General features: G+C 48.0%; 2 protein-coding genes across 7 annotated transcripts; one reads left to right on the top strand and one right to left on the bottom strand.

The window, feature by feature from the left end:
- Positions 1-124,061: 124,061 nt before the first annotated feature.
- Positions 124,062-362,275, top strand: PFKP (phosphofructokinase, platelet). 3 transcript variants are annotated; one of them, XM_049705462.1, is made up of 22 exons: positions 124,129-124,330; positions 138,298-138,371; positions 155,307-155,384; positions 158,237-158,426; positions 159,680-159,845; positions 160,866-160,910; positions 161,097-161,205; positions 164,875-164,970; positions 166,245-166,337; positions 166,950-167,075; positions 168,585-168,649; positions 169,159-169,228; positions 169,516-169,662; positions 171,889-171,959; positions 173,505-173,592; positions 174,208-174,360; positions 355,096-355,260; positions 356,410-356,471; positions 356,791-356,902; positions 357,902-358,001; positions 361,743-361,845; positions 361,939-362,275. In XM_049705462.1, exons 1-22 carry the CDS (start codon positions 124,216-124,218, stop codon positions 362,084-362,086), a joined length of 2,376 nt encoding a protein of 791 aa, XP_049561419.1. In that variant the 5' UTR covers positions 124,129-124,215; the 3' UTR covers positions 362,087-362,275. The 3 variants fall into 3 exon arrangements, with proteins under 3 accessions (XP_049561418.1, XP_049561419.1, XP_049561420.1); XM_049705463.1 differs by lacking the exons at positions 124,129-124,330; positions 138,298-138,371 and adding exons at positions 139,193-139,925; positions 143,400-143,506; XM_049705461.1 differs by lacking the exon at positions 158,237-158,426 and having other exon boundaries at positions 124,062-124,330.
- Positions 362,276-362,884: 609 nt separating this feature from the next.
- Positions 362,885-394,722, bottom strand: PITRM1 (pitrilysin metallopeptidase 1). 4 transcript variants are annotated; one of them, XM_033418032.2, is made up of 27 exons: positions 394,619-394,722; positions 392,311-392,416; positions 390,204-390,310; positions 389,900-390,051; positions 389,236-389,350; positions 389,061-389,157; positions 388,241-388,401; positions 385,857-385,983; positions 385,516-385,604; positions 384,698-384,826; positions 383,998-384,111; positions 383,753-383,849; positions 383,104-383,238; positions 381,764-381,902; positions 371,458-371,574; positions 369,998-370,130; positions 369,157-369,277; positions 368,972-369,048; positions 368,568-368,733; positions 368,174-368,274; positions 366,751-366,871; positions 366,408-366,464; positions 365,821-365,933; positions 364,656-364,781; positions 363,701-363,846; positions 363,367-363,469; positions 362,885-363,284 (listed from the first exon to the last, which is right to left on the bottom strand). In XM_033418032.2, the coding sequence occupies exons 1-27, from the start codon at positions 394,669-394,671 to the stop codon at positions 363,191-363,193; spliced, it is 3,096 nt and encodes a 1,031-aa protein (XP_033273923.1). In that variant the 5' UTR covers positions 394,672-394,722; the 3' UTR covers positions 362,885-363,190. The 4 variants fall into 4 exon arrangements, 3 of the variants coding, with proteins under 3 accessions (XP_033273923.1, XP_033273925.1, XP_033273924.1); XR_004480395.2 differs by lacking the exons at positions 362,885-363,284; positions 363,367-363,469; positions 365,821-365,933 and having other exon boundaries at positions 363,707-363,846; XM_033418033.2 differs by lacking the exons at positions 362,885-363,284; positions 363,367-363,469; positions 363,701-363,846 and having other exon boundaries at positions 365,785-365,933.
- Positions 394,723-576,716: the final 181,994 nt, after the last annotated feature.

Genomic DNA, 576,716 nt, shown 5'->3' with positions numbered 1-576,716 from the left:
TCCTTTAAGCTACAGAGTTCACTTTTTTTAAGTTGTTTTTCTTTGGCAAGCATGTATTTGTGCTTTTGTCTGATTCGATTAAATTCGACTTGCTTTAAAACTGGTACACGTGCATATATACGCATGTATGTACATACTTATATCTTTGTGCAGGACAAATGGGGAGGAAACCAGGGCCCATCCGCAGGAGATTCACGTGTAAAGTGAAGCACTGAAGGAGTTCTCAACAGTAGTTGGTGTAACTTGCTTCCCATGCATTTACAAAACTGCAGGTTTGGCGAAGTTCACTCATTACGTTCCTTGTGAAACTGCCGAAGGAGTGGGGGGAGGCTGCTGGAGCCTTGACAGCCATTGTAACAGAGACATCTAAACAAAATAAATCCCTGTATCCCATTGCAACGTGGTTTTTTTAAATACCCAATTTTAATGTATTCATAACCTTTAGCTTAATAGCGTTAAGTCTATTAACTGCCCCTTAAAAGCTCTCTGTGACCCCATTCCCCTGTCTTTAAAATGAAGATAATAATTGCAACTTTATATGGTTGCCATAAGATTAGAAATGAGTTAATAAGTATTGGTAAATTAGAACAGTGTCTACACATCCTGAGCACTTTAGGACTATTTACTGTTTTTACTTCCCTCACTAGACAGGAAATTTTATGAAAGCCGTGATATTTATCTGTTTGAAAAACTGCTTTTTCCCTCTTTGTTAATTCCTTTATGTACTAAATAAAGGAATAAATGAGTAGTTTAATAAAAGAGTGAATACAATATGTCGGGTAAAGGATAACATTTTCAAACGGCAGACTGAGCTGTCATATCTTCAAATGGTTTTTTGATACAAGTAAGTTCTGTATTGGAGGGATTAACCTGTAATTGATCAAATCTACCCATTCCCTAATGTCATTTCAAGATAGTGTTAGTACTCATGGCCTTTAAAATACCACATTTCTCAGCAAACTCTGAGTGGAGTCAGGGATTTAGATAAATCATTTAGAAAAAATGTTTCTTTGAGGAAATAATTACATGTACTTTGAAGTATAGTATTTGTAGCTATTTTTTTTAATTTTAAGGCTCTGATAGGGGAACTAAAATGCAATAAAAACACCACAGTTACTCACAGATAATTGAGTGATTCTTTTCAAACTAATATATGCATTTTATTCACAGATTAATTCCATCAAAAATAGTTTGGGGGCTTCCCTGCTGGCGCAGTGGGTGAGAGTCCGCCTGCCGATGCAGGGGACACGGGTTCGTGCCCCGGTCTGGGAGGATCCCATATGCCGCGGAGGGGCTGGGCCCGTGAGCCATGGCCGCTGAGCCTGTGCATCCGGAGCCTGTGCTCTGCAACAGGAGAGGCCATGACAGTGAGAGGCCCGCATGCCACAAAAAAAAAAAAAAAAAAAAAAAAAAAAATAGTTTGGGACATAGAAAAAGATAAAGAAGTTACTGGAAAGTTTGAGTCATATCTTCAAGTTGTCTTCCAATCCAGGTTAGTTCTGTGTTGGAAGAAATAACCTATAAATGATAAAATCCACACATTCCCTAATGGCACTTTAGTTTGAATATGAAATATTAAATTTAATTAACCTGTTGAAGAATAACCATAAGGCCATAAAAATTCAATTTTACACATTAGAATTATATGTCCAAATGATTAATTAAAAATTTATAATTAGTGCTACAACAGACCCTGGCCATTCTATAACTCTGGATCCAATCGACCAACATACATAATGAAGCAGAAACTGTGCTGAATAGCTAGCTGTTGCTCAATAAAAACTTTACTGCTGGATGCTTAAATTTCTAACATGAAACATGGCTGCCACTCATGCCCCTGGGAACAGGTTGGGTTTGTTTTAACTCAGGTGGAAAGGAAATAGCCTCGTTCAAATTTAAAAGTTTGAAAAAAGAAGACCAAAAAAATTTTTTTAATAATAAAAAAGAAAGAGATAAACCCAAAGCAAGCAGAAAGAAGGAGATAATAAACATAAGAACAGAAATCACTGAAATTGAAACAAGAAAATGGTAAAGTCAATAAAGCCAAAAGCTGGTTCTTTGAAAAAACAAATAAAATTGATAAAACTCTAGCAAGACAGAAAAAAACACGAAAGATTATTAAGAGCAAGAGTAAAACATGGGACACCACAGCAGACCTGTAGCCATTAAAACAATAATAAGAGAATATTACAAAAAACTTTACACTAATAAATTTGACAACTTAGAAAAAATCAATTCCTTGAAAATAACAGATTACAAAACTTAACAAAAGTGAAATAGACAACTTGAATAAGAATAGTTAAAACATTAATTTCTAATTATAAAAAATTATAAAAAATTTTAAAATTAAAACCATTAAAAAAATTAATTTCTGATTATAATACTCCCATCAAACCTCAGGCCCAGATGGCTTTCCTGGAGACCTTTACCAAAAATTTAAATGAGACTTTACACCAATCTTATACAATATCTCCCGGAAAATAAAGAGGAGGAAACTCTTAACAGCTCACTTTATAAGACCAATATTACCTTGATACCAAAACCAGACAGAGACAGGACAAAAGAAGAAAACTACTGATTGGTATCTCTCATGAATTTAGACACAGTAATCCTCCACAAACTATCAGGAAGTCAAATCTACTAGAGTAAAAGAATAATTATATATCAATATCACCAAGTGGGATATATTCCAGGTACGCAAGGCTCATTCAGTATTTAGAAACCATCAATGTAATGCACCATATCAATGGATTAAAAAATGAAAATAATATGGTCATATCAGTTGACACACACAAAAATATTTGACAGTCTAACATCCATTCATGGTAACAAAAAAAAGAAACAAAAACAGAAACCTCTCAGCAAGTTAGGAACAGCAGGAAACTACTACAATTTGGTAAAAAACAACTAAAAACTACCTACAGCAAGTGTTAAACTTAATGAGGACTGCATATCAGTTCCTAACATCAGGAATGAGGCACGATACTCCCTGTCACTATTCTTGAGTCAATGTATTGATAGTACTGCATGTTTTGGCCACTGCAATATAACAAGAAAAAGAAATAAAATGTATGCATATAGGAAAGGAAGGAATAAAAGAGTTTCTATTGTATTTATGGTTGATATGATTGATCGTTGATGAATCCAGATACAGACACACACAGACATACCCTATTTGTTGGTATATTTTGCACAAAAGTGCAAATGCAATACAGTGGAGGAAAGATAGCTATTCAACAAATGATGCTCAGGCAACTGGACAGTCTCGGGCAAAAAGAAAAAGAAAATGAATGACATAATGTCATCTTAAGTCTCACAATTTATACAATTAACCCAAAGTGGATCACAGATTTAAATGTAAAGTGACAAAAATTCTTAGGGAAAAAGCAGAAAAAATTGGGGGACTGAGAACTAGACAATGAGTACTTAGACTTAACACCAGAGGCACATTGATTTTTTTTAAATGATAAATTAGATTTCATCAAGATTAGAAGTGTTTGCTCTATAGGAGACCCTGTTAAGAGGATGAAAGACAAGCTACAAATGAGAGAAAATATTTTCAAACCACATCTAAAGAGGACAAGTGTCTACAATATATAAAGAACTCTCAAAACTCAACAGTAAGAAAGAAAAAATCCAATTGGGAAATATGCAAAAGACATTAACAGTCATTTTACTGAAGAGAATATACAGATGGCAAATGAGTACAGGAAAACATGTTCAACTTTATTAGCCATTAGCAAACGCATACTAAAACCACAGTGAGATATCACTACTCTAAACCACTATCTGAATGGCTTAAAAATATATAGTGACAGCATCAATACTGGCAGGAATGGAGAGAAGAAATGGATCCCTCACATATTGTAGTAGGAAAGCAGAATGGTATGGCCACTCCAGAAACAAGTTTCTCATAAAACTACACATGGAACTAACTATGACCCAGCAGTTACATTCTTGGGCATTTATCCCAGGAAAATTAAAACATGTTCACAAAAATGTCCATACAGAAATGTTTATATCAACTTTATTCATAATAGCCAAACATTGTAAACAATCCAAATGTCCTTCAATGGGTAAATGGTTAAACAAAATGCAGTGCATGTGTATCACAGGATATTCTTCAGCAATAAAAAGGAATGAAATATTGATACACACAACTTGAATAAATCTTCAGAGAACTATGCTGGGTGGGGGAAAAAGCCAATTCCAAAGGTTATGCCCTTTCTAATTCCATTTATATAACATTCTTGAAATGAAAAACAGATTAGTAGTTTCCAAGAGTTAAAGACAGGGGTGAAGGGGTAGCAGGGGGCTGGGAGGAGAGAAGTAGATGCTTTTATAAAATAACAGCACAAGGGACACTTGCGGTGATGGAAATGTTCTGTATCTTGACTGTGTGGTAGATACACAAACCCAGGCACATGATAACATTTCATGGAAATAAATATACACATATATAAATAAGTACAAGTAGAAATGGGGAAAATCTGAACAAGATCAGTTGAGTATATTAATGCCAGTATACAGGTTGTGATATTACATTATGGCTTTCCTCGATGTTCTCATTGAAGGAATCTCTGTAAAGGGTATATGGGATTTCTATAATATTTATTACATATGCATGTGAATCTATGATTATCTCAAAATAAAAAGGTGAATTGAAAACAGTTTTTAAGGTATTTTTGGATAGATTCAAAGATCTCATATAGAAGCAAATGACAATTATGAAAGGATGCATTCAATTTCTGGCAGCTGTTGAAATCCTGCTACTGCAATATGTAGTACTGCTATGATGCATCTCTACCCCATGTAATTTCCACTTGGCGTCATGACAACTTGGGTTGAGGATATGTTCATGGTTTGTGCAAACGACTGTATTATGTCTCATTAAGGATCATAAATACCAATCAACCTAATCACAAAAGCGCTGTTTCTGTGTTCATATGGCTATTTAATCTGGACGATGGTGACAAAGATGAATAATTTTATTATGTTAATCATTGCATTTACTGCCATGGAGAAGAGGAGTGCATCCCTTATGCTGTTTTGAATGAGTCACATCTGAAATTTTGCTTGTGAGATTTCTTTAAAAAGAGGAGAGGGATGGAGAAAGAGAGGGAGGAAAAGAGGGAGACGGAAGGAAAGAAGGAAGAAAGGGGGGCTGGAAGGAAGGAGGGAAGGAGGGCTGGAAGAAAGGAAGGAGGAAGGAAGGAAGGGAGGAAGGGGTGGGAGAAGGAAGACAAGCAAAGTTGTCCTTCAGAAATAGAGGCAAGATAAAGACTTTCCCTAACAAAGAAAAGCTGAGGAAGTTCATCACTGCTAGACCCACCTTACAAGAAATGCTGAAAGGAGTTTTTCATGCTGAAATGAAAGAATACTAATTAATAACATGAAAACACAAAAATATACAACACACTGGCAAAAGTGAGTATACAGTCGAATTCAGAATACTCTACTACTGTAATATGGTGATGTGTTAACCACTTAACTCTAATAAAAAGGCTAAAGAACAGGAGTATGAAAAATAACTATAGCTGCAATAATTTGTTAATGAGTACACAACATAAAAAGGGGTAAATTATGACATCAAAAGAAATGATAATTACATGGCATTTTAGAGGTATTTTAGCATTTTAGCTAAAGCCTCATGGTACCCACAAAGATTCAAAACAAATGTAAAGAGAAGCAAATCAAAGCATACCGTTATGGAAAATCACCAACTCCCAAAGGAAGACAGCCAGAGAGACAGAAAACAAAGGAACTACAAAACAGCAAGAAAACAATTAAGATGGCAATAGTAGGTCTGTATCAATCAATAACTACTTTAAATATAAATGGATTAAATGTTCCAATCAAGAGACATAGAGTGGTTGAATGGATTAAAAAACAAAAAAACCAACTATATGCTTCCTACAGTAGACTTACTTCAGCCTCTAAAACACACATAGACTCAAAATGAAGGGATAGAAAAAGATAGTCTAGATGTTGTACATAAACGGTGTCCTAGGAGAGCTGGAGCAGCTATATGCATATAAGACAAAACGGACTTTAAGTCAAAAACTGTAACCAGAGAGAAAGAAGGTCATTATATAAGGATGAAAAGGTCAGTTCATCAAGAGATTATAACAGTAATAAATATAAATGCACCCAACATCAGAGTACCTAAATATATTTGGCAAATAATAACTGATATAACAGGCATTCTTCTAAGTAAGATAAGTCAGACAGAAAAGTCAAATATTGTATGATCTCATCTGTACGTAGAATTGAAAAACACTGAACTCACAGAAACAGAGGGTTGCTTGGTGGTTGCTGGGGCCTGAGGGAAATGGGTAGATGTTGGTCACAGGGAACAGATTTTCAGTTAAAAGTTGAATAAATCCCAGGGCTCAAAAGCGCAGTTAATGATAATGTATTATATACTTGAAAGTTGCTTTGAGAGTACAGCTTGAATATTCTCACCATAACGAGAGCAACAACAGAATGCCAGTTCTGTCCGGTGAAGAATATGTTAACTAACCCTATTGTGGTGAATCTTTTGCAACATACACATGTATCCAATCATCACACTGTACACCTCAGACACACTGTTACTCGTCAGTTACAGCTCATTAAACCTGGACATGAAAAAAACGAATAGGCTTGCTTCAAGTTTGCTCTTCTGCTATTGGCTAAGACAAGTCACATGGCCAAGTACAGGGTCAGTATGGGGAGGAGGGGCCACACAGGGGGGCACAACTCATCAGGGGTGGTCTTTATAATAGTCTTCCACAAAGGTTTGAAAATAACAATACAATAATATTACCTACTATTTATTGAATGGTGTGTTAGAACCCTGCTAAGCTCTTTACATTTAGCCTCACCTACATATCAGGGAGTTCATTTGACAGCTGAGGAGGCACATTTGGAGATGTCCAGTGATTCAGGATACAGAATCAATTATGACAAATCGGATTCAAACTAGGGTCTGTGTGATCTTAGATTACGTCTCTGTATTATGTCTGTATTTAACCACTATGTCATACTGCCCCCCTAGGTATTGGGTTTCTAAATGAGAGTCTCAAAAATATTCTTGGGTTCTGACTTATTTTCTTTAAAGAAGATTTCTTTTCCATCATTTCGATACGAGAAAAAGATGTTTCTGCGTTACATTTCTGTAAGAAATATCAACAAAAGCCCTAGTTGTTTTTATGACCGGCTTTAACAAATCAATCGACAGTCATCAGAACCACAGTTTTTTGTTGTAAAATGAATACTAAACTCATATAGTTAGAAGGGCTGGGTTTGTCACTATGTAGATGTGTGAATTCTGATGTGACTCATTTTTCCTTCCTGCACCTCCATTTTCTTATTTGTGAAATAGAGACAATACCCTTCTCAAGGGGTTATCATGAGGATTAAAGGTGGCACTGGAGAAAAAAAACACATTTTGCTAATTATGAAATGCTATAAAAATACAATGCGTTAGATTAATAAAAAGGAATCTGGGCTGTACTTATGCATGACCATGCCTCTTTTGTTAAAATCTCTTGGAAGCTACCGCCATGACCCAATAGAATGATAGATTAATTTGGCTGGAATGAGTTTTCTAGCTCCTGGCTAGAATAATCATCATAAATATTTAATGTGGAATCTTTATAAACTCTTTTCTTTTAAATTCACCTTTATTCCCCTTGGATCTTTACACAATTTTCTCCTTGTAGCTGCTGGATAACTTACCATTTTTTTCCTCAGTCAGAGCTGGGATATGAGGAAACTGTGCTTTCTTTTCCTCCTTCTCCAACTATCATTCTTGACTCGATGCATCGTATCTTCATCTATGTTCACATTTATGATAGACTTCAGCTGTCTCTCCTGCGGGTTCCCCGTTCTTTTCCAACACATCACTTTCTATTTACCAGCACAACCCTGTAAGTCACATCAGATCCTGCCTTGGATACAGCAGCTTTCACACATCACTGTCAAAGTGCTTTTGATGATAGCGCATTTCTCTCCACCACTGCCAGCTACTTGAAGAGCTCTTGAAGAATTGCGTGCGTCTTTTTGACAGCGTCTGCCCTCCAACAAGGAACCCACACTGTATTCTGGAGCCTGGTCTCTGTAAACACTCAGGGACCATTCATTTGGCTCAATAAACCTTTACGGGGCGCTTAGCATCTACAAGTCTCGGCACTAAAGGAATAAATCAGAATTCTTGCCTTCAAGAAACTTAGAGTTTAACGGGAAAGGTAAGAATCAACACAGAAAAGTCTAACAAAAAGGACGAACCGTTCTTGGGAGATGCAAACACAGTGTGATAACGAACACCTGCCCAATTGGCCCACCTGAACTTTGCTACAAATTTCTTTTCTGGATCTTTTACAAGCACTAAGTAAGATATTTTTAGAGTACGAATTACAAACAAGTATTAACCCATTTGGATCATCTGGATTTTTAATAAATACTTCTAAGGTTTATTTGTTTTATTTTCCTTTGAAACCATTTCTCCTTACCAAGACACTTAAATTACACCTCCAGAATTATGGCAAAATGTAAATCTGTAGGATACTATTAATATATTCAGTTCTTTACTCTGTTTTGTTTTTACTGGTAGAAAACCAGACTAAATACTTATAGTATTTTATAATCCTTATAGCCCTCATTTTATCAGATTCTGGGTTTCTTAATTTTCATCATATTTTTAATATGTGGTTAGCTTCTGCTTATGTGAAAATTATTTTAGTTAGTTTATTTTAACTGATTTACTTCAAGCCAACGCATCATCTGATACCATTACTGCTTTATTCTTCTTAAACGCCTTTTCTTGGTGTACGCTGGCGCTAAAAAGACTTTTCACATTTTTTCTGAACTTACTGCCTCCATTTTTCTGGTCCTTTTCTTGTTCCCAAACACACCTTTTCACATTGCAGTGACAAAGGAGAGTAAATTAGCACACATACTGCTATGCCACAGAACTGTTGTTAAAACCTAAGCTTTCCGTTATATCTATTGGTGCTGGTGATTTTATGATACAGTGTTTACTAGTGTGCATGTCTATTGCATCACTAGACTGTCATGATTGGTCACTTTTTAGCAGCATCCTGTGATTGGTGGTTTCTCCTTACTCCCTCCAGAGGCAGCCTCCACATTTCCCCACCCTGATCTGTGTCCCAGGGGCTGACCTGTATCACTTCTTACTGGCCTCCAGCTGGACGGAGAAGGAGGCACCAGAAGATGGAAGAAGGAAGGGGAGCAAGTTTGGAGCGATGTCTCAGTCAGCTCCTGCAGCTGTAACAAAAATACCATAGTCTGGGTGGCTTACATAAACAGACATCTATTTCTCACAGTTCTGAAGGCTGGATGTCCAAGATCAAGGTTTCAGCAATCCAGTGTCTGGTGAGGACTCTCTTCATGGTTCATAGACCATTTATTCAGCTGTGTCCTCACCTGGAGAAAGGGGGAGGGAGCTCTCTGGGGTCTCTTTAATAAGGACATTAATCCCATCGTGGGGGCTCCACCCTCATGACCTAATCACCTCCCAAAGGCCCCACCTCCTGACACCATCAGCTTGGAGGTTAGGTTTCTACATAAGAACTGGAGGACACAGAGAAGCAAGATTTCATTCTCTCTGCCCCTCTGTGTGGGAACTTCCTGGACAGTCACAGTGATCAAGTGGCCCTCTCCACACAGCTGGACTGACTCCAGCTTACCTTAGCCCCGACCACCAGACCTCTAGATCTAGGTGCTCACTGGCCCTGTTCTTACAAGTCTCTGACTGTCTTTTTGTTTGATTTTTTTCCTTACAATCTGCCCACACTTTTAAAAACAGTTCCTTTATTACACTCTATCAAATACCCCATTTGAGTGTGTCTACTGACTCTTTGGGAGATGATTTCTTTCTCTGACTGATAGAACAAGCAACCAGCCCAGTGCCTGGCATGTGGAATTGTTTTATTTGTTGAATGAAATAAATAAATAGGCTTGTAATGTGACAATATTTCCTCGGGAAAAGGATGTTAAGGAAAAGAGAATTACCTTTAGAGTTACCCTTCCACAGTATGCGAATGAGGAGGTGATAGGGACAACCTGCGTGTTGCCATGTAAATAACTTACTTTGGAAATTTAGGTCGCCATATTCTCAGAGGCAGAATCCTAAAGTAAAGAATTGCACAATGACTCATATGTCTGACCTCGATTTTGTCTTTTTAAAATAAAGCTGACCTGGAAAACATATATTTTAAAAAGTGACCTATTTTATGACCCGGTTGGATTTCCTCAATGAACACATCAAAGACTCAGGTCAAGATGGAGAATCTATTATTGAGAGAGAGGAAGAGTGATGTGGCCCTCAGTACATGAGACATCATAGCTTATTTAAAGGGCTTGACAATACAGCGCCTGTCATGTTACTAATTTTAATCAATAAATAGGTCATTAGCACATAAAAACGGTCTAATTTCACCTTCCTGAGGCAAAGCTTCCCTTGAGACATAATGACTTCCATGAAGCCCGGCTGCAGTGCTCCTCTCCTGGGAATCAAGGCCTCCACACGATCAGAGCCAAGTTTCTAGGGTGGGAATAATCACCCTCAAGTGGGTTGCCCAGGGTCAAGGCGAGAGGGCCAGTCCCATGTCTGTCCCTTGTTGCACAAAACAGTGCTTTTCTCCACTGAAGTCTCTGATATGCACAGAATTTTTCTTTTAATTTTGTAATTTTTATGGTAGACTTTTGAAGCCAATACCATCTGAAGCCAATAGTCTTGATTTTAAAAAGCACAAGGTTTCATAAATGTTCTCTTCCTTGTCAGAAACCATATTCATTTTCTCTCCATGAAACAGGGCTGCATGGAAAACCCTGAACCACAGTAGAACCCCCGGAGCTAACTCTGGTTCATCCAAGCAGGGTGTCGCCCCTAAGCCGGGGCCTTGGCACCTCTTTAAGTGTCCAAACTGGTGTCTGTGAGCCCGTATTTCTGAATGTCGCTTGACGTGGTCATCCCGGCAGACCCTGTGCCTCCCACTGTTACTTCTTCACCATGAGGCAGGGACAGAAGGTGGAGTAATGTCCCCCAACAAGTCTTGGGAAAGTCAGTCACCCACTTTGAACCCCCATTTCTTCATTTATAAAACATCCCAGAATCTGTGACTATGTTACTATGTGGGCAAGGGGAGATTCTGGTTGCAGATGAAATTAAGGTACTTAAGAAACTGACCTTAAATAGGGTGATTAACCTGGATTATCCAGGTGGGCAAGGATGTAATCACAAGGGTCTTTATAAGCAAAAGAGAGGGGTGTAGAGTCAGAGTCACCCTAGTCCCCAGGACCAGTGAGTTTGTTACCTTACACAGCAAAAGGGACTTACAGGTACGGTTGGAAGAATAGACCCTGAGATGGGAGATGACCCTGGGCTACCCGGATGGCCCATCTAATTACATGGGTTCTTACAAACAGAGAAGTTTACCGTCTGAGTCTGAGAGATGAAACAGAGAAGAAGGAGGAGAGATTGGAAGATGAGAAGGACCTGACCCACTGTTGCTGACTTAGCAGATGGGGGAAAGGGGCTGAACCAGGAGTGCCACAGTTTCTAGAAGTTGGGAGCAGACCTCAGATGACAGCACTGTGTGAAGTGCTAATGACAGTCCTACAAGGTTGTCTCTGTCAGTTCAGCTGCCCTAACAAAATACCATCTACCGAGTGGCTTATATACACCAGACATTCATTTCCCACAGTTCTGGAGGCTGGAGGTCCAAGATCAAGGTGCCGGCAGATTGGGTGTCTGGTGAGGACTCCTCCTGGTTCGTAAACAGTCTTCTCACTGTGTCCTCACCTGGAGGAAGGGGTGAGGGGGCTCTCTGCGGTCTCTTTTATAAGGGCATTAATTCCGTCATGGGGGTCCCACTCTCATGACCTCGTCACCTCCCAAAGGCCCCACCTCCTAATACTATCACATCGGGGGTTAGGTTTCAACTTGTGAATTTGGGGGGACATGGACACTCCAACCATAGCAAAAACTAAATACATTTATTAGTGGAAAGAGTGACATGTTAGAGTTTGGTGATGACTTCGAGTCTCTATTGTAGATTACTGTATTTTTGTGATTTAGAAGAGCTGGCAATGTGTAAACCTTGTAGATGCCCATTGGTAGCTGTGACTTCCCAAAGCTTATACAGCTGGAGAGGCAACAAACAAACACATGGAAAACTTTTAGGGGGAAGAAAAGCTATTTAATACAGTAACACTGGAGCTGTCCCAAGGGAAGTTCACTGTCAAGGGAATGAGACCAGCCATGAGAGCTCTGTGGGTACAGGGGACAGCAAGGTTGGCCGCGTCCACTGTAAGATTTGCTGAACACTCTGAGCCGTCGGCTTGATGTTGCCCCTCATAGGAGGTGTATCATCCTTAGATACAGGCCCATCTAACATGCCTCTGTGCTGGAGAAAACTTCAGTCATTAATCAGGCATCTGTAACTCCATTTTAGGCTTGTTAACCCTAATAATAGACTCAAAGAAGTGAAGAAATTACTTATATTACTAGGTTCCGTATGAATCAGGGATCTACATGTAAGACTTTTTCTTCAACCTGTCAACTGGAATAAAGTAAAAAAAGAAGAAAAGCTGGGTCACTTTCTATTTTAATCAGTTTTTAAGAGAATTTTTAAAGACAAATTTCAGAGTCCCTGCTCGGCCGGCGGTGAGAGGAATGGCAAGAGAGGCTGTCACCATGGACACGAGGTCATCAGCTGGCTGGGACACACTCGATGCCTTTGATCACACGGCTGCCATTAGCTTCGGCAGCTGCCTCTTTGCCGCCTTGAATATGAACTTGTTTATCTCACTGCCAATTACATTTCAGAAGATCCACCACACTGAGCCTTCTCCATCTCGCCCATAAATTACCCTGAGGGTTGCCTGTCTCTTTCCCTCTGCCACCCCTGCCATCGTGTGCACGTGCACCTGCGCGCACACACACACACACACACACACACACACTGATACCCTTCTCTGTGTTCCAGTCCACGGTGACTGTAAACATTGTATAAGTCTCATGTGTACAACATTATATTTCACTTCTGTGTACCCTACAGTGAGCTCACTAAAAATTAATTTCCATCCATCATCCTACAGTCGATCCACTTTACCCATTTCTCCCTCCCCCCCATCCCTCCCCTTCTGGTAACCACTGCTCTGTTTTCTATAGCTACATGTTTGCTTTTTTTTGGTTTGGTTTCCTCATTTAGGATTTCTTTGGCTTGTTCATTTATTAGTGTTCTATATTCTACATACGAGTAATATCATACAATCTTTCTCCACCTGACTTAGTTCACTTAACATAATACCCTCAAGGTCCCTCCATGTTGCTGCAAATGGCAAGATTTCATTCTCTTCTTTTAAGGCTGAATAATATTCCATTGTAAATATGTAACCACATCTTTATCCATTCTTCTGTTGATGGACACTTAGGTTGCTTCCATATCTTGTCTATTGTGAATAGTGAAGCTATGAAGATGAAGGTACAGGTAACTTTTCAAGTTAGTATTTCTGTTTTCTTTGGATAAATATCCAGAAGGGGAATTGCTGGATCATATGGTAGTTCTATTTTTAGTTTTTTGAGGAACCTCCATACTGTTTTCCACAATGGCTTCACCATTTTACATTCCCACCAACAGTGCACAAGGGTTTCCTCTTCTCCACATCCTCACTAGCTATTTCTTGTCTTTCTGATAATAGCCATTCTGACAGGCATCATGATCAATTTTAAAACATTTTCCTTAGTATGTTTTCCAGTTTTCATCATCGTCACATGTTTATTGGTTGCTGGGTATCTGGGCTACAAAGATAAGCTTCCCTAAGCTATTCAGACGAAGCCTCTTTATGTAAGTGATAATGAAGCCTGCAAGGGGAGGTGGACCGAGTGCTAAGGGATCAGCACAAACCAAGGATTTCTACTGACTTTTGAGGAAAGAGATGGTGCTGTGGGTTCCTTCTGTTGTAGATTTTACAGCAACTGGCCCCAAAGTGAGAGCATGCTGTGGGCAGCTCAGAGTCAGGGGTAATAATGAAGTACCGTGTGATGTTCCCACAGATCTTGACTCAAACTTCAACCTGAATACTTTCTCTGGAGGTGATGGGCTGCATCCAAATTATGTTGGGGATTATTTATTTTATTTTATTTTTTATTTTTTTGCGGTACGCGGGCCTCTCACTGCTGCGGCCTCTCCCGTTGTGGAGCACAGGCTCTGGACGCGCAGGCTCAGCGGCCATGGCTCACGGGCCCAGCCACTCCCCGGCATGTGGGATCTTCCTGGACTGGGGCACGAACCCGTGTCCCCTGCATCAGCAGGTGGACTCTCAACCACTGAGCCACCAGGGAAGCCCTGTTGGGGATTATTTTAAATAGAGCTTCCTAGAACCCACATTCCCAGAGACCCTCAGAGGTTCTGGTGCAGCTGGGGTAGGACGCCCAGTATAGGGGCCAACACATACAAAGGAAGCATTGAATTAGAGCTCTTCCTGAAGACGGCTTTCTGTGGGTCGTATTGTCTTTATGCTCATTGCAAAAATAAATAAGTAAATAAATAAATACAGGAAAAGATGAAGGCTGCCCATGTTTCCACCAACCAGAGAAAACCACTCTGAATATTCATATCTTGGGGACATTTTCTACAGGAATCATGATAGATACGAGACACATTTTATTTCTACACAGACTAAACATGCCACGTGCCTGTTCACTTAGCTGTGACCTCAGTGGGCCACAGAAGGTCTCCTTTCAAAAACCCAGTCTTCTTCATTTATTCTTGACACAAATAGATATTGAATGCCTCTTGTGTACAGGGCGTGCATCTAGGTGCTCGGGATACAGCAGCAAATCCAATGGACAGAGATCCTGGCCCACGTGGAGCTCACATTCTAGCAGGAGGGAAGGAAAATAGAATAGAATAGAAGCATCTTAAGCCAGTAAGTCATACAGTATGTTTAAGGACGAAAACCAGGTGAAAGAGCCAGGGGTGAAGGACGGAGGCAGGTGCAAGTTAAATAGGGCGGTAGGAGTCCCCACTGAGGATGCCAGCCTCACCAGATCTGAAGAAGGGGGAATGTGACCTGTGGGGTGAGTGTGGGGTGGGCTTCCCAGGCGACGGGGGCAGCGTCGGATGCAACTGACCTGATGGCCAGTGTGGTTCCAGATGAAAGAATGAGGGGAGGGTAGTGGGGGATGAGAACAAAGGGCAAGGGGATGTGGGGGAGGCTGACCACACAATGATTTTAACCCGAGCTTTTGCTCCAAGTGAAGCAGGAAGCCGTTGCAGGGTTTACGGCAGAGCAGAGATCTTAGGGTGTAAAAGACTGACTCCAGCTATACCGCTCTCTGCCCAAGTTCCAAGACAGAATCAGCCCTAATGCTCTAAAACACCTATTGAACTAACGTCTCTTTTTTGCATCAGAAACGGTACCAGTTAAGTACCATGTTCGAAATTGCTGAAAATTTTTTTCATCAAATAATTTTCTGTGTTCTGTAGTTTGGATGAAGAAGGCCAGGCTAGGCACCTACCCTGCCCTACCCCCACCCCATCCGGGGATAAGTAGAAGCAAGAAGTGTATGAAGAGAGAAAGTGACAAGGAAATGATGCTAACGACTGAACGTGGAATCAAGCTTCAGAGGAGAGAGGAAACCTGGAGGCGGCGAAGGGCATCAGAGGCGACGGAAAGAAGAGATGCCTGAGACTCAGTGGTCGGGGGGTGGGTGCTGCAAAGGGGAAGGGTTGCTGGTGTGAGGGTCCCTGATGGGATGAGCACAAGGTCAGCAGCTGCTGGTGGGAGAGACTGGTGTCTGGATGTGACGGGGGCGGCGAGGGAGAGATGGCTGACAAAGAGGACAAGAGGGGTGGAGGGGCCAACAGCTCTGAAGCTCCCCTTCGTGTATGTCGAAACCACAGAACCAAAGCAGTGGTGGTCTTGGAAAGAGCTGCACCAAAATTATTGAGAAGTGAGGGATGACCAAAGTGCAGGGACCACACAATCAAACGATACAGTATTGGAAGCTGGACATTCTAGGAAGGAGGAGGGAGAGAGGTCTTCAAGTCTCAACTGAGGAGCAAGAAGACAATGGCACTTCCTCCAGGCCCAGGAGAGACAAAGGACCCTCACTGTGGAAGGTTCTGGAAAGAGAGCATTCTCAGTAAAGAGCCAGGTGTCCCCCAGAACAAGATGAAAGCACACCAGGAGCAGAAATGACTGGTCGCTGAAGGGTTTGGTCCCTGCCCCAGTGCTGAGCACTGGACATTGTGTCCACTCAATGTGAATTGATTTTCTCCATAATAGATTGTACCGGAGCAAAACCTATGATCCAACAGTCACTGTCACACAAAGAGTTGACACTAGTTCAAATTGCCTGTGACAAAACGAACACCACGTGAATCAGGCGGAAGTAAAGCCCCAAGACAGTCAGTCCTTCCTGCAAACTCCCTTTCATCCTCCTGCTGAGTAGCTCAGGGTTCGAACCTCCTGAGAGCTCTGGGAAGCGCCTCAGAGGGGGCTCTGCTTGTGGATGGCACGCGTGTGCAACCACTGAGGCTGCAGCTCCACCCAGTTCCTCTGATTGGGTCAGATTTCCAGCTTCTGTAGACCTGAAAGTGTCATTTGTAGTGGTGCCAGGACACTTGCTCACTAAAGAATCAGATGATCTGTAAGTCATTCTACCTGATGGCCAGCCTCGCCCATTCCACGCTTTCAAGTGCACGGATGCAAAGAGAAACAGCTCGTTTGAACGCTTGCATGATTTTTCACCAATCTTCTATCCTGTGCATGGAAATGATTTTCACATCCTCTCTGCGTGGAAGGCAGTGTTTAGAGACCTCTAAAGCAATGTTTCAAAATTATTGTCCTGCTACCTTAATCTTGAACATGAATTTTACTTTATGTCTATGTGTGTGTACCTTTTTGACTGTCTTCCAAAAATCAGCTCTTGGAATCCTCTCCTAATTCTGATGTTTTCTAACTTCTGTTTAATTTCTGATATTATATATGCTTATTCATTTCTACTAGCATTATCTTTTTTGCTTTTACAGGAAAAAACTGAATTTATTCATATATATTCTTGTGATTCATATATATTCTTTTTAGTTTAAAAATAAGATCTCTAAACATGAGCTTTCTTTGGAGTACAATTTCTACTGAATAATATGTTTAAAACACAGTATTATTATACTTAGTTCCTACCTTGTATATAACTGCAATTGCTATTTTCTCTTTGAATCAAGAGATGGATATTTTTTTCAAAATTATCCAAACCAATTCTTTTTTATTTTATTGTTGTTAATTTTTAGTTTTATTATGGCTAAGGAATGTTTTCTACATTCAATTCCCACTTTGGCGTATTTATTCATGTTTTCTTCAAGCCCAATTTTTGTTTATGTTCCAGAAGTACTGTACTTTGAAAGAAAGTGTATTCCCTTCACACTGTACAAAGTTCTGAACTGAGCCTAATAATTACAGTACCTAGTCTTCTGCTGTTAATTTACATGGTTTATTTTTTAGATCTGTCAGAAAAAGAGAAATCCATTATGCTTATAGTTTAACATTTTTAATATTTCTTGTTGATACCATGATATTTATAAAACAAATAGTCATATATATTCTATCTTCATTGGAGATGATCAGATTTTTGCCTTGTATTCTACGTTTTCCAATTTATTTTAGCAATACATTATTTTACTTGCATATGCTTAGTATATATTTGCTAGTCCTTTCATTTTTATCTTTTCTATGTCCTGTTTTTTTTAGATCTCTTTGTAAATAAATATCATGTTTCTTATTCCATATGAGACATTTTGTCTTTCAATATCATGCAAATGAATATAGCTGGTATATATCATGACTGTCATCATAGTTTTGCTGTGAAATTTCAGTTTTGCTGTTTCAGGCTTTCTTGCTATTAATTCTCACACTTTTCCTACAGTCTGATGTGCTTCTCAAGTCTTCCTGATATTCTTTTTGTTTTTTCCAAGTTATTTGGAATTGAATGAAACTTCTTTTTATCCTACAAATATGTAAAGCGTGTTTAAAACTCCATTTTCTACCACATCAAGAGTAATTGACTACACTCAGTTTTACCCTCTGTATAGAAAACTTGGTTGTTTTATTACCCATTTCCCTAACACACTTAGAAATTCCATTGGAATAATCAGAGTTATTGACCAAGATAGTGATCATCAATATGTCTCATGATATATATTTTTTCTTTTAATAATATTTATATTTGCATTAAAACTTAAATTTCATATTTACATAGATACAATGTGAATTTTACATTGATTTTATCTTTTGTATATACATTTTCTATTATATTTTTATATATGTCATAAGTATAATGTAAATAAATATAAATATGTTACATTTATATTAAAATTCATAAAATTTCAACAATCTTTTTTTGAGAATAACTTTTGTTTTTAAGTGGTCAAATGCTCAGAGCCATTTCCCCTTCTGTGTCTCATTCACCTCCCAAATGAGCATTTTGATACGTTCGTCTCTAGGACAGCTCATAATCTCCATCTCCTTATCTGTCACGTTTGGGAGTGAGGATAATTTCCACAGCTGTTTCTGTCTGCAATAAACAATCAGCTGTTTTAATTCAGAAATCAGATTTTTCTACTGAAAGTAATATTTACTAAACTTAGGTTGTTCTGTTTTGATGCAGTGTAATCTCAAATCTTGAAGAGAATACAGATCTTAGTGTTGAGCTTTTTTTGCCCTATTTTTTTCAGGATGTAAACCCATTTCAAAAGAAACTAGTAATTCTGAAACTTTACAAGATTTCTTTCTTATGAAGAAATGTGTCTTTCTGCGTATTTGCTGGTTTTTCTGTGCTCTTTGGTAGAGTGATACCCGCATTTATCCCGTTTGGAAATCGCACTGAATTTCTCAAAGATCATATTAAACTCTATTAGGTCCTGACAAAGGAAAAGGGGAAATTGACATTGTCTCCATCTTCTCTTACTTAACTGAAGGGTCTGTCAGAGAGATGCAGGCTTCCGCCACTCCTCAGTGATGCCTCCAAATCTATGCCATGTGCAGCCACTATGGGTTCCTTCCCAAAGCCAGCTGCCCTCACCTTCAGTTCTAATCAGAGTCTAAAAGGCCACTGGTCAGAGCCACAGCTGCCCGGTGGTGTTGCATGAAGACCCAGTGCTTAAGGAAGGGCACCTTGTTTTATTCAGGTATCCAACGTTCAGTGGATACTCACCGGACATCCACTGCTGTCAGGGTCTCCGAGCCCCTGCCGTGCACTGTGTGTTTCCTTGCCTCTTCCCCATCATCCTCAGCAGCAGGCACTTTTCTGCGGCTTCCAAATCTGATGCTACTTCTCTAATTCTCCATTCGACCAACATCCAGTCCCAAGAAGCCCTGATCCGTCGTCCAGCTGAGATTTCCTGGCCCCCTGTGCCTAATTATACAGGGCTGGCTTTACTGTTTCTTCAGTTTAGGTGTGCTTGAAAGCCTGGGCAGTTCCCATTACCACAGGCCTAACTTACAGAAGTGAATGAGTTACAGGTGAAAGTCCATCATTACAGGCTCAGTGGGTCCTTAGACACCTCGTTTTATTTTGACTCAAGAAATACCTGAAAACTTAGTTCATAGCAGTAAGTGTAAATTTTAGCATACGAAACCTAATTTCTTTCCCTACCCCATAATTGCACTTGCTAAAATGCGATCAAGGGCTTCTTATACTTCATCATCGTGTAAGAAAATGATTGACTATGCCCGTCCTTGGGGTATGGGACATGAAGCAGCTTTTGGTTTGTACACTTATAATTCACAATTAACATCTTACCTCTTAACATCCTACCTCTTCTTTATCAAAGGGTGCTGTTCTTCCTGGAAACCCCAGCTGCAGCATCCGTATTTTGCTCAGAGAATGCCAGGGCACCTTCCAATAACTCCACCTGCCAGGGTCTGGGACCTTCAGTGTGCTCTTGACTCCATCATCCAGGGCCCCGAATCTTGTCCACCTTTGAAGGACAGAGCCATCCTTGTCAGCTGGAAAATCACAGAGGTTGCAGGAAGACTCAGCAAGAGACTATAATCATCTGTAGTAGAATCTTCCAGACTTTTCCCAGCCCCAGAGTTCCTTTTTCTCCGAGTTTGTTTCTCTGAAATTCTCATAAGCCCCCTTGCATCACGAGGCCAGCTTTCCCAGCTGTGTCTGGCCACTGATCGTGAATGGAGACCCGGTCAGGAGCCGGGTAGCCTGTGCATGTCTGGAGTCCTACACCTCCCAGCTCTGAGCCTGGGGAGTGGAAGGTTCTAGGGTTCCTCTGGGGGAAATCTGTCTACTAACTGCCTCCATGGACCCTTTCACTGGCTTCTCCCATGATCTGATCTCATTTGTGTCATATACTCCAGACACGTTTAAAGTGTCTGTTTTTTTGAGAACACCCTTCTCTATTTTCCAGTGATTTTAGGTATTTTTCATACTTTCATATTTTGAGGTCATTTTATGAGAAAGAGAAAAAAGCAGAAAACTGGGGAGAAAACAGGGACGCAAGAGGACAGGCAGCGTGATGGACACAGCACTGGGCCATGACCCCTTCTGTAAAGGCAGAGTTCTGCTCCTTCTTGGGGCTGACTTCTTACATTTCCTGCCTGCTCCCCACGGATGCCCCTCCTTGCCAAGGTGGACTGTCACCCTCTCTGTCACTTGTTCAAAAAGTGGCCTTGGGCTTCCCTGGTGGCGCAGTGGTTGAGAGTCCGCCTGCCGATGCAGGGGACACGGGTTCGTGCCCTGGTCTGGGAGGATCCCACATGCCGCAGAGCGGCTGGGCCCGTGAGCCATAGCTGCTGAACCTGCGCGTCTGGAGCCTGTGCTCCACAGCAGGAGGGGTCACAACAGTGAGAGGCCTGCGTACAGAAAAAAAAAAAAAAATGTGGCCTGCACTCCCAGGACTGACTCACACCCCATGCAAGCAAGATGGCAGGAAGGCACTTGTGCGCTGACTAAATCTTTGATGTCCTATTAAATTCACGTTTGCATTTTTTAGCAACAATGTATTGATCAAAAAAGTGGTTTCTGTCCTTGGAGAGAAATGGAGCTACACATCTGGCTTTTGTTTGTTTCTGTTTCTTAATGTTTCGTACTTTTGCATTATTCATACACCCAGAGGCTCCACATGACGGCCACGTTTTTATAAATCCCCCAAATAAATAACTAATAGCCTGCTTAGAAAAGCTCCTTTGGTTTACCCAGGACCGTGGCCGCAGGTGTCTGATGTGTCACATGTAGCCACGCCAGCCAGAGGACAGGCGACAGCAGTGTCACCAGGCGTGCTCCAAACACTGGAAGTAAAAATTACAGTGTCCCTCCAATGTGCAAGTTGGATGGGGGTACTGCAGGGCACTTTGCTGTCAAGCTTTCCTCCTTTGCTTTATGCAGAAATCCAGCTCACTCATAAATTCTGGACAACACGTAGATAATCGAATGACAAATGACCTTATGAATGCTCTTTCATTAAGAAAAAAATAAAGATATTTTTGTTAAAAAACACTTTTCTTTTAAACTTTTGTTTGCCCTATGACCCATGAGGCTAATAGTTACTCCAAGGTGATTTAGCAAGGGTTGATTCACTTTGGCAGACCAAAATGGAAAAGGAAGATAATTTTCCTTATCATGCTTCTGTTTTTGAAGAAAAGAACAGAAGGCATGAGTTTTCCATTGGTGCAAATCTGGCATTAATCTAATTCTCTGGGAAATTCCTCAAGTCTCCACTAGCCCAGACCCACTTCCATCAAACTGTCGCCCTCCCCCGCGGTGTCTCCCCCTGAGAGACACGGACCGAGGCTCTGATGCTGTTACACCATGTGACTTGCAATGAATAAAACTCATTTAAAGGATCCACACTGCATTGAGATAGTTCCTTCTCTGCAATTTATCTTATGTCCTCTAATTGCAAGGGCAAATCTCCATGACAACTTGCTGGGTTGTCATGGATCCAAGGCTGTGCCATGGCTGCTGAGGTTCTTCCTTTACTGGATCGTATCAGGAGGACTTCAGGCTCCTGGATCTTCCCGTTCCACCCCTCCTGGATGTTTCACTTTATAAAGCACATTTCATGCACACGTCCCTCACTCTCTCTTTGTGGTGAAATGCATTAAACTCTCTCTTAGTTTCACTTTGGCTTAAGATCAATATTTCGACTAAATTCATATCTTTGATATATAGCATTTCACTAGGAGAGTATAAGAAGCCATATATTATTTTGCTCTTAAGAAAAATGGGAATCTGATCTGGAGATTACCTGCTAAGCGGTTGTGAGGATTTATTTGAATTCCCCTAAGAACCTGTTAGTGTATAATTTGCTGCACAGGATTTATGACCCTCCCAGGAGATTTCATTCACCGCATAAGAACATTTCCCTGACATGTCAAAGATGTGCCCCAGAGCCCGGGACTTTTGTGTATTCAGGACGGGGTTGCCACGGTGCTTCTCGTGAAGATTTGGCTACCCGGAGCACACTTGGCTCGGAGCTGTTTCTACATGAGGACCACATGGCACATTCCCTGCCATGGAGCCCATTCTCATCATCAAATTCATTGTATTTTAAAATTCAACCCAAGTGGGCCCTAATGTTCTTTGTCTTCTCAAATCTCTACAATGGGTATTCGTTACAACCAAAGGGTCTCTGGCAGTGTATACATGTCAATCCCAACGTCCCTGTCTCTCCCCTCCACCCTTCCCACTGGTAACCATAAGTTCGTACTCTAAGTCTGTGAGTCTGTTTCTGTTTCATAAATAAGTTCATTTCTATCAATTTTTTTAGATGCCACATATAAGCTATATCATACGATATTTGTCTTTCTCTATCTGACTTACTTCACTCAGTATGGCAGTCTCTAGGTCCATCCGTGTTGCTGCAAATGGCTTTATTTCATTCTTTTTAACGGCTGAGTAATATGTACCCATGTACACACTGCTCTATTGAAAATGAATAACCAACAAGGACTTCCTGTATAGCACAGGGAACTCTGCTCTATATTATGTAACAACCTAAATGGGAAAAGAGTTTGAAAAAGAATAGATACATGTGTATGTATAACAGAATCACTTTGCTGTACCCTCGAAACTAACACAACATTGTTAATCAACTATACTCCAACATAAAAGTTAAAAAAAAAAAAGGGTCTCTGGGTTTCATTGACCTTATAAAGCCTATGGATTATAAGAATATACGAACATGACTGTAGCCAGAGAGAATGCCTTACTCCCTCTTAGGTCTCTTCTTAAAACGGAGGGACAACACATAGGACCTCAAACACAGGCAGGTGGCACAATTTCCTGTGCCTTTACTCTGTTTCTCAGCCAGATCTTCAGGATTGTACAATAAACAAAATGGGCAGCTAAATTCTGCAGGGGCAGCAGAGCTAGGTCCTCTGTGTAATTTCTCATCCACACCTGGTACCCGGGAGTAAAAGGGGATGATATTGGCCATCTTGTTGACAAGAGCATCAGTTAAGACCGTCCCAAACAAACTGGGACACGGGTACCCCATGAACATCTGGCTTCAGATGGTTAGTTCCCGTATGACGTCAGCAACGCGGATTGGCCGCCCAAATCCCCACTGTTTTAAGCGACACGGAATTGCGTTCAGGGCCAGGGAGGGACGTGGGCCGGGGTCGCGGGGCGGGCGGGGACCGAAGTCTTGGAATCATGGAGATCATTGTGAGCCCTGAAGCCCCTGCCCTCGTGTGGTCTCCAGCCAGCTCCGACTCTGAGCGTGAGTTTGGATTTCAGAGACCCCTGTCTGTCGCTTTACCTCTCAAAAGGGTGGAGAGTTGTATTACCCAGCGGAAAGAAAGTGATGGGTCTCGTCAACTTCAGGTGAAATAAAGAAAAAGTTCAATGAAGATATAGCATCCAAAAGTTAAGGCACTGATCAGACAGGCCTGTGCCTGGACTGTCTTTTTCTACGTCTCCTGTTTGCTCGGGAAATCAAGGGGCAGCGGGACTGGTTTATAAACATCCTTGGCTTTGCCCTCGGAAGAGGAGGGAAGTCGGACCGTGGAGAACAGAGAGGGCGAGCTGGCCAAGCCTTCGGTCTATGCAGTCCTGAAGAGCGACCAGCGGAAGGATGAGGGTGCCGGAGGGGACTAGGGAAATAAAGCGATTTTAATGTGTCTGATGATCAATAAGACGTCACCTTTGAGCCCTGGAGCAATAACGTCCCACACGCTACTCTCAGAAGGAGAGATCACGTGTGTGCGTGTAGAGGGGGTGGTCCTCCTGGCCCACGTAGGCAAACGGCCGTTTTCCCAGTTGAACTGGGTTCAGAGTCCCTGGGCCACTGGCCTGGAACGAGAAACACACTCATGAGGCTGAAACGGAAACGTGCGTCTGACCCACTTCCTTCCTCAGGCACCACGCAGCACCTTTGGGACCATAATGTGGGTCTGGATTGGGTCAAGTTCTGGCTTCTTGGGACGTCACTCAGAGCTGATCCAGCACTGGGGTGTGAGTTGCTTTCCTAAATTAAGTGGATGTGGAGTCAGCCCTGCGATGATCCTGTTTCCTATCCACCCACTGAGCACGCCATCTCTGGGTCCTAAAGAGACCGACGCTAGTGTCAGCGCACCTGGATGAACAGCCACTGACTCCACCCAGGTTTTGGAGGGAGATCCACCTGGCAGGGTCTAAACAATAAGAATAAGAAAGTATTCTCTGGGTATGGGTTCACAAAGTTAAGAAAATTTTTTTTTCCTTTGACTTTAGGTTTAAAAGACGAACTTTGACTTTTTTTTTTCCTCCAAAGATTTCTGAGTAAAGAAGCTTCTCTGGTGTATTAGGATTTTTTGACTGCAAAGAACAGAAATAAGCCGAGTCAGCCTAAATAAAAAGTGAAGCTGTTCCTGAGAGACACATGCATCTCACGTGTCAAGCTGAGGTCATACCTGGGCTTTTGGAAAGAAGCCAAGCTTCCTGGCTTCCCGTTTCCTCTCTCTGCAGGCTTGCTCTGTCTGCTTCCTACATCCCAAGATGGAAAGCAGCCTCCACCATCCCCAGGGAGACAGCAGTTAATCAAGCCCGCAGTCTCCTGGATTGATCCCAGGTCCAAGAGTAGCAAAGATGGAGCCTGTTCAGGTAGGCGTCCCTCCAACCCCCCTTCACGTGGCATGTCCACTGGCTCTTGGTTCTGGAACCCCCCGACATGCCCAGCCCTTCATATTTTGTTACTTCTTCACACTAAAGGATGAAAAGGCTTTAATATACTTTACTGCAAGCTTTCCAAGCTTGCCACTACTCTTGACATTTGGGGCCAGATGGTTCTCTGTGGGGGGCCATCCTGGGCACTGAGCAAGGTTGAGCAGCAATCCCTGACCCCAACCCGATGACAGGAGCACCCCCCCTTGCTTAGCTGTGGCACCAAAAAGCCCCCAACCATTGCCAAACATTCCCAAGGGGCAGAACCTGGTGAACTACTGCTTTAGAGGGAAAGATACCTGCATTGACACCCTAACTCCTGAGTTCCATGTGATTTTAGGTAAATTAATCTCTTTGTGCCTCAGTTTCTTCATCTGTAAAGCAAATTTTAACACAAATAAAAATATTAATAATGGGAAAACATTATGATTTACATGGAAGAATGTAGGTGAAACAACACAGGAGCATGTCATACATACTCAAAAATTATCATTACTATTTACAAAAATAAATCCAAATAACAAGCTAAATTCTTTTATCTTATAAGAACTACTTTATAAATCATATAAGTGTCTATGGGTAGTAAATTATTCTTTAAATAATGAATTCCCTTTAGCCAAATTCTTTGTTAAAGTGTATTGACTAGATGAGTCTTGCCATACTTTGTTTATGAATATCTTAAACTATTATTTACTTATTTATTTCTTCTCCACCCTCTCAAATTTTTCTTTCCAAAGAGGTTTAAAATTTATATTAGCATTCTTGAATTCATCCTCCCCCAAATATTACCTTTTTTAAAATTTTCAAAATGGAAGAGATGAAAGGATAAGAAATGAAGGATGCGAGAGAGAGAGATAAACAACTTTGAATTAAAACATAATAATGAAAGTCTGAGATGAAAAAACTACTAATACATTTCTGGAAGTGAAGAGATATGGTGCATAATGATATTTAAAATATAAGTCTTGCACTTCAGCAATGAAGGATGAAGGGACCTCTCAGCAGAGCGTAGCAGCCCTGAAGCTGGGGTCTCCTATTCTGAAGAGTCTCATTCTCTTAACAATGGAGATGAGAAGAGATTTGACTCAGATCTCTAGAAAGCTCTAGAGAAATTCTCAAGATACAACACAGAGCTTAGCCTGAATTCACAAACATTTCCTCAGCTTGAGGCCAGGAGTACAGCCACCGCCCACCAGGCTCAGGACGGCCAAGGATACTGTTAGTCTTGTGGGAATTGCTCCCTGGGGTGCTGAGTCGAGGCCCAAAGGAAGGTGACTCAACTCCACACACACACATCATCAAACAACATCACCTGCTTTCCTACAGATCCTGCATGGTCAGTCCGTTCAGGGACTCACAAGTTCCCATACAGACACCCCCAAGCCCAGCTGACACCTTAGAGCATCAGAGCATCCATGGAGGGGAGATAGGAGCTCTGGACAGTGGGGCCAGCAGGCGTCAGGGGCAAAATCACCAGCCGGACTCTGCTGGTCGCTGAAGAGAGAGGAAGTGTTCTCAGCCTCAGGGCCATTGCACATCCAAAACCAGTGGCCTGGGCAGGGAGAGGTGAATAGGTGAATAGGAGCACAGAGGATTTTTAGGGCAGTGAAACTACTCTGTATGACACTATAATGATGAATTCATGTCATTATACATTTGTCCAACTCCATAGAATGTACGACACGAGAGTGAGCCCTAAGGTGACGTATGGACTTCGGGTGATGAGGGCGTGTCCATGTAGGTTCATCAATTGTAACAGATGCACCATCCGGTGGGGATGTAAATAGTAGAGAGGCTGTGTGGAGAGGGTAGAAATCCAGGAAATCTCTGCACCTTCCTCTCAATGTCGCTGTGAACCTGAAATGTCTCTAAAAAATAAAGTCTACTTTTTTAAATGGGGCGAAAGCAATGGCCTGGTTTTTTTCTTTTAATCACAGATATTTCAGTAACCAATGATGAGAGAGAAAGTTCTGTGTGATATTTCCTAAATTTACCACATCACTTTCCATGTGTGAAGTCACAATAAACATCTAATTTATTTGCTTAATAAAAGCTAATATTTATAGAGGGCATGGTATGTTCCAAGCTGTTGGCTTAAATGCTGTGCATGGGTTACTTCCTTTTATCCACAAAAGAGGGGTTTCCCTGGTGGCACAGTGGTTAAGAATCCACCTGCCAATGCAGGGGACACAGGTTCGAGCCCTGGTCCAGGAAGATCCCACATGCCGTGGAGCAACTAAGCCCGTGCGCCAGAACTACTGAACCTGCGCTCTAGAGCCAACGAGCCACAACTACTGAGCCCACGTGCCACATCTACTGAAGCCTGCACACCTAGAGCCCGTGCTCCGCAACAAGAGAAGCCACCGCAGTGAGAAGCCCGTGCACCGCAACGAAGAGTAGCCCCCGCTCGCTGCAACTAGAGAAAGCCCATGCAAAGCAACGAAGACCCAATGTAGCCAAAAATAAAGTTAAATTAAATTTTAAAAAAAGAAATGGTGTGAAATATTACTTTATCCCTATTTTCAGAGGAGGAAGCTGAGGCCATAGGAGACTCAGGAGCGTGCCCAGTGTCAGGCAGGGGCTGGGAAAGTGAGAGACGTGAGACCCCAACACAGAGACCACTCCAGGCTGGACTCAGGAAAATGGTTGATGGGACAGTCCCACTCCTGTGAACTTATAGTCTAACCAGGGAGGGAACAACGTAAGATTATAAAGGAACAAGTGTGAAATCACACTAGTGTATAAACTAAAGAATCAGACATCAGACCAAGACACAGAAGAACTGGTGACAGCATAAGTGAATTAAGCGTATGGGACCCCAAAGCAATATGAAGACTGGAAGATTACTGTGGTTCTGATAGTTAGAGGAAATGCTTCCTGTGATATTCGGTCAGATTCTGTCACACTGTCACTCCCACCCACATTGGTCTGGCCCTAATAATTGAATCCTGTATAGGACAGAAAGACCCTTATTTCAAATCGGTAGAAAGGAGGCCAATACCGACCCTCCTCTTTTCTCTCCACGTTTGGCGTTGTATCTCCTACCCTGTGTGTTTTCACCCGGGATGGAGCGGTAGGTCTGTGTGAGTTTGTCAAAGACTCAAAAGTCAGTTCCTGCCGGTCCTTTACCCACGGGCATATGGAAGGCACCCAGGGTCACGGCTGCCACCACCTGCTCACCCTGTGACCAGATGCTCCCGGCGACACTGCACCAGCCTGGTCCCCGGCCAGTCACAGTGGGATCTGAGTCTTGGCGGGTGACACCACCAAACCCTGGTGTTGATAGAGGCCAAGATGGTGCAGGGACGATGGAGCAGTTGGGAGCCAAGTGTACATCCTTTGTCTAAAACAGCCGTTGAACGCCCTACTGCTTCCAGCTCCGATAATATAGAGCAGATTTCTCCTAGCGGAGTTTGAGAGGAAAAGGTAGCCTCCTACGAACCTCTGAGTAGAAACACCAATCTCTTTCAGTTGTGCTGAATGACCCCCAAACATAGCGTGGTCACTAGAAGCCTAGTCCCTGAAAACCTCTGAAGAAACAAAACGTGAGAAGAAGTTCTGAAAAGAGCCAAACCGGCCATGGCATTTGACAAAGTGACCCGGCCTTCACCTGAGTCTTCCCTCCAAGGCGGCCAAGCGCCTAATGTATCATGGAAATGGACCCAAAGCAGATAACGACTCTCCTGCAGCCCCTCAGATTCAGCTGCTTCTTCCCCCGCATCCCCTGTCTCAGTCTATCTGGGCTGTTGTCACAGACGGGGCTGAAATAGAAGACAGTTATTTCTCCCAGTTCTGGAGGCTGGACATCCAAGATCAAGGTGCCAGCTGATTCTGTTTCTGGTGAGGACCCTCTTGCTGGTTTATAGACTGCATCTTCTCATCTTCTCGCTGTGTCCTCACCTGGAGGAAGGGGGTGAGGAGCTCTCTGGGGTCTCTTCTATAAGGACACTGATCCCACCATGGGGGCTCCACCCTCATGGCCTCATCACCTCCCAAAGGCCCTGCCTCCTGACACCATCACCTTTGAATCAATCACCATTGGCCAATGATTTAGTCAACCATGACTACATAATGAAAGCCTCCGTAAAAAACCCAAAGGACAGAGCTTTTACTTCTTTTCAAGGAGCTTCCCATGTAGGGGACCCCCTGCCACTGTGCTGGGTCCCACACTCCATGGGGACAGAAGCTTCTTTGTTCGGGACCTCGTCCTGTTCATCTCTTCATCTGGCTGTTGATTCATATCTTTTAATATCCTTTTATAATAAATCTGTAATCCAGTGAGTAAGCAGGTTTTCTTGAGCTCTTTGAGCTGTTCTAACAAGTTAATCGAACACAAGGAGGGGGTTGTGGGACCCTCGGGTTTATAGCCAGTTGGCCAGAAGTACAAGCAACAACCTGGGCTTGTGATTGGCATCTGGAATTGGAGGGGGTCATGGGAAGCTCCAGTTTGCAACTGGTGGGTCAGAAGCACAGGTAACAACCGGTGTCTGAAGTGAACGGCAGTCTTGTGGGACTTGAGTCCTTCACCCATGGAGTCTGCTCCTGTCTCTGGGTAAAAAGTGACAGAACTGAGTGGAATTCCTGGACACCCAGCTAGCATCTGAGAATTACTCGCTGGGGTGGGAAAGCCTCCACACACACAGTTGGAATTGGCTCGGGGAGCCCTTGTCACACGCACTCAAGAATCAATGCAGGGACGTATGAATGAACGAGTGTGAACTTACCGTGTCGTTGGTGCTGCATTTTTCTTTCCTACCCATATATGTCTCTTTTATCTAAGCCTGAGCTCCTTGAAGCTGGGGCTTACGTAGCTCATATGTGAGTCTCCGACACCGACACACTACTCAGTAAATATTTAATAAATGTCGCATTGACCAAAACAGGGCAGAGGTCCTTCCTGCTTCCTGGGACAAAGAAGCTCCTGCTTTGCTCACTTATGTGACCCACCATGGCTCAGACGTGGTATGTCCAGAAAGTAAGGTAAGACATGGTGGTTGAAGAGTATGGGCTGAATTGATGATCTGCTTTCCAATCCCTTCCGTCAAAGACAGTCTGCGGGACCTTGGGCAAGGTGATTGACCTCTGTACACTCGAGGTCCTCATGTATAAAATAGGTACAGTGGGGCTTCCCTGGTGGTGCAGTGGTTGAGAGTCCACCTGCCGATGCATGGGACACGGGTTCGTGCCCCGGTCCGGGAAGATCCCACATGCCGCGGAGTGGCTGGGCCCGTGAGCCATGGCTGCTGAGCCTGCGCATCCAGAGCCTGTGCTCTGCAATGGGAGAGGCCACAACAGTGAGAGGCCCGCGTACAGCAAAAAAAAAAAAGGTACGGTGGTAGCCACCTCACAGGGATGGTGCAAATAGGGTCACATGAATAAACTGCTTCCCCCAAACTGTGTATTAGTCAGCCAGGGTGGTCATAACAAAGCACCCAGATGGGGGGTTTAAACAGCAGACATTTATTTCTCCCAGTTCCGGAGGCTGGAAGCCTGTGATCATGGTGTGGGCACAGCTTGTCCTCCTGAGGCCTCTGCCCTCGTCCCTCTGTGGTGTCTGTGTCCTCATCTCCTCTTATAATGACCACAGTCTTATGAGATCAGGGCCCACACACATGGCCTCCTTTTACCTTCATCTCATCTTTAGAGACCCATCTCCATACACAGTCACTTTCCCGAGGTCCTGGGGGTTGGGGCTTTAACGTGTGATTTGGGGGGAGGGGCGGGGAATTCAGCCCATGACACCAATTCAGACACTAACGCTCACAGACACTGAGTGTGCAGTGCTGACTGGATTTATTCCTTGAGAGAAAGATTACGGTTTTAGTAGAAAAGGGAATGTACAAGTCGGTGCTTCGGGTAAAGCCAGAAGAGGAGCTGCCCGGAGGAACACGTGTTCGCCAGGGTGGGAAGTTGAGCACTGAGTTTAAAAAGTGGAGCCAGGAGGCACCTGGGGCCAGGCCCCCACCTGCAGGAGAGGGGAGGAGGGGGCTGTGACTCAGACCAAGCAGACAAACCCCAGGGGAGGCTGCAGTGATGCTTCGAAGGAAGAGGCGACATCGCCTGCTGGGCACACTCCAGAGGCCTGGGTCTCCCTCACAGAATGAAGGCAGTGGTGCCGGCACAGCCAGCAATGCACACCCACAGCCCGTCACCCCAAAGCTGCAGACCTCTTCCCACGACTGCTCTGGCGACGCAGGAATGGTGGCTCCCTGGGACGTTTATCCAGACCTCTTCCCATCAGCAGAGCCGCTGAGGGCAGAGGTGAGGGAAGTGACACAGGGGAGGGGCAGTCCCTGTAACAATAACAAAGCAACAGCATCCTAACTACCAGCTCTGCATCCAAAATCACACTCTCTTCCAGAAGTTTCTGCAACCTGATGGCCCAGCCAGTAGACATGAGAAAAGAAGGCAACAAAATAGCAAAGTATGCTCTGTTCTAAGGAATTCCCATGAAGAATTCACAGCCTTCAAACCTGGGAGTACCCCAAAAAGTGGATTTGATAAAGGACATTAAATCATTTCTGGATAATGGATTTCCAAGCCAATTTTAAAGTTAATAATGGTAATAATGCTCTTTTGCTAGGCACAGGAAAGAGCCGATCTTGGCTAAATACCATCAAAGTAAATACTGACCATAGGCAAGCATTTAAAAATTGTTGTCTACTTTAAAAATGTTACCAACATCTTGTGCCTTCCAAAGCTTTCCAACAATATTATAGTATTAAAATGTCTGTTTCTCAGATTGGGGCCATCAATGGCAACATAATGATGCTTCATATTCTAATATACACTCTTTTTAAGAACATTGTTTTCCTCAAAACATTTTAATTAGTGGTGGTCTGCCGGATAAGAGTGGAAGATTGGTCCTCTGGAGACAGATGCACTGTGGTGGTTCTGTAGTATAACTGGAAGAGAATAGACACAGACAAAGAAAAGTAAGAAGGAAGAGAGAAAGAGAAAGAGAGGGGGAGGAAAGAAGGAAGGAAGGAAGGGAGGGAGGGAGGAAAAAAGAAAGAGAAAAGAGGTTTTACGTCAGGGAGGGATGTTTTCTCTCTGTTGTAATTAAATGTGTGCTGAAATCATGTGGGTTGGGCTCAACTTACTTGAATAAATTGTCTTTATTTCTTTCATTTTCAAAATATTTCTCGTCTAAATATGTACCCCTTGAATTTGTTTCTAAGCCCCTAGTTTGCTCCTTTCTTGCCTCCAGATGGTCTGCCTCTGGAGAGCGAAGTTGTCAACAGGTAGAATCACTCGGATGGTGATGGGACACCCCACGGGCCTCCCCTGGGGTCCCTGGAAAGATAAGTTCAAATAGGGTAATAAAACGGCATCAAAGTGGCAAAGGACAGGCCTTCAAACGAGGCAGGACTTCATGTCTCCATCCTTAACCTGAGGGTCGTGGACTAGATTTCTCCAAAATCTCCAACAGCTCTCAGGTGTAGAGGAGACTTTACCTTCTGTGAATCTCTTTGGGGGGGTTGGTGCAAAACCCAAAAGTCAAGTGGTTCTTCCTTGGAAACGGAAGCAGCGATCCTGCCAAACACAGGAACTGTTGTTTTCCCTCAGCCTCTTCCTTCTCATCCCCATGGGATCAGGGTGCAACCCTCCTTGGAAACAACCCCTCATATTTAGACCAGAAGAAAAAACTAGGAAATGTCAGGAGCAATAGGTCACTGAATACAGTGATTTGATAGAAGTCAGGACAGGCCTGTCCAGTTGCGAAAGTGCCCCAAGCTCTGGGAAGACCAGCTCTTGGGCTGGTCCTCCCCCCACGGCCCACTGGCCGCCCGCAGAGCTCTTACTGGATTGTGCTCTTGACAAAGCAAACAAGAGGGGAGCCGTGGAGCCGGAAGAACATCGAGCATTCAGAGCATCTGACTCACAGAAATGAGGAAGGGCCAGTGAGACAGCAGCGACATCCATTACGGAGGTGGGGTCCCCGAGCTGCACGCGGGGCCACAGCCCTGCAGCATGACCCCGGCTCTGGACCCCCATTCACGGCATGTGCTTCCTCTATGTGAGCCCAGCTGGCCAGGCTGCCATCCTGAGAAATCCGGGCGATTCCTCGTGAGAGAAAGCACGGGGCCACACCTCATGGCCCTTGCTGCCATGACTGCACGCAGCACCGTTCACCAGCCCGCAAGGTCTGTCCCCAACGGTCTGTCAGAGAGACAGATGGTAGCTCTCTTCTGCACCTCATTTCCAAGTGACTTCTTTTTTTCTGTAATTCATAAATCCTTTCTTTCATGTGAGGCTTCTTTATGATACTTTATCAAATGCCTTTTGAAAGCCTCTGCAGAAAATAGAACCTATGTCCTGGACTTCCTCCTCTCAGCTATTTCTTCAGTAATGGAATCAATTTTTTTTAAAAGGGCGATGCGCAGTGGGGCAGGACAGCTCTCAGATACACTGTGGCTCCCCCGTGTGGACCCCAAAGCGCTTCATGCAGACTCTGTGTAATTTACCCTCATCATGCAGCCTCTGCGACAGGAAAAGATAAATTCTAGATTCTTCCTGCTGCGAAAACCTCCACTTCCCTCAAACCCTTTAATAGGCGCTCTCAGAAATAATCCTACATCCCAAATTGGTAGGAAGCATATGTTGTCTTCACATAATGACAAACAGTGGGGCTTCGAGAAAATATCTCTGAGATGGGGGCCCCTCCACAATGCTGTCTTCTGAGCTCTTCTGCTGCCCCAGCACATGAAATAAGGGGCTTTCTCCTTTTTTTAAAAAAAAATTATTTTTTAAATCAGTTTTAGGTTCACAGAAAAATTAAAGGGAGAGTATCTGCAAAGCAGCTCAAATACATTGTTATGCAGAGGGTAGAGAGGTTTCTATGTACCCCCTGCTCCCCCACGTGCACAACCTCCCCACCATCAACACCCCCACCAGATGGAATGTTTGTTACAACTGACGACCCTACATGGACATGTCATCATCACCTAGAGTCCACAGTAGACGTCAGGGTTCACTCCTGGTGTTGTACCTTCTACGGGTTTGGACAAATGTATAATGATGTGTACACACCATTATAGTGTCATACAGAGTAGTTTCACTGCTCACCACCTGGTCATCCCTCCCTCCCACTTAACCCCTGGTAACCACTGATCTTTACTGTCTCCATAGTTTTGCCTTCTCCAGTATGTCATAGAGTTGGAATCTTACAGGCTGTAGCCTTTTCAGAATGGCTTCCTTCACTTAGTAATATGCATTTAAGTTTCCTCTCTCTTTTCATGGCTTGATAACTCATTCCTTTTTAATGCTGAATAATATTCCATTACCTGATAGACCACAGTTTATTTATCCATCACCTACTGAAGGACATCTTGGTTGCCTCCAAATTTTGGCAATTATGAATAAAGCTGCTATCCACATGCAGGTTTTAGTGTGGACATAAGTTTTAAGCTCCTTTGGGTAAACACCAAGGAACATGATTGCTGGGTCATATGGTAAGAGTATGTTTCGTTTTGGAAGAAACTTCAAAACTGTCTTGCAAAGTGGCTGCACCATGTTGCACTCCCACCAGCCATGATTGAGCGTTCCTGTTGCTCCACATCCTCACCAGCATTTGGTGTTGTCAGTGTTCTGGATTTTGGTCATTCTAATAGGTGTGTAGCGTTATCTCATTGTTGTTTTAGTTTGCATTTCCCTGATGACATAGGATGTGAAGCATCTTTCCATGCGCTTCTTTGCCATCTGTGTATCTTCTCGTGTTGGGGGTCTTCTCTTCACAGACCATAACCTAGAGACCACAGCCTGTACATTGCCTGCTCTCCCTCCTGAACTCTGCCTGCCTCCATCACATCTCTGTTTGCAATTTAAGATGCAGACCTACCCAGGGGCGTGAACTGCTGCCTCCAGGTAGTTTTTACACTGCTATATTTAAAATGCATAACCAACAAGGACCTACTGTATAGCACAGGGAACTATGCTCAATACTCTGTAACAACCTAATTGGGAAAAGAATTTGAAAAAGAATAGATACAGGTATATGCATAACAGAATCACTTTGTTGTACACCTGAAACTAACACAACATTGTTAATCAACTATCTCCAATAGAAAATAAAAAGTTAAAAAAAAAAACAGATTAGCCACTGAATCCTCTTGATTCGCAGAATCCTGGCATCACAGGGCTGTAAGGAACTGTTTTCTAACCATTTTCTCATGTGCCTGTGTTATCCATTAAAAGAATGAACTTGTGGAGCATGACACTGGGCATTGAGGGGAAAGTCCACCCGCAGAGACAGTCTGCTGCCCACAAGGGGCTCACTGTGCTGCTTCTTCAGGTGGCCCCTCAAGTATCTGGTCTCCTTTTTCTCACCCTTTCAAAGCTGAATCCAAGCCCTCCCATGACCCTACATGATATGGAGGAGGACCCGGTGGGGCTCCTGAGCACAAAAGACTTTCTGTGTTTCCTGTTTCTTGTTTACAGGAAATAGGCTTCATTCAGCCCCCATGACCTTCCCTGAGTTCCAAGGGGCAGGTTCAGTTGCTAATCAGGGAAGCGAGGGGACCAGGAGACGGGGGAGGAGCAGTCAAGAAACAATAGTGCAGCCTTGGGGCAGGGTCCTGGTTCCCCCTCAAGGGTATGCATAACAATGTCTTTCAGCTGCTTTGCAGATACTGAAGCCCCCACCAGGTGGGAGAAGTTAACTGTGTGCTGCCCACAGGCAGGTAGACCCCAGACCAGTTGGAACCAGAAGGTCGATGATGCTGACTCCCGATGACCTCACCACCAACCAATCAGAAGAATGTCTACAAGCTGATCACGCCCTCTTTGAACCATTATTATAAAACTCCTCACTACCTCCTCCAGGTCGGGACGCACAGTCTTGAGGGCATCAGCCCGCTGTGGCCCCCTTTGCTTGGCAAAGCAATAAAGCTATTTTTTTCTACTTCACCCCAAACTCTGTCTCCGAGGTTTAATTCGGGGTCGGGGTACAGAGGCCGGATTCAGCTTCATACATTCACACACAAGGAAACATACATGCCAGACCCCTACGAGACCTTTCTCCTTAACTGTTCCTGCATAGAGTCCGTCCATAGGAAGCGCGAACTTTGCCTCTACATCCCAAAAAGAAAAGCCAAGTTCAAATTGAGTTCATTTAAGTTATCTCACACTTTACAAAGAAGTATCTAAATTCACCTCTTGATAAAGAAACTTGAGTTTTTAAAAATAGCATTCTTTAAAAACAGCTTCTACTGTAGCCGTTATATGATAAGAACCTAGGACAGTAATAGCACAGCGATTTGGGGCCAATTTTCCTTAAATACCTCTCCCATAAGGTATTGAGCCCTTTTGATATTTGGAAGCTTCGGGACTCTGTCCTCTGAAAAGGCTGCATAAATTGAGGACTTCTCACAATGAGCTTTGATCTAATATCTCCCCAGTCATGACTTCTCAATGGCTCGCAGTCTGGCTGATGGGGCCGCTCAGGCGGATCCCCCATCACAATGGCGACTCCGCTCGGGCTGGCCGCCTCTCCTTTATCAAACCGCTTTGTCTGAGCTTTATAATTTAGCTGTAAAAATCAGTGTGAGCCAAAGCTCAAGCTACCAGCTGAGGAGACCTTTGAAAAAAAGTCACTTAAACTGCATTTTCAGGCACTGTGAGATTTGGAAGGTAGGAAGCTGGTGATGAGAGAAAATGATACTTCATCCCTTTTCTCAATTGTCTGCTTAATCCTAGTGTCCAGGAGGAAATGTTGATATTTTTCCAAAGCATTTCCGACTCCAGGAAAAATACTTTCCTTCTAAAACTTCAACTATCTCTTTGGATGAAAACTCATTATTTAGAACATGCAATGTGTGTATCTGGAAATACATTGACTCACCCGGAATATTGGTCACGTGTTCAGCTTAGTGAAGTAGGCGTGAGCCTGTGGGAGCCGAACCAAACTGGTGATACCCAAGTGCATCCCGGGGGTCCCCTCTAAACCCCTACCCCGAGCTCCACCCTGACCTTCAGAATGACAGTCTGTGGAACAGAATCGGATCTTTACCGGCTGCCCTGAAGATTCGCCAGCTCTCACCCATGTTCCACCCCAAGGTCAGGCTTAGGCCTTTCACCGTGTCCATAAAGCTGAAGAAAGGCTGAGATTTAACTAAATGCTCTGTGTCTGAATCAAGGACACAGAATCTGGAAACATCAGTAGGGCAAATGTATTTATTTGTCTAGGAGTCTTTGCCTCTGCCTGACTCCCGCAGGAGACAGACTCCACGTCAGCAACGACTAACGGATTTACCGAAATCACACCCCATTTTAGCTAGCGAGAGAAAGGCCATCTAAAGCACGTGGAGATGGTATGTAAATGTTTGTTTTTCAGATGCAAAGATTTAAGGAGAATTGATTGACAAGTAACTAAATGTGGCAGAGATGACGAGGTTGGAGGGATGAAGAGGCTGTGACTCTGGTGCTGAACGTCCCTCTACGAGGGGCCGGAGGGGGGACGGGCTGGGGGGAGGCCCCCGAGGAGGCCTAGATGATGGTATCGCCTAAATGTGGGGAGTGGCTGGAGGGGGGTCGCTCCTGGTCAGAGGGACCAGAGAAGGAAGCACAGACCAGACTCCAGACGCTCCAAAGAGCGTGGGCTTCAGCTTAGAACAGGAAACGCTTTCCAAGCACCTGGGTCAAGAAGGAGCAGATGGCAGGAAACAAAGTGCAGCTTATTAAGAACCCAATTTATGTGCAGAAATGGATTCTGGGACAACCCCTGCAATAGTGACGGCAGAGGCTGCTGTGTGAGCAGCGGATGAGCTCGTAAAAAGAAAACAGTCAAGCGAGTAACAAAATGAGACTGACATCGAGGGTGGGACACAAATCCAACTTCATAGTTTATTGTTCCTACGTTTTATCTACACCCCAATGTCCATCAGCATCTCCGATCCATTCTGTTAGATATGAAGTCATAATTTGCAGCCCCCCACAAGCAATTAGAACCCCTGCTTACAAACCCTCCTTCTTGTAAGGCACCTACTTTCTCAATCACTCAGATATAAAACCATCAAACCTGCTACCAAAGATTTTTACATTAGCCATACGCCCTGGACTCAATTTCTCCCTGCCCTCGGGGGCCGCTGCCACCAGCCTGGCTCATTTTGCACCCCACCTGACTGCTCATTGTCACCCCCATTCCATCCTGGAAAGATCTGCAGCATTAACCTCCCTGATCAAGTTGGCCCCATCTAGTCACCAGCTACCACCAGGCCACACAGCTGCCATCAGTACAAAGGACACAGCTCAGATTCCAAGGCATCCCCAAAATGTCCCCACTGGCCACGCACATCCCACAGGGCAGCTCGCCTCCCGGGCACCACGCGTGTGCGCTGCCTTTTGGCCCGACCCCACCTCTCCTCCGTGCCGGGCAGCCCCCCATGCCCTGGATTCCATTCCCTTACTTCTCTCTGAGTTCACTCTTCAATCACAGAAGTCCCCTCCGAGGCTCTTTTAATCCCTCCCTTCTGTTTTCTAATTTCACATTTGTGAGCATGTCTATTCTGGCTCCTCTCTAAATCTCTAACTCAGCTTCAATTACTCCAGTTTTTCCCTAAACCCTGGAGCCTGCTATCCCCATGCTCTTTTCCTATAGCCTCTTTTTCAGGACTTTCCCACCTCAGCCTCATCTATTATTGGCAATTTATTAAATGATGGGACAATCCTAATGATTTCAGATTCCAAGTATTGGTAATACTTGTCATGAATCTCCCCATGGCGTGAGCTGCACATGGATAAAGACACGTCGGGAACATCGAGCACTTAGCCGCTTCCACCAGGACTGTCAGGAAAAGGCAAAGGAGTGGACGGACCTTCACTGGGGCTGCTGGAGGAGCCAGGGCTGGCCTCCAAGGGACCGGGATTCTGCCCCTGAGGCCGTGGAGCCGGACGATGTCTGCCTTCCAATCCCCCACGTCATCAAGATGCCAGGACTCATTTGTTTTCTGCTCTTTGCTTCATCTGAACCCCCTGCCCTGATTTCACAGGTATTGAACTAGGTCATTCAAACAAGCAAGATGGCAATGATAAAGAAGGGGCCTGGGCTTCCCTGGTGGCACAGTGGTTGAGAGTCCGCCTGCCGATGCAGGGGACACGGGTTCGTGCCCCGGTCCGGGAAGATCCCACATGCCGCGGAGTGGCTGGGCCCGTGAGCCATGGCCGCTGAGCCTGCGCGTCCAGAGCCTGTGCTCCGCAGCGGGAGAGGCCACAACGGTGAGAGGCCTGCGTACCGCAAAAAAAAAAAAAAAAAAAAGAAGGGGCCCATGTCACCCTTCTGAATCCAATCCGCCACCTCACCCTGGTGTCCGTGACTCTGTGGCCTCCTGCTCTGTCGAGAAATGTCTACCCAAGTTGCTCCTGGCATTTTTCTTTCCATTTTACCATATTGTGACTCAGCATTTTCTAGACAGTCCAGGAGCACTGACTGGTGTGAAATGGCCTCATTCTCTCCCCCGTGTTGCCACCAGCAGAAACTAAGGACGTGCAGGAGACGTTCCTCGCCTGTGAGAAGCCGGCCACCTCCTCTCAGTGTCCCCCGGGGCACCTGGGTTCCAGCCCCAACTCCTACTCCTCCTCAGCCACCTGTGCACAGCCAGCTGCACCGACTACAAGCTCCCAAATTAGTTGTTTATTGAATAAATTATCATAAAAGCAACAAAATGCCAGGGGCCCGATATCCTCTTTACATTGTTATAAATTGGCTATCTTTGCTTTTCTGTTTCTGTTCCCATTCTTAGTTTTATTTATTCTTTTTTAGAATTGGAAGAGACCCCAGAGGACAATTTGGTTTTACTAAAATCCACTCTCTACTTCGCATAACACATTTGAGCTAAATGGAGAAAATAATGAGAAAATATGACTTACAGGCACCGTGTCTACTCCAAGGGTTAGAAGACAAAGCTCACATGTGTTCATTTCAGGGATAAAAATGTCTTTGTGATACCTAGCCGAGGTAACATCACCCTTGTGATATTTTCTGGATTAACTATTCTATGATGACCCTGCTTCCAGTTTTTATCCCATCAAGTAAGAAAATGGGGTTGAACCTGCAGTCCAGAGGCCTGCGGGTGGGGGGCGTGGGGATTGGGGAGCAACTGTGTAGTGAGGACAGATTTAGCGGGTCATCACGACAGGTCTGAGGGATGGTCAGTATTCAGAATATCCTTTAGAAGTAGAATTTCCTAATTACAGACACCATACAAATGACTCTCAGTAGGACCATTATTTAAGGGTTATGCCCTCCCCTTTCATTCATGCCCTCCAGGATGTTTGGTCTGCTGCCGACCCCTGGCAGTAGAGACATTCTTCTGAGTTGAATTTCTGTAGTTTGCATTAGGAAAACAACAACTAGTTGTGCTTTTTCCAAACTAAACACCATTCCTGAGTGGATTTGCACATCCCACATCCCTTCCCAACTGAGATGGACCAACTAAACCGAAGACACGGCCCTGGAAACCCCCCATTATTCTGAAAGCCTCCCATTGACCCCGGTCCCTCAGAGCCCTCCTTTTCAGGAACCTCCACTAAGCACACAGTTAACTTCTCCCGCCTGGTGAGGGCTTCAGTACCTGCAAAACAGCTCGAAGGTATTGTTATGTGTATCCCTTGAGGGGGAACCAGGACTCTGCCCCAAGGCTGCACTATTGTTTCTTGACTGCTCCTCCCTTGTCTCTGCATCCCCTCCCTTCCCTAATTAGCAACTCTTTGAACCTGCTCATTGGAACTCAGGGAAGGTCATGGAGGCTGAAAGAAGCCTGCTTCCTGAAATCAAGAAATGGAGGACACAGAAAGGCTTTTGTGCCCAGGAGCCCCACAGGGTCCTGCTCAGTTTCAATCCCTGCATGTAAATAACACTCCATCAGACAGTGCATGAGGGTGACAGGAGAGCCAGGACACACCCCAAGCTTTGAGGAACTAACAGCAGAGGAGACTGAACATACATAAGATGGACCCTCTTAGGAAGCTAACCTTTTGCAGAGAACCAGTGTGATCAGTAAGAATACCTGTAGCAGGTCCTCAACACGCGGTGTGACATGAGAAGCCTCCTCCTCCCATCCCACTGAGTTTAGACTTCCCAGATAACTGGACGAGTCTCCAGAGCATCATCTTGTCCCCTTCTCTGCGTCCTCTCCATGGAGTTGCTTCCAGCACAATGTTCTGAGGTCAGATCTGATCATGCTGCCCCACCGTTTCTACCACCTCTCTTTCTCTCCATGGCTGTCACAGATACAAAGCCTAATCCCTACACAGGCTGGGCAGATGGGAGGAAGATAACACTGGAGCTCAGTTATAACTGGTGATGGACACTTGGTCTCACTGCAGGGTGACACTGTGGAGGGGTGAGGACTGTGGCAAACTGGAGTCTTTGTCCAGCCTAAAGGAGGAGGAGCCACTCAGCTCCCACTGAATGTGGCCCAGGAGGCACCTGGGCCTGGGATCACCACAGATTTTGATTTCTCAGGAAAGGCTAGAAATCTGAAATTTTAATTAAACTCTCTAGAGCTTTAAATGTTGAAATCCGATACAAATAAATGATATGCGTTAATTGCATGCACATCAAACTAATCACAACTGTGGGCCAGGAGCCCAGTTAGTTACCTCTAGCCTGTGAGATTCAGTCAAAACCATTAGCACAGTGTCCAAGTTTCCCTAAGACCTTCACGGTCCTTCCTGATCTGCTGCCACGTGGCAGAATCACCTGATAGAACACACGCATGCACACACACGCACACACACAGAGCTTATTCTCCAGGCCCATGAAATGACTTGGAGTCTCATGCTCATCCAGGGGGTTGGAGAAAAACCGTGTGTGCACTTGAGCAGGAAAAAAAGTGGGATTCTGGTTATTAGAAGGCACTGACCTCATGAACCCCTTTTTTCCCTAGGGAAAGTAGGTATGAACGATGCCATGATGGTGGACACTGGGAGACAATGAGCAGTCTTTTTTTATTATTATTATTTTTTATTTTTGGCTGGGTTGGGCCTTCGTTTCTGTGCGCAGGCTTTCTCTAGTTGCAGCGAGTGGGGGCTACTCTTTGCTGCAGTGGCTTCTCTTCGTTGCGGTGGCTTCTATTGTTGAGGAGCAGGGGCTCTAGGCCTGCAGGCTTCAGTAGTTGTGGCGCATGGGCTCAGTAGTTGTGGCTCGCGGGCTCTAAAGCATAGGCTCAGTAGTTGTGGTGCATGGGCTTCGGCGGCATGTGGGATCTTCCCGGACCAGGGCTCGAACCCGTGTCCCCTGAACTGGCAGGTAGATTCTTAACCGCTGTGCCACCAGGGAAGTCCCAAGCAGTCTTGATTGTCTCCTGAACCTCCCATTTTAGAACTGGAAAATCACACCTTCTATTCAGAGTGTGCTCAGAAACTCTATGGGTAAAATCTTAGAAAGTAACTTTCTGCGAATTACAAATTCACCGCATCTACTCTTTTCCTTAACCCAAAAGAGTTTTCTCTTCTACAGTCTTAGGTGTCTTCTTGCTGTGTCCTCACATGGGGGAAGGGGTGAGTGAGCTCTCTGGGGTCTCTTTATAAGGACACTGATCCCATCGTGGGGGCTCCACCCTCATGACCTCATCACGTCCCAGAGGCCCCACCTCCTGACACCATCACCTTGGGGGTTAGGATTTAACACAGGAATTTGAAGGGGACACAGACATTCAGTCCATAGCAGGGAATAAAAAAGGAAAATGGGGATCTGAGAATATAGTGGGGGAAAAATGGACACAGTATAAGTGATACAATGTTAGAAATAATTTATACTGAAACGTGAACATGTAATTTTATGGGAAATGAAACCAGTGAATAGGTCAGTAGTAGGAAAAAAAACCCTTTCATTTGTAGTATTTTCTTTACTTGCTTTTTCCCAAAAAAATATCTACCCAACTACATCCTGTCAAAATCTGAAAGACAGTATCTATGAACACGAGCTGCGCCCTCTGGCAGAGGAGCTGCATAAATCCGGTGGTTGTTATGGTGCCAGGGAAGGGTTGCCAGGTCAACGAGGAAAAGACAGAACCCCGGAAAACCATGAATTTGTCAGGATCCTAGCTCCATTGTTCCAGCACCAGCGATGGTTCTGAGAACAGAGCGGGCAGGAGTGGGCAGTCATCGGCGGAACGCAGGCTACCTGGAGGCTGAACTAAGTGTTTCTCCATGGACTTGAAATCTTACTGAATTTCTTACTCTGAAAGCTTTCCTTCTTCCCACTTTTTAAATCCATGTCTCTGATTCATCCCTGGCTTCAGCCCAAGTCATCCCATCCACTCCTAAGTGCCAGCAAAGGCCACCAAGTGCCACTGGGCCCGTAACTTCCACCCTCCCGCGCCAACAGATGGGCGTGAGGTGGGAGCCAAGTGTATTCTGATGTGGATTCTGTGTGTTCAGCACGTCTGCCTCACAAGAAACACTGTCGGTTTCTCCCTGGTATAGAGCCTAAGAGATGATAGCAATCTACCCAGAAACGGTTTATCTGTCCTGCCCAGGCGGACAAGGCTTTGTCAATCTCCGCCGGAAGGTTTAATCAGATGTCTTTGAATATGTGAGAGGGAATACAGCCTGGTTAATAAACATGTCTTGCTTAAAAACTCTTTGTAATAGCTCAAGATTTGTTTCCTTTTCTTCCCTTCACTTTTTTTTAATGCCTTTGAAAGCTGCCATTTGAAGCTCCTGGTGTCTGAACTTTCCCCACTCTGCGTGCACACACAGATGAGAAGAAAAGCCGGCTATTGTGAACCTACTCTTCTTTTCGGCATGAGAGATAAGGCGCCAGAGAAAGCTGCCACGCCGTCCTGAAATTTAAGAAGACATGCAACCCAGAAGTGCCCGACATGCAACCCAGAAGCACCCGGTGCTAGGCTTTTAGGAATGCTCTTATATTATTTACATGTAGAGACAAAGATACAAAAAAAAAAAAAATCCCCTTAGATGGGAGAAAATAGGGCACATCAACACCATGAACAAACTCATCAACCACCACGAGAGCATGAAAACAGAGCAGACGTGAGCTTTTTCTAAGGGGTGAAACTTTCTGGGCCCTGGCTGTGTTGAGACGCAGAAATGAACCATTTCTGTGGCTTGCTTTTGTCCTTTTTCAAAAGCTAGAACTCCATGTCCTTTACAAAGGTTACTGTCCTAAGAATCATGCTGTTTATAGCCTCCCCCACCCACAAAAATAATGCACATTATGCTTCAAACCTTCTAGCTGCCTGGTTATTCAGACTAACATCCAAAGATACACATCAGCCACCTGGGAGAGTCTGGGACGTGTGGTCCTCACACACCAGCCCTGTGTTTGTGGACATCACTGCACAAATATTTCTTGCCGTCGTGTCCAAAACGTGGGTTACTGGTCGAGCCAACTTGGAGGAATCTGAGCTATTTCGTTTCACACCTGCGACCTCAGCCCGTTGACTTAATTCCTCTGCACCCAGGCCCCGTATGCAAACTGCAGACCTCCTCCCAGACCTGGGTGGATGTAAATGAGATACTGGATGTAAACTCTAGGCAAGGGCCTGGCACTCACATTACATCATTCCGAATAGGGACTGCGTGCGTTGGCAGTATTTTTGCTCTTTACATCCTTCCATGGGCTAAAAGGATTCCCATTTGTCTAATATCTGGCCTGAAATGATTTGTAAATAAACTGGCTCAAACGGTCTGAATAACTTCCTGTGCCACTGTCAGTTCGTCTTTGATATACAACGCATTCTGACATATTTTTTGCATCAATTCACAAATCACCCTCTAAAACAACATTCCCTGGGAAACAGTGAATTTATGAGACACAAGCCTAGGCCAAAACGACTCAGGCCAACAACCTGAAATTAATCGGCCCCCATCCATCTTTATAATTCCGTCCTTTGCTCTCTTGTGAATCTCTGCTTTGTAAAACAGAAACTGGTGATCATCCAAATACATAGGAAGGAGCTATAATGAGTGCTCTCAGCGTGTACTCACTCATCTAAAAATGGGAGTGCTTTTGCGTAAAACAGCACGGGATCCCAGGGCAGTGACGATGCTATAGACATGCCGACACCCAGCCTCTCTCCCTTCCCTGCCCGCCTCTCCCTCACGGTATGACGGGTCAGGATGCTTTTCAAGGAGATGTAGGTGAGGTTTACATGGGGATCTGCGGTGGTTAATCTTACATGTGGTCTTGACTAGGCTGAGGGACACCCAGGTAGCTGGTAAATCTACTTCTGGGTGTGTCTGTGAAGGGGTCTCGGGAAGAGGTTAATGTTTGAATCAGTAGATGGAGTAAAGATTATCCTTCCCAGCGTGGGAGAGCGGCAGCTGAGGGCTGATGAGGGCCCACACTGAGGGCACGAGTAGATCAAAAAGGCACAGAATGGGGGGATTCATGCTCTGCTAGAGCTGGGACGGCCGCCTTCTCCTGCCCTTGGACATGGGCACTCCTGGTTCTCGGCCATCAGACTCGACTGTATCACAGCACTGGCTCTCCTGGGTCTCCAAGGCAGATGGCAGATCACGGGACTTCTCAGCCTCCATAATTACATGACCCAATTCCTATAATAATCTCTTCTGATACTTAAATCTATCTATCTATCTACCGATCTATCTATCTATCTATCTATCTTCCTCTCTATCTCCTATTGGTCTGTTTCTCTGAAGAGCCTTGACTAATACAGGATTCTAGGAAATTTTCCTTTTCTGATAAAAGTCAGTTTGGGGCGCTATCCCTCCCAACTTCTGCCTTGAGCACGAACGGGCAGCCTGGAGTGGGCTGGCGTCTGGCAGCCCTGATGCACCAAGAACGCACCCCAAGTCTGGAGAGGTCTCCCCAATGGACACCAAGATCCAGGACACATTTTAGTACTAAAACAGGAAATGGGGTGCAAAAGGTATTTGTGGAAATGTTGAAGCCTAGTACGTAGGGATTCTGTTTTCCCAAGGTACACAGTCTGCTCTGAAATGGGTGACTTACGTTAGTCTCTTTCTATTAATTAATAAAAGTACTCTTTTAACAAAAATAAGGATATCTATGTTTGGATTTCAGGCAATCTTATTTTATGTCATGAGTTTCTCGATGCCCTTGAGGGAGACTTTTGGGGACAGCCAGATCATTTGCTCTTCCTTCTTGTTATTTTATTAACATGCCATTTTTAAATTAGCAAATACAAATACATCATCCCTTGAATTCTTAGATTTATGTTATTTTCTTCTATATATAAATGTAGTAAGTTTAGCTGTTATTATTGGGGGCGGGTTTCAAAACTCACTTCATTAAATGCTCTTAAATATTTCAATCTGTATTTATGAAGTTAATTTATTATTGTTTCCTTATATTCATTTCAATGGTCTCACTCATAAACAAAAACCTCCCATATATTTAACAATGCAAGTAAATGTAATACACTGAATATAAATGTAGTGATTCTCAAGTTCTCTTAGACATTCCATTCCTGTATACAAATGTTACTAAATTATCTTACGGCTTTCAATTTAAAATAACAAGCCTAAATTTAACTAAGCAATTACACATTTTAATTTGGAATCATGAGCCTAATCTCTTACTCTATGTGTCAAATTCTCTTAAATATTACAATTAGTTGAAATACCAAATATAAACAGATTGTTCCGAACTGCCAGAAAGTGTCTACACTTGGTTTGACTTATTTTATGCTCGTAATCTTCATTCTAGATCTCTGCAAGGTTAAAGACACGTGCCCTTTAATAAAGAAATGACACCGGCCCAAGGAAATCAAGCAGCCCGTCAGACAGTTGAGAAGGGAGAGTGAGCCCCAGGAAGCTGACACCCTAGGGATTTTTACTGTAACCCAACTGTCTGGTTAAGCCTTTTTAAAAATAGTTGCTACCCTCAACTTGGATGATTATTCCCTTGGGTGATTTTCCTGCCCTTTTCCTCCCGAATCGGTTACTTCTGACCCGATTCTTCTGAAACCTCTTTCAACATTCTCACCTGATCTGGGTGTTTGAAATCCTCTGACCCTCCCCAGGTCAATGCACCAATGCCCCGGATTCAATAACCTATTTTCCTCTGATTTTGCAGAATCTGACCGTAGGTCTCCTTAATGAGAGAAACGTGATATTTTAATGAGTTTCTTTTTTTAATTCTTTCCAAGTTGTGCAGTGAGCTTCACCCTCAGCTGTCTCTGCCTGGTGATTGATTCCCAGAATGTAAAGGAAAGCTGAACCCAGTGTGTCTCCCTTACATTCCCAGATGATTTCTTCGCTTGGAGTTAATTAATTTCAAAAAAGAAAACATTCTTTATTCATCTACAAAAGAATCCACGACAGCCAAGTGCTGAATAACCTCTTCAATAATCTCTCTGGCTCCCTGAGCACCCAGTGACTTTCAAAAGTCCCCTGGAGTGACCTCATCTCAAAAGCTGTGCAAAACATAGTCTCAGAAAGCCGGCATTTGGTTCTAAACTGTATCACATCGGTATTTTGAAAACAGAACTGGCTGTGCCCCCTGGATTCTCCTCCTTGAGGTGAAGGAGTCACTCTTGTCCTGAGTAGTGAAGATATATAAACATTTAAAAATATTGACTATGGATTTACAAGTACCAAATTGAAAGTTTTTCCTGCTACTCCCTAAGCTGAGTGACACAATCTCTCTGGACTTCAGTTTCCTCGTCTGTAAAAAGACTGATTTGGACTAAGGGACCTCTACGTCTTCTTTTTTTATTAATTTTTATCTGAAGTTTTTTTTATATATATTGGAGTATAGTTGATTTACAATGTTGTGTTAGTTTCAGGTGTACAGCAAAGTGATTCTGCTATACAAACACATATATCTATTTTTTTCCAGATTCTTTTACTGTGTAGATTATTACAGAATATTGAGTACAGTTTCCTGTGCTAAGGTTTCTTCCTTCTAAAAGATCACAAGTTAATGGCTTTGGCCAGAGAGAGCAAAAAGAACCCAGTAGCAATTATTTTTTATCACAACCATTGTAAGTGGAAAGCCAAAGTGGTTAGAATTTTCCTTTCCAAATCACTTACCCTACGGTAACAATATTTTCATAAACGGACCTGAACTTCCTGAGATAAGAAAAAACATGAACTTTCAGATGACCGAAATGGAATATTGCAAGGGAAAAATACTGTGAAAATTATGCTGAGATTGCTATCCTGATGGAAATTTGGTAAGTTTCTCCTTATCCTAGGGAAGCCACTTATGATCAGACAATCACAGAAAGATGAGGGTTTTTTTTTCTTTTTTTTTTAAGGATGCACTACTACATTTCCTAGACTTGCTTATACATCCAAAGGTTTGAGCGTAAATCCTTGTGCTAGCCAGGTGCCACAATGCACATTCCAACAAGACCTATTTCTCAAGGAGTCATAGGAGAAAGGAAACGGGTTTGTCAGCAACAATCAGAAACACAGGCAGTGTCATTACATTGCAAGCGCTCTTCTAAGCACATTAAGAACATCATTTCATAATCCCTATGTCATTATTCCTGTTTCAAAGGCAGGAAAAATTGAGTCCAGAGGTAAAATCACTTCCCAGACACCAAGCTGGTAACTGATGGATTCCAGATTGAACCCCCTGAGTTCAGAGTTAGGGATGGCTTGTGTACCTCTACTGGAACATTCTTCAAATGACCCTTTGAAATCAGATTTTCCCCATTTTCACACAATGTAAGTGAATGCTTGAAGGTGGGTGCTATTTATAATTTCATGAGAACTGTTTGATTCTAGACAGCAGCCTACATTTCTATTACAAAGAGTCTGTTTCACCCTGAGCTTCTTTGGAGAAAATGGGGTTATTTGGAGAAAACGGCTTCAAATGTTTGACTGGGTACCTAGGGCAAAGGAGGAGAGGCCATGTGTGAAAGGAGAGTTCACAGAATGAACAAAGAGGGAGCCTCTAATATACCAGCCAGCAGTAAATAAACTAGGAGAAAAAAATGTAAGGAAAATGAAACGCTTAAACGTCATTAATGTAAAGAATTTTTTCATGTGACCGCACTAGCAGAGGAAGCTTTGAGAAGACCTATACCCAAATTTCTAAGACTCGATACTTGGCCAAAAGGACACACCTCTCCCTTAACGTTGAGGGTGGGAAGGCTCTATTTGGAGGAAAAACAGTTTGGTTCACACGTGAAGTAAGGAAAAAAAGATGACATCACAGGTACCCTCTGAGACCTTTTTGGAAAAACCAGTTGGCATTTGGTGGGTGGACCTATAGCCTTAAGCTCAACGTTTGAGGCTCTGGGAAGGGCAAAATTTTAACAGCTGTCCCTGAATCAAGCTGTTTCTATTTTGATTTATAATACAAGACTCTGACCTCATGTTATTTAAAATAAATAAATAAAAGGGCTTCCCTGGTGGCGCAGTGGTTGAGAGTCCGCCTGCCAATGCAGGGGACACGGGTTCGTGCCCCGGTTCGGGAGGATCCCACATGCTGTGGAGCGGCTGGGCCCGTGAGCCATGGCCGCTGAGCCTGCGCGTCCGGAGCCTGTGCTCCGGAACGGGAGAGGCCACAACAGTGAGAGGCCCGTGTACCACAAAAAAATAATAATAAAAAAAAAATAAATAAGAGCAAAACAGCTTTACAAATCATTTTAAAAAACTGATTTCAAGTGATTGAACCTCACAGTACTTTTCCTCCAGAAATTCTGATTATTTTCTACTTTTCAAGGAAGGCACCATTCATTTTTTAAGATGGGAAGAAGAGATTTTGCATAATGTAAATGGCCTCCTTTCCACAAACCTGGTTCCCTCAAAACTTACATAATCACCTGATACAACACAAGGACCTGGGGAGCTATGGAGTGGTGGGCTGACCCATCCCTAATTGTCCTAATTTGCAGTCATCTTGGGTGCTGTTGCCTTTGCTTGTGCTGTTCTATACCATGCACATCTCCCCTTCACGCACTGCCACTCCCCACCTCTCTGAACACACACACGTGAGGACTGGGGGCACGCACAGTAGCACTTGCTCAGCAGAGAATGTGCCAATAAGACAGGGCACTGTGCAGACACACTTGACAATTAGCCGCTTGGAGGCCAGGCTCATGGTGACCCTGGCGCACTGGGTACCATGATAAACACAGTAAGCATTTCAATGACATTTTTTTTCCCATGACATTTTAACTCTTACTCTTATTTCCCAGATGGAACTCAATGAGGCGTTCCTTGACAACTATGTAGGACATTTTTACTAGCTCTACCTAAGCTGTCAGTATCCAAAACATTACTGTGTGCTGCAGAAAAAAAACACAACCCAGCTAACAGTGTGCCAGAAGAGTTGAAGAAGGGAGAAAACGCTTGTTTTGAGGGGAAATTCTATCTTGCTTGACAACAAAATCATCCAGCAGAGAGACAGGACCTGACTTTGGAAGAAGAGCTATAGATTCATCAAGGTGAATGTCTTTCAGAGAGAGACAGTACACAGGTGAGCTTCTCGAAGGACCATGGGAACTTGAATAGAACCAAGAAAGAGGGGGCTTCACGTCTAGGATTGTAGGATTGGGCGTGGCCAGGGGAGTAAGGAATAGAAGCTGTACCCTTGACTCCAGGGCAGTGGGTCTCACCCTAAAGATGAGAGAGAGCATGAGATTTCCCAAAATATCCTAAGGACATTTGAACTGGATCCTGATCCCTTCAAGCTTCTGTACAGTTTCTGTGCTGTCACCCCACTGGGATACCTAGGGAATAATGAACTTGACAATAGGCGTGATGGTGAGGGTCTAAATCTTACCTTGCTCCTTCCTGCAGCAACAGAAAATAGCAGTTCTCCTATCAAGCATGAATGCGTGTATGTGCGTGTGTCGGAATCCCAAACATGCCCATTAAAACAGAACTCCAGGGCAGGCCCCCCATCCATATTTGTAAAGCTCCCAGACACATGGCCGAGGTCAAGATCCCACACTCCAAACAACCTTGGAGATGCAGGCGCGTACCTGGGAGGGTTTGAAGACATCCAGCGGTCTCCATGGGCAGGAGCACTGTCATACTGGGAAGGATTGGGACTCCACCTGAAGGATGGGGACCCTATGGCCTAAACTGGGAAACCGAGGGCAGGTGGCAGGTGCTCCTGATGGCCCACGAGCACTGCCTGTGCGTCTCCACTGCGCGCACATCCGGAGAAGAAACCCTGCCCTTCATCAGCGTGTTGTCGATTTTGAGTCTCGTGTTGCATGAAGGACCGTTGCACGAAAACCAGCCACAACCTCCCAAGCAGCTGTTCATCAGCTTACTTTTGTCACAATGTAGAAGGCTAGGGTCTTTCTTTTGAAGAGGGGGAGCTTAAAGGGCAAATTTTAAGTAAGAAGGAGTTTTACCTGGTAATTAGGAAAGAAAAACAGTTGAGAAGCCTGAAGCTAAATTCGATTTCTGCCAAGGTTTCAGGTCTCCTGGCTCCCGGCTTTCTGAGCTGCAGTGTTGGCTGTTGAGTATGTTCTGAGCATCCTCTTGTGGATGGAGCAGGTATTGCCTTAGGAAGTTTTCAAAACGCCTTGTTTGGCCTGCACAGCTTGTCCTAAGCCTGTGCATTTGGAATGGGAAATGAGCCTAGGGCTTGCTAACGGGTTAGTCAACGAACGCCCAGAGCAAAGGACCATCTGCTTAGTTGTTCTCAATTAGGCAATTTTGCAAGATTGAACAAATTATCAATTTGACACTGCATTTACCAAAAATAACTGAATTCTGTCTTCTCTTCTTCCCACAGCAAATCATCAAAACCCAGCAGATGCTGGGCTACTTGCCCTTAAAGTACATGGGGCTCAAGATTAACTGAAAAACCAAGAATGTGTGACCATACACGTGCTTGGAGTGTGTGGAGTGATAAAACACCATTTCCAAGGCTAGAAGTGCGACTGCCATATAAAAATAAACGAACGTCTGGCTTCCCTGGTGGCGCAGTGGTTGAGAGTCCGCCTGCCGATGCAGGGGACACGGGTTCGTGCCCCGGTCCGGGAAGATCCCACGTGCCGCGGAGCGACTGGGCCCGTGGGCCATGGTCGCTGGGCCTGCGCGTCCGGAGCCTGTGCTCCGCAACGGGAGAGGCCACGACAGTGAGAGGCCCGCGTACCGCAAAAAATAATAATAATAATAATAAAATAAAATAAAATAAAATAAATAAACACATGTCTAAGAATGTACTTAATTGATTAATAAATGAGGAACCAAGAAGATATTCAGACTAGTTCAACAGAAATTGTGAACAGCGGAGACGTCAGAATGCTGAATGCATTTGCCAATAGATACAAAAAGGCTGAATGTCCTATAGACATATAAAAAGTAATACCTGGGTTATACTTTCTATAAAAAGGAAAGCAATTGTATCTCTCTACCAGGTGAAATTCATTCCCATTGCTACAGACATTATCTGCATTAATGTCACTTTTTCTGCACTAACTTCTATTCCTACAGATCTGTAAATAGCCTGGTCAATAGAAAGTGAATGAAAACAGCTTCCTCCCCCCACAGAATGGGATCTCCAAGGGCCCGCCAGGCCATACCCAGCTTTCCCTGTGAAGGACCCCAGGCAATTCCTTCGCCTGCACCCAGGTCTTGGAGGCTATCTCCGGCAGGAGCAGTTGTGCCGTGGTTACAGACACAGATGTGAAGGACTAAATCCCAGAGTCCAGCTGTCAAGTGAGTGTATTGCCTGGAATTCACAACTGCAATCACCACCCCCACCTCGACTTTGCAAACTGGAGTTATTGATAATTCCCGTGAGACAAATCCTTGCAGGAAAGCATCCAGACTATGGAAAAAAATAGAATTAAGGATTGACTTGGGCAATGCAGTATCCAAACATCACATCTGGTCAGAGCTGAGGGCACAGAACGTGTCCAAAAGCCCTCGTACAAGCAAAGTTCTCTGCAGAAGCAGAACAAATTGTATTCAATCACCAGGGATGCATTTATCTCAGATTTGAATTGGCCACCCCAGCATTCACATCTAGAAAAACATTAAATTAAGGGAAGACAATTCCTCTCTAGACCATCTTAAATTCCTATGCCCCAAATTGGACTCAGCCGCAGATTTCTGGGAATACTGCTGTGAGAGACAGACCATCTGTAGGCAGTCATCAAACATTTCAACATGAAAAGATATTCAAAGACACCACCTAGCAGCTGGCTGTGTGAAAAAGACTTTTTCAGACAACTATCTGGGCACCTCTTTTGTTCAGTCATTATTTGGTTCTAATTAGAAAAATAAAGCATACTCATTGCAAAAAGGAAGAGAGAAGGGGGCAGGGAGGGGGAGAGGGAGGGGGGAGGATTTTCTTCTGTCTCCCGTGATTCCACAAGTCCAGCCAGAGGAACCATTAATAGTTAGGTGTAGGCACCTCTTTAATTCGGTTTTGCTGAAAGACATGATGATACAAATTAGCAATGTTCATCACACCTGAATTAACACTAAGATTTCCATCAAATTAGAATCATTTTTGCAAGACTGGAATTGTTTCTGCAATGCCTGAGGCCCAGAAATGGAGGCATGACAGTGAATAAAAATCAGAACATCAAATGGACCGCTGCCAGAATATTGCCGCTCTTCCAGCTGGGGGCTGGGGGGAGGCGGGGAGGAAATGATCTCATGCAAACTTGACTCAAAGATTGTCTTCAGGAGGGGTGAATTGCACAGGGAGCCGAGGCCTTTGGAAGACCCCCGCTTTCTCAGAGCAGTGGTCAGCACTTCAGGGTCTGGATGGGTATCGACCAGCATGAATCTCCCGCTGGCCTGGCGTTTGTGGACACCAATTCTTTCTCAGACCTTGAGAGCTCTGACTGAAAAGTATCCTCATGCATTTGGCATCCTTGAAATACAAACTGTTTTCTATAGCATCCAATTTTAAGGGAATCCATGGAACAAAATGAGAAGTGAAGGTGTTGGTGGATTTCACATGTATTTCATATACAAATAAGTCTTTTATCTGTATCTGTGTGTGTGTGTGTGTATACACATACATATGCAAAATCTCTTCGTAGAAATGCACAATTTTTAAGTAGGTTAAACGGATGCTAGATACAGGATAGATTTCTCACAGTTGATATGCTGTTGAAAAGAGTCTTGAATAGACAGGATAAAACGCCTTCCCATTGAGCGTAAGTGGAAGCATCTCAGATTAGGCAGGAAAACCATCCCGTCCTGCCTGACTCCTCACTGGGGGCTCTGGCCCCCCTGACTGTGAGCTGCCTGATGGTACTGATGGTACAGAAATGAGGGCTTTCAGCCCAGGAAAAAGGAGCTAACTGCTTACACCTTTGTGAAACAATGGGAAATTCTATTATCTTCCCAAAAAAATCTAGAAAGAAAAAGAGCTCAAATTAAAAACAAAACCAAAAATAAAAAACAGAAAAAGTTAACTTTAAAAATAACAGTAGCTATCTGAAATAGTGGGGATAAAAATATTGGATGATCAATTGGGGGAAGCTTATTTAGTTGTCTGACTGTAATTACATTCTCGCCCTTTCTCAAGTCATGTTTTTCCGCTTGCGTTCACTAACTTGAAATGAACTTGTACTGACATTGACACATAAAGGAGAAGAAAACTCCGGAATTGTGTATTGGTTCATCATTTGCAAAACGGTTTACTGCAGGTGTTATGTACCAATGTTTGTTTCTGAATGCACATATGAATACACAGAATGCTTTTGTAAACTTTTTTTTTCAAAAAGAAAGAAGAAAGGAAAGAAGGAAGGAAGGAAAGGAGGGAGGGAAGGAGGAAGGGAATTTCTAGATACAGAAGAATAGTGTCTGTATTTGAAGAGTATATAATATATATCTTCATCAAACAGCTATACTACTTTATTTATTTTAATCGACCCATAGGAAGCCCGAAACTGCCTACCTAAAGCACCTAATAAGGAAGAGCAGAATGCACCCTTATTGCCTCTACCTGCATTTCCTTCAGCTCTCAGAGTCTTTGCAAACATCCCAGATCAATGACTGGCATCCTCTCAAGGATGTTCATACACTTGTCCGCCTTGTTCGTATTAGTGTCTATATTCCCTGGTGTGTGCTCCTGTGTTTTCATGTTGATTCTGAAAACCAAGTCGGAGCATCGGTACCTCCACCACGGATGCTTGGTCAACACTACCTGAAAGGCAGCTGCCCACCTCCACACTGGCCCCGTCTCCCCGAACCCCTCAACTGGAGGTGCCCTGAGGGCACTGTCTTCCCACACCCCCACCCCTGCCCCCAGCTTTGTTCCATCCTGGGCTTCACTTGAAAACTCCATGAGTGGGGTCAGCAGCTCCAAGACAGCCCCCGTGATCCTCCCGCCTCCTGGAACTTGCCCGAGAAGCCCCTGTACCCCTGTTGGTCTGTGAGAGACAGTGTCCTTCCCATTGTTAGGTGGGACAAGAAGGCATTCCTTTTGGACATCCTCACTTGTTCTTTCTCTCTCTCTCTACCTCTGTGTCTGTCTCTCTCTGTTCATCTGTCTCTCTGCCTCTCTCATCCGTCTCTATGTCTCTCTCTGCCTCTGTCTGTCTCTCTGTCTCACTCTCCGTCTTTGTCTATTTCTCTCTCTCTTTCTCTTTCTATCTCTGTCTCCATCTCTCTCTCTTTCTGCCTTTCTCTCCCTGTGTCTTCATCTCTCTCTTCCTCTCTCTCTCTCTCTGATCACTGGCTATGGGGGAAATCACGTTTAGGACAGCACCATGGAGAGGCCCCCTCAATGAGAAACCAAGGTCTCCTGCCCACAGCCTGTGGGTGAGCTTGGAAGTGGATCCTTCATCTGCACACAAAAGTTCAGGTGCCATGGCCCCAGCAACCTCGCAAGATGCCCTGAGCCAGAACCACCAACTAACTCACTGGCGTCTTCCCGACCCTCTGAAACAGTGTTTGCTGTGTTAGCAGAATGGGCAGCTCACACAGTGTGACCTTCCCGTGTTCAGGCCCTAAAAGGTACTCCTGGAATGTCCTCCATGTTCTCCTTTTCCTCAAGGCTGCCACCACTCTTGTTCATTCACGGCACCAGCTTTCCAAGGACTGTCAGCCCTCATATCCATGGGTCCCACATCAACAGATTCAAACAACGTGGATCAAAAACATTGAGGGGAAATTCCCAAAAGTTCCAAAAATCCACACTTGAATTTGCTGCAGGCCAGCAACTATTTATATAGCATTTCCATTGTATCAATATTAGGCATTATAAGTCACCTTGAGATGATCTAAAGTATATGGGAGGATATGCATAGGTTACATGCAAATCCCACACCATTTTATATAAGGGAATTGAGTGTCCTCAGATGTTGGTACCCGTGAGGTGTCCAGGAACCAATCCCTGGAGATACCTGGGGAGGACTGTAGCCTGCTGGGGTGAATCTCGTTCTCTTTCAACTCAACCTGTGCACTTGGCCCATATTAATAACCTTTACCCAGATGCAGATTTTTTATTCTTTCTCCAAAAACCTTACTTTTTCCTCACCAAATTAAATCTAAATCCATCTTCCCAGATTTTTTTATCCATGACTTTTCAACTCTCCCTACAAAACAAAGGTATGACTTTTCATGAATAACAGTTAATAATAAAGACCTTTTAAGTCATAACAACCATTAACATTTGTCATTTACAAACTGATTTCACATATATTCATTCTTTTTGCCCTTTAATTCAACCAGCATCAAAGATGCTATTTAAAAATGTGGAAGATCATCAAGTGGGTCTGATGTATCAAACAGAACTATGTCATTTGTCGGTGACACAAATACAATGCAAGCTGGCTTGCAAGCAAGGGCAGGGGTGTATTTGTGCATCTGTATTTCTGTTTCTCTCGCCATCTCTTTCCCCCTTTCTCTGTATGTCTTGATCTGACAGCCATGTTCCAGAAGATGGGATAGATGGTCGCAGGAAGCCCCCAGCCTGCTCTTCAAGGCTTTGGCCAAAAGGAAGTGAGCATCACCCCCAACACCCCAGCATCCATATAGCAAACCTCCATGAGAATTCGGGTCACCATGACTCAGGGGGAGTCACTGTGCACAAGACAGACCACAGGAACTTGGACAGTGCAGTTGGGACGTGAGTTCATCGCTGTGCTAGGGATGGAGGGGGACCAGGAGGGAAAGACCGACCAGGACCATGGGAAGCGGGGTCCCCAAGAAGAGAGAACGCCTCTCCAAGGAGCTGGGCAAGCAAGACCAACAGCTGCTACCTCCACAGGGGCATCCCCAAGTACTGGACTCTTCTCTCCACCACACTCTGTCTTACACCTCGCCCAGCCCATTCTTGTTCGTATGGACTGTTCAGTCTCTTCTGGTTCTTCCTCACGTGTGGATCTCCCTCAGGTGGTCTCTTAATGTGTTCAAATTCCATTCATCTGTTCAGTTTGTCCCCTTCCATCATTCATTCTTCTCTCACCACCTCAACACATTGACCTTGTTTTCTGATCATATTCTATAGTGTCAGTAAGGGTTTTTTTTACTAAGGCAGACATGGACCCTAGAAAGAAAAAATGGAGAAAAGGTGAAAAGCAGAGCTATAGTAAAAAAAATCTCAATGTATCTTTGCACAGGACAAAGAACCCAGACAAACCTCATCTGGGCGTTAGAATAGCATTTCTGCATCTGATGAGGAAGAGGCTGAGATCGGGGATTTGGGAAGAGCAGTTTGGTGGAGCCGGGTCAGAGGTGCTGTTTTCATGGCAGAGCTAAAGCTGTGCATCCTTGTTTACCAAAGAAAACTCTGGAGAAATCTTCCTGGAGGCATATGGATTTTACCCACTTGTTATCCTGAGCACGGCAGTGCGGTAGCGGCTACCCAAAGCTTTTCCTATTATGAACATCTCCTCTGCTTCTTTGGGACCAGGATGAGTGTCACTCAAAAGTTTCATGAGCATCTACTGTGAGCAGGCACTGGTCCACGTGCTGGGAATGCTTCTAGCTGGATCATAAAAAAAGACGACAATGAACACTATAGGAATTTTACCCCCCAAAAGTTTTTAAATAATATTTCACACTTAGAAGAAAATACTACCCACCTCGATTTATTCTCCCAAGAGTTGTTTTTGAGGAGGCATCAAAGCAGAACATCAATGCACTGCCGAAGCCAAGCCCAAGTTCCCCAAACCGTTTCCTGCTTTGGTGTCACCCACCTGGAAGGACACCATGGCAGATGGATTTTTAGGTGCTCCTGTCTTTTCTTGACCTTTTCAGTTGTAAATATTCCTGGAAGAAACAATAGATTAACGTGCACTTTCTGATGTACGTCTTGTCTGTGAAGTCCAGGCACATGCCTGTGAGGAGCCCTGGTGACCTGAATGGGAGGGAGGGAGCCCTGAAGGGGAGCACAGCTTAAAGCAGAAGAACTTTTGTCCTTCAAGGCCACCTTGGGCCTCACACCTGCACAAACCGACCTAGTTAGGGGTGCTGGACAGCCTGCAGAAGAGGTCAGTGTAGCTTCAAGAGGTGACCGTGCACAGCATTGACCCTCACACCCACCCCCCACAAAAACCAAGGTCCTGAGGGCCTGCCCCACACCACCCTCACACTCTGTCACCAGGGTTGTGGTCTATTTCCACACCTAAAGGCCCCTGGGGACACTGGTCAGCAAAGCTGTGTCCCTCCCCCCATCATAAACCTCACTACACTGTTTTCTAGGGGAGCAAAGGTGCACCTGCTACAAAGATGAGGCCACATCTATTAATCTCCAATACTGGCATTCCAGAATCACATTCCTTAGAATCAGAAGTTTGAACCCGGGCCAGCCACTGCTGTCCTAGTTGAGTAAATCTTAGGGATTTATTGTTAATGGAAAATAACTTTACAAAAATAGAAACAGTCTGAAAGATTTCGAGAGAGGTGGACTCAGCTGCCATCTTTCCTCCCAGGGCCATTGGTCAACAACGTGTGCAGTCGTGGGGAAAGAAAGACGCCATAAAGAAAATGTCAAACAAATATTCAAGATATTTGTACATTTCTCCCAGAAATCCTAAATGCTTTGCATGAGTCAGTTAATAATTCATTAACATGAATTATGTTGAGCACTTCATAACCTATTTTACCACCCTCCTGTCTGCCTAAATCCATCCCTTTGTCACGAATATTTTACACTCGGGTCACTTTTTTCGGTTGTGTTTGGTGTCTTACACCCTCTGTAAAAATAAAATTGCATATTCACATGGATTGATGGGCAGAGCTGACACGGAATCTGTTTACTTTCAGTAATGGAATTTAAGTCTTTTACTTCTTTTTCACTTCAACAAAATATTCAGCATTACTTTGAGCTGCTGCTATGGGGAAAACAAAAGCGGATAAAATGCGGTTTCTGGGCTTCCCTGGTGGCGCAGTGGTTGAGAGTCTGCCTGCCGATGCAGGGGACACGGGTTCGAGCCCTGGTCTGGGAAGATCCCACATGCCGCGGAGCAACTGTGCCCGTGAGCCACAACTGCTGAGCCTGCGTGTCTGGAGCCTGTGCTCCGCAACAGGAGAGGCCACGATAGTGAGAGGCCCGCGCACCACGATGAAGTGTGGCCCCCACTCGCCGCAACTGGAGAAAGCCCTCGCACAGAAACGAAGACCCAACACAGCCAAAAATAAATAAATAATAATTAAAAATGAAAAAAAATGCAGTTCCTGCCTTCAGACAGATGACAATCTGTAGATATTAGGACAACCTGTAAAGGGTCAGCCCAACATGCAGCTTCTAAGACAATTGGAATCCTTGCTCTGTCGCTTACTGCCTCGGAGACCTAGGGCAAATTAATTCCAGAAACATCAGGTTCTCCGTCGAGGAAATGGAAGTAAAAATATTAACCTTGGCAGATGGTGATGAGTAGACACAATAGGTGCAAATGACCTTTTAATTAGCAGACCCCCAAGGAACACATTATAATTTATCCCACTGAGAGCTGGGGTCACCCCGTCCTGTGCAATTCAAATAACGTTAGCTGGAATCCCCCATCCTTCGTGAGGAATGAACACAATATATTGCCGCATTTATTTAATTCTTGTTTAATTTCTCTCAGCAATGTTTCATAGCTTTCAGTGTACAGCTCTTGCACATCTTTGGTCAGATTTATCCTCAAGTATTTCATTTTTTGATACTGTTGTAAATGCTTTTCATTTTTCAATTTTGATTTCCAGTTACCGGTTACAAATATATAGAAATATAATTAACTTTTGTCTATTGATCTTATATCCTGCAACCTTGCTAAACTCCCTTATTAGTGAGTTATTATTATTATTAGTTGTAGTAGCTTTTAGTAGATTCCAGATAACTTTCTATATAGATCATGTCATCTGCAAACGTGCTTAGAAAATATTTGTTGAATGAATGAACAGTTCTGTAGTTCCAACCAAAGCTAGAAACCTGAATTTGAAAAGTGAAAATAGGTAACATTTCGAAATGAAAAAAGAAGGGAAAGAGAATGGCGAGGGAGCCAAAGGCTGAATGTTATTACAGTAGAAACATGAGAGGGTTCCAGAAACACAGGACTTTCCAAAGTTTTCATTTACTTCCCAGGATTTATTTCTTTCCCTGAGTAAGTGACACTCCCATGAGCCCTCTGTGCAGCTGCACTTCTATATACACAGAAAACCAGGCAGTGCACTTTCACACGCTATTAACCAGCAGTATTTGTATGGACTTGCAAGGAAGCGCAGAAGAAGCTAGAAATGAGTATCTCAGTAGAAAAAATTCCCAAAAATGAAAATGTACGTGGGGAAAAAAATGATGTTTGAAGACCATTTTCCAACATGTTTATGATTCTATGTGTACAAAAAATACAGCTATGATCTAAAAATTTATCAAGACTCTCCATATGTCCTTGTTATATCACTGTGTGTGTGCGTGCACGTATGTGTGTGTGTGTGTGTGTGTGTGTGTGTGTGTCAGTTCATCAGGCGCCCACAAAATGATGGAACTCTTGTCAGAACCATGCTCTTCTCATGGCAGGTAGTTTTAAAGGCATCAGAAGCAGCAACAGTGTTTTGCAGGGAAACATTGAGCAGTAGAATCAAGGGCGTGATGCAGCCCTGTGGAGCCTCTGGGCCACAAGACAGAACGAACTGCCTGTGAGTCAACGCACACGGCCAAGCAGCCGACACTCTGGGAGGCTCCCTTCAGTAGATCTGCCTAGAAACTCAAGCTCTTTTCACCGATTCGTGTGTGTTTCTCTTGTGAAGGAAAATGACCCTTTAGCTGAAACGCAGACTTCGCAGTGCAGGCAAGACAACATCTGGAGCCTTAGCCGCAAGCGAAGCCGGCCAGGCGATCGGGCGTGCTCCAGTGGGAACCAACCGTGGTATCCGTGAGTTGCCCCGCGTGCCACACCGACAGCATATGCTTCCATGCTAATGAACGCTGGGCTTATTTAGAATAAATTTGCATCCATCAAAGTCAAACAGCGAGCAAATGTTCTGTGATGTGTAAATAGCCCTTGGACGCCAAGGGAGTTTGAATCACATTCCCATCCAACTTCCGGGACATCGTAGAGGGGAGATGTGGACCACAGGAAAAGCTGGGAGCCTCGGGTTCATGGGCTCTCGGAGTGACCTTGTGATTGACGCAGAGACGCACCCCTGGGAGTGGTTTTGAAGGGAGGGGGAGACAAGGGCCGGGGAGGAGCTTGAGAAATGAGGGTGGAACCCTCCTCCCAAGGAGGACCAAGGTGCCTTTGCAAACACCGGGGTCAGGTCTTGTTCTGCCACAGCTTCCATGGAGCGTGTAGCAGGTCACTTCCCACCTCCAGCTTGTCTCATCGTCCGTAAATGGAAGATTCGATTAGATGAGCTTTCAAGCCACCTGCGGGTACAAAGCCCTCTGGTTCGTGGACACAGTGTCATGAGGGTTAACCATCTCTTTTTAATAAGTTACAGGTAACCAGGCCGACGCACTGTGTCAGCCGGGGTCCCCCCAGAGTGTGTTGTCACATTCAAAGGGATCCTTTAGAGACGAGTGGGCAGGAAGCGCAGATGGCCATCGGGTATCCCATCCCCAGCGCAGGCAGGAGAAGGTGTGATTTTATCTTTTCCCAAGACTCAGCACATTCTCTGGGCTCTGTCCCGTGTTGTCCGCGTGGGCCTGCTCTCAGGGGTTGCTGTAGCGTATGGACCTCCCTGCCCAGCCCCAGGCCTTCAGACCGTGCAGCCTTTGGAGGCCTCTGTGTCCTCTCCCTGGCAGCTGGCGATTTTCTGCTGCCAAAGCATCATCACCTCCTCTTGCCTTCCCTCCTCTCACCTTAAAATAACAGAGCAGCATCTCAAGCAGGGAAAGGACAGACCATGAGGGCTGTGTGTGCACTCACAGACTGTCCGCAGGCTTTAAGGAAGGGCTGGGGTGACCCCAGAAGAAACGGCATGAGCTGACATGGCCTGGACTTTGTGATGCCGTCTGCTATGGGCTGAATCATGTCCCCAGATATCACATGTTGAGGCCCCAACGCCCAGTACCTCGGAATGTGACTGTATTTGGAGATGGGGCCTTTAAAGAGATGATTAAGGTGAAATAAGGTCATGTGAGTGAGACCCTAGTGCAACAGGACTGGTGTCCTTATGAGAAGAGGAGATGAGGACACAGACACACACACAGGGACAACCTTGTGAGGACACAGGGAGAAGATGCCGTCTACATGCCCAGGGGAGAGGCCTCAGGAGGACCAGCCCTGCCCACACCGTGACAGGGCTTCCAAGTCTTGAACTTCCAACCTCCAGGACTGAGAGACAACAAATGTCTGTTGTTTATAAGCTCCCCCATCTGCGGTGCTCTGTTACAGCAGCCTGAATGGACTGAGATAACAATCCGTACATTTTAACATTTGTGTTGTTTAATTTGTTTGTTTAGTACATGTCTCTGCACTGGAATCTGACCCCATGGAAGCAGAAGCAGAACACCCAGCACCTCAATCCGTGCCCACCATGCAGTAGACATGCAATAATTATTTATCACATGAACACATGGATAAATGAAAGCCACATTAAAAGACGAGTGGCCTGATATTCCAAATTTCTAAGTTGCACCCATCTCTTGCTACTGCTTCTCCCCCGTAGAGAAAGAAGCCCTAAGGTTTACACATCTCCTGAGCCCACCTGCCTGCAGCAAGTCCGTCCTCCTGGCGCAGCACCCCCATCCTGAAGACGGGCTTGCTTCTGGCCTCGGTTTCTGAGCACGTCTGCTTTCTCCTTCTTGCACCCAACGGCTCAGAGCTCAGGCTTAATTTCACACCCACAATTAGTAAGATTCATATTCCAGAAGAAAGCTAAATTGTTCATTTGTGTTAACTCTGCACTTGGGACCCATAAGCTCACTGAGAGGAAGCAAAGCCACATTTTGTCTTTTCAAAACGGGCCCTCGGCTCTGCTACAGGAGGATCTTCCACCCTCAGAACCAAGCCCTCCCCATCTTGCTTAGAAACAGCGTTTTTGCAAAAGTCATCTTTCCCGACTAGACATACAGAAATATGATGCCATTTTAACACTGAAACCTTGGGAGAAAAAAGAGAGGAAAAGTGTACGTATATTTATATAACTGAATTTTCATTTGATTTAAAGACTCAAACCTATTTTAACTGAAAATATCTCACTGAATCGAACTTCAGGACACACAAGACAGGGCCTTTCTGTTTCCACGCAACTGCCTTCATGTATCCAATCATTTGGGTCCGCATAGACCCCTGTGTATTGTTTACTTTTGACAACATCCATCTTGAAGCCTTTGAAGTGCTACATACAACAAAGGTCAATAAAGAAAAATTCACATCACTATCTGTCTTCTCTTCCCAAATTGCATACAATTCCTTTTACTAAAAGTCTTCATTTTCCACCCATGGTGCTTTCTCTTGATGCATTTTCCACTTTTACTGTTTCTTTCCATCTGTAAAACTTAACACAACCCCTTCTGGGTTACCTTTTGTCTATCCAGTAGGTGGGGATATTTTCTCTGATGAAAATAATTTTCTTTTCCAGACTGTTAAGCAAAACTGTTCTTTCTGAAGCAGTCAAAACTGAACTCTTCTCGGAGATGAAGTCTCTCAAAGTATAATTCAAATGAATAAAAGAAAGAAAAGAAGAAAGGGACGGAGGAAGGAAGGAAAGAGAAAGAGAAAGAGAGATGGAAATAGAGTAAGAAAACATCCCCAAAGTTCTGAAGCGCAGCTGCTGGGTTTATAGCAAAAGCAGTGACACATTCCAGTAGCTGAAATGAGAGTCTAGCTCTGCTCTTGGGAATCTATGCATGACCATTTGTCCTGTGTACTTTTAACAGCAAGTTATAAAGCCATTTGTGCAGCTACCAGACCAGGACTTTCTGCCTCCTCAGCAGAGACTCAGCCCAGTGGGAGGGGACATGCAGGCCGAGGGTCTGAGGATGCAGAGGAAGACAGGGAGGGGGACAGAGCAGAGGAGTGAGTGCCTGTGATCCTTCTGGGATGAGCTGCTTCTTAAGACCACGGACCAATCTCACATGTCCCAGAGCCATGGATTAAAACTGGCTAAAACTCTCAAATCAAATCAAGGGAGCAGGCAGATGGGTAATTCTACACAGGCATCAGTGCAGGACGGAATTTAAACTCCCTCACAAACTCACATGTGCACACGCACACATCTTGTCAGATCGCCCATAATGACACCATGGAAGGGCCTTTGCCTAAAAGTGATTGCAACCAAACCACCGATGCAGCAGGACTCGGCAATCGCGGCCACGAGACATGGCTTGTTATTTTCTATCAATCGGCATATGATGAGTCTTTTACATAATGTGAATCACTGTCTAATTGTGAGTCTGATTGCACCTATCACCAGCCATCGGAGAAGCAAGGGAGTGAAAAGGAAATTACAAAGGACCGACCTTTGGTACGTCACGAAAGGAAAAGAAAACCACCTGCAGGAAACCACACCGGCTCCGAGGATTGAAGGAGCGGAAAGTCCCCACAGCTCAGGACATGGAGTAAGTCGCAACACGACAGAGCAGAGGAGCATCTCATCCACCCAGGGATACAGACTTTAGAAACTGCCAACTGCTGTGTGGCAGGGCGTGATGGAAACCCCAGATGTCCACACCCAGCAGACCTGGGTTCCAACCCCACTCTGTCACCTCCTATCTTGTACACCTGGGCGGGTTTCACTTATCTCAGCTTGATGTAAAGAGAGTCAGGATTAAATGAGGTCCTGCTAAGGATCTAAAACAAAGCATGGATGGTTGATTCTCGGCAAATGTTAATTACAATCGTTTTCCTTGGTGAAAATTTAGTCCACTTATGAACATACTAATCAGAAGGTCAAAAATAAGTTCTCAACCCATCTGTAATTGAGCAAACTCCAGTCTCTCCACCTCCTCTGCTGTTTAGGACACTGAAATCAAGTCTTCCTTTTGGTCTGTTGCAGAGGCAGTAACTCTGGGGCACCACGGCGTTTGTGCCCATCAGTCATTACCTTCAAGAACCACCATCAGGCAAACAGGATGCCAGAAGGAGGAGCAATGTCATGAGCTACCCACCAGCACCTCTCATCACAAGCGTACGGCCAATGGGAGGTGAGTCCTGGGCTGGGAGGAAGGTCAGTGGCCATCCCTGTCAGTCCCGATTGTGTCCTGAACCCAAGGACCCACCCAGGTGGGGAGTTGTAGTGGGTGGAGGAGACACCAGGTGCTAGGCAATGGCACCATGTTTCCCACGTGGTTGCCATAGAGACTTGTCCCCCCAGATCACCTTCAGGGAGGGCTCCACACCCCGCTGGGAAGAGTGGGATGGGCAGGCAGCCTTAATGATAACCTTTCCCTTAGGTCACGGTGTCCTGGAGGAGGACAGGTGGCGGAGCACCCCAGCCACACCTAGGAAGCCCCTGGGTAAGTGACATGCACTTGCTGGCTAGGCACTGTTCAAGCACCGGCCGCCCACAAAGAGGTGTGCATCACCTACTACTAATGATAACAATCACACAGGTGAGGTGTAAGGACATCTCTTAACCAAGTCCACATATTCAGCACGTGGTGAGAGCATCACTCAACTGGAACCCAAAGTAAGTCAAGACCATTGTACCTCACAATATCTCCTTGAGTCATTGAAAGAGAAGCTAGATTACATACAAATATCTACCTGATTACCTGGATGACTCGGGTAGGATTTTGTAGATCTTGTGAGATCAAATATATATCATCCTATGCTTATGTTTTTACAGAAACAGATTAAAAATCAGGATGGTGTAGAGTGGTGTGTATGGGATTAGGAGTTAGCATATTAGCTGCATTAGTAGGTGTCTTAGTCAGCTGGGGCTGCTGTAACAAGATGCCATAGCCTGGGGGTTCAAACAAGAGAAATTTGTTTTCCCTCAGTCTGAGGGCTGTCAGTAGGGCTGGCTTCTGGTGAGACCCCTCTTCCTAGATGTGCCTGGCCTCCTTCTTGCTTAGTCTCCACAAGGTGGAGAGAGAAAACGAGCTCTCTGGTGTCTCCTCTTATAAGGATGCTGATCCTATTGGACCAGGGCCCCACACTGACAACTTCATTTAACCTTAATTACTTCTTAGAGGTCCCAACTCCAAATACAGCCACACTGGGGATTACGGCTGCAATGTATGAACTGGAGGGACATGAACCTTCAGTCAATACAGTCTGTGACCTGTGGGATCTCCTGCAGGTGATTTAACACCTCTGGGCATTCCTTGAAGCTGCCACGACGTCATTTGTCTGCCTCGCAAGGTTTCTGTGAGGATCAAATAAATATACATGAAGATGCATTGCAAACTATTAGAAACCACAAACAGCCACTAAATAAGAATGAAAGGAAACAGTCAGCTAGATACACAATGTAAGGCGAGTAAGTCATGCTGGACCAGATCATTTATTAGTCTGGATCTTTCTGCCCTTCTAAGAAAAAAAGCAAATGGCTATAGAAGAGAAATCATCTTTTTGAAAAATCCAGGGTAACAGCATGGATCCTCCCCCAGCAATTTCCCACATTTCCTTCCAGACAATAAGAAATGAGGCCAGACTCGTATTAAAATTCTAACAATGAAAACAAAGTTCACTAGGGTAAGAACAGCTGGAGTCATGTCAGAAGGAGCTTCACAACCTACGCTGAGAAAAGCAGAGCTTCTGTCTAATGAGGACACACAGCTAATCCCGTGGGTCCAACCTCGGATGCGCTGCTGAGATTTGGTTATATTTAACACATTTGTGATGTGCAAGGTGGCCCCCTAAGTGAAAGGCAGGATCAGCAGATGGTGCTTCTGAAACTGGCTCTGTGAGCATAACCTTTTGTGGACAGTGGCTGTTTCTCAAATGCATCCCTATCCATCCCAAGGATTCCTCCCATTGTCCCCTTATTTATGCATTTAGATGAGGTCAGTCCTGCTTCTTACCCACGGGGCTCCATGTTCCCTTCTGCAGAAAATGACTGATAGATCCCAGGAGCAAAAGGAAACCATTGTCCTAATCCAGATTCCAGGAACTTCGGGTCAGAGTATCTTTCAATAAGCCCAGTAAAGCAGAAAGCAGGGCAGAAAGTCGGGCAGGAATGCCATGCTCTGTGTACATCTGTCCCTTAAATCTGAGCTTCCCCTGCCTGTGCCGTGTTTGTCCCCCTCAAGAAAAACTCCGAGAAACTGTGTCCTTGGTGTTTTTTCACTAACACTGAACGCCAGTTTACTTTAAGAGAATGTTATTGAACTAAGATCCTGAAACTGGCTGGGTTTCCCACTCAAATTTATATTTTTCAAACTTAGTACTTTTCTTGAGAAAGAATTTGTAAGTTATTTTTACTTTTTCTTCCTATTCATGGTAATTTAATTGTATTAAGAAGAAACCAGCTGGGTCCCCTATGGAAGCTCAACACCCCACACAGTATAGACTGCATCTGGGTTTTTAAAGCAGAGAGTAAATTCATATCATCCTGAATGCTCGGAAAGGGCATCGCCTTGGGATTCAATTTTATTCCAGGTTTCAGCTCAGGGCAAGCGAGGAAAAGCAGGGGAGCCCCCAACAGGAGCAGGTGTTTCCTACCTGGATGGGCCAAAACCACATCGTGATAGGATCTCCTCCCCCAGGTCTTGGGGGAGAAGATGGCATTCGAGGAACTAGGAAATGCCTTCTGTACTGGTTTCATTCCTACCTCTCAGCCACCTGCCCAGCTTGGCACAGTTTATGATAAATCTGTTAACCTTAAAAACCAAGAAAGGGGGGACCTTCAAGATGGCGGAGGAGTAAGATGGGGAGATCACCTTCCTCCCCACAAATACATCAAAAAATACATCTACACGTGGAACAACTCCTATAGAACACCTACTGAACGTTGGCAGAAGACCTCAGACTTCCCAAAAGGCAAGAAACTCCCCACGTCTCTGGGCAAGGCAAAAGAAAAAACAGAGACAAAAGAATAGGGACAGGACCTGCACCTCTGGGAGGGAGCTGTGAAGGAGGAAAGGTTTCCATACACTAGGAAGCCCCTTCACTGGCAGAGACGAGGGGTGGGCAGTTGGGGGGAAGCTTCAGAGCCACGGAGGACAGCACAGCAACAGGGGTGCAGAGGGCAAAGTGGAGAGAGTCCCACACAGAAGATCAGTGCTAACCAGCACTCACCAGCCTGAGAGGCTTGTCTGCTCACTGGCCAGGGCTAGTGGGGGCTGGGAGCTGAAGCTCAGGCTTTGGAGGTCAGATCCCAGGGAGAGGACTGGGGTTGGCTGAGTGAACACAGCCTGAAGGGGCCCAGTGTGCCACAGCTATCCAGGAGGGAGTCCAGGAAAATGTCTGAACCTGCCCAAGAGGCAAGAGGCCATTGTATCGGGGTGCACGAGGAGAGGGGACTCCTTCCCTGTCTGCCCACAGAAGGCAGAGCACTGGCTAAACGAGCTCCGGAGACTGGCACAAGCCACAGCTATCAGTTCGGACACCAGAGATGGGCATGAAACTCTAATGCTGCTGCTGCAGCCACCAAGAATCCTGCATGCAAGCACAGATCACTATCCACATGCTGCCCCCCTCGGGGGATCCTGTGCAGCCCGCCACTGATAGGGTCCTATGATTGAGGGACAATTTCCTGGGGAGAACACATGGCACACCTCAGGCTGTTGCAATGTCACCCTGGCCTCTGCCGCTGCAGGCTCGCCCCGCATTCCAGTTATAACTACTGTACCCCTCCCTCCCCCTGGCCTGAATGAGCCAGAGCCACTTAATCAGCCACTGCTTTAACCCCATCCTGTCTGGGTGGGAACAGATGTCTGAGGGTGACCTACACATGGAAGAGGGGCCAAAACCAAAGCTGAACCCCAGGAGCTGTGCGAACAAAGAAGAGAAATGGAAATTTCTCTGTTCAGCCTCAGGAGCAGCGGATTAAATCCCCACACTCAACTTGAGGCACCCTGAATCTGTGGAATACCTGAATAGACAACGAGTCAACCCAAAATTGAGGAGGTGAACTTTGGCAGCAAATGTATTCTTGGGGTTTGCTGTCTATGACGGACTTTTTCTGATTTTTATGTTTCTCTTAGTATAGTTTTTACTGCTTGTTATCATTAGTGGATTTGTTTATTGGTTTGGTTGTTCTCTTTTTTCCTTATTACTTTTTTCCTTTTTCTTTTAATGATTTTTTATTATAATTATTTTATTTTTATTTTATTTTATTAATTATTTTTTTTCTTGCATTTTTTCTCCCTTTTCTTCTGAGCTGTATGGCTGACAAGGTGTTGGTGATCCGGTCTGGTGTCAGGCCTGAGCCTCTGAGGTGGGAGAGACAAGTTCAGGACATTGCACCACCAGAGACCTCCCAGCCCCATGTAATATTAATCAGCAAGAGCTCTCCTAGAGATCTCCATCTCAATGCTAAGACGCAGCTCCACCCAATGCCCAGCAACCTCCAGTGCTGGATGCCCCATGCCAAACAACTAGCAAGACAGGAACACAACCCCACCCATTAGCAGAGAGGCTACCTAAAAACATACTAAGTTCACAAACACCCCAAAACACACCAATGGATGGAGCCCTGCCCACAAGAAAGACAAGATTCAGCCCCACCCACCACAACACAGGCACCAGTCCCCTCCTCCAGGAAGCCTACACAAGCCACTGAACCAACCTTACCCACTGGGGGCAGACACCAAAAACAATGGGAACTACGAACGTGCAGCCTGCGAAAAGGAGACCCCAAACACAGTAAGTTAAGCAAAATGAGAAGACAGAGAAATATGCAGCTTATGAAGTAACAAGGTAAAAACCCAGCAGACTAAACAAATGAAGGGGAAATAGGCAGTCTACATGAAAAAGAATTCAGAGTAATGATAGTATAGATGATCTGAAATCTTGGAAATAGAATGGAGAAAAAACAAGAAACATTTAACAAGGAACTAGAAGAACTAATGAGCAAACAAACAATGATAAACAACACAATAAATGAAATTAAAAATTCTCCAGAAGGAATCACTAGCAGAATAACTGAGGCAGAAGAAAGGATAAATGACCTGGAAGATAAAATAGTGGAAATAACTACCACAGAGAAGAATAAAGAAAAAAGAGTGAAAAGAATTGAGGACAGTCTCAGAGACCTCTGGGACAACATTAAAAACACCAACATTCGAATTATAGGGATCCCAGAAAAAGAAAGGGGCTGAGAAAATATTTGAAGGGATTACAGTTGAAAACTTCCCTAATATGAAAAAGGAAATAGTCAGTCAAGTCCAGGAAGCACAGAGAGTCCCATACAGGATAAATCCAAGGAGAAACATTCCAAGACACATATTAATCAAACTATCAAAATTTAAATACAAAGAAAAAATATTAAAAGCAGCAAGGGAAAAGCAACAAATAACATACAAGGGAATCCCCATCAGGTTAGCAGCTGATCTTTCAGCAGAAACTCTGCAAGCCAGAAGGGAGTGGGAGGACATATTTAAAGTGATGAAAGGGAAAAACCAACAACCACGATTACTCTACCCAGCAAGGATCTCATTCAGATTTGATGGAGAAATTAAAAGCTTTACAGATGAGCAAAAGTTAAGAGAATTCAACACCACCACACCAGCTTTACAACAAATGCTAAAGGAACTTCTCTAGGAGGGAAACATGACAGAAGGAAAAGACCTACAATAACAAACCCAAAACAATTAAGAAAATGGTAATAGGAACATACATATCGATAACTACCTTAAATGTAAATGGATTAAATGTTCCAACCAAAAAAATATAGACTGGCTGAATGGATACAAAAATAAGACCCATATATATGCTGTCTACAAGAGACGCACTTCAGACCTAGGGACACATACAGACTAAAAGTGAGGGGATGGAAAAAGATATTCCATGCAAATGGAAATCAAAAGAAAGCTGGATGACAATTCTCCTATCAGACAAAATAGACTTTAAAATAAAGACTATTACAAGTGACAAAGAAGGACACCACATAATGATCAAGGGATCAATGCAAGAAGAAGATGTAACAATTGTAAATATTTATGCACCCAACATAGGAGAACCTCAATACATAAGGCAAATGCTAAAAACCATAAAAGGGGAAATCGACCATAAAAGGGGAAATCATAGTAGGGGATTTTCACCAATGGAGAGATCATCCAAAATGAAAATAAATAAGGAAATACAAGCTTTAAATGACATATTAAACAACATGGACTTAATTGATATTGTTAGGACATTCCATCCAAAAACAACAGAATACACTTTCTTCTCAAGTGGTCATGAAACTTTCCCTAAGATAAATCATGTCTTGGGTCACAAATCAAGCCTTGGTAAATTTAAGAAAATTGAAATCCTATCAAGTATCTTTTCCAACCACAATGCTATGAGACTAGATATCAAATACAGGAAAAAAACTGTAAAAAATACAAACACATAGAGGCTAAACAATACGCTATTAAATAACCAAGAGATCACTGAATAAATCAAAGAGGAAATGAAAAAATACCTAGAAACAAATGACAATGAAAACAGGACAACCCAAAATCTATGGGATGTAGCAAAAGCAGTTCTAAGAGGGAAGTTTACAGCAATACAATCCTACCTCAAGAAAAAAAAAATCTCAAATAAACAATCTAACCTTACAACTAAAGCAATTAGAGAAAGAAGAAGAACAACAACAACAACAACAAAAACCCAAAGTTAGCAGAAGGAAAGAAATCATAAAAATCAGATCAGAAATAAATGAAGAAGAAATGAAGGAAACAATAGCAAAGGTCAATAAAACTAAAAGCTGGTTCTTTGAGAAGATAAACAAAATTGATAAACCACTAGCCAGACTCAACAAGAAAATAAGGGAGAAGACTCAGACCAACAGAATTAGAAATGAAAAAGGAGAAGTAACAACTGACACTGCAGAAATACAAAGAATCATGAGAGATTGCTACAAGCAACTATATGCCAATAAAATGGACAACCTGGAAGAAATGGACAAACTCTTAGAAAAGCACAGCCTTCCGAGACTGAACCAGGAAGAAATAGAAAATATAAACAAATCCTTCTCAAACTCTTCCAAAATATAGCAGAGGGAGGAACACTCCAAAACTCATTCTACGAAGCCACCATCACCCTCATACCAAAACCAAACAAAGATGTCACAAAAAAAGAAAACTACAGAACAATATCACTGATGAACATAGATGCAAAAATCCTCAACAAAATACTAGCAAACAGAATCCAACAGCACATTAAAAGGATTATTCACCACGATCAAGTGTGGTTTATCCCAGTAATGCAAGGATTCTTCAATATACACAAATCAGTGTGATACACCATACTAACAAACTGAAGGATAAAAACCACATGATAATCTCAATAGATGCAGAAAAAGCTTTCTACAAAATTCAACACCCATTTATGATAAAAACCCTCCAGAAAGTGGGCATAGAGGGAACTTACCTCAACATAATAAAGGTCATATATGACAGACCCACAGCCAACATCGTTCTCAATTGTGAAAAACTGAAAGCATTTCCTCTAAGATCAGGGACAAGACAGGGATGTCCACTCTCACCACTATTATTCAACATAGTTTTGGAAGTTTTAGCCAAGCAATCAGAGAAGAAAAAGAAATATAAGGAATCCAAATTGGAAAAGAAGAAGTAAAGCTGTCACTGTTTGCAGGTGACATGATAATATACATAGAGAATCCTAAAGATGCTACCAAAAGACTACTAGAGCTAATGAATGAATTTGGTAAAGTAGCAGGATACAAAATTAATGCACAGAAATATCTTGCATTCCTATACACTAATGATGAAAAATCTGAAAGAGAAATTAAGGAAACACTCACAATTACCACTGTAACTAAAAGAATAAAATACCTAGGAATAAACATACCTAAGGAGACAAAAGACCTGTATGCAAAAAACTATAAGACACTGATGAAAGAAATTAAAGATGACACAAACAGATGGAGAGCTATACCATGTTCTTGGTTTAGAATAATCAACATTGTGAAAATGACTCTACTCCCCAAAGCAATCTACAGATTCAATGCAATCTCTATCAAACTACCAATGGCATTTTTCACAGAACTAGGACAAAAAATTTCACAATTGGTATGGAAACAAAAAAGACCGCGAATAGCCAAAGCAATGTTGAGAAAGAAAAACGGAGCTGGAGGAATCAGGCTCCCAGACTTCAGACTATACTACAAAGCTACAGTAATCAAGACAGTATGGTACTGGCACAAAAACAGAAATATAGATCACTGGAACAGGATAGAAAGCACAGAGGTAAACCCATGCGCATATGGTCACCTTATCTTTGATAAAGGAGGCAAGAATATACAATGGAGAAAAGACAGCCTCTTCAATAAGTGGTGCTGGAAAAACTGGACAGCTACATGTAAAAGAATGAAATTAGAACAGTCTCTAACACCATACACAAAAATAAACTCAAAATGGATTAAAGACCTAAATGTAAGGCCAGACACCATAAAACTCTTAGAGGAAAACATAGGAAGAACACTCTTTGACATAAATCACAGCAAGATCGTTTTTGACCCACCTCCTAGAGAAATGGAAATAAAAACAGAAATAAACAAATGGGACCTAATAAAACTTAAAAACTTTTACACAGCAAAGGAAACCATAAATAAGACAAAAAGACAACCCTCAGAATGGGAGAAAATATTTGCCAGAGAAGCAACTGACAAAGGATTCATCTCCAAAATATACAAGCAGCTCACGAAGCTCAATATCAAAAAGACAAACAACCCATCCAAAAATGGGCAGAAAACCTTAATAGACATTTCTCCAAGGAAGATATACAGATTGCCAACAAACACATGAAAGGATGCTCAACATCACTAATCGTTAGAGAAATGCAAATCAAAACTACCATGAGGTATTGCCTCACACTGGTCAGAATGGGCATCATAAAAAAAAATCTACAAACAATAAATGCTGGAGAGGGTGTGGAGAAAAGGGAACCCTCTTGCACTCTTGGTGGGAATGTAAATTGATACAGCCACTATGGAGAATAGTATGGAGGTTCCTTAAAAATCTAAAAATAGAACTACCATATGACCCAGCAATCCCACTACTGGGCATATACCCTGAGAAAACCATAATTCAAAAAGAGTCATGTACCACAGTGTTCACTGCAACACTACTTACAATAGCCAGGACATGGAAGCAACCTAAGTGTCCATCGACAGATGAATGGATAAAGAAGATGTGGCATATATATACAATAGAATATTCCTCAGCCATAAAAAGAAACGAAATTGAGTTATTTGTATTGAGGTGAATGGACCTAGAGTCTGTCATACAGAGTGAAGTCCGAAAAAGAAAAATAAATACTATATGCTAAAGCATATATATGGAATCTAATATATATATATATATATATATATATATGGTTTTGATGAATCTATGGGCAGGACAAGAATAAAGATGCAGACATAGAGAATGGACTTGAGGACACAGGGACGGGGAAGGGTAAGCTGGAATGAAGTGAGAGAGTAGCATTGACATATATACACTACCAAATGTAAAATAGATAGCTAGTGGGGAGAAGCTGCATCACATGGGGAGATCACCTCGGTGCTTTGTGACCACATAGTGGGGTGGGATAGGGAGGGTGGGAGGGAGGTGCAAGAGGGAGGGGATACGGGAATATATGTATATGTATAGCTGATTCACTTTGTTATAAAGCAGAAACTAACACACCAATTATACTCCAATAAAAATGTTAAAAAAAAAAAAAAAAGAAAAGAAAGAAAAGCCCATGACCTCGTCCTGCTCTCTCCCAGGAAGGCTGCGTGTCCTTGGAACAAGGTGGGCCTGCACTCCCTTCGCCACTTGGCCTTCCCGCTGCTGGGGGCATCAGCTGCCCACGAGCCTGTCTTCCTGTCACCACCTAACACACAGGCATTGAAGGTAGCACCCCTGAAAGTCTTGGGAGAGGGAAGGATTCATGAAGGGGAGTCATTGGGCTCCCAACAACGTGACTCCCGACGTCCAGCGCATCATCACATGTGGCCAAAGGTATTAAAAAAGGGGGCTGGAAAGGGAGGAGGGAGAGGTTTAACCCATTCACATCATTCCTGATGGACAGCATCCTAATTCCTCAAATCCTAATCTCCAAATGTTCAGTGTTCAAAATGGGTTTATCAGTTGATGAAGACAGAAATGTCCCCGTCTCAAGTGTGTTTCCATCTCAGATAAACTAGACGTCTGACAATCTTGCCACACAAGGGCGCCTCCCAGCGAACATGCTGGAGACACAGCTGCTGCCCCCAGTGCTGGTTCTGCAGGGACCCTGATGGCAGAGGATGGCAAAGTGACCTCTCCACGGCCTCCCCTGCAGCCCCAGTCCAATGGGGTGAGGCTCTCACCTGGGGCCCTAAAACCTCTGTCATCAAGGTAAGTCACATTTTCATGCAATATTTTTAAAAATCAAAATTTATGCAAAAATGTCCATGATGAACAAAAAGTCAAAACTGTACTTCAAGACAGGATCTGACAGTGTTGTTTTGAGCCAAACCGAAGCCAGAGGCAAAAAGAAAGACGTGTGTGTATACGTGTGTGCATGTGTGTGTGTGTCTGTGTGTGTGTGTGTGTGTGTGTGTGTGTTGTCAGGAGTTTTTTCAACGGCTAATTTTTTTCCAGAACCTTAAGGTAGTTGAAAACTGTTGAAAAATTGAAGAGTGGGTATGTTAAATCTCACAGCATTATGTTAAGTTTACATGTTTTATTTACATTGGAAAAATAATTTATTAGGATTTTACTTTCCTGGCATGAATGGAAGCAAACGCTTCAATCATATTTTCAAAATCTGCTTCTTTGCTTATCTCGTTTTCAATGGGGAGAATTGCCATGTTGCCAATTTCTCTGGACCAAGTAACAGTCTTAACACTTCCTTAAATTTACCACTTCTTGAGTTGCCACCGTGACTCATTTTGTTAAAAAAAAATTCTTAACACTGCTTCCAAATTTAGATCAGATTTCACTGGGCAGAATTCCCAAATGACTTTTAGAAGATCCAGACATGATGCTCGTTTTAGATTACAAATTATTGACAAAGCAGGCTGCCAAAAACCAATGATTTCTGATGAAATTGGTCCAGGATTTAACTTGTCAGGATTTTCAGAGGCGAAACAGTGGCTGCTTTTTGAAAATCAGATGTATTCATGCAGAACAACTTATTTTTAGCTGAAAATTCAAAATCTGAAGATAGTGTGTTTAATTTTGCATTTCTCCATTTCAAATATTAAATGAGGACATTTATAATCTACCAAATTTCGATTTGATAACCAAGTTTCCTATAATAATTGATACCCTCATCTGATGAATCATACATTTTTAATTTTTTCCTTTTCATTTATTTTCAAATGCAGGAAGAATATTCATGTCTTTTAGTAAAGTTTTTCAATTCATCAAACATACTTTCAAAGTCACTCTCTTTCATTTGGTTTTATTCACAAGGCTTATTGAAAATGAGGTCCTCAAAGAAGTCAATTTTGGAATTATTATTGATGACTTTGCTTCCATTAAAGCCAACAAGAGAAAGCTACTATAAATTCTGGTTTGTGTATAAATAAAATATTTATATTAAAATAATGTAAGTTTTAATACTCTTAATTTTCAATGTTTTTTTTGCATACTTTATTATTTTGGGGAAAAAATCAATGATTAAAAAATGCATACCTCTCACATAATGTAAGGTTCTCTCATCGATGAACACAGCCTATTCTAGTCTACCTCTCCCTGCAATGTTTCAGACTTAATGTATTATCCTTCCTCGATATTCATTCCTAAGGAATGTCTCTCTAATGGTGTAATTTCATGCCCCATGCCCCCCTAGTGGAGGAGAGTGTTTCCTGGGAAGTTCCTCGAATCCCATTCTTTATTCTAAATAATGAAGGGAAAAGGTGCTCAGGGATCTGGAGAGGCCTTGCTGTGGTGAGCACTGGAGAGAGCATTACTTTACACCACTGTATTAGTTTCCTAGGCGTGCTGTAACAAACTACTCCAGACTTGTAGTGTATAACACCAGACCCTGACCCTTTCACAGTTCTGGACACCAGAAGCCCTAAATCCAGATGTCCACAATGTTGGCTCTTTCTGGAGGCTCTTAGGAATGATCCTTCCTGCCACTTCCCGCTTCTGGTGGCTCCAGGCATCCCTAGGCTTGTAGACACATCACTCCATTTCTGCCTCCGTCTTCACATGGCTTTTCCTCGGTGTGTGTGTCTCCTTTTCTGTCTCTTTTAAGAGCACCTGCCACTAGATTTAGGGCCCACACTAACCCAGCATGATATCTCAAGATCCTTACATTAGCTACATCTGCAAAGGACCTTATTCCAAATAAGCCTGTACCGTCTGCTGCCAGACAGACACGTCTTTGGGGGAATGTCCTTCATCCCACTGCAGCTGACAACCACGTTTGGGAGCCTGTGGGAGGGGCACTGACCCTGCCCCGACCGTTGAGTCAACCTCACTCCCCCATCCCTGCCAGCGGGCTGTGGGGAGACTCCACAAACAGGAAACAAGAGGCTCAGCTGTGGATGGGACGCCCCTGCTGGCCAGCGGTCTAGGAGACCTGACCCAGCAGGGGAAACCCTCTGATACTAAACCACCAGCCGATAGACCATGCCGCTCCCTTCTCTCAAATTTCTCCTGGGAACTGCCAGTTTCCAGGTCTCTGGGCAGATGGGCCATCACTCCTGGGGTTTCCCTCAGTGGCATCATGGGGACAGGGTGTGTGGTCAGGCCTACCCCCATTCCAGACATAGCACAGGGTCAGTATGCGAGATTTTGTAAGGCGATGACCCAGAATTATGCTCAGTTCATTTTCAGGGCCGAAGTCGTTTATTTTCTTGCTGTTACTTTCCAAGTGGTCCCAGGGCAGCTGCTCTCCCCACCTGGTCCACCCTGCTGCCCACTTCTCAGGGGACCCTGGGGAGACCCAGAGAAGGCAGTTAGCGATGTACCCATTCATGGGTGGGGGCGGGGGGGTTTCTCCTGCTAAGCACAGACAGTCTGCTGCAGCAAACCAGACAACTGAGCACATCCCAAAGGCTATGGCTTTCTCGTCCTAAATCAGCCAGCAGCAAGGCGCCCTGAGGTCCCAGTGTCCAGGGAGCAGCTAAGGACGGCCCCCCACCACACAACCCCGTGGCTCCTTCAGCTCCTTTGCATCTGCAAGATGCTTCAATGCAAACATGTTCTCTCTCAATAGAAACACCTGGTTCTGAATCTCATGATCACTTACCCCACTGAGGGACCGTGCCTGTGGTCCAAGGAGAAGAATCGCTAAACCGCTCATTACTCATTAATCAGTCGCTAACCAGTCCCTCACAAGACAGCGAACCCTTAGGAAAGATGGGGCTGGAAAGAGTTTTAAGTTATAGTTAAATGCCTGACTATGCAATGTTAGCATCTATGGTCTCCTGTCTGAAATGGGAAGTAAGTAAAAATGTCCACTCTGGGCAAAATCAGTGTGTTACTTTGGAAAATGATGAGAAGGAGAGAGAGAAAATAAGAAGCATTAAAGGCCAATTCACGCACCGCCTATGAAATACTCTTGCTGAAATGTTGGGTGTGAATGTGCCCAAGCTACTACAAAGCACTGTCCAATCGAGCTTTCTGCAATGATGGAAACTGTCCACATCTGTTCCCTCCAGTGGAGCAGCCTCTAGATCATGTGGCTACAAAGCTCTTGAAATGTGGCTGGTGTGACTGAAGAATGGAATTCTTAACCGTATCTACCTTTAGGTCGTTTAAATTCAGATAGCTACACGTGGCAAGTACCTACTGCATTGGACCATGCAGCCCTCGAGCTCCTACTGATGGGAAATGTGGGGGACAGAGGAGTCATTAAAGGGCATGGCAAGGAAGCAAAAAGACACATCCAGATTGTGGATTCATGAAGGATCTCCAGAAAAACAGAACCAAAAGGATGTGTGTTAATAGGAGAAAGGTGTGTGTTAAAGAGGTTGGCCCATGCAATTATGGACGCTGGGAATTCCAAAATCTGCAGGGTGAGCCAGCAGGCTGGAGACCCAGGGAAGAGCCCATGCTGCAGCTCGAATCTGAAGGCCGCCTGCTGGCAGAGTTCCCTTTCCCTGGGGAAGGCCTGTCTTTTTGTTCTCTCCAGGCCTTCAACTGATTAGATGAGGCCCACCCAGTTTAGGGATGGCAACTGTTTTACTTAAGTCCATGGATTTAAATGTCAGTCTGATCCAAAAAACACCCTCACAGACACACCCAGAATAATGTTTGACCAACTATCTGGGTACTCCATGGCCAGCCAAGTGTACACATGGAATTAATCACCACTCAGGCCTTTTTCAAGCTGGTGGCAGGGAGGAAAAGGCAGAGATTCAGAGAACCCCCATAGATATGTGGACCAGGTCAGATCCTGATCAATGATGTCCACTGCAAAAGGATACTGCTGGGACAACTGAGGAAACGGATTGGGCATTAAATAACACCAAGAAGCATCCTTAATTGTGTTAAGTGTGTAATGGCATCGTCAGAGAATATTCATATGGTTTGGAGATGCAGAGTAAAGGAGGTAGTATTGTAATGATCTTTCACGAGAATTGCATTAAAATAATTCCATAAGGAAAAAAACAAATAAATGAAGCAAATGTAGCAAAACCTGGAAATGTGTTGAGATTCGGTAATGGTCTGTAAGGCTGCATGATACTCTTCTCTCTGCTTTGGATATACTTGCAAATTTACATAACACGGTTTCAGAAGGTGATTTGAAGTGTTATTTGGACCCTGTGGTTAGAGGACCCACACTGAGCATAAATATATTTGCTAAGCTAGCATTTTTTTATCAATATCTTCATGGATCCTCTCACTGTTCTTTTTTTCCATCTGAAATTCATGACTGAAAATAGCAAGCCTGTTTTCTATCTCTCGCCACATAAAAGCAATCAGATTTGGAATTATGTTAATACCGTTTGCCCAAGTTGGAGGGAGAGCATCTGCAAATTCCCACTGTGAGAAGATCTCTAAATATTAGTAGAACATTAGGTGGCCACAGTATGCACATGGAGGATAAGAGTGTTAATAGCGGGCTTATGCACAACTGGCTAGTTTGGCTTAAAGATATTCCAGGGATATTTTTATCTTAATTTGTGTTCTATTCAGAACTCCAAGAAAAACAGCAATACCATGTAAATCACGGAACAACTTCATCCTTTCCCTGAATGCACCATTGTTTTGGCAATCTTAAAGGGTAGCAGGAGTCCTAAAATGTCACGTGGAGCCGTGAGCATGAAATCTACTTCAATGTTTCTAAATAGCATGTGCACAAATGAGGTTTGCAGTTGGGGACCCTCGTATTTTCCCCAAACCCCTCATTTTTGTATATGGGTTTTTAAATATTTTCTAATGCTCTAAAAGAAAAAAAAAAGAGACAGATTTTCTTTCTTTAAAACTAAAGGCTCTTCTCAGGAATAAATTTTCACTTAGAACTCAGTAGGGTTTCTTGTGAAAAGAAATGAAACAGTTTTGTTTTTCTGTCTTACTGAAAGGAAGATTTCCCAAGCTGTCTGCAAGTCATAATTAAAGCAGTAAAAACTCCCATGGTGAAAAAAAATATATATATATATATCCCTGTGCTCCACTGAAAGCCAAATTTCACAAGTTAGGTGGTTACCTAGATGTTATTTCTATGGCCTCGCTGCATTTGAAAGAAAAATGAAAACCCTAACTAGAGCCTGTCCAAGCAAAGGCAACAGCAATGTTGTTATACTGAGGAGGTAACACCAAGAGACCCTGGGAGACAGAGCCTTTGTCCCCCTCATTTGGCTGAGGGCTATTCTTTTATCTGTTTCCACATCTGGACCTGAACCTGCCATGCCTTTCTTTGTTTGCATGCGGAGTAGTAAATACAAATATAAACACATTGCTTGTAATATTGCTGCAACTGGTAAAGATCTGAGAGCTGAGTTTTCTCATTCCCATGCAAATCCAGGCAAACATTTCATTCAAAATGGGCTCCCCCACCCCACCCCCCACCATCTGGCTACCCCGAGCTGCAGGACACAGCCTGTCCTGAGGATGGGACTCTCTCTATGCTTTGGGGGTTTTCTTTGTTAATGGGAATGAATGCCAACCCATTGAAAGGAGGGCCCTGCAGTATAACTTCTAGCAAATTCCTAACTGTTTAAAACAATCAGAAATCCCCTCTTTCAGCAGGTTATGCAGATGCCTCAACCAAGTAGATGCTAGTTCCACGGAGTCACTGAAGAAAGTTTAATCACCAGAGTTAGAAAATGAAATTGGGAAGAATCAGGTCTTTCTCTCTAGAACGTATTCCTCCTGCATGATGGATTTTCAAAAATTCGATCATTTTTCATCAGGTCAATTTCCACAACAGGCAAAATATATTCAATGCCCAATGCGAATGCTGTTGAATTATCATAGAATATTTGTACACAGTTTGTAACTTCACCTGCTTTCCTGGTGCCTGACGACGGACAGAGTGAAGCAGGCAGGCCATGCCTTGATCGTCGTCCTTAAGACATACATGGTGGAAACCAGAACTCTCTTCCCCGAGTAAGAATCGGTTATCTGATGAGAGGAAGCCCGTCCACCCAGCAGACGCAGAGGTGCCAGCACCATTAAACTAACAGCGAGATGGAAAGTAATGTGGTTTTTGAAGCAAACCCGTGATGGTACTGAACCCTTTCCAAAAACAAGACTGTCAGGCCATGAGCTGTCCTTTTGAAAACACCGCCATGCCCGACACAGGTCATTCAAACCTGCCTGGGACATGAAATGAAGCATAAATCACCCGGCGTGCTCAGCAGACTGCCTCTCATCACCATACAACTAGCAGGGCGGCATTCCTGTAAGTGACCGGGTGGGTCACACAGAGCTAGTTATTAAAGGTAATGACAGGACACGTTAGAAAGAAGAGCATCAGAACACATGCAGGTTTGTGGTCATCAGAGACGTGAGGAAGAATCTCCCACTCCCCCCGCTTCCCCTGCTGGCTCTGGTTCTTCCCAAGCGAGGGCTGGTCCACCTGGGATGCAAGTGGCCCAGAGCCCAGGGCAGGATGGGAGGCAGAAACGGGATGCGGGCTGCAAATCACAGGTGTGCCTCAGCTCCCAGCCATACATTTCCAGTAAATAAAAATAAAATGTAAAGTCCTCCTCCCACTTTTATGTACCCTTAAAGGCTTTCTTTTTATGGTTTTGCTTCCATCAGTGCGTGTGTGTGTGTATGTGTACGCGTGTGAGACTGGAGAGTGTGAAAGACAGAGATTAATGGCTCTCCCGAAGATCAAGGCCTCGCTATTAGCTCGCCAGCGCCCGAGTTCACCACATCACTCATCTAAAATACCTTATAATAGTCTGATTGAATGGGAAGGTGATTTTTATGATGTGAGTGAAATGGAAATGAGGGTGATTTTTGAAACTCTAACATATGGCCCTTACTGATTACTTTTCCCAACAAATTCTTCATGTAGTCATAATCTAAATTTAAGTAAGAGTCTACAGGGGGAAAAGCAGGGGTATGAACACCCTGTGCCCTCAGGCCTCCTAGGAGGACAATAAAAACCAAATTTCCTGAAGTCAAAGGGAAATGTGAGGCAAGTGGAAAATTAATGGTCAGGAAAAACACCTCCAGAAAAAAACTCCCTGCAAATACCTTTCCTAACAATAGTTTTCAGCCGGAAATGACAAGGGAGAGTGGAGATTTTCTGATACGCCTGCAGCCAGATCTCCTGCAGATTTCCTGAAAGGAGCTTTGCAAGGCAATCAGCCCAAATACCAACATAAAATGGCTTCAACCGAGGCCACGGTCCCTTCTAGATCATCCCTCCCGATATAACGTATGCGGTGAAAACTTCCCTAAACGGTCTGTGGTCTTTCTCAGTCTAAAACCACCTCTTTTTAAATAATAAAAGAAGCACATGTCCACTCTGGAAATTTTTGAAAATGGACAAAAGTATAAAAGAAAAGATAATAATCATTCAACATCCCAAGACCCAGAGGTACAAGTTATCAGCTATTACCATTTCGGTACTCTCTAGTTCTTTTGCATTAGGAATGCAAAAAAATGCATTCCTAATCTAATATATTTGAGATTGTGCTGCTCATAAATGTAGGGTGCTCCTCTTTACTTAATTTCATAGGCTCTACATTTTCCACTGCCTTTAAGACTCTTCATAAAATCCTTTGTAAAACAGTAAAAACGTGTGACTATCCACCGTGTATGCCATCTGCATAGGTACCACGCTTTAATGACCATTTTTAATTTCCCTTCTCCTCCACAAAATCCCTAGGCCTAATGTTACACATTTGATAAATTAACAAAATATGGGAACACATATCGATGAAAGAATTTGTATTCTTTTTTTTTTTTGCGGTACGCGGGCCTCTCACTGCTGCGGCCTTTTCCGTTGCGGAGCACAGGCTCCGGACGCGCAGGCTCCGCGGCACGTGGGATCCTCGCGGACCAGGGAACGAACCCATATTCCCTGCAACGGCAGGCGGACTCCCATCCACTGCGCCACCAGGGAAGCCCAGAATTTGTATTCTTTTTCTTAAGATCAGGGACAGTTTAGGAGCTGTTGCTTAGATGCCAGAATACTGGAACGTATGGAAATTTTCAGTGGCTTTGGAGGTATTTGGGGCCGAACACCAGAATTTAAGTCTTAGTTTCAGGTGTACAGCAAAGTGATTCAGTTATACATATATACATATATTCTTCAGATTCTTTTCCATTATAGGTTATCACAAGATATTGAATATAGTTCCCTGTGCTATACAGTAGGTCCTTGTTGGTAAATCAGCTGTACTTCAATTTTAAAGAAAAAAAAAAAGAAATTAGGTCTTTTCAAACTATTTGGGAAGGTTTGATCACTTTAACACAGGCCATTCCCGGGGATTTTAATGTCACTTATGACACGTGGCGTCGTATCTGCAAAAAGAAAGATGCCTTCTGTGACAAAGGCAGGAAAAATCTCCATGTGTGTTAGGATCGTGGAGGTTGCTCTGGAATGGGGGAGGGGGGTGGGTAGGGGATGGGGGGAGGGTCCAGGCAAGGTGGCCCAGAGACAGAGGGTGCAGGGCTGGTCCCCCACATCCTCATCTGTGACTGGGGGTTTCAAAGGGCTGCTGGGAGCCATGCAAAAGCTCAGTTATCTTGCCCACCACATAAGGTGTTCAGGACGCTACTGCTGCTGTGGTTAGAGCTGCCAATAACAAGCCCTAGTACCTAACACACCACTGTAGTTATTATAATAACATTGTTATTGATGATACGGATGCTGCTAAAAATATAGTTATTATAATAGTATAGTAATTAGTGATACAATGTTAATAATAATATTGTTAATATAATATAGTTACTAATAATATGTGGTATACTATATTATTAGCAATATTTCTTGCGGGTGGTGTTGTGCAGGAAACAAAATGGCATTAACCTTCTAAAGATTTGATTATACATGTTCATTTTCAGATACGTGTAATATATATTTGTGTATGTATATGTGTTAGATATGCGTGTGCATATGAAATAGATTCCTTAAGAAAAAAACTAGTTTTTAAAGAACACTGGAGAATTCTTTAGCTCAAGAGAAGTAGATGATTTGGGAAAAGTAATAATGCATTTTGTCTAAATGTTGATGCCAAAATTGGCTATAAGTCCATGTTGGGACAGCAAATGCAGGAAACATCTCAGAGTAGATGGAACGGTTTTGATCCTCAGTGGTCTGGGAATAAAAGATGGTAAAGATGGCTTGGGAGGAGGTATAAACTAGCCTGGAAGGGAATCCGAGGAAATGTATTTTGTTGGCAGGAAACAAAGAAGCGGGGTTACTCTGGAAGGAACAGGGTCTTGGCCACAGGCCACCTGGCCTGGAGTCCAGGCCTCTCCCTGAAGCTCTTCTCTCACCCCTTCAGCCTCTCTCCCTCCAGGAGGGAGAGAATTCTACCGTGTCCAAGTGTTCTCATGAATCCTTACTCAATGAGGCTCAAACCACTGCAACGCCAGACCCAGCGCTGGGATTCAACATGTTAACTGTTATTTGAATTCAGCTTTATACCTGGAGGAAATTACAGGAGGAATAAATGAAGTCCAAGAGAGAAGTTTCAAAAAGTGATTTGACTAAGAAAAAGAAAGCTGACGTAGGAAGGCGGGTAAGTCACATTGACACATTACAGGGGTGGGAACGTCACACGTTGGACACAAAACCGGTCTGTGGGAAAGAGCCAGTCTCATCTCATTACCTGCAAGTGAGTGTTTAAGATGCCTGAGAAAGAAAAATAAAACACCGTTTTCACTGGGGTTTCTAATAAATCTAAATGCTTTACTAATTGCCTGTCACCGCTACAAATAGCTTTTTCTTTAAGGCCCTAGAAATAAATCAGAACTTTTAACTCATTTGAAGATAGATGGAAAAAAAGAGGGGGGGGGCGCCTCTAGGATAACAGGGTGATCCAGAGCTTTACCTGAAAGGTGTTACTGTGTGATGTGAAAACGAGAATATAATCGAAAGTCACCTAGAAACCGTTTCCCAGACAGTGTCATACATTTGTCCAAACCTGGAGAACGTACGACACCAAAAATGAGACCTAATGCCAACTATAGGCTCTGGGTGATAATGACATGTCTGGTGATAATGACATGTCCAGCTGTAACAGATGCACCATCTGGTGGGGATTTTGATAGTGGAGGAGGCTATGGGGAGGGTGGGCAGCGTATACAGGAAATCTCTCTTCCTTCTGCTTAATTTTGCTGTGAACCTAAAATGGCTCTTAAAAATGAAGTCTGTTTAAAAATCTATAACAAGTTATTGACCAAGGCTATTAAACTTCATTCAGAATCAAACCGGGACATTCTTTTTTTCCAATGTGACTCTGAGTTGCCTTAAATTGGAAGATCTTGTGTGTTTTTACCTGAGAAGGAAAAAGAATGTGCAAATCCTTGCCATCGGGAGAGAGTTTGAGGGGGGCGGGCTGAGGAAGCCTGAGCATATTCCCCAGGCGGCACATCTAACCCTTGCCAGAGCGATAGGCAAACTTTCCGCCTCCTTGCATCCCCAGGGCCACAGGGATCCCCGTCCCAGTCCTCCCCTGACCTCTCCCACCCTCTCCTCCGTCAGGTCACCCATGACCAAATCTTGACGGTTGGAGGACTTCTGGGGTCGTGGCACGCGGCCACGGGGCCATCTGGACACCCACCAGCGCAGGTATCAGATGGGGACTTCTTTGCTGGTCCTGGGGTTTTCAGATTGTATTTTTGAAATTTGTCAAAGCAATACCTTCCTGGGAGCAGGGGAGGGAAATATTCAGGTCTATTTACCGGTCCAGGCACTTGGGCCCATCCCCTCTCATTCATTCCTGGACTAACAATCATGTTCCTCAGCAAGGCAGTCGCCTAACCAGGCTTTGGGACCTTAATTATTTGTTCGTGAAAATGATTAAAGACGTGACGTTGCATCCTGCTGTTTCATTTACAACGTGGTTTTTCCAGGATCACTGCATAAACCTTCACAGCCATCCTGCCCCATAAGCGGTGTCATTACCCCCTTTATATACGAGGAGACGGAGGCTCAGAAAAGCTGAGTAACACCTCAGGTCACGGGACGGGGTGGCAGGGGCCTTGGGTTCAACCCCCAGGTCTTCTTTTGGTACTCCTGGGCCACTCTCTTCAACTCTAGGAGCTCCAACTCTTTGAAAACAAGAATCATCTTGTTTTTAGACCCAACCACATCCCACAACTGAAGAACCCACGAGGTAGCACAATCATTCCGGTTTTTTGGTCCTCATTGGAGCAAATGTGGGTGCAGTTAATAATATAAGAGCCAGCACTTAACAGGCCCCCAGGGCTAACTGACCACACTAGAGCGAGTGTAACACAGGTCCAGTCTGAAAATGTATTTGTAGGTTTTGCCTACACCAACGGCCAAAAAAAAAAAATCAATTCTATCTTATTGTTTATTACGGAAACATGGCAGCCATGTAAAAAAACAATAGGAAGACAGGCAGAGGCAGTGAATTTGTTTAAATAGAATTGAAGATCCACTGCCTGCTTGGAAACAAAAGACTTCCGAGCAAAATGATCTATAAATAAAAGAGGAATAACTACCATGTGTTATAAATGATGCCTTTCCTGCCCTGTGTATCATAAAATGCTTCCTGGAATCTTAGAAAATCCAGCCTGGCAGGAATGTAATGAAGAGCAGAATGGCCAGAATCAGAGGGACGTGTGGAGGCCTGTGTGGCCACTGGAAAGCAGCCAGGCTCCTGGCCTTGTGATGGTTTGTGATCCTTAATAAACAGCGTGGCAATAAACCCAGTTAGAATGTAATCTGTGTGGCAGGACCAAAATTAGTAGCATACCATCTATCACCGCTGATTTCATCTCACTGAGAATGAGGGGGGAAAAGACTTTCTGACATGAGAATGAATTTTTATGAACCACGCACATTTCCTGACATTTTAAGGGGAGAAAAAGATGTGCCATGCAATGCAACATATTTATTTAAGGAGTAAATGCCTGAATTTTTCAGCAAGATGGATCTGAATGAGCGAAGGCTGGCACACGTGGGCCATAAATATGACGAGCAGCTGGGTGTCCATAATCAGAACCCCCATCACCCAGTAATCAGAGCACGCACCACCGCCAGTGGTGAGATCAGAAAGAGGAACCTTGCACATAGAACCCGGGACTCGCCTTTGTCCACGTTTGATGGATTTCCTGATAATTCACATGAAGACTCAGCCTGTCCAAGAAAGCAGAGAAGAAAAGGAAAAAGGCTTTACTTGTCACATTTCAATAAAGACAAATGATTCAGAGGTCACAAAACTGGCAGAAATGGGAAATGAGAAAGGTGCTCCATGAATTACTGGGGGGACCTCTTTTGAGTAACTCTTAACTGACTGTATTCTCAATATATTCCCCCATTCATTTGGTTTACTTTTTAAAATGATATAACAAATGCAGAATTACTCAGGAGAGTGCTGTCTACTTGAAATACAAGCAAGTACATTGGGAATTTTTAATTTTCTAAAGCACTTTGAAAAATAAAAGAAACCAATGAAAGTAATTTTAATAATACATTCTATGTGACCTGATGTATCTGAAGTCGTATTTCAATAAGTCATTGACACAAAAAAATATTGATGAGGTCATTATACTCTTTTCATCATACCAAGCCATCAAATCTGGTGTGTTTTCCACCACACGCTCACCTCAAGTCGGATGGGCCACATTCTGAGTGTTCCGTGGTCACACGTGGCCGGGGGCTGCCATCCTGTACAGCAGAGAATTCAAATCTCTGTCTAACCGGGTTCCAGAAATCAGATGTTCTGAATAGAATTTTATTATAAAATGTATTCTATGCTACAAAATTATTTTCTTGGCGATTAAGATGAAAGAGCAATTTTGTGGGATGGGGGCATTATTTTAAGTCAAACACAAGTATATTTGACATGTATATTTAAAAAGACATTTCTTAATGCTAAATGTTTTGATTGGATGATCTCCTATAGATCAAATAAGAGTCGTAGTTCTCAACATTTAGGAGTTTGGGAAGAGTTAGAGGATTATTAGTGGAATAATTCCAATCTGCTTTTAACAAAACATAGAGTTTTTTAAAAAGCTGAAATTCATAATATTAATAATAACAACAACAATCTAGTGAATATAACAAAACAGAAGCATACTCACAGATACAGAGAACAGACTAGTGGGTACCAGCGGAGAGGGGTAAGATAGGGGTAGGGGATTAAGAGGTACAAACTACTATGTATAAAGTAAATAAGCTACAAAGATCTATTGTACAGTACAGGGAAATATTTCATAATAACTTGAAATGGAGTATACTCTTTAAAAATTGTGAATCACTCTGTTGTACACCTGACACATATAATACTGTACATCAGCTATACTTCAATAAAAAAAAATAAAGTCTAAAAAATAGAAATAACCACAGCACCACCAAGCGGACCCTAGACGCCAGATCCCACGGTCATATAGTCCTCAGAACTCTATGAAATAAGTACTATTATTAACTTCATTTTAAAATTAAAAAAAAAAATCCTTGGGGGCTTCCCTGGTGGCGCAGTGGTTGAGAGTCCGCCTGCCGATGCAGGGGACACGGGTTCGTGCCCCGGTCTGGGAAGATCCCACATGCCGCGGAGCGGCTGGGCCCGTGAGCCATGGCTGCTGAGCCTGCGCGTCTGGAGCCTGTGCTCTGCAACGGGAGAGGCCACAACAGTGAGAGGCCCGCGTACCGCAAAAAACAAACAAAACAAAACAAAAAAAAAAACCTTGGGGCTTAGAGAAATAAGTACCTTGCTTAAGGTCGCAGAGCAGGAAGAGTGCTGAGCTCGCCCACCGCCCCTCCCACTCCCACAGGGGCCCTGGACATGGGGGACCAGGTCCACCTCTCAGGAGGTGCCCGACCCCTCTGGTGGCCACGTGGAAGTCTCCTCCCTCCGACATCCTAGAGGCTGTGCACTTGGGAGGGTGTGATTCCAGGTCACCCGTGTGTCCCAAGAACCTCAGAGGGAAGCATTTTCCTGGCAGAACAAAGAAACAAGAAAAGTGGAAAGGAAACGAAACCCCTGAGAATCACTTTTGACCAGCTTACTAAATGTTTAGAATGGTGTTCAGGAACCAAAACCAAATGCTGCGATTTGAACCTGTTATTTGGGACCATCGTGGTGAGAGTGGGTTTGTTCCCTGAATCTCTTTGTTCCCTGGATGCACAAAGCAGGAATCGGGAATGTTTAAGAAGGTTGCTAAGAAGAGGGAAGACGATGTAGGGGAGAGAGGACAGGGAGGAAGGGAGAGGGGAAAAAGGAGAGAAAAATGGAAGGAAACACAAAAAAAGGGCAGAATCACAGAGAAGCTTTGGGGTTTGTGTCTGCTTTTTTCCTTCTCGCTGGAGATTTAAGGAAGCTTAGCTTAGTCAGGTGCTTCCCTCTCGTGTCTGAAATGCAGAATGCAGATGTCATGCTCTGAAAAAAACAGTCATAAATTCAGAGACTTTAGCCTGATCTGCACAGAAGTGGGTTCTTTCTCCATCCTGTGCTCTGAGCTCAGCCCCTGGAGAGCCAGGCCAGGTTCTGCTCCTTCCCTGAACCAAGGAATCCCCACTGCTTCTAAAACTGATCAAAACAAATTAGCTTTAAAGATACTTGAAGGCAGAATCGCTCTAGACTTTTCAAAATTTCTCAGTTGTTTGTAGTCATTTCCACACCTGTGATTCAACCATGTGTGTTAGTTACTCGTTTTTAAAATATATTCAAGTAAACCTTCCTGGAAATATATACAAGTAAACCTTCCTGGAAACACATCTCACACATTCTTTCTGATCTCATGGTTCATGGGTTTACCTACTATTTAGTGAGATGAGGACATTTTCTACTATTCAGTGAAATTAGGACTTATCTAATATTTAGTAAAATTGTGAAATTATGAATTACCTAATCTTTAGCTAAATTTTGAAATGATATCAATACAGAAGGCACCAACTTGGCAACAAGTAATAATATTCATTGGCCAAGGCACCACCCGTGGGTGCTGGGTGAGCCACAGGCATCGGCCAGCAGAGGGTGGGCTCTGACTGGTGCAGCCCATGGGACAGGCAGAGTCTGGGAAGAGAAGGTCCCCTGGGATGTGTCTGCACTGCTTACTCCCCTCCCCAGTCATAAGGTCTAAAGGGAAACTGGCTATTACCAACGTGTTAACCTACCATTTCCCATGACCTTACTCGATGTGAATGTTCAGGAAATAGTCATTTGAATAATAATGTTAATAACCCTGAACCCTCTTACTGAGTAATGGGCTACACATCAGCTGGAGACTCTCTTTTCCAAGATAGAAATAGAGGCTGGAGACAAGATTGTTAATCACTGTGTCTCGTGTCCACTGAACTCGTCAGAGTGTCAAGAGGATCCGCAAAATATTGCAGCTGAACCTCCTCTTTAAAAAAAAAAAAAAAAGTGATAGATTTTCTGAATTCCAGTGAGCGGGAGCTAACAAAATAACTGGCTTTTGCCAGTTCTCCGAACCAATCATTCACAGGCTCATGATTCTACGAGCTCTTAGTTGCCGCGAGGTCATAGCTGAGGAACTGTTTTCACAAGGCCCTTAGCTTGTGTACACCCTATGTCTACATGTTTGTATGATGAAGATGGTTTTCAAATATTTGAGAATCCAGTTGAAGAAAGACTCCGAGAGACATTTAATGAACTTTAAGTTTTGCCCCGTCATACATAAATAATAACTCCTATTATTATTATTATTATTATTGCAGTACGCAGGGCTCTCACTGCTGTGGCCTCTCCCATTGCGGAGCACAGGCTCCGGACGCGCAGGCTCAGTGGCCATGGCTCACGAGCCCAGCTGCTACGCGGCACGTGGGATCTTCCCGGACCGGGGCACGAACCAGTGTCCCCTGCATCGGCAGGCGGACTCTCAACCACTGCGCCACCAGGGAAGCCCTCCCATTATTTTTTAAAGCAACTTGGGAATAAGGATGGGAAATTTTAATCCTAGGACTTTACTATTTATTCCTGTGTCATTTCACCGCATCTCCTGATGTTGGCCAGCCCGAAGCGATGCTTGTATTGTGGGACATCGGCGTGGCATGAAGGAATTTCTTTTCACTTTTTCATCAGGAGGGAGGACCTGGGCATCTGTACAGTCCTTGCCCCCAGGGAGCAGGTCACAGGCTCTCTTTCATTGGGGGTGGCCTGGGAGGCCCCTGCAGGGCAAGGAGATTGGTCTCCTGGTGACCCCTCCTCGTGCTCTGGCTGCAGGCCTTGTAGCCACACCACCCACTGCCCTTCCTGGACCCCCAGCAGGCCAGATCCGATCTGGTCAGATCAGGGGGCCTTCTCAGCCTCCAAAACTCCTGTGGACTCCTCACAATAACTCTATATCCACCTCCTACTGGTCTGTTTCTCCTGCTCCCACCCTACCCCCTCCCTCGCCCTCCTCCCGGACCCCTGCCTGCCCTGCCCCAGCCCCTTCTTGGAGTAAGAGGCTCACAGGAAGCCCTAATGTTGGAAAACTGAGCCACTCTCTGAATGCCCACATTCCCTTTTCTCTCCTCCGACTGGTTTCACATCTAATATTTAATTTGCCCGGTGTTCACCCCCCTGTAAAAACGAGTCATGTCACAATAATAAAAAATAAAACCAGTAGTAACAGTTAAAAATGAAATGACCATAATAATGAAATCTCTACATTATCAGTCATTATTGCTAGGCCTTAATGGTACCTGAAGTCGGAAAACAGAAAACACATTATTACAGGTTTTTACATCTTTGCCAAGATGAAACTTTTTAAAAATATTGTCGAAGTACTGGTTTCCTGTGTTTAAATACTTCGAATGTTCCTTGAAAGGGAACTGAAATAGGAAAAGGGTAGCAGAAGAGGAGGAAGCTCATGTGACCTTGTAAGGTAATAAATCATCCCCCAGACACCCTCATATTTGTTTTCAGCCTTCAGTCTTGAAATGGATTTTTCCTCTCTGGCTTACTTTTGGGGAATGTAAGCCACTCCTGGAAACCTCACGTTCCTGTGACTTCCTGGTCGCAATATTGCTTTTCCTCCTATTTTCTCCACAGGTTCTCACTCTCCTATGATTTTATTTTCTCCTTAGTTGTCTGGTGTCCTCTACCCCCTCCTGTGAAGTTCATCTGGACTTTCGAGGGTAAATCCCTTTGTATCAGAAAGACACACAGTTAGTTAAATGGAGTTCAGGTTTTCTACTTGCAGGGAGGCCCTGAGCGCGACTAACTTCAGTTTCTTCCATGACTAACTGGGATGCAAAACAGGGAAAGGCTATCCCAGCCCCATCATTTTGTGATGTGCACATGCCAAGGACAATTGTTTCCCTTCTGGATCGCAACCTTTGCTCTCCCCTATCTTTGCCACCAAGTGAAGGCCACCTACGTAAGGATGAAGCAGAACTGTGAGACTGAGGGGGCCCAGAGCTCTGACACGTGTCAGCCCCAGATCAGCCGAGCTGCATCAGGACCGCCCTGGACTTCCTGGTCATGAGAGCCAAAAAAAATAAACAAACAGCCACTACTACACTTTTATCGACCCAGTTCATGTTGTGTTTCTGCGATGCTCAATAAAGAGCCTTTACTAATACAGTGGCAAAGCCTCCTCAACCTTTCTAGTTTCCTTCCCAGCGTGTTTTGGATGGGGACAGGATACCTGTGTTTTACACACCCAAGAAATCAATCAATTGCACTCATAGCTAAGTTAGTACACAGCAACACTCCTCATCGTGATGCTTTAAAATGAACTACTTATGAAGATTTCAACCTACATTACAGAGGACAGCAAATACTGTCTTAAGATATTTTAAATATCTTTACATATAGAATTAGCTTGCTTACTCTAAATGCTACGTACACTACCTAAGGAATAGACTATGTGTAATGTTTTATTTAAAAAACTATAATAGGTTGAATAGACTATGTGTAATGTTTTATTTAAAAAACTATAATATGTTATTTCAAGTCATTAAGAAAATGCCTAAATTGATCATTAACATCTGGGGTTTTTTAGATAGAGTATCATTTCTTTTAGAATTCCATTGCCAAATTGGCTAACCTTAATATGCCTTGATATATATCTGGGGGGGGAGGGAGAGATTGCAAGGGAGACAGACAGAGAGAGAATGTCACAGAGAAATGCATCTTTATAAAGAGGATACGTGTTTTAATAGTATTTATAACAATGAACATAGGTAGGACATATTTACCATAAGGAAAACGTAATGTATACTGAACAATAATATCAAACATAAAAATGAGGCTCTCAATATTCTTTTAATTAGCCCATCTGTACACAGGTCACCATAACAAATCTCTGTTTGGAAGAATATCCCTCCATCACTTTCCTATGGGCTAAAAGAACGTTGTCAGATACGCCTTTCCACTGGCCTTCTGATTTCCCAGAAGAAATCAGACACATTCTAGGGAGTGTAATCTCATTCTAGAAATTACATTTAAGAAAACACTAAGGTTTGCTTGAGACCACCAGTCTTCCAGCTGGCAGGGCGAGCCACTTCCACATAATACGTACTCACCGTGCCTTCTGAAACATACGGGCCTCTGAGTCAAAAGTGTTGCCTTGCAGGATCACAGAGGATTATTTCATACGTCCTGCAGGTGCATTTCAGAGAGTAGAGGGGACCATTCATGAATTTCCCACCTGCGTGTGAGGCTCTCCAGGGCTCCACTGCTGCCTGACTTGCAGATATAGAAGGCACGTTGCAGTTTTGTGATTCCAGCACAGAACAGAGCTGTTTCTGCCCTGAAACAGGTTTCCATTCCTGAAGTACATCAAAAATCACAAGAAGCTCTTTGGAGTCTGTTCTGATAGACTTGTCGTTTTATCCTTTGCCCAAGAGAAGCTCCTTTGTATGTTGTGAATTTTATTTGTTAAATCTCTTAAGTGGTTTTGCCCTATCTTCTCTGTTAAAATAAACATAGTGGTATGGGACATTCTTCTGAAAGCTTACACTTTTATATACTTATAAGTTAAATGTTGCCTTATTTCCTGGTTCAGCTCAGAGCTAAGTAAACAGTTAGAACAATGTATATACTGTACTTGTTGCTGACTTATCCAGTAAATTCAATGACAAAAAGAGCTGAATTATAACTATTATAGAAAAAATTAAAAGGTGAACATTTAAGGAAATGCCAGAAAGACACAGTATTGAACCAGAACATATTACTACACATACCTCAGTCCCACTGAGTTTTTCTTTATACACATTTATAACACACTGGTTTTCCCTGTACAAAAGCTCTTTTATTTCTCAATAGCTGATTTTCTGAAAGTCTCTCCAATGGTCAGTGTGTCCATCCACCTAAAGGGATTGCTCTGCTCTTCTGTCATTCACGAGGAATGTGCAATGGTGAGTCTAAATGATGGCCGAGACTAAATGTTTCATTTTTGTCAATTTATCTTATCAGGCCTTTTGTCCCCCTAAAAAAGACTAGTGTCACCTGTTTTGAATCTGATGAATCCACCAACATCTTCCCCCCTCCCCCTTCACCCCACCCCCATTCTAAGGTGCCTTCTGAACCATGAGCAGCTAAGGAAGAGGTATGAATGGTATTTCCGTCCACTTCAGTACTCTGATTAAAATAGTTCTACAGTGTTCCTAAATTTTTTAATCAGTTGCTAACATTTGAGAACCTAGAGATTTCACATTTTTTAAATCCTAATTTCTCATGAGAACTAGAAGTGGTCAAACTGGTACCCTGGTCATCTAGACTTGGATCTGCCCCCATTTCTCTCCCCGTATTCACAGCAAGACCCTGATAGCTCCATTTTCCCAAGCTGTAGAATTAAGGAATCAGTGGTCTCTGCAGATCCTCCAGCTCTAACTATGATTCCGTAAACCCATGTTGCTATATCTGAAAGCAGCTTTTACCATGTGTGGTTGGAAAAATAAGTATTTCATTGACTTAATTTAAAATAAACCTTTTTTTAAAATAAAGAAGTGAAAGCATGAAAGTGATAAAAATTTCTTGGCTCCTGTCCCCAAATCAAGAATGTGTGTGTCAGACCACACATGACCTTTTGGGTCTGGCTTCTTTCCCTCGCTTTCATGTTTTCAAGGTTCATCCACACTGTAGCCTCTGTCAGTGCTTCATTGCTTTTTATGGTTGAATCATTCTCTGCTGTATGGATGGACCCATTGTGTTTATCCAGTTGTCTGCTGATGGACATTTGGGTGATTTCCACTTTGGGGCTGTCGTGAATAAAGCTGCTATGAGCTCTCGTGTACAAGTTGCTGCGTGGACCTGTATCTTCACTTCTCCTGGGTATATACCTAGGGATGGAATTGCTAGGTCATGCGGTGACTTTGTTTACCATTTAAAGAGTCGCCAGAAACCTTCCCAGAATGACTGCACCACGTTAAGTGTCCAACAGTAACATATGAGGTTCAAGTTCATTTACCACATCCTCCCAACTCTTGATGTTATCTGTTTTTTGACTCTAGCCATTCGAGAAAGTATAAAGTTGTGTGTCACTATGGTTTTCATTTGCCTTTCCCTGAGGACTAATAATGTTAAGAATTTTTTTCTTGTGCTTATTGGCCACTTGTGTATTTTTATGGCAAAATATCTGTTCAGATCCTGTTATTTGTCTTTTTATTATTGAGTTCTAAGTGTTCTTTATAATATACTCTAGATACAAGTCCCTTATCAGATATATATTTGAAAATATTTTCTCCCGTTCTGTGGGTTCTCTTTTCACTTTCTTGGTGTTCTCTGAAGCACAAGAGTTTTTCAATTTGATCAAGTGTGATTTATTTATTTATTTTTCTTTTGTTGCTTATGCTTTTGGTGTCATATCTAAGAATTCTTGACCAAATCTAAGATCACGAAGATTTACCTCATGAGAGTCATACAGTTTTGCTCTTAGATTTAGGTCCTTGATCAATTTTGAGTTAATTTTTGTGTATAGTGTGAGGCAAGGGTGCACCTTCATTCTTTAACGTGTGACAATCCAGTTGCACCAGCACCATTTGATGAAAAGACTATTCTTTCCGCATTGAGTGGTCTCACTGTGTAAGTGAAAATCTACTTATAGACCCTCAATTCTATTCCACTGATGAATCCTTATGTCAATACTACAGTATTTTGATTACCATTGCTTTTAAGTATGTTTTAAAATTTGGAAATGTGAATACCTTAAATTTGTTTTTTTTCAGGATTGCTTTGGCTATTCTGGGTCCTTTGCAATTCCATATGAATTTTAGAATCATCTTGTCAGTTTCTACAGGTTAGACGGCTGGGAGTCTGATAGGGATTGCATTTAATCTGTAGATCATTTGGGGGAGTATTGCCATCTTAACAATTTTAAATATTTCAATCCATGAACATGGGATCTTTTTTCCATTTACAGGCAGACCTCAGGGATATTTCGGGTTTGGTTCCAGGCCACTGTAATAAAGCGAATATTGCAATAAAGCAAGTCATGCAAAATCTGGTTTCCTAGTGCATATAAAAGTCTAGTTTACACTAGATTATAGTCTATTAACAGTGCAATAGCATTATACCCAAAAAATGTATATACCTTAATTAAATAATATTTTATTGCTAAAAAATGCTAACCATCATCTGAGCCTTCAGCAAGTCATAGTAGTAACACTAAAGACCACTGATCACAGGTACCATAACAAATATAATTATAATGAAAACGTTTGAAACATTGTGAGAATGAGCAAAATGTGACACAGAGACATGAAGTGAGCAAAAACTGCTAGACTTGCTGTACGCAGAGTTGACACAAACCTTCAATGTGTAAAAAACACAATAAAACAAAGCTTAATAAAATGAAATATGCCTGTATTTAGACTTTCTTTCAACAATGTTTTGTGGTTTCAAAGCATACATTTTGCACTTCTTTTGTTAAATTTATTCCTAATATTTTATTCTTTTTGTTACTATTGTGAGTGGAATTGTTTCCTTAATTTCATTTTCAGATTGTTCATTGCAAGTGCATAGAAACACAATTGATTTTAAATATTGACCTTCTATCCTGCAACCTAGTTGAACTCATTTATTACTTCTAACAATTTTTTAGTGAATTCTTTGGGATTTTCAATATACAGATCATTGATTTTCATTATTTTCTGTATTGAACAAACCTTTCTATTGTGTATACTGCTTGCCAGGCACTGGTTTAAGCCCTCTGCAAATATGAATTCACTTAATCCTCGGAGTCAGCCTCTGACTGTTTCCATCCCCGTGGCAGATGGGGACGCGATCTCCTATCAACCTGAGATCAGGGCACAGGACCGTGAAGGTAATTTCAGCGCACCCTGTCCTTTGTCCTGTGCTCACCGGGCAGCACACCACGCTTCGTCTGCTGCAGTCACTCTGTCTGGGCTTGTCCCCCTTTGCTCCCACTCCTGTCTTCTCAGGGTTGAAATGTCTGCTCTCTGGCACTGCAGTGTTCATCCTTCTCCAGGGAAACAGACCCCTCACAGCCAGAGCCGTTTTCTGGGAGTTACCTCTACGCTACATCATTTGCCTCGGGGGTCAGAAATGGGCAGTTCCCCCCTGCCAGTGCTACCAAGCACCTGGGTTTGAGTCCCCAACGTGCCATGAAGTCCCTGTGTGACTTCAGAAGAGGGTCATAGGCTTTCCAAGGGCTGGAGGGTTGGGGGTTGGGAACCTCGGGGTCTAATTACAGCATGGTGACTATAGTTAACAATAGTGTATTGTATACTTGAAACTTGCTAAGAAAGTAGATCTTAAGTGTTCTCACCACAAAAAGAAAAAAAAACGTAATTATGGAAGGTGACGAACATTAATGTGTGTTAATTAGCTTGATTGTGGTGATCATTTCACAGCACACGTGTATATCAAACCATCACATCGTACACCTTAAATAGGCACAGTTTTTATCTGTCAAAAATAAATAAGTAAATTTAAAAGACAAACAGTCAAACTCAGACACAGAGAGCAGGACAGTGGTTGCAGGTGAGGGGCCGTTGGATTGATGCTGTTCAACGTAAAGTTTCTATTATAAAGACAGGTCAGGTCCAGAGCCATGTGGCTCAGTATCCTGCCTGTGGAAAGGGGGTTTCTTTTCAACAAATAACTAAACTGAGTCTCAGGCTAAGTACAGTCAGTCCCCTACATATGAACTTGTTCCGTTTCAAGAGTGTGTTCGTAAGTTTGATTTGTTCACAAGCCCACCAAAGTTAGCCTAGGTACCCAATTAACACAATCGGCTATACAGTACTGCACTGTAACAGGTTTATAATACTTTCACACAAATAATACATAAACAACAAACACAAAAAACAAAGAAAACACTTTTAATCTTACAGTACCGTACCTTGAAAAGTACAATAGTACAGTACAACAGCTGGCATACAGGGGCTGGCATCGAGTGAACAGGCAAGAAGAGTTACTGACTGGAGGTGGGGGATGGTACAGCTGAAGGATAGTCAGCAACAGGAGATGGAGGGCAAGCTGCAATTTCACTCACTCCTGACGCTGATGGCACAGGTTCTGGTTCCTTGCTGGATTCAATTCTACCTACCCTCTTGAAAAAACGATCCACTGATGTCTGGGTAGTAGCTCTTTCTTCCTCATCATAGATGACACGGTAGCACTGGATTGCATTCTGCAGGGCTGCTGCAGCCTTTGTGTACCGTGCTATGCTCGGGTCCTGTGCCTCAAACTAACAGTGCCTCCTCAAATAAAGAAAATCCCCTTGCCATTTCCTGCGTCGTGAATCTCTTCGGTTCTTCGATTACTTCTTCTTCCTCTTGTCTCTCTTCATCCTTTCTCAGGGCACGTTCTCATCTTTTTTTTTTTTTTTTCGGTACGCGGGCCTCTCACTGCCGTGGCCTCTCCCGTTGCAGAGCACAGGCTCCGGACGCGCAGGCTCAGCGGCCATGGCTCACGGGCCCAGCCGCTCCACAGCATGTGGGATCCTCCCGGACTGGGGCACAAACCCGTGTCCCCTGAATCAGCAGGCGGACTCTCAACCACTGTGCCACCAGGGAAGCCCAATGTTCTCATCTTTGAAAGTTCACAACTTGAAGGTTCGTATGTAGGGGACTTACTGTAAGAAACTAGCAAAGATGACCCAGCCGGGACTTTGGTCCCCATGGTCGCTCTCAGCCAAGCTCAGTGCCCTGCTCCTTGTGAGGCCCAGACAGTCCACTCAGTGTCCTGGTCTGTCTGGACCTTCCCATGCGGCTTTGTGAGGTCAGATGGGTGAATGTGTGCAGTGGGTGGGAGGAGATCGCCTTGCCCGGCCAGTGCTCACCATGATTCACTCCACACAGCACATGTGTCATGTGTGAACATGGCCAGTGAGAGGGGACCCTCAGAGTCCTGAAAGACCCAGTCAGCTGAGACCCAGCCAGCCCCAGCTACCTGGGCTCAGGATGCAGGGATGCTGCCAGTCACAGAAGAGCCATCATCACCTTGGACCAGGTTGAGGGGGTGGTGACAGGACAGAGGATGGCCTGGTGACCCAGGGGAACTGTGCAATTTCCGGCAGTGGGCACCAGTGTCTGCTGTTCTCCACCCCAGGCAGTGCCAACCACTGCTCACAGATGGGACAGGTTTGCATTTCCATGACAATTTGTGGTGTTGGTCACGTTTGCTTCCTTGGAAAAAAGAACAATCTGTTGCTGGCGCAGGATGCTGGTGCCCCTGGTTTGTGCCGACCCGAGGGATACTGTCAGCCCAGGAATCTGCCTGCTTTTGTCCCTCGTTCATTTGCATTGTCCTAACTAGCCCTTCGTGCTGGGCACAGCTGCTGGGGTCAGAGGCTGAGACGTGGGGGTCCTCCAGCTGAGGACTGAGACTAATCAGACCAGGGGCTGTGCACGCGTCGCCCAGCACCATGCTGCCTCTGGTGGTCTCTGTGCAAGTCTGCATATCCAAGAGATGGTCAGGGCGACACAAGGAAAACCACCCCAAGGTGTATTATTTATCCAACAACACCAAACACCAGAAGGAATCCACCACAGCATGTGATTCCTTGTGCTCCCGGAGTGACTTGGAATAAAAGGATTGAGGGGTTCGGAGTTTTCCTCCAAAGTTGCCTGCCCTCGAGGGTTAAAGGGCAAGGCTTGCATTAGTGCAAGACTTTCAAAAGTTGGCGTGGATTGTATGAACCGGTTGTAACCACCGATGCTACATGCGAGTTTCATCCACATCGAGTCCGTGTGCTCACGGTGCACAGAGCCGGGGACCCAGAGGTAGCTCAGGCGTGTCCAGTGCTGCACGTGGTAGGCGCTGCTGGAAATCACTTCATTTAATGTGCGGGAGGCTCCCGATGACTTGGGCACTTGTGTTCTTCCCCCTTACCCACAGGTTGAGGGACGCCAGGGCTGTGGAGCCGGCAGGGGGCAGTGCCTGGATGCCGTTCAGGCTGCTATAGCAGAACACACAGACTGGGAGGCTTATAAAACAACAGACACGAATTTCTCACAGCTCTGGAGGCTGGATATCCAAGATCAAAGTGCTGGCAGATTCAGTGTCTGGTGAGGACCCACTTCCTGGTTCCTAGATGGCATCTTCTTGCCGTGCCCTCACCTGGAGGAAGGGATGAGGGGCTCTCTGGGGTCTCTTTATAAGGGCACTGATCCCATCATGGGGGCTCTACCCTCATGACCTCATCACCTCCCAAAGGCCTCACCTCCTGACACCATCACCTTGGGGGGTAGGTTTCAGTACATGGATTTTGGGGGAACTCATTTAGTCCATTGCACCTGGGTTCTCAACATCCTTGTGTGTGCTTGCATATAAACCTGCTTTTAATCTAGAAACATTGTCGATGTGCTCACGGTGCCTCTCCTCAGATGTGATGAACTAAAATGGATCAGCACCCCTCCACTCAGCTGTGGCCTCTGGGCTGCCCCATCCTACCCAGCTCCCTGTGTGTCCTTGTCACATTGTGGGCCCATATATTCAGGTGGCTGGGACAGAGGAAGAAAACTTTACCTTGTCATTAACTGCTGTACACTGAATGCTTGTGTCTCCCCAAAATTCATATGTTGAAACCTAACCCTGAAGGTGATGGTGTCAGGAAGTGGGGGCTTTGGGAGATGATGAGGTCATGAGGGTGGAGCCCCCATGAATGATGTTAGTGTCCTTATAAAAGGGACACCAGACAGCTCCCTTGCCCCTTCCAGCTTGTCTACCTTGGCTGGGGGCCCAAGATTTGAGTGTAGGATTGTAGACAAAGTAACCATATATTTTAAAAACTAAACAATGTGCAAGGCAAAATGAAACAAAAATACTATACTAGGGCAGTGGTTCTCAAAGTGGACCCAAGGACCATGGAACAGGTTAGAGATGCAGGTTCTGGGTTGACCCAAACCCAGGGAACAGGAGTGTTGGGTGTGAGCCAGCAGTCATGTTGGAACAAGCCCCCAGCTGATGCCAGGGCTGTGAGAGCTGAGGACCCCCACCCTGGAGACAGGAGCGTGAGAAAGCTGTCAGTCCAGATCAAACCAGCTGTGATCCCAGGGGCAAGAGGGAAAGGCACTGGCGAGAACTGAGCAGGAATTCCAGGAGCGAGTACAGAGAAAATGTCCATGGGGACATTTTCGCAGTAGAGGTGGGGTCACCTGCTGAGCCCCTGCTGAAGCAACCACGTGGCCAGCCAGTCTCCCTGAAGCTCCATGCACTGACGTGTCCACTCCCACCTTTCTCACCAGTCATGATGGCCTCCTCTCGCTTGGTACTGGAGCATCACGCTCAGTTTACCCTTAATATCATGATTCTCTCCGGTTCTCATCACCTCCGTGAGGAAGATAATGGCCTCTGCCTCCAGCCTCACTCACTGAAGGCTCATCCAACCTTCCTCCCCTGCTGACACTTCCACTTTCACTCAATAAATATTTTAAGATTTGTGGCAGTGATGCTAGTTATTCTTAAGCATCCGTTTTTCCTATCTTCCCTATAAAAAGAAGCCACAATTTGTAGCTGGGCACCTGGCTGTCCAGAGCTGTACCTTCTCAGCCTTCCTTGCAGGCTATGTGGTTCAGACTAGGTTCAGGTCAGTGGGATCTAAGCAGAGGTGGCAGCTCCCCAGAACCTTCCTTAAGAGGTAGCTTGTGCAAACCCTTTACCCTATTTTCTTCAGCCATTTCTCCTTCTTGTTGAGTAGAATGCAGGTGTGATAGCTAGATCTGCAGCAATCATTTTGAGGTTGTGAGGTAACCATGGGAATGGAGGCTGAATATAGTGGAGTAGGCAGAGAGAGGGAAGCTGGCTCACTCCAGCCCTGAACTAACTACTTCAACTCTCTCTCTTTTTTTTTTTGTAACATCTTTATTGGAGTATAATTGTTTTACAATGGTGTGTTAGTTTCTGCTGTATAAAAAAGTGAATCAGCTATACATATACATATATCTCCATATCTCCTCCCTCTTGTGTCTCCCTCCCATCATCCTTATCCCACCCCTCTAGGTGGACACAAAGCACTGAGCTGATCTCCCTGTGCTATGTGGCTGCTTCCCACTAGCTATCTATTTTACATTTGGTAGTGTATATATGTCCATGCCACTCTTTTACTTTGTCCCAGCTTACCCTTCCCCCTCTCCCATTCTCAAGTCCATTCTCTACAGCTGAGTCTTTATTCCTGTCCTGCCCCTAGGTTCTTCAGAACCATTTATTTTTTTAGATTCCATATATATGTGTTAGCATACAGTATTTATTTTTCTTTTTCTGACTGACTTCACTCTGTATGACAGATTCTAGGTCCATCCACCTCATTACAAATAACTCAATTTCGTTTCTTTTTATGGCTGAGTAAAATTCCGTTGTGTATGTATATAATATATATATTACATCTTCTTTATCCATTCATCTGTCGATGGACACTTAGGTTGCCTCCATATTTTGCCAATTATAAATAATGCTGCTATGAACACTAGGGTGCATGTACCTTTTTGAATTAGTGTTTTTGGGTTTTTTTGGATATATACGCAAGATTGGAATTGCTGGGTCATATGTTAGTTCTATTTTTAGGTTTTTGAGGAACCTCCATACTCTTTCCACAATGGCTGCACCAGTTTACATTCCCACCAACAGTGCACGAGTAAACTGTTACTTTAATGTGTGATCTAGAAGAAAAGGAAGAAACATGATCCGAGAATGCGTGACAAGGAAATCTGGGGAGAGGAGGGTGGGTGGACTTCGCTGAAGGAGCAAAAATGTAAAGATGTTTGTGTCCCACATGAACACCTACCAAAAGGTGACCGCAGCAGAGGAGGATTTAAATTCTCAAGTGGGTACGATTCCTTGGTCTGTGGGTACCAGCCAGCCTCTTTCCCAGCCACCTTCATCTTTGCCCAGTGGGCTCCTGAGCACAGTGGCCAATGTGGCAGGGATGGACTTCCCTCCTCAAGGCTGGCCTGGCTACGGCCACTGCTGAGCACCCAATCAGCCAGCAGTGGAGACCAACACTGAGTCCCCGATATGGCACCACTGCCCAGGGGAGGCTGGTTACATTGGACCACTTCCCTCCTGGGAGAGACAGCCCTGTGTTCTTGCTGGAACAGACACTCAGCGGGGATGTGGACCTAGCAAACCTTCCCTGCATGCAAAGCTTCTGCCGAAACTACCATCTTCAGTCTCCCAGGATGTGTGGTCCATATCATGATGCTCCAGAACACTGCGTCTGATCAAGGAACTCACAGAACAAGGGCAGTGTGGTGACAGGCCCTGCCCCATGGACCTCACAGGTCTGACTGTGGGTCTCCCTGCCCTGGGCGTTCCAGGCAGCATCACACTATCCACCTCACTGATGACAGCACGGCCAGCAGGACCTGTAAGCAGCTGATGGCAGGGTCTGTGAACACCCTGATAAGTCACAGGCCTGGCAGAGGATGGATGATAAGCCTCACAGACATCCCTGGACTTGCAACGTGATGAGGTTTCTGGAGCTGTAGAGCCCAGGGCTCACCCAATTACAGCCTCCAGGACAAGGGACTGTAAAGGTGCATCATGCAATTCCCACCAGCGGGACAGAGACAGGCCCTCGGAGGCCTCTTCCTGTTGTGAAGAGGCACACACAGCGTTTGCCAATCGGGGGCGGGGATGCCGTCCAGCCCTGGGTGGCTCCACAGCAAGTGCCTCGGGCCTTTCCCCAAGGACCCAGGGGCAGGCGCTGCCAGAGCAAGCACACGGACCCCTAGGTCCTCATAAAGGTCACGTGATGTCACATGGGACTGCATGGTGTTTGAGAGCAGCCCCTGGCCGTGAGGGGGCCCTGGAGCCTGGAGGGCAGAGCTGCCAGAGGACCTGTCGCCAGGTCCCAATGTGCAGAACTTAGCTTCACACGGATTCAGTATGAATCTGAAAGAATGACTTTAATGTGTCTTCCAGACTCACCCACCCAGAATTGACTTCTAAACGACATTCAACAATTTATTCACCAAGAACTGATTTTACACTACTGAGGGCCATATCTGGGGCACACAGGAGTGAATAACAGAGCCTCTGCCCTCAGGTCTAGGATCACATGAGCAATGTAGCACCTGAGGCTCATGGTTTGAATCCCTAAGGCCACATAGGGCTAAATGCTCAATGGCTCCTCCTTGAAACTTTGACCAAGGCAATTATTTTTCAGTGACCATAAAAATGCAACTTCAATCTAGGATTTTTAGACTTCCTGGAAAGTGTACCCAATGATAGTTATATTATTAGCAGAGATGATTATCTAACAAATTGGGAAATCATCTTGTGTAGTGAATTTATGAAGAAATTGCTTTCAGGAACTGAAAGTATGATGTTGGCATAGTCTAAAAAAAATAGAACATCAGGACAAGAAGGCTAACATTGAAAGAAATAATGTTATTCTCCATTTATTATTGTGGTAAAATATACATAACATAAAAGTTACCACTTTAATCATTTTTAAGTGTACATTCAGTGGCATTAAGTACATTCACATTGTTGTACAAACATCACCACCATCCATCTCCAGAACTTTCTCATCTTCCCAAATTGAAAATCTGTCTGCATTAATTATCAACTCCCCATTCCTCCCTCCCCTAGACCCTGTCCCCCACCATCCTACTTTCTGTCTCTATTACTTGACTCCTCTAAATACCTCATGTAAGAGGAATCACACAGTATTTGTCTTTTTGTGACTGGCTTATTTCTCTTAACATAATGTCTTTAAGGTTCATCTATGTTGTAACACGTGTCAGAATTTCCTTCTTTTTTAAGACTGAATAATATTCCATTGTGTGTTTTTACCCAATTTTGCTGGTCTATTCATCTATCAATGGACACTTGGGTTGCTTCCATGTTTTAGCTATTGTGAGTAATGTGGCTATGAACATGAGTGTGCAAATACCTGTTTGCATCTCTGCACTCCATTGTTTTGGATAAATATCCAGAAGTGGGATTCCTGGATCATATGGTAATTCTATATTTAATTTTTTGAGAAGCTGTCATTCTGTTTTTCACAGGGGCTGTACCATTTTACATTCCCACCAGCAGAGCATGATGGTTCCAATTTCCACATCCTCACAACACTTGTTATCTTCTGTTTTTGGTTTTTGGTTTTTGTAGTAGCCATTCTAATGTGTGTAAATGGTATCTTATTGTGGTTTTGATTTGCACTCATATCAGATAAAATAGACTTTAAAATAAAGAATGTTACAAGAGACAAAGAAGGACACTACATAATGATCAAGGGGTCAATCCAAGAAGAAGATACAACAATTATAAATATATATGCACCCAACATAGGGGCACCTCAATACATAAGGCAACTGCTAACAGCTATAAAAGAGGAAACTGACAGTAACACAGTAATAGTGGGGGACTTTAACACCTCACTTACACCAATGGACAGATCATCCAAAATGAAAATAAATAAGGAAACAGAAGCTTTAAATAACACAATAGACCAGATAGACTTAACAGATATTTATAGGACATTCTATCCAAAAGCAGCACATAACACTTTCTTCTCAAGTGCACATGGAACATTCTCCAGGATAGATCACATCTTAAGTCACAAATCAAGCCTCAGTAAATTTAAGAAAATTGAAATCATATCAAGCATCTTTTCTGACCACAACGCTATGAGATTAGAAATCAATTACAGGGGAAAAAACGTACAGAACACAAACACATGGAGGCTAAACCATACGTTACTAAATAACCAAGAGATCACTGAGGAAATCAAAGAGGAAATCAAAAACTACCTAGAGGCAAATTACAATGAAAACACAATGATCCAAAACTTATCGGATTCAGTAAATGCAGTTCTAAGAGGGAAGTTTATAGCAGTACAAACCTACCTCAAGAAACAAGAAAAATCTCAGATAAATCATCTAAACTTACACTTAAAGGAACTAGAGAAAGAAGAACAAACAAAACCCAAAGTTAGCAGAAGGAAAGAAATCTTAAAGATCAGAGCAGAAAAAAATGAAATAGAAACAAACAATAGCAAAGATCAATAAAACTAAAAGCTGGTTCTTTGAGAAAATAAACAAAATTGATAAACCATTAGACAGACTAATCAAGAAAAAGAGGGAGAGGACTCAAATCAATAAAATTAGAAATGAAAAAAGAGAAGTCACAACAGACACCGCAGAAATACAAAGCATCCTAAGAGACTACTACAAGCAACTCTATGCCAATAAAATGGACAGCCTGGAAGAAATGGACAAATTCTTAGAAAGGTATAACCTTCCAAGACTGAACCAGGAAGAAATAGAAAATATTAACAGACCAATCACAAGTAATGAAATTGAAACTATGATTAAAAATCTTCCAACAAACGGAAGTCCAGGACCAGATGGCTTCACAGGTGAATTCTATCAAACATTTAGAGAAGAGCTAACACCCATCCTTCTCAAAGTCTTCCAAAAAATTTCAGAGGAAGGAACACTCCCAAACTCATTGTCTGAGGCCACCATCACCCTGATACCAAAACCAGACAAAGATAGTACAAAAAAAGAAAATTACAGACCAATATCACTGATGAATATAGATGCAAAAATCCTCAACAAATTACTAGCAGACAGAATCCAACAACACATTAAAGGGATCATACACCATGATCAAGTGGGATTTATCCCAGGGATGCAAGGATTCTTCAATATACACAAATCAATCAATGTGATACACCATATTAACAAATTGAAGAAGAAAATCCATATGATCATCTCAATAGATGCAGAAAAAGCTTTTGACAAAATTCAACACCCATTTATGATAAAAACTCTCCAGAAAGTGGGCATAGAGGGAAACTACCTCAACAAAAGAAAGGCCATATATGACAAACCCACAGCAAACATCATTCTCAATGGTGAAAAACTGAAAGCATTTCCTCTAAGATCAGGAACAAGACAAGGATGTCCACTCTCGCCACTCTTATTCAACATAGTTTTGGAAGTCCTAGCCATGGCAATCAGAGAAGAAAAAGAAATAAAAGGAGTACAAATTGGAAAAGAAGAAATAAAACTGTCACTGTTTGCAGATGACATAATACTCTACATAGAGAATCCTAAAGATGCCACCAGAAAACAACTAGAACTAATCAATGAATTTGGTAAAGTAGCAGGATACAAAATTAATGCACAGAAATCTCTTGCATTCCTATACACTAATGATGAAAAATCTGAAAGAGAAATTAAGGAAATGCTCCCATTTACCATTGCAACAAAAAGAATAAAATACCTAGGAATAAACCTACCTAAGGAGATGAAAGACCTGTATGCAGAAAACTATAAGACACTGATGAAAGAGATTAAAGATGATACAAACAGATGGAGAGATATGCCATGCTCTTGGATTGGAAGAATCAATATTGTGAAAATGACTCTACGACCCAAAGCAATCTACAGAGTCAATGCAATACCTATCAAATTATCAATGGCATTTTTTACAGAACTAGAACAAAAATCTTAAAATTTGTATGGAGACACAAAAGACTCCATACAGTCAAAGCAGTCTTCAGGGAAAAACACGGAGCTGGAGGAATCAGATTCCCTGACTTCAGATTACACTACAAAGCTACAGTAATCAAGACAATATGGTACTGGCACAAAAACAGAAATAAAGATCAATGAAACAGGATAGAAAACCCAGAGATAAGCCCATGCACCTATGGTCAACTAACCTTTGACAAAGGAGGCAAGGATATACAATGGAGAAAAGACAGTCTCTTCAATAAGTGGTGCAGAGAAAACTGAAAAGCTATGTAAAAGAATGAAATTAGAACAGTCCCTAACAGCGCACACAAAAGTAAACTCAAAATGGATTAGAGACCTAAATGTAAGAGTGGAAAGTATAAAACTCTTAGAGGAAGACAGAGGAAGAAAACTCTTTGACATAAATCACAGCGAGATCTTTTGATCCACCTCCTAGAGTAATGGAAATAAAAACAAAAATAAACAAATGGGACCTAATGAAACTTAAAAGCTTTTGCAAAACAAGGGCAACTACAAACAAAATGAAAAGACAACCCTCAGATTGGGAGAAAATATTTGCAAACAAATCAATGGACAAAGGATTAATCTCCAAAATATATAAACAGCTCTGCAGCTCAATGTTAAAAAAACACAACCCAATCAAAAAACGTGCAGAAGACCTAAATAGACATTTCTCCAAAGAAGACATACAGATGGCTAAGAAGCACATGAAAAGCTGTTCAACATCACTAATTATTAGAGAAATGCAAATCAAAACTACAATGAGGCATCACCTCACACCAGTTAGAATGGGCATCATCAGAAAATCTGCAAACAATAAATGCTGGAGAGGGTGTGGAGAAAAGGGAACCCTCTTGCACTGTTGGTGGGAATGTAAACTGATACAGCCACTATGGAGAACAGTATGAAGTTTCCTTAAAAAACTAAAAATAGAATTACCATATGACCCAGCAATCCCAATACTGGGTATATACCCAGAGAAAACCATAATTCAAAATGACATATGCACCCCAATGTTCATTGCAGCACTATCTACAATAGCCAGGTCATGGAAGCAACCTAAATGTTAGGTGGGGAGGCAGAGGGAGGGGGGATATGTGCATGAGAGCCAGGAGTGGGAGGGCAAGTAAGCTTAGGATTGGCTACTTTGAATAATTTCGATGGGTTCTGAACAGAAGGGGCCAATTGTTGGATACCTGGCCCTGGGTGACTAGGGCAGCGGGGGAGAGGCTGGACATCTAAGAGCTCAGGAAAGGGGAGGTTTGGGGTTTGGGCTCTGAGTTTGTTGGTTTGCAGACAAAAGGCACACTCCCAAGCAAATCCTTTCATACATCTAGGAATCAGCTATGCTGGGGGGTAGCTGGGGGTGCCTGGGGTGGGCATTTCTTCCAGGTACCTAAAGCCCCATATGTCCAAGTATCAGGAAGAAAAGCATGCTTAACACAATAAGGAAGAATGAGTATATGAACCAATGCCGGTAAGGATTGCATCATTTTACAGCCTTGAGGAATAAGACTTCCAGAAAAAAGGAGGAAATGGAATTTTAGTGAATGGTGAATGGCAATGATACACAAGCCCACAGCCATGGAGGTATTGAAGGGGAAACAGAACAAATTAGCAATTCAGGATAGTGAAAGTATTTGTATAATGCAGTTTAGAATCTCAGACTCTAGAACATTCATGTAGATTCATAATGAAGGTCAGTACATCAGAAGCCACAAATATCAAATAGTGAGGAATAAAAAATTTCATTTTCTATCACTGTCTAATAAAAATAAAAGAAGTAAAGGTAGGTCATGAATACAAGATGGTAACCAAATACCATCTGTTCAAATATAGATAACTCTGAAATTATGGTTTATTTTTAAGGTTTTGTTTATCAGAAATTAAATGCTGGGGAAGGACTTTTCTAGAATTGCCAGCTAGATTCATCTGACCCAGTGTCCAGGGTCCAGGATGAAGGGCCTGGCTGGGATGGAGGGTGGCCAGGGTGCCTGGTAGGTGAGGGCCCGGCTCTGCTGTCAGGCTGTGTGGGTTCTAGTCTTGGCTCCTTCATTACTGCTGTGTGGCCACCTGAAAGTTTGTAGCCTCTCTGAGACTCAGCTTCCAAAGTGATAAAATGTGGGTCCTGACATCCCTGCTTTATAAGAGGGTGATGAGGGTTAAATAAATTGTTCAAATTGTTCAAACCAGTGTCTTGCACACAGCATGTGCTAAATAAACTTCAGCTCTACTTATATGGCAATAACACAATTCTAAAACCCCTGGGAGATTGCCTGTGTGTTTTTAACTGTCCATCAGGTGATTCTATTCTGTGATGAGCAGATTAACTAATGAAGAAAGGGCCACGGTGAAGGTTCCAAGGTCAGAGTGAAGGATGCTGCAAGATCTGAAACCAGAAAGAGGAGAGAAACCAGCAAATTTGTGCCCATGTGCCCAGCATTGCACACGTGATCTCATCCAATGGTTTGGTTACTGCTGATAAAATCTAAAAATCTCCAAGGACCAAAAAAGAAACCAGTGAAAGGTGGTCCCAGGGGTCTTCTATGGATGTTTTTGCCTAGATGTAAAGGCGCATTTTCTAGTTTTTGTTTCAATTATATTTTGACTGCATTGGATCTTCATTGCTGCATGCGGGCTTTCTCCAGTTGCAGCGAGCGAGGGCTACTCTTCATTGCGGTGCGTGGGCTTCTCATTGCAGAGGCTTCTCTTGTCGTGGAAGCTTCTCTTGTCGCGGAGACTTCTCTTGTCACGGAGCATGGGCTCTAGGCGTGCGGGCTTCAGTAGTTGTAGCACGTAGGCTCTAGAGTGCATGGGCTTCAGTAGTTGCAGGGTGTGGGCTCAGTAGTTGTGACTCATGGGCTTAGTTGCTCCGCGGCATGTGGGATCTTCCCGGACCAGGGATCGAACCTGTTTGCCCTGCATTGGCAGGTGGAATCTTAACCACTGTGCCACCAGGGATGTCTCCATTTTCTAGTTTTTATGGAGAAGCAGAAGTGGTCACTTTCCAGGGAAGGAAATTCTGCTCATTCGTGAAGTCGAGACAACTTTCCGCTTTCCTGGGGACTGTGCAACCATGACGAATTGTCCCTCTTTGTTATCAATTTCTAACAATTACCTTTTCCCCTTTGTACCGTGAAACACATTTTTTAACATTTCAATATCTCCAACTCAGGATGCATAGTACAACCAGAGGGCTTTTTATTTGTTTGTTTGCGGTCAGTACACAAAATAGTGCTTCATTGTAGAGCAGATGGAAGTTAAGATTCAGTGAAATGCAATTTGACTGTTGTGACCCCTAAATGAACAAAGTCAGTTTACAAAAATAAGAAACTGAAACTTCAGCCAAATTTCCTCAGAAAACTTGTATCGTGATGGGTTCAAAACATGCTATCATCCAGGGAAAAAGAGCAAAATAAGACTCAACGCTGCTTCCTTTCAAGTATTTCTATCAATCCTAAGACACCCCAGGAATGTGGCACTGGAGAAAGGACAGACACATGGATCAATGGTAGAGCACAGAAATAGAGTCACATTTATATGGCCAATGGATTTTCAACAGAGGTGAAAAGGTGATTCAATGTAAATGGTGAGTCTTTTCAACAAACGTCTCTGAAACAGTGCAGCATATTCACTGCACAGGAAATGAAAAAAGGATAAAACTCAACGCTTACCTCACACCACATACAAAAATTAATTGTGAAATGGGGTTAGATAAAAAAATATCTTAGAGATGGCACCAAAAGCACAATCATAAAGCTTCTTAAAAATTTATGAACTGAACCTCATCAAAAGTCAACAGCTTTGATCTTCAAGGTAAAGGCTGGAAGAAATTATGTGTGAAAGATATACCTGACAGAGGACTTGTATCTACAGTTTATAAAGAGTTCTCACAATTCAATAATAAGAAAACAACCCAATTGAAAAGTGGGCAAAAGATTTGAATAAACCCTTTGCTAAAGGGTGGCAGATAAGATGGCAGATGGCAGATAAGCATATGAAAAGATGCTGAACACCATTGGTGGTTAGGGAGATGCAGTTTAAAACCAGTAGGAGGTACTTCTACACACCCCCAGGAGGGCTAAAATGTCAAAGGCTGACTCTGCCAAGTGTTGGAGAGGATGTGGAGCAACTGGAACTTCACACGCTACTGGCGGGGCTGTAAAATGGTAACATGGTGCGACCATTTCGACAAACAATTTGGCAGTGTGTTTAAAAATTAAACATACACGTCCATATAACCCAATCATTCCCCTCCCAGGTAATGACCCAAAAGAAATGATAGCAGATTCCCACACAAAGCCTTGTACACCAGTGCTTACGGCAGCTTTATTTGTAACAACCAAAGCCTGGAAATAACGCCAACGGCCATCAACAAGTGATGTCCATACAATGGAAAACTGTTCAGTAAATAAAAAGGAAAGGGCTATGGATCCATGCTACAGCATGGTCAAATCTCAAAATCACAATGCTCCAAAAGAACAGCCAACAAAAATAAAGGACGTAACACATTATTTCATTTGTATACAATTCTAAAAAACGTAAATAAGTCTACAGTGACAGAAGGCGGCTCTTTCTGTGAGGTTGGTGGGGGTGAAGGAGAGAGGGCTCAGGGAAACTCTTGGGGTGATGGCCACCCCATCATGTTCTTGATGCACACAGGTCTGAACTCATGAATTCATGTTATCAATAAGTGCAGTTTACTGTGCTTCAGTGATGCCTCAACGAAGCAGCAAGAAAGGAGAAAAGGACAAATGCCATCAGAACAGCAAAGAATCAAACACACTTTGTCCTTTGGAAGCCCCAAAAATATATGATAAGGCTTTACCTTCGAATTTGAAGGTATACAGATTCACTTAAAATACTGAGCTCAGAGGTACTTCTGTAAATCTTAGTGTCCTAAAAAAAAAAAAAGAATAAATTCTGAGTTGGTTACTATTTATTTCAAACCCACACTACGTCTGAGGAAGTGCTTTGTACTGAAGGGAGAAACACCACGTTATCTAACGGGGACCCATTAATCCCTGACGACGTGGGAAATAAATTCCTTGGAAATAAATGGATTTCAAATCTATTCGTTAGGGAAATTATTCATTCTCTTCTCATTTTTTATTGAGGTATAATTGATGCACAGCTATAAGAGGAATACATTCTGGGGATCTAATGTATAGAATGGTGACTGTAGTTAAAACTGTATTGTGCACTTGAAATTTGTTATGAGGTACGCGGGCCTCTCACTGTCGTGGCCTCTCCTGTTGCGGAGCACAGGCTCTGGACGCGCAGGCTCAGCGGCCATGGCTCATGGGCCCAGCCGCTCCGCGGCATGTGGGATCCTCCCGAACCAGGGCACAAACCCGTGCTCCCTGCATCGGCAGGCGGACTCTCAACCACTGCGCCACCAGGGAAGCCCTCCTCTAATTTTTTAATCAGGGGATCTATATGACTGTCAAAAGGGCTGACTAAGTCTCCACATCCACGGTTCTGGGGCCATCATGTGGAGAGAAAGAAGAGCACAAACGTCAGAGGTTTGCATGTATCTCTGTTAGAGGAGGAACAGAGTAAAGATGGAAGAGGCTGTAGGGGATGGCAGGTGTCTAAAGCTCAGGGGTCTTCTATAAAAGCTTAGTGAGGAAATTGCTTCTCACAGTTTAATACTCATAAAATCACCTGGAGAATGAAGTCTTAGAATCCGCATCTCTAACAGGCCCCAGGGATGTTGGTTCCCAGGGCACAGACGACGCTTTGAGAAGCAAGGCAGTGAGGAGAGATGGAAACAAGTTCCAAAGGTTTTTAAAATATCTTGAGATAAATCCAAAGAAGAATGTAGTATTACATCACACACACACACACACACACACACACACACACACACACACACACACGCACAGTTTCTCTGATTGCAGTGAAAAGCTTTGGCTAAGCTTAGATCTCAGTGTTCCCAGCCAGACCGAGCTGGGTCAGGAGACAGAATCTTGCCAACTGTCCAGAAACCAATGAAATCCCGTCTGCTTGGTCAGGATTTTACTTTCTCAATATTCAGTCATGGTACCACTTATATAAAGCTTATTTATTTGAAACTGATTTTTAGGTATGTATATATTCTCTAAATTCCAACTTGAACTAGGGAACAGAGTAACGATGACGTGTCTAGATTCCTGTTATTCCCAACAATAGAGATGGAAATGTACACGCAGCTCAGCTCCCATTCCAGAATGAAGGTTCAGGTCCAGCAGCACCTGGGGTACTGGGTCCCTGTGGGACGCTGAGCAAGTACAGCCCCGTCCTCAAAGAGCCTGGCCCTGTGCTGGACAAAGGCCCTTAGGATGAAGGGGCATTTTCCCCTGTGGACACGGATGCCATGTCGTCCTGCTCTTTATCCTACTAAGTGGCCCTTTGGGGCCTGGTCCCAGACTTCAAGGAGTAACAAGAAGACACCCAGCGGGAAAGAAGTCCGAGATGGGGGGAGGAGAGAGAAGGAGAACAGATGCACCATCTCCCACATCCGTGCGGGATTTCCAAGTGATATTTTTAACAGATTTACTGAAATATCATGCACTGAAACCATGTTTTACAAACCATGAATCCCACAAAGAAAGGAGTCTTATTTGACTGTCACACCTCTGGAGTGTTTCACAAAACAGCAGTTACTCTCGCTAAATGTGATGCCTTCATATATTTTCTATCTTCCTTCTTTGCATTAAAGGAAACACCCTGGTCGCCACCCCCCAAGCTGATTCCATCGCCCAGTTGCAGGGGTCCTACCACCTGCAGCAGACTTGCCAGCCCTTCCCTGCTGCCTGAAAAGAGGCCCCGAGTGTCCTGGCCTTGTGTCCTGGCCACAGGGACTGCAGCTCCAGCCTGTCTAAATGTTCTTCTTCTGCCCGTCCCAGCCTCTGGAATCTGCCCAACACTGCCCCAGACAGACTCCTCCAAAGGGTCCAGGCCAGGCTCACAGCTCCAGGGTTTGGCCGTACAAGGAAGTCCTGGACAGGGAGGGCGGGGAGGACGGGGCAGACAAGGCCTCTTTGGCAGTACACACCATCTTGCTCCGGTATGTCTTTTGGTGGAAAGTCACAGGCCCTCACTGAGTGACACCTCCATCCCGCTTCTCCCCCACCCCCAAAAAGAGTAAAGGGAACCACAGGTCTGGAGAAAGGAGAGGGTGGTGTATTAATTTCAGCACCTCACAGCCCAGTACTGCAGAGGTGACAGCCTGGGTCTGTCCTGGCCCCCAGGGTGAACAGCAGGGGTGTGGGGACAGCTCTGACTCCACACCCCCAGCGCGAGGACCCCAGGGGCAGACCCCTGCAGTCTAGACACTCAGGGCCCCTCCCGAGTCAGCACCTGCCCAGCTCTCCTCACCTGCTCTCCCCCCGCACCTGAGTTCTGCCCCCACCTGCCAGCTGCTTCTCCTCCAGCTCTCCCGATACCCTTCCTGGCCACCGCGCAGCACAGTACCCACATCCTTCTTTCCTGTGGCCTCGGTCTAGAACATTCCCAGCCCTTACCTGTCCCTCTAGTCACAGGTCATATCACCACTCATGGAAGCCGGTTTGAAGGCCCTAGAGACTCTGCTGAACGCTCAAACACGCTGCCACACGTTATGGCCATCCTCCCTGAGCTGCGGACCCGGTGCTGGCTCCGCGACGGTGGCAGAGATGGGGCATCAAAGACACAGCGGGTGAATAGGAGGCGGAGGACGCCAAGTCCCAGGAAAGGGGTGCAGGCCTGAGGCCGAGTCCTGGGGGAATGCCCCTGATCCCGCAAAAGAGGCGAGCGCATGGCTGGGAACAGAAGTAGGGTGGCAGCTGCCCCTGCTTCGCCTCCTGAAAGCTGGGGACGCAAAGGAAGCTTGTTTAATCACCTGGGGTGTGTGTGTGTGTGTGTGAACGTGTACCTTTGTCCACACATGCATTATAGCAATGCAGAGAACAAACAGGCGTCAGGGAACAACTGACTTGAAGGAGAGCTCAGGAGTCCATAAACACAGTCTAGAGTCAGCCGCCTCCAGGGAAGGCTTCCAGGAGCACGTTTCATGGAAAGAAATCTGAGGACCCATTTGCTAATAAAATTGGAGTCATTTCTGGACCATCACCAGGACATAGCTAACGAGATGTGAAAACAAGCTCCAAACACAGGGCCTCATTTTCAAAATGGAGAGTGAAGGGCAGAACAAGAACAGCCAGAGGATGGCATGTTCTAGAAAGAGAGCTGCAGCCCCAGCTGTACCAGCCTCTCTCCAGAATGCTTGTGGTGCAGGGGAGGTGGTCTGGATAATCGGCCCAGGGTCTTTGGGCAAGAGTGATGAATTGTTCTTCTCTCTCTCTCTCTCCCTCCCCACATTCTCCATTTCACATTTTGGTAGAAAATTCCCATCAGATAATCCATCATCCTTTGTATTCATTCCATTTATACAAACTGCCCTCTGGTCTGTACACCAGCTCTTAATTCTTCTGCCCACCTGGGAAGGCCCACACTGCTCGTAAGAGATCCTGTCGTATTATTTCTATGACTGCAAAACACTAGAATTTAAGAAAAAGACTGTAAAACCCATTAAGGACCTGACAGAGAATCTCAGCATTTCCTTATTTTTTATCTATTTTATTTGGTTCCAGGTGCCAGGAAGCTCACAGCCCAACAAGCCCCCAGTATGGTAGCCACACTGAGTGTTAATACACATGCATATTCCATTTCATCACCTAAACTTTCCACTTGCATCTGACTCACCTTACTTTGGTTGTGTCCTTTATTTTTTTGGGTTGCTTGACTTAAATAAAAGAAAAAAAAGGTCTGAGAATAAGTTGAAAAAGACAGTTCATGAACCCTCCACTGAGGTCAAAATCTTGGAGACAGAGTGGAAGACCAGTAGTCAAGCAGCCTGAGACCAGCACCTCCTGCGCCAGAAGCGTGCAGCCAGTGGGGGACAAAGGTTTCTGTGTGCGGCTCCGGTGGAGAGTCTTGGGAAGTATTAATAAATGTGTTCTAGCCAAAGAGGCCGAGGTTCAGTGAAGCAATGACAGAATGGGCTCATTCCTTGCCCACCTGGGGGCTGGGTGTGAGGTCCACAGGGTGGGGGAGTGAGAGTGGGGATCCATTCGATTCCCTTCGTAGGAGAATCTGAGCCTCTGACCCAGTGAGCAGGGCAGACCTTCATCCCCACATCCGCCCTGTGAGTGCTGGCATATTGAAGATGCTATTTTGAATATTGGTACTTAACCGAATCGTCAGTAACCCCCATAGCTATCTTCGTGTGTCTAGTGACCAGTTACATTGTTTCCAGAAGAATTTTGTCTTCCTTGCTAATAGCAGTCCTCCTTCAGGCTGTTTCCTGCCCTACTTACTTTTTGTAAACTCCAAGCCCACAGGTATTCTGAGTGAATCAGAACATGGCAGGGCAAGGTGCATCCCAGAAGGGGCTTCAAGTCCCGTGAATCAGTAATTCTGAGTTAGAATATGTTAAACACCATGGAACAGATTGCATGGGACTAACCAGGGTTTCCCAAATGTTCTTTCTTCCAGAATCTCTGGGACACAGGACACAGGAGGCACCAACCCAACGTAATGAAAATTAAAACAAAAAAATTTGGATGCAGGAGAAACCTTGAGATTCATGCTTATTATCTGGTATTTTATTCTCCACAGAGCAAGTCTACATGCTAAGGTTCTCATTGTAACTGTGAGGGAAGGAGACCCAATGCTTTCTAAAGAGCACGAGCCCACGAACAGAAATCATTCCTGAAATGCTTGATCTTCTCTTCACTTACATTGACCATCATTATTTATGTTCTATTTTAAGGTTAATTCATGTAAAATCACAACCAAAAACAAACAAAAAAAATCCAACCTACAGAGGGTTTTAGGAGGAGGTATTAGGAAATAGCACCATAGAGTTTAGAAAAATATCAACAAGAAGCAACCGAGTAATTGGTTTCAAAAGCTGTTTTATTGGCTGGTTGTTTGGACAGATAGTTGGTGACATTCAGAAGTTTCAGAGAAGCTGCAGTAGAGGAAAGAGGACTTCAGGGAGTCTGAGGGAGTGGGAAAGATGTGGAAGGGGGGAGTGGCAATTTTAAACATTTTTGGTGGTTATCGTGGCACAGAAGCAGGACAGCGGCTTGAGTGAGGGGCAAACTTAAGGAATGTTGTGATTTTGCTTTCTCTCTCTGCCTCTGTCTGTCTCTCTGTGTATCTCTGTCTCTGTCTGTCTGCCTCTGTCTCTCTCCCCCCATCTCTCATGTCTCTGTCTTTGCTGTGCAAACTCTTTCCACCTGATGATCCAATGACCCCAGAAAGGGTCCTTCCCATGGGCTCTGGCACTAAAGGCTGGGGTGGCAGTGCCTGGAGGGCCTTCATCCTATGCCTCTCGGTGACCTGGACAGAGGAAAGGAGAGAGCCCCCTAAGTGACCTGGAGAGCAGCTCCAGTGACCGGCTGCCCCCAGGGCCCTGGGGGATGAGGGTGGAGCAGGGCCATGGACTCCAGGGCAGAAGGGACTCAGATCACCTCACATGACAACAAGATCAGCCCCGACTGCTGCAGAAATGCCTCATGATTGTGGAAATACGGCTCTAAGTGAATGGCCTATGCTGGTGAAAGGTCTTATAGACAAAAGAATGGTCTGCTCCTAAACAGGATCAAAGGACCACGTAATCAGTGGAGACAGCGGGATGCTTTAAGAGCATCATATGGGAGGGGAGGGGTGTTCCCCCCAGACTCAGGACTAAGACCCCAGCGCTTCCCCGGGAATGGGCCCCCGGTCCCCATCTGGCCTGGGGTCAGCTTGGGCTCTAAGATAAGACAAGGTCCCAATGGTGAACGGTGAGCAGCCAGAGGGAGGCTGCACGGGAGGACTCAGCTTTCCGCCGCTTGGACCTGTGACCAGGCTCCATCCTCTGTCCTCGGCTGTGGCCTGGTCAGTCACCAGACTCATGAGTTCCCTAAACTGTATGCTACATTCAGGGGGTTGTGTGTGTGTATATGTGCACATTCGGGTAGAGGAAGACATCTGTGTCTTATATGGGAATCTTAGAAGTTTTACACCCAAAAACGTTCAAAACTCGGGCTACATGCTGGCATTGCCAATCACACGCGCATGGTCCATGTGTGCCCGTCTGCGAATTGCAAAAGCACTGTTGTTTGTAGCTTTGGTTTCGGATATTTCAGCATGTTTGCCCTTGAATGCTGGCCATGAAGCACTTTGATTCTGATACAGAAGTAATGGAGCTTTGAGAACTTGTCATCAAATTCAAATTCAAACATGTAAATACCATCAGGGACACAGGACTCTGTATAGACCATATGCAAATTGGTATTCAGATTTAGCATCTCACAACTAAAACATAGAATGAACATATTTAACCTGAATGTATGTACTAGTCAGGCTCTTGCAAAGAAGCAGAATCAGTGATATATAGATAGATAGATAGATAGATAGATATAGATCTATCTATCTATCTATCTATCTATATATATATATACACATGGGGAGAGAGAAAGAGGACAAATTCACCCTTCCTCAGGCCCTCAGCAGGCCGGCTGAGCCTCACACCTCCATGTCAGGGAGGGGATCTGCTTCACTCAATTCACTGATTCAAATGTTAATCTCATTGGAAACATCCTCACCATCCCATCCAGAGACAATGTTTTGCCAGCTATCTGGGCACCCGTGATCCAGCCTAGTTGACACATAAAATTAACCATCACATGGCACACTGCTAAAATCATCATAATTTCCTTTCCTAACTGGGAAATTCCTGTATAACTCATTTTTCAACAGACAGTCCTCTCTCCTATCCTCTGTCTTCTGAAATAACCACAATTACGGAAGTTCCTCTGAAAGAGCAGGTCAGTTTCTTCTGCCTTATCAGCACCTGTGCTCTCCTGTTACGAGAGAAGTGTTGGAATTTTGAGGAAGTCTCCGTTAATCAACTTTCACCAACACAGGAGAAGGAAATAGTTGTGCTGTGAGAGGGTCCAGTGCACATCACCGATGACATTTCCTGGAGGGGTTAAAACTTTTAATGGCCACCTACTTTGCAGAAATAATGAGACGGGCTTTCTTTCCATTCTTTTTGGAAAGTGTTTAAATATTGACTTTAATTGGTTCAGGACAACATGATTCTGCGTCAAGGTCTTGGAGGGCATCCAACTTTTTAATATATAATTTAAAGTGTAGCTGCTAGATATAAAGCAGAATTATTTCTCAGTTTGGACAAAGACACTGAAAGACAACTGGCGGATGGGGGGAGTTGAAGGCGGCGTTTCCTTGTTTAGCAAGTGGTTGCATTTGTTCTTGGGCTTTGTAAAGTCTAGGGAAGAAGGACAGCGAAGATGAGGCACCAGGAAAAGGGAAGATGGTTATGGAGCTGTGGTTGTAGATTAGCTCAAAGTCAGCTCAGGGCTTGGGACGGAAGGAAACTGCCAAGATGAGGGATCAGATGAGACTTTGGACCCTGGCGGATACCTTGTTGCAGCTTCTGAGACAAGGAGCAGAGCGTCCAGCAAAGCCCTGGGACGATATTCCTGTGATGTAAATGGGTGCTCATATAAGCCACAAAAGCTCGGGGTAATTTTTTAGGCAGCAATGGAGAACTAAGGCACGTGGCATGTCCTGCTGGAGGTAAGCTGTACCCTCCACATGCCTTGCAATTCTCCCTCTTGTATCAGAGAAGCCTCTTCTAAGGCCAAAGTTAAAACAAACAAACAAACAACCCCACCACCAGTTGAAGAACTACTAAAATACATGTACTGCAAAAGAAAAAGAAGGGAGAGATGGCCACGTCTTTCCATAGCTGCTGCAGCCATCTGTATTTTACACCCTGATAGACTGAGCGATGGGTCAGAGCTCATGGGCCTAACTGGAAAGAATAAGGAATTACCTGTCTGAACCACAATGCCACCTCAGCTTTTGCAAAACAGACATAACCGTGGCGGTCTGACAACTCTAAATTTTATTGTTTTTAATGAAGTATAATATTTTATTCCAAAAACAATACTTGTTCATTGGAGAAAAAGACAATACCTATAATAATAAGAAGAAAGGAAATTAAAATATCTAAATTTATTTACATCTTAATTTATGCGCACATGCGCGCGCACACACACACACACAGGTTCAAGGTATTTCTGACCCTGCTTCTTCATTTATTAATATATCCTGAATATACTTCCATGCAAATGGATATTTATCTTCATAACCATACCAGCAATAGAAAACTACTCATATATTTGTATCAAAATTTACTTAACCCATTATTTGGACTCTTAGTTTGTATCTATTGTTTTCCATATGACAGACAACTCGATGACAAATGGCCAATCCTCTAAATTACAAAAATATCAATTTTATAAGAAGATAAAGGCCTTTTGGCTAAAATAAAATTCAATGTGCACCAACTTTGGAAAGTGTAGAATGCCCTAGAAAGGGATGGATGATTCTACAGCACAAATCCTGGGCCGGGGACACCTCTAGGCGGAGCTGCACAGCCTGGCGCCACTCTCCTGCACCGGGAGAGTGAAGGGCACCCTGGGGACACCTTCAAGATGCCCAGTATCTTCTCAGCATCACTCGCTCAGGCTCAACCCGTTAGAACAGGTGCTCTCAGGTTCTGCAGTCATCAGAATGCGTTGGAACTTGTTAAAAATACACCTTTTCTGGCAGCACTCCCAGAAACTGGACTTCCGTGGTTCTGGTGGAGAGGGAAAAACCAGGCCAGGCGATTCAGATGACCACGGGTGTTTAGAAGTTGCTCCATTACCTCCGGCCCAGGGCAGAGATCAGATCTCTGGCCTTGTCCACAACAGGTATTTGTTCATCTATTGCAATACATTTTTGATGCTCAGAGGGATGAACAGGAGGATAAGGCAAGAAAGAGCCCGGCTTAAGTGCGCGCACCCCTCCCCCTCCTCTGTCCAGGGTGGCCCGCAGTAAACAGCTGTCAGCCGACCACAGGCTGCTCCGGGTGGACGGGACAGCCTTGACTTAACCTATTTCCCCTCTGTATCCACCTGACGCACATCCGTCGCGCAGGTCGTAGGGGATACTGTGCCGTCCCCACCAGGAACTGCTGATGCGGCTGCTTATGAAACTCCTTCCTGGGGATGACCCTACCCCAAGCTCAGCGCTGTGTGCGCCGCAAGACTGCGCCCGAGGAAGCATCCGTCCGCACATCCGCGGCTGGAAACCAGCCTAGATTAAGCTCCCGGAAGAGTTGGCTTCTTGTTCATCCATCACCCAACGGACTGGACGTGAGCGCCTCAGTCCCGGAGCTCCCAGCGGAGCTGCGAGCATCTGGCTGGCGACACAGGACATCGCGGTTTCCTTCGCAAGCACTCGGGTCTTATCGCTCCGCCAGGACTTTCCTGCCCTTCTCCCGCCCCTTCCATTCTCAGCACCCGGCCTGGCGCCAGGGGTCGCCAGGGTCCCCGCGCGTCCTCTACGACCACGTTCCTTCTCCTCCTCATGCGGCCAGAGCCTCTCTGGGGACGGAACCGGCGCTTCGTCGTCGCCAGCCAGCGACGCCCACGTTCGCCCACCGACTGGAGGATCCGCTGGTGTGTCCTTCCTCCCTCACCTCAGGCCTGAGGAAAAGCTGGGGTGCCCGCGGCTCCGAATGCCGCCCCCAGAAGGAATCTTGCGGGAACGTGCGTGCGCCTGCGACGGTTCGGTCCCCCCAACTGCCGCGGGCCCGGCGCTCCCACCTGCGGCGCTCCGCACAACCTCCCCCCGCCCCGTTTACTGCGCTCCCCGCGCTTGATGCTGCCACGCTCCCACAACTACGGTGATCCAGCCCACCTGTAGCGCCCCGCCTTCCTCCTACTCCCCCCACCTGCTGCGCTCCCCAAAGATGCTACCACCTAGCTGCTGTGCTTTCCCCCGCCTGCCGCGCTTCCCCCTCTCGATGCTCCTCCCACCTTCGCTGCACACCCTCCTAGGGTGCTTTCCCCTCCCCCACCAGGGATGCTCCGCCCACCTGCGGTGATTTCCCCACCCACCTGCGGTGCTTCTCCTTCCCTCTGAGGTGCTTCCGGCTCGTAACGCTCCTCCCACCTGCGATGCAAGTGGTGCTCCCTCCAGGCCAAGCTCCCTGGCCCGCGCGGCTCCCTGAAAGCTGGCGCCCCCAGTCCCGCCTGCCCCGCCTACCCGCGCCCCTGAGCCCGCCCTTGGCCGCCCATTGGCGCGCGCCGCGCGGGCGGGGCCGGCGGTTCCAGTGGCGGCGGCGCGGGAGGGGCGCAGTGCCTGCTGAGCACCCTCCCGAGCGCGATCTCCGGCCTGCTCGCCATGGGCGACCACGACGTCTCCCCGAACCCCAAGGGCTCCTTCCGAAAGTTCCTGGAGCAACTCTCCGGGGCCGGCAAAGCCATAGGCGTGCTGACCAGCGGCGGGGATGCCCAAGGTGCGCCACCGCCTCCCCGGATCCCGGGCCGGAGGCGAAGGGAGGGGACTAGGGAGAAGGGATGTGGGGGTAACCGGGAGAAAGGATGGGGGTACCTGGGAGAAAGGATGGGGGTACCTGGGAGAAAGGATGGGGAGCAGGGACCAGAGAGAAAGGATGAGGCTCCAGGGAGAAGAGATGGGGGAAGCAAAGAAGAGAGGAGGAGAGCGGGTACCGGGGATAAGAGAAGGGTGGGGGAGAAGCCCCGCGCCCAGGAACCTCGGGGGTACCTTCCTGTGGCGGGAGCGGGTGCGGGCCGTGCAGCCTCAGAAGGAGTCACTGCGGAGTCGGTGGGGGGGCGGAGGGAGGGCTATGGCAGTAGGATCCCTTACCAGGAAGGTCAGTTTTCCACCTTCATGTTTATTTTTTAAATTGCGACTGGCTACGGGGCCGCCTGGACCGCGCTCGGTGGTCATTTCTCTTCCGAGTCGTAGGATGAAGCCGGACGCCCCTCCAAAGCTTGGCTACAGCGCGGCCACTTCCGATGCCGCGGCTCCCTCCCCAGCTCCGTCACCCACTCCCTACCCCCAATGTCTTGGAAAAATCCGCTGGGTCCCTGCGACGCGTCGGCAGCCTCGCGATCCCCGCGCCGCGCGGGCGGCGTCCCCGCTGCTGTCCGGCGGGACGCGGCGGGGGACGCACGGGGGTCCCTGCCCGGGGTTGCCCGGCGGCCCGGTACCACCTCGCGTTTCCGCTGGGAAATTTTAAAAACGGTTCTCCTCCGCTCTAATCTCTTGTCCCCTTCCGGCTCGTCACCAAACTGAAAGCTGAAACGGGTCACTGGGCCCTCCCCGCCAGCCTCCCCTGGATGGGAAGGAACAGGAAGCGGGGACTCCGGGGCGTCACCAGCCCCGCAAGTGCGGACTCCAGCAACCGCCCCCCACCCCCAAGCGTGGAAGCTGATTTCGGGGAGAAGGGGACCCAGGCTCGGTGCCCACGGACACACGGAGAGAATATTTCAATGTAAAGCGAGGGTGACACAGAACGTGCCCCGGGTCCCTAGCGCTGGGCGCACATGGGGACGCAGGGGTTCCCAGACGCTGGGGTTTCCTGATCCCGGTGAATACCTGGGTGGGGCGACTCAACCGCTAGAAAGTAGCAGGGCTGTGCTCAGGCGGCTGCGTCCTCGGAGCCCGAGGATCGCAGGCCGGAGACGCCTCTCGAGCTAGGTTTTGGTTTTTATTTTACCTTCTTCCTCCCGTCCCGGATGAGTTGAAAGGCCCTGATGCCTCATTTTCACCACACACGGTGCAGGGATGCTTAAGTGTTGGGCCCGGCGCCCTCGCCTGCCGCCCACCCTGCCCGTGACCTTCCCTTCGCCCTTGAGCCGGGCGGGGCCTGGGGGGGGTGCGGCAGGTGGGGCGCTAAGGCTGCAGACCCGCCCGCCGCGGGCGCGTAAGTGATGCCTGGCCAGTCACCGCCCGTGCGCCCCGCGCCCTCGACCCTGGGCACCCAGCCTGCGGTGGGCAGGAGACGTGGGGGTCCCCGGCACGTGGGTCCCTTGGAAGCCCCTCCCTGTCCTACTGAAGGTGGCGCTCGCGACATCAGTCACTGTCGAAACCCTACAAGCCTGCCTTTGCGTCAGCGCGAGGCAGGGCTGGTCTAATTTGGTATTCTAGTAAAGTGTGGCCCCTGGTATAAACATTGAAGAGAGAAAATGTTGTGATATAAACAAGGCTGGGGTTGAGGAAGTGGCAGAGTGAAATAGATGACATCGCCCAAGTTACTTAAATGATGTGCCGATGGGGTCTGGCGGGGTCGGGGTGGGGCTGAGAGAGGCTTCCCTGTCAAAGGGCTTCAAAAGCACGTGCCTCTGGAGAAGTGGGCTAGCCCAAATTAGGAAGCATCTTGAGTGACTCTTACCCCGGTCTTGGAAAGAGAATAAATTGTTGGCACAGGAAGAGGAACTGGTCTCTTAACCCTCCAGGCTTCAAGGTCAGAGTTTCAAGGTCATTTTAGAATTAAGGTGCTCTGTCTGTTGAAAAAAATATAGGTCACTCTTTTGAGTTCCTGTCCAAAAGTCTTCTCAACTACCTGGTAGCTGGTGCAAAGGCAACTGAGGTAATGATGCAATAGACAGAACCAGCATTTTTTCTGCTACTGATACTTACCTGCTACTTATCTCTGCAGCTTGCGAGCAGTTATGAATAATAGAGGTCAGTAAGTCCACATCTCTTCTTGTCAGTGGAAAAGATACTTTGAGAATCAAAATTATATGAGAATGTGGCTTGGTCAGTGTATTGTCAGGTTGATGGGAGATCGCCTAATGCTCTGAACTGACACATCTGGGCCGTCCCTGGAGAGCCGACCATGGCCGGGCATCTGGGCATTTTCCCTCAGGCAGAGCTGAGGCTGTAGTCTCCAGTTCTTCTTGGACTTCATGCCAAGAGCCACCTCCTCTTTTGATCCTACCTGAGACCTGACTGAACAGTTGAATGCATTTCTTTCCAAGAAAGTTCACCTTAAGATGTGCACCCAGGGGCCAGTCTCGGCAGGCAGCAGCAGACTTACAGCCCCTTGGAGGAGGTTATTCCTAGAGATGCTGTCATTTATACCCATATCCTTTTACCGTCTTATCTTGACTCTAAATGGTATCAGTGCTTGATTTTCCCTGGGATAAGAGAGTTTTGCTCACAGCTAATAAAGACCAAGGAGAATAATCACAAGTCTTAATTTCAGCATAGTTTTCTAATCAGATGTGAAATTACGGTAAAATTTCATGTTGAGATGACTATAGCTTCTAGTTATTGAGCTCACTTGATGTTCTAGGAGCTTTATTGTTCTTATCTCCAGGCCTGATTACCTGGCTCCAAGACACACACATCTTCATTTCAGAGGTGACGAGAGAGGCTCAAGGGGAGAGAAGTAATCTCATTAAGGTGGCAGGCTCATAGGTGGCCCATGGTAGGATTTAAATGAAATTCTGTGAGGTCTCAACCCCAAACACTTTCCAGTAAGCCCTGCTTTTACAGTTGTAACAACTAATTAATACTCAGAGGAGCAAAGCCTGGTTTGCTCAAAATTATGCAGATGATGTTTTTTCGCAACACCAGAACTTTATTTGGTAAGGCGGGTGGCATTTTCTTTCCATTTTTCAGATTAAAAAAATCAAGAAGTATTTAAATAATTTGCCCCAAATCAAATATTTTTTTTATCAAATTAGAGACAAAAACCTTAAAATTTTTTAAAAACTCAAGTGGAATTTAAGATTGTGCTTTACAAATTACATTGGAAAACAGGACCACTGTGTGAAATTCCTCATACTAAAAATACATAAACTATTTAATTGGTATAAAATGCCTTAATGATTTCTTCACTAAGTTAATGAAGAGGTAAATTATAATCATCTAAAATAAGGAACCTAAAATTTCAGATAGATATTTAAACATGAGACAATAGCTACCCTACTTACTAGTCAAAAGAAATGGAAAATATTACATAGATTATACAGATGATTTTTACACAGTTTTGATAACAGAAAACGCGTTTGTACAGTAAGAGCATTGGGGTGGCTAAATTGATGTAACACCTGATACCAAAGTGATGAAATGCTTGTTTTCCAGTGGAATTTGTATAATATGATTATTGAACAAAATGAAAATCCCCCAGCTATATTCCTGAATCCCCCAGCCCTGGCCATTAGGGAAGACTATTTCTAAGACTAATTATTGTTTTTTTCATTCTTTGGGTTGCTTCCATTGTCACAAGGAATGTCTGCAAGTTTAAATTGATTTTCACTTTAACTAAAAATAAGTTCCAGGTCACTGGACAGACTTACCATGACTAGGTATCCACCCCCAAGCAACACTATGTCATACGCCAAAAATGACTCATTGCCTTAGACACAAATTGAGGGCTTCTGGAGGGCCTGGTGCAGCTGAGAATGCACAGAAATGGACCCAGAGGGTAGACTGAACAGGAAAGCTGAGTCCTGTTTGGCCTGTGGCAAAGTAAGCATGAAGACATTGTTTGCAGAAAGCTCATATAGATGGAGTCTGTATAAGCCTTTCCGCTAATAGGAAGAATTAGCCATAGAAAAGAATGAAATAATGCCATTTGCAGCAACATGGATGGACCTAGAGAGTATCATACTAAGTACAGTCAGACAGAAAAAGATAAATATCATATGATATCACTCATATGTGGAATTAATTTTTTTTTAAAAATGACATAAATAAACTTATTTGCAACACAGAAATAGACTCAGATTTAGAAAACAAACTTATGGTGACCAAAGGGGAAACGTGGAGGCGGGGGGAGGGATAAATTAGGAGTTTGGGATTAACACACTACTATATATAAAATAGAGAACCAACAGGAACCTGCTGTATAGCACAGGGAACTCTACTCAATACTCTGTAATAACCTAGATGGGAAAAAGAATCTGAAAAAGAATGGATATATGTATATGTATAACTGATACACTTTTCTGTACACCTGAAACTAACACAACATTGTAAATCAACTATACTCCAATAAAATTAAAAAAAAAAGAGTGACTAACATCGAGTGAACATTTGCTTAGCAGTAGGCACTAATGCTTCCACACAGTGGCTCATCTGCTTCACGCACGAGCAAGTGAGCTTTGAGATGAACTGGCCAGGCTACGGGCTGCAGTGAGAAGGGGTGGCCCAGGACATATGTCCATTCACCAGGGTGTGCCTCAGAACAGTACGGGGCACTCGGCAGGTACCCAGATGTTTGCTGAATGTCTCCCTCCTGGGATCTCACCGAGTGTGGACCACTTCCTTCTGCGAAATGGTGGGCGACTAGATGTTCTGGCTGTCTTTTCTCATGAAGTCTTTTTTTTTAATATGCTTTATAAAAATTAATTAACTTATTATTTACTTTTGGTTGAATTGGGTCTTTGTTGCTGTGCGTGGGCTTTCTCTAGTTGCAGCGAGCGGGGGCTACTCTTCGTTACGGTGCGCGGGCTTCTCATTGCAGTGGCTTCTCTTGTTGTGGAGCACAGGCTCTAAGCGCATGGGCTTCAATGGTTGTGGCGCTCGGGCTTTGTTGTTCCGCGGCATGTGGGATCTTCCCGGACCAGGGCTCGAACCCGTGTCCCCTGCATTGGCAGGTGGGTTTTTAACCACTGTGCCACCAGGGAAGCTCTCTCATGAAGTCATTTTAATGAATTAAACCTTCACTAATCAAAAGCACTCTTTTTTTTTTTTTTTTGGCTCTGCCGAGTGGCTTGCAGGATCTCAGTTCCCCGAGCAGGGATTGAACCCGGGCCAGGGCAGTGAAAGCCTGGAATCCTAACCACTAGGCCACCAGGGAACTCCCACACAAAAGCACTCTTTTATCTGCAGAGCTGTATCTGGGAACAACTAATGTCTCAAGATAAGAACTTAAAAACCATCCTCAGAAATGTGAAGTACTAGTCAACCAGAGCTGGGTGCTGGTTGGTTCTCCCCTGAACACGTGTTTCTTGAACACAGCATCTGGGCCCTGCTTGGGTGGGTTCCTTCCATGCCCACCCAAAACTTTGAGGGCCTGAGAGCCCAGTAAGATGAGAACAGTGGGCATCTCACCTCACACAGCTCTGGGGCCCTTCCTGCCCTGGCTCTGAGCGCTTACATTCTGTAATGGGAACTTTCCCACTGACAATGTAATCATTAATTTAGCAAAAATTATTGGGTCCAGGAGGCCGTGCACTAGAATGTTAGTGTTCACCCCATGGGTACCGTGGAAAATCCATGCAATTGCACCCTTTTCTAGGAGTGCAAATAGCGTTGTGTGACACACTTAGATGACCTTTAGAAACTAGATATTTTGTCATCTTTCCAAAAAAGCATGTTTTCCCCCTCGGTTCCAGAAAACTGAAAGCTTTGATACAGGACTCAAACCTTTTATCCGGGAGAATTGGGGCTGTGTGAACACGGATCTGATGGGGTGCCAGGAGCAGTTACAGTAGAAATATGGGGATAGGGTAGTGACATGTTACAGGCAGACATAAGGGCACAGATGTATACCCGCCGTGACTGCAATCATGTTGGAAGGTGTCTTTGCGTAAAGAACAGATGGCTTTATGTTAAGAAAAGAGCGGAGTCACCTTTTCGAGTTATTCTTTGCAGCGAGCTCTGTATGGTGGTGTATTTTATTTGTGAGAAAGCATCTTCCGGGGCCCCAGTTTCCTCCCACCCTCTCTTCCACACGTCTTCACCACCACACGCTTAGGGTGTTGGGAATCACAGACGTTGTGCTGTCAGGACAAGAGGCAGCATAGTGTGTGGCCGAGCGGCATCCTGAGCATGAAGGGACTTCCTTACAGGGTCTGGCTCTGCTCTCCAGTCCTGGTGGGACAGGGCCAGCGATTGTTGGTTTGCAACACGAAGTGGAATCACACAATCCCTGTCTTCTCCCCCCTCTTTTTTTCTCCCCTTCCCCTTCCCCCCCTTCCCCTGCCCCTAAGACAACCTTGAGTCTCAAGCAGGACCTGCTGGAGAGAAAAGGCAGCACTGCTCAGGCCCAGGGAGGCCCCGCTGCCCCCGAGGGCCCTCAGCTTCCTTCTTTATCCTGGATGCAGACAGCTGCCTGAGGATCTGGCTGAGATGTAGGTTCTAATTCTGTGGGTCCAGGGAAGGCCTGACAGTCACACCCGCAGCGACGGGTCCCTGTGGTCGGCCGAGGACCTCGCTGGAGTCCTGGGTCCAGGTGGCGGTTCAGACCATCTGATGTTTCCTGTGATGGTTTTATGGTGAGGATTCTGACGGGGAGATCAGTGAATGGAGGCCTCTTGTGTAAGGGTGTGAGCAAGTGGTCGGGCCAGGGTTCTTTTGATTACAAGTGTTGAAGGCTGGCCAGGGGGACCTCGAGCTGCCATCCCTCCTTATTTTTTCAGCTCTGGTTGAATATTCTCAGGCTTTGTTTTCTCTCTCGTTAAATCGTCCCCCAGATGAGTGACGGCCTCCTCGGCCTGCCTTAGGCTGACGGTGGAGCCCCTTCTCCCACGGACGGCCCCCCCACCTGCCATGGGAGGGGGAAGGAATGACCAGCAGGAAATAGCCAGGAGCAGGCAGGGCTGGGAGAGAGCGGCTGGGCCAGTGTGGGGGGCGGGGCCAGGGGGGGCCACGGGGAGGACTTTGGATTTACCTCGTGTGACCTGGAAGCCACCTGGGTGCCAGCTGCTTCTGATGAGGGCGGCTTTGTGGAGAGAGGAGGGGAGCGCTGTGGAGGGGGCCCCAGTGTCCTGAGGAGCCGGACTGGGCCGTGGAGGGTGAGCTGGGGGTGGGCTGTGTCAGTGGAGCCTCAGGCTGGAGCTGGTCCACGCAGCAGGAAGAAAGGCCGAGCGAGGAGCCCAGGTGGGGACAGGCAGGCTGGCAGAAGGACATTCTTGACACAATGTTCATACCAGTGAATAGTGGGAAAACCAGTGGAGAATCATCACAGGGAATGAGCTGCATTAGGATCCCGGATGGAATATGCATCGCTTCGCGCTGGTAGGTGTGGCAAGGTAGACATGCGTTGTTGGGGGTTAAAAGCAGGTTCAAGATGGAGAGAAATGGCAGAGATGAGGCTTACGTGTGATTGTGTAATTTTAAACTAGTCACCACGTTTGGAAATGTAACAGAAACAGGTGAAATTAATTTAAGCCTCTGTTTTATTCAGTCCAATGTTTCAACCCCTTGTCAATACAAAGGTGATTAATAAGCTGTTTCACATTCTTTTTTCCATCTTGAGCCTTTGAAATCCAGCGTGCGTCTGCCCCAGTGCGTGTTGGTGTGGTCGGTGGGGATCCCAGTGGATGGGGGTCTAGAGGGAGGGGTGTGTGAGGCGCTCAGGTTCAGACGGTCCCTCCTGCGTGTTCATGTCACAGTCAGGGGCCATGCAGGGGACCTCTGGCAGTGGTCTGGTGCCTGCAGTGGCCCTGGGCCTGCTGTGGTCCTCCTTCCCAGACGTCCAGATGGCCACTTGGCCAGCCTCCATCACCGTCTTCCATTCTCTCCCAAATGGCACGTCTCAAGGCGGCTGCTGCCCCTCTGCACACCCCCATGGCAACCCCCAGCCCTGCTCTGCTTTCCTTCTTTCTCCTCCACCTCTGGGTGAAATGTGTGTGTGTGTTGTGTGTTGTTTACCGGATGCAACAAGCCCCACCAGGGCCACGACCTTCCCCTCTTTTGTCACTGCATCGCCCGGCAGTGCCAGCAGAGAAGAGACACCCCATCCGTGTGTCCTGGATGGACGGATGGATGAATAAATGAATGATTGAACCCGCTCAGAGATTTATGTCACTGATATCTAAGACAAGACTCGGTGATTTGGACACTGCAGGATGATGAGAAACCCCCGGTTGGTAACTGACTCACAGGGGATCCAGCATCCCGACACTTTCTCCTGAGGACGTTTTTTCCCCTCCCACACCTGAATTATTAAACAAGGAAGCTTTATGGAGAACGTCAGTAGCAAGAGCAAGATAAGGTGAGCTTTAAGTTTGTTTTCTGACCTATGCTAACATCCTCGCTTTGGTACAAAGGTGAAAACTCCATATAGCCAGGGAGAAACCAGTAAGAGGATTAAGCACCAGATCTTATTTTTCAAAAGGGAATTTAAATATTGAAATTAGGCAGGGAGTGGTTATGGGCACTGAGAAATATGCAGGGGAAACAGCTCCACACGGTCATAAAGGGCTAAGTAAGGAGGTTTAATTAGACTCTTCAGACCACATAGGAAGTAAAACAAAGCCCTAGTTATTTTATTGGAATCAACACAGTCCTTGTTTTTAACAAATTACTTGAAGTTTAAATTTTATCAGAGGGACTTCCCTGGTGGCGCAGTGATTAAGAATCCGCCTGCGAGGACAGGAATAAAGACACAGACATAGAGCATGGACTTGAGGACACAGGGAGGGGTAAGGGTAAGCTGAGACGAAGTGAGAGAGTAGCATGGACATATATATACTACCAAATGTAGAATAGATAGCTAGTGGGAAGCAGCTGCATAGCACAGGGAGATCAGCTCAGTGCTTTGCGACCACCTAGAGGGGTGGGATAAGGAGGGTGGGAGGGAGACGCAAGAGTGAGGGGATATGGGGATATACATATGCATATAGCTGATTCACTTTGTTATACAGCAGAAACTAACACAAGAGTGTAAAGCAATTATACTCCAATAAAGATGTTAAAAAAAAAAGAATCCGCCTGCCAGTGCAGGGGACACAGGTTTGAGCCCTGGTCCAGGAAGATCCCACATGCCGTGGAACAACTAAGCCCGTGTGCCACAACTACTAAGCCTGCACTCTACAGCCTGTGAGCCACAACTACTGAGCCCGCCTGCCACAACTACTGAAGCCCATGCTCCACAACAAGAGAAGCCACTGCAATGAGAAGCCCGCGCACCGCAATGAAGAGTAGGCCCCGCTCACTGCAACTAGGGAAAGCCCGCCTGCAGCAATGAAGACCCAACACAGCCAAAAATAAATAAATAAATAAATTTAAATAAATAAACGTTACCAGAACAGAATCTCAGGAAACCTTTGGGTCCACGGCCTCCCTGACCTCAAGGAAGAAGTTATCTTAATGATTATCTTACGTGCATGATGCTTTAGTAAGAACCTATTTGAGAATATGTCACATCAAGAAAACAGTAAGTCTCTTCTTTCTAGCGCAACTAAAGTAATTTTCTCACATTTTCCACTTAGCTGCTCCTTGGTTCTTTCAAGATTTGTTTATTTTTGGTTCCCACAGCAAGTCTGCACATTCCCTGAGGACGAGGATTTTAATTTTTGCAAGTGATGAAGAGGATACTTTCCAAATACTAAGATTCTTTCTTGGTGGCAGGATGATGGTTTCCCATGGAAACAATTATGGAAGTTGTTTGAACTCCAGAGCCTGGCTGCCAAAACAAAACCAAAAACAAAAGGAAGGAACTCAACTATGTCTGAACGTTTATTGAAAACAGCAGCTGGAGTGCCCTGTGCTCTCTGTGGACAGTCCAGGACAGGACAGCATCCAACAGAACCAGAAAATCGGCACTGCTCACCCACAAGGCCCTCAGACCCCAAATCATATGTCTGAATCCCAGTTGCGTGTGTCAAAGAGGCTGTCGGTGAAAATTGGCCTTTCCTGTGTCCTTGGCTTCTGTCCCCTGGGCCCTTCCCTGAAGGCACCCACCTGTGGGCCCAGCACCAGATAGCAGCTCTGTCCTGTCCTTCCCAAATTCAAGTGGAGAGCCGGCCCCTCCCCAAACAATTACACAAGAACTGGGGCCCCATGGGCATTGTTTTCTCCAAGTTTCCTTCCTACTAGAGGGAATTATAACGGCTTTTAAGTTAAAATAAAAGGAAGAGTAGGGTTTACACTCCAGCTTTGCATTTTACAAGTTTTGTTCCCTCGGCTGTTAATTTATCCACTTAGAGCCCGACTTCCTCATCTCTCAGGAGGACCCAGGCCCCGCAGGCTTTCTGGGAGCATCAGCTCAGGTGCTCAGAGCACTCAGCACTGGTTACCCTGGTTACCACTGAGCTGTTACCACAGCTCCTCTCAGGCCCCAATCAGAAGGCGGCCAGCTCCGGGCTGCACGGGAAAGGCAGCAGGTGTAGCCAAGTTACCTTAACGACCCTGGTATAAAAGCCTTGGGGGGTTGGCGGTGAGGCTTAGACGCGCGGAGCCTCCTCTCCGGGGAACTTGGGAGAAGTACGGTGCTCAGGACCCTCTCTGACCTGGGACCCCACCCCACCCCCACCCCAGGCCTGCTGCGGGCTGAGGGGGGACCAGCCCCGAGGGGACGACCCGCTTTCCCAGGTGAGTCCAGCTCAACCCCATGGGGCAGGGGAGGAGTTCAGGCCCCAGGCCTGCTGTGAAGGTGGTCAGAACTTTCAGGCAGGGGTCACCCTGGGCATGTTTTTCTTCCACACGGGGACCCCTGGGGTCACCTCTGGATAGTGTCCCACTTGTCGTTCCTTCTGCCATTTTTTCTCCACTTGCACTTTCTAAAATCCCCCAACTCCTCTTTATTCATGCCTTTATGAAAGCGTCCCCATCCCCCACCCGCCAGAAATGAGGTCTTCAGAAGCACGTGGGGGAGGGCGGGGGCCAGGGAGCCGGCGTTAACCCGTGCGCTTGCGTCCTGGTGATGGAGGGTTGGTAGGGCTCCAGCGTTTGGTGGTCAGTCTCTCGATTCCGGGGCCACAGAATAAAGTCCTAGAATCGCGGGGTCTGTGGGAAGGGGCCGAGAGGAGCTCGTTTATCCGTTCGGTTCAGGCCTGAGAGCTGAGGCTGCCTGCATGAGGTGCAGGTGTGTCGCCCAGGTGGGTGTAGTGAAGACCGGTGAGGAAAGGCCGGTGGGGAAGCCTTCCTGGAGGTGCAGGAGCCCCGTCCCTCCTGGAGGTTGAGCGAGGGCCCCTCCGGGACGTGGTGGCAGTTCTGGGGGAGCTGCAGTCCTGACGTGTAGATGGGGCATCCAGGTGGGACTGAGCAGGTAGGAAGAGCCCGGGGGGCTGGAGATCTCACCTGAAGAGCTTGGTTTTATGAGCACAGGCCCTGGGGAATCCAGGGAGGAACCTGGGCGTTTTTGAGTTTGAGAAAGAGAATGCTGATGCTACCATAGAAAACATCTCAAAAAAGTGTGTGAGATTACAGCTAGCACAAGGGGAGTGTGTCTACAGGGTGTATGCACTGCGCTCCAAAGGGGCGGGCATGGGAAAGCAAGACACGGCCTCATCTGTGTTTGTTTTTTTAACCGTGTTTTTCAGAGTTTTAGATTTTAGAGCAAAACTGAGGCGAAGTTCCAGAGATTCCCCTCTATCTTCTGCCCCCACCCAGGCAGACCCACCCCCACCCCATCAACATCCCCACCAGATGGTGCATTTGTTATAACTGATGACCCTACATGGACACATCATCCTCACCCAGAGTCCATAGTTGATATTTTAGGGTTCACTCTTGGTGTTGCCCGTTCTATGGGTTTGGACAAATGTATAACGAGGTGTATCCATTATTATAACGTAATACAGAGCAGTTTCACTGCACTAAAAATCCTCTGTGCCCCACCTGTTCATCCCCCCCAACCCCCAACGACCACTGACTTTTTTTTTTTACTGTCTCCACAGCTTTGCCTTTTCCGACATATGTAATTTTTTTAATAAGAAGAATATATTTATAAATTACTTGTATCATAACAAAAGAGGAAAAGCTGCTTTACTCATTCTGGCCATAACGTGAATAATGTTAGAGGGAGATGGTGGATTCAGGGGAAGTTTGGGGAGGGAAATATCAGTTTTTTTTTTGTTTGTTTTTTTTTGTGGTATGCGGGCCCCTCACTGCTGTGGTCTCTCCCGTTGCGGAGCACAGGCTCCAGACACGAACGCTCAGCGGCCATGGCTCAGGGGCCCAGCCGCTCCGCGGCATGTGGGATCCTCCCGGACCGGGGCACGAACCCGCGTCCCCTACATCAGCAAGCAGACTCTCAACCACTGCACCACCAGGGAAGCCCGAAATATCAGTTTTATGGGCAAGGAGCTGTGGAGGGTATCAGGAGTATCCAGCTTGCACGAGAGTGAAAAGTTTTGCTAATCTGAGTGAGAGAATACAGGAAACGGAGGAGAAGATGACGCAGGTGAAATGATTTATTGCATCTTGAAATGCTGAGTTTGAGGTTATGAGAGACAGCCAGCAATGAATCAGTAGGTCATTAAAATCCTTCGTGTAATAAACTAGGTTTGAACGTGAAGTGGTGAGACTACCAAATACATAATGTCTACCTGTGCGTAGATGTTAGATATACATTTAACATGGATTTATTTCCAGCTTTTCCGGCTCTGTGAACACTGTAGCCTTGCAAAATTGTCACCTTTCAGAGGCAACGATCTCATTCCAGATTTCCAAACTGGCTCAATGTAATTTGTAAATTTGTAGCCATCCTCTGAGCAGGTTTACCATCCAAATACATACAAATTTAATCTCCTTGTCTGTGGAGTATATTCCCTGGGACCCAAGGTGCCTTCATTTGTTTATTTACTTACCAGAAGTACCACTTACTGTATGGTCCATGTTCTCCAACACCTTTAGTCCTGAAGTTTGTTCCCAAAATTTAAATTTACGAAGGAGGCAGATTGGAACTATTGGCCCAGGAGCAGTTAGGCTGGATGCCCAGGTGCTGCATATTCTGAGGCTCAGGGCTGCATCCCTAATGAGAGGAATGATCCTCCCTTCTCACTGCTCTCCTGATGATATGATGATATCATATCAGCTGATATGATGATACAGGGTTTTACAGATGTGAAATCCTGACCTGTTCATGTAGGTCTAGACTTATGGTCCATCGCACAGTTGGCTGCCCCAAAATGGGGCTTCAGTGGAAAGCAAAATGGGGTGTGGCTGTTTTATACAAGGATACATTGCACTTTTAACTTCCTTCAAGGCCCTCTGGGGAAGTGTGGAAAATGGCCTAGATTTATCTTGATTAGGTATTATTTATAGTATACTGGTTTAATTGGATCTTTCTTTTAATAAAATTGCATGATTTATATTTAAGGCTACTGACTAAATTACTTTCTTTTACACTAGTAGCTGGTAATAATTTTTCATCTCCTCCCCAGACCAATGGCCTTTTCAGGCCTATTTTCTTTGAAATTGGCTACCTATAAACAAACATCTCTCCTGTGTGTTGTTTTGCAATTGGATGGAATCAACCTACGAATTCACACCAAATTGAGGTCGCTCATATTCTGAGTGTGTTTACAGCGATGTTCTAAACCAACAGTGCTCCAGGCTCTGTTCATCTGTGGACTAGGCCACAACATGCTGGCCCCTGCCTTGTACTTTTTTCTCTTCTCCCTGCACTAATCCTGGAGGTTTGTGTTGTGACCACTTTTCATAGGGGCCGTCCGAGAGGTTACATGGTTTTCCCACCATCACAGCTAGTTAAATGGCATCACTAGATTCTCCCCAGCCTCCTCAGTAACTACTGTCCCTATTCCTTTGCAGGTATGAATGCTGCTGTCCGAGCTGTCGTGCGCATGGGAATATACGTGGGGGCCAAAGTGTACTTTATCTACGAGGTCAGTGTCACGTCCCCTTCCCGCTTTCTCTGACTCTCAGGAATCGCTGCCTCGTACTCACTTGGGGGCCTCACGCTTGCCTGGGGCTGCTGACTGCAGGCAAGAGGCAGCAGGTGACGGGCAAACTTGGGTACCAATAGGGGAGCCCAGGTACCAGGAGAGGTTACACCCCCGGTCTAGATGCACGTCTGTGAGATTTGTATTAGGGAACAAGGGGAGAAAGGTGATGAAACGGGGCTCAAAATGCCATTTTGATATCCACCTAGTGTTCTTGTAGGATTAATGATATCAAACTGTTGTATTTATTTGCAGTTCTCATTCCTTACAGAAGTGATATGGTCACTAAAAATGGGACCTGAATTTGAATAAACATTAAGCTGAATGGGGGGGAGAGTGGCTACTTTGGGCTTTTCATCATTAATGTAAAACCCAGACCACCTCCCTAGTATCTCTTTATGCCTTAACTTCAAAATGAAGCATCTGAAAGCAAACAGATGGCCCATTATCTCCTGCTTTTAAGGTCCTGGCAGCTTAGAAGTAAGTTGTGTTTGGAGGGAAGGCACCCATACAGCTTGGACCACATGATTTATTTCAAAAACTATTAGAAAAAATAACATATTTAGTTTTTAAATTTATAAAACAGAATAAAGCTTAAAAATGGAAATAAGAGAATGGCTTTTTTAATTGCTTAATTCTTCCAAAATCACTGTTAGTGTTTTATTCTGATTCTTCCCAGTGTAATACATGTGAAATACCGGAAGGAAATATATACATTATTAGCACCATAGCAAATGTATTTTGTATACTATGTTTTTTACCTGCCAGTATGTTACAACAATTTTGTATGTGTTAACGTACATTCCACAACTATCGCGTAAATGTCTGTGTAAAATTCCATCAACCTGATGTCTCATCATTTACCTGACCCCTCAGCTACTTGATCCTTGCATTCCTATGCCACCGGCAACATTTAGGTCACTGCCCATTTTTCAACTATCCTAACACAGCAAGCTCTAGGTTAATATTTGAAGCTCTTCTATGCTTTGTATCGTTGCTGTGATCCCAGGATACGGCATCTGCCGAGCTAAAAGCGGTGGTCGTCCTAACGGGTCTCAGTGTGTCTTGCCAAAGTGATTTCTTCGTTCCATCCCAGGCCCATGCCAGGCACACAGGTGGCACCAACCCTGCCAGTTCTGTGTGTGTGGCCCACCTTGCTGAGAGCTGGCCGGGGCTCCAGAGTCTGTTTACTGAGTCATTTTCTCTACTTGAGAAGTAACTGCTCACAGGTTTTGCTCGTTGGTCCAAATGACCATGTGTTTATCGTTTGCGGGAAAGATGTTTTTTCCTGGGCTTAGGTTTGCTTTTTATCTTTTTATTTATTTATTTTTATTCAAACAGAAAGTCACAAAAATTATAATCATCCTCTTCAGTTCACTCAGTCCCATGTAATTAATAATTATTTTTTCATGTTGATCTTTTAGCACTTTTATGAAATCATCTAATGGAAAACCATTAGAGTTCTGAAAAAACATATAAGATTTTTAGAAATTTCAGGTAATGTCTGAAACATTTATATTAACATATATTAACATATTTCCATAGAAATAACCCAAAGAAAGTTTAGTATTAGTTGTTCTTTTGTTTGTTTTTTTATACTGCAGTTTCTTATTAGTCATCAATTTTATACACATCAGTGTATACATGTCAATCCCAATCGCCAATTCAGCACACCACCATCCCCACCCCACTGCGGTTTTCCCCCCTTGGTGTCCATACATTCACTACATCTGTGTCTCAACTTCTGCCCAGCAAACCAGTTCATCTATACCATTTTTCTAGCTTCCACATACATGAGTTAATATACGATATTTGTTTTTCTCTTTCTGACTTCACTGTGTATGACAGTCTCTAGATCCACCACGTCTCAACAAATGACTCAATTTCGTTCCTTTTTATGGCTGAGTAATATTCCATTGTATATATGTACCACATCTTCTTTATTCATTTGTCTGTTGATGGGCATTTAGGTTGCTTCCATGACCTGGCTATTGTAAATAGTTCTGCAATGGAACGTTAGGGTGCATGTGTCTTTTTGAATTCTGGTTTTCTGTGGGTATATGCTCAGTAGTGGGATTGCTGGATCATATGGTAATTCTATTTTTAGTTTTTTAAGGAAACTCCGTACTGTTCTCCATAGTGACTGTATCAGTGCAAGAGGGTTCCCTTTTCTCCACACCCTCTCCAGCATTTGTTGTTTGTAGGTTTTCTGATGATGCCCATTCTAACTGGTGTGAGGAGAGACCTCATTGTACTTTTGATTTGCATTTCTCTAACAATTAGTGATGTTGAGCAGCTTTTCATGTGCTTCTTGGCCACCTGTATGTCTTTTTTGGAGAAATATCTATTAGGTCTCCTGCCCATTTTTGGATTGGGTTGTTTGTTTCTTTAATATTGAGCTGCATGAGCTGTTTATATATTTTGGAGATTAATCCTTTGTCCATTGACTCGTTTGCAAATATTTTCTCCCATTCTGAGGGTTGTCTTTTCGTCTTGTTTGTGGTTTCCTTTGCTGTGCAAAAGCTTTGAAGTGTCATTAGGTCCCATTAGTTTATTTTTGTTTTTATTTCCATTACTCCAGGAGGTGGATCAAAAAAGATCTTGCTGTGATTTATGTCAGAGTGTTCTGCCTGTGTTTTCCTCTAAGAGTTTTATAGTGTCCATTCTTACATTTAGGTCTCTAATCCATTTTGAGTTTATTTTTGTGTATGGTGTTAGGGAGTGTTGTAATTTCATTCTTTTACATGTAGCTGTCCAGTTTTCCCAGCACCACTTTTGAAGAGACTCTCTTTTCTCCATTTTATATCTTTGCCTCCTTTGTCATAGATTAGTTGACCATAGGTGCGTGGGTTTATTTCTGTGCATTAATTTTGTATCCTGCAACTTTACCAAATTCATTGATTAGCTCTAGTAGTTTTCTGGTGGCATTTTTAGGATTCTCTATGTATAGTATCATGTCATCTGCAAAGAGTGACGGCTTTACTTCTTCTTTTCTGATTTGGATTCCTTTTAGATCTTTTTCTAGAACTTCCAAAACTATGTTGAATAATAGTGGTGAGAGTGGACATCCTTGTCTCGTTTCTGATCTTAGAGGAAATGCTTTCAGGTTTTCACCACTGAGAATGATGTTTCCTGTGGGTTTGTCATATATGGCCTTAATTATGTTGAGGTAGGTTCCCTCTATGCCCACTTTCTGGAGAGTTTTTATCATAAATCGGTGTTGGATTTTGTCAAAAGCTTTTTCTGCATCTATTCAGATGATCATATGGTTTTTCTGCTTCAATTTGTTAATATGGTGTATCACATTGATTGATTTCCATATATTGACGAATCCTTGCATCCCTGGGATAAATCCCACTTGATCATGGTGTATGATCCTTTTAATGTGCTGTTGGTTTCTGTTTGCTAGTATTTTGTTGAGGATTTTTGCATCTATACTCATCAGTGATATTGGTCTGTAATTTTCTTTTTTTGTAGTATCTTTGTTTGGTTTTGGTATCAGGGTGATGGTGGCCTCATAGAATGAGTTTGGGAGTGTTCCTTCCTCTGCAATTTTTTGGAAGAGTTTGAGAAGGATAGGTGTTAGCTCCTCTCTAGATGTTTGATAGAAGTCACCTGTGAAGCCATCTGATCCTGGACTTTTGTTTGTTGGAAGATTTTTAAGCACAGTTCTAATTTCATTACTTATGATTGGTCTGTTCATATTTTCTGTTTCTTCCTGGTTCAGTCTTGGAAGGTTATACCTTTCTAAGAATTTGTCCATTTCGTCCAGGTTGTCCATTTTATTGGCATAGAGTTGCTTGTAGTAGTCTCTTAGGATGCTTTGTATTTCTGCGGTGTCTGTTGTAACTTCTCATTTTTCATCTCTTAATTTTATTGATTTGAGTCCTCTCCCTCTTTTTCCTGATGAGTCTGGCTAATGGTTTATCAATTTTGTTTATCTTCTCAAAGAACCAGCTTTTAGTTTTATTGATCTTTGCTGTTGTTTTCTTTGTTTCTATTTCATTTATTTCTGTTCTGATCTTTATGATTTCTTTCCTTCTACTAACTTTTGGTTTTGTTTGCTCTTCTTTCTCTAGTTCCTTTAGGTGTAAGGTTAGATTGTTTATTTGAGATTTTTCTTGTTTCTTGAGGTAGGCTTGTATAGCTATAAACTTCCCTCTTAGAGCTGCTTTTGCTGCATCCCATAGGTTTTGGATTGTCATGTTCTCATTGTCATTTGTCTCTAGGTAATTTTTGATTTCCTCTTTGATTTCTTCAGTGATCTCTTGGTTATTTAGTAACGTATTGTTTAGCCTCCATGTGTTTGTGTTTTTTACGTTCTTTTCCCTGTAATTGATTTCTAATCTCATAGTGTTGTGGTCAGAAAAGATGCTTGATATGATTTCAATTTTCTTAAATTTACTGAGTTTGATTTGTGACTTAAGATGTGATCTATCCTGGAGAATGTTCCATGCACACTTAAGAAGAAAGTGTAATCTGCTGTTTTTGGATGGAAATATAAATATTTATATTATAAATATAAATATTTATATTATAAATATAAATATTTATAAATATTTAAATATTTATAAATATCAGTTAAGTCTATCTGGTCTATTGTGTCATTTAAAGCTTCTATTTCCTTTTTTATTTTCATATTGGATGATCTGTCCATTGGTGTAAGTGAGGTGTTAAAGTCCCCCACTATTACTGTGTTACTGTCAGTTTCCTCTTTTATAGCTGTTAGCAGTTGCCTTATGTATTGGTGTGCTCCTATGTTGGGTGCATATATATTTATAATTGTTGTATCTTCTTCTTGGATTGATCCCTTGATCATTATGTAGTGTCCTTCCTTGTCTCTTGTAATATTCTTTATTTTAAAGTCTATTTTATCTGATATGAGTATTGCTACTCCAGCTTTCTTTTGATTTCCATTTGCATGGAATATCTTTTTCTATCCCCTCACTTTCAGTCTCTATGTGTCCCTAGGTCTGAAGTGCATCTCCTGTAGACAGCATATATATGGATCTTGTTTTTGTATCCATTCAGCAAGGCTGTGTCTTTTGGTTGGAGCAATTAATCCATTCACGTTTAAGGTAATTATTGATATGTATGTCCCTATGACTATTTTCTTAATTGTTTTGGGTTTGTTTTGTAGATCCTTTTCTTCTCTTGTGTTTCCCACTTAGAGAAGATCCTTTAGCATTTGTTGTAGAGCTGGTTTGGTGGTGCTGAATTCTCTTCTGGCTTGTAGAGTTTCTGCTGCAAAATCAGCTGTTAACCTTATGGGAGTTCCCTTGTATGTTATGTCATTTTTCCCTTGCTGCTTACAATAATATTTCTTTGTCTTTAATTTTTGTCAATTTGATTACTAGGTGTCTCGGCATGTTTCTCCTTGGGTTTATCCTGTATGGGACTTGCCCTGCTTCTTGGACTTGGGTGGCTGTTTCCTTTCCCATGTTAGGGACGTTTTCGACTATAATCTCTTCAAATATTTTCTCATGTCCTTTCTCTCTCTCTTCTCCTTCTGGGACCCATATAATGCAAATGTTGTTACATTTAATGTTGTCCCAGAGGTCTCTTAGGTTTTCTTCATTTCTATTCATTCTTTTTCTTTATTCTTTTCCTTGGCAGTGAATTCTACCATTCTGTCTTCCAGGTCACTTATCCGTTCTTCTGCCTCAGTTATTCTGCTATTGATTCCTTCTAGTGTAGTTTTCAGTTATTGTATTGTTCACCTCTGTTTGTTTGTTCTTTAATTCTTCTAGGTCTTTGGTAAACATTTCTTGTATCTTCTCGATCTTTGCTTCCATTGTTCCCCCCCACCCCCCAAGGTCCTGGATCATCTTCACTATCATTATTCTGAATTCTTTTTCTGGAAGGTTGCCTATCTCCACTTCATTTAGTTGTTTTTCTGGGGTTTTATCTTGTTCCTTCTTCTGGTACATAGCCCTCTGTCTTTTCATCTTGTCTGTATTTCTGTGAATGTGGTTTTTGTTCCACAGGCTGCAGGATTGTAGTTCTTCTTGCTTCTGCTCTCTGTCCTCTGGTGGATGAGGCTATCTAAGAGGTTTGATGGGAGGGACTGGTGGTGGGTAGAGCTGACTGTTGCTCTGGTGGGCAGAGCTCAGTAAAACTTTAATCCACTTGACTGTTGATGGGTGGGGCTGGGTTCCGTCCCTGTTGGTTGTTTGGCCTGAGACAGTCCAACATTGGAGCCTACCTGGGCTCTTTGGTGGGGCTAATGCTGGGCTCTTTGGTGGGGCTAATGTCGGACTCTGGGAGGGCTCACACCAAGGATTACTTCCCAGAACTTCTGCTGCCAGTGTCCTTGTCCCCATGGTGAGCCACAAACTCCCCCTACCCCTGCCGCTCAAAGTCTGATTCTCTAGGAATTCCTCCTCCCGTTGCCGGACCCCCAGGTTGGGAAGCCTGACGCGGGGCTCAGAACCTTCCCTCCAGTGGGTGGACTTCTGTGGTATAAGTGTTCTCCAGTCTGTGAGTCACCCACCCAGCAGTTATGGGATTTGATTTTACTGTGATTGCGCCACTCCTACTGTCTAATTGTGGCTTCTCCTTTGTCTTTGGATCTGGGGTATCTTTTTTGGTGAGTTCCAGTGTCTTTCTGTCGATGATTGTCCAGCAGCTAGTTGTGATTCTGGTGTTCTCGCAAGAGGGAGTCAGAGCACGTCCTTCTCCGCCATCTTGGTTCCTCCTCCCGGTTTGCTTTTTAAAACTGTGTTTCTGTGGGCTTGGGGTTTGTATTCACCTGATTTGGACAATGTTGAAACAGTGGGTCTTATCAAAGCCTTTATAGAGCTATAGTTTTGTTGTTTTCTATTGGGATATGTTTAGGGTCAAACTGCCCTCATGCCCGTCTGTCCTGGGCCTTGCCTGGCAGCCATGGCCCCACCATTAACATGGAGGGAGCACGTTAGCCACCGTGATGAACTCGCGTACCTTGCTTCTTCCCCTTCCTCTGACCTTGAAGCTGATTCTTTTCCTGCTGCTACTGGAGAGTGTGCCTGGCATACAGTTTCCTCTGCCTTTTTGTTTTATTTTACTTTGGGGAGGGGTTGCTCTGCCCTAGAAATTGAAAGAAGGCACCCCAGGCTGGCCTGGTGAGTGAACGTGCTTTAAACATCTGAGGGTGGAGCACCCTTAGATCAGGCTTTTCTGTTCCGAGTAACAAAATGCTTTCAGACTTGCAGTAGACGAATGTCCTTAGGCTTCCGGTTTGCAGCCTGTTCCCCAGGAAACCTTTGATCACCTAGCCCACTGCCCTTCTTGTTGCCTCCCTGGAGGGGATGCAGTTCCATCCCTACAGTGACTCATTTGATCTTCAAGACCAACTTGCAGGTCCAGGAGGGAAGGGAAGGAAGTCGGTTTAGTTACGTCATTGAGGAAGCGGACTGGTTGTGGGTGGTTCAGTTTCTCTGTGTCAGTCCTCGGTGCTGGCAGGGCTGAGATGGGAGCTCACACCCCCATCAAACCAGTGATGGGGGCATGTCTCACCCCCAGACATTGGTGCCTTGGAGACAGTCTTTGATCGTCCTGTTATTAGGGGGCTGGTGGTGCCACTGGCATCTCGTGGGCCAGGGATGCTGCTCAACATGCCACATCGCGTGGGATGCATCAGTGATGCCCTGCCTTAAACCAAGGGCCACATCTGTGTTTGGCATGAAAGTTGGTGGGAGGAGTCGGGGGGTGGGGCACCTGTGGGTACTGCAACCAATGTAGTGCCTGGTCAACTTTACATCATCTTTCTCAGATCAAAGGGTTTTGTTGTTTTTGTTTTGTTTTGGTTTTAGTTTTTTATTGGCACTGTGTCCTGCGGCTGTGTCTGTATTCTGGGGACATTGTGGTATATTTTGACTTATACCTACCAGACTTTGTACATTTCAAAATGAAGGAATTGAAGGGGGATGTATCAGGTGGGACTGAGCCTACCAACACTTGGACTCCCTTTTAAGAACATTTGGGCTCACTTTGGAGAAATCTCGACACAGAGAAGCCAGACTTATTCCCACGTTGCCAACCAGAAAGGGCTCCTGGGCCCACTTTACTCCTGGGTAACGGGGATCTTATTCCTGATGTCCTGGGGCTGCACTCTTCACGTCCTCTCAGGATGAGGGTGAGTGGGGGTGAGGGGACGGTCGGCCGGTGGGAGCCCCGCTTCCTGCCCACCCTCAGGTGGGCCGTAAGGCATCCTGAGTCTGAACAGATACACCCCCTTTAAGGGAGCAGGGAATTCTGTGGTTCCTCCGTCAGGAAGATGCCAAAGAGAACCCTTGTGTGGAGCAGCATCGGAGTGAGTCTGATTCTCATGATAACCGCTTTACGGGCATCTCACAGCATCCAACTGAGCACAGCCTTTGTGGGTCGGCCCTAGGAATGGTCAGAACTTTGAGGTTCATATGTTCTGGAGGGAAATAGAAACAGCCTAGAGGTGGACACAGTTGAACCGAAATCGCCTGTTAGGAGGTGATGCCGTGCTTCTCATGACACCCCCTCCCCACCCCAAAAAGAGTGATTCTAGTGGACAGGGCCTGTTGTTTACGTCCCCATGGAAGGGGGTCCTCAGTGTCAGCCTTGCCTCAGGGATCACTCAACCCAGGGCCTGGGCATTGACAGTATCAACATTATCTCCCTAAATCCAATAATCCCTTCACTACAGGTGTAACGACTCTGCATCTGTAATTCTGGAATCCAAAAATCTCTAAAACCTGCCAGTTTTTCCCGAACTCATTTGGGCAGCAATCCTTGGTGGAGCTGCATGTAACCCGGACTCGCCCTCTAGTGTGACTGTCCCCGGGGCGGTGGAGGGGGCAGGAGGGGAATGGGGAGGCTTGTTCACGCTGCTGACAGTGCTAGGTGACACGTAATGTCCATACTGCTTCTTAAAATCCCAGCCTTCAAAATTCTGGCACACTTCCCGCCCCTAGGGTTTGGGGAAGCGATTGTGGACCCACATATGTAGCCAATGGCTGGGAATCAACACGTTAACCTGGCCCTGCTTCCTCGTCTGTCTGGTGAAAATCATATTTACCCTTCCTGCACTTGGAAAAAATCTGTGCACAAACCGGGCAAGGGGGCCATGATGCTACAGGTGCCTTCGACTCCTCTGGTTGTTGCCAGGCACAGAACTAGGGGCTCAGGTGAATCACTTCCCTGTGGACCGTCTCAGGACTGTGGACGTCCACATGTCTGCAGTCTGGGTCACATCCCGTCAGGCATGGCTTCCTTCCTGGCCGCAGCAGTGTTGGCACCTGCAGCTGGAGGATCTGGGGGGTTGCAGGTGCTGGGCTGTGCATCCTGGTTAGAGCCTCTGCCCACCGGAAGCCAGGACCACCCCCAAGCCCACAGCAGTGACAGCCGGAAATGTCTCCAGATGTCAGCAGATGTCCTCTAGCTGGGGACCACCATCCTATACCCACTGGGGTTCAAATTTAGAAGACGTTTGGTTTTGTGTGTTTTTTTAAAGAATCATTTGGTAATTTATCCAACACATTTGTCCATGCCTAGTCTAGTTTCTAAGTTCAGCTAGAGCTTTCCAGGTTACCAACATCAAACCAGTTAAACAGGTCAGCATCAATTATTTAAGTGGAGGTTTTTTGGCTTTTTCTTGAGTAGAAAGCATGTGGGAAGCATATTGATCGGGAAACACTGGTATTTCTGCTAAAGGTCTGGCACGGGATTTGTTCTGTCTGGCTGCCACTGGGCCTGCTGTAAATCTGGAACAAGTCTACGTGTGATACATGCCAGCCCTTGGGCGCCATTCCGGGGAGGGTTGGGGTGGGGTGTGGATTAACCCGTTCTTTCCACCTACCAAGCCACTTGTAGATTTATTTGTTTTTTCCTTTTAAGATAGGGGTTTTCCTTAGATACAGGTGCCTTAAGCTTCTTGGAGACAGTGAGGGCGAGTACATTACATACCTTTTGCAGAAGACTGTGCTCAGGGTGGACTGTCCCAGGTTTAGGTGGATGAGAATCAGGGTGGGGAGAGTCCTTAAGTTACCTGCTCTGATCTCGGCTACAGAAATAGTCTAGATGTGTTTCATTTAATATGCAGGGTCAACATCCTATTACGTGCAGATTTTCCTGCAGATTAAAAGAAGTCATTATTCTTATTATAGCTCTTTATCTATGACTAACTTAAAAGTCTTTCCTCTTTAAAAGAACTCGTAACGGCTTGGCCCTCCTCAAGCCCAGCATTTGTGAATATCAGGCCCACCCATCGTCACCCATTGAAGAAAGGTTAGGAGTAGAGCATCACTTTCAGCAGCTAATCTTCTTATTACAAACAACACATTCTAAATGGGTGAGGTGAGTCAGGACTTCCTACTGTAAAAGAACAGGGACATCAGAACAAGATTAGGAGCTAACGTTCTGGTCTCCTCGGCCATCACAGGAGGTCCAGTGAGCGGCTTTCTCACTGGAGCCCTGGGTCCCTCTCGGACCAGCCTGGAATCTGAGCTGCACTTGGTCAGGGCCCTGAGCATCCCGGCCTGGCATCCTATGATGATGAGCAAGCTTTAGTTGTCAGTTAATAGACTGGTACCCTGTCTCCCTTCCTTGCCTCTGTTTGCCACAAAGGCACATTATTTTTCTTCTTGTATATGGTGAACTGCCCGCTTTCACAATTTTTCAAGTGAGAAATGTCACATTGTGACCAAAGGACAACAAAAACTCACTTTCCCAGCGAGGGCAGCATGGGCAGTCCTGCCCAGAAGCTGAGGTTCCGCTCTTTTTTTTTTTAATTTTATTTAATTTTATTTATTTTTTATACAGCAGGTTCTTATTAGTTATCTATTTTATACATATTAGTGTATATATCTCAATCCCAATCTCCCAGTTCATCCCACCACCATCTCTGCTCTTCTGTCGGAACCCTGGGCTCGTCCCTGCAGGGGATTCGAGCAGGAGGGAGGGAGGGAGGGAGATGCAGGTGGCTTTGCTGGGTGTCCTGTGATCCTGGGATGTGTGGGCAGGACAGATGGTAAAGCCACCCACCCGCACAGAGAGCAGGTTAGAAGGTCAACTTTGGGGACGTGTCTGGCTTTGTCACCCCTTAGCTCTCGCCTGCGGTCACCACCCTCACCTGTGCCCCAGTACTTCCGTGAAGGCCAAGAGAAGTGACCAGAATCCAGTTGTCTCATTTCCTTGAGGTTTTACACGTACCATTTCTGCATTTTAACTTGTTTAAAGACAGAACTCCTTAACCACTAACCGCCTGTCTAAAAATTGTAACAGCGATGCCGGAAGGTATAGGTAGAAGCTTCCTGTGCAGCTGGGAGAGAGGCGGGGCCGCCGGGCCCTTTGGCTGACGTGCCCCTTGCTGGATTGGTTGAGTTCTTTAAATTAATTCACAAAAGGTGGATGACCTGGGGAATGCAGGGTGAGACCTACCTTCTTGGTGGCAGGCTGGCTTATGCACGCCTGGAAGAGTGAACTCTTACGGCCCTGAGCACCTTTTTTTTTTTATAGATACTCTCTACTTGATACCTTCCTTTCTTCTTTTTCTTTTTTTTCTTTTTTTAAAAAATTAATTAATTTATTTATTTTTGGCTGTGTTGGGTCTTCCTTTCTGTGCAAGGGCTTTCTCTAGTTGTGGCAAGCGGGGGCCACTCTTCATCGCGGTGCGCGGGCCTCTCACTGTCGTGGCCTCTCCTGCTGCGGAGCACAGGCTCCAGACGAGCAGGCTCAGTAGTTGTGGCTCACGGGCCCAGTTGCTCCGCGGCATGTGGGATCCTCCAGACCAGGGCCCGAACTCGTGTCCCCTGCATTAGCAGGCAGACTCTCAACCACTGCGCCACCAGGGAAGCCCCCTGAGCACCCTTTTTAACTGCATGCCTGCCCCCTGCCAGGTCCAGCTGAATCCTTCCCATGTGATCTGGCTTGATCCTCACACCGTCAACATCTGCCTTGGGCTTAGACCACCTAGTTCTAGGAACCATTTTAGTGCCCAAGTTGCAGAAAAGATCACCTCCCTCCCTGTCTCTGCCCTGCCAGCTGATACCACTAATTAAGTACATAATTCACTGTGAGAGAAGAGGGCTGGCTTATGCGACTGGCTTTGTCCTGCTGTGACTTTTGGTTTATAACATACCAGGAACTGTGTATTATGAGCTTTGGCTTGAAGAAATCTAATAGCACCAGAGGGCTCAATAAATCATTGGGTTTCCAAAAGCACAAAGTTCAGGGCTGTACCATGACTCGTAGTGTTGTAACCCATTCAGAAGTTTGGAGTTGACCACATCTCACCAAGGACAAACCCAAAGGCATTTTCCCCAAAGCTGTGAAATCAGCACGCAGGAGTGACCTGGTTCCCTGGACCAGGGCGTCTGTGCATTTAGAACCTAGTGGGGGCCGAGCAGGCTCTGGGTGAGGGAGGAAGTGTGTGATCTGAGGTTCTGTGCATGAGTCTCCTATGCGCTGAATAAACTCATGATTCCCAAACCTTGAAAACCATCAGCATGGAGAGCCGTCACCGCCTGTCTCTCCTGCACCCACACCTGGCTCGGCACAGTGCACTTACTAACCCTTGAGCAGGTCAGAGCCAACCCCTCTATGTGCTGGCTCTTAAATCCTATAAGCGAAAAGTTTATTAAGGAATTAACTTGGAAAACCTTCATTCTGTAGGAAACAAACACAGGTATTTAGTTGGAACCCCTGGAGAAGTCTCTGAATGTCAGTGATAACACACTTCCAAAGTGTTTTCTAGATACTGTTATCTTTTTAGCGATTGTTTCCTCTGGTCCTTGGAATGCTTGACATTCAGACAGAGTTGCTGACTGAAGAATCCAGGATTTGGGAAAAGCATCACTAAGTTGAGAAGACATGGGGACCCATCCGACAGTTTTCTGAAACAAAAAGCCAAGACTGAACGGAGCAGAAGCATCTTACCTGGCTTCAGTGCAAGAACTGGCCTTAAAGCTTCTGTATTTAATTCAACTAATTCAGTGGGCTATAAGTAGAAAGCACTAGAGGTGGGCTATTAGACTTCGTCTCTTTGAAAGTAATCAGAAAAATGAAGGCAAAGTTGCCATCAGGCAGAGTTAAAATACCAGTAATTTTCTTTCACCTTCACCTTTGTCTTCAATTGGTATATACTGCAAATATCTTTTTTAAGTTTTATTAAAGTATAATCAATATACAAGGGACTGTACATAGTAAATATGTACGGTTTGAGTCTGGACAAATGCAAACACTAGTGATACCGTAATTATATATAGATATATACCTCCCAGAAAAAATGAAAATAAGATAAATTAAAATTTTTTTAAAGCCAACTTTGTTATAGCATAAAACTGTAATTTTTCTCTCAGAATGAGATAAATTAAAAATAAATTTTTTTAAAAAGCCAACTTTGCCATAGCGCAAGATCGTAATTTCCCTCTGGGTCTTTAATTTTAAACAGTTCACCTGCGATTTCTTATAAGCCAAAGCCACCCTCAGGTGGTCTAACTCTTACCCTATTTAGAACAGATTTAACAAATGCCTATAAATACCCCTACATGTGGCAGCGTCTCCTACATAATCCTTTGAGAGACTGTGCCTGTTTTGCTCAAAACAATCCCAGACAAGAAGTCAAGATGTTTTCAGAGCCTCTGGCATGTTCTTAGACAGATCAGCGCTGGATTTGATACAACCAGCCGAGGGTCTCCTGGGGTCACCTTATGAACCAGGACCAACGAGACAATGTTACTTTTGGTCCAAAGCTAAGCGTGGCTGCCAGTGTCTTACGGTTTGCCTTTCTTGTGTGAATCGTAGAACTGGCTCGGAAGGCGGATCCTAAAACAGAATTTGGGAAAGTATTTTGGGCTCTGGCTGTGTCACAGTGAGTGTTCAACCTTCTAAGGAGACTTGCAAAACCTCCTCTGAATTTGTAAATCATGGTACATTTGTGTAAAACTAGTCTCCCTCACTTAGTAACATCTTCTGTGTTAGCAAAAGACAACTTAAAACTGTAGTGGGTAGTTGTTATTCAGATGTTCCATGGGCCTAACAACTTCACAAACTACAGTGAGTGTGTCATTTCCTATGACCCAGCCCATGGGCACAATAGAGAGCTGCTTTGAGTGCAACACTCGCAAAATCATCCACTTTCTTAGTCACTTTCTTTATTGTATGTATTTAGGCTACACAAAATAAGCAGATTCTTTCTGGAGAACGTTTTACTTCTCAGAATAAGCGTTCTGGTCTGGAGAACGGTTTGCCATGTTCTCACTGTAGGAGCAAAGGGATTTGCAGATGTTTTTTATTAGATCCGTATTTAAATTCTCAGAAATAATCAAGGGAAAGGAAATGTTTCCATTCCCCATAGGGCAGATATTAAGCAGCTAACCGTCCAGGTGCTCGGCTAAGGAGCAGGTGCTGCAGGAATCATCTAAAAGTTGCTGCTGTCACCTGCACAGCTGACACGGCCCCACGGCAGTCCCTGACCCTGTAGCTATGTCCACGTCATCCTTGTAAGCATCCTTGTAGGAGACTAGGGGACTGGTTCCCTAATCTCTTTATTTACCTAGGGCTGAGTGTGCAGAAATCTCCCCGGTGGCTATCAGTGTGAAGGCATTAGAAGATTTTCACTATCTGTTTTGTCAAGGCCTTCGGGTCAGCCCAGTTCCCCATCCTGCTCTGCCAGAGTCGGTCTGGTTTTGTGCCAGCTGTTCGGACTGAATTACCGTCAAGTTTCGTCTCATTCTCAGAAGCACTTGGGTTTGGATGATTAAACATCACCCCTCCCTGCAGGGTGCATGTCAGCACAGCAGCCGAAGGTCTGAAACTTGGCCCCAGGCCCCGGGGCTGCTCGCCTTCTCCTTCCCTGCCTCCCAGGCATCTTGGAAACGAACGTCCACTGACTGTGGTTTGTTCAGTTGCCCTGTGCACACAGGGTGAGCGTCATTCCCACCAGAGGCCTGGGAGTCTGGAGGAGGGAGAGGTCGTTGAAAGGGCAGCCCTAAGGCCACATTCTCCCTCTCTCTCCCGGCTATCCTCTGCCAGTATCTCTGATCCGAGTCACCTGTCACCTACTGTCGGTTATCTGTCCGCCACTGTCTAGCTGCCTATCATCTGTCTGTCTACCTATTTTTAATATTCTGTGGAAAGAAGCTCCCTGGGGGCCACTTAGAAGAGGAGAGGACCTTGTTTTGCTTCCACTCCTGGAGCGGCAGGGTGGTCTGCGGGCCAGCCTATCCCAGGTGGCTTACATGTCGGGATGCAACTTAAACAGCACCTCTGATAAGTGCTCTCTCTCTGGGGGATGGGGGTGCTGGATCACATCACACTCACGCTTGTCACCCTTGCCCTCCATGGTAACAGCCATACCAGGCTCAGTACTTTAAATGGAACAGGCTAAAAATGTACACCGTCTATGGTTTCCAGAAAGAAGGGAGATGGGGACAGAAAGATAAAAGCGATCTTAGAGTTGGACCGAGGTGTGTCTGGAGGAAGTTCCACTGCTTCTCCGTGAAGGCCAGGCTGTGGGAGTCCCTGTCCCAGCCCATCCTGAGGCCGAGGGAGCATCTGTCACGTGTGTAGCACTAGACTGTACACACACACATGGGTATAGATGTATTTCTATACAATATTGACATTATATGTACTGTATTATAATTAATATAATGTGTGTAATATAATTATACTGTATATAATGAATGATATTTATTATATATAATGTATCAATATATAAATACACATGTGCATGTGTGTATAGTCTTGTGTTAATATGTGACAGCTAGGAAAGGGAACGAGCATGGAATCAAATAGAAAAGGGAGAAGCTGAGAGCAGGTTCATTTACAAAAGTTTATGATATATAATATGTGTATATTATATATGAAATATATAAATAATGTCTATAATCTAGTGTTAGGTTTTATAACATAGTGTTATACATAAGAATTATAATGTCATATATCATATATAATATGTATTATATTTTGTTGGAAATTTTACACCTATAAATATGCAAATTGATCACCCATAAAGGTGGCTGCACTGTTGATTAATTTTTGCTCCATACTCCATGGGCTGTTTCATTTTTAAAAATCTATGTTCCTTTTTTCCTTCCCTCTTGACTTTCGCTAGGCAGGAGATAGGAATCCACAACAATAATCTATTATGATAAACTTTTCTAAATGGCTAATGCCTATTCCTTTTCAGGGGTAAATGCCCTGGAAGGTGAGTCACATAGATAGAGATGCAAATGAACATTTCTGTCATTCCTTTTTTTTTTTTTAAAAAAAAAAAAAAGTATTTATTTGGCCGTGCCAAGTCTTAGCTGTGGTGCAGGATCCTTCTTGATCTTGGACAATCTGTGAGGAGAATGAGATGCATTTAGAGTTGAAATGTAATTGTCTTTGGTCAAATGTGCATCGTTGTCCAGATTTACTCAGGGTCTCCCCTCAGTGTAGTAAACTGGCACTAGTTGGAAGGTAAGGCAGATGAGGATGGGGTGACATCCAGCTGTGCTTTTAGACCCTATTTCACGTGTGTGGAGAGTCGCGGATTACCCGGCAGATGCTTTCCTGTACGTGGTGCGATTGACACCACTGCTCTCCGTGAGTCTGTGTTGAGTCACCAACAGTGTTAGGGTAAATACGTCCCTTTTCAATCTCTCAGGAGCCAGTAGACACCAGGCAAACTCTCTGACTCCCTGTGCTACTCTGGAGGAGTCTGGGTGGAAATTCCCAGTGTTGGAGTTGAAACTGAAGAGGCTTTCCCACAATGTAGGGCTTGGCAGGAGCACTAGTGTTACGCTGTGTTCTCTCACCATAGGGCTCTTAGGAATTTGGATTCATTGTCATCGGAGTTTCCATTTGACGTAACTCATGGATCAGTTAATGTCTCAACACAGTTGAACCCAGTCTTAAAAAGATGTTCCTTCCCTCCCCCAGGGTTACCAGGGCATGGTGGATGGTGGCAGCAACATTGTGGAAGCCGACTGGGAAAGTGTCTCCAGCATCCTGCAAGTGGTACGTGCTGAGCTTCCATCCTGCTTCTCTCTCTGAGTAACTCTTCGGTTTGAAACCTCTTGTGCTTATGCTCCAGTAATACCTACAACAGATTAAAGTGCTGCCTGGCATCATTCTTATCTACTCGCATGGAAAGATAACATTCTTAATTTGCCATTTAATTAAATTTTTTAAGAAGCTCTACGTCATGCACACTAAGGAATTATCCTTGCAAGAAAAAGTTACATGGGATGGCTAGTGGCACTTGAAGGGGGAGATCTGGTATCTTTTTAGAGCAGATTAACGTTGAGGCAGTTTTGGTTTGTTGGTGCTGTGTGTTTAGTGGCAAATCTCCTTGCCTGTTGGGTTTTGGGAGTCATTTGGCATCAGTGTAACAAAGCATGGGAGAGATCCCGACTGGCAGCCTCCAGGGGCTGTGGATTTAGTGGGAACACAGCATCCCTGTTCTGCCCTGACCCAGACAGGGCTGATTTCCTTGGTGTGCACAAGGATGAAGTAATCACTTCAGGCGAAACAGTTGCTCACGTGGAACTTAAAGGAACCTCTTGCCTGAATATTTCATGCGTAATAAATTCCTGGAACAATGTAGCTTAGTGAAGACTCCAAGTCAGTTGAGAAATAAAGAGATTACATGGAAGGAATGGATTTCATGAAAAGCTCTTGCGATTTGATCTTTTGAAATGTATGTATTCATGTGTGACTCATGTTGAGTATTTTTTTAATTGAAAGAAAAGAGATCGGTCCCATTCCCTCTGAAGGTGCTAGTGCAACAGAAGAAGGGATGAAAAAATATGGTATATAGATGTAAACGGAATATTATTTGGCCGTAAAAGAGGAAGTCCAGCAATGTAGGACAACATTGAGGACATTATGTTACATGAAACAAGCCAGACACAGAGAGACAAACCCTGCATGATCTCACTGATACATGGATCTAAAAAAGGCAAACTCAAGAGAAACAGAGTAGAATGGTGGTTGCCAGGGACTGAGGGGGTTGCAGAAGTGCTGGTCAAAGGACACAAGCTTCCAGTTATAAGATGAATAAGTTCTGGATCTAATGTACAGCGTGGTGACTGTAGTTAACACTACCGTATTATATACTTTCAAGTTGCTAAGAGACTAATGTTCTCACCACACACACACACACACACAGGTAACCAGATGAGGTGATGGAGGTGTTAATTAGTTTGATCATGGTGATCATTTCACAATGTGCACCAATATTGAGTTATCATGTTCTATACCTTTAAAAATATAACCATGCTGTATTATATATTCGAAGGTTCTCGCCACAGAAAGGTAGCTATGTGGATTGATAGAGGTATTAACTAATCTTATGGTGGTCATCATTTCACAATATATACATGTATCAAATCATCACAGTGTGCACCTTAAACTTACAAATGTTGTATGTCAATTGCATCTCAGTAAAGCTGGGGGGGCGGGGGCGGATGCTAGTGGGGTGTGAGTTGAAATGCCGTCACAGACTCTTAAGTCTGCACTTGAGGCTTTTTGCTCTACTACTCCTGGGAAGAGGCTGAAGGAAAGTTGGACAACCATGGATACTTAGGTAGAGTAATATTTGCAAAAAGTCAGGACATTGTCATCTGAATTCCAGACAGGAAACCCACGTGTGAGGAGAGCATTTCCACTCTACTATGGTGATTGTGAAGAAAGATACGAAATACAAGTATGGTTGGGGTGTGTGTGTGTGTGTGAGAGTGTGTGAGAGAGTGAGAGAGAGAGAGAGAGAGGGAAGGAGGGAGGGAGAGAGAGAGAGAGGGAAGGAGGGAGGGAGAGAGAGAGAGAGAAAGAGAGACTGGTGTCCACTTCTTTGCAACCCACTCGGTCCTGGGTTTCATTCCTGGGGCCCTGTCCATGATATCTCCTCAATGTTTATGGGTTGCTGACTTCCCGTTGATAGAAATTATGTGACCCTCTAATCGCTCTTGGTCAAATCAAAGTCCGGAGGACTGGCTTATCTTTGCTCTGCACCCTGCACCTTCTACCCAGGCTTCCCGGTGCTGTGCCAGGTCTTGACGTCACCCCTGTCACACCCGTCATCATTAACCCAGGATCACTTCTGCTGATGGGCACCTTGCTTTATGAAGCAGGCGTGCACTTGGAAGGGCATGCACAAACTGAAGTTTTATCAGTGTGTGCAGGGTTTGTGTAAAGGCATCCTGAATTTTTCTATATACAACTAGGGATCCTTTGCTTTTGAAAAACAAAGTATGAAAAATCATGATTTCTCTCTCCCAGAAGTTTGGATAATCCAGCTAAGATTTAAGCTTGAAAAAGGGGTGTGGGCAGGGAGGGGTGGGGCAGATCTCATGCAAAAATAAATCCCTTTGGCTCACAGATTTCTACTTTGCTGGCACTTGTGGGGAGCCCTGACTAACAGAAGGGGAGTCTTATTACCTGGGGCCGCTGGACACAGTGCTTCTCTGGCTGTGGCTGTTGACCGGCCTTGGGCCCGTCTTAGGCTCAGAGAGTGTGCGGGGTCCAGCCCTCCCTGTGCTGGTGCAGCTTCCCCACGGGACAGCTGTTGTTACCTTGCAGACTCTTCAGCTCCACGCATTTAGCTGATGACTGCCGTTCATCCTTGTTTCCGTCCCCTACTCTGTTTCCCTTGGGAATGATGCAGTGTCTTTAGCCATTGAATTCTGGGGTAGAGCTAAAAATGGGAAAACTCTAAACTTTCACAGTTGATCGATTCAAAAAATGAAAAGGAAGGAAACCTATGCTTTGAAAGCCCTGTGGTTTTACATCAGCACTCGCATGCACCAATCTGTCCATCTTTCTGTCCAAATGGGAGGAAATAGATAAACACGGTTTTCTTTCTTTTCCAGGGAGGGACCATTATTGGCAGCGCCCGTTGCAAGGACTTCCGTTCTCGGGAAGGCCGCTTGAAGGCTGCTCATAACTTGCTTCAGCTGGGCATCACCAACCTGTGTGTGATCGGCGGGGACGGGAGTCTCACCGGGGCCAATATCTTCCGGAAGGAGTGGAGTGGGCTGCTGGAGGAGCTGGCCCGGGAGGGTGTGTCTCTGTCTCCACGCACATTACTCTCGTAGGGCTCTGTCTCCCCATCCCCTCAGAGAGCTTTGAGTTCATACATTCTGCCTGCTTAACTGTCCCAGAGGTATTTGCTGCTGGTGGCGATGCAGATCTTACAGTCGCCACCTCAGCACTTATATTCGTGCCTCAAATGATGACAGTAACGGTAATAAGAATAACATTCATTCCGCCATCCTACGTGCCAGGCATGGCTCCACTTTTGACATAGGCGGTTTTGTGCACTGCTCGTGACGACCATCTGAGAGGGTTTGTATCGATCCCCACTTTACAGAGGAGGGTCAGAGGCTCGAGGCGAAGCCAAACAGCCATGTGTGTGGCTCTGGCTCACACCTGTCCTCAGACGCCCATGGCTGCCCCCCCCAGCTCCCCTGGGGTCTTTCTATCAGTTGTTACAAGACTTAAATTTAGATGGTAACGACCTGCTGCTGAATGGTCCTTTATCATAGGAAGGGATTTTCAAGAAACCTATATATTCTGTGGTTTTTGTCTTTTAAACATGTTGTTACAAAATTCCACTTTAATATAAAATATGGCCAGTGGAAGCAAATTGAACTAATAGCAACCTTATAAAAAGTGTAAACTTGCGCTAAAGCGATGACCCCAAGTTCTGTGACATCTATTTGGGGAATGGAGAGGGGCTGTCAGACGCCAGCAGCAAAGGACCTAACGATGTCTCTGCACCGTGCTCTGGTGTAAGACAGGCGCCTGGGGTGGTAACTCAGGAGAGGGATAGCTGCCTCCCCCTTGACCTTGACCTTTCTGGTCCCATTTAAGCAGCTCTACCATCCCCGGTGGTCTTTCCTGAGAGCGCTAAGTAGATCTCTACCAACTAATTAGCCCCCATGGGCCTGTAAGGAGTCAATATACCAGTTGTACAATGTTCTTTCAGACTTAGATCTGGGGTGGTGACGTGTCTTATTCGGAGCCAGGCCGTTTTCCAAGGCCGTTGCCAGACAGAAGTCAAATTGTATCCACCGATTGCAGCGTGCGATCCTTCCTTCCTTTAATTTTTATGCCTGGGTCGGTGTTCTTGTCTGGGTGTCAAATGACTGCTCCTATCTTGTCCCCAGCTCCACCTTTGTGTGGCTTTTCTCTCCGTCAGTATGCAGGATCAGGTCGTGTACAGATCTGATGCAGTGGGTAGGAAACCCATGTCGAAGCGTGCATTCCCCCCTCCCCGTGTCATCCTGGGCATGCGGCTTGTCCCTCCACAGGCAAGATCAACACGGAGGAGGTGCAGAAGCACGGGTACCTCAACGTGGTGGGGATGGTGGGCTCCATCGACAACGACTTCTGCGGCACCGACATGACTATCGGCACGGACTCTGCCCTGCACCGCATCATCGAGGTGGTGGACGCCATCATGACGACTGCCCAGAGGTGGTGGCCATGGGGACCCGGTGGGTGGGCGGGCAGGCAGGCGGCCCTGGGCTTGAGACATGGGCTGCGGAGACCTCAGTGCCCACTCTGGAAGGTTCCACAAGCCTTGTCACTTGATATTAGAAACAATTTTGTATTGGTTTACTTTTTATTTTCAATTTTCAAAAGTCACTGCTTCCCAATTGTAAAAGAAAAAAGTGTTCATTGGAGAGAATTTAGAAAAAAGAAAAAGACAAAGCAGTACATAAAGTCCCACCCAAAGCTCTCCTGCAGGAATCACAGAAAGTAAAGCCCCGAGTTTGCACAGCTGTCATCAGAGCTGGGCGAGCATCCCACCTGTTCCGCTTCTCACCTGTGGGTTTCCCAGCATGTAGATGAGGCAGAGACCTTCTGTCCCCGTGCTGTGGACTCATGGCAGAACCTTTACCATAATGCCTTCTGTGGAGCCCTTGGGTTTCCGAAGCACTTTCACGAAAGCCACATGAGAGAGGAAATGGAACACGTGCCTCCATTTCGTGGATGAGGCACTTGCCACTGTCTCAGGGCCACGCCCAGTGGAACTGCGACCGGTGGAAAACCATGTCCCCTTCGGGTTCCCAGGGTCACTGGTGGTGGTTAGTTTCCCATTTGTGGAAAGGCTGTGGTCCCCGGGTGTGGACCTGACTCTGTGACTGTCGTGTCCTGCCTTGCTGCGGGCGGTCTCCAGCCCACGGTTGTGGCCCGAGAAGCAGCTGACGCTGCCCAGCAGAGCCGTTGTCTTGGGAAGAGCACACACGTGTCCTGGTAGCATGAGCGTGTCTGGCACAAGCACACCTGCTATAAAACACAACCGGGAGGTGCTTCTCGCTGCTGCAGCCCCTTTGCTGGAAAGAGCTTGAAACACACTCACAATAGCATTTGCTTGTGTAGAAAGTGGGTCATTTGCGGGGCAGCTCAGGTACCTGCTGGAAACACAAAGCAGGCGTTTCTGTTTGCTTTCCCGGTGGTGCTAAGTGGATGTTTCCTTTATCTCTTTTCCAGCCACCAGAGGACCTTCGTCCTGGAAGTCATGGGGAGGCACTGCGGGTACGTACGTGCGGATGTGACGGGGATGGAGAGGACCGATAGCACAGTCCCTGCGGGGCCCCGCACCCTAGCACGAAGGTGCCAGGAAGGGTTCCCGAGGAGCCAGCGGCGTCCTGTCTGCCGGGGCCGGCCCTGAGCTCAGGGTGCCCTGAGCAGCCCCACGAGGTCATTGCTGTCTCCGTGCAGGTACCTGGCCCTGGTGAGTGCGTTGGCCTGTGGGGCCGACTGGGTGTTCCTTCCAGAATCTCCACCAGAAGAAGGTTGGCAGGAAAACATGTGCATCAAACTCTCAGAGGTAAACCCACGTTTCGCCTCTCTTAACTGCCAGCGATTCTGGTTGTGCTGCCCCGGCCGTGATTTGCGGTGGCTGTTAGCATGTTCGGTTTGGATGGAGTTTTAGACAGGTGACAGCTTTCTGCTCAAAGTGGCTTCAGGCTGGTCGCTTCAACCCCTCACGCGTCCATCCACCTCCCACTGTTGCAAAGAGTGATTCGAGGGAAAACAGCTGAAGCTTTTGTGTTTCTCGTGCAAAGCAGCAGCTACAACTGTAAACAGAGGAGGTGATGTGAGAGTCCAGGGTCTGGGGAACGTGCTGCCTCCCTGACCCCACGTGACAGGGACGGGAGACCTGTGTGTTGACTCCATCCGAATCCCCCATCTTGCCGTGTGGCACACGTGGTGACAGCTCCTTCCGCTGTGGGGTCCCCACCATGCTGGCCTTGCTGTGGGTTGGCCTGCTGTCTCCTCTGAGCCAGGCTTTTCCTTCCTTCTGTCTGCGGGTTGGGCTTGTGTTTCACCCCGTGGATTATCAGTGCCGGGCAGATTTCCTCTAGTTAAGGCTTCTAACTAAGGCATGCGAGGCCTCGTAGAAAACAACGGTTCGCATTCGGGACGGAAATCCCAATGCGTATTGAATTTCCCTTCTCTTATTTTCATAACCATCTTATCACTGTTCCATAGGCAATAAAGTAAACATATGTCAGAGGTTAATTATTGTTGCATTCAGCAAACACGTAAACTTTGCATATAGCCAGGACCCACGTTTCTTAAGATATGGCCATTGCCTTCAAAGTGATGGGTTCCAAGAAAGGAATTCCAGCAACAAATCAAATAAGCTTTGCTGACCCAGAACCTCCGTAAGAAACTGTTGGTAAAGCTGTCCTTTTACTAGGAAGAATCATGCACCCTTTTGAGGCTGGAGCTCTAGGCTGCAGCAGGCCAGGGGCACGTCCCAGGGATAACTATGACCATTGAAGTAACAAACGAGTTCATTATCTCTTGGTTCTGACCTGGGGACCTGGGCGGCATGCTGTGCCGGCCAGCTGGTGTGGGAAGGTATGTGGCTGGTTGCAGGAGTCAAGCACTGGCCCTCCTGTTAGGCAGGTCCTTCATCGTGGCGCTGAGGACATCCACTTAATTGCCATTCCACGGGGCATTACTTGAGGGACGTGCCTGTCCCTGCATCTGTCCCTTCTCCTCCCGAGTCCCTGCCCTCGTTGACAGTGACACTACACAGGCCAAGGTCTAATGCCCTTAGAGAGCCGGAAGCACCCTGGCTGTGAGGAAGCGCCTGGCTGGGCAGAAGATCAGCAGTGAGGCCGTGGGGCTGTTTTTTAGGTTTCTCCATTATTTCTGTAACTGTGTGGTCTGATCTGCAAACCTCCTTGAGTTTCGGACATTGTAAAGTGCCCTGTCAGCTAGGACGTGTTGGGATTCCCCCTTAAGCGTTGGCAGAGTTAGGACTAGTGGCTTAAGCTCACTTGGGTGGAAACACTCGATATTGTAGTGCCTGTCATAAATTTTTATTGGTTATCAGTGTAGCACTGTGAGAGTTTCTCTAAACACCTTACCAGATAATTGGCCCAGGAAGCAAGCCCCAGAGCATCCCCCAATCATGGGCATTTCGGTATAAAGTTGGAAAGGACTCGGGGGTATCAGAAGTCCCAGGGCTGGATCCTGGCTCTGCCAACCACGGAGCAAATGATGTTTGGTCAGACGACCTCCCCTTCATGTCCTAAGTTCCTCAGCTGTAACTCAGGGTCATGCTGCTGCTCCTTAGAGATTTTGTGAGGATTCAGTGAATGAGTGACTCCATCCGGGTGGGGGACCAGGAGGCAGTCAATGAACTACACAGACAAGCTGGCTGTCTTCCCACCTGAGTGGATAGGTGACCCCATTATTTTTTTATTTTTTTATAAGTTTATTTATTTATCTTTGGCTGCATTGGGTCTTCGTTGCTGTGCCAGGACTTTCTCTAGTCACAGCAAGCAGGGGCTACTCTTCGTTGCGGTGTGCGGGCTTCTCACTGTGGTGGCTTCTCTTGTTGCGGAGCATGGGCTCTAGGCGTGCGGGCTTCAGTAGTTGTAGCTCATGGGCTTCAGTAGTTGTGGCTCGCGGGCTCTAGAGTGCAGGCTCAGTAGTTGTGGCGCACAGGCTTAGTTGCTCCGCGGCATGTGGGAACTTCCTGGACCAGGGCTTGAACCCACGTCCCCTGCATTGGCAGGCGGATTCTTAACCACTGCGCCACCAGGGATGACCCCAACCCCATTATTTTTTTTTTAGCCACTTTGGAATATTGTATTGTATGGATGAAGTATGGCTATTTGGCCAATTCCATATCTGTGGACCAGTCATTACTTCCATTTTTGCTCTTTCAAGTGATGCTAAAATAATCATTCTTGTTGTCGTATCTTTATACCTTTTAGAAAGTACTCTGATTAATAAGTTCTTCAAAGTGTAGCACATTTTGGGACTTCCCTGGTGGGCTAGTGGTTTCACTAGACCTTTCACTGCAGGGGGCACTGGTTCGATCCCTGGTTGGGGAACTAAGATCCTGCATGCCACGCGGTGTGGCCAATAAAAAAAAAAAGTGTAGCAAATTTAACATATAAACCAACAAGACAGCATGTGTGTTTGTGATGCAGGACGGGCCGAGCCCTTTTGGCTGACACTCTCAGGTGCTGCCCACTCTGGGCTCACTGCCCCACACAGCTCACACCCCCCAGAGGAGGGTCCTTGACTGGGGACTTGAGGGAGAACAGACTCACTGAGAGTGATTTGGGGCATCACAGGATGCTGGCCGTGAGCCTGGGAGCACTGCGGACCCCAGTGTTGGATGCTGCCAGCCTGGCTGTTCCTGCAGGGCGGCTCCAACCCCGCCTGAGCCCACATTCCCCTCTGTGCCCCTCCTGCCCAGGCCTGGGGCTGGCGCTGCCCATCACAAAGGTGAAAATCAGTTTTTAAGCACTGATTTTTTTTTTAAATAAATGTATTTATTTATTTTTGGCTGTGTTGGGTCTTTGTTTCTGTGGGAGGGCTTTCTCCAGTTGTGGCGAGTGGAGGCCACTCTTCATCACGGTGCGCAGGCCTCTCACTGTCACGGCCTCTCCCGTTATGGAGCACAGGCTCCAGACGCGCAGGCTCAGTAGTTGTGGCTCACAGGCTTAGTTGCTCCGCGGCATGTGGGATCTTCCCAGACCAGGGCTCGAACCCATGTCCCCTGCATTGGCAGGCAGATTCTTAACCACTGCGCCACCAGGGAAGCCCTAAGCACTGATTTTTATTCCCCGTTATTTCTGTAACTGTATGGTCTTATGTGCAAACCTCCTTGAGGTGAGGTGGCAGGAAGCTCTGCCTTCCGGGGGAGTTGTCGGGCCTGGTTTGCAGTGGAGAGCCCCCTCCCCGGAGAGCCTAGCCTTGGAGCTCATCACCGTCCGGGGGTCGGGGTCAAAGGCAGCGGGGGCCAGCCTCTGCCTCTGGTGATGTCACAGCAGCTTCTGCGTCTGCAGTCCTATCCCACCTGCTTACCTAGGGTACCTTGACCTGCCTGTGTCCTTAAGAACCACCTATGAAATCAGGTGACTGTTTCTCCCTGGAGAGAGGCCAGTTCAGATGGGGCAGAGGCCCCTGTTGTGTCGTTAAGAATGGTTTAGGCATTTGAGGATTTCATCTTTTGTTTCCTTAGAACCGTGCCCGGAAAAAAAGACTGAACATAATCATTGTGGCCGAAGGAGCCATTGACACCCAAAACAGAGCCATCACCTCTGAGCAAATCAAGGAGGTGAGTGTCTCAGGCTTCTCACCCCCCGAGCCTGTCTAGAAACGGGAGATTTAGACACCACGGGCAGGGCGGGAGTCTGGAACCATGTGCTATTATTTAAAGTTATTTTGTTCTTCTTGTTCATTAAAAATATTTTCGTAATGACTCATAACTTTATTGGCATCAGAATCATACAGCTCCTGGTGAGCTCCTGCCTCTGGAATACTGTTGGGAATATTCCCAGAGGCCCCGGGCTCCCCCGACAGAGACAGAGGAAATGCAATCGGGTGGGGTTAGAAGGTTCCAGCTCTGGGTGGCGGCTGCCCAGGAGCTAGGAGGTCAGCAGAGTTCCGTCTCCCACCGGAGCATCAGCTGAGCATGGCCTTATTCACAGAGAAAGCCGCTCGGCTGGCCTTAGTCACTGCTCCTCCACCCTGCATGGAGGCCGACCCCGCAATCCTGTTGCCCGAGTCCTGTTGGGCTTGGTCGGCGGGTGCTGGCTTGTCTGGCCCAGGAGGGATCTGCTATGCTCCCCGGTTGCCCAGGTAACTGGGCAGGTTCTGGACACAGTGCTGGGGAGACAGACTCAGGCTCTGGTGGAAGCCGCCCATCAGGGCAAAGGACATCATCACCTTGGCTTTGCAAGTTGGTTTCTCTGATGCCTTTTACGTATTCCCTGACCAGCTTTTCACCTGATTATCAAAATATCTGTGAAAGTCATCTGCCAGTATTTATAGAAGTAATCAATACAGTCAGGGCAAAGATATTCCTTCCCACTTAACTGAAGTTGAGATTGGATTGTGGAATATTAGAGCCAAAAGGGACCATGGAATTCCTGTTACCCAGCCCCATCATTTTTATAAAGTAAATGAGGGCCAGTCAAGGCAGGTAGCCTGTCCCGGCCACTGGCTGGGTTCACCTGGGCCCTGGACTGAGGGGACGTCATGCTTTTCAAATACAACCTTACAAATTCAAGGTGATTTCAGGGAAATGTTTAGATTTTTACAAAGTATATGCTTGAAATACAAGCTATAGAAACAGTGTTTTTTTAAAATTGTGTTACTTGTGTTCACTTGCGAGGTAGGAGCACAAAGGTTTTATTTGATGATAAAAGTATTCTTTAAAAAATATTAATTTCAGCAAGCCGTTAAACATTCTTTCAGGAAGTGAAATTTAGAAACTAGAACATTCTTCAACATAGATGTGTAGGAAGGGGAGAGAGACCTTCCCCTGCTCCCAGCCCCCAGCCCTAGAACAAGCTGATGTGCCCAGCCATGTTCTGTGTTTCCCCTCAGCTCGTGGTCACACAGCTGGGTTATGACACTCGGGTGACCATCCTTGGACACGTGCAGAGAGGTGGGACGCCTTCAGCCTTTGATAGGATTTTGGTAAGTGAGGCTGGAAATGGTCAGGCATCGTCACAAGGAAAGGAACACCTCTGGGATTGCAAAGGGACCAGTCTGCTACGAAGACTGGGTGATCTTGAGTAGAGCCATCGGTAAAGGGCATCTCTGCCCACAGCACCGGCTGGCTTGTCCCTAGGGTGCTACGGCCTGTAGTCTCATAGGGAGACCTGCTAACCGAGGGGGGTTCCTAGGCCCCTGGTGACCCAGACACTGAGAGACCCTGCCAAATGTGGGGGACAAACCCAGAAGGTGGAAAGGGGGTGTCCACGGGCAGGTTTCTAGAAATGGACCCAGGGACCACAGAGACCCAGAGTCCAATTCTCGGTTTCCTGCTCCGCACGCCTCTGACCACCCTGCCCCTCAGCGCGCCAGTTCCTAGCGGAGTTGATCTCGTTGTTGGAGGTGGTTAGAAGTGATCGGGAAGGGCTCTGAGTAACTAACGGGGACTCGGTGCAGGAGAAGCGAGGGGGCCTTGAGGACGGAGGAGCTGAGAACAGGGCTGGTCCTGTCTGAACGAGGGGAGCCTCTGTGGGCGCCGGGCTGGTCTCCGGGTTGGCCCGGGGCCAGCTCCAACCATCGTGATGTCATTACCAGGCCAGCCGCATGGGGGTGGAGGCCGTGGTCGCCCTCCTCCAGGCCACCCCCGAGACCCCGGCCTGCGTGGTGTCGCTGAGCGGGAACCAGGCGGTGCGGCTGCCACTGATGGAATGCGTGCAGATGGTGAGTGCGGGGCTGGGCCCTGCCCAGCACAGGGCGGACCGGGGGCAGGTACCTCCCCCAGCACAGGCGGACAGCCTTCCCCGGGACCCAGGGCCCCCTCCCCGGGCCCATGACACCGAGCACGCGGGCCCCCTCCGCGAGTCTAGTCTGTCGGGAGGGGGTGTCCTCGGGGTACCCGGGCGCTTCCTGTGGGCAGGTCAGAGAGGCCGGAGACGGCTCTGCAGGGACCGCGGGGAGATTCTCGGGGTGGGGAGGGCACCATCCAGCCTCTCCAGGGTCAGCTGCTCCTGCCCTCCCATCCCCGAGGCCCTCACACCTGTGATGTGACAGGGATGGCCGACTCGGGGGACCCCAACGTGCGCCGCCTCCTCTGGGTGTGGAGCGCAGGCCAGTGGCTGCACGGAAGCAGGGGATGGTTTTCCAGTTGACCGTCCAGTAGCTGCAGCGGCCGTGGAGTTGCGTTAGGAATTGTTACTGTTTTTTATTTTGCAAAGTCTATTCACGACTCTCATTTTATTTGGTCTTCCCAGTGGCTCTGAGGTGTATGTATTTTATGACATGTACAGAGAGGTAATTAAGTCACAGGACTTGTTGAAAGTAACCCCTCAGAAACATACTTTCCAAAAGCCGATGGCAGTAGAGGAAGTCTGTGCGTGTGTGTGCATGTGTGTGCATGTGTGTATGAGGGTGTGTGCACGTGTGTGGACTCTGAGGCTGTGGCTCAAAAGAACAGAATGTGGAATGATGAGCAGCAGCTTATTGTGAGCACATTTCTTCTGTCCAGTGTCTCTGTCCGTTTTGAGACAGGCAGCCAGTAGGTACCACTAGCTTGTCCTTGAACGACCATACGTCTCAGCCAGCCTGTTCACAAGGCCACAGCCAACCCCTCACTGACCACTGCTTGCCAGGTGTCTTCCTAAGGGCCTGGCAGCGTTGACCACCACAATGACAGTGGAAGTAGGGGCATTTTTCTCACCACACAGAGGAGGAAACTGAAGCTCAGAGTGATGGATGACTTGCCTGGGATCCTGAGGTTGAAGGGGGTGGGCGGGGGCGGTGCTGGTCCCAAAGCGCTCTGTTCCCCGGGACAGTCGGCCCCCCGCCCCTGCCACAGCGTCACCTGCGTCCTCCGCTCCCCGGGGACGGGGTGGTTCTGTTCGTTCTTCCCTCACCAGCGTCAAACGGGGATTTTTCAGAGCCTGGCCTGGGAGATCCGCTTCCTTCTGGCCTCGCTCTCATGGGCCGGAATCCCTAAGATTTCAGGCCTCGCTTACTCTGGCAAGGCCGGTGGTCCCACCTCGTCCTTTTCTACGAAGCAGCTTGGGTGGGCAGCCTAGGCTTCCCTCCCGTAGCCAGGCAGTGCAGGCTCGCTGACCCCAGGCTGCTGGCTACAAGGTTGGACATGAAGGGACCCGGATGCAAGGACCAAGCTGGTTCCAGGTCCCTAGCCTGGATCTGAGGATGCACCGTCTTGACATGTTCTTTCTTCCTTTCGTTAATTGCTTAAAGACCCAGGAAGTACAAAAGGCGATGGATGAGAGGAGATTTAAGGACGCTGTGCAACTCCGAGGAAGGTGGGTCTTCCGGGAAAAAACCTGTTTTACTGGGAGCCTTTGTTCATCAGGCCTGGTGTTAGAATGTACCTCCAGGCGGTGCTTGTTCTGTATCAACATAAGAAGTCAGAAATTAAGACAGTATGAAGTCAAGGCACTGTTCCTAAAGGTCAATGGCCCGGGTGACTAATTACAGAGAAATTTATTTTTGTGGGGGTGGGGGGGTGGGGGTGGGGTTGTTTAGAAGCTGATGAAATTAGGATAGAGAGTGGCGTGTGGCTGCTAGCATTTGGGGAAAGAAACTTGCTGCATCCTAAACGCCCCATGCCCCTCAGCCCCTTATAGGACATCCATTCCAAGTCACTGGGAACACCTGAGGCTGCCTTCCCTGCGAGCCCGAACACAAAGCTGGCACCTGCGGGCCATCTGCCTCCGGCACAAGCGTCCTCTGAGGCCCCTTCTCCCCAGATGAGCCCATACTGCTCCGTCTACATTCTAACCTTTGGTCTGACACCGTCCTTTTCTTCTAGGAGCTTTGAGAACAACCTGAACACCTACAAGCGGCTCGCCATCAAGCTGCCAGACTCCCAGATCCGTAAGGTAGGAAACGCTGCGCTGCGCCACGTCCCTGCCTCCGGCAATGCCTGGGTCCTACTCTGGCCTGGGTGTCCTTCTGCCCTGGCCAGTTCGGGTCTTGGCTCCCAGGAGACCATACCGCGCCCCGTCGACCCTTTCCTCCTGCCCCCTCCCACCTGGGTGATTAGGCTTTTCAGTTCCGGCGCCTGGGCCCCGCGCTCAGCCCATACGCTCCGGCCCCAGGGTGCAGCGGTGCGAGCCGTATCTGCTGCGACCCGCACACACCCACACGCCCCCCCTCCGACTTACAGAGCAACTGCAATGTGGGCATCGTGAACGTGGGTGCGCCCGCCGCCGGCATGAACGCGGCCGTGCGCGCGGCCGTGCGCGTGGGCATCTCCGACGGACACAAGGTGTTCGCTGTGTACGACGGCTTTGAGGGCTTCGCCAAAGGCCAGGTGAGTCCCGGGGGCGCCTGGCGAGGGAGGTCCTTGCTGAGAAGGCAGATTCCGGATTTCTCAAAGGTGGTAGGGAGGGCCTCTCTGGGGTCCAAGGACCCGGGCATTAGGTGGAAAGGGGAGCACGTGCGCACGAGGCAGCAGTGAGGTGTGCATGGGATGCCGTGGGTGATGCAGAAGGCCAGCGCGCTGAGCACCCACTCCGATAAAAACCTAGGGAAGAGATTAGCTGCTTGAGTGCTTACTGAATACACTTACTGCTCCTCCGCGATTTACTTACTGTGTTAACCCATTTAAATCTCTCAAAAATCTAAGATATTACCCCATTTTCCTAATGAGAAAGCTGGGGCACCGAGACTTAATTCACAAGACCAAGGTCATAGGATGCAGGGTGCTAAACACGTGGGGAGGCTACAGACGCTACGCTCTTAGCTGGGTGTTTCCTGGTTCCCTCTCATCCGAGGTTTCAGTTCTGCGGTTTGTTACCTGTGGTCCAGGAATATTAAATGGAAAATTCCAGAATAGACAGTCTGTAAGTTTTAAATTACGTGTCGTTGTGAGTAGCGTGATGAAATCTCCAACTGTCAGCTCTGTCCTCCCGGGACATGAATCGTCCTCTCGTCCAGGGTATCTGCCCGTGAGTCACTTGGTGATCAGATCAGCCCTCATGGTATGGCAGTGCTTAAGTTCAGGTGATCCTTACTTTACTTAATAATGTCCCCAAAGTGCAAGACGGGTGATGCTGGCAATTTGGATATTCTCTTACTGCGCCTGTTTATAAATTAAATTTTATCCTAGGCGTGTATGTATAGGGAAAGGTGGATATGTAGGGTTCCAGCGTCACTGGGGGTCTTGGAACATACTCCCTGCAGATAAGGGGGCGGCTGTGTTTATTCACCCAGTGACTCAGCAGCTACTTACTGAGTTCTTAGGCTGTGGAACCAAATTGGTGAAGAATGCAGACAAGACTCCCTGCATCTCAGGGAGGGAGATGACAGAGGTAAAAATCAGTGGAGTGAACTCTCCAGCATATCAGAACGTGACTGGGGCTAAAAAAACGCAGGGGAGGAGGTTGGAGTGCCATGGGCATCTTCACTGAGGCCCTCCAGCCAGTGATGCTGGGAGGTGACCCCAGACCAACGTGTGAAGGGCTGAGCAAGTGCCCTCGGGGACACCGGATCTTGGTCCCAGGCAGGGCGGGCGGTGCAAAGGCCCTGAGCTGTTGGGGGGTGGGGCGGGAGGGGCTCACGTGACTGCGAGGGGGAAGGAGGAAGGGGGTGAGGGAAAAGGAGGAGAGGGCCGGATGGTTTGTAGGTGATCCTAAGGGGTCTGGCCTTTGCTTTGAAAAGACAGGAGGGTTTGGAGCAGGGGTGTGGTGCATTCTGACAGGTTTCCGTAAGAGGCAGGAGTAGGGAAGCAGGAGAGTACTTGGGGGACTATCTGCAATAGCCCAGGCAGGATGCGGGCGGCTTGGTCCAATCTGGTGATGGCAGAGTCCGTGGGAAGTCTTCCATGGTCTGGGTGCATTTTGAAGGCCTGGCCAATAAGATTTGCTCTAGTACTAAGTATGCACAGGTGTGAAGAAAGGAGGCAGGAATGAGTTGCAACTGATGGACATGGGAGATCTGAGAGGCGCTGGGACTTGGATGGAGTGGGAGGTGCCCAGTGAGCAGGTGGCACCCTGTGCAGGGTCTTCAGGAGACCTGGGCGAAGATGCGTGTTTGGAGGCCGGTGATATTCCAAACTGTGGCCGCCCCGAGTGTGTGTGTGTGGGGGAAAGGAAAGCGTTTTGCTGTTATGGCTGTGGGGTGTTGTGCAAACACCTAGTGGGCATTTATTGGTGCTCGTAGGTAGTTCTCAATTTTTAAGAAGCATTTTTTTAATCTTAGTTTGATTAAGAAAACTGTAATATTAATTTTTCTTTTACTTCGCAATGGTGGGATTTGGCTAACTAAAGCATGCCTCTGATAGGCATGGCGGGGAATAAGATGCAGGGTCCTTCCTACATGCGGGGGGCTTTGCCTGTCCGTGTTCCTAATTGTTGAGCCTTAGAATCTGGTTCAGGCTGCAGCTCATTCAGCCTTGAAATGAAAGCCGTTTCCTAACATTTCTCAAATCCTTACAGACACAAAGCCTGTCAGAGGTGCAGACATCTGAGCTGTTTTTAAAGCTCTCTAATTCCTTTTTCTTTTTCGCTACAGCTGTTTCTTTCTGTTTGCACATTAGGTAAAGGAATTTGGCTGGGCAGATGTCGGCGGCTGGACCGGCCAAGGCGGCTCCATTCTTGGGACAAAACGGTAATTCTCCTGTCTTGATTCTGACCTGAATGTTCTTGCGGGGAGCAGCTGGTGCAGATGCTGCTGCTTTAAGTTCCCGTAAAGGAACCCAGGAGGAATTGGTTCACGTCCTGGCTCCGGTCCGGGAGGGACCTGGGTTGTGTTATGGGGAGTTGATGAGATGTGGCCTGAAAAAGAGACAAAGCAGGGGACCTGGGAATGGCTTCCTCTGATAATTCCTTGTTTCCATTGATTGGAAGAACCCAATGGTGGCAGAAACCCCTCATCTCGCTTGAGGTGATGCAGACAGGGATGTCTGAGCTGCGGCGACCTTGCTGTGTAGACAGGATTGATGTTGGCTCAGTGGCGTGGGGACTGCAGGCCTGAGCTGCCAGGTCCTCACAGCCGGAGGGAGGACCTGGGGGGCTCCACACAGAACCACACGTTTCTGAAGTGCAGCCGCTTCTGTTCTCGGGCACAGCCGGGGATGGGGTGTGTTCCCGAGGCGCTGATTTAATACGAAGCTGTTTCTTCTCTGACCTCAGGTGCAGCCATCATTAAGTGGCACATTTTAATGAGGAAAGGAAGTAGTTGGTACTTAAGCCTAACGAGTGTTGCACTCTATATGAACCTGTTTGTTGTCCAGGGGAATTGTCCCAGCCTCTGTCCTGCTGTGAAGCTGGGTGCCCGCGTCACCCAGGAATCTGTGGAGCTGGCCTAGTTCTCCAAAGCGCTTTTGGTCCTGTCACCCCCCAGCGCCCTCGGGGGATGGTGTTCTGACAGCAGAGCTCCAGTTAGGAGCCAGGGCCCTATCGGCTGCCTCCTAGGCCCCTTCTGACCAACTGTAATGCCTCAGCACAGTCGGCTTCACGAGCCCCACCCCGGGGCTGCTCTGGGGTGGCTGGAGGGGCCAGCTGGCAGCGTATTCTCACGATGCTCAGACGCTGGGAGGGACCCTGTAGTCGACATCGTGACCACTCATGTGCCCTGGCCACCCAGGCCCTATGACTTCTCTACACCCACCCCAAGTATAAACCCCTGATACTCCAGACAGCACAAGGGAGAGATCAGGGTGGGTGCTGGTCTCAGGATGGGGCACGGCTGACTATCGTTTGTCTCTTCCACTTGCCGGCCGTGTTTGAACAGGTGGTAAAACGGGACGACATGAGCAGGTGTGCGTGGAGGTGACTTTAAATGAGCTTAGATGGGGTAGGGTACATGTACTCTGTACGTGACTCAAAAACTGGAAGTTTCCATCCAATTATCGTTGTGAACACTTGAAAGCTTTTGTGGTTCATTTTTTTCCCTAACCAGGCAGCAGGGTTCTTTGAGATCCAGGTGTTGGACAGCTGCAAAGTTTCTTCCCCTTTTCTTTTGAAAAGACCCTCTTTTGAGACCTGACTGCTGGCCGCTCTGCCGCGTGTGGTTCCCCAGCCCCTCTGTCCACCAGCAGCGTGGACGAGGGAGCAGACATCCCCCTGCCGCTCAGTGCCGTGCAGCTCAGCCTCGGAGGGTGGGGCACCAAGGGGGTCCGGCCTGACCGCTCCTCCCTTGAACCGTCCCCAGCACCCTCCCCGGGAAGTACCTGGAGGACATCGCTGCTCAGATGCACACCCATGGCATCAACGCGCTCTTGATCATCGGTGGATTCGAGGTACATTCTGCTCCCCTGCTGGCTGGCTAGCGCTGTTGGTTTGAATGGGGACCCCATGCCGGCTCCTGTAAACATTGTGCCGTCTGTCCCTCGGTGTGACCGGGGGTGATGCAGCCTCGGGCCCAGCGGCCACTCAGTAATGGTGATGCAGAGAATGAGGGGTGGCAGCACTCGGGGACAGACACTGGCCCAGCTATGTAAAGGGACTCGATCGAGAAGCGAAAGCTTGACTCCATGTCTGGGGTCTGTCCGCCCAGGGAGTTCTCACCTCTGTCGAGTCTGTAGAGATGACCTTCTCTCTTGAACTGGAAGCCCATTGGCTATTCAGAGAGGAGGGCAGTGATGGGGCCAGATCATTATCTTTTAACTACATGTTGGACTGTCCACCTTCATTTTTGATATTCAGCCAAGATCAGTCCCATGATGACCTTTCTGTTTCCTTTAAAGAAAATGTGAGAGCCTCAAACAGTCAGACTCTCACCCGTGAGCGGCTTAGTCTCACCCCGACGGGACGATGCCCGCAGCCTCACCTTGGGTACAGCGCTGCCCGTGATGGCAATGCATTTCCCTCCCCACCCCTGTCCCATCCCCACAACTGCACACACCCACCTGCAGGCCTACCTGGGACTGTTGGAGCTGTCGGCCGCCCGGGAGAAGCACAAGGAGTTCTGCGTCCCCATGGTCATGGTTCCCGCCACCGTCTCCAACAACGTGCCCGGCTCCGATTTCAGCATCGGGGCAGACACCGCCCTCAACACCATCACCGACGTGAGTGCTGACAGCAGAGCAGGTGCCGCGGACACTAACCCAGGGCGCCTGGCCCGCTTTTATCTACCTGTGCACTCGAGGCAGAACCAGGGCACTAGGGTGGTTTGCTGAAAAGTTAAAAAAAAAAAGAAAAAAAAAAAGGTCCAGTGGTTAAGACTCTGCGCTTCCAATGCAGGGAATGCGGGTTCGATCCCTGGTGGGGAGCTGAGATCCCACATGCTGATGCAGCCAAAAAAAAAAAAAAAAAAAAGTCTGACAATCACCGATTCGGCTTCCAAAGATCTTTTGCCACCGTTTTCCTGTGCCGCGGCCAGGGTGACATCATCTGTAGTGCAGGTAGTTCTGGGTCACAGTGACGTGGATATTCATTTAAATGCCTGTTTTTTTTTTTGGCTGAGCTAAATTTACCAAAAGCCTAAAACACATTATTGTGATAAATCCTGGGTCCACTGGCCTGTGCTTTGATATTCGAGGGTAGAAGCTGGACTAAAGATTTTATAATTTTATTCATTGACCTGAATCCTCTTTTAAACAATCGTATTATTTTTGGTTTCGGCTGATAGCCTCATCCTCATCTTCCCCTTTGTGGACTGGGACGATAAAGCACATCTAAAATAATATTGATGTTATTTGAATGTGGTTTTTTTTTTTTTAGCCAAATGGCCATAACAAAACATAGAAATACCTCTTAATCATTGTATTTGTAAATCACGCTTGGGAAATCACATTGGAGTTTGAAGGTCAGTATCTAACACAGAATGCATCACTCCCTTTTTTCAAAAAATTCGGCATCTAAAATTTTTCAGTAAATTCTAACATTTTATTTTCCTTGCAAGACGTAGATCTTGTGACTGTTTTTCTAAGCATTTTTCCTTAAACCCATGGCATCAAATCTGTCTCTATAGTGCTGGTAGATAAAAGAAAAGCTTTGTGGATAGAATTCTCTATTGGATAGAATTTACCTTGTAAGCAATGCTTGTTTCTTGCTTTCCTGAGCCTCTTAAACTTTCCGCAGTTTCTTTACTGAAAAGCCCTCCAGTGTCGCCTGTGTCCCCACGCTGGACCTCCTGACCTGCGTCCCTGCCCGCTTGCCTGCCGCTGCTTGTGCCTCCCCAGTGACACCATCTGTGCTTTCGCTGCTGTGGGACTAATTCAGCTCCTGATCGATGCTCAAGCTCTGAGTTGAAAGGTCATGTCTGTCGCAAAATGAATGTCATCACTGTGTCACTGCTTCTCCTGCATAGCTGGATCTGAATCTGCTCACTCCACGCTTACAGTAGAGCAACGGAAGTTCATTTCCTAGTTGTCACCTAACTAGACCCCCTTGGGGTGGCAGGGACCCTGGGAGTGGTCGTTGGTGGGTCCTGACCGAGGTCGGTGCTACCACCCTGTGATGTTTCACGCGCCCTCAGGCAGGACGGGATTCTCCCACTTTATAATTCCAGGCTACTTTGCTACAAAGCATGATTTTTCCAGGTGATAAAGATTTCTTACGTGTGTTGTTGAAAATTTGAAAACCAGAATAAGTCCAGGGAAAATTCCAAATGATCCATCCTGCTTCCCTTCAAGGGGTTTTGAGATTATTATGCGACCCTTTACGTTCAGGATTTTATTCATTCAAGTTTCTCGGAGCCAGGCTCACAGTTGTAAAGTGGGCAATGCCTGTCCGTGACTGGGCCAGGGCTGTCCTTACAAGGTAGGTGGGACTGATGCTCCGAGGGCCTAAGTAGGGTGTCTTGTTCTGGTTCATGAAGGATGGTCAGGGGGCCTGCCCCTCCCCAGGCCTGCTCAGTGGATCCTGGAGCTGGGGTGACAGAAGGCCGGGCTGGCGTGTTGAAGTCGCTGGGTTTCTCCCAGGGTTGTGTGTGTTAAGCCACAGTGAGGCTGAGTCTCTTAGGAGGCCTGGGTTCGGGCCTCGGCTGGGCCGGACACTTGCAAGGAGTGGGGCAGCAGGCAGGACCGTGCTGGGGGAGGGGCCTGAGGTGGCCAGAATGTCCCCAGGGCCTAGGGTGAGGACCCCGAGGTGGCCTCATGTGGTCAGCTGTCACATCCTCTGGACCCTTAACCACTGTCCTCATGTCACCTCCTTGTCAGCCTGTGTGCTGAGCTTACAGACATGTCACCCGAAACATCCCCAGGGGATTTAATGTCTCGTAAGGTCACGGCGTCTCTGGGGCAGAGTTAATGCCTCAGGGCAGGTTTTTAGGGACTCCACAGGGTGAGGCTGTGCATTGCATCTACTCCTCAGAACCAGCTCACTCGTCCCCTTCAGAACCGCAGCTGAAGCGACTTCGGGGCTGCCTGGGCCCCGGGAGGTGGCCGTGGCTACAGCTCTGCTGGTGGCCCTGAATTACGTCGGTGTGGGTGGCTCAGCGTCGGCCCCAGGACCTCGGGCTCGCGTCCTGGACAGGGTTTTCCCCGGGCCCCCAGCGTCCCTCCCGTTTTCTTGGAGATCAGAGGAAAAGCAGGGGAGTGATGGTGACCAGAGGGTGGAGAGTACCTGCAGGTGTAGAACCGCCGTCAGATTTCAAGGTGCCGGCGCCCCTGTCCACCCCCTACGTCGTGCGCCCCCTGACCCAGAGTATCCCGGGGCGGGGGTTCACACAGCCCAGGAGTCCGTCTAACTGTGGGGCTCACGTCCGGATCCGGCGGCCCTGCAGTGGTCCTGAGCTGCGCCGGGCGGAGGAGGGTCCGTGTGGGGTGTGGGAGCCAGGCCAGGTGGAGGGAGCAAGAGGCAGGTGAGCAACCCCCTGGAGCCCCTCACCTTCCTCCCGGCCACTCCCTGGACTAACCCACCGCGGGTGCCCCATCCTCGTGTCCTTGGGCTGCAGCCCCCTGAAACCCGGCCTGTTTGGGACTCTAGGGAGTGGATGGGGGGAGGAGTAGGGGGTGGGCAGAGAGCACAGCCCTCCGGGAGGCCTGGATCCATCCTGCCTGTGAATTTTCCTGCAGAAGGCACCCCAAGGTGGTTTTAGGCGGGAGGAATGAAGACAGACGGGGCAGACGCCCATCGGGCGCACGTTCTGCTGCGCATCGGGCTGTGTTTGGAGCTGTGGCTTCAGGGACCCGGGTCACTAATGAGCCACTTTGACTAACACTGAGGCAGGGGATCTGGACCCCAGACCTGTGCTTGAGAAGGCCCACTTCTCTGACACCTGAGCCCAACAGTTTCACTGGGATCCCAACCAACTCGGGGCTCAGGGCACCCAGCGCTGCTCGGTGTGAGATTCACAGGGCCCCGAGGGGAGGGGGCTTCCCAAGCTCTGCCTTCAGAGCTGTGGCAGCTGGCACTGCGTCTCTGATGTGGGACCCAGCGCACTGGCCCAGCCCCTAAGCTCTCCCCAGGCGCCCACCCCCAGTGGTGGCCCTCACCTCCTCCCAGATGCCAAGAAGGGACAGGTTGTTTCTCCAGCCCTGTCCCAGCGCCGCCAGGCCCCGCTCTGCTGCCCGCCTGCCTGGCACAGTGGTGTGCCTGGTCCTGAGGCCTTGCCTGAGCCTGCACCCCGAGGCCCCCAATTCTGAGTCTCCCCCATGCACCCCATGTCCCCCCACTGCTGGATCCCCGAACTGCTGAGTCCCCCCTCCTGCACCCCATGTCGCCAAACTTCTAGGTCCCCCCTCCTGCACCCCATCGCCCCCCACTGCTGAGTCCCCCCGCCTGCACCCCAGGCCCCCACTTCTGAGTCACCCCTCCTGCACTCCATGTCCCCCCACTGCTGGGTCACCCCTCCTGCAAAGCAGGTCCCCCGCTTCTCAGTCTCCCCTCCCGCACCCATGTTCTCTCACTACTGGGACCCCCTCCTGCACTCCATAGCCCACCACCGCTGTGTTCCACCTCCTGTACCTCAGGCCCCCCACATCTAAGTCTCCCCTCCTGCACCTCATGTCCCCTCACTTCTAAGTCTCCCTTCCTGCACTCCATGTCCCCCCACTGCTGGGTCCCACCTCCAGCACCCCAGGAGCCACACTCTGAGTCTCCCGTACTGCACCCCATGTGCCCCAACTTCTGAGTCTCCCCTCCTGCACCCCATGTCCCCCCACTAAGTCTCCCCTCCTGCACCCCAAGAACCCCCACTTCTAGGTCCGCCCTCATGCACACGAGGTGCCCCAATTCTGAGTCTCCCATCCTGCACTCCATACCCCCCACTGCTGGGTCCCCCTACCTCAAACCAGGTCCCCCACTTCTGAGTCTCCCCGCCCGCACCCCATGTTCTCCCAATGCTGGGTCCCTCCTGAAACCCAGGCCCCCCACCTCTGAGTCTCCCCTCCTGTACCCCATGTCCCCCCACTACTGAGTCTCCCCTCCTGCACACCATTTCCGCCTAATGCTGGGTCCAACTCCTGCACCCCATTTCCCCCCACTTCTGAGTCTCCCCTCGTGTACCCCTGGCCCCACACTTCTGAGTCTCTCCACCTGCACCCCATGTCCTCCCACTTCTGAGTCTCTCCTGCACCCCATGTCCCCCCACTTCTGAGGCTCCCCTCCTGTACTCCATGTTCCCCCACTGCTGTGTCCACCCTCCACCGCAGGCACCCCACTTCCGAATCTCCCCTTCTAGCCCGTCCTCCTACTTCTGAGGCTCACCTCCTGCCCCCGTTGTCCCCCCACTTCTGTCTCCCCTCCTGCACCCCATATCCCCCCAGTTATGAGTCACCCCACCTTCACCCCTTGTCCACCCAGTACTGAGTACTCCTCCTGCACCCCATGTCTTCCAGCTTCTGAGTCACCCCTCCTGTACCCCATGTCTCACCACTACTGAGTCTCCCCTGCTGCACCCCATGTCCTCCCACTACTGAGACTCCCCTCCTGCACCCGTTGTCCCCCATTTCTGTCTCCCCTCCTGTACGCCATATACCCCTTCTGAGTCTCCCCACCTGCACCACATGTCCCCCCACTTCTGAGTCTCCCCTCCTGCACTCTAGGCCCCAAACTTCTGTATCTCCCCTCCTGTACCCCATGTGCCCCTACTGCTGTGTCCCCCCTCCTGCACCCCAGGCACCCCAATTCTTACTCTGTCTTCACCTAGCTGATTCAGTCCCCTGCCTCAATTAATCTACTGATGATTCCTCTTAGTGTATTTTTCATTTCGGTTGTCCTTCACCTGTGTTTGGTTTCTCCTTTATATTTTCGAACTCCTTGTTAAAAACGTGAAATTCCTTGCTCTGTTCATCAGTTCTTACCCGAGTTCTTTGATCATCTTTATGATCATTACCTTAAACACTCTATCGGATAGATTGCCGATCTCTACTTCACTTAGTTTTTCTCCTGGGGTTTTCATCTTATTCCTTCCACATGGTCCTCTATCACCTAATTTTGCCTAATTTTCAGTTTTCATTTCTGTGCATTTGGTAGGTTGGTTACATTTCCTGATCTTGGAGAAGTTGCCTTTTGCAGGAGATGTCCTATACATCCCAGCTGCACACTTGCCTCTGGTCACCAGAGCTGTATGCTTTAGGGGTGTCCCCTGTGTGAGCTATGTGGCTCCTTCTGTTTTGGTGAGCTGACTGCTGAGGGCAGTCTTGTAGGTATGGTCGGCCCCTGGTCTGGTTGGTGGTGAGCCCCTGCTTTATGCCCAGGCTGCCGGCTACGGTTGGAGGGGTCAGGTCACAAGGCAGCTGGCTGTGGAACCCTGGGTGGTCTCGGGGCTAGTGCTGGCTCACTGGTGGGCAGAGCCAGGTTCTGGGGTGTGTGTTTGCAGGGTTCCCAGATCCAGTGTCAGCCTGCTGGTGGATTGGGCCAGTTCCTGACACAGCTGGCTGCAGCTTCTGGGGTGTCCCAAAGCTAGTCCTGGTCTGAAGGTGGGCGGGGCTGACTGAGGAGTCCAGAACTCTCAGAGCTGGTGTCAGCCTGCTGGTGGTGGGTTGAGGACCCAGGGGTCCTGGAGTTTGTGCCAGCCTGCCTGTATGTTGGCTGGGTCCCGACAAGTCAGGGTGTGGTGCTGAAGTGGTTCTGCAGTGGGTGTCCACCTGCTGGTGGGTGAAGCCAGGTCCTGGTGCTAGTCCTGTACCCTGTTGTGTGGACCAGGTCCCGAGTCTCTGGCTGCAGGGCTCGGTGTCCCATAGTCTGTGTCAGAACACTAGTTGGTGGGGTCAAAGCTCAGGGGGACCTAGGGCTGGTGCTGCCCCACTTCTGAGTCTCCCCTCCTGCACCCCATGTCACCCCGCTTCTGAGTCTCCCCTCCTGCACTCCATGTCCCCCCACTGCTGGGTCCCCCCTGCAACCCGGTACCCCACCTTCTGAGTCTCCCCTCCTGCACCCCATGTCCCCCCAGGGCTGAGTCACCCCACCTTCACCCCTTGTCCCCCCAGTTCTGAGTGTGCACCCTATGTGCCCCACTTCTGAATCTCCCCTCCTGCACCCCAGGTCCCCCCACTTCTGAGTCTCCCCTCCTGCACCCTCTGTCCCCCCACTACTGAGTCTCCCCTCCTGGACCCCATGTCCCCCCACTTCTGAGTCTGCACCCCATGTGCCCCACTTCTGAGTCTCCCCTCCTGCACCCCATGTCCCCCTACTTCTGGGTCTCCCCTCCCGCACCCCATGTCCCCCCACTTCTGAGTCACCCCAACTTCACCCCTTGTCCCCCCAGTTCTGAGTCTCCCCTCCTGCACCCCATGTCCCCCTACTGCTGCTGTGTCCCCCCTCCTGCACCCCAGGCACCCCAGTGCTTACTCTGTCTTCACCTAGCTGATTCATTCCCCTGCCTCAGTTAATGTACTGTTGATTGCTCGTAGTGTATTTTTCATTTCAGTTGTATACATTCTTCACCTGTGTTTTGTTTCTCCTTTATATTTTCTAACTCCGTGTTAAAACCTTGAAATTTCTTGCTCCGTTCATCAGTTCTTACCCGAGTTCTTTGATCATCTTTATGATCATTACCTTAAACTCTCCATCGGATAGATTGCCGATCTCTACTTCACTTAGTTTTTCTCCTGGGGTTTTCATCTTATTCCTTCCACATGGTCCTCTATCACCTAATTTTGCCTAATTTTCAGTTTTCATTTCTGTGCATTTGGTAGGTTGGTTACATTTCCTGATCTTGGAGAAGTTGCCTTTTGCAGGAGATGTCCTATACATCCCAGCTGCACACTTGCCTCTGGTCACCAGAGCTGTATGCTTTAGGGGTGTCCCCTGTGTGAGCTATGTGGCTCCTTCTGTTTTGGTGAGCTGACTGCTGAGGGCAGTCTTGTAGGTATGGTCGGCCCCTGGTCTGGTTGGTTGTGAGCCCCTGCTTTATGCCCAGGCTGCCGGCTACGGTTGGAGGGGTCAGGTCACAAGGCAGCTGGCTGTGGAACCCTGGGTGGTCTCGGGGCTAGTGCTGGCTCACTGGTGGGCAGAGCCAGGTTCTGGGGTGTGTGTTTGCAGGGTTCCCAGATCCAGTGTCAGCCTGCTGGTGGATTGGGCCAGTTCCTGACACAGCTGGCTGCAGCTTCTGGGGTGTCCCAAAGCTAGTCCTGGTCTGAAGGTGGGCGGGGCTGACTGAGGAGTCCAGAACTCTCAGAGCTGGTGTCAGCCTGCTGGTGGTGGGTTGAGGACCCAGGGGTCCTGGCGTTTGTGCCAGCCTGCCTGTATGTTGGCTGGGTCCCGACAAGTCAGGGTGTGGTGCTGAAGTGGTTCTGCAGTGGGTGTCCACCTGCTGGTGGGTGAAGCCAGGTCCTGGTGCTAGTCCTGTACCCTGTTGTGTGGACCAGGTCCCGAGTCTCTGGCTGCAGGGCTCGGTGTCCCAGAGTCTGTGTCAGAACACTAGTTGGTGGGGTCAAAGCTCAGGGGGACCTAGGGCTGGTGCTGCCCCACTTCTGAGTCTCCCCTCCTGCACCCCATGTCACCCCGCTTCTGAGTCTCCCCTCCTGCACTCCATGTCCCCCCACTGCTGGGTCCCCCCTGCAACCCGGTACCCCACCTTCTGAGTCTCCCCTCCTGCACCCCATGTCCCCCCAGGGCTGAGTCACCCCACCTTCACCCCTTGTCCCCCCAGTTCTGAGTGTGCACCCTATGTGCCCCACTTCTGAATCTCCCCTCCTGCACCCCAGGTCCCCCCACTTCTGAGTCTCCCCTCCTGCACCCTCTGTCCCCCCACTACTGAGTCTCCCCTCCTGTACCCCATGTCCCCCCACTTCTGAGTCTGCACCCCATGTGCCCCACTTCTGAGTCTCCCCTCCTGCACCCCATGTCCCCCTACTTCTGGGTCTCCCCTCCTGCACCCCATGTCCCCCCACTTCTGAGTCACCCCAACTTCACCCCTTGTCCCCCCAGTTCTGAGTCTCCCCTCCTGCACCCCATGTCCCCCTACTGCTGCTGTGTCCCCCCTCCTGCACCCCAGGCACCCCAGTGCTTACTCTGTCTTCACCTAGCTGATTCATTCCCCTGCCTCAGTTAATGTACTGTTGATTGCTCGTAGTGTATTTTTCATTTCAGTTGTATACATTCTTCACCTGTGTTTGGTTTCTCCTTTATCTTTTCTAACTCCGTGTTAAAACCTTGAAATTTCTTGCTCCGTTCATCAGTTCTTACCCGAGTTCTTTGATCATCTTTATGATCATTACCTTAAACTCTCCATCGGATAGATTGCCGATCTCTACTTCACTTAGTTTTTCTCCTGGGGTTTTCATCTTATTCCTTCCACATGGTCCTCTATCACCTAATTTTGCCTAATTTTCAGTTTTCATTTCTGTGCATTTGGTAGGTTGGTTACATTTCCTGATGTTGGAGAAGTTGCCTTTTGCAGGAGATGTCCTATACATCCCAGCTGCACACTTGCCTCTGGTCACCAGAGCTGTATGCTTTAGGGGTGTCCCCTATGTGAGCTATGTGGCTCCTTCTGTTTTGGTGAGCTGACTGCTGAGGGCAGTCTTGTAGGTATGGTCGGCCCCTGGTCTGGTTGGTTGTGAGCCCCTGCTTTATGCCCAGGCTGCCAGCTACGGTTGGAGGGGTCAGGTCACAAGGCAGCTGGCTGTGGAACCCTGGGTGGTCTCGGGGCTAGTGCTGGCTCACTGGTGGGCAGAGCCAGGTTCTGGGGTGTGTGTTTGCAGGGTTCCCAGATCCAGTGTCAGCCTGCTGGTGGATTGGGCCAGTTCCTGACACAGCTGGCTGCAGCTTCTGGGGTGTCCCAAAGCTAGTCCTGGTCTGAAGGTGGGCGGGGCTGACTGAGGAGTCCAGAACTCTCAGAGCTGGTGTCAGCCTGCTGGTGGTGGGTTGAGGACCCAGGGGTCCTGGAGTTTGTGCCAGCCTGCCTGTGTGTTGGCTGGGTCCCGACAAGTCAGGGTGTGGTGCTGAAGTGGTTCTGCAGTGGGTGTCCACCTGCTGGTGGGTGAAGCCAGGTCCTGGTGCTAGTTCTGTACCCTGTTGTGTGGACCAGGTCCCGAGTCTCTGGCTGCAGGGCTCGGTGTCCCAGAGTCTGTGTCAGAACACTAGTTGGTGGGGTCAAAGCTCAGGGGGACCTAGGGCTGGTGCTGCCCCACTTCTGAATCTCCCCTCCTGCACCCCATGTCACCCCGCTTCTGAGTCTCCCCTCCTGCACTCCATGTCCCCCCACTGCTGGGTCCCCCCTGCAACCCGGTACCCCACCTTCTGAGTCTCCCCTCCTGCACCCCATGTCCCCCCAGGGCTGAGTCACCCCACCTTCACCCCTTGTCCCCCCAGTTCTGTGTGCACCCTATGTGCCCCACTTCTGAATCTCCCCTCCTGCACCCCAGGTCCCCCCACTTCTGAGTCTCCCCTCCTGCACCCTCTGTCCCCCCACTACTGAGTCTCCCCTCCTGGACCCCATGTCCCCCCACTTCTGAGTCTGCACCCCATGTGCCCCACTTCTGAGTCTCCCCTCCTGCACCCCATGTCCCCCTACTTCTGGGTCTCCCCTCCTGCACCCCATGTCGCCCCACTTCTGAGTCACCCCAACCTCACCCCTTGTCCTTCCAGTTCTGAGTCTCCCCTCCTGCACCCCATGTCCCCCTACTGCTGCTGTGTCACCCCTCCTGCACCCCAGGCACCCCAGTGCTTACTCTGTCTTCACCTAGCTGATTCATTCCCCTGCCTCAGTTAATGTACTGTTGATTGCTCGTAGTGTATTTTTCATTTCAGTTGTATACATTCTTCACCTGTGTTTGGTTTCTCCTTTATATTTTCTAACTCCGTGTTAAAACCTTGAAACTTCTTGCTCCGTTCATCAGTTCTTACCCGAGTTCTTTGATCATCTTTATGATCATTACCTTAAACTCTCCATCGGATAGATTGCCGATCTCTACTTCACTTAGTTTTTCTCCTGGGGTTTTCATCTTATTCCTTCCACATGGTCCTCTATCACCTAATTTTGCCTAATTTTCAGTTTTCATTTCTGTGCATTTGGTAGGTTGGTTACATTTCCTGATCTTGGAGAAGTTGCCTTTTGCAGGAGATGTCCTATACATCCCAGCTGCACACTTGCCTCTGGTCACCAGAGCTGTATGCTTTAGGGGTGTCCCCTGTGTGAGCTATGTGGCTCCTTCTGTTTTGGTGAGCTGACTGCTGAGGGCAGTCTTGTAGGTATGGTCGGCCCCTGGTCTGGTTGGTTGTGAGCCCCTGCTTTATGCCCAGGCTGCCGGCTACGGTTGGAGGGGTCAGGTCACAAGGCAGCTGGCTGTGGAACCCTGGGTGGTCTCGGGGCTAGTGCTGGCTCACTGGTGGGCAGAGCCAGGTTCTGGGGTGTGTGTTTGCAGGGTTCCCAGAGCCAGTGTCAGCCTGCTGGTGGATTGGGCCAGTTCCTGACACAGCTGGCTGCAGCTTCTGGGGTGTCCCAAAGCTAGTCCTGGTCTGAAGGTGGGCGGGGCTGACTGAGGAGTCCAGAACTCTCAGAGCTGGTGTCAGCCTGCTGGTGGTGGGTTGAGGACCCAGGGGTCCTGGCGTTTGTGCCAGCCTGCCTGTATGTTGGCTGGGTCCCGACAAGTCAGGGTGTGGTGCTGAAGTGGTTCTGCAGTGGGTGTCCACCTGCTGGTGGGTGAAGCCAGGTCCTGGTGCTAGTTCTGTACCCTGTTGTGTGGACCAGGTCCCGAGTCTCTGGCTGCAGGGCTCGGTGTCCCATAGTCTGTGTCAGAACAGTAGTTGGCGGGGTCAAAGCTCAGGGGGACCTAGGGCTGGTGCTGCCCCACTTCTGAGTCTCCCCTCCTGCACCCCATGTCACCCCGCTTCTGAGTCTCCCCTCCTGCACTCCATGTCCCCCCACTGCTGGGTCCCCCCTGCAACCCGGTACCCCACCTTCTGAGTCTCCCCTCCTGCACCCCATGTCCCCCCAGGGCTGAGTCACCCCACCTTCACCCCTTGTCCCCCCAGTTCTGAGTGTGCACCCTATGTGCCCCACTTCTGAATCTCCCCTCCTGCACCCCAGGTCCCCCCACTTCTGAGTCTCCCCTCCTGCACCCTCTGTCCCCCCACTACTGAGTCTCCCCTCCTGCACCCCATGTCCCCCCACTTCTGAGTCTGCACCCCATGTGCCCCACTTCTGAGTCTCCCCTCCTGCACCCCATGTCCCCCTACTTCTGGGTCTCCCCTCCTGCACCCCATGTCCCCCCACTTCTGAGTCACCCCAACTTCACCCCTTGTCCCCCCAGTTCTGAGTCTCCCCTCCTGCACCCCATGTCCCCCTACTGCTGCTGTGTCCCCCCTCCTGCACCCCAGGCACCCCAGTGCTTACTCTGTCTTCACCTAGCTGATTCATTCCCCTGCCTCAGTTAATGTACTGTTGATTGCTCGTAGTGTATTTTTCATTTCAGTTGTATACATTCTTCACCTGTGTTTGGTTTCTCCTTTATCTTTTCTAACTCCGTGTTAAAACCTTGAAATTTCTTGCTCCGTTCATCAGTTCTTACCCGAGTTCTTTGATCATCTTTATGATCATTACCTTAAACTCTCCATCGGATAGATTGCCGATCTCTACCTCACTTAGTTTTTCTCCTGGGGTTTTCATCTTATTCCTTCCACATGGTCCTCTATCACCTAATTTTGCCTAATTTTCAGTTTTCATTTCTGTGCATTTGGTAGGTTGGTTACATTTCCTGATGTTGGAGAAGTTGCCTTTTGCAGGAGATGTCCTATACATCCCAGCTGCACACTTGCCTCTGGTCACCAGAGCTGTATGCTTTAGGGGTATCCCCTGTGTGAGCTATGTGGCTCCTTCTGTTTTGGTGAGCTGACTGTTGAGGGCAGTCTTGTAGGTATGGTCGGCCCCTGGTCTGGTTGGTTGAGAGCCCCTGCTTTATGCCCAGGCTGCCGGCTACGGTTGGAGGGGTCAGGTCACAAGGCAGCTGGCTGTGGAACCCTGGGTGGTCTCGGGGCTAGTGCTGGCTCACTGGTGGGCAGAGCCAGGTTCTGGGGTGTGTGTTTGCAGGGTTCCCAGATCCAGTGTCAGCCTGCTGGTGGATTGGGCCAGTTCCTGACACAGCTGGCTGCAGCTTCTGGGGTGTCCCAAAGCTAGTCCTGGTCTGAAGGTGGGCGGGGCTGACTGAGGAGTCCAGAACTCTCAGAGCTGGTGTCAGCCTGCTGGTGGTGGGTTGAGGACCCAGGGGTCCTGGAGTTTGTGCCAGCCTGCCTGTATGTTGGCTGGGTCCCGACAAGTCAGGGTGTGGTGCTAAAGTGGTTCTGCAGTGGGTGTCCACCTGCTGGTGGGTGAAGCCAGGTCCTGGTGCTAGTTCTGTACCCTGTTGTGTGGACCAGGTCCCGAGTCTCTGGCTGCAGGGCTCGGTGTCCCAGAGTCTGTGTCAGAACACTAGTTGGTGGGTTCAAAGCTCGGGGGGACCTAGGGCTGGTGCTGCCCCACTTCTGAGTCTCCCCTCCTGCACCCCATGTCACCCCGCTTCTGAGTCTCCCCTCCTGCACTCCATGTCCCCCCACTGCTGGGTCCCCCCTGCAACCCGGTACCCCACCTTCTGAGTCTCCCCTCCTGCACCCCATGTCCCCCCAGGGCTGAGTCACCCCACCTTCACCCCTTGTCCCCCCAGTTCTGAGTGTGCACCCTATGTGCCCCACTTCTGAATCTCCCCTCCTGCACCCCAGGTCCCCCCACTTCTGAGTCTCCCCTCCTGCACCCTCTGTCCCCCCACTACTGAGTCTCCCCTCCTGCACCCCATGTCCCCCCACTTCTGAGTCTGCACCCCATGTGCCCCACTTCTGAGTCTCCCCTCCTGCACCCCATGTCCCCCTACTTCTGCGTCTCCCCTCCTGCACCCCATGTCCCCCCACTTCTGAGTCACCCCAACTTCACCCCTTGTCCCCCCAGTTCTGAGTCTCCCCTCCTGCACCCCATGTCCCCCTACTGCTGCTGTGTCCCCCCTCCTGCACCCCAGGCACCCCAGTGCTTACTCTGTCTTCACCTAGCTGATTCATTCCCCTGCCTCAGTTAATGTACTGTTGATTGCTCGTAGTGTATTTTTCATTTCAGTTGTATACATTCTTCACCTGTGTTTGGTTTCTCCTTTATCTTTTCTAACTCCGTGTTAAAACCTTGAAATTTCTTGCTCCGTTCATCAGTTCTTACCCGAGTTCTTTGATCATCTTTATGATCATTACCTTAAACTCTCCATCGGATAGATTGCCGATCTCTACCTCACTTAGTTTTTCTCCTGGGGTTTTCATCTTATTCCTTCCACATGGTCCTCTATCACCTAATTTTGCCTAATTTTCAGTTTTCATTTCTGTGCATTTGGTAGGTTGGTTACATTTCCTGATCTTGGAGAAGTTGCCTTTTGCAGGAGATGTCCTATACATCCCAGCTGCACACTTGCCTCTGGTCACCAGAGCTGTATGCTTTAGGGGTGTCCCCTGTGTGAGCTATGTGGCTCCTTCTGTTTTGGTGAGCTGACTGCTGAGGGCAGTCTTGTAGGTATGGTCGGCCCCTGGTCTGGTTGGTTGAGAGCCCCTGCTTTATGCCCAGGCTGCCGCCTACGGTTGGAGGGGTCAGGTCACAAGGCAGCTGGCTGTGGAACCCTGGGTGGTCTCGGGGCTAGTGCTGGCTCACTGGTGGGCAGAGCCAGGTTCTGGGGTGTGTGTTTGCAGGGTTCCCAGATCCAGTGTCAGCCTGCTGGTGGATTGGGCCAGTTCCTGACACAGCTGGCTGCAGCTTCTGGGGTGTCCCAAAGCTAGTCCTGGTCTGAAGGTGGGCGGGGCTGACTGAGGAGTCCAGAACTCTCAGAGCTGGTGTCAGCCTGCTGGTGGTGGGTTGAGGACCCAGGGGTCCTGGAGTTTGTGCCAGCCTGCCTGTATGTTGGCTGGGTCCCGACAAGTCAGGGTGTGGTGCTGAAGTGGTTCTGCAGTGGGTGTCCACCTGCTGGTGGGTGAAGCCAGGTCCTGGTGCTAGTTCTGTACCCTGCTGTGTGGACCAGGTCCCGAGTCTCTGGCTGCAGGGCTCGGTGTCCCAGAGTCTGTGTCAGAACACTAGTTGGCGGGGTCAAAGCTCAGGGGGACCTAGGGCTGGTGCTGCCCCACTTCTGAGTCTCCCCTCCTGCACCCCATGTCACCCCGCTTCTGAGTCTCCCCTCCTGCACTCCATGTCCCCCCACTGCTGGGTCCCCCCTGCAACCCGGAACCCCACCTTCTGAGTCTCCCCTCCTGCACCCCATGTCCCCCCAGGGCTGAGTCACCCCACCTTCACCCCTTGTCCCCCCAGTTCTGAGTGTGCACCCTATGTGCCCCACTTCTGAATCTCCCCTCCTGCACCCCAGGTCCCCCCACTTCTGAGTCTCCCCTCCTGCACCCTCTGTCCCCCCACTACTGAGTCTCCCCTCCTGCACCCCATGTCCCCCCACTTCTGAGTCTGCACCCCATGTGCCCCACTTCTGAGTCTCCCCTCCTGCACCCCATGTCCCCCTACTTCTGCGTCTCCCCTCCTGCACCCCATGTCCCCCCACTTCTGAGTCACCCCAACTTCACCCCTTGTCCCCCCAGTTCTGAGTCTCCCCTCCTGCACCCCATGTCCCCCTACTGCTGCTGTGTCCCCCCTCCTGCACCCCAGGCACCCCAGTGCTTACTCTGTCTTCACCTAGCTGATTCATTCCCCTGCCTCAGTTAATGTACTGTTGATTGCTCGTAGTGTATTTTTCATTTCAGTTGTATACATTCTTCACCTGTGTTTGGTTTCTCCTTTATCTTTTCTAACTCCGTGTTAAAACCTTGAAATTTCTTGCTCCGTTCATCAGTTCTTACCCGAGTTCTTTGATCATCTTTATGATCATTACCTTAAACTCTCCATCGGATAGATTGCCGATCTCTACCTCACTTAGTTTTTCTCCTGGGGTTTTCATCTTATTCCTTCCACATGGTCCTCTATCACCTAATTTTGCCTAATTTTCAGTTTTCATTTCTGTGCATTTGGTAGGTTGGTTACATTTCCTGATGTTGGAGAAGTTGCCTTTTGCAGGAGATGTCCTATACATCCCAGCTGCACACTTGCCTCTGGTCACCAGAGCTGTATGCTTTAGGGGTGTCCCCTGTGTGAGCTATGTGGCTCCTTCTGTTTTGGTGAGCTGACTGCTGAGGGCAGTCTTGTAGGTATGGTCGGCCCCTGGTCTGGTTGGTTGAGAGCCCCTGCTTTATGCCCAGGCTGCCGCCTACGGTTGGAGGGGTCAGGTCACAAGGCAGCTGGCTGTGGAACCCTGGGTGGTCTCGGGGCTAGTGCTGGCTCACTGGTGGGCAGAGCCAGGTTCTGGGGTGTGTGTTTGCAGGGTTCCCAGATCCAGTGTCAGCCTGCTGGTGGATTGGGCCAGTTCCTGACACAGCTGGCTGCAGCTTCTGGGGTGTCCCAAAGCTAGTCCTGGTCTGAAGGTGGGCGGGGCTGACTGAGGAGTCCAGAACTCTCAGAGCTGGTGTCAGCCTGCTGGTGGTGGGTTGAGGACCCAGGGGTCCTGGAGTTTGTGCCAGCCTGCCTGTGTGTTGGCTGGGTCCCGACAAGTCAGGGTGTGGTGCTGAAGTGGTTCTGCAGTGGGTGTCCACCTGCTGGTGGGTGAAGCCAGGTCCTGGTGCTAGTTCTGTACCCTGTTGTGTGGACCAGGTCCCGAGTCTCTGGCTGCAGGGCTCGGTGTCCCAGAGTCTGTGTCAGAACACTAGTTGGCGGGGTCAAAGCTCAGGGGGACCTAGGGCTGGTGCTGCCCCACTTCTGAGTCTCCCCTCCTGCACCCCATGTCACCCCGCTTCTGAGTCTCCCCTCCTGCACTCCATGTCCCCCCACTGCTGGGTCCCCCCTGCAACCCGGTACCCCACCTTCTGAGTCTCCCCTCCTGCACCCCATGTCCCCCCAGGGCTGAGTCACCCCACCTTCACCCCTTGTCCCCCCAGTTCTGAGTGTGCACCCTATGTGCCCCACTTCTGAATCTCCCCTCCTGCACCCCAGGTCCCCCCACTTCTGAGTCTCCCCTCCTGCACCCTCTGTCCCCCCACTACTGAGTCTCCCCTCCTGCACCCCATGTCCCCCCACTTCTGAGTCTGCACCCCATGTGCCCCACTTCTGAGTCTCCCCTCCTGCACCCCATGTCCCCCTACTTCTGCGTCTCCCCTCCTGCACCCCATGTCCCCCCACTTCTGAGTCACCCCAACTTCACCCCTTGTCCCCCCAGTTCTGAGTCTCCCCTCCTGCACCCCATGTCCCCCTACTGCTGCTGTGTCCCCCCTCCTGCACCCCAGGCACCCCAGTGCTTACTCTGTCTTCACCTAGCTGATTCATTCCCCTGCCTCAGTTAATGTACTGTTGATTGCTCGTAGTGTATTTTTCATTTCAGTTGTATACATTCTTCACCTGTGTTTGGTTTCTCCTTTATCTTTTCTAACTCCGTGTTAAAACCTTGAAATTTCTTGCTCCGTTCATCAGTTCTTACCCGAGTTCTTTGATCATCTTTATGATCATTACCTTAAACTCTCCATCGGATAGATTGCCGATCTCTACCTCACTTAGTTTTTCTCCTGGGGTTTTCATCTTATTCCTTCCACATGGTCCTCTATCACCTAATTTTGCCTAATTTTCAGTTTTCATTTCTGTGCATTTGGTAGGTTGGTTACATTTCCTGATGTTGGAGAAGTTGCCTTTTGCAGGAGATGTCCTATACATCCCAGCTGCACACTTGCCTCTGGTCACCAGAGCTGTATGCTTTAGGGGTGTCCCCTGTGTGAGCTATGTGGCTCCTTCTGTTTTGGTGAGCTGACTGCTGAGGGCAGTCTTGTAGGTATGGTCGGCCCCTGGTCTGGTTGGTTGAGAGCCCCTGCTTTATGCCCAGGCTGCCGCCTACGGTTGGAGGGGTCAGGTCACAAGGCAGCTGGCTGTGGAACCCTGGGTGGTCTCGGGGCTAGTGCTGGCTCACTGGTGGGCAGAGCCAGGTTCTGGGGTGTGTGTTTGCAGGGTTCCCAGATCCAGTGTCAGCCTGCTGGTGGATTGGGCCAGTTCCTGACACAGCTGGCTGCAGCTTCTGGGGTGTCCCAAAGCTAGTCCTGGTCTGAAGGTGGGCGGGGCTGACTGAGGAGTCCAGAACTCTCAGAGCTGGTGTCAGCCTGCTGGTGGTGGGTTGAGGACCCAGGGGTCCTGGAGTTTGTGCCAGCCTGCCTGTGTGTTGGCTGGGTCCCGACAAGTCAGGGTGTGGTGCTGAAGTGGTTCTGCAGTGGGTGTCCACCTGCTGGTGGGTGAAGCCAGGTCCTGGTGCTAGTTCTGTACCCTGTTGTGTGGACCAGGTCCCGAGTCTCTGGCTGCAGGGCTCGGTGTCCCAGAGTCTGTGTCAGAACACTAGTTGGCGGGGTCAAAGCTCAGGGGGACCTAGGGCTGGTGCTGCCCCACTTCTGAGTCTCCCCTCCTGCACCCCATGTCACCCCACTTCTGAGTCTCCCCTCCTGCACTCCATGTCCCCCCACTGCTGGGTCCCCCCTGCAACCCGGTACCCCACCTTCTGAGTCTCCCCTCCTGCACCCCATGTCCCCCCAGGGCTGAGTCACCCCACCTTCACCCCTTGTCCCCCCAGTTCTGAGTGTGCACCCTATGTGCCCCACTTCTGAATCTCCCCTCCTGCACCCCAGGTCCCCCCACTTCTGAGTCTCCCCTCCTGCACCCTCTGTCCCCCCACTACTGAGTCTCCCCTCCTGCACCCCATGTCCCCCCACTTCTGAGTCTGCACCCCATGTGCCCCACTTCTGAGTCTCCCCTCCTGCACCCCATGTCCCCCTACTTCTGCGTCTCCCCTCCTGCACCCCATGTCCCCCCACTTCTGAGTCACCCCAACTTCACCCCTTGTCCCCCCAGTTCTGAGTCTCCCCTCCTGCACCCCATGTCCCCCTACTGCTGCTGTGTCCCCCCTCCTGCACCCCAGGCACCCCAGTGCTTACTCTGTCTTCACCTAGCTGATTCATTCCCCTGCCTCAGTTAATGTACTGTTGATTGCTCGTAGTGTATTTTTCATTTCAGTTGTATACATTCTTCACCTGTGTTTGGTCTCTCCTTTATATTTTCTAACTCCGTGTTAAAACCTTGAAATTTCTTGCTCCATTCATCAGTTCTTACCCGAGTTCTTTGATCATCTTTATGATCATTACCTTAAACTCTCTATCGGATAGATTGCCGATCTCTACCTCACTTAGTTTTTCTCCTGGGGTTTTCATCTTATTCCTTCCACATGGTCCTCTATCACCTAATTTTGCCTAATTTTCAGTTTTCATTTCTGTGCATTTGGTAGGTTGGTTACATTTCCTGATGTTGGAGAAGTTGCCTTTTGCAGGAGATGTCCTATACATCCCAGCTGCACACTTGCCTCTGGTCACCAGAGCTGTATGCTTTAGGGGTGTCCCCTGTGTGAGCTATGTGGCTCCTTCTGTTTTGGTGAGCTGACTGCTGAGGGCAGTCTTGTAGGTATGGTCGGCCCCTGGTCTGGTTGGTTGTGAGCCCCTGCTTTATGCCCAGGCTGCCGGCTACGGTTGGAGGGGTCAGGTCACAAGGCAGCTGGCTGTGGAACCCTGGGTGGTCTCGGGGCTAGTGCTGGCTCACTGGTGGGCAGAGCCAGGTTCTGGGGTGTGTGTTTGCAGGGTTCCCAGATCCAGTGTCAGCCTGCTGGTGGATTGGGCCAGTTCCTGACACAGCTGGCTGCAGCTTCTGGGGTGTCCCAAAGCTAGTCCTGGTCTGAAGGTGGGCGGGGCTGACTGAGGAGTCCAGAACTCTCAGAGCTGGTGTCAGCCTGCTGGTGGTGGGTTGAGGACCCAGGGGTCCTGGAGTTTGTGCCAGCCTGCCTGTGTGTTGGCTGGGTCCCGACAAGTCAGGGTGTGGTGCTGAAGTGGTTCTGCAGTGGGTGTCCACCTGCTGGTGGGTGAAGCCAGGTCCTGGTGCTAGTTCTGTACCCTGTTGTGTGGACCAGGTCCCGAGTCTCTGGCTGCAGGGCTCGGTGTCCCAGAGTCTGTGTCAGAACACTAGTTGGTGGGGTCAAAGCTCAGGGGGACCTAGGGCTGGTGCTGCCCCACTTCTGAGTCTCCCCTCCTGCACCCCATGTCACCCCGCTTCTGAGTCTCCCCTCCTGCACTCCATGTCCCCCCACTGCTGGGTCCCCCCTGCAACCCGGTACCCCACCTTCTGAGTCTCCCCTCCTGCACCCCATGTCCCCCCAGGGCTGAGTCACCCCACCTTCACCCCTTGTCCCCCCAGTTCTGAGTGTGCACCCTATGTGCCCCACTTCTGAATCTCCCCTCCTGCACCCCAGGTCCCCCCACTTCTGAGTCTCCCCTCCTGCACCCTCTGTCCCCCCACTACTGAGTCTCCCCTCCTGCACCCCATGTCCCCCCACTTCTGAGTCTGCACCCCATGTGCCCCACTTCTGAGTCTCCCCTCCTGCACCCCATGTCCCCCTACTTCTGGGTCTCCCCTCCTGCACCCCATGTCCCCCCACTTCTGAGTCACCCCAACTTCACCCCTTGTCCCCCCAGTTCTGAGTCTCCCCTCCTGCACCCCATGTCCCCCTACTGCTGCTGTGTCCCCCCTCCTGCACCCCAGGCACCCCAGTGCTTACTCTGTCTTCACCTAGCTGATTCATTCCCCTGCCTCAGTTAATGTACTGTTGATTGCTCGTAGTGTATTTTTCATTTCAGTTGTATACATTCTTCACCTGTGTTTGGTTTCTCCTTTATCTTTTCTAACTCCGTGTTAAAACCTTGAAATTTCTTGCTCCGTTCATCAGTTCTTACCCGAGTTCTTTGATCATCTTTATGATCATTACCTTAAACTCTCCATCGGATAGATTGCCGATCTCTACCTCACTTAGTTTTTCTCCTGGGGTTTTCATCTTATTCCTTCCACATGGTCCTCTATCACCTAATTTTGCCTAATTTTCAGTTTTCATTTCTGTGCATTTGGTAGGTTGGTTACATTTCCTGATCTTGGAGAAGTTGCCTTTTGCAGGAGATGTCCTATACATCCCAGCTGCACACTTGCCTCTGGTCACCAGAGCTGTATGCTTTAGGGGTGTCCCCTGTGTGAGCTATGTGGCTCCTTCTGTTTTGGTGAGCTGACTGCTGAGGGCAGTCTTGTAGGTATGGTCGGCCCCCGGTCTGGTTGGTTGTGAGCCCCTGCTTTATGCCCAGGCTGCCGGCTACGGTTGGAGGGGTCAGGTCACAAGGCAGCTGGCTGTGGAACCCTGGGTGGTCTCGGGGCTAGTGCTGGCTCACTGGTGGGCAGAGCCAGGTTCTGGGGTGTGTGTTTGCAGGGTTCCCAGATCCAGGGTCAGCCTGCTGGTGGATTGGGCCAGTTCCTGACACAGCTGGCTGCAGCTTCTGGGGTGTCCCAAAGCTAGTCCTGGTCTGAAGGTGGGCGGGGCTGACTGAGGAGTCCAGAACTCTCAGAGCTGGTGTCAGCCTGCTGGTGGTGGGTTGAGGACCCAGGGGTCCTGGCGTTTGTGCCAGCCTGCCTGTATGTTGGCTGGGTCCCGACAAGTCAGGGTGTGGTGCTGAAGTGGTTCTGCAGTGGGTGTCCACCTGCTGGTGGGTGAAGCCAGGTCCTGGTGCTAGTTCTGTACCCTGTTGTGTGGACCAGGTCCCGAGTCTCTGGCTGCAGGGCTCGGTGTCCCAGAGTCTGTGTCAGAACACTAGTTGGTGGGGTCAAAGCTCAGGGGGACCTAGGGCTGGTGCTGCCCCACTTCTGAGTCTCCCCTCCTGCACTCCATGTCCCCCCACTGCTGGGTCCCCCCTGCAACCCGGTACCCCACCTTCTGAGTCTCCCCTCCTGCACCCCATGTCCCCCCAGGGCTGAGTCACCCCACCTTCACCCCTTGTCCCCCCAGTTCTGAGTGTGCACCCTATGTGCCCCACTTCTGAATCTCCCCTCCTGCACCCCAGGTCCCCCCACTTCTGAGTCTCCCCTCCTGCACCCTCTGACCCCCACTACTGAGTCTCCCCTCCTGCACCCCATGTCCCCCCACTTCTGAGTCTGCACCCCATGTGCCCCACTTCTGAGTCTCCCCTCCTGCACCTCATGTCCCCCTACTTCTGGGTCTCCCCTCCTGCACCCCATGTCCCCCCACTTCTGAGTCACCCCAACTTCACCCCTTGTCCCCCCAGTTCTGAGTCTCCCCTCCTGCACCCCATGTCCCCCTACTGCTGCTGTGTCCCCCCTCCTGCTCCCCAGGCACCCCAGTGCTTACTCTGTCTTCACCTAGCTGATTCATTCCCCTGCCTCAGTTAATGTACTGTTGATTGCTCGTAGTGTATTTTTCATTTCAGTTGTATACATTCTTCACCTGTGTTTGGTTTCTCCTTTATCTTTTCTAACTCCGTGTTAAAACCTTGAAATTTCTTGCTCCGTTCATCAGTTCTTACCCGAGTTCTTTGATCATCTTTATGATCATTACCTTAAACTCTCCATCGGATAGATTGCCGATCTCTACTTCACTTAGTTTTTCTCCTGGGGTTTTCATCTTATTCCTTCCACATGGTCCTCTATCACCTAATTTTGCCTAATTTTCAGTTTTCATTTCTGTGCATTTGGTAGGTTGGTTACATTTCCTGATCTTGGAGAAGTTGCCTTTTGCAGGAGATGTCCTATACATCCCAGCTGCACACTTGCCTCTGGTCACCAGAGCTGTATGCTTTAGGGGAGTCCCCTGTGTGAGCTATGTGGCTCCTTCTGTTTTGGTGAGCTGACTGCTGAGGGCAGTCTTGTAGGTATGGTCGGCCCCTGGTCTGGTTGGTTGTGAGCCCCTGCTTTATGCCCAGGCTGCCGGCTACGGTTGGAGGGGTCAGGTCACAAGGCAGCTGGCTGTGGAACCCTGGGTGGTCTCGGGGCTAGTGCTGGCTCACTGGTGGGCAGAGCCAGGTTCTGGGGTGTGTGTTTGCAGGGTTCCCAGATCCAGTGTCAGCCTGCTGGTGGATTGGGCCAGTTCCTGACACAGCTGGCTGCAGCTTCTGGGGTGTCCCAAAGCTAGTCCTGGTCTGAAGGTGGGCGGGGCTGACTGAGGAGTCCAGAACTCTCAGAGCTGGTGTCAGCCTGCTGGTGGTGGGTTGAGGACCCAGGGGTCCTGGAGTTTGTGCCAGCCTGCCTGTATGTTGGCTGGGTCCCGACAAGTCAGGGTGTGGTGCTGAAGTGGTTCTGCAGTGGGTGTCCACCTGCTGGTGGGTGAAGCCAGGTCCTGGTGCTAGTTCTGTACCCTGTTGTGTGGACCAGGTCCCGAGTCTCTGGCTGCAGGGCTCGGTGTCCCAGAGTCTGTGTCAGAACACTAGTTGGCGGGGTCAAAGCTCAGGGGGACCTAGGGCTGGTGCTGCCCCACTTCTGAGTCTCCCCTCCTGCACCCCATGTCACCCCGCTTCTGAGTCTCCCCTCCTGCACTCCATGTCCCCCCACTGCTGGGTCCCCCCTGCAACCCGGAACCCCACCTTCTGAGTCTCCCCTCCTGCACCCCATGTCCCCCCAGGGCTGAGTCACCCCACCTTCACCCCTTGTCCCCCCAGTTCTGAGTGTGCACCCTATGTGCCCCACTTCTGAATCTCCCCTCCTGCACCCCAGGTCCCCCCACTTCTGAGTCTCCCCTCCTGCACCCTCTGTCCCCCCACTACTGAGTCTCCCCTCCTGCACCCCATGTCCCCCCACTTCTGAGTCTGCACCCCATGTGCCCCACTTCTGAGTCTCCCCTCCTGCACCCCATGTCCCCCTACTTCTGCGTCTCCCCTCCTGCACCCCATGTCCCCCCACTTCTGAGTCACCCCAACTTCACCCCTTGTCCCCCCAGTTCTGAGTCTCCCCTCCTGCACCCCATGTCCCCCTACTGCTGCTGTGTCCCCCCTCCTGCACCCCAGGCACCCCAGTGCTTACTCTGTCTTCACCTAGCTGATTCATTCCCCTGCCTCAGTTAATGTACTGTTGATTGCTCGTAGTGTATTTTTCATTTCAGTTGTATACATTCTTCACCTGTGTTTGGTTTCTCCTTTATATTTTCTAACTCCGTGTTAAAACCTTGAAATTTCTTGCTCCGTTCATCAGTTCTTACCCGAGTTCTTTGATCATCTTTATGATCATTACCTTAAACTCTCTATCGGATAGATTGCCGATCTCTACTTCACTTAGTTTTTCTCCTGGGGTTTTCATCTTATTCCTTCCACATGGTCCTCTATCACCTAATTTTGCCTAATTTTCAGTTTTCATTTCTGTGCATTTGGTAGGTTGGTTACATTTCCTGATCTTGGAGAAGTTGCCTTTTGCAGGAGATGTCCTATACATCCCAGCTGCACACTTGCCTCTGGTCACCAGAGCTGTATGCTTTAGGGGTGTCCCCTGTGTGAGCTATGTGGCTGCTTCTGTTTTGGTGAGCTGACTGCTGAGGGCAGTCTTGTAGGTATGGTCGGCCCCTGGTCTGGTTGGTTGTGAGCCCCTGCTTTATGCCCAGGCTGCCGGCTACGGTTGGAGGGGTCAGGTCACAAGGCAGCTGGCTGTGGAACCCTGGGTGGTCTCGGGGCTAGTGCTGGCTCACTGGTGGGCAGAGCCAGGTTCTGGGGTGTGTGTTTGCAGGGTTCCCAGATCCAGTGTCAGCCTGCTGGTGGATTGGGCCAGTTCCTGACACAGCTGGCTGCAGCTTCTGGGGTGTCCCAAAGCTAGTCCTGGTCTGAAGGTGGGCGGGGCTGACTGAGGAGTCCAGAACTCTCAGAGCTGGTGTCAGCCTGCTGGTGGTGGGTTGAGGACCCAGGGGTCCTGGCGTTTGTGCCAGCCTGCCTGTATGTTGGCTGGGTCCCGACAAGTCAGGGTGTGGTGCTGAAGTGGTTCTGCAGTGGGTGTCCACCTGCTGGTGGGTGAAGCCAGGTCCTGGTGCTAGTTCTGTACCCTGTTGTGTGGACCAGGTCCCGAGTCTCTGGCTGCAGGGCTCGGTGTCCCAGAGTCTGTGTCAGAACACTAGTTGGTGGGGTCAAAGCTCAGGGGGACCTAGGGCTGGTGCTGCCCCACTTCTGAGTCTCCCCTCCTGCACCCCATGTCACCCCGCTTCTGAGTCTCCCCTCCTGCACTCCATGTCCCCCCACTGCTGGGTCCCCCCTGCAACCCGGTACCCCACCTTCTGAGTCTCCCCTCCTGCACCCCATGTCCCCCCAGGGCTGAGTCACCCCACCTTCACCCCTTGTCCCCCCAGTTCTGAGTGTGCACCCTATGTGCCCCACTTCTGAATCTCCCCTCCTGCACCCCAGGTCCCCCCACTTCTGAGTCTCCCCTCCTGCACCCTCTGTCCCCCCACTACTGAGTCTCCCCTCCTGTACCCCATGTCCCCCCACTTCTGAGTCTGCACCCCATGTGCCCCACTTCTGAGTCTCCCCTCCTGCACCCCATGTCCCCCTACTTCTGGGTCTCCCCTCCTGCACCCCATGTCCCCCCACTTCTGAGTCACCCCAACCTCACCCCTTGTCCCCCCAGTTCTGAGTCTCCCCTCCTGCACCCCATGTCCCCCTACTGCTGCTGTGTCCCCCCTCCTGCACCCCAGGCACCCCAGTGCTTACTCTGTCTTCACCTAGCTGATTCATTCCCCTGCCTCAGTTAATGTACTGTTGATTGCTCGTAGTGTATTTTTCATTTCAGTTGTATACATTCTTCACCTGTGTTTGGTTTCTCCTTTATATTTTCTAACTCCGTGTTAAAACCTTGAAACTTCTTGCTCCGTTCATCAGTTCTTACCCGAGTTCTTTGATCATCTTTATGATCATTACCTTAAACTCTCCATCGGATAGATTGCCGATCTCTACTTCACTTAGTTTTTCTCCTGGGGTTTTCATCTTATTCCTTCCACATGGTCCTCTATCACCTAATTTTGCCTAATTTTCAGTTTTCATTTCTGTGCATTTGGTAGGTTGGTTACATTTCCTGATCTTGGAGAAGTTGCCTTTTGCAGGAGATGTCCTATACATCCCAGCTGCACACTTGCCTCTGGTCACCAGAGCTGTATGCTTTAGGGGTGTCCCCTGTGTGAGCTATGTGGCTCCTTCTGTTTTGGTGAGCTGACTGCTGAGGGCAGTCTTGTAGGTATGGTCGGCCCCTGGTCTGGTTGGTTGTGAGCCCCTGCTTTATGCCCAGGCTGCCGGCTACGGTTGGAGGGGTCAGGTCACAAGGCAGCTGGCTGTGGAACCCTGGGTGGTCTCGGGGCTAGTGCTGGCTCACTGGTGGGCAGAGCCAGGTTCTGGGGTGTGTGTTTGCAGGGTTCCCAGATCCAGGGTCAGCCTGCTGGTGGATTGGGCCAGTTCCTGACACAGCTGGCTGCAGCTTCTGGGGTGTCCCAAAGCTAGTCCTGGTCTGAAGGTGGGTGGGGCTGACTGAGGAGTCCAGAACTCTCAGAGCTGGTGTCAGCCTGCTGGTGGTGGGTTGAGGACCCAGGGGTCCTGGCGTTTGTGCCAGCCTGCCTGTATGTTGGCTGGGTCCCGACAAGTCAGGGTGTGGTGCTGAAGTGGTTCTGCAGTGGGTGTCCACCTGCTGGTGGGTGAAGCCAGGTCCTGGTGCTAGTTCTGTACCCTGTTGTGTGGACCAGGTCCCGAGTCTCTGGCTGCAGGGCTCGGTGTCCCAGAGTCTGTGTCAGAACACTAGTTGGGGGGTCAAAGCTCAGGGGGACCAAGGGCTGGTGCTGCCCCACTTCTGAGTCTCCCCTCCTGCACCCCATGTCCCCCCACTTCTGAGTCACCCCAACTTCACCCCTTGTCCCCCCAGTTCTGAGTCTCCCCTCCTGCACCCCATGTCCCCCTACTGCTGCTGTGTCCCCCCTCCTGCACCCCAGGCACCCCAGTGCTTACTCTGTCTTCACCTAGCTGATTCATTCCCCTGCCTCAGTTAATGTACTGTTGATTGCTCGTAGTGTATTTTTCATTTCAGTTGTATACATTCTTCACCTGTGTTTGGTTTCTCCTTTATATTTTCTAACTCCGTGTTAAAACCTTGAAATTTCTTGCTCCGTTCATCAGTTCTTACCCGAGTTCTTTGATCATCTTTATGATCATTACCTTAAACTCTCTATCGGATAGATTGCCGATCTCTACTTCACTTAGTTTTTCTCCTGGGGTTTTCATCTTATTCCTTCCACATGGTCCTCTATCACCTAATTTTGCCTAATTTTCAGTTTTCATTTCTGTGCATTTGGTAGGTTGGTTACATTTCCTGATCTTGGAGAAGTTGCCTTTTGCAGGAGATGTCCTATACATCCCAGCTGCACACTTGCCTCTGGTCACCAGAGCTGTATGCTTTAGGGGTGTCCCCTGTGTGAGCTATGTGGCTCCTTCTGTTTTGGTGAGCTGACTGCTGAGGGCAGTCTTGTAGGTATGGTCGGCCCCTGGTCTGGTTGGTGGTGAGCCCCTGCTTTATGCCCAGGCTGCCGGCTACGGTTGGAGGGGTCAGGTCAAAAGGCAGCTGGCTGTGGAACCCTGGGTGGTCTCGGGGCTAGTGCTGGCTCACTGGTGGGCAGAGCCAGGTTCTGGGGTGTGTGTTTGCAGGGTTCCCAGATCCAGTGTCAGCCTGCTGGTGGATTGGGCCAGTTCCTGACACAGCTGGCTGCAGCTTCTGGGGTGTCCCAAAGCTAGTCCTGGTCTGAAGGTGGGCGGGGCTGACTGAGGAGTCCAGAACTCTCAGAGCTGGTGTCAGCCTGCTGGTGGTGGGTTGAGGACCCAGGGGTCCTGGCGTTTGTGCCAGCCTGCCTGTATGTTGGCTGGGTCCCGACAAGTCAGGGTGTGGTGCTGAAGTGGTTCTGCAGTGGGTGTCCACCTGCTGGTGGGTGAAGCCAGGTCCTGGTGCTAGTTCTGTACCCTGTTGTGTGGACCAGGTCCCGAGTCTCTGGCTGCAGGGCTCGGTGTCCCAGAGTCTGTGTCAGAACACTAGTTGGTGGGGTCAAAGCTCAGGGGGACCTAGGGCTGGTGCTGCCCCACTTCTGAGTCTCCCCTCCTGCACCCCATGTCACCCCGCTTCTGAGTCTCCCCTCCTGCACTCCATGTCCCCCCACTGCTGGGTCCGCCCTGCAACCCGGTACCCCACCTTCTGAGTCTCCCCTCCTGCACCCCATGTCCCCCCAGGGCTGAGTCACCCCACCTTCACCCCTTGTCCCCCCAGTTCTGAGTGTGCACCCTATGTGCCCCACTTCTGAATCTCCCCTCCTGCACCCCAGGTCCCCCCACTTCTGAGTCTCCCCTCCTGCACCCTCTGTCCCCCCACTACTGAGTCTCCCCTCCTGGACCCCATGTCCCCCCACTTCTGAGTCTGCACCCCATGTGCCCCACTTCTGAGTCTCCTCTCCTGCACCCCATGTCCCCCTACTTCTGGGTCTCCCCTCCCGCACCCCATGTCCCCCCACTTCTGAGTCACCCCAACTTCACCCCTTGTCCCCCCAGTTCTGAGTCTCCCCTCCTGCACCCCATGTCCCCCTACTGCTGCTGTGTCCCCCCTCCTGCACCCCAGGCACCCCAGTGCTTACTCTGTCTTCACCTAGCTGATTCATTCCCCTGCCTCAGTTAATGTACTGTTGATTGCTCGTAGTGTATTTTTCATTTCAGTTGTATACATTCTTCACCTGTGTTTGGTTTCTCCTTTATCTTTTCTAACTCCGTGTTAAAACCTTGAAATTTCTTGCTCCGTTCATCAGTTCTTACCCGAGTTCTTTGATCATCTTTATGATCATTACCTTAAACTCTCTATCGGATAGATTGCCGATCTCTACTTCACTTAGTTTTTCTCCTGGGGTTTTCATCTTATTCCTTCCACATGGTCCTCTATCACCTAATTTTGCCTAATTTTCAGTTTTCATTTCTGTGCATTTGGTAGGTTGGTTACATTTCCTGATCTTGGAGAAGTTGCCTTTTGCAGGAGATGTCCTATACATCCCAGCTGCACACTTGCCTCTGGTCACCAGAGCTGTATGCTTTAGGGGTGTCCCCTATGTGAGCTATGTGGCTCCTTCTGTTTTGGTGAGCTGACTGCTGAGGGCAGTCTTGTAGGTATGGTCGGCCCCTGGTCTGGTTGGTTGTGAGCCCCTGCTTTATGCCCAGGCTGCCGGCTACGGTTGGAGGGGTCAGTTCACAAGGCAGCTGGCTGTGGAACCCTGGGTGGTCTCGGGGCTAGTGCTGGCTCACTGGTGGGCAGAGCCAGGTTCTGGGGTGTGTGTTTGCAGGGTTCCCAGATCCAGTGTCAGCCTGCTGGTGGATTGGGCCAGTTCCTGACACAGCTGGCTGCAGCTTCTGGGGTGTCCCAAAGCTAGTCCTGGTCTGAAGGTGGGCGGGGCTGACTGAGGAGTCCAGAACTCTCAGAGCTGGTGTCAGCCTGCTGGTGGTGGGTTGAGGACCCAGGGGTCCTGGAGTTTGTGCCAGCCTGCCTGTGTGTTGGCTGGGTCCCGACAAGTCAGGGTGTGGTGCTGAAGTGGTTCTGCAGTGGGTGTCCACCTGCTGGTGGGTGAAGCCAGGTCCTGGTGCTAGTTCTGTACCCTGTTGTGTGGACCAGGTCCCGAGTCTCTGGCTGCAGGGCTCGGTGTCCCAGAGTCTGTGTCAGAACACTAGTTGGTGGGGTCAAAGCTCAGGGGGACCTAGGGCTGGTGCTGCCCCACTTCTGAGTCTCCCCTCCTGCACCCCATGTCACCCCGCTTCTGAGTCTCCCCTCCTGCACTCCATGTCCCCCCACTGCTGGGTCCCCCCTGCAACCCGGTACCCCACCTTCTGAGTCTCCCCTCCTGCACCCCATGTCCCCCCAGGGCTGAGTCACCCCACCTTCACCCCTTGTCCCCCCAGTTCTGAGTGTGCACCCTATGTGCCCCACTTCTGAATCTCCCCTCCTGCACCCCAGGTCCCCCCACTTCTGAGTCTCCCCTCCTGCACCCTCTGTCCCCCCACTACTGAGTCTCCCCTCCTGTACCCCATGTCCCCCCACTTCTGAGTCTGCACCCCATGTGCCCCACTTCTGAGTCTCCCCTCCTGCACCCCATGTCCCCCTACTTCTGGGTCTCCCCTCCTGCACCCCATGTCCCCCCACTTCTGAGTCACCCCAACTTCAACCCTTGTCCCCCCAGTTCTGAGTCTCCCCTCCTGCACCCCATGTCCCCCTACTGCTTCTGTGTCCCCCCTCCTGCACCCCAGGCACCCCAGTGCTTACTCTGTCTTCACCTAGCTGATTCATTCCCCTGCCTCAGTTAATGTACTGTTGATTGCTCGTAGTGTATTTTTCATTTCAGTTGTATACATTCTTCACCTGTGTTTGGTTTCTCCTTTATCTTTTCTAACTCCGTGTTAAAACCTTGAAATTTCTTGCTCCGTTCATCAGTTCTTACCCGAGTTCTTTGATCATCTTTATGATCATTACCTTAAACTCTCCATCGGATAGATTGCCGATCTCTACTTCACTTAGTTTTTCTCCTGGGGTTTTCATCTTATTCCTTCCACATGGTCCTCTATCACCTAATTTTGCCTAATTTTCAGTTTTCATTTCTGTGCATTTGGTAGGTTGGTTACATTTCCTGATCTTGGAGAAGTTGCCTTTTGCAGGAGATGTCCTATACATCCCAGCTGCACACTTGCCTCTGGTCACCAGAGCTGTATGCTTTAGGGGTGTCCCCTATGTGAGCTATGTGGCTCCTTCTGTTTTGGTGAGCTGACTGCTGAGGGCAGTCTTGTAGGTATGGTCGGCCCCTGGTCTGGTTGGTTGTGAGCCCCTGCTTTATGCCCAGGCTGCCAGCTACGGTTGGAGGGGTCAGGTCACAAGGCAGCTGGCTGTGGAACCCTGGGTGGTCTCGGGGCTAGTGCTGGCTCACTGGTGGGCAGAGCCAGGTTCTGGGGTGTGTGTTTGCAGGGTTCCCAGATCCAGTGTCAGCCTGCTGGTGGATTGGGCCAGTTCCTGACACAGCTGGCTGCAGCTTCTGGGGTGTCCAAAAGCTAGTCCTGGTCTGAAGGTGGGCGGGGCTGACTGAGGAGTCCAGAACTCTCAGAGCTGGTGTCAGCCTGCTGGTGGTGGGTTGAGGACCCAGGGGTCCTGGAGTTTGTGCCAGCCTGCCTGTATGTTGGCTGGGTCCCGACAAGTCAGGGTGTGGTGCTGAAGTGGTTCTGCAGTGGGTGTCCACCTGCTGGTGGGTGAAGCCAGGTCCTGGTGCTAGTTCTGTACCCTGTTGTGTGGACCAGGTCCCGAGTCTCTGGCTGCAGGGCTCGGTGTCCCAGAGTCTGTGTCAGAACACTAGTTGGCGGGGTCAAAGCTCAGGGGGACCTAGGGCTGGTGCTGCCCCACTTCTGAGTCTCCCCTCCTGCACCCCATGTCACCCCGCTTCTGAGTCTCCCCTCCTGCACTCCATGTCCCCCCACTGCTGGGTCCCCCCTGCAACCCGGAACCCCACCTTCTGAGTCTCCCCTCCTGCACCCCATGTCCCCCCAGGGCTGAGTCACCCCACCTTCACCCCTTGTCCCCCCAGTTCTGAGTGTGCACCCTATGTGCCCCACTTCTGAATCTCCCCTCCTGCACCCCAGGTCCCCCCACTTCTGAGTCTCCCCTCCTGCACCCTCTGTCCCCCCACTACTGAGTCTCCCCTCCTGCACCCCATGTCCCCCCACTTCTGAGTCTGCACCCCATGTGCCCCACTTCTGAGTCTCCCCTCCTGCACCCCATGTCCCCCTACTTCTGCGTCTCCCCTCCTGCACCCCATGTCCCCCCACTTCTGAGTCACCCCAACTTCACCCCTTGTCCCCCCAGTTCTGAGTCTCCCCTCCTGCACCCCATGTCCCCCTACTGCTGCTGTGTCCCCCCTCCTGCACCCCAGGCACCCCAGTGCTTACTCTGTCTTCACCTAGCTGATTCATTCCCCTGCCTCAGTTAATGTACTGTTGATTGCTCGTAGTGTATTTTTCATTTCAGTTGTATACATTCTTCACCTGTGTTTGGTTTCTCCTTTATATTTTCTAACTCCGTGTTAAAACCTTGAAATTTCTTGCTCCGTTCATCAGTTCTTACCCGAGTTCTTTGATCATCTTTATGATCATTACCTTAAACTCTCTATCGGATAGATTGCCGATCTCTACTTCACTTAGTTTTTCTCCTGGGGTTTTCATCTTATTCCTTCCACATGGTCCTCTATCACCTAATTTTGCCTAATTTTCAGTTTTCATTTCTGTGCATTTGGTAGGTTGGTTACATTTCCTGATGTTGGAGAAGTTGCCTTTTGCAGGAGATGTCCTATACATCCCAGCTGCACACTTGCCTCTGGTCACCAGAGCTGTATGCTTTAGGGGTGTCCCCTGTGTGAGCTATGTGGCTCCTTCTGTTTTGGTGAGCTGACTGCTGAGGGCAGTCTTGTAGGTATGGTCGGCCCCTGGTCTGGTTGGTTGTGAGACCCTGCTTTATGCCCAGGCTGCCGGCTACGGTTGGAGGGGTCAGGTCACAAGGCAGCTGGCTGTGGAAACCTGGGTGGTCTCGGGGCTAGTGCTGGCTCACTGGTGGGCAGAGCCAGGTTCTGGGGTGTGTGTTTGCAGGGTTCCCAGATCCAGTGTCAGCCTGCTGGTGGATTGGGCCAGTTCCTGACACAGCTGGCTGCAGCTTCTGGGGTGTCCCAAAGCTAGTCCTGGTCTGAAGGTGGGCGGGGCTGACTGAGGAGTCCAGAACTCTCAGAGCTGGTGTCAGCCTGCTGGTGGTGGGTTGAGGACCCAGGGGTCCTGGAGTTTGTGCCAGCCTGCCTGTATGTTGGCTGGGTCCCGACAAGTCAGGGTGTGGTGCTGAAGTGGTTCTGCAGTGGGTGTCCACCTGCTGGTGGGTGAAGCCAGGTCCTGGTGCTAGTTCTGTACCCTGTTGTGTGGACCAGGTCCCGAGTCTCTGGCTGCAGGGCTCGGTGTCCCAGAGTCTGTGTCAGAACACTAGTTGGTGGGGTCAAAGCTCAGGGGGACCTAGGGCTGGTGCTGCCCCACTTCTGAGTCTCCCCTCCTGCACCCCATGTCACCCCGCTTCTGAGTCTCCCCTCCTGCACTCCATGTCCCCCCACTGCTGGGTCCCCCCTGCAACCCGGTACCCCACCTTCTGAGTCTCCCCTCCTGCACCCCATGTCCCCCCAGGGCTGAGTCACCCCACCTTCACCCCTTGTCCCCCCAGTTCTGAGTGTGCACCCTATGTGCCCCACTTCTGAATCTCCCCTCCTGCACCCCAGGTCCCCCCACTTCTGAGTCTCCCCTCCTGCACCCTCTGTCCCCCCACTACTGAGTCTCCCCTCCTGCACCCCATGTCCCCCCACTTCTGAGTCTGCACCCCATGTGCCCCACTTCTGAGTCTCCCCTCCTGCACCCCATGTCCCCCTACTTCTGGGTCTCCCCTCCTGCACCCCATGTCCCCCCACTTCTGAGTCACCCCAACTTCACCCCTTGTCCCCCCAGTTCTGAGTCTCCCCTCCTGCACCCCATGTCCCCCTACTGCTGCTGTGTCCCCCCTCCTGCACCCCAGGCACCCCAGTGCTTACTCTGTCTTCACCTAGCTGATTCATTCCCCTGCCTCAGTTAATGTACTGTTGATTGCTCGTAGTGTATTTTTCATTTCAGTTGTATACATTCTTCACCTGTGTTTGGTTTCTCCTTTATCTTTTCTAACTCCGTGTTAAAACCTTGAAATTTCTTGCTCCGTTCATCAGTTCTTACCCGAGTTCTTTGATCATCTTTATGATCATTACCTTAAACTCTCCATCGGATAGATTGCCGATCTCTACCTCACTTAGTTTTTCTCCTGGGGTTTTCATCTTATTCCTTCCACATGGTCCTCTATCACCTAATTTTGCCTAATTTTCAGTTTTCATTTCTGTGCATTTGGTAGGTTGGTTACATTTCCTGATCTTGGAGAAGTTGCCTTTTGCAGGAGATGTCCTATACATCCCAGCTGCACACTTGCCTCTGGTCACCAGAGCTGTATGCTTTAGGGGTGTCCCCTGTGTGAGCTATGTGGCTCCTTCTGTTTTGGTGAGCTGACTGCTGAGGGCAGTCTTGTAGGTATGGTCGGCCCCTGGTCTGGTTGGTTGTGAGCCCCTGCTTTATGCCCAGGCTGCCGGCTACGGTTGGAGGGGTCAGGTCACAAGGCAGCTGGCTGTGGAACCCTGGGTGGTCTCGGGGCTAGTGCTGGCTCACTGGTGGGCAGAGCCAGGTTCTGGGGTGTGTGTTTGCAGGGTTCCCAGATCCAGGGTCAGCCTGCTGGTGGATTGGGCCAGTTCCTGACACAGCTGGCTGCAGCTTCTGGGGTGTCCCAAAGCTAGTCCTGGTCTGAAGGTGGGCGGGGCTGACTGAGGAGTCCAGAACTCTCAGAGCTGGTGTCAGCCTGCTGGTGGTGGGTTGAGGACCCAGGGGTCCTGGCGTTTGTGCCAGCCTGCCTGTATGTTGGCTGGGTCCCGACAAGTCAGGGTGTGGTGCTGAAGTGGTTCTGCAGTGGGTGTCCACCTGCTGGTGGGTGAAGCCAGGTCCTGGTGCTAGTTCTGTACCCTGTTGTGTGGACCAGGTCCCGAGTCTCTGGCTGCAGGGCTCGGTGTCCCAGAGTCTGTGTCAGAACACTAGTTGGTGGGGTCAAAGCTCAGGGGGACCTAGGGCTGGTGCTGCCCCACTTCTGAGTCTCCCCTCCTGCACCCCATGTCACCCCGCTTCTGAGTCTCCCCTCCTGCACTCCATGTCCCCCCACTGCTGGGTCCCCCCTGCAACCCGGTACCCCACCTTCTGAGTCTCCCCTCCTGCACCCCATGTCCCCCCAGGGCTGAGTCACCCCACCTTCACCCCTTGTCCCCCCAGTTCTGAGTGTGCACCCTATGTGCCCCACTTCTGAATCTCCCCTCCTGCACCCCAGGTCCCCCCACTTCTGAGTCTCCCCTCCTGCACCCTCTGTCCCCCCACTACTGAGTCTCCCCTCCTGTACCCCATGTCCCCCCCACTTCTGAGTCTGCACCCCATGTGCCCCACTTCTGAGTCTCCCCTCCTGCACCCCATGTCCCCCTACTTCTGGGTCTCCCCTCCTGCACCCCATGTCCCCCCACTTCTGAGTCACCCCAACTTCACCCCTTGTCCCCCCAGTTCTGAGTCTCCCCTCCTGCACCCCATGTCCCCCTACTGCTGCTGTGTCCCCCCTCCTGCACCCCAGGCACCCCAGTGCTTACTCTGTCTTCACCTAGCTGATTCATTCCCCTGCCTCAGTTAATGTACTGTTGATTGCTCGTAGTGTATTTTTCATTTCAGTTGTATACATTCTTCACCTGTGTTTGGTTTCTCCTTTATCTTTTCTAACTCCGTGTTAAAACCTTGAAATTTCTTGCTCCGTTCATCAGTTCTTACCCGAGTTCTTTGATCATCTTTATGATCATTACCTTCAACTCTCCATCGGATAGATTGCCGATCTCTACTTCACTTAGTTTTTCTCCTGGGGTTTTCATCTTATTCCTTCCACATGGTCCTCTATCACCTAATTTTGCCTAATTTTCAGTTTTCATTTCTGTGCATTTGGTAGGTTGGTTACATTTCCTGATCTTGGAGAAGTTGCCTTTTGCAGGAGATGTCCTATACATCCCAGCTGCACACTTGCCTCTGGTCACCAGAGCTGTATGCTTTAGGGGTGTCCCCTGTGTGAGCTATGTGGCTCCTTCTGTTTTGGTGAGCTGACTGCTGAGGGCAGTCTTGTAGGTATGGTCGGCCCCTGGTCTGGTTGGCTGTGAGCCCCTGCTTTATGCCCAGGCTGCCGGCTACGGTTGGAGGGGTCAGGTCACAAGGCAGCTGGCTGTGGAACCCTGGGTGGTCTCGGGGCTAGTGCTGGCTCACTGGTGGGCAGAGCCAGGTTCTGGGGTGTGTGTTTGCAGGGTTCCCAGATCCAGTGTCAGCCTGCTGGTGGATTGGGCCAGTTCCTGACACAGCTGGCTGCAGCTTCTGGGGTGTCCCAAAGCTAGTCCTGGTCTGAAGGTGGGCGGGGCTGACTGAGGAGTCCAGAACTCTCAGAGCTGGTGTCAGCCTGCTGGTGGTGGGTTGAGGACCCAGGGGTCCTGGAGTTTGTGCCAGCCTGCCTGTATGTTGGCTGGGTCCCGACAAGTCAGGGTGTGGTGCTGAAGTGGTTCTGCAGTGGGTGTCCACCTGCTGGTGGGTGAAGCCAGGTCCTGGTGCTAGTTCTGTACCCTGTTGTGTGGACCAGGTCCCGAGTCTCTGGCTGCAGGGCTCGGTGTCCCAGAGTCTGTGTCAGAACAGTAGTTGGTGGGGTCAAAGCTCAGGGGGACCTAGGGCTGGTGCTGCCCCACTTCTGAGTCTCCCCTCCTGCACCCCATGTCACCCCGCTTCTGAGTCTCCCCTCCTGCACTCCATGTCCCCCCACTGCTGGGTCCCCCCTGCAACCCGGTACCCCACCTTCTGAGTCTCCCCTCCTGCACCCCATGTCCCCCCAGGGCTGAGTCACCCCACCTTCACCCCTTGTCCCCCCAGTTCTGAGTGTGCACCCTATGTGCCCCACTTCTGAATCTCCCCTCCTGCACCCCAGGTCCCCCCACTTCTGAGTCTCCCCTCTTGCACCCTCTGTCCCCCCACTACTGAGTCTCCCCTCCTGCACCCCATGTCCCCCCACTTCTGAGTCTGCACCCCATGTGCCCCACTTCTGAGTCTCCCCTCCTGCACCCCATGTCCCCCTACTTCTGCGTCTCCCCTCCTGCACCCCATGTCCCCCCACTTCTGAGTCACCCCAACTTCACCCCTTGTCCCCCCAGTTCTGAGTCTCCCCTCCTGCACCCCATGTCCCCCTACTGCTGCTGTGTCCCCCCTCCTGCACCCCAGGCACCCCAGTGCTTACTCTGTCTTCACCTAGCTGATTCATTCCCCTGCCTCAGTTAATGTACTGTTGATTGCTCGTAGTGTATTTTTCATTTCAGTTGTATACATTCTTCACCTGTGTTTGGTTTCTCCTTTATCTTTTCTAACTCCGTGTTAAAACCTTGAAATTTCTTGCTCCGTTCATCAGTTCTTACCCGAGTTCTTTGATCATCTTTATGATCATTACCTTAAACTCTCCATCGGATAGATTGCCGATCTCTACCTCACTTAGTTTTTCTCCTGGGGTTTTCATCTTATTCCTTCCACATGGTCCTCTATCACCTAATTTTGCCTAATTTTCAGTTTTCATTTCTGTGCATTTGGTAGGTTGGTTACATTTCCTGATCTTGGAGAAGTTGCCTTTTGCAGGAGATGTCCTATACATCCCAGCTGCACACTTGCCTCTGGTCACCAGAGCTGTATGCTTTAGGGGTGTCCCCTGTGTGAGCTATGTGGCTCCTTCTGTTTTGGTGAGCTGACTGCTGAGGGCAGTCTTGTAGGTATGGTCGGCCCCTGGTCTGGTTGGTTGAGAGCCCCTGCTTTATGCCCAGGCTGCTGCCTACGGTTGGAGGGGTCAGGTCACAAGGCAGCTGGCTGTGGAACCCTGGGTGGTCTCGGGGCTAGTGCTGGCTCACTGGTGGGCAGAGCCAGGTTCTGGGGTGTGTGTTTGCAGGGTTCCCAGATCCAGTGTCAGCCTGCTGGTGGATTGGGCCAGTTCCTGACACAGCTGGCTGCAGCTTCTGGGGTGTCCCAAAGCTAGTCCTGGTCTGAAGGTGGGCGGGGCTGACTGAGGAGTCCAGAACTCTCAGAGCTGGTGTCAGCCTGCTGGTGGTGGGTTGAGGACCCAGGGGTCCTGGAGTTTGTGCCAGCCTGCCTGTATGTTGGCTGGGTCCCGACAAGTCAGGGTGTGGTGCTGAAGTGGTTCTGCAGTGGGTGTCCACCTGCTGGTGGGTGAAGCCAGGTCCTGGTGCTAGTTCTGTACCCTGTTGTGTGGACCAGGTCCCGAGTCTCTGGCTGCAGGGCTCGGTGTCCCAGAGTCTGTGTCAGAACAGTAGTTGGTGGGGTCAAAGCTCAGGGGGACCTAGGGCTGGTGCTGCCCCACTTCTGAGTCTCCCCTCCTGCACCCCATGTCACCCCGCTTCTGAGTCTCCCCTCCTGCACTCCATGTCCCCCCACTGCTGGGTCCCCCCTGCAACCCGGTACCCCACCTTCTGAGTCTCCCCTCCTGCACCCCATGTCCCCCCAGGGCTGAGTCACCCCACCTTCACCCCTTGTCCCCCCAGTTCTGAGTGTGCACCCTATGTGCCCCACTTCTGAATCTCCCCTCCTGCACCCCAGGTCCCCCCACTTCTGAGTCTCCCCTCCTGCACCCTCTGTCCCCCCACTACTGAGTCTCCCCTCCTGCACCCCATGTCCCCCCACTTCTGAGTCTGCACCCCATGTGCCCCACTTCTGAGTCTCCCCTCCTGCACCGCATGTCCCCCTACTTCTGGGTCTCCCCTCCTGCACCCCATGTCCCCCCACTTTTGAGTCACCCCAACTTCACCCCTTGTCCCCCCAGTTCTGAGTCTCCCCTCCTGCACCCCATGTCCCCCTACTGCTGCTGTGTCCCCCCTCCTGCACCCCAGGCACCCCAGTGCTTACTCTGTCTTCACCTAGCTGATTCATTCCCCTGCCTCAGTTAATGTACTGTTGATTGCTCGTAGTGTATTTTTCATTTCAGTTGTATACATTCTTCACCTGTGTTTGGTTTCTCCTTTATCTTTTCTAACTCCGTGTTAAAACCTTGAAATTTCTTGCTCCGTTCATCAGTTCTTACCCGAGTTCTTTGATCATCTTTATGATCATTACCTTAAACTCTCCATCGGATAGATTGCCGATCTCTACCTCACTTAGTTTTTCTCCTGGGGTTTTCATCTTATTCCTTCCACATGGTCCTCTATCACCTAATTTTGCCTAATTTTCAGTTTTCATTTCTGTGCATTTGGTAGGTTGGTTACATTTCCTGATCTTGGAGAAGTTGCCTTTTGCAGGAGATGTCCTATACATCCCAGCTGCACACTTGCCTCTGGTCACCAGAGCTGTATGCTTTAGGGGTGTCCCCTGTGTGAGCTATGTGGCTCCTTCTGTTTTAGTGAGCTGACTGCTGAGGGCAGTCTTGTAGGTATGGTCGGCCCCTGGTCTGGTTGGTTGAGAGCCCCTGCTTTATGCCCAGGCTGCCGCCTACGGTTGGAGGGGTCAGGTCACAAGGCAGCTGGCTGTGGAACCCTGGGTGGTCTCGGGGCTAGTGCTGGCTCACTGGTGGGCAGAGCCAGGTTCTGGGGTGTGTGTTTGCAGGGTTCCCAGATCCAGTGTCAGCCTGCTGGTGGATTGGGCCAGTTCCTGACACAGCTGGCTGCAGCTTCTGGGGTGTCCCAAAGCTAGTCCTGGTCTGAAGGTGGGCGGGGCTGACTGAGGAGTCCAGAACTCTCAGAGCTGGTGTCAGCCTGCTGGTGGTGGGTTGAGGACCCAGGGGTCCTGGAGTTTGTGCCAGCCTGCCTGTATGTTGGCTGGGTCCCGACAAGTCAGGGTGTGGTGCTGAAGTGGTTCTGCAGTGGGTGTCCACCTGCTGGTGGGTGAAGCCAGGTCCTGGTGCTAGTTCTGTACCCTGTTGTGTGGACCAGGTCCCGAGTCTCTGGCTGCAGGGCTCGGTGTCCCAGAGTCTGTGTCAGAACACTAGTTGGCGGGGTCAAAGCTCAGGGGGACCTAGGGCTGGTGCTGCCCCACTTCTGAGTCTCCCCTCCTGCACCCCATGTCACCCCGCTTCTGAGTCTCCCCTCCTGCACTCCATGTCCCCCCACTGCTGGGTCCCCCCTGCAACCCGGTACCCCACCTTCTGAGTCTCCCCTCCTGCACCCCATGTCCCCCCAGGGCTGAGTCACCCCACCTTCACCCCTTGTCCCCCCAGTTCTGAGTGTGCACCCTATGTGCCCCACTTCTGAATCTCCCCTCCTGCACCCCAGGTCCCCCCACTTCTGAGTCTCCCCTCCTGCACCCTCTGTCCCCCCACTACTGAGTCTCCCCTCCTGCACCCCATGTCCCCCCACTTCTGAGTCTGCACCCCATGTGCCCCACTTCTGAGTCTCCCCTCCTGCACCCCATGTCCCCCTACTTCTGCGTCTCCCCTCCTGCACCCCATGTCCCCCCACTTCTGAGTCACCCCAACTTCACCCCTTGTCCCCCCTGTTCTGAGTCTCCCCTCCTGCACCCCATGTCCCCCTACTGCTGCTGTGTCCCCCCTCCTGCACCCCAGGCACCCCAGTGCTTACTCTGTCTTCACCTAGCTGATTCATTCCCCTGCCTCAGTTAATGTACTGTTGATTGCTCGTAGTGTATTTTTCATTTCAGTTGTATACATTCTTCACCTGTGTTTGGTTTCTCCTTTATATTTTCTAACTCCGTGTTAAAACCTTGAAATTTCTTGCTCCGTTCATCAGTTCTTACCCGAGTTCTTTGATCATCTTTATGATCATTACCTTAAACTCTCTATCGGATAGATTGCCGATCTCTACTTCACTTAGTTTTTCTCCTGGGGTTTTCATCTTATTCCTTCCACATGGTCCTCTATCACCTAATTTTGCCTAATTTTCAGTTTTCATTTCTGTGCATTTGGTAGGTTGGTTACATTTCCTGATCTTGGAGAAGTTGCCTTTTGCAGGAGATGTCCTATACATCCCAGCTGCACACTTGCCTCTGGTCACCAGAGCTGTATGCTTTAGGGGTGTCCCCTGTGTGAGCTATGTGGCTCCTTCTGTTTTGGTGAGCTGACTGCTGAGGGCAGTCTTGTAGGTATGGTCGGCCCCTGGTCTGGTTGGTTGTGAGCCCCTGCTTTATGCCCAGGCTGCCGGCTACGGTTGGAGGGGTCAGGTCACAAGGCAGCTGGCTGTGGAACCCTGGGTGGTCTCGGGGCTAGTGCTGGCTCACTGGTGGGCAGAGCCAGGTTCTGGGGTGTGTGTTTGCAGGGTTCCCAGATCCAGGGTCAGCCTGCTGGTGGATTGGGCCAGTTCCTGACACAGCTGGCTGCAGCTTCTGGGGTGTCCCAAAGCTAGTCCTGGTCTGAAGGTGGGCGGGGCTGACTGAGGAGTCCAGAACTCTCAGAGCTGGTGTCAGCCTGCTGGTGGTGGGTTGAGGACCCAGGGGTCCTGGAGTTTGTGCCAGCCTGCCTGTATGTTGGCTGGGTCCCGACAAGTCAGGGTGTGGTGCTGAAGTGGTTCTGCAGTGGGTGTCCACCTGCTGGTGGGTGAAGCCAGGTCCTGGTGCTAGTTCTGTACCCTGTTGTGTGGACCAGGTCCCGAGTCTCTGGCTGCAGGGCTCGGTGTCCCAGAGTCTGTGTCAGAACAGTAGTTGGTGGGGTCAAAGCTCAGGGGGACCTAGGGCTGGTGCTGCCCCACTTCTGAGTCTCCCCTCCTGCACCCCATGTCACCCCGCTTCTGAGTCTCCCCTCCTGCACTCCATGTCCCCCCACTGCTGGGTCCCCCCTGCAACCCGGTACCCCACCTTCTGAGTCTCCCCTCCTGCACCCCATGTCCCCCCAGGGCTGAGTCACCCCACCTTCACCCCTTGTCCCCCCAGTTCTGAGTGTGCACCCTATGTGCCCCACTTCTGAATCTCCCCTCCTGCACCCCAGGTCCCCCCACTTCTGAGTCTCCCCTCCTGCACCCTCTGTCCCCCCACTACTGAGTCTCCCCTCCTGCACCCCATGTCCCCCCACTTCTGAGTCTGCACCCCATGTGCCCCACTTCTGAGTCTCCCCTCCTGCACCCCATGTCCCCCTACTTCTGGGTCTCCCCTCCTGCACCCCATGTCCCCCCACTTCTGAGTCACCCCAACTTCACCCCTTGTCCCCCCAGTTCTGAGTCTCCCCTCCTGCACCCCATGTCCCCCTACTGCTGCTGTGTCCCCCCTCCTGCACCCCAGGCACCCCAGTGCTTACTCTGTCTTCACCTAGCTGATTCATTCCCCTGCCTCAGTTAATGTACTGTTGATTGCTCGTAGTGTATTTTTCTTTTCAGTTGTATACATTCTTCACCTGTGTTTGGTTTCTCCTTTATCTTTTCTAACTCCGTGTTAAAACCTTGAAATTTCTTGCTCCGTTCATCAGTTCTTACCCGAGTTCTTTGATCATCTTTATGATCATTACCTTAAACTCTCCATCGGATACATTGCCGATCTCTACCTCACTTAGTTTTTCTCCTGGGGTTTTCATCTTATTCCTTCCACATGGTCCTCTATCACCTAATTTTGCCTAATTTTCAGTTTTCATTTCTGTGCATTTGGTAGGTTGGTTACATTTCCTGATCTTGGAGAAGTTGCCTTTTGCAGGAGATGTCCTATACATCCCAGCTGCACACTTGCCTCTGGTCACCAGAGCTGTATGCTTTAGGGGTGTCCCCTGTGTGAGCTATGTGGCTCCTTCTGTTTTGGTGAGCTGACTGCTGAGGGCAGTCTTGTAGGTATGGTCGGCCCCTGGTCTGGTTGGTTGAGAGCCCCTGCTTTATGCCCAGGCTGCCGCCTACGGTTGGAGGGGTCAGGTCACAAGGCAGCTGGCTGTGGAACCCTGGGTGGTCTCGGGGCTAGTGCTGGCTCACTGGTGGGCAGAGCCAGGTTCTGGGGTGTGTGTTTGCAGGGTTCCCAGATCCAGTGTCAGCCTGCTGGTGGATTGGGCCAGTTCCTGACACAGCTGGCTGCAGCTTCTGGGGTGTCCCAAAGCTAGTCCTGGTCTGAAGGTGGGCGGGGCTGACTGAGGAGTCCAGAACTCTCAGAGCTGGTGTCAGCCTGCTGGTGGTGGGTTGAGGACCCAGGGGTCCTGGAGTTTGTGCCAGCCTGCCTGTATGTTGGCTGGGTCCCGACAAGTCAGGGTGTGGTGCTGAAGTGGTTCTGCAGTGGGTGTCCACCTGCTGGTGGGTGAAGCCAGGTCCTGGTGCTAGTTCTGTACCCTGTTGTGTGGACCAGGTCCCGAGTCTCTGGCTGCAGGGCTCGGTGTCCCAGAGTCTGTGTCAGAACAGTAGTTGGTGGGGTCAAAGCTCAGGGGGACCTAGGGCTGGTGCTGCCCCACTTCTGAGTCTCCCCTCCTGCACCCCATGTCACCCCGCTTCTGAGTCTCCCCTCCTGCACTCCATGTCCCCCCACTGCTGGGTCCCCCCTGCAACCCGGTACCCCACCTTCTGAGTCTCCCCTCCTGCACCCCATGTCCCCCCAGGGCTGAGTCACCCCACCTTCACCCCTTGTCCCCCCAGTTCTGAGTGTGCACCCTATGTGCCCCACTTCTGAATCTCCCCTCCTGCACCCCAGGTCCCCCCACTTCTGAGTCTCCCCTCCTGCACCCTCTGTCCCCCCACTACTGAGTCTCCCCTCCTGCACCCCATGTCCCCCCACTTCTGAGTCTGCACCCCATGTGCCCCACTTCTGAGTCTCCCCTCCTGCACCCCATGTCCCCCTACTTCTGGGTCTCCCCTCCTGCACCCCATGTCCCCCCACTTCTGAGTCACCCCAACTTCACCCCTTGTCCCCCCAGTTCTGAGTCTCCCCTCCTGCACCCCATGTCCCCCTACTGCTGCTGTGTCCCCCCTCCTGCACCCCAGGCACCCCAGTGCTTACTCTGTCTTCACCTAGCTGATTCATTCCCCTGCCTCAGTTAATGTACTGTTGATTGCTCGTAGTGTATTTTTCTTTTCAGTTGTATACATTCTTCACCTGTGTTTGGTTTCTCCTTTATCTTTTCTAACTCCGTGTTAAAACCTTGAAATTTCTTGCTCCGTTCATCAGTTCTTACCCGAGTTCTTTGATCATCTTTATGATCATTACCTTAAACTCTCCATCGGATACATTGCCGATCTCTACCTCACTTAGTTTTTCTCCTGGGGTTTTCATCTTATTCCTTCCACATGGTCCTCTATCACCTAATTTTGCCTAATTTTCAGTTTTCATTTCTGTGCATTTGGTAGGTTGGTTACATTTCCTGATCTTGGAGAAGTTGCCTTTTGCAGGAGATGTCCTATACATCCCAGCTGCACACTTGCCTCTGGTCACCAGAGCTGTATGCTTTAGGGGTGTCCCCTGTGTGAGCTATGTGGCTCCTTCTGTTTTGGTGAGCTGACTGCTGAGGGCAGTCTTGTAGGTATGGTCGGCCCCTGGTCTGGTTGGTTGAGAGCCCCTGCTTTATGCCCAGGCTGCCGCCTACGGTTGGAGGGGTCAGGTCACAAGGCAGCTGGCTGTGGAACCCTGGGTGGTCTCGGGGCTAGTGCTGGCTCACTGGTGGGCAGAGCCAGGTTCTGGGGTGTGTGTTTGCAGGGTTCCCAGATCCAGTGTCAGCCTGCTGGTGGATTGGGCCAGTTCCTGACACAGCTGGCTGCAGCTTCTGGGGTGTCCCAAAGCTAGTCCTGGTCTGAAGGTGGGCGGGGCTGACTGAGGAGTCCAGAACTCTCAGAGCTGGTGTCAGCCTGCTGGTGGTGGGTTGAGGACCCAGGGGTCCTGGAGTTTGTGCCAGCCTGCCTGTATGTTGGCTGGGTCCCGACAAGTCAGGGTGTGGTGCTGAAGTGGTTCTGCAGTGGGTGTCCACCTGCTGGTGGGTGAAGCCAGGTCCTGGTGCTAGTTCTGTACCCTGTTGTGTGGACCAGGTCCCGAGTCTCTGGCTGCAGGGCTCGGTGTCCCAGAGTCTGTGTCAGAACAGTAGTTGGTGGGGTCAAAGCTCAGGGGGACCTAGGGCTGGTGCTGCCCCACTTCTGAGTCTCCCCTCCTGCACCCCATGTCACCCCGCTTCTGAGTCTCCCCTCCTGCACTCCATGTCCCCCCACTGCTGGGTCCCCCCTGCAACCCGGTACCCCACCTTCTGAGTCTCCCCTCCTGCACCCCATGTCCCCCCAGGGCTGAGTCACCCCACCTTCACCCCTTGTCCCCCCAGTTCTGAGTGTGCACCCTATGTGCCCCACTTCTGAATCTCCCCTCCTGCACCCCAGGTCCCCCCACTTCTGAGTCTCCCCTCCTGCACCCTCTGTCCCCCCACTACTGAGTCTCCCCTCCTGCACCCCATGTCCCCCCACTTCTGAGTCTGCACCCCATGTGCCCCACTTCTGAGTCTCCCCTCCTGCACCCCATGTCCCCCTACTTCTGGGTCTCCCCTCCTGCACCCCATGTCCCCCCACTTCTGAGTCACCCCAACTTCACCCCTTGTCCCCCCAGTTCTGAGTCTCCCCTCCTGCACCCCATGTCCCCCTACTGCTGCTGTGTCCCCCCTCCTGCACCCCAGGCACCCCAGTGCTTACTCTGTCTTCACCTAGCTGATTCATTCCCCTGCCTCAGTTAATGTACTGTTGATTGCTCGTAGTGTATTTTTCATTTCAGTTGTATACATTCTTCACCTGTGTTTGGTTTCTCCTTTATCTTTTCTAACTCCGTGTTAAAACCTTGAAATTTCTTGCTCCGTTCATCAGTTCTTACCCGAGTTCTTTGATCATCTTTATGATCATTACCTTAAACTCTCCATCGGATAGATTGCCGATCTCTACCTCACTTAGTTTTTCTCCTGGGGTTTTCATCTTATTCCTTCCACATGGTCCTCTATCACCTAATTTTGCCTAATTTTCAGTTTTCATTTCTGTGCATTTGGTAGGTTGGTTACATTTCCTGATCTTGGAGAAGTTGCCTTTTGCAGGAGATGTCCTATACATCCCAGCTGCACACTTGCCTCTGGTCACCAGAGCTGTATGCTTTAGGGGTGTCCCCTGTGTGAGCTATGTGGCTCCTTCTGTTTTAGTGAGCTGACTGCTGAGGGCAGTCTTGTAGGTATGGTCGGCCCCTGGTCTGGTTGGTTGAGAGCCCCTGCTTTATGCCCAGGCTGCCGCCTACGGTTGGAGGGGTCAGGTCACAAGGCAGCTGGCTGTGGAACCCTGGGTGGTCTCGGGGCTAGTGCTGGCTCACTGGTGGGCAGAGCCAGGTTCTGGGGTGTGTGTTTGCAGGGTTCCCAGATCCAGTGTCAGCCTGCTGGTGGATTGGGCCAGTTCCTGACACAGCTGGCTGCAGCTTCTGGGGTGTCCCAAAGCTAGTCCTGGTCTGAAGGTGGGCGGGGCTGACTGAGGAGTCCAGAACTCTCAGAGCTGGTGTCAGCCTGCTGGTGGTGGGTTGAGGACCCAGGGGTCCGGGAGTTTGTGCCAGCCTGCCTGTATGTTGGCTGGGTCCCGACAAGTCAGGGTGTGGTGCTGAAGTGGTTCTGCAGTGGGTGTCCACCTGCTGGTGGGTGAAGCCAGGTCCTGGTGCTAGTTCTGTACCCTGTTGTGTGGACCAGGTCCCGAGTCTCTTGCTGCAGGGCTCGGTGTCCCAGAGTCTGTGTCAGAACACTAGTTGGCGGGGTCAAAGCTCAGGGGGACCTAGGGCTGGTGCTGCCCCACTTCTGAGTCTCCCCTCCTGCACCCCATGTCACCCCGCTTCTGAGTCTCCCCTCCTGCACTCCATGTCCCCCCACTGCTGGGTCCCCCCTGCAACCCGGTACCCCACCTTCTGAGTCTCCCCTCCTGCACCCCATGTCCCCCCAGGGCTGAGTCACCCCACCTTCACCCCTTGTCCCCCCAGTTCTGAGTGTGCACCCTATGTGCCCCACTTCTGAATCTCCCCTCCTGCACCCCAGGTCCCCCCACTTCTGAGTCTCCCCTCCTGCACCCTCTGTCCCCCCACTACTGAGTCTCCCCTCCTGCACCCCATGTCCCCCCACTTCTGAGTCTGCACCCCATGTGCCCCACTTCTGAGTCTCCCCTCCTGCACCCCATGTCCCCCTACTTCTGCGTCTCCCCTCCTGCACCCCATGTCCCCCCACTTCTGAGTCACCCCAACTTCACCCCTTGTCCCCCCTGTTCTGAGTCTCCCCTCCTGCACCCCATGTCCCCCTACTGCTGCTGTGTCCCCCCTCCTGCACCCCAGGCACCCCAGTGCTTACTCTGTCTTCACCTAGCTGATTCATTCCCCTGCCTCAGTTAATGTACTGTTGATTGCTCGTAGTGTATTTTTCATTTCAGTTGTATACATTCTTCACCTGTGTTTGGTTTCTCCTTTATATTTTCTAACTCCGTGTTAAAACCTTGAAATTTCTTGCTCCGTTCATCAGTTCTTACCCGAGTTCTTTGATCATCTTTATGATCATTACCTTAAACTCTCTATCGGATAGATTGCCGATCTCTACTTCACTTAGTTTTTCTCCTGGGGTTTTCATCTTATTCCTTCCACATGGTCCTCTATCACCTAATTTTGCCTAATTTTCAGTTTTCATTTCTGTGCATTTGGTAGGTTGGTTACATTTCCTGATCTTGGAGAAGTTGCCTTTTGCAGGAGATGTCCTATACATCCCAGCTGCACACTTGCCTCTGGTCACCAGAGCTGTATGCTTTAGGGGTGTCCCCTGTGTGAGCTATGTGGCTCCTTCTGTTTTGGTGAGCTGACTGCTGAGGGCAGTCTTGTAGGTATGGTCGGCCCCTGGTCTGGTTGGTTGTGAGCCCCTGCTTTATGCCCAGGCTGCCGGCTACGGTTGGAGGGGTCAGGTCACAAGGCAGCTGGCTGTGGAACCCTGGGTGGTCTCGGGGCTAGTGCTGGCTCACTGGTGGGCAGAGCCAGGTTCTGGGGTGTGTGTTTGCAGGGTTCCCAGATCCAGTGTCAGCCTGCTGGTGGATTGGGCCAGTTCCTGACACAGCTGGCTGCAGCTTCTGGGGTGTCCCAAAGCTAGTCCTGGTCTGAAGGTGGGCGGGGCTGACTGAGGAGTCCAGAACTCTCAGAGCTGGTGTCAGCCTGCTGGTGGTGGGTTGAGGACCCAGGGGTCCTGGCGTTTGTGCCAGCCTGCCTGTATGTTGGCTGGGTCCCGACAAGTCAGGGTGTGGTGCTGAAGTGGTTCTGCAGTGGGTGTCCACCTGCTGGTGGGTGAAGCCAGGTCCTGGTGCTAGTTCTGTACCCTGTTGTGTGGACCAGGTCCCGAGTCTCTGGCTGCAGGGCTCGGTGTCCCAGAGTCTGTGTCAGAACACTAGTTGGTGGGGTCAAAGCTCGGGGGGACCTAGGGCTGGTGCTGCCCCACTTCTGAGTCTCCCCTCCTGCACCCCATGTCACCCCGCTTCTGAGTCTCCCCTCCTGCACTCCATGTCCCCCCACTGCTGGGTCCCCCCTGCAACCCGGTACCCCACCTTCTGAGTCTCCCCTCCTGCACCCCATGTCCCCCCAGGGCTGAGTCACCCCACCTTCACCCCTTGTCCCCCCAGTTCTGAGTGTGCACCCTATGTGCCCCACTTCTGAATCTCCCCTCCTGCACCCCAGGTCCCCCCACTTCTGAGTCTCCCCTCCTGCACCCTCTGTCCCCCCACTACTGAGTCTCCCCTCCTGCACCCCATGTCCCCCCACTTCTGAGTCTGCACCCCATGTGCCCCACTTCTGAGTCTCCCCTCCTGCACCCCATGTCCCCCTACTTCTGGGTCTCCCCTCCTGCACCCCATGTCCCCCCACTTCTGAGTCACCCCAACTTCACCCCTTGTCCCCCCAGTTCTGAGTCTCCCCTCCTGCACCCCATGTCCCCCTACTGCTGCTGTGTCCCCCCTCCTGCACCCCAGGCACCCCAGTGCTTACTCTGTCTTCACCTAGCTGATTCATTCCCCTGCCTCAGTTAATGTACTGTTGATTGCTCGTAGTGTATTTTTCATTTCAGTTGTATACATTCTTCACCTGTGTTTGGTTTCTCCTTTATATTTTCTAACTCCGTGTTAAAACCTTGAAATTTCTTGCTCCGTTCATCAGTTCTTACCCGAGTTCTTTGATCATCTTTATGATCATTACCTTAAACTCTCTATCGGATAGATTGCCGATCTCTACTTCACTTAGTTTTTCTCCTGGGGTTTTCATCTTATTCCTTCCACATGGTCCTCTATCACCTAATTTTGCCTAATTTTCAGTTTTCATTTCTGTGCATTTGGTAGGTTGGTTACATTTCCTGATCTTGGAGAAGTTGCCTTTTGCAGGAGATGTCCTATACATCCCAGCTGCACACTTGCCTCTGGTCACCAGAGCTGTATGCTTTAGGGGTGTCCCCTGTGTGAGCAATGTGGCTCCTTCTGTTTTGGTGAGCTGACTGCTGAGGGCAGTCTTGTAGGTATGGTCGGCCCCTGGTCTGGTTGGTTGTGAGCCCCTGCTTTATGCCCAGGCTGCCGGCTACGGTTGGAGGGGTCAGGTCACAAGGCAGCTGGCTGTGGAACCCTGGGTGGTCTCGGGGCTAGTGCTGGCTCACTGGTGGGCAGAGCCAGGTTCTGGGGTGTGTGTTTGCAGGGTTCCCAGATCCAGTGTCAGCCTGCTGGTGGATTGGGCCAGTTCCTGACACAGCTGGCTGCAGCTTCTGGGGTGTCCCAAAGCTAGTCCTGGTCTGAACGTGGGTGGGGCTGACAGAGGAGTCCAGAACTCTCAGAGCTGGTGTCAGCCTGCTGGTGGTGGGTTGAGGACCCAGGGGTCCTGGCGTTTGTGCCAGCCTGCCTGTATGTTGGCTGGGTCCCGACAAGTCAGGGTGTGGTGCTGAAGTGGTTCTGCAGTGGGTGTCCACCTGCTGGTGGGTGAAGCCAGGTCCTGGTGCTAGTTCTGTACCCTGTTGTGTGGACCAGGTCCCGAGTCTCTGGCTGCAGGGCTCGGTGTCCCAGAGTCTGTGTCAGAACACTAGTTGGTGGGGTCAAAGCTCAGGGGGACCTAGGGCTGGTGCTGCCCCACTTCTGAGTCTCCCCTCCTGCACCCCATGTCCCCCCAGGGCTGAGTCACCCCACCTTCACCCCTTGTCCCCCCAGTTCTGAGTGTGCACCCTATGTGCCCCACTTCTGAATCTCCCCTCCTGCACCCCAGGTCCCCCCACTTCTGAGTCTCCCCTCCTGCACCCTCTGTCCCCCCACTACTGAGTCTCCCCTCCTGTACCCCATGTCCCCCCACTTCTGAGTCTGCACCCCATGTGCCCCACTTCTGAGTCTCCCCTCCTGCACCCCATGTCCCCCTACTTCTGGGTCTCCCCTCCTGCACCCCATGTCCCCCCACTTCTGAGTCACCCCAACCTCACCCCTTGTCCCCCCAGTTCTGAGTCTCCCCTCCTGCACCCCATGTCCCCCTACTGCTGCTGTGTCCCCCCTCCTGCACCCCAGGCACCCCAGTGCTTACTCTGTCTTCACCTAGCTGATTCATTCCCCTGCCTCAGTTAATGTACTGTTGATTGCTCGTAGTGTATTTTTCATTTCAGTTGTATACATTCTTCACCTGTGTTTGGTTTCTCCTTTATATTTTCTAACTCCGTGTTAAAACCTTGAAATTTCTTGCTCCGTTCATCAGTTCTTACCCGAGTTCTTTGATCATCTTTATGATCATTACCTTAAACTCTCCATCGGATAGATTGCCGATCTCTACTTCACTTAGTTTTTCTCCTGGGGTTTTCATCTTATTCCTTCCACATGGTCCTCTATCACCTAATTTTGCCTAATTTTCAGTTTTCATTTCTGTGCATTTGGTAGGTTGGTTACATTTCCTGATCTTGGAGAAGTTGCCTTTTGCAGGAGATGTCCTATACATCCCAGCTGCACACTTGCCTCTGGTCACCAGAGCTGTATGCTTTAGGGGTGTCCCCTGTGTGAGCTATGTGGCTCCTTCTGTTTTGGTGAGCTGACTGCTGAGGGCAGTCTTGTAGGTATGGTCGGCCCCTGGTCTGGTTGGTTGTGAGCCCCTGCTTTATGCCCAGGCTGCCGGCTACGGTTGGAGGGGTCAGGTCACAAGGCAGCTGGCTGTGGAACCCTGGGTGGTCTCGGGGCTAGTGCTGGCTCACTGGTGGGCAGAGCCAGGTTCTGGGGTGTGTGTTTGCAGGGTTCCCAGATCCAGTGTCAGCCTGCTGGTGGATTGGGCCAGTTCCTGACACAGCTGGCTGCAGCTTCTGGGGTGTCCCAAAGCTAGTCCTGGTCTGAAGGTGGGCGGGGCTGACTGAGGAGTCCAGAACTCTCAGAGCTGGTGTCAGCCTGCTGGTGGTGGGTTGAGGACCCAGGGGTCCTGGAGTTTGTGCCAGCCTGCCTGTATGTTGGCTGGGTCCCGACAAGTCAGGGTGTGGTGCTGAAGTGGTTCTGCAGTGGGTGTCCACCTGCTGGTGGGTGAAGCCAGGTCCTGGTGCTAGTTCTGTACCCTGTTGTGTGGACCAGGTCCCGAGTCTCTGGCTGCAGGGCTCGGTGTCCCAGAGTCTGTGTCAGAACACTAGTTGGTGGGGTCAAAGCTCAGGGGGACCTAGGGCTGGTGCTGCCCCACTTCTGAGTCTCCCCTCCTGCACCCCATGTCACCCCGCTTCTGAGTCTCCCCTCCTGCACTCCATGTCCCCCCACTGCTGGGTCCCCCCTGCAACCCGGTACCCCACCTTCTGAGTCTCCCCTCCTGCACCCCATGTCCCCCCAGGGCTGAGTCACCCCACCTTCACCCCTTGTCCCCCCAGTTCTGAGTGTGCACCCTATGTGCCCCACTTCTGAATCTCCCCTCCTGCACCCCAGGTCCCCCCACTTCTGAGTCTCCCCTCCTGCACCCTCTGTCCCCCCACTGCTGAGTCTCCCCTCCTGTACCCCATGTCCCACTTCTGAGTCTGCACCCCATGTGCCCCACTTCTGAGTCTCCCCTCCTGCACCCCATGTCCCCCTACTTCTGGGTCTCCCCTCCTGCACCCCATGTCCCCCCACTTCTGAGTCACCCCAACTTCACGCCTTGTCCCCCCAGTTCTGAGTCTCCCCTCCTGCACCCCATGTCCCCCTACTGCTGCTGTGTCCCCCCTCCTGCACCCCAGGCACCCCAGTGCTTACTCTGTCTTCACCTAGCTGATTCATTCCCCTGCCTCAGTTAATGTACTGTTGATTGCTCGTAGTGTATTTTTCATTTCAGTTGTATACATTCTTCACCTGTGTTTGGTTTCTCCTTTATATTTTCTAACTCCGTGTTAAAACCTTGAAATTTCTTGCTCCGTTCATCAGTTCTTACCCGAGTTCTTTGATCATCTTTATGATCATTACCTTAAACTCTCCATCGGATAGATTGCCGATCTCTACTTCACTTAGTTTTTCTCCTGGGGTTTTCATCTTATTCCTTCCACATGGTCCTCTATCACCTAATTTTGCCTAATTTTCAGTTTTCATTTCTGTGCATTTGGTAGGTTGGTTACATTTCCTGATCTTGGAGAAGTTGCCTTTTGCAGGAGATGTCCTATACATCCCAGCTGCACACTTGCCTCTGGTCACCAGAGCTGTATGCTTTAGGGGTGTCCCCTGTGTGAGCTATGTGGCTGCTTCTGTTTTGGTGAGCTGACTGCTGAGGGCAGTCTTGTAGGTATGGTCGGCCCCTGGTCTGGTTGGTTGTGAGCCCCTGCTTTATGCCCAGGCTGCCGGCTACGGTTGGAGGGGTCAGGTCACAAGGCAGCTGGCTGTGGAACCCTGGGTGGTCTCGGGGCTAGTGCTGGCTCACTGGTGGGCAGAGCCAGGTTCTGGGGTGTGTGTTTGCAGGGTTCCCAGATCCAGTGTCAGCCTGCTGGTGGATTGGGCCAGTTCCTGACACAGCTGGCTGCAGCTTCTGGGGTGTCCCAAAGCTAGTCCTGGTCTGAAGGTGGGCGGGGCTGACTGAGGAGTCCAGAACTCTCAGAGCTGGTGTCAGCCTGCTGGTGGTGGGTTGAGGACCCAGGGGTCCTGGCGTTTGTGCCAGCCTGCCTGTATGTTGGCTGGGTCCCGACAAGTCAGGGTGTGGTGCTGAAGTGGTTCTGCAGTGGGTGTCCACCTGCTGGTGGGTGAAGCCAGGTCCTGGTGCTAGTTCTGTACCCTGTTGTGTGGACCAGGTCCCGAGTCTCTGGCTGCAGGGCTCGGTGTCCCAGAGTCTATGTCAGAACACTAGTTGGTGGGGTCAAAGCTCAGGGGGACCTAGGGCTGGTGCTGCCCCACTTCTGAGTCTCCCCTCCTGCACCCCATGTCACCCCGCTTCTGAGTCTCCCCTCCTGCACTCCATGTCCCCCCACTGCTGGGTCCCCCCTGCAACCCGGTACCCCACCTTCTGAGTCTCCCCTCCTGCACCCCATGTCCCCCCAGGGCTGAGTCACCCCACCTTCACCCCTTGTCCCCCCAGTTCTGAGTGTGCACCCTATGTGCCCCACTTCTGAATCTCCCCTCCTGCACCCCAGGTCCCCCCACTTCTGAGTCTCCCCTCCTGCACCCTCTGTCCCCCCACTACTGAGTCTCCCCTCCTGCACCCCATGTCCCCCCACTTCTGAGTCACCCCAACTTCACCCCTTGTCCCCCCAGTTCTGAGTCTCCCCTCCTGCACCCCATGTCCCCCTACTGCTGCTGTGTCCCCCCTCCTGCACCCCAGGCACCCCAGTGCTTACTCTGTCTTCACCTAGCTGATTCATTCCCCTGCCTCAGTTAATGTACTGTTGATTGTTCGTAGTGTATTTTTCATTTCAGTTGTATACATTCTTCACCTGTGTTTGGTTTCTCCTTTATATTTTCTAACTCCGTGTTAAAACCTTGAAATTTCTTGCTCCGTTCATCAGTTCTTACCCGAGTTCTTTGATCATCTTTATGATCATTACCTTAAACTCTCTATCGGATAGATTGTCGATCTCTACCTCACTTAGTTTTTCTCCTGGGGTTTTCATCTTATTCCTTCCACATGGTCCTCTATCACCTAATTTTGCCTAATTTTCAGTTTTCATTTCTGTGCATTTGGTAGGTTGGTTACATTTCCTGATCTTGGAGAAGTTGCCTTTTGCAGGAGATGTCCTATACATCCCAGCTGCACACTTGCCTCTGGTCACCAGAGCTGTATGCTTTAGGGGTGTCCCCTATGTGAGCTATGTGGCTCCTTCTGTTTTGGTGAGCTGACTGCTGAGGGCAGTCTTGTAGGTATGGTCGGCCCCTGGTCTGGTTGGTTGTGAGCCCCTGCTTTATGCCCAGGCTGCCGGCTACGGTTGGAGGGGTCAGGTCACAAGGCAGCTGGCTGTGGAACCCTGGGTGGTCTCGGGGCTAGTGCTGGCTCACTGGTGGGCAGAGCCAGGTTCTGGGGTGTGTGTTTGCAGGGTTCCCAGATCCAGTGTCAGCCTGCTGGTGGATTGGGCCAGTTCCTGACACAGCTGGCTGCAGCTTCTGGGGTGTCCCAAAGCTAGTCCTGGTCTGAAGGTGGGCGGGGCTGACTGAGGAGTCCAGAACTCTCAGAGCTGGTGTCAGCCTGCTGGTGGCGGGTTGAGGACCCAGGGGTCCTGGAGTTTGTGCCAGCCTGCCTGTGTGTTGGCTGGGTCCCGACAAGTCAGGGTGTGGTGCTGAAGTGGTTCTGCAGTGGGTGTCCACCTGCTGGTGGGTGAAGCCAGGTCCTGGTGCTAGTTCTGTACCCTGTTGTGTGGACCAGGTCCCGAGTCTCTGGCTGCAGGGCTCGGTGTCCCAGAGTCTGTGTCAGAACACTAGTTGGTGGGGTCAAAGCTCAGGGGGACCTAGGGCTGGTGCTGCCCCACTTCTGAGTCTCCCCTCCTGCACCCCATGTCACCCCGCTTCTGAGTCTCCCCTCCTGCACTCCATGTCCCCCCACTGCTGGGTCCCCCCTGCAACCCGGTACCCCACCTTCTGAGTCTCCCCTCCTGCACCCCATGTCCCCCCAGGGCTGAGTCACCCCACCTTCACCCCTTGTCCCCCCAGTTCTGAGTGTGCACCCTATGTGCCCCACTTCTGAATCTCCCCTCCTGCACCCCAGGTCCCCCCACTTCTGAGTCTCCCCTCCTGCACCCTCTGTCCCCCCACTACTGAGTCTCCCCTCCTGTACCCCATGTCCCCCCACTTCTGAGTCTGCACCCCATGTGCCCCACTTCTGAGTCTCCCCTCCTGCACCCCATGTCCCCCTACTTCTGGGTCTCCCCTCCTGCACCCCATGTCCCCCCACTTCTGAGTCACCCCAACTTCACCCCTTGTCCCCCCAGTTCTGAGTCTCCCCTCCTGTACCCCATGTCCCCCTACTGCTTCTGTGTCCCCCCTCCTGCACCCCAGGCACCCCAGTGCTTACTCTGTCTTCACCTAGCTGATTCATTCCCCTGCCTCAGTTAATGTACTGTTGATTGCTCGTAGTGTATTTTTCATTTCAGTTGTATACATTCTTCACCTGTGTTTGGTTTCTCCTTTATATTTTCTAACTCCGTGTTAAAACCTTGAAAATTCTTGCTCCGTTCATCAGTTCTTACCCGAGTTCTTTGATCATCTTTATGATCATTACCTTAAACTCTATCGGATAGATTGCCGATCTCTACTTCACTTAGTTTTTCTCCTGGGGTTTTCATCTTATTCCTTCCACATGGTCCTCTATCACCTAATTTTGCCTAATTTTCAGTTTTCATTTCTGTGCATTTGGTAGGTTGGTTACATTTCCTGATCTTGGAGAAGTTGCCTTTTGCAGGAGATGTCCTATACATCCCAGCTGCACACTTGCCTCTGGTCACCAGAGCTGTATGCTTTAGGGGTGTCCCCTATGTGAGCTATGTGGCTCCTTCTGTTTTGGTGAGCTGACTGCTGAGGGCAGTCTTGTAGGTATGGTCGGCCCCTGGTCTGGTTGGTTGTGAGCCCCTGCTTTATGCCCAGGCTGCCAGCTACGGTTGGAGGGGTCAGGTCACAAGGCAGCTGGCTGTGGAACCCTGGGTGGTCTCGGGGCTAGTGCTGGCTCACTGGTGGGCAGAGCCAGGTTCTGGGGTGTGTGTTTGCAGGGTTCCCAGATCCAGTGTCAGCCTGCTGGTGGATTGGGCCAGTTCCTGACACAGCTGGCTGCAGCTTCTGGGGTGTCCCAAAGCTAGTCCTGGTCTGAAGGTGGGCGGGGCTGACTGAGGAGTCCAGAACTCTCAGAGCTGGTGTCAGCCTGCTGGTGGTGGGTTGAGGACCCAGGGGTCCTGGCGTTTGTGCCAGCCTGCCTGTGTGTTGGCTGGGTCCCGACAAGTCAGGGTGTGGTGCTGAAGTGGTTCTGCAGTGGGTGTCCACCTGCTGGTGGGTGAAGCCAGGTCCTGGTGCTAGTTCTGTACCCTGTTGTGTGGACCAGGTCCCGAGTCTCTGGCTGCAGGGCTCGGTGTCCCAGAGTCTGTGTCAGAACACTAGTTGGTGGGGTCAAAGCTCAGGGGGACCTAGGGCTGGTGCTGCCCCACTTCTGAGTCTCCCCTCCTGCACCCCATGTCACCCCGCTTCTGAGTCTCCCCTCCTGCACTCCATGTCCCCCCACTGCTGGGTCCCCCCTGCAACCCGGTACCCCACCTTCTGAGTCTCCCCTCCTGCACCCCATGTCCCCCCAGGGCTGAGTCACCCCACCTTCACCCCTTGTCCCCCCAGTTCTGAGTGTGCACCCTATGTGCCCCACTTCTGAATCTCCCCTCCTGCACCCCAGGTCCCCCCACTTCTGAGTCTCCCCTCCTGCACCCTCTGTCCCCCCACTACTGAGTCTCCCCTCCTGGACCCCATGTCCCCCCACTTCTGAGTCTGCACCCCATGTGCCCCACTTCTGAGTCTCCCCTCCTGCACCCCATGTCCCCCTACTTCTGGGTCTCCCCTCCTGCACCCCATGTCCCCCCACTTCTGAGTCACCCCAACCTCACCCCTTGTCCTTCCAGTTCTGAGTCTCCCCTCCTGCACCCCATGTCCCCCTACTGCTGCTGTGTCCCCCCTCCTGCACCCCAGGCACCCCAGTGCTTACTCTGTCTTCACCTAGCTGATTCATTCCCCTGCCTCAGTTAATGTACTGTTGATTGCTCGTAGTGTATTTTTCATTTCAGTTGTATACATTCTTCACCTGTGTTTGGTTTCTCCTTTATATTTTCTAACTCCGTGTTAAAACCTTGAAATTTCTTGCTCCGTTCATCAGTTCTTACCCGAGTTCTTTGATCATCTTTATGATCATTACCTTAAACTCTCCATCGGATAGATTGCCGATCTCTACTTCACTTAGTTTTTCTCCTGGGGTTTTCATCTTATTCCTTCCACATGGTCCTCTATCACCTAATTTTGCCTAATTTTCAGTTTTCATTTCTGTGCATTTGGTAGGTTGGTTACATTTCCTGATCTTGGAGAAGTTGCCTTTTGCAGGAGATGTCCTATACATCCCAGCTGCACACTTGCCTCTGGTCACCAGAGCTGTATGCTTTAGGGGTGTCCCCTGTGTGAGCTATGTGGCTCCTTCTGTTTTGGTGAGCTGACTGCTGAGGGCAGTCTTGTAGGTATGGTCGGCCCCTGGTCTGGTTGGTTGTGAGCCCCTGCTTTATGCCCAGGCTGCCGGCTACGGTTGGAGGGGTCAGGTCACAAGGCAGCTGGCTGTGGAACCCTGGGTGGTCTCGGGGCTAGTGCTGGCTCACTGGTGGGCAGAGCCAGGTTCTGGGGTGTGTGTTTGCAGGGTTCCCAGATCCAGTGTCAGCCTGCTGGTGGATTGGGCCAGTTCCTGACACAGCTGGCTGCAGCTTCTGGGGTGTCCCAAAGCTAGTCCTGAAGGTGGGCGGGGCTGACTGAGGAGTCCAGAACTCTCAGAGCTGGTGTCAGCCTGCTGGTGGTGGGTTGAGGACCCAGGGGTCCTGGAGTTTGTGCCAGCCTGCCTGTGTGTTGGCTGGGTCCCGACAAGTCAGGGTGTGGTGCTGAAGTGGTTCTGCAGTGGGTGTCCACCTGCTGGTGGGTGAAGCCAGGTCCTGGTGCTAGTTCTGTACCCTGTTGTGTGGACCAGGTCCCGAGTCTCTGGCTGCAGGGCTCGGTGACCCAGAGTCTGTGTCAGAACACTAGTTGGTGGGGTCAAAGCTCAGGGGGACCTAGGGCTGGTGCTGCCCCACTTCTGAGTCTCCCCTCCTGCACCCCATGTCACCCCGCTTCTGAGTCTCCCCTCCTGCACTCCATGTCCCCCCACTGCTGGGTCCCCCCTGCAACCCGGTACCCCACCTTCTGAGTCTCCCCTCCTGCACCCCATGTCCCCCCAGGGCTGAGTCACCCCACCTTCACCCCTTGTCCCCCCAGTTCTGTGTGCACCCTATGTGCCCCACTTCTGAATCTCCCCTCCTGCACCCCAGGTCCCCCCACTTCTGAGTCTCCCCTCCTGCACCCTCTGTCCCCCCACTACTGAGTCTCCCCTCCTGGACCCCATGTCCCCCCACTTCTGAGTCTGCACCCCATGTGCCCCACTTCTGAGTCTCCCCTCCTGCACCCTCTGTCCCCCCACTACTGAGTCTCCCCTCCTGCACCCCATGTCCCCCCACTTCTGAGTCACCCCAACTTCACCCCTTGTCCCCCCAGTTCTGAGTCTCCCCTCCTGCACCCCATGTCCCCCTACTGCTTCTGTGTCCCCCCTCCTGCACCCCAGGCACCCCAGTGCTTACTCTGTCTTCACCTAGCTGATTCATTCCCCTGCCTCAGTTAATGTACTGTTGATTGCTCGTAGTGTATTTTTCATTTCAGTTGTATACATTCTTCACCTGTGTTTGGTTTCTCCTTTATATTTTCTAACTCCGTGTTAAAACCTTGAAATTTCTTGCTCCGTTCATCAGTTCTTACCCGAGTTCTTTGATCATCTTTATGATCATTACCTTAAACTCTATCGGATAGATTGCCGATCTCTACTTCACTTAGTTTTTCTCCTGGGGTTTTCATCTTATTCCTTCCACATGGTCCTCTATCACCTAATTTTGCCTAATTTTCAGTTTTCATTTCTGTGCATTTGGTAGGTTGGTTACATTTCCTGATCTTGGAGAAGTTGCCTTTTGCAGGAGATGTCCTATACATCCCAGCTGCACACTTGCCTCTGGTCACCAGAGCTGTATGCTTTAGGGGTGTCCCCTATGTGAGCTATGTGGCTCCTTCTGTTTTGGTGAGCTGACTGCTGAGGGCAGTCTTGTAGGTATGGTCGGCCCCTGGTCTGGTTGGTTGTGAGCCCCTGCTTTATGCCCAGGCTGCCGGCTACGGTTGGAGAGGTCAGGTCACAAGGCAGCTGGCTGTGGAACCCTGGGTGGTCTCGGGGCTAGTGCTGGCTCACTGGTGGGCAGAGCCAGGTTCTGGGGTGTGTGTTTGCAGGGTTCCCAGATCCAGTGTCAGCCTGCTGGTGGATTGGGCCAGTTCCTGACACAGCTGGCTGCAGCTTCTGGGGTGTCCCAAAGCTAGTCCTGGTCTGAAGGTGGGCGGGGCTGACTGAGGAGTCCAGAACTCTCAGAGCTGGTGTCAGCCTGCTGGTGGTGGGTTGAGGACCCAGGGGTCCTGGCGTTTGTGCCAGCCTGCCTGTGTGTTGGCTGGGTCCCGACAAGTCAGGGTGTGGTGCTGAAGTGGTTCTGCAGTGGGTGTCCACCTGCTGGTGGGTGAAGCCAGGTCCTGGTGCTAGTTCTGTACCCTGTTGTGTGGACCAGGTCCCGAGTCTCTGGCTGCAGGGCTCGGTGTCCCAGAGTCTGTGTCAGAACACTAGTTGGTGGGGTCAAAGCTCAGGGGGACCTAGGGCTGGTGCTGCCCCACTTCTGAGTCTCCCCTCCTGCACCCCATGTCACCCCGCTTCTGAGTCTCCCCTCCTGCACTCCATGTCCCCCCACTGCTGGGTCCCCCCTGCAACCCGGTACCCCACCTTCTGAGTCTCCCCTCCTGCACCCCATGTCCCCCCAGGGCTGAGTCACCCCACCTTCACCCCTTGTCCCCCCAGTTCTGAGTGTGCACCCTATGTGCCCCACTTCTGAATCTCCCCTCCTGCACCCCAGGTCCCCCCACTTCTGAGTCTCCCCTCCTGCACCCTCTGTCCCCCCACTACTGAGTCTCCCCTCCTGGACCCCATGTCCCCCCACTTCTGAGTCTGCACCCCATGTGCCCCACTTCTGAGTCTCCCCTCCTGCACCCCATGTCCCCCTACTTCTGGGTCTCCCCTCCTGCACCCCATGTCCCCCCACTTCTGAGTCACCCCAACCTCACCCCTTGTCCTTCCAGTTCTGAGTCTCCCCTCCTGCACCCCATGTCCCCCTACTGCTGCTGTGTCCCCCCTCCTGCACCCCAGGCACCCCAGTGCTTACTCTGTCTTCACCTAGCTGATTCATTCCCCTGCCTCAGTTAATGTACTGTTGATTGCTCGTAGTGTATTTTTCATTTCAGTTGTATACATTCTTCACCTGTGTTTGGTTTCTCCTTTATATTTTCTAACTCCGTGTTAAAACCTTGAAATTTCTTGCTCCGTTCATCAGTTCTTACCCGAGTTCTTTGATCATCTTTATGATCATTACCTTAAACTCTCCATCGGATAGATTGCCGATCTCTACTTCACTTAGTTTTTCTCCTGGGGTTTTCATCTTATTCCTTCCACATGGTCCTCTATCACCTAATTTTGCCTAATTTTCAGTTTTCATTTCTGTGCATTTGGTAGGTTGGTTACATTTCCTGATCTTGGAGAAGTTGCCTTTTGCAGGAGATGTCCTATACATCCCAGCTGCACACTTGCCTCTGGTCACCAGAGCTGTATGCTTTAGGGGTGTCCCCTGTGTGAGCTATGTGGCTCCTTCTGTTTTGGTGAGCTGACTGCTGAGGGCAGTCTTGTAGGTATGGTCGGCCCCTGGTCTGGTTGGTTGTGAGCCCCTGCTTTATGCCCAGGCTGCCGGCTACGGTTGGAGGGGTCAGGTCACAAGGCAGCTGGCTGTGGAACCCTGGGTGGTCTCGGGGCTAGTGCTGGCTCACTGGTGGGCAGAGCCAGGTTCTGGGGTGTGTGTTTGCAGGGTTCCCAGATCCAGTGTCAGCCTGCTGGTGGATTGGGCCAGTTCCTGACACAGCTGGCTGCAGCTTCTGGGGTGTCCCAAAGCTAGTCCTGAAGGTGGGCGGGGCTGACTGAGGAGTCCAGAACTCTCAGAGCTGGTGTCAGCCTGCTGGTGGTGGGTTGAGGACCCAGGGGTCCTGGAGTTTGTGCCAGCCTGCCTGTGTGTTGGCTGGGTCCCGACAAGTCAGGGTGTGGTGCTGAAGTGGTTCTGCAGTGGGTGTCCACCTGCTGGTGGGTGAAGCCAGGTCCTGGTGCTAGTTCTGTACCCTGTTGTGTGGACCAGGTCCCGAGTCTCTGGCTGCAGGGCTCGGTGTCCCAGAGTCTGTGTCAGAACACTAGTTGGTGGGGTCAAAGCTCAGGGGGACCTAGGGCTGGTGCTGCCCCACTTCTGAGTCTCCCCTCCTGCACCCCATGTCACCCCGCTTCTGAGTCTCCCCTCCTGCACTCCATGTCCCCCCACTGCTGGGTCCCCCCTGCAACCCGGTACCCCACCTTCTGAGTCTCCCCTCCTGCACCCCATGTCCCCCCAGGGCTGAGTCACCCCACCTTCACCCCTTGTCCCCCCAGTTCTGTGTGCACCCTATGTGCCCCACTTCTGAATCGCCCCTCCTGCACCCCAGGTCCCCCCACTTCTGAGTCTCCCCTCCTGCACCCTCTGTCCCCCCACTACTGAGTCTCCCCTCCTGGACCCCATGTCCCCCCACTTCTGAGTCTGCACCCCATGTGCCCCACTTCTGAGTCTCCCTTCCTGCACCCCATGTCCCCCTACTTCTGGGTCTCCCCTCCTGCACCCCATGTCGCCCCACTTCTGAGTCACCCCAACCTCACCCCTTGTCCTTCCAGTTCTGAGTCTCCCCTCCTGCACCCCATGTCCCCCTACTGCTGCTGTGTCCCCCCTCCTGCACCCCAGGCACCCCAGTGCTTACTCTGTCTTCACCTAGCTGATTCATTCCCCTGCCTCAGTTAATGTACTGTTGATTGCTCGTAGTGTATTTTTCATTTCAGTTGTATACATTCTTCACCTGTGTTTGGTTTCTCCTTTATATTTTCTAACTCCGTGTTAAAACCTTGAAACTTCTTGCTCCGTTCATCAGTTCTTACCCGAGTTCTTTGATCATCTTTATGATCATTACCTTAAACTCTCTATCGGATAGATTGCCGATCTCTACTTCACTTAGTTTTTCTCCTGGGGTTTTCATCTTATTCCTTCCACATGGTCCTCTATCACCTAATTTTGCCTAATTTTCAGTTTTCATTTCTGTGCATTTGGTAGGTTGGTTACATTTCCTGATCTTTGAGAAGTTGCCTTTTGCAGGAGATGTCCTATACATCCCAGCTGCACACTTGCCTCTGGTCACCAGAGCTGTATGCTTTAGGGGTGTCCCCTGTGTGAGCTATGTGGCTCCTTCTGTTTTGGTGAGCTGACTGCTGAGGGCAGTCTTGTAGGTATGGTCGGCCCCTGGTCTGGTTGGTTGTGAGCCCCTGCTTTATGCCCAGGCTGCCGGCTACGGTTGGAGGGGTCAGGTCACAAGGCAGCTGGCTGTGGAACCCTGGGTGGTCTCGGGGCTAGTGCTGGCTCACTGGTGGGCAGAGCCAGGTTCTGGGGTGTGTGTTTGCAGGGTTCCCAGATCCAGGGTCAGCCTGCTGGTGGATTGGGCCAGTTCCTGACACAGCTGGCTGCAGCTTCTGGGGTGTCCCAAAGCTAGTCCTGAAGGTGGGCGGGGCTGACTGAGGAGTCCAGAACTCTCAGAGCTGGTGTCAGCCTGCTGGTGGTGGGTTGAGGACCCAGGGGTCCTGGAGTTTGTGCCAGCCTGCCTGTGTGTTGGCTGGGTCCCGACAAGTCAGGGTGTGGTGCTGAAGTGGTTCTGCAGTGGGTGTCCACCTGCTGGTGGGTGAAGCCAGGTCCTGGTGCTAGTTCTGTACCCTGTTGTGTGGACCAGGTCCCGAGTCTCTGGCTGCAGGGCTCGGTGTCCCAGAGTCTGTGTCAGAACACTAGTTGGTGGGGTCAAAGCTCAGGGGGACCTAGGGCTGGTGCTGCCCCACTTCTGAGTCTCCCCTCCTGCACCCCATGTCACCCCGCTTCTGAGTCTCCCCTCCTGCACTCCATGTCCCCCCACTGCTGGGTCCCCCCTGCAACCCGGTACCCCACCTTCTGAGTCTCCCCTCCTGCACCCCATGTCCCCCCAGGGCTGAGTCACCCCACCTTCATCCCTTGTCCCCCCAGTTCTGTGTGCACCCTATGTGCCCCACTTCTGAATCTCCCCTCCTGCACCCCAGGTCCCCCCACTTCTGAGTCTCCCCTCCTGCACCCTCTGTCCCCCCACTACTGAGTCTCCCCTCCTGTACCCCATGTCCCCCCACTTCTGAGTCTGCACCCCATGTGCCCCACTTCTGAGTCTCCCCTCCTGCACCCCATGTCCCCCTACTTCTGGGTCTCCCCTCCTGCACCCCATGTCCCCCCACTTCTGAGTCACCCCAACTTCACCTCTTGTCCCCCCAGTTCTGAGTCTCCCCTCCTGCACCCCATGTCCCCCTACTGCTGCTGTGTCCCCCCTCCTGCACCCCAGGCACCCCAGTGCTTACTCTGTCTTCACCTAGCTGATTCATTCCCCTGCCTCAGTTAATGTACTGTTGATTGCTCGTAGTGTATTTTTCATTTCAGTTGTATACATTCTTCACCTGTGTTTGGTTTCTCCTTTATATTTTCTAACTCCGTGTTAAAACCTTGAAATTTCTTGCTCCGTTCATCAGTTCTTACCCAAGTTCTTTGATCATCTTTATGATCATTACCTTAAACTCTCCATCGGATAGATTGCCGATCTCTACTTCACTTAGTTTTTCTCCTGGGGTTTTCATCTTATTCCTTCCACATGGTCCTCTATCACCTAATTTTGCCTAATTTTCAGTTTTCATTTCTGTGCATTTGGTAGGTTGGTTACATTTCCTGATCTTGGAGAAGTTGCCTTTTGCAGGAGATGTCCTATACATCCCAGCTGCACACTTGCCTCTGGTCACCAGAGCTGTGTGCTTTAGGGGTGTCCCCTGTGTGAGCTATGTGGCTCCTTCTGTTTTGGTGAGCTGACTGCTGAGGGCAGTCTTGTAGGTATGGTCGGCCCCTGGTCTGGTTGGTTGTGAGCCCCTGCTTTATGCCCAGGCTGCCGGCTATGGTTGGAGGGGTCAGGTCACAAGGCAGCTGGCTGTGGAACCCTGGGTGGTCTCGGGGCTAGTGCTGGCTCACTGGTGGGCAGAGCCAGGTTCTGGGGTGTGTGTTTGCAGGGTTCCCAGATCCAGTGTCAGCCTGCTGGTGGATTGGGCCAGTTCCTGACACAGCTGGCTGCAGCTTCTGGGGTGTCCCAAAGCTAGTCCTGGTCTGAAGGTGGGCGGGGCTGACTGAGGAGTCCAGAACTCTCAGAGCTGGTGTCAGCCTGCTGGTGGTGGGTTGAGGACCCAGGGGTCCTGGCGTTTGTGCCAGCCTGCCTGTATGTTGGCTGGGTCCCGACAAGTCAGGGTGTGGTGCTGAAGTGGTTCTGCAGTGGGTGTCCACCTGCTGGTGGGTGAAGCCAGGTCCTGGTGCTAGTTCTGTACCCTGTTGTGTGGACCAGGTCCCGAGTCTCTGGCTGCAGGGCTCGGTGTCCCAGAGTCTGTGTCAGAACACTAGTTGGTGGGGTCAAAGCTCAGGGGGACCTAGGGCTGGTGCTGCCCCACTTCTGAGTCTCCCCTCCTGCACCCCATGTCACCCCGCTTCTGAGTCTCCCCTCCTGCACTCCATGTCCCCCCACTGCTGGGTCCCCCCTGCAACCCGGTACCCCACCTTCTGAGTCTCCCCTCCTGCACCCCATGTCCCCCCAGGGCTGAGTCACCCCACCTTCACCCCTTGTCCCCCCAGTTCTGAGTGTGCACCCTATGTGCCCCACTTCTGAATCTCCCCTCCTGCACCCCAGGTCCCCCCACTTCTGAGTCTCCCCTCCTGCACCCTCTGTCCCCCCACTACTGAGTCTCCCCTCCTGTACCCCATGTCCCCCCACTTCTGAGTCTGCACCCCATGTGCCCCACTTCTGAGTCTCCCCTCCTGCACCCCATGTCCCCCTACTTCTGCGTCTCCCCTCCTGCACCCCATGTCCCCCCACTTCTGAGTCACCCCAACTTCACCCCTTGTCCCCCCAGTTCTGAGTCTCCCCTCCTGCACCCCATGTCCCCCTACTGCTGCTGTGTCCCCCCTCCTGCACCCCAGGCACCCCAGTGCTTACTCTGTCTTCACCTAGCTGATTCATTCCCCTGCCTCAGTTAATGTACTGTTGATTGCTCGTAGTGTATTTTTCATTTCAGTTGTATACATTCTTCACCTGTGTTTGGTTTCTCCTTTATCTTTTCTAACTCCGTGTTAAAACCTTGAAATTTCTTGCTCCGTTCATCAGTTCTTACCCGAGTTCTTTGATCATCTTTATGATCATTACCTTCAACTCTCCATCGGATAGATTGCCGATCTCTACTTCACTTAGTTTTTCTCCTGGGGTTTTCATCTTATTCCTTCCACATGGTCCTCTATCACCTAATTTTGCCTAATTTTCAGTTTTCATTTCTGTGCATTTGGTAGGTTGGTTACATTTCCTGATCTTGGAGAAGTTGCCTTTTGCAGGAGATGTCCTATACATCCCAGCTGCACACTTGCCTCTGGTCACCAGAGCTGTATGCTTTAGGGGTGTCCCCTGTGTGAGCTATGTGGCTCCTTCTGTTTTGGTGAGCTGACTGCTGAGGGCAGTCTTGTAGGTATGGTCGGCCCCTGGTCTGGTTGGTTGTGAGCCCCTGCTTTATGCCCAGGCTGCCGGCTACGGTTGGAGGGGTCAGGTCACAAGGCAGCTGGCTGTGGAACCCTGGGTGGTCTCGGGGCTAGTGCTGGCTCACTGGTGGGCAGAGCCAGGTTCTGGGGTGTGTGTTTGCAGGGTTCCCAGATCCAGGGTCAGCCTGCTGGTGGATTGGGCCAGTTCCTGACACAGCTGGCTGCAGCTTCTGGGGTGTCCCAAAGCTAGTCCTGAAGGTGGGCGGGGCTGACTGAGGAGTCCAGAACTCTCAGAGCTGGTGTCAGCCTGCTGGTGGTGGGTTGAGGACCCAGGGGTCCTGGCGTTTGTGCCAGCCTGCCTGTGTGTTGGCTGGGTCCCGACAAGTCAGGGTGTGGTGCTGAAGTGGTTCTGCAGTGGGTGTCCACCTGCTGGTGGGTGAAGCCAGGTCCTGGTGCTAGTTCTGTACCCTGTTGTGTGGACCAGGTCCCGAGTCTCTGGCTGCAGGGCTCGGTGTCCCAGAGTCTGTGTCAGAACACTAGTTGGTGGGGTCAAAGCTCAGGGGGACCTAGGGCTGGTGCTGCCCCACTTCTGAGTCTCCCCTCCTGCACCCCATGTCACCCCGCTTCTGAGTCTCCCCTCCTGCACTCCATGTCCCCCCACTGCTGGGTCCCCCCTGCAACCCGGTACCCCACCTTCTGAGTCTCCCCTCCTGCACCCCATGTCCCCCCAGGGCTGAGTCACCCCACCTTCACCCCTTGTCCCCCCAGTTCTGTGTGCACCCTATGTGCCCCACTTCTGAATCTCCCCTCCTGCACCCCAGGTCCCCCCACTTCTGAGTCTCCCCTCCTGCACCCTCTGTCCCCCCACTACTGAGTCTCCCCTCCTGGACCCCATGTCCCCCCACTTCTGAGTCTGCACCCCATGTGCCCCACTTCTGAGTCTCCCCTCCTGCACCCCATGTCCCCCTACTTCTGGGTCTCCCCTCCTGCACCCCCATGTCGACCCACTTCTGAGTCACCCCAACTTCACCCCTTGTCCCCCCAGTTCTGAGTCTCCCCTCCTGCACCCCATGTCCCCCTACTGCTGCTGTGTCCCCCCTTCTGCACCCCAGGCACCCCAGTGCTTACTCTGTCTTCACCTAGCTGATTCATTCCCCTGCCTCAGTTAATGTACTGTTGATTGCTCGTAGTGTATTTTTCATTTCAGTTGTATACATTCTTCACCTGTGTTTGGTTTCTCCTTTATATTTTCTAACTCCGTGTTAAAACCTTGAAACTTCTTGCTCCGTTCATCAGTTCTTACCCGAGTTCTTTGATCATCTTTATGATCATTACCTTAAACTCTCCATCGGATAGATTGCCGATCTCTACTTCACTTAGTTTTTCTCCTGGGGTTTTCATCTTATTCCTTCCACATGGTCCTCTATCACCTAATTTTGCCTAATTTTCAGTTTTCATTTCTGTGCATTTGGTAGGTTGGTTACATTTCCTGATCTTGGAGAAGTTGCCTTTTGCAGGAGATGTCCTATACATCCCAGCTGCACACTTGCCTCTGGTCACCAGAGCTGTATGCTTTAGGGGTGTCCCCTGTGTGAGCTATGTGGCTCCTTCTGTTTTGGTGAGCTGACTGCTGAGGGCAGTCTTGTAGGTATGGTCGGCCCCTGGTCTGGTTGGTTGTGAGCCCCTGCTTTATGCCCAGGCTGCCGGCTACGGTTGGAGGGGTCAGGTCACAAGGCAGCTGGCTGTGGAACCCTGGGTGGTCTCGGGGCTAGTGCTGGCTCACTGGTGGGCAGAGCCAGGTTCTGGGGTGTGTGTTTGCAGGGTTCCCAGATCCAGGGTCAGCCTGCTGGTGGATTGGGCCAGTTCCTGACACAGCTGGCTGCAGCTTCTGGGGTGTCCCAAAGCTAGTCCTGGTCTGAAGGTGGGCGGGGCTGACTGAGGAGTCCAGAACTCTCAGAGCTGGTGTCAGCCTGCTGGTGGTGGGTTGAGGACCCAGGGGTCCTGGCGTTTGTGCCAGCCTGCCTGTATGTTGGCTGGGTCCCGACAAGTCAGGGTGTGGTGCTGAAGTGGTTCTGCAGTGGGTGTCTACCTGCTGGTGGGTGAAGCCAGGTCCTGGTGCTAGTTCTGTACCCTGTTGTGTGGACCAGGTCCCGAGTCTCTGGCTGCAGGGCTCGGTGTCCCAGAGTCTGTGTCAGAACACTAGTTGGTGGGGTCAAAGCTCAGGGGGACCTAGGGCTGGTGCTGCCCCACTTCTGAGTCTCCCCTCCTGCACCCCATGTCACCCCGCTTCTGAGTCTCCCCTCCTGCACTCCATGTCCCCCCACTGCTGGGTCCCCCCTGCAACCCGGTACCCCACCTTCTGAGTCTCCCCTCCTGCACCCCATGTCCCCCCAGGGCTGAGTCACCCCACCTTCACCCCTTGTCCCCCCAGTTCTGAGTGTGCACCCTATGTGCCCCACTTCTGAATCTCCCCTCCTGCACCCCAGGTCCCCCCACTTCTGAGTCTCCCCTCCTGCACCCTCTGTCCCCCCACTACTGAGTCTCCCCTCCTGTACCCCATGTCCCCCCACTTCTGAGTCTGCACCCCATGTGCCCCACTTCTGAGTCTCCCCTCCTGCACCCCATGTCCCCCTACTTCTGGGTCTCCCCTCCTGCACCCCATGTCCCCCCACTTCTGAGTCACCCCAACTTCACCCCTTGTCCCCCCAGTTCTGAGTCTCCCCTCCTGTACCCCATGTCCCCCTACTGCTTCTGTGTCCCCCCTCCTGCACCCCAGGCACCCCAGTGCTTACTCTGTCTTCACCTAGCTGATTCATTCCCCTGCCTCAGTTAATGTACTGTTGATTGCTCGTAGTGTATTTTTCATTTCAGTTGTATACATTCTTCACCTGTGTTTGGTTTCTCCTTTATATTTTCTAACTCCGTGTTAAAACCTTGAAACTTCTTGCTCCGTTCATCAGTTCTTACCCGAGTTCTTTGATCATCTTTATGATCATTACCTTAAACTCTCCATCGGATAGATTGCCGATCTCTACTTCACTTAGTTTTTCTCCTGGGGTTTTCATCTTATTCCTTCCACATGGTCCTCTATCACCTAATTTTGCCTAATTTTCAGTTTTCATTTCTGTGCATTTGGTAGGTTGGTTACATTTCCTGATCTTGGAGAAGTTGCCTTTTGCAGGAGATGTCCTATACATCCCAGCTGCACACTTGCCTCTGGTCACCAGAGCTGTATGCTTTAGGGGTGTCCCCTGTGTGAGCTATGTGGCTCCTTCTGTTTTGGTGAGCTGACTGCTGAGGGCAGTCTTGTAGGTATGGTCGGCCCCTGGTCTGGTTGGTTGTGAGCCCCTGCTTTATGCCCAGGCTGCCGGCTACGGTTGGAGGGGTCAGGTCACAAGGCAGCTGGCTGTGGAACCCTGGGTGGTCTCGGGGCTAGTGCTGGCTCACTGGTGGGCAGAGCCAGGTTCTGGGGTGTGTGTTTGCAGGGTTCCCAGATCCAGGGTCAGCCTGCTGGTGGATTGGGCCAGTTCCTGACACAGCTGGCTGCAGCTTCTGGGGTGTCCCAAAGCTAGTCCTGGTCTGAAGGTGGGCGGGGCTGACTGAGGAGTCCAGAACTCTCAGAGCTGGTGTCAGCCTGCTGGTGGCGGGTTGAGGACCCAGGGGTCCTGGAGTTTGTGCCAGCCTGCCTGTGTGTTGGCTGGGTCCCGACAAGTCAGGGTGTGGTGCTGAAGTGGTTCTGCAGTGGGTGTCCACCTGCTGGTGGGTGAAGCCAGGTCCTGGTGCTAGTTCTGTACCCTGTTGTGTGGACCAGGTCCCGAGTCTCTGGCTGCAGGGCTCGGTGTCCCAGAGTCTGTGTCAGAACACTAGTTGGTGGGGTCAAAGCTCAGGGGGACCTAGGGCTGGTGCTGCCCCACTTCTGAGTCTCCCCTCCTGCACCCCATGTCACCCCGCTTCTGAGTCTCCCCTCCTGCACTCCATGTCCCCCCACTGCTGGGTCCCCCCTGCAACCCGGTACCCCACCTTCTGAGTCTCCCCTCCTGCACCCCATGTCCCCCCAGGGCTGAGTCACCCCACCTTCACCCCTTGTCCCCCCAGTTCTGAGTGTGCACCCTATGTGCCCCACTTCTGAATCTCCCCTCCTGCACCCCAGGTCCCCCCACTTCTGAGTCTCCCCTCCTGCACCCTCTGTCCCCCCACTACTGAGTCTCCCCTCCTGTACCCCATGTCCCCCCACTTCTGAGTCTGCACCCCATGTGCCCCACTTCTGAGTCTCCCCTCCTGCACCCCATGTCCCCCTACTTCTGGGTCTCCCCTCCTGCACCCCATGTCCCCCCACTTCTGAGTCACCCCAACTTCACCCCTTGTCCCCCCAGTTCTGAGTCTCCCCTCCTGTACCCCATGTCCCCCTACTGCTTCTGTGTCCCCCCTCCTGCACCCCAGGCACCCCAGTGCTTACTCTGTCTTCACCTAGCTGATTCATTCCCCTGCCTCAGTTAATGTACTGTTGATTGCTCGTAGTGTATTTTTCATTTCAGTTGTATACATTCTTCACCTGTGTTTGGTTTCTCCTTTATATTTTCTAACTCCGTGTTAAAACCTTGAAATTTCTTGCTCCGTTCATCAGTTCTTACCCGAGTTCTTTGATCATCTTTATGATCATTACCTTAAACTCTATCGGATAGATTGCCGATCTCTACTTCACTTAGTTTTTCTCCTGGGGTTTTCATCTTATTCCTTCCACATGGTCCTCTATCACCTAATTTTGCCTAATTTTCAGTTTTCATTTCTGTGCATTTGGTAGGTTGGTTACATTTCCTGATCTTGGAGAAGTTGCCTTTTGCAGGAGATGTCCTATACATCCCAGCTGCACACTTGCCTCTGGTCACCAGAGCTGTATGCTTTAGGGGTGTCCCCTATGTGAGCTATGTGGCTCCTTCTGTTTTGGTGAGCTGACTGCTGAGGGCAGTCTTGTAGGTATGGTCGGCCCCTGGTCTGGTTGGTTGTGAGCCCCTGCTTTATGCCCAGGCTGCCAGCTACGGTTGGAGGGGTCAGGTCACAAGGCAGCTGGCTGTGGAACCCTGGGTGGTCTCGGGGCTAGTGCTGGCTCACTGGTGGGCAGAGCCAGGTTCTGGGGTGTGTGTTTGCAGGGTTCCCAGATCCAGTGTCAGCCTGCTGGTGGATTGGGCCAGTTCCTGACACAGCTGGCTGCAGCTTCTGGGGTGTCCCAAAGCTAGTCCTGGTCTGAAGGTGGGCGGGGCTGACTGAGGAGTCCAGAACTCTCAGAGCTGGTGTCAGCCTGCTGGTGGTGGGTTGAGGACCCAGGGGTCCTGGCGTTTGTGCCAGCCTGCCTGTGTGTTGGCTGGGTCCCGACAAGTCAGGGTGTGGTGCTGAAGTGGTTCTGCAGTGGGTGTCCACCTGCTGGTGGGTGAAGCCAGGTCCTGGTGCTAGTTCTGTACCCTGTTGTGTGGACCAGGTCCCGAGTCTCTGGCTGCAGGGCTCGGTGTCCCAGAGTCTGTGTCAGAACACTAGTTGGTGGGGTCAAAGCTCAGGGGGACCTAGGGCTGGTGCTGCCCCACTTCTGAGTCTCCCCTCCTGCACCCCATGTCACCCCGCTTCTGAGTCTCCCCTCCTGCACTCCATGTCCCCCCACTGCTGGGTCCCCCCTGCAACCCGGTACCCCACCTTCTGAGTCTCCCCTCCTGCACCCCATGTCCCCCCAGGGCTGAGTCACCCCACCTTCACCCCTTGTCCCCCCAGTTCTGAGTGTGCACCCTATGTGCCCCACTTCTGAATCTCCCCTCCTGCACCCCAGGTCCCCCCACTTCTGAGTCTCCCCTCCTGCACCCTCTGTCCCCCCACTACTGAGTCTCCCCTCCTGGACCCCATGTCCCCCCACTTCTGAGTCTGCACCCCATGTGCCCCACTTCTGAGTCTCCCCTCCTGCACCCCATGTCCCCCTACTTCTGGGTCTCCCCTCCTGCACCCCATGTCCCCCCACTTCTGAGTCACCCCAACCTCACCCCTTGTCCTTCCAGTTCTGAGTCTCCCCTCCTGCACCCCATGTCCCCCTACTGCTGCTGTGTCCCCCCTCCTGCACCCCAGGCACCCCAGTGCTTACTCTGTCTTCACCTAGCTGATTCATTCCCCTGCCTCAGTTAATGTACTGTTGATTGCTCGTAGTGTATTTTTCATTTCAGTTGTATACATTCTTCACCTGTGTTTGGTTTCTCCTTTATATTTTCTAACTCCGTGTTAAAACCTTGAAATTTCTTGCTCCGTTCATCAGTTCTTACCCGAGTTCTTTGATCATCTTTATGATCATTACCTTAAACTCTCCATCGGATAGATTGCCGATCTCTACTTCACTTAGTTTTTCTCCTGGGGTTTTCATCTTATTCCTTCCACATGGTCCTCTATCACCTAATTTTGCCTAATTTTCAGTTTTCATTTCTGTGCATTTGGTAGGTTGGTTACATTTCCTGATCTTGGAGAAGTTGCCTTTTGCAGGAGATGTCCTATACATCCCAGCTGCACACTTGCCTCTGGTCACCAGAGCTGTATGCTTTAGGGGTGTCCCCTGTGTGAGCTATGTGGCTCCTTCTGTTTTGGTGAGCTGACTGCTGAGGGCAGTCTTGTAGGTATGGTCGGCCCCTGGTCTGGTTGGTTGTGAGCCCCTGCTTTATGCCCAGGCTGCCGGCTACGGTTGGAGGGGTCAGGTCACAAGGCAGCTGGCTGTGGAACCCTGGGTGGTCTCGGGGCTAGTGCTGGCTCACTGGTGGGCAGAGCCAGGTTCTGGGGTGTGTGTTTGCAGGGTTCCCAGATCCAGTGTCAGCCTGCTGGTGGATTGGGCCAGTTCCTGACACAGCTGGCTGCAGCTTCTGGGGTGTCCCAAAGCTAGTCCTGAAGGTGGGCGGGGCTGACTGAGGAGTCCAGAACTCTCAGAGCTGGTGTCAGCCTGCTGGTGGTGGGTTGAGGACCCAGGGGTCCTGGAGTTTGTGCCAGCCTGCCTGTGTGTTGGCTGGGTCCCGACAAGTCAGGGTGTGGTGCTGAAGTGGTTCTGCAGTGGGTGTCCACCTGCTGGTGGGTGAAGCCAGGTCCTGGTGCTAGTTCTGTACCCTGTTGTGTGGACCAGGTCCCGAGTCTCTGGCTGCAGGGCTCGGTGTCCCAGAGTCTGTGTCAGAACACTAGTTGGTGGGGTCAAAGCTCAGGGGGACCTAGGGCTGGTGCTGCCCCACTTCTGAGTCTCCCCTCCTGCACCCCATGTCACCCCGCTTCTGAGTCTCCCCTCCTGCACTCCATGTCCCCCCACTGCTGGGTCCCCCCTGCAACCCGGTACCCCACCTTCTGAGTCTCCCCTCCTGCACCCCATGTCCCCCCAGGGCTGAGTCACCCCACCTTCACCCCTTGTCCCCCCAGTTCTGTGTGCACCCTATGTGCCCCACTTCTGAATCGCCCCTCCTGCACCCCAGGTCCCCCCACTTCTGAGTCTCCCCTCCTGCACCCTCTGTCCCCCCACTACTGAGTCTCCCCTCCTGGACCCCATGTCCCCCCACTTCTGAGTCTGCACCCCATGTGCCCCACTTCTGAGTCTCCCTTCCTGCACCCCATGTCCCCCTACTTCTGGGTCTCCCCTCCTGCACCCCATGTCGCCCCACTTCTGAGTCACCCCAACCTCACCCCTTGTCCTTCCAGTTCTGAGTCTCCCCTCCTGCACCCCATGTCCCCCTACTGCTGCTGTGTCCCCCCTCCTGCACCCCAGGCACCCCAGTGCTTACTCTGTCTTCACCTAGCTGATTCATTCCCCTGCCTCAGTTAATGTACTGTTGATTGCTCGTAGTGTATTTTTCATTTCAGTTGTATACATTCTTCACCTGTGTTTGGTTTCTCCTTTATATTTTCTAACTCCGTGTTAAAACCTTGAAACTTCTTGCTCCGTTCATCAGTTCTTACCCGAGTTCTTTGATCATCTTTATGATCATTACCTTAAACTCTCTATCGGATAGATTGCCGATCTCTACTTCACTTAGTTTTTCTCCTGGGGTTTTCATCTTATTCCTTCCACATGGTCCTCTATCACCTAATTTTGCCTAATTTTCAGTTTTCATTTCTGTGCATTTGGTAGGTTGGTTACATTTCCTGATCTTTGAGAAGTTGCCTTTTGCAGGAGATGTCCTATACATCCCAGCTGCACACTTGCCTCTGGTCACCAGAGCTGTATGCTTTAGGGGTGTCCCCTGTGTGAGCTATGTGGCTCCTTCTGTTTTGGTGAGCTGACTGCTGAGGGCAGTCTTGTAGGTATGGTCGGCCCCTGGTCTGGTTGGTTGTGAGCCCCTGCTTTATGCCCAGGCTGCCGGCTACGGTTGGAGGGGTCAGGTCACAAGGCAGCTGGCTGTGGAACCCTGGGTGGTCTCGGGGCTAGTGCTGGCTCACTGGTGGGCAGAGCCAGGTTCTGGGGTGTGTGTTTGCAGGGTTCCCAGATCCAGGGTCAGCCTGCTGGTGGATTGGGCCAGTTCCTGACACAGCTGGCTGCAGCTTCTGGGGTGTCCCAAAGCTAGTCCTGAAGGTGGGCGGGGCTGACTGAGGAGTCCAGAACTCTCAGAGCTGGTGTCAGCCTGCTGGTGGTGGGTTGAGGACCCAGGGGTCCTGGAGTTTGTGCCAGCCTGCCTGTGTGTTGGCTGGGTCCCGACAAGTCAGGGTGTGGTGCTGAAGTGGTTCTGCAGTGGGTGTCCACCTGCTGGTGGGTGAAGCCAGGTCCTGGTGCTAGTTCTGTACCCTGTTGTGTGGACCAGGTCCCGAGTCTCTGGCTGCAGGGCTCGGTGTCCCAGAGTCTGTGTCAGAACACTAGTTGGTGGGGTCAAAGCTCAGGGGGACCTAGGGCTGGTGCTGCCCCACTTCTGAGTCTCCCCTCCTGCACCCCATGTCACCCCGCTTCTGAGTCTCCCCTCCTGCACTCCATGTCCCCCCACTGCTGGGTCCCCCCTGCAACCCGGTACCCCACCTTCTGAGTCTCCCCTCCTGCACCCCATGTCCCCCCAGGGCTGAGTCACCCCACCTTCATCCCTTGTCCCCCCAGTTCTGTGTGCACCCTATGTGCCCCACTTCTGAATCTCCCCTCCTGCACCCCAGGTCCCCCCACTTCTGAGTCTCCCCTCCTGCACCCTCTGTCCCCCCACTACTGAGTCTCCCCTCCTGTACCCCATGTCCCCCCACTTCTGAGTCTGCACCCCATGTGCCCCACTTCTGAGTCTCCCCTCCTGCACCCCATGTCCCCCTACTTCTGGGTCTCCCCTCCTGCACCCCATGTCCCCCCACTTCTGAGTCACCCCAACTTCACCTCTTGTCCCCCCAGTTCTGAGTCTCCCCTCCTGCACCCCATGTCCCCCTACTGCTGCTGTGTCCCCCCTCCTGCACCCCAGGCACCCCAGTGCTTACTCTGTCTTCACCTAGCTGATTCATTCCCCTGCCTCAGTTAATGTACTGTTGATTGCTCGTAGTGTATTTTTCATTTCAGTTGTATACATTCTTCACCTGTGTTTGGTTTCTCCTTTATATTTTCTAACTCCGTGTTAAAACCTTGAAATTTCTTGCTCCGTTCATCAGTTCTTACCCAAGTTCTTTGATCATCTTTATGATCATTACCTTAAACTCTCCATCGGATAGATTGCCGATCTCTACTTCACTTAGTTTTTCTCCTGGGGTTTTCATCTTATTCCTTCCACATGGTCCTCTATCACCTAATTTTGCCTAATTTTCAGTTTTCATTTCTGTGCATTTGGTAGGTTGGTTACATTTCCTGATCTTGGAGAAGTTGCCTTTTGCAGGAGATGTCCTATACATCCCAGCTGCACACTTGCCTCTGGTCACCAGAGCTGTGTGCTTTAGGGGTGTCCCCTGTGTGAGCTATGTGGCTCCTTCTGTTTTGGTGAGCTGACTGCTGAGGGCAGTCTTGTAGGTATGGTCGGCCCCTGGTCTGGTTGGTTGTGAGCCCCTGCTTTATGCCCAGGCTGCCGGCTATGGTTGGAGGGGTCAGGTCACAAGGCAGCTGGCTGTGGAACCCTGGGTGGTCTCGGGGCTAGTGCTGGCTCACTGGTGGGCAGAGCCAGGTTCTGGGGTGTGTGTTTGCAGGGTTCCCAGATCCAGTGTCAGCCTGCTGGTGGATTGGGCCAGTTCCTGACACAGCTGGCTGCAGCTTCTGGGGTGTCCCAAAGCTAGTCCTGGTCTGAAGGTGGGCGGGGCTGACTGAGGAGTCCAGAACTCTCAGAGCTGGTGTCAGCCTGCTGGTGGTGGGTTGAGGACCCAGGGGTCCTGGCGTTTGTGCCAGCCTGCCTGTATGTTGGCTGGGTCCCGACAAGTCAGGGTGTGGTGCTGAAGTGGTTCTGCAGTGGGTGTCCACCTGCTGGTGGGTGAAGCCAGGTCCTGGTGCTAGTTCTGTACCCTGTTGTGTGGACCAGGTCCCGAGTCTCTGGCTGCAGGGCTCGGTGTCCCAGAGTCTGTGTCAGAACACTAGTTGGTGGGGTCAAAGCTCAGGGGGACCTAGGGCTGGTGCTGCCCCACTTCTGAGTCTCCCCTCCTGCACCCCATGTCACCCCGCTTCTGAGTCTCCCCTCCTGCACTCCATGTCCCCCCACTGCTGGGTCCCCCCTGCAACCCGGTACCCCACCTTCTGAGTCTCCCCTCCTGCACCCCATGTCCCCCCAGGGCTGAGTCACCCCACCTTCACCCCTTGTCCCCCCAGTTCTGAGTGTGCACCCTATGTGCCCCACTTCTGAATCTCCCCTCCTGCACCCCAGGTCCCCCCACTTCTGAGTCTCCCCTCCTGCACCCTCTGTCCCCCCACTACTGAGTCTCCCCTCCTGTACCCCATGTCCCCCCACTTCTGAGTCTGCACCCCATGTGCCCCACTTCTGAGTCTCCCCTCCTGCACCCCATGTCCCCCTACTTCTGCGTCTCCCCTCCTGCACCCCATGTCCCCCCACTTCTGAGTCACCCCAACTTCACCCCTTGTCCCCCCAGTTCTGAGTCTCCCCTCCTGCACCCCATGTCCCCCTACTGCTGCTGTGTCCCCCCTCCTGCACCCCAGGCACCCCAGTGCTTACTCTGTCTTCACCTAGCTGATTCATTCCCCTGCCTCAGTTAATGTACTGTTGATTGCTCGTAGTGTATTTTTCATTTCAGTTGTATACATTCTTCACCTGTGTTTGGTTTCTCCTTTATCTTTTCTAACTCCGTGTTAAAACCTTGAAATTTCTTGCTCCGTTCATCAGTTCTTACCCGAGTTCTTTGATCATCTTTATGATCATTACCTTCAACTCTCCATCGGATAGATTGCCGATCTCTACTTCACTTAGTTTTTCTCCTGGGGTTTTCATCTTATTCCTTCCACATGGTCCTCTATCACCTAATTTTGCCTAATTTTCAGTTTTCATTTCTGTGCATTTGGTAGGTTGGTTACATTTCCTGATCTTGGAGAAGTTGCCTTTTGCAGGAGATGTCCTATACATCCCAGCTGCACACTTGCCTCTGGTCACCAGAGCTGTATGCTTTAGGGGTGTCCCCTGTGTGAGCTATGTGGCTCCTTCTGTTTTGGTGAGCTGACTGCTGAGGGCAGTCTTGTAGGTATGGTCGGCCCCTGGTCTGGTTGGTTGTGAGCCCCTGCTTTATGCCCAGGCTGCCGGCTACGGTTGGAGGGGTCAGGTCACAAGGCAGCTGGCTGTGGAACCCTGGGTGGTCTCGGGGCTAGTGCTGGCTCACTGGTGGGCAGAGCCAGGTTCTGGGGTGTGTGTTTGCAGGGTTCCCAGATCCAGGGTCAGCCTGCTGGTGGATTGGGCCAGTTCCTGACACAGCTGGCTGCAGCTTCTGGGGTGTCCCAAAGCTAGTCCTGAAGGTGGGCGGGGCTGACTGAGGAGTCCAGAACTCTCAGAGCTGGTGTCAGCCTGCTGGTGGTGGGTTGAGGACCCAGGGGTCCTGGCGTTTGTGCCAGCCTGCCTGTGTGTTGGCTGGGTCCCGACAAGTCAGGGTGTGGTGCTGAAGTGGTTCTGCAGTGGGTGTCCACCTGCTGGTGGGTGAAGCCAGGTCCTGGTGCTAGTTCTGTACCCTGTTGTGTGGACCAGGTCCCGAGTCTCTGGCTGCAGGGCTCGGTGTCCCAGAGTCTGTGTCAGAACACTAGTTGGTGGGGTCAAAGCTCAGGGGGACCTAGGGCTGGTGCTGCCCCACTTCTGAGTCTCCCCTCCTGCACCCCATGTCACCCCGCTTCTGAGTCTCCCCTCCTGCACTCCATGTCCCCCCACTGCTGGGTCCCCCCTGCAACCCGGTACCCCACCTTCTGAGTCTCCCCTCCTGCACCCCATGTCCCCCCAGGGCTGAGTCACCCCACCTTCACCCCTTGTCCCCCCAGTTCTGTGTGCACCCTATGTGCCCCACTTCTGAATCTCCCCTCCTGCACCCCAGGTCCCCCCACTTCTGAGTCTCCCCTCCTGCACCCTCTGTCCCCCCACTACTGAGTCTCCCCTCCTGGACCCCATGTCCCCCCACTTCTGAGTCTGCACCCCATGTGCCCCACTTCTGAGTCTCCCCTCCTGCACCCCATGTCCCCCTACTTCTGGGTCTCCCCTCCTGCACCCCCATGTCGCCCCACTTCTGAGTCACCCCAACTTCACCCCTTGTCCCCCCAGTTCTGAGTCTCCCCTCCTGCACCCCATGTCCCCCTACTGCTGCTGTGTCCCCCCTTCTGCACCCCAGGCACCCCAGTGCTTACTCTGTCTTCACCTAGCTGATTCATTCCCCTGCCTCAGTTAATGTACTGTTGATTGCTCGTAGTGTATTTTTCATTTCAGTTGTATACATTCTTCACCTGTGTTTGGTTTCTCCTTTATATTTTCTAACTCCGTGTTAAAACCTTGAAACTTCTTGCTCCGTTCATCAGTTCTTACCCGAGTTCTTTGATCATCTTTATGATCATTACCTTAAACTCTCCATCGGATAGATTGCCGATCTCTACTTCACTTAGTTTTTCTCCTGGGGTTTTCATCTTATTCCTTCCACATGGTCCTCTATCACCTAATTTTGCCTAATTTTCAGTTTTCATTTCTGTGCATTTGGTAGGTTGGTTACATTTCCTGATCTTGGAGAAGTTGCCTTTTGCAGGAGATGTCCTATACATCCCAGCTGCACACTTGCCTCTGGTCACCAGAGCTGTATGCTTTAGGGGTGTCCCCTGTGTGAGCTATGTGGCTCCTTCTGTTTTGGTGAGCTGACTGCTGAGGGCAGTCTTGTAGGTATGGTCGGCCCCTGGTCTGGTTGGTTGTGAGCCCCTGCTTTATGCCCAGGCTGCCGGCTACGGTTGGAGGGGTCAGGTCACAAGGCAGCTGGCTGTGGAACCCTGGGTGGTCTCGGGGCTAGTGCTGGCTCACTGGTGGGCAGAGCCAGGTTCTGGGGTGTGTGTTTGCAGGGTTCCCAGATCCAGGGTCAGCCTGCTGGTGGATTGGGCCAGTTCCTGACACAGCTGGCTGCAGCTTCTGGGGTGTCCCAAAGCTAGTCCTGGTCTGAAGGTGGGCGGGGCTGACTGAGGAGTCCAGAACTCTCAGAGCTGGTGTCAGCCTGCTGGTGGTGGGTTGAGGACCCAGGGGTCCTGGCGTTTGTGCCAGCCTGCCTGTATGTTGGCTGGGTCCCGACAAGTCAGGGTGTGGTGCTGAAGTGGTTCTGCAGTGGGTGTCTACCTGCTGGTGGGTGAAGCCAGGTCCTGGTGCTAGTTCTGTACCCTGTTGTGTGGACCAGGTCCCGAGTCTCTGGCTGCAGGGCTCGGTGTCCCAGAGTCTGTGTCAGAACACTAGTTGGTGGGGTCAAAGCTCAGGGGGACCTAGGGCTGGTGCTGCCCCACTTCTGAGTCTCCCCTCCTGCACCCCATGTCACCCCGCTTCTGAGTCTCCCCTCCTGCACTCCATGTCCCCCCACTGCTGGGTCCCCCCTGCAACCCGGTACCCCACCTTCTGAGTCTCCCCTCCTGCACCCCATGTCCCCCCAGGGCTGAGTCACCCCACCTTCACCCCTTGTCCCCCCAGTTCTGAGTGTGCACCCTATGTGCCCCACTTCTGAATCTCCCCTCCTGCACCCCAGGTCCCCCCACTTCTGAGTCTCCCCTCCTGCACCCTCTGTCCCCCCACTACTGAGTCTCCCCTCCTGTACCCCATGTCCCCCCACTTCTGAGTCTGCACCCCATGTGCCCCACTTCTGAGTCTCCCCTCCTGCACCCCATGTCCCCCTACTTCTGGGTCTCCCCTCCTGCACCCCATGTCCCCCCACTTCTGAGTCACCCCAACTTCACCCCTTGTCCCCCCAGTTCTGAGTCTCCCCTCCTGTACCCCATGTCCCCCTACTGCTTCTGTGTCCCCCCTCCTGCACCCCAGGCACCCCAGTGCTTACTCTGTCTTCACCTAGCTGATTCATTCCCCTGCCTCAGTTAATGTACTGTTGATTGCTCGTAGTGTATTTTTCATTTCAGTTGTATACATTCTTCACCTGTGTTTGGTTTCTCCTTTATATTTTCTAACTCCGTGTTAAAACCTTGAAACTTCTTGCTCCGTTCATCAGTTCTTACCCGAGTTCTTTGATCATCTTTATGATCATTACCTTAAACTCTCCATCGGATAGATTGCCGATCTCTACTTCACTTAGTTTTTCTCCTGGGGTTTTCATCTTATTCCTTCCACATGGTCCTCTATCACCTAATTTTGCCTAATTTTCAGTTTTCATTTCTGTGCATTTGGTAGGTTGGTTACATTTCCTGATCTTGGAGAAGTTGCCTTTTGCAGGAGATGTCCTATACATCCCAGCTGCACACTTGCCTCTGGTCACCAGAGCTGTATGCTTTAGGGGTGTCCCCTGTGTGAGCTATGTGGCTCCTTCTGTTTTGGTGAGCTGACTGCTGAGGGCAGTCTTGTAGGTATGGTCGGCCCCTGGTCTGGTTGGTTGTGAGCCCCTGCTTTATGCCCAGGCTGCCGGCTACGGTTGGAGGGGTCAGGTCACAAGGCAGCTGGCTGTGGAACCCTGGGTGGTCTCGGGGCTAGTGCTGGCTCACTGGTGGGCAGAGCCAGGTTCTGGGGTGTGTGTTTGCAGGGTTCCCAGATCCAGTGTCAGCCTGCTGGTGGATTGGGCCAGTTCCTGACACAGCTGGCTGCAGCTTCTGGGGTGTCCCAAAGCTAGTCCTGGTCTGAAGGTGGGCGGGGCTGACTGAGGAGTCCAGAACTCTCAGAGCTGGTGTCAGCCTGCTGGTGGCGGGTTGAGGACCCAGGGGTCCTGGAGTTTGTGCCAGCCTGCCTGTGTGTTGGCTGGGTCCCGACAAGTCAGGGTGTGGTGCTGAAGTGGTTCTGCAGTGGGTGTCCACCTGCTGGTGGGTGAAGCCAGGTCCTGGTGCTAGTTCTGTACCCTGTTGTGTGGACCAGGTCCCGAGTCTCTGGCTGCAGGGCTCGGTGTCCCAGAGTCTGTGTCAGAACACTAGTTGGTGGGGTCAAAGCTCAGGGGGACCTAGGGCTGGTGCTGCCCCACTTCTGAGTCTCCCCTCCTGCACCCCATGTCACCCCGCTTCTGAGTCTCCCCTCCTGCACTCCATGTCCCCCCACTGCTGGGTCCCCCCTGCAACCCGGTACCCCACCTTCTGAGTCTCCCCTCCTGCACCCCATGTCCCCCCAGGGCTGAGTCACCCCACCTTCACCCCTTGTCCCCCCAGTTCTGAGTGTGCACCCTATGTGCCCCACTTCTGAATCTCCCCTCCTGCACCCCAGGTCCCCCCACTTCTGAGTCTCCCCTCCTGCACCCTCTGTCCCCCCACTACTGAGTCTCCCCTCCTGTACCCCATGTCCCCCCACTTCTGAGTCTGCACCCCATGTGCCCCACTTCTGAGTCTCCCCTCCTGCACCCCATGTCCCCCTACTTCTGGGTCTCCCCTCCTGCACCCCATGTCCCCCCACTTCTGAGTCACCCCAACTTCACCCCTTGTCCCCCCAGTTCTGAGTCTCCCCTCCTGTACCCCATGTCCCCCTACTGCTGCTGTGTCCCCCCTCCTGCACCCCAGGCACCCCAGTGCTTACTCTGTCTTCACCTAGCTGATTCATTCCCCTGCCTCAGTTAATGTACTGTTGATTGCTCGTAGTGTATTTTTCATTTCAGTTGTATACATTCTTCACCTGTGTTTGGTTTCTCCTTTATATTTTCTAACTCCGTGTTAAAACCTTGAAATTTCTTGCTCCGTTCATCAGTTCTTACCCGAGTTCTTTGATCATCTTTATGATCATTACCTTAAACTCTATCGGATAGATTGCCGATCTCTACTTCACTTAGTTTTTCTCCTGGGGTTTTCATCTTATTCCTTCCACATGGTCCTCTATCACCTAATTTTGCCTAATTTTCAGTTTTCATTTCTGTGCATTTGGTAGGTTGGTTACATTTCCTGATCTTGGAGAAGTTGCCTTTTGCAGGAGATGTCCTATACATCCCAGCTGCACACTTGCCTCTGGTCACCAGAGCTGTATGCTTTAGGGGTGTCCCCTGTGTGAGCTATGTGGCTCCTTCTGTTTTGGTGAGCTGACTGCTGAGGGCAGTCTTGTAGGTATGGTCGGCCCCTGGTCTGGTTGGTTGTGAGCCCCTGCTTTATGCCCAGGCTGCCGGCTACGGTTGGAGGGGTCAGGTCACAAGGCAGCTGGCTGTGGAACCCTGGGTGGTCTCGGGGCTAGTGCTGGCTCACTGGTGGGCAGAGCCAGGTTCTGGGGTGTGTGTTTGCAGGGTTCCCAGATCCAGGGTCAGCCTGCTGGTGGATTGGGCCAGTTCCTGACACAGCTGGCTGCAGCTTCTGGGGTGTCCCAAAGCTAGTCCTGGTCTGAAGGTGGGCGGGGCTGACTGAGGAGTCCAGAACTCTCAGAGCTGGTGTCAGCCTGCTGGTGGTGGGTTGAGGACCCAGGGGTCCTGGCGTTTGTGCCAGCCTGCCTGTATGTTGGCTGGGTCCCGACAAGTCAGGGTGTGGTGCTGAAGTGGTTCTGCAGTGGGTGTCTACCTGCTGGTGGGTGAAGCCAGGTCCTGGTGCTAGTTCTGTACCCTGTTGTGTGGACCAGGTCCCGAGTCTCTGGCTGCAGGGCTCGGTGTCCCAGAGTCTGTGTCAGAACACTAGTTGGTGGGGTCAAAGCTCAGGGGGACCTAGGGCTGGTGCTGCCCCACTTCTGAGTCTCCCCTCCTGCACCCCATGTCACCCCGCTTCTGAGTCTCCCCTCCTGCACTCCATGTCCCCCCACTGCTGGGTCCCCCCTGCAACCCGGTACCCCACCTTCTGAGTCTCCCCTCCTGCACCCCATGTCCCCCCAGGGCTGAGTCACCCCACCTTCACCCCTTGTCCCCCCAGTTCTGAGTGTGCACCCTATGTGCCCCACTTCTGAATCTCCCCTCCTGCACCCCAGGTCCCCCCACTTCTGAGTCTCCCCTCCTGCACCCTCTGTCCCCCCACTACTGAGTCTCCCCTCCTGTACCCCATGTCCCCCCACTTCTGAGTCTGCACCCCATGTGCCCCACTTCTGAGTCTCCCCTCCTGCACCCCATGTCCCCCTACTTCTGGGTCTCCCCTCCTGCACCCCATGTCCCCCCACTTCTGAGTCACCCCAACTTCACCCCTTGTCCCCCCAGTTCTGAGTCTCCCCTCCTGTACCCCATGTCCCCCTACTGCTTCTGTGTCCCCCCTCCTGCACCCCAGGCACCCCAGTGCTTACTCTGTCTTCACCTAGCTGATTCATTCCCCTGCCTCAGTTAATGTACTGTTGATTGCTCGTAGTGTATTTTTCATTTCAGTTGTATACATTCTTCACCTGTGTTTGGTTTCTCCTTTATATTTTCTAACTCCGTGTTAAAACCTTGAAACTTCTTGCTCCGTTCATCAGTTCTTACCCGAGTTCTTTGATCATCTTTATGATCATTACCTTAAACTCTCCATCGGATAGATTGCCGATCTCTACTTCACTTAGTTTTTCTCCTGGGGTTTTCATCTTATTCCTTCCACATGGTCCTCTATCACCTAATTTTGCCTAATTTTCAGTTTTCATTTCTGTGCATTTGGTAGGTTGGTTACATTTCCTGATCTTGGAGAAGTTGCCTTTTGCAGGAGATGTCCTATACATCCCAGCTGCACACTTGCCTCTGGTCACCAGAGCTGTATGCTTTAGGGGTGTCCCCTGTGTGAGCTATGTGGCTCCTTCTGTTTTGGTGAGCTGACTGCTGAGGGCAGTCTTGTAGGTATGGTCGGCCCCTGGTCTGGTTGGTTGTGAGCCCCTGCTTTATGCCCAGGCTGCCGGCTACGGTTGGAGGGGTCAGGTCACAAGGCAGCTGGCTGTGGAACCCTGGGTGGTCTCGGGGCTAGTGCTGGCTCACTGGTGGGCAGAGCCAGGTTCTGGGGTGTGTGTTTGCAGGGTTCCCAGATCCAGGGTCAGCCTGCTGGTGGATTGGGCCAGTTCCTGACACAGCTGGCTGCAGCTTCTGGGGTGTCCCAAAGCTAGTCCTGGTCTGAAGGTGGGCGGGGCTGACTGAGGAGTCCAGAACTCTCAGAGCTGGTGTCAGCCTGCTGGTGGTGGGTTGAGGACCCAGGGGTCCTGGCGTTTGTGCCAGCCTGCCTGTATGTTGGCTGGGTCCCGACAAGTCAGGGTGTGGTGCTGAAGTGGTTCTGCAGTGGGTGTCTACCTGCTGGTGGGTGAAGCCAGGTCCTGGTGCTAGTTCTGTACCCTGTTGTGTGGACCAGGTCCCGAGTCTCTGGCTGCAGGGCTCGGTGTCCCAGAGTCTGTGTCAGAACACTAGTTGGTGGGGTCAAAGCTCAGGGGGACCTAGGGCTGGTGCTGCCCCACTTCTGAGTCTCCCCTCCTGCACCCCATGTCACCCCGCTTCTGAGTCTCCCCTCCTGCACTCCATGTCCCCCCACTGCTGGGTCCCCCCTGCAACCCGGTACCCCACCTTCTGAGTCTCCCCTCCTGCACCCCATGTCCCCCCAGGGCTGAGTCACCCCACCTTCACCCCTTGTCCCCCCAGTTCTGAGTGTGCACCCTATGTGCCCCACTTCTGAATCTCCCCTCCTGCACCCCAGGTCCCCCCACTTCTGAGTCTCCCCTCCTGCACCCTCTGTCCCCCCACTACTGAGTCTCCCCTCCTGTACCCCATGTCCCCCCACTTCTGAGTCTGCACCCCATGTGCCCCACTTCTGAGTCTCCCCTCCTGCACCCCATGTCCCCCTACTTCTGGGTCTCCCCTCCTGCACCCCATGTCCCCCCACTTCTGAGTCACCCCAACTTCACCCCTTGTCCCCCCAGTTCTGAGTCTCCCCTCCTGTACCCCATGTCCCCCTACTGCTTCTGTGTCCCCCCTCCTGCACCCCAGGCACCCCAGTGCTTACTCTGTCTTCACCTAGCTGATTCATTCCCCTGCCTCAGTTAATGTACTGTTGATTGCTCGTAGTGTATTTTTCATTTCAGTTGTATACATTCTTCACCTGTGTTTGGTTTCTCCTTTATATTTTCTAACTCCGTGTTAAAACCTTGAAACTTCTTGCTCCGTTCATCAGTTCTTACCCGAGTTCTTTGATCATCTTTATGATCATTACCTTAAACTCTCCATCGGATAGATTGCCGATCTCTACTTCACTTAGTTTTTCTCCTGGGGTTTTCATCTTATTCCTTCCACATGGTCCTCTATCACCTAATTTTGCCTAATTTTCAGTTTTCATTTCTGTGCATTTGGTAGGTTGGTTACATTTCCTGATCTTGGAGAAGTTGCCTTTTGCAGGAGATGTCCTATACATCCCAGCTGCACACTTGCCTCTGGTCACCAGAGCTGTATGCTTTAGGGGTGTCCCCTGTGTGAGCTATGTGGCTCCTTCTGTTTTGGTGAGCTGACTGCTGAGGGCAGTCTTGTAGGTATGGTCGGCCCCTGGTCTGGTTGGTTGTGAGCCCCTGCTTTATGCCCAGGCTGCCGGCTACGGTTGGAGGGGTCAGGTCACAAGGCAGCTGGCTGTGGAACCCTGGGTGGTCTCGGGGCTAGTGCTGGCTCACTGGTGGGCAGAGCCAGGTTCTGGGGTGTGTGTTTGCAGGGTTCCCAGATCCAGTGTCAGCCTGCTGGTGGATTGGGCCAGTTCCTGACACAGCTGGCTGCAGCTTCTGGGGTGTCCCAAAGCTAGTCCTGGTCTGAAGGTGGGCGGGGCTGACTGAGGAGTCCAGAACTCTCAGAGCTGGTGTCAGCCTGCTGGTGGCGGGTTGAGGACCCAGGGGTCCTGGAGTTTGTGCCAGCCTGCCTGTGTGTTGGCTGGGTCCCGACAAGTCAGGGTGTGGTGCTGAAGTGGTTCTGCAGTGGGTGTCCACCTGCTGGTGGGTGAAGCCAGGTCCTGGTGCTAGTTCTGTACCCTGTTGTGTGGACCAGGTCCCGAGTCTCTGGCTGCAGGGCTCGGTGTCCCAGAGTCTGTGTCAGAACACTAGTTGGTGGGGTCAAAGCTCAGGGGGACCTAGGGCTGGTGCTGCCCCACTTCTGAGTCTCCCCTCCTGCACCCCATGTCACCCCGCTTCTGAGTCTCCCCTCCTGCACTCCATGTCCCCCCACTGCTGGGTCCCCCCTGCAACCCGGTACCCCACCTTCTGAGTCTCCCCTCCTGCACCCCATGTCCCCCCAGGGCTGAGTCACCCCACCTTCACCCCTTGTCCCCCCAGTTCTGAGTGTGCACCCTATGTGCCCCACTTCTGAATCTCCCCTCCTGCACCCCAGGTCCCCCCACTTCTGAGTCTCCCCTCCTGCACCCTCTGTCCCCCCACTACTGAGTCTCCCCTCCTGTACCCCATGTCCCCCCACTTCTGAGTCTGCACCCCATGTGCCCCACTTCTGAGTCTCCCCTCCTGCACCCCATGTCCCCCTACTTCTGGGTCTCCCCTCCTGCACCCCATGTCCCCCCACTTCTGAGTCACCCCAACTTCACCCCTTGTCCCCCCAGTTCTGAGTCTCCCCTCCTGTACCCCATGTCCCCCTACTGCTTCTGTGTCCCCCCTCCTGCACCCCAGGCACCCCAGTGCTTACTCTGTCTTCACCTAGCTGATTCATTCCCCTGCCTCAGTTAATGTACTGTTGATTGCTCGTAGTGTATTTTTCATTTCAGTTGTATACATTCTTCACCTGTGTTTGGTTTCTCCTTTATATTTTCTAACTCCGTGTTAAAACCTTGAAATTTCTTGCTCCGTTCATCAGTTCTTACCCGAGTTCTTTGATCATCTTTATGATCATTACCTTAAACTCTATCGGATAGATTGCCGATCTCTACTTCACTTAGTTTTTCTCCTGGGGTTTTCATCTTATTCCTTCCACATGGTCCTCTATCACCTAATTTTGCCTAATTTTCAGTTTTCATTTCTGTGCATTTGGTAGGTTGGTTACATTTCCTGATCTTGGAGAAGTTGCCTTTTGCAGGAGATGTCCTATACATCCCAGCTGCACACTTGCCTCTGGTCACCAGAGCTGTATGCTTTAGGGGTGTCCCCTATGTGAGCTATGTGGCTCCTTCTGTTTTGGTGAGCTGACTGCTGAGGGCAGTCTTGTAGGTATGGTCGGCCCCTGGTCTGGTTGGTTGTGAGCCCCTGCTTTATGCCCAGGCTGCCAGCTACGGTTGGAGGGGTCAGGTCACAAGGCAGCTGGCTGTGGAACCCTGGGTGGTCTCGGGGCTAGTGCTGGCTCACTGGTGGGCAGAGCCAGGTTCTGGGGTGTGTGTTTGCAGGGTTCCCAGATCCAGTGTCAGCCTGCTGGTGGATTGGGCCAGTTCCTGACACAGCTGGCTGCAGCTTCTGGGGTGTCCCAAAGCTAGTCCTGGTCTGAAGGTGGGCGGGGCTGACTGAGGAGTCCAGAACTCTCAGAGCTGGTGTCAGCCTGCTGGTGGTGGGTTGAGGACCCAGGGGTCCTGGCGTTTGTGCCAGCCTGCCTGTGTGTTGGCTGGGTCCCGACAAGTCAGGGTGTGGTGCTGAAGTGGTTCTGCAGTGTGTGTCCACCTGCTGGTGGGTGAAGCCAGGTCCTGGTGCTAGTTCTGTACCCTGTTGTGTGGACCAGGTCCCGAGTCTCTGGCTGCAGGGCTCGGTGTCCCAGAGTCTGTGTCAGAACACTAGTTGGTGGGGTCAAAGCTCAGGGGGACCTAGGGCTGGTGCTGCCCCACTTCTGAGTCTCCCCTCCTGCACCCCATGTCACCCCGCTTCTGAGTCTCCCCTCCTGCACTCCATGTCCCCCCACTGCTGGGTCCCCCCTGCAACCCGGTACCCCACCTTCTGAGTCTCCCCTCCTGCACCCCATGTCCCCCCAGGGCTGAGTCACCCCACCTTCACCCCTTGTCCCCCCAGTTCTGAGTGTGCACCCTATGTGCCCCACTTCTGAATCTCCCCTCCTGCACCCCAGGTCCCCCCACTTCTGAGTCTCCCCTCCTGCACCCTCTGTCCCCCCACTACTGAGTCTCCCCTCCTGGACCCCATGTCCCCCCACTTCTGAGTCTGCACCCCATGTGCCCCACTTCTGAGTCTCCCCTCCTGCACCCCATGTCCCCCTACTTCTGGGTCTCCCCTCCTGCACCCCATGTCCCCCCACTTCTGAGTCACCCCAACCTCACCCCTTGTCCTTCCAGTTCTGAGTCTCCCCTCCTGCACCCCATGTCCCCCTACTGCTGCTGTGTCCCCCCTCCTGCACCCCAGGCACCCCAGTGCTTACTCTGTCTTCACCTAGCTGATTCATTCCCCTGCCTCAGTTAATGTACTGTTGATTGCTCGTAGTGTATTTTTCATTTCAGTTGTATACATTCTTCACCTGTGTTTGGTTTCTCCTTTATATTTTCTAACTCCGTGTTAAAACCTTGAAATTTCTTGCTCCGTTCATCAGTTCTTACCCGAGTTCTTTGATCATCTTTATGATCATTACCTTAAACTCTCCATCGGATAGATTGCCGATCTCTACTTCACTTAGTTTTTCTCCTGGGGTTTTCATCTTATTCCTTCCACATGGTCCTCTATCACCTAATTTTGCCTAATTTTCAGTTTTCATTTCTGTGCATTTGGTAGGTTGGTTACATTTCCTGATCTTGGAGAAGTTGCCTTTTGCAGGAGATGTCCTATACATCCCAGCTGCACACTTGCCTCTGGTCACCAGAGCTGTATGCTTTAGGGGTGTCCCCTGTGTGAGCTATGTGGCTCCTTCTGTTTTGGTGAGCTGACTGCTGAGGGCAGTCTTGTAGGTATGGTCGGCCCCTGGTCTGGTTGGTTGTGAGCCCCTGCTTTATGCCCAGGCTGCCGGCTACGGTTGGAGGGGTCAGGTCACAAGGCAGCTGGCTGTGGAACCCTGGGTGGTCTCGGGGCTAGTGCTGGCTCACTGGTGGGCAGAGCCAGGTTCTGGGGTGTGTGTTTGCAGGGTTCCCAGATCCAGGGTCAGCCTGCTGGTGGATTGGGCCAGTTCCTGACACAGCTGGCTGCAGCTTCTGGGGTGTCCCAAAGCTAGTCCTGGTCTGAAGGTGGGCGGGGCTGACTGAGGAGTCCAGAACTCTCAGAGCTGGTGTCAGCCTGCTGGTGGTGGGTTGAGGACCCAGGGGTCCTGGCGTTTGTGCCAGCCTGCCTGTATGTTGGCTGGGTCCCGACAAGTCAGGGTGTGGTGCTGAAGTGGTTCTGCAGTGGGTGTCTACCTGCTGGTGGGTGAAGCCAGGTCCTGGTGCTAGTTCTGTACCCTGTTGTGTGGACCAGGTCCCGAGTCTCTGGCTGCAGGGCTCGGTGTCCCAGAGTCTGTGTCAGAACACTAGTTGGTGGGGTCAAAGCTCAGGGGGACCTAGGGCTGGTGCTGCCCCACTTCTGAGTCTCCCCTCCTGCACCCCATGTCACCCCGCTTCTGAGTCTCCCCTCCTGCACTCCATGTCCCCCCACTGCTGGGTCCCCCCTGCAACCCGGTACCCCACCTTCTGAGTCTCCCCTCCTGCACCCCATGTCCCCCCAGGGCTGAGTCACCCCACCTTCACCCCTTGTCCCCCCAGTTCTGAGTGTGCACCCTATGTGCCCCACTTCTGAATCTCCCCTCCTGCACCCCAGGTCCCCCCACTTCTGAGTCTCCCCTCCTGCACCCTCTGTCCCCCCACTACTGAGTCTCCCCTCCTGTACCCCATGTCCCCCCACTTCTGAGTCTGCACCCCATGTGCCCCACTTCTGAGTCTCCCCTCCTGCACCCCATGTCCCCCTACTTCTGGGTCTCCCCTCCTGCACCCCATGTCCCCCCACTTCTGAGTCACCCCAACTTCACCCCTTGTCCCCCCAGTTCTGAGTCTCCCCTCCTGTACCCCATGTCCCCCTACTGCTTCTGTGTCCCCCCTCCTGCACCCCAGGCACCCCAGTGCTTACTCTGTCTTCACCTAGCTGATTCATTCCCCTGCCTCAGTTAATGTACTGTTGATTGCTCGTAGTGTATTTTTCATTTCAGTTGTATACATTCTTCACCTGTGTTTGGTTTCTCCTTTATATTTTCTAACTCCGTGTTAAAACCTTGAAATTTCTTGCTCCGTTCATCAGTTCTTACCCGAGTTCTTTGATCATCTTTATGATCATTACCTTAAACTCTCCATCGGATAGATTGCCGATCTCTACTTCACTTAGTTTTTCTCCTGGGGTTTTCATCTTATTCCTTCCACATGGTCCTCTATCACCTAATTTTGCCTAATTTTCAGTTTTCATTTCTGTGCATTTGGTAGGTTGGTTACATTTCCTGATCTTGGAGAAGTTGCCTTTTGCAGGAGATGTCCTATACATCCCAGCTGCACACTTGCCTCTGGTCACCAGAGCTGTATGCTTTACGGGTGTCCCCTGTGTGAGCTATGTGGCTGCTTCTGTTTTGGTTAGCTGACTGCTGAGGGCAGTCTTGTAGGTATGGTCGGCCCCTGGTCTGGTTGGTTGTGAGCCCCTGCTTTATGCCCAGGCTGCCGGCTACGGTTGGAGGGGTCAGGTCACAAGGCAGCTGGCTGTGGAACCCTGGGTGGTCTCGGGGCTAGTGCTGGCTCACTGGTGGGCAGAGCCAGGTTCTGGGGTGTGTGTTTGCAGGGTTCCCAGATCCAGTGTCAGCCTGCTGGTGGATTGGGCCAGTTCCTGACACAGCTGGCTGCAGCTTCTGGGGTGTCCCAAAGCTAGTCCTGGTCTGAAGGTGGGCGGGGCTGACTGAGGAGTCCAGAACTCTCAGAGCTGGTGTCAGCCTGCTGGTGGTGGGTTGAGGACCCAGGGGTCCTGGCGTTTGTGCCAGCCTGCCTGTATGTTGGCTGGGTCCCGACAAGTCAGGGTGTGGTGCTGAAGTGGTTCTGCAGTGGGTGTCCACCTGCTGGTGGGTGAAGCCAGGTCCTGGTGCTAGTTCTGTACCCTGTTGTGTGGACCAGGTCCCGAGTCTCTGGCTGCAGGGCTCGGTGTCCCAGAGTCTATGTCAGAACACTAGTTGGTGGGGTCAAAGCTCAGGGGGACCTAGGGCTGGTGCTGCCCCACTTCTGAGTCTCCCCTCCTGCACCCCATGTCACCCCGCTTCTGAGTCTCCCCTCCTGCACTCCATGTCCCCCCACTGCTGGGTCCCCCCTGCAACCCGGTACCCCACCTTCTGAGTCTCCCCTCCTGCACCCCATGTCCCCCCAGGGCTGAGTCACCCCACCTTCACCCCTTGTCCCCCCAGTTCTGAGTGTGCACCCTATGTGCCCCACTTCTGAATCTCCCCTCCTGCACCCCAGGTCCCCCCACTTCTGAGTCTCCCCTCCTGCACCCTCTGTCCCCCCACTACTGAGTCTCCCCTCCTGCACCCCATGTCCCCCCACTTCTGAGTCACCCCAACTTCACCCCTTGTCCCCCCAGTTCTGAGTCTCCCCTCCTGCACCCCATGTCCCCCTACTGCTGCTGTGTCCCCCCTCCTGCACCCCAGGCACCCCAGTGCTTACTCTGTCTTCACCTAGCTGATTCATTCCCCTGCCTCAGTTAATGTACTGTTGATTGCTCGTAGTGTATTTTTCATTTCAGTTGTATACATTCTTCACCTGTGTTTGGTTTCTCCTTTATCTTTTCTAACTCCGTGTTAAAACCTTGAAATTTCTTGCTCCGTTCATCAGTTCTTACCCGAGTTCTTTGATCATCTTTATGATCATTACCTTAAACTCTCCATCGGATAGATTGCCGATCTCTACCTCACTTAGTTTTTCTCCTGGGGTTTTCATCTTATTCCTTCCACATGGTCCTCTATCACCTAATTTTGCCTAATTTTCAGTTTTCCTTTCTGTGCATTTGGTAGGTTGGTTACATTTCCTGATCTTGGAGAAGTTGCCTTTTGCAGGAGATGTCCTATACATCCCAGCTGCACACTTGCCTCTGGTCACCAGAGCTGTATGCTTTAGGGGTGTCCCCTATGTGAGCTATGTGGCTCCTTCTGTTTTGGTGAGCTGACTGCTGAGGGCAGTCTTGTAGGTATGGTCGGCCCCTGGTCTGGTTGGTTGTGAGCCCCTGCTTTATGCCCAGGCTGCCGGCTACGGTTGGAGGGGTCAGGTCACAAGGCAGCTGGCTGTGGAACCCTGGGTGGTCTCGGGGCTAGTGCTGGCTCACTGGTGGGCAGAGCCAGGTTCTGGGGTGTGTGTTTGCAGGGTTCCCAGATCCAGTGTCAGCCTGCTGGTGGATTGGGCCAGTTCCTGACACAGCTGGCTGCAGCTTCTGGTGTGTCCCAAAGCTAGTCCTGGTCTGAAGGTGGGCGGGGCTGACTGAGGAGTCCAGAACTCTCAGAGCTGGTGTCAGCCTGCTGGTGGCGGGTTGAGGAACCAGGGGTCCTGGAGTTTGTGCCAGCCTGCCTGTGTGTTGGCTGGGTCCCGACAAGTCAGGGTGTGGTGCTGAAGTGGTTCTGCAGTGGGTGTCCACCTGCTGGTGGGTGAAGCCAGGTCCTGGTGCTAGTTCTGTACCCTGTTGTGTGGACCAGGTCCCGAGTCTCTGGCTGCAGGGCTCGGTGTCCCAGAGTCTGTGTCAGAACACTAGTTGGTGGGGTCAAAGCTCAGGGGGACCTAGGGCTGGTGCTGCCCCACTTCTGAGTCTCCCCTCCTGCACCCCATGTCACCCTGCTTCTGAGTCTCCCCTCCTGCACTCCATGTCCCCCCACTGCTGGGTCCCCCCTGCAACCCGGTACCCCACCTTCTGAGTCTCCCCTCCTGCACCCCATGTCCCCCCAGGGCTGAGTCACCCCACCTTCACCCCTTGTCCCCCCAGTTCTGAGTGTGCACCCTATGTGCCCCACTTCTGAATCTCCCCTCCTGCACCCCAGGTCCCCCCACTTCTGAGTCTCCCCTCCTGCACCCTCTGTCCCCCCACTACTGAGTCTCCCCTCCTGTACCCCATGTCCCCCCACTTCTGAGTCTGCACCCCATGTGCCCCACTTCTGAGTCTCCCCTCCTGCACCCCATGTCCCCTACTTCTGGGTCTCCCCTCCTGCACCCCATGTCCCCCCACTTCTGAGTCACCCCAACTTCACCCCTTGTCCCCCCAGTTCTGAGTCTCCCCTCCTGTACCCCATGTCCCCCTACTGCTTCTGTGTCCCCCCTCCTGCACCCCAGGCACCCCAGTGCTTACTCTGTCTTCACCTAGCTGATTCATTCCCCTGCCTCAGTTAATGTACTGTTGATTGCTCGTAGTGTATTTTTCATTTCAGTTGTATACATTCTTCACCTGTGTTTGGTTTCTCCTTTATATTTTCTAACTCCGTGTTAAAACCTTGAAATTTCTTGCTCCGTTCATCAGTTCTTACCCGAGTTCTTTGATCATCTTTATGATCATTACCTTAAACTCTATCGGATAGATTGCCGATCTCTACTTCACTTAGTTTTTCTCCTGGGGTTTTCATCTTATTCCTTCCACATGGTCCTCTATCACCTAATTTTGCCTAATTTTCAGTTTTCATTTCTGTGCATTTGGTAGGTTGGTTACATTTCCTGATCTTGGAGAAGTTGCCTTTTGCAGGAGATGTCCTATACATCCCAGCTGCACACTTGCCTCTGGTCACCAGAGCTGTATGCTTTAGGGGTGTCCCCTATGTGAGCTATGTGGCTCCTTCTGTTTTGGTGAGCTGACTGCTGAGGGCAGTCTTGTAGGTATGGTCGGCCCCTGGTCTGGTTGGTTGTGAGCCCCTGCTTTATGCCCAGGCTGCCAGCTACGGTTGGAGGGGTCAGGTCACAAGGCAGCTGGCTGTGGAACCCTGGGTGGTCTCGGGGCTAGTGCTGGCTCACTGGTGGGCAGAGCCAGGTTCTGGGGTGTGTGTTTGCAGGGTTCCCAGATCCAGTGTCAGCCTGCTGGTGGATTGGGCCAGTTCCTGACACAGCTGGCTGCAGCTTCTGGGGTGTCCCAAAGCTAGTCCTGGTCTGAAGGTGGGCGGGGCTGACTGAGGAGTCCAGAACTCTCAGAGCTGGTGTCAGCCTGCTGGTGGTGGGTTGAGGACCCAGGGGTCCTGGCGTTTGTGCCAGCCTGCCTGTGTGTTGGCTGGGTCCCGACAAGTCAGGGTGTGGTGCTGAAGTGGTTCTGCAGTGGGTGTCCACCTGCTGGTGGGTGAAGCCAGGTCCTGGTGCTAGTTCTGTACCCTGTTGTGTGGACCAGGTCCCGAGTCTCTGGCTGCAGGGCTCGGTGTCCCAGAGTCTGTGTCAGAACACTAGTTGGTGGGGTCAAAGCTCAGGGGGACCTAGGGCTGGTGCTGCCCCACTTCTGAGTCTCCCCTCCTGCACCCCATGTCACCCCGCTTCTGAGTCTCCCCTCCTGCACTCCATGTCCCCCCACTGCTGGGTCCCCCCTGCAACCCGGTACCCCACCTTCTGAGTCTCCCCTCCTGCACCCCATGTCCCCCCAGGGCTGAGTCACCCCACCTTCACCCCTTGTCCCCCCAGTTCTGAGTGTGCACCCTATGTGCCCCACTTCTGAATCTCCCCTCCTGCACCCCAGGTCCCCCCACTTCTGAGTCTCCCCTCCTGCACCCTCTGTCCCCCCACTACTGAGTCTCCCCTCCTGGACCCCATGTCCCCCCACTTCTGAGTCTGCACCCCATGTGCCCCACTTCTGAGTCTCCCCTCCTGCACCCCATGTCCCCCTACTTCTGCGTCTCCCCTCCTGCACCCCATGTCCCCCCACTTCTGAGTCACCCCAACCTCACCCCTTGTCCTTCCAGTTCTGAGTCTCCCCTCCTGCACCCCATGTCCCCCTACTGCTGCTGTGTCCCCCCTCCTGCACCCCAGGCACCCCAGTGCTTACTCTGTCTTCACCTAGCTGATTCATTCCCCTGCCTCAGTTAATGTACTGTTGATTGCTCGTAGTGTATTTTTCATTTCAGTTGTATACATTCTTCACCTGTGTTTGGTTTCTCCTTTATATTTTCTAACTCCGTGTTAAAACCTTGAAATTTCTTGCTCCGTTCATCAGTTCTTACCCGAGTTCTTTGATCATCTTTATGATCATTACCTTAAACTCTCCATCGGATAGATTGCCGATCTCTACTTCACTTAGTTTTTCTCCTGGGGTTTTCATCTTATTCCTTCCACATGGTCCTCTATCACCTAATTTTGCCTAATTTTCAGTTTTCATTTCTGTGCATTTGGTAGGTTGGTTACATTTCCTGATCTTGGAGAAGTTGCCTTTTGCAGGAGATGTCCTATACATCCCAGCTGCACACTTGCCTCTGGTCACCAGAGCTGTATGCTTTAGGGGTGTCCCCTGTGTGAGCTATGTGGCTCCTTCTGTTTTGGTGAGCTGACTGCTGAGGGCAGTCTTGTAGGTATGGTCGGCCCCTGGTCTGGTTGGTTGTGAGCCCCTGCTTTATGCCCAGGCTGCCGGCTACGGTTGGAGGGGTCAGGTCACAAGGCAGCTGGCTGTGGAACCCTGGGTGGTCTCGGGGCTAGTGCTGGCTCACTGGTGGGCAGAGCCAGGTTCTGGGGTGTGTGTTTGCAGGGTTCCCAGATCCAGTGTCAGCCTGCTGGTGGATTGGGCCAGTTCCTGACACAGCTGGCTGCAGCTTCTGGGGTGTCCCAAAGCTAGTCCTGAAGGTGGGCGGGGCTGACTGAGGAGTCCAGAACTCTCAGAGCTGGTGTCAGCCTGCTGGTGGTGGGTTGAGGACCCAGGGGTCCTGGAGTTTGTGCCAGCCTGCCTGTGTGTTGGCTGGGTCCCGACAAGTCAGGGTGTGGTGCTGAAGTGGTTCTGCAGTGGGTGTCCACCTGCTGGTGGGTGAAGCCAGGTCCTGGTGCTAGTTCTGTACCCTGTTGTGTGGACCAGGTCCCGAGTCTCTGGCTGCAGGGCTCGGTGTCCCAGAGTCTGTGTCAGAACACTAGTTGGTGGGGTCAAAGCTCAGGGGGACCTAGGGCTGGTGCTGCCCCACTTCTGAGTCTCCCCTCCTGCACCCCATGTCACCCCGCTTCTGAGTCTCCCCTCCTGCACTCCATGTCCCCCCACTGCTGGGTCCCCCCTGCAACCCGGTACCCCACCTTCTGAGTCTCCCCTCCTGCACCCCATGTCCCCCCAGGGCTGAGTCACCCCACCTTCACCCCTTGTCCCCCCAGTTCTGAGTGTGCACCCTATGTGCCCCACTTCTGAATCTCCCCTCCTGCACCCCAGGTCCCCCCACTTCTGAGTCTCCCCTCCTGCACCCTCTGTCCCCCCACTACTGAGTCTCCCCTCCTGGACCCCATGTCCCCCCACTTCTGAGTCTGCACCCCATGTGCCCCACTTCTGAGTCTCCCCTCCTGCACCCCATGTCCCCCTACTTCTGGGTCTCCCCTCCTGCACCCCATGTCGCCCCACTTCTGAGTCACCCCAACCTCACCCCTTGTCCTTCCAGTTCTGAGTCTCCCCTCCTGCACCCCATGTCCCCCTACTGCTGCTGTGTCCCCCCTCCTGCACCCCAGGCACCCCAGTGCTTACTCTGTCTTCACCTAGCTGATTCATTCCCCTGCCTCAGTTAATGTACTGTTGATTGCTCGTAGTGTATTTTTCATTTCAGTTGTATACATTCTTCACCTGTGTTTGGTTTCTCCTTTATATTTTCTAACTCCGTGTTAAAACCTTGAAACTTCTTGCTCCGTTCATCAGTTCTTACCCGAGTTCTTTGATCATCTTTATGATCATTACCTTAAACTCTCTATCGGATAGATTGCCGATCTCTACTTCACTTAGTTTTTCTCCTGGGGTTTTCATCTTATTCCTTCCACATGGTCCTCTATCACCTAATTTTGCCTAATTTTCAGTTTTCATTTCTGTGCATTTGGTAGGTTGGTTACATTTCCTGATCTTGGAGAAGTTGCCTTTTGCAGGAGATGTCCTATACATCCCAGCTGCACACTTGCCTCTGGTCACCAGAGCTGTATGCTTTAGGGGTGTCCCCTGTGTGAGCTATGTGGCTCCTTCTGTTTTGGTGAGCTGACTGCTGAGGGCAGTCTTGTAGGTATGGTCGGCCCCTGGTCTGGTTGGTTGTGAGCCCCTGCTTTATGCCCAGGCTGCCGGCTACGGTTGGAGGGGTCAGGTCACAAGGCAGCTGGCTGTGGAACCCTGGGTGGTCTCGGGGCTAGTGCTGGCTCACTGGTGGGCAGAGCCAGGTTCTGGGGTGTGTGTTTGCAGGGTTCCCAGATCCAGGGTCAGCCTGCTGGTGGATTGGGCCAGTTCCTGACACAGCTGGCTGCAGCTTCTGGGGTGTCCCAAAGCTAGTCCTGAAGGTGGGCGGGGCTGACTGAGGAGTCCAGAACTCTCAGAGCTGGTGTCAGCCTGCTGGTGGTGGGTTGAGGACCCAGGGGTCCTGGAGTTTGTGCCAGCCTGCCTGTGTGTTGGCTGGGTCCCGACAAGTCAGGGTGTGGTGCTGAAGTGGTTCTGCAGTGGGTGTCCACCTGCTGGTGGGTGAAGCCAGGTCCTGGTGCTAGTTCTGTACCCTGTTGTGTGGACCAGGTCCCGAGTCTCTGGCTGCAGGGCTCGGTGTCCCAGAGTCTGTGTCAGAACACTAGTTGGTGGGGTCAAAGCTCAGGGGGACCTAGGGCTGGTGCTGCCCCACTTCTGAGTCTCCCCTCCTGCACCCCATGTCACCCCGCTTCTGAGTCTCCCCTCCTGCACTCCATGTCCCCCCACTGCTGGGTCCCCCCTGCAACCCGGTACCCCACCTTCTGAGTCTCCCCTCCTGCACCCCATGTCCCCCCAGGGCTGAGTCACCCCACCTTCACCCCTTGTCCCCCCAGTTCTGTGTGCACCCTATGTGCCCCACTTCTGAATCTCCCCTCCTGCACCCCAGGTCCCCCCACTTCTGAGTCTCCCCTCCTGCACCCTCTGTCCCCCCACTACTGAGTCTCCCCTCCTGTACCCCATGTCCCCCCACTTCTGAGTCTGCACCCCATGTGCCCCACTTCTGAGTCTCCCCTCCTGCACCCCATGTCCCCCTACTTCTGGGTCTCCCCTCCTGCACCCCATGTCCCCCCACTTCTGAGTCACCCCAACTTCACCTCTTGTCCCCCCAGTTCTGAGTCTCCCCTCCTGCACCCCATGTCCCCCTACTGCTGCTGTGTCCCCCCTCCTGCACCCCAGGCACCCCAGTGCTTACTCTGTCTTCACCTAGCTGATTCATTCCCCTGCCTCAGTTAATGTACTGTTGATTGCTCGTAGTGTATTTTTCATTTCAGTTGTATACATTCTTCACCTGTGTTTGGTTTCTCCTTTATATTTTCTAACTCCGTGTTAAAACCTTGAAATTTCTTGCTCCGTTCATCAGTTCTTACCCGAGTTCTTTGATCATCTTTATGATCATTACCTTAAACTCTCCATCGGATAGATTGCCGATCTCTACTTCACTTAGTTTTTCTCCTGGGGTTTTCATCTTATTCCTTCCACATGGTCCTCTATCACCTAATTTTGCCTAATTTTCAGTTTTCATTTCTGTGCATTTGGTAGGTTGGTTACATTTCCTGATCTTGGAGAAGTTGCCTTTTGCAGGAGATGTCCTATACATCCCAGCTGCACACTTGCCTCTGGTCACCAGAGCTGTGTGCTTTAGGGGTGTCCCCTGTGTGAGCTATGTGGCTCCTTCTGTTTTGGTGAGCTGACTGCTGAGGGCAGTCTTGTAGGTATGGTCGGCCCCTGGTCTGGTTGGTTGTGAGCCCCTGCTTTATGCCCAGGCTGCCGGCTATGGTTGGAGGGGTCAGGTCACAAGGCAGCTGGCTGTGGAACCCTGGGTGGTCTCGGGGCTAGTGCTGGCTCACTGGTGGGCAGAGCCAGGTTCTGGGGTGTGTGTTTGCAGGGTTCCCAGATCCAGTGTCAGCCTGCTGGTGGATTGGGCCAGTTCCTGACACAGCTGGCTGCAGCTTCTGGGGTGTCCCAAAGCTAGTCCTGGTCTGAAGGTGGGCGGGGCTGACTGAGGAGTCCAGAACTCTCAGAGCTGGTGTCAGCCTGCTGGTGGTGGGTTGAGGACCCAGGGGTCCTGGCGTTTGTGCCAGCCTGCCTGTATGTTGGCTGGGTCCCGACAAGTCAGGGTGTGGTGCTGAAGTGGTTCTGCAGTGGGTGTCCACCTGCTGGTGGGTGAAGCCAGGTCCTGGTGCTAGTTCTGTACCCTGTTGTGTGGACCAGGTCCCGAGTCTCTGGCTGCAGGGCTCGGTGTCCCAGAGTCTGTGTCAGAACACTAGTTGGTGGGGTCAAAGCTCAGGGGGACCTAGGGCTGGTGCTGCCCCACTTCTGAGTCTCCCCTCCTGCACCCCATGTCACCCCGCTTCTGAGTCTCCCCTCCTGCACTCCATGTCCCCCCACTGCTGGGTCCCCCCTGCAACCCGGTACCCCACCTTCTGAGTCTCCCCTCCTGCACCCCATGTCCCCCCAGGGCTGAGTCACCCCACCTTCACCCCTTGTCCCCCCAGTTCTGAGTGTGCACCCTATGTGCCCCACTTCTGAATCTCCCCTCCTGCACCCCAGGTCCCCCCACTTCTGAGTCTCCCCTCCTGCACCCTCTGTCCCCCCACTACTGAGTCTCCCCTCCTGTACCCCATGTCCCCCCACTTCTGAGTCTGCACCCCATGTGCCCCACTTCTGAGTCTCCCCTCCTGCACCCCATGTCCCCCTACTTCTGCATCTCCCCTCCTGCACCCCATGTCCCCCCACTTCTGAGTCACCCCAACTTCACCCCTTGTCCCCCCAGTTCTGAGTCTCCCCTCCTGCACCCCATGTCCCCCTACTGCTGCTGTGTCCCCCCTCCTGCACCCCAGGCACCCCAGTGCTTACTCTGTCTTCACCTAGCTGATTCATTCCCCTGCCTCAGTTAATGTACTGTTGATTGCTCGTAGTGTATTTTTCATTTCAGTTGTATACATTCTTCACCTGTGTTTGGTTTCTCCTTTATCTTTTCTAACTCCGTGTTAAAACCTTGAAATTTCTTGCTCCGTTCATCAGTTCTTACCCGAGTTCTTTGATCATCTTTATGATCATTACCTTCAACTCTCCATCGGATAGATTGCCGATCTCTACTTCACTTAGTTTTTCTCCTGGGGTTTTCATCTTATTCCTTCCACATGGTCCTCTATCACCTAATTTTGCCTAATTTTCAGTTTTCATTTCTGTGCATTTGGTAGGTTGGTTACATTTCCTGATCTTGGAGAAGTTGCCTTTTGCAGGAGATGTCCTATACATCCCAGCTGCACACTTGCCTCTGGTCACCAGAGCTGTATGCTTTAGGGGTGTCCCCTGTGTGAGCTATGTGGCTCCTTCTGTTTTGGTGAGCTGACTGCTGAGGGCAGTCTTGTAGGTATGTTCGGCCCCTGGTCTGGTTGGTTGTGAGCCCCTGCTTTATGCCCAGGCTGCCGGCTACGGTTGGAGGGGTCAGGTCACAAGGCAGCTGGCTGTGGAACCCTGGGTGGTCTCGGGGCTAGTGCTGGCTCACTGGTGGGCAGAGCCAGGTTCTGGGGTGTGTGTTTGCAGGGTTCCCAGATCCAGTGTCAGCCTGCTGGTGGATTGGGCCAGTTCCTGACACAGCTGGCTGCAGCTTCTGGGGTGTCCCAAAGCTAGTCCTGGTCTGAAGGTGGGCGGGGCTGACTGAGGAGTCCAGAACACTCAGAGCTGGTGTCAGCCTGCTGGTGGTGGGTTGAGGACCCAGGGGTCCTGGCGTTTGTGCCAGCCTGCCTGTATGTTGGCTGGGTCCCGACAAGTCAGGGTGTGGTGCTGAAGTGGTTCTGCAGTGGGTGTCCACCTGCTGGTGGGTGAAGCCAGGTCCTGGTGCTAGTTCTGTACCCTGTTGTGTGGACCAGGTCCCGAGTCTCTGGCTGCAGGGCTCGGTGTCCCAGAGTCTGTGTCAGAACACTAGTTGGTGGGGTCAAAGCTCAGGGGGACCTAGGGCTGGTGCTGCCCCACTTCTGAGTCTCCCCTCCTGCACCCCATGTCACCCCGCTTCTGAGTCTCCCCTCCTGCACTCCATGTCCCCCCACTGCTGGGTCCCCCCTGCAACCCGGTACCCCACCTTCTGAGTCTCCCCTCCTGCACCCCATGTCCCCCCAGGGCTGAGTCACCCCACCTTCACCCCTTGTCCCCCCAGTTCTGAGTGTGCACCCTATGTGCCCCACTTCTGAATCTCCCCTCCTGCACCCCAGGTCCCCCCACTTCTGAGTCTCCCCTCCTGCACCCTCTCCCCCCACTACTGAGTCTCCCCTCCTGGACCCCATGTCCCCCCACTTCTGAGTCTGCACCCCATGTGCCCCACTTCTGAGTCTCCCCTCCTGCACCCCATGTCCCCCTACTTCTGGGTCACCCCTCCCGCACCCCATGTCCCCCCACTTCTGAGTCACCCCAACTTCACCCCTTGTCCCCCCAGTTCTGAGTCTCCCCTCCTGCACCCCATGTCCCCCTACTGCTGCTGTGTCCCCCCTCCTGCACCCCAGGCACCCCAGTGCTTACTCTGTCTTCACCTAGCTGATTTATTCCCCTGCCTCAGTTAATGTACTGTTGATTGCTCGTAGTGTATTTTTCATTTCAGTTGTATACATTCTTCACCTGTGTTTGGTTTCTCCTTTATATTTTCTAACTCCGTGTTGAAACCTTGAAATTTCTTGCTCCGTTCATCAGTTCTTACCCGAGTTCTTTGATCATCTTTATGATCATTACCTTAAACTCTCCATCGGATAGATTGCCGATCTCTACTTCACTTAGTTTTTCTCCTGGGGTTTTCATCTTATTCCTTCCACATGGTCCTCTATCACCTAATTTTGCCTAATTTTCAGTTTTCATTTCTGTGCATTTGGTAGGTTGGTTACATTTCCTGATCTTGGAGAAGTTGCCTTTTGCAGGAGATGTCCTATACATCCCAGCTGCACACTTGCCTCTGGTCACCAGAGCTGTATGCTTTAGGGGTGTCCCCTGTGTGAGCTATGTGGCTCCTTCTGTTTTGGTGAGCTGACTGCTGAGGGCAGTCTTGTAGGTATGGTCGGCCCCTGGTCTGGTTGGTTGTGAGCCCCTGCTTTATGCCCAGGCTGCCGGCTACGGTTGGAGGGGTCAGGTCACAAGGCAGCTGGCTGTGGAACCCTGGGTGGTCTCGGGGCTAGTGCTGGCTCACTGGTGGGCAGAGCCAGGTTCTGGGGTGTGTGTTTGCAGGGTTCCCAGATCCAGTGTCAGCCTGCTGGTGGATTGGGCCAGTTCCTGACACAGCTGGCTGCAGCTTCTGGGGTGTCCCAAAGCTAGTCCTGGTCTGAAGGTGGGCGGGGCTGACTGAGGAGTCCAGAACTCTCAGAGCTGGTGTCAGCCTGCTGGTGGTGGGTTGAGGACCCAGGGGTCCTGGCGTTTGTGCCAGCCTGCCTGTATGTTGGCTGGGTCCCGACAAGTCAGGGTGTGGTGCTGAAGTGGTTCTGCAGTGGGTGTCCACCTGCTGGTGGGTGAAGCCAGGTCCTGGTGCTAGTTCTGTACCCTGTTGTGTGGACCAGGTCCCGAGTCTCTGGCTGCAGGGCTCGGTGTCCCAGTCTGTGTCAGAACACTAGTTGGTGGGGTCAAAGCTCAGGGGGACCTAGGGCTGGTGCTGCCCCACTTCTGAGTCTCCCCTCCTGCACCCCATGTCACCCCGCTTCTGAGTCTCCCCTCCTGCACTCCATGTCCCCCCACTGCTGGGTCCCCCCTGCAACCCGGTACCCCACCTTCTGAGTCTCCCCTCCTGCACCCCATGTCCCCCCAGGGCTGAGTCACCCCACCTTCACCCCTTGTCCCCCCAGTTCTGTGTGCACCCTATGTGCCCCACTTCTGAATCTCCCCTCCTGCACCCCAGGTCCCCCCACTTCTGAGTCTCCCCTCCTGCACCCTCTGTCCCCCCACTACTGAGTCTCCCCTCCTGGACCCCATGTCCCCCCACTTCTGAGTCTGCACCCCATGTGCCCCACTTCTGAGTCTCCCCTCCTGCACCCCATGTCCCCCTACTTCTGGGTCTCCCCTCCTGCACCCCATGTTGCCCCACTTCTGAGTCACCCCAACCTCACCCCTTGTCCTTCCAGTTCTGAGTCTCCCCTCCTGCACCCCATGTCCCCCTACTGCTGCTGTGTCCCCCCTCCTGCACCCCAGGCACCCCAGTGCTTACTCTGTCTTCACCTAGCTGATTCATTCCCCTGCCTCAGTTAATGTACTGTTGATTGCTCGTAGTGTATTTTTCATTTCAGTTATATACATTCTTCACCTGTGTTTGGTTTCTCCTTTATATTTTCTAACTCCGTGTTAAAACCTTGAAACTTCTTGCTCCGTTCATCAGTTCTTACCCGAGTTCTTTGATCATCTTTATGATCATTACCTTAAACTCTCTATCGGATAGATTGCCGATCTCTACTTCACTTAGTTTTTCTCCTGGGGTTTTCATCTTATTCCTTCCACATGGTCCTCTATCACCTAATTTTGCCTAATTTTCAGTTTTCATTTCTGTGCATTTGGTAGGTTGGTTACATTTCCTGATCTTGGAGAAGTTGCCTTTTGCAGGAGATGTCCTATACATCCCAGCTGCACACTTGCCTCTGGTCACCAGAGCTGTATGCTTTAGGGGTGTCCCCTGTGTGAGCTATGTGGCTCCTTCTGTTTTGGTGAGCTGACTGCTGAGGGCAGTCTTGTAGGTATGGTCGGCCCCTGGTCTGGTTGGTTGTGAGCCCCTGCTTTATGCCCAGGCTGCCGGCTACGGTTGGAGGGGTCAGGTCACAAGGCAGCTGGCTGTGGAACCCTGGGTGGTCTCGGGGCTAGTGCTGGCTCACTGGTGGGCAGAGCCAGGTTCTGGGGTGTGTGTTTGCAGGGTTCCCAGATCCAGGGTCAGCCTGCTGGTGGATTGGGCCAGTTCCTGACACAGCTGGCTGCAGCTTCTGGGGTGTCCCAAAGCTAGTCCTGAAGGTGGGCGGGGCTGACTGAGGAGTCCAGAACTCTCAGAGCTGGTGTCAGCCTGCTGGTGGTGGGTTGAGGACCCAGGGGTCCTGGCGTTTGTGCCAGCCTGCCTGTGTGTTGGCTGGGTCCCGACAAGTCAGGGTGTGGTGCTGAAGTGGTTCTGCAGTGGGTGTCCACCTGCTGGTGGGTGAAGCCAGGTCCTGGTGCTAGTTCTGTACCATGTTGTGTGGACCAGGTCCCGAGTCTCTGGCTGCAGGGCTCGGTGTCCCAGAGTCTGTGTCAGAACACTAGTTGGTGGGGTCAAAGCTCAGGGGGACCTAGGGCTGGTGCTGCCCCACTTCTGAGTCTCCCCTCCTGCACCCCATGTCACCCCGCTTCTGAGTCTCCCCTCCTGCACTCCATGTCCCCCCACTGCTGGGTCCCCCCTGCAACCCGGTACCCCACCTTCTGAGTCTCCCCTCCTGCACCCCATGTCCCCCCAGGGCTGAGTCACCCCACCTTCACCCCTTGTCCCCCCAGTTCTGAGTGTGCACCCTATGTGCCCCACTTCTGAATCTCCCCTCCTGCACCCCAGGTCCCCCCACTTCTGAGTCTCCCCTCCTGCACCCTCTGTCCCCCCACTACTGAGTCTCCCCTCCTGCACCCCATGTCCCCCCACTTCTGAGTCTGCACCCCATGTGCCCCACTTCTGAGTCTCCCCTCCTGCACCCCATGTCCCCCTACTTCTGGGTCTCCCCTCCCGCACCCCATGTCCCCCCACTTCTGAGTCACCCCAACTTCACCCCTTGTCCCCCCAGTTCTGAGTCTCCCCTCCTGCACCCCATGTCCCCCTACTGCTGCTGTGTCCCCCCTCCTGCACCCCAGGCACCCCAGTGCTTACTCTGTCTTCACCTAGCTGATTCATTCCCCTGCCTCAGTTAATGTACTGTTGATTGCTCGTAGTGTATTTTTCATTTCAGTTGTATACATTCTTCACCTGTGTTTGGTTTCTCCTTTATATTTTCTAACTCCGTGTTAAAACCTTGAAATTTCTTGCTCCGTTCATCAGTTCTTACCCGAGTTCTTTGATCATCTTTATGATCATTACCTTAAACTCTCCATCGGATAGATTGCCGATCTCTACTTCACTTAGTTTTTCTCCTGGGGTTTTCATCTTATTCCTTCCACATGGTCCTCTATCACCTAATTTTGCCTAATTTTCAGTTTTCATTTCTGTGCATTTGGTAGGTTGGTTACATTTCCTGATCTTGGAGAAGTTGCCTTTTGCAGGAGATGTCCTATACATCCCAGCTGCACACTTGCCTCTGGTCACCAGAGCTGTATGCTTTAGGGGTGTCCCCTGTGTGAGCTATGTGGCTGCTTCTGTTTTGGTGAGCTGACTGCTGAGGGCAGTCTTGTAGGTATGGTCGGCCCCTGGTCTGGTTGGTTGTGAGCCCCTGCTTTATGCCCAGGCTGCCGGCTACGGTTGGAGGGGTCAGGTCACAAGGCAGCTGGCTGTGGAACCCTGGGTGGTCTCGGGGCTAGTGCTGGCTCACTGGTGGGCAGAGCCAGGTTCTGGGGTGTGTGTTTGCAGGGTTCCCAGATCCAGTGTCAGCCTGCTGGTGGATTGGGCCAGTTCCTGACACAGCTGGCTGCAGCTTCTGGGGTGTCCCAAAGCTAGTCCTGGTCTGAAGGTGGGCGGGGCTGACTGAGGAGTCCAGAACTCTCAGAGCTGGTGTCAGCCTGCTGGTGGTGGGTTGAGGACCCAGGGGTCCTGGCGTTTGTGCCAGCCTGCCTGTATGTTGGCTGGGTCCCGACAAGTCAGGGTGTGGTGCTGAAGTGGTTCTGCAGTGGGTGTCCACCTGCTGGTGGGTGAAGCCAGGTCCTGGTGCTAGTTCTGTACCCTGTTGTGTGGACCAGGTCCCGAGTCTCTGGCTGCAGGGCTCGGTGTCCCAGAGTCTGTGTCAGAACACTAGTTGGTGGGGTCAAAGCTCAGGGGGACCTAGGGCTGGTGCTGCCCCACTTCTGAGTCTCCCCTCCTGCACCCCATGTCACCCCGCTTCTGAGTCTCCCCTCCTGCACTCCATGTCCCCCCACTGCTGGGTCCCCCCTGCAACCCGGTACCCCACCTTCTGAGTCTCCCCTCCTGCACCCCATGTCCCCCCAGGGCTGAGTCACCCCACCTTCACCCCTTGTCCCCCCAGTTCTGAGTGTGCACCCTATGTGCCCCACTTCTGAATCTCCCCTCCTGCACCCCAGGTCCCCCCACTTCTGAGTCTCCCCTCCTGCACCCTCTGTCCCCCCACTACTGAGTCTCCCCTCCTGGACCCCATGTCCCCCCACTTCTGAGTCTGCACCCCATGTGCCCCACTTCTGAGTCTACCCTCCTGCACCCCATGTCCCCCTACTTCTGGGTCTCCCCTCCCGCACCCCATGTCCCCCCACTTCTGAGTCACCCCAACTTCACCCCTTGTCCCCCCAGTTCTGAGTCTCCCCTCCTGCACCCCATGTCCCCCTACTGCTGCTGTGTCCCCCCTCCTGCACCCCAGGCACCCCAGTGCTTACTCTGTCTTCACCTAGCTGATTCATTCCCCTGCCTCAGTTAATGTACTGTTGATTGCTCGTAGTGTATTTTTCATTTCAGTTGTATACATTCTTCACCTGTGTTTGGTTTCTCCTTTATATTTTCTAACTCCGTGTTAAAACCTTGAAATTTCTTGCTCCGTTCATCAGTTCTTACCCGAGTTCTTTGATCATCTTTATGATCATTACCTTAAACTCTCTATCGGATAGATTGCCGATCTCTACTTCACTTAGTTTTTCTCCTGGGGTTTTCATCTTATTCCTTCCACATGGTCCTCTATCACCTAATTTTGCCTAATTTTCAGTTTTCATTTCTGTGCATTTGGTAGGTTGGTTACATTTCCTGATCTTGGAGAAGTTGCCTTTTGCAGGAGATGTCCTATACATCCCAGCTGCACACTTGCCTCTGGTCACCAGAGCTGTATGCTTTAGGGGTGTCCCCTGTGTGAGCTATGTGGCTCCTTCTGTTTTGGTGAGCTGACTTCTGAGGGCAGTCTTGTAGGTATGGTCGGCCCCTGGTCTGGTTGGTTGTGAGCCCCTGCTTTATGCCCAGGCTGCCGGCTACGGTTGGAGGGGTCAGGTCACAAGGCAGCTGGCTGTGGAACCCTGGGTGGTCTCGGGGCTAGTGCTGGCTCACTGGTGGGCAGAGCCAGGTTCTGGGGTGTGTGTTTGCAGGGTTCCCAGATCCAGTGTCAGCCTGCTGGTGGATTGGGCCAGTTCCTGACACAGCTGGCTGCAGCTTCTGGGGTGTCCCAAAGCTAGTCCTGGTCTGAAGGTGGGCGGGGCTGACTGAGGAGTCCAGAACTCTCAGAGCTGGTGTCAGCCTGCTGGTGGTGGGTTGAGGACCCAGGGGTCCTGGCGTTTGTGCCAGCCTGCCTGTATGTTGGCTGGGTCCCGACAAGTCAGGGTGTGGTGCTGAAGTGGTTCTGCAGTGGGTGTCCACCTGCTGGTGGGTGAAGCCAGGTCCTGGTGCTAGTTCTGTACCCTGTTGTGTGGACCAGGTCCCGAGTCTCTGGCTGCAGGGCTCGGTGTCCCAGAGTCTGTGTCAGAACACTAGTTGGTGGGGTCAAAGCTCAGGGGGACCTAGGGCTGGTGCTGCCCCACTTCTGAGTCTCCCCTCCTGCACCCCATGTCACCCCGCTTCTGAGTCTCCCCTCCTGCACTCCATGTCCCCCCACTGCTGGGTCCCCCCTGCAACCCGGTACCCCACCTTCTGAGTCTCCCCTCCTGCACCCCATGTCCCCCCAGGGCTGAGTCACCCCACCTTCACCCCTTGTCCCCCCAGTTCTGAGTGTGCACCCTATGTGCCCCACTTCTGAATCTCCCCTCCTGCACCCCAGGTCCCCCCACTTCTGAGTCTCCCCTCCTGCACCCTCTGTCCCCCCACTACTGAGTCTCCCCTCCTGGACCCCATGTCCCCCCACTTCTGAGTCAGCACCCCATGTGCCCCACTTCTGAGTCTACCCTCCTGCACCCCATGTCCCCCTACTTCTGGGTCTCCCCTCCCGCACCCCATGTCCCCCCACTTCTGAGTCACCCCAACTTCACCCCTTGTCCCCCCAGTTCTGAGTCTCCCCTCCTGCACCCCATGTCCCCCTACTGCTGCTGTGTCCCCCCTCCTGCACCCCAGGCACCCCAGTGCTTACTCTGTCTTCACCTAGCTGATTCATTCCCCTGCCTCAGTTAATGTACTGTTGATTGCTCGTAGTGTATTTTTCATTTCAGTTGTATACATTCTTCACCTGTGTTTGGTTTCTCCTTTATATTTTCTAACTCCGTGTTAAAACCTTGAAATTTCTTGCTCCGTTCATCAGTTCTTACCCGAGTTCTTTGATCATCTTTATGATCATTACCTTAAACTCTCTATCGGATAGATTGCCGATCTCTACTTCACTTAGTTTTTCTCCTGGGGTTTTCATCTTATTCCTTCCACATGGTCCTCTATCACCTAATTTTGCCTAATTTTCAGTTTTCATTTCTGTGCATTTGGTAGGTTGGTTACATTTCCTGATCTTGGAGAAGTTGCCTTTTGCAGGAGATGTCCTATACATCCCAGCTGCACACTTGCCTCTGGTCACCAGAGCTGTATGCTTTAGGGGTGTCCCCTGTGTGAGCTATGTGGCTCCTTCTGTTTTGGTGAGCTGACTGCTGAGGGCAGTCTTGTAGGTATGGTCGGCCCCTGGTCTGGTTGGTTGTGAGCCCCTGCTTTATGCCCAGGCTGCCGGCTACGGTTGGAGGGGTCAGGTCACAAGGCAGCTGGCTGTGGAACCCTGGGTGGTCTCGGGGCTAGTGCTGGCTCACTGGTGGGCAGAGCCAGGTTCTGGGGTGTGTGTTTGCAGGGTTCCCAGATCCAGGGTCAGCCTGCTGGTGGATTGGGCCAGTTCCTGACACAGCTGGCTGCAGCTTCTGGGGTGTCCCAAAGCTAGTCCTGGTCTGAAGGTGGGCGGGGCTGACTGAGGAGTCCAGAACTCTCAGAGCTGGTGTCAGCCTGCTGGTGGTGGGTTGAGGACCCAGGGGTCCTGGCGTTTGTGCCAGCCTGCCTGTATGTTGGCTGGGTCCCGACAAGTCAGGGTGTGGTGCTGAAGTGGTTCTGCAGTGGGTGTCTACCTGCTGGTGGGTGAAGCCAGGTCCTGGTGCTAGTTCTGTACCCTGTTGTGTGGACCAGGTCCCGAGTCTCTGGCTGCAGGGCTCGGTGTCCCAGAGTCTGTGTCAGAACACTAGTTGGTGGGGTCAAAGCTCAGGGGGACCTAGGGCTGGTGCTGCCCCACTTCTGAGTCTCCCCTCCTGCACCCCATGTCACCCCGCTTCTGAGTCTCCCCTCCTGCACTCCATGTCCCCCCACTGCTGGGTCCCCCCTGCAACCCGGTACCCCACCTTCTGAGTCTCCCCTCCTGCACCCCATGTCCCCCCAGGGCTGAGTCACCCCACCTTCACCCCTTGTCCCCCCAGTTCTGAGTGTGCACCCTATGTGCCCCACTTCTGAATCTCCCCTCCTGCACCCCAGGTCCCCCCACTTCTGAGTCTCCCCTCCTGCACCCTCTGTCCCCCCACTACTGAGTCTCCCCTCCTGGACCCCATGTCCCCCCACTTCTGAGTCTGCACCCCATGTGCCCCACTTCTGAGTCTCCCCTCCTGCACCCCATGTCCCCCTACTTCTGGGTCTCCCCTCCTGCACCCCCATGTCGCCCCACTTCTGAGTCACCCCAACTTCACCCCTTGTCCCCCCAGTTCTGAGTCTCCCCTCCTGCACCCCATGTCCCCCTACTGCTGCTGTGTCCCCCCTTCTGCACCCCAGGCACCCCAGTGCTTACTCTGTCTTCACCTAGCTGATTCATTCCCCTGCCTCAGTTAATGTACTGTTGATTGCTCGTAGTGTATTTTTCATTTCAGTTGTATACATTCTTCACCTGTGTTTGGTTTCTCCTTTATATTTTCTAACTCCGTGTTAAAACCTTGAAACTTCTTGCTCCGTTCATCAGTTCTTACCCGAGTTCTTTGATCATCTTTATGATCATTACCTTAAACTCTCCATCGGATAGATTGCCGATCTCTACTTCACTTAGTTTTTCTCCTGGGGTTTTCATCTTATTCCTTCCACATGGTCCTCTATCACCTAATTTTGCCTAATTTTCAGTTTTCATTTCTGTGCATTTGGTAGGTTGGTTACATTTCCTGATCTTGGAGAAGTTGCCTTTTGCAGGAGATGTCCTATACATCCCAGCTGCACACTTGCCTCTGGTCACCAGAGCTGTATGCTTTAGGGGTGTCCCCTGTGTGAGCTATGTGGCTCCTTCTGTTTTGGTGAGCTGACTGCTGAGGGCAGTCTTGTAGGTATGGTCGGCCCCTGGTCTGGTTGGTTGTGAGCCCCTGCTTTATGCCCAGGCTGCCGGCTACGGTTGGAGGGGTCAGGTCACAAGGCAGCTGGCTGTGGAACCCTGGGTGGTCTCGGGGCTAGTGCTGGCTCACTGGTGGGCAGAGCCAGGTTCTGGGGTGTGTGTTTGCAGGGTTCCCAGATCCAGGGTCAGCCTGCTGGTGGATTGGGCCAGTTCCTGACACAGCTGGCTGCAGCTTCTGGGGTGTCCCAAAGCTAGTCCTGGTCTGAAGGTGGGCGGGGCTGACTGAGGAGTCCAGAACTCTCAGAGCTGGTGTCAGCCTGCTGGTGGTGGGTTGAGGACCCAGGGGTCCTGGCGTTTGTGCCAGCCTGCCTGTATGTTGGCTGGGTCCCGACAAGTCAGGGTGTGGTGCTGAAGTGGTTCTGCAGTGGGTGTCTACCTGCTGGTGGGTGAAGCCAGGTCCTGGTGCTAGTTCTGTACCCTGTTGTGTGGACCAGGTCCCGAGTCTCTGGCTGCAGGGCTCGGTGTCCCAGAGTCTGTGTCAGAACACTAGTTGGTGGGGTCAAAGCTCAGGGGGACCTAGGGCTGGTGCTGCCCCACTTCTGAGTCTCCCCTCCTGCACCCCATGTCACCCCGCTTCTGAGTCTCCCCTCCTGCACTCCATGTCCCCCCACTGCTGGGTCCCCCCTGCAACCCGGTACCCCACCTTCTGAGTCTCCCCTCCTGCACCCCATGTCCCCCCAGGGCTGAGTCACCCCACCTTCACCCCTTGTCCCCCCAGTTCTGAGTGTGCACCCTATGTGCCCCACTTCTGAATCTCCCCTCCTGCACCCCAGGTCCCCCCACTTCTGAGTCTCCCCTCCTGCACCCTCTGTCCCCCCACTACTGAGTCTCCCCTCCTAGACCCCATGTCCCCCCACTTCTGAGTCTGCACCCCATGTGCCCCACTTCTGAGTCTCCCCTCCTGCACCCCATGTCCCCCTACTTCTGCGTCTCCCCTCCTGCACCCCATGTCCCCCCACTTCTGAGTCACCCCAACTTCACCCCTTGTCCCCCCAGTTCTGAGTCTCCCCTCCTGCACCCCATGTCCCCCTACTGCTGCTGTGTCCCCCCTCCTGCACCCCAGGCACCCCAGTGCTTACTCTGTCTTCACCTAGCTGATTCATTCCCCTGCCTCAGTTAATGTACTGTTGATTGCTCGTAGTGTATTTTTCATTTCAGTTGTATACATTCTTCACCTGTGTTTGGTTTCTCCTTTATATTTTCTAACTCCGTGTTAAAACCTTGAAATTTCTTGCTCCGTTCATCAGTTCTTACCCGAGTTCTTTGATCATCTTTATGATCATTACCTTAAACTCTCCATCGGATAGATTGCCGATCTCTACTTCACTTAGTTTTTCTCCTGGGGTTTTCATCTTATTCCTTCCACATGGTCCTCTATCACCTAATTTTGCCTAATTTTCAGTTTTCATTTCTGTGCATTTGGTAGGTTGGTTACATTTCCTGATCTTGGAGAAGTTGCCTTTTGCAGGAGATGTCCTATACATCCCAGCTGCACACTTGCCTCTGGTCACCAGAGCTGTATGCTTTAGGGGTGTCCCCTGTGTGAGCTATGTGGCTCCTTCTGTTTTGGTGAGCTGACTTCTGAGGGCAGTCTTGTAGGTATGGTCGGCCCCTGGTCTGGTTGGTTGTGAGCCCCTGCTTTATGCCCAGGCTGCCGGCTACGGTTGGAGGGGTCAGGTCACAAGGCAGCTGGCTGTGGAACCCTGGGTGGTCTCGGGGCTAGTGCTGGCTCACTGGTGGGCAGAGCCAGGTTCTGGGGTGTGTGTTTGCAGGGTTCCCAGATCCAGTGTCAGCCTGCTGGCGGATTGGGCCAGTTCCTGACACAGCTGGCTGCAGCTTCTGGGGTGTCCCAAAGCTAGTCCTGGTCTGAAGGTGGGCGGGGCTGACTGAGGAGTCCAGAACTCTCAGAGCTGGTGTCAGCCTGCTGGTGGTGGGTTGAGGACCCAGGGGTCCTGGCGTTTGTGCCAGCCTGCCTGTATGTTGGCTGGGTCCCGACAAGTCAGGGTGTGGTGCTGAAGTGGTTCTGCAGTGGGTGTCCACCTGCTGGTGGGTGAAGCCAGGTCCTGGTGCTAGTTCTGTACCCTGTTGTGTGGACCAGGTCCCGAGTCTCTGGCTGCAGGGCTCGGTGTCCCAGAGTCTGTGTCAGAACACTAGTTGGTGGGGTCAAAGCTCAGGGGGACCTAGGGCTGGTGCTGCCCCACTTCTGAGTCTCCCCTCCTGCACCCCATGTCACCCCGCTTCTGAGTCTCCCCTCCTGCACTCCATGTCCCCCCACTGCTGGGTCCCCCCTGCAACCCGGTACCCCACCTTCTGAGTCTCCCCTCCTGCACCCCATGTCCCCCCAGGGCTGAGTCACCCCACCTTCACCCCTTGTCCCCCCAGTTCTGAGTGTGCACCCTATGTGCCCCACTTCTGAATCTCCCCTCCTGCACCCCAGGTCCCCCCACTTCTGAGTCTCCACTCCTGCACCCTCTGTCCCCCCACTACTGAGTCTCCCCTCCTGGACCCCATGTCCCCCCACTTCTGAGTCTGCACCCCATGTGCCCCACTTCTGAGTCTCCCCTCCTGCACCCCATGTCCCCCTACTTCTGGGTCTCCCCTCCCGCACCCCATGTCCCCCCACTTCTGAGTCACCCCAACTTCACCCCTTGTCCCCCCAGTTCTGAGTCTCCCCTCCTGCACCCCATGTCCCCCTACTGCTGCTGTGTCCCCCCTCCTGCACCCCAGGCACCCCAGTGCTTACTCTGTCTTCACCTAGCTGATTCATTCCCCTGCCTCAGTTAATGTACTGTTGATTGCTCGTAGTGTATTTTTCATTTCAGTTGTATACATTCTTCACCTGTGTTTGGTTTCTCCTTTATATTTTCTAACTCCGTGTTAAAACCTTGAAATTTCTTGCTCCGTTCATCAGTTCTTACCCGAGTTCTTTGATCATCTTTATGATCATTACCTTAAACTCTCCATCGGATAGATTGCCGATCTCTACTTCACTTAGTTTTTCTCCTGGGGTTTTCATCTTATTCCTTCCACATGGTCCTCTATCACCTAATTTTGCCTAATTTTCAGTTTTCATTTCTGTGCATTTGGTAGGTTGGTTACATTTCCTGATCTTGGAGAAGTTGCCTTTTGCAGGAGATGTCCTATACATCCCAGCTGCACACTTGCCTCTGGTCACCAGAGCTGTATGCTTTAGGGGTGTCCCCTGTGTGAGCTATGTGGCTCCTTCTGTTTTGGTGAGCTGACTGCTGAGGGCAGTCTTGTAGGTATGGTCGGCCCCTGGTCTGGTTGGTTGTGAGCCCCTGCTTTATGCCCAGGCTGCCGGCTACGGTTGGAGGGGTCAGGTCACAAGGCAGCTGGCTGTGGAACCCTGGGTGGTCTCGGGGCTAGTGCTGGCTCACTGGTGGGCAGAGCCAGGTTCTGGGGTGTGTGTTTGCAGGGTTCCCAGATCCAGTGTCAGCCTGCTGGTGGATTGGGCCAGTTCCTGACACAGCTGGCTGCAGCTTCTGGGGTGTCCCAAAGCTAGTCCTGGTCTGAAGGTGGGCGGGGCTGACTGAGGAGTCCAGAACTCTCAGAGCTGGTGTCAGCCTGCTGGTGGTGGGTTGAGGACCCAGGGGTCCTGGCGTTTGTGCCAGCCTGCCTGTATGTTGGCTGGGTCCCGACAAGTCAGGGTGTGGTGCTGAAGTGGTTCTGCAGTGGGTGTCCACCTGCTGGTGGGTGAAGCCAGGTCCTGGTGCTAGTTCTGTACCCTGTTGTGTGGACCAGGTCCCGAGTCTCTGGCTGCAGGGCTCGGTGTCCCAGAGTCTGTGTCAGAACACTAGTTGGTGGGGTCAAAGCTCAGGGGGACCTAGGGCTGGTGCTGCCCCACTTCTGAGTCTCCCCTCCTGCACCCCATGTCACCCCGCTTCTGAGTCTCCCCTCCTGCACTCCATGTCCCCCCACTGCTGGGTCCCCCCTGCAACCCGGTACCCCACCTTCTGAGTCTCCCCTCCTGCACCCCATGTCCCCCCAGGGCTGAGTCACCCCACCTTCACCCCTTGTCCCCCCAGTTCTGAGTGTGCACCCTATGTGCCCCACTTCTGAATCTCCCCTCCTGCACCCCAGGTCCCCCCACTTCTGAGTCTCCCCTCCTGCACCCTCTGTCCCCCCACTACTGAGTCTCCCCTCCTGTACCCCATGTCCCCCCACTTCTGAGTCTGCACCCCATGTGCCCCACTTCTGAGTCTCCCCTCCTGCACCCCATGTCCCCCTACTTCTGCGTCTCCCCTCCCGCACCCCATGTCCCCCCACTTCTGAGTCACCCCAACTTCACCCCTTGTCCCCCCAGTTCTGAGTCTCCCCTCCTGCACCCCATGTCCCCCTACTGCTGCTGTGTCCCCCCTCCTGCACCCCAGGCACCCCAGTGCTTACTCTGTCTTCACCTAGCTGATTCATTCCCCTGCCTCAGTTAATGTACTGTTGATTGCTCGTAGTGTATTTTTCATTTCAGTTGTATACATTCTTCACCTGTGTTTGGTTTCTCCTTTATATTTTCTAACTCCGTGTTAAAACCTTGAAATTTCTTGCTCCGTTCATCAGTTCTTACCCGAGTTCTTTGATCATCTTTATGATCATTACCTTAAACTCTCTATCGGATAGATTGCCGATCTCTACTTCACTTAGTTTTTCTCCTGGGGTTTTCATCTTATTCCTTCCACATGGTCCTCTATCACCTAATTTTGCCTAATTTTCAGTTTTCATTTCTGTGCATTTGGTAGGTTGGTTACATTTCCTGATCTTGGAGAAGTTGCCTTTTGCAGGAGATGTCCTATACATCCCAGCTGCACACTTGCCTCTGGTCACCAGAGCTGTATGCTTTAGGGGTGTCCCCTGTGTGAGCTATGTGGCTCCTTCTGTTTTGGTGAGCTGACTTCTGAGGGCAGTCTTGTAGGTATGGTCGGCCCCTGGTCTGGTTGGTTGTGAGCCCCTGCTTTATGCCCAGGCTGCCGGCTACGGTTGGAGGGGTCAGGTCACAAGGCAGCTGGCTGTGGAACCCTGGGTGGTCTCGGGGCTAGTGCTGGCTCACTGGTGGGCAGAGCCAGGTTCTGGGGTGTGTGTTTGCAGGGTTCCCAGATCCAGTGTCAGCCTGCTGGTGGATTGGGCCAGTTCCTGACACAGCTGGCTGCAGCTTCTGGGGTGTCCCAAAGCTAGTCCTGGTCTGAAGGTGGGCGGGGCTGACTGAGGAGTCCAGAACTCTCAGAGCTGGTGTCAGCCTGCTGGTGGTGGGTTGAGGACCCAGGGGTCCTGGCGTTTGTGCCAGCCTGCCTGTATGTTGGCTGGGTCCCGACAAGTCAGGGTGTGGTGCTGAAGTGGTTCTGCAGTGGGTGTCCACCTGCTGGTGGGTGAAGCCAGGTCCTGGTGCTAGTTCTGTACCCTGTTGTGTGGACCAGGTCCCGAGTCTCTGGCTGCAGGGCTCGGTGTCCCAGAGTCTGTGTCAGAACACTAGTTGGTGGGGTCAAAGCTCAGGGGGACCTAGGGCTGGTGCTGCCCCACTTCTGAGTCTCCCCTCCTGCACCCCATGTCACCCCGCTTCTGAGTCTCCCCTCCTGCACTCCATGTCCCCCCACTGCTGGGTCCCCCCTGCAACCCGGTACCCCACCTTCTGAGTCTCCCCTCCTGCACCCCATGTCCCCCCAGGGCTGAGTCACCCCACCTTCACCCCTTGTCCCCCCAGTTCTGAGTGTGCACCCTATGTGCCCCACTTCTGAATCTCCCCTCCTGCACCCCAGGTCCCCCCACTTCTGAGTCTCCCCTCCTGCACCCTCTGTCCCCCCACTACTGAGTCTCCCCTCCTGGACCCCATGTCCCCCCACTTCTGAGTCTGCACCCCATGTGCCCCACTTCTGAGTCTCCCCTCCTGCACCCCATGTCCCCCTACTTCTGGGTCTCCCCTCCCGCACCCCATGTCCCCCCACTTCTGAGTCACCCCAACTTCACCCCTTGTCCCCCCAGTTCTGAGTCTCCCCTCCTGCACCCCATGTCCCCCTACTGCTGCTGTGTCCCCCCTCCTGCACCCCAGGCACCCCAGTGCTTACTCTGTCTTCACCTAGCTGATTCATTCCCCTGCCTCAGTTAATGTACTGTTGATTGCTCGTAGTGTATTTTTCATTTCAGTTGTATACATTCTTCACCTGTGTTTGGTTTCTCCTTTATATTTTCTAACTCCGTGTTAAAACCTTGAAATTTCTTGCTCCGTTCATCAGTTCTTACCCGAGTTCTTTGATCATCTTTATGATCATTACCTTAAACTCTCTATCGGATAGATTGCCGATCTCTACTTCACTTAGTTTTTCTCCTGGGGTTTTCATCTTATTCCTTCCACATGGTCCTCTATCACCTAATTTTGCCTAATTTTCAGTTTTCATTTCTGTGCATTTGGTAGGTTGGTTACATTTCCTGATCTTGGAGAAGTTGCCTTTTGCAGGAGATGTCCTATACATCCCAGCTGCACACTTGCCTCTGGTCACCAGAGCTGTATGCTTTAGGGGTGTCCCCTGTGTGAGCTATGTGGCTGCTTCTGTTTTGGTGAGCTGACTGCTGAGGGCAGTCTTGTAGGTATGGTCGGCCCCTGGTCTGGTTGGTTGTGAGCCCCTGCTTTATGCCCAGGCTGCCGGCTACGGTTGGAGGGGTCAGGTCACAAGGCAGCTGGCTGTGGAACCCTGGGTGGTCTCGGGGCTAGTGCTGGCTCACTGGTGGGCAGAGCCAGGTTCTGGGGTGTGTGTTTGCAGGGTTCCCAGATCCAGTGTCAGCCTGCTGGTGGATTGGGCCAGTTCCTGACACAGCTGGCTGCAGCTTCTGGGGTGTCCCAAAGCTAGTCCTGGTCTGAAGGTGGGTGGCGCTGACTGAGGAGTCCAGAACTCTCAGAGCTGGTGTCAGCCTGCTGGTGGTGGGTTGAGGACCCAGGGGTCCTGGAGTTTGTGCCAGCCTGCCTGTATGTTGGCTGGGTCCCGACAAGTCAGGGTGTGGTGCTGAAGTGGTTCTGCAGTGGGTGTCCACCTGCTGGTGGGTGAAGCCAGGTCCTGGTGCTAGTTCTGTACCCTGTTGTGTGGACCAGGTCCCGAGTCTCTGGCTGCAGGGCTCGGTGTCCCAGAGTCTGTGTCAGAACACTAGTTGGTGGGGTCAAAGCTCAGGGGGACCTAGGGCTGGTGCTGCCCCACTTCTGAGTCTCCCCTCCTGCACCCCATGTCACCCCGCTTCTGAGTCTCCCCTCCTGCACTCCATGTCCCCCCACTGCTGGGTCCCCCCTGCAACCCGGTACCCCACCTTGTGAGTCTCCCCTCCTGCACCCCATGTCCCCCCAGGGCTGAGTCACCCCACCTTCACCCCTTGTCCCCCCAGTTCTGAGTGTGCACCCTATGTGCCCCACTTCTGAATCTCCCCTCCTGCACCCCAGTTCCCCCCACTTCTGAGTCTCCCCTCCTGCACCCTCTGTCCCCCTACTACTGAGTCTCCCCTCCTGCACCCCATGTCCCCCTACTTCTGCGTCTCCCCTCCTGCACCCCATGTCCCCCCACTTCTGAGTCACCCCAACTTCACCCCTTGTCCCCCCAGTTCTGAGTCTCCCCTCCTGCACCCCATGTCCCCCTACTGCTGCTGTGTCCACCCTCCTGCACCCCAGGCACCCCAGTGCTTACTCTGTCTTCACCTAGCTGATTCATTCCCCTGCCTCAGTTAATGTACTGTTGATTGCTCGTAGTGTATTTTTCATTTCAGTTGTATACATTCTTCACCTGTGTTTGGTTTCTCCTTTATATTTTCTAACTCCGTGTTAAAACTTTGAAATTTCTTGCTCCGTTCATCAGTTCTTACCCTAGTTCTTTGATCATCTTTATGATCATTACCTTAAACTCTCCATCAGATAGATTGCCGATCTCTACTTCACTTAGTTTTTCTCCTGGGGTTTTCATCTTATTCCTTCCACATGGTCCTCTATCACCTAATTTTGCCTAATTTTCAGTTTTCATTTCTGTGCATTTGGTAGGTTGGTTACATTTCCTGATCTTGGAGAAGTTGCCTTTTGCAGGAGATGTCCTATACATCCCAGCTGCACACTTGCCTCTGGTCACCAGAGCTGTATGCTTTAGGGGTGTCCCCTGTGTGAGCTATGTGGCTGCTTCTGTTTTGGTGAGCTGACTGCTGAGGGCAGTCTTGTAGGTATGGTCGGCCCCTGGTCTGGTTGGTTGTGAGCCCCTGCTTTATGCCCAGGCTGCCGGCTACGGTTGGAGGGGTCAGGTCACAAGGCAGCTGGCTGTGGAACCCTGGGTGGTCTCGGGGCTAGTGCTGGCTCACTGATGGGCAGAGCCAGGTTCTGGGGTGTGTGTTTGCAGGGTTCCCAGATCCAGTGTCAGCCTGCTGGTGGATTGGGCCAGTTCCTGACACAGCTGGCTGCAGCTTCTGGGGTGTCCCAAAGCTAGTCCTGGTCTGAAGGTGGGCGGGGCTGACTGAGGAGTCCAGAACTCTCAGAGCTGGTGTCAGCCTGCTGGTGGTGGGTTGAGGACCCAGGGGTCCTGGCGTTTGTGCCAGCCTGCCTGTATGTTGGCTGGGTCCCGACAAGTCAGGGTGTGGTGCTGAAGTGGTTCTGCAGTGGGTGTCCACCTGCTGGTGGGTGAAGCCAGGTCCTGGTGCTAGTTCTGTACCCTGTTGTGTGGACCAGGTCCCGAGTCTCTGGCTGCAGGGCTCGGTGTCCCAGAGTCTGTGTCAGAACACTAGTTGGTGGGGTCAAAGCTCAGGGGGACCTAGGGCTGGTGCTGCCCCACTTCTGAGTCTCCCCTCCTGCACCCCATGTCACCCCGCTTCTGAGTCTCCCCTCCTGCACTCCATGTCCCCCCACTGCTGGGTCCCCCCTGCAACCCGGTACCCCACCTTCTGAGTCTCCCCTCCTGCACCCCATGTCCCCCCAGGGCTGAGTCACCCCACCTTCACCCCTTGTCCCCCCAGTTCTGAGTGTGCACCCTATGTGCCCCACTTCTGAATCTCCCCTCCTGCACCCCAGGTCCCCCCACTTCTGAGTCTCCCCTCCTGCACCCTCTCCCCCCACTACTGAGTCTCCCCTCCTGGACCCCATGTCCCCCCACTTCTGAGTCTGCACCCCATGTGCCCCACTTCTGAGTCTCCCCTCCTGCACCCCATGTCCCCCTACTTCTGGGTCTCCCCTCCCGCACCCCATGTCCCCCCACTTCTGAGTCACCCCAACTTCACCCCTTGTCCCCCCAGTTCTGAGTCTCCCCTCCTGCACCCCATGTCCCCCTACTGCTGCTGTGTCCCCCCTCCTGCACCCCAGGCACCCCAGTGCTTACTCTGTCTTCACCTAGCTGATTCATTCCCCTGCCTCAGTTAATGTACTGTTGATTGCTCGTAGTGTATTTTTCATTTCAGTTGTATACATTCTTCACCTGTGTTTGGTTTCTCCTTTATATTTTCTAACTCCGTGTTGAAACCTTGAAATTTCTTGCTCCGTTCATCAGTTCTTACCCGAGTTCTTTGATCATCTTTATGATCATTACCTTAAACTCTCCATCGGATAGATTGCCGATCTCTACTTCACTTAGTTTTTCTCCTGGGGTTTTCATCTTATTCCTTCCACATGGTCCTCTATCACCTAATTTTGCCTAATTTTCAGTTTTCATTTCTGTGCATTTGGTAGGTTGGTTACATTTCCTGATCTTGGAGAAGTTGCCTTTTGCAGGAGATGTCCTATACATCCCAGCTGCACACTTGCCTCTGGTCACCAGAGCTGTATGCTTTAGGGGTGTCCCCTGTGTGAGCTATGTGGCTCCTTCTGTTTTGGTGAGCTGACTGCTGAGGGCAGTCTTGTAGGTATGGTCGGCCCCTGGTCTGGTTGGTTGTGAGCCCCTGCTTTATGCCCAGGCTGCCGGCTACGGTTGGAGGGGTCAGGTCACAAGGCAGCTGGCTGTGGAACCCTGGGTGGTCTCGGGGCTAGTGCTGGCTCACTGGTGGGCAGAGCCAGGTTCTGGGGTGTGTGTTTGCAGGGTTCCCAGATCCAGTGTCAGCCTGCTGGCGGATTGGGCCAGTTCCTGACACAGCTGGCTGCAGCTTCTGGGGTGTCCCAAAGCTAGTCCTGGTCTGAAGGTGGGCGGGGCTGACTGAGGAGTCCAGAACTCTCAGAGCTGGTGTCAGCCTGCTGGTGGTGGGTTGAGGACCCAGGGGTCCTGGCGTTTGTGCCAGCCTGCCTGTATGTTGGCTGGGTCCCGACAAGTCAGGGTGTGGTGCTGAAGTGGTTCTGCAGTGGGTGTCCACCTGCTGGTGGGTGAAGCCAGGTCCTGGTGCTAGTTCTGTACCCTGTTGTGTGGACCAGGTCCCGAGTCTCTGGCTGCAGGGCTCGGTGTCCCAGAGTCTGTGTCAGAACACTAGTTGGTGGGGTCAAAGCTCAGGGGGACCTAGGGCTGGTGCTGCCCCACTTCTGAGTCTCCCCTCCTGCACCCCATGTCACCCCGCTTCTGAGTCTCCCCTCCTGCACTCCATGTCCCCCCACTGCTGGGTCCCCCCTGCAACCCGGTACCCCACCTTCTGAGTCTCCCCTCCTGCACCCCATGTCCCCCCAGGGCTGAGTCACCCCACCTTCACCCCTTGTCCCCCCAGTTCTGAGTGTGCACCCTATGTGCCCCACTTCTGAATCTCCCCTCCTGCACCCCAGGTCCCCCCACTTCTGAGTCTCCCCTCCTGCACCCTCTCCCCCCACTACTGAGTCTCCCCTCCTGGACCCCATGTCCCCCCACTTCTGAGTCTGCACCCCATGTGCCCCACTTCTGAGTCTCCCCTCCTGCACCCCATGTCCCCCTACTTCTGGGTCTCCCCTCCCGCACCCCATGTCCCCCCACTTCTGAGTCACCCCAACTTCACCCCTTGTCCCCCCAGTTCTGAGTCTCCCCTCCTGCACCCCATGTCCCCCTACTGCTGCTGTGTCCCCCCTCCTGCACCCCAGGCACCCCAGTGCTTACTCTGTCTTCACCTAGCTGATTCATTCCCCTGCCTCAGTTAATGTACTGTTGATTGCTCGTAGTGTATTTTTGATTTCAGTTGTATACATTCTTCACCTGTGTTTGGTTTCTCCTTTATATTTTCTAACTCCGTGTTGAAACCTTGAAATTTCTTGCTCCGTTCATCAGTTCTTACCCGAGTTCTTTGATCATCTTTATGATCATTACCTTAAACTCTCCATCGGATAGATTGCCGATCTCTACTTCACTTAGTTTTTCTCCTGGGGTTTTCATCTTATTCCTTCCACATGGTCCTCTATCACCTAATTTTGCCTAATTTTCAGTTTTCATTTCTGTGCATTTGGTAGGTTGGTTACATTTCCTGATCTTGGAGAAGTTGCCTTTTGCAGGAGATGTCCTATACATCCCAGCTGCACACTTGCCTCTGGTCACCAGAGCTGTATGCTTTAGGGGTGTCCCCTGTGTGAGCTATGTGGCTCCTTCTGTTTTGGTGAGCTGACTGCTGAGGGCAGTCTTGTAGGTATGGTCGGCCCCTGGTCTGGTTGGTTGTGAGCCCCTGCTTTATGCCCAGGCTGCCGGCTACGGTTGGAGGGGTCAGGTCACAAGGCAGCTGGCTGTGGAACCCTGGGTGGTCTCGGGGCTAGTGCTGGCTCACTGGTGGGCAGAGCCAGGTTCTGGGGTGTGTGTTTGCAGGGTTCCCAGATCCAGTGTCAGCCTGCTGGCGGATTGGGCCAGTTCCTGACACAGCTGGCTGCAGCTTCTGGGGTGTCCCAAAGCTAGTCCTGGTCTGAAGGTGGGCGGGGCTGACTGAGGAGTCCAGAACTCTCAGAGCTGGTGTCAGCCTGCTGGTGGTGGGTTGAGGACCCAGGGGTCCTGGCGTTTGTGCCAGCCTGCCTGTATGTTGGCTGGGTCCCGACAAGTCAGGGTGTGGTGCTGAAGTGGTTCTGCAGTGGGTGTCCACCTGCTGGTGGGTGAAGCCAGGTCCTGGTGCTAGTTCTGTACCCTGTTGTGTGGACCAGGTCCCGAGTCTCTGGCTGCAGGGCTCGGTGTCCCAGAGTCTGTGTCAGAACACTAGTTGGTGGGGTCAAAGCTCAGGGGGACCTAGGGCTGGTGCTGCCCCACTTCTGAGTCTCCCCTCCTGCACCCCATGTCACCCCGCTTCTGAGTCTCCCCTCCTGCACTCCATGTCCCCCCACTGCTGGGTCCCCACTGCAACCCGGTACCCCACCTTCTGAGTCTCCCCTCCTGCACCCCATGTCCCCCCAGGGCTGAGTCACCCCACCTTCACCCCTTGTCCCCCCAGTTCTGAGTGTGCACCCTATGTGCCCCACTTCTGAATCTCCCCTCCTGCACCCCAGGTCCCCCCACTTCTGAGTCTCCCCTCCTGCACCCTCTGTCCCCCCACTACTGAGTCTCCCCTCCTGGACCCCATGTCCCCCCACTTCTGAGTCTGCACCCCATGTGCCCCACTTCTGAGTCTCCCCTCCTGCACCCCATGTCCCCCTACTTCTGGGTCTCCCCTCCCGCACCCCATGTCCCCCCACTTCTGAGTCACCCCAACTTCACCCCTTGTCCCCCCAGTTCTGAGTCTCCCCTCCTGCACCCCATGTCCCCCTACTGCTGCTGTGTCCCCCCTCCTGCACCCCAGGCACCCCAGTGCTTACTCTGTCTTCACCTAGCTGATTCATTCCCCTGCCTCAGTTAATGTACTGTTGATTGCTCGTAGTGTATTTTTCATTTCAGTTGTATACATTCTTCACCTGTGTTTGGTTTCTCCTTTATATTTTCTAACTCCGTGTTAAAACCTTGAAATTTCTTGCTCCGTTCATCAGTTCTTACCCGAGTTCTTTGATCATCTTTATGATCATTACCTTAAACTCTCTATCGGATAGATTGCCGATCTCTACTTCACTTAGTTTTTCTCCTGGGGTTTTCATCTTATTCCTTCCACATGGTCCTCTATCACCTAATTTTGCCTAATTTTCAGTTTTCATTTCTGTGCATTTGGTAGGTTGGTTACATTTCCTGATCTTGGAGAAGTTGCCTTTTGCAGGAGATGTCCTATACATCCCAGCTGCACACTTGCCTCTGGTCACCAGAGCTGTATGCTTTAGGGGTGTCCCCTGTGTGAGCTATGTGGCTCCTTCTGTTTTGGTGAGCTGACTGCTGAGGGCAGTCTTGTAGGTATGGTCGGCCCCTGGTCTGGTTGGTTGTGAGCCCCTGCTTTATGCCCAGGCTGCCGGCTACGGTTGGAGGGGTCAGGTCACAAGGCAGCTGGCTGTGGAACCCTGGGTGGTCTCGGGGCTAGTGCTGGCTCACTGGTGGGCAGAGCCAGGTTCTGGGGTGTGTGTTTGCAGGGTTCCCAGATCCAGTGTCAGCCTGCTGGTGGATTGGGCCAGTTCCTGACACAGCTGGCTGCAGCTTCTGGGGTGTCCCAAAGCTAGTCCTGGTCTGAAGGTGGGCGGGGCTGACTGAGGAGTCCAGAACTCTCAGAGCTGGTGTCAGCCTGCTGGTGGTGGGTTGAGGACCCAGGGGTCCTGGCGTTTGTGCCAGCCTGCCTGTATGTTGGCTGGGTCCCGACAAGTCAGGGTGTGGTGCTGAAGTGGTTCTGCAGTGGGTGTCCACCTGCTGGTGGGTGAAGCCAGGTCCTGGTGCTAGTTCTGTACCCTGTTGTGTGGACCAGGTCCCGAGTCTCTGGCTGCAGGGCTCGGTGTCCCAGAGTCTGTGTCAGAACACTAGTTGGTGGGGTCAAAGCTCAGGGGGACCTAGGGCTGGTGCTGCCCCACTTCTGAGTCTCCCCTCCTGCACCCCATGTCACCCCGCTTCTGAGTCTCCCCTCCTGCACTCCATGTCCCCCCACTGCTGGGTCCCCCCTGCAACCCGGTACCCCACCTTCTGAGTCTCCCCTCCTGCACCCCATGTCCCCCCAGGGCTGAGTCACCCCACCTTCACCCCTTGTCCCCCCAGTTCTGAGTGTGAACCCTATGTGCCCCACTTCTGAATCTCCCCTCCTGCACCCCAGGTCCCCCCACTTCTGAGTCTCCCCTCCTGCACCCTCTGTCCCCCCACTACTGAGTCTCCCCTCCTGTACCCCATGTCCCCCCACTTCTGAGTCTGCACCCCATGTGCCCCACTTCTGAGTCTCCCCTCCTGCACCCCATGTCCCCCTACTTCTGCGTCTCCCCTCCTGCACCCCATGTCCCCCCACTTCTGAGTCACCCCAACTTCACCCCTTGTCCCCCCAGTTCTGAGTCTCCCCTCCTGCACCCCATGTCCCCCTACTGCTGCTGTGTCCCCCCTCCTGCACCCCAGGCACCCCAGTGCTTACTCTGTCTTCACCTAGCTGATTCATTCCCCTGCCTCAGTTAATGTACTGTTGATTGCTCGTAGTGTATTTTTCATTTCAGTTGTATACATTCTTCACCTGTGTTTGGTTTCTCCTTTATATTTTCTAACTCCGTGTTAAAACCTTGAAATTTCTTGCTCCGTTCATCAGTTCTTACCCGAGTTCTTTGATCATCTTTATGATCATTACCTTAAACTCTCTATCGGATAGATTGCCGATCTCTACTTCACTTAGTTTTTCTCCTGGGGTTTTCATCTTATTCCTTCCACATGGTCCTCTATCACCTAATTTTGCCTAATTTTCAGTTTTCATTTCTGTGCATTTGGTAGGTTGGTTACATTTCCTGATCTTGGAGAAGTTGCCTTTTGCAGGAGATGTCCTATACATCCCAGCTGCACACTTGCCTCTGGTCACCAGAGCTGTATGCTTTAGGGGTGTCCCCTGTGTGAGCTATGTGGCTCCTTCTGTTTTGGTGAGCTGACTTCTGAGGGCAGTCTTGTAGGTATGGTCGGCCCCTGGTCTGGTTGGTTGTGAGCCCCTGCTTTATGCCCAGGCTGCCGGCTATGGTTGGAGGGGTCAGGTCACAAGGCAGCTGGCTGTGGAACCCTGGGTGGTCTCGGGGCTAGTGCTGGCTCACTGGTGGGCAGAGCCAGGTTCTGGGGTGTGTGTTTGCAGGGTTCCCAGATCCAGTGTCAGCCTGCTGGTGGATTGGGCCAGTTCCTGACACAGCTGGCTGCAGCTTCTGGGGTGTCCCAAAGCTAGTCCTGGTCTGAAGGTGGGCGGGGCTGACTGAGGAGTCCAGAACTCTCAGAGCTGGTGTCAGCCTGCTGGTGGTGGGTTGAGGACCCAGGGGTCCTGGCGTTTGTGCCAGCCTGCCTGTATGTTGGCTGGGTCCCGACAAGTCAGGGTGTGGTGCTGAAGTGGTTCTGCAGTGGGTGTCCACCTGCTGGTGGGTGAAGCCAGGTCCTGGTGCTAGTTCTGTACCCTGTTGTGTGGACCAGGTCCCGAGTCTCTGGCTGCAGGGCTCGGTGTCCCAGAGTCTGTGTCAGAACACTAGTTGGTGGGGTCAAAGCTCAGGGGGACCTAGGGCTGGTGCTGCCCCACTTCTGAGTCTCCCCTCCTGCACCCCATGTCACCCCGCTTCTGAGTCTCCCCTCCTGCACTCCATGTCCCCCCACTGCTGGGTCCCCCCTGCAACCCGGTACCCCACCTTCTGAGTCTCCCCTCCTGCACCCCATGTCCCCCCAGGGCTGAGTCACCCCACCTTCACCCCTTGTCCCCCCAGTTCTGAGTGTGCACCCTATGTGCCCCACTTCTGAATCTCCCCTCCTGCACCCCAGGTCCCCCCACTTCTGAGTCTCCCCTCCTGCACCCTCTGTCCCCCCACTACTGAGTCTCCCCTCCTGGACCCCATGTCCCCCCACTTCTGAGTCTGCACCCCATGTGCCCCACTTCTGAGTCTCCCCTCCTGCACCCCATGTCCCCCTACTTCTGGGTCTCCCCTCCCGCACCCCATGTCCCCCCACTTCTGAGTCACCCCAACTTCACCCCTTGTCCCCCCAGTTCTGAGTCTCCCCTCCTGCACCCCATGTCCCCCTACTGCTGCTGTGTCCCCCCTCCTGCACCCCAGGCACCCCAGTGCTTACTCTGTCTTCACCTAGCTGATTCATTCCCCTGCCTCAGTTAATGTACTGTTGATTGCTCGTAGTGTATTTTTCATTTCAGTTGTATACATTCTTCACCTGTGTTTGGTTTCTCCTTTATATTTTCTAACTCCGTGTTAAAACCTTGAAATTTCTTGCTCCGTTCATCAGTTCTTACCCGAGTTCTTTGATCATCTTTATGATCATTACCTTAAACTCTCTATCGGATAGATTGCCGATCTCTACTTCACTTAGTTTTTCTCCTGGGGTTTTCATCTTATTCCTTCCACATGGTCCTCTATCACCTAATTTTGCCTAATTTTCAGTTTTCATTTCTGTGCATTTGGTAGGTTGGTTACATTTCCTGATCTTGGAGAAGTTGCCTTTTGCAGGAGATGTCCTATACATCCCAGCTGCACACTTGCCTCTGGTCACCAGAGCTGTATGCTTTAGGGGTGTCCCCTGTGTGAGCTATGTGGCTGCTTCTGTTTTGGTGAGCTGACTGCTGAGGGCAGTCTTGTAGGTATGGTCGGCCCCTGGTCTGGTTGGTTGTGAGCCCCTGCTTTATGCCCAGGCTGCCGGCTACGGTTGGAGGGGTCAGGTCACAAGGCAGCTGGCTGTGGAACCCTGGGTGGTCTCGGGGCTAGTGCTGGCTCACTGGTGGGCAGAGCCAGGTTCTGGGGTGTGTGTTTGCAGGGTTCCCAGATCCAGTGTCAGCCTGCTGGTGGATTGGGCCAGTTCCTGACACAGCTGGCTGCAGCTTCTGGGGTGTCCCAAAGCTAGTCCTGGTCTGAAGGTGGGTGGCGCTGACTGAGGAGTCCAGAACTCTCAGAGCTGGTGTCAGCCTGCTGGTGGTGGGTTGAGGACCCAGGGGTCCTGGAGTTTGTGCCAGCCTGCCTGTATGTTGGCTGGGTCCCGACAAGTCAGGGTGTGGTGCTGAAGTGGTTCTGCAGTGGGTGTCCACCTGCTGGTGGGTGAAGCCAGGTCCTGGTGCTAGTTCTGTACCCTGTTGTGTGGACCAGGTCCCGAGTCTCTGGCTGCAGGGCTCGGTGTCCCAGAGTCTGTGTCAGAACACTAGTTGGTGGGGTCAAAGCTCAGGGGGACCTAGGGCTGGTGCTGCCCCACTTCTGAGTCTCCCCTCCTGCACCCCATGTCACCCCGCTTCTGAGTCTCCCCTCCTGCACTCCATGTCCCCCCACTGCTGGGTCCCCCCTGCAACCCGGTACCCCACCTTGTGAGTCTCCCCTCCTGCACCCCATGTCCCCCCAGGGCTGAGTCACCCCACCTTCACCCCTTGTCCCCCCAGTTCTGAGTGTGCACCCTATGTGCCCCACTTCTGAATCTCCCCTCCTGCACCCCAGTTCCCCCCACTTCTGAGTCTCCCCTCCTGCACCCTCTGTCCCCCTACTACTGAGTCTCCCCTCCTGCACCCCATGTCCCCCTACTTCTGCGTCTCCCCTCCTGCACCCCATGTCCCCCCACTTCTGAGTCACCCCAACTTCACCCCTTGTCCCCCCAGTTCTGAGTCTCCCCTCCTGCACCCCATGTCCCCCTACTGCTGCTGTGTCCACCCTCCTGCACCCCAGGCACCCCAGTGCTTACTCTGTCTTCACCTAGCTGATTCATTCCCCTGCCTCAGTTAATGTACTGTTGATTGCTCGTAGTGTATTTTTCATTTCAGTTGTATACATTCTTCACCTGTGTTTGGTTTCTCCTTTATATTTTCTAACTCCGTGTTAAAACCTTGAAATTTCTTGCTCCGTTCATCAGTTCTTACCCTAGTTCTTTGATCATCTTTATGATCATTACCTTAAACTCTCCATCAGATAGATTGCCGATCTCTACTTCACTTAGTTTTTCTCCTGGGGTTTTCATCTTATTCCTTCCACATGGTCCTCTATCACCTAATTTTGCCTAATTTTCAGTTTTCATTTCTGTGCATTTGGTAGGTTGGTTACATTTCCTGATCTTGGAGAAGTTGCCTTTTGCAGGAGATGTCCTATACATCCCAGCTGCACACTTGCCTCTGGTCACCAGAGCTGTATGCTTTAGGGGTGTCCCCTGTGTGAGCTATGTGGCTGCTTCTGTTTTGGTGAGCTGACTGCTGAGGGCAGTCTTGTAGGTATGGTCGGCCCCTGGTCTGGTTGGTTGTGAGCCCCTGCTTTATGCCCAGGCTGCCGGCTACGGTTGGAGGGGTCAGGTCACAAGGCAGCTGGCTGTGGAACCCTGGGTGGTCTCGGGGCTAGTGCTGGCTCACTGATGGGCAGAGCCAGGTTCTGGGGTGTGTGTTTGCAGGGTTCCCAGATCCAGTGTCAGCCTGCTGGTGGATTGGGCCAGTTCCTGACACAGCTGGCTGCAGCTTCTGGGGTGTCCCAAAGCTAGTCCTGGTCTGAAGGTGGGCGGGGCTGACTGAGGAGTCCAGAACTCTCAGAGCTGGTGTCAGCCTGCTGGTGGTGGGTTGAGGACCCAGGGGTCCTGGCGTTTGTGCCAGCCTGCCTGTATGTTGGCTGGGTCCCGACAAGTCAGGGTGTGGTGCTGAAGTGGTTCTGCAGTGGGTGTCCACCTGCTGGTGGGTGAAGCCAGGTCCTGGTGCTAGTTCTGTACCCTGTTGTGTGGACCAGGTCCCGAGTCTCTGGCTGCAGGGCTCGGTGTCCCAGAGTCTGTGTCAGAACACTAGTTGGTGGGGTCAAAGCTCAGGGGGACCTAGGGCTGGTGCTGCCCCACTTCTGAGTCTCCCCTCCTGCACCCCATGTCACCCCGCTTCTGAGTCTCCCCTCCTGCACTCCATGTCCCCCCACTGCTGGGTCCCCCCTGCAACCCGGTACCCCACCTTCTGAGTCTCCCCTCCTGCACCCCATGTCCCCCCAGGGCTGAGTCACCCCACCTTCACCCCTTGTCCCCCCAGTTCTGAGTGTGCACCCTATGTGCCCCACTTCTGAATCTCCCCTCCTGCACCCCAGGTCCCCCCACTTCTGAGTCTCCCCTCCTGCACCCTCTCCCCCCACTACTGAGTCTCCCCTCCTGGACCCCATGTCCCCCCACTTCTGAGTCTGCACCCCATGTGCCCCACTTCTGAGTCTCCCCTCCTGCACCCCATGTCCCCCTACTTCTGGGTCACCCCTCCCGCACCCCATGTCCCCCCACTTCTGAGTCACCCCAACTTCACCCCTTGTCCCCCCAGTTCTGAGTCTCCCCTCCTGCACCCCATGTCCCCCTACTGCTGCTGTGTCCCCCCTCCTGCACCCCAGGCACCCCAGTGCTTACTCTGTCTTCACCTAGCTGATTCATTCCCCTGCCTCAGTTAATGTACTGTTGATTGCTCGTAGTGTATTTTTCATTTCAGTTGTATACATTCTTCACCTGTGTTTGGTTTCTCCTTTATATTTTCTAACTCCGTGTTGAAACCTTGAAATTTCTTGCTCCGTTCATCAGTTCTTACCCGAGTTCTTTGATCATCTTTATGATCATTACCTAAAACTCTCCATCGGATAGATTGCCGATCTCTACTTCACTTAGTTTTTCTCCTGGGGTTTTCATCTTATTCCTTCCACATGGTCCTCTATCACCTAATTTTGCCTAATTTTCAGTTTTCATTTCTGTGCATTTGGTAGGTTGGTTACATTTCCTGATCTTGGAGAAGTTGCCTTTTGCAGGAGATGTCCTATACATCCCAGCTGCACACTTGCCTCTGGTCACCAGAGCTGTATGCTTTAGGGGTGTCCCCTGTGTGAGCTATGTGGCTCCTTCTGTTTTGGTGAGCTGACTGCTGAGGGCAGTCTTGTAGGTATGGTCGGCCCCTGGTCTGGTTGGTTGTGAGCCCCTGCTTTATGCCCAGGCTGCCAGCTACGGTTGGAGGGGTCAGGTCACAAGGCAGCTGGCTGTGGAACCCTGGGTGGTCTCGGGGCTAGTGCTGGCTCACTGGTGGGCAGAGCCAGGTTCTGGGGTGTGTGTTTGCAGGGTTCCCAGATCCAGTGTCAGCCTGCTGGCGGATTGGGCCAGTTCCTGACACAGCTGGCTGCAGCTTCTGGGGTGTCCCAAAGCTAGTCCTGGTCTGAAGGTGGGCGGGGCTGACTGAGGAGTCCAGAACTCTCAGAGCTGGTGTCAGCCTGCTGGTGGTGGGTTGAGGACCCAGGGGTCCTGGCGTTTGTGCCAGCCTGCCTGTATGTTGGCTGGGTCCCGACAAGTCAGGGTGTGGTGCTGAAGTGGTTCTGCAGTGGGTGTCCACCTGCTGGTGGGTGAAGCCAGGTCCTGGTGCTAGTTCTGTACCCTGTTGTGTGGACCAGGTCCCGAGTCTCTGGCTGCAGGGCTCGGTGTCCCAGAGTCTGTGTCAGAACACTAGTTGGTGGGGTCAAAGCTCAGGGGGACCTAGGGCTGGTGCTGCCCCACTTCTGAGTCTCCCCTCCTGCACCCCATGTCACCCCGCTTCTGAGTCTCCCCTCCTGCACTCCATGTCCCCCCACTGCTGGGTCCCCACTGCAACCCGGTACCCCACCTTCTGAGTCTCCCCTCCTGCACCCCATGTCCCCCCAGGGCTGAGTCACCCCACCTTCACCCCTTGTCCCCCCAGTTCTGAGTGTGCACCCTATGTGCCCCACTTCTGAATCTCCCCTCCTGCACCCCAGGTCCCCCCACTTCTGAGTCTCCCCTCCTGCACCCTCTGTCCCCCCACTACTGAGTCTCCCCTCCTGGACCCCATGTCCCCCCACTTCTGAGTCTGCACCCCATGTGCCCCACTTCTGAGTCTCCCCTCCTGCACCCCATGTCCCCCTACTTCTGGGTCTCCCCTCCCGCACCCCATGTCCCCCCACTTCTGAGTCACCCCAACTTCACCCCTTGTCCCCCCAGTTCTGAGTCTCCCCTCCTGCACCCCATGTCCCCCTACTGCTGCTGTGTCCCCCCTCCTGCACCCCAGGCACCCCAGTGCTTACTCTGTCTTCACCTAGCTGATTCATTCCCCTGCCTCAGTTAATGTACTGTTGATTGCTCGTAGTGTATTTTTCATTTCAGTTGTATACATTCTTCACCTGTGTTTGGTTTCTCCTTTATATTTTCTAACTCCGTGTTAAAACCTTGAAATTTCTTGCTCCGTTCATCAGTTCTTACCCGAGTTCTTTGATCATCTTTATGATCATTACCTTAAACTCTCTATCGGATAGATTGCCGATCTCTACTTCACTTAGTTTTTCTCCTGGGGTTTTCATCTTATTCCTTCCACATGGTCCTCTATCACCTAATTTTGCCTAATTTTCAGTTTTCATTTCTGTGCATTTGGTAGGTTGGTTACATTTCCTGATCTTGGAGAAGTTGCCTTTTGCAGGAGATGTCCTATACATCCCAGCTGCACACTTGCCTCTGGTCACCAGAGCTGTATGCTTTAGGGGTGTCCCCTGTGTGAGCTATGTGGCTCCTTCTGTTTTGGTGAGCTGACTGCTGAGGGCAGTCTTGTAGGTATGGTCGGCCCCTGGTCTGGTTGGTTGTGAGCCCCTGCTTTATGCCCAGGCTGCCGGCTACGGTTGGAGGGGTCAGGTCACAAGGCAGCTGGCTGTGGAACCCTGGGTGGTCTCGGGGCTAGTGCTGGCTCACTGGTGGGCAGAGCCAGGTTCTGGGGTGTGTGTTTGCAGGGTTCCCAGATCCAGTGTCAGCCTGCTGGTGGATTGGGCCAGTTCCTGACACAGCTGGCTGCAGCTTCTGGGGTGTCCCAAAGCTAGTCCTGGTCTGAAGGTGGGCGGGGCTGACTGAGGAGTCCAGAACTCTCAGAGCTGGTGTCAGCCTGCTGGTGGTGGGTTGAGGACCCAGGGGTCCTGGCGTTTGTGCCAGCCTGCCTGTATGTTGGCTGGGTCCCGACAAGTCAGGGTGTGGTGCTGAAGTGGTTCTGCAGTGGGTGTCCACCTGCTGGTGGGTGAAGCCAGGTCCTGGTGCTAGTTCTGTACCCTGTTGTGTGGACCAGGTCCCGAGTCTCTGGCTGCAGGGCTCGGTGTCCCAGAGTCTGTGTCAGAACACTAGTTGGTGGGGTCAAAGCTCAGGGGGACCTAGGGCTGGTGCTGCCCCACTTCTGAGTCTCCCCTCCTGCACCCCATGTCACCCCGCTTCTGAGTCTCCCCTCCTGCACTCCATGTCCCCCCACTGCTGGGTCCCCCCTGCAACCCGGTACCCCACCTTCTGAGTCTCCCCTCCTGCACCCCATGTCCCCCCAGGGCTGAGTCACCCCACCTTCACCCCTTGTCCCCCCAGTTCTGAGTGTGAACCCTATGTGCCCCACTTCTGAATCTCCCCTCCTGCACCCCAGGTCCCCCCACTTCTGAGTCTCCCCTCCTGCACCCTCTGTCCCCCCACTACTGAGTCTCCCCTCCTGTACCCCATGTCCCCCCACTTCTGAGTCTGCACCCCATGTGCCCCACTTCTGAGTCTCCCCTCCTGCACCCCATGTCCCCCTACTTCTGCGTCTCCCCTCCTGCACCCCATGTCCCCCCACTTCTGAGTCACCCCAACTTCACCCCTTGTCCCCCCAGTTCTGAGTCTCCCCTCCTGCACCCCATGTCCCCCTACTGCTGCTGTGTCCCCCCTCCTGCACCCCAGGCACCCCAGTGCTTACTCTGTCTTCACCTAGCTGATTCATTCCCCTGCCTCAGTTAATGTACTGTTGATTGCTCGTAGTGTATTTTTCATTTCAGTTGTATACATTCTTCACCTGTGTTTGGTTTCTCCTTTATATTTTCTAACTCCGTGTTAAAACCTTGAAATTTCTTGCTCCGTTCATCAGTTCTTACCCGAGTTCTTTGATCATCTTTATGATCATTACCTTAAACTCTCTATCGGATAGATTGCCGATCTCTACTTCACTTAGTTTTTCTCCTGGGGTTTTCATCTTATTCCTTCCACATGGTCCTCTATCACCTAATTTTGCCTAATTTTCAGTTTTCATTTCTGTGCATTTGGTAGGTTGGTTACATTTCCTGATCTTGGAGAAGTTGCCTTTTGCAGGAGATGTCCTATACATCCCAGCTGCACACTTGCCTCTGGTCACCAGAGCTGTATGCTTTAGGGGTGTCCCCTGTGTGAGCTATGTGGCTCCTTCTGTTTTGGTGAGCTGACTTCTGAGGGCAGTCTTGTAGGTATGGTCGGCCCCTGGTCTGGTTGGTTGTGAGCCCCTGCTTTATGCCCAGGCTGCCGGCTATGGTTGGAGGGGTCAGGTCACAAGGCAGCTGGCTGTGGAACCCTGGGTGGTCTCGGGGCTAGTGCTGGCTCACTGGTGGGCAGAGCCAGGTTCTGGGGTGTGTGTTTGCAGGGTTCCCAGATCCAGTGTCAGCCTGCTGGTGGATTGGGCCAGTTCCTGACACAGCTGGCTGCAGCTTCTGGGGTGTCCCAAAGCTAGTCCTGGTCTGAAGGTGGGCGGGGCTGACTGAGGAGTCCAGAACTCTCAGAGCTGGTGTCAGCCTGCTGGTGGTGGGTTGAGGACCCAGGGGTCCTGGCGTTTGTGCCAGCCTGCCTGTATGTTGGCTGGGTCCCGACAAGTCAGGGTGTGGTGCTGAAGTGGTTCTGCAGTGGGTGTCCACCTGCTGGTGGGTGAAGCCAGGTCCTGGTGCTAGTTCTGTACCCTGTTGTGTGGACCAGGTCCCGAGTCTCTGGCTGCAGGGCTCGGTGTCCCAGAGTCTGTGTCAGAACACTAGTTGGTGGGGTCAAAGCTCAGGGGGACCTAGGGCTGGTGCTGCCCCACTTCTGAGTCTCCCCTCCTGCACCCCATGTCACCCCGCTTCTGAGTCTCCCCTCCTGCACTCCATGTCCCCCCACTGCTGGGTCCCCCCTGCAACCCGGTACCCCACCTTCTGAGTCTCCCCTCCTGCACCCCATGTCCCCCCAGGGCTGAGTCACCCCACCTTCACCCCTTGTCCCCCCAGTTCTGAGTGTGCACCCTATGTGCCCCACTTCTGAATCTCCCCTCCTGCACCCCAGGTCCCCCCACTTCTGAGTCTCCCCTCCTGCACCCTCTGTCCCCCCACTACTGAGTCTCCCCTCCTGGACCCCATGTCCCCCCACTTCTGAGTCTGCACCCCATGTGCCCCACTTCTGAGTCTCCCCTCCTGCACCCCATGTCCCCCTACTTCTGGGTCTCCCCTCCCGCACCCCATGTCCCCCCACTTCTGAGTCACCCCAACTTCACCCCTTGTCCCCCCAGTTCTGAGTCTCCCCTCCTGCACCCCATGTCCCCCTACTGCTGCTGTGTCCCCCCTCCTGCACCCCAGGCACCCCAGTGCTTACTCTGTCTTCACCTAGCTGATTCATTCCCCTGCCTCAGTTAATGTACTGTTGATTGCTCGTAGTGTATTTTTCATTTCAGTTGTATACATTCTTCACCTGTGTTTGGTTTCTCCTTTATATTTTCTAACTCCGTGTTAAAACCTTGAAATTTCTTGCTCCGTTCATCAGTTCTTACCCGAGTTCTTTGATCATCTTTATGATCATTACCTTAAACTCTCTATCGGATAGATTGCCGATCTCTACTTCACTTAGTTTTTCTCCTGGGGTTTTCATCTTATTCCTTCCACATGGTCCTCTATCACCTAATTTTGCCTAATTTTCAGTTTTCATTTCTGTGCATTTGGTAGGTTGGTTACATTTCCTGATCTTGGAGAAGTTGCCTTTTGCAGGAGATGTCCTATACATCCCAGCTGCACACTTGCCTCTGGTCACCAGAGCTGTATGCTTTAGGGGTGTCCCCTGTGTGAGCTATGTGGCTGCTTCTGTTTTGGTGAGCTGACTGCTGAGGGCAGTCTTGTAGGTATGGTCGGCCCCTGGTCTGGTTGGTTGTGAGCCCCTGCTTTATGCCCAGGCTGCCGGCTACGGTTGGAGGGGTCAGGTCACAAGGCAGCTGGCTGTGGAACCCTGGGTGGTCTCGGGGCTAGTGCTGGCTCACTGGTGGGCAGAGCCAGGTTCTGGGGTGTGTGTTTGCAGGGTTCCCAGATCCAGTGTCAGCCTGCTGGTGGATTGGGCCAGTTCCTGACACAGCTGGCTGCAGCTTCTGGGGTGTCCCAAAGCTAGTCCTGGTCTGAAGGTGGGTGGCGCTGACTGAGGAGTCCAGAACTCTCAGAGCTGGTGTCAGCCTGCTGGTGGTGGGTTGAGGACCCAGGGGTCCTGGAGTTTGTGCCAGCCTGCCTGTATGTTGGCTGGGTCCCGACAAGTCAGGGTGTGGTGCTGAAGTGGTTCTGCAGTGGGTGTCCACCTGCTGGTGGGTGAAGCCAGGTCCTGGTGCTAGTTCTGTACCCTGTTGTGTGGACCAGGTCCCGAGTCTCTGGCTGCAGGGCTCGGTGTCCCAGAGTCTGTGTCAGAACACTAGTTGGTGGGGTCAAAGCTCAGGGGGACCTAGGGCTGGTGCTGCCCCACTTCTGAGTCTCCCCTCCTGCACCCCATGTCACCCCGCTTCTGAGTCTCCCCTCCTGCACTCCATGTCCCCCCACTGCTGGGTCCCCCCTGCAACCCGGTACCCCACCTTGTGAGTCTCCCCTCCTGCACCCCATGTCCCCCCAGGGCTGAGTCACCCCACCTTCACCCCTTGTCCCCCCAGTTCTGAGTGTGCACCCTATGTGCCCCACTTCTGAATCTCCCCTCCTGCACCCCAGTTCCCCCCACTTCTGAGTCTCCCCTCCTGCACCCTCTGTCCCCCTACTACTGAGTCTCCCCTCCTGCACCCCATGTCCCCCTACTTCTGCGTCTCCCCTCCTGCACCCCATGTCCCCCCACTTCTGAGTCACCCCAACTTCACCCCTTGTCCCCCCAGTTCTGAGTCTCCCCTCCTGCACCCCATGTCCCCCTACTGCTGCTGTGTCCACCCTCCTGCACCCCAGGCACCCCAGTGCTTACTCTGTCTTCACCTAGCTGATTCATTCCCCTGCCTCAGTTAATGTACTGTTGATTGCTCGTAGTGTATTTTTCATTTCAGTTGTATACATTCTTCACCTGTGTTTGGTTTCTCCTTTATATTTTCTAACTCCGTGTTAAAACCTTGAAATTTCTTGCTCCGTTCATCAGTTCTTACCCTAGTTCTTTGATCATCTTTATGATCATTACCTTAAACTCTCCATCAGATAGATTGCCGATCTCTACTTCACTTAGTTTTTCTCCTGGGGTTTTCATCTTATTCCTTCCACATGGTCCTCTATCACCTAATTTTGCCTAATTTTCAGTTTTCATTTCTGTGCATTTGGTAGGTTGGTTACATTTCCTGATCTTGGAGAAGTTGCCTTTTGCAGGAGATGTCCTATACATCCCAGCTGCACACTTGCCTCTGGTCACCAGAGCTGTATGCTTTAGGGGTGTCCCCTGTGTGAGCTATGTGGCTCCTTCTGTTTTGGTGAGCTGACTGCTGAGGGCAGTCTTGTAGGTATGGTCGGCCCCTGGTCTGGTTGGTTGTGAGCCCCTGCTTTATGCCCAGGCTGCCGGCTACGGTTGGAGGGGTCAGGTCACAAGGCAGCTGGCTGTGGAACCCTGGGTGGTCTCGGGGCTAGTGCTGGCTCACTGATGGGCAGAGCCAGGTTCTGGGGTGTGTGTTTGCAGGGTTCCCAGATCCAGTGTCAGCCTGCTGGTGGATTGGGCCAGTTCCTGACACAGCTGGCTGCAGCTTCTGGGGTGTCCCAAAGCTAGTCCTGGTCTGAAGGTGGGCGGGGCTGACTGAGGAGTCCAGAACTCTCAGAGCTGGTGTCAGCCTGCTGGTGGTGGGTTGAGGACCCAGGGGTCCTGGCGTTTGTGCCAGCCTGCCTGTATGTTGGCTGGGTCCCGACAAGTCAGGGTGTGGTGCTGAAGTGGTTCTGCAGTGGGTGTCCACCTGCTGGTGGGTGAAGCCAGGTCCTGGTGCTAGTTCTGTACCCTGTTGTGTGGACCAGGTCCCGAGTCTCTGGCTGCAGGGCTCGGTGTCCCAGAGTCTGTGTCAGAACACTAGTTGGTGGGGTCAAAGCTCAGGGGGACCTAGGGCTGGTGCTGCCCCACTTCTGAGTCTCCCCTCCTGCACCCCATGTCACCCCGCTTCTGAGTCTCCCCTCCTGCACTCCATGTCCCCCCACTGCTGGGTCCCCCCTGCAACCCGGTACCCCACCTTCTGAGTCTCCCCTCCTGCACCCCATGTCCCCCCAGGGCTGAGTCACCCCACCTTCACCCCTTGTCCCCCCAGTTCTGAGTGTGCACCCTATGTGCCCCACTTCTGAATCTCCCCTCCTGCACCCCAGGTCCCCCCACTTCTGAGTCTCCCCTCCTGCACCCTCTCCCCCCACTACTGAGTCTCCCCTCCTGGACCCCATGTCCCCCCACTTCTGAGTCTGCACCCCATGTGCCCCACTTCTGAGTCTCCCCTCCTGCACCCCATGTCCCCCTACTTCTGGGTCACCCCTCCCGCACCCCATGTCCCCCCACTTCTGAGTCACCCCAACTTCACCCCTTGTCCCCCCAGTTCTGAGTCTCCCCTCCTGCACCCCATGTCCCCCTACTGCTGCTGTGTCCCCCCTCCTGCACCCCAGGCACCCCAGTGCTTACTCTGTCTTCACCTAGCTGATTCATTCCCCTGCCTCAGTTAATGTACTGTTGATTGCTCGTAGTGTATTTTTCATTTCAGTTGTATACATTCTTCACCTGTGTTTGGTTTCTCCTTTATATTTTCTAACTCCGTGTTGAAACCTTGAAATTTCTTGCTCCGTTCATCAGTTCTTACCCGAGTTCTTTGATCATCTTTATGATCATTACCTAAAACTCTCCATCGGATAGATTGCCGATCTCTACTTCACTTAGTTTTTCTCCTGGGGTTTTCATCTTATTCCTTCCACATGGTCCTCTATCACCTAATTTTGCCTAATTTTCAGTTTTCATTTCTGTGCATTTGGTAGGTTGGTTACATTTCCTGATCTTGGAGAAGTTGCCTTTTGCAGGAGATGTCCTATACATCCCAGCTGCACACTTGCCTCTGGTCACCAGAGCTGTATGCTTTAGGGGTGTCCCCTGTGTGAGCTATGTGGCTCCTTCTGTTTTGGTGAGCTGACTGCTGAGGGCAGTCTTGTAGGTATGGTCGGCCCCTGGTCTGGTTGGTTGTGAGCCCCTGCTTTATGCCCAGGCTGCCAGCTACGGTTGGAGGGGTCAGGTCACAAGGCAGCTGGCTGTGGAACCCTGGGTGGTCTCGGGGCTAGTGCTGGCTCACTGGTGGGCAGAGCCAGGTTCTGGGGTGTGTGTTTGCAGGGTTCCCAGATCCAGTGTCAGCCTGCTGGTGGATTGGGCCAGTTCCTGACACAGCTGGCTGCAGCTTCTGGGGTGTCCCAAAGCTAGTCCTGGTCTGAAGGTAGGCGGGGCTGACTGAGGAGTCCAGAACTCTCAGAGCTGGTGTCAGCCTGCTGGTGGTGGGTTGAGGACCCAGGGGTCCTGGCGTTTGTGCCAGCCTGCCTGTATGTTGGCTGGGTCCCGACAAGTCAGGGTGTGGTGCTGAAGTGGTTCTGCAGTGGGTGTCCACCTGCTGGTGGGTGAAGCCAGGTCCTGGTGCTAGTTCTGTACCCTGTTGTGTGGACCAGGTCCCGAGTCTCTGGCTGCAGGGCTCGGTGTCCCAGAGTCTGTGTCAGAACACTAGTTGGTGGGGTCAAAGCTCAGGGGGACCTAGGGCTGGTGCTGCCCCACTTCTGAGTCTCCCCTCCTGCACCCCATGTCACCCTGCTTCTGAGTCTCCCCTCCTGCACTCCATGTCCCCCCACTGCTGGGTCCCCCCTGCAACCCGGTACCCCACCTTCTGAGTCTCCCCTCCTGCACCCCATGTCCCCCCAGGGCTGAGTCACCCCACCTTCACCCCTTGTCCCCCCAGTTCTGAGTGTGCACCCTATGTGCCCCACTTCTGAATCTCCCCTCCTGCACCCCAGGTCCCCCCACTTCTGAGTCTCCCCTCCTGCACCCTCTCCCCCCACTACTGAGTCTCCCCTCCTGTACCCCATGTCCCCCCACTTCTGAGTCTGCACCCCATGTGCCCCACTTCTGAGTCTCCCCTCCTGCACCCCATGTCCCCCTACTTCTGGGTCTCCCCTCCCGCACCCCATGTCCCCCCACTTCTGAGTCACCCCAACTTCACCCCTTGTCCCCCCAGTTCTGAGTCTCCCCTCCTGCACCCCATGTCCCCCTACTGCTGCTGTGTCCCCCCTCCTGCACCCCAGGCACCCCAGTGCTTACTCTGTCTTCACCTAGCTGATTCATTCCCCTGCCTCAGTTAATGTACTGTTGATTGCTCGTAGTGTATTTTTCATTTCAGTTGTATACATTCTTCACCTGTGTTTGGTTTCTCCTTTATATTTTCTAACTCCGTGTTAAAACCTTGAAATTTCTTGCTCCGTTCATCAGTTCTTACCCGAGTTCTTTGATCATCTTTATGATCATTACCTTAAACTCTCTATCGGATAGATTGCCGATCTCTACTTCACTTAGTTTTTCTCCTGGGGTTTTCATCTTATTCCTTCCACATGGTCCTCTATCACCTAATTTTGCCTAATTTTCAGTTTTCATTTCTGTGCATTTGGTAGGTTGGTTACATTTCCTGATCTTGGAGAAGTTGCCTTTTGCAGGAGATGTCCTATACATCCCAGCTGCACACTTGCCTCTGGTCACCAGAGCTGTATGCTTTAGGGGTGTCCCCTGTGTGAGCTATGTGGCTCCTTCTGTTTTGGTGAGCTGACTGCTGAGGGCAGTCTTGTAGGTATGGTCGGCCCCTGGTCTGGTTGGTTGTGAGCCCCTGCTTTATGCCCAGGCTGCCGGCTACGGTTGGAGGGGTCAGGTCACAAGGCAGCTGGCTGTGGAACCCTGGGTGGTCTCGGGGCTAGTGCTGGCTCACTGGTGGGCAGAGCCAGGTTCTGGGGTGTGTGTTTGCAGGGTTCCCAGATCCAGTGTCAGCCTGCTGGTGGATTGGGCCAGTTCCTGACACAGCTGGCTGCAGCTTCTGGGGTGTCCCAAAGCTAGTCCTGGTCTGAAGGTGGGTGGCGCTGACTGAGGAGTCCAGAACTCTCACAGCTGGTGTCAGCCTGCTGGTGGTGGGTTGAGGACCCAGGGGTCCTGGAGTTTGTGCCAGCCTGCCTGTATGTTGGCTGGGTCCCGACAAGTCAGGGTGTGGTGCTGAAGTGGTTCTGCAGTGGGTGTCCACCTGCTGGTGGGTGAAGCCAGGTCCTGGTGCTAGTTCTGTACCCTGTTGTGTGGACCAGGTCCCGAGTCTCTGGCTGCAGGGCTCGGTGTCCCAGAGTCTGTGTCAGAACACTAGTTGGTGGGGTCAAAGCTCAGGGGGACCTAGGGCTGGTGCTGCCCCACTTCTGAGTCTCCCCTCCTGCACCCCAGGTCACCCCGCTTCTGAGTCTCCCCTCCTGCACTCCATGTCCCCCCACTGCTGGGTCCCCCCTGCAACCCGGTACCCCACCTTCTGAGTCTCCCCTCCTGCACCCCATGTCCCCCCAGGGCTGAGTCACCCCACCTTCACCCCTTGTCCCCCCAGTTCTGAGTGTGCACCCTATGTGCCCCACTTCTGAATCTCCCCTCCTGCACCCCAGGTCCCCCCACTTCTGAGTCTCCCCTCCTGCACCCTCTGTCCCCCTACTACTGAGTCTCCCCTCCTGTACCCCATGTCCCCCCACTTCTGAGTCTGCACCCCATGTGCCCCACTTCTGAGTCTCCCCTCCTGCACCCCATGTCCCCCTACTTCTGGGTCTCCCCTCCTGCACCCCATGTCCCCCCACTTCTGAGTCACCCCAACTTCACCCCTTGTCCCCCCAGTTCTGAGTCTCCCCTCCTGCACCCCATGTCCCCCTACTGCTGCTGTGTCCCCCCTCCTGCACCCCAGGCACCCCAGTGCTTACTCTGTCTTCACCTAGCTGATTCATTCCCCTGCCTCAGTTAATGTACTGTTGATTGCTCGTAGTGTATTTTTCATTTCAGTTGTATACATTCTTCACCTGTGTTGGTTTCTCCTTTATATTTTCTAACTCCGTGTTAAAACCTTGAAATTTCTTGCTCCGTTCATCAGTTCTTACCCGAGTTCTTTGATCATCTTTATGATCATTACCTAAAACTCTCCATCGGATAGATTGCCGATCTCTACTTCACTTAGTTTTTCTCCTGGGGTTTTCATCTTATTCCTTCCACATGGTCCTCTATCACCTAATTTTGCCTAATTTTCAGTTTTCATTTCTGTGCATTTGGTAGGTTGGTTACATTTCCTGATCTTGGAGAAGTTGCCTTTTGCAGGAGATGTCCTATACATCCCAGCTGCACACTTGCCTCTGGTCACCAGAGCTGTATGCTTTAGGGGTGTCCCCTGTGTGAGCTATGTGGCTCCTTCTGTTTTGGTGAGCTGACTGCTGAGGGCAGTCTTGTAGGTATGGTCGGCCCCTGGTCTGGTTGGTTGTGAGCCCCTGCTTTATGCCCAGGCTGCCAGCTACGGTTGGAGGGGTCAGGTCACAAGGCAGCTGGCTGTGGAACCCTGGGTGGTCTCGGGGCTAGTGCTGGCTCACTGGTGGGCAGAGCCAGGTTCTGGGGTGTGTGTTTGCAGGGTTCCCAGATCCAGTGTCAGCCTGCTGGTGGATTGGGCCAGTTCCTGACACAGCTGGCTGCAGCTTCTGGGGTGTCCCAAAGCTAGTCCTGGTCTGAAGGTAGGCGGGGCTGACTGAGGAGTCCAGAACTCTCAGAGCTGGTGTCAGCCTGCTGGTGGTGGGTTGAGGACCCAGGGGTCCTGGCGTTTGTGCCAGCCTGCCTGTATGTTGGCTGGGTCCCGACAAGTCAGGGTGTGGTGCTGAAGTGGTTCTGCAGTGGGTGTCCACCTGCTGGTGGGTGAAGCCAGGTCCTGGTGCTAGTTCTGTACCCTGTTGTGTGGACCAGGTCCCGAGTCTCTGGCTGCAGGGCTCGGTGTCCCAGAGTCTGTGTCAGAACACTAGTTGGTGGGGTCAAAGCTCAGGGGGACCTAGGGCTGGTGCTGCCCCACTTCTGAGTCTCCCCTCCTGCACCCCATGTCACCCTGCTTCTGAGTCTCCTCTCCTGCACTCCATGTCCCCCCACTGCTGGGTCCCCCCTGCAACCCGGTACCCCAACTTCTGAGTCTCCCCTCCTGCACCCCATGTCCCCCCAGGGCTGAGTCACCCCACCTTCACCCCTTGTCCCCCCAGTTCTGAGTGTGCACCCTATGTGCCCCACTTCTGAATCTCCCCTCCTGCACCCCAGGTCCCCCCACTTCTGAATCTCCCCTCCTGCACCCTCTCCCCCCACTACTGAGTCTCCCCTCCTGTATCCCATGTCCCCCCACTTCTGAGTCTGCACCCCATGTGCCCCACTTCTGAGTCTCCCCTCCTGCACCCCATGTCCCCCTACTTCTGGGTCTCCCCTCCTGCACCCCATGTCCCCCCACTTCTGAGTCACCCCAACTTCACCCCTTGTCCCCCCAGTTCTGAGTCTCCCCTCCTGCACCCCATGTCCCCCTACTGCTGCTGTGTCCCCCCTCCTGCACCCCAGGCACCCCAGTGCTTACTCTGTCTTCACCTAGCTGATTCATTCCCCTGCCTCAGTTAATGTACTGTTGATTGCTCGTAGTGTATTTTTCATTTCAGTTGTATACATTCTTCACCTGTGTTGGTTTCTCCTTTATATTTTCTAACTCCGTGTTAAAACCTTGAAATTTCTTGCTCCGTTCATCAGTTCTTACCCGAGTTCTTTGATCATCTTTATGATCATTACCTAAAACTCTCCATCGGATAGATTGCCGATCTCTACTTCACTTAGTTTTTCTCCTGGGGTTTTCATCTTATTCCTTCCACATGGTCCTCTATCACCTAATTTTGCCTAATTTTCAGTTTTCATTTCTGTGCATTTGGTAGGTTGGTTACATTTCCTGATCTTGGAGAAGTTGCCTTTTGCAGGAGATGTCCTATACATCCCAGCTGCACACTTGCCTCTGGTCACCAGAGCTGTATGCTTTAGGGGTGTCCCCTGTGTGAGCTATGTGGCTCCTTCTGTTTTGGTGAGCTGACTGCTGAGGGCAGTCTTGTAGGTATGGTCGGCCCCTGGTCTGGTTGGTTGTGAGCCCCTGCTTTATGCCCAGGCTGCCAGCTACGGTTGGAGGGGTCAGGTCACAAGGCAGCTGGCTGTGGAACCCTGGGTGGTCTCGGGGCTAGTGCTGGCTCACTGGTGGGCAGAGCCAGGTTCTGGGGTGTGTGTTTGCAGGGTTCCCAGATCCAGTGTCAGCCTGCTGGTGGATTGGGCCAGTTCCTGACACAGCTGGCTGCAGCTTCTGGGGTGTCCCAAAGCTAGTCCTGGTCTGAAGGTAGGCGGGGCTGACTGAGGAGTCCAGAACTCTCAGAGCTGGTGTCAGCCTGCTGGTGGTGGGTTGAGGACCCAGGGGTCCTGGCGTTTGTGCCAGCCTGCCTGTATGTTGGCTGGGTCCCGACAAGTCAGGGTGTGGTGCTGAAGTGGTTCTGCAGTGGGTGTCCACCTGCTGGTGGGTGAAGCCAGGTCCTGGTGCTAGTTCTGTACCCTGTTGTGTGGACCAGGTCCCGAGTCTCTGGCTGCAGGGCTCGGTGTCCCAGAGTCTGTGTCAGAACACTAGTTGGTGGGGTCAAAGCTCAGGGGGACCTAGGGCTGGTGCTGCCCCACTTCTGAGTCTCCCCTCCTGCACCCCATGTCACCCTGCTTCTGAGTCTCCTCTCCTGCACTCCATGTCCCCCCACTGCTGGGTCCCCCCTGCAACCCGGTACCCCAACTTCTGAGTCTCCCCTCCTGCACCCCATGTCCCCCCAGGGCTGAGTCACCCCACCTTCACCCCTTGTCCCCCCAGTTCTGAGTGTGCACCCTATGTGCCCCACTTCTGAATCTCCCCTCCTGCACCCCAGGTCCCCCCACTTCTGAATCTCCCCTCCTGCACCCTCTCCCCCCACTACTGAGTCTCCCCTCCTGTACCCCATGTCCCCCCACTTCTGAGTCTGCACCCCATGTGCCCCACTTCTGAGTCTCCCCTCCTGCACCCCATGTCCCCCTACTTCTGGGTCTCCCCTCCTGCACCCCATGTCCCCCCACTTCTGAGTCACCCCAACTTCACCCCTTGTCCCCCCAGTTCTGAGTCTCCCCTCCTGCACCCCATGTCCCCCTACTGCTGCTGTGTCCCCCCTCCTGCACCCCAGGCACCCCAGTGCTTACTCTGTCTTCACCTAGCTGATTCATTCCCCTGCCTCAGTTAATGTACTGTTGATTGCTCGTAGTGTATTTTTCATTTCAGTTGTATACATTCTTCACCTGTGTTTGGTTTCTCCTTTATATTTTCTAACTCCGTGTTAAAACCTTGAAATTTCTTGCTCCGTTCATCAGTTCTTACCCGAGTTCTTTGATCATCTTTATGATCATTACCTTAAACTCTCCATCGGATAGATTGCCGATCTCTACTTCACTTAGTTTTTCTCCTGGGGTTTTCATCTTATTCCTTCCACATGGTCCTCTATCACCTAATTTTGCCTAATTTTCAGTTTTCATTTCTGTGCATTTGGTAGGTTGGTTACATTTCCTGATCTTGGAGAAGTTGCCTTTTGCAGGAGATGTCCTATACATCCCAGCTGCACACTTGCCTCTGGTCACCAGAGCTGTATGCTTTAGGGGTGTCCCCTGTGTGAGCTATGTGGCTCCTTCTGTTTTGGTGAGCTGACTGCTGAGGGCAGTCTTGTAGGTATGGTCGGCCCCTGGTCTGGTTGGTTGTGAGCCCCTGCTTTATGCCCAGGCTGCCAGCTACGGTTGGAGGGGTCAGGTCACAAGGCAGCTGGCTGTGGAACCCTGGGTGGTCTCGGGGCTAGTGCTGGCTCACTGGTGGGCAGAGCCAGGTTCTGGGGTGTGTGTTTGCAGGGTTCCCAGATCCAGTGTCAGCCTGCTGGTGGATTGGGCCAGTTCCTGACACAGCTGGCTGCAGCTTCTGGGGTGTCCCAAAGCTAGTCCTGGTCTGAAGGTAGGCGGGGCTGACTGAGGAGTCCAGAACTCTCAGAGCTGGTGTCAGCCTGCTGGTGGTGGGTTGAGGACCCAGGGGTCCTGGCGTTTGTGCCAGCCTGCCTGTATGTTGGCTGGGTCCCGACAAGTCAGGGTGTGGTGCTGAAGTGGTTCTGCAGTGGGTGTCCACCTGCTGGTGGGTGAAGCCAGGTCCTGGTGCTAGTTCTGTACCCTGTTGTGTGGACCAGGTCCCGAGTCTCTGGCTGCAGGGCTCGGTGTCCCAGAGTCTGTGTCAGAACACTAGTTGGTGGGGTCAAAGTTCAGGGGGACCTAGGGCTGGTGCTGCCCCACTTCTGAGTCTCCCCTCCTGCACCCCATGTCACCCCGCTTCTGAGTCTCCCCTCCTGCACTCCATGTCCCCCCACTGCTGGGTCCCCCCTGCAACCCGGTACCCCACCTTCTGAGTCTCCCCTCCTGCACCCCATGTCCCCCCAGGGCTGAGTCACCCCACCTTCACCCCTTGTCCCCCCAGTTCTGAGTGTGCACCCTATGTGCCCCACTTCTGAATCTCCCCTCCTGCACCCCAGGTCCCCCCACTTCTGAGTCTCCCCTCCTGCACCCTCTCCCCCCACTACTGATTCTCCCCTCCTGTACCCCATGTCCCCCCACTTCTGAGTCTGCACCCCATGTGCCCCACTTCTGAGTCTCCCCTCCTGCACCCCATGTCCCCCTACTTCTGGGTCTCCCCTCCCGCACCCCACGTCCCCCCACTTCTGAGTCACCCCAACTTCACCCCTTGTCCCCCCAGTTCTGAGTCTCCCCTCCTGCACCCCATGTCCCCCTACTGCTGCTGTGTCCCCCCTCCTGCACCCCAGGCACCCCAGTGCTTACTCTGTCTTCACCTAGCTGATTCATTCCCCTGCCTCAGTTAATGTACTGTTGATTGCTCGTAGTGTATTTTTCATTTCAGTTGTATACATTCTTCACCTGTGTTGGTTTCTCCTTTATATTTTCTAACTCCGTGTTAAAACCTTGAAATTTCTTGCTCCGTTCATCAGTTCTTACCCGAGTTCTTTGATCATCTTTATGATCATTACCTTAAACTCTCTATCGGATAGATTGCCGATCTCTACTTCACTTAGTTTTCCTCCTGGGGTTTTCATCTTATTCCTTCCACATGGTCCTCTATCACCTAATTTTGCCTAATTTTCAGTTTTCATTTCTGTGCATTTGGTAGGTTGGTTACATTTCCTGATCTTGGAGAAGTTGCCTTTTGCAGGAGATGTCCTATACATCCCAGCTGCACACTTGCCTCTGGTCACCAGAGCTGTATGCTTTAGGGGTGTCCCCTGTGTGAGCTATGTGGCTCCTTCTGTTTTGGTGAGCTGACTGCTGAGGGCAGTCTTGTAGGTATGGTCGGCCCCTGGTCTGGTTGGTTGTGAGCCCCTGCTTTATGCCCAGGCTGCCGGCTACGGTTGGAGGGGTCAGGTCACAAGGCAGCTGGCTGTGGAACCCTGGGTGGTCTCGGGGCTAGTGCTGGCTCACTGGTGGGCAGAGCCAGGTTCTGGGGTGTGTGTTTGCAGGGTTCCCAGATCCAGTGTCAGCCTGCTGGTGGATTGGGCCAGTTCCTGACACAGCTGGCTGCAGCTTCTGGGGTGTCCCAAAGCTAGTCCTGGTCTGAAGGTGGGTGGCGCTGACTGAGGAGTCCAGAACTCTCACAGCTGGTGTCAGCCTGCTGGTGGTGGGTTGAGGACCCAGGGGTCCTGGAGTTTGTGCCAGCCTGCCTGTATGTTGGCTGGGTCCCGACAAGTCAGGGTGTGGTGCTGAAGTGGTTCTGCAGTGGGTGTCCACCTGCTGGTGGGTGAAGCCAGGTCCTGGTGCTAGTTCTGTACCCTGTTGTGTGGACCAGGTCCCGAGTCTCTGGCTGCAGGGCTCGGTGTCCCAGAGTCTGTGTCAGAACACTAGTTGGTGGGGTCAAAGCTCAGGGGGACCTAGGGCTGGTGCTGCCCCACTTCTGAGTCTCCCCTCCTGCACCCCATGTCACCCCGCTTCTGAGTCTCCCCTCCTGCACTCCATGTCCCCCCACTGCTGGGTCCCCCCTGCAACCCGGTACCCCACCTTCTGAGTCTCCCCTCCTGCACCCCATGTCCCCCCAGGGCTGAGTCACCCCACCTTCACCCCTTGTCCCCCCAGTTCTGAGTGTGCACCCTATGTGCCCCACTTCTGAATCTCCCCTCCTGCACCCCAGGTCCCCCCACTTCTGAGTCTCCCCTCCTGCACCCTCTGTCACCCCAATACTGAGTCTCCCCTCCTGTACCCCATGTCCCCCCACTTCTGAGTCTGCACCCCATGTGCCCCACTTCTGAGTCTCCCCTCCTGCACCCCATGTCCCCCTACTTCTGGGTCTCCCCTCCTGCACCCCATGTCCCCCCACTTCTGAGTCACCCCAACTTCACCCCTTGTCCCCCCAGTTCTGAGTCTCCCCTCCTGCACCCCATGTCCCCCTACTGCTGCTGTGTCCCCCCTCCTGCACCCCAGGCACCCCAGTGCTTACTCTGTCTTCACCTAGCTGATTCATTCCCCTGCCTCAGTTAATGTACTGTTGATTGCTCGTAGTGTATTTTTCATTTCAGTTGTATACATTCTTCACCTGTGTTTGGTTTCTCCTTTATATTTTCTAACTCCGTGTTAAAACCTTGAAATTTCTTGCTCCGTTCATCAGTTCTTACCCGAGTTCTTTGATCATCTTTATGATCATTACCTTAAACTCTCCATCGGATAGATTGCCGATCTCTACTTCACTTAGTTTTTCTCCTGGGGTTTTCATCTTATTCCTTCCACATGGTCCTCTATCACCTAATTTTGCCTAATTTTCAGTTTTCATTTCTGTGCATTTGGTAGGTTGGTTACATTTCCTGATCTTGGAGAAGTTGCCTTTTGCAGGAGATGTCCTATACATCCCAGCTGCACACTTGCCTCTGGTCACCAGAGCTGTATGCTTTAGGGGTGTCCCCTGTGTGAGCTATGTGGCTCCTTCTGTTTTGGTGAGCTGACTGCTGAGGGCAGTCTTGTAGGTATGGTCGGCCCCTGGTCTGGTTGGTTGTGAGCCCCTGCTTTATGCCCAGGCTGCCAGCTACGGTTGGAGGGGTCAGGTCACAAGGCAGCTGGCTGTGGAACCCTGGGTGGTCTCGGGGCTAGTGCTGGCTCACTGGTGGGCAGAGCCAGGTTCTGGGGTGTGTGTTTGCAGGGTTCCCAGATCCAGTGTCAGCCTGCTGGTGGATTGGGCCAGTTCCTGACACAGCTGGCTGCAGCTTCTGGGGTGTCCCAAAGCTAGTCCTGGTCTGAAGGTAGGCGGGGCTGACTGAGGAGTCCAGAACTCTCAGAGCTGGTGTCAGCCTGCTGGTGGTGGGTTGAGGACCCAGGGGTCCTGGCGTTTGTGCCAGCCTGCCTGTATGTTGGCTGGGTCCCGACAAGTCAGGGTGTGGTGCTGAAGTGGTTCTGCAGTGGGTGTCCACCTGCTGGTGGGTGAAGCCAGGTCCTGGTGCTAGTTCTGTACCCTGTTGTGTGGACCAGGTCCCGAGTCTCTGGCTGCAGGGCTCGGTGTCCCAGAGTCTGTGTCAGAACACTAGTTGGTGGGGTCAAAGTTCAGGGGGACCTAGGGCTGGTGCTGCCCCACTTCTGAGTCTCCCCTCCTGCACCCCATGTCACCCCGCTTCTGAGTCTCCCCTCCTGCACTCCATGTCCCCCCACTGCTGGGTCCCCCCTGCAACCCGGTACCCCACCTTCTGAGTCTCCCCTCCTGCACCCCATGTCCCCCCAGGGCTGAGTCACCCCACCTTCACCCCTTGTCCCCCCAGTTCTGAGTGTGCACCCTATGTGCCCCACTTCTGAATCTCCCCTCCTGCACCCCAGGTCCCCCCACTTCTGAGTCTCCCCTCCTGCACCCTCTCCCCCCACTACTGAGTCTCCCCTCCTGTACCCCATGTCCCCCCACTTCTGAGTCTGCACCCCATGTGCCCCACTTCTGAGTCTCCCCTCCTGCACCCCATGTCCCCCTACTTCTGGGTCTCCCCTCCCGCACCCCATGTCCCCCCACTTCTGAGTCACCCCAACTTCACCCCTTGTCCCCCCAGTTCTGAGTCTCCCCTCCTGCACCCCATGTCCCCCTACTGCTGCTGTGTCCCCCCTCCTGCACCCCAGGCACCCCAGTGCTTACTCTGTCTTCACCTAGCTGATTCATTCCCCTGCCTCAGTTAATGTACTGTTGATTGCTCGTAGTGTATTTTTCATTTCAGTTGTATACATTCTTCACCTGTGTTTGGTTTCTCCTTTATATTTTCTAACTCCGTGTTAAAACCTTGAAATTTCTTGCTCCGTTCATCAGTTCTTACCCGAGTTCTTTGATCATCTTTATGATCATTACCTTAAACTCTCTATCGGATAGATTGCCGATCTCTACTTCACTTAGTTTTCCTCCTGGGGTTTTCATCTTATTCCTTCCACATGGTCCTCTATCACCTAATTTTGCCTAATTTTCAGTTTTCATTTCTGTGCATTTGGTAGGTTGGTTACATTTCCTGATCTTGGAGAAGTTGCCTTTTGCAGGAGATGTCCTATACATCCCAGCTGCACACTTGCCTCTGGTCACCAGAGCTGTATGCTTTAGGGGTGTCCCCTGTGTGAGCTATGTGGCTCCTTCTGTTTTGGTGAGCTGACTGCTGAGGGCAGTCTTGTAGGTATGGTCGGCCCCTGGTCTGGTTGGTTGTGAGCCCCTGCTTTATGCCCAGGCTGCCGGCTACGGTTGGAGGGGTCAGGTCACAAGGCAGCTGGCTGTGGAACCCTGGGTGGTCTCGGGGCTAGTGCTGGCTCACTGGTGGGCAGAGCCAGGTTCTGGGGTGTGTGTTTGCAGGGTTCCCAGATCCAGTGTCAGCCTGCTGGTGGATTGGGCCAGTTCCTGACACAGCTGGCTGCAGCTTCTGGGGTGTCCCAAAGCTAGTCCTGGTCTGAAGGTGGGTGGCGCTGACTGAGGAGTCCAGAACTCTCACAGCTGGTGTCAGCCTGCTGGTGGTGGGTTGAGGACCCAGGGGTCCTGGAGTTTGTGCCAGCCTGCCTGTATGTTGGCTGGGTCCCGACAAGTCAGGGTGTGGTGCTGAAGTGGTTCTGCAGTGGGTGTCCACCTGCTGGTGGGTGAAGCCAGGTCCTGGTGCTAGTTCTGTACCCTGTTGTGTGGACCAGGTCCCGAGTCTCTGGCTGCAGGGCTCGGTGTCCCAGAGTCTGTGTCAGAACACTAGTTGGTGGGGTCAAAGCTCAGGGGGACCTAGGGCTGGTGCTGCCCCACTTCTGAGTCTCCCCTCCTGCACCCCATGTCACCCCGCTTCTGAGTCTCCCCTCCTGCACTCCATGTCCCCCCACTGCTGGGTCCCCCCTGCAACCCGGTACCCCACCTTCTGAGTCTCCCCTCCTGCACCCCATGTCCCCCCAGGGCTGAGTCACCCCACCTTCACCCCTTGTCCCCCCAGTTCTGAGTGTGCACCCTATGTGCCCCACTTCTGAATCTCCCCTCCTGCACCCCAGGTCCCCCCACTTCTGAGTCTCCCCTCCTGCACCCTCTGTCACCCCAATACTGAGTCTCCCCTCCTGTACCCCATGTCCCCCCACTTCTGAGTCTGCACCCCATGTGCCCCACTTCTGAGTCTCCCCTCCTGCACCCCATGTCCCCCTACTTCTGGGTCTCCCCTCCTGCACCCCATGTCCCCCCACTTCTGAGTCACCCCAACTTCACCCCTTGTCCCCCCAGTTCTGAGTCTCCCCTCCTGCACCCCATGTCCCCCTACTGCTGCTGTGTCCCCCCTCCTGCACCCCAGGCACCCCAGTGCTTACTCTGTCTTCACCTAGCTGATTCATTCCCCTGCCTCAGTTAATGTACTGTTGATTGCTCGTAGTGTATTTTTCATTTCAGTTGTATACATTCTTCACCTGTGTTTGGTTTCTCCTTTATATTTTCTAACTCCGTGTTAAAACCTTGAAATTTCTTGCTCCGTTCATCAGTTCTTACCCGAGTTCTTTGATCATCTTTATGATCATTACCTTAAACTCTCCATCGGATAGATTGCCGATCTCTACTTCACTTAGTTTTTCTCCTGGGGTTTTCATCTTATTCCTTCCACATGGTCCTCTATCACCTAATTTTGCCTAATTTTCAGTTTTCATTTCTGTGCATTTGGTAGGTTGGTTACATTTCCTGATCTTGGAGAAGTTGCCTTTTGCAGGAGATGTCCTATACATCCCAGCTGCACACTTGCCTCTGGTCACCAGAGCTGTATGCTTTAGGGGTGTCCCCTGTGTGAGCTATGTGGCTCCTTCTGTTTTGGTGAGCTGACTGCTGAGGGCAGTCTTGTAGGTATGGTCGGCCCCTGGTCTGGTTGGTTGTGAGCCCCTGCTTTATGCCCAGGCTGCCAGCTACGGTTGGAGGGGTCAGGTCACAAGGCAGCTGGCTGTGGAACCCTGGGTGGTCTCGGGGCTAGTGCTGGCTCACTGGTGGGCAGAGCCAGGTTCTGGGGTGTGTGTTTGCAGGGTTCCCAGATCCAGTGTCAGCCTGCTGGTGGATTGGGCCAGTTCCTGACACAGCTGGCTGCAGCTTCTGGGGTGTCCCAAAGCTAGTCCTGGTCTGAAGGTAGGCGGGGCTGACTGAGGAGTCCAGAACTCTCAGAGCTGGTGTCAGCCTGCTGGTGGTGGGTTGAGGACCCAGGGGTCCTGGCGTTTGTGCCAGCCTGCCTGTATGTTGGCTGGGTCCCGACAAGTCAGGGTGTGGTGCTGAAGTGGTTCTGCAGTGGGTGTCCACCTGCTGGTGGGTGAAGCCAGGTCCTGGTGCTAGTTCTGTACCCTGTTGTGTGGACCAGGTCCCGAGTCTCTGGCTGCAGGGCTCGGTGTCCCAGAGTCTGTGTCAGAACACTAGTTGGTGGGGTCAAAGTTCAGGGGGACCTAGGGCTGGTGCTGCCCCACTTCTGAGTCTCCCCTCCTGCACCCCATGTCACCCCGCTTCTGAGTCTCCCCTCCTGCACTCCATGTCCCCCCACTGCTGGGTCCCCCCTGCAACCCGGTACCCCACCTTCTGAGTCTCCCCTCCTGCACCCCATGTCCCCCCAGGGCTGAGTCACCCCACCTTCACCCCTTGTCCCCCCAGTTCTGAGTGTGCACCCTATGTGCCCCACTTCTGAATCTCCCCTCCTGCACCCCAGGTCCCCCCACTTCTGAGTCTCCCCTCCTGCACCCTCTCCCCCCACTACTGAGTCTCCCCTCCTGTACCCCATGTCCCCCCACTTCTGAGTCTGCACCCCATGTGCCCCACTTCTGAGTCTCCCCTCCTGCACCCCATGTCCCCCTACTTCTGGGTCTCCCCTCCCGCACCCCATGTCCCCCCACTTCTGAGTCACCCCAACTTCACCCCTTGTCCCCCCAGTTCTGAGTCTCCCCTCCTGCACCCCATGTCCCCCTACTGCTGCTGTGTCCCCCCTCCTGCACCCCAGGCACCCCAGTGCTTACTCTGTCTTCACCTAGCTGATTCATTCCCCTGCCTCAGTTAATGTACTGTTGATTGCTCGTAGTGTATTTTTCATTTCAGTTGTATACATTCTTCACCTGTGTTTGGTTTCTCCTTTATATTTTCTAACTCCGTGTTAAAACCTTGAAATTTCTTGCTCCGTTCATCAGTTCTTACCCGAGTTCTTTGATCATCTTTATGATCATTACCTTAAACTCTCTATCGGATAGATTGCCGATCTCTACTTCACTTAGTTTTCCTCCTGGGGTTTTCATCTTATTCCTTCCACATGGTCCTCTATCACCTAATTTTGCCTAATTTTCAGTTTTCATTTCTGTGCATTTGGTAGGTTGGTTACATTTCCTGATCTTGGAGAAGTTGCCTTTTGCAGGAGATGTCCTATACATCCCAGCTGCACACTTGCCTCTGGTCACCAGAGCTGTATGCTTTAGGGGTGTCCCCTGTGTGAGCTATGTGGCTCCTTCTGTTTTGGTGAGCTGACTGCTGAGGGCAGTCTTGTAGGTATGGTCGGCCCCTGGTCTGGTTGGTTGTGAGCCCCTGCTTTATGCCCAGGCTGCCGGCTACGGTTGGAGGGGTCAGGTCACAAGGCAGCTGGCTGTGGAACCCTGGGTGGTCTCGGGGCTAGTGCTGGCTCACTGGTGGGCAGAGCCAGGTTCTGGGGTGTGTGTTTGCAGGGTTCCCAGATCCAGGGTCAGCCTGCTGGTGGATTGGGCCAGTTCCTGACACAGCTGGCTGCAGCTTCTGGGGTGTCCCAAAGCTAGTCCTGGTCTGAAGGTGGGTGGCGCTGACTGAGGAGTCCAGAACTCTCACAGCTGGTGTCAGCCTGCTGGTGGTGGGTTGAGGACCCAGGGGTCCTGGAGTTTGTGCCAGCCTGCCTGTATGTTGGCTGGGTCCCGACAAGTCAGGGTGTGGTGCTGAAGTGGTTCTGCAGTGGGTGTCCACCTGCTGGTGGGTGAAGCCAGGTCCTGGTGCTAGTTCTGTACCCTGTTGTGTGGACCAGGTCCCGAGTCTCTGGCTGCAGGGCTCGGTGTCCCAGAGTCTGTGTCAGAACACTAGTTGGTGGGGTCAAAGCTCAGGGGGACCTAGGGCTGGTGCTGCCCCACTTCTGAGTCTCCCCTCCTGCACCCCATGTCACCCCGCTTCTGAGTCTCCCCTCCTGCACTCCATGTCCCCCCACTGCTGGGTCCCCCCTGCAACCCGGTACCCCACCTTCTGAGTCTCCCCTCCTGCACCCCATGTCCCCCCAGGGCTGAGTCACCCCACCTTCACCCCTTGTCCCCCCAGTTCTGAGTGTGCACCCTATGTGCCCCACTTCTGAATCTCCCCTCCTGCACCCCAGGTCCCCCCACTTCTGAGTCTCCCCTCCTGCACCCTCTGTCCCCCCAATACTGAGTCTCCCCTCCTGTACCCCATGTCCCCCCACTTCTGAGTCTGCACCCCATGTGCCCCACTTCTGAGTCTCCCCTCCTGCACCCCATGTCCCCCTACTTCTGCGTCTCCCCTCCTGCACCCCATGTCCCCCCACTTCTGAGTCACCCCAACTTCACCTCTTGTCCCCCCAGTTCTGAGTCTCCCCTCCTGCACCCCATGTCCCCCTACTGCTGCTGTGTCCCCCCTCCTGCACCCCAGGCACCCCAGTGCTTACTCTGTCTTCACCTAGCTGATTCATTCCCCTGCCTCAGTTAATGTACTGTTGATTGCTCGTAGTGTATTTTTCATTTCAGTTGTATACATTCTTCACCTGTGTTGGTTTCTCCTTTATATTTTCTAACTCCGTGTTAAAACCTTGAAATTTCTTGCTCCGTTCATCAGTTCTTACCCGAGTTCTTTGATCATCTTTATGATCATTACCTAAAACTCTCCATCGGATAGATTGCCGATCTCTACTTCACTTAGTTTTTCTCCTGGGGTTTTCATCTTATTCCTTCCACATGGTCCTCTATCACCTAATTTTGCCTAATTTTCAGTTTTCATTTCTGTGCATTTGGTAGGTTGGTTACATTTCCTGATCTTGGAGAAGTTGCCTTTTGCAGGAGATGTCCTATACATCCCAGCTGCACACTTGCCTCTGGTCACCAGAGCTGTATGCTTTAGGGGTGTCCCCTGTGTGAGCTATGTGGCTCCTTCTGTTTTGGTGAGCTGACTGCTGAGGGCAGTCTTGTAGGTATGGCCGGCCCCTGGTCTGGTTGGTTGTGAGCCCCTGCTTTATGCCCAGGCTGCCGGCTACGGTTGGAGGGGTCAGGTCACAAGGCAGCTGGCTGTGGAACCCTGGGTGGTCTCGGGGCTAGTGCTGGCTCACTGGTGGGCAGAGCCAGGTTCTGGGGTGTGTGTTTGCAGGGTTCCCAGATCCAGTGTCAGCCTGCTGGTGGATTGGGCCAGTTCCTGACACAGCTGGCTGCAGCTTCTGGGGTGTCCCAAAGCTAGTCCTGGTCTGAAGGTGGGCGGGGCTGACTGAGGAGTCCAGAACTCTCAGAGCTGGTGTCAGCCTGCTGGTGGTGGGTTGAGGACCCAGGGGTCCTGGCGTTTGTGCCAGCCTGCCTGTATGTTGGCTGGGTCCCGACAAGTCAGGGTGTGGTGCTGAAGTGGTTCTGCAGTGGGTGTCCACCTGCTGGTGGGTGAAGCCAGGTCCTGGTGCTAGTTCTGTACCCTGTTGTGTGGACCAGGTCCCGAGTCTCTGGCTGCAGGGCTCGGTGTCCCAGAGTCTGTGTCAGAACACTAGTTGGTGGGGTCAAAGCTCAGGGGGACCTAGGGCTGGTTCTGCCCCACTTCTGAGTCTCCCCTCCTGCACCCCATGTCACCCCGCTTCTGAGTCTCCCCTCCTGCACTCCATGTCCCCCCACTGCTGGGTCCCCCCTGCAACCCGGTACCCCACCTTCTGAGTCTCCCCTCCTGCACCCCATGTCCCCCCAGGGCTGAGTCACCCCACCTTCACCCCTTGTCCCCCCAGTTCTGAGTGTGCACCCTATGTGCCCCACTTCTGAATCTCCCCTCCTGCACCCCAGGTCCCCCCACTTCTGAGTCTCCCCTCCTGCACCCTCTGTCCCCCTACTACTGAGTCTCCCCTCCTGTACCCCATGTCCCCCCACTTCTGAGTCTGCACCCCATGTGCCCCACTTCTGAGTCTCCCCTCCTGCACCCCATGTCCCCCTACTTCTGGGTCTCCCCTCCTGCACCCCATGTCCCCCCACTTCTGAGTCACCCCAACTTCACCCCTTGTCCCCCCAGTTCTGAGTCTCCCCTCCTGCACCCCATATCCCCCTACTGCTTCTGTGTCCCCCCTCCTGCACCCCAGGCACCCCAGTGCTTACTCTGTCTTCACCTAGCTGATTCATTCCCCTGCCTCAGTTAATGTACTGTTGATTGCTCGTAGTGTATTTTTCATTTCAGTTGTATACATTCTTCACCTGTGTTTGGTTTCTCCTTTATATTTTCTAACTCCGTGTTAAAACCTTGAAATTTCTTGCTCCGTTCATCAGTTCTTACCCGAGTTCTTTGATCATCTTTATGATCATTACCTTAAACTCTCCATCGGATAGATTGCCGATCTCTACTTCACTTAGTTTTTCTCCTGGGGTTTTCATCTTATTCCTTCCACATGGTCCTCTATCACCTAATTTTGCCTAATTTTCAGTTTTCATTTCTGTGCATTTGGTAGGTTGGTTACATTTCCTGATCTTGGAGAAGTTGCCTTTTGCAGGAGATGTCCTATACATCCCAGCTGCACACTTGCCTCTGGTCACCAGAGCTGTATGCTTTAGGGGTGTCCCCTGTGTGAGCTATGTGGCTCCTTCTGTTTTGGTGAGCTGACTGCTGAGGGCAGTCTTGTAGGTATGGTCGGCCCCTGGTCTGGTTGGTTGTGAGCCCCTGCTTTATGCCCAGGCTGCCGGCTACGGCTGGAGGGGTCAGGTCACAAGGCAGCTGGCTGTGGAACCCTGGGTGGTCTCGGGGCTAGTGCTGGCTCACTGGTGGGCAGAGCCAGGTTCTGGGGTGTGTGTTTGCAGGGTTCCCAGATCCAGTGTCAGCCTGCTGGTGGATTGGGCCAGTTCCTGACACAGCTGGCTGCAGCTTCTGGGGTGTCCCAAAGCTAGTCCTGGTCTGAAGGTGGGCGGGGCTGACTGAGGAGTCCAGAACTCTCAGAGCTGGTGTCAGCCTGCTGGTGGTGGGTTGAGGACCCAGGGGTCCTGGCGTTTGTGCCAGCCTGCCTGTATGTTGGCTGGGTCCCGACAAGTCAGGGTGTGGTGCTGAAGTGGTTCTGCAGTGGGTGTCCACCTGCTGGTGGGTGAAGCCAGGTCCTGGTGCTAGTTCTGTACCCTGTTGTGTGGACCAGGTCCCGAGTCTCTGGCTGCAGGGCTCGGTGTCCCAGAGTCTGTGTCAGAACACTAGTTGGTGGGGTCAAAGCTCAGGGGGACCTAGGGCTGGTGCTGCCCCACTTCTGAGTCTCCCCTCCTGCACCCCATGTCACCCCGCTTCTGAGTCTCCCCTCCTGCACTCCATGTCCCCCCACTGCTGGGTCCCCCCTGCAACCCGGTACCCCACCTTCTGAGTCTCCCCTCCTGCACCCCATGTCCCCCCAGGGCTGAGTCACCCCACCTTCACCCCTTGTCCCCCCAGTTCTGAGTGTGCACCCTATGTGCCCCACTTCTGAATCTCCCCTCCTGCACCCCAGGTCCCCCCACTTCTGAGTCTCCCCTCCTGCACCCTCTGTCCCCCTACTACTGAGTCTCCCCTCCTGTACCCCATGTCCCCCCACTTCTGAGTCTGCACCCCATGTGCCCCACTTCTGAGTCTCCCCTCCTGCACCCCATGTCCCCCTACTTCTGGGTCTCCCCTCCTGCACCCCATGTCCCCCCACTTCTGAGTCACCCCAACTTCACCCCTTGTCCCCCCAGTTCTGAGTCTCCCCTCCTGCACCCCATGTCCCCCTACTGCTTCTGTGTCCCCCCTCTGCACGCCAGGCACCCCAGTGCTTACTCTGTCTTCACCTAGCTGATTCATTCCCCTGCCTCAGTTAATGTACTGTTGATTGCTCGTAGTGTATTTTTCATTTCAGTTGTATACATTCTTCACCTGTGTTTGGTTTCTCCTTTATATTTTCTAACTCCGTGTTAAAACCTTGAAATTTCTTGCTCCGTTCATCAGTTCTTACCCGAGTTCTTTGATCATCTTTATGATCATTACCTTAAACTCTCCATCGGATAGATTGCCGATCTCTACTTCACTTAGTTTTTCTCCTGGGGTTTTCATCTTATTCCTTCCACATGGTCCTCTATCACCTAATTTTGCCTAATTTTCAGTTTTCATTTCTGTGCATTTGGTAGGTTGGTTACATTTCCTGATCTTGGAGAAGTTGCCTTTTGCAGGAGATGTCCTATACATCCCAGCTGCACACTTGCCTCTGGTCACCAGAGCTGTATGCTTTAGGGGTGTCCCCTGTGTGAGCTATGTGGCTCCTTCTGTTTTGGTGAGCTGACTGCTGAGGGCAGTCTTGTAGGTATGGTCGGCCCCTGGTCTGGTTGGTTGTGAGACCCTGCTTTATGCCCAGGCTGCCGGCTACGGCTGGAGGGGTCAGGTCACAAGGCAGCTGGCTGTGGAACCCTGGGTGGTCTCGGGGCTAGTGCTGGCTCACTGGTGGGCAGAGCCAGGTTCTGGGGTGTGTGTTTGCAGGGTTCCCAGATCCAGTGTCAGCCTGCTGGTGGATTGGGCCAGTTCCTGACACAGCTGGCTGCAGCTTCTGGGGTGTCCCAAAGCTAGTCCTGGTCTGAAGGTGGGCGGGGCTGACTGAGGAGTCCAGAACTCTCAGAGCTGGTGTCAGCCTGCTGGTGGTGGGTTGAGGACCCAGGGGTCCTGGCGTTTGTGCCAGCCTGCCTGTATGTTGGCTGGGTCCCGACAAGTCAGGGTGTGGTGCTGAAGTGGTTCTGCAGTGGGTGTCCACCTGCTGGTGGGTGAAGCCAGGTCCTGGTGCTAGTTCTGTACCCTGTTGTGTGGACCAGGTCCCGAGTCTCTGGCTGCAGGGCTCGGTGTCCCAGAGTCTGTGTCAGAACACTAGTTGGTGGGGTCAAAGCTCAGGGGGACCTAGGGCTGGTGCTGCCCCACTTCTGAGTCTCCCCTCCTGCACCCCATGTCACCCCGCTTCTGAGTCTCCCCTCCTGCACTCCATGTCCCCCCACTGCTGGGTCCCCCCTGCAACCCGGTACCCCACCTTCTGAGTCTCCCCTCCTGCACCCCATGTCCCCCCAGGGCTGAGTCACCCCACCTTCACCCCTTGTCCCCCCAGTTCTGAGTGTGCACCCTATGTGCCCCACTTCTGAATCTCCCCTCCTGCACCCCAGGTCCCCCCACTTCTGAGTCTCCCCTCCTGCACCCTCTGTCCCCCTACTACTGAGTCTCCCCTCCTGTACCCCATGTCCCCCCACTTCTGAGTCTGCACCCCATGTGCCCCACTTCTGAGTCTCCCCTCCTGCACCCCATGTCCCCCTACTTCTGGGTCTCCCCTCCTGCACCCCATGTCCCCCCACTTCTGAGTCACCCCAACTTCACCCCTTGTCCCCCCAGTTCTGAGTCTCCCCTCCTGCACCCCATGTCCCCCTACTGCTTCTGTGTCCCCCCTCCTGCACGCCAGGCACCCCAGTGCTTACTCTGTCTTCACCTAGCTGATTCATTCCCCTGCCTCAGTTAATGTACTGTTGATTGCTCGTAGTGTATTTTTCATTTCAGTTGTATACATTCTTCACCTGTGTTTGGTTTCTCCTTTATATTTTCTAACTCCGTGTTAAAACCTTGAAATTTCTTGCTCCGTTCATCAGTTCTTACCCGAGTTCTTTGATCATCTTTATGATCATTACCTTAAACTCTCCATCGGATAGATTGCCGATCTCTACTTCACTTAGTTTTTCTCCTGGGGTTTTCATCTTATTCCTTCCACATGGTCCTCTATCACCTAATTTTGCCTAATTTTCAGTTTTCATTTCTGTGCATTTGGTAGGTTGGTTACATTTCCTGATCTTGGAGAAGTTGCCTTTTGCAGGAGATGTCCTATACATCCCAGCTGCACACTTGCCTCTGGTCACCAGAGCTGTATGCTTTAGGGGTGTCCCCTGTGTGAGCTATGTGGCTCCTTCTGTTTTGGTGAGCTGACTGCTGAGGGCAGTCTTGTAGGTATGGTCGGCCCCTGGTCTGGTTGGTTGTGAGACCCTGCTTTATGCCCAGGCTGCCGGCTACGGCTGGAGGGGTCAGGTCACAAGGCAGCTGGCTGTGGAACCCTGGGTGGTCTCGGGGCTAGTGCTGGCTCACTGGTGGGCAGAGCCAGGTTCTGGGGTGTGTGTTTGCAGGGTTCCCAGATCCAGTGTCAGCCTGCTGGTGGATTGGGCCAGTTCCTGACACAGCTGGCTGCAGCTTCTGGGGTGTCCCAAAGCTAGTCCTGGTCTGAAGGTGGGCGGGGCTGACTGAGGAGTCCAGAACTCTCAGAGCTGGTGTCAGCCTGCTGGTGGTGGGTTGAGGACCCAGGGGTCCTGGCGTTTGTGCCAGCCTGCCTGTATGTTGGCTGGGTCCCGACAAGTCAGGGTGTGGTGCTGAAGTGGTTCTGCAGTGGGTGTCCACCTGCTGGTGGGTGAAGCCAGGTCCTGGTGCTAGTTCTGTACCCTGTTGTGTGGACCAGGTCCCGAGTCTCTGGCTGCAGGGCTCGGTGTCCCGGAGTCTGTGTCAGAACACTAGTTGGTGGGGTCAAAGCTCAGGGGGACCTAGGGCTGGTGCTGCCCCACTTCTGAGTCTCCCCTCCTGCACCCCATGTCACCCTGCTTCTGAGTCTCCCCTCCTGCACTCCATGTCCCCCCACTGCTGGGTCCCCCCTGCAACCCGGTACCCCACCTTCTGAGTCTCCCCTCCTGCACCCCATGTCCCCCCAGGGCTGAGTCACCCCACCTTCACCCCTTGTCCCCCCAGTTCTGAGTGTGCACCCTATGTGCCCCACTTCTGAATCTCCCCTCCTGCACCCCAGGTCCCCCCACTTCTGAGTCTCCCCTCCTGCACCCTCTGTCCCCCTACTACTGAGTCTCCCCTCCTGTACCCCATGTCCCCCCACTTCTGAGTCTGCACCCCATGTGCCCCACTTCTGAGTCTCCCCTCCTGCACCCCATGTCCCCCTACTTCTGGGTCTCCCCTCCTGCACCCCATGTCCCCCCACTTCTGAGTCACCCCAACTTCACCCCTTGTCCCCCCAGTTCTGAGTCTCCCCTCCTGCACCCCATGTCCCCCTACTGCTGCTGTGTCCCCCCTCCTGCACCCCAGGCACCCCAGTGCTTACTCTGTCTTCACCTAGCTGATTCATTCCCCTGCCTCAGTTAATGTACTGTTGATTGCTCGTAGTGTATTTTTCATTTCAGTTGTATACATTCTTCACCTGTGTTTGGTTTCTCCTTTATATTTTCTAACTCCGTGTTAAAACCTTGAAATTTCTTGCTCCGTTCATCAGTTCTTACCCGAGTTCTTTGATCATCTTTATGATCATTACCTTAAACTCTCCATCGGATAGATTGCCGATCTCTACTTCACTTAGTTTTTCTCCTGGGGTTTTCATCTTATTCCTTCCACATGGTCCTCTATCACCTAATTTTGCCTAATTTTCAGTTTTCATTTCTGTGCATTTGGTAGGTTGGTTACATTTCCTGATCTTGGAGAAGTTGCCTTTTGCAGGAGATGTCCTATACATCCCAGCTGCACACTTGCCTCTGGTCACCAGAGCTGTATGCTTTAGGGGTGTCCCCTGTGTGAGCTATGTGGCTCCTTCTGTTTTGGTGAGCTGACTGCTGAGGGCAGTCTTGTAGGTATGGTCGGCCCCTGGTCTGGTTGGTTGTGAGCCCCTGCTTTATGCCCAGGCTGCCGGCTACGGTTGGAGGGGTCAGGTCACAAGGCAGCTGGCTGTGGAACCCTGGGTGGTCTCGGGGCTAGTGCTGGCTCACTGGTGGGCAGAGCCAGGTTCTGGGGTGTGTGTTTGCAGGGTTCCCAGATCCAGTGTCAGCCTGCTGGTGGATTGGGCCAGTTCCTGACACAGCTGGCTGCAGCTTCTGGGGTGTCCCAAAGCTAGTCCTGGTCTGAAGGTGGGTGGGGCTGACTGAGGAGTCCAGAACTCTCAGAGCTGGTGTCAGCCTGCTGGTGGTGGGTTGAGGACCCAGGGGTCCTGGCGTTTGTGCCAGCCTGCCTGTATGTTGGCTGGGTCCCGACAAGTCAGGGTGTGGTGCTGAAGTGGTTCTGCAGTGGGTGTCCACCTGCTGGTGGGTGAAGCCAGGTCCTGGTGCTAGTTCTGTACCCTGTTGTGTGGACCAGGTCCCGAGTCTCTGGCTGCAGGGCTCGGTGTCCCAGAGTCTGTGTCAGAACACTAGTTGGTGGGGTCAAAGCTCAGGGGGACCTAGGGCTGGTGCTGCCCCACTTCTGAGTCTCCCCTCCTGCACCCCATGTCACGCCGCTTGAGTCTCCCCTCCTGCACTCCATGTCCCCCCACTGCTGGGTCCCCCCTGCAACCCGGTACCCCACCTTCTGAGTCTCCCCTCCTGCACCCCATGTCCCCCCAGGGCTGAGTCACCCCACCTTCACCCCTTGTTCCCCCAGTTCTGAGTGTGCACCCTATGTGCCCCACTTCTGAATCTCCCCTCCTGCACCCCAGGTCCCCCCACTTCTGAGTCTCCCCTCCTGCACCCTCTGTCCCCCCACTGCTGAGTCTCCCCTCCTGTACCCCATGTCCCACTTCTGAGTCTGCACCCCATGTGCCCCACTTCTGAGTCTCCCCTCCTGCACCCCATGTCCCCCTACTTCTTGGTCTCCCCTCCTGCACCCCATGTCCCCCCACTTCTGAGTCACCCCAACTTCACCCCTTGTCCCCCCAGTTCTGAGTCTCCCCTCCTGCACCCCATGTCCCCCTACTGCTGCTGTGTCCCCCCTCCTGCACCCCAGGCACCCCAGTGCTTACTCTGTCTTCACCTAGCTGATTCATTCCCCTGCCTCAGTTAATGTACTGTTGATTGCTCGTAGTGTATTTTTCATTTCAGTTGTATACATTCTTCACCTGTGTTTGGTTTCTCCTTTATATTTTCTAACTCCGTGTTAAAACCTTGAAATTTCTTGCTCCGTTCATCAGTTCTTACCCGAGTTCTTTGATCATCTTTATGATCATTACCTTAAACTCTCCATCGGATAGATTGCCGATCTCTACTTCACTTAGTTTTTCTCCTGGGGTTTTCATCTTATTCCTTCCACATGGTCCTCTATCACCTAATTTTGCCTAATTTTCAGTTTTCATTTCTGTGCATTTGGTAGGTTGGTTACATTTCCTGATCTTGGAGAAGTTGCCTTTTGCAGGAGATGTCCTATACATCCCAGCTGCACACTTGCCTCTGGTCACCAGAGCTGTATGCTTTAGGGGTGTCCCCTGTGTGAGCTATGTGGCTGCTTCTGTTTTGGTGAGCTGACTGCTGAGGGCAGTCTTGTAGGTATGGTCGGCCCCTGGTCTGGTTGGTTGTGAGCCCCTGCTTTATGCCCAGGCTGCCGGCTACGGTTGGAGGGGTCAGGTCACAAGGCAGCTGGCTGTGGAACCCTGGGTGGTCTCGGGGCTAGTGCTGGCTCACTGGTGGGCAGAGCCAGGTTCTGGGGTGTGTGTTTGCAGGGTTCCCAGATCCAGGGTCAGCCTGCTGGTGGATTGGGCCAGTTCCTGACACAGCTGGCTGCAGCTTCTGGGGTGTCCCAAAGCTAGTCCTGGTCTGAAGGTGGGCGGGGCTGACTGAGGAGTCCAGAACTCTCAGAGCTGGTGTCAGCCTGCTGGTGGTGGGTTGAGGACCCAGGGGTCCTGGCGTTTGTGCCAGCCTGCCTGTATGTTGGCTGGGTCCCGACAAGTCAGGGTGTGGTGCTGAAGTGGTTCTGCAGTGGGTGTCCACCTGCTGGTGGGTGAAGCCAGGTCCTGGTGCTAGTTCTGTACCCTGTTGTGTGGACCAGGTCCCGAGTCTCTGGCTGCAGGGCTCGGTGTCCCAGAGTCTGTGTCAGAACACTAGTTGGTGGGGTCAAAGCTCAGGGGGACCTAGGGCTGGTGCTGCCCCACTTCTGAGTCTCTCCTCCTGCACCCCATGTCACCCCGCTTCTGAGTCTCCCCTCCTGCACTCCATGTCCCCCCACTGCTGGGTCCCCCCTGCAACCCGGTACCCCACCTTCTGAGTCTCCCCTCCTGCACCCCATGTCCCCCCAGGGCTGAGTCACCCCACCTTCACCCCTTGTCCCCCCAGTTCTGAGTGTGCACCCTATGTGCCCCACTTCTGAATCTCCCCTCCTGCACCCCAGGTCCCCCCACTTCTGAGTCTCCCCTCCTGCACCCTCTGTCCCCCTACTACTGAGTCTCCCCTCCTGTACCCCATGTCCCCCCACTTCTGAGTCTGCACCCCATGTGCCCCACTTCTGAGTCTCCCCTCCTGCACCCCATGTCCCCCTACTTCTGGGTCTCCCCTCCTGCACCCCATGTCCCCCCACTTCTGAGTCACCCCAACTTCACCCCTTGTCCCCCCAGTTCTGAGTCTCCCCTCCTGCACCCCATGTCCCCCTACTGCTTCTGTGTCCCCCCTCCTGCACGCCAGGCACCCCAGTGCTTACTCTGTCTTCACCTAGCTGATTCATTCCCCTGCCTCAGTTAATGTACTGTTGATTGCTCGTAGTGTATTTTTCATTTCAGTTGTATACATTCTTCACCTGTGTTTGGTTTCTCCTTTATATTTTCTAACTCCGTGTTAAAACCTTGAAATTTCTTGCTCCGTTCATCAGTTCTTACCCGAGTTCTTTGATCATCTTTATGATCATTACCTTAAACTCTCCATCGGATAGATTGCCGATCTCTACTTCACTTAGTTTTTCTCCTGGGGTTTTCATCTTATTCCTTCCACATGGTCCTCTATCACCTAATTTTGCCTAATTTTCAGTTTTCATTTCTGTGCATTTGGTAGGTTGGTTACATTTCCTGATCTTGGAGAAGTTGCCTTTTGCAGGAGATGTCCTATACATCCCAGCTGCACACTTGCCTCTGGTCACCAGAGCTGTATGCTTTAGGGGTGTCCCCTGTGTGAGCTATGTGGCTCCTTCTGTTTTGGTGAGCTGACTGCTGAGGGCAGTCTTGTAGGTATGGTCGGCCCCTGGTCTGGTTGGTTGTGAGACCCTGCTTTATGCCCAGGCTGCCGGCTACGGCTGGAGGGGTCAGGTCACAAGGCAGCTGGCTGTGGAACCCTGGGTGGTCTCGGGGCTAGTGCTGGCTCACTGGTGGGCAGAGCCAGGTTCTGGGGTGTGTGTTTGCAGGGTTCCCAGATCCAGTGTCAGCCTGCTGGTGGATTGGGCCAGTTCCTGACACAGCTGGCTGCAGCTTCTGGGGTGTCCCAAAGCTAGTCCTGGTCTGAAGGTGGGCGGGGCTGACTGAGGAGTCCAGAACTCTCAGAGCTGGTGTCAGCCTGCTGGTGGTGGGTTGAGGACCCAGGGGTCCTGGCGTTTGTGCCAGCCTGCCTGTATGTTGGCTGGGTCCCGACAAGTCAGGGTGTGGTGCTGAAGTGGTTCTGCAGTGGGTGTCCACCTGCTGGTGGGTGAAGCCAGGTCCTGGTGCTAGTTCTGTACCCTGTTGTGTGGACCAGGTCCCGAGTCTCTGGCTGCAGGGCTCGGTGTCCCAGAGTCTGTGTCAGAACACTAGTTGGTGGGGTCAAAGCTCAGGGGGACCTAGGGCTGGTGCTGCCCCACTTCTGAGTCTCCCCTCCTGCACCCCATGTCACCCCGCTTCTGAGTCTCCCCTCCTGCACTCCATGTCCCCCCACTGCTGGGTCCCCCCTGCAACCCGGTACCCCACCTTCTGAGTCTCCCCTCCTGCACCCCATGTCCCCCCAGGGCTGAGTCACCCCACCTTCACCCCTTGTCCCCCCAGTTCTGAAGTGTGCACCCTATGTGCCCCACTTCTGAATCTCCCCTCCTGCACCCCAGGTCCCCCCACTTCTGAGTCTCCCCTCCTGCACCCTCTGTCCCCCCAATACTGAGTCTCCCCTCCTGTACCCCATGTCCCCCCACTTCTGAGTCTGCACCCCATGTGCCCCACTTCTGAGTCTCCCCTCCTGCACCCCATGTCCCCCTACTTCTGGGTCTCCCCTCCTGCACCCCATGTCCCCCCACTTCTGAGTCACCCCAACTTCACCTCTTGTCCCCCCAGTTCTGAGTCTCCCCTCCTGCACCCCATGTCCCCCTACTGCTGCTGTGTCCCCCCTCCTGCACCCCAGGCACCCCAGTGCTTACTCTGTCTTCACCTAGCTGATTCATTCCCCTGCCTCAGTTAATGTACTGTTGATTGCTCGTAGTGTATTTTTCATTTCAGTTGTATACATTCTTCACCTGTGTTGGTTTCTCCTTTATATTTTCTAACTCCGTGTTAAAACCTTGAAATTTCTTGCTCCGTTCATCAGTTCTTACCCGAGTTCTTTGATCATCTTTATGATCATTACCTAAAACTCTCCATCGGATAGATTGCCGATCTCTACTTCACTTAGTTTTTCTCCTGGGGTTTTCATCTTATTCCTTCCACATGGTCCTCTATCACCTAATTTTGCCTAATTTTCAGTTTTCATTTCTGTGCATTTGGTAGGTTGGTTACATTTCCTGATCTTGGAGAAGTTGCCTTTTGCAGGAGATGTCCTATACATCCCAGCTGCACACTTGCCTCTGGTCACCAGAGCTGTATGCTTTAGGGGTGTCCCCTGTGTGAGCTATGTGGCTCCTTCTGTTTTGGTGAGCTGACTGCTGAGGGCAGTCTTGTAGGTATGGTCGGCCCCTGGTCTGGTTGGTTGTGAGCCCCTGCTTTATGCCCAGGCTGCCGGCTACGGTTGGAGGGGTCAGGTCACAAGGCAGCTGGCTGTGGAACCCTGGGTGGTCTCGGGGCTAGTGCTGGCTCACTGGTGGGCAGAGCCAGGTTCTGGGGTGTGTGTTTGCAGGGTTCCCAGATCCAGTGTCAGCCTGCTGGTGGATTGGGCCAGTTCCTGACACAGCTGGCTGCAGCTTCTGGGGTGTCCCAAAGCTAGTCCTGGTCTGAAGGTAGGCGGGGCTGACTGAGGAGTCCAGAACTCTCAGAGCTGGTGTCAGCCTGCTGGTGGTGGGTTGAGGACCCAGGGGTCCTGGCGTTTGTGCCAGCCTGCCTGTATGTTGGCTGGGTCCCGACAAGTCAGGGTGTGGTGCTGAAGTGGTTCTGCAGTGGGTGTCCACCTGCTGGTGGGTGAAGCCAGGTCCTGGTGCTAGTTCTGTACCCTGTTGTGTGGACCAGGTCCCGAGTCTCTGGCTGCAGGGCTCGGTGTCCCGGAGTCTGTGTCAGAACACTAGTTGGTGGGGTCAAAGCTCAGGGGGACCTAGGGCTGGTGCTGCCCCACTTCTGAGTCTCCCCTCCTGCACCCCATGTCACCCTGCTTCTGAGTCTCCCCTCCTGCACTCCATGTCCCCCCAATGCTGGGTCCCCCCTGCAACCCGGTACCCCACCTTCTGAGTCTCCCCTCCTGCACCCCATGTCCCCCCAGGGCTGAGTCACCCCACCTTCACCCCTTGTCCCCCCAGTTCTGAGTGTGCACCCTATGTGCCCCACTTCTGAATCTCCCCTCCTGCACCCCAGGTCCCCCCACTTCTGAGTCTCCCCTCCTGCACCCTCTGTCCCCCTACTACTGAGTCTCCCCTCCTGTACCCCATGTCCCCCCACTTCTGAGTCTGCACCCCATGTGCCCCACTTCTGAGTCTCCCCTCCTGCACCCCATGTCCCCCTACTTCTGGGTCTCCCCTCCTGCACCCCATGTCCCCCCACTTCTGAGTCACCCCAACTTCACCCCTTGTCCCCCCAGTTCTGAGTCTCCCCTCCTGCACCCCATGTCCCCCTACTGCTGCTGTGTCCCCCCTCCTGCACCCCAGGCACCCCAGTGCTTACTCTGTCTTCACCTAGCTGATTCATTCCCCTGCCTCAGTTAATGTACTGTTGATTGCTCGTAGTGTATTTTTCATTTCAGTTGTATACATTCTTCACCTGTGTTTGGTTTCTCCTTTATATTTTCTAACTCCGTGTTAAAACCTTGAAATTTCTTGCTCCGTTCATCAGTTCTTACCCGAGTTCTTTGATCATCTTTATGATCATTACCTTAAACTCTCCATCGGATAGATTGCCGATCTCTACTTCACTTAGTTTTTCTCCTGGGGTTTTCATCTTATTCCTTCCACATGGTCCTCTATCACCTAATTTTGCCTAATTTTCAGTTTTCATTTCTGTGCATTTGGTAGGTTGGTTACATTTCCTGATCTTGGAGAAGTTGCCTTTTGCAGGAGATGTCCTATACATCCCAGCTGCACACTTGCCTCTGGTCACCAGAGCTGTATGCTTTAGGGGTGTCCCCTGTGTGAGCTATGTGGCTGCTTCTGTTTTGGTGAGCTGACTGCTGAGGGCAGTCTTGTAGGTATGGTCGGCCCCTGGTCTGGTTGGTTGTGAGCCCCTGCTTTATGCCCAGGCTGCCGGCTACGGTTGGAGGGGTCAGGTCACAAGGCAGCTGGCTGTGGAACCCTGGGTGGTCTCGGGGCTAGTGCTGGCTCACTGGTGGGCAGAGCCAGGTTCTGGGGTGTGTGTTTGCAGGGTTCCCAGATCCAGGGTCAGCCTGCTGGTGGATTGGGCCAGTTCCTGACACAGCTGGCTGCAGCTTCTGGGGTGTCCCAAAGCTAGTCCTGGTCTGAAGGTGGGCGGGGCTGACTGAGGAGTCCAGAACTCTCAGAGCTGGTGTCAGCCTGCTGGTGGTGGGTTGAGGACCCAGGGGTCCTGGCGTTTGTGCCAGCCTGCCTGTATGTTGGCTGGGTCCCGACAAGTCAGGGTGTGGTGCTGAAGTGGTTCTGCAGTGGGTGTCCACCTGCTGGTGGGTGAAGCCAGGTCCTGGTGCTAGTTCTGTACCCTGTTGTGTGGACCAGGTCCCGAGTCTCTGGCTGCAGGGCTCGGTGTCCCAGAGTCTGTGTCAGAACACTAGTTGGGGGGTCAAAGCTCAGGGGGACCTAGGGCTGGTGCTGCCCCACTTCTGAGTCTCCCCTCCTGCACCCCATGTCACCCTGCTTCTGAGTCTCCCCTCCTGCACTCCATGTCCCCCCACTGCTGGGTCCCCCCTGCAACCCGGTACCCCACCTTCTGAGTCTCCCCTCCTGCACCCCATGTCCCCCCAGGGCTGAGTCACCCCACCTTCACCCCTTGTCCCCCCAGTTCTGAGTGTGCACCCTATGTGCCCCACTTCTGAATCTCCCCTCCTGCACCCCAGGTCCCCCCACTTCTGAGTCTCCCCTCCTGCACCCTCTGTCCCCCCACTACTGAGTCTCCCCTCCTGTACCCCATGTCCCCCCACTTCTGAGTCTCCCCTCCTGCACCCCATGTCCCCCTACTTCTGGGTCTCCCCTCCTGCACCCCATGTCCCCCCACTTCTGAGTCACCCCAACCTCACCCCTTGTCCCCCCAGTTCTGAGTCTCCCCTCCTGCACCCCATGTCCCCCTACTGCTTCTGTGTCCCCCCTCCTGCACCCCAGGCACCCCAGTGCTTACTCTGTCTTCACCTAGCTGATTCATTCCCCTGCCTCAGTTAATGTACTGTTGATTGCTCGTAGTGTATTTTTCATTTCAGTTGTATACATTCTTCACCTGTGTTGGTTTCTCCTTTATATTTTCTAACTCCGTGTTAAAACCTTGAAATTTCTTGCTCCGTTCATCAGTTCTTACCCGAGTTCTTTGATCATCTTTATGATCATTACCTAAAACTCTCCATCGGATAGATTGCCGATCTCTACTTCACTTAGTTTTTCTCCTGGGGTTTTCATCTTATTCCTTCCACATGGTCCTCTATCACCTAATTTTGCCTAATTTTCAGTTTTCATTTCTGTGCATTTGGTAGGTTGGTTACATTTCCTGATCTTGGAGAAGTTGCCTTTTGCAGGAGATGTCCTATACATCCCAGCTGCACACTTGCCTCTGGTCACCAGAGCTGTATGCTTTAGGGGTGTCCCCTGTGTGAGCTATGTGGCTCCTTCTGTTTTGGTGAGCTGACTGCTGAGGGCAGTCTTGTAGGTATGGTCGGCCCCTGGTCTGGTTGGTTGTGAGCCCCTGCTTTATGCCCAGGCTGCCGGCTACGGTTGGAGGGGTCAGGTCACAAGGCAGCTGGCTGTGGAACCCTGGGTGGTCTCGGGGCTAGTGCTGGCTCACTGGTGGGCAGAGCCAGGTTCTGGGGTGTGTGTTTGCAGGGTTCCCAGATCCAGTGTCAGCCTGCTGGTGGATTGGGCCAGTTCCTGACACAGCTGGCTGCAGCTTCTGGGGTGTCCCAAAGCTAGTCCTGGTCTGAAGGTACGCGGGGCTGACTGAGGAGTCCAGAACTCTCAGAGCTGGTGTCAGCCTGCTGGTGGTGGGTTGAGGACCCAGGGGTCCTGGCGTTTGTGCCAGCCTGCCTGTATGTTGGCTGGGTCCCGACAAGTCAGGGTGTGGTGCTGAAGTGGTTCTGCAGTGGGTGTCCACCTGCTGGTGGGTGAAGCCAGGTCCTGGTGCTAGTTCTGTACCCTGTTGTGTGGACCAGGTCCCGAGTCTCTGGCTGCAGGGCTCGGTGTCCCGGAGTCTGTGTCAGAACACTAGTTGGTGGGGTCAAAGCTCAGGGGGACCTAGGGCTGGTGCTGCCCCACTTCTGAGTCTCCCCTCCTGCACCCCATGTCACCCTGCTTCTGAGTCTCCCCTCCTGCACTCCATGTCCCCCCACTGCTGGGTCCCCCCTGCAACCCGGTACCCCACCTTCTGAGTCTCCCCTCCTGCACCCCATGTCCCCCCAGGGCTGAGTCACCCCACCTTCACCCCTTGTCCCCCCAGTTCTGAGTGTGCACCCTATGTGCCCCACTTCTGAATCTCCCCTCCTGCACCCCAGGTCCCCCCACTTCTGAGTCTCCCCTCCTGCACCCTCTGTCCCCCTACTACTGAGTCTCCCCTCCTGTACCCCATGTCCCCCCACTTCTGAGTCTGCACCCCATGTGCCCCACTTCTGAGTCTCCCCTCCTGCACCCCATGTCCCCCTACTTCTGGGTCTCCCCTCCTGCACCCCATGTCCCCCCACTTCTGAGTCACCCCAACTTCACCCCTTGTCCCCCCAGTTCTGAGTCTCCCCTCCTGCACCCCATGTCCCCCTACTGCTGCTGTGTCCCCCCTCCTGCACCCCAGGCACCCCAGTGCTTACTCTGTCTTCACCTAGCTGATTCATTCCCCTGCCTCAGTTAATGTACTGTTGATTGCTCGTAGTGTATTTTTCATTTCAGTTGTATACATTCTTCACCTGTGTTTGGTTTCTCCTTTATATTTTCTAACTCCGTGTTAAAACCTTGAAATTTCTTGCTCCGTTCATCAGTTCTTACCCGAGTTCTTTGATCATCTTTATGATCATTACCTTAAACTCTCCATCGGATAGATTGCCGATCTCTACTTCACTTAGTTTTTCTCCTGGGGTTTTCATCTTATTCCTTCCACATGGTCCTCTATCACCTAATTTTGCCTAATTTTCAGTTTTCATTTCTGTGCATTTGGTAGGTTGGTTACATTTCCTGATCTTGGAGAAGTTGCCTTTTGCAGGAGATGTCCTATACATCCCAGCTGCACACTTGCCTCTGGTCACCAGAGCTGTATGCTTTAGGGGTGTCCCCTGTGTGAGCTATGTGGCTGCTTCTGTTTTGGTGAGCTGACTGCTGAGGGCAGTCTTGTAGGTATGGTCGGCCCCTGGTCTGGTTGGTTGTGAGCCCCTGCTTTATGCCCAGGCTGCCGGCTACGGCTGGAGGGGTCAGGTCACAAGGCAGCTGGCTGTGGAACCCTGGGTGGTCTCGGGGCTAGTGCTGGCTCACTGGTGGGCAGAGCCAGGTTCTGGGGTGTGTGTTTGCAGGGTTCCCAGATCCAGTGTCAGCCTGCTGGTGGATTGGGCCAGTTCCTGACACAGCTGGCTGCAGCTTCTGGGGTGTCCCAAAGCTAGTCCTGGTCTGAAGGTGGGCGGGGCTGACTGAGGAGTCCAGAACTCTCAGAGCTGGTGTCAGCCTGCTGGTGGTGGGTTGAGGACCCAGGGGTCCTGGCGTTTGTGCCAGCCTGCCTGTATGTTGGCTGGGTCCCGACAAGTCAGGGTGTGGTGCTGAAGTGGTTCTGCAGTGGGTGTCCACCTGCTGGTGGGTGAAGCCAGGTCCTGGTGCTAGTTCTGTACCCTGTTGTGTGGACCAGGTCCCGAGTCTCTGGCTGCAGGGCTCGGTGTCCCAGAGTCTGTGTCAGAACACTAGTTGGTGGGGTCAAAGCTCAGGGGGACCTAGGGCTGGTGCTGCCCCACTTCTGAGTCTCCCCTCCTGCACCCCATGTCACGCCGCTTGAGTCTCCCCTCCTGCACTCCATGTCCCCCCACTGCTGGGTCCCCCCTGCAACCCGGTACCCCACCTTCTGAGTCTCCCCTCCTGCACCCCATGTCCCCCCAGGGCTGAGTCACCCCACCTTCACCCCTTGTTCCCCCAGTTCTGAGTGTGCACCCTATGTGCCCCACTTCTGAATCTCCCCTCCTGCACCCCAGGTCCCCCCACTTCTGAGTCTCCCCTCCTGCACCCTCTGTCCCCCCACTGCTGAGTCTCCCCTCCTGTACCCCATGTCCCACTTCTGAGTCTGCACCCCATGTGCCCCACTTCTGAGTCTCCCCTCCTGCACCCCATGTCCCCCTACTTCTGGGTCTCCCCTCCTGCACCCCATGTCCCCCCACTTCTGAGTCACCCCAACTTCACCCCTTGTCCCCCCAGTTCTGAGTCTCCCCTCCTGCACCCCATGTCCCCCTACTGCTGCTGTGTCCCCCCTCCTGCACCCCAGGCACCCCAGTGCTTACTCTGTCTTCACCTAGCTGATTCATTCCCCTGCCTCAGTTAATGTACTGTTGATTGCTCGTAGTGTATTTTTCATTTCAGTTGTATACATTCTTCACCTGTGTTTGGTTTCTCCTTTATATTTTCTAACTCCGTGTTAAAACCTTGAAATTTCTTGCTCCGTTCATCAGTTCTTACCCGAGTTCTTTGATCATCTTTATGATCATTACCTTAAACTCTCCATCGGATAGATTGCCGATCTCTACTTCACTTAGTTTTTCTCCTGGGGTTTTCATCTTATTCCTTCCACATGGTCCTCTATCACCTAATTTTGCCTAATTTTCAGTTTTCATTTCTGTGCATTTGGTAGGTTGGTTACATTTCCTGATCTTGGAGAAGTTGCCTTTTGCAGGAGATGTCCTATACATCCCAGCTGCACACTTGCCTCTGGTCACCAGAGCTGTATGCTTTAGGGGTGTCCCCTGTGTGAGCTATGTGGCTGCTTCTGTTTTGGTGAGCTGACTGCTGAGGGCAGTCTTGTAGGTATGGTCGGCCCCTGGTCTGGTTGGTTGTGAGCCCCTGCTTTATGCCCAGGCTGCCGGCTACGGTTGGAGGGGTCAGGTCACAAGGCAGCTGGCTGTGGAACCCTGGGTGGTCTCGGGGCTAGTGCTGGCTCACTGGTGGGCAGAGCCAGGTTCTGGGGTGTGTGTTTGCAGGGTTCCCAGATCCAGGGTCAGCCTGCTGGTGGATTGGGCCAGTTCCTGACACAGCTGGCTGCAGCTTCTGGGGTGTCCCAAAGCTAGTCCTGGTCTGAAGGTGGGCGGGGCTGACTGAGGAGTCCAGAACTCTCAGAGCTGGTGTCAGCCTGCTGGTGGTGGGTTGAGGACCCAGGGGTCCTGGCGTTTGTGCCAGCCTGCCTGTATGTTGGCTGGGTCCCGACAAGTCAGGGTGTGGTGCTGAAGTGGTTCTGCAGTGGGTGTCCACCTGCTGGTGGGTGAAGCCAGGTCCTGGTGCTAGTTCTGTACCCTGTTGTGTGGACCAGGTCCCGAGTCTCTGGCTGCAGGGCTCGGTGTCCCAGAGTCTGTGTCAGAACACTAGTTGGGGTGTCAAAGCTCAGGGGGACCTAGGGCTGGTGCTGCCCCACTTCTGAGTCTCCCCTCCTGCACCCCATGTCACCCTGCTTCTGAGTCTCCCCTCCTGCACTCCATGTCCCCCCACTGCTGGGTCCCCCCTGCAACCCGGTACCCCACCTTCTGAGTCTCCCCTCCTGCACCCCATGTCCCCCCAGGGCTGAGTCACCCCACCTTCAGCCCTTGTCCCCCCAGTTCTGAGTGTGCACCCTATGTGCCCCACTTCTGAATCTCCCCTCCTGCACCCCAGGTCCCCCCACTTCTGAGTCTCCCCTCCTGCACCCTCTGTCCCCCCACTACTGAGTCTCCCCTCCTGTACCCCATGTCCCCCCACTTCTGAGTCTCCCCTCCTGCACCCCATGTCCCCCTACTTCTGGGTCTCCCCTCCTGCACCCCATGTCCCCCCACTTCTGAGTCACCCCAACCTCACCCCTTGTCCCCCCAGTTCTGAGTCTCCCCTCCTGCACCCCATGTCCCCCTACTGCTTCTGTGTCCCCCCTCCTGCACCCCAGGCACCCCAGTGCTTACTCTGTCTTCACCTAGCTGATTCATTCCCCTGCCTCAGTTAATGTACTGTTGATTGCTCGTAGTGTATTTTTCATTTCAGTTGTATACATTCTTCACCTGTGTTTGGTTTCTCCTTTATATTTTCTAACTCCGTGTTAAAACCTTGAAATTTCTTGCTCCGTTCATCAGTTCTTACCCGAGTTCTTTGATCATCTTTATGATCATTACCTTAAACTCTCTATCGGATAGATTGCCGATCTCTACTTCACTTAGTTTTTCTCCTGGGGTTTTCATCTTATTCCTTCCACATGGTCCTCTATCACCTAATTTTGCCTAATTTTCAGTTTTCATTTCTGTGCATTTGGTAGGTTGGTTACATTTCCTGATCTTGGAGAAGTTGCCTTTTGCAGGAGATGTCCTATACATCCCAGCTGCACACTTGCCTCTGGTCACCAGAGCTGTATGCTTTAGGGGTGTCCCCTATGTGAGCTATGTGGCTCCTTCTGTTTTGGTGAGCTGACTGCTGAGGGCAGTCTTGTAGGTATGGTCGGCCCCTGGTCTGGTTGGTTGTGAGCCCCTGCTTTATGCCCAGGCTGCCGGCTACGGTTGGAGGGGTCAGGTCACAAGGCAGCTGGCTGTGGAACCCTGGGTGGTCTCGGGGCTAGTGCTGGCTCACTGGTGGGCAGAGCCAGGTTCTGGGGTGTGTGTTTGCAGGGTTCCCAGATCCAGTGTCAGCCTGCTGGTGGATTGGGCCAGTTCCTGACACAGCTGGCTGCAGCTTCTGGGGTGTCCCAAAGCTAGTCCTGAAGGTGGGCGGGGCTGACTGAGGAGTCCAGAACTCTCAGAGCTGGTGTCAGCCTGCTGGTGGTGGGTTGAGGACCCAGGGGTCCTGGAGTTTGTGCCAGCCTGCCTGTGTGTTGGCTGGGTCCCGACAAGTCAGGGTGTGGTGCTGAAGTGGTTCTGCAGTGGGTGTCCACCTGCTGGTGGGTGAAGCCAGGTCCTGGTGCTAGTTCTGTACCCTGTTGTGTGGACCAGGTCCCGAGTCTCTGGCTGCAGGGCTCGGTGTCCCAGAGTCTGTGTCAGAACACTAGTTGGTGGGGTCAAAGCTCAGGGGGACCTAGGGCTGGTGCTGCCCCACTTCTGAGTCTCCCCTCCTGCACCCCATGTCACCCCGCTTCTGAGTCTCCCCTCCTGCACTCCATGTCCCCCCACTGCTGGGTCCCCCCTGCAACCCGGTACCCCACCTTCTGAGTCTCCCCTCCTGCACCCCATGTCCCCCCAGGGCTGAGTCACCCCACCTTCACCCCTTGTCCCCCCAGTTCTGTGTGCACCCTATGTGCCCCACTTCTGAGTCTCCCCTCCTGCACCCTCTGTCCCCCTACTACTGAGTCTCCCCTCCTGTACCCCATGTCCCCCCACTTCTGAGTCTGCACCCCATGTGCCCCACTTCTGAGTCTCCCCTCCTGCACCCCATGTCCCCCTACTTCTGGGTCTCCCCTCCTGCACCCCCATGTCGCCCCACTTCTGAGTCACCCCAACTTCACCCCTTGTCCCCCCAGTTCTGAGTCTCCCCTCCTGCACCCCATGTCCCCCTACTGCTGCTGTGTCCCCCCTCCTGCACCCCAGGCACCCCAGTGCTTACTCTGTCTTCACCTAGCTGATTCATTCCCCTGCCTCAGTTAATGTACTGTTGATTGCTCGTAGTGTATTTTTCATTTCAGTTGTATACATTCTTCACCTGTGTTTGGTTTCTCCTTTATATTTTCTAACTCCGTGTTAAAACCTTGAAACTTCTTGCTCCGTTCATCAGTTCTTACCCGAGTTCTTTGATCATCTTTATGATCATTACCTTAAACTCTCTATCGGATAGATTGCCGATCTCTACTTCACTTAGTTTTTCTCCTGGGGTTTTCATCTTATTCCTTCCACATGGTCCTCTATCACCTAATTTTGCCTAATTTTCTGTTTTCATTTCTGTGCATTTGGTAGGTTGGTTACATTTCCTGATCTTGGAGAAGTTGCCTTTTGCAGGAGATGTCCTATACATCCCAGCTGCACACTTGCCTCTGGTCACCAGAGCTGTATGCTTTAGGGGTGTCCCCTGTGTGAGCTATGTGGCTCCTTCTGTTTTGGTGAGCTGACTGCTGAGGGCAGTCTTGTAGGTATGGTCGGCCCCTGGTCTGGTTGGTTGTGAGCCCCTGCTTTATGCCCAGGCTGCCGGCTACGGTTGGAGGGGTCAGGTCACAAGGCAGCTGGCTGTGGAACCCTGGGTGGTCTCGGGGCTAGTGCTGGCTCACTGGTGGGCAGAGCCAGGTTCTGGGGTGTGTGTTTGCAGGGTTCCCAGATCCAGGGTCAGCCTGCTGGTGGATTGGGCCAGTTCCTGACACAGCTGGCTGCAGCTTCTGGGGTGTCCCAAAGCTAGTCCTGGTCTGAAGGTGGGTGGGGCTGACTGAGGAGTCCAGAACTCTCAGAGCTGGTGTCAGCCTGCTGGTGGTGGGTTGAGGACCCAGGGGTCCTGGCGTTTGTGCCAGCCTGCCTGTATGTTGGCTGGGTCCCGACAAGTCAGGGTGTGGTGCTGAAGTGGTTCTGCAGTGGGTGTCCACCTGCTGGTGGGTGAAGCCAGGTCCTGGTGCTAGTTCTGTACCCTGTTGTGTGGACCAGGTCCCGAGTCTCTGGCTGCAGGGCTCGGTGTCCCAGAGTCTGTGTCAGAACACTAGTTGGTGGGGTCAAAGCTCAGGGGGACCTAGGGCTGGTGCTGCCCCACTTCTGAGTCTCCCCTCCTGCACTCCATGTCCCCACACTCCTGGGTCCCCTCTCCTGCATCCCATATCCCCGCACTGCTGGGTCCCTCCTCCTATACCCCATGTCCCCTCACTTCTGTCTCCCCTCCTGTACCCCAGGCCCCCCACTTCTGCGTCCACCGTCCCACACCCCCTTTCCCCCCTCTGCTGGATCCCTTTCACTGCTTGTTCCCCTCTCCTTCACCCCATGTCCCCCCTCTGCTGGGTCCTGCCTTCTGCATCCCGGGCCCCCACTTCTGAGTCCCCCCTCCTGCAACCCAGGCCCCCACTTCTGTGTCCCTCTTTCTGCATCCCAGTATCCCACTTATGAGTCTCGCTTCCTGTACCCTATGTCCCCTCACTGCTGTGTCCCCCCCTTCACTCCTTGTCCCCCCATTGCTGGGTCCCCCTTCCTGCACCCCTGGTGCTCCACTTCTGCTCCCTTCCTGCACCCCACGGCCCCCACTGCTCTGTCACCCCTCCTGCACCCTATGTCCCCCCACTGCTGTGTCCCCTCTCCTGTTCCCCATGTCCCCCACTCCTGGGTCCCCCTTCCTACACCCCAGGGCCCCTACTTCTGAGTCTCCCCTCTTGTACTCCATGTGTCCCCACTGCTGGGTTACCCCTCTCACACCCCAGATCCCCTGCTTCTGAGTCTCCCCTCCCACACCCCATGTCCCACCACTGCTGGATCCCCCCTCCTGCACGCCATGTCCCCCAACTTCTGAGAATCCTCTCCTGCCCCCCTTGTACCCCCACTGATGTTTCCTCCATTCTGCATGCCATGTCCCCCTACTTCTTAGTCTCCCCTCCTGCACCCCATGTCCCCACTGCTGGGTCCCCCATCCTACACCCCAGGCCCCCTAATTCTCAGTCTCTCATCCTGTACCCCATGTCCCTTGCTGTTGGGTCCCTCCTCTTGCACCCAATGCCCCCCACTTTTCAGTCTCCCCTCCTGCACTCTGTGTTCCCCCACTGGTGGGTCCCCCCTCCTGCACTCCAGGCCCCCCATTTCTGAGTGTCCCCTCCTGCACCCCATGTCTCCCCACTGCTGGGTCCCCCCTCCTGCACCCCAGGTGCCCCTTCTGATTGTCCCCTCCTGCACCCCATGTCGCCCCACTGCTGGGTCACCCCTCCTCCATCCCATATACCCCCACTACTGGGTTCCCCCTCCTGCACCTCATGTCCCCCCACTTGTTAATCTCCCCTCTTGCACCGCATGTTCCCCACTTCTTAGTCTGCATTGACCACATCCATGCAGGTTCCCTCTGACCGTGTGCCCACCTTGGTTCAGGCTCTCCATAGCTCGCTGGTGCTGTTGAAGGAGAGCAATAGCTACCCTGAGTTTTGTGTCCCCATTTATGTGGTGCCCGCCACCATTAGCAACAACATCCCAGGCACAGACCTGAGCGTGGGCTGTGACACCTTCCTGAATGTGGTCATGGAGGTAAGAGCTTCTCTGTTTCCCTTCGTGGTTTGTTTCTTTGCTGCAAGAAGACAGCCCATCAGGTGGAACCCGTAGGGTCTGTTTTTCCCCCTCCAGGAGAAACGGAAGGGGGACCCCATCCGATCTTCCAGGACAAATGAACCCAGTTTACCATCAGCTCAAGTTTGCGTCACTTCACACCCAGCTTCTCTGTCTCTGGGTCGGAGAGGTCAGCCTCCCCGTGCTGACTAAAAATAGGCTGTTCCATGGGTGCTCTGGGTGATCCCTGTTCCTGCACCCCCTGGACCAGAGGCCTGAGGTGCCTCCCACTGTGGTGAGGCTGCTGCCTGGTCCCCAGGTGACGAGCTGGCTGCGTGGTCCACTGGAGGAGACGGAACATGGAGCAGGTTGGGGCGGGGGAGTCCAGCGGACTACGGGCCATGGGAAGGAGACGCCCTTCCTTGTGGTGTGAGGGCACTGCCCTCGGGGGCTTCACCTGCAGCCCCTCCCCTCCGCATCCAAGTGGGGGTCCAGCAGCTCAGGTGTCACCCGCGCTCTGTCTGCGGGGCCAGCGCCTCCGAGCCCCGCCCACCCGGCTTCTGCTCTGGGGCGTGTCCTGCCCCATCGAGACCCCACCCCCGCAGAGGTTCAGAGCCCCGTGTGCTGAAGGGTTCTCGCGCTCAGCTGGGCACAGACCCCTGGAAATGAGCAGTTCAGTGCAGGCTCTGACTGCAAGGTGGGGAGGCCGTCACCAGGATCTCCGCCGTCCAGGCCGACGGGCACGTCTGGGGCATTCTGCTCCCCAAGATGGGGGCTCTGTGGGCCCAACACGTAGCCTCTCCACTTCCATCAGGTAGCACATTGGGCTTTATGTTTACAACACCCATATGGCAAAATGTGAGCAGTTCTGGGACTTGGAATAACTTGAGGATTTTCCTACAGTGGAGAATTCCCAGGGATTTTTCTTGGGGAATCCTCTGTCCCCACCAGAGGGCGCCAGCGCTGGACGAGAGGGGATGTTCCCGCAGTGGCCATGGAGTCAGGGCTGGTCCGCGCCGGGCAGGGGCGTCGGCCCTCCTGGATGCCCTCCTCTCACCCCAGAAATCAGAGCCAGCCGACCCTGTACCACCCACCAGGGACTGGGGGGCACGGTCCTGCAGCCTCTTCCGTGCCAGCCCTGCTCTCAGCAATTGGATGAGACGCTGCCGGGACGACTTGCTATTTTTAGATCAAGTGAACTCAAGTCTCAGACACAACCTGGGTGAATGAGAGAGTTGACAGGGGTTTAAGCGCCTGCCTCCCCGGGGCTCCCAGCTGCCCAGGCCGGGTCAGCTGCCAGGCGCCCGCGGTGGCTCCCTCTTCACCGTCCCCGAGTCGGGGCCAAGACACAGGTACTTGCTTCAGAGGAGAGGGGCTTTGCCGTCAGGTGGTTACAGTGCTGCTCTCTGCGATAGTGACAGTGACTCTCCGCCTTCAGTGTCAGGATGGGTCAGGAAAGGAACCCACATGACCTGCAGCTTGGGAGGGGCCTGTGCACCCCCCAGCCCTGAATTCCTCTGAGACAAAGACCAGGCAGGAAGGTTTAAGTGTTCGAAGGCCACGTAAAGGAGCCCGTGGAAACCCTCCCGCCCCCTGTGACCCCTGCACTGCCGGGAACCCACATCCCCGCCTAAGTACCGGGAAGACAAGATGGGTCGCGTTGATGCGATTTCTTCTTCCTATCTTGGCTCCTGGAGAACACAGAGCTGCCCACCGGCTGAAGCGCGCACTGAATTTTGATTAAATCAATCTAACTATTTGGGGAGGGTGACGATCCATCAAACACATTGAAAGTATAGTAAGGAATAGATGGAAGGGAGCCTGTGTTTGTTCATCAAAACGCTCCTTCTCGTTTAACCCGAAGCACTGGAGTGAGGACCTCCACATGGGTGGTGTTATACTTTGGTGCACAAACCTCTTTTCCCCGAAACGTGACCCCTGGTCTCCCAAGCCCCCACCCCCCATTTAAGATATTCTGGACTCAGAGCTGTTCGGACTGATTTAGGGAACCCTGTACGGTTACCCGTGACTGGTTGATGGATGGGGCAGGATGCTGCCTGCTTTTCTTTCTTTCATTGTCAGACACTTACTGAGCACTGACTGTGTGATTCCCGTCTTCATGGGATTTGCAGTCTAGCGAGGAAGGCACCCCACCCCCGAATCAGAGAATTACTGAGTTGCAGAAACCTGTGCTGTGGTGACTCCTGTGGAGAGAGGCCTCGAGGTGTCACCAGAGCCCCTGGCAGAGGGGACCTGCAGTCCTGGCGACCACGCATCCTGAATTTCATTCCCACATAAGGGCTCAGTCTCAGGTTCCAGGCACGAGGCCCTGGGTGTCTTTGGGGGCCGCAGTCCAGCCCCAACGAGCAGGCTGTGAGAGGCCCCTGGGGCAGGCGGCAGGGGAGACTGGTGTGATGCTCCTGAAGGGCTGAGCGAGGCCAGATCCAGACACGAGCGTGTGTGGTGGACAGACCAGGGCAGGGGTCTTGCAGGCTCCCCCGAGAGAGGACGGTGGCTGGACGGGTTTCTGTGTCCCCGAGGGCCCGGTGCAGGCGTTTCCTTGGGGTGGGGGCGTGGGGGGGACGACCATCTGCGTATCGGCGAGTCTTCCGGGGGCAGGTCTAGAACCATCGTCTGGCTCTGGGGAGAGATGCCCCACGGGAAGTAGTCCAGGGATAGAATGAGGACAGCCAGGTCCAAGCGTCCACGGGGCTTTCCAGGAGAAAATAAAGCAAGGGATTTGCCTGCTGCCCGAGCCCGACAAGCCCGGCAGCGCAGCCCCGCGAGGCCGCGGGCAGAGGGCGCAGGGGCCCCAGCGCACCGACCGAGGTCAGGGCCGGACTGTAGGATGATGTCCCACGTGGCCTGACCGTGTCCTTCTGTGCAGACGTGTGACCGCATCAAGCAGTCGGCCAGCGGGACCAAGCGCCGCGTCTTCATCATCGAGACCATGGGGGGCTACTGCGGCTACCTGGCCAACATGGGGGCGCTGGCTGCCGGAGCCGATGCCGCCTACATCTTCGAGGAGCCTTTCGACATCCGGGACCTGCAGGTACGCGGACACAGGGCTGGGGGCGCTGCCGCCTGATGGGTCGACAGAGGCGTTGGTGATGCGCCAGGTTCGGGCACCCGCCGCCGCCCCCCCCCCCTCGTCCTGTGACGGCGCTCACGCCAGTGACGCGTTAGGGCTCTGTCCGCGGTGACAGGGTAACAGCAGGACAGACACATTTCAGGGCACCTGCTGCTCTTTAACCCTAGCTTGTAAGTTTCTGTCTCTTACACTCTTGTCTACGAAGCAGTTATCGCCCTTCCTGGGAAGGCCCCACACCCACAGGGATGCGGACGTGTTCAGGGGGCCCGGTGCTTTGCCGGCTGATGGCTACGGATGTCCAGGCTGTGGGGTACACACAAGGCCAGAGCTCGGGTGTCCCTGTGGGGCTGAGTGGGGCGAAATGTGCAGCAGCTGGAGGACAGCACCTCTGCCCAGAGGAGCCCCTCGTTCCCTGGGACCGCAGGACATCATGAGGGCTGCCCGGCGCCCACCGGGGAGGCTTGACCAGGCAGGGACGCAGCAAAGTAGGTGTTTTCAGCTAAAACCAGGACAGGAAATACACTCACTACCTGCAGCGTGCTTCTTTCTAAAAATGTTTGCTTTTGTGTCACTCTCTCCCTTTCTTGCACATTTCCTTTCTCAAGACACAACAGTCCTTCCTTAGAAAATTTGTGCACCGATTTGAGTCTCTAGGTTTCTCCTGGCCTGAAAATGCTTGGTAGGCAGTTTTACGAGTTTCTGTATAAAGTCAGGTAACAGGTATTTTCCTCTGAGATAGAAAACACTGTCATGGAAATGGATCAGGAGCCGTGGAGGAAAGTAGCAGCTCTAGGCGAGTACATGGAATACACACACTGATGTGTTCAAGGGAAACCGTTCATCTGGGCAAGCGTCTCCCATGGACGCCATGCGTGGCACTGACTCAGTGACACCCCCCTCCCCCTGCCGTGGCCGTGGGCTGCTGGGTTACAGGTTCCCTGGCGTTTGTCACTAGCTGATACGTCACGCGTCTGCTGTCCTCTCCGCTACGAGGTGAACTCGGAGCAGCTGCCCCGACTTCCCCGCTGCCACTGTCACAGGGCCGGACAGTACCCGGCACACAGTAGGCGCTTAATGAAAGTGTCCTAAGGGAACAACACTCTTTCCTAGTCCAACGTGGAGCACCTGACCGAGAAGATGAAGACCACCATCCAGAGGGGACTCGTGCTCAGGTAAGGGGCCTCTGGCTGCCCCCAGCTGCGCCCCGGCTGCTCAGAAAGAACCCGCTTCACCTAACCCACCGCGAGCGGCCACTTCTCTGCACAATATCGCTCTGAATCCTGGAGAAATGAGTGGAGTCACTGTGCTGCTTTGTGTTCAGAATTGCAGGCATTTAAATAATTGGACGGTGATTTTTAAAAATTCATTTTTGCTGTGTAGTCAGTTTTCTTGTTTAAGATTCTGCAAGTCATTTCTTTAAGCCACTGACCTTAATAGAGAAGGCCATGTGCAGCGGCGGGCAGGATGGGAGCGAGCTGCCATGTCTTTCAGGAACGAGAGCTGCAGTGAGAACTACACCACCGACTTCATCTACCAGCTCTACTCAGAGGAGGGCAAGGGGGTGTTCGACTGCAGGAAGAACGTGCTGGGTCACATGCAGCAGGTGGGCCGTGGGCTAGGGAGGCGGCCAGATGCTTGTGACTTTTCTCAGATGGGTGTCCTACTTTAGCCATTTTGGAAAAGAATGTGTATTCATGGGTAAATTCCAAGATGATTAAAATCAACATCTGAACTGTGTTATTGTTACACCAGATATCACCAGCCTCAGGAATCCTTTCCACTGTTTGTGATATCTGGGCAGATGGGCTTTTTAAGGAAAACCATCCACTTTCATATAAATAGTGACACCAGTTGAGTGGATAGACATTCAAATTAAGTACTTGATCCAGTTTCAGGCCTTGTTACCCATTTAAATTGGAATCTCAGACAGATGATACTTCTTTGAGATTTCCATCAAATTGGAGCGATTTGGGAAAAATCTTGGGGTACACATATAAATGCACCCAGACGACAAGGCCGGTGGTGGGTGTGGAGGGACCCGGTCCCCTGACAGCAGGCCTGTCCATCACCACCACTCAGTCCTGTGTCTTAGGAACTTGTAGCTCAGGGCCCATTAATGCACTGAATCCCCTGAAACTACGTAATGGACTGGTGGGCGTGTGTGCGCCTTTGTGAAAGCGAGCCCACAGAGTTGATCAGATTCTTAAAGGAACCGTGACCACCCCTCCCCACCCCCGTAACCTACCCCAAAACAAGGTTAAGGAATCCTGCTAAAGATTCTAAAATAACAGAGATGTTCCTTGACCTGTTGGTTGATTAAAAGCCTCCTCCTTCGGGGAAGCACTGAGATGCCTGATGGGCTGGGCTTTGGCTGCAGGAGTTATGGGGTTTGTTTTGGTTTGTTTGGTCCCAGCCATATACAAGGAGATAGAAATATGCAACAAAACCCCCCCAAAACCCATATTTACAAATTTGAGTCTCTCAGAAATGTGATGTGAATTTTGTTAAATAGTCATTTTAATTTCTATTCCATTTTAAAAAACTAACAGCCAGAAAGGTGTCGCTGTGTAACTAACATTCAGGTAATTCTAACCACCAACAGGGTGGGGCGCCTTCTCCATTTGATAGAAACTTTGGAACCAAAATCTCCGCCAGAGCCATGCAGTGGATCAGCACGAAGCTGAAGGAGCCGGCGGGGAGAGGTACCAAGTGGGCAGCTGGGTGGCCGCGGCGCTGGGGGGGCCGTGCTCTGGGCCCCCGTTTCTCCCTGGCTTCCACCCAGCCTTGGACTGCATGGGACAGAATCAGCTCTCACTCAACTCTGTGGCTGCTGCTTAAGACTCAGGTTATAATTAGGAATAAAAGTAATTAATGAAACAAAATGCTCATTACTGAGGGAGGCGTTCCAGTCACATGGCAACATCTGTCTTCCTTTAATGGAAAACTGCCAGCTCGTGAGCGTAAGGTCAGATCTTAACAAAGGGCACCGTGAAACAGAGGAAAGCTTCAAGGGAGCTTCATTAGGGAGCGCTCCCGGGCGAGGTTCACTGGTCCGAGAGAAAGGGGCCAGAGAAGTCGCACCCGGGCGAGGGTTGGGCAAGACTTTATAGGGGAAGAAGGGAAAGGGGTGTGCAGGGTATTCCTTATTTGGTGGTCTTTTGGGGTATCCTGGGGGACCGTTAGTCCCGCCCCTCGAAAGGCGGGAAGGCTGGGCTGGGTTCAAAGTCCCCAGGTCAGTTCCTGGAACTGGGTGGTCCGGAATGTCTCCAGGGAAGTTTCTAGAACTGGGTGGTCCGGAGAATTTCGGTCTGATGCAACCTGTGAATCTGATTGTGTTCCCCTGCCTCGGGCCAGTTGGCCTTACAGTGAGGGCTCCGCTAGCAAGACCCCAGATGGGAGCTTTCCTGGCTGTGTTTCTTTGCCTCGTGGATGCTCTGAACTGGCTTTTACTTAAGATACTTGGCTTCTTCATTGATTCCTTATGGCCTCTCTTTTTGGAGAAAATGACGGAGGATGGGGAGGTGCCTGGACTATGTCCTCCTTGGTGGGTCCTCCCTCCACGTTTGACTCCGTCTTGTCCCACTGGCAGCAACCTCGGGATTTGGTGATGTCATTCCCCGGCTCTCCAGGGTTTGACCTCATAGGATTAAACCTTCCAAGGCTCTGGTTTTGTGGTTTAGGTGAGAGAAGCACAGAGTGCGTTTCCCTGTAGGGCCGGCTTCTGAGACCATTGCTGTGGCCCACCCTGGCCCCTCCGGCCACCCGGCCCAACCAGGGCCTCTGGATCCTGCCCTGACCCTGGGCCGGGTTCTCTAGACTAGTCTCACCCACCCCAGGCTCGCCTGCAGGACGAGATCCCCTCCCTCCCTGGGCCACACCCGATGGATCCGTCACCTTTGAAGTATTGCTGTGATGCTGGGTGGGACTTGGGTGGGACTGAGACAGGCCCCACCCCCACCGTGGCTGTAAGTGGCTAAACCTCTAGGTTATGAGGGAAATGCCAGGACCTTCCTGCCTATGGATCATTCTTGTTTATTCTGTTACTGCTTCATGTTATCCGATGATTTCTTGTTTTGTCTATATCATCTTAGGATTTAAAAATATTTTGATTTTAGAGGAATTTTTAATATTTTATAAGGAAGTCCGTATTTTATATTGTTAAAGTCACATGTTGCAGACGTGTGTCTCCCATTTGTGGCAAACCCTGTCATTTTCTGCAAGGTTATCTTTTAATGAGGCGCTCTTAATTTTTTTAACATTCATTTTATTTTTAATTTTTTTGGCCACACTGGGTCTTAGCTGCGGCACATGGGATCACTCGTTGTGGCATGCGGGCTTCTCTCTAGTTGTGGCGTGTGGGTTCCAGGGTGCGTGGGCTGTAGTTTGCGGCACGCGGCACAAGCTCGGAAGTTGTGGCGCCTAGGCTTAGCTGCCCTGTGGCGTGTGGGAACCTAGTTCCCCAACCAGGGATCGAACCCGTGTCCCCTGCATTGGAAGGTGGATTCTCTACCACTGGACCATCAGGGAAATCCCAAGTGCTCTTAATCTTAATGTACCCAATTTTTTTAACTTTGTCCTTGAAAATTTGAGCTTTTTGTGTTACTAAAATATTCACCTTTTACATTTAGCTGTCTAATCCACTTGAACTGATATGCAGTTTAAGGTGTAATATTTTCCGTGTGTGCAGTTATTTGAGTGCCAGTCATTGAAAAATCCGTTTTTTTTCCCTACCCTGCAGTATAAACTCCATCATAGATAGACCAGGTATCCAAAAACTTAAGGCACTATTTTTGGATTGTTAGGTTGATGTTTTGGCATTCAGTTACCGATCTGTGCCAATGTTCCAGTTTTGTGAACAATTACTAATATCTAGTAGGGCAAGTCCTACCTGGGCCTTCTTCCAGTTTTGGCTATTCCTGGCCCTTTGTGTCAAGGTCCATCAATTCTGTTGGATTTTTTGTTTTGGGGGTGGTGGTGGTTACATTTAAATAATAAATCATTTGGATGAAGAACTGACATTTTTAAAGTATTGAACTTCTAACTCATGAACATTTAATCTCCATATATTTAGGCCTTTTGTTATCTTATTAAAGCATTGTTTTATATAAAGATCTTGCATATCTTTTGATAAGTTTATTCCTGACTTAGTGATTTTAAAAATAAATTATTGTATGGGACTTCCCTGGTGGTGCAGTGGTTAAGAATCCCCCTACCAACGCAGGGGACACGGGTTCAATCCCTGGTCTGGGAAGTTCCCACATGCTGCGGAGCAACTAAGCCTGTGCACCACGACTACTGAGCCCGTGCGCCTACAGCCTTGTGCTTTGCAACAACAGAAGCCACCGCAATGAGAAGCCCACGTGCCACAACAAAGAGTAGCCCCCGCTCACCACAACTAGGGAAAGCCTGCGAGCAGCAATGAAGACCCAATGCAGCCAAAAATAAATAAATTTATTAAAAATATATATTATTGCAAATGGTATTAGTTTCTTATAGCTGGTGTACAGGAACAACTCATTTTTCTACACTGATTTTTGCAATCTGTAACTTTCTACACACTCAATTCTAGTAATTTGTAGATAGTTTTTTGGTTCTTATTATCCACACATATGGCATCTGTATACCTTTTGGTTTTTTCCTTGATACTTTTTGTGGGTGTTTGTGTTCCCTCCAGAGAAATCCTGACATAGTGACAGCAGAACTCCTGTCTTGTTCTCGACCCTAATGGCACAAGGAACGCCTTCAATGTTTCATGACTGAGAATTCTTACTAATATTTAACTGAAGTCTTTCTTTCTGCAACTTACTATTTGCTGATGGTCTTTGATAGTTACTGGATACTTCTGATGTTCATTAAGTAGCTTTTCAGTTGTGAAGGCTATGGTAATAACACTTGCGTCGAATGAGACGGTCACTTGAACTTCCTTCAGCCGACTTGCTAGTGCTAAGGCCACCTCGCCTTCCTGGGGTGCGCCCCTGACACCCCCGGCTGTGCATGCTCTTCTCATTGCAGGCTGGCCCCATCCGCTCTGTCCCTGTCCATTGTGGTGGGGGTGGGCAGCCTTGTTCTAGCGTCTAAGAGGCTGGGGTGGGGGGATTCCCCGGGCAGAGCATTTCTAAGGCAAGTTTTGTTTTGATTTTTGGATGTTTGCTAAACCTCTACCTGCATCCCAGCTCTGCTTTCTGTGCAGGGAAAGCTGACAGCTGAATTTCTTCAGTGTTTATAGACCTGCTGGTGTTTGTTCCTTGAATCTGTCTTTTATCTTCCACGAAGTTCTAAATTTATCTAAATTTTCAGAAAATTTAGCATGAAAATCTTCGTAATACCCTCTTCTTTTCAGTGCCCGCAGCACTTCGTCCTCCCTTCACTCCAGACATTGGTTATTTGTGCCGATACCTTGACTTCACCCCCTCATTTTCTTACATCATTTTTCTGTCTTATAGGAAAAAGATTTGTAAGTGACGATTCCGTCTGTGTGCTGGGAATAAGCAAAAGAAACCTGCTCTTCCAGCCCGTGGCCGAGCTGAAGGAGGAGACGGACTTCGTGTAAGTGCACGGGGCCCTGTGGGAGGGAGCGGGAGGGAGGCCTGCTGGGTGGGGGGCCCAGGCCCTGCTCAGCTGCCCCTCCCCCTCCCACAGGCACAGGATCCCCAAGGAGCAGTGGTGGCTGAAGCTGCGGCCCCTCATGAAGATCCTGGCCAAGTACAAGGCCAGCTTCGAGGTGTCGGACGCGGGCCAGCTGGAGCCCATGCAGCCTCGTGGGCCCGAGGAGCCTGCCACCATCTAGACGCCCCACCTGCCCATTTTGTAACGTTTATTTATGAGCACTTTACGTGAGCATCGTCCAAGTGAACCCTGAGCGCGGCCCACCTTCCCCGTCCCCTGGCCCCCCGCACGGGGTGTCAGCTGTGCTGTCTTGTGTGTCCTGCTTCACAAACTGTGGCTCCCGCAGAATTAAATGTTTGCTAAAAGCCAACCACAGTGCCCGGTTTCTTTGTTTTCTAAGTGGGAGTTGAAAACCTCAGGGTGTGAGTGGCTCTCAGGGTTTTGTCGGCAGATACAGGCACATGTTTTCTAGAGAACTGGGGAGACAGGCAAGGACAGAGGCACCCGGAGGAAAGAGGTGGCACTCCGACTGGCAGGCGCGTGGGTGACTCACCAAGTGCACCGGGAGGGCCCTGGACCAGGGCGCCAGGTAAGGTGATACCCCCCGGGGGTGAGGGGCAGGGGTGGATGCGCACCTGAGTCTTTAGACATGAGCTGAGTCTGCCCCTGCTGTGCACCTGCAGGAGGCGGAGGAGGGGATTCAGTTCCTTTCAAGGCAGGGCCGGCAGTTTCCTTTCTGTCCGACAGCCTGACGGGGTGGAGGAGTCAGATCCCGGAGTCAGAGTTGATGCTGTTCCCCAGCCCCACGTCCTCCAGGCCTGTCCACCGCAGCCGCGGCCTTGGTGCAGCCCCGCCGCCAGGGTGAGTGGAAAGCAGACGTCGGGACACCTCTGTCCCTTTGCTCGTGCATTTCCATAAAGGCCCTAAAAACTGCTTTAACAAAAATTGATTTAAAATAATAATGACTATAAAGCATAGGTAGGTCAGAGTCACCTTTTATTTTTAAAATACATGTTCTAGGATTAACAGGTAAAATAAGCATTCATAGCATTAGAAAGTCTTAAAAACTATAATCTGTGCATCTCTGGCACTTATTTCCTTCTTCAAGACAAGAGTTTTCGTCTGACTTGCCAGGCAAAATCATAAGAATGATATATACATATATATGATCACATATACATATGATCAAGAGTTTTGCAAAAAAATAATAAAGGTCAGAAAAGCACAGAGCTCAGTGTCAGGAGGCCTAAGGCTGGGCCAAGTCCCATGGAGTCAGGGTCATCTGCTATCTAACTATCCACGACGGGTCCTTGGCGATGCTCTCATTGTCTGGTCCGAGCAGAGCCATGCCATGTGTGCTCCTCCCGGCGCCCAGGTACCTGCAGGTGGATGGGTGGGGGTCACCCAGGCAGCAGCAGGGGGCGCAGGGTCTGGGCACTAAACCACCTGGCCCCTACTCACCTGTTGCTCACGTCAACCAGATCTTCGTGGCTGACAGCGAAGAGCTGCTCGCGGTGCGCCTGCTTCGCCTCATCTGAGAGGCCATACAGGAAGCAGTCCAGGCCTGAGTGAGCACAAGCGATATGATGGAGGGGCATGTGGCCACCTTGGCCCTTTATAGCCTGTTTCCACCAAAGGTCACACCGCTGCCCGTCACGCGCCCGCAACACGCTCTCCTCCCGACTCGGCTGAGACGCACGGTCTCGTGGAGGCTGGGAGGGCGCGAGCCCGGGGAGCCGCGTGGGGTCCCGGCTGTTGACACCACGGCTCGAGGCACGTTACCTACGCCAGATACCTTTGTCTGAAGGAGCCACCGGAGCGTCCACGGCGGCGAAGACAGAGAGCTTTGCCTCATTGATGTCCTGCTGCGTGAACCTCCCAGACTTGGCCCAGTCGATGGCCTTCAGGAAGGACTGCAGCGTCTCTGTGGAATGCGGGTCCCTGGAGACCCGAGGAGTCAGACTCACATGTTTGGCAGAAAAAGTATAGGGGACACCCAGGCATGACTTCAGTTCTTCTATGCTTCGGGGTTGTTAATGCTGTTTTGTTAATGCTGTTTTAACAGTCCAGACAACCCAGCACTCTGGAAATTAACATGTGGCCACACAAGCCACCGACACTCTCCGTGCAGACCTCACCTGTCACCCGCACTTCGCCACCTGATCACTGACTACACCACTGTGACCCAGGACAGGAGAGCCGGGGGACCGGCCGGAAGGAACAGAAGACGCTCATAACATGCACCCAGACGGCACAATGATCACCTCAGAGGCCAGTTTCCGGGGTCCTCCCCTGAACAGAAAGAGCTCCAAGGCCCCTCATTCTCACGTGCATGTCCTGAGGGCATCTTGTGGGAAACGCCTCATTTTTCATGTCCCTCAAGACCCGCAGCCCCCACATGACCACATCAGTCCATGTCACGGGACATGAAGCAGTCGGGGCCAGAGAGAAACCCTCCATCTCGGACGTGCCAGAGAGGCAGCAGGGCCACAGAACAGACACGTAAATCGGCGGAACAGTCTGGGCCTGAAGACCTAGCCCAGCCCCGGAGAGCTTCCAGGTCATCTCCTTACACACTCTGGTTACCAAACCCCAGAGCTATTTGTTGTCCCCTCCCGCTGTCCCTAAGGCCTGCAGCCTAAACGACCTTGCTGGGTGGGGTTACACGCCGGCCCAGCGACGACAGGCGAAGCGTTTTTCTGAAGTTCACTCCGCGTGTGAGAACACTGGGGCCAGATGGCCCGACTCACCTGTACGAGTAGAGCGTGAAGATCCCGCCGTAGCTGAGTCTGGCGCCTCCACCATAAGCACCGCCTTTTTCTCGAATTTCCGTGTGCAAGAATTTAGCTGTCATCAAGCGTGCCAGGATCTTGAGACTGAAAAGATGAAAAAAACGTGAGTTAAAAACAACGCAGCTGGCAGGGCAGTACTGAATATATAACACACAGTAACCCAAGACAAATGGCAAGTGCGTCTGAGAACAAAATTAGAACCAAGTAAAGTGATACATACATCATGACCCTTTTTAAATTTTAAAATAGGAGAAAAACGTGAGAAAGATGAACTTTCAGAGGCTTGGGTGACAGGGGTGGGACAGGAACGTCCCTCCTGCTCGACCTGCCACGGCACACGGAACGTTTAGCAGTGAGTGGTTTCCATGATGCAGGCGAACGTGTGGCCCATCACTTACTTAAACCCCTGCGTCAGCTGTGCACTCACGCGTGTACACACGAGGCGTCCCTCCCTCAGAAAACACTCCAACAGCGTGAGCTTCTATCAGGGGTCCCACGTCCCCATGACTTCCATCGTGAGCAGTGACAGCTGCTGCCCCAGCACAGCCGAGGTGGTTCCGGAAGGACAGCAGCCAGGCCGACCCGACGGGGGCCTTGCCCACTCATGCCCCCCAGCCCCCCGACTGGTCTTTTCTACAACAGAGCAGGCGACGCAGGCAGAGGGGACGCGGGTGGAGGAGTGAACCCGAGGCTCCAGGAGAGGGTGGAGACCCCATGCAGATAGGCCCTGATCCCCAACAGGGACGGGGGGGGGGTCCACCCTCCACGCATTTTTTCAGAAACTTATTTCTGTTACGTAAGGGAAATTATAAAATACAGAAGAATGGAAAAAACACCTATAATCCCAGCACCCAGGAGTAGGTACCTCTTGTTTTTGTTTCTGAACCTACATCTTTCTATTCAACTACATCTTTCTATTCAACATTGAAACACACGTTCCTACTCCTGATGGCGTGGCAGAGTGTCTGATTCCTGTAAACACGGAAACAAGCTGATGGAAAAGCGGAGCTGTGATGACACTTCCCACAGACACACTTTCCCGTGAGCCCGGCGGCAGCGCCGCGCTCCACACCTGCTCTGCAACCACCATTAAGCGTCCCGGCGGCGCCCCACACCCTCGCACCTGGCGTGGGCCGGGGCCGCGTACGGGGCAGTCCGGATACACTCGGCTACGTAGTTGACTGGGAACGGGAGCTGGAAGTGCGTCTTCAGCGGGCAGGGCTTGAAGGTGGGGTCCTAGGGGCAGAGGCCGTCACCACGTGTGGCCCAGGGGCCAGCTGGGCAGGTTCCCCGAGTACCCAGCCCCCCCGCACTGCGACGCCCTGGGAGGCACCAGCCACGTCCCCACATGTAACAGCCAGGCACTGATGACCTCGTCCTGCACCACCTCACCTCACAGCTGAATGAGGTATCCTACCCCCAACCCAGACTCCCCTGGGACCATCTCATGCCACGCCATTCCCAGGGCAGTGTGTGTGATCTTGCTCGGTCACTCCCCAAGGACAAGCCAGGCCAGCCACCAGAGCTCAGGGGCAGCAGGGCGCACAGGAGGGGAGGTGACCCCTATGTGGCAGTGACGTTTAAACACAGGTGGACTGAACACAAGGCGTCCACAGACAGCACCTAGCGGTCCTACCCGACACCGCCCAGCTGGTGACGGAAGGGCCCACGGATGCGCAGCAGGCAGGGCATTAAGCAGAAGGGACTCACCGTCACCAGCTTCCTCGTGAATGGGGAGTGCCTGCCAGGTCCCTTAGGTGCAGGTTTCTGAAAGTAAAGTTTCCCAGAGAAATGAGTAATTACCTAAGCTCACGTGGACAGGTAAGGTACGTTCCAGGAAGTGCACAGAGCTCACAACAAGCGTCAGGGCACATCTGCTCAAGGCTTCAAGCTCTGAGGCTGCTGCATCCCCAGCCCAAGTGGTCCTCCAATCCGGAGACTTCACTGCAAGGCTCAAGTGGCTACAGGGGAGCACAGGATCGAAGGCCAAACTACAGGGTTTGGATTCACTGGGGTTCCTGGCCCCACGGGCAGGCAGGGGGCACAACCTCACCTCCACCACGTGTGGGTGCGCAGGCTTCCGCTCCTTCTTACTCCGGCTGAGGGTCCTGAGGAAGTTGTCCACCGAATTCTCCACCTGAGACATTTGCTGGGGAGTAGCATTCACGGAACATCTGTTTAAAAAAGTCTATGTGCAGAAAACCATTACTATGAAAAATAAAAATGTTACATTTTGCATAATTAAAACAAAAATGAATCACATACAAAATAATGCTCAAAAACAAAAACCGAATAAAAGAGCAGCCAAACAAGGCAACACTACAGCCGTCTTCCTTCACCACATGTTTTCCAGGTACAAAAAAGCCTGTCCCTTATCTCAGTGTGTTACAGACAATAAGCAGCCAGCTCCGCTAAACTCTGTGCTCTCCTGAGAACAAGGAGGACGCAGAGACTAGATCTCCAACAGTGCCTTCAGGGCTGCAGTATCAGAGGACTGAAAACGTAATTACTGTCTGGAACAGAATGAACCGGTCATTAAAGTAGAGAAGTGTGAGTAGGCAAAGAACTGCCACGCTCCCCAAAAACATTTCTCTGTGGCTCTTCTGAACTCTACAGAATCACAGACACCATCATACATACTGACAAATTGTATCCTTTCTGGTTTTGGCCATAAATACTAAGTCTATTTTCGTTGAAATAACAGGTACTATGACAACGTGTTCTAGGCTCTAGACCAACTGCTTTGCAAACATGCTCTCTTTCCTTGCCCTAAACCTGCAAAGGACTATTTCATGGAGGAAACAGAGAAGGTCCCCGTGGTTAAGTTCCCTGAGACTCCAGCCGTGAGTGCACGGGCGGCCCAGGAACTAACTGGGCACCAGCTCTGCTGGCCAGAGGCCCCAACCTCCTGCTGCCCAGATGGTCCAGGAGAGCCTGCTAGTGACTCCCAAGAACTGCCGGGCCAACGTCCTGGGGCGTGTTCCAGGGAGGGAGCTGCAAGCTCATCTAAGGCAGCGGCGCTGGTGGTGAGGCGGGTGCTGCCACCTCAACAGCTGTCGTCCCCTTTAAGTCTCATTCGTGTCACAACCTGAGCTGAAGGCCGACCACGTGCAGAGGCTGGTGTTCACCCCAAATTGGTGCACAATTACTCTCACAAGAACCTCTGCACTTTCACCGTGGCCTCAGGCAAGAGGACCTCGGTGGGGTCTCGCTGAGGCTCATTTACGGAACATCGGCTGTTGACTCGTGCAGCAGGGAGTCCACCTGTGGCTCCAGGTTAAAGCAGCCTGCCCTCCTCCCCACCTCCCAAGACACTTGTTCAAATTCTGTATAAAACAGCTCTTTCATGGTTAGAACATCTGGAGTCTGGAACGGTTCTGTAGTCTCCCAAGCGTTTTCTAAAAAGCATCTAAAACTACACGTGGTGACACAGGATGAGGATGGAGTCTCTGCTTAGAAACAAACTGCAACCCCACCTGAAGTTATCACAGTTCAAAAGATGCTTCCTGATGCGCGGGAGCTTCCTCAGGATGGGCTTGATGTCCGTCATCTCTGCGATTCTCTTCATGAGCCTCACCTAAGCCAGAGAACTGACAGGTAGAGATAGACGCGCCCTTGGCCTGGACCAGACTTCCCTGATACGGGGTCCCGCGGGGATACGGGGTGGGGCAGCGGCAGGGCCAGGTTCTGTGCTTGTGGGGGACGCGTACTTGCTCGGCTAGGGGGTGCGGGAGGGGCTGCAGGCTGGAAGGAGGAGGGTGAGCGAAAAAACTTTTTCCCCATGAAACTTGGCCAGTTTGAGTGAGCCTTCCTGAGACACGAACAATCTATTACGAGCCCCGGAGACCCAGCCGCCCCTGAGCGCGTCACCTGGTCCATCCCCCCGAAGGTCTCCTGCAGGTCCCCCGCGGGTGCCAGCATCCTGCCTGCCCTGATGGACGCGTAGAGGTGGCCTGCGTCGGGGACCCCGTTGGACAGCTCCTGAGCTGTCATCTTCACCAGCACTCGGAAGTGCTCCTCGGCCTCAAAGCAGGGGCTGCAGAGAAAGAAAAGGTAGTAAATGAGACCCAGCCACGCCCCCTTCAACAGCAGGGAAATTTGCTAAGTGTAGGCTCTTAGATGATGTAAACCGCCCCTGGAGATGTCACGAGTCCATAGGAGTCACAGGGGGAAAGAAACCAACAACCAACAAAGGCATGCAGCTTCCGCTCTCAGGACCCGGCAGACTCGGGTCTCTGGCATGTCTGGGGATTTACGTCTTTGCAAATACTTACTTGTTAAAGATTTCACTCCACAGATGCATCATGTCTGGTAGGTTTCTATCAAGGCAGAAAGATGAAAAGAGCACACCCTAAATCATGACAGAAGAAAAAGAATAAATTAATTATGATGTAATTTAAAAGAAAAAAAGACGCAGGAGAAGCCAACCCTCACCACCCTGTGCTGAGGAAACGGCTACCTGCTCGTAAGTATCGAGGTGTGAGTCGTCGGGGAGCACGTGGGGGGTGGCAGCCAGGCCCCCCGTCTTCAGGTCCACCTGCTGGGCCAGCTCCCTGTAGTCGAGGGCACCGCAGCCCAGCCTGTGCAGGGAGAGCATGGAGTCACCGGGGAGGGCCGGGTTCCCATGCAGCATGTCCCCCCAACCACCGCCTGCCAGCCCAGCAGCTGCTCCCGCCCCCACCCCCAAACTCTGCAGCCGCTCTGGTCAGGTAGTCTTGGGGGTGAAATGTGAAGAACGAGCCTTAAGAAAAGAAAGTCACTTCGACTTCTTTTGTAAGAAACTTTCTAATCGCTGTTCCTAATGTAAGAACTAATTCAAGCCGAGGCGATGACTGAGTTTTCCTGAATCCACGCCGCCGTGGAAGGGCAGGCGGTGGGAGCCATACTGATAAAAGGGCAGAGAACTCGGGAAAGGTTCACCTCCTCCGGGGGTGACCCCAGGCCTACACGTCATAGTTAAAGGCTTACATTTTCTGATGAAAATAATCATCTCTTCATAATCTTAAAAAGAACTCAGTTGTTGAGATATAGCTATATCTGTAATACCTTGTGCTCTACATTTATAAATATTTTAATGTACTGTATTTTAGTAAGAAAGTATGATTACCATAAGGAAAATTCTCAACAAATACACCATCCATCTTTCTGTAACACTACGGGATTTGAAAATTAAAATGACTCACTGAAAATTGATTACTGATACACTGAAACAAGACACACAGAAAACATCCACTAATAAATATGAGATGACGTGCAGAGTTCTATAAATGCGTGTCTTCGCCCCAGAAGGAGCCCCTTACTTGGTGAGGACGTTGCAGAAGAGGGGCACATAGGGCCGGAGCTCCTCGGGCAGGGTGTTCAGACTCGAGAAGGCTCTGAAGTAGATCACGCCATTGGTGGGCTGCGTGCAGTACTGGACGGGTATGTCCCCAGCTGCAGGAGCAAAGGCACTTCTTTATAATTTTTACCAGTAAAGTTTTAACCATGTAACCATCATTTAATATTTTTTAAATGCTAAAGCTTTTCAAGGATGATGGTTTACATTTTATATTAGCAAAAAAACACTATTCATTTGCCATAATTGAGACAAATTTCCCTCTTGGACTTTCATTACAACAAAAGCTGAAAGTCTTCAACGCTAAGTAATCCTTGCGCTTTGAACGTTCTTGGGGTTTTCTAAACACCCCACAGTCCAGCTGCAGTCCAGCCGCCCTCCCCGCCTGCACCCAGACCCTCCTGGGTATCGGCAGGGACTCTGGCAGGCCACTCCCACAACAGGTGACCTCACTTTCACCCACCCCAAACGCAACTCACCCCCTAACAAGTCCTGTCCCCAAACCCGAGGACCCTCATGACCCACAGCACACTGGAACCCACCACGCTCAACACCCCAGGCCTCTGTGGCCCCAGGTCCCTCACAACTGTGTGTTCTACTTTTTACATCCCGAGCGCAGTGCCCTGAACCAGCGGAGGAGCTAAGGCATCTACTGATGACAAATTACTTCACTGATTCCTTCCTTGAACACAATGAACTTCACTGATAAACCAAACCTGAGGGGGTTAAACGATCAGTGGCACATGAACCCCACTTCCCAGAAGCCTGGGCCGGAGAGGAGGCCTCATGTACATGCGCAAATGAATGCATCAGGTGTGGTAAACGGGACGGGCCCCGGGACGACGACAACAGGCATGTCACACAAGTCAAAGGGATGCTCGCGCACAGCCTGAATCCTAAACTAGACGCGGGAACCAGAGAAGGTGTAAGGCTGTTGTCAGACCTGCTCGGGAAGGAGCAGCAAAGTCACATCACAGCCATGTGGAGAAGCGTCAGCACCACAGGGCATGTCTGTGTCCAGCAGAAGCGAGTGATGCGCGCAGACGTGGGGGGATGCCAGGAAGGAGCGGCTGCCACCCCCTCCGTGCCCCACAATGCGACACCTAGTGCTGTGGGCCCCTGGACCCCGGCTGGGCTAAGGAGTGGGCGTGGGCAAGGGGCCCAGAGGATGCCTGTGCCCTTGAGAACTGCATGAACACACACACAGCGGAACCTGAGGCCTCCCCGCCCCCAGAGGCAGCTCGGCCCTGTCGGACCCACCCGGGGAAAAACACACGCAGGCCCTCGAGTCCACATCTGCCATCACTGAGCTGGACTAGGAACGGGGCTTGAACGTCCTATGAAGACACCCACTGGTGACTCTCCCCCTGTGGACGCTGAGACGCAACCTAAACCCCAGCCGGGGCACCAAGACCCCCCACTGACCTGCCAGAGCCACCTCCACCTCAGTGAACGGGATGCGGGGCTCGATGTCCGACACCTTCAACGCGGGCAGACACGACGCGTCCTGAGGTTGGCTTTGCTGCGCCTGTAATTCCAAACCTAAGAGGGGAATAAACATCCAGGATGATACTCAGAAGCTCTTACTCAGTTCAGCTCCTATTTATTAACTTCCATTAAGACTCAGCCTCGGGCTTCCCTGGTGGCGCAGTGGTTGAGAGTCCGCCTGCCGATGCAGGGGACGCGGGTTCGTGCCCCGGTCTGGGAGGATCCCACATGCTGCGGAGCGGCTGGGCCCGTGAGCCATGGCCGCCGAGCCTGTGCGTCCGGAGCCTGTGCTCCGCGGCGGGAGAGGCCACAGCAGTGAGAGGCCCGCATACCACAAAAAAAAAAAAAAAAAAAAAAAAAAGACTCAGCCTCTCCCATGCCAAGTGTGGGGAGCCTGTCAGCACTGGGGTTCAGGTTTCCCAGGAAACCAGATTTAGAAGCATAACAACCAGCTCGGCAGGCAGCTCTCTTCCTAATTCTCATTCTCAGCAATTTAAGAGAACGATTTTGCTGGGGGAAGGGGGGAGCAGTTTGCTCAAGCAGTTTCCCCTCTGCCCCCAACCAAAATTTTCTACTAGAGACTGAACTAGTGGATTGAAACTTACTAACTTTTGTGCTTGTTTATTCTTATGTCATTTTCACAAACCTCAGCAATATGCTTCTGTAATTACATAAAGTTCACAAATTACAAAAATGGGTAAAATACATTTTCTGGGCCTGATCAGAGGGTAGATGCCCCTTTTGTACAGACTGGGCAGCCCATGGGGAGGGGCCCCAGGCTGTAGCTGGGGGACGTCACGGGGTAAAGTCAGTGCTCCCGCTGTCACCTCACCCCCCACGCTTACCTCCCCGAGTCCCCAGCACTGGGTCCCCGGGCCCGCGGAGGGGTTTCGGCGCAGCTGCTCCCAGGCACCCACCTGTGCCCCGTGGAAGCCCGAGGACCTGGCTCCCCATGCTCTGAGGAACCCCCTGCACTTTCAAGGCCCCCCGACCTGGCCGTCTCCCCACAGTCAAGCAGAGCACCCCAACGCCACCCCTCAGACGCTTCCTCATTCTCTGCGTTTGGCCTCCTGTCCTTGTCCTGGAGAACACACCTACCGGCCCCAGCTCAGCTGCTCCCGTCTGGATGCTGCTCCTCTGTGGGGGGGAATGCATCAGGGCAGCAGAGGCCGCGAGCACTCTCCTCCACCAGACACAGGCTCCCAACGGTCCAGCCACGGCCCTTCACACGATACACACAGACCCCCAAACTGGAAGATTGTTTGATGTTTCCAATAAATTAATCTCCCGTTCCCACTTCTCATTGGTGTTCATCTCCAGATTGGACCCTGACTCACTGATTCTTTGCACTGAAGTCCACACTCAAGACTTACTGACCTAACAGTAAATGCTCTAGCACTGTGTCCTCCCTAAGGGACTGTGCAGTGATCTGGAAGACAGAAACACGCTCTTTAACCAGGCCCTGCATCCCTTCACACGTACCTCCACGGCCAGGCCAGACGCCTGACAACTCAGGGAACGCACGGTCTGTGCTGAGGCATGGAATTACCTTCTGTGCCACAAATGGCTATAAGCACAGACAGAAGATGGGTGGGACCACATCAAACTAAAAAGCTTCTGACAGCAAAGGAATCTGTCAACATGAAAAGGCATGTACACAGCAGGAGGGAAAACTTGCAAATCAAATATTATCTGGTAAGGGGCTAATATCCAAAATATTTAATGAACTCAATAGCAAAATACAAATGATCCAATTAAAAAATGGGCTGAGGACCTAAATAGGCATTTCTCCAAAGAAGCACACAGATGGCCAACAGCTATAAGAAAAGGTACTCAACATCACTCTTCAGGGAAATGCAAATCAAAACACATGAGACATCACCTCACACCTGTCAGAATAGCTATAATAAAAAAGACAAGAGATAACAAGTGTTGGTGAGGATGTGGAGAAAAGGGAACCATTGTGCACTGCTCGTGGGGATGTAAATTGGTACAGCCACTATGGAAAACAGTATGGCAGTTCCTCAAAATATTAAAACTAGAACTACCATATGACCCAGCACTCCTACTCCTGGTTATTTATCTGAAGAAAATAAAAACACTAATTTGAAAAGATATATGCACACCAATGTTCACAGCAGTACTATTTACAACAGCCAAGATATGGAAACAAACTAAATGTCCATTGACGGATGAATGGGTAAAAAAAGATGTGATACACACACACAGTGGAACACTACTCAGTCACAAAGGAGGAAATGCTGCAATTTGCAACAATGTGGATGAACCTTGAGAGTATTATGCTTAGTGAAATAAGTCAGATAGAGAAAAATAAATACCTATGAACTCACTTATAGGTGCAATCTACAAAATAAAAACCCAAAAAAGCAAGCTCATATATACAGAGAACAGACTGGTGGTTGTGGGGCGGGGGGAAATGGATGAAGGGGTCAAAGCTACAAGTTTGCAGTTCTAAGTAAGCCCTGAGGGTGTAATGTACAGCACTGTTACTAAAGTCAGTAATACTGTATTGAGATTTGAAAACTGCTAAGATGATAAAATTTAAAAGTTCTCATCACAAGACAAAAAACTACATGTGGTGACAAATGTTAACTAGACTAATTGTGATGACCATCTCACAATATACAAATGTATCATATCAGTATGTCGTACATCTGAAACTAATACATTATGTCAGTTATTCCTCAATTAAAAAAAAAAGGAAGATGGAACTTGTCAATTGGCACTCACAAGGCAGAAGTTTATCATATTAATCACAATTAGCATGTTAAATTTATGGAAGACATTTGTAGCAACATGGATGGACTTCGAGATTATCATATTAAGTGAAGTCAGACAAAGAAAGACAAGTATCATGATATTACTTATATGTGCAATCTAAAATATGATACAAATGAACTTATTTACAAAACAGACACACAGACATAGAAAACAAACGTCTGGTTACCAAAGGGAAAGGGAAGAGGGATAAATTAGGAGTTTGTGATTAGCATACACACTACTATATATAAAATAGATGAACAACAAGGTCCTACTGTATAGCACAGGGAACTATATTCAATATTTCACAATAGACTGGTTCAAGATGGCAGAGTACAAGGACATGCACTTACTCCCTCTTGTGAGAGCACGGGAATCACAACTAACTGCTGAACAATCATCGACAGGGAGACACTGGAACGCAACAAAAAAGATACCCCACATCCAAAGACAAAGGAGAAGTCACAATGAAATGGTAGGAGGGGTGCAATCACAGTAAAATCAAATCCCATAACTGCTAAGTGGGTGACTCACAGACTGGAGAACACTTATACCACAGAAGTCCACCCACTGGAGTGAAGGTTCTGAGCCCCACGTCAGGCTTCCCAACCTGGGGGTCTGGCAACGGGAGGAGGAATTCCTAGACAATCAGACTTTGAAAGCTAGCAGGATTTGACTGCAGGACTTCGACAGGACTGGGAGAAACGAGACTCCACTCTTGGAGGGCACACACAAAGTAGTGTGTGCATCAGGACCCAGGGGAAGGAGCAGTGACCCTACAGGAGACTGAACCAGACCTACCTGCTAGTGTTGGAGGGTCTCCTGCAGAGGCGGGGGGTGGCTGTGTCTCACCATGGGGACAAGGACACTGGCAGCAGAATTTCTGGGAAGTACTCCTTGGCGTGAGCCCTCCCAGAGTCTGCCATTAGCCCCACCAAAGAGCCAGTAGGCTCCAGTGTTGGGTCAGGCTCCAGTGTTGGGTCGCCTCAGGCCAAACAACCAACAGGGAGGGAACCCAGTCCCACCCATCAGCAGACAAGCAGATTAAAGTTTTACAGAGCTATGCACACCAGAGCAACAGCCAGCTGTACTCACCACCAGTCCCTCCCATCAGGAAACTTGCACAAGCCTCTAGATAGCCTCATTCACCAGAGGGCAGAAAGCAGAAGCAAGAAGAACTACAATCCTGCAGCCTGTGGAACAAAAACCACATCCACAGAAAGACAGACAAGATGAAAAGGTAGAGGACTTTGTACCAGATGAAGGAACAAGATAAAACCACAGAAAAACAACTAAATGAAGTGGAGATAGGCAACCTTCCAGAAAAATAATTCAGAATAATGATAGTGAAGACGATCCAGGACCTTGGGAAAAAGAATGGAGACAAAGATCGAGAAGATGCAAGAAATGTTTAAAAAACACCTAGAAGAATTAAAGATCAAACAGATGAACAATACAATAACTGAAATGAAAACTACACTAGAAGGAATCAATAGCAGAATAACTGAGGCAGAAGAACGGATAAGTGACCTGGAAGACAGAATAGTGGAATTCACTGCCGAGGAAGAGAATAAAGAAAAAAGAATGAAAAGAAATAAAGACAGCCTAAGAGGCCTCTGGGACAACATTAAATGCAACAACATTTGCATTATAGGGGTCCCAGAAGGAGGAGAGAGAGAAAGGACATGAGAAAATATCTGAAGAGATTATAGTCGAAACTTCCCTAACATGGGAAAGGAAACGGCCACCCAAGTCCAGGAAGTGCGGAGAGTCCCAGGCAGGATAAACCCAAGGAGAAACACACCGAGACACGTAGTAATGAAATTGACAAAAATTAAAGACAAAGAAAAATTATTGAAACCAACAGGGAAAAACCGACAAATAACATACATACAAGGGAACTCCCGTAAGGTTAACAGCTGATTTCTCAGCAGAAACTCTACAACCCAGAAGGGAGTGGCATGATATATTTGAAGTCATGAAAGGGAAGAACCTACAACCGAGGTTACTCTACCCAGCAAGGAACTCATTCAGATTCAATGGAGAAATCAAAAGCTACAGACAAGCAAAAGCTAAGAGAATTCAGCACCACCAAACCAGCTCTACAACAAATGCTAAAGGAACTTCTCTAAGTGGGAAACACAAGAGAAGAAAAGGATCTACAAAAACAAACCCAAAACAATTAAGAAAATGGTCATAGGAACATACATATCGATAATTACCTTAAAAGTGAATGGACTAAATGCTCCAAGCAAAAGACACACGCTCGCTGAATGGATACAAAAACAAGACACATATATATGCTGTCTACAAGAGACCCACTTCAGACCCAGGGACACATAAAGACTGAAAGTGAGGGGATGGAAAAAGATATTCCATGCAAATGGAAATCAAAAGAAAGCTGGAGTAGCAATACTCATATCAGATAAAACAGACTTTGAAATAAAGAATATTACAAGAGACAAAGAAGGACTCTACATAATGATCAAGGGATCAATCCAAGAAGACATAATAATTAGAAATATATACGCACCCAACATAGGAGGACCTCAACACATAAGGCAACTGCTAATTAAAAGAGGAAATCGACAGTAACACAATAATAGTGGGGGACTTTAACACCTCACTTACCCCAACGGACAGATCATCCAAACAGAAAATTAATAAGGAACATGAGCTTAAAATGACACAATAGACCAGATAGATTTAATTGATATTTATAGTACAGTCCATCCAACAGCAGATTACACTTTCTTCTCAAGTGCGCATCCAACATTCTCCAGGATAGATCACATCTTGGGTCACAAATCAAGCCTCAGTAAATTTAAGAAAATTGAAATCGTATCAAGCATCTTTTCTGACCACAACGCTATGAGGTTAGAGATCAATTTCAGGGAACAAAACCATAAAAAACACAAACACATGGAGGTTAAACAATATGTTACTAAATAACCAAGAGATCACTGAAGAAATCAAAGAGGAAATCAAAAAATGCCTAGAGAGAAATTACGACGAAAACACAATGATCCAAAACCTATGAGATGCAGCAAAAGCAGTTCTAAGAAGGAAGTTTATAGCAATACAAGCTTACCTCAAGAAACAAGAAAAATTTCAAAAACACCATCTAACGTTACACCTAAAGGAAACAGCAAAAACAATAGCAAAGATCAATAAAACTAAAAGCTGTTCTTTGAGAAGATAAACAAAATTGACAAACCATTAGCTAGACTCATCAAGAAAAAGAGGGAGAGGACTCAAATCAATAAAATTAGAAATGAAAAGGAGAAGTCACAACAGACACCGCAAAAATACAAAGCATCCTAAGAGACTACTACAAGCAACTCTATGCCAATAAAATGGACAGCCTAGAAGAAACAGACAAATTCTTAGAAAGGTATAACCTTCCAAGACTGAAGCAGGAAGAAAAAGAAAGTATCAACAGACCAATCACATGTAATGAAATTGAAACTGTGATTAAAAATCTTCCAACAAACAGAAGTCCAGGACCAGATAACTTCACAGGTGAATTCTACCAAACATTTAGAGAAGAGCTAACACCCATCCTTCTCAAACTCTTCCAATACACTGCAGAGGAAGGAACACTCCCAAACTAATTCTATGAGGCCACCACCACCCTGATAGCAAAACCGGGCAAAGATACTACAAAAAAATAGAATTACAGACTAGTATCACTGATGAATATAGATGCAAAATTCCTCACAAAATACTAGGAAACAGAATCCAACAACACATTAAAAGGATCATACACCATGACCAAGTGGGATTTATCCCAGGGACGCAAGGATTCCTCAATACATGCAAATCAATCAATGTGATACACCATATTAACAAATTGAAGAATAAAAACCATATGATCATCTCAATAGATGCAGAAAAAGTTTCTGACAAAATTCAACACCCATTTATGATAAAAAACTCTCCAGAAAGTGGGCATAGAGGGAACCTACCTCAACATAATTAAGGCCATATGTGACAAACCTACAGCAAACATCATTCTCAATGGTGAAAACCTGACAGCATCTCCTCTAAGATCAGGAACAAGACAAGGAAGGATGTCCACTCTCGCCACTATTATTCAACATAGTTTTGGGAGTCCTAGCCATGGCAGTCAGAGAAGAAAAAGAAATAAAAGGAATACAAATTGGAAAAGAAGAAGTAAAACTGTCACTGTTTGTAGATGACATGATACTCTACATAGAGAATCCTAAAGATGCCACCAGAAAACTACTAGAGCTAATCAATGAATCTGGTAAAGTTGCAGGATACAAAATTAATGCACAGAAATCTCTTGCATTTGTATACACTAAAGATGAAAAATGGCAAAGAGAAATTAAGGAAACACTCCCATTTACCATTGCAACAAAAAGAATAAAATACCCAGGAATAAACCTACCTAGGAAGACAAAAGACCTGTATGCAGAAAACTGTAAGACACTGATGAAAGAAATTAAAAATGACACAAAACTTTAGTTTAGTGGAGGGATATACCATGGAGGGATGGAGGGATATACCATGTTCTTGGAATGGAAGAATCAATATTGTGAAAATGACTATACTACCCAAAGCAATCTACAGATTCAATGCAATCCCTATCAAACTACCAATGGCTTTTTTTTTTTTTACAGAACTAGAATAAAAAATCTTAAAATTTGTACGGAGATACAAAAGACCGTGAATAGCCAAAGCAGTCTTGAGGGAAAAAAACGGAGCTGGAGGAATCAGACTCCCTGACTTCAGACTATACTAAGAAGCTACAGTAATCAAGACAATATGGTACTGGCACAAAAACAGAAATACAGATCAATGAAACAGAATAGAAAGCCCAGAGGCAAACCCATGCACCTATGGTCAACTATTCTATGACAAAGGAGGCAAGGATATACAATGGAGAAAAGACAGTCTCTTCAATAAGTGGTGCTGGGAAAACTGGAGAGCTACATGTAAAAGAATGAAATTAGAACACTCTCTAACACCATACACAAAAATAAACTCAAAATGGATTAGAGACCTAAATGTAAGACTGGACACTTAAAACTCTTAGAGGAAAACATAGGAAGAACACTCTTTGACATAAATCACAGCAAGATCTTTTTTGATCCACCTCCTAGAGTAAAGGAAATAAAAACAAAAAGAAAGGAGACCTAATGAAACTTAAAAGCTTTTGGAAAGCAAAGGAAACTGCAAACAAGATGAAAAGAAAACCCTCAGAATGGGAGAAAATATTTGCAAACGAATCAACGGACAAAGGATTAATCTCCAAAATATATAAATAGCTCATGCAACTCAATATTAAAGAAACAAACAACCCAATCCAAAAATGGGCAGAAGACCTACATAGACATTTCTCCAAAGAAGACATACAGATGGCCATGAAGCACATGAAAAGCTGCTCAACATCACTAATTATTAGAGAAATGCAAATCAAAACTACAGTGACATTATCACCTCACACCAGTTAGAATGGGCATCATCAGAAAATCTACGAACAACAAATGCTGGAGAGGGTGTGGAGAAAAGCAAACCCTCTTGCACTGTTGCTGGAAATGTAAATTGATACAGCCACAATGGAGAACAGTATGGAGGTTCCTTAAAAAACTAAAAATAGAATTACCATATGACCCAGCAATCCCACTACTAGGCATATACCTAGAGAAAACCATAATTCAAAAAGATACATGCACCCCAATGGTCATTGCAGCACTATTTACAATAGCCAGGTCAAGGAAGCAACCTAAATGCCCGTCGACAGACAAATGGATAAAGAAGATGTGGTGCACATATACAATGGAGTATTACTCAGCCATGAAAAGGAACGAAATCTGTAGAGACGTGGAGGGATCTAGAGACTGTCATACAGAGTGAAGTCAGTCAGAAAGAGAAAAACAAATATTGTATATTAACGCATATATGTGGAGCCTAGAAAAATGGTACAGATGAACCAGTTTGCAGGGAAGAAATAGAGACACAGATGTGGAGAACAAACGTATGGACACCAAGGTGCGAATGTGGCAGGGGGGTGTGGAGTGACGTGACGAACTGGGAGATTGGGATTGACATATGTACACTAATATGTATAAAATGGATAACTAGTAAGAACCTGCTGTATAAAAACATAATATTTTATAATAAACTATAATGGAAAAAAGTCTGAAAAAGAATCTATAGCTGTATCTGAATCACTTTGCTGTACACCAGAAACTAACACAACATTGTAAATCAACTATACTTCAATTAAAAAAAAATTTATGCAAGAGCTTAAAGTAACTAACTCTTTGTATGTCTAAAGAATTCAGAGATTATAAATAGGTTATAAGTTGACATTGTCTTTACAAAATTATATCACCTCCAACTTAGCATGATCAAATGGAATTACTTTTCACTTAAAGTCAAATCCACCTCCTGACAAGCCTGATAAATTCATGTAATCCCAGCCAACTTTTTTTTTTTCAGCAGGGGGGGTTGAGGGGTGTATATGTATTTGTGTGCACTGTGTGTATGCATATATATATTAATAGACTTCATTAATATAAAGTCTCATATGATAAAATTCACAACTTTAAAGATACAACCCAATGGATTCTGACAAAGGTATCACGATACGGAAGGTGCCGCCATCCCCAGAAGGTTCCCTGCAGATGATCCCTGCTGTGCTCCTGGACTCACCAGCCTCTGGCACTAGAGCATCGCCATTTCTAGGGCTTCAGGTAAATGAACCTGTTCCACAGGTGTTCCTTTGTGCCCCTAACTTCACTTAGCACAATGCTTTGCAACTCACGGATCTTGAGTGTATCAGTATTTTGGTCCCCTTTATGGCTGAGCAGCATTTCACTGTGTGGATATTTCACAGTATTTCCCTGTGTGGACACCACGTGGGTGGAAATGAGGCTAGCTCAAGTTCTGTGTGGACCGATGCTTTCACTTCTCTTGGGTAAACGCTCAGGAGTAGGACCACCGGGCTTTACAGGCAGTGCAGGTTAGCACTGGGATATACCACAGACCCGTTTCTGTGCTCATAGCGCCTGCACCACAGGGACCGGGGTGGGGGGGTTCCATGAGGAGCTCAAGGCCTGTGTCGCCCCCGAGACCTGCCTCTCCTGAACCCACAGCTCACACTGTCCACAGGGCCCGTTTGCAGTTAACTATGTACTGCAACACAACACACATTTAGTGACCTATTACAGCCGCTGGTATAGAAAAGGCATTTGTAAAATCTGTGAATGAATAAACCTTATAAAGCCACCTCTTTTCCAGTATGCCTGCCTTTCCTGCTGAATCACAGGGTGGATTTTCTAAAAACAGGGTCAATCCTACTGGGGTTGAACCCACTGCACCAAACAGAGAACTCCATAGGCACCCAACAGAGGATTGTTGGCTGAAACGACACTTATCCCTAAACAGCACAGTGGGGTTGGGCGAAGGCGAGGGAATTACCAGGCCTGACCTTTTTCATAGATCTGCTGCTTGTCTTCCGGGGAAAGAGAGTTGACCTTTTGCTTCAGTTTTTCTGCTTCCAGCTGCATTTGTTTCTCGGAATACTTGTCGTCTGGTTTCATTGATAAAGTCAACTTATGCTGATTATTCTGCAACAAAAAAGCCAAATTAAAAAAAGATTTTATCATGTCCAGCACCGAGCCAGCCTCGAGCAGTTCCATTTTCCCGTTTCACACAGTCACGACGACAGAACTCGCCCCGAAGGGCTGTGTGCAGAAAGCCTGTGCGCCACACTCAATCCTTGAGGTCCACACGCAATCCTCGAGGTCCATGTGCTCTGCGGGGACCACGTACTCCACACAGGCCGGTGCTGTGACATGACCACGGTGGTTACTACGTCTTAACCACAAACGCGTTGACATTCAACATTCCCTTTACACGTTGGTTGTACAAAGAAACCGCTTGCACTTTTTAATATTATAAACCTTTGGCTTTAGTCTAAATTGAAAATAACGTACAATAAAGTTATTTAATTTTTACCTAGTCTTCATTATACTGTTAACTTCTCAAAGGCTGGGACTAAATTCTGCACTCAGTATTTTTATAAATTATGAGGACAAAACAGATGTTGCCCTAACGTGAAAATGTTAGGTGACTTAATGTGCCCGATTTACGCAGCCACTAGAAACACACGCACGCAAAAGGTTCACCTGTGACACTACACAGAGTGGGAGAAGTACAGCACGACAAGCACCTCATGCAAAATAACTCGTAACTCAAGAGAGACTGCTGGCTGAATGGTCCCAAATGCTGGTGCACAGGAACGTGGCTCCCACTCATGGCAGGACGGTGTCGTTCCCCCACCCCCCGACCCCCGGGGAAAGGGTGGTAGATGACATTCTGTCCTATTAATGACCATCCACCAAGGAACACACACCAAGCACAAAAGCCCACAAATCTGTGGAGACAAACAAGCGAGCACCAGAAGACGCCTTGGTAAAAACAACCAGAACATTTACACATTTAGGCGACTCTTCTCGTATTCTATATATCCTATTACCAAAACACGACAAAAACACAGGCAGATGTTTTGTTATACACATACCTACACAATTCACATGTAAAAAAACACATGCACATATTCATATAAAAACCAACCTGCCTAAGAATCTGGAAAATTGAATTTTTAAAGCTAATATGACCATTTACAATTTTAATTAGTAAGTAAGAAATTATGTCACCTATTAGCAGAAATGGACTTACACAATGTAGATTATATTCCTAATGTTCCCTTCATTGTTATAAAATTCCACTTCAAAACTACAGATATAAATCCTCCAAGTTTCTTACCTTAAAATACTGTTTTACTTTTTCTTGCAAAAATTTTGGATTTTCCTCCAGGCACTTCCGGAACTGGGCCACCTGACTCCCGAGCTTGAGGAGCTCCACGGGGTCCCCGTCGTGATTCCAGCAGGAAGCTACGTACTGCAACGGGGGTCACAACATGTGGCACGTTACCTGTGAACTCTGCGTCGGTTCAGCCAACATCCAAGCCTGCCTTTTCATTAAGACTCAGTTTCTATATTTAAAAATATCACAGATGACTGTTCATGACAAAAATTAAGTCATTCTTTGGCTAGAAGAAGGAAAACTAAACTCATTTTATGTGAGTTTTTTTTCCTAACAAATTAAAAAGCACAGGTTCAAAAATTACTTTTTGGAAAATATAATTACTAATAGTTATCATAAATCCCTATCCGTTTAAAGCACTCTGCATAAATCTATTAAAAAATAAGACATCGGAAAGCTAATGAATTAAGCTAGTAAAAAGACAAGCAACGTATTACTAAAATTAACAGTAATTTTATATCCGATCTGAAACACCGTTAACTTTCAAGGTTCAAATGAAAGGTGCTGTGAATAACAATCTGTATTTTCGAGAACCACTAATTATAAAGGTAACAAAAAAAGAGAAATGAGGCGTTTGAGCAATACACACAGACGTCAGGGCGAGTCCAAAGCTGACAGACTGGTGCTTCATCTGTATCTCAATTTTATGAAGTAAGGCTTCGATTCGATCATCTTCAAATCCTTTCCTATAGAAACACCAAGAACTCAGATGTTAAGAAATCCATGTTTCTGAACAAGGCAGCTCCCATGAAGGAGTATGTGTTCTGTGACGTAAAGTGCCCCCTACACTCAGGAGGGGGCACTCCAGCCCAGCCCCACAGACACCTCACGTACTCAATGATGTCATCCAGTGTCCTATCCACGAGGTCCTGGACTGTCTGAATGTCCTTCTCTGCAATACCCTGCAGGCCCACGCTGAAGTAGGCCTCCCGTGTGCAGCCATTGTACCTGGGATACAAAAGCAGGTAATGCGTTAGAATCTGTACAGCCTCCATCACTCATTTATAAGATGCTTTACTGAGATCAAATCCTCTACAGGACATAGGCAAGGACTCCCCCATGAGAAAGCCAGTAAAGCAGCATCCTCGGGTATTTGCTGCTCAGATACAACTAGTCACATTTACATTCATGTCCTTTTAACATTTCTAAAAATCACAATTTAAATTTTAGATTTAAAGCAGAATAAATCTAGAGAGTTTTAACAAAATCTTAAGATTTCAAAGAATATTTAATGGCCTGATTTTTAAAACAGGCAGCAGTATGCCATTCTGAGATCTTGGAAGAGCTACCTTGTTGGGTTTTGTTTGGGTTTTTTTGCCAAATGTCCCCTGCAGGGGACACAAACAGCTTGTCCTGGAACCATAGCTGGGGCGGGAAGAGGGCCGTCCTGTGACTATGGAATGTGGAGCATCTACACCCCTGACCCCCGCCCATGAGCTGCCAGTTGTGACAACCTAAAATGTGTCCAGACATTGTGAGATGTCAAAATTGCCCCTATCGTGGACTAATGATCTGATCTGATAATAAAACGTACCCAACGTCAGGGGAAAAGTCTGTGCCGAGTCCAGATTCAATGAGGGCTTTGTAGAAGGGCGAGTTGGGGCCACTGATCAAGAGTGAAGACAGAAGGCTCAACGTGAAGGCTTCAAATGTGTCAGTGATGCTTCATTTATAAACACGGGAGGGGGGAGAAAAAAAGGGAAACGGTTGGCCCTTATAAATGTTTTCAAAATTATTAAAATCACTAATAAATTGACACTTATTTCCCCCAAAAACTGAAATTCTACTAGAAATTCTTGCATTTCAACTTCTATTTTAACAGTTACATGGGTAAAGAGAGTATTTTTTGATATTCAAAGCTCTCATATGCTGGGATTCTGGGGCTCCCAAACCCTGAGGCTAACAGAGCTGCACATCGCATGCTATCATACAACAGGGCGCCCAGCACTCTGACATGCACTGTTTCAGTATAACCGCACCGCCCACATGCAGATGAGAGACACACAGGAAACGGGGCCATTCGGTCAGGCTGTGCAGCTGCAGAGGGCAGACACAGACAGGACCCCTTCCTGCCCACACACCCTGCGGGCCCAGGCCTCTGGGATTAGTCTCGTGTGAACAAATGTTCTTTCAAGGCCACAGTTCACAGTGCTCTTCTCACACACAGAGGCATCCCCGACCCCCAACACTAAACCCAAACCATCCCAGACGTTGTTAAAAACACCCCACAGCTAACACTGCTGGACTCCTGAATTCTTACTGTCCACTCACTTACGCCCAAGTGGAGCGTCCCCCGCCCCCGACCTCCCAGCTACCCCGTCCCCACTGGGTCAGCAGAGTGAGCACACTCACTCTGGCAGGAGGAAGCTGACACTGATGGTCGTCTGCTCTGAGGAGCCCGCGGCCAGCGAGTCTGGGGCACACGTGATCTGGAACTCCCTCTGGAAGAGGACAGAGCGTGTGTGAAGGGGTTCAACCAAGCACAGGTTACCTGATGTATAAAACGGTCCACAGGATACTTTTCACTAGATTAACTTTCCTCCCAAACAAATAACTGCTCTTCAGGCTTGAGAAGCTGTTACGTACACGGCACAGTCCACGGCATCTGAAAACCCTATTAACATATGCCCGTGCCTCCGTAGCATGTATCTCACAGGCCTGGTGACACTTATGACTCTGGACCCGGCACTTACAGGCTTATCCCAAGGCTTCTGGGCTGGCACTGTGGTATGTGGCTTGATTCTCTGAAATTTACTCAGTGCTTCTTCATGAATTTGTTTCAGATGCTGTTCTAGCGGAAAATCACCATAAGTGAAGAACCTGAAATTTTGAGAGAATACCTTAGTTTATTTTAGGTTAAAAGATTAGAAATCAACACAGACGGCTTTGTATGAACTGGAGGGTGTGCAGGACATGACAGCCGATAACAAGCCAGTTTCCAGGCTGAAGTGAACTTCACACAGGAACACCTTTTTTCACTTAATTTAACCACAAACACTGAAGAGGCTTTTGCTCTTTTTACAAGATATGGTTCAAACAAAACACGAACTGTACAAAAGGTATTAATTAAATGTACTCTGGCAAAAATTGCTCTTCATTTTGAATCTACTATTAAAGGTGTTTCAAAAACCAAATAAGTTGCACATTAACATACTTAAGACCTTAGCTACAGTAACACAATAATCCACCTAAGACTACCAAACAAAATTTAATTCACAAACTTCAAATTTAGGCTACAAGTTTCAGGTCACACATGTTTTTAAGACAACATATTATTCATCGGGGATAAAGAAGACAATGACAGACTTCATCTTTGTAACAGAATGCTGTGTGAGCTACGCTTAAGGGCTAGGGAAGTAGCATCCTAAAGATCCCGTCACATCTCCCACTCGGAATATAGAATGTGATAATCCAGGGCAACAAGCACCCCCGGTGCCATCTAAACACAGTCTCTATATGCCCGTCTGCATTTAGCTCCAGAACTCCCCGAAAAAAGGCCAGCTATGGACTGGGGGCAGGATGAGCCTGGATTTGGGGCTGGGGCAGAAACCAGTGAAGTTACTGAAGACTAAAGATCTTCAGAAAGACAGGATGACTGTCAAGGAACTTCCTTAGGCCACAGTGGGGCAAATTTGAGCATTAAAAAAATTTATTTTAATTTCACTTGATCACACCTTAAATATACACATATATGAAAACGTTTCCATGAGGTTGTAATAATATTTTAAAAAATGAAATAATTCAAACAAAACTAAAAAAAAGTCCTTTCTGTCGTCACTGGAGGAGTGCCAGCCCCCAAAACTGGACAGCCAAGGGAAACCTCACTCCCACAGCCCACCCACCGCCTTTCCCCGGAGAACAGTACTTCAGAGTAAATTCTTCTTTACAGAAACCCAGCCAATAAATATAGAAGAAATTACAGAATTCTTTAGAAAATTTGCAAATCCTATCACAGGAACTGCTCCAGGCAACAATTATCACTGAACATGAGAGCCACTCCCAGGCCGTGAGGAGTGTGAATATTCTTGGGGCCAGCACGCCACCCCAGCAGACGGCCTGGGTCCGCAGGGGGAGCGGGCTTTCAGTGGAGCGAGGTCGCCATCACCATCCCACCAGCCCTGGCATCCCCGCTGGGTGCCGCAGGCATGCAGGCATCACCTACGAGGGTGCAGGCAGTCTATGGACCCACGTCCAGCTCTCAGGAAATGGAGAAGCACGTCCGCCAATACCAGAGAAGCGGCGAGACACCCCAGAAGGCGAGAAAGTCAAGAGGGGGCCTGGCCTAACGTCTTCAACTGGTCCATGAGAATGAGGAGGGGGCATTGTCCCACTAGAAAGGGTGCTTAGGAGACACGGCAGGGAAAGGCAGTTTGTGGGCCTCATCTGATCAAACATTTCAGGGACAACTGGAAAATCAATTTGGGCTGAGGTATAGGTGGTTTTAATCAGTTTTAATCAATTATTTTTTATTTTGTTAAACGTGAAAATGCTATTATCTTATGTAAAAGAACATCCTCGAACATATCTGCATGTATCTACGTATACCTATGTACACGTCCAAAGGATGAAGCTACGTGCTAAGTGTACAGAGTTCGTTGTTCTACTCTTTACACTCTCCTGGATGCTTTAGACTTTTCATAATTTAAATTTTAAAATTTTGCACTTAAAATAATCTTGCAAGTATGACTTTAAATGAACGCTTAATGTATTTGCAAACACGGCTATTAGCGTTTTATTATTAACAGTATCTTACACAAGCAATCTAATAGGAAGTAAATCTCTGAGGTTTACTGATGCAGCTGCCACTTTGGGGGCACCTCTCCAGGGCCCATGTCAGCCTGCAAGGAGGACCTGCCAGCCTCCCCTGTCACCCCCTCAGCACAAAGCTGAGCTGCAGAGGAGGCAGGCGGGCAGGCCAGGCCCTCACCTTGCTGGGCGTGTGAGAGTTACCGCTGCAGACCCGAAGGAGTGTCTAAACGCACACATTATTAAGCAAACCTTTCCAAGCCGAACTGGAGAAAAGCATGACAGTGCAAGGAAAGCAAACACCTGGCACCGAGCTTCACAAGGCAGTCACCTGGCGTTGCTGGGGTGGTAGTGTGTGGCGTGGAACTGTCTGAGCTGCTCCCACGTGAGGTCCGGGATGCACAAGGGGTCCCCTCCAGAGACCACTGAGTATGTGTGGTCGGGAAGCAGGTGGCTCTGAACGTGCTGTGAGAACATCCTCTCGTTATCTGTCTTCAAGTAAAAGTACACGTGTACGTGAAAACCAACGCAGGCACTGTTCGTGTAATTCAACAAATGAGCCACGTCCTGGGAGCACACCCACCAACATCCCGCAAGGACAACTGTTCTCGTGGTACATGAGGACGCCCACCGATGCATCTTTCAGCCATGAAGTGATGTTAATTAAGCTATGTATGGTTTTTTCAGGCGTGGTGCTACCGCACACTTTTAAGCCCTACAGTAAAGTGTACACATAACTTTTACACGCACCGGGAGCCAAAAAACCCCGCGACCCGCCTTACTGAGACATTCCCTTTATGCAGTGGTCTTTACCAATAACTTGATATGTAATTAGATCTGTAAACTCCACCATACACTCGGGCAAGAGAGAGTGGAAAAGACACGGTCTCGGGATCGTCAGAAACGCGGTCTTCACCTGGCTGACGCCCTGCAGGTCACAGGTCACAGTGGCTCCCACACCACAGCTGGGAACTGCTGTCCAGCTCACCGTCCTGCGGTCCCTGCTCACAGCACTGTGCCCGCTAATTCCAGGTCTCATAGTGAGAAAACTGTGACATGGCATGACGCCAACTAGCTACCGAGCCTATTTGTACTTCAACACTTTATACAGTAAGATAATTTAGCCCAACATGAAAAAGGAAAACACTCACAAACGCTCCCTTCATTTCGTTAAAGACGACTCCTTTAAAGACCAACGGCGTCTGGGGGTCATTGGGATCCTCATGTTCTAGTCGCCATCCTTCCTGCCTAAAGAGTAGCAAACAATTACATGGGGACGGTGACTCTATCACTAAGGTAAAGATCAATTAACCAATCACAACATACCAGAAATCCAGTTCCCGTAAGCAGGGAAAGAAGGCTGCGTCCAAATACACGGATAGGAGGTTCCGGAAGTCCTTGGGGTTTTGTGTGGAAAATGGGTACAGGGTGTAATCACTAGCTGGACACAATGAAGAGGGCGATTTTAAATACAGCAGTAGTTCCCGCAGGACTCCTCCACCTCAGCCCCGTCTCAGCCTCACGGCAGGCCTGACCTGGCAGGGGCACAGAGGCAGCAGCGCCCACTCTGGGCGGCAGGTCTGGCGCCGGGGTCACCGCGGGCCCAGAGGACGGCCTGGCCCACGGAGCGCCCACTGTGTGTGCCCAGCCGCCCCCGTCGCCAGTCCGTCACTGCCCGGCTTCCTGCAGTCACCACCCAGACTCCAGCACCATCACCGCTAACCTAAGCTCCAGAGGCCGAGCTTTATAACATTACTTCCCAAAGAAAATGGCTGTCACCTTTTCCAGACAAAACTCAGACACATTTTTCCTAAAACTCCAGGTTTTATAATCAACCACAATTTGGCTTTCCCAAATGATTAAGCTTCTAACGTCCTCCAGACAGGGAATGGGAAATCTACCCCAGTCTCCTGAGTGCCAACACCCCACCCCCTCCCGCCATCTCAGAAACTGCGGGAAGGCAGGGCTGTGTCCCGAGACCGCGTCTCACCCGTGAAGGCGTTCATGAACGTAGACAGCGACCTGTTCAGCATCTTGAAGAAGGGGTCCCGGCAGGGGTACCTCTGAGAGCCGCACAGGACCGTGTGCTCCAGGACGTGCGGGGCACCGCTGCTGTCCATGGGGGTGGTGCGGAACTGCACACTGCGGGGACAGGGTCCACACCTGGTCAGCCACCGCCTGGCCGTGGGGAGCGGAGGAGGGAAACTCCTCTACTCTCCCTGTTAAACTGCTGAAGGTGCAGGAGATGCTCCAAGCAGAGCATCCAGATCGTGACCTCAGGACGCAGCACACACCTGAACAGGTTATTTCTGTCCTCTCTGGCCAGGTGCAAGTGCTGTGCTCCCGTGCTGTCATGGCTGAGTTTCACGGCGGTCAGGGACAGCTCAGGAACAGATGTTACCTGAACCAACAAGGAAAACAGGAAGAACTCAACTCGGCTGGGAAGGCATCCAGGACGGTGACAGTGCATCCAGGGCTGCAGGACCAGCTCACCTGCCTGAGGCTAAGGCAGTACTGGCAGGAACCACCACGTCCAGAGCCCACAGACCAGGAAGACAGGACCCGGGGCTGAGTACAAGGCACACCTTCTCTCCTCAATGCTCACTGTTGGCTAGGGATTTCCTGACTGCGCCACAGGTAACGCTGGGAAGCAAGCATTCCCACCCCATCAGGGTGATGAGACAGTTTGCTAAGACCACAGAGCCTGGATTGAGACCCCTTCCGTCACACCAGGCTGCCCCGAAGGAGATCAGGCTTTCGCCTGTAATGTCTGTGGTGTCTCTTGCACACTTCATCTCCAGGGATGCTCAGAACAGCCCTGCCAGGAGGTAAACGCGGGGATGGACCTGAGCCTGGGGCAGCTGAAGGATGCTCTTGGGACTAAACTTTGCTTCTACTGGTTTGAGTTCCTGGGTGAGCTGGGGCTATCACCAGTTACTTGTTCCTAGTGGGAGGGTCCATGAGGGTACAGATCACTCCCCACAGAGGCAAACCCGTTCTCACCCCTGGTGGAGGTTGTGTGTGCGGGCGTGCTTCCGTAACTTCCACTGTCCTTGGTACTAAAGCAAATGTGTCAAGGCCCCTCTCCTTCAACCGCAGCACCGCATCATCGTAACCACCACACAGTCGTGAGAGTGACTTGTCTTCGCTGACAACTTACTGGCAGGGCAGAGATTAGAACTCGGGTGTCCTGAGCCTGCTCTGGGGGCCCTGCCACAAAAGCTATGTGCTTCAAGTGCTCTACTGATGCCCACGTAAGCTATACCTATGAAATCACTTGTCTCAAAATCATTTACACCTCAGAGTTCACAACTATACTTTGTAAGATGCGATCAATGAATTTAAAACCAGTCTGCCTCATAAACAGCTTTCACAGTAACTGTTTCTAAAAAGCATGACAGCTTATCATAAACTAAGTTTCTGATAGCTTATCATAAGTAAGTTTCTACAAAACTTGAAACATAAAGGAAAAGAATCAGCCTCTGAACAAGGCATTATTAACCACAACTGTATTAGAAATCCCAAGTCCCCTGAGAAGTCTTTAGGGGCCTCACAAAAGGCCCCTAAACGGGAGTCTTTAGGGGCTCTCTCCCACAGCCATGAACCCCTCTAAGTGGCTCAAAGCTCCTGGACCCTGCCTTGAACACTCCCTGCCCCTGCGCTGGGCCCGCTCCCACTTCCTGGAGACAGATGGTGGCTCTCCTCTCATGCTCTACAAACCCGTCCCCACCCAGCGCCCAGCAGCCCCCTCTCCTGCGTCTTCCTCTTGCTCTCTGCACCTCAGCAAGCTGTTCCTTGTCCTGAAGCTGCACACGTGTCCTTCTGACTGTGAGCTGCTTGCTTTTGTTTTCATTAGAGTGTCAAGCACAGTGTGACACCAGCAACCAGTCAATTATATGACGTGCATTGTTTTCAATTATAGCATTAAAGAAAAAAACAATGTGAAAGTTTAAGCCAAACAAAGCAATAACAAAATAAAATCCATTTTTACATAAACTTAAGTACCTATAGGCCCACAATCTCTTTTCTATAATCCTGAAACCCAAGTGGCTCAAAACCAGAAAGATTTTGCCCAAGTTTGGAGCAAACTCAGCCGATGGTGAAACTTGACCTGAATAGATGTGGGGCCTTCAGTCTTCATTACCGGTCACGACTGATGCAGAAACAAAAATGAGTTCATTTACTTTCTGAGCTCTGAAAAGATGTTAGACGTCTAGGGATTCAGAGAAGGCGTTAGGGATTTGTACTCATTTAAGAGTCAGAAAATCCCTTCATTTGCAAAACTACGCTCCTCTGAGCACCTGCTGTGAAACAGGAGGAAGCCAGGGCCTGGGGACAAAGATGAAAACCCCTGCGGTCTCTGCTCTGGGACCTGACACAGGAAGAGCACACAGGACCTACCTGGCTGACAGTGAAGCCATGGATCTTCCCTCCGACCCGGTACCGCAGCAGCGCCCTCTCACAGGCCATGGTGCTCGCCCACCTCCATGCTCCGAGGCTGGCGGTGCTATGTTTAAGGAAAATAATCAAAGTTACATGATTTGCAGGGAGATTGGCTAACATAATTCAGCAACATAATGAAAACGTTGTCATGGGATAAAGAATTCAAAGAAAAATGAAAACCTGCATCTTCTAAACAAACACATTCCAGGAAATTTCCATTAAAGTTCTTTCAGTTTTATCTCAACTCATGCAACGTCAACTAATAAATAAATGCTGAAAACCTTTTATTTGTACATGTCCATAAATAACTATAATACAATTACGACACCCACTTCCCTTGTGTAAAAAACAACTCATGTCAAAATCACAGTATGCCAATAAACTGAGTCTACAATAAAGTCCCATTACGTACCTACCAAATGGGTGAAAACCACGAAGTCTAGTTATTACCAGGGAGTCACACACAGCCACTGGGTGTGCACACTGAATGGAGACTGCGCAAGAGCACTGGCCTTATTCAGATTAGCAGTTCATTCCCCTGGATGTATGTGCCCTGGAGACCTGCGCTCATGCCCTGGCGCGCGCGCCCGTGCGCGCGCGCGCACACGCGCACACGCGCACACACACACACACACACACACACACACACACACACACACACACACACACACACACACACACACACACACCATTCCCAAGAGCCCCAAACCCCAGCGGCCCAGATGTCCAGCAACAGAGAACACATAAATTGTGGACTATTTAGTTGATAAACTTAGTCCTAAGAATTAATGGACTACAACTACATGTATTAAAGATGTGGGCACATGATGCTAAACCAAAAAAAATTACAAAGGACAGACACAATATTAGTCTAAATAGGTACTGTTCAATCAGGTAACGCTATAGCGTGGGAGTATTGATGGATGGTAAAAACACAAAGAAAAATAAGGAGGTTATTTCTGTAAACCAGAAGGGCAATTTCATTTAAGAGGGAGGAGAATTATGATGTATGACGGGTAAGGAGCAATCTTAAACTGGGTAATGGTGACACAGCTTATTTTTAAATAATTTTTGTCTCACCTGCATTATACGTTTTATGGTGTTTTCTACATTAACGGTGTATCCCAAAAATATTTCTTTTATATAAGATAAGCACACAATACACTGACTCATTCAATATCAGGCAATAGTACGGGGATGTTCTATAAACAACCAACATTTCCCTCCCCGATTTAGCCACTCTTAGAATTATGAGATAGAGGATTTTAACCCAAAACACCAATAAGGGCAGCCCAACAACAGACACCCCCCTGCTCCCTCCCCTGGGCTAACAGCAACTAAACTCCACCACAAACTCAACAAGATTCTGTGAATTAGCGTGACACTTAACAACTCATCTTTCTTTAAAACGTAAAATGTTGCAATATTTTACAAACTCAACAAGATTCTGTGAATTAGCATGAAACTAAACAATTCATCTTTGTTTAAAAAGTAAAATATTGTCCTATTTTACAAAGTCAAAAGACATGATACTTATTCATGGTTTGCAGCTAAACACACTCTTTTTCCATAAACCTTCTCATTAAACACAATGCTCCTCCACTCCCGGAGGCGCCACTCTCATCAAGGCCGCAGGTAAGTAAGCGCAGGTGCGGAGCCTGAGGCCTCCCTGCCCACAACTACACACAGGGGAATGGAGCTAACGCCTAATGAGACCCGTAACTGCCGCCTACTTTTATTCTCGCATTAAAATCCACACCAACGACAGTCTTCACCTCAAAAGCCCCGACAGCCTGCACGCAGGGCCACCGCTCTGGGAGGCCCGGAGTGAGAGGGGTCAGGCCGGGTCCTCCACGGCTGTACCCCAGTCTTTCCTGGCTGCAGCACCCCAACCCTGGTAACTGGACAGAAACTCCCTTCCTCTGGGGGAGGCCACTGGAGGGGATGCTCTGCCATCCCGACGGGCTCTCGGAGCGAGAGGTCCCGGGCGAGGGGCCCCGGGGTGCACGAGCCACCAGACGAGGGGGCCGGGGGTGCAGGAGGCCACAGCAGAGGAGCCCCGAGGCGGAGGGACCCCGGGAGCCCCAGAAAAAGGAGGTGAGGTGAGGCACCCCGGACCAGAGAGAGACCCCGAGGCCTCCAGCACCCGCCCGCCCGCCGGGCTCCCGGCGCCCTCGCCGCCCACCTTCCCTACCCGCTTCACTTTCCCTTCCGCTTCCTCGCTCCCCATAAACTTCCCCCTCTCCTCCCCCCCGCCGCCTCTCACCGGCCGTTCAGCCTCCGCAGCAAAACCCCGGCTCCGCACCCGCTGCGCCACATGGCTTGTGACCGGCGCACCTCCGGCCGTGACCCCACTTAACCCGACGCACGGCGCGGGGCGGGACGAGCCGGCCGCCACCGTATTGGTCAGTGCGCAAGGCGACGGCTCCTTCAATAGGCTGGCGAGGAAGGGGGCGGGCCCCGCTACGGCGGGGCGGGACTCGAGGGCGGGGAGGGCGAGGCGACGGAGAGGCGGGGCTGAGAGCCACGGGCAGGCGTAGGGAGGGGCGGGCGTGTGCAGGGGAGGGGCGGACTTACGCTGAGCCAGGTGAATTGCGTGGTCTTCTGGCCACAGGTGGGCGCTGGTCTCCGGAATGGAGGTTGTGCGTACTCAGGCGTCCGTTAGCAGGTCTCGGGCAGTGAAGTGAGAAGGGCGTCCAGCTTCAGGCTCCTTTCGGGTGTCCTAGCCCCGGGCTGTGTAGCTTCGTGGATAAGGTTCGAGGACTGCATCACCTGCTTTCCACGGCCACGATTCCACGATGTCATGCTCTTACTTACGAACGGTCCCAACCAGAATACCCACAGCAAACCGCAGGGCAGCTCCCCACGGGCATTTCGTGCCTGGGGGGACTACACACGTGGCCTACTCGAACCTAAAGGAGTGGCTCCAGGAGGGCAGAGCATGAGTGGGTGGGCCGGCAGGCGGCTGTGGGCTGTCAAGGGCATTTGGGATTAAACACACCTGGGCACGGTATGGGAGGGACTTGGAAGAATGCAGGACCCGAGTCCGACCTCAGAGCTTTTGTTTCCTCCATTCTCAGGACTTCCGCATCCCACCTACCCCCTCCCCCATCCCGGGACTTCAAAGGGACTCATATCTCCCTGACCTTTCCTCCAGGTTCTAAAGAAACAACGCTAAGTAGACAGGTGCAATTGATTTGAACACGAAACGCTTCGACAGCAACGTAAAGGGTAATAAGGCAAGGAAAAGTCACCAAAGCCTACAAAAACCTCTCCACGATGCAGAGGAGTCTGCAGTTAACCACTTATTCAGAGGAGAATCCAGCTGAACCAGGACAAACAAGGGTAATGATGAGAAGGTACGGACACAAACATACTCCGTGCAAATACCTTTCCTCTGATGAGAATTTGGGTGATAAATGTTAGACCCACAACATCTCTGTGATCTTGGGGGAGACAGTTGGGTGTTATTAACCCTGCTGTGATTGTGCAGGAAACTGAGGCACTGGAAGGTTCTAGAATTTTGATCTCTGAAGAATAAATGCTACATAAATCCAGTAATTGCCACTTAGTAGAATGTTTCCACAGGATAAACCTCACTGATGGCTGACCCACACATACACACTAAGAATTTATACATAATTATGTTTAGCAGCACCAACATAATATTAACATTCATATGTAATCTCAATTTACATTAACACAAATCTTTGCAAGGTAGAAAAGAAACATCAAAATTGTCTATGCAATATCTTGTTACAAAAACAAATCCTATGTTATAATGAAACGTTGTGTTAGTAAGATTAGCAAGTGAGCATTCTCAGAATAGACTGTGCCTGGGACATAGAAAGGCAATCAAGCGAATATCGGAGTGTCATGTGTAGAATTGTGTCTCCCCAAAAAGATATGTTGAAGTCTGAACCCCCAGAACCTCAGAATGTGGCCTCATTCAGAAATAGGGTTTGTACTGAGGTAAACAAGTTAAAATGATAATCCAATATGACTGGTGTCCTTTTAAAAGGGGATAGTTAGGCACCTTGACACACACGGGAAAAGACCACGTGAAGATGAAGGCAAAGATTGAGGTGATGCTTCTACAAGCCAAGGTACCTTAGGATTACCAGCAACACCAGAAGCTGGGGGAGAGCTATGAACAGATTCTCCCTCACAGCCTCAAAATGAACCAATCTGCCAATACCTTGATCTCCAAATTCTGGACTCCGGAATGATGAGACAGTAAATTTCTGCTGTGCTAAGCCACCCAGTTTGTGGTACTTTGTTACAAATCCCTAGCAAACTAATACCAAGATGTCATGGTTCTTTTACCTCCAGAAGAAAAATATGAAGTAGTTTAACTGAATATGTTGTTTTCAGGATTTCATGTCATCGATAAAATGCATGCTTTTGCAAATTCCTTATTTCTGAATCCTTCATAAACAGCAATCAAGTGATGACTGCTGGAAATGCAAAGTAAGTGTCTCCAAAGTTGGCATGAAGGAAAGGTATAAAATGTTAACGGACTCAGTGCTGATAACATGAAATAAGGGGAAACAGCCTCAGACTAAAACCCAAACTGCAATCCTAGCACTCTTTTATTTTTTTTCACTCAATAAATGTTTATTCTGTGTCACCTGTTTGCAGCCACTGAATATTTCTACCGATAAGTTTGCATAAAGCATTTCATCTTTCTGTTGAGCTTGTAAAACCGGGATTGTCTGTAGAGAGAGGTCCCAATTTTCTCTCAGTTGACTTTCAACCCTAAGGTCCTATAGTTTTGTCATCTTAGGTCTTAATTTTGATGTTGGTCACACACTGACTTCAGTCTTCTGTTTTGTCTGTTTAAAATGACCCATTCAGAAATTCACATAATTTCGCAGATTTTGATTTCATTTCTACTTCTAGGTACATTCCCTGATGTCCACCTCTGATGCACATCACCTCTTCCCCTGAAATTAGTTTAACTTTGGGTGTTTTAAGTAGTTGTTTTAGAAAACCTAAGATGTTGTTGAGATTCCTCTTGGCTAAAATCCTTAATAATAATACTTAAAAAAAAACTTTACAAATTTACATATAACTATGAGACAAAAAGGCCAGGATTAATGGTTAAGAAAAGGTACATTAAAATAACAATGAGATATTATCTATCAAATGTAACAGTTTGATAAAACTCAAGGCTAGTGAGGTCTGTGAAATTACAGGGATCAGGTATTTTTATGCTCTGGGAGCTATACTATATATATTTACCTTTTGGAAAGCACTTTGGCATCATTTATGCATATTTTAAATGCATGTACTCATTCACCAGAAATTTCACTTCATGAAAATTACCCTACAGCTATATTCTCACATGGGCACAATGATGTATAAATAATGTTCCCTCAGCACTTTCTGACTACAACAAATATTGAACAACATACAAGTCTACCAAGAGGGGTTTTCTTAAATAAAATGTAACACATTTATATAATTAAATACTACACAGATAGTAGAAATAGTGATATGTATTATCTTTCATATATCTATATCTACATCTATATCTATCTATCCAGCACAAATTAGTAAAAAAAAAAAAAAATCCGGATGCACGCTGAAGCTCTCACTTGAGTGGGGAAAATACACTTGCATTTGAGTGGAATGAATCAAAAAGGAGATCTTAATTTTGAACCTAATATAACACTTTAGCAAAAGGCATTTAACAAAGACCTAAATAAAGGGCAAGGGGTTCTGTTTCCATGGACAGGAAGCTCAGTATGATAAGGATGTCATTCCCCTCCAAAAATGCAATGCAATTCTGATAAAAATCCCAACAGATTAGGAGCACAAGGTGATCCTAAGACAGAGATGAAGGAGAAAAGACTAAAGAACAGGCAAAGCAATTTTGAAGCACAGTGTGGGAAACTTATTTTAGCAGGAATTTTAAAAAGTCTTATTAAGGACTTTTAGACTTATTAAGTCTACAAAGCTATAGCAAATAATATAGTGTGTATTAACACAGAGGGAGAGAGAGGCAAAGAGGCTGAAAGAATCTAGAAAAAGCCAGGAATAGACACCTAGGGCACTGGAGAACAGATTCAATAAATCTTGTAAATTACATGGGAAAAAAGTGGAATTGCTACTTCAAAACACCTTGTACATACCTCAAGGCCACAATGATATTATACTTCTTCTAAGGGCTTAAAAGTTTTACTTTTCTCACTTATGCTTTTAATACATGTAGTTTGAATTTTGTTTCTGCTCCCTGTAATAGAAAAATCCTGAAGATTAAAATGCCCGCAGAATGAGTCATTAGGTTGGCCCCCTGACTCATGGTACAATTTTAAGTTGGAGTCGAGGCAGAGGAAGGACCTTCCCTCCCACCCCATCGTCCTCAGCATGCAAGCACTGATGCCTGAAATACCGCAGTGGGAGAAAATTATGTTCCAAATTCAGCAAAATGCTTGAAATGCAATACCCATTTTCTTAAAATCACACTGAGAGTGAATGACTTTTCTTGACCATGTGTAAGGAACATGACTGACAGGGGATACAGAAAGAATGTCAAAGGATATGGGCAAAGGGTTCATCGCCAGGTGGAAATGAGAAAATGAAGAGGGAAAAAAATATAACCTAGAAACTTCCAAAGACAACATTTATTCTCTTCAAATGTTTCTTTTCTAAGGGTAGCCATTACTCAACTTTTAATCATTTTATATGTTTCAGATGTTTTAACAGCCACTCAAAAGCTACTGTTTCCTTGTGAATGATTTGGTAACTTGTAAAACTAAACCACGGTTTACTCAGTTGGTTACAACACAGAACCATCCAGTTCAAGGCTCCATGTCTGACCTTTTATCTGCTCCATGGTCATGAATTACTTGCTTTATGTGATAAATCATTTTACAATACTTGTAACACTTTATAATAATTTTGTAATCGCTTTCCAAGGTAGGAGTGCAAGTGTTCATAATCACTCTCTTGTTGGATAAAATTTTTTTGAGCTCCTAGGACAGGCTGCATACTTTTCTGCTGCTAAATTTTGGGTAAATTTTTACAAATTACCTCTTCAGGCGGAGATTAAAGACACGACCCCTACTTTTATGGGATCTTTGGTCTAGCTGGGCTAAAATCAGGGTGTCAGCAGGGGCGTGTTTCTTCTGGAGGTTTTGGGGAGAATCCTTTTTCTTGCCTGTTCCAGCTTCTAGAGGATGCCCACAGTCCTTGACTCGTGGCACCTTCTTTTCAACTTCAAAGGCAGCAATGGCTGGTCCAAGTCTTTCTTCCGATGCCATTTCTCTGGATCTGATGCTTCTGCCTCCCTTTTCCCTATCTAAAGACCCTTGTAATTACACTGGGCCCACCCAGACAATCCAAAATAATCTCCTTATTTTAAGGTCATCTGATTGACAACCTTAACTCCCCTTTGCCACAAATCACAACAGACTCACAGGTTCCAGGGATTGGGAAGTGGCATGTTTTGGGGCCATTATGCTACCTACTACAATGTTAAAATAAATCACCTCCTATATTATGAAATGCCAGAAGTCTTTAAAAAAATATTTAGTTGTAAAAATTAATGTCTTACTAATCTGTTGTTGATATGTGAGAACAAAATTGTCGGGTTTCTATTCCTAAAAACAGGCAGTCTGTTGATATCCATTCACTCTTTTTTGTTTTTCCCCGGAGCTTCTTTCCTGACTTTATTTACTGGTCAAAATCATTATTTCATGAAACAAATGTGAAGTTTATTTCAAAATTGTTGTTTTTCTCAGCAAAACATTCTACAATATTCTAGCTTACTTGTATGAAGGGGGAACTTTAACACACCAGAAATAGAAAAAAATATATTGTAATTGAATTTTCACACATCACTTTTTGGAGCTTTGACACAAATATCTGTCAGAGAAAGAATAGATGAGTACTATTGCAGGTTGGAGGATGGAAAAGAATACGCATGATAGCATTTATACAACATTTTAATGTATTATTGTTTGTGGCAGTGAAATAAATATTCATTAGTGAGATGGCTTTTTACTGGAAACAAGCCAGAGGCAACAGCATACTTATACAATAAAAAGCTCAATGGGGGAAAAGCTGTTTTTAATTAATTCTCAATTGGTCCTGTTTTAAACTCAGAGACCATATCATCATTCAAATAGATTGATTTCAACAGATCTCTTAATGTACTAATCATTAAAATTACTTTTGTATCAATAATATTGATAATGTTATCTATATTATCAATTGGGGAACTGATAATTATCAAATATTAAATAATATCAAATTTAGGGAATACTGATAATATTCCCAGAGTGGGAAGAGCAGAACTGGTCTTATTTCTAATGTGAGGGTCTTGAGGGCACCTGAGTTTGAAAATACAAAGTTGGGAAGGATTACATTCCAATGTGAAATCCACGTCCAAGGAGAGAGAGAACTAAGGTTCAGTGACTGGAGCAGAAAGAAGTTGGTCAGAGGCAAAGCACAGGCTGCTGAGGGATTTCGGCACGTCCTTCTCCACTGTGCTGCTTCCCCGCAAGTGTATGGTGTGCAGGGGGGGAATCTGGTCCTAAGAGATAAGCTGGAAGCCGATTCTGTCTGCTGTGACTCATGGGCCCATTGCTACCCTTGTGTTCTTGTCCAATGTATTTCTAGGGAAACTAAAAGTTGGACTATCTATTTGTGATCATTTAGTAGTGCTTTGAAAGTGGAAAATGACCCAAGTCACCACGGATTAAACAGACAGGAATTTATATTCTAACTGATTTTAGCTTCTGCTGGACTCATCTTTTGTCTATGGTTATGAGATGCTGTTAGAAGCTGAATTGTGTCCCCCCCACCCATGCATATTGTAAAGCCCTGACGCCCCGGGACCTCAGTATGTAACTGTGCTTAGAGATGGGGTCTTTAATGAGGTGATTAACATAAAATTGTTTAGGGTGAGTGGGACCTAATCCAAGTTGACTGGTACCCTTAAAAGATGAAAACACAGACACACACAGAGGGACGACCATGTGAGGACACAGGGAGAAAGTGTCTACAGGCCAAGAAGAGAGGCCTCCAGAGAATCCAGCCCTGCCGACACCTTGATTTCGAACTTCCAGCCTCCAGGACTGAGACACAATGAATGACTGTTGTTTAAGACCCCAGGGTGTTGTATTTGTCCCCCTGCAACCCTAGAAAACCAGCATAGATGGCTACTGTTCAAGAGGGGAAAGACAGATTGATCTCAGGGACCCAGAATACTGTGTCCAGAAACAGACCCAGAACATATGAAATTTCATATACGATAAAGGAAGCATTTTAAATCATTGAGGAAGATCGTTTAAGAAACGAAGTTGAGATAAATCGGTTCAATACTGACCCATTCTTTACACCAAAAGAGATTCCAGATAGATCAATGCATTTAATATAAAATGGGCTCATAAAAACATAAAAGATGAGTAAGTGTAAAACATAATTTATGAATTATTTATAAGTATGGTATAAAAATCTAGAATCCATAAAGAAAAAAACTGGTATATTTGTCAGTAAAAATTCTCAAATATGTGTGCAACAAAAGTATCATTACAAACAAAAGACCAACAAACCATAAAAAAAATTTACAAATCTCATGACAGTAAAAGGCCTTAGTATACAAATAATTCTTACAAATCTCTTAGAAAAATGCCAATCAAAAAATTAGGAGAGTTGGTTCAAAAACAGAATTACAAATGACCAACAAAAAAGAAAGACCCTCAGCCTCAGAACTAAGAAAATTAAAATGTGAAACCATTTTTAACCAATCCAGTTGGCAAAGATTTAAGGTTTGAAAACGGTTGCTGTCTCGAGTAACTACTCCCACATAATTTGGTGGGAATATCAATTGCTAAGAATATTTTAGAGCAGTACTTGGCATGTTACTCAAATGGTAAAATAATACACATTCCTGAGAGTGGCAGTTTTACCTCTCACAGCTTACCACGTGCATATATTCACAAAAGATTGCAGAAAAATATACATGCAGGGAAGCTGTAAATGCAGATACACCTAAATGTCCTCCAACAAGTTATTTTATGTTCCTCTAATGGAACCTCCATCAAGCTCCTGCTGGGGGGGAGGGGGGGGCGTGTCGTCTCCCTGACATGAGATAGACACTCTCCTACAGATTCTCAGGAGACAGGAAAACCCATTCAATATCCTCCTACAATAACAATGGGACAGGGCTCCCTGTGCCCACACGACAAGATGGCCAATCCACTGTGTTATGTAAACATTGCAACTTGTGAAAAGTATCTTTACTTTTTTAAATTGACTTTTTTTTTTTTTTTTTTTTTTTTTGCGGTACGCGGGCCTCTCACTGTTGTGGCCTCTCCTGTTGCGGAGGACAGGCTCCAGACGCGCAGGATCAGCGGCCGTGGCTCATGGGCCCAGCCGCTCCGCGGCATGTGGGATCTTCCCGGACTGGGGCACAAACCCGTGTCCCCTGCATTGACAGGCGGACTCTCAACCTCTGTGCCACCAGGGAAGCCCTAAATTAACTTTTAATTGTGACAAAATATACATAACCTAAAACTGACCATTTTAACCACTTTTAAGTGTACATTATGTGGCATTAAGTACACGCACACTGTGTGTAACCATCACCACCATCCATCTCCAGGACATTTTCGTCTTCCCCCAACTGAAACTCTGTCCCCATTAAATAGCGACTCCCGATTCTCCCTCCCCCAGCCTCCGGTACCCACCATCTACTTCTGTCTCTATGATCTTGATGACTCTGAGTACCTGATATGAATGAAATCATACAATACTCATCCCTCTGCATCTGGCTTATTGTAATTAGCATTATGTCCTCAGGGTTCATCCATGTTGTAGAATGTCATGATTTCCTTCCTAATAATTGTCTGTATTTACTTTATTTTGTTTATCCACTACCCTGTCCATGGATACTTGGGTTGCTTCCACCTTTGGTTATTGTGAATAACACTGCTGTGAACATGGGTATGCAAATATCTGTTTGAGTCTCTGCTCTCAATTCTTTGGGGTACGTGCCCAGAAGTAGAATTGCTGGATTGTATGGTAATTCTATTTTTACTTTTCTGAGAAACCATCAGTATGATCCTTTATAAAAATAAAAATGGTTAAAATAAAAATATAGGAACAGACACAGACCTCATAGCAATCAAAAACGTCTGGAAGGGCTTACCTGGTGGCGTGGTGGTTGAGAGTCTGCCTGCCGACGCAGGGGACGCGGGTTCGTGCCCCAGTCTGGGAAGATCCCACTTGCCACGGAGTGGCTGGGCCCGTGAGCCATGGCCGCTGAGCCTGTGCTTCCGGAGCCTGTGCTCCGCAACGGGAGAGGCCACAACAGTGAGAGGCACGCGTACCGCTAAAAAAAAAAAAAAAAAAAAAAAAAGTAAAAAAAACGTCTGGAAGCATACAAATCCATGAATAATGGTTATCTAAAAGGAGTAGACGTGAAATGTGGGGATCAGAGAACATTTTCCTTTCACTTTACACCTTTCTGAACTGGTTATTTTTTTCAGAACTGTATATTACTTCAGTAATAACAATGAATAAGAATGTGTACAATTGCCATTGATATGCTTTCCAACAGATTAATAGAAAACATCAAACAGAAAAGCCTCAGGCTTCTACCCAGTTCCTTTCCTGGATGAATTTAAGGTGTGCTGCTCACAGTTTCTGATTTTCTGCATTAATTTTCCCGGGAAAGAACGATATTCATTCATTTGTCTGGGGGCTCCTTGAAGGCAGGGGTGGTGCATAATTTATATTCATGTCACCCGTGCCTAATGCCATTTCTAGAATGTGGACAGTGCTTAGTGTTTTCTGTTGTTAGTGGCTGTTTTGGCCAATCCCTGAGAACACCACCTGGGCTGTGAGTAATTCCTACCTCTACAGCCTCTGCTTTGCAGAGGAGATCACTTCTTCTCTGTCGCTCACTTTCTCTCTCCTGTTTCCCTTCAGACAGAAAAGAGGCATCTTTGTGCCTCAATTCTATCACGTGGCCTTTACTCCCATAAGAGTTCTTCATCTGACTTCAACCTACATAAAATATAAATTCCATCAAATTGCTGAGGATTATCCTTAAGTTGAGAGGAAGCTGTTGTATTGAATACAGTTTCGTAGTTAGAAACGTCTGGATTTAGATCTCTGTCCCACCACTTAGAGCCATTCGACCTTCAGCACATGACCTAAATTCTTTAAATTTCAATTTTCTGTAATAGACAATATCACCTACCTCATAGAAAATATAAAATACTTAGCATAGCGTCTTTTTCATAGTAGGAACTGAATAAATGGTACTGTAAAAGCTTTAAAATTGACATTACCAATTACTACCATTATAATGATAATTGTCATTCTAATCATCTAACTTACTCTAAACAGATTTCTTAAAGGGTCTACTCCTTAGTAAAGAAATGTCACTTTAAAATACATAAAAACAGAACACAAGAGTTTATAATCTGTTGTTTCTTTACAAATGATAAACAGATTTCTTAGCTTGGAAATATTTAACTTGGAAATTGATATTTTAGAGATTGTTTCAATTAACTCAGAGGAATAGATTACCCTGGACTTGTCAGGATGTATGATTAGCCCTTTAACTCACATCACATAAAACTACTCTCCTTTGTGAAATGAAACCGGGGCTGATCATAATGGAACTCATCTCATGGGATTTAACTAAAATTTAAGGAGATAATGTATCTGAAGTGCTCATCAAAGTGTCCCACAAATAGTTCTCATAATAATTTTATTTATCACTCTGATAAAAAGAGTAAAGCTGTTCACCGTTCATTGTTTTTACCCTTTCTTCCAGCACTTCCGTTTCTCAGGACATTGTCCACTTAATAAGTACCTTTACCAAAGCTTCTGAATTATTCTCTCACACTACAGTTATGCTGTTAATTGTGTGATACTACAGAAGGGCATATTTAGAAAACTATCCAGAATCAGTACATTTTTTCCCACTAGGAGTAAATATGTAATTTTCCCTACTAATTCCATCACATGAACCATCATGCTCATTGTTGTGTGTTTATTATTCATTTGTATCAGATAATCTAACCATTGAATTAAAGTATCTCATTTAGATTTTTCTTTTTCAACATAAATTATATATAAATGATTTAAACAGATTCTGGCATTTAGAAGACATTTTGAATATTCAAATTCTTAGAATATTATAAGGGGAACATTAAACCTAATATTCAGAGAACACAATATATGTTAAGGGTGAACCACGTGAGCCTGCTGTCTTAGTTGTCATTATAAATGATTCGGATCAACTACTTGGTGAGCTGATTAATTGCCTTACAATCTTCTAAGTGAATTCCAACAGAGTTCATGCATTGCTTTGCAAAGACTTAGCCTCCAAATCAATATGCAGTGGTTATAGATAAATTTACTTAATTGGAAAACCAGGTTAGGATTCAATGGCTTGTTCATGATCAATCATTATGTGAAATAAAACTGGAATTCAAAATTTTAATTTATTCTTATTCAGTAGGCCTGGTCTCTAACGATATGAAATATAATTATGTAACTTTCATGAAATTGACATGACAGAGTTAAAGCGTGAACCTCCCCCATGCTCTGCCAAGTTCAAATCACTGCAAAGAGGTGTCCCGTTCTGGGCTACTCACGGTGCTCCGTGAGCAGCTGCTTCTGGTCTGAAATAAGGTAAATTCAAAACCTGAGAGTTTAGAAGTTAACATTCTGAAATTAAGAGATTAGAAACTGAAGAAATTAAATGTAGAAATTGAGTTTCGTAAGTTTAGAAGCTTTTATAACATTCTAACTCAGAAACGTTTCTTTAAATCTAATATTAAAAATTCAAGATTCCTCTTCCGTATTTATTTTGCCCTTTTAAAATAATTCCTTTTTTAATTTTAGAAAAGTATCAGCCCATCAGGATTGGACACTTGAAAAAAACAAAACTCGTCCTTCACCACAGGTAGTTGGGAAAGTAGTGATTTGGAGGACTGATTTCAGTGCAGTCAGAGACACATCTTCCAGGGTCCCTCAGCCACCTGGAAATGACTCTCATCCACGGAAAAGATAAAATAATTTCCTCGCCAACAGAGCTGTCTTCCCAAAGCCTTCAATTTGGTTTTGAGCGACGGTGTGAACAGAGGCAGCCACTAGGTGGTGACTTTTCCTTAAATTTCACCGTTTCTGTGGCAAGGATCTTGCTTTTGCATAAATACTCTTTTACCCGGTTTATTTATTTTCACTGAAATTGCTTTCATGGCAGTTATTCACACTTAGAACCACTTCAGCCTGCTTGGCTGGCACTGTTAAAAGGACAAGCCATGGTCGCTGTAAATAAATGAAAAGTAACAGGGAGTTTAGAACCACAAGGAATTCCTATTGTGCTTTATGTGCTTTTACAATAAACAAATGATAAGCAGTGCCTCACGATGGAGGAGTGAGTCTTGCGCTACTGGCTTCCAGGGCATCCGTGAACTCCCCCAACGGCCTCCAGCCCTGCTCTGCACGGACTCATCCAGCTCCTCACTGAGGCCTGCCAGAGCGTTCTGTGCCGCCAGCTACAGAAACTGGTTAAGGAATAGGCCAAAGATTCAAGCAATTAACTCACTTCTTAGAACTTTTTTGGACTCTACGGAAGGATATTTTCACTCTTCACTTGGGGGAAGAGAACAGAGCCTGAGTCCCTACTTGAAGAAGCAGTGGCAAAGCGGGACCAGGCAGCCTTTGTGCTCCGAAGCGCTCTCTGTTCTTGGGTTTTGGGCAGTTTCCCGATTTTAAGCCATCTCCGTTTACTGGCAGCCCAAACTCCTGGAGAAACAAAGTCAAAATTCATTTGTTGATTCTCTGACCTGACTGCTTTCTAGCTGTGGTGTTGGAAATACACCTCACCCCATCTTCACTCACTTCGTGTTTTTGAGGTTCCCTGGTGTGTGCTGGCGGACAGAGCCTGGCGCCTTCTTGCTGGGACGACAGTTTCTCATTGGACTTCCATAGCCGCGGCTCCGTCTGCCGGCTCTCAAGAAACAGCACGCCCATCTCTCCGACCCAAAGGTGTGAGGACTCAGGATGGTTCAGGCAGGGCTTCTTCTCATCACCCTGGTGGCTTAACATTCCATGAAAAAAGGGGGATGTCGAGAGGGGAGGGTACAGAGGCTGAAATACATCCTCTACACGGGGGCGCTTGTCTTCTGGGTCTCGCGTCTTTATCTCATAAGCCCTTGACTGTCAGCTGAGCAACAATCGAAAGCCGCCCTCTGCACTCACACTTCCTGGTACCAGCCCAGGTCTTCAAAATAACATGGTAGGTCCATCAGTATCCTACTCTAAGCGCACCCTGCATCTGGGCCTATGCTTGCTGTTCCCTCCCGCAGCACAGTCTTTTCCCAAACACCCATGGCTCCCCCTTCACCCGTACAGGGCTCTCCCAGCCGCAGGGACTTCCTTTAATTATAACAACCCCTAAGCCTGACCCCTCTCTTCCTGCTACCCATATGCTTCAGTACTTCTCTATGTACATGTTTGTAAAGATACAGTCATACTTATTATTTCTATGATACAGTCATACTTATTATATTATATATATATATAATATAATAATATATATACTTATTATATCTTTAGTCATATTCTAAAGATAGTCATACTTATTATTTCTATATTCTGCTATGTCATAATCTTTAATGGCTGTGCAGCATTCCATTCTACAATCAGACTACTTATCCTTTCACACTCTGCTGCCTCTCCTGAATCACCATGGTCAGAACTTCTGAATATCAGTTTGTCTCTTAGAATACCCTCATCCAGAGATTCACAATATAACTTTGAATATTAAAAAATAGCCTTAAATGGCCCTAGGAAGCTCCCACTGGCTTTTCTAACGTAAGACATTTTTCCTACTAGTAAAGAACTCTTCAAATTGCAATTATTTTGAGGAGAAAATATGCTAACAGGGAGTCACGAAGGGATTGAACTTTGGCAACAAGTTGAACCACACCTGCAGACAGAACGATGCCCATGCACCCTCACCTGCAGATAGAATGGTGCCCGTGCACCCTCACCTGCAGATCAAAGTGATGCCCGCACACCCTCACTTGCAGACAGAAGCGGTGCCCACACATCCTCCACCATAGGCAGCTCCTCCGTCCAGGGCAGGAGGCTGACAACAGCACCCGTGCTCTCTTTGGTCAGAGAACATCATTCATTTCTCGGTTCATTTCTCCATTTGTCATGGGTAATTCATTTCAGGCACTTACATTAATTTGAGATTGGATTTTGTGTTGAATATCTTGGTGAATTGTGAACTGTTTTACAAAATCATACTTGGGAAACCTCTCCCGGGAGACTGGAGATTATAATGAGAATTGAATATTAGGTGAGTAAAATTAAATAGAGTTAACATTTTGATATTTAAGGTAACATTTGGTAAAATTAAATAGAGTTAACATCATGAAAATACTGTGGCGATTTCCATCTCCAGGTTTTCATCCTTATTACAGTAGAAAATGGAGTCTGACACTTCAATTTATGTTAGCCCATGACTATTGTTTCGTTTTTCCTCAATTATGTTTCTTTATTTTTAAAAATACAAATCAATCCCCTTAGCCCAAGACAGCCCCTTCTACTTCAATCCACATGGATGCACACTTACTTGTACCCCCATTTCTAAACTGAATTTTATTCCACATGCAGTTTAGAATGTGGATGCTCACAGATTTTAATTTTCCAAAGCAAGAATCAACCAGGCTTTTTTTTTTTAAATAACGGCTGTATTTCCCTGTGCCACACAAGAGATCCTTATTGCTTACCAATATTTTAAAAAAATTAATTAATTTATTTATTTTTGACTGTGTTGGGTCTTCGTTACTGTGCGCGGGCTTTCTCTAGTTGTGGTGAGCGGGGGCTACTCTTTGTTGCGGTGCGCCAGCTTCTCACTGCGGTGGCTTCTCTTGTTGCGGAGTACGGCCTCTAGGCATGCAGGCTTCAGAAGTTGTGGCAGGCAGGCTCAGTAGTTGTGGCTCGTGGGCTCTAGAGTGCAGGCTCAGTAGTTGTGGCGCACGGGCTTAGCTGCTCCGCAGCATGTGGGATCTTCCCAGACCAGGGCTCGAACCCATGTCCCTTGCATTGGCAGCAGATTCTTAACCACTGAGCCACCAGGGAAGCCCCAAGAATCAACTAGGCTTCTAACTCTAATAAATTAGAGTTTATTAATTTGTTTGTCTAAAGTAACCACATAGGGACTTCCCTGGTGGCACAGTGGTTAAGAGTCCACCTGTCAGTGCAGGGGACATGGGTTTGAGCCCTGGCCCGGGAAGATCCCACATGCCACAGAGCAACTAAGCCCACGCGCCACAGCTACTGAGCCCGCGCACCTAGAGCCCGTGCTCCGCAACAAGAAAAGCCACCACAAAATAGAAGCCCATGGACCACAACGAAGAGTAGCTCCCACTCGCCACAACTAGAGAAAGCCCGCATGCAGCAACAAAGACCCAATGCAGCCAAAAATAATAAATAAATTTATAAAGTAATCACATATTTCCTGTACAAAATGTAGGGACATGTGTTTGGCACTCGGTCAAATGAACTTGACCGTCATTTTGTGAACTTATGCTACGTGAAGATCTTATCAAACATGCCGTGTACGTCCATGCATATTGTCAGGTTTCCGTAAATATTTATTGATTGCTTTATGTTTGCCTATCAAAGCAATCACAAAGAGGAGGATCAATATTGCATCCTTCCTATATATTTCATGCCTTCCTGAAAGAAATATTGGTTGACTCAGGAAAAGCTAGTGACTGGAGGGAAAACGGCTTGAGAGAACAGGTGGAGGAAATAGGAAGTTCTCATGAATTCGCTTGAAGAGAGATTTTATTGCAATTTTGCGGAGACGTTCGTTAAAATAGTCCAAGACTGAGCTAGGACATTCAGACAGGGGTGGCGGGGGGTGGTCTGACAGAGGGCTCAAGAGGGTGGTCTCCCGTGATGCCTGCCCCCTGCTTGGGCTGGAACCCAGTTCTGCCACCGAGAGAGTTTGGCCCCGGGGAGTCACGTACCCCATGACTCAGTTTCGTCTTCTGCAAAACGGGGTGGGAATCGCAGTCCCTAACTCAAGGGTTGTTGTAAAAATCAGCCAGTAAATTTATGCAAAGTGCCCGGCACAGAATAAGTGAGATGTAAATGTTTGCTCCTATTACTATTATCCCTATCCCCACAGTTGGCACAGAAACTGCCGTGTCCCCGTGTCCTGGGTGAATCCCCGATGGTGAGTGAGGATCCGTGAGTGGCTCCCAAGTAAGTTTCCTGTCTGTCACTTCCTGTGACTCGCCCTGCATGCACCCTGCCTGGACACCCTGTTGCAAGGGTCCCTCTGCTGCTTTGGAGGTCCTCCCTTGGATATAATAATTCTACTGGAACTGAGAACAGCTTCTGCTCACCTGACCCGACACTGGTCATAAATCCAGAAACCGGCCAACCCACCAAAAATCAGCTCATGGTTGACCCATTTCTAGAATGTCCAGTTTGCCAAAACTCAATTTGCTCCATTTACTGACGCACTGTTTCTCTGAAGCCAGTTTATCTCAACCAGGCCCAAAGTGGAATACTCTATTCGGGGGTACAGAGGCCGCCTGGCATTGACATTTCATCTTTTAAGGCCACATTCACAAGACACACAGACAAGGCCCCAGGCTGGGCCTGGGAGGTGGCCCACAGGCTGTACCCATCTTGGTGATCTGCTCGCCCCAGCGCTGTGCCCTGAGGGCTCCCCCAGTTTGGGGAAGAAGGTAGCATGGTCTCGTGGGTCTAACACCTGCCTGAGGTGCAGCCACGTCCTGGCCTGCCCGCCACGGCCCTCTCTCCCCTGGGAGATGCGCCTTGAGTTTCTTCAGAATCTGGGCGCTTTTCAGTCGGTCATCTTTCCAAAGAGGGTGTGGTTCCCATTCTTGTTTCAGTCACGTTTCCTCCGGTCAGTGAACGGTGAGCATGTCATTCCAACCTCAGCGTGGTCTCTGTAACCTTCTTTGACTTTCTGGCGGTTTCCAGAAAGCCAAGCACTGAGGACACTTTCATCCAGGGACAACAGCAGGCACAGTATCTGTGGTGATGGGAGATGTCCTGCCCGCTGGGGCCCATGGGACTCGTTTTCATCCACGGAGGAGAGGGTACTGCAGGTCGGTCCCAACCCAGACACCCGGGGGCAGGTGTCCTTGGTGTTTTATACTAGAAGGTCCCACCCCCTGAGGGGCACGTGGAAGGAAGGAAGAAAGCCGAGAATAAAGGGTTAATCCTCACACTGTCTTCCAAGGCTTCTGTTTGGAGTCTCCCACCTTGAAGGCTACCTTTGTGGGTTCATTTCACCTGTTTTTACCAATAAAGAAAAGTGCTGGGAGAAGGGAGAACCAGAGTTTGAAGGCTCAGCGGTTCCTGTGAATCTTCCGCATCCTGGGGGCGCCCGGCCCTCACCCCGGGAGACAGCTCAGCAGCCCTGAACAGGTTCTGCAGCCCCACCTCCATCAACCTGGCAACTGAGGGACACTGGGTGGCAGCAGAGGCCCAGCTGATGTGCCGACCAGGGTGACTGCAGGGAAATGCCTAGAAGCTCTCCGGTGGGACCTCTGCTACTCTTTGGTCAGCTTGTGCGGGTTCCTCCTACAGGCCCAGCGGTCAGCACAGGCCCTTCAGGAAGCGGCTGGAGCAAATGAGGCTCAACACGTCCTCTGGGATCTTCTCGAAAGCACAGTAACACAGGGACATGCCTCTGTCTGGGTATTTCTGGGACTAACAAGGCTTATCAGAGACAAAGGTCTGTGCTTGGTGTCACTGGAGAGAAGAAGCAAGGAGAAGGGCCTCGGGAAAGAGCTCACTGTCCTGTCCCTGTGACGGGGCCGGTCGCTCTTGGGGGGCTGGGGAGCTCCGTGTTCAACTGAGCAAACAGACTCTAAAGCGGGTGCAGGTCACGAGACCCCACAAAACTGTCTCCTCAAGTGACACTTAGGAATACAGTTTCCCTTGTGCATCTGTGCAAATACATACTTAAGAAGGTGAAAACCCAGTCAATTGGATACATGTGGGTCACTGATATAACTCAAACCTTATTTTCTTTTTAAACACTGCATTTCCTTGTTTATTCTCTGGCATTTGAGCACAGTCTAAAGTAGAGTCAACTCTATTATCTGGGAATGGAATAACCAGGTTTTCAGAACCAGGCTCAGGGCTAAACTCTGCTCCAGGAAGCACTTTTTCTATCACGGAAACCAGTTTACAAGGTGGTCTTGGTGTCTCACTCAGCTCAGGCTGCTACAACAAAACACCCCTGACTGGGAGCTGCAAAAACAGGCACTTATTTCTCTCAGTTCTGGAGGCAGGAAGTCAGAGATCAGGGGGCCAGTGTTTCCAGTTCTTGGTGAGGACCCACTTCCTGGCCTGCAGACAGCCACCTTCTCACTGTGTCCTCACTGTGTCCTCACATGATGGAGACAGAGCTCTGGTGTCGCTTATAAAGTCTAAGCACACCATGGGGGCTCCATCCTCATGACCTCATCACCTCCCAAAGGCCCCACCTCCCGACACTGTCACACTGGGGGCTGGGGCATCAATATATGGATTTTCGGGGAGGTACATTCAGTCCATGACACTGGTGAACCCTGTGCCTGTGTTATGGGCTGATTTACACCCCCTCAAATTCATATGCTGAAGCCCTAAACCCATGTAACTGTATTCAGACATGGGGCTTTTAAAGGAGGTGATTAAGGTAAAATGAGGTCAAGTGAGTGAGCCCTGATCCAGTCTGACTGGTGTCCTTACAAGAAGAGGAGATTAGGGCACAGACACACACAGAGGGATGCCACATGAGGATACAGGGAGAAGACCACATTTACATGCCAAGGAGAGAGGCCTCAGAGGAACCAGCCCTGCTGACACCTTGATCTTGGACATCCGGCCTCCAGGAGTGAGAGAGATAAATGTCAGCCTTCTACAAGCTTCCATACGTGGTACCTGTTAACGACCACCTGAGCTCATGACACAGGTCACTCCCCACTGCCCCCAACCCGGCAGGAGGAGATCGCTCAGCCTGTGCAGAAGCAGCAGAAAGGCTGTGAGGGGCAGGGGGCTGGGGGGACAGAGCCAAAGCCCCCAGCCCTTCTGCTTCCCCTCCACTCCTGCAGAGCCCCAGATATGCTCCCGCCTGCTGGAAAGTTGGCTGCATTTAGTTTTAGCAGAAACCAGAGCGACATTCCCAGAGGCAGGCAGGTAACACACCAAAAAAACAGGTGGTCACCTGTGTGACCTTGAGGGCAAAGTGAGGCAACGACAGGAACCACACCTGGTGATCCCAGCACGGCTGTGGCTCCTCCCAGAAGTGGGAGCACCTGGCTGTGGCTCGGGCTGTACAGCCTAGCATGGACCCAGCACTGGGGAGGCTGGGGCAGGGGATGGGGGCAGTCCCTGATGTCCCTGAGCATGGAAGCTAACTGGAATGAAAAGAACCGGACTCTCGCGAGCCATCCCACGCGGAATCCTCACTTTCCCATCGTCCACAGGAACCTTCTGAAGGGCTGGGGGAGAGCGAGTTGGGAAAGGCTGACTTCAGAGGGAGGGCAGGGGGGTCCACAGACAGATCTGGTCCCCCCTGGCAGCGGTCTGCTGGGCAGGTAACACGCGGAGGCTCACAACCACGTGAAGCATGGTTGAATTGCTCTGCTGTGAAAATCAGGTCAGCAGTGACAGCTCAGAGTGAGTTGAATGGTTGGTGACTTCAGGTCAGAGCTGTTGCCAGGGGTAGTGGTACAGGGGGGATGGAGAGGTGGGAAATGGGAGGGCATGGTCTGAGGGAGATGTAGCATCACAACCTGTTCAACTAAACAAGGAAGGATACCAGACACAGTGGGGAGAAGGATACTGAGTGGATAGAGGGTAGTTGTCAGACTGCAGCCTGACCTAGTGCACAGTTTACAGTAAAGAGTGGGAAAGTAACTGCCTCAGAGGTGCCCCTACCTCTAAATAATGCACACGTGGTAGAGGTACTTTTGAAACACAATGAATCACTTAGTTTTCACTCATACATTCATTTAATTCATTCATTCAATAAACACGTGTTTGGGGCATAGAAATTAGTGTGTCAGGCCACGCACGAAGCTCTGAAAATACAGACATAAATAGGTTAGTTCCGGGGTGCAGTGGTTTGTATTCCAGCAGGAGAGGGAAGGTGGGAGGTATGTGTTCCGTGCTTTGGGAGCTGAGAAGGTTGGGATTAACCTGGAGCAAGTGTCTGTGCTGAGACTTGTGCAAACAGCACCAATGAGGAACTTCCCTGGCAGTCCACTGGTTAGGACTCCACACTTCCACTGCAGGGGGCACGGGTTCAATCCCTGGGGGAACTAAGATGCCGTATGCTGCTCGGTGCAGCCAAAAAAAAAAAAAGCACCAATGATAATGACCTTCCTATTTGTGCTGGTCACTATAACTCGGTGACAGCAACAGCCATCTGCTGCTTCACACACAGCCTGGTCCATTCCATCCCACAAAAAGGATCCTAGGTGGCCTATTCAGAGAGGTTCAGAGCAATCACTATCCAGTGCTCACCTGTCACGTATCCTGGATGTACTCCTTCCTGTCGTTCTTATCCAGCTATTACACAACAAGCTTTCAAGCCAACATGTGAATAAGATATCTGATATATAAGCCCAGGGAGAACCTGCACAATAATTTTGGAAATATTTGCCATGACATCTGAAATGCACTCATGCTTTGGTCTTCAAAGGATCCCAGGCAAACAGCCTGAGTGACTCTTGACACTTGCAGGTAATTTCTCATCACCTGATGGAGGATGGAGGATGCAGGGCCCTGTTGACACATCTTCATGGTTTCGCTTCAGCCAAGCTCTCCTGTATCCCAAACGCTCTCTTTACCTGCTTCTCAGAAAAGTTTTTTTTTCCTCTTGAATTCCTGTCACCTGGGTAGACTCCATTTCCTGAAACAGCCACTAAGAAGTTTGTGAAATGAAATCTCCCAGATTTCTTCCTCTTTGAAAAATGTTCATTGTTCTGTGTTCCAAGTTCGGCACAATAGTGAGACTGTTTCTCTGGGGCAATAACAATGGAATATCCGAAACCTCTGACCGCAGTAAAGACCCGGAGACGGTGCACCCACAGGAGCAAACAAAAATCAGGCATTATTAATGAGGCAGAAATTGAAGAAGATAAGCTCAAAATGAAGAATGCCCTCCTCAAAGTTCAGGCCAGTCAGATGACTCAACCTCCAGGAATGCAGTCCAATTTTCTCTCTGCTAATGAATGCTTTCCCCCATCCTTCCACACCACAAAAGAAAATTAAGAAACCAAACATAGCAAAATATAAAATAATGTCCTAGAGAGATGCTGAGATAGATACATTTTGTTGAGTTTTATTAAAAACAAATATATTACTCACTGAAGCTGCAGTCTTAAACACCTTTCTTAAAAACAAAGTCCTAACCTCTTATCAGGAACCAGGCAAGTAAGAACTGTGCTAGAATATTACTAAAGGCTTCTTTCTTAGGTTAGAAGAACTCTTCAAATCCCCCGAGAGTCAGGGATGCAATTTTCCCCCCGTGATCTTTTTGTCTCCCAATCTGAGAATATCTTAAGGTCATAAATAGAAGACCTAAAACTCTGTGGCAATGAAGAAGATCTGGCAGCAGAAAACACAGAACAGGCTGCTTCCAGAATCGCTGTGTGATCAGACAGGTACTGGACAGTAGCTGGTACCCCGGTGGGCACTGCCCCAGGATGCCAACCTGATCTGACATACAGTAAATGCTGTATCATAATATAATAAAGAACACACACTCCAGCAACCACAGACAACATTTCAATAACTCTGCATTGAAACATTGCTCAGGGCTGTAATTCTGGACAGGGGGGTGGTTCTAAGACCTCCCAGGTACATTGGGAATGGGGGTAAATTAGCGGGTGGAACAAGTGAACAGTTTACTGTCATCTACGAGTCCACAAAAAACTCCTTAGTCAAAATTTTCCTAATGGTTCTGTGGGGTTTGGAATTTATTTGCTCACCTTGTTTCAACCTGGAAATCTCAAGAATTATTCAAGCTTCTATGGACTTTGACCTTCTAAAGTCAGCTGCAACTTTTTTTGCATGTATCTATATCCACATTTTTTTTCTAAGAAGAGGGTCAAATAGCTTTAATCACATTCTCTGTTATAAAAAGCCCAGAGCTCTAAGGACTCACTAGGGTGTAGACAATAGACAGGAAATTAGAGTGTGAATTCCAGACAATAAAAGGAAAACTAAGTTTCTGACAAAGCAGGCTGCAGTGCATCCCAGCCAAATCCCAGCAAGGGCTAGACTAACACTAGCTAAGAGGTGTACTAGCCACCAGCTGCTGACCTCCCAGGAAGGCATCGCAGGGGTTGTGTCAGAACCCTGGAGGTTCCACTGTCCTGGGAACCTTGCTGTCTGGTTGGACAGGGCAATGAAGAGCTGTTCCAAGGACCCAGGGCACGTCCACAGTTGAAGAGGGTGAGCATTTTCTCCTAGTGGACCCCTTCACTGGAAATGCCAGCACAGAGAGGGCCCCAATCATCCCTCCCTAAGACAGATGGTGATTACCTCTTTCTTTCAAATCTGGGGTCACGTCTACTGAAAGTATTACAAAAACGGAAGAGGGGATATAGAACCCCTTTGAAAGAAAACAAGCCAAAGATAAATGAGGACATTGAGAGAACTTGCTGAAGAAGATAAAAGTATATATGGAAGAAGAAATATTTAATGCATTCCAAATCAATCATGAACCCACATCTACCTGACTGCCGTGTGAATCAGACGGGTTAGAAGCTCAGATGTCACGTGGGATCACATAGTTCACGCACCATGTCTCAGTGTGACAGCAGAGACACAGCTGCAGCTGAACCAGTTTGCTTTCAGCCGTGACTCTAAAGCAGCAGAGGATCATTGTGGCAACGGCTCAGCAGATGGTCCAGCCCAGCATCCTCGGAATACCTATCCTTACCTACCTACAGCAATCAGTCATGGAGCAATCTTTCATTGTCTTACACAAAGACGCCTTCAGGACATTTTATGTTTACCTTGTGTTACACCTGGGATAATAAATTTCACCCATTTTCTGTGGCACAGAAATGTTTTCCTCCAACCACCTTTGAAATCTAAAATCCCTCCTTCCTCACATTTACACTCTGCTCTGTTCAAAGCTTTCACTCAAATGCTTTCACATCAGCTGTCCTTCCAGATGGGCGTGTGTAACAGCGGTCTCTAGTGGTCGGCAGCCCCTCTCCTCCCGATGGCCTGGCTCAGCAGGTCGGCGCTGCCTGTCCTTGGACAGGTGTGTAGGAAAACCTGGGGGCCTTCAGCAATGACACCTGGTCTCACACGAGAGGAAGAACATGCTTTGCTTTGTCATGGTCATTCACAATGGTGACCCTGTTTATTACGGATGCACTGTCCGACCTCGGGGTTTTCCACGAGTTGTAGCCCCGAGGTTACTCCATAACAGAAAACACTGCCCAGGCTTATAGTCAAGGGCGGGTATAGCTTCCAAAGCCAAGGCTTCCCCCTCTATTATGACTTTGCCAAAACCTTGCTCTTTTCGTGAGTTCTTTCAACGTGCACTGAAAAGCCCCAGTATCGTGAGGTCCCAAGGACTCTGTGTGCACGAGCTGACACGAGTGGTGTCCTGTGATGGCATTCACGTGTGTCCAGGATTTTCAGTGCAGAACAGACCCTGGCTGGGCCAGCAGTCACCTCCTCAGTGTTCGCTGCCCCACTTAGCAGGACCCAGGTCTCAAGTTGAGGTCGGGTCTCTGTGTCCCACAAGCCCTCTCACACTGTCCCGTCAGGACAGGTACGTCAGCAAAACACAGACGAGGACACTGCAACGGAGTCCCTGGGACCCCTGTTAGGGACTGAACTATGTCCCCCTGAATTCACACGCTGAGCCCTGACCCCCGATGTGAAGGCATTTACAGACGGGGTCTCTAGGGCATTATTAAGGTTAAATGAGGTCATGAGGGTGGGGCCCTGATCTGAAAGGACCCTTATAACAAGAGGAAGGGACCCACGAGCTGGCTCCCCGCTGGTGACAGCTCAGCGAGGAGGCGCCGTCTGCAGGCCTGGAAGAGGGCGCTCACCAGGACCACCCCGAAGGCACTCCCGGGCCCGCCTGCACTTCCTGTGTGTTATCTCATTTATTTTAGCAATGGCCTTCTCTGCACCTGCTGCACCTGAAAAACTGAGATTCAGGAAGGCCAGCAGCTCAGGGTCTCTGAAAGGCAACAGTCTATGCAGGGGCCTCACGCAATGGATCTTCCATGGGACATGCAAAGTCTTAACCGCACTGGGGCTTGCAGTTCTTCAAAGCACACACACACACGTGCCCACACAGACACACACAGAAACACACATGTACACACACACACAGACACACAGACACAGACACACATGAGCATTGTAGGTGTGGGAGCTACGGCTTTTTCTTTTTATTCTCCCACAGATGGAAAGAAGGGAGGCACTGGGAACACAGGGGCAGCTGGGGGCAAGCTCTCTTCTCAATAAAGTTGTTCATAAGAACGTAATTTCAGGTCTAGGTGTAATTCTATTCATAAACATTAAGAAAATGTACAGCTTATATACTTTCCCCTCTGAATTACCAACCACATAAACATTATAAAAGGAAACCCCCTGTTGTCCTACGATTTAAAAATCGGAATAAGTATTATAGAAAGTAAATAAAGCCAAGAATCAAATTACCACAATCTAGAAATTCTTATGATGCATATTTTTAAAAGATAATCAAACACAATCACCAGGAAGAATCTTTGATCTAAGATATGCCACTTTTTTGACCTCCAAAGTATATTATTTTCCTCTGATTATGTTAATTAAAGAAGATTACCTTTAATAACATAAAATAGAGATATTAACCTGTGGTTCTAGTTTGCTTCAAGCACTAAAGAGAAAAGATATCCTCCTCTTCGCTTGTGAGGAGGGATACACACCCCAACCCCACAGACCTGTGCAGTGTTTACATCATTATCAAAACATACTTTGGACCGCCTGGGCTATGGGCAAGCGAATATACTGATTTAAGGAAATAGGAGTCTGGCGTATGAGAAGAAAATTGAAAACACTGCTTTTTCAATCAGGTGAAAAAAATTAATGAGCATTGAAATGCTAATATTTGTGGCACGACACCATCAATGACTATTGTCTCTTAGCTGCATGAATTTGCAGAACTGTTTAAGCAGCCCCCAAAATTGTCTTCTGTCGTGTACTCATTCTCATTTGTGGCCTTTTTATACCTGTGTAACCTTGTGGTCCCAGTCTCCTTGGGCAGCTTATACACAACAGACATGCATTTCTCCCAGTTCTGGAGCCTGTAAGTCCAAGATCAAGGCACCAGCAAACATAGTGTCTGGTGAGGACCTATGCTTCCTGGTGCATAGATGGCGTGTTCTTGCTGTGTCCTCACCTGGAGGAAGGGGCGAGGGGGCTCCCTGGGGTCTCTATAAGGGCACTGATCCCATCATGGGGGCCCCACCCTCATGACCTCATCACCTCCCAAAGCCCCACCTCCTGACACCATCACACTGGGGGTTACGTTTCACCATTTGGGTCTGGGGGATGCAGACACTACATCTGTAGCTTCTTCAGCTCAAACCAGTGATCTCGTTTGGGACGGGAGGTGTCAAAGTGAGAGGGAATAGGAAAGACCTGGGCTCAGATGAGCTGATTGTTAGTTGTGGTCTTTGCGTTACCTTTTTGAAGTCTGTTGCCTCAAACAGGGATTGAGACATTAAATGAGAAAATATATTGAACATGTAGCTCAGTACAAGGCCCAGAGTCAGTGCTTCATAAATGATAGCTAAAAAGAACAAAATAATGCCATTTGCAGCAACATGGATGCAACCAGAGATTATCATACTAAGTGAAGTAAGTCAGAAAGAGAAAGATAAATATCACATGATATCACTTATATGTAGAATCTAAAATATGACACAAATGAACGTATCTACAAAACAGACTCACAGACGTAGAGATCAGACTGGTACTTGCTGAGGGGGAGGGGGCTGGGGGAGGGATGGATTGGGAGTTTGGGATTAGTAGATGCAAACTATTATATATAGGATGGATAACCAAGGTCCTACTGTATAGCACAGGGAACTGTATTCAATATCCTGTAATAAACCATAATGGAAAAGAATATTTAAAAAGAATGTACATATGTGTATAATTGAGTCACTTTGCTGTATAGCAGAAAGTAACACAGCATTGTAAATCAGCTATACTTCAATAAAAATAAACAAATTTTAAAAATAAATGATAGCCACTGTGATAATTGTAGATTTCTCCAAAGTCACCCAGAAACATTTGGTCCATGTGGAGGTAAATGCCCCATGCAGGGCATCAGCCCTGAGCAGGAAGCATGGACCATGGAATCCCTCCCATCAGTCAGGACACAGCACACCTGGCCAGGTGTCCAGCTCACCTTCAGACACATTTCCCTTGGTGAAGTAAAGTCTCCGAAGAGTCCACACAGGTTCATTTTGGTAGTTGCACTGGATCTAGGGATTCAAGAACAGTTTTTTAGTCCTCTAATCTGTTTTCCTGGGTCTGGGCTCATCTTAACTTTCTATTTTGCTCATCTAAAAACAGAAGCAGATGTATTTATGGGCATCTCGTCCCCAGGGGAGGCTATCATCTCCAGGCTTTTCTTCCCGTCTGTCGCTAGTATCCACTGTCATTAGGGTTTTCTGTACTTGGTACTTGGGTTCTCACCACTCTTTTCACTGAAGGTACCTAATTATAACTGAGATACCTAATCAGCACCTTGAACTTCCCTATAAACTTTACAAGTCCAGATAATTTATTGAGCATCTACTGTATGCCAGGCACTGTACAAGATCTAGTTATTCCAAAATAAAAATGAAAACTAAGAAAACCTCAGAGACCTGTCTGCAAGAAATATAAAATATTCAATGAATGTTGACTAAAATAGAACATTTGCACTATCTGTGTTTTCACACATTGCAGTACCGTATCAGGCAGGGTTTTCCATGGAAACAGAGCCAATAAGATATACCTGTATCTCAGGAAATTCATCACTGAAACGGACTCAGATGATTATGGAGGCTGCCATCCAGGAACCGGTGCTGTAGTCCTGGTCTGAGTCTGAGGCCCGAGAACCTCACACTGATTCGTGAAAGCTATTCTGACCCCATGCAGCGTTCAGAATCAAGGAGCGTGACCTGGCCGTGGTCCTAGGGCCACACCTTGAAGGTCCCCTCTTGGCGTGAGCTGTTGGCGTGGTTCCAGACACCCCTTAATGTTCCACCAACCCGGTTCCTTCTGTGACCACAGCCAAGAGCCTCATCTCACTCCTGAGGCTAAGAGATGGCCACAGGGAGCCCCGGCCTTCCTCTGGGCCCTCGGTCTGTCCCCCAAGCAGCTTGCTGACCCTGCCTCCTCTTCCATGCAGCAGTGAAGTTAGACCATGAGGAGAGGCCACTCTAGCCACACCCAACACTTGAGGAGCAGGGCCCCAGGGTCCCTGCTGGGCTGGGAGTTAACCTGTCCATTTTGGATTTGGGGGTGCTGGGGAGTCAGTGGGAGGAGTCGGGGTCATTTGGGCAGTAGGTCACTGCAGGGACTTTGGGGGCAGCTGCTGTTCCCCAACCAGTAAAGAAGCACTTCTGAATCCTAGGAAGCCCAGCCACTGTGGAGGGGTGAAGGCTAGTGGGGCCCTGCTTGTTGGGCTCCCATCCCCCCCGGACCTAGCCTTCTGCTCTCCACTCAGTGACTTTAAGCAGCTTGTAGTCCCCACACATCAAAGGGCCCACGTGTGTGTCTGTGGGTCTCCCCCTTCTTCCCTTGCTCCACGGGGTCTCCACTTGCCCGCCTGCATGCACCAGACCCAGATGGCAGCAATTTGTCTGGAACATCGGCTTTGCTCCAAACACGGGGGGCAAGGGCTTCATAGATCTCTAAATATTCTTTATGCCCCAGACTGCTCTGAAGTTATAATATCTATCAGACCCACTGCTGGGTTGTTTTACTTCATACTCAAAGCAGCACATATTTTAATCTCAAATAGGTTTTTAAATTTTTTACATATTTTTAAAATATCTGACAAGTGGTTTTCAATAACAGTAACAATAGTTCCTTTATTTTCTTAGTTATTTTATTCTTTCTCGTTTTCTTAGGTGTTTTATTTTCTTATGTATTTTATTTGGAGAAGGGGTCCTTACCAGACTGTCAAAGGGACCCATGGCATGAGAAGATAAAGAGTGTCTTTAGAAGGCGGGGGAGAGACAGAAGCTGTTGTTAAAGATACACACAAGATGGAGAGTCCAGTGCGAGCACGGCCAGGGCAAAGGGGTGTGGGGCCTGCCTTCACAGCGTGGCAGGGAAGGAGGGGCTGCCGGCCGGGCCCCCTGACCTCTGGCTGTTCCCAGCGAGGCCACGGTCACCAGACCCAGGCCTTTGCCTCTGAGCACAGCTACTGCCCAGACGGCGCTCCCGCATCTGGGTGCTTCTGCAGAGCTGGGGGCGGCGCCCTGGCTGCTTCCACTCCAGGCTCCTCCCTGGGCTGTCTGTGCGGCGATGGGCCATCCCGTGCAGGGCTGGCGTTCCTCTCTGGAGCAGAGAGCAACCGTGCTTCCTGGGCCTGGGCTCCTCCTCAGGCCCAGGCTCCCCAAGTACAGGGTTCTCTCTACATGTGCAGACATCACCCGGCGTCTCTGTGCGTCACCGTGTGGGAACTGGGGCTCAAGGGCTGACACCCCAAATGCGGACAGTCTGGCTCCAGCAGCTCCTGCAAGTGATGGGCTCGATAGTCTCTGACCCAGGAGTTGTCCGCAGGCTGTGGCCAGTGCCCCACTTAGCCTGTGGGTGGAGGACACCTCGGACCCGTTGCAGTTCGTGACAGCTTGTGACAGCAAGCAGAGGGTCCACCCAGGGAGGTGCGGAGGGTGTCAGGCCCCTGAGCCCAGTGCCGCAGTGCATCTGCTTGGGCGAGGCCCACCACGCTGGAGGGCAATCTGCTTCACTCAGTGTCTCACCCAAAACACCCTCAGAGAAATACTCAGTGATATTTGACCAGATACCAGGACAGAGTGGCCCAGCCAAGTTCACATATAGAATTAACCATCACGGCCCACAACCAATGTGCTCAAAGGGGGATTGTCCCAAATCCTCCAGACAGGAGCCTGGCCGGGCCGACACTTATATTTTGGCCTTGTGAGACCCTAAGCAGAGAGGTGGCTGGGCCCACCGGGGCTCTGACCTGGAGAACTAAGAGCTGATCTGGGGCCTTGTTTTAAGCCACTAGATCTGTGTGATTTGCTTTGCAGGGACAAGTGACGAACACACAGGTCCTGAAATGTAAGAAGGAAAACAGAGGAGGGGGGTTCCAGGCAGGGGGCAGCATGGCAAAGTCTCAGGTCTCCCAGGGGGCAGTCAGAGAATACTCTGGGATGGCCAGAGTGCAGAAGAGGTCAAGAAGGTGAGGTGAGGCCAGATTCTAGGTCTTGGAGGTGAGCTGGGGACTCCCACCCAGGAGCTCTGCTACGTTGTGCCTCCCGGGTGACAGCGGTGTTTTAAGGTAATGGAAAGGCTCTAACACCCTTCCTGTCTTTGGTCAAGCATGGCATTTACGTTCCTTCTAGGTTCTTTCACGTGCTACTGCACTTAAATGCACAAAACCCCAATGCATTCTAGAGAAGTTGTGAAAGGTTCCCACTTTACAGCCAGGAAAACTGAGGCTGCGAGCGATCTTGGGAAACCTCACGTCCCTCAACCAGCCCAGGGCGGAGGCAAGCAGTGGAGATTCTGACGCCGGAGGGCCTCGGGCCTGGGCAGCGGGAGGGGCCGGGCTGGGTCTTTACTGCCTTAACCTTGTAGTCCTGTAAACTGAAGCTCTTGAGTTTATGGAAAGGGCACCCACTGCGGCCCCAGCCGACAGCCAAGAGGTGCCGAGCCAGTGCTGTCTTTTATTTTCTTCACTTTCCAGATGGTTAACTATTTAAATTTCAGTGAGGAATGGTCACCTAAAGCAGAACCAAGCCGATGAGGGCCACCTAACCTCTCTCCTGTGCTCCTTTTTCTTCTCAAAAAATGCTAGTAAACATCTATTTGTGATCAGAGAAAGGAGCCTTCCAGGGAGGGGCGAGTGGAAGAGAAATGAACCCTAATTGAAGAGCCAAGTGTGTAGGCCAAGAAGTGATGTAAATTCGTCCGAGTTTGGTCATTTTGAAGCCGACTCCCAGACTCACCCTTCATTCCAGCTCCACACCAAGAGTTCCAGCATAATAAAGCAGGGTTTTACGTCATCTCTCTGACATGTTTATGGGCTCCTGGTGTACTGTCCTTCTCGCTATTTTAAAGCCCTGGTCAGCTGTCTTCATAGTGAAGCCAAGGGCCAGATTCCTTTGAAAATTAAGTAACTCTAACTTGACCTTCTCCACTTTGGGTTAAGGCCTATTCAAAACTGGCTGCGTGATCGGGAACCCTGTGCATTGTGAAAGCGTGGGGCCCCCATTCAAGGTAGTGCCGGCGGGGCATGAGGTAGGCGGGGCCGGACACCTGCTGAGGTCAAGGCCAGGAAGTCGGTTCTGGTCACCAGGCAGCGATGGCTGTGAAGCACAGCAGGTGCCTCTGGCCTGAGCCCTGCACAGATCTCCAAAACCCTAGCACTTTCCACCTCGGTTTGCCCCTGTGTGTACAGACCTGTCCATGCTTGCAGGGGACCTGTGTGTGCAAAAGCCTGGGTTGTGTGATAACAACTCATATTTACGATCTGTTTGGGGCAATATTAAGCAAGGTCATAATATCATAGAATATCAGAGAACCTGGAGACTCTGCCCCATCCTCTGTGCTAGTGATGCAGAGACCAGGGCCAGACAGGGTACTGACATCTCCGAGCTTCATGAATCTGCAGGGGAGCAGGATCTCTTCCCAACCAAAGTCAACCCCCGCCGTTTTGTGGGTTTCCTGAAGGCAGGGACGGTGTCTTATTTACTTATTTTTGTTTACTTTTTTTGTTTGTTTGTTTTGCAGTATGCGGGCCTCTCACTGTTGTGGCCTCTCCCGTTGTGGAGCACAGGCTCCGGATGTGCAGGCTCAGCGGCCATGGCTCACGGGCCCAGCCGCTCCGCAGCATGTGGGATCTTCCCGGACCGGGGCACGAGCCCGTGTCCCCTGCATCGGCAGGCGGACTGTCAACCACTGTGCCATCAGGGAAGCCCTGTTTACTTATTTTTAATTGTGATAAAATATACACAACATAAAACTTTCCATCTTAATCTTTAAGTGCACAGTTCAGTGGCATTAAGTACATTCATACTGTTGTGCGACCATCACCACCATCCATCTTGAGAATTTTTTCATCATCTCATACTTAAACTCTGTATCCAGTAAATCATCATTCCTCACTCTCTCAACCCACTGGCAACCCCAACTCTACTTTATGAACGTGACTGCTCTGGGGACTTCATATAATTGGAATCATACGTTTGTCCTTGTGCATCTGGCTTACTTCACTGAGCATAATGTCCTCAAGGTTCATCCATGTTGTAGCCTGTGTCAGAATTTCCTTCCTTTTTAAGGCTGAATATTATTCCACTGTATGTTTACACGGCATTTTGTTTACCAAGTTATCTGTCAATGGACACTTGGGTTACATCCACACTTGGCTGCTGTGAGTCATGCTGTGAACATGGCTGTACAAATAGAGGTTCAAGTCTCTGCTTTCAATTCTTTGGGGTCTTGTTTATTTTTTAGTTATTTAGTTTTTTTAATTAATTTATTTATTTACGTTTGGCTGTGTTGGGTCTTCGTTGCTGCACATGGGCTTTCTCTAGTTGCGGCGAGCGGGGGCTACTCTTCTTTGTGGTGCGCAGGCTTCTCATTGTGGTGGTTTCTCTTGCAGAGCACGGGCTCTAGGTGTGCGGGCTTCAGCAGCTGTGGCACAAGGGCTCAGCAGTTGTGGCTCATGGGCTTAGCTGCTCCACGGCATATGGGATCTTCCCGGACCAGGGCTCGAACCCGTGTCCCCTGCATTGGCAGGCGGATTCTTAACCACTGCACCACCAGGGAAGTCCTGGGTCTTGTTTATTTCTGTATGCCTCACACCCACCAAAGTTAACAACATAAACACAAAATCAACTTCTGTTGGATGATAACGAGTGAAGAAATACCCTAGAGTAGATGGACTTTTTATCTCTTAAAAACAAAACAAAACAATATGTTGTCTCCACTTTAAGGCAGCAAAGACATCTCGACCATCTTCTCCTCTCCAAAGTGATCCCCGGAGAATAAGAACAAATCCAGAAAACAAACCCTATTCCATGAAGCTTATAGCATAACCACGAACCACGTGCATGTGGAAGGGTGTCAAATGCAGGAAGATCACATGGGGAACGGAAGACCGTGGACAGGGGCCACCACCTGGGCTCCAGACACAGCCGGCAGCGCCTCAGGTTTCGCAAGTGACGTGGAGCCTGGTTAGGAGATGGGAGCTGCAGACACTTCCCCAGTGCCACAGAGGAGCAGAGATGGTGCACAAAGAAACAAAGAACAAGTGTACTTTTTGAGCATCTGGTGGCTTGTGTCAGGTGTTATGCTAAACACTTAGACATTAACCTCTGCAGCAGGCCATGTAACAGTGTTGTGAAGGGGACAGACTCCAGACTGAGCAGCCCACAGTTCTCACTCTCTACTAGCTGGGGAGAAACAATGGAATTAATGTACACACACACACACACACACACACACACACATGCATGCACATGTGCAAACACTCACACAGCCCTGAGTCACAAAGAGCCCCATTTGTATGGTGTGTAAGTAGCTGGTGCAGAAAAGACTCCCTTTGTTAAAAGATGAATTTAACAAGAAAGAAAAAAGCAGGGGTCTATTAAAGATACTATTTTTTAAAATAGAGGGAAGGGAGAAATCAAGCAAATGGGAACCGATGGGCCATGGAACAAGTAGGGATGGGCCCGGTGTGTCCAGGGAGCTCGTAGAAACGCTCTCCCTCAGGAGGTGTTCAGACAGATGGGGAGAGGCCCACGTGCTCCGCTGGGCCCTCAGCCAGAGCAGGAGGGAACAGCAGGTCAGGGCAGAAGGGAAGCCACTGTTGGAAGAGCCGGCAGCGGGCAGGAAGATGGAGGCAGAGAGTGGGACAAAACGGTGTCAAGACCAACCAAGGGGAAGAAGTCAAAAAGGCACAGATTTAAATCAAGCTGATACAGAAAGAAGCATAAATCGCTCTCTGCAGACTGCAAGAGCATGCCAGACACTAAGAAAACACTGACAATGGATGAGTAACAGGGATCTATTAAAAGATGAAGAAAAGTTTCTTTAGGCATCCAGGCCAAGGAAACAAAACAAAGAACAAGATATCATAAGGGGAAAATCTGCTGTCCTCATGCTTGCCAACGATACTTAATTCCAGAAGGGAGTAGAGCAGCCTGGAGCATGTAAGACCCAGCGGCTCTGTCCCCTGGACCCTCCTGGGGGTTACTATGCAGTGTGTGGAGAAACTGAAGTGAAACATGGGTAGCGAGCCCTGAAGCCATTTAAATGCAGGAATGAGACGAGAACTACGGTGAGGATTATGGTATCACAGCAGAATATTATAACAGCAGAATGTTATAAATAAGATGCCGCAGCCCTGACACCATCACGGGAATGGGCAGTGGTATAAATAGGCAGCGTTCCTCTTCTTGTGTAGTCTGGAGTTTAAACATATGGCATAAAAATGACAAATGATGCATATTTGAAAGTATAAAGCATTAGAAGAACTAGGGACAATAAAATTAAATAAACTAAAATTGTTGAGGTAAGAAAAGAGGGAACAGAGAAGTTAGAAATACACTAATTTCATACTGAATAGGAAGTCTAGAAATACTGTCTAAAGAGGGTTAGAGGATTAAGCATACTATACAGTTAGTTTTAAACTGTAAAACTAACTATATAAAACTACAAAAACTGTAAATAAAATGTAGTAAAAGCTACAAGCAAAATGAAAAACTTAAACTAGCATGAAAGAAAGGACACAAAAGCACATATAAAGTAAACATTACACTCATAGACCACATAGTGAAAAATTTAAGGAAAAAAAAAAGGAAAAGAAGAAGCATTGAAAACAGAAAGCAAAATGAGAGATAGAACCTGCAATTCCACTTCTGGGTATGAACCCAAAGGAAGTGAGAGCAGGCTCTCAAACAGGTACCTGTACACCCGTTCTCTTAGCAGCATGATTCACAATAGCCAAGTGGTGGAAGCAACACAGTGTCCATGGACGGCTGCACAGATGAAGAACTGTGGTCTGCACACCCAACAGAATATTGTTCAGCCTTAAAAAGGAAGGACATTCTGACACAGGCCACAACACGGATGAACCTTGAGGACACCATGCTAAATGAAATAAGCCAGATACAAAAGTACAGACGTGATTCCTGAGGTCCCTAAAGCAGTCAAAATCAGAGACAAAAGTAGAATGGTGGGTGCTGGGGGAGGGGGAATAGGGAGTGAGTGTTTAGTGGGGACAGAGTTACAGTTTGGGAAGATAAGAAAGTTCTGGAGATGGATGGTGGTGATGGTTGCACAACAATGTGAATGTACTTAACGCCACTGAGACGTACCCTTAAAAAGGGTGAAGATGGTAAATTTTATGTTATGTATATTTTAGCACGATTAAACTTTAAAAAAGTTAAACACACACACACACACAGAAAGCATATCATATAATGGAGGCAAGACCCAGGACAGTGTAACAGGTCTGAGTAAAAAATAAAAATTCCTAAATACAGATAATCTAGGCCAGCTGGAAGGATATAACAGAAACTGCTAACAGTGAGTGAGCAGAAGATGCAATCTCCCCAGTCTATCCTTATATTCAAATCATTTACCATGTATATTTTCAGAACTATCCAAATACACCCAAAAGCAACTGATAGCTGGGAAAGAATGCTCCTTACATTATTATCACAAGCTGATAAATGAATTCCTTGTATTAAACATCTAGTATATGCTCACTCTACCAATTTTTCTCAGTATCCACAGAATCAGAAATAACATTCTATCAAAAATGCATGTTCTGAACTTCCCTGGTGGTGCCAGTGGTTAAGAATCCGCCTGCCAATACAGGGGACACGGGTTCGAGCCCTAGTCCAGGAAGATCCCACATGCTGTGGAGCAACTAAGCCCATGTTCCATGACTACTGAGCCTGCGCTCTAGAGCCCACGAGCCACAGCTACTGAACCCACAAGCCACAACCACAAGCCCACATGCCTAGAGCCCATGCTCTGCAACAAGAAAAGCCACTGCAATGAGAAGCCCATGCATTGCAACGAAGAGTAACCCCTGCTCGCCGCAACTAGAGAAAGTCCACGGGCAGCAACGGAGACCCAACACAGCCAAAGATAAATAAATAAACTTATTTAAAAAACCCCAAAAAACAATGGGAAATTTAAAAAAAATACACATCCTGATTGGATTGTAAAGACACTGTCCGTGTATTCCATGGGCTCCTGGGATTACATCGGTTTAAGGGCTTTTACAGCAGGATCCCTGTGCCTGGGCCTTGTTACAGACAGCCCACCACGTGGAGCCATCCATCCATATGTATGAGCAGGTGTGACCTCTGCCACACACAGTGGGAGGTGGCCAGCAATGCCTACCGAAAGAGTCTTGTAAAAGCACGAATCATCTGGAGGGATAAAAGGCTTTGTGTTGGAAGGTGGATATTGATAAGGGGTTCTGATTAGCTTTAAAGATAAGTGGTTGAAGTAATTCTTTCCAACTAGAATGTTCTACCCTATTTCCTTTTTTTCCCATAGTAAAAAAACACTTTATAAATTTATAGATATGTAAGATCATTTAGAGCTATAGAATATTCTCACTTTCCCCTTTGCATCTTCCAACCACACCATCTCCAAAAGTAAGATACTCTGAGATTTGGTTAACATATCACAGTAATTTTGATTAAAAAAAAGATTTTATATTTTTAGAGCAGTTTTAGGTTCATAGTGAAACTGAGAGGAAGGTAAGGTGATTTCCCACATATGCCCCGTTCCTACCTCCACACATGCATACCCTCCCCCTCCATCAACATCCCCACCAGGTCGTGCATCAGTTACAGCTGATGAACCTACGTGGACACGTCATCATCACCCAGAGTCCACAGTTGACATTAGGGGGTCACTCTTGGTGTACATTCTGTGGGTTTGTGAAAACATATAATGACATGTATCCATCACTGGAGTGTCATACAGGATAGTTTCACTGCCCTAAAAACGCTCTGTGCTCTGCCTATTCATCCTTCCCCCAATCATTCAATATTATTTTAAATTGTAGATAAAAAAAATCATGAGCAGGTGAATTTTTATCAAGAATTTTGACCACAGCTGTGATAAATAGCTGTAGCTTATTGACAGAATCTTACTGGTCAGTCAGAAAGTGTCTGCTGTCCAGCTCCTTTCAGACTTTGCTATGTTTACTTTGAAGGGCAGTCACTATGTTTTTGACTCTCCATTGCACACCTCCAAGTTCTCTGTGTGGCTTCCCAGGTCAGACGTGTGGGACTGTACCTCATAGGTATTAACCTGGCACAGTAACCAATCTATTTAAATCACTCAATAAAAGGGAGTAAAAGCCTAATTTGTGATGTGACATCACACCACCAAACTCCTACACCGTGAAATAGAATGGCGGCTCAGTTTGTAAGCAGTATTGTTAAAGTATTTTAACACAGACCTTAATGGACATTAAGATCATGGTCTCAAGCACACATTTCTGAGACACTACACCTGCCTTCATATTACAAAGGCATTCGTGGTTTTATTTTCCATTTTTCACCAGGGTAACACCTCACACGTGGCTTTACACACACTTAATGCATTGTTCAGCTGAAATAATTAGCTGCAGACATGTAAAAATGCTCAAATCAGATAACTTATAACTTGCATTGGACCAAATAAAATTTTAAAAGTGGTCCGTGTGGGGCTTCCCTGGTGGCACAGTGGTTGAGTCTGCCTGCCGATGCAGGGGACACGGGTTCATGGCCCAGACCGGGAAGATCCCACATGCCGTGGAGTGGCTGGGCCCGTGAGCCATGGCCGCTGAGCCTGTGCGTCTGGAGCCTGTGCTCCGCAACGGGAGAGGCCACAACAGTGAGAGGCCCACGTACCGCAAAAAACAAAAAAAGTGGTCCATGTATAAACTTCACTTTGTGAGACTCAACATAGTTATGTAGATTTTTCAATGCTCAGTGTCTTAGAAATGATAACTGAACTTGATTCAACTCACCCAGGATTATTATTTGAATTCCATCTTGTGTGGCTTCCATCTGTGTACAATGAAAAAGAAAACAGATGTTTTATTGACCAGCAACAGCCAACAGCAGTGATCCATACATCGTGCTCTCGTCGCTATTTACATGGGAGAAATATATGGGGTGGCTGCAGGGATGGGACCGAAGGCATAACTCAGACAAGAATTTTCCAGCGTGTGAGCCAGATGAAAGGTTACACCTTTTGAATTCAGTCTCAAGACTGAATTACAGCCCCACCAGCTACTGAACTGTGTGCATTGTCGTTCTTAACACTGAAGGACGGGCCTCCAGATTCACAAAAATGGGGTTTTCTTGGTGAGAGCCAGAAAATTTACTTACTTGTCACCACCAAGGAAAATGATTGTGCTAGGACAAGCCAATTTTCACTGAGAGATTTAAGTGTATTTGAAGGTAAAATGGGCTTTTCATTTTGAATCCCACTGGTTTAAGAACATGAGGTCCATCCATCTGATCCTATTGTCTTGGACTGATGAAAACAATAAATTATCAAAATACATGAATTCAGATTCCAATCACATTAATGCTCAATCAGCCCTTCATTAATACCATCAAATGAAATGCAAATGAAAAGTAAAATTAATCATGAATTAACAAACTTTCTCTGTAAAGTAGTTTCCAGAAATTTAACTAATCAATTCCAATTCATACATTCATATGTTGACAAAAGGTCTCTTCGGGTTTCTCTCGTGTATCAGTCACAGGGGTGGATGTTGTGTGAGGTTATCACGGGTGTGAGATGCTACCTTAGAAGGTGGAATCACCAGGCTGCCCTTCACCACAAGTAACAATCACTATGGTTTGAATTATGGAGAGAAATGCAGTGCAATATGGACACAGACGGGGTGCGTGCGGAGAGAGAAGGGGGGCAGGGGGAGAGGAGGCCTGCGGTCAGGGGAGAAGACCTCTCTTTGTGCCCCGGCCCCTTAGGCTGTGATTTCAGTGACAGCCGGTGCTGCACAAGGGGGGGGCCCAAGGCTGGACATCTGGACTTCAGGCCCTGCGGTGCTGTGCTCTGTGAAGTGGGCCACAGCCGTCCTGTCCAGAGAGGGGCAGCTTAATCTCTTGGCATTGGCAATAACTAGGGTAACATGACCTATACTCACACAGGACTCACTCTAGCCCCACTGGTCCCCTGCTTGCCCTTGGCCAGTGGCCTCCTGTACGAGGCTGGGATGAAGAACTGGTTAGAAAGAGGCTGAGCGCCTGTAAGATGGAGTGGCTTTGAGACAGGACAGGGTCCAGGGGTAGTGGAGACCTCCCGGCCCTAGGCCTCCCGCTGGGGAGTGACCGTTGGGGCCAGCCATGCCTGAAGCTGAGTGCCCCACGTGTGAGCTCCTGACGCAGAGACGATGTGAACTAGAGGACAGGCTGGGGTGAAGAGCAGAGGCCTCCTGGGCTCCGTGGGCCCTACACGACTCTCTGCAAAGAAAAAGGGCAAAAGGAGGGGAAGTCATGTTCTAACATACAATCTGCATAAGATGGACACATAGATACACACGGGCTTTATGGGGAGTGACGTCCAGGGCCTGACGTGCTCTCACTATGGAGCACGTGCCAAGGGGCCATGGGCTGAGCTCTGCTGTGGGAGCAGCAGGCAAGGGCTTTCTCCTGCAAGGGTCAGCCCAGTGGGATGGCCGGGAGTGCTGTCTTCGTGGTCACCCATCTATCGACCTCCCTCAACCCACGTGCCCACAAATGCAGGGACAGGGAAAGAAAGGGGGGACCCCAGGTGGCTCCTGAAACTTCTGCCCTGGTGACCGCCATCTCTGCCACCCCCATTCAGCTGGCTGAGCGCACAGGTGTGGCGCCTGGAGTGACTGACAAGACGCTGGTGAGACTGACTTCCCTGGGTCTCTCTGGGAGCCTCCCTTTCCATGAGGTGAACTGCGGGCATGGAAGACGGTCACAGTCTCACAGGCGCACTGGACCTCAGAGTCCCCACCCAGGAACTGAGCGGTCCTCCCAGTTGGGGTGGGGTGATGTCCCAGCTTCCGCGTGCCTTTGTGGGATCCTTCAAGGGGTGGTGGCTGAAGGGACTCAGTTGGGTGGGAATTTTATCAGCAGTTGTATTACAGAAAATAGCGCTTAATCGCTTATTTGTTGAAGCATATACTAAGACACATAAACTTGAGAGACCGAAGCCTCATGTGCATCTGCCATGGGCTGAGTGTCGCCAAATTCAGGTGCAGAAGGAAACTTGACCCCCCAGGGGATGGTGTCAGGAGGTGGGGCCTCTGGCGGTGATGAGGTTATGAGGGTGGAGCCCCCATGGTGGAATCAGTGTCCTTATAAAAGAGACCCCAGAGAGCTCCCTCGCCCCTTCCTCCAGGTGAGGACACAGGGAGAAGACACCATCTGTGAACCAGGAAAGGTGTTCTCACCAGACAACAAATCTGTGGTCTCCTTGATCTTGGATGTCCAGCCTCCAAAACTGTGAGAAATTCATGTCTCTTATTTAGAAGCCCCCAGTCTGTAGAATCTGTTACAGCAGGCTGAGCTAAGACAGCATCTCTTCAGAGGCAAGAAAGGGAAGAATAGGGAGTATCTGGCAATGTGGACCCCAGACCCCTGGGAGAATGGTAGAAATGCCTGAGAAGACTTCCCCAGGGGGCTGCGACCTTAGGAGAACACAGCTCGTGGGTACATTCATGGAGGTACAGCCTCTGGAGACTCTGTGACAGGGCTGGCCTGTGCCCCCTGTGGAGGCTGGAGGGGGAAGGGAGATAAATGGGACACATGTCAGGCCAGTCAGCCTCGCACAAGGGCCCCCAGGACTCACGGGGACATTTTTTTGGTGTGTTTTCTTAGGTGTTGGACATCCTCGTCAGCCGTGTGAGTGGATAAAGACAGGAATGGGGTGAATTTAAGGGTGATAACTCTGCAGCTTTAGCACCTAGGCCAGTCCTTGGCCCTTGGGTATTCAGGAAGTTTCTTGAGTGCTTGGGAGAGAGCAGAGGGTTCTCCATCCAATGGGACCAGAGGCAGAGGGAAGGAAAGCTTGGTCCTCGGGGTCCCCTGACTACAGCTCCATTTGGAGTATGCTGCTAGGGGTGTCACCGCCCCTCACCTGGATCTAAGGGACCAGGGTGAAGACCCCCCAGTGGGAGAAGCAGGAGCCAGGCTCCTCCCTCAGCGCTGCCCCCACCCCTGGCCCCGTGCATCCTCGGAGCTGAGCTGCACATCCTCCCCCAGCACACACCTGGTAAGATACCCTGCCCTTAAGTCAGGCTCCGCTTAGTCAACAAGAGAAGCTGCTCTTGACCTTGTAGTCACTGAGTGGGCCATCACTAAATGACCTGAAACTCTGAGGCCATCATGCATCTTACTGGAGAGCAAACTTCCCCCTTTACCATTTTCTGTGTGCTTTGGCAATTCATGCTACTCCTTAGGTTTATTTTTGCCCTTGTTCTCAGCCCACAGATGTTGTCATCACTGAGGTAAACCCACCGGCTAGAAATTTGGGCAAAAATTATGGTGTATTTTTCGGCTTTTTAATGTAGCTTCAGAACTGTTTATTATTTCTAAATTTCTTGCTAAGATACCAATAGTTTGGGGAAAAAATAGATCGCTCTTAAATTAAATCAGCTTTCAAATAGGTCAGTTCTGGTGTTACTGTAATTGCATTTGACATTTTTCCTTTAAACAAAGTCACACATTACTAACAACTTAAACCTTACTCTTTAGAGACGAGATTGAAAAATGCACTGTATGGGTGAGGCTTGCTATTCAAGCTGAACTTTGTAATAGCAAAAGGATGGAAAGGAGCTTATCAGAACAGAGTAAGACTGATCTCCATGGCTGGTTGAGTGGCTGTCTCTTCACTCATCCGAGCGACAGTGGCTGGATCCTTGTAGACAGACTCCGTCCTTCCCTCCATCAGTCAGTGTGTGTCCCCAGCACCCTCTTTCAAAAAGTATCTGGCTGGAGTATTTTCAGATGTCTCAAATTTGTGGGATTCTCACTTTACCATCTTCACAGATTGGTATAAAATCCTTGTATCAAAAACATTGCCTCACTTCTCCTTCACTGTGGAATTCGGTGTTTTGCATGTTTCTTTGTGTGGACTGGGCTAATATTCTGCCCTAGACTTCTACCCACTCTACTCTATGCCAACCACCAGAGGGTTTGCAGAGTTTTTTTCCTTTAAGTATTATTGCTTGTTCGTTTTCATGTGCCCAGATGATATTGCTTGGGATATTGTATGCACTGTAAATTGAATACCCTGAAATGTTTTCTTTTAGTTTTTTCTTTGCTTTTTCTTTTCATCCTGGAGCCTCCTTTTGAAAGGCATTTATTTGTATACTGTTTCCCTGTCACTCACAGCCTGTCTCATTTTACCCATACTTGGTCTCTTCATCCTTTTTCTCTGCATTCTCTTATTCCTCTTATTCTCTTAAGCTCATTGACTACCTGACTGGCTCGATTATTCAGCAATTATATTATTTACGGCTACAGAATTTAACTCTTCTATTTTTATTTTCTCTGTTTTGGCTCTAAATATAATTCTTGGTCCAGTTGTGTAGTGGTTATTTTCAAATTCACATCTGCTGCTGTAAGAGGTGCTTTCAGTCCATTCTTGTCTATTACTTTACTCGTATTTTCCATTGCCTTTTCATTGTCCCCTTCTCCCCATCGTCCTGTGCTCCTCTTTCATGGGAGCCGCATCTGGGTGCCATCAACTGAGAGTGAATGCTGAAGGGCATCCAAGGGTCTGTGTCCCCAGGAAATAACTCTAGAGGCGGGACCTTCCTCTGCCTCCCACATGTGTGCACACGTGTGGATACACAAATACACACACTGTTTTTTAAGGTCTTGTGCCATTTGTTCTTTCTCTCTCTTTTTTTTAAAGGGATCACTTGGAGCCCTTTTTTTAAGAAAAATTAATTTATTTATTTTTGGCTGCGTTGGGTCTTCGCTGCTGCACGCAGGCTTTTTCTAGTTGCGGCAAACAGGGACTACTCTTCGTGGCAGTGCATGGGCTTCTCATTGCGGTGGCTTCTCTTGTTGTGGAGCACGGGCTCTAGGCACACAGGTTTCAGTAGTTGTGGCAAGCGAGTTCCGTAGTTGTGGCTTGTGGGCTCCAGAGCACAGGATCAGCACTTGTGGCGCACAGGCTTAGTTGCTCTGCTGCATGTGGGATCTTCCAGGACCAGGGATCGAACCCATGTCCCCTGCACCGGCAGGCAGATTCCCAACCACTGTGCCTCCAGGGAAACCCCATTTGTTCTTTCCTTATCCACCTTCAAAGAAGCAAGATCTGGGCAGACCTGGCATTTGTCAACCCCAAGGTGCTTAGCTACCACCCCAGCAGCAGAAGGCAGCGTCCTGTCTGCCCGTTAGTCCCACTCCTATTGGCCTTTACTGGGCTTTCTCTCTTCCCCCCAGGCAACATCTTCATTTTTATTCTCATTCCACTGCTTGGTTCAACAGATCTTTGAGAAAAGTTAAAACTTTACATCAAAACCCATAATTTTCAGTAAAATACTGTTACTTATGTTCTCCTAGTCTCCATGTATACTACTGTGCAATTTTATGTCACAGCATCACAAGCTCATGCCTGACTCCCTCGCATACTTAATTATTGAGATTTTTAATCCCTGTCCAAGTGTCAGTGACATTGGTGATGCTGATGGTATTAGTGATGGTGATGTTGTTGATGATGGTGATGGTGTTGTTGTTGTTGGTGATGGTGTTGTTGTTGTTGGTGATGGTGTTGGTGGTGGTGATGGTGTTATTGTTGGTTGTGATGGTTTTGGTGATATTAGTGATGGTGATGGTGCTGGGGATGGGGATGATGTTGATGATGGTGATGGTGGTGGTGTTGTTGGTGGTGATGCTTTTGGTTTTGGTGATATTAGTGATGGTGTTGATAATGGTGATGGTGAGGGTTGGTACTAGGCCCTTTGGCCTCAGCCCATTTTATAAAACAACACCCAGGAGCAGAGAAGGCCAGTTGCCCATGTGTATATCAAAAGAAGGAGTCTAATCTTAGTCTTTCCCAAGGAAGGTAGATTCAATGTTTAGCTAGGTGTGCTACTGTCTGCGAGCACCACTCTCCAAAAAAATAGCTATGACCACCTCAAGTTGCTTTGCGTTTGTGTCACTGCCTCTGCCTTCTCATGTCCTATCTTCCCACTGCAAAGCACTTATCCCTTGGAAGATAAGATGGACTAACTCTAACAACAGACTCTCGAGGAATTTCTCCCTGATCTTGTTCCAGCACTAGGGATGTATCTCCCAGGAAGTAAGTTTAGATGTACCTATGTGCACCCCGTGGCCTGTTGTGGTATGTTTTCCTCTTTGGAGCATCTGTAGACAGTGCAGAGCCCAATCCTTGGCTCATCTCCAAGGATATAATAGAGTCTTTGTGTGCATTTTGTGTGCTAAACCCACTGCTGCTGCTGCTTTCTTTTTCTCTTGCTCTGATTTCATCTTTCACATCATTCTTTTAAAGTCCATGTATTTTTATAAGCCTCTACTTGCAAAGGACAAAGACTATGTGAATAATAACTGGATGAAACCTAAATTCAGCACCAGAATAAATACAAAGGGACAAGTTAGGAGCAGCATGGCCCCTGCTCACAGCATGGTGGCCCCCCACCCCATTCTGTCTGGAGATGCTGTTACACAGCACATCAGCTCTCATCGCCCCTGCCCCCTGCCCCCCCAGAGCCTCTCCATGCCAAGGTATTGGCATTGACTGTGTGTCTGAATTTCTGTGTAAGTTCAGGGATCTGCTTAATGGATCTACATGATCTATTCGGCAGGAGGGCTCTGGAAGGAGCTGAGTCGGGCAGCCCTGGCAGGCCTTCCTGGGAGACCGTGGTGGGCTCTACTCTGTCACTACTGGCACCTTCACAGTGGCTGCCTGCATCAGGCTGACGGGGGCTCAGAAACCATCCCACCCACCGCTTCCCAGCCATCCTGACCCCCCTTCTCTTCATTGGGCTAAGAGAAGACAGTCTTCTTCTGGATATACATATCATGAGTTTCAGAAGGTTCATCCATAAAATAACACGGACTTGGGATAAACTACCAACAGTTAACTTTAATAAAAGGAAAGATTTTTTCCCCTCACCTTGGCTTGCTTCCTAAACTTTTTAATGATCCTGGACACATGAACACAGACTTCTTTTTTTCCTAATTATCTCAGGTACAATGCTTGAAAGTTGCAGTGATCTGACTATTTCTGGAATTTAGATGGAGTATGGTGGTCTGAAAATCTGTTTTGATAATCCTGAGGGGAACAGATGGGATTAGCCTGGATGTGGTACCACAGGGGTGGGAGTTGCTGGCACTGCTCCAGAGACAGATGTGAATTTAAAAAACTTTTTATATGGAAAATTTCAGACATATGTAAAAGTAGAATTATAAGCCCCTGTGTACTTATCAGCCAGCTCTCTGAACGACCTGCTCACAGCTGATTTTGTGTCTTCTGTGCCCAACCTGTCCTGAGCAAATACCAGAGGTGTACGCTTTTGCCAGGAAGGCAAAGCAAATCGCCCACTGAACCAACCTGTGTTGCTCATTTCGAGCTCCCAGAGAGCAAAGGTCCAGCTTCCCTAAAACCACAGTGACCATCTAGTGATGTTGACTCATTCCCTTCCATGGAGATGTTCAAGAATCTGAGATTTTTAGTGAGTTTTGTTTTGTTTGTTTTGGGGTTTTTTTTTGGTTGTTTTGTTTTTTCCCAAAATAGCACATTGTTTCCAGAAAGTAAAGACAAGTCATTCTTTCTCCAAGTTTAAAAACATCAGTGTGAGACATCTGGGATTTGGCTTAGAGGTTTAGGGAGAGAGGATGCCTGTTTCCTAAAGAGGGGGATTGACCTGCAGGATGTTTGCTACAAAAAGCTTCATGCCTGGGTACACGTTTGTATGAGCTTCTAATTATGAAGCCTGAGGACCAGGGAGGGAAGCCTGTGGTGGGCAGATGGAGGTGGCAGCTCTGAGGGTGCATGTCACTGACACTGCAATTCAAGATAGGACAGCGGGTGTTCCATGTACAGAGATGCTGTGCCTGACCCTTCGATCTGGAGCTGGAGCTGCACAGGTAAGCCTGACCCACAAGAACCCTGCCCCCTACCCGCTGACAAGAACACTGTAAGGCAGCCCCGCCCATGGCCTTCTGGGGAGAGCATGTGCTCTAGAGTGCAAGCTTGCACATCTCCATTCTTTGATCAAAGAATAAAACTTTCCTTTGCTTCTGAACTGAACTTGGTCTCATTCTATTGGCTTGAACGACACCAGGCAGGAGGACCCTTGTTAGGGCCTGGCTCCAGAGGGTTGGTAACAAAATTTTGGTGACCACGCAGGGACAGACTGTGGCCTCTTCACCAGCACCCACCCCCTAGGCTCCAGGCTTGCCCTGGCTCCAGTGGGAGGACGGTGGAGGCTTTCAGAGGTTGGCGTGAGGATGACTCTGGTCTTTGAGAACGTGGACAGGGCAGAACGTATCAGGCTTTGGCCGAATTAACAGCAACTCTGCCCAACAACCCCATACCCGGCTGTGGTGCACACACAGCATAGTCCCCAGAGTAATCTGGACTGTGCCCCCTTCAGGAGATCGGAGACGGAAACTCACACACGTCTGCCTGTAGTGCCAGATGTCCAGGGACGATGGGGACTGGTGGATGAGAGGGAGCCATGGCAGTCTTGCCCACTGTTTTGTCCCTGAATCTACACTACACAGACCCTGAGTCACTGGAAGAGAACGCCATCCTGAGGTCGTATTTCATTCTCCAAAGTGCCCCAACATTAGGCACACACTTCAGAAACTGGAAATAGAACCAGGTACCCCTTACTTCTCGCTTGGTCAAGGTCACCTACCGGGTACTTAATAACTGAGATATAGAGGAGAAAAAGGCCCTGAGGCAGCCCCAGCTACTGGCTGTTGGCCTCCAATGTCAACTGGTTGGCACAGGAATCTGGACTAAATGCCCACGAGACTCTTGACTCTGGTGAGTGACCCCTGGCCCCCACTGAGGGACAACAAGCCAAGGAAATAGGACCCAACCAGTGTGCCATATGTAAACAAGGGAGACAGTGGAAGAGAGAACATCCTTGCCACCCCCAAAGGGGGATGGAAATGGCAGATCCTGGCCACTACCCTCAAAGGCAGATGGTCCACACAGGTGAAGAATGATGGGGTCAGGGTCTCCTAAGATGGCACTCCACCTGACCCCCCGAGGAACCCCGGCCAACACTGGATGTAGGGGGAAAGCCTGTCAAATTCTTAGTCGACACTGGTGCCACTTAATTAGTTCTGAACACCAGATCAGGCACACTTGGTCACAAGAGTTGTAAAATTATGGGGCTAGCAGGGAAGGCCCAAGAACGGGCATTCGTAGAGCCACTAGAATGTAAATTGGATGAACACACGCTCACCCATTCCCTCCTATGTTCCCGAATGCCCTGTACCCCTGCTAGGAAGAGATATATCACATAAATTGGGGGCTACTATCCACCTAACAGGAGACAAACTGGAGATTGGTGTCCCCGTAGACAAAGGGACACAAGATGATGATGTTAATGGCTGAGGACAAACCTCCCTGGAGTAAATCCTGAGGTCTGGGCCCAGGGACAGGTGGGATGAGCTGTAGGAGCCAGTCCCGTGATCGTCCATCTAAAACCTGGACACACATGGCCCAGTAGAAAACAATACCCTCTCTGTCAGGAGGCCTTGTGGGGCACTGCCCCAGGGCCTTGTTAGACCATCCAATCAGCCTGTAATAGCCCCACTCTCCCTGTAAGGAAACCCAGTGGGGAATACCGGATGATACAGGATGTCGGGGCAGTAATGAAGCCACTGAGGATACACATCCAGCAGCCCTTAATCCCTACACCCTGCTGGCCACTTTACAATCCACCAGGACCTGGTATTCTGTATTAGGTTTAAAAGATGTCTTCTTCTGTATTCCATTAGACCCAGAGGCACAAGAAATTTTTGCTTTTGAGTGGCAGGACTCAAACACGCAACGAAAACAATAATACTGCTGGACAGCCCTGCCCTGAGGGTTCAAAAATTCCCCTGCCTTCTTTGGGGAAAATTTAGCTAAAGACCTAAAAGATCTACATCTGGAGAAGGGAACCCTCCTCCAGTATGTACATAACATTCTGATCACCAGCCCTACTAAGGAGGCCTCTGACAAAATACTGTAACCACCCTGAGCCACCTGCCTGATAAAGGATATAAGGTGGCCAAGGAAAAGCCTCAAATGTCACAAACGATGGTGACTTCCCTGGGCTTCATTCTCACAGAAGGTCAGAGAAGCCCACCCCAGGAAAGCAAAGAAGGCATTTGTAGCCTTGCCCCCCCCCCCGCCAGAACTAGAAGACAGCTTAGCGTTTCCCGTGGAAGGCCGGGTTTTGCCGCATCTGGATCCCTAACTGTGGTCTAATAGCTGGGCCTCTATATGAAATGTTGAAAGGAAAGGATGATGACCCTTTTGAATGGAATTCAGAATAGGAAGGGGCCTTTCAAGAACTGAAAAAGCAATTACGTCAGGCCCCTGGCCTGGCCCTCCTAGATTCAGCTAAACCCTCTGACCTCTACATTCATGAGAGAAGGGGAATCACCCTTTGGCTATCAGCTCAAACACAGGGTCTCTTACTCGGGTGGCTGCTTACTTCTCCAAACAATCAGGTCAAAACGCTAAGGGGTGGCCTCCTTGCCTACAGGCAGTGGCAGCTGTGATAACCCTGCTAAGGAGGCTGGAAAGTGAACATCGGTCAGCCAATCACTATATGGGCTCCACACCAGGTAAGGCTTCGGTAAGTTCTAAGGGAACAGAACAGCTATCCCCCGAAGGTTGATTCAAGTTCAGGTTGTGCCTTTAGACAACTCAGTGTCTACCATAAGAAACTGTCACATGGTAAATCCTGCCACCCTGCTACCCACGGAAACAGGGCCCCTGGAGCATGATTGTATAGAAACCACAGACACGATCTATTCCATTAGCCCGACCTAGGAAGTGAGCCTCTCCCAGGTGCTGAAGAGGAATGGCCCACAGATGGGGTCAGTTTCAGGAGGGAGGGAAAAAGGCTGGTGGGATACGCAGTGACCTCCCAGACCCAAGTCAGAGGGGCACGAGGCCTCCCCAGGGACTTCAGCCCAAAGGTGGAGCTGTGGCCCTCACCCAAGCCTTAGGCCTCGGGACAGGGAAGATCTTAAATGTTTACACAGACTCCTACATGCACACGGGGCAATCTGGAAGGAAAGAGGTAGGCTTACTGAGGAGAATAAACAGGGGAAACATGGCTGAAAGCACAGTGAAGCTCTCAGAAGCACTACGGCTTCCCAAAAAGGTGATAGTGACTCACTGTAGGGGTCACCAAAAGGGGGATGCAACAGGTGGAAACAACTGCCAAACGGCAGCCCTAGAACCAGTAACTTGGCAACTACCCCTCACACCTCGAAGACCAGGTCCATCCAATCATCCCCAATCTACACAGAGGAAGAATTAGACAAAGCCTGAAAATGGGGTTTCAGTAGACATCTAGGAGGCCATGGATGGCTAGTTAATGAACTTGGGCCATACTTTTTTCCCCACCTGCAGCTTGTCAGCCATCAGGGAGGCTCATCAAGGAGCTCACCCTGGGAGGGAAGCCCTATATAATTAGTGAGTTGAGGTCATGGTAACTCCTGGCATGAAAGGTATTGATATAATCAGTCGGAGAGCTGAGACCTGCCCCATCTGCACAATAAACAATCTCAACACCAGACCTGCCAGAGGCCCCAGATAAGGCCCATTTAAGCCAGAGGATCATATCCTGGGGAAGACTGACAGATTGTGTTCACCACCACGCCCAGAGTACCAGGCAACTTCAGGTACCTCTTGGTGCTTGGCCATGCGTCTTCTGGGTGGGTAGAAGCATTCCCAGCTAGAACCGAACCAGTAGGTGAAGCGGCTAAGGTGTTACTAGAAGAGATAATCCCCAGGTTTGGGCTCCCAGGATCCCTGCAAAGCGATAATGGTCCAGCATTCGTGTCTCAAGAGACAAAGGGGATGATGAGTGCCCTGGACATAAAATGGACCTCACTCTCAGCCTGGAGACCACAGTCTTCAGGGAAAGTAGAGAGACACCGTCAGACCTTGAAGCAGATCTTAGCCAAACTGTGTCAGAAGACTCAAGAGAACTGGGTTCAGCTGCTTCCCATGGCCCTGCTCTGCGTGCAGTAGCCCCGAGGGATGTTCCATGTGTCTGAACTCCTGATGGTAGGACCCACCCCCAGCCCGAGAGAAGGGACACCTAAGCCCCCTAGAAGTGCAACAACTCAAGGGCGCCGGTCAGGTGGGAGGAACCAGGAAACGTCTCATGGAATAAGGTGACCAGGTGCTGCCTGCACCCCCCACCCGACCCCCCACCCCTTCCGGCTGGGACCCCAGGGGAAACCGGAGGCTGCGAGCCCAGCTCCCTGCTAAGTGGACAGATCCCCCTTGGTGACCCATCTGCCCAGAATTCACACTCGAGGGAAAAGGCCTTGAGCCCCCACCTTGGCAGAGACGACCTGCGGCCACGGCCTCCTGCTGGCTCGGGGGATCCCCTCGGACCTGAGGCCTCTCCGCCGTGTGGGCAGGGAGATCCAGGCCGTTGGGAGCCTCGGCCTCAGGGCACACTTGCCCGCAAGCCAAGTCCTGGACCTGCGTTGTCAGGACCATGACTCTAGCTGATATTTGGGCCACGGAGCTAAGTTGTCCGGGTTCCTTTGTCCCCAAAAGGTTAGACAAATCGGGAGGGTCCCTCAGAGCGACGAACAGTCGGGCCGAGGCCTGGGGGCCACCAAGCTCTGCTCCTCCAACGGGTCAGGACTCCATGCCCAGCAGGAGGCAAAGCCCACTGACAATTAAAAACAGGATCTGGTAATAAAACAAAGTCTAACCTTTTATTCTGTGCTTCCTCTAGCTTCACTTGCTCACAGAGGCGGTGCAGAGGCCTTGCACCTGGCGTCGCAGACCAGAGGTCCTGGGGCGGAGGGACGTGCCAACACCTCAGTGCAGGACGGGGTCTGAGGGCTGTGCGCACGGATATGGCTAGGGAGACGCTGTGAGCACGTGAAATAGGAGCGAGCACAGGAGCAGCGCAGCCCCACCCCCCCACCCCCAGAGCCCATCCCGCCCCCTGAGGATCCCTGTAGAGCAGTCCCGCCCCACCTACCCCGCAGTCAGGAGAGCATGTGCCCTAGAGCCCTTGGCCCTGCTCCCTTCTTGGACTAAGGGGTCACATTTTCCTTCGCTTCTGAACTGAACTCCAGCGACACCGGGCAGGAGGACCCTTGTTGGGGCCAGAATGGGACAGTCAGTAACAAGAGGAAATGGAGCCGGAGACACAGACAAGCCATTCAAGGAGTTTTGCTGCAACAAGGAGCAGAGGGATCTGCAGTGGCTGGAGGCTGTGGGCCGTGTCCACCCTGATTAAGAAGAAATGATAAAGGGGCCGTTAGGATGGTGATGCCTGCAATTTACTCCAAGTCCATGCAGTGAACCAGAGACATGGATACCCAGATCTGTATCTGTTAGCCCCGTTCATCTGAGTGCTAAGGTCCAAAGTGCAGTATTTTACCCACCAGAAGGCAGCCCCACAGTTTGTAGAGTTTCTACCAGGAGCAGCCTTCTCCAAAGTCACGCAGAAACTCCAACCCCACACCACGGTCTGCATTCCTGGGGGTCCGCCTGCCAGACATGAGACACCAACCAGAGAGAGGTTTCACCCACTTTGAAAACCATATTTCTCTAGGATTCAGGCAGGAAAACAGCCACATAGTTTATATCCACATGCAGTATGTTCTGAGCTCCATCCATTTAGTGGGGGACGTACTTCCTGCCAATTATCAGGTAACCCTGGGCCCCTGAACTTTCTGGGGACTGTGCTCTTTTCCTGGGGCTCTCGGCTTCAGGAAGGGCTGTCCCTGGGGCTCCCTTGTCACTTGCCACCTGGCCTCTGCTGGAAGCATCTTGTCTCTGGGGTCTTCCCTGGCTAGGCCATGGGCTGATGCTGTTGTGCCCCCTTGTTCGTGTCCACAAGGTGTTCCCATGTCCATCTGTCTCAGCTTCGCCCCACTCTGACCTCTGCTTTTGGGGTGGAGGAGATGAATCCACTGCTCGCCCTCCACCCCAGGCACACAGGACTTCTGGGGCTAAGCTGGCCTGAGTAGCCAGACTCTCTGCTGGGCGTTTCTGCAACACCCCAGTGGCTGTCAGCAGGGGGCTGTGTGTCTCCCCAGGACTGACTCTCAGACTGGGAGCCTTGGTCTGTGTTCACCAGGATCCCCTGCCCATCTGAGAATCCTCTCCTCCCCTCCTCAGGGAACAGGCAGAGGTCCCTTCTCAGGAGTCCACTAGCGTTTAAATGTTTTTATTTTTCTTTTCTCCCAACTGATCCTTTTTCTCCATTTCTTCCCATTTAGGAAAACACTTTTAGTCTGGAAGTAGGGGGAGAGAAAAGCTGGCTCTCAGATAAAAATATCCTTCCACATCTATTGTTTTGTGCCTCTACCTCCACTTTTCAAAAGTCCAGAGCTAGGAATTTGCCTCTATTGTTTCTCTCTGGGCTGCTCCCCTGTCCTCGTTTCCTGAGGCAGTTAAGACAAACCCTGGGCTGTGTGAACAGAGGGAAGGGTGTGAACAGAAAATGGTGGGAGAAATTGTTAATCTACCAAAATGTTATCCCACCACAACGCTCTTGTGAACCTCAGGGTTTCAGATGTACAACTTAGGAAAGATTGTGGAATAGATAAGAGTATCATTAGTGCTTTCTAACAGGTCAAGGTGGTGGGCGAGGTTTTGTGGGAACTCCAAAGATGAATCAGAGACGTTTCCTGTGCTCAAGAATATGGCCTGGGAGAGGGATTTATGTAGAACAGCATCAAGGCGATTCTCAGCTGGGGCCCTCTAAGGAAAGGCAGATTAACAGGAGAAAATCATACATACTTGTTCCATATAAGTTTTATGTGACATGGGAGCCTTCACAAGGAAATGATGACCTGGTTACACCTGGAAGTTTTTATACTGGGTATGATAAGAGTGGAGAGTCATGGAAAGATGTGAAAGGCAAAGAGTTTGCGCTCAGGGTGGTGAAACGGGGGGACCTGCCAAGGCCTCTTCATGGGGTTCCTTCTCTGGATCCCTCCTCTTGGAGGCAAGGATGCTCCCTTCCTTGGGGTAGAGGGAGGGCACCTCTCACATGAGGGTCTCACGACATGCACCTGCCGTTCCTCAGATTCCTTCCCCTTGAAATACTCAATGTGCCAAGGTGCCATATTTGGGAGGCGTGTCCTGAACCCCATCATGGCCATGGACAAGTTTGCCTCACTGCTCTAAACTTCAGCTCCCTCCTTTGCACCTGCAGACAGGGGACCTGCCTGGATGCTGGTAGGAACAATTGCATTAGCCACTCACAGCAGCATGGATGCAGGAGCTTGAGGAAAGACCCGAGGTGTTGCAGCTCAAACCTTCAGGTGACAGGAGAGGATCTGGGCCCTGTAACCCCACTCCTAGCTCCCGTTTTGGGGATGTCCTGACCCCCGTCAGCTCCTGCAGATGGAAGCCAAGGGAGGCCTTCATGGTTTCCCTGCTGTCAACTTCTCCTTTTTCTCCCATGAATCTGCTCCCAGGTTCCAAGAGTCTCTGGGTTTTCTAAGGGTTGTATTGACAAGTGTCTCTTTTCCACCATTTTAGTTTATAAGTACGTGTGAATCGTCACCATGCCTAGGCGTGAAGGCAGCCACTTCCTGTCAACAACATTTAAATAAAGTCGAGTAACTTCGATTCTTCTTCCACATGACAGAAATGCATTGCAAATCTTTGTTACGCTATTTTGCAATTCACATACTCTTCAGCCTAACAATTCTTTGCAAAGGCAGAAAGGTTTCTATTTCTCTATCACAATTTTAGCACTTTGCTAGGAAGGACCTTAATAGCCATGATGATAAAACAACCTGTGGAAAAATCCTCCTGGAGGGAGTTTGTAAGCCTTTGTAATCAATAACGGGGGAGGAGGGGCTCTTTTATTGTCTGGTAATAATAAGAATAATTTTTGTGAAATAGAATATCAGCTTTATTTCACAGAGTTCAGATGTCCTGGGATGCAGGCATTGCTATCTCTGCGGGGAAGACACATGGCGTCCTCACGGACAGCTCACTGGAGTTGACTCTCGGATGCCCTACAACGTCTGTCCCTCTGGGTCCAGGCTGCTCACCCTCCTCCCAGGTCCTCTGCTCAAGCTGGTGGCACGTTATCCGGCTGAGAACTTTGCCAGTGCACTCAGTCTCGGCATCCGTCCCGGGACCTCTGGGATGCTAATGGGGGAAGATGGAACAGGGCGGGGTGAGGAGCCCAGCACAGTGCCCAGCAAACAACTCAGATGAATCTGAACTGGAGACTCCTGGTGATCGGGTTTGGGGTGAACACGACCGCAGGCAAGTTCAGATCCTTCTATATTTAATATTTTTTCCAAGAATGTGTCACTTAAAACTTGCCTTATCATTCCAAGACTTCCATAGATGGGATACAACTTGACGACCTTATGTGACCCATTAAGAGCCCAGGAAGCGGGTTCTCATCGGACGCTGAGTGTCTGGTGCCTGATCCAGGAACCCCAGCCCCCAGGACTCTGAGGAAGAGCAAAGCACCCCTCTCTACAGATGGGGTGCAGCCAGCGAGGGGCCGAGCGATGCACTTGGGTGTGACATTTAAGGAGGAACCAAACAAGGAAGAAAATAAAAGCACTCTCAGGAATACAGAAAAATACCATCTTAATACATGTCAAAACATCAAAATTAATGCAACAAATCATGAACAAAGTATCAAAATCTGACATAAAGACAGTTTTGTGATGAGACATATTGAAGCCTGAGGCAAGAAAAACATCAGGAATAGTAATGCTGTCTTTATTTAAAATGTTGATTTTTTTTTTTTGCCATAGAGTTTTGTCATCCATTTTGCAATGGTTTAGGGTTACCGCATGTGTTAGGGTATGGGTTAATGTTAGTGTATGGGTTAGGATTAGGATACGGGATAGGGTAAGGCTTCGGGTAAGGGTTAGGGTTACGGTTAGGGTTAGGGGACGGGGACGGTTTAGGGTACAGGTTAGGGTACGACAACGGTTTAGGGTGAGCATAGTGTTAGGGTACGGGTTAGTGTTAGCGTACGGGTTAGGATTAGGGGACGGGATAGGGTAAGGCTTCGGGTAAGGGTTAGGGTTAGGGTTAAGGTTAGGCTTAGTGAACGGGTATGCTTTAGAGTACAGGTTAGGGAATGACAACGGTTTAGGTTTAACGTACGTGTTAGGGTACGGGTTAGTGTTAGTGTAGAGTTTAGGATTAGGGTACGGGATAGGGTAAGGCTTCTGGTAAGGGTTAGGGTTAGAGTTAGGGTTAGGGGACGGGGAAGGGGATGGTTTAGGGTACAGGTTAGGGTACGACAACTGTTTAGCATTAGCGTACATATTAGCGTATGGGTTAGTGTTAGTGTACGGGTTAAGATTAGGGTAAGGGTTAGGGTAAGGCTTCGGGTAAGGTTTAGGTTTAGTGTTAGGTTTAGGGTTTGGGTTAGCGTTAGGGAACGGCTACAGTTTAGGTTACAGGTTAGGGAACGACAACTGTTTAGGGTTAGCGTACGTGTTAGCGTACGGGTTAGTGTGAGTGTATGGGTTAGGATTAGGGTATGGTTTAGGGTAAGGCTTCAGGGAAGTGTTAGGGTTAGGGAACGGTTAGTGTACGAAAATGATTTAGGGTAAGCGTACGTGTTAGGGTATGGGTTAGTGTTAGTGTAAGGGTTAAGATTAGGGTACGTGTTAGGGTAAGGCTTTGGGTAAGCATGAGGGTTAGGTTTAGGCTTTGGGTTAGGTTTAGGGAATGGGTATGGTTTAGGGTACACGTTAGGGTATGACAACGGTTTAGGGTTAGCGTACGTTTTAGCGCACAGGTTAGTGCTAGTGTATGGGTTAGGATTAGGGTACGTGTTAGGGTAAGGCTTCGCGTAAGGGTTAGGGTTAGGGTTAAGGTTAGGGTTATGGAACGGGTATGGTTTAGGGAACAGGTTAGGGTACGACAACGGTATAGGGTTAGCGTAGCTGTTAGAGTACGGGTTAGTGTTAGTGTACAGGTTAGGATTAGGGTACGAGTTAGGGTAAGGCTTTGGGTAAGGGTGAGGGTTAGGGTTAAGGTTAGGGTTATGGAACGGGTATGGTTTAGGGAACAGGTTAGGGTACGACAACGGTATAGGGTTAGCGTAGCTGTTAGAGTACGGGTTAGTGTTAGTGTACAGGTTAGGATTAGGGTATGAGTTAGGGTAAGGCTTCGGGTAAGGGTGAGGGTTAGGGTCAGGGTTAGGGAACGGGTACGGTCAGGGTTAGGGAACAGGGTTAGGGTACGACAACGGTTTACAGTTAGCATACGTGTTAGGGTACAGGTTATTGTTAGTGTACGGGTTAGGATTAGGGTACGGATTAGGGTAATAATTTGCATAAGGATTAGGGTTGGGGTTAGTGAAAGGGTACGGTTTAGGGTACAGGTTAGGGTATGACAAAGTTTTAGGGTTAGCATACATGTTAGGGTACGGGTGTTAGTGTAACGGTTACGATTAGGGTACGGGTTACGGTAAGGCTTCGGGTAAGGTTTAGGGTTAGGGTTAGGGTTTGAGTTAAGGAACGGGTACGGTTTAGGGTACATGTTAGGGTACGACAGCAGTTTAGGGTTAGCGTACGTGTTAGGGTACAGGTTAGTGTTAGTGTACGGCTTAGGATTAGGGTATGGGTTATGTTAAGGCTTCGGGTAAGGGTTAGGGTTAGGGTTAGGGAACGGGCACGGTTCAGGGTACAGGTTAGGGTACGACAATGGTTTAGGGTTAGTGTACATGTTAGGGTACGGATTAGTGTTAGTGTATAGGTTAGGATTATGGTACAGGATAGGGTAAGGCTTCAGGTAAGGGATAGGGTTAGGGATAGGGTTAGGGAACAGGTACGGTTTAAGGTACAGGTTAGGGTACGACAAAGGTTTAGGGTTAGCATACGTGTTAGGGTACGGGATACTGTTAGTGTGCGGTTTAGGATTAGGGTAGGGGTTAGGGTAAGGCTTCGGGTAAGGGTTACACTTAGGGTTAGGGAACGGGAATGTTTTATGTTACAGTTTAGGGTACAACAACAGTTGAAGGTTAGCATACGTGTTAGCATATGGGTTAGTGTTAGTGTACGGGTTAGGATTAGGGGATGTGTTAGGGTAAGGCTTCCGGTAAGGGTTAGGTTTAGGGATAGGGTTAGGGTTAGGGTTAGGGTTCGGGGACGGTTTAGGTTACAGGTTAGGGTATGATAATGGTTTAGGGTGAGCATACGTGTTATGGTAAGTGTAATTGTTAGTGTACGGGTTAGGATTAGGGACGGCTTAGGGTAAGGCTTCAGGTAAGGATTTGGTTTAGGGTTAGGGTTAGGGTTAGGGGACAGGGACGGTTTAGGGTACAGGTTACAGTACCACAGCGGTTTAGGGTGAACGTACGTTGTAGAGTATGGGTTAGTGTTAGCGTACGAGGTAGGATTAGGGGACGGGTTAGAGTAAGGCTTCGGGTAAGATTTAGGGTTAGAGTTAGGGTTAGGGTTAGAGTTAGGGGACATGGACGGTTTAGGGTACAGGTTAGGGTATGACAACGGTTTAGGGTGAGCATATGTGTTAGGGTACTGATTAGTGTTAGCGTACGGGTTAGGATTAGGGGATGGGTTAGGATAAGGCTTCGGGTAGGGGTAAGGGTTAGGGTTAGGGTTAGGGTTAGGGTTAGGGTTAGGTTTAGGGCACGGCGACGGGGACGGTTTAGGGTACAGGTTAGCGTACGACAACGGTTTAGGGTGAGCGTACGTGTTAGGGTACGTGTTAGTGTTAGCGTACGGGTTAGGATTAGGGGACGGTTTAGGGTAAGGCTTCAGGTAAGGGTTAGGGTTAGGTTTAGGGTTAGGGGATGGGGACGGTTTAAGGTACAGGTTAGGGTACGACAACGGTTTCGCGTGAGCCTACGTGTTAGGGTATGCGTTAGTGTTAGCATATGGGTTAGGATTAGGGGACGGGTTAGGGTAAGGCTTCGGGTAAGGTTTAGGGCTAGGGTTAGGGTTAGGGTTAGGGATAGGGGACAGTTTAGTGTACAGGTTAGCGTACAACAACGGTTTAGTGTTAATGTACGTTTCAGGGTATGGATTAATGTTAGTGCAAGTGTTAGGATTAGGGGACGGGTTAGGTTAAGGCTTTGGGTAAGGCTTAGCATTAGGGTTAGTGTTAGGGTTATGGAACAGGGAGAGTTAGGGTTAGGGTTAAGGTTAGGATTCGGTTTAGGGTTAGGGAACGGGGACATTTTAAGGTACAGGTTAGTGTACGACAACACTTCAGGGTTAGCGTACGTGTTAGGGTATGGGTGTTAGTTTACTGTTTAGGATTACGGGAATGGTTAGGCTAAGGCTTAGGGTAAGGTTTAGGTTTATGCTTACGGTTAGGATTAGGGTTAAGGTTAGGGAATGGTAACGGATTAGGGTACAGGTTAGTGTATGAAAACTGTGTAGGTTTCGCGTATGTGTTAGGGTACAGGTTAGTGTTAGTGTACGGGTTAGGATTAGGGAACGGGTTAGGGTAAGGCTTCAGGTAAGGGTTAGGGTTAGGTTTATGGAACGTGGATGTTTTACGGTACAGTTTAAGGTACGACAATGGTTGACGGTCAGCGCACGTGTTAGATTACGTGTTAGTGTTAGTGTACGTGTTAGGATCAGGGGACGGGTAAGGGTAAGTCTTCGTGTAGACTTTAGGGTTAGGGTTAGGGAACGGGGATGGTTTAGGGTACAGGTTTGGGTATGACAATGGTTTAAGGATAGCATAAGTGTTAGGGTAGGGGTAAGATTTAGGGTGTGGGTTAGGATTAGGGGACGGGTAAGGGTAAGGCTTCATGTAAACTTTAGGGTTAGGGTTAGGGTTAGGTTGAGGGTAAGGGGATGGGGACGGTTTAGGGTACAGGTTAGGGTACGACAACAATTTAGGGTTAGCGTATGTGTTAGGGTACATGTTAGTGTTAGTTTACGGGTTAGGATTAGGGGACGTGTTAGGGTAAGGCTTTGGGTAAGGTTTAGGGTTAGGGAATCTGGACGGTGTAGGTTATAGCTTAGGGTACGATAATGGTTTAGGGTTAGCATACGTTTTAGGGTACGGGTTAGTGTTAGTGTACGGGTTAGGATTAGTGGACGGGTTAGGGTAAGGCTTTGGATAAGGTTAAGGCTTAGGGTTAAGGTTAGGGTTAGAGTTAGGGAACGGGTAAGGTTTAGGGTACAGGTTAGGGTACGACAATGGTTTAGGGTTAGCGTATGTGTTAGGGTATGGGTTAGTGTTAGCGTACGGGTTAGGATTAGGGGACGGGTTAGGGTAAGGCTTCGGGTAAGGGTTAGGGTTAGGGTTAGGGGACGGGGACGGTTTAGGGTACAGGTTAGGGTACGACAACGGTTTAGGGTTAGCATACGTGTTAGGATACGTTTTACTGTTAGTGTATGGGTTAGTATTATGGGACGAGTTAGGGTAACGCTTCGGATAAGGTTTAGTGTTAGGGTTAGGTTTAGGGTTAGGGAACGGGGACGGTTTAGGGTACAGGTTAGGGTACGACAACAGTTTATGGTTAGCGTACGTGTTAGGGTACCGGTTAGTGTACGGGTTAGGATTAGGGAACGTGTTAGGATAAATCTTCAGGTAAGGGTTAGGGTTAGGGTTATGGAATGGGGATGGTTTACGGTACAGTTTAAGGTACGACAACAGTTTAGTGTTAGCGTACATGTTAGGGTACGAGTTAGTGTTAGTGTACCGGTTCGGATTAGGGGACAGGTTAGGGTAAGTCTTGGAGTAATGTTTAGTGTTAAGGTTAGGGTTAGTGTTAGGGAACAGGGAAGGTTTAAAGTACAGGTTAGGGTATGACAACTGTTTAGGATTAGCGTACATGTTAGGGTACAGGTTAGTGTTAGTGTACGGGTTAGGATTAGGGGACGGGTTAGGGTAAGGCTTCGGGTAAGTTTTCGGTTTAGGGTTAGGCTTAGGGTTAGGGAACAGGTACGGTTTAGTGTTCAGGTTAGTATACCATAGCGGTTTACGTTTAGCGTATGTGTTAGGGTATGGGTTAATGTTAATGTACAGGTTAGGATTACGGGATGGGTTAGTGGAAGGCTTCGGGTAACGGTTAGGGTTAAGTTTAGGGTTAGGGTTAGGGTTAGGGAATGGGGACGGTTTAGGTTACAGATTAAGGTACGACAATGGTTTAGGGTTAGCGTACGTGTTAGGGTACCTTGTACTGTTAGTGTATGGGTTAGGATTAGGGGACGGGTCAGGGTAAGGCTTTGGGTATTGTTTAGGGTTAGGGTTAGGGTTAGGGTTATGGTTAGGGAACGGGAACAGCTTAGGGTACAGGTTAGGGTACAACAACAGTTTACAGTTTGCGTACGTGTTAGGGTATGGTTTAGTGTTAGGGTATGGGTTAGGATTAGGGGACAGTTTAAGGTAAGACTTCGGTTAAGGGTTAGGCTTAGGGTTAGGGTTAGTGAACGGGGACAGTTTAGAGTACTGGTTAGGGTACGATAATGTTTTAGTGTTAGCGTACATTTTAGGGTACGCTTTAGTGTTAGTTTACATTTTATGTTTAGGGGACGGGTTAGGGTAAAGCTTCGGGTAAGTGTTAGGGTCAGGGTTATGGTTAGGGAACGGGGATGGTTTAGGGTACAGTTTAGGGTACGACAAAAATTTAGGGTTTGTGTACGTGTTAGGGTATGTGTTAGTGTTAGTGTTCGGGTTAGGATTAGGGGAAGTGTTAGGGTAAGGCTTCGGTTAAGTGTTAGTTTTAGGGTTAGGGTTAGGGTTAAGGAACGGGGACGGTTTAGGGTTCAGGTTAGTGTACGACAGCGGTTTAGGTTTAGCATACGTGTTAGGGTACGTGTTAGTGTTAGTGTATGGTTTAGGATTACGGGACGTGTTACTGTAAGGCTTCGGGTATGGTTTAGGGTTAGGGTTAAGTTTAGGGTTAGGGAACATATACAATTTAGGGTACAAATTAGGGTACGACAACGGTTTAGGGTTAGCGTACATGTTAGGGTACCTGTTAGTGTTAGTGTACGTGTTATGGTTAGGGGACGGGTTAGGGTAAGGCTTCGGGTAAGTGTTAGGGAACGGGGACAGTTTAGGTTACAAGTTAGCGTACTACCACGGTTTAAGTTTATCGTACGTGTTAGTGTACAGGTTAGTGTTAGTGTACGGGTTAGGTTTAGGGTACGGGTTAGGGTAAGACTTCGGGTAAGGTTTAGTGTTTGGGTTAAGGTTAGGGTTAGGATTCGGGAACGGGGACGGTTTAGGGTACAGGTTAGTGTACGACAAATGTTTAGGGTTAGCGTACGTGTTAGGGTACGGGTTAGTGTTATTGTACGGGTTAGGATTAGGTGACGGGTTAGGGTAAGGCTTCGTGTAAGTGTTAGTGTTAGGTTAAGGGTTAGGGTTAGGGTTAGGGTTAGGGTTACGGTTAGGGAATGGGGATGGTGTACGGTTCATATTGTGGTACAACAACGTTTTAGGTTTAATGTACATGTTAGGGTACAGTTTAGTATTACTGTAAGGTTTAGGATTAGGGGACGTGTTAGGGTAAGGCTTCGGGTAAAGGTTAGGGTTAGGGTTAGGGAACGGGGACGATTTAGTGTACAGGTTAGGGTACGACAACGTTTTAGGGTTAGCTTATGTAGTAGGGTAATGTTTGGTGTTAGTGTACAGGTTAGGATTAAGGTAGGGGTTAGGGTAAAGCTTCGTGTAAGTGTTAGGTTTAGGGTTAGTGTTAGGTAACGTGTATTGTTTAGGGTACAGGTTAGGGTATGACAACTCTTTAGGTTTAGCGTATGTGTTACGTACGGTTTAGTGTTATTGTATGGGTTAAGATTAGGGTACGGGTTTGGGTAATGATTCAGGTAAGACTTAGCTTTAGGTTTAGAGTTAGGGTTAGTGAATTGGTACGGTTTAGTGTACTGTTTATGGTAGGACAATGGTTCAGATTTAGCATATGTGTTAGGGTACGTGTTAGTGTTAGTGTACGGGTTAGGATTATGTTACTGGTTAGGGTATGCTTCGGGTAAGGTTTACGGATAGGGTTAGTGTTAGGGATAGGGAACGTGTACGGTTTAGGGTACACTTTATGGTACAACAACGGTTTATGTTTAGCGTACGTTTTAGGGTACCAGTTAGTGCTAGTGTTTGGGTTAGGATTAGGGTACGGGTTAGCGTAAGACTTTGGGTAAGGGTTAAGTTTAGGGTTAGGGTTAGGGATTGGGTACAGTTTAGGGTAAAGGGAAGGGTACGACAAGTGTTTAGGTTTAGCGTACCTGTTAGAGTACGGGTTAGTGTTAGTGTACCATTTAGGATTATGGTATGGCTTAGGGTAAGGTTTCAGGTAAGGGTTAGGGTGAGGGTTAGGTTAGGGTTAGTGTTAGGGATCGGATACGGTTTAGAGTACTGGTTAGTGTATGACAGTGGATCACGGTTATGGTACTTGTTAGGGTCCTGGTTAGTGTTAGTGTACAACATAGGATTACGGTACGGTTTAGTGTCAGGCTTAGGTTTAGTTTTAAAGTTAGGGTTTGAGTTAGGCTTAGTGTTAGGTAAGGTATACGGTTTATGGAACAGGTTTGTGTATGACAACATTTAGGTTTGGGTATGTATTAGGGTATGGGTTAGTGTCAGTGATAGCGTTAGGATTAGGGTACAGGGTAGGTTAACGCTTATTTTAAGGTGTAGTTTTAGGGTTAGGGTTCAGTTTAGGGAACGCACACGTTATAGTGTACAGGTTAGGGAATGAAAAATATTTAGTGTTAGCATACGTGTTAGGGTATGAGTTAGTTTCAGTGTACGGGTTAGGATTAGGGTATGAGTTAGGGTCAGGTTTCGGGTAAGGGTGAGGCTTTGGGTTAGGTTTAGGGTTAGGGAACTGGTACGGTATGCAATAACTTGTAACATAGCCAAGACCTGGAAGAAACCAAAATGTCCATCAACAGAAATAGGCATCAAGAAGAAGTCATCCATGTACACAATGGAATATTAGCCATGGAGAAGCATGGAACAGTACCGTTGGCACCACCATAGAAGGATCTAGAGACAATCACCCAATTTGAAGTAAGAAAGAAACCGAAAGACAGATATCCTATTACATCACTTATAGGTGTTACATAAAAATTGATACCCATGAAATAATTTCCAAGAGAAGAACACTCTCAGATTCAGAAAATCACATTTTGCTTAACCAAATGGAAAGGTATAAGCAATGTATGAATTAGGATATGGGGTTTAACAGACATGTACTAATATATATGAAATATATAATCACAAAATAGCTATGGAATACCAAGAGAGGTCTACTCAACACTCTGTAATAACCTACACGGGAAGGGATCCAAATATGAAAAGATTGATACATAGATATAATGAACCAGATTCTCTACACATAAAACACACACAACATTTTTCTCAAATTTGCTCTGATAAAAAATAAAAATTAAATTTAAAAAACAAACAAGAAGTAAGGAGATATAAGCTCTTGGGGGTTTGCCCTGGCACATTCCACTCTAATTTGCAGCCTACAAACACGATTTCCAGGAAACCTGTTGCCCAAAACCCCCGAGTTGGAAATGTAGCAGTGCTGCCGCCTTGTGGCCGTTTCCCACAAGAGCGGCTTTAAAACCACAGCTAACGGTCACTTAACATTCACAACGATTCAGGACAGTAAAGGACAACTGCCCTCAAAAATTGTGCAGAGGTATGGAATGGCCAAAAAAATTCACAACTGGCAAAATTTTCAAGGAGATAGTATGAAGAGGTAAATTTTACTCATTATTTTTTAAAAACAAGGAAAATGGATAAAAGCTCAACAACAGAAATTTTTAGACTCATGCAAATCTAGCCTACAAAAAGATTTCAACTCACGCACGTCAACTACCATCAGCCAAAAGTCTACAAACAATAAATGCTGAAGGGGCTTTAGAGAACTCTTTACCCTCTAGCTACTGGTGAGATGTAAATTGGTAAGAGCCAATAGTGAGAACAGAAAGGAGCTGTGTTTAAAAGTAAAAATTAAGCCAGCATTCCATTCAGCAGACCCACCGCTGAGCCTCTCACCTGAAAATACCACAGTCGAGAAGGCACAGGCTGCAACAGCTTCACTGCAGGAGTTTTCACAATAGCCAAGACATGGAAGCAACCAAAATGTCCATCAATGGATGAATGGATAAAGAAGAAGTGGTCCATGTACATAATGGAATATTAGCCATGGAAAACAGTGAAACACTGCTCGTTGAGGCACCATTTATGAGCCTAGATATAATCTCAGAACATGAGGTAAGTCAGAAAGAAAAAGACGTACAGTATGATATCACTTATATGCGTTATCTAACAACTGACAAAAATGATAGCATTTTCACAGAGAAAGAAACTCACAGACTTAGAAAACAAACTATTCTTATGTAAATGGAAAGGTGGGTGGTATGGAAAATTAAGATTAGGGTTACAATATGTGTACAAATACCTACTAAATACATTTATGAAAGAGACTGACCATATAGCTAGGGAGGTCAGTGGAGCACTCTGCAATAATTTACATGGGAAGAGCATCTGTACATGAATATATTACATATATATGTTTGTGTGTGTGTGTGTGTGTGTGTATATATATATATATATATATATAGTACAAATGAACCAGATTGTATACACCTAGGACAAACAATATTCTAAACATTACCCCGATTTAAAAAGACTAAAAAATCGAACAAGAAATAATGGAATATTAACTTACGGGTTTTTTTCCTAGCACATTCAATTCTAATTCAATTCTAATTTACCTGGGAACACGACTTCCAGAAAGGCTGTGCTGCCCTAGAAACCAGTTTTGGGAATGGAGAAATGCTGCCGCCTTGTAGCCATTTCCCCCAACAGCACCTTTAAAGCCAGTAACAGTGGTCACGAAATATTCACACTCATTGCAAGCCTGTAAATGTCACCGGCTCTCAAAAAAAATCCTGGGGTCGAAAATCGAAGAAAAAATTCAAAAGAGGGAAGCCTTCCCAGAAGACAACTTCAAGTGGTTTATTGTACTCACAGTATTTTTCTGTTTTTGTTTAACAGAAAGAAAACAAGGCATGGAAAAATGCTGAACATTAGGAATTATTAAAGACATGAAAATCCAAATTAAAAAAACTGTCAGCTCATACCTGTCAGAATGGCCATTAGCAAAAATTCTGCAAACAATAAATGCTGAAGGGGTTGTGGAGAAAAGTGTACCCTCGCTTCAAAGTGGGACCTGGTAAGAGCCAGTAATGAAAACACAAAGGAGGTGCCTTGAAAAGGTAAATATTAGCTACCATTCAGTCAAGCATACCCACTGCTGGGCCTATCGCCTGAGAGGATGAGAATCAAAGAGACACAGGCTGGCAATCCGGCACTCCAGCAATAATTACCACAGCTACCATTTGAAAGCAACGAAAATATCCGTCAAGAGAGGAATGCACAAAGAAGCAGTGGTCCATGTACACGATATTACTCCAATAAAAAAAATTACTCCATGTACACAATATTACTCCAATAAAAAAATTATAAATTCAATTTAGAAACCAACCATAAATAATGAGACATCAGCTTTTGGAGGGTTATCCAGGCACATTCCACTCTAATGTTTAATCCAGGAACATGACTGGCAGAAAGGTCTGTTTCCGTAGTTACCAGAATGGGGAAAGCAGAAATACTGCCGCCAAATGGCCGTTACCTGCAACAGCAGCTATAAAACCTGTGGTAATGGTCACTTCATATGCACATGTACTGGAGGGCTGTAAATGAAACCTGCCCTCAAAATTACTTCAAGGAGGTAATGGCCATTATACTTCAAAATGTGGCACTTACTTCAAGAAAATCATTTGAAGAGGTAAGCTGTACTCACAGTTTGAAGAAAAACAGGACATGCCTCAAAGCTCAATTTCAAGGGATTATGAGATGCATGCAAATCCAACTACAAAGAGGTATCAGCTCACACCAGTCAAAATAAACATAAGCGGGAAAACTACAAACAATAAATGCTGAATGGGTTGTGGAAAAGTGCATACCCTCATCTTTAAGTGGGACGTAACCTGGTAAGAGCCACTAATGAGAACAGAATGGAGACACCTTTACAAGGTAAATATTTGTCTACCATATGATCCAGCAGTCCCATTTCTGCGCCTATAACTGAAGAAGACAGAATTGGAAAGACACAGGCAGGCAAATGTGCACTGCAGCAGTAGTACAATAGCCCAGACATGGAAGCAACCAAAAAGTCCATCAACAGGTAAGTGGACAAAGAAGAACTGGTACATGTACAGATGGAATATTAGCTAAGGAAAAATATGACACAATGCTATTTGCAGCACAGTAGATGAGTCTAGAAGTAATCACGTAACTTGTAAGTCAGAACACGAAATACACATATCCTATGATATCATTTATAGGTGTTACCTAAATATTCATACCAGTGAAGATATTTCCACAGAGAAAGGCAATCACAGATTCATTGAACAAACATGTTTCATCAACGGAAAGGTGTGAGGATTGGATACATTAAGATGTCGGGTTTAACAGAGATATACAAACACAGGTGAAGTAAATAATCACCAAAGACCTACGGAATACCAAGAGAAGACTACTCAACATTGTGTCATAACCTACAATGGGAAAAGGATCCAAAGAACAATAGATATATGTATATATGTAAAACAACAACATCTTGCACACCTAGAACAAGCAAAAAATTGTAATCACACTTTCTGTGATAAAAAATGAAAATTAGATTTAAAAAACGAACAAGAAGTAGTCAGATATAAACTTAAGGGGTTTTTTCCCGGCACATTCCATTCTAATTGAGAACCTAGAACATGACTTCCATTGAGGCACTGTTGCTCTAGTAACCAGAATAGGTAAAGGAGAACTGCTGCCACCTTGTGGCCATTTCACACAACAGCAGCTCTAAACCCAGCGCTAATGGTTACTTGATAGTCAAAATAATTGCAGGCCTGTAAATGACACCTGCCCTCAAAACAAATCCTTGGGTCGTAAATCGAGCAAAAATCTCAAAGATGTGCATATTTCAAAATGCAATTTCAAGAGGCATATTTTACGCACATTTTGTATTCTCTTTTTATTTATTTATTTTGGTTATACAAAAAGGGGCATGGAGAAATGCTTAACATCAGGAATTAATAAAGCTATGCCAATCCAGTCTACAAAAACGTTCACCTCACAGCCATCAGAATGATCATCAGCAAAATAAGTCTACAAAGTATAAATGCTGAAGGGGTTTCAGAGAACTGTGTACCCTCTAGCAGCTGGTGGGATGTAACATGGTAACAGCCAGTACTGAGAACAGAATGGAGGTGTGTTTAAAGGTAAAAATTGAGCTACCATGTGACCTGGTAGGCCTACTGATGGGCCTGTCAACTGAGTAGACCTGAATCAAAAAGACACAGGCTGGCAATCCTGCACTGCAGCAACATGTACCATAGCCAAGACCTGGAAGAAACCGAAACGTCCGTCAACAGAAATAGGCACCAAGAAGAATTTGTCCATGTACACAATGGAATATTAGCCATGGCAAAGCATGAAACATTGCCGTTGGCACCACCATAGAAGGATCTAGAGATAATCACCCAACTTGAAGTAAGAAAGATACAGAAAGACAGATATCCTGTTACATCACTTATAGGTGTTACATAAAAATTGATACCCATGAAATAATTTCCAAGAGAAGGACACTCACAGATTCAGAAAAACCAAATTATGTTTCACCAAATGGAAAAGTGTAAGGAATGTATAAACTAGGATATGATGGTTTACAGACATGTACTAATATATATGAAATATATAATCACAAAATAGCTATGGAATACCAAGAGAGGTCTACTCAACACTCTGTAATAACCTACACGGGAAAGGATCCAAAGATGGATAGATCGATACATAGGTATAATGAACGAGATTCTGTACACCTAGAACACACAACAATTTTCTCAAATATTCTCTGATAAATAATAAAAATTAACTTTAAAAAACAAACAAGAAGTAAGGAGATATTAGTTCTTGGGGGTTTGCCCTGGCACATTCCGCTCTAATTTGCAGCCTACAAACACGATTTCCAGGAAAGCTCTGTTGCCCAAAAACCCAGGTGGAAATGTAGAAAGGCTGCCGCCTTGTGGCCGTTTCCCGCAAGAGCGGCTTTAAAACCACAGCTAATGGTCACTTAACATTCACAAGGACGCAGGACTGTAAAGGACAACTGTCCTCAAAATTGTGCAGAGGTATGGAATAGCCAAATAATTCAAAACTGGCAAATTTTTCAAGCAGATAGTATGAAGAGGTTAGTTTTACTCACTGTTTTTTTTTAAAAAAAGGAAAATGGATAAAACTCAACATCAGGAATTATTAGATTCATGCAAATCTAGCCTACAAAAAGGTTTCAACTCACGCAAGTCAACTACCATCAATCAAAAGTCTACAAACAATAAATGCTGAAGGGGTTTTAGGGAACCGTGTACCCTCCAGCTGCTGGTGAGATGTAAAGTGGTAAGAGCCAATAATGAGAACAGAAAGGAGCTGCGTTTAAAAGTAAAAATTGAGCCGACATTCCATTCAGCAGGCCCACTGCTGAGCCTCTTACCTGAAAAGGCCAGAGTCAAGAAGGCACAGGCTGCAACAGCTTCACCGCAGGAGTTTTCACAATACCCAACACATGAAAGCAACTAAAATGTCCATCAATGGATGAATGGATTAAGAATTGGTCCATGTTCACAATGGAATATTGGCAATGGAAAACAGTGAAACACTGCTCTTTGAGGTACCATAGATGAACCTAGAGATAATCACAGAACATGAGGTAAGTCGGAAAGCAACAGTCATATAGTACGATATCACTTATAGGCGTTATCTAACAACTGACATAAATGATAGTATTTTCACAGAGAAAGAAACTCACAGACTTAGAAAACAAACTATTCTTATCTAAATGGAAAGGTGGGTGGTATGGAAAATTAAGATTAGGGTTAACATATGTGTACAAATACCTATTAAATACATATATCAAAAACACCCACCATATAGCAAGGGAGGTCAACGGAACACTCTGCAATAATTTACATAGGAAGAGTATCTGTATATATATATATATATACACACACACACATATATGTATATACACATATATATATATATGTAATGTACAAATGGACCAGATTGTATACACCTAGGACAAACAATATTCTAATCATTACCCCGATTTAAAAAATTTAAAAAAACGAACAGGAAATAATGGGATATAAACTTATGGGGTTTTTCCCTGGCACATTCCGTTCTAATTTATCACCTGGGAACACGACTTCCAGAAAGGATGTGCTGCCCTAATAACCAGATTTGGGAAAGGAGAAATGCTGCCGCCTTGTGGCCATTTTCCCCAACAGCACCTTTAAAGCCAGTAGTAATGGTCACTAAATATTCACACAAATTGCAAGCCTGTAAATGACACCTGCTCTCAAAAAAAATCCTGGGGTCAAAAATAGACCAAAATATTCAAAAGAGGACAGAAGAAGACAATTTCAAGAGATTTATTGTACTCACAGTTTTTTTCTGTTTTTGCTCAACAGAAATAAAACAAGGCATGGAAAAATGCTGAACATTAGGAATTATTAAAGACATGCAAATCCAAATTAAAAAAACCTATCAGCTCACACCAGTCATAATGGCCATCAGCAAAAATTCTGCACACAATAAATGCTGAAGGGGTTGTGGAGAAATGCGCACCCTCGTTTCTAAGTGGGACATGGTAAGAACCAGTAATGAAAACACAAAGGAGGTGCCTTGATAAGGTAAATATTGAGCTACCATTCAATCAAACATACCCACTGCTGGGCCTATGGCCTGAGAGGATGAGAATCAAAAAGACACAAGGTGGCAATCCTGCACTCCAGCAATATTTACCACAACCAACACTTGGAAGCAACAAAAATGTCCATCAACAGAGGAAGGCACAAAGAAGAAGTGGTCCATGTACACAATGGAATATTACTCCAATAAAAAATATATATAATTTCAATTTAGAAACCAAACATAAGTAAGGAGACATCGGCTTTTGGGGGTTTATCTGGGCACATTCCTCTCCAATATATAACCGAGGAACACCACAGGCAGGAAGGACTCTTTCCCTAATTCCCAGAATGGGGAAAGGAGAAATGCTGCCACCCAATGGCCGATACCTGCAACAGCAGCTTTAAAACCTGTGGTAATGGTCACTTCATATGCACAAGTACTGGAGGGCTGTAAATGAAACCTGCCCTCAAAATGTCTTCAGGGATCTAATGGCCAAAATATTTCAAAATGTGGCACATACTTCAAGAAAACAATTTGAAGAGGTAAGCGCTACTCACAGCTTGAAAAAAAAAAGGACATGCCTGAAAGTTCAATTTCAAGGGTTTATGAGATGCATGCATATCCAACCTCAAAGAGGTGTCAGCTCACACCTGTCAGAATAAACATCAGCAGGAAAACTACAAACAATAAATGCTGAAGGGGTTGTGGACAAGGGCATACCCTCAAATTTAAGTGGAACGTAACCTGGTAAGAGCCACTAATGAGAACAGAATGGAGACGCCTTTACAAGGTAAACATTTTGCTACCATATGATCCAACAGGCCCTCTCCTGGGCCTATAACCGAAGAAAACAGAATTGAAAGACACAGGCAAGCAAATGTGCATTTCAGCAGTGTTACAATAGCCAAGACATGGAAGCAAACTAAAAGTCCATCAACAGGTGAGTGGACAAAGAAAAACTGGTCCATGTACAGATGGAATATTAGCCAAGGAAAAAAATGACAGAATGCCATTTGCATCACCATAGATGGGTCTAGAAGTAATCACGCAACTTGTAGTAAGTCAGAAAGCGAAAGACACATATCCTATGATATCACTTATAGGTGTTACCTAAAAATTGATACCAGTGAAGATATTTCCACAGAGAAAGACAATCACAGTTTCATTAAACAAATTTATGGTTCACCAATGGAAAGGTGAGAGGATTGGTTACATTAGGATGTCAGAGTTAACAGAGATATACTAACACAGGTGAAGTATATAATCACCAAAAACCTACGGAATACCAAGAGAAGACTACTCAACATTGTGTCATAACCTAAAATGGGAAAAGGATCCCAAGAAGAAAAGAGACATGTATATGTGGAAAACAACCACATCTTGCACACCTAGAACAAGCAAAACATTGTAATCACACTTGCTGTGATAAACAATGAAAATTAAATTTAAAAAACGAACAATATTTAGTGAGATATAAACTTAAGGGGCTTTTTCCTGGCCCATTCCATTCTAATTGAGAACCTAGAACAGGACTTCCATTGAAGCTCTGTTGCCCTAGTAACCAGATTTGGTTAATGAGAACTGCTGCCACCTTGTGGCCGTTTCACACAACAGCAGTTCTAAACGCAGTGTTAATGGTTACTTGATAGTCAAAATAATTGCAGGCCTGTAAATGACACCTGCCCTCAAAACAATCCTTGGGTCGTAAATCGAGTAAAAATCTCAAAAGACGTCCATATTTCAAAACGACAATTTCAAGAGGCATATTTTATGCACATTTTATATTCTGTTTCTTTTTTTGTTATAGAAAAAGACATGGAAAAACGCTCAACGTCAGGAATTAATAAAGCCATGCAAATCCAGTCTAGAAACACATTCACCTCACAGCCATCAGAAGGATCATCAGCAAAAAAGTCTACATAGTATAAATGCTGAAGGGGTTTTAGAGAACTGTGTACCCTCTAGCTGCTGGTGGGATGTAACCTGGTAACAGCCAGTATTGAGAACAGAATGGAGGTGTGTTTAAAGGTAAAAATTGAGCTACCATGTGATCTGGTAGGGCAATTGATGGGCCTATCACCTGAGTAGACCTGAATCAAAAAGACACAGGCTGGCAATCCTGAACTGCAGCAACATGTACCAGAGCCAAGAGCTGGAAGAAACCAAAATGTCCATCAACAGAAAAATTCACCAAGAAGAAGTTGTCCATGTACACAATGGAATATTAGCCATGGAAAAGCATGGAACAGTGCCGTTGGCACCACCATAGAAGGATCTAGAGATAATCACCCAACTTGAAGTAAGAAAGAAACCGAAAGACAGATATCCTATTACATCACTTATAGGTGTTACATAAAAATTGATACCCATGAAATAATTTCCAAGAAAAGGACACTCATAGGTTCAGAAAACCAAATTATGTTTAACCAAATGGAAAGGTGTAAGGAATGTATGAATTAGGATATGGGGGTTAACAGACATGTACTAATATATATGAAATATATAATCACAAAATAGCTATGGAATACCAAGAGAGGTCTACTCAACACTCTGTAATAACCTACACGGGAAAGGATCCAAAGATGAATAGATCTATACATAGACATAATGAAGCAGATTCTGTACACCTAGAACACACACAACAATTTTCTCAAACTTGCTCTTATAATTAATAAAAATTAAATTTAAAAAAACAAACAAGAATTATGGAGATATAAACTCTTGGGCGTTTGCCCTGACACATTCCACTCTAATTTTCAGCCTACAAACATGATTTCCAGGAAAGATCTGTTGCCCAAAAACCCAGAATTGGAAACGTAGGAATGCTGTCACCTTGTGCCATTTCCCACAAGAGCGGCTTTAAAACCACAGGTAACCGTCACTTAACATTCACAAGGACTCTGGGTTGTAAAGCACACCTGCCGTCAAAACTTGTGCTGAGGTATGGAATGGCCAAAAAAATTCAAATCTGGCAAATTTTTCAAGGAGATAGTATGAAGAGCTAATTTTTACTCACTATTTTTCAAAAAAAAAAAGAAAATGGATAAAAGCTCAACATCAGGAATTATTAGACTCATGCAAATCTAGCCTACAAAAAGGTTTCAACTCACACAAGTCAACTACCATCAGCCAAAAGTCTACAAACAATAAACGCTGAAGGTGTTTTAGAGAACTGTGTATCCTCTAGCTGCTTGTGAGATGTAGAGTGGTAAGATCCGGTAATGAGAACAGGAAGGAGCTGCGTTTAAAAGTAAAAATTGAGATGTCATTTGATCCAACACGCACACCACTGGGCCTATCACCTAAGCGCCGAATCGAGAAGACACACTCTGACAAACCTGTACTGAAGTAATACTGAAAATAGCCAGGACATGGAAGCAGCAAAAATGTCAGTTAACAGATGAATGGACAAAGAAGAAGTGGTACATGTACCTAATGGAAGATTAGCTTTCAAAAAAATGAACAATGTCCTTTTCATGACTACAGGTGAGTCTAGAAATAATCATATTATGTGAAGTCAAAAGTGTATGATATATACCCTATGATATAATTTATAGATGTTATCTTAAGATTCCTACCAATGAACATATTTCCAAAGGAAAAGACACTCAGAGACGTGTAAAACAAACTAATGGTTAACCAAAATGAAAGGTGGGAGAATGCGTAAATTAGGATTATGGGGTTAACATACATACACTAATATATGTTATAAGTATATAAACTTATAATATATAAAATATACAAATTATATAATCATTAATATATATAAATTATATAATCACCAAACACCTACCAAATACCAAGGGAGCTCTACTCAACACTCTGTAATAAGCTACATGGTAAGAGGATCCAATGATGAACAGATATATGTATGAAAAATTGATCCTAATTGGTACATCCAGAGAATCACAACACTCTAATAAAATTTACTCCAATAGGGGCTTCCCTAGTGGCGCAGTGGTTGAGAATCTGCCTGCCAATGCAGGGGACACGGGTTCAAGCCCTGGTCTGGGAGGATCCCACATGCCGCGGAGCAACTAGGCCCATGAGCCGCAACTACTGAGCCTGCGCATCTGCAGCCTGTGCTCCACAACAAGAGAGGCCGCAACAGTGAGAGGCCCACGCACCTCGATGAAGAGTGGTCCCCACTTGCCGCAACTAGAGAAAGCCCTCACACAGAAACGAAGATGCAACACAGCCAAAAATAAATAAATAAATATTAAAGGCAAAGAAGAAAGGGGAAATTGTAGATCGAGGAAGCATTTAGTTTAAAAAAAATTACTCCAATAAGAAACATAAAATAAATTTAGAAAACAAACATAAGTAGGAGACATAAGCTTTTGGGAGTTTGTCCTGGGACATTCCACTACAATCTGCAACCTAGGAACACAACTTCCAGGAAGGCGCTCCTGTCCTTGTAACCAAAGTTGGGAATGTAGAAATCTGTCGCCTTGTGGTCAATTCCCGCAACAGCAGCTTTAATCCCAGTGCTATTGGTCACTTAATATTCACAAGGACTGCAGGGCTTTAAATGACACCTGCCCTCAAAAAATATCTTGCGGTCAGGAATGGACATTAATATGCAAAACAGTAGAAAATCCGGAGAAGACAATTTCAAGAGGTAAATTTCCTCACAGTGTTTTTTTTTAAGGACATGAAAAAATGTTCAACATCAAGAATTATTAGGGCGGGGACCTTGAAGATGGCGGAAGAGTAAGACGCGGAGATCACCTTCCTCCCCACAGATACACCAGAAATACATCTACACGTGGAACAACTCCTACAGAACACCTACTGAACGCTGGCAGAAGACCTCAGACCTCCCAAAAGGCAAGAAACTCCCCACGTACCTGGGTAGGGCAAAAGAAAAAACAGAGACAAAAGAATAGGGAAGGCACCTGCACCAGTGGGAGGGAGCTGTGAAGGAGGAAAAGTTTCCACACACTAGGAAGCCCCTTCGCGGGCGGAGACTGCAGGGGGCGGAGGGGGGAGCTTCGGAGCCGCGGAGGAGTGCACAGCAACGGGTTCGGAGGGCAAAGCGGGGAGATTCCCGCACAGAGGATCGGTGCCGACCAGCACTCACCAGCCCGAGAGGCTTGTCTGCTCACCCGCCGGGGCGGGCGGGGCTGCGAGCTGAGGCCGGAGCGCAGGGAGAGGACTGGGGTTGGCGGCTTGAACATAGCCTGAAGGGGTTAGTGCACCACGGCTAGCTGGGAGGGAGTCCGGGGAAAAGTCTGCACCTGCCGAAGAGGCAAGAGACTTTTTCTTCCCTGTTTGTTTCCTGGTGCGTGAGGAGAGGGGTTTAAGAACGCTGCTTAAAGGAGCTCCAGAGACGGGTGCGAGCCGCGGCTAAAAGCGCGAACCCCAGAGACGGGCGCGAGCCGCGGCTAAAAGCGCGGACCCCAGAGACGGCCGCGAGCCGCGGCTGAAAGCGCGGAGCCCAGAGACGGGCGGGAGAAGATAAGGCTGCTGCTGCTGCCACCGAGGGGCCTGTGTGCGAGCACAGGTCACTCTCCACACCTCCTCTTCCGCGGAGCCTGTGCAGCCCGCCACTGCCAGGTTCCCGGGATCCAGGGACAACTTTCCCGGGAGAACGCACAGCGGGCCTCAGGCTGGTGCAAAGTCACGCCGGCCTTTGCCGCCGCAGGCCCGCCCCGCACGCCGTGCCCCTCCCGCCCCGCCGGCCTGAGTGCGCCAGAGCCCCCGAATCAGCAGCTCTTTTAACCCCGCCCTGTCTGAGCAAAAAACAGACGCCCTCCAGCGACCTACACCCAGTGGCAGGGCCAAATCCAAAGCTGAGCCCCTGGAAGCTGTGAGAACAAAGAAGAGAAAGGGAAATCTCTCCCAGCAGCCTCAGAAGCAGCGGATTAAAGCTCCACAATCAACTTGATATACCCTGCATCTGTGGAATACCTGAATAGACAACCAATCATCCCAAATTAAGGAAGTGGACTTTAGGAGCAAGATCTATGATTTTTTTTCCCTTTTCCTCTTTTTGTGAATGTATATGTGTATACTTCTGTGTGAGATCTTGTCTGTATAGTCTTGCTTCCACCATTTGTCCTAGGGTTCTATCCGTCCATGGTTTTTTTTTAAAAATTTTTTTTCTTAATAATCAATTTTAATTTTAATAACGTTATTATACTTTACCTTCGTTCTTTCTTTCTTTCTTTCTTTCTTTCCTTCCTTCCTTCCCTCCTTTAGACAACGAATCATCCCAAATTGAGGAGGTGGTCTCTGACAGCAAGATTTATGATTTTTCCCCCTTTACCTCTTTTAGTGAGGGTGTATGTGTATGCTTCTGTGTAAGATTTTGTCTGTATAGCTTTGCTTCCAACATTTGTCCTAAGGTTCTATCCGTCCCTTTTTTTTTTCTAAATAAGAATTTTTTAATTCAATAATTTTATTATACTTTATTTTATTTTTACTGTATCTTCCTTCTTTCTGTCTTTTTTCCTTCTTTCCCTCCTTCCTTCCTTCCTCCCTCCCTCCCTCCCTCCTTTCTTTCCTTCTTTCCTTCTTTCCTTCTTTCTTTCTTCCTTCCTTCCTTCCTCCCCTCCTTTCCTTCTTTCTTTCCTCATACTTCTACTAATTCCCTCTACTTTTTCTCCCTTTTATTCTGAGCTGTGTGGATGAAAAGCTCTTGGTGCTCCAGCCAGGAGTCAGGGCTCTGCCTCTGAGGTAGGAGAGCCAACTTCAGGACACTGGTCAACAAGAGACCTCCCAGCTCCACATAATATCAAACGGCGAAAATCTCCCAGAGACCTCCATCTTAACACCAGCACCCAGCTTCACTCAACGACCAGCAAGCCACAGTGCTGGACAACCTATGCCAAACAACTAGCAAGACAGGAACACAACCCCACCCACTAGCAGAGAGGCTGCCTAAAATAATAATAAGGCCACAGACATGCCAAACACACCACCAGACGTGAACCTGCCCACTAGAGAGACAAGATCCAGCCTCATCCACCACAACACAGGCACTAGTCCCCTCCACCAGGAAACCTACACAACCCACTGAACCAACCTTAGCCACTGGGGACAGACATCAAAAACAGCAGGAACTACGAACCTGCAGCCTGCAAAAAGGAGACCCCAAACACAGTAAGATAAGCAAAATGAGAAGACAGAAAAACACACAGCAGATAAAGGAGCAAGATAAAAATGCACCAGACCTAACAAATGAAGAGGAAATAGGCAGCTTACCTGAAAAAGAATTCAGAATAATGATAGTAAGGATGATCCAAAATCTTGGAGATAGAATGGACAATAGAATGGACAAAATGCAAGCATCAATTAACAAGGACCTAGAAGAACTAAAGATGAAACAAGCAACGATGAACAACACAATAAATGAAATTAAAAGTACTCTCGATGGGATCAATAGCAGAATAACTGAGGCAGAAGAACGGATAAGTGACCTGGAAGATAAAATGGTGGAAATAACTACTGCAGAGCAGAATAAAGAAAAAAGAATGAAAAGAACTGAGGACAGTCTCAGAGACCTCTGGGACAACATTAAACGCACCAACATTCGAATTATAGGGGTTCCAGAAGAAGAAGAGAAAAAGAAAGGGACTGAGAAGATATTTGAAGAGATTATAGTTGAAAACTTCCCTAATATGGGAAAGGAAATAGTTAATCAAGTCCAAGAAGCACAGAGAGTCCCATACAGGATAAATACAAGGAGAAATACGCCAAGACACATATTAATCAAACTGTCAAAAATTAAATACAAAGAAAGCATATTAAAAGCAGCAAGGGAAAAACAACAAATAACACATAAGGGAATCCCCATAAGGTTAACAGCTGATCTCTCAGCAGAAACCCTACAAGCCAGAAGGGAGTGGCAGGACATACTGAAAGTGATGAAGGAGAAAAACCTGCAGCCAAGACTACTCTACCCAGCAAGGATCTCATTCAGATTTGATGGAGAAATTAAAACCTTTACAGAGAAGCAAAAGCTGAGAGAGTTCAGCACCACCAAACCAGCTTTACAACAAATGCTAAAGGATCTTCTCTAGGCAAGAAACACAAGAGAAGGAAAAGACCTATAATAACGAACCCAAAACAATTTAGAAAATGGGAATAGGAACATACATATCGATAATTACCTTAAATGTAAATGGACTAAATGCTCCCACCAAAAGACACAGATTAGCTGAATGGATACAAAAACAAGACCCATATATATGCTGTCTACAAGAGACCCACTTCAGACCTAGAGACACATACAGACTGAAAGTAAGGGGATGGAAAAAGATATTCCATGCAAATGGAAACCAAAAGAAAGCTGGAGTAGCAATTCTCATATCAGACAAAATAGACTTTAAAATAAGGACTATTAAAAGAGACAAAGAAGGACACTACCTAATGATCAAGGGATCGATCCAAGAAGAAGATATAACAATTGTAAATATTTATGCACCCAACATAGGAGCACCTCAATACATAAGGCAAATACTAACAGCCATAAAAGGGGAAATCGACAGTAACACATTCATAGTAGGGGACTTAAACACTCCACTTTCACCTATGGACAGATCATCCAAAATGAAAATAAATAAGGAAACACAAGCTTTAAATGATACATTAAACAAGATGGACTTAATTGATATTTATAGGACACTCCATCCAAAAACAACAGAATACCCATTTTTCTCAAGTGCTCATGGAACATTCTCCAGGATAGATCATATCTTGGGTCACAAATCAAGCCTTGGTAAATTTAAGAAAATTGAAATTGTATCAAGTATCTTTTCTGACCACAATGTCATGAGACTAGATATCAATTACAGGAAAAGATCTGTAAAAAATACAAACACATGGAGGCTAAACAATACACTACTTAATAATGAAGTGATCACTGAAGAAATCAAAAAGGAAATCAAAAAATACCTAGAAACAAATGACAATGGAAACACAACGACCCAAAACTTGTGGGATGCAGCAAAAGCAGTTCTAAGGGCGAAGTATATAGCAATACAAGCCCACCTTAAGAAGCAGGAAACATCTAGAATAAACAACCTAACCTTGCACCTCAAGCAATTAGAGAAAGAAGAACAAAAAAACCCTAAAGCTAGCAGAAGGAAAGAAATCATAAAAATCAGATCAGAAATAAATGAAAAAGAAATGAAGGAAACAATAGTAAAGATCAATAAAACTAAAAGCTGGTTCTTTGAGAAGATAAACAAAATAGATAAACCACTAGCCAGACTCATCAAGAAAAAAAGGGAGAAGACTCAAATCAATAGAATTAGAAATGAAAAAGGAGAGGTAACAACTGACACTGCAGAAATAAAAGAGATCATGAGAGATTACTACAAGCAACTCTATGCCAATAAAATGGACAATCTGGAAGAAATGGACAAATTCTTAGAAATGCACAACCTGCCAAGACTGAATCAGGAAGAAATAGAAAATATGAACAGACCAATCACAAGCACTGAAATTGAAACTGTGATTAAAAATCTTCCAACAAACAAAAGCCCAGGACCAGATGGCTTCACAGGCGAATTCTATCAAACATTTAGAGAAGAGCTAACACCTATCCTTCTCAAACTCTTCCAAAATATAGCAGAGGGAGGAACACTCCCAAACTCCTTCTACGAGGCCACCATCACCTTGATACCAAAACCAGACAAGGATGTCACAAAGAAAGAAAACTACAGGCCAATATCACTGATGAACATAGATGCAAAAATCCTCAACAAAATACTAGCAAACAGAATCCAACAGCACATTAAAAGGATCATACACCATGATCAAGTGGGGTTTATTCCAGGAATGCAAGGATTCTTCAATATACGCAAATCTATCAATGTGATAAACCATATTAACAAATTGAAGAAGAAAAACCACATGATCATCTCAATAGATGCAGAGAAAGCTTTTGACAAAATTCAACACCCATTTATGATAAAAACCCTGCAGAAAGTAGGCATAGAGGGAACTTTCCTCAACATAATAAAGGCCATATATGACAAGCCCATAGCAAACATCATCCTCAATGGTGAAAAACTGAAAGCATTTCCACTAAGATCAGGAACAAGACAAGGTTGCCCACTCTCACCACTCTTATTCAACATCGTTTTGGAAGTTTTAGCCACAGCAATCAGAGAAGAAAAGGAAATAAAAGGAATCCAAATCGGAAAAGAAGAAGTAAAGCTGTCACTGTTTGCAGATGACATGATCCTATACATAGAGAATCCTAAAGATGCTACCAGAAAACTACTAGAGCTAATCAATGAATTTGGTAAAGTGGCAGGATACAAAATTAATGCACAGAAATCTCTGGCATTCCTATATACTAATGATGAAAAATCTGAAAGTGAAATCAAGAAAACACTCCCATTTACCACTGCAACAAAAAGAATAAAATATCTAGGAATAAACCTACCTAAGGAGACAAAAGACCTGTATGCAGAAAATTATAAGACACTGATGAAAGAAATTAAAGATGATACAAATAGATGGAGAGATATACCATGTTCTTGGATTGGAAGAATCAACATTGTGAAAATGACTCTACTACCCAAAGCAATCTATAGATTCAATGCAATCCCTATCAAACTATCACTGGCATTTTTCACAGAACTAGAACAAAAAATTTTGCAATTTGTATGGAAACACAAAAGACCCCGAATAGCCAAAGCAATCTTGAGAACGAAAAAAGGAACTGGAGGAATCAGGCTCCCTGACTTCAGACTATACTACAAAGCTACAGTTATCAAGACGGTATGGTACTGGCACAAAAACAGAAAGATAGATCAATGGAACAGGATAGAAAGCCCAGAGATAAACCCATGCACATATGGACACCTTATCTTTGATAAAGGTGGCAGGAATGTACAGTGGAGAAAGGACAGCCTCTTCAATAAGTGGTGCTGGGAAAACTGGACAGATACATGTAAAAGTATGAGATTAGATCACTCCCTAACACCATACACAAAAATAAGCTCAAAATGGATTAAAGACCTAAATATAAGGCCAGAAACTATCAAACTCTTAGAGGAAAACATAGGCAGAACACTCTATGACATAAATCAAAGCAAGATCCTTTCTGACCCACCTCCTAGAGTAATGGAAATAAAAACAAAAATAAACAAATGGGACCTAATGAAACTTCAAAGCTTTTGCACAGCAAAGGAAACCATAAACAAGACCAAAAGACAACCCTCAGAATGGGAGAAAATATTTGCAAAGGAAGTAACCGACAAAGGATTAATCTCCAAAATTTACAAGCAGCTCATGCAGCTCAATAACAAAAAAACAAACAACCCAATCCAAAAATGGGCAGAAGACCTAAATAGACATTTCTCCAAAGAAGATATACAGACTGCCAACAAACACATGAAAGAATGCTCAACATCATTAATCATTAGAGAAATGCAAATCAAAACTACAATGAGATATCATCTCACACCAGTCAGAATGACCATCATCAAAAAATCTAGAAACAATAAATGCTGGAGAGGGTGTGGAGAAAAGGGAACACTCTTGCACTGCTGGTGGGAATGTGAATTGGTTCAGCCACTATGGAGAACAGTATGGAGGTTCCTTAAAAAGCTACAAATAGAACTACCATATGACCCAGCAATCCCACTACTGGGCATATACCCTGAGAAAACCAAAATTCAAAAAGAGTCATGTACCAAAATGTTTATTGCAGCTTTATTTACAATAGCCCAGACATGGAAACAACCTAAGTGCCCATCATCTGATGAATGGATAAAGAAGATGTGGCACATATATACAATGGAATATTACTCAGCCATAAAAAGAAACGAAATTGAGCTATTTGTAATGAGGTGGATAGACCTAGAGTCTGTCATACAGAGTGAAGTAAGTCAGAAAGAGAGAGACAAATACCGTATGCTAACACATATATATGGAATTTAAGAAAAAAAATGTCATGAAGAACCTAGGGGTAAGGCAGGAATAAAGACGCAGACCTCCTAGAGAACGGACTTGAGGTTATGGGGAGGGGGAAGGGTGAGCTGTGACAGGGCGAGAGAGAGTCATGGACATATACACACTAACAAACGTAGTAAGGTAGATAGCTAGTTGGAAGCAGCCGCATGGCACAGGGATATTGGCTTGGTGCTTTGTGACAGCCTGGAGGGGTGGGATAGGGAGGGTGGGAGGGAGGGAGACGCAAGAGGGAAGAGATATGGGAATATATGTATATGTATAACTGATTCATTTTGTTATAAAGTAGAAACTAACACACCATTGTAAAGCAATTATACCCCAATAAAGATGTTAAAAAAAAAAGAATTATTAGGGACATGCAAATTTAAACTACAAAAAGGTATCAGCTCACAATAGTCTGAATGGCCATCAGAGAAAAATGTCTGCAAACAATAAATGCTGAATGGGTTTCTGAGAATGGATACACTCATATGCTGTTGCTGGGATGTAAACTGGTAACAGCCACTAATCAGAACAGAATGAAGGTGCCTTTAAAAGGTAACAATTGAGCTACTATGTGATCCTGCCAAAACACTAATGGGCCTGTAACCCGAGAACACCAGAATTCAGAAATACCCAGGTACCCAAAAATGCTCTTCAGTGATACTTACAATAGCCAGACATGGATGCAAGCAAAATGTTCAAAAACAGATGAATGGGCAAAGAAGTGGTACATGTACACAATCGAATATTAGCCATGGAAATGATGAAACAATGCCTTTTGCACCACCACTGATGAACCTAGGGGTAATCATACTACGTAAAGTAAGTCACAAAAAGAAAGACAAATATCCGATGACATCATTTACTAGTGTTATCTAAAAATTGATACCCATGAACATATTTCTACTGCAAAAGACCCATACAGACTTTGAAAAAGGTGAAAGGAATGGAAAAATTAGGATGCTGGGGTTAACATGCATTTAATAATTCATATAAAATATATAATCAAGAAGGACCTACTGGATTCCAAGGGAGGTCTACTCAACTCTCTCTAATGACCAACATGGGAAAGAATCTAAACCTGATTAGATATATGTATACATATGAATGAACCAGCTTCTTTACACCTAGAACAAACACAACATTGTAATCAAATTTACTCTGATAAGAAATAAAAATTAAATTAAACAAGAAGTAATGTGACACAAGATTTTGGGTATTTGTCCTGGCACTTTACACTCCAATTTACAATCTAGGAAGAGGAATTCCACTAAGCCAATGTTTTACCGAGCAATCAAGTTGAGTATGAATAAATTCCACTGCCTTGTTGCCCTTTCCTGCAACTGCAACTTTAAAAACAATGCTTATGGGTACTTAATATTCAGAAGAACTGTTGGGCTGTAAATGACACCCACAATCAGGAAATGTCCACGGGTAGGTAAGCAAAATAAATTCCAAAGGAACAGACTTTCAAGATCCTATTTCAATAGGCAAATTTTACACTGTTTAAAAGAAAAGCACTTGAAAAGATATTCTAATTTTCCTATATTATTAGCATCATGGAAATCAAAACTACAATGAGGGATCACTTCACATGAGTAAGAATAGCCACGATTGAAACGTCTACAAACAGTAAATGCTTGAGAGGTTGTAGAAAAAAGGGAACCCTCCTATGCTGCTGTTGGGATCTAACATGGTAACAGCCACTATAAATAAGAGTATGGAGGTGCCTTTACAAGGTAAATTTAGAGGTACCATATGATCCAGCTGTCCCACTCCCAGGCGTATAACAGGAGAAAACCAGAATTGGAAAACACACATGCACCCATATGTGTACCGCAGCACAATTTACAATGTCTAAGACATGGAAGCAACCAAAATATCCATCAGCAGATGGACGGATAAAGAAGCGGTACATGTTCACAGTGAAATATTACTCAGAAATGAAAAGAATGAAGGAATGCCATTTGCAGCATCATAGATAGAATTAGAGATAATCATACTAAGTGAAGTAACTCAGAAAGAGAAAGTCAAATATCATATGATACTACTTATAGCTGAAATTTAAAAATTGATACCAATGAACTAATTTACAAGAGAGAAACAGGGACTTTCCAGGTGGTCCAATGGTTAAGAATCCGAGCTTCCAATTCAGGGGGCATGGGTTCGATCCCTCGTGTTGGGAGAACTAATATCACACATGCCTTGTAGTACAGCCAAAAAATAAAATAAAAGAGAGAGAAACAGACTCACAGACTTAGAAAACAAACTTATGGTTACCCAATGAGAAAGGTGGGTAGAAGGAATAAATCAGGAGGCTGGGGAAAATATTTACACACTAATACATATAAAACAGATTATCAACAAGGACCTACTGCATAACAAAGGGAAGTCTACTCAACACTCTCTAATAACCTATATGGGAAAAGAATCTGAAGATGAATAGACATATGAATATACATAACTGAACAAGATTCTGTACGCCTACCACAAACAGAATATTTTAAATCAACTTTACTCCAATAAAAAAGAAAAATTAAATTAAAACAAAAACAAGAAGTAACAAAACAGAAGATTTGGGGTGTTTGTTCTGCCACAGCCCACACTAATTTACAATCCAGGAGCCCATCTTCCACAGTGGGTCTGGTTACCCAAGTAACCAGAGAGGGGCATGAAGGAAATCCTACCATCTGTGCCCATTTCCACAACAGCAACTTTAAAACATGTGCTTATGGGCACTTCATATTCACAAGGACTGCCAGGGTGTTAATGACACCTGCCCTTAACAAATGTCCTGTGGTAGTTATCGAGCAAAAGTTCAAAATAGTCGGACTTTCAAAAAGCCAATGTCAACTGTAACTTTTTCTCAGTGTTTAAAAAAAACACATGCAAAGATGCTCAAAATCTCGAATTATTAGACACATGCAAATCAAAACTACAACAAGGTATCACCTCACGCAGTCAGAATGGCCATCATCAAAAAGTTTACAAACCATAAATGCTGGAGAGGACATGGAGAAAAGGGAACCCTCCTATGCTGTTGGTGAGATGTAAGCTGGTAAGAGCCTCTATAAAGTACAGTATGGAGATGCCTTTTAAAAGTAAAAATAGAGCTACCATATAATCCAGCAGTCTTACTTCTGGGTGTACATCTGCAGAAAGCCAGAAATGAAAATGACAAATGCACCCAAACCCAAACATGCACTGCAGCACTGTTTACAACAGCCAAGACATGGAGGCAACCAAAATGTCCATCAACAGATGAATGGATAATGAAGAAGTGGTACATGTACACAATCAAATATTACTCAGAAATAAAAAAGCATGATCATCTCTAGGTCCACTCCTGTTGCTGCAAATGGCATTATTTCATTCTAAGTGAAGTAAGTCAGATAGAAAAATACAAATATCATATGATATCACTTATAGTGGAGTCTAAAAAATGATAGAAATGAACAAATTTATAAAACAGAAACAAACCAACAGACTTCAGATATCCTTCAGGGAGAAAAAATTTTAAATGTTTCCAATCACTAAATGTCAACCTAAAAAATGTAAGCAATAAATAACATTGTAAAGGTATTAATTCTCCCCAAATTAACCTATACCAGGCATTAGCAAACTAAACCTGGAGATCACATCCAGCCTATCACCTTCTTTTGTAAATTAAGTTTAATGAATGACCCACAAGAAAACCCATAATGAGACGTCAGGTCACACCTCTCAACGTGGCTATTATTCCAAAGTCTACAAATATGAAATGTTGTTCATGACATGGAGAAGGGAATCCTAGTACACTGTTGGTGGGATTGTAAGTTGGTACACCCACTATGAAACGAATATAGAGGTCCTGATAAAAGCTAAAAGTAGAACTATCATATTAGCCAGCAATTCCACTGCTTGGTATATGTCCAAAGAAAATAAATCACCAATTTGACAAGATACATGCATCCCAATGATCATAGCAGCATTATTTACAATTGCCAACATATGGAAGCAAACTAAATGTCCATCAACAGATGAGTGGATAAAGAAGATGTGGTATGTATACACAATAGACTATTACTCAGCATTAAAAAGGATCAAATTCTGCCATTTGCAACAACGTGGATAAGCCTAGAATATTTATACCTACTTAAGTTAGAGAAGGACAAATACACTATGTTCTCACTTCTTTGTAGAATCTAAAAATGCAAGAAAGGTATGTATATAACAAAACAGAAATAGACTCACAGAGAACAAATTAGTGGTTACTGGTGGGGCGAGTAAAAGGGGGAGGGAAAAACAGTAGTTTGTTTCTGTAGATCCAGTACCCCTATGTATGAAATAAACAAACAAGGATATATAGTACAACACAGGGAAATATAGCCATTATTGTGTAATCACTTTAGTGGAGCCTGATCTATAAAAATATTCAATCCATAAGTTGTACCCCTGAGACTAATGTAATATTGTAAATCAACTATACTTCAATTTAAATAATCCATAAGGTGGATGAATGGATTAAAGAAAGTTCAATTATACTGTGTACAAGATATTCATGTTAACTTCTCATCCATATATAGCATAAAATTGAAAGATTGGGGAAAAAATACTCCATGAAAATGATACTTGACTGATTAGTCTATTATGAGGTAAAAAAGACTTGAAGTCCAACCTCTCAAAGGAAAGAAGGTTATCATATAATGATAAATGGATTAATTCATCAAGAAATCATGACAATTATAAATATGTATGTACCCAGCTTTGGAGCCTCTCACCATGTAAAGAATATATTAACCCACATGAAGGGGAAAATGTGCAGAAATAAAATAATGGTAAGAAACATCGATACCCAACTTTCAACACTGTATAGATCGTCCGGACATAATATCAATCAGGAAACGCTGAACCTGAACACACACTTGATATCAAATGAACCTAACATACATCTACAGTATATTCCACTCAACAGCAGCAAACTTTCCATTGTTCTTAAGTACACATAGAACATTGCCTAGGGTAGATCCTATGTTAAGCCACAAAACAAGTCTTCAAAAATCCAAGAATATTGAAATCATATCAAGGATCATTTCCAACCACAATGGTATGAAACTGAAATTCAATATTAAAAAGAATAATTGAAAATTAAAGAACACTTAGAAATTGAACAATAAGCTCCTGAATAGCCAATGCATACAGGAATAAATCAAAATGGAAATTTAAAAGAAATCTTAAAGCAAACAAAATTGGAAACACAAAGTACCTAAGTTTATGGAATACAGGAACAAGACTGCAATTCAAAGAGTTATGTTTACAGTAATAAACGCATATATTTTCAAAGAATTCTTGAGAGGGGATCAAGATGATAGAGTAGGAAGATACTGAGCTCCCCTCCTGCCAAAGACACACCCAAATTACAACAACTTTCACGGAAATTATCTCTGAAGACTAGCAGGGAACATTTTCCACAACTAAAGATATAAGGAAGGAGAAACCACAGGCAGGTAGGAGGACTGGAAACACAGTCTAATTGGAACCCACACATGGAGCACAGTGACCCACAGCTGGAAGATATCACAATTGCATAGGTCCTCCACATGGAGGGAAGGGTATGAGCCTGGCATTAGGCTGCTCAGCCCAGGGTTCCTGCACTGGAAGAAAAGAACACAGCAGGTCTGGCTTTGAAAACTTGCCGGGCTTATTTTCAGGAAATCTGGAGGCTAAAGGAAACTGAGACTGCTCTCATAGGGCACACACAAATCTCACATGTTCTCAGTCCCTGTGCAGAGCCAATAGAGTGAAAGACACGTGTGTCAGACCCACTTGCTAATCTCGGAGAGCTTCTTGGAAAGGCAAGAGGCAACTGGGACTCCCACTAGGAACTGAGACATTGGCAAGCAACATTTTAGAGTCTTCCCTGGAACTGATTAGAATCAGGGGCCTGCCCAATTTACCACCATGCCCATAGCACTCCTGCACCAGAAGCCCTCACAACCAGACACACTGGGGGCCTATGCTGTCTGCCTGTGCACCTGGAGCACCACACAGCCACCCATAATGGAGGGCTGCCTTGGATATCAGCACACCCATGGCAATCACATACTGCAGGGGCTCACAGCCATTTAGGCCAGGGTCCAACACCACCTACCAGCTTGTCTACAGCTGTTGGCCCTGCTGTAAGAGAAAGGTGTGTGCAGCCCACACAGGGGACACCCCTGGAGCATGTGGCTCTGCTGGCCAGAGGAAAATGTGCTGCTGGGCCCTATCAGTCATCTCCTATATAAGGCCACTTCTCTGAGACCCAGGAATGTAACAACCTGAACCTAATGAATAAAGATGCACAGAGAATTAGGAAACATAAAGAAACAGAGGAATATGTTACAAATGAAGTAACAAGACATGACATCAGAAAAAGAACTGAATAAAACAGGGATAAGCATTCTACCCGATAAAAAATGTGTTCACATTATTGATGATAAAGACGCTCACCCAAGTCAGGAAAAGACTAGATAGACATAGTGAGAATTTCAACAAAGAGTAATAACATGTCAAAAAGAACAAAACAGTGAACAATACAATAAAAGAGATTAAAACACACACACACCACATACACACAAACACACACACACGTACATGAGAGAAGCCACATTATACTGTATGATACAGAAGAACAGATCAGTGAAATGGAAAACAGAGTAGTGAAAATCACCCAAACTGAATAGCACAAAGTAAAATCAATTAAGACTATACGTAAAGGGACTTCTGAGGCAACATCAAGAATATTAACATGAGCATTACAGAGGCCCCAGAATGAGGAGAAGAGAGAAATGGGCAGATAACTTATTGGAGGATAGAGTAACTGATAACTTTCCTAACCTGGGGAAGGAAACACACATCCAGGTCCAGGAAAAACAGAGTCCCAAACAAGATGAAGACAAACAGGTCCACACCAAGACATATTATAAAGCTCCAAAAATTTAAAAATTTAAAGAGTGATCACAGAGGCAGTGAAATAAAAGGGTCTAGTTATGTTCAAGTTATTCCCATAAGACTGTCAGATGACTTCTCAGCACAATTTCCAGACTAGGAAGGAATGATAAGATATAATCAATGGGCTAAAAAGAAAAAGTCTACAACAGGAATACTCTACTAGCAAGATTATGATTCAGAATTGCAGGAGAGGGCTTCCATGATGTCACAGTGGTTGAGAATCTGCCTGCCAATGCAGGGGACATGGGTTCGAGCCCTAATCCAGGAAGATCCCACATGCCACAGAGCAACTAAGCCTGTGTGCCACAACTACTGAGCCTGTGCTCTAGAGCCCATGAGACACAACTACTGAACCTGCTAGCCACAACTACTGAAGCCTGAGCACCTAGAGTCCATGTTGCACAACAAGAAGAGCCACTGCAATGAGAAGCCCATGCACCACAATGGCCCATGCACCACAACGAAGAGTAGCCTCCACTTGCCACAACTAGGGAAAAGCCCACACACTGCAATGAAGACCTAATACAGCCAAAAATAAATAAATAAATTTATGGAGGAAAGAAAGAATTGAAGGAGAGATCAAGAGTTTCCCAGACTAGCAAAAGCTAAAAGAGTTCATCACTAATAAACCAGCCTTATATGCAATGTTGAAGGAATTTACTTAAGCTTAAAAGAAGTCTCACTAATTATTCATAGTAACAAGAAAACAAACAAAAGTAAAAATCTCACTGAAAAACCTATACATAGAGTAAGGGTAATAGATCAAACATTTTTTAAGCTTCTGTAAAGACTAGAAGACAATAGGAGTATGTTTTTTTAAAAAAGAGATGGCCCAAATAAATCAGAAATGAAAGTGATGATGCTACAAGAGACACCACAAAAATAGAAAGTATCCTAAGATACACACAGGGTAACTCAGGGCTCAGACTGGACAGAGCCCAGTCTCCCTTCCACTGTACATGAGTTACAGGAGCCTCAGGAACTGAGGAGGCGGTCCCTGAGGGGAGGCACAAGATAGAAGATGTTAGGCATTAACCTGACTGTATTTATGTTAAACCAGCCTGAACTACATTCACATGAGATTGTTTTGTCCTGAATGTACATTGGCACCTTTAGTCTGAACTGCAGATCTTTGGCTTCACCACCTCCACTGACAGCATTAGCTTCACCTGCTGTGGACCGTCTCCTATAGGATTTCCAGAACCACAAAGCATCAAAGTTTCACAGGACACAGAGTTTGTGAGACTCCACTCAGAGTCTCAGAGTCTCAACCCCACTCAGAGACGTAGAGTCACAACAGAGACTCCACTCTTGGAGGACACACACAGTAGTGTGCACATCAGGACCCAAGGGAAGGAGCAGTGACCCCATAGAAGACTGAACAGACCAACCTGCTAGTTTTAGAGGGTCTCCTGCAGAGGTGGGGGGTGACTGTGTCTCCCTGTGTGGACAAGGACACTGGCAGCAGAAGTTCTGGGAAGTCCTCCTTAGCATGAGCCCTCCCAGAGTCCGCAGGTAGCCCCACCAAAGAGCCAGGTAGGCCACAGTTCTGGGTCGCCTCAGGCCAAACAAGGAACAGAGAGGGAACTCCGCGCCATGCATCAGCAGACAAGCGGATTAAAGTTTTATTGAGCTCTGCCCACCAGAGCAACACCCAGCTCCACCCACCACAAGTCCCTCATATCAGGAATGCTACACAAGCCTCTAAGATAGACTCATCCAGCAGAGGGCAGACAGCAGAAGCAAGAAGAACTACAATTCTTCAGCCTGTGGATGGAAAACCACATTCACGGAAAGATAGACAAAATGAAAAGGCAGAGGAATTTGTACCAGATTAAGGAACAAGATAAAACCGCAGAAAAACAACTAAATGAGGTGGAGATAGGCAACCTTCCAGAAAAAGAATTCAGAATAATGATAGTGAAGATGATCCAAGACCTTGGAAAAAGAATGGGGGCAAAGATCGAGAAGATGCAAGATATAGTTAACAAAGACCTAGAAGAATTAAAGAACAAACAAACAGAGATGAACAATACAGTAACTGAAACGAAAAATACACTAGAAGGGGGCTTCCCTGGTGGTGCAGTGGTTGAGAGTCCACCTGCCGATGCAGGGGACGCGGATTCATGCCCTGGTCTGGGAAGATCCCACATGTCGCGGAGCGGCTGGGCCCGTGAGCCATGGCCGCTGAGCCTGCGCATCCAGAGTCTGTGCTCCACAATGGGAGAGGCCACAAAAATGAGAGGCCCGTGTACCGCAAAAAAAAAAAAATACACTAGAAGGAATCAATAGTAGAATAACTGAGGCAGAAGAATGGATAAGTGGTCTGGAGACAGAAAGATGGAATTCACTGCTGCAGAAAAGAATAAAGAAAAAAGAATGAAAAGAAATGAAGACAGCTTAAGAGACCTCTGGGATAACATTAAACGCAACAAAATTTGCATTATAGGAGTCCCAGAAGGTGAAGAGAGAGAGAAAGGACCCGAGAAAATATTTGAAGAGATTATAGTCGAAAACTTCCCTAGCATGGGAAAGGAAATAGTAGCCACCCAAGTCCCGAAAGCACAGAGAGTCCCAGGCAGGATAAACCCAAGGAGAAAAATGCCGAGACACATAATAATCAAACTGACAAAAATTAAAGACAAAGAAAAATTACTGAAAGCACAAGGGAAAAATGACAACATACAAGGGAACTCCCATAAGGTTAACAGCTGATTTCTCAGCAGAAATTCTACAAACCAGAAGGGAGTGGGCTGATATATTTAAAGTGATGAAAGGGAAGAACCTACAACCAAAAGAACTCTACCCAGCAAGATCTCATTCAGATTCGATGGAGAAATCAAAAGCTTCACAGACAAGCAAAAGCTAAGAGAACTCAGGACCACCAAACCAGCTCTACAACAAAGGCTAAAGGAACCTATCTAAGTGGGAAACACAAGAGAAGAAAAGAATCTACAAAAACAAACACATGACAATTAAGAAAATAGTAATAGGAATATACATATCAATATTTACCTTAAATGTGAATGGATTAAATGCTCCAAACAAAAGACACAGTCTTGCTGAATGGATACGAAAACAAGATCCATATATATGCTGTCTATAAGAGACCCATTTCAGACCTAGGGAAACATACAGACTGAAAGTGAGGGGATGGAAAAGGATATTCTATGCAAATGAAAATCAAAAGAAAGCTGGAGGAGCAATACTCATGTCAGATACAATAGACTTTAAAATAAAGAATGTTACAAGAGACAAGGAAGGACATTACATAATGATCAAGGGATCAATCCAAGAAGAAGACATAACAATTATAAATATATATGTACCCAACATAGGAGCACCTCAATACATAAGGCAACTGCTAACAGCTGTAAAAGAGAAAATCGACAGTAACACAATAATAGCAGGGGACTTTTACACTTTACTTACACCAATGGAGATCATCCAGACAGAAAATTAATAAGGAAACCCAAACATTAAATGACACAATAGACCAAATAGATTTAATTGATATTTATAGGACATTCCATCCAAAAACAGCAGATTACATGTTCTTCTCAACTTCAAGCAGAACATTCTCCAGGATAGATCACATCTTGGGTCACAAATAAAGCCTCAGGAAATTTAAGAAAACTGAAATCATATCAAGCATCTGTTTCGACCACAAGGTTATGAGATTACAAATCAATTACAGGGAAAAAATACGTAAAAAACACAAACACATGGAGGCTTAACAATATGTCACTAAATAACCAAGACATCACTGAAGAAAGAAAAGAGGAAATCAAAAACAACCTAGAGACAAATGACAACAAAAACATGATGATCCAAAACCTATGGGATGCAGCAAAAGCAGTCCTAAGAGGGAAGTTTATAGCAATACAAGCCTACCTCAAGAAACCAGAAAACTCTCAAATAAATAATCTAATCTTACACCTAAAGGGATTAGAGAAAGAAGAAAGAAACCCAAAGTTAGTAGAAGGAAAGAAATCATAAAGATCAGAGCAGAAATAAATGAAATAGAAACAAAGAAAACAATAGCAAAGATCAATAAAACTAAAAGCTTGTTCTTTGAGAAGATAAACAAAAATGATAAACCGTTAGCCAGATTCAAGGAAAAGAGGGAGAGGACTCAAATCAATAAAATTAGAAGTGAAAAAGGAGAAGTTGCAACAGACACCACAGAAATACAAAGCATCCTAAGAGACTTCTACAAGCAACTCTATGCCAATAAAATGGACAACCTGGACAAAATGGACAAATTCTTAGAAAGGTATAAACTTCCAAGACTGAAACAGGAATAAATAGAAAATATGAACAGACCAATCACAAGTAATGAAATTGAAACTGTGATTAAAAATCTTCCAACAAACAAAAGTCCAGAACCAGATGGCATCAGAGGTGAATTCTGTCAAATATTTAGACAAGAGCTAACACCCAACCTTCTTAAACTCCTCAGAAATTTGCAGGGAAAGGAACACTCCTAAACTCATTCTATGAGGCCACCATCACACAGATACCAAAACCAGACATTGATACTACAAAAAAAGAAAAGTAGAGACCAATATCACTGATGAATATAGATGTAAAAATCCTCAACAAAATACTAGGAAACAGAATTGAACAACACATTAAAAGGATCATACACCATGATCAGGTGGGGTCTATCCCAGGGATGCAAGGATTCTTCAATATACACTAATCAATCAATGTGATGCACCATATTAACAAACTGTAGAAGAAAAATATCATCTCAATAGAGGCAGGAAAAGCTTTGACAAAATTCAACATCCATTTATGATTAAAAAGTCTCCAGAAAGTGAACATAGAGGGAATCTACCTCAATATAATAAAGGCCATAAATGACAAACCCACAACAAACATCATTCTCAATGGTGAAAATCTACAAGAATTTCCTCTAAGATCAGGAACAAGAGAAGGATGTCCACTCTCACCAGTATTATTCAACAGAGGTTTGGAAGTCTTAGACACAGCAATCAGAGAAGAAAAAGAAATAAAAGGAATACAAATTGGAAAAGAAGTAAAATTTTCACTGTTTGCAAATGACATGATACTACACATAGTGAATCCTAAAGATGACACCAGAAAATTACTAGAGCTAATCAATGAATTTGGTAAAGTTGCAGGATACAAAATTAATGCACAGAAATCCCTTGCATTCCTCTACACTAACAATGAAAGATCACAAAGAGAAATTAAGGAAACAATCCTATTCAGCATTTCAAAAAAAAGAATAAAATACATAGGAATGAACCTACATAAGGAGGTCAAAGATCTATGCTCAGAAAACTATAAGACACTACTGAAAGAAATCAAAGATTATATAAACAGATGGGAGTATTAACCATATGCTTGGATTAGGAGACTCAATATTGTGAAAATGACTATACTACCCAAAGCAATCTACAGATTCAATGCAATCCCTATCAAATTATCAGTGGCATTTTCTACAGAACTAGAACAAAAAAATCTTAAAATTTATATGGAGACACAAAACACCCCGAATAGCCAAATCAGTCTTGAGGGAAATTAAAAGAGCTGGAGGAATCAGACTTCCTGACTTCAGACTATACTACAAAGCTACAGTAATCAAGACTATACGGTACTGGCACCAAAACAGAAATATAGATCAATGGAACAGGATAGAAAGCCCAGAGATAAACCTACATACCTATGGCTAACTCATCTATGACAAAGGAGGCAAGGATAAACAACGGAGAAAAGACAGTCTCTTCAGTAAATCGTGCTGGGAAAACTGGACAGTTACACATAGAAGAATGAAATTAGAACATCCATAACACATACACAAAAATAAACTCAAAATAGATTAGAGATCTAAATGTTAAGACCAGACGCTATTAAATTCTTAGAAGAAAACATAGGCAGAACACTCTATGACATAAATCACAGTAAGATCCTATTTGACCCACCTCCTAGAGAAATGGAAATAAAAACAAAAATAAACAAATGGGACCTAATGAAACTTAAAAGCTTTTGCACAGCAAAGGAACACATAAAGAAGACAAAAAGACAACCCTCAGAATGGGAGAAAATATTTTCAAATGAAGCAAATGACAAAGGATTAATCTCCAAAATTTACAAGCAGCTCATGTAGCTCAATATCACAAAAACAAACAACCCAATCCAGGAATGGGCAGAAGACCTAAATAGACATTTCTCCAAAGACGATATACAGGTTGACAACAAACACATGAAAGGATGCTGAACATCACTAATCGTTAGAGAAATGTAAATCAAAACTACAGTGAGGTATCACTCAAAGCAGTCAGAATGGCAATCATCAAAAAATCTACAAAAAATAAATGCTGGAGAGGCATTTATTGGAGAAAAGGGAACACTCTTACAGTGTTGGTGGGAATGTAAATTGATATAGCCACTAGGGAGAACAGTATGGAGGTTCCTTAAAAAACTAAAAATAGAAGTACCATACGACCCAGCAATCCAACTACTGGGCATTTACCCTGAGAAAACCATAATTCAAAAAGAGTTATGTTCAACAATGTTCATTGCAGCTCTATAGACAATAGCCAGGACATGGAAGCAACCTAAGTGTCCATCGACCGATGAATGGATAAAGAAGATCTTGCACATATATAAAATGGAATATTACTCAGCCATAAAAAGAAACAAAACTGAGTTATTTGTAGTGAGATGGAAGGACGTAGAGTCTGTCCTACACAGTAAAGTAAGTCAGAAAAAGAAAAACAAATACCGTGTGCTAACACAGATATATGGAGTCTAAAGAAAAAAAAAGTTTATGAAGAACCTAGGGGTGGGACAGGATTAAGGACACAGACGTAGAGAAAGGACTTGAGCACACGGGGAGGGGGAAGGGTAAGCTGGGACAAAGTGAGAGAGTGGCATGGACATATATACATAACCAAATGTAACATCGATAGCTACTGGGAAGAAGCCACATAGCACAGGGAGATCAGATCAGTGCTTTGTGAACACCTAAAGTGGTGGGATAGAGACAGTGGGAGAGAGATGCAAGAGGGAGGGGATATGGTGGTATATGTATAGCTGATTCACTTCGTTATACAGCAGAATCTAACATATCATTGTAAAGCAATTATACTCCAATAAAGTTGTAAAATGAAAAAAAATAAAGAAAGCCCAGAGATAAACCTACATACCAGTGGTCAATAATCTATGACACAGGAGGCAAGACTATACAATGGAGAAAAGACAGTCTCTTCAATCAGTGGTTCTGAGAAAAATGGGCAGCTACATGTAAAAGAATGAAATTAGAACACTCCCTAACACCATACAGAACAATAAATTCAAAATGGATTAGAGACCTTAATGTAAGACCGGACAGTATAAAACTCTCAGAGGAAAAATTAGGAAGAATACTCTGACATAAATCACAGCAAGATCTCTTTTGATCCACCTCCTAGAGTAATGCAATAAAAAAGAAAAATAAACAAATGGGGCCTAATGAAACATAAAAGGTTTTGCAAAGCAAAGGAAACTAAAAACAAGACGAAAAGACAACCCTCAGAATGGGAGAATATATTTGCAAATGAATCAACAGACAAAGGATTAATCTCCAATAATATATAAACAGCACATGCAACTCAATATTAAAAAACCAAACAACCCAATACAAAAATGGCAGAAGATCTAAATAGACATTTATTCCAAGAAGAGAGAGAGATGGCTAAGAAGCACATGAAAAGCTTCTCAACATCACTAATTCTTAGAGAAATGCAAATCAAAACTACAATGAGGTATCACCTCACACCTGTTAGAATGGACATCATCAGAAAATCTACAAACAACAAATGCTGGGGAGGGTATGGAGAAAAGAAACCCTCTTCCACGATTGGTGGGAATGATACAGTCACTATGGAGAACAATATGGAGGTTCCTTAAAAAACTAAAAATAGAATTACCATATGATCCAGCAATCCCACTACTGGGCATATACCCAGAGAAAAACATAAATCAAAAAGACACATTCACCACAGTGTTCATTGCAGCACTCTTTACAATAGCCAGGTAATGGAAGCAACCTAAATGCACACAGACAGATGAATGGATAAAGATGTGGTACATATATAAAATGGAATGTTACTCAGCCATAAAAAGGAATGAAATTGGGTCATTTGTAGAGACGTTGATGGATCTAGAGACTGTCATACAGAGTGGAGTAAGACAGAAAGAGAAAAAGAAATATTGTATATTAATGCATATATGTGGAACCAAGAAAAATGGAACAGATGAACTGGTTTGCAGGGCAGAAATAGAGACACAGATGTAGAGAACAAACGTATGGACACCAAGGGGGGAAAGCCGTGGCGGGGGGGTGGTGCTGGGATGAATTGGGAGTTTGGGATTGACTTATATACACCTGTATGTATAAAATCGATAACCAGAAAGACCCTGCTGCATAAAAATAAAAAAATTAAAAAATAAATAAACATACAAAAAGTAAAACAGAAAACAAAGTTCTTCCATTCCCTTACATGTATTTCTATGAATGAATTATTTCCATGCTTAAATCTATAAATACAAAAAAGAGGAATAAAACCTACATTGAACCTAAAAAGAAAAAAAAAAGAAACAGAACCCACCAGTTATAAACAGGAAAACACTATCAGGGCACTTGCTCCAAAGGTAAACAATTCTGAAGTTGGTCAGAGGTGGGTAATCGTCTCCCATGTAGCCAGCAGCACCCCCGCAAGGAGCATCCTCACTGCAAAGCTGGGGGACCGTGCCGAGGCATCTGTGAGTAAACGTGAGCTGAGCCCCAGGCCAGTTGCTGCTGAACTGTTCCCACCCTTCCCAGGTAAAACACCTAAATATGTACAAGGACTTGAAAGCCTAGAGGAAGGGCCATGGAGCCACACGAGCGACAGCATGCCGGCCGACTTGGTGCCTGCAGGCCAGCCAGGATGGTCCTGGTCCTGGGTGCTCTTCTGGAAGATTTCCATTTCCCTGCCTGAGATACCCGTCCTGTCCCTGCCCCCACTGCTTCTTTCCTTCCTCACCTCTGCCCAGGGAGAAATTCCAGCAGCAGATATGGGTGACACATCCTCTTCTTTAGCAGTTGGCAGCTTGGCAACTCCTGCTGAAAGCCCAGCAGAGCCCCACTCACACTGGGCCACCCACAAAACCGTGGCCCCTCACTCCCTCCTACCAGCCCAGCCCCGACACTGCTGACGGGGCAGAGAATATGGCGTCAGACACAGCTGCAGGGGCTCTTGCTGTCTGGAGCGGTGTTTATATTGACCTCAAACTAGGCACACCTGGAGAGGGCTGGCCAGCAGTGTCAGGCTGCCCAGGTCAGCCAATCCTCGCCCCTCAGGGGCTCACAGCTGCAGAAAATGGACCTTGATGAACCCACCAGGTACAAGGAACAGGTGTGGGCTCCTGAGAGTCAGGATAGACAAGGGGCTGCAGCTCTGGCTTGTTTCTAATCATTTTATCTGGCCCATGAGTGGGAGACAACTTCAAGAAGACCCTCTCCTAATGAGAGGAACCCAGTAGTCAGGGAGAGGAGGGGTGGTTGGTGTAGACAGAGGCCTGGTGTCCCGGCTGCAGTGGAAGTCTCTGGAAGACCAGGTGGAGGGAGGCTGCACAGAGTGACGCCCAGTGTCACAGACCTGTCGGAGCTGCTGTTTTTTAGTTCAAGTCCTGCTCTGTGGTAGCCCTGAGCAACAGGTGAGCTGGGGGTGCTCTGCAATGGGGGCTATGTGCACGGTTCCTCTGTGCCCAGTCTTGCTGGGTACCTGCACAGGTGAGCTCCATATCCTGGGAGGGGCCTGACCACGAGAGCCCAGTGGGCTGCTGGGTATCTGCACAGGTGAGCTCCATATCCTGGGAGGGGCCTGACCACAAGAGCCCTGTGGGTTACTGGGTACTTGGTAAAGGACGTCAGGACAGTCATTGAAGCAACTGAGAATATACATCCAGTAGTTCCTAATTCCTACACCCTGATGGTCATTCTACCATCCACCAGGACATGGTATTCTGTATTAGACTTAGATGATGCCTTCTTCTGTATTCCATTAGTCCCAGAGTCACAAGAAATTTTGAAGTAGCGAGGAGTCCAGCCGGTCTTATTGGCCGCCGTCACTGCAGTGTCTGTAGGTTTTTCTCTGGTGACAGTGTGATATACGGTTCCCCCGCCAAGCTTATTAGCTCCCCTCTGGGTGCAGTAAATCCTGCAAGCAGTAGTCTGCTCTTTTGGGGCACACTCTTGTTTTCTGAGGAAACTCCATGTCAAGTGATGGTCACACGAGTCGTCATGGGGGCCTGTTGCCCCCGGTTGTCTCTGGAGGTTGGAGTTGGAAGGCCTCCTCACTCGAGGTCAGTGTGCCCACAGAGCGACCCCTGCAACTGCAGGGCATGGTGGGTGGTTAGGATCACCACGTGGGGTCCTTTTCCCTTAGGAGGGAGCTGATTTTGTGGGCTGCTGATTTCCAGGTTTTTAGATACCCCCAGTATCCTGGCCGGATGGGGCGGCGGGCCAAGCCCTTGGTGACTGTAGCTTCTTCTACCTGGAGGGCATTCTTGCGTTGTTCCATTTCAAGTGGTCCCAGTTTCTGCACTAATTCTCCAATGGCGATTCACCTTTCACCGGGAATGGAAAGGTCAAAGGGTTTAGCTCAATTAGGGAGTTCCAGGGCAAGGGTCTGAATTGACTGCTCTTTCCATTCTTTAAAGGCCGCTTCTGGATTCTATTCGAAAGGATCATCATCTTTTCCTTTCAATGTTTCATATAGAGGCCCAGCTAGTAGACTGTAGTTAGGGATCCAGATGCAGCAAACCCCGGCCTCCGCAGGAACCCCTAAGCTGTCTTCTAGTTTTAGAAGGGGTAAGGCTGCAAATGGCTTCTTCCCTTTCCTAGGATGGGCTTCTCCGACCTTCTGTGAGAATGAAGCCCAGGCAGGTCACCTTAGTCTGTGATATTTGAGCCTTTTTCTTGGACACCTTCTATCCTTTATTGGCTAGGTAGTTCAGAGGCCTCCTTAGTAGGGCTGGCGATCAGCATGTCGTCTGCATGTTGAAGGAGGGTTCCCTTTTCCAGAGGTAGAACTTTTAGTTCTTTAGCTAACGTTTCCCCAAAGATGGTGTGGGAAATTTTAAACGCTTGGGGCAGGACCACCCAGCAGTATTGTTTTTGTTGTATGTTGAGACCTGCCACTCACAAGCCAAAATTTATTGTGACTCTGGGACTAATGGAATACAGAAGAAGGCATCATTGAAGTCTAATACAGAATACCATGTCCTGGTGGGTGGTAGAATGACCAGAAGGGTGTAGGAATTAGGAACTACTGGATGTATATCTACGGTGGCTTAACTGACTGTGCTGACGTCCTTTACCAGATCCCCAGCAGCCCAGGGGGCTCTCGTGGTCAGGCCCCTCCCAAGATATGGAGCTCACCTGGGCAGGTACCCCTCATGCCACTGCAGCCTATGGGGCTCTCATGGTCAGGACTCTCCCAGGATATGGAGATCACCTGGGCAGGTCTCCAGCAGCCTACAGGGCTCTCTTGGTCAGGCTCCTCCCACAATATGGAACTCACATGGGCAGGTCACCAGCAGCCCACGGGGCTCTCATGGTCAGGCCCCTCTCAGTGTATGGAGCTCACCTGGGCAGCTACCCAGCAGCCCATGGGGCTCTCGTGGTCAGGCCCCTCCCAGGATACAGAGCTCCCCTGGGAAGGCACCCTGGCAGGGCTGGGCACACAGGAACCTTGCACATAGCCCTCATTGCAGAGCACCCCCAGCTCACCTGTCGCTCAGAGCTGACACAGAGCACCACAGAGCAGGACTTGAACTAACAAACAGCAGCTCCGACAGGTCTGTGACCCTGGGCATTGCTCTGTGTGGCTTCCCTCCGCCTGGCCTTCCAGAGACTTCCACTGCAGCCGGGACACCAGGCCTCTGTCTACACCAACCACCCCTCCTCTCCCTGACTACTGGGTTCCTCTCATTAGGAGAGGGTCTTCTTGAAGTTGTCTCCCACTCATGGGCCAGATAAAATGATTAGAAACAAGCCAGAGCTGCAGCCCCTTGTCTATCCTGACTCTCAGGAGCCCACACCTGTTCCTTGTACCTGGTGGGTTCATCAAGGTCCATTTTCTGCAGCTGTGAGCCCCTGAGGGGCGAGGATTGGCTGACCTGGGCAGCCTGACACTGCTGGCCAGCCCTCTCCAGGTGTGCCTAGTTTGAGGTCAATATAAACACCGCTCCAGACAGCAAGAGCCCCTGCAGCTGTGTCTGACGCCATATTCTCTGCCCCGTCAGCAGTGTCGGGGCTGGGCTGGTAGGAGGGAGTGAGGGGCCACGGTTTTGTGGGTGGCCCAGTGTGAGTGGGGCTCTGCTGGGCTTTCAGCAGGAGTTGCCAAGCTGCCAACTGCTAAAGAAGAGGATGTGTCACCCATACCTGCTGCTGGAATTTCTCCCTGGGCAGAGGTGAGGAAGGAAAGAAGCAGTGGGAGCTGGGACAGGAGGGTATCTCAGGCATGGAAATGGAAAGCTTCCAGAAGAGCACCCAGGGCCAGGATCATCCTGGCTGGCCTGCAGGCACCAAGTCGGCCTGCCTGCTGTCGCTGGTGTGGCTCTACAACCCTTCCTCTAGGCTTTCAAGTCCTTGCACACATTCAGGTGTTTTACCTGGGAAGGGTGGGAACAGTTCAGCAGCAGCTGACATGGGGCTCAGCTCACATTTACTCACAGATGCCTCGGCACGGTCCCCCAGCTTTGAAATGAGGATGCTCTTTGCGGGGGGGCTGCTGGCTGCATGGGAGACGATTCCCCACCTCTGACCATCTTCAGAATTGTTTACCACTGGAGCAAGTGCCCTGATAGGGGTTTCCTCTGTATAACTGGTGGATTCTGTTTTTTTTTTTTTCTTTTTTGGTTCAAGGTAGATTTTATTACTCTTTTTTGTATTTATAGATATAAGCTTGGAAATAATTCATTCATATAAATACATGTATGTGAAAGGAAGAACTTTTTGTTCTGTTTTATTTTTTTAATCTTTTCATTTTATTTTATTTATATTTTTGTACAGCAAGTTCTTATTGGTTATCTATTTTATACATATAAATGTATACATGTAAATCCCATTCCCCCAACTCATACCACCCCCCCCCACGGCTTTCCCCCCTTGGTGTCCATACGTTTGTTCTCTACATCTGTGTCTCTATTTCTGCCCTGCAAACCGGTTCATCTGTTCCATTTTTCTTGGTTCCACATATATGCATTAATATACAATATTTGGTTTTTTCTTTCTGACTTACCTCACTCTGTATGACAGTCTCTAGATCCAACAATGTCTCTACAAATGACCCAATTTCATTCCTTTTTATGGCTGAGTAACATTCCATTTTATATATGTACCACATCTTTTTCCATCCGTCTGTCTGTGTGCATTTAGTTTCCTTCCATTACCTGGTTATTGTAAAGAGTGCTGCAATGAACACTGTGGTGAATGTGTCTTTTTGATTTATGTTTTTCTCTGGGTATATGCCCAGTAGTGGGATTGCTGGATCATATGGTAATTCTATTTTTAGTTTTTTAAGGAACCTCCATATTGTTCTCCATAGTGACTGTATCAATTTACATTCCCACCAATCGTGGAAGAGGGTTCCTTTTCTCCACACCCTCCCCAGCATTTGTTGTTTGTAGATTTTCTGATATTGTCCATTCTAACAGGTGTGAGGTGATACCTCATTGTAGTTTTGATTTGCATTTCTCTAAGAATTAGTGATGTTGAGCAGCTTTTCATGTGCATCTTAGCCATCTCTATGTCTTCTTGGGAGAAATGTCTATTTAGATCTTCTTCTCATTTTTGTATTGGGTTGTTTGTTTGTTTGTTTTTTAACATTGAGCTGCATGAGTTGTTTATATATACTGGAGAAGTTCCAGTGGCACAATCTGTTAGCACGTGGTACTTATATATATACTGGAGATTAAACCTTTGTCCATCGATTCGTTTGCAAATATTTTCTCCTATTCTGAGGGTTGTCTTTTCGTCTTGTTTTTAGTCTCCGTTGCTTTGCAAAAGCTTTTATGTTTCATTAGGTCACATTTGTTTAGTTTTCTTTTTTATTGCGTTACTCTAGGAGGTGGATCAAAAAAGATCTTGCTGTGATTTATGTCAGAGTATTCTTCCTATGTTTTCCTCTAAGAGTTTAATACTGTCCGGTCTTACATTAAGGTCTGTAATCCATTTTGAATTTATTTTTGGTGTTAGGGAGTGTTCTAATTTCATTCTTTTACATGTAGCTGCCCATTTTTCCTAGCACCACTGATTGAAGAGACTGTATTTTCTCCATTATATAGTCTTGCCTCCTTTGTCATAGATTAGTTGGACATAGGTGTGTAGGTTTATCTCTGGGCTTTCTGTCCTTTTTTTTTTTCATTTTACAACTTCATTGGAGTATAATTGTTTTACAATGGTGTGTTAGTTTCTCCTGTATAACAAAGTGAATCAGCTGTACATATACATATATCACCATATCCCCTCCCTCTTGCATCTCCCTCCCACCCTCCATATCCCACCCCTTTAGGTGGTCACAAAGCACCGAGCTGATCTCCCTGTGCTATGTGGCTGCTTCCCAGTAGCTATCAGTGTTACATTTGGTAATGTATATATGTCCATGCCACTCTCTCACTTTGTCCCAGCTTACCCTTCCCCCTCCATGTGTCCTCAAGTCCTTTCTGTACGTCTGTGTCCTTTATCCTGTCCTGCCCCTAGGTTCTTCACAAACTTTTTTTTCTTTATATTCCATATATCTCTGTTAGCATACAGTATTTATTTTTCCCTTTCTGACTTACTTCACTGTGTAGGACAGACTCTAAGTCCATCCACCTCACTACAAATAACTCAGTTTTGTTTCTTTTTATGGCTGAGTAATATTCCATTTTATATATGTGCAAGATCTTCTTTATCCATTCATCTGTCGATGGACACTTAGGTTGCTTCCATGTCCTGGCTATTGTAAATAGAGATGCAATGAACACTGTTGAACATAACTCTTTTTGAATTATGGTTTTCTCAGGGTAAATGCCCAGTAGTTGGATTGCTGGGTCGTATGGTACTTCTATTTTTAGTTTTTTAAGGAACCTCTATACTGTTCTCCCTAATGGCTATATCGATTTACATTCCCACCAACAGTGCAAGAGTCTTCCCTTTTCTCCAATAAATGCCTCTCCAGCATTTATTGTTTGTAGATTTTTCAATGATTGCCATTCTGACTGCTGGGAGGTGATACCTCACTGTAGTTTTGATTTGCATTTCTCTAATGATTAGTAATGTTCAGCTTCCTTTCATGTGTTTGTTGGCAATCTGTATATCTTCTTTGGAGAAATGTCTATTTAGGTCTTCTGCCCATTTTTGGATTGGGTTGTTTCTTTTTGTGATATTGAGCTACATGAGCTGCTTGTAAATTTTGGAGATTAATCCTTTGTCATTTGCTTCATTTGAGAACATTTTCTCCCATTCTGCGGGTTGTCTTTTCATCTTGTTTATTTTCCTTTGCTGCACAAAAGCTTTGACGTTTCATTAGGTCCCATTTGTTTGTTTTTATTTCCGCTTCTCTAGGAGGTGGGTCAAAAAGAATCTTGCTGTGGTTTATGTCATAGAGTGTTCTGCCTATGTTTTCCTCTAAGAGTTTTATAGTGTCTGGTCTTACATTTAGATCTCTAATCAATTTTGAGTTTATTTTTGTGTATGATGTTAGGGAGTGTTCTAATTTCATTCTTTTACATGTAGTTGTCCAGTTTTTCCAGCACCACTTACTGAAGAGACTGTCTTCTCTCCATTGTATATCCTTGCCTCCTTTGTCATAGATGAGTTAGCCATAGGTATGTAGGTTTATCTCTGGGCTTTCTATCCTGTTCCATTGATCTATATTTCTGTTTTGGTGCCAGTACCACATAGTCTTGATTAGTGTAGCTTTGTAGTATAGTCTGAAGTCAGGAAGTCTGATTCCTCCAGCCTTTTAATTTCCCTCAAGACTGATTTGGCTATTCGGGGTCTTTTATGTCTCCATATATATTTTAAGATTTTTTTGTTCTAGTTCTGTAGAAAATGCCACTGATAATTTGATAGGGATTGCATTGAATCTGTAGATTGCTTTGGGTAGTATAGTCATTTTCACAATATTGATTCTTCTAATCCAAGGACATGGTTTATACCTCCATCTGTTTATATCATCTTTGATTTCTTTCAGCAGTGTCTTATAGTTTTCTGAGTAGAGGTCTTTGACCTCCTTAGGTAGGTTCATTCCTATGTATTTTATTCTTTTTTTTGAAATGCTGAATGGGATTGTTTCCTTAATTTCTCTTTCTGACGTTTCATTGTTAGTGTATAGGAATGTAAGAGATTTCTGTGCATTAATTTTGCATCCTGCAACTTTAACAGATTCATTGATTAGCTCTAGTAGTTTTCTGGTGTCATCTTTAGGATTCACTATGTGTAGTATCGTGTCATTTGCAAACAGTGACAATTTTACTTCTTCTTTTCCAGTTTGTATTCGTTTTATTTCTTTTTCTTCTCTGATTGCTGTGTCTAGGATTTCCAGAACTATGTTGAGTAATAGTGTTGGGAGTGGACATCCTTGTCTTGTTCCTGATCTTAGAGGAAATGCTTTTAGTTTTCGCCATTGAGAATGATGTTTGCTGTGGGTTTGTCTTATACGACCTTTATTATGTTGAGGTAGATTCCCTCTAAGCCCAATTTTTGGAGAATTTTTATCATAAATGTGTGTTGAATTTTGTCAAAAGCTTTTCCTGCATCTATTTGGATGATCACATTTTTATTCTACAACTTGTTAATATGGTGTTTCATATTGGTTGATTTGTGTATATTGAAGAATCCTTGCATCCCTGGGATAAACCCCACTTGATCATGGTGTATGATCCTTTTAATGTGTTGTTCAATTCTGTTTCCTAGTATTTTGTTGAGGATTTTTACATCTATATTCATCAGTGATATTGGTCTCTACTTTTCTTTTTCTGTAGTATCTTTGTCTGCTTTTGGTATCAGGGTGATGGTGGCCTCATAAAATGAGTTTAGGAGTGTTCCTTTCCCTGCAAATTTCTGAGGAGTTTGAGAAGGTTGGGTGTTAGCTCTTGTCTAAATATTTGACAGAATTCACCTCTGATGCCATCTGGTTCTGGACTTTTGTTTGTTGGAAGATTTTTAATCACAGTTTCAATTTCATTACTCGTGATTGGTCTGTTCATATTTTCTATTCCTGTTTCAGTCTTGGAAGTTTATACCTTTCTAAGAATTTGTCCATTTTGTCCAGGTTGTCCATTTTATTGGCATAGAGTTGCTTGTAGAAGTCTCTTAGGATGCTTTGTATTTCTGTGGTGTCTGTTGCAACTTCTCCTTTTTCACTTCTAATTTTATTGATTTGAGTCCTCTCCCTCTTTTCCTTGAATCTGGCTAATGGTTTATCATTTTTGTTTATCTTCTCAAAGAACCAGCTTTTAGTTTTATTGATCTTTGCTATTGTTTTCTTTGTTTCTAGTTCATTTATTTCTGCTCTGATCTTTATGATTTCTTTCCTTCTACTAACTTTAGGTTTTGTTCTTCTTTCTCTAGTTCCTTTAGGTGTAAGGTTAGATTGTTTATTTGAGATTTTTCTGGTTTCTTGAGGCAGGCTTGTATTGCTATAAACTTCCCTCTTAGAACTGCTTTTGTTGCATCCCATAGGTCTTGGATCATCGAGTTTTTGTTGTCATTTGTCTCCAGGTAGTTTTTGCTTTCCTCTTTGATTTCTTCAGTGATCTCTTGGTTATTTAGTAACTTATTGTTAAGCTTCTATGTGTTTGTGTTTTTTACGCTTTTTTCCCTGTAATTGATTTCTAATCTCATAGCATTGTGGTCAGAACAGCTCCTTGATATGATTTCAGTTTTCTTAAATTTCCTGAGGCTTTATTTGTGACCCGTGATGTGATCTATCCCAGAGAATGTTCCATGTGCCATTGAGAAGAACGTGTAATCTGCTGTTTTTGGATGGAATGTCCTATAAATATCCATTAAATCTATCTGGTCTATTGTGTCATTTAAAGCTTGTGTTTCCTTATTAATTTTCTGTCTGGATGATCTCCATTGGTGTAAGTAAAGTGTTAAAGTCCCCTGCTATTATTGTGCTACTGTCGATTTCCTCTTTTAAAGCTGTTAGCAATTGCCTTATGTATTGAGGTGTTCCTATGTTGAATACATATATATTTATAATTGTTATATCTTCTTGGATTGATCCCTTGATCATTATGTAGTGTCCTTCCTTGTCTCTTGTAACATTCTTTATTTTAAAGTCTATTTTATCTGATATGAGTATTGCTACTCCAGTTTTCTTTTGATTTTCATTTGCCTGGAATATATTTTTCCATCCCCTAACTTTCAGTCTGTATGTGTCCCTACGTCTGAAATTGGTCTCTTGTAGACAGCATATATATGGGTCTTGTTTTTGTATCCATTCAGCTAGCCTGTGTCTTTTGGTTGGAGAATTTAATCCATTCATGTTTAAGGTAATTATCGATATGTATGTTTCTATTACTATTTTCTTAATTGTTATGGGTTTGTCTTGGTGGGTCCTTTTCTTCTCTTGTATTTCACACTTAGAGAAGTTCCTTTAGCATTTGTTGTAGAGCTGGTTTTGTGTTGCTGAGTTCTCTTAGCTTTTGCTTGTCTGTAAAGCTTTTAATTTCCCCATCAAATCCGAATGAGATACTTGCTGGGTGGAGTACTCATGGTGGTAGGTTCTTCCTTTTCATCACTTTAAATTTATCATGCCACTCCCTTCTGTCTTGTAGATTCTCTGCTGAGAAATCAGCTGTTAACTTTATGGGAGTTCCGTTCTATGTTATTTGTCATTTTTCCCTTGTTGCTTTAAATAATTTTTCTTTGTCTTTAATTTTTGTCAATTTGATTACTGTGTGTCTCGGCATTTTTCTCCTTTGGTTTATCCTGCCTGGGACTCTCTGCACTTCGTGGACTTGAGTGGCTATTTCTTTTCGCATGCTAGGGAAGTTTTCAACCATAATCTCTTTCTTGGGTCCTTTCTCTCTCTCTTCTCCATCTGGGACCCCTATAATGCGAATGCTGTTGCATTTAATGTTGTCCCAGAGGTCTCTTATGGTGTCTTCATTTATTTTCATTCTTTTTCTTTATTCTGTTCCATGGCAGTGATTTCTACCTTTCTGTCATCCAGGTCACTTATCCGTTCTTCTGCCACAGTTATTCTGCTACCGATTCCTTTTAGTGTATTTTTCATTTCAGTTATTATATTGTTCATCTCTGTTTGTTTGTTTTTAATTCTTCTAGGTGTTTTTTCCTTAATTCTTCTAGGTCTTTGTTAACTATTTCTTGCATCTTCTCGATCTTTGCCTCCATTCTTTTTCCAAGGTCTTGGATTATCTTCACTATCATTATTCTGAATTCTTTTACTGGAAGGTTGCCTATCCCCACCTCATTTCATTGTTTTTCTGGGGTCTCATCTTGTTCCTTGATATAGTATAAAGTACTCTGCCTTTTCATATTCTCTATCTTTCTGTGAATGTGGTTCTCCTTTCACAGGCTGCAGAATTGTAGTTCTTCTTGCTTCTGCTGTCTGCTCTCTGGTGATTGAATCTATCTTAGAGGCTTGTGCAAGCTTCCTTATGGGAGGGACTGGTGGTGGGTAGAGCTGGATGTTGCTCTGGTTGGCAGAACTTTAATCTTCTTGTCTGTGGATTAAATAAAATTTTAATAAAAAGTTTAATCTGCTTGTCTGCTGATACATAGGGTTGGCTTTCCTCCCTGTTCGTTGTTTGGCCTGAGATGACCCAGCACTGGAGCCTACCTTGCTCTTGGTGGTGCTAATCGTGGACTCTGGGAGGGCTCACACCAAGGAGTATTTCCCAGAACTTATGCTGCCATTGTCGTTGCCCCCATGGTGAGCCACAGCCATTCCCCACCTCTGCAGGAGACCCTCTAAAACTAGCAGGTATGTATGGTCATTTGCCTACGGGATAACTGCTCCTCCCCTGGGTCCTGATGTGCCCACTACTTTGTGTGTGCCTTCCAAGACTGGAGTCTCTGATGAGACTCTGAGTCTCTGAGTGCAGTTGAGACTCTGAGACTGGGAGTGGAGTCCCACAGACTCTGGGTCCTGTGAAGCTTCGATGCTTTGTGGTTCTAGAAATCCTATAGGAGACGGTCCACAGCAGGTGAAGCTAATGCTGTCAGTAGAGGTGGTGAAGCCAAAGATCTGCAGTTCCGACTAGAGGTGATGAGGTACATACAGGACAAAATAATCTTATGTGAATCTCGTTCAGGCACGTTTAAGATGAATGCAGTCATGTTAATGCCTAATGTCTTCTATCTTGTGCCTCTCCTCAGGGACCCTCTCCTCAGTTCCTGAAGCTCCTGTAAGTCATGTACAGGGGAATGGAGAGTGGGCTCTGTCCAGTCTGAGCCCTGAGTTACCCTGTGTGTACCTTAGGATACTTTGTATTTCTGTGGTGGCTCTGGTAACATCATCTCTTTCATTTCTGATTTATTTGAGCCCTGTCTTTTTTAAAAAAAAACATACTACTATTGTCTTATTCTTGACAGAAGTTTAATAAGTGTTTGATCTACTACCCTTACTCTATGTATACTTTTTGCAGTGAGACTTTTACTTTTGTTTGTTTTCTTGTTACTATGAATAATTAGTGAGACTTCTTTTAAGCTACCTTCAACATTGCTTATAAAGCTGCTTTATTAGTGATGACAGAGCTTTAATGGATGTCGCGTTCTGGTTGAAAATTAGAATGCAATGTGCCAGGAACCATCCCCTTAAATTTATGTCTCATTACTTCTTGTTCTTTTTTAAATTTAATTTTTATTTTTCATCAGAGCAAATTTGATTAAAATGTTTTGTTTGTTCTAGGTGTGTAAGATGTCATTCTTTTACAGATATACATGTATCTATACTTCTTCAGATCGTTTTCTCATGTAGGTTATGACACAATTGTTGAGCAGTCTTCTCTTGGTATTCCATAGATCTTGGTGATTGTATATTTAACATGTGTTTCTATATCTATGTTAACCCCAATATCCTAATGTATCCAATCCTCACACCTTTTCATTTGGTGAACCATAACTTTGTTTAATGAATCTGTGATTGCCTTTCTCTGTGGAAATATCTTCATTGTTATCAATGTTTAGCTAACACCTATAAGTGATATTTTATGATATGTGTCTTTTGCTGTCTGACTTAGTGCAATTTGCCTGATTACCTCCAGAATCATCTTCGGTGCTGCAAATGGCATTGTTTCATTTTTATTCCCTAGCTAATATTCCATCTGTACATGTACCAGTTTTTCTTTGTCCACTCACCTCTTGATGGACTTTTTGGTTGCCTCCATGTCTTGGCTATTGTAATACTGGTGCACTGCACATTTGCCTGCCTGTGTCTTTCCAATTCTGTCTTCTTATGTTATAGGCCCAGGAGTGGGCCTCCTGTATCATATGGTATCTCAGGGTTTACCTTTTCAATGTACCATGATTCTGTTCTCATTAGTGGCTCTTTCCAGGTTACATCCCACTTAAAGTTGAGGGTATGAATTTCCCTCAACACATTCAGCATTTATTGTTTGTAGTTTTCTTGCTGATGGATATTCTGACTGGTGTGTGCTGATACCTCTTTGTGGTTGAATTTGCATGTGACTCATAATCCGTTGAAATTGAGCTTTAAGGCATGTACTTTTATTTTTCAATCTGTGATTACAACTTAGTTCTTCAAAGTGTTTTCTTAAAGTATGTGTCACATTTTTAAGTTTATTGGCCATTACCTTCCTCAAGACATTTTCAGGGGAGGTTTGATTTACAGCCCTGCAGTACTTGTAAACATGAAGTGACCGTTAGCACAGGCTTTAAAGCTGCTTTTGCAGGTAATGGCCAGAGTGTGGCAGCCTTTCTTCATTCCCCATGCTGGTACTAGGGAAACAGAACTCCAGCCACTGGTCTTTGTCGGTTATAAATTAGACTGGAATGTGCCTGAATAAAACCCCAAAAGCTGATGTCTCCTTACATTTCTTTGATTTTAAATTTAATTTATAATTTTATTGGAGTAATATTCCATTGTGTATATGGACCACTTCTTGGTGTATTCCTCTGTTGATGGACATTTTTGTTGCTTCCGAGTGTTGGCTATATTAAGTATTGCTGTAGTGCAAGATTGCCAGCATGTGACTATTTTTTTTTTTTTTTGTGGTACACGGGCCTCTCACTGTTGTGGCCTCTCCTGTTGCAGAGCACAGGCTCCGGACGCACAGGCCCAGCAGCCATGGCCCATGGGCCCAGCCACTCCGCGGCATGCGGGATCTTCCCGGACCGGGGCACGAACCCACGTCCCCTGCATCGGCAGGCGGACTCTCAACCACTGTGCCACCAGGGAAGCCCAGCATGTGACTTTGTGATTCTCATTTTCTCAGCTGATAGGCCCAGCAGTGGGTGTGACTGATTGACTAGTAGCTCAATGTTGACATTTTCAAAGACCTCCATTGTGTTTTCATTAGTGGCTCCTACCACATCCCCCTTAGAACCGAGGGTACTAAGTTCTCCACAATCCCTTCAGCATTTGTAATTTGCAGCATTTTTGCTAATGGCCATTCAGACAGCTGTGAGCTGATAGGTTTTTGTAATTTGGGTTTGCATGTCTTTAAAAATACCAAAAAATTCATCATTTTACACGCCTTTTTCTTTTCTGTTAAAAATAAGATGTGAGTACAATATATCCCTTGAAATTGTCTTCTTGGAAGGTTGCCCTCTTTTGAATTTTTGGTCGATATTCGACCCCAGGATTTTTTTGGAGGGCAGGTCTCATTACAGAACTGCAGCTCTGGTGCATATTTCGTGGCCATTAGCACTGGGTTTAAAGCTGCTGTTGTAGGAAACGGCCAAAAGGAGGCAGCATTTCTCCATTCCCAAATCTGGTTACTAGGGCAGCACAGCCTTTCTGGAAGTCGTGCTCCCAGGTTGTAAATTAGAATGGAATGTGCCAGGAAAAACCCCCGTAAGTTTATATCCCATTATTTCTTGTTCGTCTTTTAATTTTTTAAAATCGGGGTAATGATTAGAATATTGTTTATCCTAGGTGTATACAATCTGGTTCATTTGTACATTACATATGTATGTATGTGTTTGTATATATGTATATATATATAATATATATTCATGTACAGATACTCTTCCCATGTAAATTATTGCAGAGTGTTCCGTTGACCTCCCTTGCTATATGGTCGGTCTTTTTGATATATGTATTTAATAGGTATTTGTACACGTATGGTAACCCTAATCTTAATTTTCCATTTCCCCCACCTATCCTTTTAGATAAGAATAGTTTGTTTTCTAAGTCTGTGAGTTTCTTTCCTGTGAAAATACCATCATTTGTGTCAGTTGTTAGATAACGCCTATAAGTGATATCATAGTATATCTTTTGCTTTCCGACTTACCTCACGTTCTGTGATTACCTCTAGGTTCATCTATGGTGCCTCAAAGAGCAGTGTTTCACTGTTTTCCATGGCTAATAATCCATTGTGTACATGGAGCACTTCTTCTTTATCCATTCATCCATTGATGGACATTTTGGTTGCTTCCGTGTCTTGGCTATTGTGAAAACTCCTGCAGTGAAGCTGTTGCAGCCTGTACCTCCTCGACTCTGGTCTTCTGAGGTGAGAGGCTCAGCACTGGGCCTGCTGAGTGGAATGCTGGCTCAAATTCTACTTTTAAACACAGCTCTTTTCTGTTCTCATTATTGGCTCTTACCACATTACATCTCACCAGCAGCTAGAGGGTACACGGTTCTCTAAAACCCCATCAGCATTTATTGTTTGTAGACTTTTGGCTGATGGTACTTGACTTGCGTGAGTTGAAACCTTTTTGTAGGCTAGATTTGCATGAGTCTAATAATTCCTGATGTTTAGCTTTTACCCTTTTTCCTTTTTTTTTAATAGTGAGTAAAACTTAGCTCTTCATACTATCTCCTTGAAAAATTTGCCAGTTTTGAATTTTTTTGGCCATTCCATACCTCTGCACAGTTCTTGAGGGCAGTTGTCCTTTACAGTCCTGCATCCTTGTGAATGTTAAGTGACCATTAGCTGTGGTTTTAAAGCCGCTCTTGCAGGAAACGGCCACAAGGCGGCAGCATTTCTACATTTCCATCTCTGGCATTTTGGGCAACAGAGCTTTCCTGGAAATCGTGTTTGTAGGCTGAAAATTAGAGTGGAATGTGCCAGGGAAAACCCCCAAGAGCTTATATCTGCTTACTTCTAGTTTGCTTTTTAAATATAGTTTTTATTATTTATCAGAGCAAATTTGCGAAAAATGTGTGTGTTCTAGGTGTACAGAATCTGGCTCATTATATCTATGTATCGATCTATTCACCTTTGGATCCTTTCCCGTGTAGGTTATTACAGAGTGTTGAGTAGACCTCTCTTGGTATTCCATAGCTATTTTGTGATTATATATTTCATATATATTAGTACATGTCTGTTAACCCCCATATCCTAATTCATACATTCCTTACACCTTTCCATTTGGTTAAACATAATTTGGTTTTCTGAATCTGTGAGTGTCCTTCTCTTGGAAATTATTTCATGGGTATCACTTTTTATGTAACACCTATAAGTGATGTAAGAGGATATTTTTCTTTTGGTTTCTTTCTTACTTCAAGTTGGGTGACTATCTCTAGATCCTTCTATGGTGGTGTCCATGGCACTGTTCCATGCTTTTCCATGGCTAGTATTCCATTGTGTACATGGACGACTTCTTCTTGGTGCCTATTTCTGTTGCTGGACATTTTGGTTTCTTCCAGGTCTTGGCTCTGGTACATGTTGCTGCAGTGCAGGTTTGCCAGTCTGTGCCTTTTTGATTCAGGTCTACTCAGGTGATAGGCCCATCAATTGCCCTACCAGATCACATGGTAGCTCAATTTTTACCTTTAAACCAACCTCCATTCTCTTCTCAGTACTGGCTGTTACCAGGTTACATCCCACCAGCAGCTAGAGGGTACACAGTTCTCTAAAACCCCTTCAGCATTTATACTATGTAGCCTCTTTTTGCTGATGATCATTCTGACGACTGTGAGGTGAAAGTTTTTGTAGACTGGATTTGCATGGTTTTATTAATTCCTGATGTTAAGCATTTTCCCATGCCCTTTTTTTCATAACAGAAAAAAAGAAAGAAAGAGAATACAAAATGTGCGTAAAATCTGGGTCTTGAAATTGTCGTTTTGATATATGCACATCTTTGAGATTTTTGCTCGATTTACGACCCAAGGATTTGTTTTGAGGGCAGGTGTCATTTACAGGCCTGCAATTATTTTGACTATCAAGTAACCATTAGTGCTGGGTTTAGAGCTGCTGTTGTGTGAAACGGCCACAAGGTGGCAGCAGTTCTCCTTTACCTATTCTGGTTACTAGAGCAACAGTGCCTCAATGGAAGTCATGTTCTAGGTTCTCAATTAGAATGGAATGTGCCGGGAAAAAACCCCTTAAGTTTATATCTGACTACTTCTTGTTCGTGTTTTAAATGTAATTTTCATTTTTTATCACAGCAAGGGTGATTACAATTTTTTGCTTGTTCTAGGTGTGCAAGATGTTGTTGTTTTACATATATACATATATCTATTGTTCTTTGGATCCTTTTCCCATTGTAGGTTATGACACAATGTTGAGTAGTCATCTCGTGGTATTCCGTAGGTCTATGGTGATTTTATACTTCACCTGTGTTTGTATATCTCTGTTTAACCCGGCATCCTAATGTATCCAATCCTCACACCTTTCCATTGGTGAACCATAAGTTTGTTTAATGAATCTATGATTGCCTTTCTTTGTGGAAATATCTTCACTGGTATCAATTTTTAGGTAACACCTATAAGTGATATCATAGGATATGTGTCTTTCGCTTTCTGACTTACTACAAGTTGCGTGATTACTTCTGGACTCATCTACTGTGCTGCAAATGGCATTGTGTCATTTTTTCCTTGGCTAATATTCCATCTGTACGTGTACCATTTCTTTGTCCACTCATCTGTTGGTGGACTTATTGTTTGCTTCCATGTCTTGGCTACTGTAGTACTGCTGCAATGCACATTTGCCTGCCTGTGTCTTTCCAATTCTGTCGGTTATACGTGCAGGAATGGGCCTGCTGGATCGTATGGCGGACAAACGTTTACCTTGTAAAGGCACCTCCATTCTGTTCTCATTAGTGGCTTTTACCAGGTTACGGTCCCACTTAAAGATGAGGGTATGCACTTTTCCACAACGCATTCAGCATTTATTGTTTGTAGTTTTCCTGCTTATGTTTATTCTGACTGGTGTGAGCTGATACCTCTTTGTGGTTGGATTTGCATGCATCTCATAATCCCTTGAAATTGAGCTTTCAGGCATGTCCTGTTTTTCTTCAAACTGTGAGTACAGCTTACCTCTTCAAATGGTTTTCTTGAAGTATTTGCCTGATTTGGAAATATTTTGCCCATTACCTCCCTGAAGACATTTTGAGGGCAGGTTTCATTTACAGCCCTCCAGTACTTGTGCATAGGAAGTGATCATAAGCACAGGTTTTAAAGCTGCTGTGGCAGGTAACGGCCATTGGGTGGCAGCATTTCTGCTTTCCCCACTCTGGTAACAAGGGAAACAGACCTTTCTGCCAGTGGTGTTCCTCGGTTATACATTAGAGTGGAACGTGCCCGGATAACTCCACAAATGTTGATTTTTCCTTACTTATGTTTGGTTTCCAAATTGAATTTATTTCTTTTTTATTGGAGTATATTCCATTGTGTACATTGACCACTACGTCTTTGTGCATTCCTCGTTTGGCGGACATTTTTGTTGCTTCCAAGTGTTGGCTGCGGTAAATATTCCTGGAGTGCAAGATTGCTAGCATGTGTCTTTTTGATTCACAACCTCTCAGGCGATAGGCAGAGCAGTGGGTATGCTTGATTGAATGGTAGCTCAATATCTACCTTTCCAAGGCACCTCGTTTTTGTTTTCATTACTGGCTCTTACCAGGTCCCACTTTGAAGCGAGGGTACACATTGCTCCACAACCCCTTCAGCATTTATTCTTTGCAGAAGTTTTGCTGGTGGCCATTCTGACTAGTGTGAGCTGATAGGTTTTTGTAATTTGGGTTTGCATGTCTTTAAAAATACCAAAAAATTCATCATTTTACATGCCTTTTTCTTTTCTGTTAAAAATAAGATGTGAGTACAATATATCCCTTGAAATTGTCTTCTTGGAAGGTTGCCCTCTTTTGAATTTTTGGTCGATATTCGACCCCAGGATTTTTTTGGAGGGCAGGTCTCATTACAGAACTGCAGCTCTGGTGCATATTTAGTGGCCATTAGCACTGGGTTTAAAGCTGCTGTTGTAGGAAACGGCCAAAAGGAGGCAGCATTTCTCCATTCCCAAATCTGGTTACTAGGGCAGCACAGCCTTTCTGGAAGTCGTGCTCCCAGGTTGTAAATTAGAATGGAATGTGCCAGGAAAAACCCCCGTAAGTTTATATCCCATTATTTCTTGTTCGTCTTTTAATTTTTTTAAATCGGGGTAATGATTAGAATATTGTTTATCCTAGGTGTATACAATCTGGTTCATTTGTACATTACATATGTATGTATGTATGTGTATATATGTATATATATATATAATATATATTCATGTACAGATACTCTTCCCATGTAAATTATTGCAGAGTGTTCCGTTGACCTCCCTTGCTATATGGTCGGTCTTTTTGGCATATGTATTTAATAGGTATTTGTACACGTATGGTAACCCTAATCTTAATTTTCCATTTCCCCCACCTATCCTTTTAGATAAGAAAAGTTTGTGTTCTAAGTCTGTGAGTTTCTTTCCTGTGAAAATACCATCATTTGTGTCAGTTGTTAGATAACGCCTATAAGTGATATCGTAGTATATCTTTTGCTTTCCGACTTACCTCACGTTCTGTGATTACCTCTAGGTTCATCTATGGTGCCTCAAAGAGCAGTGTTTCACTGTTTTCCATGGCTAATAATCCATTGTGTACATGGAGCACTTCTTCTTTATCCATTCATCCATTGATGGACATTTTGGTTGCTTCCGTGTCTTGGCTATTGTGAAAACTCCTGCAGTGAAGCTGTTGCAGCCTGTGCCCCCTCGACTCTGGTCTTCTGAGGTGAGAGGCTCAGCACTGGGCCTGCTGAGTGGAATGCTGGCTCAAATTCTACTTTTAAACGCAGCTCTTTTCTGTTCTCATTATTGGCTCTTACCACATTACATCTCACCAGCAGCTAGAGGGTACACGGTTCTCTAAAACCCCATCAGCATTTATTGTTTGTAGACTTTTGGCTGATGGCACTTGACTTGCGTGAGTTGAAACCTTTTTGTAGGCTAGATTTGCATGAGTCTAATAATTCCTGATGTTTAGCTTTTACTCTTTTTCCTTTTTTTTTAATAGTGAGTAAAACTTAGCTCTTCATACTATCTCCTTGAAAAATTTGCCAGTTTTGAATTTTTTTGGCCATTCCATACCTCTGCACAGTTCTTGAGGGCAGTTGTCCTTTACAGTCCTGCGTCCTTGTGAATGTTAAGTGACCGTTAGCTGTGGTTTTAAAGCCGCTCTTGCGGGAAACGGCCACAAGGCGGCAGCATTTCTACATTTCCATCCCTGGCATTTTGGGCAACAGAGCTTTCCTGGAAATCGTGTTTGTAGGCTGAAAATTAGAGTGGAATGTGCCAGGGAAAACCCCCAAGAGCTTATATCTGCTTACTTCTAGTTTGCTTTTTAAATATAATTTTTATTATTTATCAGAGCAAATTTGCGAAAAATGTATGTGTTCTAGGTGTACAGAATCTGGCTCATTATATCTATGTATCGATCTATTCATCTTTGGATCCTTTCCCGTGTAGGTTATTACAGAGTGTTGAGTAGACCTCTCTTGGTATTCCATAGCTATTTTGTGATTATATATTTCATATATATTAGTACATGTCTGTTAACCCCCATATCCTAATTCATACATTCCTTACACCTTTCCATTTGGTTAAACATAATTTGGTTTTCTGAATCTGTGAGTGTCCTTCTCTTGGAAATTATTTCATGGGTATCACTTTTTATGTAACACCTATAAGTGATGTAAGAGGATATTTTTCTTTTGGTTTCTTTCTTACTTCAAGTTGGGTGACTATCTCTAGATCCTTCTATGGTGGTGTCCATGGCACTGTTCCATGCTTTTCCATGGCTAGTATTCCATTGTGTACATGGACGACTTCTTCTTGGTGCCTATTTCTGTTGCTGGACATTTTGGTTTCTTCCAGGTCTTGGCTCTGGTACATGTTGCTGCAGTGCAGGTTTGCCAGTCTGTGCCTTTTTGATTCAGGTCTACTCAGGTGATAGGCCCATCAATTGCCCTACCAGATCACATGGTAGCTCAATTTTTACCTTTAAACCAACCTCCATTCTCTTCTCAGTACTGGCTGTTACCAGGTTACATCCCACCAGCAGCTAGAGGGTACACAGTTCTCTAAAACCCCTTCAGCATTTATACTATGTAGCCTCTTTTTGCTGATGATCATTCTGACGACTGTGAGGTGAAAGTTTTTGTAGACTGGATTTGCATGGTTTTATTAATTCCTGATGTTAAGCATTTTCCCATGCCCTTTTTTTCATAACAGAAAAAAAGAAAGAAAGAGAATACAAAATGTGCGTAAAATCTGGGTCTTGAAATTGTCGTTTTGATATATGCACATCTTTGAGATTTTTGCTCGATTTACGACCCAAGGATTTGTTTTGAGGGCAGGTGTCATTTACAGGCCTGCAATTATTTTGACTATCAAGTAACCATTAGTGCTGGGTTTAGAGCTGCTGTTGTGTGAAACGGCCACAAGGTGGCAGCAGTTCTCCTTTACCTATTCTGGTTACTAGAGCAACAGTGCCTCAATGGAAGTCATGTTCTAGGTTCTCAATTAGAATGGAATGTGCCGGGAAAAAACCCCTTAAGTTTATATCTGACTACTTCTTGTTCGTGTTTTAAATGTAATTTTCATTTTTTATCACAGCAAGGGTGATTACAATTTTTTGCTTGTTCTAGGTGTGCAAGATGTTGTTGTTTTACATATATACATATATCTATTGTTCTTTGGATCCTTTTCCCATTGTAGGTTATGACACAATGTTGAGTAGTCATCTCGTGGTATTCCGTAGGTCTATGGTGATTTTATACTTCACCTGTGTTTGTATATCTCTGTTTAACCCGGCATCCTAATGTATCCAATCCTCACACCTTTCCATTGGTGAACCATAAGTTTGTTTAATGAATCTATGATTGCCTTTCTTTGTGGAAATATCTTCACTGGTATCAATTTTTAGGTAACACCTATAAGTGATATCATAGGATATGTGTCTTTCGCTTTCTGACTTACTACAAGTTGCGTGATTACTTCTGGACTCATCTACTGTGCTGCAAATGGCATTGTGTCATTTTTTCCTTGGCTAATATTCCATCTGTACGTGTACCATTTCTTTGTCCACTCATCTGTTGGTGGACTTATTGTTTGCTTCCATGTCTTGGCTACTGTAGTACTGCTGCAATGCACATTTGCCTGCCTGTGTCTTTCCAATTCTGTCGGTTATACGTGCAGGAATGGGCCTGCTGGATCGTATGGCGGACAAACGTTTACCTTGTAAAGGCACCTCCATTCTGTTCTCATTAGTGGCTTTTACCAGGTTACGGTCCCACTTAAAGATGAGGGTATGCACTTTTCCACAACGCATTCAGCATTTATTGTTTGTAGTTTTCCTGCTTATGTTTATTCTGACTGGTGTGAGCTGATACCTCTTTGTGGTTGGATTTGCATGCATCTCATAATCCCTTGAAATTGAGCTTTCAGGCATGTCCTGTTTTTCTTCAAACTGTGAGTACAGCTTACCTCTTCAAATGGTTTTCTTGAAGTATTTGCCTGATTTGGAAATATTTTGCCCATTACCTCCCTGAAGACATTTTGAGGGCAGGTTTCGTTTACAGCCCTCCAGTACTTGTGCATAGGAAGTGATCATAAGCACAGGTTTTAAAGCTGCTGTGGCAGGTAACGGCCATTGGGTGGCAGCATTTCTGCTTTCCCCACTCTGGTAACAAGGGAAACAGACCTTTCTGCCAGTGGTGTTCCTCGGTTATACATTAGAGTGGAACGTGCCCGGATAACTCCACAAATGTTGATTTTTCCTTACTTATGTTTGGTTTCCAAATTGAATTTATTTCTTTTTTATTGGAGTATATTCCATTGTGTACATTGACCACTACGTCTTTGTGCATTCCTCGTTTGGCGGACATTTTTGTTGCTTCCAAGTGTTGGCTGCGGTAAATATTCCTGGAGTGCAAGATTGCTAGCATGTGTCTTTTTGATTCACAACCTCTCAGGCGATAGGCAGAGCAGTGGGTATGCTTGATTGAATGGTAGCTCAATATCTACCTTTCCAAGGCACCTCGTTTTTGTTTTCATTACTGGCTCTTACCAGGTCCCACTTTGAAGCGAGGGTACACATTGCTCCACAACCCCTTCAGCATTTATTCTTTGCAGAAGTTTTGCTGGTGGCCATTCTGACTAGTGTGAGCTGATAGGTTTTTGTAATTTGGGTTTGCATGTCTTTAAAAATACCAAAAAATTCATCATTTTACATGCCTTTTTCTTTTCTGTTAAAAATAAGATGTGAGTACAATATATCCCTTGAAATTGTCTTCTTGGAAGGTTGCCCTCTTTTGAATTTTTGGTCGATATTCGACCCCAGGATTTTTTTGGAGGGCAGGTCTCATTACAGAACTGCAGCTCTGGTGCATATTTAGTGGCCATTAGCACTGGGTTTAAAGCTGCTGTTGTAGGAAACGGCCAAAAGGAGGCAGCATTTCTCCATTCCCAAATCTGGTTACTAGGGCAGCACAGCCTTTCTGGAAGTCGTGCTCCCAGGTTGTAAATTAGAATGGAATGTGCCAGGAAAAACCCCCGTAAGTTTATATCCCATTATTTCTTGTTCGTCTTTTAATTTTTTTAAATCGGGGTAATGATTAGAATATTGTTTATCCTAGGTGTATACAATCTGGTTCATTTGTACATTACATATGTATGTATGTATGTGTATATATGTATATATATATATAATATATATTCATGTACAGATACTCTTCCCATGTAAATTATTGCAGAGTGTTCCGTTGACCTCCCTTGCTATATGGTCGGTCTTTTTGGCATATGTATTTAATAGGTATTTGTACACGTATGGTAACCCTAATCTTAATTTTCCATTTCCCCCACCTATCCTTTTAGATAAGAAAAGTTTGTGTTCTAAGTCTGTGAGTTTCTTTCCTGTGAAAATACCATCATTTGTGTCAGTTGTTAGATAACGCCTATAAGTGATATCGTAGTATATCTTTTGCTTTCCGACTTACCTCACGTTCTGTGATTACCTCTAGGTTCATCTATGGTGCCTCAAAGAGCAGTGTTTCACTGTTTTCCATGGCTAATAATCCATTGTGTACATGGAGCACTTCTTCTTTATCCATTCATCCATTGATGGACATTTTGGTTGCTTCCGTGTCTTGGCTATTGTGAAAACTCCTGCAGTGAAGCTGTTGCAGCCTGTGCCCCCTCGACTCTGGTCTTCTGAGGTGAGAGGCTCAGCACTGGGCCTGCTGAGTGGAATGCTGGCTCAAATTCTACTTTTAAACGCAGCTCTTTTCTGTTCTCATTATTGGCTCTTACCACATTACATCTCACCAGCAGCTAGAGGGTACACGGTTCTCTAAAACCCCATCAGCATTTATTGTTTGTAGACTTTTGGCTGATGGCACTTGACTTGCGTGAGTTGAAACCTTTTTGTAGGCTAGATTTGCATGAGTCTAATAATTCCTGATGTTTAGCTTTTACTCTTTTTCCTTTTTTTTTTAATAGTGAGTAAAACTTAGCTCTTCATACTATCTCCTTGAAAAATTTGCCAGTTTTGAATTTTTTTGGCCATTCCATACCTCTGCACAGTTCTTGAGGGCAGTTGTCCTTTACAGTCCTGCGTCCTTGTGAATGTTAAGTGACCGTTAGCTGTGGTTTTAAAGCCGCTCTTGCGGGAAACGGCCACAAGGCGGCAGCATTTCTACATTTCCATCCCTGGCATTTTGGGCAACAGAGCTTTCCTGGAAATCGTGTTTGTAGGCTGAAAATTAGAGTGGAATGTGCCAGGGAAAACCCCCAAGAGCTTATATCTGCTTACTTCTAGTTTGCTTTTTAAATATAATTTTTATTATTTATCAGAGCAAATTTGCGAAAAATGTATGTGTTCTAGGTGTACAGAATCTGGCTCATTATATCTATGTATCGATCTATTCATCTTTGGATCCTTTCCCGTGTAGGTTATTACAGAGTGTTGAGTAGACCTCTCTTGGTATTCCATAGCTATTTTGTGATTATATATTTCATATATATTAGTACATGTCTGTTAACCCCCATATCCTAATTCATACATTCCTTACACCTTTCCATTTGGTTAAACATAATTTGGTTTTCTGAATCTGTGAGTGTCCTTCTCTTGGAAATTATTTCATGGGTATCACTTTTTATGTAACACCTATAAGTGATGTAAGAGGATATTTTTCTTTTGGTTTCTTTCTTACTTCAAGTTGGGTGACTATCTCTAGATCCTTCTATGGTGGTGTCCATGGCACTGTTCCATGCTTTTCCATGGCTAGTATTCCATTGTGTACATGGACGACTTCTTCTTGGTGCCTATTTCTGTTGCTGGACATTTTGGTTTCTTCCAGGTCTTGGCTCTGGTACATGTTGCTGCAGTGCAGGTTTGCCAGTCTGTGCCTTTTTGATTCAGGTCTACTCAGGTGATAGGCCCATCAATTGCCCTACCAGATCACATGGTAGCTCAATTTTTACCTTTAAACCAACCTCCATTCTCTTCTCAGTACTGGCTGTTACCAGGTTACATCCCACCAGCAGCTAGAGGGTACACAGTTCTCTAAAACCCCTTCAGCATTTATACTATGTAGCCTCTTTTTGCTGATGATCATTCTGACGACTGTGAGGTGAAAGTTTTTGTAGACTGGATTTGCATGGTTTTATTAATTCCTGATGTTAAGCATTTTCCCATGCCCTTTTTTTCATAACAGAAAAAAAGAAAGAAAGAGAATACAAAATGTGCGTAAAATCTGGGTCTTGAAATTGTCGTTTTGATATATGCACATCTTTGAGATTTTTGCTCGATTTACGACCCAAGGATTTGTTTTGAGGGCAGGTGTCATTTACAGGCCTGCAATTATTTTGACTATCAAGTAACCATTAGTGCTGGGTTTAGAGCTGCTGTTGTGTGAAACGGCCACAAGGTGGCAGCAGTTCTCCTTTACCTATTCTGGTTACTAGAGCAACAGTGCCTCAATGGAAGTCATGTTCTAGGTTCTCAATTAGAATGGAATGTGCCGGGAAAAAACCCCTTAAGTTTATATCTGACTACTTCTTGTTCGTGTTTTAAATGTAATTTTCATTTTTTATCACAGCAAGGGTGATTACAATTTTTTGCTTGTTCTAGGTGTGCAAGATGTTGTTGTTTTACATATATACATATATCTATTGTTCTTTGGATCCTTTTCCCATTGTAGGTTATGACACAATGTTGAGTAGTCATCTCGTGGTATTCCGTAGGTCTATGGTGATTTTATACTTCACCTGTGTTTGTATATCTCTGTTTAACCCGGCATCCTAATGTATCCAATCCTCACACCTTTCCATTGGTGAACCATAAGTTTGTTTAATGAATCTATGATTGCCTTTCTTTGTGGAAATATCTTCACTGGTATCAATTTTTAGGTAACACCTATAAGTGATATCATAGGATATGTGTCTTTCGCTTTCTGACTTACTACAAGTTGCGTGATTACTTCTGGACTCATCTACTGTGCTGCAAATGGCATTGTGTCATTTTTTCCTTGGCTAATATTCCATCTGTACGTGTACCATTTCTTTGTCCACTCATCTGTTGGTGGACTTATTGTTTGCTTCCATGTCTTGGCTACTGTAGTACTGCTGCAATGCACATTTGCCTGCCTGTGTCTTTCCAATTCTGTCGGTTATACGTGCAGGAATGGGCCTGCTGGATCGTATGGCGGACAAACGTTTACCTTGTAAAGGCACCTCCATTCTGTTCTCATTAGTGGCTTTTACCAGGTTACGGTCCCACTTAAAGATGAGGGTATGCACTTTTCCACAACGCATTCAGCATTTATTGTTTGTAGTTTTCCTGCTTATGTTTATTCTGACTGGTGTGAGCTGATACCTCTTTGTGGTTGGATTTGCATGCATCTCATAATCCCTTGAAATTGAGCTTTCAGGCATGTCCTGTTTTTCTTCAAACTGTGAGTACAGCTTACCTCTTCAAATGGTTTTCTTGAAGTATTTGCCTGATTTGGAAATATTTTGCCCATTACCTCCCTGAAGACATTTTGAGGGCAGGTTTCATTTACAGCCCTCCAGTACTTGTGCATAGGAAGTGATCATAAGCACAGGTTTTAAAGCTGCTGTGGCAGGTAACGGCCATTGGGTGGCAGCATTTCTGCTTTCCCCACTCTGGTAACAAGGGAAACAGACCTTTCTGCCAGTGGTGTTCCTCGGTTATACATTAGAGTGGAACGTGCCCGGATAACTCCACAAATGTTGATTTTTCCTTACTTATGTTTGGTTTCCAAATTGAATTTATTTCTTTTTTATTGGAGTATATTCCATTGTGTACATTGACCACTACGTCTTTGTGCATTCCTCGTTTGGCGGACATTTTTGTTGCTTCCAAGTGTTGGCTGCGGTAAATATTCCTGGAGTGCAAGATTGCTAGCATGTGTCTTTTTGATTCACAACCTCTCAGGCGATAGGCAGAGCAGTGGGTATGCTTGATTGAATGGTAGCTCAATATCTACCTTTCCAAGGCACCTCGTTTTTGTTTTCATTACTGGCTCTTACCAGGTCCCACTTTGAAGCGAGGGTACACATTGCTCCACAACCCCTTCAGCATTTATTCTTTGCAGAAGTTTTGCTGGTGGCCATTCTGACTAGTGTGAGCTGATAGGTTTTTGTAATTTGGGTTTGCATGTCTTTAAAAATACCAAAAAATTCATCATTTTACATGCCTTTTTCTTTTCTGTTAAAAATAAGATGTGAGTACAATATATCCCTTGAAATTGTCCTCTTGGAAGGTTGCCCTCTTTTGAATTTTTGGTCGATATTCGACCCCAGGATTTTTTTGGAGGGCAGGTCTCATTACAGAACTGCAGCTCTGGTGCATATTTAGTGGCCATTAGCACTGGGTTTAAAGCTGCTGTTGTAGGAAACGGCCAAAAGGAGGCAGCATTTCTCCATTCCCAAATCTGGTTACTAGGGCAGCACAGCCTTTCTGGAAGTCGTGCTCCCAGGTTGTAAATTAGAATGGAATGTGCCAGGAAAAACCCCCGTAAGTTTATATCCCATTATTTCTTGTTCGTCTTTTAATTTTTTTAAATCGGGGTAATGATTAGAATATTGTTTATCCTAGGTGTATACAATCTGGTTCATTTGTACATTACATATGTATGTATGTATGTGTATATATGTATATATATATATAATATATATTCATGTACAGATACTCTTCCCATGTAAATTATTGCAGAGTGTTCCGTTGACCTCCCTTGCTATATGGTCGGTCTTTTTGATATATGTATTTAATAGGTATTTGTACACGTATGGTAACCCTAATCTTAATTTTCCATTTCCCCCACCTATCCTTTTAGATAAGAAAAGTTTGTGTTCTAAGTCTGTGAGTTTCTTTCCTGTGAAAATACCATCATTTGTGTCAGTTGTTAGATAACGCCTATAAGTGATATCGTAGTATATCTTTTGCTTTCCGACTTACCTCACGTTCTGTGATTACCTCTAGGTTCATCTATGGTGCCTCAAAGAGCAGTGTTTCACTGTTTTCCATGGCTAATAATCCATTGTGTACATGGAGCACTTCTTCTTTATCCATTCATCCATTGATGGACATTTTGGTTGCTTCCGTGTCTTGGCTATTGTGAAAACTCCTGCAGTGAAGCTGTTGCAGCCTGTGCCCCCTCGACTCTGGTCTTCTGAGGTGAGAGGCTCAGCACTGGGCTGCTGAGTGGAATGCTGGCTCAAATTCTACTTTTAAACGCAGCTCTTTTCTGTTCTCATTATTGGCTCTTACCACATTACATCTCACCAGCAGCTAGAGGGTACACGGTTCTCTAAAACCCCATCAGCATTTATTGTTTGTAGACTTTTGGCTGATGGCACTTGACTTGTGTGAGTTGAAACCTTTTTGTAGGCTAGATTTGCATGAGTCTAATAATTCCTGATGTTTAGCTTTTACTCTTTTTCCTTTTTTTTTTAATAGTGAGTAAAACTTAGCTCTTCATACTATCTCCTTGAAAAATTTGCCAGTTTTGAATTTTTTTGGCCATTCCATACCTCTGCACAGTTCTTGAGGGCAGTTGTCCTTTACAGTCCTGCGTCCTTGTGAATGTTAAGTGACCGTTAGCTGTGGTTTTAAAGCCGCTCTTGCGGGAAACGGCCACAAGGCGGCAGCATTTCTACATTTCCATCCCTGGCATTTTGGGCAACAGAGCTTTCCTGGAAATCGTGTTTGTAGGCTGAAAATTAGAGTGGAATGTGCCAGGGAAAACCCCCAAGAGCTTATATCTGCTTACTTCTAGTTTGCTTTTTAAATATAATTTTTATTATTTATCAGAGCAAATTTGCGAAAAATGTATGTGTTCTAGGTGTACAGAATCTGGCTCATTATATCTATGTATCGATCTATTCATCTTTGGATCCTTTCCCGTGTAGGTTATTACAGAGTGTTGAGTAGACCTCTCTTGGTATTCCATAGCTATTTTGTGATTATATATTTCATATATAATAGTACATGTCTGTTAACCCCCATATCCTAATTCATACATTCCTTACACCTTTCCATTTGGTTAAACATAATTTGGTTTTCTGAATCTGTGAGTGCCCTTCTCTTGGAAATTATTTCATGGGTATCACTTTTTATGTAACACCTATAAGTGATGTAAGAGGATATTTTTCTTTTGGTTTCTTTCTTACTTCAAGTTGGGTGACTATCTCTAGATCCTTCTATGGTGGTGTCCATGGCACTGTTCCATGCTTTTCCATGGCTAGTATTCCATTGTGTACATGGACGACTTCTTCTTGGTGCCTATTTCTGTTGCTGGACATTTTGGTTTCTTCCAGGTCTTGGCTCTGGTACATGTTGCTGCAGTGCAGGTTTGCCAGTCTGTGCCTTTTTGATTCAGGTCTACTCAGGTGATAGGCCCATCAATTGCCCTACCAGATCACATGGTAGCTCAATTTTTACCTTTAAACCAACCTCCATTCTCTTCTCAGTACTGGCTGTTACCAGGTTACATCCCACCAGCAGCTAGAGGGTACACAGTTCTCTAAAACCCCTTCAGCATTTATACTATGTAGCCTCTTTTTGCTGATGATCATTCTGACGACTGTGAGGTGAAAGTTTTTGTAGACTGGATTTGCATGGTTTTATTAATTCCTGATGTTAAGCATTTTCCCATGCCCTTTTTTTCATAACAGAAAAAAAGAAAGAAAGAGAATACAAAATGTGCGTAAAATCTGGGTCTTGAAATTGTCGTTTTGAAATATGCACATCTTTGAGATTTTTGCTCGATTTACGACCCAAGGATTTGTTTTGAGGGCAGGTGTCATTTACAGGCCTGCAATTATTTTGACTATCAAGTAACCATTAGTGCTGGGTTTAGAGCTGCTGTTGTGTGAAACGGCCACAAGGTGGCAGCAGTTCTCCTTTACCTATTCTGGTTACTAGAGCAACAGTGCCTCAATGGAAGTCATGTTCTAGGTTCTCAATTAGAATGGAATGTGCCGGGAAAAAACCCCTTAAGTTTATATCTGACTACTTCTTGTTCGTGTTTTAAATGTAATTTTCATTTTTTATCACAGCAAGGGTGATTACAATTTTTTGCTTGTTCTAGGTGTGCAAGATGTTGTTGTTTTACATATATACATATATCTATTGTTCTTTGGATCCTTTTCCCATTGTAGGTTATGACACAATGTTGAGTAGTCATCTCGTGGTATTCCGTAGGTCTATGGTGATTTTATACTTCACCTGTGTTTGTATATCTCTGTTTAACCCGGCATCCTAATGTATCCAATCCTCACACCTTTCCATTGGTGAACCATAAGTTTGTTTAATGAATCTATGATTGCCTTTCTTTGTGGAAATATCTTCACTGGTATCAATTTTTAGGTAACACCTATAAGTGATATCATAGGATATGTGTCTTTCGCTTTCTGACTTACTACAAGTTGCGTGATTACTTCTGGACTCATCTACTGTGCTGCAAATGGCATTGTGTCATTTATTCCTTGGCTAATATTCCATCTGTACGTGTACCATTTCTTTGTCCACTCATCTGTTGGTGGACTTATTGTTTGCTTCCATGTCTTGGCTACTGTAGTACTGCTGCAATGCACATTTGCCTGCCTGTGTCTTTCCAATTCTGTCGGTTATACGTGCAGGAATGGGCCTGCTGGATCGTATGGCGGACAAACGTTTACCTTGTAAAGGCACCTCCATTCTGTTCTCATTAGTGGCTTTTACCAGGTTACGGTCCCACTTAAAGATGAGGGTATGCACTTTTCCACAACGCATTCAGCATTTATTGTTTGTAGTTTTCCTGCTTATGTTTATTCTGACTGGTGTGAGCTGATACCTCTTTGTGGTTGGATTTGCATGCATCTCATAATCCCTTGAAATTGAGCTTTCAGGCATGTCCTGTTTTTCTTCAAACTGTGAGTACAGCTTACCTCTTCAAATGGTTTTCTTGAAGTATTTGCCTGATTTGGAAATATTTTGCCCATTACCTCCCTGAAGACATTTTGAGGGCAGGTTTCATTTACAGCCCTCCAGTACTTGTGCATAGGAAGTGATCATAAGCACAGGTTTTAAAGCTGCTGTGGCAGGTAACGGCCATTGGGTGGCAGCATTTCTGCTTTCCCCACTCTGGTAACAAGGGAAACAGACCTTTCTGCCAGTGGTGTTCCTCGGTTATACATTAGAGTGGAACGTGCCCGGATAACTCCACAAATGTTGATTTTTCCTTACTTATGTTTGGTTTCCAAATTGAATTTATTTCTTTTTTATTGGAGTATATTCCATTGTGTACATTGACCACTACGTCTTTGTGCATTCCTCGTTTGGCGGACATTTTTGTTGCTTCCAAGTGTTGGCTGCGGTAAATATTCCTGGAGTGCAAGATTGCTAGCATGTGTCTTTTTGATTCACAACCTCTCAGGCGATAGGCAGAGCAGTGGGTATGCTTGATTGAATGGTAGCTCAATATCTACCTTTCCAAGGCACCTCGTTTTTGTTTTCATTACTGGCTCTTACCAGGTCCCACTTTGAAGCGAGGGTACACATTGCTCCACAACCCCTTCAGCATTTATTCTTTGCAGAAGTTTTGCTGGTGGCCATTCTGACTAGTGTGAGCTGATAGGTTTTTGTAATTTGGGTTTGCATGTCTTTAAAAATACCAAAAAATTCATCATTTTACATGCCTTTTTCTTTTCTGTTAAAAATAAGATGTGAGTACAATATATCCCTTGAAATTGTCCTCTTGGAAGGTTGCCCTCTTTTGAATTTTTGGTCGATATTCGACCCCAGGATTTTTTTGGAGGGCAGGTCTCATTACAGAACTGCAGCTCTGGTGCATATTTAGTGGCCATTAGCACTGGGTTTAAAGCTGCTGTTGTAGGAAACGGCCAAAAGGAGGCAGCATTTCTCCATTCCCAAATCTGGTTACTAGGGCAGCACAGCCTTTCTGGAAGTCGTGCTCCCAGGTTGTAAATTAGAATGGAATGTGCCAGGAAAAACCCCCGTAAGTTTATATCCCATTATTTCTTGTTCATCTTTTAATTTTTTTAAATCGGGGTAATGATTAGAATATTGTTTATCCTAGGTGTATACAATCTGGTTCATTTGTACATTACATATGTATGTCTGTATGTGTATATATGTATATATATATATAATATATATTCATGTACAGATACTCTTCCCATGTAAATTATTGCAGAGTGTTCCGTTGACCTCCCTTGCTATATGGTCGGTCTTTTTGGCATATGTATTTAATAGGTATTTGTACACGTATGGTAACCCTAATCTTAATTTTCCATTTCCCCCACCTATCCTTTTAGATAAGAAAAGTTTGTGTTCTAAGTCTGTGAGTTTCTTTCCTGTGAAAATACCATCATTTGTGTCAGTTGTTAGATAACGCCTATAAGTGATATCATAGTATATCTTTTGCTTTCCGACTTACCTCACGTTCTGTGATTACCTCTAGGTTCATCTATGGTGCCTCAAAGAGCAGTGTTTCACTGTTTTCCATGGCTAATAATCCATTGTGTACATGGAGCACTTCTTCTTTATCCATTCATCCATTGATGGACATTTTGGTTGCTTCCGTGTCTTGGCTATTGTGAAAACTCCTGCAGTGAAGCTGTTGCAGCCTGTGCCCCCTCGACTCTGGTCTTCTGAGGTGAGAGGCTCAGCACTGGGCCTGCTGAGTGGAATGCTGGCTCAAATTCTACTTTTAAACGCAGCTCTTTTCTGTTCTCATTATTGGCTCTTACCACATTACATCTCACCAGCAGCTAGAGGGTACACGGTTCTCTAAAACCCCATCAGCATTTATTGTTTGTAGACTTTTGGCTGATGGCACTTGACTTGCGTGAGTTGAAACCTTTTTGTAGGCTAGATTTGCATGAGTCTAATAATTCCTGATGTTTAGCTTTTACTCTTTTTCCTTTTTTTTTTAATAGTGAGTAAAACTTAGCTCTTCATACTATCTCCTTGAAAAATTTGCCAGTTTTGAATTTTTTTGGCCATTCCATACCTCTGCACAGTTCTTGAGGGCAGTTGTCCTTTACAGTCCTGCGTCCTTGTGAATGTTAAGTGACCGTTAGCTGTGGTTTTAAAGCCGCTCTTGCGGGAAACGGCCACAAGGCGGCAGCATTTCTACATTTCCATCCCTGGCATTTTGGGCAACAGAGCTTTCCTGGAAATCGTGTTTGTAGGCTGAAAATTAGAGTGGAATGTGCCAGGGAAAACCCCCAAGAGCTTATATCTGCTTACTTCTAGTTTGCTTTTTAAATATAATTTTTATTATTTATCAGAGCAAATTTGCGAAAAATGTATGTGTTCTAGGTGTACAGAATCTGGCTCATTATATCTATGTATCGATCTATTCACCTTTGGATCCTTTCCCGTGTAGGTTATTACAGAGTGTTGAGTAGACCTCTCTTGGTATTCCATAGCTATTTTGTGATTATATATTTCATATATATTAGTACATGTCTGTTAACCCCCATATCCTAATTCATACATTCCTTACACCTTTCCATTTGGTTAAACATAATTTGGTTTTCTGAATCTGTGAGTGTCCTTCTCTTGGAAATTATTTCATGGGTATCACTTTTTATGTAACACCTATAAGTGATGTAAGAGGATATTTTTCTTTTGGTTTCTTTCTTACTTCAAGTTGGGTGACTATCTCTAGATCCTTCTATGGTGGTGTCCATGGCACTGTTCCATGCTTTTCCATGGCTAGTATTCCATTGTGTACATGGACGACTTCTTCTTGGTGCCTATTTCTGTTGCTGGACATTTTGGTTTCTTCCAGGTCTTGGCTCTGGTACATGTTGCTGCAGTGCAGGTTTGCCAGTCTGTGCCTTTTTGATTCAGGTCTACTCAGGTGATAGGCCCATCAATTGCCCTACCAGATCACATGGTAGCTCAATTTTTACCTTTAAACCAACCTCCATTCTCTTCTCAGTACTGGCTGTTACCAGGTTACATCCCACCAGCAGCTAGAGGGTACACAGTTCTCTAAAACCCCTTCAGCATTTATACTATGTAGCCTCTTTTTGCTGATGATCATTCTGACGACTGTGAGGTGAAAGTTTTTGTAGACTGGATTTGCATGGTTTTATTAATTCCTGATGTTAAGCATTTTCCCATGCCCTTTTTTTCATAACAGAAAAAAAGAAAGAAAGAGAATACAAAATGTGCGTAAAATCTGGGTCTTGAAATTGTCGTTTTGATATATGCACATCTTTGAGATTTTTGCTCGATTTACGACCCAAGGATTTGTTTTGAGGGCAGGTGTCATTTACAGGCCTGCAATTATTTTGACTATCAAGTAACCATTAGTGCTGGGTTTAGAGCTGCTGTTGTGTGAAACGGCCACAAGGTGGCAGCAGTTCTCCTTTACCTATTCTGGTTACTAGAGCAACAGTGCCTCAATGGAAGTCATGTTCTAGGTTCTCAATTAGAATGGAATGTGCCGGGAAAAAACCCCTTAAGTTTATATCTGACTACTTCTTGTTCGTGTTTTAAATGTAATTTTCATTTTTTATCACAGCAAGGGTGATTACAATTTTTTGCTTGTTCTAGGTGTGCAAGATGTTGTTGTTTTACATATATACATATATCTATTGTTCTTTGGATCCTTTTCCCATTGTAGGTTATGACACAATGTTGAGTAGTCATCTCGTGGTATTCCGTAGGTCTATGGTGATTTTATACTTCACCTGTGTTTGTATATCTCTGTTTAACCCGGCATCCTAATGTATCCAATCCTCACACCTTTCCATTGGTGAACCATAAGTTTGTTTAATGAATCTATGATTGCCTTTCTTTGTGGAAATATCTTCACTGGTATCAATTTTTAGGTAACACCTATAAGTGATATCATAGGATATGTGTCTTTCGCTTTCTGACTTACTACAAGTTGCGTGATTACTTCTGGACTCATCTACTGTGCTGCAAATGGCATTGTGTCATTTTTTCCTTGGCTAATATTCCATCTGTACGTGTACCATTTCTTTGTCCACTCATCTGTTGGTGGACTTATTGTTTGCTTCCATGTCTTGGCTACTGTAGTACTGCTGCAATGCACATTTGCCTGCCTGTGTCTTTCCAATTCTGTCGGTTATACGTGCAGGAATGGGCCTGCTGGATCGTATGGCGGACAAACGTTTACCTTGTAAAGGCACCTCCATTCTGTTCTCATTAGTGGCTTTTACCAGGTTACGGTCCCACTTAAAGATGAGGGTATGCACTTTTCCACAACGCATTCAGCATTTATTGTTTGTAGTTTTCCTGCTTATGTTTATTCTGACTGGTGTGAGCTGATACCTCTTTGTGGTTGGATTTGCATGCATCTCATAATCCCTTGAAATTGAGCTTTCAGGCATGTCCTGTTTTTCTTCAAACTGTGAGTACAGCTTACCTCTTCAAATGGTTTTCTTGAAGTATTTGCCTGATTTGGAAATATTTTGCCCATTACCTCCCTGAAGACATTTTGAGGGCAGGTTTCATTTACAGCCCTCCAGTACTTGTGCATAGGAAGTGATCATAAGCACAGGTTTTAAAGCTGCTGTGGCAGGTAACGGCCATTGGGTGGCAGCATTTCTGCTTTCCCCACTCTGGTAACAAGGGAAACAGACCTTTCTGCCAGTGGTGTTCCTCGGTTATACATTAGAGTGGAACGTGCCCGGATAACTCCACAAATGTTGATTTTTCCTTACTTATGTTTGGTTTCCAAATTGAATTTATTTCTTTTTTATTGGAGTGTATTCCATTGTGTACATTGACCACTACGTCTTTGTGCATTCCTCGTTTGGCGGACATTTTTGTTGCTTCCAAGTGTTGGCTGCGGTAAATATTCCTGGAGTGCAAGATTGCTAGCATGTGTCTTTTTGATTCACAACCTCTCAGGCGATAGGCAGAGCAGTGGGTATGCTTGATTGAATGGTAGCTCAATATCTACCTTTCCAAGGCACCTCGTTTTTGTTTTCATTACTGGCTCTTACCAGGTCCCACTTTGAAGCGAGGGTACACATTGCTCCACAACCCCTTCAGCATTTATTCTTTGCAGAAGTTTTGCTGGTGGCCATTCTGACTAGTGTGAGCTGATAGGTTTTTGTAATTTGGGTTTGCATGTCTTTAAAAATACCAAAAAATTCATCATTTTACATGCCTTTTTCTTTTCTGTTAAAAATAAGATGTGAGTACAATATATCCCTTGAAATTGTCCTCTTGGAAGGTTGCCCTCTTTTGAATTTTTGGTCGATATTCGACCCCAGGATTTTTTTGGAGGGCAGGTCTCATTACAGAACTGCAGCTCTGGTGCATATTTAGTGGCCATTAGCACTGGGTTTAAAGCTGCTGTTGTAGGAAACGGCCAAAAGGAGGCAGCATTTCTCCATTCCCAAATCTGGTTACTAGGGCAGCACAGCCTTTCTGGAAGTCGTGCTCCCAGGTTGTAAATTAGAATGGAATGTGCCAGGAAAAACCCCCGTAAGTTTATATCCCATTATTTCTTGTTCGTCTTTTAATTTTTTTAAATCGGGGTAATGATTAGAATATTGTTTATCCTAGGTGTATACAATCTGGTTCATTTGTACATTACATATGTATGTATGTATGTGTATATATGTATATATATATATAATATATATTCATGTACAGATACTCTTCCCATGTAAATTATTGCAGAGTGTTCCGTTGACCTCCCTTGCTATATGGTCGGTCTTTTTGGCATATGTATTTAATAGGTATTTGTACACGTATGGTAACCCTAATCTTAATTTTCCATTTCCCCCACCTATCCTTTTAGATAAGAAAAGTTTGTGTTCTAAGTCTGTGAGTTTCTTTCCTGTGAAAATACCATCATTTGTGTCAGTTGTTAGATAACGCCTATAAGTGATATTGTAGTATATCTTTTGCTTTCCGACTTACCTCACGTTCTGTGATTACCTCTAGGTTCATCTATGGTGCCTCAAAGAGCAGTGTTTCACTGTTTTCCATGGCTAATAATCCATTGTGTACATGGAGCACTTCTTCTTTATCCATTCATCCATTGATGGACATTTTGGTTGCTTCCGTGTCTTGGCTATTGTGAAAACTCCTGCAGTGAAGCTGTTGCAGCCTGTGCCCCCTCGACTCTGGTCTTCTGAGGTGAGAGGCTCAGCACTGGGCCTGCTGAGTGGAATGCTGGCTCAAATTCTACTTTTAAACGCAGCTCTTTTCTGTTCTCATTATTGGCTCTTACCACATTACATCTCACCAGCAGCTAGAGGGTACACGGTTCTCTAAAACCCCATCAGCATTTATTGTTTGTAGACTTTTGGCTGATGGCACTTGACTTGCGTGAGTTGAAACCTTTTTGTAGGCTAGATTTGCATGAGTCTAATAATTCCTGATGTTTAGCTTTTACTCTTTTTCCTTTTTTTTTTAATAGTGAGTAAAACTTAGCTCTTCATACTATCTCCTTGAAAAATTTGCCAGTTTTGAATTTTTTTGGCCATTCCATACCTCTGCACAGTTCTTGAGGGCAGTTGTCCTTTACAGTCCTGCGTCCTTGTGAATGTTAAGTGACCGTTAGCTGTGGTTTTAAAGCCGCTCTTGCGGGAAACGGCCACAAGGCGGCAGCATTTCTACATTTCCATCCCTGGCATTTTGGGCAACAGAGCTTTCCTGGAAATCGTGTTTGTAGGCTGAAAATTAGAGTGGAATGTGCCAGGGAAAACCCCCAAGAGCTTATATCTGCTTACTTCTAGTTTGCTTTTTAAATATAATTTTTATTATTTATCAGAGCAAATTTGCGAAAAATGTATGTGTTCTAGGTGTACAGAATCTGGCTCATTATATCTATGTATCGATCTATTCATCTTTGGATCCTTTCCCGTGTAGGTTATTACAGAGTGTTGAGTAGACCTCTCTTGGTATTCCATAGCTATTTTGTGATTATATATTTCATATATATTAGTACATGTCTGTTAACCCCCATATCCTAATTCATACATTCCTTACACCTTTCCATTTGGTTAAACATAATTTGGTTTTCTGAATCTGTGAGTGTCCTTCTCTTGGAAATTATTTCATGGGTATCACTTTTTATGTAACACCTATAAGTGATGTAAGAGGATATTTTTCTTTTGGTTTCTTTCTTACTTCAAGTTGGGTGACTATCTCTAGATCCTTCTATGGTGGTGTCCATGGCACTGTTCCATGCTTTTCCATGGCTAGTATTCCATTGTGTACATGGACGACTTCTTCTTGGTGCCTATTTCTGTTGCTGGACATTTTGGTTTCTTCCAGGTCTTGGCTCTGGTACATGTTGCTGCAGTGCAGGTTTGCCAGTCTGTGCCTTTTTGATTCAGGTCTACTCAGGTGATAGGCCCATCAATTGCCCTACCAGATCACATGGTAGCTCAATTTTTACCTTTAAACCAACCTCCATTCTCTTCTCAGTACTGGCTGTTACCAGGTTACATCCCACCAGCAGCTAGAGGGTACACAGTTCTCTAAAACCCCTTCAGCATTTATACTATGTAGCCTCTTTTTGCTGATGATCATTCTGACGACTGTGAGGTGAAAGTTTTTGTAGACTGGATTTGCATGGTTTTATTAATTCCTGATGTTAAGCATTTTCCCATGCCCTTTTTTTCATAACAGAAAAAAAGAAAGAAAGAGAATACAAAATGTGCGTAAAATCTGGGTCTTGAAATTGTCGTTTTGAAATATGCACATCTTTGAGATTTTTGCTCGATTTACGACCCAAGGATTTGTTTTGAGGGCAGGTGTCATTTACAGGCCTGCAATTATTTTGACTATCAAGTAACCATTAGTGCTGGGTTTAGAGCTGCTGTTGTGTGAAACGGCCACAAGGTGGCAGCAGTTCTCCTTTACCTATTCTGGTTACTAGAGCAACAGTGCCTCAATGGAAGTCATGTTCTAGGTTCTCAATTAGAATGGAATGTGCCGGGAAAAAACCCCTTAAGTTTATATCTGACTACTTCTTGTTCGTGTTTTAAATGTAATTTTCATTTTTTATCACAGCAAGGGTGATTACAATTTTTTGCTTGTTCTAGGTGTGCAAGATGTTGTTGTTTTACATATATACATATATCTATTGTTCTTTGGATCCTTTTCCCATTGTAGGTTATGACACAATGTTGAGTAGTCATCTCGTGGTATTCCGTAGGTCTATGGTGATTTTATACTTCACCTGTGTTTGTATATCTCTGTTTAACCCGGCATCCTAATGTATCCAATCCTCACACCTTTCCATTGGTGAACCATAAGTTTGTTTAATGAATCTATGATTGCCTTTCTTTGTGGAAATATCTTCACTGGTATCAATTTTTAGGTAACACCTATAAGTGATATCATAGGATATGTGTCTTTCGCTTTCTGACTTACTACAAGTTGCGTGATTACTTCTGGACTCATCTACTGTGCTGCAAATGGCATTGTGTCATTTTTTCCTTGGCTAATATTCCATCTGTACGTGTACCATTTCTTTGTCCACTCATCTGTTGGTGGACTTATTGTTTGCTTCCATGTCTTGGCTACTGTAGTACTGCTGCAATGCACATTTGCCTGCCTGTGTCTTTCCAATTCTGTCGGTTATACGTGCAGGAATGGGCCTGCTGGATCGTATGGCGGACAAACGTTTACCTTGTAAAGGCACCTCCATTCTGTTCTCATTAGTGGCTTTTACCAGGTTACGGTCCCACTTAAAGATGAGGGTATGCACTTTTCCACAACGCATTCAGCATTTATTGTTTGTAGTTTTCCTGCTTATGTTTATTTTGACTGGTGTGAGCTGATACCTCTTTGTGGTTGGATTTGCATGCATCTCATAATCCCTTGAAATTGAGCTTTCAGGCATGTCCTGTTTTTCTTCAAACTGTGAGTACAGCTTACCTCTTCAAATGGTTTTCTTGAAGTATTTGCCTGATTTGGAAATATTTTGCCCATTACCTCCCTGAAGACATTTTGAGGGCAGGTTTCATTTACAGCCCTCCAGTACTTGTGCATAGGAAGTGATCATAAGCACAGGTTTTAAAGCTGCTGTGGCAGGTAACGGCCATTGGGTGGCAGCATTTCTGCTTTCCCCACTCTGGTAACAAGGGAAACAGACCTTTCTGCCAGTGGTGTTCCTCGGTTATACATTAGAGTGGAACGTGCCCGGATAACTCCACAAATGTTGATTTTTCCTTACTTATGTTTGGTTTCCAAATTGAATTTATTTCTTTTTTATTGGAGTATATTCCATTGTGTACATTGACCACTACGTCTTTGTGCATTCCTCGTTTGGCGGACATTTTTGTTGCTTCCAAGTGTTGGCTGCGGTAAATATTCCTGGAGTGCAAGATTGCTAGCATGTGTCTTTTTGATTCACAACCTCTCAGGCGATAGGCAGAGCAGTGGGTATGCTTGATTGAATGGTAGCTCAATATCTACCTTTCCAAGGCACCTCGTTTTTGTTTTCATTACTGGCTCTTACCAGGTCCCACTTTGAAGCGAGGGTACACATTGCTCCACAACCCCTTCAGCATTTATTCTTTGCAGAAGTTTTGCTGGTGGCCATTCTGACTAGTGTGAGCTGATAGGTTTTTGTAATTTGGGTTTGCATGTCTTTAAAAATACCAAAAAATTCATCATTTTACATGCCTTTTTCTTTTCTGTTAAAAATAAGATGTGAGTACAATATATCCCTTGAAATTGTCCTCTTGGAAGGTTGCCCTCTTTTGAATTTTTGGTCGATATTCGACCCCAGGATTTTTTTGGAGGGCAGGTCTCATTACAGAACTGCAGCTCTGGTGCATATTTAGTGGCCATTAGCACTGGGTTTAAAGCTGCTGTTGTAGGAAACGGCCAAAAGGAGGCAGCATTTCTCCATTCCCAAATCTGGTTACTAGGGCAGCACAGCCTTTCTGGAAGTCGTGCTCCCAGGTTGTAAATTAGAATGGAATGTGCCAGGAAAAACCCCCGTAAGTTTATATCCCATTATTTCTTGTTCGTCTTTTAATTTTTTTAAATCGGGGTAATGATTAGAATATTGTTTATCCTAGGTGTATACAATCTGGTTCATTTGTACATTACATATGTATGTATGTATGTGTATATATGTATATATATATATAATATATATTCATGTACAGATACTCTTCCCATGTAAATTATTGCAGAGTGTTCCGTTGACCTCCCTTGCTATATGGTCGGTCTTTTTGGCATATGTATTTAATAGGTATTTGTACACGTATGGTAACCCTAATCTTAATTTTCCATTTCCCCCACCTATCCTTTTAGATAAGAAAAGTTTGTGTTCTAAGTCTGTGAGTTTCTTTCCTGTGAAAATACCATCATTTGTGTCAGTTGTTAGATAACGCCTATAAGTGATATCGTAGTATATCTTTTGCTTTCCGACTTACCTCACGTTCTGTGATTACCTCTAGGTTCATCTATGGTGCCTCAAAGAGCAGTGTTTCACTGTTTTCCATGGCTAATAATCCATTGTGTACATGGAGCACTTCTTCTTTATCCATTCATCCATTGATGGACATTTTGGTTGCTTCCGTGTCTTGGCTATTGTGAAAACTCCTGCAGTGAAGCTGTTGCAGCCTGTGCCCCCTCGACTCTGGTCTTCTGAGGTGAGAGGCTCAGCACTGGGCCTGCTGAGTGGAATGCTGGCTCAAATTCTACTTTTAAACGCAGCTCTTTTCTGTTCTCATTATTGGCTCTTACCACATTACATCTCACCAGCAGCTAGAGGGTACACGGTTCTCTAAAACCCCATCAGCATTTATTGTTTGTAGACTTTTGGCTGATGGCACTTGACTTGCGTGAGTTGAAACCTTTTTGTAGGCTAGATTTGCATGAGTCTAATAATTCCTGATGTTTAGCTTTTACTCTTTTTCCTTTTTTTTTTAATAGTGAGTAAAACTTAGCTCTTCATACTATCTCCTTGAAAAATTTGCCAGTTTTGAATTTTTTTGGCCATTCCATACCTCTGCACAGTTCTTGAGGGCAGTTGTCCTTTACAGTCCTGCGTCCTTGTGAATGTTAAGTGACCGTTAGCTGTGGTTTTAAAGCCGCTCTTGCGGGAAACGGCCACAAGGCGGCAGCATTTCTACATTTCCATCCCTGGCATTTTGGGCAACAGAGCTTTCCTGGAAATCGTGTTTGTAGGCTGAAAATTAGAGTGGAATGTGCCAGGGAAAACCCCCAAGAGCTTATATCTGCTTACTTCTAGTTTGCTTTTTAAATATAATTTTTATTATTTATCAGAGCAAATTTGCGAAAAATGTATGTGTTCTAGGTGTACAGAATCTGGCTCATTATATCTATGTATCGATCTATTCACCTTTGGATCCTTTCCCGTGTAGGTTATTACAGAGTGTTGAGTAGACCTCTCTTGGTATTCCATAGCTATTTTGTGATTATATATTTCATATATATTAGTACATGTCTGTTAACCCCCATATCCTAATTCATACATTCCTTACACCTTTCCATTTGGTTAAACATAATTTGGTTTTCTGAATCTGTGAGTGTCCTTCTCTTGGAAATTATTTCATGGGTATCACTTTTTATGTAACACCTATAAGTGATGTAAGAGGATATTTTTCTTTTGGTTTCTTTCTTACTTCAAGTTGGGTGACTATCTCTAGATCCTTCTATGGTGGTGTCCATGGCACTGTTCCATGCTTTTCCATGGCTAGTATTCCATTGTGTACATGGACGACTTCTTCTTGGTGCCTATTTCTGTTGCTGGACATTTTGGTTTCTTCCAGGTCTTGGCTCTGGTACATGTTGCTGCAGTGCAGGTTTGCCAGTCTGTGCCTTTTTGATTCAGGTCTACTCAGGTGATAGGCCCATCAATTGCCCTACCAGATCACATGGTAGCTCAATTTTTACCTTTAAACCAACCTCCATTCTCTTCTCAGTACTGGCTGTTACCAGGTTACATCCCACCAGCAGCTAGAGGGTACACAGTTCTCTAAAACCCCTTCAGCATTTATACTATGTAGCCTCTTTTTGCTGATGATCATTCTGACGACTGTGAGGTGAAAGTTTTTGTAGACTGGATTTGCATGGTTTTATTAATTCCTGATGTTAAGCATTTTCCCATGCCCTTTTTTTCATAACAGAAAAAAAGAAAGAAAGAGAATACAAAATGTGCGTAAAATCTGGGTCTTGAAATTGTCGTTTTGAAATATGCACATCTTTGAGATTTTTGCTCGATTTACGACCCAAGGATTTGTTTTGAGGGCAGGTGTCATTTACAGGCCTGCAATTATTTTGACTATCAAGTAACCATTAGTGCTGGGTTTAGAGCTGCTGTTGTGTGAAACGGCCACAAGGTGGCAGCAGTTCTCCTTTACCTATTCTGGTTACTAGAGCAACAGTGCCTCAATGGAAGTCATGTTCTAGGTTCTCAATTAGAATGGAATGTGCCGGGAAAAAACCCCTTAAGTTTATATCTGACTACTTCTTGTTCGTGTTTTAAATGTAATTTTCATTTTTTATCACAGCAAGGGTGATTACAATTTTTTGCTTGTTCTAGGTGTGCAAGATGTTGTTGTTTTACATATATACATATATCTATTGTTCTTTGGATCCTTTTCCCATTGTAGGTTATGACACAATGTTGAGTAGTCATCTCGTGGTATTCCGTAGGTCTATGGTGATTTTATACTTCACCTGTGTTTGTATATCTCTGTTTAACCCGGCATCCTAATGTATCCAATCCTCACACCTTTCCATTGGTGAACCATAAGTTTGTTTAATGAATCTATGATTGCCTTTCTTTGTGGAAATATCTTCACTGGTATCAATTTTTAGGTAACACCTATAAGTGATATCATAGGATATGTGTCTTTCGCTTTCTGACTTACTACAAGTTGCGTGATTACTTCTGGACTCATCTACTGTGCTGCAAATGGCATTGTGTCATTTTTTCCTTGGCTAATATTCCATCTGTACGTGTACCATTTCTTTGTCCACTCATCTGTTGGTGGACTTATTGTTTGCTTCCATGTCTTGGCTACTGTAGTACTGCTGCAATGCACATTTGCCTGCCTGTGTCTTTCCAATTCTGTCGGTTATACGTGCAGGAATGGGCCTGCTGGATCGTATGGCGGACAAACGTTTACCTTGTAAAGGCACCTCCATTCTGTTCTCATTAGTGGCTTTTACCAGGTTACGGTCCCACTTAAAGATGAGGGTATGCACTTTTCCACAACGCATTCAGCATTTATTGTTTGTAGTTTTCCTGCTTATGTTTATTCTGACTGGTGTGAGCTGATACCTCTTTGTGGTTGGATTTGCATGCATCTCATAATCCCTTGAAATTGAGCTTTCAGGCATGTCCTGTTTTTCTTCAAACTGTGAGTACAGCTTACCTCTTCAAATGGTTTTCTTGAAGTATTTGCCTGATTTGGAAATATTTTGCCCATTACCTCCCTGAAGACATTTTGAGGGCAGGTTTCATTTACAGCCCTCCAGTACTTGTGCATAGGAAGTGATCATAAGCACAGGTTTTAAAGCTGCTGTGGCAGGTAACGGCCATTGGGTGGCAGCATTTCTGCTTTCCCCACTCTGGTAACAAGGGAAACAGACCTTTCTGCCAGTGGTGTTCCTCGGTTATACATTAGAGTGGAACGTGCCCGGATAACTCCACAAATGTTGATTTTTCCTTACTTATGTTTGGTTTCCAAATTGAATTTATTTCTTTTTTATTGGAGTATATTCCATTGTGTACATTGACCACTACGTCTTTGTGCATTCCTCGTTTGGCGGACATTTTTGTTGCTTCCAAGTGTTGGCTGCGGTAAATATTCCTGGAGTGCAAGATTGCTAGCATGTGTCTTTTTGATTCACAACCTCTCAGGCGATAGGCAGAGCAGTGGGTATGCTTGATTGAATGGTAGCTCAATATCTACCTTTCCAAGGCACCTCGTTTTTGTTTTCATTACTGGCTCTTACCAGGTCCCACTTTGAAGCGAGGGTACACATTGCTCCACAACCCCTTCAGCATTTATTCTTTGCAGAAGTTTTGCTGGTGGCCATTCTGACTAGTGTGAGCTGATAGGTTTTTGTAATTTGGGTTTGCATGTCTTTAAAAATACCAAAAAATTCATCATTTTACATGCCTTTTTCTTTTCTGTTAAAAATAAGATGTGAGTACAATATATCCCTTGAAATTGTCCTCTTGGAAGGTTGCCCTCTTTTGAATTTTTGGTCGATATTCGACCCCAGGATTTTTTTGGAGGGCAGGTCTCATTACAGAACTGCAGCTCTGGTGCATATTTAGTGGCCATTAGCACTGGGTTTAAAGCTGCTGTTGTAGGAAACGGCCAAAAGGAGGCAGCATTTCTCCATTCCCAAATCTGGTTACTAGGGCAGCACAGCCTTTCTGGAAGTCGTGCTCCCAGGTTGTAAATTAGAATGGAATGTGCCAGGAAAAACCCCCGTAAGTTTATATCCCATTATTTCTTGTTCGTCTTTTAATTTTTTTAAATCGGGGTAATGATTAGAATATTGTTTATCCTAGGTGTATACAATCTGGTTCATTTGTACATTACATATGTATGTATGTATGTGTATATATGTATATATATATATAATATATATTCATGTACAGATACTCTTCCCATGTAAATTATTGCAGAGTGTTCCGTTGACCTCCCTTGCTATATGGTCGGTCTTTTTGGCATATGTATTTAATAGGTATTTGTACACGTATGGTAACCCTAATCTTAATTTTCCATTTCCCCCACCTATCCTTTTAGATAAGAAAAGTTTGTGTTCTAAGTCTGTGAGTTTCTTTCCTGTGAAAATACCATCATTTGTGTCAGTTGTTAGATAACGCCTATAAGTGATATCGTAGTATATCTTTTGCTTTCCGACTTACCTCACGTTCTGTGATTACCTCTAGGTTCATCTATGGTGCCTCAAAGAGCAGTGTTTCACTGTTTTCCATGGCTAATAATCCATTGTGTACATGGAGCACTTCTTCTTTATCCATTCATCCATTGATGGACATTTTGGTTGCTTCCGTGTCTTGGCTATTGTGAAAACTCCTGCAGTGAAGCTGTTGCAGCCTGTGCCCCCTCGACTCTGGTCTTCTGAGGTGAGAGGCTCAGCACTGGGCCTGCTGAGTGGAATGCTGGCTCAAATTCTACTTTTAAACGCAGCTCTTTTCTGTTCTCATTATTGGCTCTTACCACATTACATCTCACCAGCAGCTAGAGGGTACACGGTTCTCTAAAACCCCATCAGCATTTATTGTTTGTAGACTTTTGGCTGATGGCACTTGACTTGCGTGAGTTGAAACCTTTTTGTAGGCTAGATTTGCATGAGTCTAATAATTCCTGATGTTTAGCTTTTACTCTTTTTCCTTTTTTTTTTAATAGTGAGTAAAACTTAGCTCTTCATACTATCTCCTTGAAAAATTTGCCAGTTTTGAATTTTTTTGGCCATTCCATACCTCTGCACAGTTCTTGAGGGCAGTTGTCCTTTACAGTCCTGCGTCCTTGTGAATGTTAAGTGACCGTTAGCTGTGGTTTTAAAGCCGCTCTTGCGGGAAACGGCCACAAGGCGGCAGCATTTCTACATTTCCATCCCTGGCATTTTGGGCAACAGAGCTTTCCTGGAAATCGTGTTTGTAGGCTGAAAATTAGAGTGGAATGTGCCAGGGAAAACCCCCAAGAGCTTATATCTGCTTACTTCTAGTTTGCTTTTTAAATATAATTTTTATTATTTATCAGAGCAAATTTGCGAAAAATGTATGTGTTCTAGGTGTACAGAATCTGGCTCATTATATCTATGTATCGATCTATTCATCTTTGGATCCTTTCCCGTGTAGGTTATTACAGAGTGTTGAGTAGACCTCTCTTGGTATTCCATAGCTATTTTGTGATTATATATTTCATATATAATAGTACATGTCTGTTAACCCCCATATCCTAATTCATACATTCCTTACACCTTTCCATTTGGTTAAACATAATTTGGTTTTCTGAATCTGTGAGTGTCCTTCTCTTGGAAATTATTTCATGGGTATCACTTTTTATGTAACACCTATAAGTGATGTAAGAGGATATTTTTCTTTTGGTTTCTTTCTTACTTCAAGTTGGGTGACTATCTCTAGATCCTTCTATGGTGGTGTCCATGGCACTGTTCCATGCTTTTCCATGGCTAGTATTCCATTGTGTACATGGACGACTTCTTCTTGGTGCCTATTTCTGTTGCTGGACATTTTGGTTTCTTCCAGGTCTTGGCTCTGGTACATGTTGCTGCAGTGCAGGTTTGCCAGTCTGTGCCTTTTTGATTCAGGTCTACTCAGGTGATAGGCCCATCAATTGCCCTACCAGATCACATGGTAGCTCAATTTTTACCTTTAAACCAACCTCCATTCTCTTCTCAGTACTGGCTGTTACCAGGTTACATCCCACCAGCAGCTAGAGGGTACACAGTTCTCTAAAACCCCTTCAGCATTTATACTATGTAGCCTCTTTTTGCTGATGATCATTCTGACGACTGTGAGGTGAAAGTTTTTGTAGACTGGATTTGCATGGTTTTATTAATTCCTGATGTTAAGCATTTTCCCATGCCCTTTTTTTCATAACAGAAAAAAAGAAAGAAAGAGAATACAAAATGTGCGTAAAATCTGGGTCTTGAAATTGTCGTTTTGAAATATGCACATCTTTGAGATTTTTGCTCGATTTACGACCCAAGGATTTGTTTTGAGGGCAGGTGTCATTTACAGGCCTGCAATTATTTTGACTATCAAGTAACCATTAGTGCTGGGTTTAGAGCTGCTGTTGTGTGAAACGGCCACAAGGTGGCAGCAGTTCTCCTTTACCTATTCTGGTTACTAGAGCAACAGTGCCTCAATGGAAGTCATGTTCTAGGTTCTCAATTAGAATGGAATGTGCCGGGAAAAAACCCCTTAAGTTTATATCTGACTACTTCTTGTTCGTGTTTTAAATGTAATTTTCATTTTTTATCACAGCAAGGGTGATTACAATTTTTTGCTTGTTCTAGGTGTGCAAGATGTTGTTGTTTTACATATATACATATATCTATTGTTCTTTGGATCCTTTTCCCATTGTAGGTTATGACACAATGTTGAGTAGTCATCTCGTGGTATTCCGTAGGTCTATGGTGATTTTATACTTCACCTGTGTTTGTATATCTCTGTTTAACCCGGCATCCTAATGTATCCAATCCTCACACCTTTCCATTGGTGAACCATAAGTTTGTTTAATGAATCTATGATTGCCTTTCTTTGTGGAAATATCTTCACTGGTATCAATTTTTAGGTAACACCTATAAGTGATATCATAGGATATGTGTCTTTCGCTTTCTGACTTACTACAAGTTGCGTGATTACTTCTGGACTCATCTACTGTGCTGCAAATGGCATTGTGTCATTTTTTCCTTGGCTAATATTCCATCTGTACGTGTACCATTTCTTTGTCCACTCATCTGTTGGTGGACTTATTGTTTGCTTCCATGTCTTGGCTACTGTAGTACTGCTGCAATGCACATTTGCCTGCCTGTGTCTTTCCAATTCTGTCGGTTATACGTGCAGGAATGGGCCTGCTGGATCGTATGGCGGACAAACGTTTACCTTGTAAAGGCACCTCCATTCTGTTCTCATTAGTGGCTTTTACCAGGTTACGGTCCCACTTAAAGATGAGGGTATGCACTTTTCCACAACGCATTCAGCATTTATTGTTTGTAGTTTTCCTGCTTATGTTTATTCTGACTGGTGTGAGCTGATACCTCTTTGTGGTTGGATTTGCATGCATCTCATAATCCCTTGAAATTGAGCTTTCAGGCATGTCCTGTTTTTCTTCAAACTGTGAGTACAGCTTACCTCTTCAAATGGTTTTCTTGAAGTATTTGCCTGATTTGGAAATATTTTGCCCATTACCTCCCTGAAGACATTTTGAGGGCAGGTTTCATTTACAGCCCTCCAGTACTTGTGCATAGGAAGTGATCATAAGCACAGGTTTTAAAGCTGCTGTGGCAGGTAACGGCCATTGGGTGGCAGCATTTCTGCTTTCCCCACTCTGGTAACAAGGGAAACAGACCTTTCTGCCAGTGGTGTTCCTCGGTTATACATTAGAGTGGAACGTGCCCGGATAACTCCACAAATGTTGATTTTTCCTTACTTATGTTTGGTTTCCAAATTGAATTTATTTCTTTTTTATTGGAGTATATTCCATTGTGTACATTGACCACTACGTCTTTGTGCATTCCTCGTTTGGCGGACATTTTTGTTGCTTCCAAGTGTTGGCTGCGGTAAATATTCCTGGAGTGCAAGATTGCTAGCATGTGTCTTTTTGATTCACAACCTCTCAGGCGATAGGCAGAGCAGTGGGTATGCTTGATTGAATGGTAGCTCAATATCTACCTTTCCAAGGCACCTCGTTTTTGTTTTCATTACTGGCTCTTACCAGGTCCCACTTTGAAGCGAGGGTACACATTGCTCCACAACCCCTTCAGCATTTATTCTTTGCAGAAGTTTTGCTGGTGGCCATTCTGACTAGTGTGAGCTGATAGGTTTTTGTAATTTGGGTTTGCATGTCTTTAAAAATACCAAAAAATTCATCATTTTACATGCCTTTTTCTTTTCTGTTAAAAATAAGATGTGAGTACAATATATCCCTTGAAATTGTCCTCTTGGAAGGTTGCCCTCTTTTGAATTTTTGGTCGATATTCGACCCCAGGATTTTTTTGGAGGGCAGGTCTCATTACAGAACTGCAGCTCTGGTGCATATTTAGTGGCCATTAGCACTGGGTTTAAAGCTGCTGTTGTAGGAAACGGCCAAAAGGAGGCAGCATTTCTCCATTCCCAAATCTGGTTACTAGGGCAGCACAGCCTTTCTGGAAGTCGTGCTCCCAGGTTGTAAATTAGAATGGAATGTGCCAGGAAAAACCCCCGTAAGTTTATATCCCATTATTTCTTGTTCGTCTTTTAATTTTTTTAAATCGGGGTAATGATTAGAATATTGTTTATCCTAGGTGTATACAATCTGGTTCATTTGTACATTACATATGTATGTCTGTATGTGTATATATGTATATATATATATAATATATATTCATGTACAGATACTCTTCCCATGTAAATTATTGCAGAGTGTTCCGTTGACCTCCCTTGCTATATGGTCGGTCTTTTTGATATATGTATTTAATAGGTATTTGTACACGTATGGTAACCCTAATCTTAATTTTCCATTTCCCCCACCTATCCTTTTAGATAAGAAAAGTTTGTGTTCTAAGTCTGTGAGTTTCTTTCCTGTGAAAATACCATCATTTGTGTCAGTTGTTAGATAACGCCTATAAGTGATATCGTAGTATATCTTTTGCTTTCCGACTTACCTCACGTTCTGTGATTACCTCTAGGTTCATCTATGGTGCCTCAAAGAGCAGTGTTTCACTGTTTTCCATGGCTAATAATCCATTGTGTACATGGAGCACTTCTTCTTTATCCATTCATCCATTGATGGACATTTTGGTTGCTTCCGTGTCTTGGCTATTGTGAAAACTCCTGCAGTGAAGCTGTTGCAGCCTGTGCCCCCTCGACTCTGGTCTTCTGAGGTGAGAGGCTCAGCACTGGGCCTGCTGAGTGGAATGCTGGCTCAAATTCTACTTTTAAACGCAGCTCTTTTCTGTTCTCATTATTGGCTCTTACCACATTACATCTCACCAGCAGCTAGAGGGTACACGGTTCTCTAAAACCCCATCAGCATTTATTGTTTGTAGACTTTTGGCTGATGGCACTTGACTTGCGTGAGTTGAAACCTTTTTGTAGGCTAGATTTGCATGAGTCTAATAATTCCTGATGTTTAGCTTTTACTCTTTTTCCTTTTTTTTTAATAGTGAGTAAAACTTAGCTCTTCATACTATCTCCTTGAAAAATTTGCCAGTTTTGAATTTTTTTGGCCATTCCATACCTCTGCACAGTTCTTGAGGGCAGTTGTCCTTTACAGTCCTGCGTCCTTGTGAATGTTAAGTGACCGTTAGCTGTGGTTTTAAAGCCGCTCTTGCGGGAAACGGCCACAAGGCGGCAGCATTTCTACATTTCCATCTCTGGCATTTTGGGCAACAGAGCTTTCCTGGAAATCGTGTTTGTAGGCTGAAAATTAGAGTGGAATGTGCCAGGGAAAACCCCCAAGAGCTTATATCTGCTTACTTCTAGTTTGCTTTTTAAATATAATTTTTATTATTTATCAGAGCAAATTTGCGAAAAATGTATGTGTTCTAGGTGTACAGAATCTGGCTCATTATATCTATGTATCGATCTATTCATCTTTGGATCCTTTCCCGTGTAGGTTATTACAGAGTGTTGAGTAGACCTCTCTTGGTATTCCATAGCTATTTTGTGATTATATATTTCATATATATTAGTACATGTCTGTTAACCCCCATATCCTAATTCATACATTCCTTACACCTTTCCATTTGGTTAAACATAATTTGGTTTTCTGAATCTGTGAGTGTCCTTCTCTTGGAAATTATTTCATGGGTATCACTTTTTATGTAACACCTATAAGTGATGTAAGAGGATATTTTTCTTTTGGTTTCTTTCTTACTTCAAGTTGGGTGACTATCTCTAGATCCTTCTATGGTGGTGTCCATGGCACTGTTCCATGCTTTTCCATGGCTAGTATTCCATTGTGTACATGGACGACTTCTTCTTGGTGCCTATTTCTGTTGCTGGACATTTTGGTTTCTTCCAGGTCTTGGCTCTGGTACATGTTGCTGCAGTGCAGGTTTGCCAGTCTGTGCCTTTTTGATTCAGGTCTACTCAGGTGATAGGCCCATCAATTGCCCTACCAGATCACATGGTAGCTCAATTTTTACCTTTAAACCAACCTCCATTCTCTTCTCAGTACTGGCTGTTACCAGGTTACATCCCACCAGCAGCTAGAGGGTACACAGTTCTCTAAAACCCCTTCAGCATTTATACTATGTAGCCTCTTTTTGCTGATGATCATTCTGACGACTGTGAGGTGAAAGTTTTTGTAGACTGGATTTGCATGGTTTTATTAATTCCTGATGTTAAGCATTTTCCCATGCCCTTTTTTTCATAACAGAAAAAAAGAAAGAAAGAGAATACAAAATGTGCGTAAAATCTGGGTCTTGAAATTGTCGTTTTGATATATGCACATCTTTGAGATTTTTGCTCGATTTACGACCCAAGGATTTGTTTTGAGGGCAGGTGTCATTTACAGGCCTGCAATTATTTTGACTATCAAGGAACCATTAGTGCTGGGTTTAGAGCTGCTGTTGTGTGAAACGGCCACAAGGTGGCAGCAGTTCTCCTTTACCTATTCTGGTTACTAGAGCAACAGTGCCTCAATGGAAGTCATGTTCTAGGTTCTCAATTAGAATGGAATGTGCCGGGAAAAAACCCCTTAAGTTTATATCTGACTACTTCTTGTTCGTGTTTTAAATGTAATTTTCATTTTTTATCACAGCAAGGGTGATTACAATTTTTTGCTTGTTCTAGGTGTGCAAGATGTTGTTGTTTTACATATATACATATATCTATTGTTCTTTGGATCCTTTTCCCATTGTAGGTTATGACACAATGTTGAGTAGTCTTCTCGTGGTATTCCGTAGGTCTATGGTGATTTTATACTTCACCTGTGTTTGTATATCTCTGTTTAACCCGGCATCCTAATGTATCCAATCCTCACACCTTTCCATTGGTGAACCATAAGTTTGTTTAATGAATCTATGATTGCCTTTCTTTGTGGAAATATCTTCACTGGTATCAATTTTTAGGTAACACCTATAAGTGATATCATAGGATATGTGTCTTTCGCTTTCTGACTTACTACAAGTTGCGTGATTACTTCTGGACTCATCTACTGTGCTGCAAATGGCATTGTGTCATTTTTTCCTTGGCTAATATTCCATCTGTACGTGTACCATTTCTTTGTCCACTCATCTGTTGGTGGACTTATTGTTTGCTTCCATGTCTTGGCTACTGTAGTACTGCTGCAATGCACATTTGCCTGCCTGTGTCTTTCCAATTCTGTCGGTTATACGTGCAGGAATGGGCCTGCTGGATCGTATGGCGGACAAACGTTTACCTTGTAAAGGCACCTCCATTCTGTTCTCATTAGTGGCTTTTACCAGGTTACGGTCCCACTTAAAGATGAGGGTATGCACTTTTCCACAACGCATTCAGCATTTATTGTTTGTAGTTTTCCTGCTTATGTTTATTCTGACTGGTGTGAGCTGATACCTCTTTGTGGTTGGATTTGCATGCATCTCATAATCCCTTGAAATTGAGCTTTCAGGCATGTCCTGTTTTTCTTCAAACTGTGAGTACAGCTTACCTCTTCAAATGGTTTTCTTGAAGTATTTGCCTGATTTGGAAATATTTTGCCCATTACCTCCCTGAAGACATTTTGAGGGCAGGTTTCATTTACAGCCCTCCAGTACTTGTGCATAGGAAGTGATCATAAGCACAGGTTTTAAAGCTGCTGTGGCAGGTAACGGCCATTGGGTGGCAGCATTTCTGCTTTCCCCACTCTGGTAACAAGGGAAACAGACCTTTCTGCCAGTGGTGTTCCTCGGTTATACATTAGAGTGGAACGTGCCCGGATAACTCCACAAATGTTGATTTTTCCTTACTTATGTTTGGTTTCCAAATTGAATTTATTTCTTTTTTATTGGAGTATATTCCATTGTGTACATTGACCACTACGTCTTTGTGCATTCCTCGTTTGGCGGACATTTTTGTTGCTTCCAAGTGTTGGCTGCGGTAAATATTCCTGGAGTGCAAGATTGCTAGCATGTGTCTTTTTGATTCACAACCTCTCAGGCGATAGGCAGAGCAGTGGGTATGCTTGATTGAATGGTAGCTCAATATCTACCTTTCCAAGGCACCTCGTTTTTGTTTTCATTACTGGCTCTTACCAGGTCCCACTTTGAAGCGAGGGTACACATTGCTCCACAACCCCTTCAGCATTTATTCTTTGCAGAAGTTTTGCTGGTGGCCATTCTGACTAGTGTGAGCTGATAGGTTTTTGTAATTTGGGTTTGCATGTCTTTAAAAATACCAAAAAATTCATCATTTTACATGCCTTTTTCTTTTCTGTTAAAAATAAGATGTGAGTACAATATATCCCTTGAAATTGTCCTCTTGGAAGGTTGCCCTCTTTTGAATTTTTGGTCGATATTCGACCCCAGGATTTTTTTGGAGGGCAGGTCTCATTACAGAACTGCAGCTCTGGTGCATATTTAGTGGCCATTAGCACTGGGTTTAAAGCTGCTGTTGTAGGAAACGGCCAAAAGGAGGCAGCATTTCTCCATTCCCAAATCTGGTTACTAGGGCAGCACAGCCTTTCTGGAAGTCGTGCTCCCAGGTTGTAAATTAGAATGGAATGTGCCAGGAAAAACCCCCGTAAGTTTATATCCCATTATTTCTTGTTCGTCTTTTAATTTTTTTAAATCGGGGTAATGATTAGAATATTGTTTATCCTAGGTGTATACAATCTGGTTCATTTGTACATTACATATGTATGTATGTATGTGTATATATGTATATATATATATAATATATATTCATGTACAGATACTCTTCCCATGTAAATTATTGCAGAGTGTTCCGTTGACCTCCCTTGCTATATGGTCGGTCTTTTTGATATATGTATTTAATAGGTATTTGTACACGTATGGTAACCCTAATCTTAATTTTCCATTTCCCCCACCTATCCTTTTAGATAAGAAAAGTTTGTGTTCTAAGTCTGTGAGTTTCTTTCCTGTGAAAATACCATCATTTGTGTCAGTTGTTAGATAACGCCTATAAGTGATATCGTAGTATATCTTTTGCTTTCTGACTTACCTCACGTTCTGTGATTACCTCTAGGTTCATCTATGGTGCCTCAAAGAGCAGTGTTTCACTGTTTTCCATGGCTAATAATCCATTGTGTACATGGAGCACTTCTTCTTTATCCATTCATCCATTGATGGACATTTTGGTTGCTTCCGTGTCTTGGCTATTGTGAAAACTCCTGCAGTGAAGCTGTTGCAGCCTGTGCCCCCTCGACTCTGGTCTTCTGAGGTGAGAGGCTCAGCACTGGGCCTGCTGAGTGGAATGCTGGCTCAAATTCTACTTTTAAACGCAGCTCTTTTCTGTTCTCATTATTGGCTCTTACCACATTACATCTCACCAGCAGCTAGAGGGTACACGGTTCTCTAAAACCCCATCAGCATTTATTGTTTGTAGACTTTTGGCTGATGGCACTTGACTTGCGTGAGTTGAAACCTTTTTGTAGGCTAGATTTGCATGAGTCTAATAATTCCTGATGTTTAGCTTTTACTCTTTTTCCTTTTTTTTTTAATAGTGAGTAAAACTTAGCTCTTCATACTATCTCCTTGAAAAATTTGCCAGTTTTGAATTTTTTTGGCCATTCCATACCTCTGCACAGTTCTTGAGGGCAGTTGTCCTTTACAGTCCTGCGTCCTTGTGAATGTTAAGTGACCGTTAGCTGTGGTTTTAAAGCCGCTCTTGCGGGAAACGGCCACAAGGCGGCAGCATTTCTACATTTCCATCCCTGGCATTTTGGGCAACAGAGCTTTCCTGGAAATCGTGTTTGTAGGCTGAAAATTAGAGTGGAATGTGCCAGGGAAAACCCCCAAGAGCTTATATCTGCTTACTTCTAGTTTGCTTTTTAAATATAATTTTTATTATTTATCAGAGCAAATTTGCGAAAAATGTATGTGTTCTAGGTGTACAGAATCTGGCTCATTATATCTATGTATCGATCTATTCATCTTTGGATCCTTTCCCGTGTAGGTTATTACAGAGTGTTGAGTAGACCTCTCTTGGTATTCCATAGCTATTTTGTGATTATATATTTCATATATATTAGTACATGTCTGTTAACCCCCATATCCTAATTCATACATTCCTTACACCTTTCCATTTGGTTAAACATAATTTGGTTTTCTGAATCTGTGAGTGTCCTTCTCTTGGAAATTATTTCATGGGTATCACTTTTTATGTAACACCTATAAGTGATGTAAGAGGATATTTTTCTTTTGGTTTCTTTCTTACTTCAAGTTGGGTGACTATCTCTAGATCCTTCTATGGTGGTGTCCATGGCACTGTTCCATGCTTTTCCATGGCTAGTATTCCATTGTGTACATGGACGACTTCTTCTTGGTGCCTATTTCTGTTGCTGGACATTTTGGTTTCTTCCAGGTCTTGGCTCTGGTACATGTTGCTGCAGTGCAGGTTTGCCAGTCTGTGCCTTTTTGATTCAGGTCTACTCAGGTGATAGGCCCATCAATTGCCCTACCAGATCACATGGTAGCTCAATTTTTACCTTTAAACCAACCTCCATTCTCTTCTCAGTACTGGCTGTTACCAGGTTACATCCCACCAGCAGCTAGAGGGTACACAGTTCTCTAAAACCCCTTCAGCATTTATACTATGTAGCCTCTTTTTGCTGATGATCATTCTGACGACTGTGAGGTGAAAGTTTTTGTAGACTGGATTTGCATGGTTTTATTAATTCCTGATGTTAAGCATTTTCCCATGCCCTTTTTTTCATAACAGAAAAAAAGAAAGAAAGAGAATACAAAATGTGCGTAAAATCTGGGTCTTGAAATTGTCGTTTTGATATATGCACATCTTTGAGATTTTTGCTCGATTTACGACCCAAGGATTTGTTTTGAGGGCAGGTGTCATTTACAGGCCTGCAATTATTTTGACTATCAAGGAACCATTAGTGCTGGGTTTAGAGCTGCTGTTGTGTGAAACGGCCACAAGGTGGCAGCAGTTCTCCTTTACCTATTCTGGTTACTAGAGCAACAGTGCCTCAATGGAAGTCATGTTCTAGGTTCTCAATTAGAATGGAATGTGCCGGGAAAAAACCCCTTAAGTTTATATCTGACTACTTCTTGTTCGTGTTTTAAATGTAATTTTCATTTTTTATCACAGCAAGGGTGATTACAATTTTTTGCTTGTTCTAGGTGTGCAAGATGTTGTTGTTTTACATATATACATATATCTATTGTTCTTTGGATCCTTTTCCCATTGTAGGTTATGACACAATGTTGAGTAGTCTTCTCGTGGTATTCCGTAGGTCTATGGTGATTTTATACTTCACCTGTGTTTGTATATCTCTGTTTAACCCGGCATCCTAATGTATCCAATCCTCACACCTTTCCATTGGTGAACCATAAGTTTGTTTAATGAATCTATGATTGCCTTTCTTTGTGGAAATATCTTCACTGGTATCAATTTTTAGGTAACACCTATAAGTGATATCATAGGATATGTGTCTTTCGCTTTCTGACTTACTACAAGTTGCGTGATTACTTCTGGACTCATCTACTGTGCTGCAAATGGCATTGTGTCATTTTTTCCTTGGCTAATATTCCATCTGTACGTGTACCATTTCTTTGTCCACTCATCTGTTGGTGGACTTATTGTTTGCTTCCATGTCTTGGCTACTGTAGTACTGCTGCAATGCACATTTGCCTGCCTGTGTCTTTCCAATTCTGTCGGTTATACGTGCAGGAATGGGCCTGCTGGATCGTATGGCAGACAAACGTTTACCTTGTAAAGGCACCTCCATTCTGTTCTCATTAGTGGCTTTTACCAGGTTACGGTCCCACTTAAAGATGAGGGTATGCACTTTTCCACAACGCATTCAGCATTTATTGTTTGTAGTTTTCCTGCTTATGTTTATTCTGACTGGTGTGAGCTGATACCTCTTTGTGGTTGGATTTGCATGCATCTCATAATCCCTTGAAATTGAGCTTTCAGGCATGTCCTGTTTTTCTTCAAACTGTGAGTACAGCTTACCTCTTCAAATGGTTTTCTTGAAGTATTTGCCTGATTTGGAAATATTTTGCCCATTACCTCCCTGAAGACATTTTGAGGGCAGGTTTCATTTACAGCCCTCCAGTACTTGTGCATAGGAAGTGATCATAAGCACAGGTTTTAAAGCTGCTGTGGCAGGTAACGGCCATTGGGTGGCAGCATTTCTGCTTTCCCCACTCTGGTAACAAGGGAAACAGAACTTTCTGCCAGTGGTGTTCCTCAGTTATACATTAGAGTGGAACGTGCCCGGATAACTCCACAAATGTTGATTTTTCCTTACTTATGTTTGGTTTCCAAATTGAATTTATTTCTTTTTTATTGGAGTATATTCCATTGTGTACATTGACCACTACGTCTTTGTGCATTCCTCGTTTGGCGGACATTTTTGTTGCTTCCAAGTGTTGGCTGCGGTAAATATTCCTGGAGTGCAAGATTGCTAGCATGTGTCTTTTTGATTCACAACCTCTCAGGCGATAGGCAGAGCAGTGGGTATGCTTGATTGAATGGTAGCTCAATATCTACCTTTCCAAGGCACCTCGTTTTTGTTTTCATTACTGGCTCTTACCAGGTCCCACTTTGAAGCGAGGGTACACATTGCTCCACAACCCCTTCAGCATTTATTCTTTGCAGAAGTTTTGCTGGTGGCCATTCTGACTAGTGTGAGCTGATAGGTTTTTGTAATTTGGGTTTGCATGTCTTTAAAAATACCAAAAAATTCATCATTTTACATGCCTTTTTCTTTTCTGTTAAAAATAAGATGTGAGTACAATATATCCCTTGAAATTGTCCTCTTGGAAGGTTGCCCTCTTTTGAATTTTTGGTCGATATTCGACCCCAGGATTTTTTTGGAGGGCAGGTCTCATTACAGAACTGCAGCTCTGGTGCATATTTAGTGGCCATTAGCACTGGGTTTAAAGCTGCTGTTGTAGGAAACGGCCAAAAGGAGGCAGCATTTCTCCATTCCCAAATCTGGTTACTAGGGCAGCACAGCCTTTCTGGAAGTCGTGCTCCCAGGTTGTAAATTAGAATGGAATGTGCCAGGAAAAACCCCCGTAAGTTTATATCCCATTATTTCTTGTTCGTCTTTTAATTTTTTTAAATCGGGGTAATGATTAGAATATTGTTTATCCTAGGTGTATACAATCTGGTTCATTTGTACATTACATATGTATGTATGTATGTGTATATATGTATATATATATATAATATATATTCATGTACAGATACTCTTCCCATGTAAATTATTGCAGAGTGTTCCGTTGACCTCCCTTGCTATATGGTCGGTCTTTTTGATATATGTATTTAATAGGTATTTGTACACGTATGGTAACCCTAATCTTAATTTTCCATTTCCCCCACCTATCCTTTTAGATAAGAAAAGTTTGTGTTCTAAGTCTGTGAGTTTCTTTCCTGTGAAAATACCATCATTTGTGTCAGTTGTTAGATAACGCCTATAAGTGATATCGTAGTATATCTTTTGCTTTCCGACTTACCTCACGTTCTGTGATTACCTCTAGGTTCATCTATGGTGCCTCAAAGAGCAGTGTTTCACTGTTTTCCATGGCTAATAATCCATTGTGTACATGGAGCACTTCTTCTTTATCCATTCATCCATTGATGGACATTTTGGTTGCTTCCGTGTCTTGGCTATTGTGAAAACTCCTGCAGTGAAGCTGTTGCAGCCTGTGCCCCCTCGACTCTGGTCTTCTGAGGTGAGAGGCTCAGCACTGGGCCTGCTGAGTGGAATGCTGGCTCAAATTCTACTTTTAAACGCAGCTCTTTTCTGTTCTCATTATTGGCTCTTACCACATTACATCTCACCAGCAGCTAGAGGGTACACGGTTCTCTAAAACCCCATCAGCATTTATTGTTTGTAGACTTTTGGCTGATGGCACTTGACTTGCGTGAGTTGAAACCTTTTTGTAGGCTAGATTTGCATGAGTCTAATAATTCCTGATGTTTAGCTTTTACTCTTTTTCCTTTTTTTTTTAATAGTGAGTAAAACTTAGCTCTTCATACTATCTCCTTGAAAAATTTGCCAGTTTTGAATTTTTTTGGCCATTCCATACCTCTGCACAGTTCTTGAGGGCAGTTGTCCTTTACAGTCCTGCGTCCTTGTGAATGTTAAGTGACCGTTAGCTGTGGTTTTAAAGCCGCTCTTGCGGGAAACGGCCACAAGGCGGCAGCATTTCTACATTTCCATCCCTGGCATTTTGGGCAACAGAGCTTTCCTGGAAATCGTGTTTGTAGGCTGAAAATTAGAGTGGAATGTGCCAGGGAAAACCCCCAAGAGCTTATATCTGCTTACTTCTAGTTTGCTTTTTAAATATAATTTTTATTATTTATCAGAGCAAATTTGCGAAAAATGTATGTGTTCTAGGTGTACAGAATCTGGCTCATTATATCTATGTATCGATCTATTCATCTTTGGATCCTTTCCCGTGTAGGTTATTACAGAGTGTTGAGTAGACCTCTCTTGGTATTCCATAGCTATTTTGTGATTATATATTTCATATATATTAGTACATGTCTGTTAACCCCCATATCCTAATTCATACATTCCTTACACCTTTCCATTTGGTTAAACATAATTTGGTTTTCTGAATCTGTGAGTGTCCTTCTCTTGGAAATTATTTCATGGGTATCACTTTTTATGTAACACCTATAAGTGATGTAAGAGGATATTTTTCTTTTGGTTTCTTTCTTACTTCAAGTTGGGTGACTATCTCTAGATCCTTCTATGGTGGTGTCCATGGCACTGTTCCATGCTTTTCCATGGCTAGTATTCCATTGTGTACATGGACGACTTCTTCTTGGTGCCTATTTCTGTTGCTGGACATTTTGGTTTCTTCCAGGTCTTGGCTCTGGTACATGTTGCTGCAGTGCAGGTTTGCCAGTCTGTGCCTTTTTGATTCAGGTCTACTCAGGTGATAGGCCCATCAATTGCCCTACCAGATCACATGGTAGCTCAATTTTTACCTTTAAACCAACCTCCATTCTCTTCTCAGTACTGGCTGTTACCAGGTTACATCCCACCAGCAGCTAGAGGGTACACAGTTCTCTAAAACCCCTTCAGCATTTATACTATGTAGCCTCTTTTTGCTGATGATCATTCTGACGACTGTGAGGTGAAAGTTTTTGTAGACTGGATTTGCATGGTTTTATTAATTCCTGATGTTAAGCATTTTCCCATGCCCTTTTTTTCATAACAGAAAAAAAGAAAGAAAGAGAATACAAAATGTGCGTAAAATCTGGGTCTTGAAATTGTCGTTTTGATATATGCACATCTTTGAGATTTTTGCTCGATTTACGACCCAAGGATTTGTTTTGAGGGCAGGTGTCATTTACAGGCCTGCAATTATTTTGACTATCAAGTAACCATTAGTGCTGGGTTTAGAGCTGCTGTTGTGTGAAACGGCCACAAGGTGGCAGCAGTTCTCCTTTACCTATTCTGGTTACTAGAGCAACAGTGCCTCAATGGAAGTCATGTTCTAGGTTCTCAATTAGAATGGAATGTGCCGGGAAAAAACCCCTTAAGTTTATATCTGACTACTTCTTGTTCGTGTTTTAAATGTAATTTTCATTTTTTATCACAGCAAGGGTGATTACAATTTTTTGCTTGTTCTAGGTGTGCAAGATGTTGTTGTTTTACATATATACATATATCTATTGTTCTTTGGATCCTTTTCCCATTGTAGGTTATGACACAATGTTGAGTAGTCATCTCGTGGTATTCCGTAGGTCTATGGTGATTTTATACTTCACCTGTGTTTGTATATCTCTGTTTAACCCGGCATCCTAATGTATCCAATCCTCACACCTTTCCATTGGTGAACCATAAGTTTGTTTAATGAATCTATGATTGCCTTTCTTTGTGGAAATATCTTCACTGGTATCAATTTTTAGGTAACACCTATAAGTGATATCATAGGATATGTGTCTTTCGCTTTCTGACTTACTACAAGTTGCGTGATTACTTCTGGACTCATCTACTGTGCTGCAAATGGCATTGTGTCATTTTTTCCTTGGCTAATATTCCATCTGTACGTGTACCATTTCTTTGTCCACTCATCTGTTGGTGGACTTATTGTTTGCTTCCATGTCTTGGCTACTGTAGTACTGCTGCAATGCACATTTGCCTGCCTGTGTCTTTCCAATTCTGTCGGTTATACGTGCAGGAATGGGCCTGCTGGATCGTATGGCGGACAAACGTTTACCTTGTAAAGGCACCTCCATTCTGTTCTCATTAGTGGCTTTTACCAGGTTACGGTCCCACTTAAAGATGAGGGTATGCACTTTTCCACAACGCATTCAGCATTTATTGTTTGTAGTTTTCCTGCTTATGTTTATTCTGACTGGTGTGAGCTGATACCTCTTTGTGGTTGGATTTGCATGCATCTCATAATCCCTTGAAATTGAGCTTTCAGGCATGTCCTGTTTTTCTTCAAACTGTGAGTACAGCTTACCTCTTCAAATGGTTTTCTTGAAGTATTTGCCTGATTTGGAAATATTTTGCCCATTACCTCCCTGAAGACATTTTGAGGGCAGGTTTCATTTACAGCCCTCCAGTACTTGTGCATAGGAAGTGATCATAAGCACAGGTTTTAAAGCTGCTGTGGCAGGTAACGGCCATTGGGTGGCAGCATTTCTGCTTTCCCCACTCTGGTAACAAGGGAAACAGACCTTTCTGCCAGTGGTGTTCCTCGGTTATACATTAGAGTGGAACGTGCCCGGATAACTCCACAAATGTTGATTTTTCCTTACTTATGTTTGGTTTCCAAATTGAATTTATTTCTTTTTTATTGGAGTATATTCCATTGTGTACATTGACCACTACGTCTTTGTGCATTCCTCGTTTGGCGGACATTTTTGTTGCTTCCAAGTGTTGGCTGCGGTAAATATTCCTGGAGTGCAAGATTGCTAGCATGTGTCTTTTTGATTCACAACCTCTCAGGCGATAGGCAGAGCAGTGGGTATGCTTGATTGAATGGTAGCTCAATATCTACCTTTCCAAGGCACCTCGTTTTTGTTTTCATTACTGGCTCTTACCAGGTCCCACTTTGAAGCGAGGGTACACATTGCTCCACAACCCCTTCAGCATTTATTCTTTGCAGAAGTTTTGCTGGTGGCCATTCTGACTAGTGTGAGCTGATAGGTTTTTGTAATTTGGGTTTGCATGTCTTTAAAAATACCAAAAAATTCATCATTTTACATGCCTTTTTCTTTTCTGTTAAAAATAAGATGTGAGTACAATATATCCCTTGAAATTGTCCTCTTGGAAGGTTGCCCTCTTTTGAATTTTTGGTCGATATTCGACCCCAGGATTTTTTTGGAGGGCAGGTCTCATTACAGAACTGCAGCTCTGGTGCATATTTAGTGGCCATTAGCACTGGGTTTAAAGCTGCTGTTGTAGGAAACGGCCAAAAGGAGGCAGCATTTCTCCATTCCCAAATCTGGTTACTAGGGCAGCACAGCCTTTCTGGAAGTCGTGCTCCCAGGTTGTAAATTAGAATGGAATGTGCCAGGAAAAACCCCCGTAAGTTTATATCCCATTATTTCTTGTTCGTCTTTTAATTTTTTTAAATCGGGGTAATGATTAGAATATTGTTTATCCTAGGTGTATACAATCTGGTTCATTTGTACATTACATATGTATGTATGTATGTGTATATATGTATATATATATATAATATATATTCATGTACAGATACTCTTCCCATGTAAATTATTGCAGAGTGTTCCGTTGACCTCCCTTGCTATATGGTCGGTCTTTTTGATATATGTATTTAATAGGTATTTGTACACGTATGGTAACCCTAATCTTAATTTTCCATTTCCCCCACCTATCCTTTTAGATAAGAAAAGTTTGTGTTCTAAGTCTGTGAGTTTCTTTCCTGTGAAAATACCATCATTTGTGTCAGTTGTTAGATAACGCCTATAAGTGATATCGTAGTATATCTTTTGCTTTCCGACTTACCTCACGTTCTGTGATTACCTCTAGGTTCATCTATGGTGCCTCAAAGAGCAGTGTTTCACTGTTTTCCATGGCTAATAATCCATTGTGTACATGGAGCACTTCTTCTTTATCCATTCATCCATTGATGGACATTTTGGTTGCTTCCGTGTCTTGGCTATTGTGAAAACTCCTGCAGTGAAGCTGTTGCAGCCTGTGCCCCCTCGACTCTGGTCTTCTGAGGTGAGAGGCTCAGCACTGGGCCTGCTGAGTGGAATGCTGGCTCAAATTCTACTTTTAAACGCAGCTCTTTTCTGTTCTCATTATTGGCTCTTACCACATTACATCTCACCAGCAGCTAGAGGGTACACGGTTCTCTAAAACCCCATCAGCATTTATTGTTTGTAGACTTTTGGCTGATGGCACTTGACTTGCGTGAGTTGAAACCTTTTTGTAGGCTAGATTTGCATGAGTCTAATAATTCCTGATGTTTAGCTTTTACTCTTTTTCCTTTTTTTTTTAATAGTGAGTAAAACTTAGCTCTTCATACTATCTCCTTGAAAAATTTGCCAGTTTTGAATTTTTTTGGCCATTCCATACCTCTGCACAGTTCTTGAGGGCAGTTGTCCTTTACAGTCCTGCGTCCTTGTGAATGTTAAGTGACCGTTAGCTGTGGTTTTAAAGCCGCTCTTGCGGGAAACGGCCACAAGGCGGCAGCATTTCTACATTTCCATCCCTGGCATTTTGGGCAACAGAGCTTTCCTGGAAATCGTGTTTGTAGGCTGAAAATTAGAGTGGAATGTGCCAGGGAAAACCCCCAAGAGCTTATATCTGCTTACTTCTAGTTTGCTTTTTAAATATAATTTTTATTATTTATCAGAGCAAATTTGCGAAAAATGTATGTGTTCTAGGTGTACAGAATCTGGCTCATTATATCTATGTATCGATCTATTCATCTTTGGATCCTTTCCCGTGTAGGTTATTACAGAGTGTTGAGTAGACCTCTCTTGGTATTCCATAGCTATTTTGTGATTATATATTTCATATATATTAGTACATGTCTGTTAACCCCCATATCCTAATTCATACATTCCTTACACCTTTCCATTTGGTTAAACATAATTTGGTTTTCTGAATCTGTGAGTGTCCTTCTCTTGGAAATTATTTCATGGGTATCACTTTTTATGTAACACCTATAAGTGATGTAAGAGGATATTTTTCTTTTGGTTTCTTTCTTACTTCAAGTTGGGTGACTATCTCTAGATCCTTCTATGGTGGTGTCCATGGCACTGTTCCATGCTTTTCCATGGCTAGTATTCCATTGTGTACATGGACGACTTCTTCTTGGTGCCTATTTCTGTTGCTGGACATTTTGGTTTCTTCCAGGTCTTGGCTCTGGTACATGTTGCTGCAGTGCAGGTTTGCCAGTCTGTGCCTTTTTGATTCAGGTCTACTCAGGTGATAGGCCCATCAATTGCCCTACCAGATCACATGGTAGCTCAATTTTTACCTTTAAACCAACCTCCATTCTCTTCTCAGTACTGGCTGTTACCAGGTTACATCCCACCAGCAGCTAGAGGGTACACAGTTCTCTAAAACCCCTTCAGCATTTATACTATGTAGCCTCTTTTTGCTGATGATCATTCTGACGACTGTGAGGTGAAAGTTTTTGTAGACTGGATTTGCATGGTTTTATTAATTCCTGATGTTAAGCATTTTCCCATGCCCTTTTTTTCATAACAGAAAAAAAGAAAGAAAGAGAATACAAAATGTGCGTAAAATCTGGGTCTTGAAATTGTCGTTTTGATATATGCACATCTTTGAGATTTTTGCTCGATTTACGACCCAAGGATTTGTTTTGAGGGCAGGTGTCATTTACAGGCCTGCAATTATTTTGACTATCAAGGAACCATTAGTGCTGGGTTTAGAGCTGCTGTTGTGTGAAACGGCCACAAGGTGGCAGCAGTTCTCCTTTACCTATTCTGGTTACTAGAGCAACAGTGCCTCAATGGAAGTCATGTTCTAGGTTCTCAATTAGAATGGAATGTGCCGGGAAAAAACCCCTTAAGTTTATATCTGACTACTTCTTGTTCGTGTTTTAAATGTAATTTTCATTTTTTATCACAGCAAGGGTGATTACAATTTTTTGCTTGTTCTAGGTGTGCAAGATGTTGTTGTTTTACATATATACATATATCTATTGTTCTTTGGATCCTTTTCCCATTGTAGGTTATGACACAATGTTGAGTAGTCTTCTCGTGGTATTCCGTAGGTCTATGGTGATTTTATACTTCACCTGTGTTTGTATATCTCTGTTTAACCCGGCATCCTAATGTATCCAATCCTCACACCTTTCCATTGGTGAACCATAAGTTTGTTTAATGAATCTATGATTGCCTTTCTTTGTGGAAATATCTTCACTGGTATCAATTTTTAGGTAACACCTATAAGTGATATCATAGGATATGTGTCTTTCGCTTTCTGACTTACTACAAGTTGCGTGATTACTTCTGGACTCATCTACTGTGCTGCAAATGGCATTGTGTCATTTTTTCCTTGGCTAATATTCCATCTGTACGTGTACCATTTCTTTGTCCACTCATCTGTTGGTGGACTTATTGTTTGCTTCCATGTCTTGGCTACTGTAGTACTGCTGCAATGCACATTTGCCTGCCTGTGTCTTTCCAATTCTGTCGGTTATACGTGCAGGAATGGGCCTGCTGGATCGTATGGCAGACAAACGTTTACCTTGTAAAGGCACCTCCATTCTGTTCTCATTAGTGGCTTTTACCAGGTTACGGTCCCACTTAAAGATGAGGGTATGCACTTTTCCACAACGCATTCAGCATTTATTGTTTGTAGTTTTCCTGCTTATGTTTATTCTGACTGGTGTGAGCTGATACCTCTTTGTGGTTGGATTTGCATGCATCTCATAATCCCTTGAAATTGAGCTTTCAGGCATGTCCTGTTTTTCTTCAAACTGTGAGTACAGCTTACCTCTTCAAATGGTTTTCTTGAAGTATTTGCCTGATTTGGAAATATTTTGCCCATTACCTCCCTGAAGACATTTTGAGGGCAGGTTTCATTTACAGCCCTCCAGTACTTGTGCATAGGAAGTGATCATAAGCACAGGTTTTAAAGCTGCTGTGGCAGGTAACGGCCATTGGGTGGCAGCATTTCTGCTTTCCCCACTCTGGTAACAAGGGAAACAGAACTTTCTGCCAGTGGTGTTCCTCAGTTATATATTAGAGTGGAACGTGCCCGGATAACTCCACAAATGTTGATTTTTCCTTACTTATGTTTGGTTTCCAAATTGAATTTATTTCTTTTTTATTGGAGTATATTCCATTGTGTACATTGACCACTACGTCTTTGTGCATTCCTCGTTTGGCGGACATTTTTGTTGCTTCCAAGTGTTGGCTGCGGTAAATATTCCTGGAGTGCAAGATTGCTAGCATGTGTCTTTTTGATTCACAACCTCTCAGGCGATAGGCAGAGCAGTGGGTATGCTTGATTGAATGGTAGCTCAATATCTACCTTTCCAAGGCACCTCGTTTTTGTTTTCATTACTGGTTCTTACCAGGTCCCACTTTGAAGCGAGGGTACACATTGCTCCACAACCCCTTCAGCATTTATTCTTTGCAGAAGTTTTGCTGGTGGCCATTCTGACTAGTGTGAGCTGATAGGTTTTTGTAATTTGGGTTTGCATGTCTTTAAAAATACCAAAAAATTCATCATTTTACATGCCTTTTTCTTTTCTGTTAAAAATAAGATGTGAGTACAATATATCCCTTGAAATTGTCCTCTTGGAAGGTTGCCCTCTTTTGAATTTTTGGTCGATATTCGACCCCAGGATTTTTTTGGAGGGCAGGTCTCATTACAGAACTGCAGCTCTGGTGCATATTTAGTGGCCATTAGCACTGGGTTTAAAGCTGCTGTTGTAGGAAACGGCCAAAAGGAGGCAGCATTTCTCCATTCCCAAATCTGGTTACTAGGGCAGCACAGCCTTTCTGGAAGTCGTGCTCCCAGGTTGTAAATTAGAATGGAATGTGCCAGGAAAAACCCCCGTAAGTTTATATCCCATTATTTCTTGTTCGTCTTTTAATTTTTTTAAATCGGGGTAATGATTAGAATATTGTTTATCCTAGGTGTATACAATCTGGTTCATTTGTACATTACATATGTATGTATGTATGTGTATATATATATATATATATAATATATATTCATGTACAGATACTCTTCCCATGTAAATTATTGCAGAGTGTTCCGTTGACCTCCCTTGCTATATGGTCGGTCTTTTTGATATATGTATTTAATAGGTATTTGTACACGTATGGTAACCCTAATCTTAATTTTCCATTTCCCCCACCTATCCTTTTAGATAAGAAAAGTTTGTGTTCTAAGTCTGTGAGTTTCTTTCCTGTGAAAATACCATCATTTGTGTCAGTTGTTAGATAACGCCTATAAGTGATATCGTAGTATATCTTTTGCTTTCCGACTTACCTCACGTTCTGTGATTACCTCTAGGTTCATCTATGGTGCCTCAAAGAGCAGTGTTTCACTGTTTTCCATGGCTAATAATCCATTGTGTACATGGAGCACTTCTTCTTTATCCATTCATCCATTGATGGACATTTTGGTTGCTTCCGTGTCTTGGCTATTGTGAAAACTCCTGCAGTGAAGCTGTTGCAGCCTGTGCCCCCTCGACTCTGGTCTTCTGAGGTGAGAGGCTCAGCACTGGGCCTGCTGAGTGGAATGCTGGCTCAAATTCTACTTTTAAACGCAGCTCTTTTCTGTTCTCATTATTGGCTCTTACCACATTACATCTCACCAGCAGCTAGAGGGTACACGGTTCTCTAAAACCCCATCAGCATTTATTGTTTGTAGACTTTTGGCTGATGGCACTTGACTTGCGTGAGTTGAAACCTTTTTGTAGGCTAGATTTGCATGAGTCTAATAATTCCTGATGTTTAGCTTTTACTCTTTTTCCTTTTTTTTTTAATAGTGAGTAAAACTTAGCTCTTCATACTATCTCCTTGAAAAATTTGCCAGTTTTGAATTTTTTTGGCCATTCCATACCTCTGCACAGTTCTTGAGGGCAGTTGTCCTTTACAGTCCTGCGTCCTTGTGAATGTTAAGTGACCGTTAGCTGTGGTTTTAAAGCCGCTCTTGCGGGAAACGGCCACAAGGCGGCAGCATTTCTACATTTCCATCCCTGGCATTTTGGGCAACAGAGCTTTCCTGGAAATCGTGTTTGTAGGCTGAAAATTAGAGTGGAATGTGCCAGGGAAAACCCCCAAGAGCTTATATCTGCTTACTTCTAGTTTGCTTTTTAAATATAATTTTTATTATTTATCAGAGCAAATTTGCGAAAAATGTATGTGTTCTAGGTGTACAGAATCTGGCTCATTATATCTATGTATCGATCTATTCATCTTTGGATCCTTTCCCGTGTAGGTTATTACAGAGTGTTGAGTAGACCTCTCTTGGTATTCCATAGCTATTTTGTGATTATATATTTCATATATATTAGTACATGTCTGTTAACCCCCATATCCTAATTCATACATTCCTTACACCTTTCCATTTGGTTAAACATAATTTGGTTTTCTGAATCTGTGAGTGTCCTTCTCTTGGAAATTATTTCATGGGTATCACTTTTTATGTAACACCTATAAGTGATGTAAGAGGATATTTTTCTTTTGGTTTCTTTCTTACTTCAAGTTGGGTGACTATCTCTAGATCCTTCTATGGTGGTGTCCATGGCACTGTTCCATGCTTTTCCATGGCTAGTATTCCATTGTGTACATGGACGACTTCTTCTTGGTGCCTATTTCTGTTGCTGGACATTTTGGTTTCTTCCAGGTCTTGGCTCTGGTACATGTTGCTGCAGTGCAGGTTTGCCAGTCTGTGCCTTTTTGATTCAGGTCTACTCAGGTGATAGGCCCATCAATTGCCCTACCAGATCACATGGTAGCTCAATTTTTACCTTTAAACCAACCTCCATTCTCTTCTCAGTACTGGCTGTTACCAGGTTACATCCCACCAGCAGCTAGAGGGTACACAGTTCTCTAAAACCCCTTCAGCATTTATACTATGTAGCCTCTTTTTGCTGATGATCATTCTGACGACTGTGAGGTGAAAGTTTTTGTAGACTGGATTTGCATGGTTTTATTAATTCCTGATGTTAAGCATTTTCCCATGCCCTTTTTTTCATAACAGAAAAAAAGAAAGAAAGAGAATACAAAATGTGCGTAAAATCTGGGTCTTGAAATTGTCGTTTTGATATATGCACATCTTTGAGATTTTTGCTCGATTTACGACCCAAGGATTTGTTTTGAGGGCAGGTGTCATTTACAGGCCTGCAATTATTTTGACTATCAAGTAACCATTAGTGCTGGGTTTAGAGCTGCTGTTGTGTGAAACGGCCACAAGGTGGCAGCAGTTCTCCTTTACCTATTCTGGTTACTAGAGCAACAGTGCCTCAATGGAAGTCATGTTCTAGGTTCTCAATTAGAATGGAATGTGCCGGGAAAAAACCCCTTAAGTTTATATCTGACTACTTCTTGTTCGTGTTTTAAATGTAATTTTCATTTTTTATCACAGCAAGGGTGATTACAATTTTTTGCTTGTTCTAGGTGTGCAAGATGTTGTTGTTTTACATATATACATATATCTATTGTTCTTTGGATCCTTTTCCCATTGTAGGTTATGACACAATGTTGAGTAGTCTTCTCGTGGTATTCCGTAGGTCTATGGTGATTTTATACTTCACCTGTGTTTGTATATCTCTGTTTAACCCGGCATCCTAATGTATCCAATCCTCACACCTTTCCATTGGTGAACCATAAGTTTGTTTAATGAATCTATGATTGCCTTTCTTTGTGGAAATATCTTCACTGGTATCAATTTTTAGGTAACACCTATAAGTGATATCATAGGATATGTGTCTTTCGCTTTCTGACTTACTACAAGTTGCGTGATTACTTCTGGACTCATCTACTGTGCTGCAAATGGCATTGTGTCATTTTTTCCTTGGCTAATATTCCATCTGTACGTGTACCATTTCTTTGTCCACTCATCTGTTGGTGGACTTATTGTTTGCTTCCATGTCTTGGCTACTGTAGTACTGCTGCAATGCACATTTGCCTGCCTGTGTCTTTCCAATTCTGTCGGTTATACGTGCAGGAATGGGCCTGCTGGATCGTATGGCGGACAAACGTTTACCTTGTAAAGGCACCTCCATTCTGTTCTCATTAGTGGCTTTTACCAGGTTACGGTCCCACTTAAAGATGAGGGTATGCACTTTTCCACAACGCATTCAGCATTTATTGTTTGTAGTTTTCCTGCTTATGTTTATTCTGACTGGTGTGAGCTGATACCTCTTTGTGGTTGGATTTGCATGCATCTCATAATCCCTTGAAATTGAGCTTTCAGGCATGTCCTGTTTTTCTTCAAACTGTGAGTACAGCTTACCTCTTCAAATGGTTTTCTTGAAGTATTTGCCTGATTTGGAAATATTTTGCCCATTACCTCCCTGAAGACATTTTGAGGGCAGGTTTCATTTACAGCCCTCCAGTACTTGTGCATAGGAAGTGATCATAAGCACAGGTTTTAAAGCTGCTGTGGCAGGTAACGGCCATTGGGTGGCAGCATTTCTGCTTTCCCCACTCTGGTAACAAGGGAAACAGACCTTTCTGCCAGTGGTGTTCCTCGGTTATACATTAGAGTGGAACGTGCCCGGATAACTCCACAAATGTTGATTTTTCCTTACTTATGTTTGGTTTCCAAATTGAATTTATTTCTTTTTTATTGGAGTATATTCCATTGTGTACATTGACCACTACGTCTTTGTGCATTCCTCGTTTGGCGGACATTTTTGTTGCTTCCAAGTGTTGGCTGCGGTAAATATTCCTGGAGTGCAAGATTGCTAGCATGTGTCTTTTTGATTCACAACCTCTCAGGCGATAGGCAGAGCAGTGGGTATGCTTGATTGAATGGTAGCTCAATATCTACCTTTCCAAGGCACCTCGTTTTTGTTTTCATTACTGGCTCTTACCAGGTCCCACTTTGAAGCGAGGGTACACATTGCTCCACAACCCCTTCAGCATTTATTCTTTGCAGAAGTTTTGCTGGTGGCCATTCTGACTAGTGTGAGCTGATAGGTTTTTGTAATTTGGGTTTGCATGTCTTTAAAAATACCAAAAAATTCATCATTTTACATGCCTTTTTCTTTTCTGTTAAAAATAAGATGTGAGTACAATATATCCCTTGAAATTGTCCTCTTGGAAGGTTGCCCTCTTTTGAATTTTTGGTCGATATTCGACCCCAGGATTTTTTTGGAGGGCAAGTCTCATTACAGAACTGCAGCTCTGGTGCATATTTAGTGGCCATTAGCACTGGGTTTAAAGCTGCTGTTGTAGGAAACGGCCAAAAGGAGGCAGCATTTCTCCATTCCCAAATCTGGTTACTAGGGCAGCACAGCCTTTCTGGAAGTCGTGCTCCCAGGTTGTAAATTAGAATGGAATGTGCCAGGAAAAACCCCCGTAAGTTTATATCCCATTATTTCTTGTTCGTCTTTTAATTTTTTTAAATCGGGGTAATGATTAGAATATTGTTTATCCTAGGTGTATACAATCTGGTTCATTTGTACATTACATATGTATGTATGTATGTGTATATATGTATATATATATATAATATATATTCATGTACAGATACTCTTCCCATGTAAATTATTGCAGAGTGTTCCGTTGACCTCCCTTGCTATATGGTCGGTCTTTTTGGCATATGTATTTAATAGGTATTTGTACACGTATGGTAACCCTAATCTTAATTTTCCATTTCCCCCACCTATCCTTTTAGATAAGAAAAGTTTGTGTTCTAAGTCTGTGAGTTTCTTTCCTGTGAAAATACCATCATTTGTGTCAGTTGTTAGATAACGCCTATAAGTGATATCGTAGTATATCTTTTGCTTTCCGACTTACCTCACGTTCTGTGATTACCTCTAGGTTCATCTATGGTGCCTCAAAGAGCAGTGTTTCACTGTTTTCCATGGCTAATAATCCATTGTGTACATGGAGCACTTCTTCTTTATCCATTCATCCATTGATGGACATTTTGGTTGCTTCCGTGTCTTGGCTATTGTGAAAACTCCTGCAGTGAAGCTGTTGCAGCCTGTGCCCCCTCGACTCTGGTCTTCTGAGGTGAGAGGCTCAGCACTGGGCTGCTGAGTGGAATGCTGGCTCAAATTCTACTTTTAAACGCAGCTCTTTTCTGTTCTCATTATTGGCTCTTACCACATTACATCTCACCAGCAGCTAGAGGGTACACGGTTCTCTAAAACCCCATCAGCATTTATTGTTTGTAGACTTTTGGCTGATGGCACTTGACTTGTGTGAGTTGAAACCTTTTTGTAGGCTAGATTTGCATGAGTCTAATAATTCCTGATGTTTAGCTTTTACTCTTTTTCCTTTTTTTTTTATTAGTGAGTAAAACTTAGCTCTTCATACTATCTCCTTGAAAAATTTGCCAGTTTTGAATTTTTTTGGCCATTCCATACCTCTGCACAGTTCTTGAGGGCAGTTGTCCTTTACAGTCCTGCGTCCTTGTGAATGTTAAGTGACCGTTAGCTGTGGTTTTAAAGCCGCTCTTGCGGGAAACGGCCACAAGGCGGCAGCATTTCTACATTTCCATCCCTGGCATTTTGGGCAACAGAGCTTTCCTGGAAATCGTGTTTGTAGGCTGAAAATTAGAGTGGAATGTGCCAGGGAAAACCCCCAAGAGCTTATATCTGCTTACTTCTAGTTTGCTTTTTAAATATAATTTTTATTATTTATCAGAGCAAATTTGCGAAAAATGTATGTGTTCTAGGTGTACAGAATCTGGCTCATTATATCTATGTATCGATCTATTCATCTTTGGATCCTTTCCCGTGTAGGTTATTACAGAGTGTTGAGTAGACCTCTCTTGGTATTCCATAGCTATTTTGTGATTATATATTTCATATATAATAGTACATGTCTGTTAACCCCCATATCCTAATTCATACATTCCTTACACCTTTCCATTTGGTTAAACATAATTTGGTTTTCTGAATCTGTGAGTGTCCTTCTCTTGGAAATTATTTCATGGGTATCACTTTTTATGTAACACCTATAAGTGATGTAAGAGGATATTTTTCTTTTGGTTTCTTTCTTACTTCAAGTTGGGTGACTATCTCTAGATCCTTCTATGGTGGTGTCCATGGCACTGTTCCATGCTTTTCCATGGCTAGTATTCCATTGTGTACATGGACGACTTCTTCTTGGTGCCTATTTCTGTTGCTGGACATTTTGGTTTCTTCCAGGTCTTGGCTCTGGTACATGTTGCTGCAGTGCAGGTTTGCCAGTCTGTGCCTTTTTGATTCAGGTCTACTCAGGTGATAGGCCCATCAATTGCCCTACCAGATCACATGGTAGCTCAATTTTTACCTTTAAACCAACCTCCATTCTCTTCTCAGTACTGGCTGTTACCAGGTTACATCCCACCAGCAGCTAGAGGGTACACAGTTCTCTAAAACCCCTTCAGCATTTATACTATGTAGCCTCTTTTTGCTGATGATCATTCTGACGACTGTGAGGTGAAAGTTTTTGTAGACTGGATTTGCATGGTTTTATTAATTCCTGATGTTAAGCATTTTCCCATGCCCTTTTTTTCATAACAGAAAAAAAGAAAGAAAGAGAATACAAAATGTGCGTAAAATCTGGGTCTTGAAATTGTCGTTTTGAAATATGCACATCTTTGAGATTTTTGCTCGATTTACGACCCAAGGATTTGTTTTGAGGGCAGGTGTCATTTACAGGCCTGCAATTATTTTGACTATCAAGTAACCATTAGTGCTGGGTTTAGAGCTGCTGTTGTGTGAAACGGCCACAAGGTGGCAGCAGTTCTCCTTTACCTATTCTGGTTACTAGAGCAACAGTGCCTCAATGGAAGTCATGTTCTAGGTTCTCAATTAGAATGGAATGTGCCGGGAAAAAACCCCTTAAGTTTATATCTGACTACTTCTTGTTCGTGTTTTAAATGTAATTTTCATTTTTTATCACAGCAAGGGTGATTACAATTTTTTGCTTGTTCTAGGTGTGCAAGATGTTGTTGTTTTACATATATACATATATCTATTGTTCTTTGGATCCTTTTCCCATTGTAGGTTATGACACAATGTTGAGTAGTCATCTCGTGGTATTCCGTAGGTCTATGGTGATTTTATACTTCACCTGTGTTTGTATATCTCTGTTTAACCCGGCATCCTAATGTATCCAATCCTCACACCTTTCCATTGGTGAACCATAAGTTTGTTTAATGAATCTATGATTGCCTTTCTTTGTGGAAATATCTTCACTGGTATCAATTTTTAGGTAACACCTATAAGTGATATCATAGGATATGTGTCTTTCGCTTTCTGACTTACTACAAGTTGCGTGATTACTTCTGGACTCATCTACTGTGCTGCAAATGGCATTGTGTCATTTTTTCCTTGGCTAATATTCCATCTGTACGTGTACCATTTCTTTGTCCACTCATCTGTTGGTGGACTTATTGTTTGCTTCCATGTCTTGGCTACTGTAGTACTGCTGCAATGCACATTTGCCTGCCTGTGTCTTTCCAATTCTGTCGGTTATACGTGCAGGAATGGGCCTGCTGGATCGTATGGCGGACAAACGTTTACCTTGTAAAGGCACCTCCATTCTGTTCTCATTAGTGGCTTTTACCAGGTTACGGTCCCACTTAAAGATGAGGGTATGCACTTTTCCACAACGCATTCAGCATTTATTGTTTGTAGTTTTCCTGCTTATGTTTATTCTGACTGGTGTGAGCTGATACCTCTTTGTGGTTGGATTTGCATGCATCTCATAATCCCTTGAAATTGAGCTTTCAGGCATGTCCTGTTTTTCTTCAAACTGTGAGTACAGCTTACCTCTTCAAATGGTTTTCTTGAAGTATTTGCCTGATTTGGAAATATTTTGCCCATTACCTCCCTGAAGACATTTTGAGGGCAGGTTTCATTTACAGCCCTCCAGTACTTGTGCATAGGAAGTGATCATAAGCACAGGTTTTAAAGCTGCTGTGGCAGGTAACGGCCATTGGGTGGCAGCATTTCTGCTTTCCCCACTCTGGTAACAAGGGAAACAGACCTTTCTGCCAGTGGTGTTCCTCGGTTATACATTAGAGTGGAACGTGCCCGGATAACTCCACAAATGTTGATTTTTCCTTACTTATGTTTGGTTTCCAAATTGAATTTATTTCTTTTTTATTGGAGTATATTCCATTGTGTACATTGACCACTACGTCTTTGTGCATTCCTCGTTTGGCGGACATTTTTGTTGCTTCCAAGTGTTGGCTGCGGTAAATATTCCTGGAGTGCAAGATTGCTAGCATGTGTCTTTTTGATTCACAACCTCTCAGGCGATAGGCAGAGCAGTGGGTATGCTTGATTGAATGGTAGCTCAATATCTACCTTTCCAAGGCACCTCGTTTTTGTTTTCATTACTGGCTCTTACCAGGTCCCACTTTGAAGCGAGGGTACACATTGCTCCACAACCCCTTCAGCATTTATTCTTTGCAGAAGTTTTGCTGGTGGCCATTCTGACTAGTGTGAGCTGATAGGTTTTTGTAATTTGGGTTTGCATGTCTTTAAAAATACCAAAAAATTCATCATTTTACATGCCTTTTTCTTTTCTGTTAAAAATAAGATGTGAGTACAATATATCCCTTGAAATTGTCCTCTTGGAAGGTTGCCCTCTTTTGAATTTTTGGTCGATATTCGACCCCAGGATTTTTTTGGAGGGCAGGTCTCATTACAGAACTGCAGCTCTGGTGCATATTTAGTGGCCATTAGCACTGGGTTTAAAGCTGCTGTTGTAGGAAACGGCCAAAAGGAGGCAGCATTTCTCCATTCCCAAATCTGGTTACTAGGGCAGCACAGCCTTTCTGGAAGTCGTGCTCCCAGGTTGTAAATTAGAATGGAATGTGCCAGGAAAAACCCCCGTAAGTTTATATCCCATTATTTCTTGTTCGTCTTTTAATTTTTTTAAATCGGGGTAATGATTAGAATATTGTTTATCCTAGGTGTATACAATCTGGTTCATTTGTACATTACATATGTATGTATGTATGTGTATATATGTATATATATATATAATATATATTCATGTACAGATACTCTTCCCATGTAAATTATTGCAGAGTGTTCCGTTGACCTCCCTTGCTATATGGTCGGTCTTTTTGGCATATGTATTTAATAGGTATTTGTACACGTATGGTAACCCTAATCTTAATTTTCCATTTCCCCCACCTATCCTTTTAGATAAGAAAAGTTTGTGTTCTAAGTCTGTGAGTTTCTTTCCTGTGAAAATACCATCATTTGTGTCAGTTGTTAGATAACGCCTATAAGTGATATCGTAGTATATCTTTTGCTTTCCGACTTACCTCACGTTCTGTGATTACCTCTAGGTTCATCTATGGTGCCTCAAAGAGCAGTGTTTCACTGTTTTCCATGGCTAATAATCCATTGTGTACATGGAGCACTTCTTCTTTATCCATTCATCCATTGATGGACATTTTGGTTGCTTCCGTGTCTTGGCTATTGTGAAAACTCCTGCAGTGAAGCTGTTGCAGCCTGTGCCCCCTCGACTCTGGTCTTCTGAGGTGAGAGGCTCAGCACTGGGCCTGCTGAGTGGAATGCTGGCTCAAATTCTACTTTTAAACGCAGCTCTTTTCTGTTCTCATTATTGGCTCTTACCACATTACATCTCACCAGCAGCTAGAGGGTACACGGTTCTCTAAAACCCCATCAGCATTTATTGTTTGTAGACTTTTGGCTGATGGCACTTGACTTGCGTGAGTTGAAACCTTTTTGTAGGCTAGATTTGCATGAGTCTAATAATTCCTGATGTTTAGCTTTTACTCTTTTTCCTTTTTTTTTTAATAGTGAGTAAAACTTAGCTCTTCATACTATCTCCTTGAAAAATTTGCCAGTTTTGAATTTTTTTGGCCATTCCATACCTCTGCACAGTTCTTGAGGGCAGTTGTCCTTTACAGTCCTGCGTCCTTGTGAATGTTAAGTGACCGTTAGCTGTGGTTTTAAAGCCGCTCTTGCGGGAAACGGCCACAAGGCGGCAGCATTTCTACATTTCCATCCCTGGCATTTTGGGCAACAGAGCTTTCCTGGAAATCGTGTTTGTAGGCTGAAAATTAGAGTGGAATGTGCCAGGGAAAACCCCCAAGAGCTTATATCTGCTTACTTCTAGTTTGCTTTTTAAATATAATTTTTATTATTTATCAGAGCAAATTTGCGAAAAATGTATGTGTTCTAGGTGTACAGAATCTGGCTCATTATATCTATGTATCGATCTATTCATCTTTGGATCCTTTCCCGTGTAGGTTATTACAGAGTGTTGAGTAGACCTCTCTTGGTATTCCATAGCTATTTTGTGATTATATATTTCATATATATTAGTACATGTCTGTTAACCCCCATATCCTAATTCATACATTCCTTACACCTTTCCATTTGGTTAAACATAATTTGGTTTTCTGAATCTGTGAGTGTCCTTCTCTTGGAAATTATTTCATGGGTATCACTTTTTATGTAACACCTATAAGTGATGTAAGAGGATATTTTTCTTTTGGTTTCTTTCTTACTTCAAGTTGGGTGACTATCTCTAGATCCTTCTATGGTGGTGTCCATGGCACTGTTCCATGCTTTTCCATGGCTAGTATTCCATTGTGTACATGGACGACTTCTTCTTGGTGCCTATTTCTGTTGCTGGACATTTTGGTTTCTTCCAGGTCTTGGCTCTGGTACATGTTGCTGCAGTGCAGGTTTGCCAGTCTGTGCCTTTTTGATTCAGGTCTACTCAGGTGATAGGCCCATCAATTGCCCTACCAGATCACATGGTAGCTCAATTTTTACCTTTAAACCAACCTCCATTCTCTTCTCAGTACTGGCTGTTACCAGGTTACATCCCACCAGCAGCTAGAGGGTACACAGTTCTCTAAAACCCCTTCAGCATTTATACTATGTAGCCTCTTTTTGCTGATGATCATTCTGACGACTGTGAGGTGAAAGTTTTTGTAGACTGGATTTGCATGGTTTTATTAATTCCTGATGTTAAGCATTTTCCCATGCCCTTTTTTTCATAACAGAAAAAAAGAAAGAAAGAGAATACAAAATGTGCGTAAAATCTGGGTCTTGAAATTGTCGTTTTGAAATATGCACATCTTTGAGATTTTTGCTCGATTTACGACCCAAGGATTTGTTTTGAGGGCAGGTGTCATTTACAGGCCTGCAATTATTTTGACTATCAAGTAACCATTAGTGCTGGGTTTAGAGCTGCTTTTGTGTGAAACGGCCACAAGGTGGCAGCAGTTCTCCTTTACCTATTCTGGTTACTAGAGCAACAGTGCCTCAATGGAAGTCATGTTCTAGGTTCTCAATTAGAATGGAATGTGCCGGGAAAAAACCCCTTAAGTTTATATCTGACTACTTCTTGTTCGTGTTTTAAATGTAATTTTCATTTTTTATCACAGCAAGGGTGATTACAATTTTTTGCTTGTTCTAGGTGTGCAAGATGTTGTTGTTTTACATATATACATATATCTATTGTTCTTTGGATCCTTTTCCCATTGTAGGTTATGACACAATGTTGAGTAGTCATCTCGTGGTATTCCGTAGGTCTATGGTGATTTTATACTTCACCTGTGTTTGTATATCTCTGTTTAACCCGGCATCCTAATGTATCCAATCCTCACACCTTTCCATTGGTGAACCATAAGTTTGTTTAATGAATCTATGATTGCCTTTCTTTGTGGAAATATCTTCACTGGTATCAATTTTTAGGTAACACCTATAAGTGATATCATAGGATATGTGTCTTTCGCTTTCTGACTTACTACAAGTTGCGTGATTACTTCTGGACTCATCTACTGTGCTGCAAATGGCATTGTGTCATTTTTTCCTTGGCTAATATTCCATCTGTACGTGTACCATTTCTTTGTCCACTCATCTGTTGGTGGACTTATTGTTTGCTTCCATGTCTTGGCTACTGTAGTACTGCTGCAATGCACATTTGCCTGCCTGTGTCTTTCCAATTCTGTCGGTTATACGTGCAGGAATGGGCCTGCTGGATCGTATGGCGGACAAACGTTTACCTTGTAAAGGCACCTCCATTCTGTTCTCATTAGTGGCTTTTACCAGGTTACGGTCCCACTTAAAGATGAGGGTATGCACTTTTCCACAACGCATTCAGCATTTATTGTTTGTAGTTTTCCTGCTTATGTTTATTCTGACTGGTGTGAGCTGATACCTCTTTGTGGTTGGATTTGCATGCATCTCATAATCCCTTGAAATTGAGCTTTCAGGCATGTCCTGTTTTTCTTCAAACTGTGAGTACAGCTTACCTCTTCAAATGGTTTTCTTGAAGTATTTGCCTGATTTGGAAATATTTTGCCCATTACCTCCCTGAAGACATTTTGAGGGCAGGTTTCATTTACAGCCCTCCAGTACTTGTGCATAGGAAGTGATCATAAGCACAGGTTTTAAAGCTGCTGTGGCAGGTAACGGCCATTGGGTGGCAGCATTTCTGCTTTCCCCACTCTGGTAACAAGGGAAACAGACCTTTCTGCCAGTGGTGTTCCTCGGTTATACATTAGAGTGGAACGTGCCCGGATAACTCCACAAATGTTGATTTTTCCTTACTTATGTTTGGTTTCCAAATTGAATTTATTTCTTTTTTATTGGAGTATATTCCATTGTGTACATTGACCACTACGTCTTTGTGCATTCCTCGTTTGGCGGACATTTTTGTTGCTTCCAAGTGTTGGCTGCGGTAAATATTCCTGGAGTGCAAGATTGCTAGCATGTGTCTTTTTGATTCACAACCTCTCAGGCGATAGGCAGAGCAGTGGGTATGCTTGATTGAATGGTAGCTCAATATCTACCTTTCCAAGGCACCTCGTTTTTGTTTTCATTACTGGCTCTTACCAGGTCCCACTTTGAAGCGAGGGTACACATTGCTCCACAACCCCTTCAGCATTTATTCTTTGCAGAAGTTTTGCTGGTGGCCATTCTGACTAGTGTGAGCTGATAGGTTTTTGTAATTTGGGTTTGCATGTCTTTAAAAATACCAAAAAATTCATCATTTTACATGCCTTTTTCTTTTCTGTTAAAAATAAGATGTGAGTACAATATATCCCTTGAAATTGTCCTCTTGGAAGGTTGCCCTCTTTTGAATTTTTGGTCGATATTCGACCCCAGGATTTTTTTGGAGGGCAGGTCTCATTACAGAACTGCAGCTCTGGTGCATATTTAGTGGCCATTAGCACTGGGTTTAAAGCTGCTGTTGTAGGAAACGGCCAAAAGGAGGCAGCATTTCTCCATTCCCAAATCTGGTTACTAGGGCAGCACAGCCTTTCTGGAAGTCGTGCTCCCAGGTTGTAAATTAGAATGGAATGTGCCAGGAAAAACCCCCGTAAGTTTATATCCCATTATTTCTTGTTCGTCTTTTAATTTTTTTAAATCGGGGTAATGATTAGAATATTGTTTATCCTAGGTGTATACAATCTGGTTCATTTGTACATTACATATGTATGTATGTATGTGTATATATGTATATATATATATAATATATATTCATGTACAGATACTCTTCCCATGTAAATTATTGCAGAGTGTTCCGTTGACCTCCCTTGCTATATGGTCAGTCTTTTTGGCATATGTATTTAATAGGTATTTGTACACGTATGGTAACCCTAATCTTAATTTTCCATTTCCCCCACCTATCCTTTTAGATAAGAAAAGTTTGTGTTCTAAGTCTGTGAGTTTCTTTCCTGTGAAAATACCATCATTTGTGTCAGTTGTTAGATAACGCCTATAAGTGATATCGTAGTATATCTTTTGCTTTCCGACTTACCTCACGTTCTGTGATTACCTCTAGGTTCATCTATGGTGCCTCAAAGAGCAGTGTTTCACTGTTTTCCATGGCTAATAATCCATTGTGTACATGGAGCACTTCTTCTTTATCCATTCATCCATTGATGGACATTTTGGTTGCTTCCGTGTCTTGGCTATTGTGAAAACTCCTGCAGTGAAGCTGTTGCAGCCTGTGCCCCCTCGACTCTGGTCTTCTGAGGTGAGAGGCTCAGCACTGGGCCTGCTGAGTGGAATGCTGGCTCAAATTCTACTTTTAAACGCAGCTCTTTTCTGTTCTCATTATTGGCTCTTACCACATTACATCTCACCAGCAGCTAGAGGGTACACGGTTCTCTAAAACCCCATCAGCATTTATTGTTTGTAGACTTTTGGCTGATGGCACTTGACTTGCGTGAGTTGAAACCTTTTTGTAGGCTAGATTTGCATGAGTCTAATAATTCCTGATGTTTAGCTTTTACTCTTTTTCCTTTTTTTTTTAATAGTGAGTAAAACTTAGCTCTTCATACTATCTCCTTGAAAAATTTGCCAGTTTTGAATTTTTTTGGCCATTCCATACCTCTGCACAGTTCTTGAGGGCAGTTGTCCTTTACAGTCCTGCGTCCTTGTGAATGTTAAGTGACCGTTAGCTGTGGTTTTAAAGCCGCTCTTGCGGGAAACGGCCACAAGGCGGCAGCATTTCTACATTTCCATCCCTGGCATTTTGGGCAACAGAGCTTTCCTGGAAATCGTGTTTGTAGGCTGAAAATTAGAGTGGAATGTGCCAGGGAAAACCCCCAAGAGCTTATATCTGCTTACTTCTAGTTTGCTTTTTAAATATAATTTTTATTATTTATCAGAGCAAATTTGCGAAAAATGTATGTGTTCTAGGTGTACAGAATCTGGCTCATTATATCTATGTATCGATCTATTCATCTTTGGATCCTTTCCCGTGTAGGTTATTACAGAGTGTTGAGTAGACCTCTCTTGGTATTCCATAGCTATTTTGTGATTATATATTTCATATATATTAGTACATGTCTGTTAACCCCCATATCCTAATTCATACATTCCTTACACCTTTCCATTTGGTTAAACATAATTTGGTTTTCTGAATCTGTGAGTGTCCTTCTCTTGGAAATTATTTCATGGGTATCACTTTTTATGTAACACCTATAAGTGATGTAAGAGGATATTTTTCTTTTGGTTTCTTTCTTACTTCAAGTTGGGTGACTATCTCTAGATCCTTCTATGGTGGTGTCCATGGCACTGTTCCATGCTTTTCCATGGCTAGTATTCCATTGTGTACATGGACGACTTCTTCTTGGTGCCTATTTCTGTTGCTGGACATTTTGGTTTCTTCCAGGTCTTGGCTCTGGTACATGTTGCTGCAGTGCAGGTTTGCCAGTCTGTGCCTTTTTGATTCAGGTCTACTCAGGTGATAGGCCCATCAATTGCCCTACCAGATCACATGGTAGCTCAATTTTTACCTTTAAACCAACCTCCATTCTCTTCTCAGTACTGGCTGTTACCAGGTTACATCCCACCAGCAGCTAGAGGGTACACAGTTCTCTAAAACCCCTTCAGCATTTATACTATGTAGCCTCTTTTTGCTGATGATCATTCTGACGACTGTGAGGTGAAAGGTTTTGTAGACTGGATTTGCATGGTTTTATTAATTCCTGATGTTAAGCATTTTCCCATGCCCTTTTTTTCATAACAGAAAAAAAGAAAGAAAGAGAATACAAAATGTGCGTAAAATCTGGGTCTTGAAATTGTCGTTTTGATATATGCACATCTTTGAGATTTTTGCTCGATTTACGACCCAAGGATTTGTTTTGAGGGCAGGTGTCATTTACAGGCCTGCAATTATTTTGACTATCAAGTAACCATTAGTGCTGGGTTTAGAGCTGCTGTTGTGTGAAACGGCCACAAGGTGGCAGCAGTTCTCCTTTACCTATTCTGGTTACTAGAGCAACAGTGCCTCAATGGAAGTCATGTTCTAGGTTCTCAATTAGAATGGAATGTGCCGGGAAAAAACCCCTTAAGTTTATATCTGACTACTTCTTGTTCGTGTTTTAAATGTAATTTTCATTTTTTATCACAGCAAGGGTGATTACAATTTTTTGCTTGTTCTAGGTGTGCAAGATGTTGTTGTTTTACATATATACATATATCTATTGTTCTTTGGATCCTTTTCCCATTGTAGGTTATGACACAATGTTGAGTAGTCATCTCGTGGTATTCCGTAGGTCTATGGTGATTTTATACTTCACCTGTGTTTGTATATCTCTGTTTAACCCGGCATCCTAATGTATCCAATCCTCACACCTTTCCATTGGTGAACCATAAGTTTGTTTAATGAATCTATGATTGCCTTTCTTTGTGGAAATATCTTCACTGGTATCAATTTTTAGGTAACACCTATAAGTGATATCATAGGATATGTGTCTTTCGCTTTCTGACTTACTACAAGTTGCGTGATTACTTCTGGACTCATCTACTGTGCTGCAAATGGCATTGTGTCATTTTTTCCTTGGCTAATATTCCATCTGTACGTGTACCATTTCTTTGTCCACTCATCTGTTGGTGGACTTATTGTTTGCTTCCATGTCTTGGCTACTGTAGTACTGCTGCAATGCACATTTGCCTGCCTGTGTCTTTCCAATTCTGTCGGTTATACGTGCAGGAATGGGCCTGCTGGATCGTATGGCGGACAAACGTTTACCTTGTAAAGGCACCTCCATTCTGTTCTCATTAGTGGCTTTTACCAGGTTACGGTCCCACTTAAAGATGAGGGTATGCACTTTTCCACAACGCATTCAGCATTTATTGTTTGTAGTTTTCCTGCTTATGTTTATTCTGACTGGTGTGAGCTGATACCTCTTTGTGGTTGGATTTGCATGCATCTCATAATCCCTTGAAATTGAGCTTTCAGGCATGTCCTGTTTTTCTTCAAACTGTGAGTACAGCTTACCTCTTCAAATGGTTTTCTTGAAGTATTTGCCTGATTTGGAAATATTTTGCCCATTACCTCCCTGAAGACATTTTGAGGGCAGGTTTCATTTACAGCCCTCCAGTACTTGTGCATAGGAAGTGATCATAAGCACAGGTTTTAAAGCTGCTGTGGCAGGTAACGGCCATTGGGTGGCAGCATTTCTGCTTTCCCCACTCTGGTAACAAGGGAAACAGACCTTTCTGCCAGTGGTGTTCCTCGGTTATACATTAGAGTGGAACGTGCCCGGATAACTCCACAAATGTTGATTTTTCCTTACTTATGTTTGGTTTCCAAATTGAATTTATTTCTTTTTTATTGGAGTATATTCCATTGTGTACATTGACCACTACGTCTTTGTGCATTCCTCGTTTGGCGGACATTTTTGTTGCTTCCAAGTGTTGGCTGCGGTAAATATTCCTGGAGTGCAAGATTGCTAGCATGTGTCTTTTTGATTCACAACCTCTCAGGCGATAGGCAGAGCAGTGG

The sequence above is a fragment of the Orcinus orca genome, chromosome 2, assembly GCF_937001465.1.
Source record: "Orcinus orca chromosome 2, mOrcOrc1.1, whole genome shotgun sequence".
Classification (NCBI taxonomy): Eukaryota; Metazoa; Chordata; class Mammalia; order Artiodactyla; family Delphinidae; genus Orcinus; species Orcinus orca.
The sequence above is the reverse complement of the archived record's forward strand: the minus strand, read 5'-3'. Positions and strand labels throughout refer to the sequence as shown.

Bases quoted from the DNA above. Each gene is read 5' to 3' on its own strand.
- PFKP (XM_049705462.1), top strand. From the start codon at position 124,216: ATGGGCGACCACGACGTCTCCCCGAACCCCAAGGGCTCCTTCCGAAAG. The intron at 138,372-155,306 runs GTCAGTGTCACG...TCCCTCCCCCAG, and splicing joins AAGTGTACTTTATCTACGAG to GGTTACCAGGGCATGGTGGA. The intron at 173,593-174,207 runs GTACATTCTGCT...ACCCACCTGCAG, and splicing joins TGATCATCGGTGGATTCGAG to GCCTACCTGGGACTGTTGGA.
- PITRM1 (XM_033418032.2), bottom strand. From the start codon at position 394,671: ATGTGGCGCAGCGGGTGCGGAGCCGGGGTTTTGCTGCGGAGGCTGAAC. The intron at 369,278-369,997 runs GTAAGGGGCTCC...CTCCCTGCACAG, and splicing joins TTCTGCAACGTCCTCACCAA to GCTGGGCTGCGGTGCCCTCG. The intron at 368,275-368,567 runs GTGACGCGCTCA...TCTCTGGCTTAG, and splicing joins CCTTCGGGGGGATGGACCAG to GTGAGGCTCATGAAGAGAAT.